Source organism: Canis lupus, chromosome 29 (genome assembly GCF_011100685.1).
Source record: "Canis lupus familiaris isolate Mischka breed German Shepherd chromosome 29, alternate assembly UU_Cfam_GSD_1.0, whole genome shotgun sequence".
In the NCBI taxonomy this organism is placed as follows: domain Eukaryota; kingdom Metazoa; phylum Chordata; class Mammalia; order Carnivora; family Canidae; genus Canis; species Canis lupus.
Window position 1 is genome coordinate 34,507,550 of NC_049250.1, and position 576,716 is coordinate 35,084,265.

General features: G+C 36.2%; 1 protein-coding gene, 2 long non-coding RNA genes and 4 pseudogenes across 13 annotated transcripts; 4 read left to right on the forward strand and 3 right to left on the reverse strand.

Moving 5' to 3' along the window:
• The first annotated feature begins 332 nt into the window (after positions 1-332).
• LOC111093220 lies at positions 333-5,059 on the forward strand. 2 transcript variants are annotated; one of them, XR_005381194.1, is made up of 4 exons: positions 333-499; positions 591-1,026; positions 1,819-3,069; positions 3,911-5,029. It is a non-coding gene; the product is annotated as an uncharacterized LOC111093220 (long non-coding RNA). The 2 variants fall into 2 exon arrangements; XR_005381195.1 differs by lacking the exons at positions 333-499; positions 591-1,026 and adding an exon at positions 1,169-1,235 and having other exon boundaries at positions 3,911-5,059.
• Positions 5,060-11,209: 6,150 nt separating this feature from the next.
• LOC111093250 lies at positions 11,210-91,245 on the forward strand. 9 transcript variants are annotated; one of them, XR_005381197.1, is made up of 9 exons: positions 11,210-13,306; positions 30,729-30,886; positions 39,911-39,953; positions 50,953-51,120; positions 77,335-77,564; positions 84,993-85,261; positions 87,157-87,430; positions 88,034-88,163; positions 90,209-90,266. It is a non-coding gene; the product is annotated as an uncharacterized LOC111093250 (long non-coding RNA). The 9 variants fall into 9 exon arrangements; XR_005381204.1 differs by lacking the exons at positions 39,911-39,953; positions 90,209-90,266 and adding an exon at positions 91,184-91,245; XR_005381199.1 differs by lacking the exon at positions 39,911-39,953 and having other exon boundaries at positions 88,002-88,163.
• On the reverse strand, positions 28,939-333,387 carry MMP16 (matrix metallopeptidase 16). 2 transcript variants are annotated; one of them, XM_038579701.1, is made up of 10 exons: positions 332,916-333,387; positions 189,752-189,900; positions 180,218-180,340; positions 167,356-167,660; positions 127,206-127,367; positions 125,049-125,260; positions 88,091-88,229; positions 68,624-68,774; positions 58,756-58,871; positions 28,939-29,458 (listed from the first exon to the last, which is right to left on the reverse strand). In XM_038579701.1, the coding sequence occupies exons 1-10, from the start codon at positions 333,045-333,047 to the stop codon at positions 29,445-29,447; spliced, it is 1,503 nt and encodes a 500-aa protein (XP_038435629.1). In that variant the 5' UTR covers positions 333,048-333,387; the 3' UTR covers positions 28,939-29,444. The 2 variants fall into 2 exon arrangements, with proteins under 2 accessions (XP_038435629.1, XP_038435628.1); XM_038579700.1 differs by lacking the exon at positions 28,939-29,458 and adding an exon at positions 41,710-51,580 and having other exon boundaries at positions 332,916-333,385.
• LOC102154949 lies at positions 249,081-250,084 on the forward strand (annotated as a pseudogene).
• A 55,583-nt stretch (positions 333,388-388,970) lies between the features above and the next one.
• On the reverse strand, positions 388,971-389,269 carry LOC106558009 (annotated as a pseudogene).
• Positions 389,270-502,003: 112,734 nt separating this feature from the next.
• On the reverse strand, positions 502,004-502,833 carry LOC477935 (annotated as a pseudogene).
• Positions 502,834-536,574: 33,741 nt separating this feature from the next.
• LOC119866800 lies at positions 536,575-536,675 on the forward strand (annotated as a pseudogene).
• Positions 536,676-576,716: the final 40,041 nt, after the last annotated feature.

Here is a 576,716-nt window from a genome sequence, read left to right on the forward strand (position 1 = left end):
CCGGACGCGGGACTCGATCCTGGGATGCTGGGATCACAACCTGCGCCCAAGGCAGACGCTCCAACACTGAACCACTCAGCGTCCCTGAGAACACTTCCTTTAGAGGCTGGGATGCTACTTACCGCCCACAGGACCCCTCCATCCCTCGTATCCATCTTGCGGCTCTTCCCTCCGCTGCTTCTCCCGCGAAGTCCCCACCCACTGGCGCCAGGCGGCCACCGCGCAGACTCCGTGCGATTCCAGCGGCGCCCGAGGCCTGGGCTCAGAAACATGCGCATTGCGCACCCCCAGCTCTCCCAGCATCCTCCTCGGGTGCTGCTGGAGGCCTGGGAGAGAAGGCCGCCATGTTGGGCCGCCATGTTCTTCTCCGAGACGCTGCAGACCCTCGCAGCCCGGTTATTAAAAATACCTTTGTTTCGTGTTGGCGCCAAAAGCTTCTTTTCGGCTGTACTTTAAAGAACCGTCTCAGCACAAAAATTCAGTACACGATGCATTAAATGTAAGTTAGTTTTTTTTTTTTTTTTTTACACTCGTTCACCTCTGCTTTTGAGAATAAGACAGCTACAAGTATATCCTTCCCTTCTTTACAGAGGAGGAGCCTGAAACTGAAAGCTTTAGTCACGCAAGGTCTAGAACTCTGAAATTGGACCGCCATGGTCGGAATGTGGGGCTTTTTATCTCCATAGGCCAAGCAGGCTGTGTGTCTGCGGCACATTAACCCGCCCGGGGCCTTTTCCGGAGCCCACGACAGACATCACTAATCAATTTGGAGACCGTTTTGCTCCTGGCTACGTCATCCCAGAATCCTTTTCTACCCAGCACTTTGAGAAGCCATTACCAATCGATTGGCGTTGGGTCCGACTTAAGACCTGTTTTCCTTGCGTGGTCCTTGCCGTTTCCACTAGAGGGGGGGGGACGCCTCTTGAGAAAATGATTGAATAGCGGCCACTTCCCTGATGCCCTGAGGTGGAAACTATGAAAACCCAGTTTTTCATGTGGCTGATTAATGTTTTCAAAGTCTTAAACGTGAGTAAAAAAAAAAAAAAAAAATTTTAAAGATATTTATTTATTCATGAGAGACCCAGAGCATGAGAGAGAGAGGGGCAGAGACACAGGCAGAGGGAGAAGCAGGCTCCATGCAGGGAGCCCGACGTGGGACTCGATCTGGGGTCTCCAGGGTCACGCCCTGGACCCAAGGCAGGAGCTAAACCACTGAGCCACTCGGGCGTACCCAGGTGAGTAAATTTTACATAGATTCTGTCTGACGTATCAACTATTCTCCGGAAGCGTTTTCCTCCTTTGGAAAGCTGCTCTGGGACGGTTCATTAACGTGATACCATCAGTCAACGATTTTGCAAACTAAAGAGTCCTTTCAAACGTTTAAGCGTTTAAGCGCTCTGAAATAATGCCGACCGCCAAGGTGCTCTCAGGGGCAGGTTCTGTGTCGGTAGACCCAAGGTAGGGGTTGGAAAAGATGGGTAATTTAAGGCTCTCTCAGGATGTGGTTAGGAAATCGTTGCGACCCAGGGAAAAGGCCTCTGTTTGAGTGGGTGGGTTGGGGAGGATGAGGTCCCGGGTTTACACACTGTGGCCTGGGCAGGTGCTCCTCAGCCAGCCATGGTGGAACTGACTGGACTTCAGAAATGAGGTATAGACGGAACCTAGTGGCATGTTCTCCATAATAAGGGGACGTGATTTAAGTATTTGAATCGTTTATTACTTTCACTGGAACATACTTTTCTTTCCTTACAGGGCACGATTCTGTTTTTAGCTAGAACTGATGTATGAACTGTGTTCAACTTTTTTTTTTTTCCCCAGGCTCCTCGGATTCGCTCTCTCTGCGTTCGTCACATTGCTGGTGGAAGGGCATGGAAAGTGGACACTAAAGGATGGCCTCAAGTAAATGACTGTGTAATTCTCTAAAATCTGGTGCCCTTTTAATAGATTTTATTTATTTATTCGTGAAAGACAGATCGAGAGAGGCAGAGACACAGGCAGAGGGAGAAGCAGGCTCCATGCAGGGAGCCCGAGGCGGGACTCCATCCCAGGTGTCCAGGATCAGGCCCTGGGCTGAAGGCGGCGCTAAACGGCTGAGCCACGCAGGCTGCCCCACCAATTTTAAAATATGAGAAATTATCTGTGGCGACAAATAAAATGTTTGCGTTATATCCATCTAATTTTTTGTTTCTTTGCATCCTTTCAGTTGTTGTCTTTATGACCTGAGAAACTTTGCATTTCCCCAGTTGTTTGAATGCAGAGTCAGGGGTGTGTAAATCAAGCATACTCTGCATGAACAAAATGTACAACAAGGCATCTAACTGCCAGCTTTGCCTCACACAATGAAGAAAGCCGGGCAGCTCAACAAAGCCTTGGGTCAATTCCTTGGATTTCCTAACAGAGACTCTTGATGTGACTGAATTTTGGGCTGCTTCTGTTTGCTTCGTGGTTTCCTCTTTGTAATCGCGGAAGCAATGTTACTGGAAGTTTCTGGGATTTTTCTCTCTTTTTAAAAAGAATTCTCAATAAAATTATATGGCAAGAAGTACAAAAAGCAACAAGGGAGAAATGAGACCAGTACAAATGCAGTGCCATGGTAAAGCGGAGTGCAACACTTGGAGTTTCTGACAGTTGTCTTGGTGCCTATCAGCAGACTGCAGCTGGACATCTTTAGAATGTGCATAGACCTCGCTGCTGATTTAATGAGAATCATTTCCAAATGATTGTCATGCAATACCTGAGTAAATGGTTTCTTCAACCCCCCAAGACACTGTAAAGCTCAGACTTCCCTTGAAACCTTGAAACCTTCAGGAAATTGTCTGTTGAGGGGACACCAGTGATCCTCCCAGAAGAGACCCATTCCTAACAATGCTATTTATTTTGAGGATAGCAAAAACTATATATGACTAAGTACAGATGTTTGCGTTTGGTTGGTGTCTTATTTCTTTTGTGTTACCAGTTTTCTCTTTCTTCACAGGCCTGCCTCTCCGCCTTCGGGTGCCACAGAAATGAGTGTGTTCTCTTCGCAGGCAACTCATACAAGTTCTGTATAAACTGTGGCCTTAACTAGGGGTTAGTCTGTGTTTTTTGTTTTTGTTTTTTTTGTTTTTTGTTTTTTGTTTTTTTACATTCAAATAATCCACCAGTCAGTACTCTCCAGCCTAAGTACAGCATGTTATTCAAACTGGCAAATATTTCTGGCTTCTTTTGTTAAACATGGGGCTGCAGATATTTGGAGCTCTCCTTTTCTTTAATTTGACCAGTAAACTAATTTTGTCCTTTTGTCCAGAAAATGAACATATTTTTTTTTACTTTTTTTTTTTAATTTTTATTTATTTATGATAGTCACAGAGAGAGAGAGAGAGAGAGAGGCAGAGACATAGGCAGAGGGAGAAGCAGGCTCCATGCACCGCGAGCCCGATGTGGGATTCGATCCCGGGTCTCCAGGATCGCGCCCTGGGCCAAAGGCAGGCGCCAAACCGCTGCGCCACCCAGGGAATCCCAAAATGAACATATTTTTATAGAGTCTTAGACATACACAAGTACACAAACGCCTAAATAAGTGCGAGATATAAAGAAGCAATATGATCGAACTCACACCTGCACCCATTAGTTCATAACTGCACACATTGTCTCCTTTCTGCTACAAAAGTAAATCAGGAATTGGTAATCTTTAGATAATCGCAGCAGTGCCATTCTTCCCATTTGAATGTGCTTGCTATCCATAAACAATGGGACAGCCAAATACTTTGTAATCCCAGAAATCCACTAATCTTGGATTGAGGATAGATGCCAGATGACTTTTCATCATCTCTAGAAAGAGCACAAAGGTCTTAGATTTACTGAGCCCCTGCTCTGTCAGGCACTGACCTCAGTAATCTCTTCCTTATTTTATTTTGTTTTATTCTAACAGTGACCAATAGGAGATACACGTGATCCTTTATTTTCCTAATGAGGAAGAGGAAAATAACCAAGTAGGTAGAAACATCTGGATTTGAATCCAGGTTTGTCTGATTTCAAAGCATACTCTTGTCTGTAGCACTTGGTATGGAGGGTGATGGGAGTTGCTTTAATTTTTCTGAAGTACTCTTCTAAATACACTAATTTATTAGAGTTAATTCTCTGTGTTCAGAAATGACAGCTACTGGGACCTATTGTTAATATTTATCTACATATGAACAAATCCACTTGAACACTAAAAGTATGTGATTTTTCCTTACGCAGACATGGCAAGAAACAACCAAACTAAAACTGCTGACCCGTAACTTAATTCCAGGAAATTAGTCCTAAGGAAAGTATTCAAAAGAAAAAGAAAAAGGCTTACAGAAGTATAAATTACAGGTTTCTCTTCTTCTTTTTTTTTTTTTTTGTAATGCCAGGGACAGGGCAAGGGAGGAGGAAAACATATTAACTGGCAACAGAAGATTGATCATGTAAATAAATCTCCACCAACTTAATATAATATTTTTCAGCCATTAAAATATGAAAGTTGTGAGATTATGGAAATACAAGGTAATATTTAAAATTATATGTGAATTCGGTCAAGGAAGGTCTTAAAGATTACATTGAAGCAATAAAACAGTGAATGCATTACAGTGGCACAAAGTGGCAGGGTAAATTTTTTGCTTTAAACTTCCCTTCTAAGTGTTGTCAAAAAAATGTTAAAGTATTGTTTGGAAAAATCTTATTGGCACCTAGTTTTCCATATTGCAAATGTCATGTGCAAAATTTAATATCATTTTGCATGTGGTTATAGTGTACATTTATTTCATGCTGTCCTGAACAAATATTTTCTACACAACATGGGAGAATTGGAGGCAATGTCTTCTATACCCTATTCTATCTGCCATCTTGGAGGATAATAACTGAAAACTGCAAAAGGAGTTAAATGGTTGGATCACTTGCCTACTTACCAAAGTGATCCACCTCTCAAAGTTTAAGGAACAAACATAACAGATTCAAATAAAAACAGTCTCTATTATGTAAAAACCTTTGAATATAATGATCTAAATCAAACTTATTTTTTAAGATTTATTTATTTAAGAAAGAGAGAAAGAGCAGGGGGAGGAGCAGAGGGAAAGGGAGAGAATTTCAAGCAGACTCTCTGCTGAGCACAGAGCTCGACTCTAGGCTGGATCTGATAACCCTGAGTTCGTGGCCTGAGCTGAAACCAACAATTGGACTCTTAGCCAAATGAACCACCCAGGCACCCAAATCAAACATTTTTTTAAAGCTGTCTTAACTGAGGCCTTCCCTTTGTTCCTGTAGATATATAAAATCAATTATTAATATATTCTGCTTATGGTCAGATATACAAAATCCCAAAAGACTCACGAAAATATCCCCAAAATAAATGTACAGCCGAATTCATTATAAAAGGATGTTGAATTTTCCAGGGAAATTAAAAAAAAAAAAAAAAAAACAGTGTCTTCCCCAAATTCTTCGTAGTGTTCTTCTTCTGTATTAGTGTTAGATCTGAAAACTTAGAACTTTAAAATTGGCCCTTATTCCTGCACTCACATATGACAAATGTGTACATATCTCCACAATAGCTCATGAGTTTATATCATCGGTATAGCTCAATTCTTTCTTTCTTCTTAACTTTACTATCTACCCTTGTGGTCATTGATCTTAGTATCCACAGAAAGGTTTTAAAAGATATTCCCTAGGCCCATATAGCAGGTTTTCTGAAACCTCAAGAAAACCAATTCTTTCAAATTTCAGAACTATAGGTCTTGGAGACCTAGTCAGGTACTTTAGTGCTTATAAGTAACAGCTTCCTGAAAGTATTTTTGGGGTTTTCTCCAACCCTGGGATATCAGTACCTCCTATGAATCTGATATCTGGCGGGAGGTTTTCAATCTATATATTTTCAGGGATTTCTAAAATCAAAGAGTATACTATCAGAGAGAAAATTCCTGGAGAGATTTTGTATTTCCATGGCCTGCTTCAAATTGACCACTGAACCTTAGACCCAGCGATTCACAGCCGCACTCACTATTCAGGCACAGGCCCTGGGAAGCCCCATAATGGCCTCCTTCTCTAATTCCCTGCATTTTTTCATTGATTCACCTTGTCTCAGCATACTTAAGAAGTTCTCTTTTTGCATCACAGGAACTACTTCTTTGGATCTTCTGTGATTCTGCTTAAAAGTCAACTCTATTAAAAAAGCATAATCCAATTAAATAGAATTTGATGACAGTGACCAAGAAATACCTCTCATTTTACCACACCACCTCTCATCAATTAGATAGAATGTGAGTTCAAAAACCCAAGAAACCTTCCGTCTATGATTTCTTATTTAAAATACACTAATTGGTATTACTTCTGTTTATAACTGGTTATCTCTGTTTACTCTATCACAGTGCAAATAAAACCATGGTAATATTTTGGGGCCCTATTTGGGCAATCTAGCTGCTGCTAACTGATCACACTTAACTAGATTTTGCAAATATTGTTAATTGAAATTTATTGAATGAGAATGAATAAAGTAAGCTTAACTTAATGCTGATATTTAGAAAATTTAATTACTCTTATTAATCTGAACTTTTCCCTTTTATAGTTTGCACATTCTCTGAAAATGGAGAACATGCATTCTTGTTTAATCTCATGAGTCACAGAATAGTATCATTTTTTTTCTTTTCCTTTTTTTTCTTTTACGTAGACTCCATGCCCAGCATGGAGCCCAACACAGGACTTGGGCTGAGATCAAGGGTCAGACCTTAACTGACTGAGCCACCCAGTATTCTTTTGTTAGAAGTGGATCACCTATGTTCATAAGGATGATCATTGACTTTACCACAAAAACCCTCTAACTCTGCCTTTATCACATGCCCATGTCAACATGGAGTATTTGGTAACAGTTTTGGAGTTGAGATCTTTATGACCAAAGAGTATCAACAGGTTAATCATACAATGGGCCATTTATATATTACAGCATTAGGAACATGGATTGACTAGAAAATGTATGAGCACAACATGAACTATATACTCACTCTACTTTCTTATGTATCCTTAAGATTCCACCAGGATTGCGATATACTGAAATATTAATGATACATACACATACACGCCGACAAATAAGGAAATAGCTTCTGTGCAACTAGAAAATGGTAAAAGAAATATCCAGTGTATGTATATATACTATATATAGTTGATCCTCATTATTCATAATTCTGTATTTTTGAATTTTCTTATGCATGAAAATTTATTTGTAGCCCAATCATAACACCAATACTTCTGGTGCATTTTCAGTCTTTCCTGAACATGCACAGAACAGTGAAAAATTTGAGTTGCCCGAGGCATGCATTACCAGCTAAGGTCAAACAAAGTGATACTCTGCCTTCCTGCTTCAGCTCTTAAACCATAAATAGATGACTCTTTCACAGCCATGGTTTTTTTTTTTTTTTTTTTTTGCATTTTGTGCTTTTTGTTGACAATTTTGCTATTTAAGATGCCCTCAAGTTTCAAGTTAAAGTGCTTCCTGGTATTCCTGAGTATAGGATGGCTTTGATGTGCCTTATGGAGAAAATAGTGTGTTAGATAAGGTTTGTTCAGGCAACAAACCTTGTTTAAACAGAAACACACATAAAACAAGGCTATATATTGATCATTGACAAAAATGTGACCAGAAGCTCCCAAGAACCTAACTTTCCATTTCTTCTAGGTGCGATGATTTAGTATTCACTAACCCAATGTTTTTGGTGACTTTGTAGAATATAACTATCACAAATAATGAGAATTAACTATACATATATATACATATAAATATATATGCATGTAAATCTATGCATACATATGTATATATGTATGCATGAATATCGACTATATTCTATGTGTTAATTTATCTGTTCACTGTGCAGACCTATTTTTTTCCTCCTCACATATAGAATTTGAGATGTCTTTATACAATGTATTTCTTGCATTGTTATAAAATCATTTGTTGTTTAGGTATCATTATTTCTTTTTTTTTTAATAATAAATTTATTTTTTTATTGGTGTTCAATTTGCCAACATACAGAATAACATCCAGTGCTCATCCCATGAAGTGCCCCCCTCAGTGCCCGTCACCCATTCACCCCCACCCCCCGTCCTCCTCCCCTTCCACCACCCCTAGTTTGTTTCCCAGAGTTAGGAGTCTTTATGTTCTGTCTCCTTTTCTGATATTTCCTACCCATTTCTTCTCCTTTCCCTTCTATTCCCTTTCACTATTATTTATATTCCCCAAATGAATGAGAACATATAATGTTTGTCCTTCTCCAATTGACTTATTTCACTCAGCATAATACCCTCCAGTTCCATCCACATTGAAGCAAATGGTGGGTATTTGTCCATCAAAATCCTAGAGGAGAACACAGGCAACACCCTTTTTTAACTCGGCCACAGTAACTTCTTGCAAGATACATCCACGAAGGCAAAAGAAACAAAAGCAAAAATGAACTATTGGGACTTCATCAAGATAAGAAGCTTTTGCACAGCAAAGGATACAGTCAACAAAACCAAAAGACAACCTACAGAATGGGAGAAGATATTTGCAAATGACGTATCAGATAAAGGGCTAGTTTCCAAGATCTATAAAGAACTTATTAAACTCAACACCAAAGAAACAATCCAATCATGAAATGGGCCAAAGACATGAACAGAAACCTCACAGAGGAAGACATAGACATGGCCAACATGCACATGAGAAAATGCTATGCATCACTTGCCATCAGGTATCATTATTTCTTGTAGCCACTGATTTCTAAAAATGTATTGGCATCAAGCTACGACAGTTAACATAATACTAAATATTGAGTATTTAATCTACTGTTAAATCCACATACAAATGGATACAAATACTACATAGCACATATAATCTTGGCATTTTGGCAATGAAAACAGTTTAAAAATAGGACAAGACCACCATTATGGAATATCTGTGGGTTCCTAATATGGTTTCTGTACACTGGTCCAATCGGTCAATAAGGCAACAGGAAGACATTAGAGTTTCATTGCTCTGGAAGCACACTGTTATGTATCCCTAAGAGTCTCTTACAATCTCAGCTTTCTGCAAGGTTGTCTTATATACTAGAATGTCAGATCTAGCTGATATGAAAATGAACACTTAATCTGTGGAGATATTCGGCTCCTATTATGTATTCACTGTAATCTTGAGGCTACTTGTCTTAAGAGCTTGCCATGGTCACCTTCTCCTCCTCCTCCTCCTCCTCCTCTTCCTTCTCCTCCTCCTCGTCCTCCTCCTCCTCCTCGTCCTCCTCGTCCTCCTCCTCTTCCTCCTCCTCCTCCTCCTCCTCCTCCTCCTCCTCCTCCTCCTCCTCCTCCTCCTCTTCTTCTTCTTCTTCTTCTTCTTCTTCTTCTTCTTCTTCTTCTTCTTCTTCTTCTTCTTTTTAATTGAGCAAAGCATTCCTCCACTACTATCCTGTCAACTTCTATCCTGGTAGCAGCCAGTTAGCATCAGGTTGTGGATATGCAACATACAGATTGTTACCCCTATAATATGGGAACTATTTTAAGTTTGTAGTTTCATCCTGAGGATAAATAGATACAACTTGTCTTCTTTTCAAAGTACATGTTATCCTTGGTTCTCCTTGAAGTATAAATTATTTTGTTTATCTTCACAAGAATACAAGGGTTTCAGTTGGTGTAGCTAAAATTAGGATCAATGATATCATTGCAATCTCAAAGTCAGTCAACTGGATAAAACACATTACAAACTAGGCCTTTTTATTCCAAAACTATGCCCTCAGGACCCTGGAATTCTTTTCTTGTAAATAAGATGGCGTTAGAAAATCACTCAAGTCCACAATGTATATCTATTAGGCTTACTGAGGGCAAATTCCAACACACTCATTGATTTTGGGAAAATCATGTCATAGACTAGGAATCTGGTCACAGTACTTTGGAAACTCATCTTTCAGAGTCAGAAGCATAGCTCACATCACAAATGAAGAGTGTAGCCAGGAACCATAGGAGACTAGGTTGAGTCACACAATCAACCCTTTTTCTGTTGTTTCCCTTAGCAGCAATTCAGAAATAGTCATCTTCTGGATGATGCTCAACCTGTGCCTCCTGCTGTGCCACACTGACCTTCATTTATGTATTTTTATCTGATGGCCAGACATCCAGCAGGCAATAGAAAGTCTGATTTCCCAGTTTACTTATTAGCATGGCCCAGAGTGGGAGCAGGTGATTCCCATAAATCTTTGATAACAAGGATATAGATAAAGTGCTCTCACTGCGCCAGGTTGTGGTTGAAGGATTTCTGGTCCTTCTTCATCCCAGGTTATTTGACATTATGAAATAAGGTGGCAAGGACTGAAAGCTGCATACTATATTTTGAAGTATTTTAATTTTTGTCCTATTTTGAGAAAGATAAACTTGATGACTCTCAAACTCAGTGCCTTTTTTATTTATTTTTTTAAGATTGATTTATTCATGAGAGACACACACACAGAGAGACAGAGAGGCAGGGAGAGAAACAGGCTTCCTGCAGGGAGCCCAATGTGGGGATCATGTCCTGAGCCAAAGGCAGATGCTCAAACGCTAAGCCACCCAGGCGTCCTGCCTTTGTTATTTCTTTATTAAAAAACTCCTTTTCCACATATACTTGGATACTGGTTTCTCTTCACACATAGGCATTATACTATAAATGAAACTGGAAACAGCTTTTCCCATATTCTTTCCCATTTTTGTATATCAATTTTCAAAGGAGAGATTTACTTTTCTTTCATTTTCTAAAGGATAACAAAGACCAATAAATGGCAATCTCAAAGGAAAACCACAACTGTTATAAAGCCTAAAAATTTGTGAAAGAGAACAGACTTGAAGAAATTACAGTATTTCCGGATGGTGTTATCAATAAATGAAATGGCAGCCAGTTTTTTAAGATATTCTATGATCAAGACCAATTTATATTAGCAGATAATCATGTGTATCTTCTTAAATAGTAGATTTTTCAAATGTGGTAGATATTTGCTTAGCTTTAGAGTATGGATTTTCTTTTTTTTTTCAGTAAATGATTAATATGCATCTATTAAGTTTCATATTGGAACATTTAGTATATTAAAGACAAACTTAAATACATTTGTACATAAATAAACAGTTATCTCACTAGGAGTGTTGCTTGCTAAACACTCTCAAGATCTTTCCTTGACCATGAACATCTTATGGGTGAATGAATATGAGAAATAATCATGAGTGAAAAAATAGAGTATGTCACAATTATATATAAATAAGAACTCAGCCCAGTGGAAGAAATCTCATATTTTTTTGAAGCATACAGAGTTTTCAGAGCTCCTGTCTCCAGAAATAAAGCTTAGCCATTGTCAAATAATATGCTGTGAGCTGAACCAACTTCTCTATGTGAAGCCATAATTAAGGATACAGTCACAGATACTCAGAGCCTTTACTTAATCTTCCCATTGATGTCCTGTACTTCTATATAAAATTGCACTCTTGAAAGGGATAATGCAAAATGATAACTCAGAATTAAGATTGTTTCATTTAAATCAGTTTAACTGAAGTATTTGGGTTGTTTTTGGCTTTTTAAACTCAGCTTCCTGGTGGGATTCACCTAATTCCTTTCACCAATAGAGCAAAGAAAATTTAACCTCCTAATTGTATATGCCTTGTGGCTCAAAGTTAAAATTTAAAAAACAAAAAGGTCCATGAGAGCAGAGCCAGATTTTGAGCCATGTGTGTAATTGAGATGATGAGTACTCTATTTATAGAATTCAAACAAGGAATCTGACTTTTTTTACATTTTAAACCTGTTATTATAAATACACTGAGCTACACAGATATGTTCTTCACCTTAGCACAAATGTTTAAGGTTAGATAATTGATTCTAGGTAAGGAATGACACTTCCTTGAAAAGACTAAATTCATTGTATAATTAGTGATCTCTGTGATCTGATAGTGGCAATACACACTTGGATGCACCAACTAAAATGAGGGATTTACAAACATCTTTGTGTCCCAATATCACAACATTTCAGAACTAGAAAATCATGTGGTACATTTAGAATGTTCTTATTTTATAGACAATGGAAAGCAGTAGACTGTAATGGCTAAGAGCAAAGTTCCTGGACTCAGAACTAGCACCAAATCAGATCTGCCACTTTTTGGCCAGTATCCCTGGATAAATTATAGATAATAGCATATACATTAACACTTATTGAATACTTACCACGTTCGAGCACGATGCCAAGAACCTTATATGTATATTCATTTAATTCTCACAAGTATGAGGTGTAGGTATTGTTGTTACCCCCAATATATAGATGAGGAAATGAAGCTTGTCAAGTTTGAATAAATTGCTTAAGTTGGTAGAAACTCTCATACTAAAATCATATTGGATTGAGACTAAAGACTATGCTATTACGTGCTACCGCGTCCTGTACTGTTTTTCTTTGATGTTCTGAGCCTCAGTTTTTCCAACTGTAGTTTGTGCAACAATATCTCACTTGTGTTAATTAAAGAAATATGCAAAAGTACCTAGAAATAGAAAACCAAAACTCTCAGTGATTAAAACTCATTTCTCATATCCAAACAGCAATTTATTGTTGTTGTTGTTATTAAACAGAGTGTGTCACTTGGGCTTCATGTTTATATCAAGCTGATCAGTATATCATGATAATGAATTTTACCTGTTGACAACCTATTGCTTCACAACCTTTCTGCCTTATCCTATTTTTTTCTTTAAAGATTTTATTTATCCATTCATGAGAGACACACAGAGAGAAAGAGGCAGAGACACAGGCAGAGGGAGAAGCAGGCTCCATGCAGGGAGCCCGACGTGGGATTCAATCCCAGGTCTCCAGGATCATGCTCCAGGCTGAAGGCGGCGCTAAACTGCTAGAGCCACTGGGGCTGCCCCCTTATCCTATTTTCTAGGGCACACAACACTAGTTTAAAACAACCTCATATTACTTAAGAACATGAGATAACTTAAAATATTTAGAAAGCAGGAAACAGCCTACTGTAAATTGGACACACTGGAGTTCAAGAGAATTAGAATTTCTTGAATAAGATGTGAGCAGAAACTTGTTGGAGCTGATTTGCCATCTTATTTTGCGTTCTAGAATTGTAATTTGGAATGTTTAGTAGGAATTCTCTGATGAAAGCTGGAAAATTAAAACATTCTAAAACCTTGTTATAGTAAATTATTTGTGACTCCATAATTAGACTCCTCAGCAGTAGCCCATGATAGCTGCACTTGGACTTGCTCTTTTACCACGTTTCTCTAGGTAATGATGCAGGGACTGATGAAGCAGCAAAATGGGCCAATGAGCTCATCATGCTCCAGGTATGGAGGGAATGAGTGCTGCTTTCGGTACGCTTTGGAGTGGTGTAGTACATGGTATTTAACACCCAACAATGAAATAATAATATATGGCAACGTTGTAAAGTGCTGTTCAGCTGAGAGTCATTATGGCTGATGCTAATTCAGTTCTGTTTCTTTTGCTCTAAAGTGAAGACTGTGACTGGGAAGTACTTTGTAAACATACAGTGACTTATGGATGTGTAATTATAAAGTAATGAATTCTGCATTTTTCATTTTCATTTCCTAAATGTTTCCGGGAAATATTATTGAATGCCTAAATGTTTTCTTATTGTATGAATATATTTCATTTGTATGTCAAATTAAACATTTCAGAGAGAATAGGAATCACTGAGTATTTATCCAGGGTTTCTCCTAGCTCTGGAATTAATGTCCTAATACTCACCCTGGCCTCATGTATCAGTTCTTAGAATTCTCAGAAAGTGAGGAATTATTGTCACATCCTAGCCCCATGCTGTGTCCTGCTTTCTATTGCCAATTGTTTCTCACAGACCTGTTTTTGACTCATATTTAGAAATGGGTAACTAGATAGAGTTGTGAAAAGTATCTTTTAAATTACTCCGATTAAAATACAGCAACCATCCAAGTAAAACAGGTTTTTAAATAAATTTTCTGAGCTAGTTGGGACCATTCCCTGATAAGGATCTAAGAATAGAAAGAAATGAAAGGGAAGTACTCCTGTCTACCTTGAATTTCATTTTGTTGCCTTCATATATCAAAACAAACATTTTAGGAGAGTTCTCTGACCGTTTTTTTTAAGCAGGCTATCAGAGCTTCCAAAGTTTTGTTGCTTTTTTTTTTTTTTTTTTTTTAAGTTTAGCACTAATCTCAGATACTTACAGGCTTTCTTTTCAGAACTTTCTTTTTATTGCCAGCCTTCTAAAGAATTAGAGTTTTGTTTAACCACTTTGTGTAGTTATTATTAGCACAGCCCATTAAAGCCCAGTGTTTACCTTCTTGGAGAGACTGAAGCAACAAGGTTGAAGTGTTCACTTGATTTGAATTGAAAGATTGCAAAGCAATTAGAACATAGTGTATTTAGTTGGGAGTCTGAAGCATCTGTCTAAGCATTCACTCTATACGATGTCATCGTAATTGAAATTAGAGCCATTTAGCCATAATGCTTTTTTAGGGTCCATTACTGAAATTGTAACACTAATGTCAGTTCATGAATAAGGCTTTGAAATACAGGATAGGAGAATCTGCTTCCTAATTGGCAAAGTTTCAAGAGAGGAAGAACACTGACACATTCACATCCAGAGACTAAAAGTATAACTAATGTGTAATTTAGCAATCTGCAATCCAAGAAAGTGTGTTTGCTGACAATGGACTCATTAGAACTTCTCTCCTACTGCCAACAGGCACAGGGAAAAAAAAAATGAAATTTTTCTGGCAGTTCCTAGTGTTGATGGAGGAATCAAAGTGGCCTTCAATGGGCCCATGGTAAAAGGAGAGCTTTGTTTTGTGTTCCAATAGGCCTGAAAACGGTCATTTTGTAACTCAATAAAGGTGTGTGTTCTAGGAAGTCAGAGGAGTTATTTGTTAATACACTAGGCTCCAACAGAGGAAGTTGGGTTAAATATGTCAGTAGAAAATTTATGATGCATGCAGGAGGCTTCCTGAGTTTGGGTTCCTGAGGGATTCTGTATTAAGAGAGAAAAATCCGAGGGAAAAGCTTTTAGTGTGAGCCACAAAATAGGATGACTCCATGAGCTTTAGAATGAATTTTGGGTGAATTTTCTCAAAATGAAATTTTCTTTTTCTTTTTAAGAACACTTCAAATGATCCAGTTAGTAACTTACTGCACATATGTCCTTTTTAAAAAGTATGTATATTTGTAACCAACTTCATTATTAATACTTCTTATTTAGTTGAACTTGACCAGTACCCTCTGCATTGGAAGAGGCTACACATCCTCACTGATGCAGTATATATCTCTTCCATATTGCCACAAAATATTACCCTATGGTGTTCTCCAGAGCCTATCGCTGTGTCTTTTAGTTCTTTTCCTCTTAACTAAAAGAGTTGTGGATGATTCGAGAAAACTGGAGAAAAATCTATATAGCATTATGACATACAGATGCCTCAGATTGCTAAGACAAAAGGAGTTTCCTTTTGGGTAACCATTTCCACATCTACATTACTACAAGAAAGCATTGAAATACGTTTTGAATATTTCACAGAATAGTCAGAAAATTATTTGTTAAGGATTAAATTTATGAGTAGAATGCAAAGTGAAATCACGGCAAGGTGTAAAGATATTCATACAGTCAATTTCAATTGACGATATTAATTTCTAATAAGAATTAAAATTATTCATGTGTAAGTTTCCAACACTGAAAAACTATGTAACTGATATTTTCAAGCACTTAGTAGTGGTCTGTGAATAAAGTTAATCAGCAGTAGTAATTCAGACATCATCTTGCTGGGCTCACAAAGAACACTTGCTACGTGCTGTCAGCACACTACTGGGTATCCTCAGGTACTGACGTGTATCGGGCATTTTTGACATATTTTTAAGTCAAGGGCTATCAAGACACCAAAGCTGCTACATTTTCTACTGCAAAGTAAAGTCTGCCCCCTCACCTTTCTATGTTACTAAATTTGAGTCTCCAAGGCAGTGATGCTCTTACTCTGAATTTTTAGTGGAACAGCTTCTTAGAAAGATACATATATATGACTGAATAATTCAAAAATAAACTCATTTTTGTTTTTCACTTATTATCCACTTTAATTCCTAAAGTGGAGAATTTTAAATAATCTGTTTACAGCATTTTCAATTACATTAAATACTGTTTATTTCTTCACAAAGTTGTTAAAACCAATTTAAACCTATCTTAAAACAATTTCCTAAATAAAAAAAAAAATTCCTAAATTCCCTATTTAAAAAAAAAAACAAAGCTTTTTTTTGTTGTTGTTGTTTTTTGTTTTTGTTTTTGTTTAACATTCTTTATACAACTTCTTACAAGTAAAAGACAACTCTGTCCTTCCAGTCGTTTGGGCGAGAATCCTTGGAATTTCCCTTGACTCTGATTTTACTCTCACACTGCATCCTAAATGCCAGAAGCTTCTAATGGCTGTATTCTCCAAGTCTACCCAGAATCTGACCACTTTTTTGCTGTTTCCACTGCTAATATTCTATTCCAAGGCATTGTCACTGCATCATGGATTATTGCAACAGCCTCTCTTAAATGGTACCCTTGCTTCTGTTCTCTGCCTCTAAAATCTGGAAGAAAGAGTATTCCTTTTAATATGCAAGTTGGATCTTGTCATTCCTTTGTTTAAAACTCTTCAATGGATTTTCATCTCACTCAGACCAAGTGTGACTTTACATGATCCCCTCTCCCCAGTCCTCCTCCATAATCCATCCTCTAGTGTTCCTCGCTGTCTCCAAAGCGCCCACACTGGCCCTCTTACCAGTTCTTTTATGGACCAAGGCATCTGCTGATATTATGTTGGCACTGAGCCCCTCTCTAACCATCTGATGTTAGCACACACACACCCAACAGATATGCTCTATCTTATTAACTTGCTTTATTTATTTTATTATGTCATTCACCAAATATCCACTGTGTACTTATGTTCTTTTTTTTTTTTTTTTTTGTACTTATGTTCTAGGCACTGTTTTAATATTAGGGATATACTGCTCAACAAAAATAGTCAAAAACTCTGTTTTCATGGAGTCCGTATGCTCGTGGAGCTTAGATTTTTTAAAAGAGTTTATTTATTCATGAGAGACAGAGAGGGACAGAGACATGCAGAGGGAGAAGAAGGCTCCCTGCGGGGAGCCTCATGTTGGACTTGATCTTGGGACCCTGGGATCAGGCCCTGAGCCAAAGGCAGACGCTCAACCACTGAGCCACCCAGGCATCCCAAGAGTTTAAATATTTTGTGGCAGTTATCAGAATGTGACTATATATTTACTTAGTGGAATTTTAGCCCCTCAGAGCTAGAATACTGTTTACCACATGGTAAGCATCAAAAATTTTGTAACAGTATAATAAATGAAAGAAGAGGTTTAAGCCAAAAATGAGTTCTTCTATCACTCTTCCTACTGAGTTTTTTCCACTCTTCCATCACCTCTTCCTTTCAGAATTGGAAAGAAGTCTCTTCAACTAACCTGCTTTCCCTATAACAGATACTAGGGTTCTCAATAATTTTCCAGATTTGGGAATCTGAATTTAGGGGTTTTCAATAAAAGATCAATATCCCAAATGTAAATTATAACAGTATTTTTCATTTATAAAATTAGCTGAAGTACCTTTTAAATAATCTCAATTAGAAAGGGTGCTATAAATTGGTACTCATGCAGGATTGTTGGAAAAATGAGTTATGAGCTTTCTAGAAAGCAAATTTGGCTTTGTTCATGTTTCCCCAGGGATTCAGCACCTAAGAATATGTCCTAAGTAAATAACAAGAGAAGCCTACATGTTACGTACAAAAGTCATCATCCAAGTAGTATTTATATTAGTGAAAACTTTGAAGTAATGTACACATCCAACAGAAAAGATAAATACAAGAGAAACATTAAATAAACTGTGGCTTGTTCATGCAGTTCAATACTGTGCAAGTGTTAAAATCATATGTTATAAGAATATTTAGTGATATTTAGTGAAAAATACTCAACCAAAAGAGGAAAATAAAGCACTCTATAAAATTGCCTAAGCAACATGATCTTGATGTTCTGATTATCTCACGGGACAGACACTAAAACAGTGGTAATAGTTACATATGCATGTTAGAATAATGGATACTTTTCACTTTGGATTTTATCTGATGAGTGTTTATGTTTTCTTTTATGTTTTTTTTATATTTCTAAATATTCCTCAGTACACATTGTTTTTATTGAAATTTTGAACTAAGTGAAAAATGTTCAGATGCTTCCTTTTCAGATAGGTCATCCCTGACACCCTCTAAAAAGAGTACATCCCAACCATTATGTCTATCGCACTGTCCTCTTTCAATCATCTTTACATTTATTGCCTCCTGACATATTATGTAAGTGCTAATCTGTATTCCATTTGTCTCCCACCCTACTCCCATTAAAATGTAAGCTTCCTCAGAGCAAGGATTTTGGATGTCATGCCCATTGCTCTACCTCATTCGTACCTAAATAGTGTTTAGCACATAATAAGTACAGAGTAAATATTTGTTGATTGGATAAATAAATGAATGGATGAATTACTTAATGAATGAATCACTTTTAGTTGTGTAATGTTAGGCAAATCCCTTAACTCTGGGTTTCAGTTTTCTTATACATAAAACAAGGACAATAACAATGCCTGTCTATGAAATAATAAGAAATACATATATTGGTCTCAGTCTCCAGTTCCTGACACAGAGCTCCTAAAACCTTTGTAAACTTCTAAATGATAAGAGCACTAGGAGCATCTTTTGTTCTATCGAGGCAACTCTGGGCGGGCTCCTAGATGGCTGCTGGATAGGGGCTGATCACCAGAAGGATCAAGCCATGACTAGAAGCTTGGAATTTTCATCCCCACTTCCCATCCTCCAGAAAGGGGATAGGAGCTGGAAATGGAGTTAATGAATTGATTATGCCTATGTGAGGGAGCCTATATAAAATCACAATGGCAGGGGTTTTGGAGAGGTTCCGGGATGGCAAACATATCTACATAGGGAGGGTGACACACACCACAGCTCCACAGGGACAGATGATCCTGCACCGGTAAACATGTTTCCCCTGAGTTCTGTGAGCCACTCTAGCAAATTAATCAAACCCAACAAGGGGATCATTGGAACCTTCCATCTATAGTAGATTCATCAGAAGCACAGGTGACAACTAGAGACTGCCCTCTGAGTTTGGGGCTGGGGGGGAGACAATTTTGAGGGACTGAGCCCTTAATCTGTGGGATCTCATGATGCCACCTCTGGGGAAATAGTATCAGAATTGAGTTGAATTGTATGCCACTGAGCTGGTGTCACAGAGAATTGCTTGGTGTGAGGAAAAACCTCTGCACATTTGGTGACCAGAAGCATCCTATGTGCCCGTGGTAGTAGTGTGAAAGGAAAGGAGACACACAAGACACAGGAGATGGAAAACCAGGTGGTTTTTCTTATACGCTATTTCATGAAAGTATGAAGAAAAAATAAATGTAGAGTTTGTGATACCAGTGCCCAGCGCACAGTAACTGCCCTAAAATGTTAGCTATGTTGTTTATTAACTATAGTTTGTCTACGCTTATTTATATGACCCTATGTCCTGCCACCACCACGCCACCACCCTTGCTAGGTTAGGAATATATCACCAGATGCTTCAGTTAGTTTCATGTTTTAGATAGCCTTTGACTGAGCTTTACACATGGTAGATATAATGGAGCTATTTATTATTACAAGAAAGAAATATATTATTTAAATATTTAATTTCTTAATGCTTTAGAATCTTCCTGAATAATCTGTTCAATTATCCAACACACTTTGTTGTTTATGACCAAAGTAGTAAAGAGATGACCGTTACAAACACACACATACATGTACCCCTTGTGCACCTCACTACTTAGACTATATTAAATGGGAAATAACTGCAGTGGAGAAATAGTGAAAGGCTGCTTTCATAGGTTAGCTGAGAGCTTCCAAAGATGATGCAGTGTCTAGTCACCTCCCTGTTCCAGGATGTCTATATTCGGGAGAGATATTTTGGCAACTTTCAGCATGCTGTATGAAGAGGTGAGAAAATAGATGAGGTTTGAAATTAAACATGCCAGGAAAAATAATGAAATTTTTAAGGCTTAAAAATACCGCCTGATAAATTTACTTCAAGCCTATGGACCAGCTGATGTGTGCCTGGCTTGGAGAGCTGGCGGCCTGTATCCCGACTTTTCTATGGCCAATGGCCTGGCTTGCCCAGCTAAGCTAACAAGAGTCCCTAGTACATTTTCCAAGTCCAGTGCTCTAAGTGTACACCATTTTCCATCCATAAAGATGATGCACTAGATTGTATGACTTTTGTGGGAGATGGTTCTACCTGCTGTCATGATAAAAAATAAGCAACTTTAATACCTCTGTTTGCATATAGTATTGAAATCATGGTCTAGTTCACAAATGAAGTGTCCTAGAAATTAGATGTTTGTTTTACCATGAGGAGTTATTTGATGACTACATGGTTAGTTGGTTACCTCCTTCACTGAAATCCAGAGAACTGTAAAACCTCCTAGTTTATGTCTCCTAAGTCAAGAATGCTGATGAGCCATAGATAGTTTGGATTTTTTTTTTATTTTGAGAGATTTTTGATAAGGAAGGAGACATGAAAAGAGCATAAATATTACATTTTCATTTTGTTGTGATTTTTCTTCAGTAGCTGTTTTATTTTCTATAATGTATAGTTCTGCTGACAGGACCAATTTCTATTATTTTCCTTTATACTTTTGGCAAAACTCGTGAAAATACCAGGCTATATTCTTTAGATTTCATTCAAATAAATTTTCTTAGCAGTTCTGCTTTAATTATTCTTTCACTTTTCCAACTTTGTTGACAAAGCCTATTCTATCAGAACTAAAAAATATGCCATTCAGCACCTGGGTCTCATCTTATCTGTTCCTAGCATTATGAGAGAAAATTTAAACTGAATAACATGAAATAGCATTTAACTATATGAAGCCAGCTGTCAAACTAAACTTTATACATTCTACTGATGAAAAGTGAATTTTATCCAAAGCAAGAACAGCTGGAACTAGTGCTGTTTTCTTTCTAATAGAGATAAAATCCTATTATAAACAACTCTGGAGGACACTTGAATTGTTCTGTTTCAGTGGAATTTTACTAAAAGTAATACAAGACTATAAATCATATACCAGTCTGCACTAATAGGATATGAAAGTGACACATGGAACATGCTTGAAACTCATTAGGAAAAAAAGAGTCCAACACACACCCACTCTTCTCTTTTTTTCCCTCTGAACATTTGCTTTCTTTTTCTTTTTCTTTTCTTTTTTTTTTTTTAACTTTTGCTTTCTTGACTGAGTTTTTTTGTGGTGGTTTGGGGATTACTTAGACTTTAGTTTGTGGAATATTCAAGTGTGGAGGAACTAGGTGGAGACAGTTGATACTTGATAGGAGAGGAAATAAAGAACAAAGGGCTTAACTACAAGGGACTGGCTCCTTATCCTTTCCCCTGAATAGCAAAGTACCCAATGAAGCAGTTTGGTTAGAACAGGGTCTATCATCTAGAGAGGAGGTCGGATAAAGTTCAGACTTTTAAGGAAATGGTATAATTAGTTTAAGAAAATACTACTGCTTTCATGGGCAGTCAACCAGGACATCGGTCTAATTTGACTGAATAAAAATGATTTTGTGCTAAAAAGAAGAAAAAAAAAAAAGATTTTGTGCTGATATTGTTGGACTGGTATTTTACCTGTAGTTTCTCTGGTCTTGCCTGAGAAGCAGTTCTTTCTTATCTGTCCAGGGCCTTAAAAACAAAGGAATAAAGGATGCAAGTTCTTCGTCAAGTATGTTTACTTACTCAGGAATTGGTATCATTTGTGCCGCTGTCCAATTTGTTTTTACCACCAGATTCCACAGATGTCAAAAAGAAGAGGCTGTCTGCTTCATCTACTTGTAACTAATTTGTTCCTCTTGATCATTGCCCTTTTCAAGTTATGTTAGTCTCTTACCTTCTCTGAAACTGCACATCGGGAGAACCGTGCCTAGTATTTATACTATAGTACCTAGTGGGATATAGTATTTATTTATTAAATATGTATGTAACATATATTTATTTATTAAAAGAGAAGATTTTTATATCCTTACCCCTATTGGTTTTATTGTCATATAATCTTCATGTAGGTAGGCTGAATAACCTAAAAGTGTTTGCTTAAAATGGAATTTGAGGAATGGATTTCTTGAGAGGAATATACTCCAAGGTTTTTGGATTTATTTTTGTTTTTTTACCTACCATTTAGTATGTGCCAGCTGGTCTTCACACATGATTTCACTAAAAGCTCACAATATTCTATTGAAGTGTAGGGGGAGAATTTGCAAAATATGTCTCTTAGGCATGTGGATTGTTTTAGGCTGATTATTTTTAAGAAACAGAAGACTCAGGAAGAAACTGACCTTCCCTTTAGCTGCCTAAAAAAGTTTAGAGGGTAGGTATCATCATAGATAAGTGTAGTATAATATGAACCTGGTGTGGTAGAAAGGGAGAAACTTAGCAAAGTCTATTAAAATTCCTTCCAGCAAACATTTGTTTACCATTTACTCTTTTTCATTTTTCTGTGTATTATCTTCATTTCATTTGAAGTCCCAGATTCTTATCTCAGTCCCCTTAGCTCTGGATGGCATATAAGCCTCAATTGCCTGGCTGCCTATGGGCCTCATATTCTTTGGGAACGCCTATGTGTATGGAATTAAACTTGATTTTCTTCTGTTTGTTGGTCTCACGTCAATTTAATTCTTAGAACAGTCAAAAGAACTTTGAAGGGTAAAGGAAAAAGTTTTCTTCCAACAGAAGTAAGGATTATTGTGCCCATTTTAGAAATAAGAAAATTGAGGCTCAGACAATTGTATGGCTTGCTTAAGGCCTCTTTCTTGGTAAATGGCCAAGTCAAGACAAGTAGTAGAAACTTCAGTTAGGAGGGAGTGAAAAATGAGATAAAGGGGATATTTTCTTCCTCTGGGTACATAATCTGTAACAGTGACTTTTCAATGTGTTTCAGGTAGTATGTCAACAGGAAATTTCTTGGGCCAGAGGAAAAGATGTTTTAGGACGCAGTGTGAAGCAAATTTGTAAAGAAAAAATAGGTGCAAGAGATTTGGAGAATTGATGTAAGATAGTATCTTTTTGTTGTTTTGTTTTAACTTGCCTGCTCATTCATCAACCAGACACTTGCGTCTAGTACCATATAGGGTTAGAATCCAAATTTATTACAAAGCCTCCACTCTGACTATATATATATTGCTTCCCTAGTTCTCCATTCCAGCTGAGGTGTGAGCTTGGGGTTAACATTTTTGTCTCAGTAGCCACCTGTGACCTCAGGAATTCTAACCCAAAGATTATAAAGGGAAGAAAACATGGATATCAGTTACCTTCCTCCCTACATACATTTTCAGAGGAATGCTAGACTGAAAAATGACCACCCAAAGATTCCCATATTCTAGTCCCCGGACCTGTCAATGTGTTACCTTATATAGGTAAAAGCATATTTGCAGTTGTGATAAGTTAAGAATCTTTAGATGGGAGAGAAAATCCTGAATTATCCCAGTGGAGCAGATAATCACAAGAGGGGAGCAGCAGGGGTAGAGTCAATGAAAGAGTTATGACCATGTTAAGAGGCTAGTGTTGAAAATGCAGGAAGGATCCATGAGCCAAGGAATGCAGGCGGCCCCTAGAAGCTTGCAAAGCAAAGAAATTAATTTTGCTTTAGAGCCTGTAGAAGGAACCAGCCCAGCTGACATCTTGATTTTAGGACTTCTGACTTCCAGTACTGTAAGAGAATAAATTTGTGGCTTTTTTTTTTTAAGCCACTGTTTATGGGTAACTTGTCACAGTGGCAATAGAAAACTAATATAAGTGGTTACTACGAAACAATCTTTTCCCTCCTTCTCTGGTGAACTGTTTAAAAGAAATAAGGAAAACTAGAAGGCTTAATCTTCTCACAAGTGCCATATAATCACAACAACTGCTAAAATATCTGAAGGGTTTTTTTTGTTTGTTTGTTTTTGTTTTTTTTTTTTTGTGATCAACAGATGGGACATACTAGAAATGGTTCAAGGACCTAGGTAGAAGCTGCCATGTATGACCTTCTACCTTTCCCTCTTCCTATTATGCTTGAAACCTTGAGTCTTCTATTTCTCTATCTATAAATGAGAGGAAAGCATTGGGCTTGCCCACCTCACAGAAAAGCTGTTTGGCTTCATTTGTTAAAGCTTGTAAAAATACTGTGAAGATAATAAACACTAATCTTTATTTAATCAAGTAGGCAAGAAGACAATTAAATGAAAGATCAGGAGTGTGCCTGGCAGCGCAGTATCTGATGGAGTTCTGTAGCTCAAACCAATGGAGACCTACATTTAAAATACAGTTCCTATAATCTGCCCTATCAAAGTGATAAATTAAGGTTTAGGGCTTCCAATTCCTTGTTTATCTCAACTACTTAAATTCAATTGCTTTAATTAAAATTGCTTTAAGAATGCATTTTCCAATTTAGACTTTCAAAGGCCATTGGGGGTTTTATTCTATTACATCCTTTTCATGTTTACTATTTGAATAATTATCACTTAATTTTCTCAACAGTAAAAAGAAATTTTCCTTCTCAAATGAATACTTGACTGTTTCAACTAACCAGTCATACAGCAGATCAAAAATTGGTGGTTGCTAGGTTAGCTGTGGTTAGAAATGTTTTATAGCCATTTTAGCTCTGAAATCTTCTTTATTTTTAAAACATATAGATAATATGCAGCATCATAACATTGCAACAAAAAGGTATATTCCAATTTAATAGAGTTGCAAATGGTAAGTATATACCAACAACTGGGTCAATTTAACATTTCCTCGGTGCCCCCAGAAGTAACCTGTATTTTATTGTATTTTGAGGGTCATAGGTGAAGAGTATTACAGCAGCAGAGTAACACCAAATCTAGTAACAAGCCCCGCAGGAATAAATTTGTGTGGATGTTCATGTAAAAGTCCCACCCATTCATCCCTTACCTCTTCATTCTAGAAATTGCAAACTACGGAGCCAGAGGAAACCCATTCTACCTTAAAGGCCACAGCCAACCTCCCTCCCTCCCACCTTCCTTCCTCCCTGCCTTTCTTTTTTACTACCCCTTACATTTTAATATAATTTCAGTCTTGCAGGAAAATGTCAAAAATAATATAAGAAACAACTATGTACCTTTTATCAAGATTCACAAATGTTAAAAAAAAAAAAAAAAGATTCACAAATGTTTACGTTTTGCCCCATTTGCTTGCCCATCAGTTTTCTCTCTGTTTTGCTCTTTCTTTCTGAACTTTTTGAGAGTTAGGTGGAAGGACAGTGCCCCTTTACTTGTAAGTACTTTATTATGTATTTCCTAAGTAAAAGTGTATTCTCTTTGACAAATTATCAAAACTAGGGAATTTAAAAATGATATGAAATTTTTTTTTCAAATTCATAGCTCATACTGAAATGTTGTCAAATGTCCCAGTAAAATACTTTATAGTTATTATTTTTCTTAGTCCAGGATAAGTCACTGCAACTGGAAATAATTTTTTTTTAGCTTTTCTTTGTTTTGCTTGATATTGACATTATTGAACGCAAGCCAGTTATTTTGTAGAGGATCCCCTGGTTTGGGATTTTTTGTATTTCCGCATCATTAGGTTGAGGTTATGTATTGTTGGCCAAAAGACCATGATGCTCTTCTTCCTTAGTGCATCCTACTAGAAAGCATGCAATGTTTTCTTGATGTTGGTAATGTTAACTTTATCATTTTGTTATTGTGGAATCCTCCACGTTGCTTTTTTTTTTTTTTTTTAAGATTTTATTTATTTATCCAAGAGGGACACACAGAGAGAGGCAGAGACATAGGCAGAGGGAGGAGAAGCAAGCTACATGCTGGGAGACCCATGTAGGACTGGATACCGGGACCCTGGGATCACGCCCTGAGCCAAAAGCAGACACTCAACCCCTGAGCCACCCAGGTGTCCCTCCACCAGGTTTCTTTACTTGGAAGTCATTGTTTTCCGTTTGTAATTAATAAGCAGTTTGTGAGGAGATAATGAAGCAGCGTTTGTGGCTTACTGTTTCTTTAAATCCTTGAAAGACTGAAAATCAGGAATAAGCATGGAACATTCATCAGTTTCCCTCCAATACATGCACCATATTTGTAGGACTTCTGGAGCGTCTCTAAGGTGCCTGGAATCCTCCTCTTGATATTGCTCTAATTGCACAAATTATCAACACAACTCAGTATTTACATCCAGATTTCAGAAGCTTTTCCTAACTATTAGCTTTATTTGCTTAAGAGCTTGTTACAAGTGTGTATTTGAGTCCAACAGTGGCAAAGCCTTCTTGGAGAACTCTGGGGAAATAAAGGCTACAAGGACAGAAAATTCAAGTTGAAATTGATTAAAGAAGGTTGTTAAAGAAAGAAACCCACAGTTTTGTTCACTACCAGTCCTGAAGCTAGAGTACTACTGTACATTAACCCTTCCCATCACCACAGTGAGCAACAGAGAAATGTTATTCTGATGTTTATAATATTAGATATCAAAAGTATGGCCACTCCTTGTTTTTAGCAAAATCCGTAAGATTGAAGTATCAATAGCTCTTCTTATTAATATTAATCATAATACTACATCATACACTGTGAAAATAAAAGCCAACGTAGTTACTGCTTCACTAGTTTCTGTAAGTAGAAGTCTACGAATAAGCCACTACTTTTTACAACTTTTTTTGTTTTTTTTCCCTTCTGATTAATATTTTAAATATTTTTAAGGAATTTTTTTTTAAGGAATTTAATTTTTAAGATAAGAACTGTTTCTAAGTATGAGAGTCAGAGATCAGTTTAGTTTCTCTTTAATTAGAAATACTCTCCTCTGTAAAATGTATTCATTATCTTTCCTTAAAAAATATTTTTGCTTCAGGCAGATGGTATGGTCAGAGTAGATAGAGCCTTAAAGATAATTTCATTAACAGTGGAATTAACAGCGGTGTTTAATTTATAAATGTGATTCAGACAAGTGGTCTTGGAATGGTTAAGTTGCAAAACTACAGAGAGAAAGAAGCAGAAAAACATCTGATTGTGAAACACAAGATATATCAGACAATGATTTCTGCATGGAGAAGAATTTTGCTTAGCAGGCAACATAGGCGTTGTTCTTTTACAGTCCGCACTTTCATATAAACCCTTCCCACCATCACAATGAACAACAGACAGAAAAATTATTCTGATATCTGACTTGTAGCAGGCATTTTACAGAGCTTATAAATCTGTGTCCCAAGCATCTCATGGAACTGTAGCATAGAAAATAGGAAGTCCTGTGTGATATCAACATACAGGATATATAAGATGAAACTATTAACATTTGCAAAGAGAAAGAGAGATCTTAAAAGTTCTAGGACAAGCAAAAGACTATTTGGTTATATCCATTATGACCACAGAATCAACCAAGAACTGGATCAGTGGACAACATAGAATAACACAATAGTAAAAGTATAAGAGCGTTCAGGTTAGAGTGGAACAGAATAGTCCTTTAGCCATACCCAGTCTTATTCTTCTGCCTGGGCAGTAGGTCTCTGCACGAAGTGGCTCCTACTTTTTGAGCTCTTTTGGCTATAGTTCTCTTCACAAGGTATAGAGTCCCCAGGACTGGGCCAATGTACCAATCCAGAGATGGCACACACACACACATGCTTGGCACTTGGGATCTGGAATTTTCCACCCAAATAGCTCTGAACCTGCTTCCAGAGATGTATGGGTCTATCCTTTTTAGAGTGGAATGTGCCATCAGGGTACATAAGAAGTAGCCATCAGTTGGGGGGCTGGTGGAAGGAACTTGGATGTATAACCCCTTAAGATACAAAATAAAGGCGGGGATAGAAAGACACATGGGGCAGTTATGGGCTTGCATGCATGTGCTGGCTCTCCTCCAGTTACTCCAAAGTGACTTTGCTATAACCAGTTTGGTAATTTTATTTTACAACTAAGGAAGTGAGGCTTAGAATGACAACATTAAGCACTACCTGATAACGCGTCCTACGCCAAAATAAAAGCAATTTCATTGCCTTGAAAGACGGTTCTTAATAAGTGCTAGAATTTTTAAAAAGTGATTTTCAAAACTTTTATTCCATACGTGTGTTCTGGTTTTGAGGTTAAATGTGTATTAATTGCCCAAATGTAGATATGGGCAAGAGATATCTCTTAGAGAGATCTACAGACTTTCTCATTTTAAGCTAAGCTGGTTGATAGCTGAGAACTTTGAAACGGAATGCAACGTTTAAGCCTATAGTTGGAAAGGCAGGAGGCAGGGGCAGGGTGAGGAGGTGTGCTGGCAAGTGAGCTGGGAGAGAGCCTAACAATTTTGCATACTAGACAGTTGTGCCTAAGGCCAATCCTCTGTGCAGGGACAGGCTGACTGGAGAAAGAGTGGCCCAGTTGTTGAAACTGCAGCATAGAACATGCTTTGTGGCAAACAGGAAGTGGCAAAAATAACTACCTTTTCAACACACGCAGCAGATTTAAATGACTCACAATGAATTTTTCATCTATCAATTATATTGCAAACTAGAAAGTCATGGATAACAAGGATGCTTCCGTATGTCACTTCAGGGGACTGTTTAAAAATAGAAGACTGCCGGAAAACAGGAGAAGCATAATCAATACCGTGATTAATGGCAGTAATTTCACACAAACATCTGGGCAATTAAAAATGCTCTTTAGGAGGTGTTTCGCATGCGACTGGTGAAGGAATGAATGAGTTTCAAATCAAACATCACTGTCAGTGTATTGAATAATTCACAACCACAAACAAATTCAAATTGGAACAGTTCCAGCTGTCAAATCTATATTTAAAAAAAAAGAAAAAAAAAGAAGTCTTCTTTTATTTAGAAGAGATACACTTTGGATCACCTTTTCATTCTACAACCCTTGTTCATTGAATTAAAAGCACCCCACCAGCTATGTACACACATATATACTATCTATTGTGCCCTGAAACTTTTGGCTTGACATTGTGGGAAATAATAGGGCTGTGTCACATGGCCCCTGCTCCCAGGAAAGTTCCAATTTTTGTTGGCTAAGCAATTAATATTCTCAGGAAAGGATTAGCCAGCAATAGCAAATGTTTCTAAACTTTGGCCAAACATCAAAAATATCTGAAGTGTTTCTTAAATTTAATTCAGCAAGCCTGAGGTGGAACTCAGGAATCCATGGCCACTCAGGGCCTTAAACATTCATGAAAATTAGCAATCCTTGAGAAACACTGCACTACTGTATTTAAGGAAATATGATGTGAAATCAATATCTAAAATGTGTGATTTAAGAGACGAAACTATTTTACTCCAAAACAGCCCCCAAAAGAATTGTCATAATAGCAGCTTATGCATGTTCTCATATAAATGTTTGTTTTTCATGAAGCCTTGTCTTCTTAATAATCCACTCATTTCAGTCATCTGTAGGATCCTGGAACAGAAAAGGACTAGTAAAAAAATAATTTTGTATAGATGGAGAACAAATGAATCAGGGAGATGACGTGCCTGTTTCCCAAAATTTAGTTAGTGATTTACTGGCCTCCTATCCAGCTCTACTCACCACACCACACTACCTCCCTCAGGGAAAGTGAGAAAAAGTGAAAGTGGTACTATTAGTTGAAACATTTTAGTAGCTTTGCTTCCAGTTTAAAAACTTGGATATCCACTAACAAGCCAGATTACAATGTCACATCTTTTACATTGTTCAGAAAAAAAAAAAGTTCTTACATCTGAAATATCATATTTTATGGTGAAAAAATTCAAACCATGAGCAACACCACTAGTTAAATATTCACTTTAATAAGGAGAAAGCATTCTTGTGGAAATGACTATGTTTCTAAAAACTGAGACAACGAAGACTGTCCACTGACAAATTGGCTCCTGTGATTCCAATCTTGTCCCCTTCAACTCCCAGATCATCCAGGGACATGATTAGCCACAGTCCAGGCAGCAGTGTAGACACTTCAGACCATTTCTCTTCTAGCAAAGTGAAAATTTACCCCTGGAAGAATTTCTTTTCCTCACTCTCCTTCAGAGTCACTCCTGAGTTGGACTTTTACCCTATAACAGTCCTCTTCTGCTGGTGCCAGCATTTCCAGTAACCCATTCAACAAGCTGGACATTTTTCTTCCTGCTTGCTGCTGTCACTTGAAGGAGGGATGATTTTGCACCAAGTATTGGTAAATTGGGAATGTGCATTACTGTTGCATGCAACTTGTGTATTCATGACCTTCTTGGACCACTTGATAATGGAAGTCGTGCTGATGTGCTCAACTTTTTGGCACGATACATCAGATAATCAGTTCATGGGAAGTGCCAACACTTGCGGTTGGTGGTTTAATATCTAATACAGCACAGTAATAAGTCAATTATTTTTCAAAATGATAATAGTTACTTGATTAAAAGTGCATAATTCTTGTTACGGAGCTCTGAAGATTTCTCTTATCGTAGCTTGCTATATGTTGAATCTTCTAAAGACAGTTTGAACGTAAGAAGATGCACTGGGTAATCATAGCCAGATAGCAGATTGTTTACACTCTAGACAAATACCTCTTTCTCTAAGCCCTACTCAAATTTAGCAGCCTTAGATTATTGAGTAAATGGGTTAAGGAGACATCTACAGTAATACATTGCCTTTTCCTTGGTTGTAGTGTCTGTAAGGTATAGGAACTTATTAATAATTTATTATTATTAATTTATAGAGAATATTCTGGTGTGCCCTGAATAGACATCTAGAAATTCATTTGAATAGAGCCGACCTCTTTGTCCCATATCCGTGTCCCATATGTTGACATGTATGCATCTGTGTCTCCTGGCTGTTCTCATCGGTGTACTTGGCAAGCAAGAATTCTCAGTAAGGGTAAGGATGATTTATTTCCCTTCAAACTAAATTATAACACAGTTTTGACATACCATGATGGCAATATGGCAAAGGTATACTGCTATTCTTGCCAAGTGGGACAAATGAAACTGAGATCCTGTACTAATTGGAATAAACAAACAAACAAAAATCATCTATTAGATCACAACCTGAAAGTTAAGTGACAGGGACTGTAAAGTTTATTCCAATACAGAGAATACATCTGGAAAACCCATGACAGTTTAAATCATCATCTGATTATCGTCATGGAAATCCACCATCATTCTCCAAAACCCATTCCTATTCTTCACTGGCTAATGCAGAGTATTAAATAGTTATGCTTTGAATTTTTCAAATCTCTGATGATGGCTCTAAAATTTTTAATGCATTATTCCAGAGATACAGTTTTAATTTTTGTATGTATAGGGTATTTTGGGAACTTCCACTGGGTCCTACTCATTACAATCAGTCTTCACTTGGATGGATACCCAAGAAAAGACTACTAGATACTAAAGGTAATATCCAAATTTATCCAACCATAGTATATGTTGGGATGCTTTTGGGGCTACCTTGAATCAAAATCTGTCTCCATAAGACAACTGCCTAGAAGACCAGAGTTGCCTATTTGATCCCTGGGAATTAGAGTTAGTGCAAAGTCAGTGTTAACAATATCTATGAAAAGACTGGCTCTTTATCTTACTTTGGAACATGTTTATCCTAGAAAATGGAAAGGGAAAGGGAAAGATTCACTGTCACAATTGTGATAATATTGAAAGGTTCTTCCTCAAGGGTAATCAGATGCTTCATTTTTATTTCAATAGATGTTGACTCTGTGAACTATGCAGGTCTGATAACGGATTCAGGTCAACAGAGAAAGCTCTAGATCTCTAATGAGGTTTCAGTGCCTTTGTTCACCAGATTTATTATTTTTATCACTTCTGTACTTCAGATAGAACTTTATGGGATGCTCTTTATTTTGGTCTCAGGGGCGTTTATGACTACCTCCAAAGATCCACTGATTTTATTTATTTATTTTATTACTTTTATTTTAAAAATATTTTATTTATTTATTCATGAGAGACAGAGAGACACAGAGAGAGTGAGGCAGAGATACAGGCAGAGGGAGAAGTAGGCTCCATGCAGGGAGCCCAATGTGGGGCTCAATCCCGGGATTCCAGGATCACGCCCCAGGCCTAAGGCAGGCACTAAACCCCTGAGCCACCGAGGGATTCCCAGATCCACTGATTTTAATGGTAAGCACACACTCCTTATGCCTCTAGTGATCAATTATTGTTACTTGGGCTTTTCCATTCTTGGAATCTATCACTGAAATAGTAATAGAATCATCACTGAAATGGTAAACTCTTTCCATCTATAGTTTCTCTTATTAGCTTTCCGACTAAGAAGTTCTGTCAAAGTGGATGATGCTCCTGTCTCTATCCAGAGACTGCCTTCTGGACCCTCATCTGGGAATATGATTGGGTGTGGTTGAGTGAGTTACATGTGATATATCCAGTCCAACATTCCATCTCACTAAGTATTTAGGTCCTTCTTCTTTCTCATATCAAGGAATTTTTGGCATTTCATCATCAATTATGTGAACCAGTTTTGATTCCAGTTGTACAATACTCCCTGCTGCTTGACCTAGTTCATTTGTTACAGAACCTCTAGTAATTAAACCATCTTGCTAAATTTAGCCAATTAAAAAATATGTTATTCTCTCGTTGGTGTGGCACCTTCAGAATCCATTCTCATACAAATTCCCCAGAACTTGGATGCATAAAGTAGCTAAATTTTATAACATTGGTATGTAAGCTGTTTTCTGCTGTGTTTGACATTATAATTAATTTCTCCTCAGGGCATGTTAAAATATGACTCTGGCTTTTAGACCTGGAGACAATTAAGGTGGGTGGAGGGGAGAAGCTCACAGCAGAGTGGAAATTTGAGAATACTCTGAATATTATAAATCCTCCAATTTCAACGACTATAGTTCTGTTCTTCACCAACCCAAACCCTCCTTTTTAGGTAATATATCTAATGAAGCTGTGAATTAATGGATATTGAAGTTTGGCAGTTTGTCTCAATGAGGGTTTTATTTTAGTTCACTCAAATCTGTGGCTGCAAAAGTTAAGAAATTCATAGGCAGTCCTTAGTTTTCAGTAAATGCCTAAGCCAAGAAAATATGAATTTAACTTATAATTAAAATTTTAATTCCTTAAGCTTTCATATTATTAGAAGTGATAACTTTAGCTTATAGTCTTCAATGTCCTCGTGTCTTTCACACAGCTATGTAGCAGTAGCAACTGGGTCTTCTGAAGCCTTGCCTTTAGTTGTACCTTATTCCAGGTAATGTAGGTGATGATTTGATTGTTTTGCTTCCATCTTCCATTAGATATCAAACATATATCTCTTTAAAATAATTTTCACCATTCATTGTATAACTAGGGCATATAAATCATTCCCAATTCTCCTATGTCACTAAGCTTCTATTGCCAACAACTGTTTCAGTCAAGGGTCTTAGTTGCATGACTAAGAAAACTACTGTGGAGAAACAGACTGCAATATAGTAATAAGGAACTTTAATACCCAACTTATATCAATGGACAGATAATCCAGATAGAAAATCAATAAGGAAACATCTTAAATGACATAAATGCCTTAAATGACATGTTAGATAGGATGGACTTAACAGTAAAATACTTAAAGACCATTTCATCCAAAAGCAATGGAATATATATTTTTCTTAAGTGCACATGGAATGCTGCCCAAGATCATATGTTAGGGCACAGAAGAAGTCTTAATGATTTTAAGATTCAAATCATAGCAAGCATGTTTTCTGATCACAGTGGTATGAAACTTAAAAAAAATATTTTTTACAGATTTATTTATTTATTCACACAGAAAGAGAGAGAGAGAGAGAATGAGAGACAGGCAGAGACATAGGCAGAGGAAGAAGCAGCTTCCCCTCAGGGGACCCGATGCAGGACTCGATCTCAGATCCCAGGATCATGCCCTGAGCTGAAGGCAGATGCTCAACTGTGGAGCCACCCAGGCATCCCTAAAAATTAATTAATTATATAAAGAAGCCAGAAAATTCACAAATATGTGGATATTCAACAACATGCTACTGAATAACCATGGGCCAAAGAAGATATTAAAAGAGAAATAGAAAAAAATTCCTGAGACAAATGAAAATGGAAATCTAACAAATCAAAATTTATGGAATAAGGCAAAAATAATTTAAGAGGAAAGTTCATGCCTATGTTGAAAAACAAGAAAGTCTCAAAAAAGCAACCTAACTTTTTTTTTAAAAACAACCTAACTTTATACCTCAAGAAAGTAGAAGAAGAAGAACAAATGAAGCTCAAAGTTAGTAGAAGGAAGGAAATAAAAGAAAAGCATAGATAAATTAAATAGAGACTAAAAAGACCATAGAAAAGATAAATGAAACTAAGAGCTGGTTCTTTGAGAAGGTAAACAAAATTGACAAAACTTTAGCTAGATGACTCAAGAAAAGTAAAGGACTCAGATAAATGAAATCAGAAATGAAAGAGGAGGGACGCTCAGTGGTTGAGCATCTGCCTCTGGCTCCGGGTGTGATCCCAGAGTCCCAGAATCGAGTTCCGCATTGGGCTCCCTGCATGGAGCCTGCTTCTCCCTTTGCCTATGTCTTTGCTTCTCTCTGTGTGTCTCTCATTAATAAATAAGTAGAATCTTAAAAAAAATAAAGAGGACATGTTATGACTAATACCATAGAAATAAGAGTTACAATAAAGAATTATATACAAATTGGAGAATCTAGAAGAAATGGATACTTTCTTAGAAACATAGAACCTACCAAGACAGAAACATTATGAAATAGAAAATCTGAACAGACAAAAGTCCAGGACCAGATGGCTTCACTGGTGAATTCTACCAAACATTCAAAGAAGTAATTCCAATTCTTCTCAGACTATTCCAAAAATAATTAGGGGTAGGGAGAACTCTTCCAATTATATTTTGTGAAGCCAGCATTACCAGAACTAGACTAGGACACCACAAAAAAAGAAAATTATAGGCCAATATTGCTGAAGTACACAGATGAAACAATCCTCAACAAAGTATTTGCAAACCAAATGTAACAATACATATTCAAAGAATCATACACCACAATCAAATGGGATTTACTGCAGGGATGCAAGGATGGTTAAATTTGCAAATCAATATGATACACCACATAAACAAATAAAGGATAAAGATTATATGATCATCTCAATAGATGCATAAAAAGTGATAAAATTCAACATCCACTTATGACAAAAACTCTTCAAAAATGGATATTGAGGAAATGTGCCTTAACATAATGAGGCCTGTATGACAAGCCCACAGCCTACATCATAACTCAATGGTGAAAACTTGAAAGATTTTCTGGTAAGGTCAGAAGCAAGACAAGGACGTCCACTCTTGCCACTTTTATTCAATATAGTATTGGAAATCCTAGCCAGAGAAATTAGGCAAGAAAATGAAAGACATCCAAATTGGAAAGGCAGAAGTAGAACTGTTACTGTTTGCAAATGACATGATACTATGTAAAGACTAAAGACTCCATCCTAAAGCCTCCATCAAAAAACTGTTGGAACTAGTAACAAATTTAGTAAAGTTGTAGGATACTAAATCAATACACAAAAATCTGTTGCATTTCTTCACACTAATAACTATCAGAAAGAAATTAAGAAAAACAATTCCATTTACAATTGCATTGAAAAAATAACCTAGGAATTAATATATGAAATGAGGTAAAAGACCTATATATTGAAAACTATCAGATATTAATAAATGATTTGAAGAACACACAAATACGTGGAAAGATATTCTGTGCTCATGGATTAGAAGACTTAATATTGTTAAAATATTAGAATTCCCAAAGAAAACTAAAGATTCAATGCAATCTCTATCAAAATTCTTTTTCTTTAAAGATTTTTTTAACTTATTAGAGATACAGAGAGAGGCAGAGACATATGCAGAGGGAGAAGCAAGCTCCCCTCAAGGAGCCCAGTGTGGGACTCAATCCTGGATCCCAGGATCATGCCCTGAGTGGAAGGCAGACACTCAACTGCTGAGACACCCAGGCGTCCCCCTATCAAAATTCTAATGATATTTTTCAGAGAAATAGAATAATCCTAAATTTTTTTATACACACACATACATTAGAATATTATTCAGTAAAACAAAAAAAAGGGTAAAAAAAAAGAATATTATTCAGCCATAAAAAATAATGAACACTTGCCATTTGTGACATGGATGAACCTCAAAGACATTATCTGAAGGGAATTAAGTCAGTCAAGGAAACACAAGTACTGAGTGATCTCTTTTATATGTGGAACCTGAAAAGCAAGCAAACAAACAAAAAAAACCGAGCTCATAGATATAGAGAACAAATTGGTGGATGCAGAAGGCAAGGGGTGAATAGTTAGAGAATGGGGTCATCTGGTTTTTTGTTTGTTCTAGTTTAAATACATTGAATAAAAATGGAAAAAGATAAAGAAAGCAACTCTGCCTGACTTTAGCCAAACAAGAAGAAGAAGAAGAAGAAGAAGAAGAAGAAGAAGAAGAAGAAGAAGAAGAAAAGAAAGAAAGAAGGAGAGAAAAAAAAGCATTAAAAGTGAAGTGGGTAGCTCATAGAATCATGAAGTAGGCCGGGAAAACAAGATTTAGAGGCATCAAATCCCGTCATGATCTAGTCATTTCCTAAGTCTTTGAACTTAATCTTTTATAATTCTCCTTCATGTACATGGGGGTCTGGTAAAATAATTCATTTTCCCAAATGTTCTATGCTCTCCTACACTTGTATGCTTTTCTATAAATGATAGCTTTTGCCTAAAATGCAACTTTCCTATTGTTTACTTGTTAATCTACTTTTTTCCCCCATGCATTATCCTTTTTATAAAGTCTTCCATGATAACTTCAGGTACAGTCACCATCTAGATTCTCTCCTGATTCTGTTATACCTATAATAATGTAATATTTTTCATATTATCTATCATATGTTATGTTACATTGTGGTATGTGTTTTATGTTGAATAATATATTAATTACAATGAGGTACAATAATTTAGGCAAATTTGACTCCCTTAATGAGACATCATCTCTTGATTTCCTACTAGACGAAGACTAAACTGTCTTCCTGTATCATGTCCTCTGCTTCCCCTCCTTTGTCCTCTAAATATAGTTTATTACAGTTTTTGATTAAAGATGCAATTTTTACAGTATCATGTCTATAGCTATTCAGAATTGAGCACTGAATTGGACCTATATTTTAATTTTTAAAAACTCTTCCTTAAATTAATATTTGCCTAGTTTTTACACTTGCTTCATTTTATTTTATCCACTGCTAATTATCCTTACACCTTACATAGTCTAAGTACAATTTCCCATAAGGTCAATTATATCAAGTAATCTATTGGTTTCTCTTTGTGTTTATTTATGAATAATATATATATATATATAATACACACACACACAGCACACTAGAGTCTTCCATTCTCCTATTTGGACTAGCTGCTATCAGGCCTATTATCCCAGGATTTATCTTCATGTTATTGTATGAAATTTTTTTGAATTTCTCAAAAAATGGAATCTCTATTCCTTAAATCTTATGTGTAGTATTCTTCATTTATTGTTCTGATGGAGCACTTTCTGCAGTAGCTTCACAGGTTAAAAAAGATGAGACAATGACAAAAGTCATGAAGATGGAGTCCTTAACATGCTTTTCTCTTGGTCTTGCTGCTCCAATCTTAACTGCTTATCTTTTATGACTGGTACACCATTGTAATCCTGAAAATGTCCTTCACCACCCTTTTGGATGATCCATTTACTTCTATCTTCCTTTTGTTGAAACTCCTGTTTTTCTGAATTCTGTGTCTTGGATATCTCATTGCTTAGTAGATTATATTATATAGGTAAGAAATGGACGGGGGAAGAAAAAAATTAACTTTGTGTTCCAATCTACTAAAAATCTTATCAATTTTTAGTTTCTATGCAAATGATTTTTAAAAATTTGTCCCTCTAAGAGATAATAAGGATTATTTTACAAGTTTCTTAATGATATTGCTTTGTGTCACTATGGTTGTTTGAACTATTCTTTAGATGCCTAGAAATTCTCAGTTGTCTGATCCTGTTTAATAGGGGGAAACAAAAAGCTGATTGGAAACACTGACTGCATGAGTGGGACTTGTCTACATGAATTTTAATAAAGGATAATCTTGCTGATCTTTGGTTTGGGAAACCCTCATTACATATTTTATTGTTTTTCCTTTTGGATTGGTCAGATTCACCAGAGAAGAGTATTCCATTTGTTTGTTTTGGGGTTTTTTTTTTTTTTTTGGCCTAAAGAAAACAACAACAAACAATTCTCCCCAAGACTAGCTCCTGACATACCAGTGATGAAGCTGAGGAAGTCTGGGAGGTGTCTGTATTAACATTCCAAATATAGAAGTTTTTAAGTATAGAAGTTTTTTAAGTAGGCTCCATGCCGCATATGAAGCCCAGCACAGGGCTTGAACTCACAACCCTGAGATCAAGACCTGAGCTAAGATCAAGAGTCACGCATGTAACCAACTGAGCCATGCAGGTGCCCCTGGCTTTTTAATATCTTAAATCCTGATAACAGTTCTCTAATCATTGGTGCCTCCCAAACACAGTCTTCCCACTTTTACTTGGCTATGGTTCCTGGAAAATTTCCTCTGGTTTAAAAGGTGATTATTAGAAGCAAAAGGTCAATACTTATAGAAAACAAAAATTAGCCTAAATTTGAGGCTTTCTTTATGATCTAATAAAAAATATTTAAAGGGCTTTGGAAAAAAGTAATGCCTTGGAAAGAGTCAAGGTCAAGTGCTTGAAAATTTTTATCTTGCAAACAAATACTTTTAAATATCTTTATTCATAAGACTCCTAAAAAACAGGTGAGAGACTATATTACAAAGTAAAATAAGACTTCTGTAATAACAAAATTAAAAAAAAATACAATTTCATTTAGTGTAGTGAACATTTCTAGAGCTTCTTCATTCAAGGCACTGAATTAGATGCTGCAGGAGGGACCAAAAACAAAAACAAAAACAAACCAAGAATGCAATTTCTAGAAGCTTAGACATTCACAGGGAAGAAGAATGCAATTTCTAGAAGCTTAGACATTCACAGGGAATAATGGTTTAGATTCACATAAAATTATAGATTTTGCCTAAAAAATTGCATGAGTATGACCATATAACTTATTATTAAAACTGGGAGACTTTAGAAGAGAAGGGGGGATACAACATTAATAATTATACTGGGATCATCCTAAGCAAAACAACATGCAAAGAGGTAATATGAGGTTTCAAAGTTGGTAGAGTTTGATCTACTTAGTGAGATGAGGGAAGATTAAAGAAGGGAAAAATGTAAATTCAAAGTAGAGAGAATAGCATGAGCCAAACTATGGATGAGGGGGTGGCAAGTATCTGGATGGTTTCAGGTATAAAAAATCTATATTGGTGAGAAAGTTTGAAAAGCAAGTTAAAAATAGATCTCAAAGAGTCTTCCTATAAAATCTTTGTTTTAATAAAGGATTGATATGATTCAAACTCTAATTTGAGAAGATTGTTCTGCCGGGAATGCATAGAAAGGCTAGAAAGGAAAGAGATTGAATTAGCCAAGAAGATTCAGAGGGGAAGGAGTTATGAACCCGAACTAGGATGAGAATGTCATGGAGAAATTAGATGTCAATAATATTGTTGATGCAGAATTCATAGTTAGCTTCTATAGCAGGCTCTAGGTATAGAAAAGGAGTAAGAAATGAATAGGTCCTGCCCTGAAGGAGCAGAAGTATTAATGGCAGAGTAACCATCAATATGAAATACTCTTAAGAAGGCCGGTAAGATAGGGAATTAGACTAGATTTAGTTACAAATATATCATTTAAATGTAAAGACGTGGTGAGGAGTGCCATAAAATTATAAGAATGAGTGAATCAAGAAAGGAGTGAATCATACTTTTTTTTTTTTTTTTCAAGGAATAGAACAATTAAGGAGAGAGAAGAGAGAAAGAAGGTGGAGGTAAGGAGGAAGAAGAAGAGGAAGGAGAGAGAGGGTAGTGGGGAGAGCTAGTGACACATTGGGGTAATTAAGGGAGTGGCAGAGGGCACCAAGCTGGGTTACCCCATTCAAAGACCTCCTATGAAAGACTTAGAATATGCAAACATTTTCATTCACCTCAGTGGCATCTGCTTCTGCAGCTCCCTAGGTGTGTTACTGAGTTCTCGACAACCCTATCCGGATTTCTCCTTTTCTCCACAGTATATCATTCTAGTTTGGTCCTTGGTTATGGCAGCAATCATGCAAGATAGGTCATATAATAGCATATTTTTGATACTAAGTAAATAAAATTCAGGTACGTAAGAAAAATACTGGGTTAGATCGCTATTTCTCGCTTTTTTCTCTTTGATCATAAAAACAATGAAGATGTATTCTTGGATTCTGATTAGTTATGGTTTCATATTGTTGACAGCTTTATAAAAATAAAAGATACCTTTTCGGGACGCCTGGGTGGCTCAGAAGTTGAGTGTCTGCCTTTGGCTCAGGTCATGACCCCAGGTCCTGGGATCAAGTCCCATGTTGGGCTCCCCGCAGAGGGTCTGCTTCTCCCTCTGCCTGTGTCTCTGCCTCTTTCTGTGTGTCTCTCATGAATAAATAAATAAAATCTTTTTTTTTAAGATATCTTTTAACAGTCTTTCTTTTGCAAATAAAAATACAATATATTGTTGCTTGGCGAATCTTGTAGGTTCTTACGGGCTGACATGTTCCAAGAGTCCAACAACTCTGATCTGTGCTTCCTTTAAATTCTTTGAGATAGACACGCAAATTCTCAGGGATGCACCATTGAAAGAGATTTCAAAGACTAAACACAAACAGTTCTCTGTCCCTCTCGTCTACTGTTTATTACTTCAGACAATTAAATCTCTTGTGATTGTCTTAGTTACCTTGCTTCAGCACTCCTGTTTTATGTGTGGACGAAAATTTGTAAGATTAGTTTCTTTGTGCATAGATACATCTTGATTTTTGCGTGAGAGAACATATTTGTTTGTTATTCCCCATGTGCATTCTTAATTCTTCCTAAAATTCGGCTGACCGTTTGGAACTATTGATACATACTAGATTGGATTTTCAAGAAACTCTTCTTTCAGCACTTGATTACATGCAAATAATTGGTACTGTAAGAGATTTCATAGTTGATCCTGTGTTCAAGATAATTTATAAAAATGCAGGTATGGAAATGTTTACCTTTGCTTATATTTTCTATGAGTCAGTTCTTTATTCATGGCCATTCTTTACTAGAATCCTATCATTAAAAAAAAAAAGTTCTTAAATGGGATTCCATCAGACTTTTGATATAAAAATTAACTCCTTTGATTAAATTTACTTACCTAGACAGTCATGATGTATGACTTTAAACAATAAATTATACTCATATATCCAAAAGTTAATATTTATTCTTGTTAGACAGAGATGAAATCCTAACATATCCTATGTTCATGGCTACTTGACTGAACTATATCTGAGATAGTAATGCTTCGTGCTCCTGTCCTTGGCTAGCCACATGCATCTAGTTAGTTGTTGAACAATTCTCCAGTTGATGTGGCCAGTTTGATATATTTGCTCTTTCAGGCCTCAGTTACTTACGGATTTTCATTTTCTGTTTCCTATTGATTAGAAAGAAACAGAGAGTAAAGGCCACTGCTATAGATCACAGCCTCTATATTAGTCATAAATGTATGTATATCATTCATTGAGTAAAACCACAATGTCTATGAACTGTTTTTCTTTTCTCTTATTTATTGACAGTTTTTTTTTTTAATTACAACACAATGAATTGATGGTAAATACAGAAGATGCAATAGTATAAAAAGCCATTTAACCCTTCCCTAGGTTAAGACACTTACAGCAGACAAAAACTGCCCCACCCAAAATCCCCTCCTTGAATGGAAACAAAATAAATATAAATTAATAAATACAAAACAAATCACTGCACAGCCCTTAACTCTTTGATTGCCATGGCAAGAACCATGCTGATGATTCTAGCTTGTGACATTTGTGTGGTTAAAGGTTGCCGCAGCAGTCAAAGGGTTATAGCATTGTAAACATAAGTACTTTGTGGAAAAGTTCAGTCATGTTAATGGTCTACAGCGATGAGATTAATAGCATGACCCCTTGACCTTTAATGACGCAACATTATAAGGAGTTGAAGAGAGAGTAGCTTGGTGAGCTGTTACATAGACTAGTCAACCATTTTATTTAACAATGTGCTATGAGGCCTTGATTTACTAATAAAAGACAACTTGTGAATAATAAACACTGTTCAATGCATTGATCAATAAAATCAATGAAAAAATTAATTTAAGCACCACAAAATTTTGCCTGATTATATCTGACAGTCATAATACACTTTAGCACCATTTATTTAGCCTTATATTTGCACACAAACAAGCTTTGTGTTTGTCAGTAGAAGCTATCTGAAAAAATATATATTTACATATATATATATATATATATATATATATATATATATATATATATGCCAGGTTAGAGATGTTATAAATGTATAGAATCCTGTGTGGGCAAAAAAACCACTAACAACTTGCAAACCTTAAAGCTCATTCAGCAAATAAATGTGTTATTTATTTCTTTCCTAGCACACAGAAGACTACATATTATCAAAAACTTAATGAAGTAGTGTTGAGTGTAATGTGAACAATCCAGAAGCTTAAAGTTAGATTTTAATATCCTCTCCACAACTGAAAATATCATGGGGAATTAAAATAAAGGCAAAGTATTGTCAGACAACCAAGAGATAATAGCCTAAATATTTAATTTCTTAGTGTTTCTCTCTGCTTCATGTTGTAATGTTATTTAAATAAAGTCTGCATTAATTTTATGCATTATATTCTTTTAATCTCCCATAACCACAATATAGAAAGGAAAAATGATTTTCATAAGAAGCTATAAAATGTCTACTGTTTACCCAAGAGACAACTTTCTTTTGCAATTGCTTGCATCTCATTCTGGCTCTGAAAGACAAATGTATGTGCAATTATTTTTTAATATAGCATATGGTATTTATTTGACAAACTAAATTTATGGGAGCTTTCCTCCCTAATCTATCTGTTTAATATGTATGTGTATGTATATTTATACACACACACATACATACATGCGCACACACTATACACACACACATACACACACACACACTATATATTTCCAAATCTATATTACCAGATAGCTCATATGGATGGCATAAATTGTGTTCATTATCATACTGATCCACTGCTGGAATCAAGATAATGTTAAATATAGGTATACAGATTTTAAAACATCTTGAAGATAGACTACTACACTGATGAAGCAGGCAATTTTCTTTGTATCAATAACTGATTCTTTTAAAAAACCATCAATAGACTATGGACTATGTTTTTGCTAAAAAAATTAAGTTTATTAAAAGTTATAATAGCGCAAATTTGAACTAGTAAACTCCATTTATTTCCTTCCTAGAATATAAAAACAAGATATATTTGTTTAAAATTAGATACCTAAAAAAAAAATCTTACAAGACTTTTAATCCTGAAGCAAATTTTTATGGGTGAGTCTTTAAAACCCCTGAAAATAGAGGTCCACAATAGAAATGCTGATGCAGTCAAAACCAATGCAGCAAAAAGCTGCCACTATAATACCCCTTATTCTTTTATTCTCTCTCTTTATAATATATATGTAATTTATGTAATTTACACATAAAGGGAAATAGACAAAGAATCGAGGTTTTTAGGCATTCATGTGCACATGATGTACCTTAAACAGAGTACTATATTAAGATATTCACTTTCCTGTATAATTGTTTAAGATACATTCTCCAAAAGCGAACTTCCTTAGCTGGCTTATCAACAGTTGACAGCCTTCATACTCAGCATTTCACTTTTCTCAGGGGAATAAAAAAGTTAAAATCCAATATAAGAGATTGGAAGGTATGTGAAATTGATTGGGAACTGTCTTTGCATGAAAGTTGTGAAGGAAATTACAGAGGAACAAAAACATATTTTCTGGGCACCATGTCTGATGTACAGTGCGGCTCAATTCTGGTTTTCATAAACGGAAGGGAAAATCAAATCTGTAAAAAAAGAAGGGCAAGGTGGAAATGGGAAGGAATGCAAATATAGGTACAGAGTGCATAAGACAACACAAAATAAATATATCCCTCCCCACCATCTGCATTTTGGGCTGACACCCAGAAAGCAAACAAATAATTTCAGATTTGGAGGAGCAGAAAAACCAGACATGCAATCATCCATGTTAAGAAATCAGGTCTGTTTGGAAGTAAACAAAGTAACCAAGATTGTGAAATTTTGTATTTATGAACGTATAAAAGAATAACTATTCCTCTTCAGATAGAAAAGAAGTGAGGAGAAAAAACACAACTCATTTTACCCACGCAGTAGTACATACTAAAGAGCTGTGAGAAGACAAGCAACCATGTGGCCTCTGTGATGTTATTTCAGTGGTAGCAAAGATTATGACATTGATTTAAGGATTGCATTATCATTCAAGGAAACTATATTTTACCTTCACAACTGGGTTATGAATAGATAGAGAGGGAGAAAGTTCAAATTGGCATTACGAAAGAACAAATGAAACATGCATTCTAGTGACTTTGCAAATAGACAGCTCACACCAGGCTTTATTCACCATATCTTAGCAAGACAGGCCAACATAGAAACATATAATCATACAAAAGGTGGCAAGTACAAGCAGCACCATATCCTATCCTAGGAAAAAGCATCCTACCATGCAGTCATATCTCACCAAAGCTTCATCAAATAGGAGGCATTTATAAAAAGGCCTGTGTCAAAAAATGTTATGCCTGGGGTCAGATCTAGCTACAGACCAAGTTCTATAGATATGTCTGTATTTTGCATGATTTTTTTTTTCATGGAGAAAAACAAGTAGATAAAATACTCAAGAAACATCTTCGTAAGTCAAGAGGTTAACCATTTTATTCATGTTCACCATTCCCTCCTTCCGTTTTTTTCCTTTGTGAAATAAGGGTTAATGACATCTTACTCTGAAGCTATGTGGCCTAACATGATACAGTTATCACATTTCCTTATTTATATTTAATTGATTTTCTTCTCCCTTCTTAAGGGCATATAAATCCAGCTCTGTAGCAGAGCACATGGCAAAGTATGTGAATCAGCACAACAATCTAGTTGACGATGTCTCTGTCTTACAATGCCCAGCGGGCCTTTGAATGTAAGGCCACATCGAGTGCAAATCTGATTACCCCAGTCCAATATTAGTGTAAGACAGTTTTTTTAAGATGCACTGCTCTTTAAATTGGAAAGGCATAGAATCCTTAGAAATCTTCATAAATAAATAGCCTTCATATGTTTTTTATACTTCTGTACTAACCAGGAGTTAACTGGGTGTGCCCTCATTTCCCTTAAAGAGTTTTAGTTATGTACTATTTTACAGTACTCATGATTTACCTTCACTTCGTATAATTAGCATTGTTCTAAAAAAAAAAAAAGATGCGTGTTCCTGTCCAATTATAAGCTCACAATCATGTTTAAAAATTGAAGGCTGCTACTTCACTATTCTACCAGAGAATTGACGAATTTTATACTATCCGGTTTTCACTCGATTTCTGTGAATTTGTCAGTGTTTGTTTGGATCGGTGTTCACTCTTAGGCTTTATATACTATTGGTTCAAATTTCACAGCAGAAATGCGTATAAAATGTTGAAAGAGATGTTGTAATTGATGGTATTCATCTGACCTGAAATAGCTCTGAATCACTTCAACAGGATACCAGTGGAAACAAAGAATGATTTGAGTAGGAGAGAAAGACAACGGTTACAATTACATGAGATTTGAACACACAGGCACCTCTGCTGTGATGCCAAGTGTGTATACCATATGGTCACTGAGGTAAATTTCTATCCTAGAGAAATGGCTTTCTCAGGAGGTTCTAATATCTTTCCAATTGAGGTTACTTAACACCTAACTTTTGACATTTTTAGCCTATCAGGCAGTGCATTAGTATCAGATCTGTTTATGCAGGGTAACATCTAAAGACCACTGGCTAATTATATACATTGATATATCACATACCCATTACTGATATGAAGAGCTTAAAGTTGCATTTTTCTCTATTTTTATACTTGCTAAAGTAAAATTTCCAGTTGTATTAAGCAGTGCTATAGTATGTTTTTATATCTTACAAAACACTCATTTTTTTCTTTTCCTCCATTTCTATTATATTTAATAAATATAATATTTAATTTTCATATTTATGGTGTGGTGCTAGGCCTGGTTGCTGCTTTCTTTATTATATAAAGTTCTAATTTTTAAAATATAACCGGTAAAATTTTTCTGATGTAGCTAGGGTTCCCTCTTCAGCAACAAGGAACCTAAAACATACATATATATCCTCTGCCAGTTATAACCTGCGGTCACAATAAATCAGTATCATGAAGGTGCATGAGATGCAGTGGAATGATTAAATCCTGTAAAATTATTGGCTTGAAACCTTTGGTGATATCATATATTGGCTGAGATTGTATTTACAGCTACTTATAAATAGCTCATCTGAATTTAACATTTTTGATTTAGACGGCATGTTCTGTTTGACATCTGTGATATTTTGGAACGTGCTCTTGAGAGCATCCAAAAATTAAATGAACTCTTTGCGATGTTTGCGAAAAAGATTTCACCACCATCCACAAGGTTGTTTCAGTATATGTTACAATCTCACAGACTCAATACTATCAGTAAATCACCGCCTTTATTAGTTTCTGGAAATAATTTCCAAAACTTCAAAAAAAAAAAAAAAAAGAAAAAAGAAAAAGATCTTTTCATGCCTTTTGTGTTAACTCAGTCTATTTGATTAAAACATCCACTTCTCTTCAGATAGCACATTGAATTTAGTCAATATGGACACATTTGTTACTCTACTGTAAGATTCACAAAGTGTGGGCGTGTATTTGATACTAGAGATATTAGCATAATATGCAGAACTTGGAAGTATTATATTACTCTACCTAGGACCCAGTATATACACATCATCCACATATTGGAACTACCAGTGAAGCTGGGCAATGTTTTCATCCACCACATTGCGTTTTCAAATCACCCACAGAAAGGGAATAGGAATAAGTGTATCGAATATGAAACAAATCGTGTCAATAGAAAAAGATTACAAGCAATCTGACTAGGAAAAGTAACATTTGCTTATTTCAGTAAATCAGTCTCTATCCTTTATTACTTAGTAATTATTTTCTGTAAATTATTACTTAGTAATTTATTACATCTGATTCAGAAAAGCCTTGCCCTCTGATTTATAACAGAAGTTGTCTTTGCTAGTATCATATAATGTTCTCTAATTTATCTATGGTATCTCTGCAGTTGTAAAGAGCCTCTGTATTCACCTGTTCTGATTGCCATGTCAGCAGACACTTTGTTCTAAAAGGGGTCAATAGTTAAATTCTCAACCTCTTGAACGGTCTGATGTGGACTGACTTCTTTTTAGGGAATACAGACTGACTGGCTATTTTAATACTTCATTTCAGTCCAGTTAACAATATATAGAACAATAATATTTGGCTAAAATTATAAACTATAGAGTTAATTTATGTAAGGAACATTACCTTGTTTACACTTGTGTTTATATTAAAGTAATAATAATGAAACAGAAGGAGAATTATGTTTTGTGATCACAAATGTGTTTTCAATTTGAGAAACCCTAGGTCTGAACTTTCCATGCTAGTAATGATAGTGTGATGAAAAATATTTGCTAGATTGTATGCAGGGAGATTTCTATCGATACTGAACTTGGTATATTATGTTGTTGACCTGTGGGAAGTTTATCCCACATTGTTTTTGAATCACTTTTCTTATGTGCTAGACCAATTGGTCACTCTCCCTTTCATTATTCCAATAGGATCAAGACTTTTTTTTTCCCCAAACCCCAAGTGGAAGAGGAGTCAGCAACCATACTCACAAAGTGCCCTGTGTACAATACACAAATAGAATCTTGATGTTTTCGGTTATATGGAACTTAATATTTTCTTATCTCTTGTAATCTCACAGCCTGAAAATTTAACTGTTCTAGTCAAGAGAGAAGCTATAGATGCCTCTTCTTATCACATTAATCTCATCTCATATTTAAGTAAATACGACCCAACACTTACCCATGACATTTCCAGAATTCAAGCATAATGACAGGGTCCTTCCCTTCTTAATGCTATGGTTATTTTCTAGCCCTTATATACTTATAGTTGTATGATGGATCAGGATTTTGTGACAAATGAGTAAAGAGGCAAAAGATTGCTTCTTCAGTTTCTTTCTCATTTTAGAAAAAATAAAATAAAATCAACATTTAATGCAGGTTTATGGGATTCCTCAATGATTTACCCATGCCCCCAAATGACAGAGTTCCTCATTTCTATGTTTAGCAAAATACAATTTCCAGTCATCTTTCTTCTTGACACCAAAGTCCTAAAATGATTAAACCCTCCCATGAGCTAACACTGTATAAGTGAGCTTATGTAGATAGTCCTCCGTGCTCAGTAGAAGTGACTAACTCTTTATAATATCAACATCATCTAGAATGGAAGCACTGAAGTGAAGCTACGGGACTGATTTTGGTCCTCTCTCCACGCTTTCTTTCTTGGCCCTCGCATACATAATCTCTGATATCTTGTCAAAATACAGTTTGCATTGCATAATGTTTTGCTGTAAAGCCATTCCTCTTTTTTAACTGTTCTTTTTTCTTATCCTTACATTATATATGTTCAGGTTGTAAGAAATCACAATCTGCAAGGCTTTGCAGCATGCCACCCATGATTACAAAATATTTTCCCAAACCAAATCATAAACATGTTGTTTAACTGAAAGACATTCTAATTTTCATGCTATGTTGAGTATAAATATAAATTCAAGGCAGCCAAACTATCCATTTCCAAATAAGAATGTGTACCTACACTCATTAAAAATCATCTGGAAATGTGTATTATTAGCAAATGAGTAAGAAATTTTCACTAGTATAAAATTCCTGCTTTATATAAAAGCCACACTGGCCATTCAAGTATTTTGAGGTTTTTTTTTTCCCCTATAGTTTTATATTTGTACTTAAAATGATGAATTTAGACTTGAAATTATATTAAAGGAAAATTAAAAGTCACTTCTACCTATAGGGCATTTTCGAGTGTGCATGTAAAATAGCAAAGTGTCCATCTTGCAGATCCACCATCAACACTCTTTCTCTCTACTCTAAGGAAACAGCTCATGCTTACTAGGGTTTTAGAGTACAATTAACACTCCAAAGGAGAAGCAACACCAGATTTCCTTCAGTTTGTGCCAGTTTGCAAGTTAAAGGTCAAAGGGCAAAGACATAGAACAGGACTCTTCAAGGAAAATTTTCACAGAAGACAATGTTTAAGTTGTTGTTAATGACAGTCAACAGATCAATAATCAAGTTCAAGGCAAGCTGTTCATTGTTTCAAAAGCTAATCCCCTCAAAAGCTGGCTTTCACACAAAGCCAATGTCTGACTCATGGGGTGCATTCAGTCTGACCATCTCTAATAAGTTCACAGCCCAGTGGCTGTAAAGCCTTTCACTGCAAGAAGCAGCTCCTAAAAATCAATAAAGAGGTCTGTCAGTTGCTGACTTTTCTCTAGGAAAAAAATATTGATACAAACCTGCTCTGCAGGTCACATGAAAATGACAATACTGCTGTTAGGACAAATTACACTCAACAATGAAATGCTTTGGTGGTCTCTTGGCTCTGTCAGTGATCAAATGGATGGCTAAATGCCAGAAGCCACACTAACCCTTTGAGAACTATGGCTGACATGCAATAGGTAATGTACTGGAGGATATTCATGCAATCTCAGAGTCATCATTTTAAGTCATTTTAAAAATGGCAATGCTGACTGCATGTACCAAGGCAAACTGAATTTTCATGCAATGGATTTCAAAACAGAAATTCAATATGTCTAAGGAAAAAAAAAAAGACTTAGGCTATTATAATCAGTTCCTCAAATAAAATTTCACTCTTACATTTTCTTAATAAAATATCTTTTTATTTGCCAGAAAAATGTTTGGCAAGTAACATCGTTTCTGTTCGCTATAAACGCATTTATGTAGTACCACAAATCGCTTAAAAATTACATGGGGTTGTAGGATACCTGTTTTAGAAACCTGAACTCCTTGAACCCGTGCCGGTTTTTACCATTGCCCAGTTCTAGAATTTACCAGATAGCAAGACTGACGACCCTAAGACTCTGAAAGCTGATCTGATAGTTCTCAAAGGGTTACACCAAGGTATTACTAGTGTCACATATCCTTGTAAAATAACTGTCACTTTAAACCACTTTGGAGACATACTGCTTCTTGCTCTTAATGAATATTCCTGACAGACCCACGGAAGGCCTGGGGCAATGGCCTAATAACAACTTGGGGAGATCATCACAATGATGTAGGGGTCAGGTGGCAGGAAGGGGATTAGAAACACTTCAAAAACAATCAAAAGGTCCTGTTTGAATATAGCTATGAATATAAATGTGATGAAACATTGAGGACGTAGCTGAGAACAGCTGTATAAAACGAAAAATGGATGTATTATTAAGGCTGTTACTATATTGCAGATATTTTGGCCCCTTGTTGGTCGGAAAATGGCTGTCCCAACAGTCTAAAGTCCTGCATCTGTATTCCAGATCTCCCACCTGACAAAAAAGGAAGTGGAGGAGACTATCCATAGCAGTCAGAGAGCTATCTTCTTTGGAGACAAAGCTGTTTTGGGTCTTCACACTTTCCTGAAAGTTCAATTGTGGGTTTTTTGTTTGTTTGTTTAACCTTTTTTTTTTTCTTTGCTTTAAAGCAAAAATTCATGGGTTTTCCATTTTGCTTTTTTTCCCCCAGATATGGGCTCAGACTTCAGAAGGAAAATAATATTAGAAACCTTTAAGAAGAATCTTTTCTTCTTTTTTTTTTTTTTCCTCTTCTTTAGTTAATCCTGAAAATTTACTGGGCATTGAGCGTGCAGAGGAAAGGCCTAGAACTGAATGACAAAGAAAGACAAAGGACTGAAGAACGGCAGATACTGTGCATCATGGAAGCTTCCCCATGAGTGTGTTTCCACTCATGTGCAGGACCAGCAACCCTCTGGGTTTGAAAGGTCAGCCCTGAATCAGGCTGCCACCAGCCTGCTCCTAGCTAGGAAACAGCATAACAGCTCTTGTCTTGAATCTCAAGTTACCACAAACTCCTGGAAAAGAAAGAAAGAAAAAAAAAACCCCTACATCACACCCACTCTTGCATAGAGCGTTTACAGTACAGTATGTGGCGGGGTGTTCCTTTCCTCTTGAACTGGAACACAGTGTAAACCAATACAAGGAGGCATAAGGCCAAGATGCAGGGAATGACAATAGCTATGGCTTTCACAGTGCTGGCTGTGTTGTCCAGTTTGATGACAATGTCTACATCGTCTGGGGGGCTGTGTCCTTCTTTATCTCTGTCTGTTGGTCCATCACAGCCCATAAAATCCTTGAGGATGGATCTGGGATATCCAGGTTCTACTTTGAGTATCTGGTTGTTGAATTTCCAGTACTCCTTTCCTTTGTAGAAATACGTAAAGCCTAGAGGGGGAAACACACACACACACACACATAGGTACCACTTATTTGGAAAATGTATACGTACAGCAGTTTTTATTAGTTTACATTAGGCTACTTTTAAAAAGAGGTATGGTAAGGCCCTTCAAATTTGCTAGGAAGAAAACATTACCTTCAGCTCAGCAGTCTGTTGAAATAAACCTGGCTGGTATACTATAGGAGTTGTGCCCTCTAATGCCTACAGAAAGCTTAGCCAAGAGGCAAAATATCTATAGAGGACTGTTGAGAGAGCCCACTGAACACATCTACTCCTAGTCTGGAAAGAACGCTTTACCCTATTTCTTACTTGTAAGGTTGCTGTTTCAGATTTACCCATCAGGGTGATAATTCCAACCTACACTGAACTATGCTGAAACAGCAGCCTTCTACATCGAGGCACTCTGTGCCTGCAGATACTGAGGACACTCCACAATGCATTATGAGGAGGCCACCCCATGAGACACTTCAGGGGAGATTTCTCATCATCCTAGTATCAGGACCAGTTGTGTTTAAACACTAGGTTTGCTTCTGTCATTTGGACAAAAAATCATAACATTTTGTAAGTCATGAAACTACAGAGATGTGTTTCTTTGCTAGAAATCTTAATAAGTAAATAGGTATTTCGAGTATTTTCTGCACCAACCTTATTTCTGGCTCTTGATCATGCCCATTTTGTCCCTTCTCCTTTTCCCCTTTTTATTTAACATTCTTATTGACTTATATAGTAAAGGATTAGTAGAGTTAAATAAATCTGTAATTCTGCTTTTAATATTTTCAAATGAAATATTTCACAGGTGGTATGTGGAGGGCTCATGTAACCAGCAATACATATGAGGCATGTTCCAAAACATCATGGATGCAGATAATAGACTCTGAAAGCTTGTGAACATTAAACTACAAATATGTGTGTTTTCCTTAGGACTGTTTTCTAAATTGTTGTTTTTGTTGGGAAAAAAAAAAAGTTTTTCTTTTCATCCAGAGCTTCTTCATCCTAAGTTTTTTGTGACTGTACTCTTTGGACTTAATTCCTGCTTAAGACAAAATTCAAGAAACTACAATGAAATACTTTAACGTTATCAATACTTAAAAACTGTACTTTGAGAGCTATCTATTTTGAATAGTATACCTACTTTAGAGTTAGTAATCATTAATGAGGGTTTTTTTTTAAATCCTGTATTATTGAGCACTTATTATGGAAGAAGTACTATGCTTAAAACTCAGTAAATAACATATTTTAATCCTTATAACCACTCTGTTAGGTAGAATTATTTACCTATGTTTTTCAGGCAAAGATACTGAGGTTCAAGGATAAGATAATATGTCCAAGTCCTGGTGAAAGCAGAATTTAAATCTTGATCTAGTTCTAGAGTCCTGAACACTTAATGATTTTCTTAAAACTATGTCCTTTAGAGATCTCCTGTCCTTTAACAATTGCTTCTTGATTAAACATCACAGGTTGTGACAGGTAAAACCCATGCAACAAAAAACTCTGACACCTTTCAAAAAATTTCATCTAGGATAGACCAATCACTTCAGGTCAATCCACTTAGGAAATCATTCTGTTCAATGCCATAAAAATCTGCTGTTACTTTTAGTTTCCAAGGGCAGTTCTGCAATCAGAGTAACATGCCAAGTGAAAACAGGTGTATGTAGATTCAAATATTTCAGCAGGGAGCTGGTATTTGATCACGCTAATGAAATCCAATGTAATTACTCAACAAGCTTGGATAAAGAAATGTTGAGGACTTGCCAAATAACAGTACATTAGACAATCGCAGTTGAATAATGGCATTGATTTAGAATTAAACAGACCTTCAAAACAGGTGAATGTACTTCTTATATTTATAAACTGGAAACCAACAGCTGGAAGTGTCCTCATCTTTAATCTTTAGTCAAAGCTAATTACTGTGAATCTACCAGGTTCCATACAAAAGTTCAGAAGTTTCCATTTTCGTATTTATGCAGGCCAAATTTTATAGTAGCACACTCTGTATACAGGAGCAGAATTGTAGTTTACTGAATATACTTGTTAACAAGTCTAGTCAGTAGAAGTTAAATAATGAAAGTATTTGAAAAGAAGTGGCCTGCGATCTTGGTAATAGAAATCTGTTAAACCTTGATCCCACAATATTCATCTCATTTGATAATGTAAGTCTGATTCCGTCCCCCACTTAAGAAATAGCAGTTGGTTAAAGAAATGTTTATGTACTCATTTTTTCTTCCTTTTTAAGAGTAGCTTTGATGTTATACTCTTGTAGATGTTATGCTTATAAAGAATAGCAACTTCAGATGAATTCTTGCCTGAATTATTATTTTTTGAGAAATCCTGGGAAAGAATTCAGTGAGGTTGCAATGTATTATGTGATGACTTTTTTTTCCTCCCACATGTGACCAGATTTTACTGGTGACTTTTCTATTGCTTAGTCCTAAAATGTAGTAAGACACCGTCCACCATCATTGTCTTGTTCTAACTCAGTAGATGTTCCTGGATGACAGTGTCTACGTGTTCTCTGTCTTCCACTTTTATATGTTTATTAGTAAGAAGTTAATTAGTGTTTAATATAATAAATGAATAAACTGACTCTTGTGGAAATACGTGTTTGAATCATACTTGTATGTTTTAACAGAGAGTGAGGATGGGGAAGAGGGACTAGAGGGACTAGAGCAAATCAATAGAAGAGTCAAACTATTTTAATAGGCTAACGTAGTCAAGACTATTTTAACAGCACTCAGCAAAACGAAAGGCAACAGTTTGAAAAGTAGAATCTTGTATTTGCCTTAAAATTGCATTTTTCTAAGGAGGAAATATAGAATACCTGCATGATATGGCTTGAGAGCAATTAACATAGAAACAATTTGAAGGAGAGGGACTGCAGCAATTCTTTACTACAACTTTAGTATGGGTTACAAACTCACCGTGCCCTAAAACACGGTCAACTAAGGAGTGCTAAGAAGAAATCATTCCACTATACTCTGCATGAGTCAAATCTCATTTAGACTGTTGTATTTTTAAGGACTAAAAGTAAAGAGGAAAATGAAAAAGCTGTTAAATTAAGATGGTTATCGGTGAAAATCAGGAGGATGATGACTCAGGAAGCCACGTTCTGAGAAAGAATACTTGTCTAGTACAAGATGAAAAATTTAACCAGACACGACAGATAATCAGTTACTTCAATGAATATATACTATAGAGAAAAGTGTTAACTTTTCCTCTTTGGAGAAAATGCATTACAGCACGTTCGGTGGGACTAGAATGTTCTAGTTTCAAGCTTCAAATATATAATTTTACCTTTTCTATGATTATGAATAAGTTACTTTAACTGATACCAGTTTCCTCCTTTATAAATCATAACAAAGGCCATCAAAGGGTATTTATGTTGGACAATTAAATTAGATAATGAATTTATATATCCGATACATGATAGGCATTCAATAAATGGCACCAAGTATTCATATTTCATTGGTAAAAATGGGAGAATTAATATCAGTAAGTATATACGGAGGCATAGTCCACCTTAATATGAAAAATATCCTTCAAAAATCTATAACTGGGTTTCTGAATTTGTGGACTTTTGCTTAAGATTACCACTAGGAGAAGGTTCCAAGGAAGAAATTCCTACACTGATGGAAGGAGAGACTGGAGAAAATATTCAGTGTTTTCTCGTCTCTAGCTTTATGACTATCAAATTTAATGTGCACAGACTTTTGGGAATTACTTTGAGTCAAAATATAAATATAAATATGTTTACTTAATAATTTGAACTTGTTACCTTTCATACACAAACCTAAGGGAAGAATCTGTGTAAAGTATGAATTTAACATAAAAAGCAACAAACATGAAATTTGTAGGTAATAAAAAAGTGGAGAATTTGTTGTTGATAGCCAAAGCCTTCCAGAATCTTTGATATTGCTATTTACAGAACAAGGGTTTCAGACAGATGAGATCTCTCTTCCAGGGAGGGAATTTTTGGAATAATGGGAGGGATAAAATTAATTCAGATGACTAATATTTATTGTATGTTTAGTCTGTGGCTCCTTCAAAGAGGGGATAATGAGCATATAAAATGATCATTGTAATATGAGACTGAGTGCAAGGCATAGGATAACCACAGAAGGATAATCAAGGAGGATATTCTGAAAGATGAAAAGTGAGCTCAGTGAAGGATATCAAAGAAGGAGGCCAGATCAGTAAAAGTCCAGAAAAAAATAGATATATCAAAGTTTCATCTGTAGTTTTTAGTCATTTGTAATCATTGATTTCCTCCCAAATGCTTTATTTGTCAGTATTTTACAAAGTTAGTTTTCGCTATGTGAAAAGAAACCATGAAGTTCTGAATATAATAAACTGTTGTTGCTTTTTTTCCCTTATGAAATTGAGTCTTGAGGTGAGAAGATCGTGGGGGAAACGCTCATGGAATTATGATCTTGGCTGTCTCAGTCCTGGTTTATACAACACACAAAATTGGTGAAAATCGATAGTATTTTGTTAATTGTATTAATATAACATAAAAAAATATAATTACATGTTAGAATTTAAAAAGCTATATGTGTTGCTTCATACTTATCCAGAAACCATTTATGAAAGAGTTAATTCAGTTCAGAATATGCTTCTCAGTACAACTTGACTGATACATACTGTATGAATATTATTAAATATTCAGATGGAAAAGAGTATGAAAAATCATGGGGCAGGGGGCAGCAAGGTTTTTTTTGTTATTTTTATATAATTATGATTTATTCCCAGAGAATCTGAATCAAATCTCAGATATCAGTGGCCTTATAGATGGAAACAGGGAAAATGAAAATTACTGTGGTAAAGAATTATGATTATGTGTATTTTTTTAAATCTTTTGAAATAACTTATTACTTATTTTATTTTTTTTCTAAATTTTTAAAAAATTTTTACTTATTTATGATAGCCACACAGAGAGAGAGAGAGAGGCAGAGACACAGGCAGAGGGAGAAGCAGGCTCCATGCACCGGGAGCCTGACGCGGGACTCGATCCCGGGTGCCCAGGATCGAACCCTGGGCCAAAGGCAGGCGCTAAACCGCTGCGCCACCCAGGGTTCCCCTTATTACTTATTTTAAAAGCTAGTTTTATCTTAAAAGATAAACTCAGTTTAGAAAATTGATGAAATAAAGACAAATTAAATCCATAGAAGAGGACAGAGATGTAAAGATATCTGTCAAAAGGATAGCAATAAGAAAATGGGAGAAGTAACAGTGCAGTCACACCAGAGGCAATAATCAGATCAAAATAGGGTCCCCAACTCAAACTATGCAGATGAGGATTAAAAGGACAAAGAAATGTAAAAGAAAGTGAAATTAATAAATAATTTTTAATTATTTAACAATTAATAAACTAAAGACAAATGAGAAATTGTTACCCAAGTTTGTTGAATTAATAACTAATAAGATCCTGGTTGAATTTTCTTTGCAATATTTTTGTATGGTACAAAATTTTGTATGTGATAACTTTTATTGAAGACAGTCTAGAGCAGCGATAAGACTTACGTAAATATTAGCAAGAGCTGGTTTTATCTGCGCTTCAATAAACACATTTATTCTAACTTCCAAGAAATCTCCTCTCCCTCTAGTTTCTTCCTTGGTAACACCTACAGTTCATAGGGGCGATCGCAATTTCCTGCCTCCATGTGATCATTTTTCACATTTTTTTCATTTCTTCGTCCTTTTATTTCTCATCCTCATAGTTTGAGTTCAGGGCCCTATTTTGGTCTGACTTATTGCCTCCAATGTGACCGCACATTTCCTTCCTTTATTTTCTTATTGATATCCATTTGACAGATACGTTTTCATCTCTATCTGTCCTCTTCTATGGATTCTGCTTTCATCACATACAGGCTCTGTATCTTAACTTGGTCCTTTAATTTTCTGAATCAATGGAATATACACAAAATCTGAAATTCTCAGCAAGTGCTATATGATCAGGGCTCCAAGGGTCTTTTTGACTCTGCCTCTGCCTATGGCATATTACTTGTGGGGCACCATCATACGGAATGTAGTACATCACTTCATATAACAAGTGTCAAAATACAGTTTGTGCACTTTGACTTTTCTGATTGGTGTTTATCGATCCTGAGTCAGTTCCTTCAGATTTACACTCAGTGTAGAGTTTACCTTAAACTCTGGCAATAACATTGATCATTAATTGCAGTGTTCAGTAGTAGTGTGGATTTTTCATTTTCCTCCCATTTCTTCAGTTAACTTTTCTGTTCTTTCCTCTCCTGACATGTTTAATTTTGTTGTTGCAAGTGATGTTTATTTTGCTCTTGTTGCATATATGTTATAGACTTTTCATGCTATTGATATTGGTATATCATTTTCTTTTTTTTTTTTTCTTTTTTTTGGTATATCATTTTCTTACAGTTCCTATTATAAATCATTTGGTGGGGTGCATTTTTTCTACATATTTCAGAATGATTTTTCTTTCCTTTGTTCTGGAATATTATATATAAGTCGTATTTTGAATTATCATTATGGTTTATTCCTACTTACTGATTTCTGAATGAAGAGAGAAATGTTGAGATTTTATGTATGCCAACAGATAGGAGTGTAGGGATTTTCTGTCGCGTGGCTAACTTTCCTCTTAGGATTTGGCTGAAACTCAAATCCTGAGATAGAGAACAAGGAATGTGGGCAGCTCTCTGCTCTGCTATTAAGCAATCATACAGTCGCTTAGCCTGGTTGTATGGAGTTGGCATCTTCCCTGCTTGCTGACACTCTAAGTAAAGGTGTGCATGAAAAATTAAAATCTTCAACATGCACAACTGCCAGGTGTCTGTGTTCAGCCCACACTTAACAACATACCTTCCTTTCGACCAGTTCCTGTCCTATATATGTCTGTTACTAAATTTATAGGAATTTTAATAGAAAAATAGGTGACGTTACTTTGAAGGTAGCCACACCCTCCATTTTAAAAATTGCCTTTATTTTTTTTCTCATAAACTAAAATAAGCTGAGGTTAAAAAACACCTGGAGCATAATATTAAACATAAATCTAGAATGGAAAGTTCATGTAAATATAATATTTTATAGCCCTAGCATGGTACTTTCTAATGATTTAACATAATGAAAAATTAGAATGCATTATTGAAATACTTAGTAAACTCATGATATATATAATGCACATGCTGCATACCATTTTCTTTGTGCACAAAGGCTCCTTGAGGAGATTCAGGGATACCTTTCCAGACTGTGATTGGTTTGGGATAGCCAGGATCCATGGTCTTCATTTCTTCACTGTATCTCCAATACCTAAAAAGAACAATAAACAAAAACAACAAAAACAAAACACATGCGTAGGGAAGGAAATTATGTGTACACAGTAATAGCTAACATTCATTAAATCCTTACTGTATGCTGTTAATGACTTACAGAAAGACAGTGGACACCAACAGCATTTGTTTTATTTCCTTTCTTGCTATGTTAAAAGCGTGTATTGTTACTGTATATTCAGTCTGCCAAAATTAATTTAAAATTCTAGCTAAAAAATTGTGCTTGCTAAATATATATATAATTCAAAAAGATATCACTAACCTATGGATAAATAAGTGGTTTTCATGATTGTTTTATAAATCTTTCTTATTAGGAAGCAGAACACTTTTGTTTTTTTGGAATCATCTTTAGCAGAATCTTCATTCATTCATTTATTCATTTAAGAAATATTTACTGAGTACCTATTCTTATATTTCTGGCATATTGTAGATGTTAGAGATATAACTTTGAACAAAACAGATAGGCTCCAGTTCTCATCAGTGTTACATTCTGGGATATGTACGGGTTCTAGGCAGTAAAACAACCTATTAACAAATACATACTGTGATAGGAGGTGGTAAGTTTAAGAAAATAAGCAGATAAAGTTAGCTAGCTGTATAGGGAAGCAATTTTATTTATTTATTTATTTTTTTGGGGGGGCAGCAATTTTAAATACTAAACATAAAGGTCCTTTCTTGTGTTTTTAAAAGATTTTATTTATTTATTCATGAGAGACACACAGAGAGAGAGAGGCCGAAACACAGGCAGAGAGAGGAGCAGGCTCCATGCAGGAAGCCCGATGTGGGACTCGATCCCCGGCCTCCAAGTTCACACCCTGTACCAAAGGGAGATGCTCAACCGCTGAGCCAGCCAGGTGGCCCCATAGAAGTCCTTTCTTTATCAGACATTCAAGCAGAAATAAGTGAGGTCCAACATACACAGTTTTTGGAGAAATCTATTCCAGGGACAGGAACTAGTTAGTGAAAGTTATAGTGGCAAGCACAAATCTGGAGTACTTAAGCGTCCACAAGGAGGCTAGGGTGACTAGGATTGAGTCAACAAATGGAAATAAAGGTCAGAGTGGGAACCAGAATCTAAGATTAGAAAGACCTTTATTATGATAGCAAAGCCTCTGATTTTCCACTAAGGAATATGTGAGGCCAACACAGATTTTGAGCAGGGAGCTTCAAGATATGGCCGATGTTTGAAAGGAACACACTGGTTGTTGTGAGTTAAATAGACTTAAGGAGGTAAAATAGAAGCAGGGATACCAGTCAGGATGTCACTGCAATAAACCTTGGACTAGAATGTAAACTACAGAGTTGAGGATAATTCAAGGGGTTGGGCTATCTTTTGAAAGGAAATCCCGAAGAGCTTACTCATGCTCATGGATTGAATGCAGGGTCCAAGAGAAGGGAGTTGGGCATAACTCAGGAATTTGGGGCCTGAACATGTGGAAGAATCATGTTGCCATTCAGTAAGATAAGGAAATGGGGGCAGGTAAGTTGGGTTTGTCTGAAGAATATGAGTTTGGTTTTAGATACGTTAAATTCAGATACCTGCAAGACATCAAGGTGAAGAACTGTTGATGAGGCAATTGGCTATAGGAGTGTAGACTTAAGGCAGGCCTTGACTAGAGTGCTCAGGGTAGAGATAAGGAAACTAGATCAAAGGAAAGCTCGCCGAGAGTCAGAACTCTGAGATCCCCATGCCTTCACAGGGTGGCCCATGAGCCACTTTCACAGACCTGCTAGACATCCAAAGAATAAACTGCAACCAGCCCTACTTTGGATCACTCAGTTTTGTTTAAAATGTTCTAGGAGTCAAGCGAGTTTATGTCTTGAATGTTCAAAAGGAATGACAAAACTGGGGTGAAACCATTGACAGTTCACAGTACATTGCATACTTTAAGGCAGGCATATGCTATACGCAGTATCTCATTTAATCACAATAAACCCATGAGATAGCCATCATTGTCCCCTTTTAAGAGAGGAAAATTCTAAGAGGACAATGAGGGTTAGACTTATAACCAGTTCTATCTGATTTTAAAAGTCCTCACTCTTTCCTCTATGCACACCAAATATGTTTTCCAAATTTAAATTTATTTGACAACCTTTAGTCATTTTTTCCCACTAAACATCTCTTATCACCTACTAAAGCTAGTGTTTTACCAACACAAGTTTGGGAAGTGATGTACTTAATGCATTATCTCAGGATTAGGCACTTTGGCTGAAATCAGAAAAAAAAAATAAGGTTTTTCTGGTCCTTTCTGGATAGTTTCTTATTCGAGGACTATGGAAGATTCTTTATCTACAGAGTCGTGGGGTTTTGTACATAAGGTTTTGCTATAATTCCCTAGAAACATCCACTCAAGTAACATCTGGAATACTAGCAACTCTTCCATTCTCAATGTTTACTTGGAATTGAGAAAAAGATCGTTTCAGGCAGTATTCCAGTAAGTGAGCCACAAGGCAGATTTTATCCAAAAAGGGAAACACCTCTTACAGGTATTTGTCACAGAACATGCTGTGATGAATGCAGAATGGTTAATGTGGTTGATGAAATTGCACTCAAAATTTCAAGATACCTTCTCTCAAGTAAATATTTCAGTGGAGTTTACAATAGTCCTATACATCAACTGGTTCCTGCACTTGACCAAAAAGAAAATGTCTTGGGGAGAATTAGCCAAATGACTTATTATTGGATTCTAAGAAACATTTTTTTTTTTTTTACATTTTACCTGGCAAAAATTAGAATGCATTTTTTTAAAAGATTTTTTACTTATTTATTCATAGAGGCAGAGAGACAGAGAGAGAGGCAGAGACATAGGCAGAGGGAGAAGCAGGCTCCATGCTGGGAGCCCGACGTGGGACTCGATCCAGGGTCTCCAGGATCACGCCCGAGGCTGCAGGCGGCACTAAACCGTTGCGCCACGGGGGCTGCCCTAGAATGCATTTTACAGTAGATACTGTATCAAAGTTTACTTGGTAGGGTTTTTACCCTCCATCATAGATCAAATAATGACATATCTTACAATAGATGTCATTTTTAGATATAAACTATAACTTAGAGTAAGTTTTTAAATACTGCTTAGTCAGAAGTTTGGAATAATTAAAAATCCTGGGGATAACGGGATCACACCCTGTAGGTGATTTAAGAAAGTATTAATTACATACTTAGGAACCAGGTTTGTTCTCTGAGAGGTAGTTGTAACAATGTTCTTGTAACAATAACAATAATTTGTGTAGGTTTTTGAAGCTATAAAGTAAATTTATACACAAACATGGTTTTATTTCATTTCATATAAGTACCTCAAAAATCTTTTATATTGAATATACAGTGTTTTTTATGATGTCCTTAGCATAGATCAAGTATTTATGTTTATTCAACTCAGTCAATGCTAGAGCATTAAAAGATAATGATTTAGTTTTGTTTACTCTTTTGAAATGTTGCAGAGTTGATACTAATGCTGCTGGATTCATAGGTTAGCATATGACTGTTACTGTTTCCCTTGGCGGAGCATCCTTACCCTCAGTGCTAACTCCTAAGATACACTGCTTGAGTATCATTTTCTTTCTTTTCTCCTTCTGTTCACTCACAGACCCACTGACCCACCAAGACTTTTCTTGAACCAGGCACCTAAGATTCATAGAGATCACATTTCCAGAAAATATTAATGGAATGTGAATTTACTTACACAACACAATTCTGGTATGAATTTTACCCTTGTAGGAACACAATTCTGGTATGAATTTTACCCTTTCATCACTAGCAGATAATGCAAAACTATAATTTGGGATCATTTCACAATCTTTTTTAAGCACCCAACATGGGCTTGGACCCTTAGGTTATCTGTTGTAAAAAGTGTATAAAGTGGCAGCTTTGATAATTCCCAGTAAACTTGTATGTGATCAGAATCATCTAACTATATTCAGAGCTGCCTTAGAAGAGGTGCTGAGGCTTATTCATAAATACAGGTTTGCATTTTAACTTTCAACATTTTTGAACATATTTCAGCATAAACAAAAAGCTCATCCCACTGATTTTTTTCCTCCCTGAAAAATAAGCTTATGGGTTCATTGAAAAGCATATTAACATATTCAGATGAAACCTGTGTAAATAAACCATTTGGGGGGGGGGTTTACAACTTAGATATTATAGGAAAAAAAATTGGAATTTTGGCAGGAGGGTGGGCAAATGATAAAAGCTATTATAAGTGAAACTTACAGTTGTTTTTCTTCTGATATATCCATTATCTCTACTGTAGAATTATGACTTTAAATTGCTGATTCTTTGAGAAAAGTATTGTGAAACAATGCTTCAAAATAAATTATAATTGGAAATGAGATTTATCATTTTTTTTTACTTTGATCATGGGTCATATCCATAAAAGACAAAAACTGTCCATATAATGGTATACAACATTTTGTTAAAAGCTTTCTCTGCTAAGAAATGCTTTCTCTGCTAAGAAAAAAAAATGGTACAGAAAATTATAGAATGCCATACTTTAATGGCATATTGCTAGATACTGAATTCAAACTGAACAAAAAGTGGCTCCAAGGGTTATTTCATGTGACCCATCCATTTCTTCATCCTACTTTGTCTCATTTCTGTACTACAGACTACTTGCTTAAGTTACACAAAATATAGGACCACTTCTTTTTTTCATATCCAAATAGTTACTCAAAATCCCACTTTTCAGAAACCAGTTTCTGGAACTTGAGATTCCAAGAGAACACTGATAATTCTTAAACACGCATCAGAATTGGAAATATTAATCTACCGTGTTGGATGATTTTAAAAACACATATATTAATTACTTCATAAACACACAAGTTAAGCTAGAAGAAATAAACATGTTTTTCTGTTTGACTATTAGTGGTAATAATGGTAAAAAACCAAAGTGGATCTAAGTTTTGTCTTTCTTTGAAAATATCTTAAAATTCTTAAAAGTTAAGCTTAGAATGAAGTATGGCAACAGAGCCCTGTATATATTTGTGAGAAGATGCTGAGAGATGATTTAGAAACATAGCATTTTAGAGTTAAATGCTATGAGGATGCAAAATGTATCCAAGCATCAAATTATAGTGTATTAAGAAAAGGGCAAGTGGGAATCTGAAGAACTGAGTTCCAGGCTATATGTAAAATAGTGGGAAATAGTGGAAAATTTTATCTGACTTTACAGATTTACTTAAAGAGCCATCATTTCAACTATTCTTCTTTAGCTATCTCTATACTTAGGTAGTCCCCTGCTTTTAATGCAATTTATGTCAATTGTTCTCCGATGTGTACCTCAGAGCGAACTTTCCACTGAGAAGCAAACTCAAAATATCCAAGTACCTACTTGACCAACCTCCAGTTGGTGTGTAAAACAGACATCTCAATCTAAATATGAACATTTCAACCTTTTAATCCCCCTTCCCCAATATTCCTTCCCCTTGTCTGCCCTATTTCTGGAAATGGCACCATCTATGCAATTTTTCAGGTTTGAAAAACCTAGAAGTTATCTTTAATTTGCTTTTGTCCTCACCTCTAAAATCTAAGCCATAATAAGGACTTGTTCTGATTACATTCAAAATATATCCTGTAAGTACCCTTTTTGTTCTATCTCCACTACAACCTCCGTATTTCCCTGTACTACTCCAGCAGTCTTCCCAGTTCCGCTCTTTGCTTCCACTCCTGAGCCCATTCTTCACACGGAAGCCATAGGGATGTTTTGTGAATACACATCAGATCACTTTACTTTCCTTTGAAAATCTCCAATGCCTTTCCATTGTACATGAAATAAAATCCAACATCTTTGCTGTGGTCTATAGGGCCCCATATAATCTGGTCCCTATTTGACTTCCTTTACCACTTAACTGGCTAGGCTCTAGCCACAAAGTTTTAACTGATTTAAAGATTCCAATATTATTGCTTGTGTCCTACTGTGTCATCTGCCTATCACATATTGTTCCAAACGGCTTCATGTGGCTGAAACTTCACCCATTCAAGTCTCCACTCTAGTGTCCCCTTCATAAGTGAGGTCTTGTCTGACTTCCACACTGATTTTCCAACTGCTCCTTACCACCCATGAGTCTCTATCACATTACCACCTTGCTTTATTTCTTTGTAGCATTTCTCAATGTTAAAGTTTCAGGCTCATTTACTTGTTTGCTGCTTACTATTGTCTCCTTTAATAGAAGTTAAGTGCCATGGGAGCAGAAGCCTCATGGTCCTTTCTGGCACATGTTGCATCACATGTGCTCAAAATATTTTTTTGCATAAATGAACTGAAGGCTATGCCAGGACTACTATAGACATCTTAAAGGAAGTAGGAATTAGAGGTATTGAGACTGGAAAAGGTTATCTCATATTCACACTATCATGATGGACAGTTGGGTTAGAGTAGGATGATTTTCTGTGGAATATAATTGAGTGTGTCTACACGCTGGGTAGGATGTGAACAAGATGCAGGGCTGACATAGGGTAGCACTTGGACCAAATCTAACTTAAAGCTGTGCTTTGGGGGATCCCTGGGTGGCTTAGCGGTTTAGCACCTGCCTTTGGCTCAGGGCATGATCCTGGAGTCCTGGGATCGAGTCCCGTGTCAGGCTCCCAGCATGGAGCCTACCTCTCCCTCTGCCTGGGTCTATGCCCCCCCACCCCCCATGTAACATGAATAAATAAACAAAATCTTTTTTTTTTAAGCTGTGCTTTGTCTAGCATATTAAGTAAATGATCCTGGCTCTGAGCACTTTTCTAGTGTATTTGTACTTTCCAGCTCACTACCACTGCCTTTCATACTATTGCTGTACCAGTAGCACATATATTATCTGCTTGACCCTTTAAAGCAATTGAGTTTTTCACACCTGGAATAGATGATCTCTAAAATCCCTTTCTGCTCTTAGCCTCAGAGAAATAGAAACCTATTAATCAACACCCACCCTGCCGTCCTGCCTCACCACCCTTCTTAAGCAGAAAGATTGCAGTGGGGGGAGAGGGAGAAGTAAGGACAAAATAATTTGCAATGTTTTCTCTCAAAACTAGACATAGAAAATAAAAACATCAAAAAAATTGATAAGTATGAAAAATACACAATGTAAGGAAGAAAGACTCACTGAATTCGTCTATAAATGTGACAACCAAATGGTCATTTATACGTTTCGGACAGGTAGTTTATTTAATGTCTTGTCCATCTACGTTTAATCTAGAATGAGTGTATTGACAAATTATGATTTTGGAATTATAGAATTATGTGAATATGAGGTAATCTGCTTAAAAAACATCCATGACTCATAAAAGCTTACATAAGATCACACACATGGAAATTAACTGGACTGCTGCTTTTACATATTTTTAAACCTATAAAACCAGTTATTAAGGCAGAGCTTAAAATAAAGTATTCTTCTATGTATTTTGTTGTATTTGCAGGTAGCTTCTCAAGTAGGAAACAAATGTATTAAAACTCCTCTTCCCATTTACTAGTATTTCCCTTTATTCTAGTATGAATTTGGTATCTAACCTTCATTGCTTTCACTGATTGGAGGAAGTGCACATTTAGTTTCTAAACTTAAAATTTTCAGGAAGTGATAAATTTTTCGATTGGAAACATTTTAAAAGTAATATCCGCATGTGTGAAAAAAATAGGCTACCTGATAATAGAATGGCAGTTTTTATCACCATCTGTGAAATCCTGTGAAAACTGTTGCATGAAAGCTAAGTGTCATGTTCTGTCCTGCAGAAGTGTTTTGTCAGACTTTTGTTTCTATACCTTTCTCAAACAAAACAAAACAAAAAAACAACCTTAACAAACAGAAAATCCCCCAAGCCCCCAAAGAACTCCTTAAACCTGGTCCTGAAACTGTACATTCAAGCAATTAAAATGGCTGGGAACTTAAACTTACCTTCAAGGCTATTATTTTATTTTATTACTTTTTAAATATTTATTTATTCATTAATTTATTGATATTTAATACATTAAATATTAATTTATTCAAAGAGAGAGAGGCAGAGACACGGCAGAGGGAGAAGCAGGCTTCATGCAGGGAGCCCAACACGGGACTCGATCCCGGGTCTCCAGGATCATGCCCTGGGCTGAAGGCAGGCACTCAACCGCTGTGCCACCCAGGTGCCCCAAGGTTATTTTAAAGAGTATGTCCTAAGTCTGCAGATTTATTTTCATTAGTGGTCACCATGCTGTGGCCCTCAATTTCTTTATTCTTGTTTCCTACTCCATTACACTTATGGTTGCTGAGAATCATATACTTTTTCTGGCTGTAAGTAGCATCTTCTCCTTTAATAGAATTTTGGTTTGATAGACCTTTTTTGTTTGTAATTTGGTAAACATTTAGCACCTCAGTTTCATGATAGTGCATTAAAACATTTTGCCATAGAAGTATATACAAATCAAATATATAGAAAGCTAGCAACAGAATAAATTGAAAAGTTCTTATTCATGGAGACAAATTATACAAATCTTTTGTTCATGATAAAGCTCAATGTTTGAAATCACTTGCAATTAAATACTGCGAATTGTAAAATAAGGTTTATCTCCTTACATATCTTTCTCCTAAAGTTGGAGACATTTTATAAGGTTATACTGTGCCAAGATTATGAGGCAAAGGCAATACTAGCTAGATGGGCATTAAAGCCTGTTGCTCTGTTTATGTGTAGGTGTGTATATTTTTAATTTACTATAAAATGCAGTAAAATGCATACTTAAGTTCTTCTACATACTAATAAAAGTTATATTGAGTGTCACATTTGACCTAGCTAGTAATTGTGTAATTAAAAATTTTTCATCTCTATTACTTTTTCTACCTAACATTTATTTAGATTAATAAAAAATATAGACTTCAAGTTACATTTTATGTGTAATTTATATCAAAGGTGCATGAGGAAGCCATGTATGCCTAGTAGATGCTACAATTTTAAGACTAACAATTCGCTTAATTTTTACTAATGTCATAAAATAAAAAAAAAAGGAAAGGATAAGAAATGAAAGAAAGGGACAGTTTGGGTGGCTCAGCGGTTTAGCACCACTTTAGGCTCAGGGCCTGATCCTGGAGACCCAGGATCGAGTCCCATGTCGGGCTCCCTGCATGGAGCCTGCTTCTCCCTTTGCCTGTGTCTCTGCCTCTCTCTGTCTCTCTCTCTGTGTATCTCATGAATAAATAGATGAAATCTTAAAAAAAAAAAACAAAAAACAGTTAAAAAAAAGAAATGAAAGAAAGTTGCAGGGAAGGGATACTACACTTCAAGCTAAGTGATCGTTTGCCTAGTTCATGAACACCTGTTCGTTGACACCTAAATAATCAGCTTCTTAAGAAACAGAACTCATACTAAACCGAAATTGTGTGAAAATGTTTACAATGAACAGTGTGCAGAGTATAAAAATTTAACTTTCAAATGAAAGAAAAAAAAAGCCTGTGTGAAATGTGCTTTTAAAAATAAAGTTAAGTTAAAATGAAAAGAAAATTCATTGCAAGATTACAGGCACCCTGGTCACACAGATTTATAGGCATGTTAAGCTTATGGCTAAGAGGAAGAACATAAACATTCATAAGAAGGTCGTATTATTTGGGAATATTATTGGAAGATTTATCTTGAATACTATTTAGAAAGACTTTAAAAATATTTTTGATTTCATTAATCCTTGTCTTTATATCCACACAGATTCGTAATCAATAGTACATGTCTATTATAGAATAGAAATATCAACTTTTCTGAACATTAGTTAACTATTTTCTTCACATGGAAGGTGTACTGACCTGTCTCCCTTGAAGAAATAGGTTTTCCCAACGTCTTCCCACCAAATGGCTGAATCAATACCATGCGGGGGGATTCCACTTCCAAGAGTAATCAAATCATGAGGATAACCGGGTTGAAGAGTCGTATCCTTAAACACCCAGTATTTGTTACCTGTATGAAAGAAGTGCAGTTGCAGAATACAATAATTTAATATCAGAAATTAGAACATATTTATGAATACAATGCATTTAAAGTTATTTTACATGAAATTCATAAAATAAGTAGTAGTCACATTTGGAACACGGATGTTATTTTTGAAAGATTATCTACAAAAATGGATAAAATGGGTAACTATTTAATGATATAATCAGAATTTGTGAGTTAATGTAAAAATAAAAAAGATCTACAACTTGCCACAATACACCAATTATGAATCAAGAATCAGGACTTTTCCTCTAGGAATCAGACACGCTATTTTTATTTTAAGGCTAAATCATGATTGTGTTCTGTGCATTCTGTGTACTCTCAGATTGCTTTATTGATTACAACCTCTACTCTATTGAAACACATCCTCTAGGCTGATCCTTTCCTATTATTATAAACATTCACAAGTTCCTTTAGTGTTACAAAGTTATCCTCCTTTGACCCTATGCCCTCTTTTAGTGGTTATACTATCCCTCTCTTTAATAAGAATGGTAACCTAAGGGGAGGAGATTTTAACCCTAATCCTGTTGGGAATTGTGGGAGCATGCCAATATTAAAAAAGAAGACAAACTTTAGTTTTATTGCTGTTTTGAAATTATCTACAGACAACACACTTCCTCATGTCCTATGCCTCTGGCAGACTGGGCCCACCACTCCCCTCTCTGGTATGCCTCTCAAATAATCTATAAACATTTCTCACTCCACTGAAATTGATGTAACACCTACTTTCCACCGAAAACTTTTGTTCTGATGTCAGCAATGCCTTTCAAGGAAATAATTCTCCATCCTTATCTATTGACACAGTTGCCTACTTAAAGGTCTTCTCTATAAGCTGCTAGAAAACCATTTTTGGGGGTGGAGGAGTCTTTTTTTCTCTGGGCTCCATTCTGGGCTTTATTTCCCCCCTCAGTTTGTAAATGTTGACACTTCCTAGAGCTTTGGTCTCGACCTCCTCTCTTCTTATTCTAAATCAGGAGATAGGAAGTAAGGGTAAAGCATTCATGTTACACCTTAAGTAAAAAAACAAAAACAAAAACAAAACAAAACAAAACAAAAAAAACACACCATATTTTGGCCTAAAACAACACAACACAAAGCAAAAAAAAAAAAAAAAATCATGCCTTCAGTCTAGATTTAGTTAGGTGTCTCTAGTTTGTTACAGGAGTAATTTTATTTACTTCAAGAGCTTCTACAACCATTTGATACCATTAAAAAAAAATTTATTAAATATCTTCAGTGTCCCAACTATCATGTTAGGTACCAAGGATACTAAATACAACAAGACAGACCTGATCACTACACTGATCATCCTGCATTCTAGTGGATTAGACAGACAAAACCAAATATACAAAAATATAATTGTAGTAACTGAAAAACTACTGAATGCAACAAAGGAAAGACATCAGGGGTTGAGAAAAAAGAAATCCTAAGGGGTCTCCTTTAAAGTAAGGAGATGAGGAAAGTCTCTCTGAAGAAATAACATTTAAACCAAAATTTAAAGAAAGAGAAGAAGATGATAGCTATGCAAAGAGTGTCAGGAACAGTATGCCAAGCAAATGAGTTCTGTAAGATGACAAATGAAAAGATCAGTGGAGTGTAATGAACAAGGCAGTGGTACTGAAAATGTATATGGGGGTTTCAGTCTTATTTGGAGGGTACTGAGAAACCATCAGAGAGATTAAATTAGTGGAAGGATGTGATCTGTTCTATATTTTCAAAACATGATTTTTTGTGTGTGTTTTGTGGAAAGTGGACTATAAAGAAAAGAATGGAAATGAGAAGACCTGTCAATGGTCTTTTGCAGGAATTAATTAATTGAATCATTCATCAACAACTTACTTAGTAGACTTATTAGGCACTATTTTAGGCACTGGAGATGTAGCAGTGAACAAGAAAGATAACATCTCTGTCTCTTAAATTCTGGTGAATACCTTAAATTCTGGTGAAGGCATATGGGAAAACTGACCTTAAACAAAGATAATTTCAGAGAAAAAAGTACTATATAGATACTATATATATATATATATATATATATATATATATATATATATAGTAAAGATACTATACTATACTGTAAAGACTCTCTCTATATCTATCTATCTATCTAGATAGATAGATAGATAGATAGATAGATAGATATAAAACCTGAAAATGATGGGATTTGGTAGGGTGGTTGCTTGTATTGGACACAGGAAAGTTCCCTTTATTCAGGTGACATGTGAGTTGTACTTACATGATTCAAAGAAGCCAGAACAGTGAAAATGGTTTGAAGGGGTGGAAACACCAAGGACAAATGTCCTAATGAGAAGAGTGATAGAATACAATGTTGTAGGAATGCAGTAAGAATGGAGGTAAGGATCATGTGGTCTTTGTCAAAATTTAAACTTTATTCTAAATGAAACAGAAAGTCACTGAATACTTATATTAAAAAGGTCTTTGCTAATAACCTGTAATAAGGTGACAGCAGTGACACCAACAGTGATGGAAAGAAGAAAATGAAGTCATGACACATTTTGGAGATGGAATTGATAGACATTGCTTTTGGGTTAGCTGTGGGGAATTAAAAAATGACACATCAAAGATAATTCCCAAGTTCTGACTTTTGTAAGTGAGAGAATAAGAGTGATCTAAAATGAGCCAAAGAAGACTCCATTGTGTATGGGCTGTAGAGGGTTTGAATCTAGAGTATGAGATGTCAGTGAGATATGGAAATGACATCACGTGAGCAAGTGGGTATGTGAGTTTGAAGGTAACAATCTGTAAGTCACAAGCATAAATATGGTATTTACTAATTTGAAGAAATTACCCAGGGAAGAATATATAGAGAAGATAAAGAGGAACCAGAACTGGGCTTCTAGAAATATATGGTCTTCAAAGAGATCACATAAGGGAAGAGGGATGAGTTAGGCAAATGCAAAGGATGTAGACGAAAGAGGGAAGGAGACTGAAATAAAAGAAAAACTTAGAAGCCAAAAAATCAGAGTGGTCACACAGGGCCAAATAGCTCTTGAGAGCCAAATGGTATAGGTAGCTTCCTACTGGGATTTTCTATAAAGTTGACCCACAGGTCCAAATCTGAATTCATCAAAGGGCCTTTCTTCTTGTTTTCTCTATCTCTGTAGATGGCATGCTAATTACTCAAGGTGTCATATCTGAAACCTCCCTGTTTATTATTTTTCATAAGGATGGGTCATTACATTCAGCTGCTTTGATTTCTAAACTTTTCCTTGAACCTCTTCCCTGCGGTCCATTCTTATTGCCGCCGATACAGGTCAACTTTTCAATTATCCTGTCTAAAGGTAATTGTCTTGTTCACAAGCTCTGAAGTTGGTCCCACCATTTTCCATGTCTTCTCCATATATTACCATCCAAGCCTCGAGCCAGTCAAAATTCTGCAGAGTTCTGGATTATAGTTTAGGCAGAAGAGAAGAGATGAACAGAGCCATTCATTCTTCTTTCTTGGGAATGTGACCCAGGGAATATTGAGAGACATTCCCACTAAGCAAGGGGAAAGGATGATTCATTATATAGTATGAGGCTGGAGAAGTCATGATGGCCATAGGCAAGCAGACATTATGAGGATGTATAAATTGAATAACCAGAGAGAGCAACTGAAAGGGAAAAGAGAATGGAGTGGATGCAAAGAGCAAAGCTACAGAAGAGAGACCAGAAGGCCTAATTCGAGAGATGGCAAGTGTAGTCAGTTCTTGAATGACTTCCTGTCACACGCCCACCCCTAAACTCAATTAATCTGGTTGGGTTTATTTTTCTTTTAACTGAGTAAGACTGTCCAGTATAAATTTTTGGCCATCCAAACATCACACAAGGTATTAGATGTGATGGAGCCCAAGTCTGCTACTCAAAATCCTGGCTTTTAGCCAGCGCGCAGTGCTGTCTTCCATTCATGTGCTTTAAGAGCAATAATTTTGTTTTCTAGCTTGTATTATTTCAATAACCTCCTTTCTATCTTCCTGCCTTCAGACCACTTTTATATGTCTCCCACAAGGTCATTAAAGTGATTTCTCCAAAATGTGTACCTGATTTTATCTCCCTTTTGGTTGAATTTTTCAGTGGTTTACCACTGCACCTGGCATAAAACCCAAACTCATCTATATGTCATCTCAAGGTTCTTTTAAATAGGAGTCTCTTATTTTATCTATATCCCATTTATTTCCATTTCTGGAAAATGGGTAGGGCTCTTTCAAAACTTAGCTTAACATCATTTCTCTGGAAAGCAGTTCCCATCTGAATAAGGTGGGCCTCTTACATTGCCAGAGTATGCAGTCTTCTCCTTTATCATATTACTTATACACTTTTAGTACACAGAACTTAGTACTTTAATGGATCACAAGCCCGCTACCTATTCTAAGCTGTGAGCAACTTGAGGAAAAAAACACTGTGTCTGACACCATTTTCCTGCAGTACCTTATAGATAATGCCTGGAAAGCAGTAGGTGCCTAATAAATGGTTATTAATTCAAAGATCTATGTTTAATATTACATGAATAACCAAATATAGTCAAAACAAAAATGAAAAGGCTACACAAATAATATTGTGGGCCTTAGTCTTGAACCTTATTAATAGAGCAGGAAAAAATGAGATTTCTGACCACTAACTAGCCTGAGAAAATAAAAAGGCAAGTCCCAAGATTGTGTTGGAGGGCCATTTAAGTAATTATATTTAACTGTGTGTTGGGAGATGCTATCATAAAAATATACCCCTATCCTGAGCCATTGTTTAATTTGAATATTTTATAAAGAAAAAGAAAAAAAAAAAAGAAAAAAACACCCCAAGGGCCCAGATCACTTCCTTGCCAGAGTTAGTGAGATGGAAAATCCAGACAGCTGTTTCCCAGCTTGCTCTATATTTTAGTCATATCTCTGTGGCATTTAAAATAGAAAGTCTTAAAACAATACAATAAAAAAGAAAGTCCTGTTTTATGCTGCATTCTCTCCTTTCATCTCAGTTTTAATTAGGAAAGGATAATATGGTTCCAGTGCTTTCCATGCTAGTTATTTTGAGTAAACCTGTCATCAGCTAACCTCAGTTGGTTACCTCTTAAGCAGGAACATTCTAGTATGCTTTAGAATACCTGTTTGTAGTTCCTTATATCTAACCTACCCATGAAAACTTCTTCATAGTTTTTCCAGGCCTTGTCCAGTGATAAGCTCATGGATACTCATGCTGCACCGACATGAGAGAATGTTCACAGAACCCTAGTTTATATTTTCCAGGGTGTCTCCAAAGGGAATAATGTGTAAAAAAAGAAAAAGAGTTACAGTTCTTCCAGGAAATTCTTGTTATTAAAAAAAAAAAGAAGAAAAAAAAAACTTTAAAAAAATGTGTTTCAGAAGAACTTCCCTATGCTGTAGGTCAAGAATTTTCAGTCAATAAAAAGGAGAAACAAAGAGCCTCTCTTTTAATAATTAAGGCCTTGATATAGAAGATTAGCATTCACCTATCATTTTTTCCCCACTAGGAACCTACAGCAGGGGATTTTTGTTTGTTTTTAATGCACTTATATTCCCTTCAAAAAACAAAGCAAAACAGACAACTCATCAGCAAACATTTCCTATAGGGTTACATGATGAGATCCCAGCAGTTATACACAAAAAAATTAAGAAAAACAACACCTTGCCTGCTGAGTTTTTGTGGCTTAGAATTCAAGAAAATAACTCAACAATGATTATGAGTTATACATTTAATTCTTCAGGTGTTTTCTTTTTTTTTTTTTCTCTCTTCAGGTGTTTTCTAACAAACACCCAATTAATACAATTAGGCAATTCCTTTTGTATCTTGATGAGATTTTCACATGGACAAAGATGAACTTTGTTTCTCTTGTTAAGAGTCTTGACTAAGTATGAGATTCATATACAACTCTTTATTTTTTTAACATTGGAGGGATAGATTTTTAACTACCTTACCATCAGATGGTCTGGTTCTCAAGGAAAATATTGCCTCTTTGGCAGAATGAAGGCATTTATTGGATTTCCTATGAGGTTCACATATTCTGGAGCAAGTGGAAAGAACTGGTCCTTACTGACATTGTACTTGGCAATGTGCAGAGGAAAATATCAACAAGTCCGAGTTAAAGACAGAGAAGCTTTATAAATAAAAAGAATAACCTCAAAGAATATTTACAGTTGGAGACGAATTTACAGACCATCTATTCCAGTAAGTCATCAATGAGATCCATAGATCCATCCATCCATCCATCCATCCATCCATCCATCCATCCATCCAGTGTGTGTTATTAAGAGCCTCTTTTAGCCAGTCACTGAGCTAGGAGCTGTGGATACCAGTGAAAAAAACACACAGATTCTTGCTCCTGTAAAGCTGATGGAGCAGCAGAGGAAATAGGCACTAAGCAGATAATCCCTTGAAGAATTTTTAAATTGTATGCTTATTCCTACAAGGAAAACTGTATTGTCTAATGACTTTTTAAAATTTTTATCAAGCTAACACTCATACATGCTTTTCTAACACCCTTGGACTTGCCCACAGTTGTTGATGGGAGTGCACTGCATTGCTCAGATATACTAGATCAGAAATATGGCTGAGTTCATCCACTGCTCTCCTGCTGTGGTGTGGAAGTTTCTGACATTTGAAGAAATGAGATATCTGTGTGAAACGAGGTATCAACTCTTCCCTGTTCTCATAGTCTGTATTTGTCAGTGGATACTCTGTGTAGCTAATGCCCTTATCCTAATTGTTAACAATAGAGAGAAAGTTTCACTTCATATAATCAGGAAAGTTCCTTCTTAGCTTCTTAGCACAACTTTCGTTGGCTTCTGTAGTGTGAAGGTGAGGGTATCAGATGGTGGTCACAGGAGCTTCACCAAGTCTCTGCTCCTCCTCCAGTCTTCCAGTTCTTGAGCCTAGAGGGGATGTGTACGGTGATCTCTGACATGAAGTCTTTGCTCTTAGGCTTAAAGTGCATGGGGGCCGTGCATTCCTCCCAGCAGTAGTCGCTTCACCGCTAACCTGTTTGGGCCTAGAAGTGTTCCTCATCTGTAAATGTGATTTAAAACCTAAGCCATGAATATGTCTTATTTATTATAACAAAAGGTTTACGTGGGGGGAGAAAAAAGAGAAATATGGTTGAGAATCCAGCCCAACACATTGATTTTACAGGCCAAAGAAGTGATGTGCTTAAGAGCACACAATCAATTGCTAGTATCTTTGTACTACAGTCCAGGTATTTTTAATTCGATGCTCAACTTGCTATTCCAAATTGACTCTCTCAATAGAACACGTTTACACTCTGTCTGGCTTTCAGAATTGCTGAGGGTTTTCTGCTTCCTCTTGCTTTATCAAGTAATCATTCCACATTTATTATTGGAAGTGTTTATTAATTAATCCACTGTATTCTGCTCATGCCTTGTACATTGTGTCCTCAGTAATCAGATACCCTTTATAATTTATTAACTTAAAAAATCAACTATATTTTTGTCTTTTAGGGGCCATTAAAAAATCAACTATATTTTTGTCTTTTAGGGGCCACAAAACTCTACTCACACATTTATATTTTGTATCTTTTATTACAACACGGGTTTGTAAACTAGGGCTGCCAGCTTGCTGCCTGTTTTTGTAAATAAAATTTTATCAGAATGCAGTCACATCTATTCATTACATATGGTCTAGTCTGCTTTCACCCCACAGTGACAGAGTTTAGTAGTTTTGATTGAAAACCATATGATCCATAAAGCCAAAAGTATTTGCTTGGTGTCCTTTACATTAAAGATTTGAACATTAGTTCCTTGAAGACTGGATATTCTTCATATAAAAGAAGGCTGCCCTTAGATTATTTTTTTTTGCACTTAGATTATCCAATAACTATTGTTTATTGGGCTAACTATTGTTCAACATTGATATATTTATTCCTAGAGAACATTTCATGGATTTAAAAAAATTAATAAAGAATTAATATTTTCTGTAGTAGATTCTGTGGTTTAGTGGAACATTCAACAGCCTTGAGAGCAGATCGAACTAAGGAGTGATGGCTCTGCCAAATGCTAGCTGTGAGCTCTTGGGAAAGTAACTAAATCTGAATATTCCTTTCCTATTTTGTAACATAAGACACTAACCCCCTCATTCAGAGTTCTGGAAATAATGAGAGATTAAACGTAGAATATCCGGGATCCCTGGGTGGCGCAGCCGTTTGGCGCCTGCCTTTGGCCCAGGGCGCGATCCTGGAGACCCGGGATCGAATCCCACATCGGGCTTCCGGTGCATGGAGCCTGCTTCTCCCTCTGCCTGTGTCTCTGCCTCTCTCTCTTTCTCTCTGTGACTATCATAAATAAATAAAAATTTTAAAAAAAAATTAAAAAAAAAAAGTAGAATATCCATACTATACCTGGATCATGATACCCAATAAATGGTGCTTGTTATTTTTATATAATCTAATATTTGATTGTTCAAATTTGCTTGATACCAATTCAAATAAATGATATCAATAATAAATGATTAAGTACACTGATCTATGTTAGTGCCAATTATTTGAATTAAGTTCTAATATTGTTTATAGGCTGGTTACTCAAGAGATTTGAACAAATGCCCAACTATGGAGGTCGTATGACTCTTACCAGCATTTATTTTGCCACGTTCTACAACATCACCTAGTAAGCAGAGAGTTTTGAATACTTCCACAAATGTGGCAGCTGTTGACTTGGCAGCTTACTAGACTTCTCTTCAAGAAAGAACTGGCCTATCTATCAACGAATGCCTTTGGATCTGAGAATTGGGCCAAGAAACCAGGTAAGTGCTTTGGGATGGGCCAAACCCATGCTCTTCCTGGGCATCATCCAGCCAATACTGAGCACACCACATCCTAGATCCTGGTCATTTCTGCCCTACATGAGATTCCTCTGACAGGTAGTCTTTGCTCTGGAGCTCCTTATTTGGTTTGCTAAGACCCTGTCATATCTACAGCACAGTCCATGGCTTTCCAGGCCAGTCTTGCCTTGTCCCTGTTTGCCTTCCAGAAGCTTACTTCTCTCCTCATAACTTTATCTGTGTTTGCTTCCCAGGGAACTCAAACCTGACATGATAAATAAAAGGATATGATAAAAATTTTGGAAAATGAGAAAAAAATTAGACACAAGTTTTACTGATGGGAACATACTATAGTTTAAAATATGAATAAAAGTAGCTATAATAAAAACATACCATAGACTTTTGGAATGGCTATAAACAAGTGGAGGTAAATTTATCAAGGGAGATTTTCAAAAATCATATGTTTGACCCCTTGGCTTAGATGATTACTTCCTGTCACTATATAATATAAACACTAATGCTAAAATTTTCTGAAATTTATAATTCAAGACAATAGCACAATTCACATGCTATGAATCTATTTGTGTCTGTATCAGGGCCATTGAATGTAGATTCCTTAACCTACTGTAGCTTTTCAGGCATAAATTTTCCATTAGCTCCTATAGGGAATTAAGTTATCACTGCATTCCTCTATTTATAGTAAAAGATCTTTTAGGTTATCCATTGCACCATGTAAAAAACGGTATATTTCTACCTCAAATGAACTTCATTAGCACTCCTTAAACCTTTCAAGAATGAAGATTTGCAAGCAGGAAAAAGAGACTGCTGGTTTACAGGAGTATTTGAAATAAAGGAGTAATGCCGAGTCACATAAATAATTTTTTAACACTTATTTTCTTTGCCATTTTCCAATGCCACATATTTTAGACAGTTCTTTTTTGAGAGACATCTTCTGTATGCCTTCTTATTCCTAAACTCTATGGCCCTGCTCTTTTACACACTAGATATTTTGCTTCCAATTCCATAAATGATTTTGCCTCTTGAAATGAAACTGTCAAATAGCACGATAAGGACTGCTTAAAGTTATTAAGTGATAGCAACAATATGAATTTTGAGACTTCTCAACTACTTGACTTTGACTGTTACTGGTTTTGACAACACTGGAAGCTTCATTTTAAAAATTATTTTCAGTTCTCGAGAGAATTGCACCAACTCAATTCTCAACATAGATTTTTGATATTATTATCTCATAACCATTCAACCTGAACATGACTGGTAATTGAGAATATAAACATCTGGGTTGATTGTGCTCACAAAATGTTACTCTATTATATTTGATTTACCTGAGTGATGTTAAGTTAGCTGACTAGCTGAAATTGCGTGGCTGGTACACAGGCCTCACATTCAAGTATAAGCAGCTACACTGAGTAGCACCTTGATGAGTAAAAGGAGGTATTATATACTGGTTTCTTAAAAACAATACATACACGTACACATATGTGAGGTAGAACGAAAAAATTCCTTAAAACATTTATCTACTTACTTACACCTTCTTTCATTACACAAAAATCTGAAGGCTCTTAAAGGAAAAATACGTGATAACATAGTAAACCATAACTAAAAAATGGACAAAAGTAAGAGCAGGGAAATTAGAGAGTAAAAATAACATAGATATGCAATATAAAATAACAATGATGAAATTATTTCAAAGGAGGGCACCCACCTATTTTACACAGTCATTCCAATATACTTAATAGGAAATATGTTATAATCATTGTAAGCAGTAAATCCTGAGATTAAATTGAAATTACATAATGTTTTAGATAGATCTTCAGTAAGTGGATTCATTCTCTATTAAGATTTAGTTAACTTCACATTTTACTATTCTCCATGATACTAGAAATGTAACCAAGAAGAGAGGTTGCTGGGAATGAGGGCATCTCTGCTCTAAGGGGACACTCTGCTTAATTATTCCTGAATTCAGTAAGGGACTGAAACCAACATAGTATTAATTTGGATGCTCATAATTAACATGCTGTAGAACAATGCAGGAGGCAAATTTTACTACTCACATTCACTAGTATATTAAATCTATGCAATAGTTACTTAAGCTATTCCAACATAAACTTATGTGCTTGGTAAAGCTGTTTTTTTTTAGTAAAGCTGTACTGAGGTACCATTGGCATGGAATACATGGCACCTAGTTCAGTATATCATTTGTGAAGTTTTCACATATGTACTGTCAAAATATCAATATAGCAAAATAATGAATATATTGATCACCCTAAAAGTTTTCTCATGCTGCTTTGCATTCCTTCCTGCTCAGTTCTCAACTGCCCTCAGGTAACTTTCTGTCACTATAGATCACTTTGCATTTTCTAGAGTTTAATATCAGTACTCTTTTTTGTCCAAATTCTCTTACCAAACACAATTACTTTGAGCTTCATCCACATTGTAGTGTAAATTAGTAATTCATCCTTTTTATTGCTTGGTAGGGTTTCATTATATGGATACCCACCAGCTTGATTATCCATTTACTAGTTGAGTATATTAGAATTACTTCTGATTTGGGGTGATCACAAATACATCTGTTTTGAATATTTGCATAGATGTCTTTGGACATTTGGTCTCATTTGTCTTGGGAAAATACCTGAGAGTGCAATGGCTGGATCCTACAATAACTATGTATTTAACTTTTAAAGGAATTGCCAACACTTGGCACGGTCAGGGTTTTTAATTTTAGCCATTCTAATAAGTATGCAGTAGTATCTCATTGTATGGGTGTGCTTTTTTTCTTTTTTTTAAAGATTTTATTTATTTACTTGAAGGGGGGGGTCAGGGGAGGGAGAGGGAGAGAATCTCAAGCAGACTCCACACTGATCAAAAAGCTCCATGGGGTGCTCAGTCCCACAAACCCGACATCATGACCTGAATCAAAACCAAGAGTTGGACGCTTAACTGACTAAGCCACCCAGGCACCCCTCTCACTGTGGTTTTAATTCACATTTCCCTAATGATTAATACTGGTAAGCATCTTTTTTTCTGTGGTTATTTGCCACCGATATATCATCCCTGGTAAAGTTTGTTTAGGTCCTTTGCTCATTTTTATTGAATTGCTTGTTTTCTTTTTCAGTTTTAAAAGTTCTTTGTATCTTTTGGACACAAACCCTTCATCATATATATGGTTTGCAGACACCTAGTCTATAGCAATCTTTTTATTTAAAGTATCTTTAAAGAGCAGAAAGTGGGACACCTGGGTGGCTCAGCGGTTTGGCGCCTGCCTTCAGCCCAGGGCGTGATCCTGGAGACCCGGGATCGAGTCCCATGTCGGGCTCCCTGAATGGAGCCTGCTTCTCTCTCTGCCTCTCTCTCTCTGTATCTCTCATTAATAAATAAATAAAACCTTAAAAAAAGAGCAGAAAGTTTTAATTTTGATAAAATCCTATTCATCAATTTTTCTTTTATGGATTTTGATTTTGGCTCCATATATATAAGACAATTTGCCTAAACCAAAGTCACATATATTTGTCTCCTATTTTTTTCTAGTTGTTTTATAGTTATAACTCCTACTTAGGTTAGGACCATTTAGAGTTAATTTCTGTATATGGTACAAAGTTTGGATCAGAGTTTAGTTTTTTGCATATGGATATCCCATGGTTTCAGCATAATTTGTTGAAAAGATTATCTTTTCTCCACTGAATTTCCTTTGTACCTTTGTCAAAATTACTTGTCCATCTGTTTTTTAGTCTGTTTCTGGACTCTGTACTCTGTTACACTGATTTTTTAAGAAAAATAAGACAATGCCACACTGTCTTCATTATCGTAGCTTTAAAATAAGACTTGAAGTTATTAGAGTTTTAGAAATAGTTTTGTCTATTCTAGGTCTTTTGCATTTGCACATGAATTTGATAACCAGTCTGACAATTGCCACAAAAAGCCTTGTGGGGATTTTGATTGGGATTGCGCTCAAATGTATAGATGAATTTGGTGAGGGTTGTAATAATATTGAGTCTTCCAACTCATTAATGAGACATATTTGTTCATTTATTTGTCTTCTTTACTTAATTTAGCAAAATTTTGTGTTTTTTAGTGTAGAGGTCATTCATGTATCTTTTGGATTGATCTCTAAATATTTAATAGTTTTTGATGCTATTGTTTTTTTTTTTTTTTTTAATTTTCAATTCTTGACTATCCTTTGCTGCTATGTGATGGAAGGCAATTCTCCACCAGTCTTCAGCAGGTCTGGTGAGCAAAGGCAATGGCTGCCTTTGTCCTGGACTATATTTTGAAAGGTATTTGTATAGCCACAATCTTGGGGGATAGACTGTGTCTCCTCCATAGCAAAGTAAAGATGTATTTATTGTCCAGTATAATGAAGAAAAGGTCTCCCTTTGGGATAAAGTTTAAACAAGTGTACTGCTCATCATGAAATCTTTAGGTTCTCTAAGCTTGTGGTTCCTTCCTGCAATGCAACTGATTACATGTACAGGTGTCGCCTGGTCCTCTTCACATCACCTTTGAGAATCAGGGGCTCAGGGGGCTCATATAAATGGCTATACTCTAGCTACTGCCTTTGTCTCTGTCTTATTCTCTGACTCAGGAATCTTGTGTTTCTACCAACATCCCTGAAAGTGAGGCAGGCTAACATGTTAGCTTGCAAAGAGGGTAAAATCGCAGACCCATCACAGTTCTCGAAAATATACAGAGATACAATTGCTCTTTATATAATGGTCTCATACGCTACAGCTTTGCTAAATTCACTTGTCCATTAGAGGTAACTGGTTGACTGCATCTGATTTTCAACACAGACAGTCATCTTGTCTGTGAATATAATTTTATTTAGTCTATATCTTGCCTTATTCTGCTACATGAAATATCCAGTACAATAATGAATAAAATTGAAATGGGACATCCTTGTCTGTTCCTCATCTTATGGGAGAGGCCAGATGCTGTGACTTTTACCTCACTGGGGGAATACTTTTGTATCCTTATAAATATTCTTGAGCTTTGTCCTAGGACTGTTACAGTGCTCATTCTAAGATAATCGTTTTCCCCACTCCTGAGGTAAGACCCTTCTCAGTATTCCAGCCAATGGCCACAGAGAGGTGGCTGGTGGGAGTAAGTACTATTAGTGCTGTGTGAGTGTCAGGAACTGTTCTCTTTTATCCTATTAAACGATCCCTAATCTGCACTTTGGTAGTTAACCTACATACATATGCTGACCAATTCTTTCTCCTGCACTTCAGGGGGTTCCTCTGCTAATTGCGGTGTCTGCACTCCATGCAGCTCTCTTCTCTGCGCTGCTTGCCTCTGGGCACTGCAGCCACTTTGTTATCTCCTGACTCTCAGCTCTGTTCCCCTCAACAGAGACAGTCTTCTGAACACCACCTGGATTCTCCTACCCCCTTCCACAGCCTGGAAACTACCAAAACAGGAAATTGGGACACTTTCCAAGCTTATTTCTCTTTGTTTCCTGACTTACAGGTTTACTATCCTCTGTTTCTTGCTGTCCAGTGGCATGAAAATCATTGTTTTATATACTTTATCCAGTTGTTGGTGGGTTTAGGTGGGAGGATAAATCTGATCCCTATTATTACATCTGGCGGGAAGCAGAGGACACATCAGTATATTTTGATATACTACACTCTAACATATCGAAAAGCAATAAGATTCTGTTAAGAATATAGAACTGGTCACATTTATAGAGGACAAGTCGCTTACATTTTCATGTTTTTATAATTTATGTGCTGACAACTCCCACTGCATTTGACATATATGCACACATATAGTTTTGCCCAAAGTTTTAAAGCATATAAATTACACCAAAATATGAAGTTTTAATTGGATCTATGGCTTCCCATTTTTAAGATATTTATGAAGATCCATTTGCATATAACATATTATGCTTATCTTTATATTACGAAGGTAGTCTGTAGACTTTATAACTAAACACTCATTTTTACTTGTATTGAAATCCATACCTTCAAATTCTTAGGCATGATGAAAATAAGCCTAAATGTGTGTGAGCACATTTAGGAGATGCATGACTAAATAAATTTAAATCCCAACATGGATTTTAGCTCAAAAGGGTGAATAAAAGGCAAAGCTGGTTAAGTATAAGTACTATTGTGTAGTATAGATTAGAAGAAGAGAAAAAAAACATAAAAAGCATAAAGAGAACGAAGGGAAACACAAAGAGAAAGGAAATGAAGGTTAAAAAGTCCAAAGACAAGAGCAACCAGAAGAAGAATAATGCTTAAATCCATCAGCGGTAATGAGCTAGTGTGGCCAGGACAGCCTGGGACGAACTTTTGCAGGGCTGTGCACATGGATACAGATTAGCACTTGAATTTTCTTCTTCATTCATTCCATAAATCTTTGTTCAGTGTTTACTATATTCCAGGTATTGTTTAAAACAGAGGTCAGCAAACTATGACCAATGCCTATTTTTGTACAGCCCATGGTCTAAGAAGAGTCCTCACATTTTTAAAAGTTAAAAAAATAGGATATGTAATAGAGAAGTATGGGCTGCAAAGCCTAAAAATATTTGCTATTTGGTCATTACTGAAAAAGTCTGTCAATGCCTGGTTTAAGATACAGGGAATACATCAGCATAAAAGCAAAAGAGTGAGGGAGAGAAGATCTTGCCCTGGACGTGATATCCTAGTAGGAAGGATCCAGAAAAGCAATAAATAAGTGAAATGTATAGTTTCCAGATGGTAGGCAGAGAATTAGAAGAGGGAGAGAAATCGGATGCTAGAGGTGAGCTTTAGACCTGCCTCATGGCCCAAAGAGCAAAATGAGGAGGACGGTCTTGGGATGAGGGATGATCTGATTCCTCAGAAAAGCTGCATTTTTTGAGGTGATGAAGGTCACACAACGAGATGGTGGCAAGCTGAGATGGTCATTTTGATTGTGATTGTTGTGGTGACGGTGGTGAAGAGAGTGGTGCATTAACTGAAGTCCAGCGTTCTGGGGCTCTTCACTCTCCTGCCGGGGGTAAGGCGGACACTAGCGAATGGGGGTGGTCTCGTTGGGTTGACCTGGAGCTCCTGGCTCCCTCTGGAGAAGCAACAGTATTTGGAAGAGGGGAGCTGCATATTCATGGCTGGGCCTGAAGGAGGTTTAGTTGAAAGAACTGCGGAGGGAAAAGTGGAGGAAGGAAGCACCACTGCAGGGTCTTGGAGTGACAAGACTTTTAATATTAGACATTTCCTGATACTGGCAGTAGGTCAGAAGAGGCCACTGACAAGCACAACATTCTAGAAGTTAAATCATTATGTGACAAGAAAAAAGTCATTCCTATTCCTTAGCATCGTAACAGAGGAAACACCATATGGAGCCAAATCATACTTCAGCATGTAATAATTATTATTGTTATTCTTTTTAAATATTTTATTTATTTGACAGAGAGAAAGAGAGAGCACAAGCAAGGGGAGCAGCAGGCCGGGGGAGAGGGAGCCTGACATGGGGCTCGATCCCAGGACCCCGAGGTCACGACCTGAGCCCAAGGCCGACGCTTAACCAGCTGAGGCACCCAGGCGCCCCCATGCACATGATCTTTATTCAGATGATCGTCAAGCACCGTGATGCACCAGCACTTCTGAGAACTGAGGATACCGTCGTGTGCCCGAAGACACGGGCAGCTCTCTGGCGCCTCTTGCACTCGGATCCTGCAGGTGATTTCAGATTTCGCCCTGCGTTGCGTCGCAGGCTGTGGCTTCCACGCGCAAGCTGGAAGGCGGCCCGTGACAGAGGCTGGGCACAGGGACCTTCTGACGAGGTGGCCTCTTGGCTGGCCATGGAGCAACGCGGAGGGGCGCTGCTTGGGGGGCCCGGGGCGCCTTCTGTGAGGCCGAGGCCGAGGCCAAGCCAAGGCCAAGGCCAAGGCCAAGGCCAAGGCCAAGACCAAGGCCGCGGCCGCCTGGGCCAGATTCTTCCTGTGTTCCTGCTGCTGCTGCTGCTGCTCACGGGCTCACAGGAGAGCGCAGGGGAGTCCTTTCCTTCCCACGCAGGCCCCTAACAGCCTCCAGGTCCCTCGCACCGTGTCCCTTCTTTGTCCCCAGGGGTATAGTGAGCTCGCTGTGGGCGGCAGGAGGCCGGTGGCCCTACCCGGACCCGCCACAGCAGAGCTTTACGAAAACGGGTCTGTGCCAAGCACGTCACACCTGGTGGTTACTTCAGGCCTCAAGCTAATCCTGAGATGGGCAGTGATACGGAGCCCGTTTTCCAGATGGAGAAACTGAGACACAGAGAATTCAGTGACTTGCCCAGTTCTTGTGGCCAAGAAGCGCCCCAACTGGCCGCACCACTCACAGTCCCCATGTGCTTAAAACGAATGTATCCTATTTTCTCCAGGAACAATCTGTAAAGAAATCCCACGTATACACTTTCTTTTTTTAAAGATTTTATTTATTTATTTATGAGAGAGACACAGAGAGAGAGAGAGGCAGAGACACAGGCAGAGGGAGAAGCAGGCTCCATGCAGGGAGCCCGACGTGGGACTCGATCCCGGGTCTCCAGGATCACACCCTGGGCCCAAGGCAGGTGCTAAACCGCTGAGCCACCCAGTCTGCCCTACACTTTCATTTTATATGGATAGTTTGTGCCTCACTTAAAATATCCCAAGTGTTTCCCATACTCTGTGCTTTTATCATCCTCATCAACTCATCTAGTTTGATCCTGGGAACAACTGCTCTTTAAGGGTGTTAAGATCCCCCCCTTCTTTCCATCTGTTTCTATCCCTGTTTAAACTTCTTTTCAGCCCTTCAGGCTCTTGGCTAATTCAATCATCAATCAATCAGTCAGTTAATCGATACGTTCTGCGCTCTAGTTCTCCACAGTTTCATCTCAGATATCTTTTTTTGTTTGCTTAAGTTTTTATTTAAATCCCGTTAGTTACCATAGAGCATAATATTGATTTCAGGAGAATTTAGTGATTCATCGCTTACATACAATACCCAGTGGTCATCACAACAAATACCCTCCTTAATGCCCATCACCCATTTACACCGTCCTCCACCTCCCTCCCTCCATCAACTCTCAGTTTATTCTCTATTGTTAAGAGTCAATCCCTGGTTTAGGATGCGGGGAATACTATAGTATTCCTTTTCCTTCTTTTTTGCTTCCCTCATCTTTTTTTTTTCCTCATCTCCTACGTTCATCTGATTTGTGTCTTAAATTTGTTTTTCTCTGACTGACTGACTGATTTCACTTAGCAGAACACATTCTAGTTCCATCCATTTCATTGCAAATGGCAAGATTTCATTCTTTTTTATGGCAGAGTGATATTCCGTTATATGTATATCTATATAGATACATACACCCCCCTCACATACACACCTCTTCTTTATCCATCCACCAGTTGATGGACATTCTGGTCATTTCCATAATTTGGCTATTGTTGATAATGCCGCTATAAACATCAGGGTGCATGTGCCCCTTCCAATCAGTATTTTTGTATCCTTTGGGTAGATACCAATTGCTGGATTGTAGGGTAGCGCTGTCATATATCTTCTCCTCACAATTCTGTCAACCGTCCAACTCAATCTCTTTCCCTGTGTTTCCCCCACAGACTTATGACTTACCATTTTGAAGCAAGCTTTGAGGATGGATTACCAGGCACCTAAGTTAATTTTTTTTAATATTATTTATTTATTTGAGAGAGAGAGAGAGAGAGAGAGAAAGCATGAACAGGGGAAGGGACAGAAGGAGAGGGAGAAGCAGACTCCCCGCTGATCATGGAACCCAACACGAGGCTCCAGGACCCCGAGATCATGACCTGAGTGGAAGTAAGCCACTTAGTCGACTGAGCCACCCAGGTGCCCCAACTAAGTTCAGTTTACCAGGTAACCTTACTTTCGTATGCCAGGCAGTTAGTATTTGTGCAATTAAAACTTGTCACTTGGGTAAATAACAAGCAATACATTTTATTGGGTGAAATTAATTGGGTGAATTTTTTTCTACTCATGAGTTTTCCTTGTCTTTATGAGCAATTTCTTAGTTTACTGGGAACTAACTGAATCAAGTAAAGCTTAAGAGATTATATTGTAGTTGAATATAAGAAGCAAAATAGATTTCATATAAAAAGAGCAAGTAACTGCAAATACTCTATTAAAAAAAAAGAAGACAACCCAAAAATCTTTAGGTAATGGAAAAATTGGCTTTTTACTAATTAATCAATTCATTTCTTTTGGTATTTTAAGCCAACTGTAAAAAATTCACTCAAATGCCTTCTAAATTTGACTCACATATGAGAACGCCATATAAGAAAACATAAATTACAGAGTTAAACATTATCAATGATTTTACCTCATTTATATTTCTTTTTTCTCTTTTTTTTTCTTTTCATTTAAATTTCTGGTCAACGTATGCAGTTCATTTCATAAGATGAATTAGCTACCTAACTTCACTCCACAGGTTTCACTTCTTCATCTCTATGTGTGCTATAGGGCCCTGAACAAAATGACCAAAATACAACAGAGCAAGACATGGGAAACATTCCTTACCTTTAAAGAAGACAAAATTCCCATCACTGTTTTCATAAACTGCATCGATACTAGGAGGCAAGCCCCGCCAGAAGTAAGTAATTTGCATGGGGTATCCATCCATCACCCTGTTGTTTCTCACTCGCCAAAACCACTGGTCCTGCAAACCAAGCAAAAGCATCTCTCAACAAACATGCAGGCCTCCATGGCATTTCCCTGTGCAATGGTGTAACACTTCTAAAACTAAACTAGTGTCATTTTCACTGTCTCACATCAAAACAGTCAAAGAAACAGCTAATCAACTTGCTTACAGTGATCAGTAATTGGTTCTGTCTTTACCCACCCAACCTCTAATCCATACAATGTGATTGAAAGATAATGTAAAAACATTTAATTTAAGCACTTTACATTATCTTCAGGGCTTTTCAGATGGAAAAAACAGAAGTAGCACAGACAAGTCCCTGCCAGATTTGTGGATTAAGTCAGTTTTCCTGAATAAGAGAGCAACATATGGACATGTATGCATTTACAGACATATACAAGATCTCCACACCTAAAATGTGAGGGATGGAATAAAAGAGGCCATCCCTCCTGCTATGCTCACATCATACCCATCATCTCCTATAATTATAAGTAGAGTCCTCTTTCACCCTCAAACATGTTTTGGTTTGGATGACAAGTCATACGGTCACCCTACATGAACAAAGCTATCTTGAAAAAAAATCATCACAGTGATTCCAATCTGGGTCAACTGCCTCTCCTATACGCTCTCACCATATCCTGACTTCACTCAATCATAGCATCGGTCATTTTATGTAAAAAGTGTCTACTTTTATCTCTAGTGAAAATACGACTTGTCCCAGAGCAAGTATTTATAAATGTTGTTGACTTAATCATTAGCTTACACACAATGTGTTTCACTGTAAATTCTAAAGGCAGAAAAACTTCCAAAAAATGTTATCTCTGATGACATTCAATTGTTTTCTATGGAAAATTTCAGAATAAAGACTATCCAAAGTGTTTTGATATTAGAAAAACTAGGTATATTTTAAAGTATACTATTTCACTTTATTTCAAAATTTTGTATTTACAAACAACATTTCACTTGGAAATCATAAGTATGTTTCACTAAAATACTTCCAATTTCCCCTACTTAGATATTAGTAAGCGATTTATTACAGGGTTTTCTCAAACTTTTGGCTCACAATAGTTTAACCTGACTAGATTTCCTAGGACTTGTGAGTTATTCATAGAGTCATACACACACACATTCAACTGAGGATTCTTGGATTTCAGGTGATAACGATAAAAATGAACCTTTTCCCATCTAAACCAATCCAAATATAAAACTTTTCTTAGGAATCTTTGGATAGTTGTACTTCATTCTAGTTATCTGGAGCTGTCTTCTCTATGAACTTTGTTCTTTATAAAAAAGAAGGAAGTAACTTAATTAACAACTCTAAGTTTGTATCCTATTCTTGCTCTGTCCCTTAATAACGGTTACCCTAGCCAACATACTAGTCATTGAGTTATTAAAACTAGTGACAGACTCATAGTATAAATACTATCTTATTGTATTTTATTTTATTTTTATGTAGGCTCCATGCCCAGTGCGGAGCCCAGCGCAGGGCTTGAACTCCCAACCCTGAGATTAAGACCTGAGCTAAGATCCAGAGTTGGACACAACCGATGGAGCCACCAAGGCACTCCTAATTACTGTTTTAAATATAAAAGGCTTTCTGAGAACCTGGCACACGGTTGTTATTATTGCTAAAATTATATTGAAACTGGTTATATCATTTTCCTTCACAATCCTGCTTACAGTTTTAGCTGCTGTTCTTTGTTTTCTTTTCAGATTTCAGCCACATTATGGCTCTAGCCATGCATCTCTTTCTTACCAATATCTTCTTATGTTATTAACCTTTTTGTGTTAATTTTTATGGTACCAGTTAACCTGAATTAATACATACTTTGATCCACATATAGTAGATACATTAAACTGATTTTAAAAAACCAAGTTATGCCATGAAAAGATCGATCCAGGTAAATTACACAGGCATGAAGATCCAGGGCTTACTGTTAATAGTAGTTAATAGCAGATGATATTCTGATAATTTATTTTTTTTATTTTTTAAAAAGATTATTTATTTGAGAGAGAGAGCATGCGAGAGAGAAGACAGGGCTAAGAGGAGTAGAGGAAGAGGGAGAGAGAAACCCAAGCAGACTCTGCATTGAGTGCGGAGCCCGACGCGGGCCTGAAACCCAGGACTCCGAGATCAGGACCTGAGCTGAAACCAAGATAATAAAATATTCTTAAGTTATTGTACTGTATACCCTAAAATAAAAAATAAAAATAGCTAAATACCTACTGGATTCTGACAAAGAAATAACTGACCATGGTAATTAATGGAACAATGAAACTGAAAGCTCTCTGACCTGATGGGTCAGAAAAAATCAGTTTAAAAAAAACCCTGAAACACATTCCAATTTTTCTCAGAGACGCACTTCACATTGTTCTCTCTCCAATACCGAGACAAGGCCGGTGGCTCTTTGGGACAGATATATGCTGCTGAGTGGAGATAGGAACATAACCTCCACTTGCCATTAATACAGGAAGAAATGGAAACTTTGCCTCAAGAGAGGCATAGTCCATTTGCAAAAATTCAGAGGGTAATATGGAATCGTGGGTGAATTGAGAATGATTTCTCATTGACAGCAGCAGCCTTGGCAGACAGTGATATAAATTGTCGAAATTCAGGTTGTGCTTCTATTCAACTTATCCACACCTTCTCAGGGCGGAAGAAAGTAACGGTCGAAATAATTTAGCAAGCATTTGTCAGAGGATGTAAACATATCACAATCACTATAGATTGCCATTTCAGAAACTGAGCTTGTGAAGAGAGGATATTTAAAATGATATTTAAGCCTCTATGCACATTTTCCTTCTAAGCGAAATCTCTTCTGACCCCACAGTCTAAAATTGAATTCCCTCCTGCCACCCACCTACAGGGGCTTTCTCACTCCCCCTCCTCCCCTGCTTTATTTTCCTTCACCATGTAGATCACTGTTTAACACAACACATGTTTACTTTATTGTCCATTCTCTCTCCGGTAGAATAGATTTCCATCTCTCCACGATGGCAAATGTATCTGTCTGTGTTCATTTGTGGTTCCCCAGAAAAATGTCTCGCACATGGTCGAAGCTTACTAAATATTTCTTGAAAGGAAACAAATTTAAGGAGGAAAGGGCAAAGTAAAGGTAAGTTATCCTCTTACAAAAGCTATGCAGATGTCATAAGAATACAAAAGTTCCCTTGAATAGGCACAGGTGTTTACTATATATTCCATTATTTAGAAAGGTATGATATATAAAGGTCTTTGGGCCATGCAGGGAAAAAAAATTTTGCTTCACCCTTCTAAAAATGTAGGTTTTGTTTTGGCCTTTGGTGTAAAGGGAAAGAAAGAATTCAAGCTCTAAATCTGTTGTTTCTATCTTGCCACTGGCCTTTTTTTGGCTACAGCCCTTATAAAAGGGGGCGGAAGCAGTGGAAGCATACCCTAAAAATAATCAAAACTAGCACATTTGCAAAATCAACTCATGAAAAAAAAATAGCACTTAAAAATTACCAAAGAGGAATTCCTACTTAAACACCAATATTTCACTTTGTTTTCAAAAAAATATTTTATTTACTTATTTATTAGAAAGAGAAAGAGAGATCACAAGTAGGGGTTGTGGGAGAGGGAGAAGCAGGCTCCCCACTGAGCAGGGAGTCTCACGTGGGGCTCAATCTCAGGACCCCGGGATCATGACGCCAGCCGAAGATGGATGCTTAACCAACTGAGCCACCGGGAACCCCAATATTTCACTTTAGATACAAGGTCACACAGATTTTTCTTTCCATGTAGTGAGGGACCCGGGCAGGCCACTTTGCTCACAGAGATGACAAATACCCAGAGTACTGCAGGGTGTAGACCACGAGGAAATAACATACCAGGGAAATCTGGTTTCTTTCTTTTTTTTTTTTTTAAAGATTTTATTTATTTATTCATGAGAGACACACAGAGAGAGGCAGAGACACAGGCAGAGGGAGAAACAGGCTCCATGCAGGGAGCCCGATGTGGGACTCGATCCCGGGTCTCCAGGATCACACCCTGGGCCAAAGGCAGACGCTCAACCGCTGAGCCACCCAGGGATCCCAATCTGGTTTCTTTTTTAAAATTCCCTTGAAAATTCTGTCCTAATACAGGCATATGCTTTGCTGACCACTCCAGAGGCAAAAGCATCCATCCTCCCGCTGCTGGACTGGGAAGATGCATTAGGCATCTACTCTCGGGACAGGGTGGGGTGGGGTTTGCAGGCCTCTTTTTAGGAGCCGATGAGCGCATCGGATCGACTGTGCTTCTCTTGATACACAGGTTGGTTATTCAGCCCCAAACCTGAGACACCCCTGTGAGGGCCTCACGTGTCTAAACTGAACCTTGCCAGAAGGCATCTGGGTTGCTCGCCCAGCCCTCGCCCGCCCCGCCACTGGGCGCCCCCAGTCGTCCCCACCTCCGAAATAGCATCTCCCAAGTCCTGATTCCCTGCCATCGTCACTGTCACCAGCCCACTCCGCGCTGCCACCGAGTTTCACGGAGGTGCCAGCTCCCAGCTCCAGATCTGCCTCCTACCGCATCTAAAACGGAATTCAGACTCGCTCCTGCCTGCAGCCCCTGTGCATCCACTGCAGGTCCCTTCGTGCCCATGACGCCCTCCCCATGCCGGCCCCCTTGCCGCCTCCGGGAGGGATGCTCTCTTCTCCCTTAAGACGTCCCCACGCCCTCTGCTCCTGCTCTTCACCCGATGAACCCTGGATCACCTCTCCATTCTCTGCTGAAATTTCCTTTCCACAAAAAGGCCCTACTTGCCCCCCGACTGGAATTAGGTGACCCTGTTATGCTGTTTCGCAGTAGTCTGTAATTTCACTTTTCAGCACTTACACCATCTGTCACCCTATTATCATTTTTTAAAATATTTTATTTATTTATTCATGAGAGAGAAAGAGAGGGGTGCAGAGACACAGGCAGAGGGAGAAGCAGGCTCCATGCAGGGAGCCCGACGTGAGACTTGATCCCGGGACTCCAGGATCACGCCCTGAGTCAAAGGCAGTCACAAAACCACTGAGCCACCCAGGGATCCGCCTTATTATCATTTTTATTTTTATTTTTATTTTTATTTTTTATTACTTTTTATTATCATTTTTAAAGTGACAAACTCTCCTTGCTGCTCCACTGTGCTCTATGGCCGTGGAGGTCGGGACAGTATGTCCCCTTACCACTGAGGTATCAGCTTTTGGCTTTCTGTAGGAGATCTACCCATGCTGAATGGTCACACTTGTCTATTTTTTTCATCAAACTGTGTCTCCTTACCACTGAGGTATCAGCTTTTGGCTTTCTGTAGGAGATCTACCCATGCTGAATGGTCACACTTGTCTATTTTTTTTCATCAAACCACCCTGGGATGAAGAATATACGCCTGAGATGGTTCAAACCAAGGTAACTGCTTAATAGGAGTATTAGAGTATTTATTAAAATGACATTCTTATCAAGGAAACTCACTAGCTATGGGGGGCAAACACCGAAAAACGTTTGCCTATAAATATGGATTTGTTTACAAGCAGTCATGTACTGTTTTTGAGGATGTATCGTGTGGGCAGAAGAATGGGTAATCTGATGTTCAAAATTAATACGGTTCCTATGGAAGAGAAAAAGGCATGTAGTTATAGTGATTAAAACATAAAGTCATGGCAAGAATGAGAGAAAAAGCAATTTGCATGAATGCTTAAAGGGCGGAAGAAATGGTGGCCTTCTTCTCAGGTTCTCAAAGCTGGAATGAGACAGTCTCACACCCAGCTGAGTGCTCCCCACCCTGGGCCCAGCCTTGCTAGCCAAGCTTATCAAGGAGTCTCACAGGCCTGGAGTTCAACTGATTCATTGCTTTAGATATACTTCAAAAGCACAGAGTAAAAGCAAATGATCAGAATTTTTCACAACATTTAATATTTAAACAATGTTTAATAATGGCATATGCTTGACCAAGCTCATAAATAATCACTGAACCTATGGGAATAAAAATTGATAATTACCAATTATTAGGCTAATTTATTCATGGTTAGCGACAGAAAATACTAAAAATCAGCCCATAAATTAGCTGCTATAAAAAAAAAAGACTTTCTAATTGAAGTAATTGTAGATTCACATTACACCTATCAGAAATAACAGATTCCTTATACTCTTCCCTAACCTTCCCCAATGATAACTCTTAACATAATTACAGTACAATATCAAAACTAGGAAATGGAGTTTGATACAACCCACCCACATTATTAAAATTTCACATGTGCTCGGGGGTATACGTATGTATTTATGCTTAATTCAACAGTGAAAGCATACCTTTACAACACAGAGAGATAGTAGTTGCCCCTGAAAACAAGGGATCAAGATGTGTATCAGTCATAACGGCAATTTAGATATTATATGTGATGCAAATACACTGGCTAGGCCTTAGAGGCCATAGAATCGTTCATGAAGCACCAACAGGTAGAAGTCAAACGTGCTTAAAGTGGAATCTACTTGAGCCTTCACACCTGACTTCTTCCAGTTTAGAAGAAGAAAGGAATAAGTCAAATGACACTTTAAAGAAGCAATCAAGCACATTTCAGCACGAGGCATGGTTTAGAAGACAACTGGCCTGGTCTCAACAAGAAAACAACAACAACAGCCAAAGTCATGAGAAAAAAGCTGGGAAGAAATGTCAGATCTAAATAGACCTAACAGGGACGCCCGGGTGGCTCAGTGGTTTGGCACCTGCCTTCAGCCCAGGGCATGATCCTGGAGACCCAGGATGGAGTCCTTCATCGGGCTCCCTGCATGGAGCCTGCTTCTCCCTCTGCCTGTGTCTCTGCCTCTCTCTCTGTATCTCTCATGAATAAATAAAATTTTTTTAAAAAATAGACATAACAACCAAATGCAATGCATGGGTAATCCCTGGATCCTGTATTTAGAGATGGAGTTTCCTTTTTTTTTTTTTTTTAATTTATTTATGTGAGAAAGAGTGAAAATGAGAGAACACAAACAGGAGGAGTGGCAGAGGGAGTGAGAGAAGCAGGCCCGATCCCAGGACCCTGGGATCATGACCTGTGCTGAAGGCAGATGCAGAACCAACTGAGCCACCCAGGTGTCTCAGAGAAGAAGTTTTCTGGTATCAACCACTTTCTTTCAAACATTTCACCAAAACCTTGGGCATGCATGGTGCATTGCTCATACACACACACAGAAAATTCAGGCAAGCGCTTAAAATTGTTAAATCTAGAAATTAAGCGTGCAAGTATTCATTCTTCCAACTTTTCTGTATTTCTGAAATTTTCACTTAAAATAAGAAGTTTAAAACATATACTCAGTTTGAAAAACCTGAAAATAAGGGCGCTTTGATGGCTCAGTTGGGTTAAGTATTTGTCCTAAACCCAGGGTCCTGGGATTGAACCCCACATTGGGCTCCCTGTTCAGCAGGGGAGTCTGCTTCTCCCTCTGCCCCTGCTTGTGTGCTCTCTTTCTCTCGCTCACTCTCTCTCTCAAATAAATAAATAAAATCTTTAAAAAACCCACAACAACGTGAAGACACATAGGCAATTCCCTTATGATAGAATATTATTATATTATCACTGTAAGTATTTGCAATGGTTAAATAGTATTCTGGCTACCAAACAAACATAAGATTATGAAGCCTTCATTTAAGTCATTTATTTTTATTTTTTAAAATATTTATTTATTTGAGAGACGGGGGTAGGGGCAGAGGGAGAGAATCTTCAAGCAGACGCCCCACTGAGCACAGAGCCAGGCTTCTGGCTCATCCCATGACCCATGCAATCATGACCTGAGACAAAACCAAGAGTCAGAGGCTTAATGGACTGACCCACCGAGACACCCCCATCTTAGCCATTTAAATTTGTTATTATAAATAGTGTCGCAACCAACATTTTTTATGCTTTATAAAAGAAATAAAACTATGCCCATGCCATTTAATTAAGTGTAATTCATGCTCCATTCAACAGTAACATATGTGAACTGAAAATATAAAAATCACACCTTGTAAAACCATACAAATATATTATAAACTCACTAATTTGATTTCACACTATTGTATTCCAATTTACTGCCTGTACGAAGAATTACAAAAGGTATTGTAGTATTTAAAGAAAGAGAACAAGGCCATTTACATTTATTTAGCTACGTTTCTTTTTCAACATTGGGAAAGAAAAAGTAAAATTATAACTTGGAGGAAAAAAAATTCTAAGAGTGCTTAATAGATGTATCTGGCAAAGACAATGCCATTCTGGGAAGCTTTCATTATCTTATCACCAAGAGCTGACACAAACTGGCTTTTGGTATATAAACCTTAGGAGAAAACCTGTTCAAAGCAACCATTAAAATACACTTTTCTCACTAAGCCAGTCATGAATTTCTGCACGATTTTCAGAGCTCATCACAATTTTCAAAGATCAACCAGATGTAATTCTGGGAGAAATAATGCTGCATTACATCTCAGTAAGTCTGAAGGGGGGCAGAATGTGCCATCCCAAAACGTGCCCCTTTGGCATGTGAATATTTTGAGCTGAAGGCAATCAAGACCCAGTAGGTTCAAGAAAAATTTTACTCCTCCCTTAACTACCTGTAAGAATTTAGATAGGGAGCCTGGTGCAGAAACAGAGCTATTACTAGAGAAAATTTTTTATCTGAACAACCAGTATGTATGGCAGGGCAAACATTTAATTACCAAATATCTACTTTTTTTCTTGTCCTGTGAACTCTCTTCTTCTTGGGAGCCCCAGGTTGCCATCCCATTCCTTAGCTCAAGATGGCATATAAGCCTCAATTGCCTAATGACTTACCCTTGGGTTTTCTATTTTTACTGGGCTCCATACATATAGAATTAAATTTGTTTTGTCCTATTAATCTGTCTTATGTCAGTTTAATTATTAGACAAGCCAAAACCCTACAAGGAAAAAAAGGAAAATGCTTCCACCTCCATGGGTCAAATCACTTTGGACGGTCAGTGTCTACACATATATTCCTTAATGTCTTTGACTATTTTCAAGGAAGAATCTGTCAGAATTAGTATCTGGATTTATAAATGTAAACTATTTTAATAAAGTATATTTAAGTTTCAAAGGGCATGCGGCATTTGCAGAATATTTTGTTAACTACTAATGCTAACTGTACACAATAATTTTTAGAGTCTCCAGATGTTAAAAAAAAAAAAAAGCCTTTGTTTTTAGATTACTTTAGATTGCAAATCTGGTTAAGTGATATGTCAGATGTTGATTAGTATTAGTAAAAGGTTAAGTGATATGTCAGATGTTGATTAGTATTAGTAAAAGGTTAAGTGATATGTCAGATGTTGATTAGTATTTATTAAGCCCTGACATAAAGAATACTGATTTTTAAAACTTAAGAACTCATAATTATTCATGCGTAATGTAACACATAGAAACATAAATATTTATTTTTTTTAAGGAATATTTATGGTTTTTAATCCATTTATATATGTGAATAATGAGTGGTAAAGAAGTGTTGCTATAACACAAATGTGCTTAGGCCCTCGAACAGAAAGATCTGAGAAGAGAAAATTTAATGTGTGTGTGCTGACCCTGTTTTCTTCTTAAGTCCTTACCTTCTTTCTTCTTTCTTCTTGCGTCTACTCTTGTTCCGAAACTACTCTGCAATGGTTATGATGCAGAAAAGAACAGTGTACTAAAAAATGCTTCATCAGCGCACTGCATTTAAGGTAAGGATCCTCAAATTCCAGATATAATTACATCGCACGGTACTATGACATTTTGCTTCCCCCCCCTCCCCACCTCCTTTGGACTCTGAGGATCATGAATACTGGCAGAGAGATCTCAATTTCAATTCACATATCATATAATTAAGTGTTGGAAAAGAAAAAAGGTTTCATTCCTCCCACTGCACTAGCAGTTCTGGATTCCAAAAATATGAACTCTCTAAGAGTGTACATTCAATCTAGAGGGGAGCAGAGGCAAACAACTAATTTCAAAAAACTGTGTGAAATGCTGTTATTGCTGCCTCTATAAAATGGGAACTACCATTTAGTGAATATAATGAGCCGGAAAACAGCTGTGTCATTAGCACACCTATCAAGAACTGCCATCACTTTATTTTTGACCTAAAGAAAGATGCTTCATTTACAATAAAAACTATGTTCCCGCTGAATAGAGTATATGGCAATTTTTACTCAAGGTACATAAGGGCAGTGTATTCAATTTAGTTTCTAACCACCCAATCTAAAGTTGTCTCTCTTCAGTCTTTTTCTATCAACTCATCAGGTTTTATTTTCTTCATAATACCTATTGTTCTATGAAATCATCTTGTTTATTTGCTCAGCTGCCTCTCATCAGAGTAGGCACCTCATCTACCTTATTCAAACACTGTGCTCCTCGGCCCTGCCACAATGGCCAGCTTTATGTGTGGAGCAAGTGTTCAAAGATAGAGAAAAACAGACCGTGAAAGAGAAGAGACACAGGCGCAAATCTTTTCCTTGGCCCGGATGCAGGGGGACTGGGTTGGTCAATATTTAACATAAGCATCCCCATGGAAAGGCTTTTTCAGGCCCTCTCTACTGCCCATATAGGCACCACACACCTACCATGTACTTAAATGTCTGTATGGAAATTACCCATTTGCCAGCCTGTTTCTACATGTTACTGTCTTTCCCATGAGTATCATTATCATTCTTCTCTCTCTCTCTCTCTCTCTCTCTTTCTTACAGGCTGGATTCAGGCTTCACTACCTCTAGGGATATTTACTTAAAACAAAGACTCTATTCTCCAAGGACTCTTCCTGCCCTTTAGATAACCTTTCCACGTATTCCCATTGCACCTTGGAGAGCAGTGAGTGGTGGTCAGTGTGCCAGGACAGGGTCATGCCATGGAGGGTAGAAAAGAGATGTCTCATGATATTGATGGGGGAACACAGGGCTAGCCGAGGACAAGGCACGAGCCTGGGGCGGCACACTGACAAGTCCTTGAAACAGGCAGAGGGACCTTCCTCTTCAGGCTCAACTGCCTTGAAGTTACTATTTTGCTAAGGGCAAAAGGCAACCTTACCCGGCCCCCAAGAGCCTGTGAGTCTACTTTAACATATAAAAATTCCTTTAGAAATTTCCCTTTATCTCTAAACCCCCAAGATACGTGTTGACAATCATCCCCCAAGCACATGGCCCACCGATACACATCTAAAGGGTCTCATGACTCAGGATTTATTAGACGGTAAATAAGTGACATTTTCCCAACAATAGCTGGTCCCCTTCCAGGTCCTGGAAACCTTGCTTCCAAAATTCCTTAGAGAGCACGGTATCCCCAAACCCCTCCCAACTCCCATGTATATAATCAGCCACCCCTCACAGGCCCAGGGCAGCAGCTCTTCCTTTAATAAAACCACCAGTTTGCACCAAAGACATGTCAAGAATTCCTTCTTGGTCGTGGGCTCCGGACCCCACCTCTAATTCCAACACTTCACCAATATCACACAGGAAGAATCAAAGGTGGAGCTAGTGCTGTGGAGTATTGTGTTTTGGCCTCTTCTTCAATCACAGAAGGAAACTCACTGAACTCAAAGAATGTGGCTATTGCAGACGAAACCAGCAATAAGAACAATACACTGAACAGAAGAGTCCTCAGTAGACTCCACTTAAAAGCTGTGAGCAAGTGCAGAGGCCTGGTCCTCGGGCAGGGAGGAAGGCAGGCGGATGCCCGGAGGGAAATGTGCCAGAGGGAAACTTTTTTTTTCCCCCTTTCCAAGGGACACAAAGTGTGAGTTGTCAACAAATTAGGTGATAAAGGCCTATGCTCAATTAGAGGTTTGTTCCTAAGAGATAAGAGTAGATTGGGCAGAGAATTCCCAAGAAATTACAGAGCAAAAAACCCTTGCAAGATTCCTAAGTGACTTTGTTTCAGGGTTCAGGAGTCCTTGTTGCCATAACAGGAGAGACTAATCCTCATTACCATTGCCTAATTGCTTTATGCTAATATGCTCTTGAAAACATTCCTTCTCTTGCCAATGTTTTACTGTGGTTTATTTACTAAAACAGGGGAGTTCAAAAGGTAACTACCCTTCCTTAAACTCAAAGAAAATCCTCAACGAACAACTTGATGTGCAATAAAATAGTGATGGCATTCTCAGGCAGTCCTGAGGGAAGTCAGACTGTCAGAATCATTAACAAATGGAAAGCACCTGTACTACTGGTTCATTGCTATTAAGGGAAACAAACAGGAATAAGCATTCTTTGCTTACTGTTGGGGGGGGGGGGGAGGAGAAACTTCTCCAAAATAATAAGTAAATAACTTTCCTACTCATTCAGCCAAATCGTGGAGCCCAGAACAACTACTGATGTGGCCAAATAATTTTTGAAAATTATTCTAAGCAATAACGAATCTAATGCCAGAAGATTATAGTATATAGGATTTGACGTTTTGACAAAGTATGTAACACGGTAATATTTTTGCAAAAAAGAAATAGACTGTCTCACTTGGCTGGAAGATTCATTAAGTTGAGAGGAATTTCAGAAGCTTCTGAAGGTGAAGAAGGATGTGATGACTGGGCTTTCATAGGAAAAGTGTAGGAGAATTTTAGGAAAGGAAGTAAACACACATCATACCAAAGGAGAGTACAAAACAATCCATGTCCCATGAGGTTGAGGGTGATGATGGGCAGGAAAGGATATTTCTTTTTGGGAGAAACGGAAATGAGGTTTGAAAACCACAAGTTTAAGTGGCATATGATGGAGATGAGTGCTCTAGGAGAGGAGGAGTAACTAAGGAAAGTGAGGCAATTCTAGCTAGAATCAACTGCACAGAATGCAATATGAAATGGAAAGAATGCCCCTTGATGGGGCATCCAATGCCAAGTCAGTAAGATAGAATATATAAGAAAACAGGTATAGAAATTGCTGTGCGATACAAAGGCAGAAGAAAAATGATTAAATCCCTTTACTACCTACAGCCCACTGACAAGTCCTTGAAACAGGCACAACGACATTCCTCTAGGGACCCAACTGCCTGGATGCTAATTCTTGGCTAAGGGCAAAAGGTAATCTTAGCCCAAGCCCAGGGACCCTGTAAGTCTGCTTTAACACATAAAAATTCCTTTGGAAACTTCCTTTATCTCTATCCCTAAGACACCCATTGCCAATCATCCCCCAAGCATATGGCCCACAGATACACATCTGAAGGGTCTTGTGACTGAGGTTTTATTAGACAGTAATAAATGACAACAATAGCTAGCTCCCCCCGCCTCCCTCCCCCCAAGACCTTGGAAACCTTGCTTCCAAAATTCCTTAGGCACTTACACTATCACTATCCCTAACCGCCCTCCCAACTTGGAAGCATGTAATGGGCCACTCCTCATGACCCCAGGGCAGCTCTTTCTGCCCAGGTCCTGTCCCGATGCTTTAATAAAACCACCTTTTTGTACCAAAGACATCTCAAGAATTCTTTCTTGGCCGTCGGCTTCGAACTCTAACGTCTTTTCCTACTTCAGAAATGAAGGACCAGAATTAGGAGAAAACGAAGTAAAAAAGAAATGAGAAGTAGAAGGATGTGGAAGAGATTGTGCTAGAGCTGGGGAGGGAAGGAAAAGAAAACATTAGGGATTTCTGGAGGGAAGCAGGTTGGCGGTGCCTGGAGAAAGGAAGGCATTTGAGTTAGGTAAAGTAGGAAAAGCTACATTCCTGAGGGAGGGTATCAAGTGAATACAACAATATTGCAGGTAATAAGTAATAAGCAAATTAGGTGTTAAAGAGTGATAAAGAATACGGGTGTCAAAAAAGACAAGAGGAGTTTATGCAAAATATTTAAATATGTACAAAAATTCCTCCCTGCTCAATATAGCGCTCATGTTTGTTATGCCCATTTCAAACTTACCTCTTGGGGGAGATGAAAGTTCCAGTATAATTGAGACTATGTAACCCTGCCTGCATCTCTTCAAGAGGATTCAAATTCACATGGAAGCGAGGAAAGGAAACCTGATTATTTGGTTGAGCAATTTAATTTTTCCTCTGTCTTCTGCTTATATATGAAGACCAAAATAAATTCCTATTTATCTTTTTTTGCAAGGTTTCAGAGCTTTTCAACTTTTCTTGAATTTTATTGTGTGGTTAAAAAAGATTTTGCAATTGTAATTCATTTTACAGACATAATGAATATAGATGAATCTCACTTTATGCCACATATCTATTCCTGAAAATTTGGTTATTGATTATTGTGTGAAGAAAATACTATTTTAATTGAACTAAAAAAGGGGCTAATATTTAAATGAATGCTAAGGAGAAGAATCATTTTACTTTAATTTTGTAAGTACTCTATGCAAAATTAAATAAAAACAATATAAAAACCATTGTTATTGATACAATGTTTCTAATTGTTAGGTATTTGTGGCTCAGATTTTTTTTTTTTTTTTTTGTATCAGGCAACATTTAGACCATTATTTTCTGAAAAGAAAACGGAGTTAGTGAGTCATCTTCTGCATAAAGTGAGTTGAGTTGGTGATACATGGTCCAGCTCATCTATCTTCTAGTGCTCAAACTCATTAACAGAAATTATCAATTATTTGATACTAGTAATTAAAAGAATTATCACCAAAAATACACAATATGTTTTTATAGAACTTTACAAAATATGCATTGCTTCATTCGATTCCAAAGCCAAACTTGGAGACTAGGAAAAAAAAAAAAAAAAAAAAGAAGATGACCTTGGGTAATACCATATTACTAGCTTTGGTGGCTAAACAGGTTTCATATGATCCAGTTTATACAAAATTAATGTGACTATCAAATGCCATTCTCAAACATGTATATATATTGAGTTCAGTCCACCAAGCTAGAATAACAAACATAGTCTATATTGTTTCTAGAAAATCTTAGAAATGGGAAAGTCTTTCTTCCTCTTTTCTAGTAACTTTCTTAAATGCATTTCCACGTATAGTAACTTCATTCTGGGGCTCAGTGAACATTATTATGTTCATAGCTGATTTCTGCAGGTGGCGTATTTTTTTAAGATTAGTAACAAGCAATCATAAGTAAATAAAATATTCATTGCTATGATAAAAAAGGAGTTATTTTCTACTGTTAATGACTAACAAATAATATAGATTATCTATTACTTTGCAATATTTTAATGCTATCATTCATTCATCCTCATTCATGATTTTTTTGGGGGGTACACCAGTAATACCTACTTTTGCCCCAGAAGATCCTTTTAGATTTTTCTTCCTCAATGAGAGTCTGTCGCTGTTTTTCCTTACTAGTCAGAAATGGCAGAAATTATGACTGTGAACACAAAACACATCAAGGGAACAGAGACTGATGCTTTTCAGTTTAATAGCTTTTTGTACATTGTTCTGGTTCGGTTCCTCCCTATGTAGAGTTTTGCACCATTAACTCCAAAGTCAAGGAGAGAAAACTATATTTCAGCCTGTGCCAAAGGAAAAACAAATGAGAAGGTGTGGTAGCAGCAACATGACTAATTCATTATAAATATATTGTGTTTAAGAGATGCTTTCGACTGATAAAGTATAAATGAAGATACAAGCATTTCATTTCTACCTCTTATAATGCTCCAAGGGTATGGCTTCGAGTTTTAAAGAATTAACTAATTTGCATGGTCCAAAACACTGATAAATTATTTAAAATTAATTCTCTAGACCTGTCAATATGGTAGCCATTAGTCACATGGCACTATTTCCATTTAAATTAAATTAAATATAATTTTAAAAATCAGTTCCTCAGTAGCACACTGGTTACATTCGAAGTGCCCAACAGCCACATGAAACTAGTGGCTACCATTCCGGGCAGCACCTACACATAAAGCATTTTTTTTTATTGAACAGTGTGCTGTTTAGTTCTTGATGGATGTTATGATTTTTTTTTTCCTACCTCCTGATTTGTTTTAAGGCTCCTGTATTACTAATAAAATAAATTCCTAAATGCAGTAGTGGTCCAAGACTATGTGGAAATGTTGACTGAGATAATCCTAAGGCACTAGGGTTTCCAGAGCCAGTCTTTAGCAGAAACACTGTATGTATTGATCAGGACCTGGACTGTGTCTATGGTTCTTCTGGGACAGTCAGTTGAAATGCTAATTGTGGTGTCACAGGTGGAGGCACCACTGCTACAAATTTCAGGAACAAAATTTAACGTTATTTAGCTGGGGGTCACACTGGAATGTTCTTTCCTCTCATCTTTGTGTTGCTGATTAATTTTGCAGTTTAAAACCTGCATGAAAATGTCGCCTCCTCAGAAGATGTTCTTGACCACCCAAACTACCATAGCCCCTTCCCCCATCTCAATCCCTACCTTCTCTCATATTGTTCTATTTCATTTTCACCATTTCGTTTATTGATTCCTTCCTTACTTATATGTATTTATTTGATTTTGACTGTCCCTCCTCCACTCAAATAAAGCTCGCTGTAGGAGAAGGATTTTGTGATGTTCACTGCAATATTCCAGATCCTAGAAGGCTGCCAGGCAAAGGCAGGGGCCTTATAAATATTTATCACAGAAATAAATCAATGAAGGCACTGGACAAGAGATGGAGATTAAAGTCATTCATGATGGAGATGTGCTTTTGTAAAATATAAAGGCTTTTTTTTTTCAAATAAAAATACATTTACTCTTTTCTCCCATTTGATCTTTATTATTAATATTCTCCAAAAATGATATTTGAAATAGTAACTTCACAGTTATATATTATACACATTTACCTTTATAAAAGTTAAATATGGGGTTAGCTTGTAATAGATGAGACTGGCTATTTGGAGCAGTAAGAGACTCCAGAGATGGAGATGGCATCTCTTGGGGAGAGAGGGGATGCAAATCTTTCAAAGAATGAGAAGGGTATGTTAAGTCTCAGGTCCTCGCAATTCTAAAGAAATCCTCTTTGGAATCGTAGGTGGAAGTTTTATTTTCTTTAATGTTTTTTTTTCTTTCAAGATCTTATTTGAATTCAAGTTAGTTAACATTGTAACTGAAAGTTTTAAAAATGGGTGATTTTGACTGTGCATTTTCTAGGAAAGACGGTACGAATAGGCAGATTTTGGTGAGGGGGGGGTCTCAGTACTGGGGAGTGTATACCTGGAAAACTTAACAGATGTTAACCATGTATAATTTCAACTACGGCTAGCAGTAACACGGGGAGTACCAGCCTATCAAAAAACGATGGCTCCAAGGACACCATGAGGATTGTCCAACTGCTTCAGAAACAGCCTTCTGATTATCCTATGGCTTTTAATGTAAAGTTTTATTGAGCATGAATAATTCATATTTTTCTTTGTGATAATTATAATTATTACCATGAATTGAGAAGTTGTCACTGTAGCTCATGCATCAGCCAGTCTTTTGTGACTTTGTTAACTGAGTTCTTTAGAGCCTGAACCACTGAGGCAGCCTCCCCATAAGCCCAAGGACTGGACCTTTCACCACTGAGTCACAGTTGGCCTCTGTTCTAGGCATTTCTCACACCTCACACAGTACAGTACAATTCTGATTTACACTACCTTAATTTTCTTCTCTAACCAGATTTTGGTTGTTCTTTGCATTTCTTTTCTTTTTTTACAAATTAAAATTAATATAAAATGTTTTAAAAAGTTAAAAAATAACACCAATAATTGTTGATATTTCAAAATAACCCCAAAATGGCATTTTTAAAAGCAGAAGAGACATCATTTTAGGTCTTATCTAGATTACAAATGCTTAAGTTTTATACCTTAGAGGAGTTTCAGGAGTGTCTGGGTTATGGCTGAACACAAAATGCAACCTTTAACAGTGTTTATTTCCCCTTTTATTTTCATGTATATACTAGCAATTTTAGTGATGCCATATACGTTTCATGTCTGAAATGCATAATTAAAGACCTTTAAGAAAACAATCTGTCCATGCTGTATCAGTCTCTGCCCAAAACCCACACTGAATTCTCACTTTAATATGAAGTACCGTAACATTTATTTAGTATAAGGCGGGTCTGTCTTGGGCCTAGACCAGAGTGGAGTACGTTACTGGAAATAACAGAAAGAACTCTTTATTTCACGTACAACATAACCACATACTGTGGGTTCTTGGGGCAGCACGATGGTATATTTTTAATGTAGGATAATTATATTCATTTCTTTTCCCCAAACATGCGCTAGCTCTAAAGTAACTATTCTACATTGGTTTCCCCTATAACCCAACAGAATCCTTGCCAATGACAGATCCATGCAAGATACCCACAGAATCCTACTGACAAATATTATAACTGCCAAAATAATTTACCAAGATTATTTCTGTGCCATTATTAATTTGTAGACTAACCTGTAAAAAGGAAAATCATCTGAAATTACTGATAGCAATTAGAAGGGTAAACAAGGGTACCAGATTATGATACTGTTGACTAATTTTTTTAAATTGACATTAACATTGCTTCTAATGCCAAGTAAGAGGCATTAGTTACTGCTTTCTTTTCCAAAGTTTTTATTGACCAAAATTGTAAAACATGAGGTAACCAAAAGAAATAGCAGTACATTTTCCCCTCTTGCTATGTTGTGGCTTTTCTTTAGTTTATGTAGCACAGATCCAGTGGTCAGAATGTCTCTTTGTTTTTATAATTCGTCAACTATGTATGTCATTGTAATACACAGCTCTCAAGGAAATGAAAGAGGTGGATACTGACTAGCAACACATCCCAAAAGAAGTTATGTCTTTCTTTCCCCCATCCAACACTTCAAAAGCATAATTTCAGCCTGAAAGGTCAGCAAGAGGAAAGTTTGTCCATTTTCTTTCCAGGTCTTCTGGAAAACTGTTAGTTCCTTGTACTGGAGAGGCAGTTAATAGGTTTTACTTGGTGTGCTATGCAAAGCCTCTCTGTGTGCCAACATGAAAAAGGCCTTTAAAGGAATGTCAGCACCTTCAGAAACTGCTTGTCAAAAAGATTTCAGTTTTCTTTCTTTGGCCTTCCTAACCCACTTTCAAAGGTTTATTTCATTCCTGTCGTTTCTGTATTATTAATGCATATAGCTCACAACTGTAATTCAGGGTGGGCCACATGGTTACAAAATTATAGAGAGAGTTGATTAGGTACAAAAATAAAAGGCAGAGCTTCACAGATTTTACAGTACGTTAATATTTTACTACCAGCAATGGCTAGTGGTAGAGCAGAAAAGAAGGCAACAATTTGCTGAAAGGCATTAAAAAAAAAAAAAAAAACTATTAATTTTGCCTTGAAAATTGCCTAAAATTTTCCTGCAAGTTTATTATAATTATTACAATTACGGATAGACTGAAATGTCCAAAGGCTTTATTTTTTTTTTTTCCCTCTTTTGCCACTAGAAACAAAGCCAAATAGCACAGTAAGGAGTTTTTGGGTTACGCACCACAATGCCAATGACAGATCCCTGCAAGAGCCTTGGGTTCTGATTTGGACTCTGGCCTCTGGCTTTGGTTTTCTGTGCATCAGGGCAATTCACTTATCTCTATGACCTTAGATCCTAGAGATATATACCATACATGCCTTAAGGAATGGAATGCTTGACTCCTCTTTCAGTTTCGACATCAAGCTGTAGGGAAAATGGGGACTGTCGATGTTTCCAACTCGGCTAAAACTTACATGAAAATCCAAAGGAGTGACTATCCTATATTTACAAATATTTAAAAGATGAGCCACAACAAAACCCCTCTTGATGAATTAGTGAGTATTGTTTGTGTGATGATTTTCTGCTCTCATGAAATACACTTTACAACTGAGTATAGTCCTTAAACATGAATCTATTCCTAATTATCAAATGATTCTATGAAATTGTAAGGGTGTCCCTGAAAGTATCTTCTTGAATAACACTGTCAAGTTATTAGCTGAGCATTCAAAGGACTTTTCAAATCACTGATTATCTAAAATTCATTCATTTAATAATGACCTGTTTCTCACCTCCAAAAGCTAGGTTCTTTGCTAGGCATTGGGAATAGAGCAGGAAATGAGAGTGGTCTAAAAGAGCCAAGTGTAACTTGTCAAACTTCTTATTTACTGCACACAACTTCTTAATTATTTGTATCTCACAAAGTTTCGAAACAGAAAATGATGTTATTCCCAAAATGTCATTAAAGGAAAAAATGGTCAAAATACCGTTTATTTACATTATTGTACAATATTCACTGTAGATGTCTATAATCTCTTAGTTATGATTGTAAAATTCAGACAGCTTGAAAACATAAAGTTGTTTCTTGACTTTGCAACAAATTTATTTGGCAGAGAGCCTGATGTGAACTGACACGAGACTTTTAACTCTGGTTTATTGGGACTATTTATAAGTTTCAATGAAGAAATACTGAGTTTATCGGTTGCTTCCCTATAGATCCCATAGAGATATTGTGGAAGAAAAGTTTAATACACTGAATTATTAATTTTAAAAAAGGCTGTAAAAAATGTCCTTTTTGGCCACATTGTATTAAAATGAAATCAGTACTTCAGGTGTTTTTATTTCAAGTTCAAATGCCAATGACATTTTGATCAAAATTGAGAATTTTATTTCCTGCTTTCTTGTTTCTTCAGAGGATCACTGCTTTTGGTTTTTGTCTTTTGGTGTTTTAAAAATAAACAAGATAAATGGAACTAGTTTTTTTTTTTTTTTTTAAAAAAAAGGAACTTAAGTTCTTGGTCTTTTCATCTGAGGCCTCAGGTATATAATTTACTGCCGGACTAAGTGTTATGTCCAGAGATAGCCCCCGTCAAGAAGATGGATTAGAAACCTTCCCAGCAGGAAACATGAAGGCTCACAGAATTCCTAAAATATTCAACCCTTACCTGAAAGTCACCCCTTCCTGTAGCGAGTACCGTCTAGATGTGGAGCTGTATGAGCATATATGTTTAATATTTGTTTTTATTTCCCAGAGAGAATCATTCATCATTAGAAACATGAGAAGCCATCCTAGTCACTGTAAGTTCTAACACTGAAAACACTGAAAGTGATCATATTTACTACATTCAGTAGAGCAATCATACCTCGGTCTTTGAGATTTGAACATATGGCCTCAGCAGTGACAATTTCAGTGTGACGGGCATTACTGAGGCAAAATCTGCCTTCCTGATGTTGGTTCCAATTCTACCTCGGCACACACACAGAATAGGCCTTCTTCATACTGCAGTGTTTTAAGTATTTGAGGTCACCTGGCATACCCCTTTTTTTTAGTGATCTCTACTGGAAAATCTGCTCTTTGACCTTTTCCGATGAATTAACTTTGCATATGAGTTCTGATATTCCAAATGGGGGAAAATGTTTTATGATTTTAGTTTAAAATTTTTACTATTTGAAAGGAAAAAAAGTAACTTATTTTGAAGTTAAGTCAGACTATGATCTATATTTATCCTTGGTAAATAAGTTGCCAAGGATTGTTTCTATGTATGATTCATGCTACTCAAACATTCTATTCAAACTGGGAATAGAAAAAGGCTGGGGCTTGGGACATGAGAACACCCCATCTTTCCAATATGAAAATGAAAATCAATCATAAGGAAGTTTACAAATAGGTTTGCTAAAGAATTACAAAGCTATGTTCGGATGCAAGGAGGCACTCTAGTAGAAAAGATGGTTGATACATTATAAGCTAATTAATTTTTCAAAACATGAATTTACACTGAAGAATGTGGAGCTGTCACAGAGTTTAAGAAATTTTGGGGATGTGGATATTGTCAAGTTCCTAGAATTAGCCAAACTGAAGTTAAAAGCATAGTCCTCCCATTGTCAAGACTGACCAGGACTTTTTTTTTTTTTTAAGATTTATTTATTTGAGAGAGAGAGATAGAGAGCATGAGTTGGGAGAAAGGCAGATGGAGAGGGAGAGGCAGACTCTTGCTGAGCAGGGAGCCTGATGCGAGGCTCCATCCCAGGACCCCAGGATCATGACCTGAGCCAAAGGAGGATGCTTAACCTGCTGAGCCACCCAGGTGCCACTAATCCAAGATTTCTGACCCCAACTGCAATGAGGTAGGGTCCAACTATTAAGTTAGAGGGAAGACTCCACACAGGATCAACCTTACTTCCTACACCAAACACAAGTTCAGTGGTTCCCAAAAACATTCTAAGATTTGAAGACCCCTCCAAAAAAAAAAAAAAAAAAAAAAAAATCACTGTTAACTATTATCCTTTAAAGTTTCAGTTCTTACAGGGAGAGAATGCAGATCAAAAATTCACCAAAAGAAGAGATTTGTAGAGTAGCATCTGAAAAGCTGAAAAGCTTCCCATTTTCCTAGGGGTGCATTACCATCCTGGTATCAGTGTATGACAATAACCATGGGCTACTGTCAAACAGGGAAGGGCATCTGAGCTTCAGTATCTTAAGTTTTTATCAGTGCTTTATTTTGCAGGCATGTCTGATTGACTGGTTATCCATATCGTTGAATTCAATATCTAGATCAATGGATACCACATAACCCAAAGGTCCTACCCACCCTAAATCATATATATATATGATATCATATTTTATATGACTTATTTAAAATATATAATATATATGACTTATAAAATATATATATATATTATATATATATATATATTTTTTTTTTTCTGGTGTAGCCAGCCCCCATCCTAAACAAAGACAATGCTATCAGCTATAGACAGGGAATACCTCCATAAAGCAAGGGCAAAAGCCTTAGGCCTAGGCCAACTCTTTATAACAGCAAGTATTTGTTTCAAGGTTCAAAGATATAATTACAAATTCAAAAACAAAAATAAAAACAAAATCCTGAAACCAAACACTTAGCTGGAAATTCTTAACAGCCATTGACTTTTAAGAAAAGGAAAGCAAAGTAGAAAACAACTTTAGTGCCTGGTATCAACATGACCCAGCTTGAAGTATGACGTGAAAGCAAATCCAAGTACAATGTTATGAGAATCAGTTTACCAATATAAAAAATAAAACCAAAATAAGTGAATGAGCTACAAATCTGTAAAGAAAATTACAGGTAAACTTGAGAAAATTTTTAGATGTTGATGGTATTATACGACCATTATCTTGCTCTCATTCTATGAATAAGATGTGGGCTTTTTATGATGAATTGTTTACCTTAATCATCATAATTATAGCAAAATAAATTGCCCTGTTATTATAATATCAATTTTTCTCAGATGCTGTAATGAAGGATATGCTCAAAATGAATTATTTTCATAAAATTGAACTTATGGAACGCTTCACAAAGAGCCACACTATGTATATATTCTAAGAAGAATATAAGAATCCATTTATTCACCATGGGGAAAAAAACGTTTTTAAATGAAAGCCAAAGAGGATGAGGAAGATGGGCGATATTTAGTTAAAACTTTACTTACCAACCTCGATTTGATTTTGTCATACTTTTCAGGTTTCATATTATTTCTGATAACTATTACTTTGGTGACTGCACTCCTTAGAAACCTAGTTTTTAAGACCCCTGAAACTTCTGATATAACAGATGCTGACAATGAAATTTAAACCGGAAAACTGACATATTGGTGTTGTACATTAAAAAAAGGTAATTCTAAAATTTGTGCCAATGATGACAATGTCTCACATCAGTGCAGCTCTTTTAAATATTTCAAACACATTTCACATATCTCCTTGTGAGATGGATTATCTAGCTGTTATTGCCTTATTCGATATCTCTGAAAGATAAGAGTCCGAAAGGAAATTCTCATCATGTTAACAATATCCTGGCACCAGAACCCATGCCTCCTGACTTTTTTTTTTTTTGCCTCCTGACTTTTAGTTTAGGTTTCTTTTCAACAGAATATATAGTTTTTCTCACATGAAATCGGAAATAGCTCACTGCCTCCACTGACATTACTGATCAGGTTTCAAAAACTAACACAAAACAAATATTTGTATGTGCTTATTGCACCATATACTCTCTTTTCTTTGAAGTTGCTATAGATACCTGTCTTTTGATTCAGTGATGAATGTCTATTTCCCACAAGGAACAGCAAGCTCTTGAAGCAAGTGGCACTGGGGTAGTCACGAAGATTCTATTCTTCGAGAAGAAACTCAGGCTCGGTTGTGGAATCCTGGTCATAGAAGTATCCAAAGCCTGGGCTTTTCCATTTTTACTATAACCTAGTATATTTTCTGAAGCACAACAGAGACTCCATCCAGAGTTTCAAGTAAATAAACTAATTAAATATGACTATATATCAATAATCACTTGCTATATTTTCCTAAACTATTTCCCATATCCTATATTTACGCAAAGAAAAAAAAAATCTCCCCAAAATACTCAAGAAGAGAGTAGAGGGATTGTCCTTACATGCATATTTAGTAAATCGTAGGATTTTTTTCTACAAGTGTTGTTCAGAATTCTAATCACAAAATTTATTTTTGATCCTCTATCTGATCTTTTGTTTATACTAGCAGTAGAGAAAATGGGTTGATATACACGATAAAGATATTTTAACAAAATTATAGTATTACATGAACCCAGAAGCTTCGGCATTTCTATTTCTGACAGTAACTGCAAATGCAGTGGACAACTTGGAAAACGTCTCTATTCCAAGGGACTTCGTGATTATGGACGAGGAGGCTTATGTGTCAGTGGCACACCAGTGGCCAGCTATGACATCAGCTCCTTTGAGCTGTAGCTCAAGGATATAAACAGTCTTTATTCGCTTAATGTTCTCACCAGTAACTGCTACAAATAAGTGCACTTCACAAGTAGCGCAGCCCAATGAACGCAGAGACTCACCAACTGTTCCAGGGGAGATGCAAAAAAAAAGCGGGGCTTTCACAATAGCCATATTAAAGCCTCCCAAAAAAGGCTTCCTGTCCTGACAGATTCAGAACATGATGCACCTTTCTTTGAGTGAAGTTTCAGTAAATAATATTTGTAGAGAGAAAGGGAAACACTATAACTTCTTCTTCTTTTTTTTAACAGAAGTCTCAATATTCTCAATATTCTTGAAAGACCTCATACTTCTCATCCAATTCCTGACAGGACATCTTGTTCTTTGGGCCCCTCTGAGTCCCTTCATAATTTCAGCTTCCTGTGATATTTAAAGGCAAGCTTCCTCCCTTTCTCTCTTTTCTTTTCTCTTTTCTTTCCCTCCCTCCCTCCCTCCTTCCCTCCCTCCCTCCCTCCCTTCCCTCCCTCCCTACGTTTTAGGAATGGGGCTCTGGCTTGCTCTTGGGGGTTCCTCTCCCAAGAGCCAACATTTGCTCAACATTTCTCATTAGCTCTGTTTGCTACACTCCATCCTACCTAGTCACTCCAGGCTCAAGACGGTTGGCCAGTTAACCTAGCCTGCAGAACAAAGCCTTGAGTTGTCAACAGGGCATGCAAGATCCTTTATGAAGGAGTCCCATCTGTGTCTTTCCAGCCTCATTTTCCCATTTCTCTGCTTTGCTTTTTGTAACAAACTTGATAAGCTTCCTACTGCACCCTACTCCTTCGGACCTCCAAGCTTGGCTAGCTTTACATCGTTCTTACAGATACAGATTAAATAACCTCTACAAGAAGTCCTTCCCAGTTTATGTGGCCTTCCATTGGGTCCCCACTGTACTTGGTGCATTAGCCTATCATTAGAGCACATCATGATGCATTATGATGATCTAGTTACTGGTACCTCCTCTGTTAGACTATTATCTCCCTGAGGGACAGAACAGAGGGTGGTCTGCTCATCGTGTCCTTCTCAATGTCCAGCTATTCTTTGGTAGGCAGTCGAAATTTCATTAAAGAATTTTAAAAAATGAATGGAAGAGTATAGTAGTCCACTTCTTAAGAACAAGGACTATTGTCATAGACTCCTTTGAAATGCTTTAAGGTCAACCACAGAACTTTTCTGAACACAGACAGTGGTAGTAATAATAACAACAACGTCATCAACAACTATGACAATAATAGCGGTTGCTGAAATTAGTTGAACATTTGTTGCGTACCAGTCTCTACGCTCAGTGCCTTACACAGCTTACGATTTTGTCAGTGTTAGTTGAACTGACAAACACTGCTATATGGCAGGCCTCATGTTTCATCAATTAACAATACTCTCTGGATTAATTGCCAAATATCATGTCACTCTATGATGTTACTTACACTTGATCCTAGCCAAAAGGCTGAGAAGCGATGCTTTGCATGATTTGAAAGTATTTCTATAGTAAACTAAATAAATTCTCACCAATGGTGCCTACAAAATGGCAAAACTGTAGATAATCAAAATATTTAGTTAGCTTCACTCACTAGACGCTAATCCTAGTCAAGATTAGTGAACAATGGGCAGAGATCCTCATCTAATTGGACATCTTTGCGAGCCAGATTAAAATATATCATTGAAAGTTGTCACTGTCATTTTGAACAAGGACATTTTTAGTCACAGTTCAAAGTAAAAGTCCATTGAATACTTTAATAGCTCTTGCCTACTTGTATTTTTTGAAAATTATATGGCTTCACTATCACTTAATGTGTTATAAACTTCGCAGTTATCAAGCCTTTTTTTATGCCATTGTATTTTGACCTATTAAATGTATATACAACACCACTGCACTACAGATTTTAAAAAGTTACTCACAATTCCATTGTTCTAAAACTTGTCTAACATAATTTTTCTATAATATCTATGCTTTGTCAATACATTTTTCAAATGATGTCATTCATAATACATAAAATTTTAAATTTTACTATTTTATGCTTCTGTCTACATTATAATCATGTCTTATTCTTTTTTTTTTAATTTTTATTTATTCATGATAGTCACAGAGAGAGAGAGAGAGAGAGAGAGGCAGAGACACAGGCAGAGGGAGAAGCAGGCTCCATGCACTGGGAGCCCGATGTGGGATTCGATCCCGGATCTCCAGGATCGCGCCCCAGGCCAAAGGCAGGCGCCAAACCGCTGCGCCACCCAGGGATCCCCAATCATGCCTTATTCTTTCATACATTCTCCACAATTAACCTTTTAAATGATTACATTATATTTCATTGAATTGATATAATATTTATTTGCTACACCACTACCCTATTCCTGGATAATCTGGGTTGCTTGCTAAATTTTCTCCTACTGGCAAGAAAGCTGTGATGAATATCATTGTTCTTTTTAGATTTACTTTATTATTTCAGGATGAATTACCATTCAGGGGATTACTAATTTGGAAACTATGCACATTTCCCTTTTTATTATAAGATATACTAATGCTGCAGTTTGGATTAGAAATAGTTTTTTCAATCTTACTCACTTGCTATTGATACTGATTATACTTTCTTTAAAATAGTCATGTAAATAAACATACTATAGTGTTTTGAAACTTTAAAGCATCATAAGAACTACACATAGAAGAATGGATAAAATAGTCAAGAACCTCCCTCATGGAAGTTTAATGCAGAGAAAGTAGAGTTAGAAGTAAAAACATTGTTTTCTTTTTTTTTTAAGATTTATTTATTTTTTGAGAGAGAGCAAAAGGGAGTGGGGGGGGGAGGGGCAGAAGGAGAGGGAGAGAGAGAATCTCAAGCCGACTCCCTACTGAGTGTGACACGGGGCTTGATCTCACAACCCTAAGATCATGACCTGCGCCAAAATCAAGAGTCTGATGCTTAACTGAACCACCCAGGTGCCCCCAAACACTGTTCATTTAATAAAATTTATTGAATGCTGCCAGTAGGACAAGTACTGCTAGTTAAGTTTAATCCTTCAAGTTGCTTTTTCATGTCAAGAAAAATATTTCTCAATTTTATTGTCAAAGTGCTTATTAGAAAAGCTCTATTTCACTATTTTACTATGGCTCAGGACATCTATCATAACACGGTTAAGAGTCTCCCCTGCCCCTGGCCACTGATTTTTCCAGGAATTTTCCAGGTAGATTGTCACATAATTTGCCAATAATGACAACTTTGGCCTCTATTTTATAGATTTCTATGTGTCTTCTATATTTCCACGTGCATAAGAAAAACAAAGGCTTCTAAGAAATTCTGAAGAGCTGGATGAATGTTTCAATAACTTCACATAGTCCACAAAGCACAATGATAATCACGGCACTGTTAACAGAAAGGTTAAAAAGGGAATGGAAGAAATAAAGTCTCATTTTTGCTTCACAGATATGTAAGAGGGTCAAGAGTGGCACAGTCACAAATGCCAAACATGAAAGAAAAAAACTGGAGAAGTGCTTATTTTCAAAACTTCTAATATAAAAGAAAATCTACTTTTTTTTAATGTACAGCATACATCTTGAACTAAACTGCTTATTAATCTTGCTCTTGGTAAAAGTGCTCTGAAAAATAATTGTGAGTGTGAGCACTTTCTTTGTAAAAAATCTCAATATAAAGCTATAGATTATGACAAACATGGAATAAAAAACATTTTTGATATTGAGAAGACTTAGATTATTAATAATTGTAGAATAGAAAAACTGAAATTGCTTGGAGGGAGAGGATTTTTCAAATAAGCTCACAATTAATGTGCTTTCAGAAAGCACTTTTGCATGACTATATGGAATTTTTCTATTCATACTATATATTTGTATCAAACCGTACATGATAAAACATAGTTTAGTCCCTAAAATATGCAGTGCAAGCATATATGCATATATTTTTTACTTTTTTTTTTTTGAAATATAGTTGACACACAATGTTAGATTAGTTTCAGGTGCGCAACATAGTGATTTTTAATTTTTTATTTAAATTCCAGTTAGTTAACATACTCACATTAAATTTCAGGTGTAGAATTTAGTGATTCAACACTCACATACAACATCTAGTGCTCATCACAAGTGCCCTCCTTAATTTCCATCACCGATTTAACCCATCTCCCATCAGTTTGTTCTCTATAGTGGAGTCTGTTTCATGGTTATCCACTCTTTTCTCCCCACTATGTTCATTTGTTTTGTTTCTTAAATTCCACATGTGAATAAAATCCTATGGTATCTGTCTTTCTCTGACCGGCTTATGTCGTTTAGCGTAATACTGTCTAGCTCCATCCTCATCATTGCAAATGGCAAGATTTCATTCTTTTTTATGGTTGAGTAATATTCCACATATCATATATACCACATTTTCTTCCATCTGTCAGTTAATGGCGACTTGGACTGCTTCTATCATTTGGATATTGTTGATAATGCTGCTATAAACAGTGGGGTGTTTATACCATCCCTTCAAATTGGTATTTTTGTATTCTTTGGGTAAGTACCTTGTGGTCCAATTGCTGGGTCATAAGGTAGTTCTATTTTTAACTTTTTGAGGAACCCCTATGCTGTCTTCCACAGTGGCAGCACCATTTTGCATTTATGCTGTCCTCACCATAAATGTAACTACCATCTGTCACCACACAATGCTAACACAACACCACTGACTATTCCCTATGCTGCACTTTCATCCTTGTGACTTATTCATCCTGTAACTGGACACCTGTACCTCTGACTCCTCTTCACTCATTATGCCCATTCCCTTACCCCCTCCTCTCTGTCAAACACCTATTTGTTCTCTGTATTTATGGGCCTATTTGTAACCATATATTAAATGTCCCTTTTTATATTATTAACAAAAATAGTTTTCCTGAATCCAAAACAAGTATCCAAATATATATTTAAAATGTTTGAGGTCACCTCAAAATAAGGTGACTAGAGAGAAAATTGGAAATATAAGTGACTGTGAATCCATTCTTCTGAATACTTAGACACTTGACCCGATGGTCAGAAAATGTTAGTTAAGAATTTAAATATTTCAAGGAGTAAATCTTAAGCCATAGAGAATACCAATATTTTGAAAATCAATTAATATTGACATTAAAATTCAGTATTACACATAATTCCAGTTGCTCCCCCAAATGTTTACTTACCTAAAATATTTGAAACACCATGATTTCGTACTATAAGGAAATTTAATTAATACTCTGCTTGCTGTGTCTTGGCGATTGCTCCCTTTGGTCTAATGCGAAGCTAGCCCCAATTACAACAAACTATTAATAACAGTTAATACTTCTTGGCAATACAGAATTAAGCTATGATGCAGAATAATTTTAGATTACCCTCTGTCGTGTAATTTCTCTAAGTATTTTTTTAAAACACTTTTTGGATTCTCTGACAACAGAATATATATATATTTTTAAGATTTAATTATTTAGAGAGAGAGGGAGAGCTTGTGAGTGGGGGGGAGAGGCAGAGGGAGAGCATCTTCAGGCAGACTCCACTGAGCATGGAGCTAGACCGGAGGGGGTGGGGGGGCTCAATTCCAAGAACCATGAGATCTTGACAGGAGCCAAAACCAACAGTCAGAAGCATAGCTGACTGAGCCCCATTGGGCGCCTCCATCTGACAACAGAATATTTTTAATTATTTCGCTGAGTAAAGTGATAGGAACAATAGCAACAATCACAAACCATTCTATTCCTTTCCCTTATAAAATACAAATTTGGGCCATTTTTCTGTGATCTTTACTCAGCTAAAAGTTATTTTTAAAACTAACTTCAAACAGCATGGGAATTTGAGTTATTGAATATAATGAGTAATTCCAAATGGCAAGTCTGTCTTGCAACATAAAAGCTACCATTTCCTCAGCTTCCTATATACCTATGATGGAATTTATTAGCCACGATACAGATAAGGAAAATGAGCCCAGAGATATTTTCAAAAATATTTATTGTCTGCTACATTCACGGCATGGCTCAATCCAGCAGTAAATATAGGAGTAGTTCCGTTCTTGTCTGGAGCCTATGACAAATGGGATCTGACTCTGAGGCTATCTCTAATGTCTAGAAGTTTAAGCACTGGGGGTGCCTGGGTAGCTCAGTGGTTGAGCATCTGCCTTCGGTTCAGGTCATGATCCTCAGGTCCTGGGATCAAGTCCCGCCTCGAGCTCCCCAGAAGGAGCCTGATTCTCCCTCTGCCTGTGTCTCTGCCTCTGTGTCTCTCATGAAAAATATATAAAGTCTTAAAAAAATAAAGTTTAAGCATTATCCTATACTGATAGGATTATCCTATACTGTAAACAAGAACATGCAAGTATGCAACAAGAATGAATGAATCATTAGGTTATGAGCTGGGAGAGAAGTCTTCCAATTGTAAATGGCAAACCTATTCTTTAGAGTCACAAAGATGGCACAAAGTGTATAGAATCCACAAGAAACTCATCTGAATTTCTACAAATATTGTTGATTCCTTCCATATATCTAGCCTCATGCAGACCCATGTAATAGCACACTGCATAGGAATAGAGACTGGAGATAGCCTTCTGCTGCTTTATAAAGAGCCACAGAAATCTGGAAGATAGGTGAATATCTTGACAGGGAAAGACCTGCAAAGCAAATGGCTGGCAAGTTCAAACACAGCAGGGAGATAAGTGCAGCTGGCACTGAGTGAGTGAAAATGAGCAGAATGAGAAAGAGGTGGAGAGATCAGAGAAGCAAAGCAAAATGCAGTTATCGTGCAGCTTTGTGGGTGAAAGAACCTTGGCTTTTTGCCCCAACTTTAATGAGGTCTACTGACAAATAAAAATGGTATATATTTAAGGTATACAACTTGATGATTTGTAGTAAGTATACACTGTGAAATGATTACCACAATCAGACTAACAGACCTATCCATCACCTCACATAGTTACCTATTTTTTTTTTATGGTGACAACAATTGAGATCTACTTTAGCAAATTTCAAGTAGTGATACATTATTATTAACTATTGTCACTATGCTGTATATTAGGTCTCCAGGGCTTATAACTGAAAATGTTACCCTTTGTACAACATCTCCCCATTTCCCTGCCCCCGGAGTCTCCATCTCTCTCTCCCTGTCATAGAAAATCTCTTCTTTTATGAAACAAAACCACCATCTTGCAAATGAAATTGAGTCATACCTTATACTTACAAGGCTTGGCTAATGAGACATTGTACTTTCAATAGAAGTTAAGCTAGTATTAATGAGGGCAGGCTCTGGTCAAGTCTGTTTCTATGGAAATAAAAGGAACTCTGATTCTCCAGTAGAATTAAGTAGGTAGTCCTAAGTGAAGGTGGTCATATTTAAGAACACTTAGTTTTGTGATGAATAAACATGAATAGAAGAGAATTTGATAAAGGAAAGTACCGAATGATTTCTGTGTTCGCTTGTTTTCTTGTTGTTGCTGTTGTTGCTGTTTTGGTAAACGATGAAATGTTTTCCTTAATGAGAGTTCTAAGCCTTGTTCTTCTATTCTAATTGGGAATACACTTTACTGTACTTCCGTGAATGCTGTTCTAGGACAGCTTTGCCTTTTAACACTATCCTTTCTGGCTCTACTGTAAAGCATTGGCTTTTGTTCCCTTTGATATAAAGAACTGGTCAGTTGCCAAGTGAAACCTTTCGTGTGTGTGTGTGTGTGTGTGTGTGTGTGTGCATGTGCCTACTCATGTTAAAAGAATTCCAGGTGTGGATACAGTTTTTCTTCCTATCTCCAACTTCAGGAAGAATAGTTACTACTGCAGTCTTTCCTACATAACAAAATATCATGTGCTGAAACATATCCCATACCAGTTTGGCTAATTCTGCTTTCTTTTACACCACAACAGAGCTAAATATTCAATGTTTTTATCTTGTGGTCCAAAAGAACTTTGAGTCATCATGTGAACCATCAAATCTTCCTGTCATCAGCGTTGTCACACCAGCAGCCTCATGTGATATACACAGCTTAAGCTCTTCAGGGGACATTCTTAAAAATAACCTCTTTAGAGTAAGGACAGACCTTCTGTTGTATTGCTGTTTTGTTCCTCGATTCCTTGGCATTTTGTTTTGATTTTCATTTCCTTGCTGTAGGTGGTTAACATTCCCAAAGATTATGAAGCTACATGGAAAGCTTAACTTTCTCATGTGAATAGATTCAGAATTTTATCTATAGGGCAGGACAGAATTTTATATATATATACGTGTGTGTGTGTGTGTGTGTACTGTATATTAAATATATGTAATGTTTATTATATTTCCATATTGAAATATACCCAGATGAACTCCACTTCAAATAAATGAATGCCTGGAAAGCTCAATGTAAATCAAATCTCTGAAGAGGAAGCTTGCTTCCAAGACTTATGTTAAAACTACCATTCTAAAGAAAGGTTCCTTTCTAATAAGAAAACAAAATTATCTGATGATATAACCTTTTATTTATATCTAGATTTTCAGAATTTAAGTAAAAACATACATATAGATTTTTAAGTAAATCATACTCATAGAAATCTTTGGGCAAGGAATAACAGACTAGTGGAATGAAACATTTTCAGAAACATTATACTGGCTGATTGTTTTTGCATAAACCTGATAGTAGCTCTATTTTCATTAAATAATTCTTATATTGAGATCCTTGTTCATTAGCTTGAGCACTATGAAGCCCGCATGAACCAATCCCGCTTTGAAGAAGTCTACAAATGAGAGATGCACTACAATGAGAAATAGAGAAGATAGAAATTAAAAATGTGCTAATCAAATGGAGGGGATAAATATAGAAATCACTAGAAAGAGATTTGAGGTTGAAGAATAGTCAGAGGTTGGGACATGTGGAAGACATCAAGGAGGGAAGTTTTAGATAAGCAGAAGCTTGCAATGAAGCCCCAGATATTAATAACTACAGTGAAACGAGTGTCAGATGGGGAAGGATTGAGGAGATAAAGAGGTTCCTAATTTGTATAGAGAATCTGTAATGAAGAAAAGTAGAGAATCAAGTTACATTAGTAAAAGTGAGATCGAAGAGTGGGTGATCCTAAAATATACTTGAAAGAATAGTTCATAAAGAGCAAACTATGAAACTAATGATGAGTATATTAAAAGAAAAAAGGGAGGCATGCACAAGAGAGGCTGGCAGAGAGTAATTCCAGGCAAGTAGAATGGATATGGGGAGATGACATTAATTTGAGGTAAAGTTAGACTAGCCTATTTAGGTATAGAGGGAAGACTTAGGGGACCACCAGTTATTAATAAAGAATTTGTAAGATGCTTTCCCACCTCATTCAGGGGCCCATGGCGTGCTTCTGTGTGAAGCACTTTGAAAGCTAGAATGTAAGCTCCAAGAAGCCAGAGTCTAGTTGCTTTGGTTACTACTGCATGGTCGGTGCCTAAAACAGCCTCTCATGGTAGGAGCTCAATAAATATTCCTTGAATATTTACTATTTAAAGATATAGCTTAAAGCCTACCACCTTTCTTTTAAACTTTCCCTTACTCTTTCAGGTAGGAAAGCTTAGTGGGGAAAATACAGATTTTAGAATCAAGTAGACCTGCGTTCAACTCCTGACTACTGCTTAAAACCTTGTAACTCAGACTAACTACTTCACTTTTCTGATTCTCAGTTTTCTCATTTGTAAAACAGAGAATTCTATGCATCTTGCAGTGTTATTATAAGGCTTAGAGGTTATGGCTGTAAAGTGCCTACATCTATTCAGGGACGTATTAGTAACCCAGTCCATGGTAGCTAATAATTAAGAGCAAGTATCACTCAATCATGCTTTCTTGGCTTTGATCAAATCTTATTTCTGATTTATATCATTTGTCATTTTGCACTAGAGTTAACACGTCTAGCTTCTCTCCCTCAATACATCAACTGTTTTAGACACCGAATAACCAATTTCTTTAATGTGCCTAAGAAATTTTTCTTTCAAAATTCAGGATAAGCTTTTTCTCAGTCAGGTTTTCTTGATATACTCAACTAGACTTCGGCACTTTGTTTTCATGTCCCTGTTGTACCTTTTACCCCTACATCTTGAAAGTACTTAAGTTCGTGCCTGTCTTCACGCCTGGAATACGAGCTCCATAGAGACAGGAGTGCTACCTCCTATGCATACATACCTGGTGCCTAGGAAGCAAGCCTGGGCACTGTAAGAAAGAGGAGATGAGTAGGAAAATTATCAAGTCAAGTGATACAAAAATCCATCAAGTAAATGGAGATTAAAAGAATGTAATGCCTATCAGAAGATATCCCCAATAGTAATTATTCTTAGAAAGAGGGCAGGGACCAGTGAAAAAAAGAAATTAAATTCAGACAGAGTTTAGGAACTCTGTCCTATAGTTTTGATAAAGGAATCCAAGATAACATGAGAGGTTAGAGAAGCAGGCCTTACTCATATTCTTCATACACTTATTTTGACATTAATAATAGTGGCTACTGTATTATTCTACTTGAGAGTTGGTCTATTTGCTTTTTATCCATTCCTGAGTCCAGGAACCAATGATCACAAGACTTCACTTGGTCAATCAAGAACATGCCCAGTGTGCAGAGCGAGAAAGGCTGGTGAAAATGATCATTAAATATGAAGATACCAATCTTTTCTGAGATTGGCCAAGTAATTACCCAGATAGGAAGGATGGAAAGATTGTACCCAGAGTCAATTTCACATCATATTCTCGGATAAGTTAAAAACTTTGTTGATATGACTGTGATACCAAGGTATAAAGCTGGGATGTTGCAATTTGGCCAAAACAGAGAAAAAAAAAATCCTTCAGATGTCATTTGGTGTCTTGTAGAGGAAACAAATGATGGCATTTTGTTTTCATTTCAACTAGTTGCTTTGGGCTGAGCACAATGAGTGGCTATATATACAGAGAGAGATAGAGAGACAGAGAGAGAGAAAGCTTTATTTTTTACTCCTTGAATCTAAATTTATTAATCTACTTAAATTGAATGGGAGATATCTAATTAAGCATTGCATAGCATTTATAGAATTCAAAAATCTATTCATGTGTTTGAACAAAAGCATCGATTTTTCCTGGAAAGTATGATGCTCTTGTGCATATTATATCAAATCCAAATCTTATTTTCCAATAAAGGAAATAGAGTACTTTGTCTATTAAAAATTATACGAAATCTATATTTTTAAAGTGTAGCCTCTGGTAGATAGGAAATTCTGTGTAAGTAGGACAATATTTCATTATTTATTGATTCATGTCTACTCAAAAAGAGTGCACATTATTTTATTTTTAAATGGACGGTATTGGTAAAATGTGGTTATTTTAATATGCTAATGCCGACATAAAAGATACAATTTTTTCATCAATTTCTCAGATCAGTTTACAATACTGAGGGAGAAAATATTTTTCAGTATTGTACTATATTAATTTTCCAGTATTATATTAAACATACTTAGTAAGTCCATTATGTAACTTATTTTAATACACTGCCTGTCAGTGTTGTCTGAGAACTTAGACATATTAGTCTTACTTGCAACCTTTTTAAAAATTAATATCAATCAGGTATATAGGGATGTCTGGGTGGCTCAGTGGTTGAACATCTGCCTTTGGCTGAGGGCGTGATCCTGGAGTCCCGGGATCGAGTCCCTTGGGGTCCCTGCATGGAGCCTACTTCTCCCTCTGCCTGTGTCTCTGCCTCTCTGTCTGTCTCTCGTGAATCAATAAATAAAATATTTTTTAAAAATTTAAAAAAATAAATCAGGTACATAAAAATACCTGACTGAAGAAAACAATGATGACATATACTCGTAAAATCAAAATGATGGTCTCATGGAGGAGCTTTGACTCAAATTTCTACCAGTAGACCTCAAACAGAATGATCACTACTACTCCTAAAAACAATGCTTTAATTGTCAAGTGAAATCATAGGGATCTCATAAAGACGTGCAAATCAAAGATAGAATAGCTCTAGCGCGTCTGCAAGTGGCTAAGCTCCCAAGCAAATCATCCCTATTAGTTCCTATTCATGACTTCAATTATGCTTTTTTATCTGTTCGTAACATGCAGCATTTTCTTACCCTCACATTTCTAGGCATTTTAGCTTCTGCTGACATAAATACATTCCTCAAATAGAATATTACAGCAATCTTCTGCTAGACATTTAAGCCCATTTGTGCGTTTATTTTTTAAGATGCTTTTTTGAAACTTCTAACTGTGAGAGGTCTGGGAAGGTAGTGTTAGAATGAATGAGAACTTGTTTTTTAAAGCGACACTGTAGACACTTGGTCTACCGTTAAAAAAAAAAAAAAGAAAAAAAAAATCACAGCCTCCTACCTTGAAAACAAACATCTCACGGCGAAGAATAGCTAAAGTGTTAAAGTTCCCATCGCAGATGTTGGGTTTGGCTCCAGGATAGGAAGGTCTGCCCGTGGGAGGCCGAGGGGGTTTGGGCCTGTCATTCTTCCGTGGGTCAGCTGGAGGAATGGAGCGGTGTGGGGGCACTGTCGGTAGAGGTCTTGTCGGTGGAGGGATCTTGTCAGGTGGACCTTTGAAAATACGAGGAAAGCACTTGGCTGACTTCAAACTGGAATAGTGCTGCATAATATGCTGCAGAGGACAATCACTCCTGAGGGGAGGGCACAGACTGAGTAAGCTAAGAAGTCTTGAAGACTGTATGTTTTCTGAAAAAACAAACCATTATACCCAACAAACTACTGCCAAGTCTATCAGAAAGTCCTTATCTTGCTAAGTTCTGAATCCCAGTCACTGAACTTTCTTTGTTAATTTTTAATGATATTTTTCGTAGCTTTGCCAGAGTCCTTATTGGAAAAACTGCTTTGAAATCTTTTTTGGAAGTAGGTGGTGTATAAATAATACATAAATGAAGATGAATACTGGAACCATGCATGTAAGCTCCACCAAAGTTAATCCTAGATTTTGACTGACAATGATTCTATGCAAATATTTCTAAAAGATAAACATTAAGGAATCAAAGTTTATTCCACCCTCTGTCTCCAACTGTATTTATAACCTTTTCCTGACTTTCATTATTTTCTTCTAATGACATGTTTTGACAAATTGCCAGATGAGTGTTTCATTTGAATACTGAATCTAAAACACCTATTGATTAAAACACCACTAGTAAAATATTAATGTGAAGAGGTATTTCTAAAAAGAGGTTTCTAAATTAAGCCAAAGTTTACACATATAATTTGGTACAGATGTAAAGCATCATTCGTCAAGGGATTTATGTTTTTAAAAAGAAATACAGTGCTGTTCGCACTTAATATTTAGATATGGAAAGAATATTCTTTTGCAGACCTCAGTCTAGACTACTAATTCATGAGGTCATGAGAAAGAGCCTTCCTTCAGTTAACCACTTAGGAGGAATTTCTGATGGTACAAATTAGGCATAGGATTGCGCTCTCAACTCATGGGCTACTTAGTTTCGAGTCTGAGACGTTTCCCTTTTCTCAGTATCCCCCAAATAAAGAGCAGCACAAAAGTAGACTTTCTTTTTTCCCCAAATCGTATTTTAACCCTGAGAGAATGGTTACCACTGAGATATTGAAATTGAAAACCTAATGAATGCAAATAAATTAGTGAACTTAAACTATGCTATTTAAAAATGCAAATGACATCTTCGGGATACTGGATATTAACATACAGATAACACACATTTGCCTTTGTATTGTAAAATGAAAGCATCACTTCAGTAATTTAGTAAAGCATACTCTCTATATGTAAATTATAAATGTCAAGTTCTTAACAATTATGTGTGAAATAAATGTCTTTATAAAGGTCAATGGTTCTGTTGAGGGAGTTACGATTATAGTAAATATGTGGAATAGTCTTTCTTCCTTTTGTCTTAATTTGTATTCACTGATTGAACCCCATAAATAAAAATGATCTCGGTATATTAGAAATTTCTTTTGAATTATGTGTAAGTATACATTGCCACTTGTTAACTTTGACTCTTAGTCAATGATTACATGCTTTTGAGCCCATTTTATTATATCCATTACACAAGAGTATTTTCTGCAACCTCAAAAGTGATTTATCTAGTACATATCTTACATCAAGTATCATAAACTGAGTGTCAATCTCTCAGTTTTTACCAAAATCTCAGTATCTTATAGAAAACCTTGTATTTCTCACTGTTTTTATTGGTTGTAATCATTTATTACATTTTTAACCTGAATTTTAAATACTAAAGTTTATAAGATCTTTGGTGTAACTGCAGGTTGCAATTAAATTCAATAAGAAAGATTAGTGTATAGATTTACTATAATATGTATATTAAGATATCTGGATGGTTGCCAACAAAACTTGATTGATATAAGACTTCTGCCAATAGGCCAGACTTTTTTTTTTCTTATTTTGGTATTTATCTCTCTTATATACTTAGAGCAACCATCTCAAAGAAGGAAATGCAGCAAGAATTCCGAACTTTATTGTGGTGTTAACCAAACAGAAACAGTGGTAACCTACCATAAATCTTCTGGATGCCTTGCAAATCATCATTAGGTAGTTTGAAGTTGTCAGTTTCCATGTACTGGTAAAATGGGGCCATGATAGCAGTGGGATCATTGGAATGCTCCAATCCCAGAGCATGTCCCAGTTCATGAACTGCTACAAGAAATAAGTCATTTCCTGTGAAAATGAGAAGAAAAGATGCTATTGTAACTAATATCCAAGTACAGAATTGGAACTTTGGTGTTTCAAAATTTCACCCAAGAAAAATAGGAGGAACTCCTTATTTCAACTATCAGTATGATTTTATCATTGAATTTTCTACTGGCAAAATCCAACACACTATTTTTGAAAAGGTTGGGGAGGTGGGAGGTGATGATAATGTAGTCACAGAAATTTAGATACTGAATGGAAGGAACAAATAATAAAATTTGAAGAAAGATTAGCAGCATCAGAAACTGCTACTACTGATGTTGAAATATCCTTCCAACTAGAAAGCATGTAATATACTTTTATAATTTTTACATTGAACATAATGCTAACAGTAAGTCAGGAAAAAAATGTAGATCCAATTCCTACTTTTACATAGGTGAGTAAATTAAGGCACAGAGGTGACAGGTTTTGTCAAGAACAGCAAATCTTTAAATTTACAGAGCTGTGATTGGAACTCAAGGTTATTTTAAGTCCTAGATGAAGGCTTTTCTTTATACTAGCCTAGAAATATAGGAATACAGAAGTATAAAATGTAAGTCACAGGCTAGAAGTCACAAAAACTAGGATTCTAGTTCTAGCTTTGTGAATACAAATTCTGAGCAATCTGAACAAGATATATTTATTTAGAGTGGCTGTTTCTCATGGAAAAAAAAATCTCTCCCACCTGTGGTAAACTTGCACAGTGAAATCTATTCAGTGCAGATTCTCCGAGATACTTTATGCAGTCACTCCCCTGCTGATGGTCTCTACATATTGTCCCTTCTGGATCATCATAATTAAACTCATGAGCAAAAGAGCCAGTCCTACATGTATATTTGTTATTTCTAAAAATTAAGTTGAACTATGTGAGCATCAAACAGTTGGGACTATTATACTCCTAAGGGTTATGTTCCTAAGTGGAAAGTTTAAAATGATTGAACATAAAATATAAAGTTTTGCATAGATGGATTGCAAATGATTTCAGTGAACTTCCTGAGTGTCATTTTCAGGAAAACTCTCTAAAAACATTTTTATAATGCACTGTGATAATTCCCTTCTGAGGGCTTTTTTTCTTTCTTCCCCCTTTTTTTTTTTTTTTAAACACAAAAGCCGAGTACATAACAAATATTTTTTTCCTACTCTGGAGTAGTCCTTCATAGAAAAATGGATGAAACCACGAGGCTGATTCATCATATGACCTTAGCATATCAAAAACGAGTCATTTAAAACACTTCAGGGGCCTACCCGACTCTCAAAGAATAACTGATTAAATACTGTTGTGAAACAAATTGAAAGGGTTTAAAAAGAATAGAGGTTAACATTTCCAATCTCAGAAAGCTTATCTTCTCCTCTTATTTAAATGTGCAAATTAAGACACAAAAAGAAAAATCATATAATACGTATGAGGTTTAATTAAAAATATTAACTAGATTTATTAAAAGTTTGCTAACTTGGACATTTTGAACATTTTACCTGCATTTTCTCATTTAATTCTCACAATTATCCTTTGAGTCAGTCACTATTATTATGTCCATTTTTAAAACGAGAAAACAAAGACTTTGAGACATTAAATACAATTTGCAAATTCATGTAGCAAGTTGCAGATAAAATCCAAACTTCTCTCAGTCTGATTAGAAATCATCCTTTGAATTACAGTAAATCACACAGCTATAAAAGTATTAGCATGCACAACAGCTTAGATAATGTAGCCATGTGAAAACAATTTCATTCATTAAATCATCCATTCATTCCACTACTTTTACTGCATGCCTACTATGAGTCAGGCATTGATCTAGGCTTTGATATAGTAGTGAGCAAAACATACAAAAAAATCCCTGCTCTTGTAACATTTACATTTTAATGGGTACTGACTGGAAAGAATCAAGATAGAAAAGTAAAATATACAGAATGCTACATAGTGATAAATGGTAAGGATAAATAGTAAGGCAGAGACAAAATGAAATCAGAGAGGAAATGGAACCTAAAACATGTATGGAATTTTAAATAATACTAATGGTTTGGGCTTCTAGTCTGACTGGGGTGGGGATAATCGTGTTTTTGAGTAGAGGAGGGACATAATCTGACTTACATTTTAACGGGATCACTCTGGTGATTGCTCTTGAGAATCAAGTACAGTGGACAAGGGAAGCAGCATGATTCAGTCTCTGAAGTTAGTGCAATAATTCAGGACCACAGTAGAAGTAAAGGAGGTAGTCAGAGCAGTAAAATTCTTGATATATTTTGAAAGGAGAATCATAGGGTTTCTTAAAGGACAAGATGCAAGGCATGAGCAAAGAAAAACATCAAAGACAACACCACGTTTTCTGGCCCTACACCGAAGAGAATGAAGTTGCCATCCACTGAGATGGCGAAAACCATAGGAGGAATGAATTTTTGTTGCTTTTTGTGTTGGTGGGGGTGAGAGGTAGGAGGCATAACCAGGAGTTCCTTTCTTGAGTGTCAAATTCTGAATGTTTTAATTTGCTTAATGAATCAGGAAGACTCATCAACTGAGACAATAATAGAAAAGAAAAAGAAGAACGTATGAAATGTCTGAATAGGTCAGTTGTAAAGAGTGGATGAGGGAAACATGGAGTAGTTGTCAGGCAGCATTCAGGATCATGAATTTAAAGTGATATTGGCTTCATTATGCGGGATGTCTTCCTTCTTCAGCCTTATTTGTCTGTGTGTATGCAGATACCAAAGTGGCAGTATTGATTTCACCAGACTTTTGGTATCTCTAGGTAACTATGAAAAGCAGAGGAAAAGATGAAGGAGCTGTGGATATACATAAGAGAGTGATTTTTTGACTCTGCCATGTTATTTGTGCCATGTAAGGAAGGAAGGAATAGCATGGGATGAGGTCTGTGACAAGGTGATAAGATCAATCTAAGGTCAACTCTTAAATTCTGGGGTGATCAAAGGTTTTTTTGTTTTTGTTTGTTTTGTGTTTTTAGTCATGATTTAGCAGGAGTGAGCTAGAAAAATATTCAGTGATAGTCCTAGTAGATTTTAAGAGCAATGAGATTTGTAAGAGCAATGTCAAGAGTATGTATACTATGGAAGTGAGTCTCTGTGTCAGGATGAATATGAAATTGGAGAGGAGAGGAGATTCAAGACCTAAGAGCCCAGAACACTGGCAAAATTATCTACATCAACACTGAGATCACCGAGAATTAAAACAAGGGTAGTGTTGAACAGAGTAGGATTGAACCTGGAGGCAAAATCATCAAAGAATAGGGAAAACGAGAATTAGTAGATGATTCTAGCAACGAGGGACAGAGGATGGGACAGTTTGACGAAATCAAAGTCGAAACTTGAAGTGTTTATGGAGGAGGAAAGGAGAATTATCCTGAAGTAGCGTTACAAGGATATAAGGCTGTGTATATATTGTGACTCCAGCCCTGACGTAGAAGGAATATCAAAGAGAAAAGAGAACGAATGTAAAGGAAAGGAAATGTATAATCAATGGAGAGATCAGTGTCAGCTACAGAAAGGAGCCTAAAGGGAATATATTCAAAATAAATTGATTATGAAGGGGATTTTGCTCATGACTGACTTGAAACTTCTCTAAAGTAAACAGTGTCAGAAGGTAGAGAAGGGAAAGGAATGGAGGGAGGGACAGCAATGCAGACGTCCTATGGGGATTAGAGTCCAAGGGGTGAGGGCATCTTCTGTGCTTCCTATGGTGATAAATAGGAATGGAAGTCAGGGTCCTAATCAAATTAGGCCGCAGATTCCAATATATCAAATACAAGAGGTTATTACTACTTGACTATGTTTAAAGGAATTTAAGAACATGACGAGAGAAGACAGGGAGTGAAATTAGAGGGGATACAGAGGAGAAAACGTACAGTGGTTACAAGGACAACTTCCTGTAATTGTCTTTGGTTCAATTTTTGTTGTTTTTCTACCACCTACACGATGATAATTTCACATTCCTCATCAAGATAACCAAGACCCTTCATACATAAGTCCTTGTCCTTCCTTTCCAACATTATCTCCTCCGCCCTTTATTTTCCTCTTTCCGGTTACAGAAAAATGTGCTTGTTCTGTCCTTAAGATCGCTGGACTGTCTTCTTTCTGGAATCCCCTCATCTGCCCCCGCCCCCATGTTGGAAGCACATCAGGCAGACCTGATGTGACTGCTCAGATGTCACCTTCTCTATGAAGACATTTCCCGAGGGGTGCTGTCCCCGCAGGCTCTCTTCCTTAGACTCCCACGGGCCCTCGTGCATCCCCCCATCATAGCAATTGCATTGTATTGTCATCATCCTTTGGTAAATCTTCCCAATATATTTTGGATTCTTTAAAGGCTGCAATTGTGCATCATTTATCTGGTGTCCCCAGTTCAAAGGCATTGCCTGGCACACAGTAGATGACAAATCTTGAAATAAGTTGGATGAATGGATCAGTTTCCAGGGCCTGGAGGACTAATTTGAATCTGAGTAGTAAAGAATAGAATGCTATTTCTACCTCAGTGCAGCGCAGAACTTTTTTCTTTATTTTCCCTAGCTTTATTGAAGTATAAGTGAAAAATAAAATTGTAGGATATTTAAAGAATACACCATGGTGATCTAATATATGCACACATTTTGAAAGGATTCCTCCCCATTGAGTTAATTAACATGTATATCACCTCACATATTTAGCTTTCTTTCTTTTTTTTTTTTTCTTTTCAGGTGGAAACATTTAATTTCATCTCTCTTATCAAACTTCAATCATCCAAGGATGTTATCAACTATAATCACCATGTTATACGTTAGGTCCTCAGACCTTATTCACCTTATGATTGAAATTTTATACCCATTTACCTACCTCTATTTCCTCCCAAAGTCTGTTTTCTGACCATGATGCCAGGAATAAGAATGGAAAGAGAATGAGATAGGAGAAGACTAAGGGGGCCACTATTCTATGGTTCAGAAAACGGAACTAAAGTACTCAACACGGTCGGCCACTCATTGCTGAATAAATGTCAGCAAATACTTGTGCTCACAGCTAATGAAAAGAGGACGTGGTCTAGAGGAAATTGCTTGGGAATGCAGAACGGGCTTGATTTTATTAACTATTATGGAGGAGGAATTAAAGTGATTGGAGGGAGTAAGGAGTGCGAGGGGATGGTAAGAAAGTCCAACAGTGGAAAGTCAAGACACAGAAGTGTGGACTTAGTAAAAACAGGAAAACATTTTTTAAGGATGCCACTTTGAGTGAAAACCAATGAAACATGGGGACGTGTGGGTGGCTAGTGGTTGAGCGTCTGCCTTCGGCTTAGGTCATGATTCTGGGATCCTGGGATCGAGTCCTGCTTCTCCCTCTGCCTATGTCTCTGCCTCTCTGTGTCTCTCATGAATAAATAAAATCTTAAAAAAAAAAATAACACACAATGAAACATGGCCATTGAGTACCATCTAGTCCCCATGTTCTAGTCACAGGCAGAGCTAAAAAAACAGAAGGAAAGAAGAAATTATTTATGAAGAGATGCAGGAATGATGAGATTGGCTGCAAGTATGTGTAACAAGAGACTTCCAAGGGCTGTGTGCCAGAGGGCAATCTCAAGTGAGAAAGGGTGGGGAAGGAAAGGAGCTGCAGGCGTTTTTAGATACCACCCATCTAACACCAAGCTGAAGTAAACACCTGTGTGAGTTCAAATCAGAGACACCACAGTTAAGATACAGACCTGGTATTGATGAGATTTCGTAACTGCCATTGCCACCTAAAGTAGTAGAAGGACAGGTTGGCTTCTGGCATGCCCACACCCAGAAAAAATGGGTAAAGTTTGGCTGGAATGACTATCCGTGGGCAAAAAGTGAAAGAAAATTTTCACCAACAGCAGGCCTAATGACAAAACCAAGATCTAGCAAGCAGCCAAAAGACCAACAAAACCCAAGGCAGCTGAACCAAGAAGAGAAGGCGTTAGCACTTAGGTTTACCAGGAATACCGACCGTGACAACCCGGCTCAGCAAGAGCACGCTGATTCAGAAAAAACACCTGTAGACACCCTTGGCCTTCTTGTGGCAAAACAGATATAATAATTTCTTAAGTCGGAAAGTCCCAATGTAGCCTCACAGGGATGATGTTTGGTTTTCATTCTTCAAAAGGAGAAGAAATCCAACCTTTAGAACATTCCTCCTTGTGTATCACGTCCCCTTTCCCAGAATAAAGTATCCTGAACTTTGTTCCGGAATAAGGATGTAGGAACTCATCCTCTCACTCTCTGGCAGATAAGTGTGTTTAGTCATGCATCAACCTTGCTAACTTTACCGGATTATTAAAAGCATTTCAAGTCTGTCACAGGACAGTAGTCTTTCAGCCACAATTCCTTTCTTTCTTTTTTCTTTCCTTAATGAGAGAACGACCAAAACGCAAGAAGGAAAACAGAGTAGTGACAACAGCCGAAGGGATCTCATCCCCTGTATCTGTGCTCTTCAGATCAATCACATTTTTCCTAAGCACCATTTCCAAGGGTGGAGTCATTCCTTGTCTAAGGAATAAGAAGAAAATTAATAGGGTCAGGATATGAACCTATGACCCGTTCGGTACGCCACAGCACTTTTAATCAGAAATACTGGCCAAGAGCTCCAAGTAATTACCGTTCTTCAGATGATTGGCAATAATATAATTAAATCTTACTTGCAGCTTCACAATAGTTTAAAAGGGTAAGTTGTTAAATAAAGTACCACCCTGTGATTTGAATTCCACTAGGAACAAAAGTTGTTGGCGTATGATGAGGTTTAGACAATTAAAATGCACCAGACCTCTTTCCTAATGATGAAAATAATAACTGCTTCTGTAACTTATCATTAATTCACATTATTTGAGATTCTTAATTGTAATATGCCTTGATCTTATCACCGTGCCGGCAACAAAGGATAAATCAGCCTCCTGATTCTCAGCACAGAAATAGTACTTGCTCCTTTTGTAAGACTGTGAGTTTTGAGTTTGTTGCTTTCAATTGTATCTCTAATCTTCTTTCCTTTGTATACTCCAATACAATTTCAGAACACTGAACTGTATATTATGAAAGATAATGCATTATTTATAATTTCCTTGTCATAATTATGTCTTTATATTTTATTCCAAGCTGTTTCATCCCTCCATGCATTTTCATATGCTATTCCCTCTGCTGACAACATATCCTGAATGTTAAAAATGACTACGCAATATTTCACACATAAAAAGCTGTTATGGATATTTCCAACATTTATAATCCTCCCGACCCGAGCAAATACTCGAATATGACCAGCACCATTGGGTCTCTCTCTGGTTTTTCTCTCTCATCTAATACCTTTGGCTGTCCCGCTCTCTCTGTGGGTAATCACTGACCTGAGGTTCTTCATCTCTCATTACCTTGCCTGTATTTTGATATTTTTTATCAAGTACGTATGTTTAACGGACTTACAGCCTTATAAACATGGTATTGTTCTATATGCTGGCTTGTGAAACCCAGCATTTTTTTGCCTTTTATCCTCTTGTTTGCCTCTTAGTGAGTCTTGCAAAATCTCATTAATCCTTTAAAACGAACCTCAAAATGACCTCCTCTGTGAAGCCTTTTCCAACTCCCCAGGTAAAATTTGATTCCTCTGTCTCTGTGTATCCTTGCATAACTTTATAAACATAACTGGGTCATAACACATACCAAATTGCCCTGACAGCTTCTGATGCACAGAAGCTCTTAAGATTTACTTGTAAGTTAAATGACTGACACAACAAATTTAAGCAGACTCATAATTTTCAATATTTAAACATTTAAACCCGAAATATTTAAATCCATGTGTAGAAATCACACTCAGAAATCATCATGAAATCTTTCATTAGGGTTCTGGGGTGCCTGGGTGGCTCAGTGGTTGAACATCTGGCTTTGGCTTGGGTCGTGATCCCAGGGGTCCTGGGATCAAGTCCCACATCAGGCTCCTCTGCCTATGTCTTTGCCTCTCTCTGTGCCTCTCATGAATAAATAAAATATTAAAAAATAAAAAAACCAACAACTTTTGATTAGTATAAATTTCCCCAGGGCCTGATAAATAGATGAGATGGACCATCTTGAACCTCAGTCCTCCCAGATTTTCCATACCGCATGTTGTGCCAGTTGAGAAGCAAAAGGGATCTGTGTGGTCAGCCTCTAAGAAATCCCCATAATACCCACCTCCTGGTATTTATTCCCATTCCCTATCAGCTCGCAGTAGCAGAATACGGTAGAAGGGATGGTATTTGACTTCTAATGACAGGTCATAAAAGACCTCATGATTCCCACCTTGGTGTTCTCTCTCTCTCCCTCATTGTCTGATTACTCACTCTGGAAAAGCCAGTTGCCATGTTGTATAGAAGGCCCTATGGAGAAGAACTGAGGCATCCTGTGAGGTGGGAAGGAGATTCTCTGGTCCGTTCAGGCAGCTACAGCCCCACCCAATCATCTCATGGCACATTTATGACCTATCATGGACCCAAATCAACCCAGCTAAGCTGCTCCCAGATTCCTGACCCTAAGAACTGTGTGAGATAATAAACATTTGTTGTTGGGGTGATTGCTGCTGCGGCAATAGGTAATAGATAATACAGGATGGTTTAGCCCACTGCCTCTTCTCCATTTGATTAGGATTAGGATATAGGGAAGACAAATTGGAAAGAAAAAAAGGATCTGAGTAGAAAAGGAAGCCACTCTGTAGCATTTGAGTACTTCTAGGATCATCCTGCGATGAACGTGGGTGTTAAATATCGTCCAGCCCAGCTATCTCTCTACAGAAACCAAAAGGTTTTGGCAGTAACCCTAAGTCTGAGAGAAAGTCTGTGACTGAAAATTTCCAGGGATGGAAATATCAGCGACTTCCCTGCCTCGGATGTTCTTTCAAATGTGTAAAGCCTGAGACCTCAGTGGCACCTATCCTACTACCTTCTTTGCGCATCACTGAAGAGAGGCCCACTCCCTGGGTGGCTGGTGCTCCCTGCCAGGCAACCAGAAAACTCTGATAGGGTAGGAAAAAAAAGAAGAAGAAAGAAACAGTATTTGTTGAGCATCTATTACGAACCAGAATTACGTCACACCGAACTTGTCATTGAAACTTGAGGACCTATCCTGGCTTCCTTTTCCAATAATGCTTTCGGAGGCTGCGGAACTTGCTCAGCCAGGCAGCCCGTGCTGAGAGAGTTGGGCTGTCGTCTACACACATCCTGGCTGCCCAGCTCCAGACAGGAGTGAGATCACAGCTGCAAGACGGAAGCTGACAGAAGCCGATCTGGGGCGGATTTCCTCACATCTCTTTCTGCCACTTTTGTTCTTCGGTCAAGTCTCCAGCTCCTCAAAGGCTCGGTGCCCTTCTGTCGCCTTCCCCCTGCCCACCGCTCCTGTCTGCAACACTCGGCCTGGATGTGGCTGCTCCCCAAGGGCCTCACGCTTCCGAATGATCCCCTGGTTCCTCTTCTAGCTGCTTTCCCCACATCGAGTCAGACGTGGTGGCACTAGGAGAGCTTAGGAGAAAAGCTCAGTATTGCAGTCATGTATTAGTCGCACATCATTTATGGGCAAATCTGATGCCACGCAGTTACAGTTACAAATGGCACTTAGACGTGTGTCAGACCAATTTTGTTGACTTTTATTTAATGACAAATCTAATTTACTTAGATGTCACTGTCATCTAATTTACAGTGCTATCAACGACACCCCCTAAAAGAACTAAAGGAAACCAAACGCCTTTCTTAGACTGTTCTAAAAGCAGCAGCGAGAAATAGCAGACGGACTTTCCATGCATGACCTTCCCTATGTCTCACCATCGTAGCTAAGTTTTCTTATTATCACCGTTCTACAGATTAGGAAATGAAGACTTCCACAGACTGTGTGATGGCCAGAGTTACCCAGTAAGTGGCAGGAATTGATGTGAACCCTCCAACCCCCCAGTCTTGGCCCACAAACCAAAACTGAGTGTGCTGAGGGCATGGATTTCTCTCTTCCTCCGCTCTAAACCTCTCCTCAGGGCTGTAGACTTGTGCATCAGAGGGCAGCTGCTGTGTAAGACCCCTTTCCAGGAGTCTGAAGCCACAGTTACTACTGCTTTTCTCCACTGAAGTCATGCTAAACTTAATATTTTAAAATGTTTTTCCTAAAATAAAATAAAAATGTATGGCCCCAGTACAACCCTGGCTGCTCAAAGAGTTTCAGTCACTTTCAATCTAGTTTTTAGTTAAGTCTAAAAGCCTTGAAGTAAAAAAAAAATATATATATATATTTGGACTTTTATTTTTGAAATTTTATTTCAAAACATTTCTTCAGCAATTCCAGAGGGTTTGCTGGGAATGTTACAGAGTTGCTGTAGGCAGGTGGTTAGGCTTAAGCATGCCACTAGTGTATGCTCCGAAGGCAGAGGTAAACACCAGGCACTTAAATATAAGGGAAACAAATGGCCAGCTAATAGATCTTCCAAAAATCAGTATAAAGGCAATTTCAAAGACAAACTACCACCAAACATTTACAATTTCTAATTTAATAAGCACTTTAGAATAAATCGATAGAATTAAAACAATTCAGGTCTGTGCTAAGCCAGGTAAAGTGGACACCCTAGGAAGATATTTGAATAATCAAAGTGAAAGTACGTGTTTTATTCCTTCAGGCTATAATTTGGATATGAAGTCTGGTGTTGAGTGAATTAGACGCTTCTTTATTAAATTCAGAAGAGCCTTGGTAAAAAACAAAACACAAGATTGGATATAGCTAATTGCACCATATTAACAAGAATTTTTTTTCCCCTTCTCCTGTTGGGCCTGGTTAGGAATCTAAGAACGTTTTCAGTTATGTCCTATGTAATTTTTTTTTTTTTGTCCTATGTAATTTATTCATGTGTGGTTTATCTGTGCTATACTTTTCCCCTGGGCGGCTCAATTTGAAGGTCAGAATGATTCTGGAGGCCCATTTCCTCTCTCTGTAATAGTGCAAAAGAGATCAATTTTAGTGACTATTTAAACAAAAGTAATCATATAATAAATTGCAATGCCACTTTTCAGTAGCTGATTTGAATTATATGCCCTTTTACTGTATGCAAACTCTAAGTACTGTTTACCCGGTCATCATTCTAAGTACGCCCGGTATAGCCATCCTGGTATTATGTGCTACAATCTCCAGACCAGCAGCCACTATGTGACATATAGTCTTTAAAAAATTACTAATTATCTCCCGTGTGTAAGGAACTATTGATAGAATTACTGAACTATCGATAAACAATTCATCCTAACATGTAATTGATTTTTTTTTCTACTGCGTGCCAGACAATATGAAGTACCAGGGTCTCTAAAGATAAATTACCCAAATCCTTTGTTCTTAATTAAGAAACTGAGAGTTTAGTTCAGTGATTCTGAGTTCTTCTGGGCTCACAAGCTCCTCAGAGAATCTGAGTTAACTATGCAAATTCTCCCAAGAAAAGTGAGTGCATTTGCACATTATTGTATGTGATTCTGAAGTTAGTTTTACTCTACATACAACCTTTAAGATAAACCAGATTGAAAATTCTAACTCAGCTACTGTGTGTATAAAATTCAATAAATTACTAACCTCTCTGTGATCAGGTTTCTTTATTTGTAAAGTTGCTCTAACATCACCTACTTATAGTTGGTAGGCTAAATACCTACATCATATATATAAATATACATAATATATATAAGATACTTAGCACAATACCTATGACACAGTTTAGGGCTTAGAGACTGGTAGTGAAGAGCTACTAGTCTACTACTACTACTACTACTACTACTGCTACTACTCTTATTTCCATAATTACTAGACTTCACAAACTTTTGAGTTAGACCCTAAATTCTTCATTTTACATTGGCTTATCCAGTCAGAAACCTATCAAGTATCAAAACGGGAATTAAAAAATATCAGTTCTGACTTCACCAAGATCCATGCACCACCTGGCTAACTATGGTCTTGATACAAATGTGTGTCAGTGACAAAGCTGGGAACTATGTTAAGATCAAGTTTTGGGGAGTTTTGAATGCTTTAAGGTTTAAGAATTTGATCATTACAAAGAAGGCAATAGGGTATTATGAAAAGTTAATATCAAAGCGATATTGCTTAGGGTAACCTGGCATCAGCATGCAGGTATGATTGGAGTGGGATGTGGCTGAAAGCTAAGAGAGCAAGTCAAAGACTCTTCTGAGAGTCAAGATTATTAGGTGATGACAACCTAAATGTAGGCAGTGATGAAGGGAATAGAAAAAAGGAGTCTCTGAAAACAGAAAAAGGAAATACTTGGGTGCTGGGATGATTGAAATAATTCTTTGAACTACTTCCATCATGAAGTTAGATTTCATCATAAGCCCTTATGCATCCAAATCCATGTAAAAACTACTTCATATTTACTATCATTATTGTTAAAGAGAAGATAAGTTGAACCTAGATTCTGATTTTCATTTTCAAAATATACTAAGTGGTTATGACCTTAAAAGCTGTCCATTTAAGACCTTTTAATAAATATTTCACTTGTATAACATATAAATATGTCCATAGAAGACCTTATATAAATATGTGTTCATAGAAGACCTTACGTATCATATAAATATGTTCATAGAAGACCTTATATAAATATGTGTTCATATATATAATTTGTTTCATGTAGTATCTGAAATTGAATTTTTGCTGTAATTTTTTTGTACCAAATGAAGAATAATTAGCAAGAAACAGCAAAAAAAATAAGGTTTCATGCACTTGCTTGTTGTAGCATATATAGACTATAATTCCTGTATGCACTTGGCTTCGAGCATTTTTTACTGACAGGAGTTTAGCCCATGACAGAGGTGCTTGAAAGGCTTACTGTAACACCATTGCTATACAGGATGGCTAATTCACAAGGGCTGGTTCACAATAATGAGATAGGTTAGCTCTTTTTGAGTAAGAGCTTTGGGCTTACTATGATGCAAAGAGGCAGAACTGGAAAAGGCAAGGCCTCTAAATAGCATACACAGCTGCAAGCTGAAGGTCAGTCTTTCCACACATGCAGTGAGAAATGCCTGTTTTCTATCAGCCTATCTATCAAAACCTTCATAAAGCTGGAATCCAACATATCTTTACACCTGAGAAGAATAATTTGCAAAATAATTAATACCTACTTGCTTTTTTAAGATTAAAGGTTTGGGTACCAAAACTTTTTTTCTTTTGTTTTATCTTGAAGAGCCTCCTACTTACACTTACATAAGCCCATCATGAGTATATGTCCCCAGGAAAACACTGGGGAAGGTTTTTTGTTTTTTTGTGTTTGCTTTTTGTTTAGGATGGGCAAGGAAGAAGCCTAAGGGAGTTGGCATGGGGGTGGGGCTCTTGGGCACCTGGACACAGGGAGTTAGTTACCTGGTTTATTTCCACTTCCTGAAAACAAAAATTAAAGAACAGGTTAAAATGATAAGCTCTTTAGGACTAGAATAGTCTCTCACAGAAGGGGTGTACAGAGGGAATTAGGTAGCAAGAGGAATTAACAGGAAAGCAAGTGAAAGGGTGTTAACACAAAGACTTGAATAGATTATGTTTTGAGTAGGTGTGTGCTACCCTAAGAGTAAACCCATATAACATGTTTCTTTGTACCTGGATATGTTTACATGGGTAGAAGGGATGGACTTAATTCAAGTGCATCTGCTTGTTTTCTGAGAGATAGGGGCAGATTAAAGAACTACAGAATTTAAAATCGGGCGGGGGGGGGGGGGGTAGGATAAAATTTTAGTTGTTTTCTGAATTTTGCTTTTTCTAGTTCATTTCCACTGGATAATTCATTTTTGTGATATTACAGACCCAGTCATTTATGTATGGATGATGTTCAGGTTTCAGGGGAAAAAAAAGCAAAAGTAAATATATATAAAAACAATCCTCTATGCCCAAATATTTGCACAGAGATTTATTAACAGATTATAAACAAATGTGTTTTTATAAAACATTTATATGTAAATCAAACAACAGCAAACAAAGAAGCCATAATAACTTAATGACTCATTCAGAACTCTTGAAGTTTTCCCTTCCTTCCCTAAACAAAGCATTTCCCCAGAACCTGTTTCTCGTCAACAAGGTGATTTTTTAAAATATTGACTTTTAAGAGGAATCTTTTCATTTTTTACATTTTTCTATAGCAGTCCTCCTTTCTTACTCTTCCCAGCCTTTCTTTTTTCATAGAATAATGAAGAGTGAAACCAGACCAAAATGTGCAAAATGTAAAAATAATTAAAAGCTTAACACCTTAATATCAGGTATTCTTAGAGCAGGCTTCTTATTTTACAGATGTTATACATATAATATTATATATAATGCATATATAAAATATGAATTCTTACATAAAAACAACACATATGGAATATATATGAAACATGAATTTACTTATTACTACCTCTACCTATTGATGCCAATGAGATAAGGTAAATGTGTTTGACTTTCTGCAATTCTCTTTTTAGAACAGTGTTCTGAACACACATTTGTCTTCTGAGAGCAATAAATGAATAATTTTAATTGAGCAGTAAAGTATCCTTCATGTACGAAGTAAGAATTAAAGGATCACAAATTTGATAATTATTTGTGCAATCAACAGCAGTGGGTGTTAAGTGAAATGGTACATCAAAAATATTTAAGTCAAGTAGTGGACTTAAAAATATGCATCTATATGGCACATATGAACAAAATCAGAAGATTCACGTTGGGGCTGGTGTTCACACAGCAAATTTTGAAGAAAAATATTTCTGGATCTTTCCAAAGGATGTAATGTCACCTAAGTGTCCTCCTATCTACTTATCTTTAAGTTTGCCTTTAGAGAGGTGAAACCAAAACAGAGAATGAAAATGGAAACAAAAATAAAAGGACATTTCTTTTTTTAATAATAGAAATGCTCTTCCTTTGTGACTTAATCAACATATTCTGTAATTGTAAGTCTCATTTTAATTATTTCACCATGGGTGTGGCAGACAGCTTTTTTCCTTTTATTTAGTAAACAAATATTTGAAAGGCCATGGTTTTAGCTTAGAAATTGGGAGAATATTCTGTTGGTAATGTGCTTATGAATTTCAAGTGTTCTGAAGAATGTTTTTTTCCCCCTAGGATACAGGATTTGGAAGGAAACCATAACCTAAATGTCTTGACGGGTGTGTGTGTGTGTGTGTGTGTGTGTGTGTTACAAGTAAAGCAATGAATAAAGCACCTGTGTTTCATGATTTTCACAAACTCTACAAAAATAAATTCATATAACTTCAATGCAGTCTTGGGAATTTCTGCCAGCAGACAGGAAGACTTAAAAATGTATTAGAAATATGGACTTAAAAAAAGAAAAAGAAGCTAGGCATGTAAATTCCTGATTTTGAAATTTCTTTTACCATAATTATCTTTTAATTGCAAAATGTCTAATTAACCAAGAAGTAGTTTCCTCATTTACTAAGGGGGAATGAAAATTAACATCCATGGAATAGTCACCAGGGCCCGGAAAGTTAAGCCTCACGATAACTCCTGGAGATAGTAGGTACAATTACCCTCGAATAATAGTGGAAGAAACAAAGGTCTGCAGTAAATAACTTAAAAGCCTGTGAGGGGCCTAGGCAAGTTTGTACCCAGGTCTGTTTGAACCTAGAATCTCTTCCCTATGCTAAATAGGATTCTCAATTTATACATCACCGTCCATCACCCCAGCACACACAAAAACTTGTCTTAAATAAACCTCATCACTGAAACCAACATAAAAGCCATTAAGGTAACCTTATGACACAAATGAAAGAGAAGAGAAGCAATGCTGACACCAAAGAGAATATCATTTCCTTTAATGTCTGCTCATGAATTGTTAGTTTCCATGAATTTTATTTTATTTTTTTATTTATTTATTTTTTTGAATTTTAATAACATACAGTAAGAATTTATTGACCACTGCATGCCCAACCAGTGATAGGTGTCATTCATAAGACGTACAGAAGTCTTTGAGGAACTTACTCTCGACTTCTAGAGAACACCTACCATGCTTTGCCGTATGAAGAAGTGTTAATAAAACGTCCCCATCTTCATGTTATTCCATTGCTCGAAATATTAAAATTGTTTCTTGCTAATTACAGTTCAATTAAGCCATTAAATGCTACCCTCCATAATTTGGTCTGACCTTTCCTATGCAACCTGTCTGCCACTGTTTGTCTATGTATAGTTTAATTCTTAACATTTCTCCTTTCTGTATTAATTTTCACCTTTCTCACTTTTTCCATGCTTTCTCCCCACATATAAATACTATAAAGCATTAACTACTTTTCTCTCATTGTTTAAAATTTTATATCCGCTTTATTGTGATCAAACAACTTTGAACAGTCAATCCTAAGAAATGAAAATTGAACTACAAATTGAATGATTCCATTTATTCCATCACATCACTTATTGCTGCAAGGGATATGTCTTCTTCAGAAATAGAATTTCCTTTGAAACTACCTTGCCTATTTTCACATCCTCCCTCTGGCCTTGTTCTGCTCTGTTTCCTTAGTTATCCTAACAAACAAAGTGATATTTACCAAAAGCTATTTTTAGCTGGAGAGACACAGAAATTTTATATATTCCCCTAAAATTATTAATATATCTTTTGTAAAAAAAAAGTGGAAATTAAATATATTGTGTATATATGGAAATGAGTTTAAATAATTAAAAAGCCTTGGAAAAAAATCCTTAAAATACAAATTTTCCATTCTTCGTAAATAACTTCAATAATGATAACAGTTTTATTCACTGCTACACAACAAATGAGCAGTTTAAAACAAGTTATCGATTAGCTCGTAATTTCTGTGGGTCAGGAATCGTAGAGTGGTTTAACCACTCAAGATTTTCCATGAGGCTGTAGGAAAGCTGTTGGCTGGGCTGTCAAATCTTGACTGGGACAACTTCGCTTCAAAGCTGAGTCATGTAATTGTGGGCATGCCACGGCTCCTGCTAGTAGTTGTGTAGAGACATGGTTCTCATCACACGCACTTTTCATATGTTGCCTAAGTGTCCCCATGATATGCTCTCTGGCTTACTCTACTGTGACTAATGAGAGAGGCAGAAGGACTAAGATAGAACCTGTAGTCATTTGTAATCTAATCTTGGAAGTGATTTACCATCACTTCCTTCATAATCTGTTTATTAGATGTGAATTACATCCAGCTCTCATAGCTGGACAGGGGTAGGGGATTACACGAAGGTTTAATTGCCAAAAAGTAGATCAATGGCAGCCATCTTGGAGACTGGCTACTCCAACATCAATAATAATAACGAATGCTACCATTTTGCTACCATTTTCAGATATTGTACAGGGTGCCTGTGCTGGTGACAGTAACTAAAGAAGGGAGGATTTTACCATCTGCATTTCCCATAAGAGGAAACTGGAGAGCTAGGATTGTTGAATAAATAACAAGGAGTATTACTGGTAACTGGCAGAACCAGAATTCAAATTTCAGGTCAAGTGTCTTTGTCTTCAAAGTCAGCAGTTTCTCTTCCCTTTAGCACTGTGCCTTCTTTATTTTCTACAATAACAATGTAAATGATCTAAATTATGACGAATTTTATTTCACACACCATTTTGGGAATTCACGTTGTGTAAGCAGAGAGGAAATAAAAATCCTATCAGATTATGCTGCTGTTAACTGTAACAAATTGGTTCCAGGGGAAAATTACAACCTTCAAAATCTGCTACTTTTCAAAATAATTCTTAAATAGATACAGAGCAGATCCAACTTGCTAAATTCTGAAATGAAATGTTGGTGCTCAGAATTGTTCTCCCAAGAATCATGCAGAAATATAGGGGTTTCTTCATCTTTATTTGCACACTGGGAGTTTACATAAGCCCTCCTCCATCACTTTTCTTCTAAACTGACTGGAGAATCAGAGAGTAGAAGATAAAAAGGGACTAGTAGTGTTAAACTGAACTTTACTGGATGAGTGATGGTGTTTGTTGATTTATGGAGAATATACTTTCCACTTAGTTCTGTCATGGTAGTCACAGTCTCCATGTGTTCTAATGAGCAATCTAGAGTCCTTCCTCTATATCTTTGTCAAAGAGATTACACAGATATATTTTCAGATTGGTGACTCTTAAGGTTCAGCAGCCAAATTTTTGGACAAACAAAAGCAGAGCTGAAGATAATGATGCAGAATTAGTTCTAACACTTGGATCATGAGTTAACAATGTGACAAATATTATTACAAAAGTTAATATGAAAACCTCACTACGTTGTTCCCAAATTATCATAGTTCCTATTACAACTATCAGATCATCACTGAACATGTTAATTATGTTCACTTTTGTCATTTTGTATCCTGCTGACCTTCATCTTGTGATAGCATTGTCAAGTCAATTATGTGAAAAACAAGAGGAAAGAAAGTGGATTGTAATTCATCACCAGTATGCAGATCATAGAGCATGGCTGTCTGTTACAAAGAAAATGGAATGTAAAAACAAAGAAAAGTCAGACTTTTTTGAGAATCAAAAGCTTAAAAAAGCAAGACCTACTGAATAAAAATGTAAAACACCTGTGGAAAAATGTACATATAAGTCTATAATTTAAAATTATTTTATAACATTTACTTCTTACGCAGCTAATTGGAAAATTCCAACAATATGTTACTAATTCTAACAAAAAATACTAACCACATGCAATCACTTTAAAAATTCCAGAGTTTCCTTTGGGCCAATAAGCTATTAAAGACACATACCTCCCAGATTACTAAAAGCATCTTTTGTTTTCAAATTTACACAGATAAAGAGATTTGCATTTTATTCCTTTGTATTTGAATATTCAATGTCCAGGAGTTTAAATCATCTTACAGGTATTCAAATTTCTCTATATATGTAGAATGTTTATTCCCATGAAACACTATTTTCATGCAGTGTAGTGCTTGTATTTTCCACACATTTCTTTCTTTGTTTCTAAGCCAATTTCTTTTTCTTGATAAAGTGGGTCCACTTACACCTTAACTTGGTAGCAGTCACCTGCCTACAGTCTTCAGGATTAACACTGTCAAAGATTTCTGAAAATCTAAATTTTATTTTATTATTATTATTTTTTAAGATTTTATTTATTTATTCATGAGAGACAGAGAGAGAGAGAGAGAGAGAGAGAGAGAGAGAGGCAGAGACACAGGCAGAGGGAGAAGCAGGCTCCATGCAAGGAGTCTAATGTGGGACTCGATCCTGGATGCTGGGATCATGCCCTGAGCCAAAGGCAGACGCCCAACTGCTGAGCCACTCAGGTGTCCCGGAAAATCTAAATTTTAACCCACATATCTCTTCTATCTACTTTTTTACTTATCTTCTCAACCTATTACAATTAATTAGTAGGTAAGACCCTCTCTAGAGACAATATCGCTTTCGTTCTAGCAGCTTATTTAATGCAAATGTTCTTTGTATCTGCCCTTTATTATTTTCACCTTTATTCTTTTCTCCAAAATTGCCTGGCTATATATGTGACCTGCTAATCTATTTTTCTGTCCCATCCTAACATATGAATCTGTTGCCACTGACATATGTAGGCTTATTTTGATGACTTGCCCTAAAATATCATAAGACTGACAGCTATTTGATTTGTTATTCTCCAATCTGTTCACTTCTGGAAAATTATATGAATAGAACTCTCACCAGTAAGCTTTTCCATCAAAAAAAGAAAAGAGAGATATAACAATAACTCTTTCCTATTTCTATAATGAATCCACTATCTCAAAATCATTCTACTGATTCTTTATGCATTCTCTTCCTTTAAACTATTTGAAGGCTTAGTTATTGATCTGTTAGTCTCTTACAAGTCCCTAATCAAAGTTTATTTCAGCCAAACCTAATTCCACTACATGCATTTATTCATTAAGCAAACACTTATTGAGTATTGGATTAAGCACATAGACCTGACTCTCAATTAGCTTAGTCCGATAGGGGAGACTGATAAATAAGCAGAAAAATACTAACAACTAAAATCACAGAGATATCAATTCATTCAATAAACATACGCTTAGCATCTCAAGTGTTGCTAGCATAGTGGCTTCAGAGGCCAATAAGATAAAGTCCCAGTCTCAGTCCAACATTGTTAGATAGATATATTAACAAGCACAAGAAAGTTTTACATGTGTTGCAGGTGCTAAGATAAAAGTCTGTAGAGACTAGTGAAGATTCAGATGAGAAATGAACAGTTCCATTATGACTCTGTTGTGGGACTAAGTCTTGGAGTTTAAAAAACTGGAGGTACTGGAGGTAGAGCAGTACCAGTTCCGCTCTAACCAAAATGCATATATGAGAAACAATGAGAAACTGAAACAAAGCACAAGCAGCATGAATAGCAAGCGTGATATGGCCTAACAGGGTTTAAATAGAAGTATCCATCAACAGAGTTTAAATACTAACAATATCATGACCAAGTTAATGTGGATAATAGGTAAGTATTAAAACACAAATGCACACCAATAAAACGAGAGAATATAAAAACTGCAGCAGGTCCGGGGGCATGATAAGGTAACTTTTGAATATATTCATTTGAGATTCCTATGGGGCAGTGAAATTTGGGCTTGGAACTCCAAAAGTGGCTCAGTATTATGCTCTTACAAGTCTTTATTATGTAAGTAGTTTGTAGTTTAAGCATGGTAGTGAATAAGGAGGCAGAGAAAGGGTAAAGAAAGAAAACAAACTAAACTAAAATGAAATAAAATCCATGGTTTATATTTAGAGGGAGGAAGAGAAAAAATCATGAAGAAGAGGAACTTGGAGTAGTTGAAACAGTAGAACATAAAGTAGCCCGGTGGGAAGCTGGAAAGAGCTGAGTTTTAAGAAAGCAGATGTTAAATAAAAGTAGATGTCAAGAAAGAGATGTTCTAGATTTGGCAACTAGGAAGTGTTAACCATTTCTGAGAGGTGGAAGGTGAATTTAAGTTGAAAGAGTGAGGGGGAAGTAAAGTACTAGAGACATAAAGCACTCCAGGAACTTGGGTGTAAAGTGGAGAGCACCGCTATATTTTGTTGGGTTCCCATGTGTCCCTCAGTCTTGGTAATATTAAATTTTTTTAGTAAACTTTTTTAACGTAAAATATACTTATTATAAAATTTCACAGATCCTAAACAAACAGCAAAATTGATCTTCACAAATTAAAAAAAAAAAAACCCATGTAATCAAACCCCAGATCAAGAAATAGAATATTGCTACAATCCATCTCCTTGTGACACCTTCCTGGTCACTACATCCCCAAAGTAACTGTTGTCAAGATTCCTACTGGCAAAGATTAATTTGCATGGTTTTGAACTCTACCTTAAAGAAATCAAACTGTATGTCGTATTCTGTGAATCACTTTTTAAAAGTAACATGATATTAATCCATGGTTTTGCATATACATTTTTTCCTATACATACTGCATTCATCCTCATTACTGCATAGTATTCTATTGAATAAACAATCCCATAGATTAATTATCTGTTATGTTGTTGATTGATAGCGGAGTCATTCCAGTTTGGGGCTACTAAAAATAGTGCTGCTTTCAGTCTACTACTGCATGTCTCTTCCCACACTGCGTGCACGGGTGCGCACACTCACACAATAAAATGCCTATTCATTGGGCATGCATATACTCAGCTGAAAAAGTGACAAATAGTCTTCTAAAATGTATCAATTTTCACCTCCTCTGGCACCATAAGAAGCTAAAATTGTTTCACATTCTCAGGAACAATTGCTATAGTCAATCTTTTCTATTGGCTGTTCTTCATGATGAGTGGTATCTCATTGTGGTTTTAATTTGTATTTCCCTGAAGACTAATGATGTTGAGCAATTTTCATATATAGTCAGTTACATATTCCTTTTAGCAAAAATACTTCTTTGAGCCCTTTGCCCATTTTTACACTGGGTTATTTATTCATTTTCAACGTGATGGTGTTCTTTATACATATCAAGGGCTGTGAAGGGTGAGATTTTGGCCTATTTGAGAGGCAAAAAGTTAGCTTGCCATGATTTCAGGCTGGAAGAAGACAGAGGACAGAACTACTCAGGGCTCATCATGCATTATGAGCATCAGTGTATTTTCATTAGTTTCCCTTTACCCCAAGTCCTATTAGGGTCACATGCATAGGTCTGATGTATTTCTTCACATTCAGCGCGATGTATAAAAGAAGAGAAACTCTGAGATTAGAGAGCCATTAAAAAAAATAATAATGGGCCTACTTTTTGTTCTTGGGGAAGGTATTAAAGTTATTACATCGAACCTAAAGTATGACTGCTCTTTGCTCCAGAAGAGTACATGGTCAGCGTCTTTCCAGGCTGTCTGCTACACAGACACGATGAAGGGATACCCCAGGAAAAAACGAAAAGTTAGTACCTCACTTGCAAGATGTACAGAAGTGCAAGAAATCTATAAAGAATTCTATTCCAACAATATATTCTCCATATGGTTCCTTTACACATAGATCTTACAAATATCTACTCGAAATAAACAGCTTGTCTTGTCATACTCTTAATGATGCTTTTTTTTTTTAATAAGATGAACAAATGGTCCTAATTATGAAATCTAATTTATGGTCAATGTTTTTTTAAATGTGTCTTGTTTAAAAAATTTCCTATACATACTTCTATTCATACCTACACATATTTCTGAAGATATTTTCCTACGATTGACTTATAAGCTTAATTGCTGTATATTCCATGTTAAAATGTAGGGTGTGAAGTTAGCTGTCAGGGTGCAGCTTTTTGCATCCATATGGATATCTAGCCAAATGAGAACTATTTGTCAAAAAGGCCATCTTTATCTTATTCTACTGCTATATAACAACCGTCATTAAACAACGGATTATAGATATGAGGATATATTCCTGGAATCTATGCTGTTTCAGTAATGAAGTCCCCTTATCTCTCCTTACGCCATTACAGCACTCTGGTTATTATGGTAGCTTTACTAAAAGTCTTGACATCTGCTGGTATAAGTCCTCCATTGCGAATTTTCCTCCTTGAGGGCTATTCTTGGACCCGTGCATTACCATCTGCCTGAAATCTTTTAGGATTCATTCTACTGTAGATCTGTTACCAACAAGTTAATTTGGATTTTCTTTGGAAATTTGATTTGTGTTCATTTCTGAAAGGTATTCTTGCAGGAACAGAGTTTTAGGTTAGCTCTTATCTTCTTTAAACACGTTAAAAAAGATGCCATTCTTTTATTGTCTGACTTTTATGTTAATGCTGAGAAGTCAAAAGTCAGTGCTATTGTTTTTCTCTCAAGGAAATCTGTCTCCCTCCCCTTTTGACCCTCCCTGCTTTTAAGATTTTCTCCTGTGATTTTAGTAGTTTTATCATGATGTGTCTTTGAGTAATTTTCTTTGTGCTTAATCTTATTGGGGTTCCAACAATTCTTTAATCTGTTATGGGATATTTTTTATTTGTTTTGGATACTTTCCGGCCATTTTCTCTTTAAATATTGCCTTTATTCTATTTTCTCCCTTTCCAGGATCTGAATTTCCACATGTTAAATCTCTTTCACTGTGACCTATGTGTATACCTCTGATTTGTTGTCTTTTAAAAAATTATTCTTGATTTCTCTGTGCTTCAGCTGTATATTGATCTATTTTCCAATTAACACATCATCTCTTCTACTATGCCCGCTCTTCCATTAAATACATTTATTAAGTTCTTAATTTCAGCTATTTAGTTCAATGTGTCTTTTTGATCCTTCATAATGGTACCATTTAACTGCTTAGCTCCTTCCCCATCTTCTAATCTCAGATACATTCATCACCGTTATTTTAAAGTCTATGAACGGTAACTCCAATATTTGGATCGTGTGTGCACTCACACATGGGCACATGTTTATCCCTGGGTCCAGTTCTTTGGGTTGCCTACTAATGTTTTTACCGAATGCCAAGCACTGTGTATAAGAAACCAGGAGATTCTAGATGATGATATTTTCATCCACAGAATATTCATTGTATCTTCTGGTACGTACCTAAAAATGAGGACCTATCTCTTGAGATCTTGTCAGACACTGAGTGGAGTCTGATTTATATTCCCTTTAAGATCTTGCTCCTGACATATAGCTCTCTACATGTCCCAGCTGGAAGGTAGGATGTTTACCAGAGTCCATCATCCTTGACAAGTCTTATACTCTGATTTTTGTATCCTCACCACTACGAAGCAACTAAAAGCTCTGCTTGGTGCTTCACTGGCTTTTTGCTGGTCTCTTCGTCTTTCATCCTGTGCAGTTTATAAATTTGGCAAAAGCCTGGAGGGTACAACAAAGTATCAAGGCTTACCTGGTAGTGTTTCCCTACTCTTAGGCATCTTGGCCTCTCAATCCTAGCTTCCCTCAAGGCCTCAAACTCTAATTTTTTTAAGTCTCTCCATCTTCATGAGTTTCTCAACAGCTCTTCTGACTTCTCTGCATCATAGTAGTAACCCTACCTGAAACCCCAACCAGGAACTGCAACATGCCTCAAGATTACCTAGTCCATAGGTTCACTTTTCTTTCTCTCTCTCTTTTTTTCCCCTCTTACCAGGATCTTCACATTTCAAGTCCTGGATACATATCAAGTCTTTGATAACTTTACACACACACACGATTTTATCTTTTTTTTTTTTAATCTCAATGGGAACATCCTTTTGCCATAAGCTCTGTCATAGGCTCTGCTGTTTAGGTTTTTAAGGTACAATCCACTATTCTTTTGACTTTGCCAGTGAGCAATAAAGACATTTTTAAATGCTTCTGATAATTTAAATTCTAAGCATACTTCTTTTGGACATAAAAAAATCCCCTCCCTAAATTATCTCTAAGCTATTTTGGGACCAAATAATAAGTTCTTCACTTATGGCTGATTGTTCACATTCTGACATTTTGTACATCTCATTTGAATTATTTTTCTGCAGATAAATTCCTACACATTCTCATAATAAGCACATCTTCCAATTTTATGCCCAATCATACTTCTGTGAGTTCCCTTTTGGCTTTTCAGACCACCTCAGCATTTTTCTTGATTGTGTTTAGAGTTCTTAAAAAATGTCAAGTGCTTCTCAATGCATTCTCATCTTTAAGTAATTTGTGAAATCATGGGTCACAGAACTTATTCTCAGCACCCCATTATTAAACTTTCTCTTGTCAGATGTATAGCTGTTTATATATATTCTATATCTTCCCTATAGGTTCTTCTATTTAAACTCACAGTAGTTCACACGTGTATTACATAAACTTGGGTTCAAGACTCTAGCAAAATCCTCTGGGGGGAAAAGAGGTTCATTTTTGTATATTTGGGCATCTTTTCCATTCTTTGTCCACATAATTATTGACTTCCCTTCCAAAAAATATGGGAAAAGCAGGAAATAGGGCCAGTTCTCTACCCGATTCTTTACTTTCTGATGTAAGCAGAAAAATCAAAGTTAATAGCATTACATTGTTTTACATGTTCATTAATGAATAGAAGTAAGGTTAAGATCATTAGAAAAACTGGCCATATTTCAATCAGTAATCTGTATTCATTTCTCCTACTTTTCCTGTATTTATTATCCATAAAATATTGCTCTGTTTTTGTTTCGAATTTTCTAGGTAGTTTCATAAATGTTCTTCTCGGCCTTGCCATAAAGTTGTGTTCATTGTTTTGTGCTGTAACACTGATCTCCACAAACTGGAGGGCATTTAAACAACAATAATCATTCATTGCCTCTCACGGATTTTGTTGGTCACAAGTTTGTAAGAAGCTTGGCTGGGGAGTGGTGCCCTAGTGTCTCTCATGAGGTTTTGATTACATGTATGCTGGATCTGTATCCTCCTGAAAAGTTAGCTGAAGTGGCTCACTCACAGAACTTGCAAATTAGTGTTGGTTACTGGTGGAGGTCCATCTGGACCACTGGGTCTCTCCATATGGCCTGGGTTCCTATAAAACAAACTCTACAGGCAAATGTCTTGAGAAAGAATAAGAAGAAAAAGAGGGAGGAAGGGAAGGGGGGAATCACTAGTGCCAGGCAGCAGTTGTACCCTTTTTATGTCCTAGACTTAGAAGTGACATAGCATCACTTCCACCACATTCTAATCATTAGAAGTGATTCACCTACACGGCCCATGTTCGTTGAGAGAAGAATTAAGCTCTATGGTTCAAAGGAATAAATATCAAAGAATTTGTAGACACACTTTAAAAGCATCCCAACAGCTACATGTGCCTTAAACTCAAATTATAATTTATCCAATTATGGAAACTGGAAAGATAAAATTAATCTGGTTTCCACTGTTGACATGAATACAATTCTACTGAATTAGGTTCTTTGTAAGATTCTAAATATATAACAAAGTTCTTTATGGTGTTTTTATATATTTTGCTAAAGTCTTAATAACCTTACTGAGTGCATTTCATAACATTTTGATTAGAAAGCACTGCTGCCTACAAGAACTCAGAAAACCAATTATTTCACATCGAAAATTAAAAAAAAGAAAATGGATAAAATCCTGTCTGCTAAACCACATTCTATTCTTGAAGAAATGAGGAAATGTTGCCTATTACAATAGGGGGAATTTTTAGACTCCAAAAGACAAAAGGATGTACCATTTGAAAAGTCACCAAAGTTAAAATATCACTGAGATCAAATAGTAACACCGGCCTCATCCAAGTTATCAATAAAATATCTGTGATGAAACAGAAAAAATGTAGTACAACAATAGAGAAATAACCTATGACTGTCCACCTGGTACCCAAATAAAGGAAGGACATTTCCCATAGGCAAGCCAAATAGAGGTAGTAGCCTCCTTATTCTTCTTCATGAAAGAAGGCAGTTTTGCTCTTTCCTACTTCCTAAAAATGAGCAAGTGGGAGAAAATGAGATAAACGATCAATATCCTTTCTACTGAAAGACTCCAACAAATTAATGAAAATCATTTAGTAGAATAGTCCAAGAAAACAAGGGTGAGAAAAAGCTAGGGAACACTCACAAAACACATACAAGTGAGTAACATACAAATATATGTGCCAATCAGTTAACATATATGTTCCAATAAATTAACAAAATATGTAAATGAGTGAAATTAAACTCTCATCTATTCAAATTGGTCAAGATGAAAATTGGCAGACTGTAGACTGTCAATAGACTGTAACTGTAACATACAGTCAGGTAGGTAGCTTTGGGGGCTTGAATTTGCATGCTGTGCAGTTATCCTATGTGGGCAAATGGCCTGGATCCCCACCTATAAACTATGACATTGGACACATCACTTAACCCTTTGTATTTCACTTTCCCCATCTGTATTGCTGGGACGAGAGCGGAATCTACGTAACAGAGCTGCAGTGAGGACTAAAGGAAAATTCATCTACAGCACCTAACAGTGTTTAACAACTAGAACATACTAATATTATTTGCCTTTTATTATTATTTTTACCACTGTATCATAGTTAATTGTTGTGCTCATCTTTAATAGACTGTATTGAACTACTGGTAGAAGTGTAAACTGGTTCTGCATTTTAAAAAGAACCTCATAACATATCAAGTTCTTTTAAAAAGTTTGTTTTCTTGGCCAAATAATTATGTGTCTGTTCCTGAGAAATAACTAGGAAAAATAAATCAATAGCTAGTGTCAGCAAAAATGTATGCAAAAACATGTTCATTGTAACGAACAGCTAAAATTGAAAATAACCTTAATTTCTGTCCATTGGTATAATCTCTATAAATTATATTCAATTTATACAGCAGGATACTGGGCAATATTGAAGACATTTTAGTGAGTTTAGGAAAAGTAAGGGCAATTAATGTATAGTGAAAACTAAATACTTTAAAATCATGTATAATATAATAATTGTATATATATCTGTCCAGGTTTACATCTACTTCACTTAGAAATCAATACATTAGGATATTAAATCTCTAAGACCTTGCAATGGTTGTCTTTGAGTGGAAGTGTTGAAGATGACTTCAATTATTTTCTTTCTAACTTCTGGATTTTATTAAATGTCATGCTAGGAATTCATACACACGATTAATCATATTATAAGCGATATCACAGCTAAAGAGTTATTAGAAATTATGGGTTCAACAGTAAATCAAATATGCAGTCAACACTGTCGCTATCAGGAAGGAAACTATTGTTTTGGTATTTATTTTGATATTTATTATGTGCCAGGCATTGAAGTAGGTGTACTGACATGTTTAATATGTTCCAATAGTTGTTATAACCTTTTTAGCCACCATCCTCTGCCTGTATTAGAAATAGAGAAAGAAAAGCTTAGTTAAGTTTAAGAGATCGCTAAACATGGTAGAAATGATACCTTAATTGGTCTATTGTTAACAGCCATGATATGGGCATTGAGAACTATAGTCTTTCTTTATCTGAAGGTTAATAAGCATTTTGCTCTTTATGTGTAAGATACGCAGGTATATAGCTATTGCAGAGCGGGTATATGCTTATATTAATACTTATGAAGACGAAAGGATTTGATGGAACCCACTGAGTCAAATCTAAGAACAGCAAAGCAGGAAGCCGACTGCATCATCTTAAATGAAAACAATCTAGGTAAGTCAATGTCACTAGGACCCTTGGAGGAGGAAGTGTGGTTGCTCCTAGATCAGTGCCATGAAAATAAAGAAAAAGTTAAAGCTGCTTCAAAAAAAAATGATGAAGAGTTCTTTATTTAAGATACGCTATTTTGAACCTTATCATTTGAGATGATCTACTGACACCAAAGGTCATGCATATATTCTAAGTATAAACTCCTGGGGTCCTGAATAGAGATGAACAGAACATTCAACATGAGGAAAGGGTGTGATGATACTGATAGCCTTCTTCGTATCATTATATATGCATCTGTCTTGACTTGGAGATGAGGCAGGCAGACTAGGAAAAGGCTGGGTAATTGCATGAGAACAAAAGAGGGAGAACGGAGTCTGACAACTGACAGAAGGTTTGACAACTGACTAAACCCTGGGCTAGCTCTGTGTTTTCTCAGGGCCATAAGCATCCTGTCGGTGGAGCCCACAGCAGGTGTGCGCACAACGACCCTGTTAGCTGACAAATGGTGGCAGATGATCCTTCCACCAGAGGCGCCAGAGGACCAATCGCACATTCAGAGTACATGTGCCAGAGAAAAATCAGACTGTGCTGTGCAGGGTACCTTGCATAGAGCATGTGCAATGACATTGGAGTTCCTGGAAATCTCTGCCTAGTTTTTAGAATACTATCACATGTATATTCCACCCCTTGATTATAACTGCCCATAAAAGATGAAAGCACCCCCCACCTCATCTACCCTTCCTGACCCAGATCCTCCGAGTGTGCCCGCACTCCCTTCCCTTTGGAGTGTGTACTTTTGTTTTGCAATAAAGATTCTGCTGCTATACTTTATTCTGACTCGTCCTTGAATTCTTTCTCATGATGAAGTCAAGAACCTGGCACCAGCTGGTGTGGTGGCTGAGGTCTCAGGACCCAAAACCTCCCCCAGTCCCCAGTATCAAAGAGATAATATTTAGGAATGGATATTATCAGAGTTGAACATAAATCAGGGGGAGTTAGGTTAGTCTGACTTGACTCACATGAGTTGATAATAACATAGGTAAAGGGAACTCTTTCTGAAAACTTCCTGAAAGATTCTCTGATTTCCTCCTGGTGACTTGGGCCAACTGACCTCAGGCTGAAGTGCAAAGAGTTCTACTTGAAGTCCTTCTATTATTTGACTGAAATGATTATTTTAAATATATTAAGCAAATGAAAAATGTATGATCTATTCTGTCTGGAAATTGATTTAGTAAGATATACCTATTTCTAGTTTTGATTTCATTTAATTCATAAGAATTCACTATTTTTAAAATAGTAAAGAAAATGTGCTATATATTTTGTGGACCAAGAAGTTACAAGTAAAGGAGGAACTGATTAGGACAAAGAGCAGTAGGCTGATTAAATAAAGGAAGGGTCTTTTTTGTTTGTTTTGGGGGGGGCGGGGGGCAGAGGGAGAGGGAGGAAGAAGATCTCAAGCAGGCTCCATGCCCAGTGCAGGGCCTGACCCGACTCGGGATGGCTATCACCACCCTGAGATCATGAACTGAACAGCAACGGAGTCCCACTCTTAACCTACTGAGCCACCCAGGCACCCCAAAGGCCAGGGTCTTGAGGACTGAGTAGGGCTTCATGTTGGAGGGGGTGGTGGACATAAAATGTAGCCATTTTTCCCCAGGGGCAGAAATTCAGTAAGAAACAAGGAGTAAAACTCAAAGAAGAGGGAGAAAGGAGAAGTGTGAATAAAATTACACAAACCGATTTCAATATAAGATGCATGGTTATCTGTTAAGTCAAGGGAATTAGGTTGGAAGTGTAAAGGTTTCAATGTTACAACGAATTTAATTTTTCGGGATCACCCTGCAAAGAAATAAATTGCAAAAGAGAAGCGAACATTTCCTCTGTATGTTTCTGTTAGGTAGAAAACATTAATACCACTCATCTCGCTAAAATTTTTGTTGATAAAATCATTCTCGAACAGGACTCTAATGAAAAGTTTTATTAGGTAAAAAAAAAAAAAACCTTTTATTTTAAACTGGGGTTATTTGCCACTTGTTTAACATGTAATCGTAAAAATGTGTTTAATACGCCATAAACATGTATTTTCTTGTTAGTATTTCCTTCTTTGGCACTGTCCTAGATGAGTAGATCTACTAGAACTAAATGAGTATCAGTTTTCTGGATCTCTTATTTTATCCAATATGCATCATTTAATAATAAAATTAAAAGGATAAGGTGTCTCTAAAAAAGTAAATCTTGGCAAGTGGAGGAAAGTTCTAACAAAGCGCCAATTTTGCTCTAAGAAAATAGTCTGAATGTACCCCTCACACACACACACAATTTGAAAACTTATGCTATAAAATAGAAAAAAAAAACTGATAATGTTTGGCTTAAAAACTTGAGATTAAATAAAAAACAGAGAAAAGGGAATTTAGCCTGGGCATTTTTTACAAACTACAGATTAATATAATAAGGAATAATCTTAGAATGAAGTCCCATTTCATATGTGTAAAAATAAGCTGCAGTAAATAGGAGATAAGTTATTATTCTGAAAATTTTTACATAATAATATGCTACTTGAGATGACTTTTCTAACTCTGAAATTGAATACCTCAGTGTTCAAGCAGAAACAAATATTTACTTTTATGTGGGAGCAAATTTAAAATTAAATGTATTCAAGGCATAGTTTGAGATTCTGATCAGAATTAAAAAAAAAAAACAACTGTAAATAATGACTTTAATGAATTTGAACTAGAATTGCCACAAAGAAGTAACCAAAGGCTCTTGCTCTTGGATTGGATGGAATCACCAGAATTTTTACATTTGGAAAAGCCAAAGTTTGCAGTTAAAAATTAAATTGTTCCTTACATATAATTGTTCCTTACATAAAATTACACGTTCTCATTTTAATAAAATCTACCTTTGCCTGTAATGTGTTTTCAAACACTATCCCATTTTTATTTTCTTTTACTTTTTTGTACTATCCCATTTTTAATATTCTGTAATTCTCTAATACATATTTTGACTTAAATGATATAGTTATAGGAGATAATACCGAAAAGAGGCTGCACAATTGCAATAGAGAAATTAATCCTGAACAGATGCATACTCAGCTCTTCCTATCTCCCTCCTTCTGAGATACTTTATATTCTGCAACCTGAATAAAATTTCCTAAATCATGGGTATGATCATTTTATACCCTGGTTCAAAAGAGTTTAGTGAATTATTATGGGCCATAAGAGAAATCAATCTCATTAACATGTCACTAAATAATTTCAACAAATTAGATAAACACCAACCTTCCTCATTTTAGCTCTTACTACTATTTCTGCATTTATCCTGTCATCTAGACCAGTGGTTCTCGGGCAAGGGTGATTTTGCCCCAAGTGGTCAGTTGACAAAGATGAGACATTTTTGGTTGGAAGAAATATTTGGTTGATTACAGTTGGGGTTTCTACTGGCTTTTATGGACAGAGGCCAGAGATGATGCCATTGATGTACACAGAACTCCCACAATTTTTGAAATCTGTCTACCTCAAATGAGATAAATAGTGCCATGCTTGATAGAATCTTTTTGTTTACTTGTAGGATAGATTTATTTATGGATCTGATTTTGTAAATTTTGCAATGAATGCAATGACCTTGAATTGCATTTATTATTATCTCTCTTATTTTAGAACAAGACATTTTGCTATTATGTGTTTACAGGTTGCTTTTGCGTGAATTTCCCACTCTCCCCTCTCTTGGGAGAATCCATAATTCTTAAAGTGGAGCTACCTCCCAGGTCTTCTCTATCTATCCCTGAATTTCACATCCTTTGATCTCATCATGCTCTTCTCAAAATACTTACCAAGATTTCCTTCCACACGACAGACTACATTTTTACAGTATTAATAGGTTTTTCTTTTCCTGTTCCATAGACAGCCTTTAGGGGTATTCAGAGTTGTTTCCAATATTGTTGTTTTGGTTCACTTGATAAAACATTTTCAGGGATAGGCTTTTCTCCTGAGTCTTCAAACAGATCCTCCCTTTCTCTAGTTCTTTAGTATTGTTTTAATGTTTTCATTTTGTTGTTACCAACTAGGTAATCTTTGGCCAGTTACCAAACTTTCTGTGCAATTCTTCTGCAATTGCTAACTTCCTGGAAGCAATTCCACTAACTACTTTATAAGTTTGTGGTGAGGAATAAATGAATTAAGAACATACAATGAATTTAAAATAGTATCTGAGACATGCTAAACGCTCAGTTAAATTTGGCTTTATGACCTTTGGAACGAGACTGATGATAAACCAGCAGAGAGGTGAGGGTTTTCTTGTTTTTGTGTCTTTTTTGAGAGAGAGAGACAGAGACAGAGAGAGAGAGAGAGAGAGAGAGCAGGTGCAGGATGAGGGAGGGGGGAAGGGCAGAGGGAAAGAGAGAATCCCAAGCAAGCTCCACACTGGGCTCAATCTCCCAACCCTGAGATCATGATCTGAGCCAAAATCAAGAGACAGATGCTCAACTGACTGAGCCACCTAGCTGCCCCAAGAAGTTTTTAATTACTTCTTGATTTCTTTATTTTCTTGGGTTCTTGATTTTCCATGATCTTAGGTCAATTTCCATGTCTCAGTACACATGCAACTATTATAGCCAAGAGAGGTGCAACCTTCCTCGAAGCCCATAGTGGTCTTGTTCTCTGATGCATTAAATCAATGACAAACTGCGATTTCCACTGTGGATTGCATCAAGAGCTATTTCTGCTGCTTCCCTGATTTGCAATCAATACACTGGGGAGGAGGTGAGTTATGGCAACATTTGATTTCAAATAAAGAATCACATTATAAATTAAATGTGAGAATAATTAAGTAGAAAGTTTTGTTGTGCTTAAACTGAAAGGAAATTATTAAAGTGGTAATATGCCTACTAGGCCAGGTTTTGTAATGGTATGGCTGTAATTCTGCAAAAAGTAATTGCACAAAACTAAGGTGGAGATTAATTACTTAACTTAATAATTTAGACAATAACAACTATAAAACTATTAATTTTAACAATTGGATTTTCTCAAAAACTCAGACATTAATTTTTTATATTGCTAAACTAATGGCTAAATTTGAAATTTCTACTACATTTTGCCTTGTCGATGACCACCTAAGTTTAAGATAAGTAACCTATATGAAGATGAATTTCAAAGAAAATTCCTACAAATATACTATATAGGGAAAGGAATAACAGAAGCTAAATAATGGTCAATAGGTCAAAACCTGTATTAAGGCAAATTATGGTTAAAAAACCAATTCACAGATGCAGAGTGTATCTCAATGTCAAACTAATATTGTTTTTACTTCCTAACGTATTGGTAGGAAGCAGACACCGACTAGTTGCTCATCAAACCCATCACCTTTCTTCAACCTTTTTTGAGATTAGGTGTGGCCATGGAATTGAATTCTAGTTAGTGGAACTTGTCAGGAATATTATTTGCCACTTGCAGGTCTGGCACATAACACCACTCCGTGAGCAAATCTATCTCAGTTCTCCCAGCCATTGTCTGGACGTTAATGCTCAAGTCAACTCTGGAAATCATGTGTTGCTGATAGCTGACCTCAAGTTTTCTGGGTCTCAGACTGAGTGAGTGGATAGTCCTCTGCCCCCCTACCACATGAGCAAAAAGAAAACTCTAGTGTGTTAAGCCACTGAAATCTCTGGTCTTATTGGTTTCATTTATTAAGACTTCTATATTCTGTATATTTTAGTGTTCATGATCCATCTATTTATTTCATTAAATCTGATAGAAGGAAACGTATTGAGTGTGATGATCCCAATTCATTTGCTTTTCTCTAACGGCACACACAGATCTAATAAATAAGTAGACGCTGCATAGTAATCATGTGAAGCAATGTAATTGAGAGATTTTGAAAAACTCAAGCGTATTAAAGTCACCCGTGTACTGAAATAAAATAAACTCAGTGAAATTAAGTTTATTCCAGGAAAGAAGTCAGAAGGAAAGAAGTCATGTTTTCAAAAACACTCACATATTTCAAAAAATACCTCTATTATAGTTTTGAAAGCCAAGTCAATTTGCGAGAGCGAGCTTCCAAGTTTGGGTAAAACATGGTAAGGTAAGAACTATGTGGAAGGGAGCTAATATTTTTAGATCTTAAAATCTCAATGAGTACTCTGGTTTTAAAGATGGGTTAAGGTCCTTGGCTGCCTAGTTATATCAAGTCATTCCCTTATCTTCAGGAAGTACATGAAAGATTGATCTGGACACTCTGCCTGCAGACTATATAGCACTTCCAGGCCTCTTGGTAAATATCTGTTTGGCATCCAACTTTTCCTGTCCTCAAAGATCAAAGTCAAAATCCTGTAAGCATCAGAAAAATATTAGATAGCAGTTACAGTTGCAGAATGAGCAGAAAAAGCTGGGAGATGGCACACAGCTGGTTAAGGCCTAAGCTTACTTTTTGGCACCAGCACACCTCTAGTGTGCCAACGACAAAATATCTCCTCCAGAAAGTTAACCCTCCCCAGTTGACATAAATCAAGTCCATTGACTCAGGCATCACATCCTGAAGATTTTTTTTTTTTTTTTTTTAATTTTTTTTTTTAATTTTTTATTTATTTATGATAGGCACACAGTGAGAGAGAGAGAGGCAGAGACACAGGCAGAGGGAGAAGCAGGCTCCATGCACCGGGAGCCCGACGTGGGATTCGATCCCGGGTCTCCAGGATCGCGCCCTGGGCCAAAGGCAGGCGCCAAACCGCTGCGCCACCCAGGGATCCCCATCCTGAAGATTTTTAACTGAAACTAGGCTTATTTGAAGAATGAGTTGGCTTATATGCAGAATCTGACTGCTTCACATTTAATGGTCATGTTAGCCAGGATTCTCCAGAGAAACAGAACCAACAGGATATATACAGATATAGAAGAAGAGATTTGTTATACGAATTAGCTCAAAAGGTTATGGAGGCTGAGAAGTCTCAGGATCTGACATCTGCAAGATGGAGAACCTGGAAAGCCAATGGTATAATCCAGTCAGAAACTGAAAACCCAAGAGCCGCGAGTTCTGGTGTCTAAGGGCAGGAAAAGGTGTATACCTTAGCTCAAGAAGAGACAGAAAATTCCCCCTTCCTCTTTTTTTTTTTTCCTATTTGGGCCCTCAATGGATTGGATGATGCCTGCCCGCAATGGTGAGGGAGGATCTTCCTTACTCAGTCTACTGACTCAAACGCTAATCTCTTCCAGAAACACCCTCATAGGCACATCCAGAAATCCTATTCTATTAGCTATACATGTACCCTTTAGTCCAGTCAAGTAGACATGAACCATCACAGCGATGCAACAGATTTCAGGGTCTGGGCATCTTGCTAAAATTTTTATCATCATTTCTCTCTCCGTGGTTTTTAGACAGATGGCCACAACAGCCCTGTGCACCTCCTGACCATCTTCTCACTTCAGGCACTGACTTTTCTGATAATAAACACAGACAATGCAATGCATTTTTCTTGTTAACAGAATCGCAACTACACGGTCCAGTAAGACTCGCCTCTAGATATTTCTCTGTTGTAGTTTTAGATAATATTTTAGTAGGTACCCCTTTTTGCTTAGAGACGATCAGTTTGAAATTCTATTACTACGGTACATACCTGTGTAATTAGGAAGAAACTTTGTGGTAAGTTTGTGCTTGCATTGATAGTGCCATTTAAACTTTATAGACTGTCGCCAAGGAAACAATACAGTAACGATGCTCAAAATGAATCTTAACATTTTGCTAGAGTAAAATTTTCCAACTCACATTCAGGCATGTACACTTTTCAAAGACCACATACTACAGTAACATTTTCTATTTAGAATTATTATGGACATGCTTTGCTTATCCACTCCATGTGGTGGGGGGACACCTCTTGGAGAAAGTAGCATTATTTTTACTAGGTAGGGGAGTGTGTGTGTGTGTGTGTGTTGTGTGTGTGTGTGTGTGTGTGTGTGTGTGGTGTATTTATTTATTTATTTTAATGTAATTATTGTGTAATTTACTTAATGGGTTTTCGCTTGAGTTTTTGAAAGGTATCATGACTAAAAGCAAATTGATAGGAAAGTGGATAACAATGAATTAAAGGTTACTGGCAACCTAAGACACTGTTTATCTCTTTTGAGGTAGATAGAATTCAAATTGCCTTCATTAGCTGAGCAATATGCTGTGGAAAATGAGCTGGGTACTTATCAAGAGGCTCTTTCATTTGCATTTTTGCTAAATTATCAAGCTGCTCTGTTTTCTAGGTGCTTAAGAGCTGTGACTAGGGAAGAAAGAGCATTTTTCAGTTAAGTAAGCTTGGGGCATTTCAGGACTGGAGCAAAGAAAAGAAAAAGTTTATCAAGGAAGGTGTCAGGATTGTCCCTTGTATATATATATATATGTAATACAAAAAGATTACCTTACAGACAGTCAGAAACTAGGATGTACAAATGCATTCATTCTCCCCCACATTCTCCAGGACCACAGCAAAGCCAGAGGCTGTTCTTTTGATAAATGATCAATACTTCAGCATGACACCACCCTAGCTGCCCTGCTGTTGCTAGTTAAAAGTCTGAATTTCAATTAAGCAGTAAATCTCTGTGGTATTACATCTTGAACAGACAGTTAACTTCTCTCTAATCCCCTACAATTCTGAAACCTATTATTTTGTAGTCATTTTCTTTAAGCTCACTCGAAAGTAAAAGATATGTTTATAAGATCAGTAAAGAAATATTTTCTTACAAATGAAATACTAGATATTAAACAATTTGTTTTGTTTAATAGTATGCCCATGTACAAACATTATACTTCTACAGTGTAAAGTAGGAGGTAATCAAATGTATTAATACATAATCTGAGTCAAAAGCCCATTGACATGATTGCATATCTTTAGTTCATATGTTCTATTTCAATTCTATTCCACATACATATTCCTGGAAAACCTCTTAAGTCCTGCAAACACACGAGCGTTCATAACACCAATCACATTTAAACATTCTCATTTCCTATGTCATCTCAAATGTTCCTAAATATTTTTTCTTAAAGTTTTTTATATTCAGAAAGTACTTGCTGATGACTAAAAAATGCAACTAATAGAAAATACATCTAAAAAAATCTGTGCAGCTTTCTTAAGGATTTCAATATTTTGAAAGATAATATAGGCCATTTGATAGGCACCATCACCCAAATTAACACGACTTCAAAGCTACAGATTTAAAGTAGCCTTAACAATCAGATCTATTATTAGAATAAAATATGATTTGGAATTATAATTACTGGAATAAACTATAATTTTCTCTGTTTAGAATTTTAGAAGTCTTTTCACAGAAGCAAATGCAGTGTTGCCTCCATCAGCAAAATTCTACCATTATAAGTGCTCTTCTCCTCAATCACTTAGAATGCAAACATTTATATTAACAATTGACTTAAAGATGTCTGAACTACTTCATCAGAATGCCTAAGTAATTTTGATAAAAATAAGATGAGGGTGGGGCGCCTGGGTGGCTCAGTCAGGTAAGCATCTGCCTTTGGCTCAAGTCATGCTCTCAGGACCCTGGGATCGAGCCCTGCATCAGGCTCCCTGTTTAGCAAGGAGTCTGCTTCTCCTTTTCTCTCTGCTCCTCTCTCCTGCTTGTGCTCTTTCTCTCAAATAAACAAGTAAAATTTATTAAAAAAATAAAATAGGGGCGCTTAGATGGCTGTGTCAGTTGAGCATCTGACTCTTGACCTCAGCTCTTTATCTCAGGGTCATGAATTCAAGCACCATGCTAGGTGTGGAGCCCACTTAATAATAATTTTTTTTAATAAGATAAACACATTTAATTTTAAATAATTTATGTATCAAACCTGTGTGGGCCTATCAGATGGCAGATATTTTATTATTGGATGCTAAGGCATAGAATAGGTTAAACATGTCTAAATAGTAAGTACCTCTACTTGCAATGTTCCAGCCTTGCAATACAACATATATAGAGAAAATAAGTATACAGCATGGTAGAGGCTTCTTGAGCTAATGATCAGTTGGCCAGGAATTGAACTTCAGAGTTTTTGGTTTTCATTCCACTACTATATAGTGAAATCTCCCAACATACTTGCCATTTGTCTCCAAATTAGCTCTTAAAAAATGAAGTCATAATTTAATAGTCAATATATCTATTAATAACAATGCAAAAGGCCATTTTATTTAATACTAGATATTTTATCTTCTTTTGAAAAACAGGAACAGTTACTTATTATATTTTCCTTTTTTGAAAATTGGTGTTCTTTTAAGTTTAACTCAGTTTATTTCATTCTAACCATAATATGTTTGAACTCTATGCATTCTCACAATGCAAGGCTATTATACTTATCCAGCCAACTAAACTTTCTGATGAACTAACAAAGCTTAATTTGATGGCTGGATTTAACTCATCAAGGAGGAATTGAGAGTTTTATTAGCTGATCAGCTGTCATTAAAACAATACATGCTGTATTTTCAACATTCTACTACGATGAGGAAGAAAAATATTTAAGTCTTGGGATCCCTGGGTGGCGCAGTGGTTTAGCGCCTGCCTTTGGCCCAGGGCGCGATCCCGGAGACCCGGGATCGAATCCCACGTCGCGTTCCCGGTGCATGGATCCTGCTTCTCCCTCTATGTCTCTGTCTCTCTCTCTCTGTCTCTCTCTGTGTGACTATCATAAATAAATAAAAATTTAAAAAAAATTAAGTCTTGATTACAAGAATTGCAAGAGGTGGCTGCTTAGAAATCTTCTAACTCTAGGATCCTATAATTATGTGAAATTTTTTTAAACATAAAACTGAAGTATGGATTGTTGTCTAGGAAGTAACACATGTTTCTTATATGAGGTAACTATTCTTTTAGTTATCAAGTTGTTTAAATTTATTTTTGCATATCAGAATAATTATACGGCTTAGAAACCTGATAGATTTGTCTGAATAGATTTGCAAAAAGTGTTGTTTTTTTTTTTTTTTTTTTAGTGTATGTGCTGCTGAAGTGAATACAAGAAGTGTTTTCTGATAAAAATAAAGATAATATAAAAATAATAAATTATGTAGTCATATCATATTGGGAGACTAAGAAAATGGAAATAAGGATGAAAGAAAAGGAGCAATATTTTACAAACTAGAAAGGTGACAATAGAAAAGAAAAGAACAGGAAAAGTCGGCAGAAGCTATACCACAAATGTCAATCAGGTTAAGTCTCAAGTAGAAACACTGCAATATAGTTTAGAAAAAAACAGCAGAGTCTCCTTGAGCATGTTCCATGACTTAAAGTACGATGAAGTCTTTTATGTGACATTTTATAAAAAACAAAATTCACTTTATGTGCAGAACACAAAATAAAGTTCTAATCTCTAAGCAACAGACCATATGAAAACTGAGTATTGTCTACTGACCCATACAAATTCCTATTCTAAAATGTTATCAAAAAGCCTCCCAGGTGCTTTCTCGTTTTAAAAACAAACTTAGAATCAACACTTTAGACGCCAGCAAATCAGTAAATCATCTGAGCATTCCAAAAGTAAAAATAAAAACAGAACTAACTGCAACGAAAAAAGGCTATGCACTTACCATCGTGATTAGGATTGCCTAGTGTCCATGGCTCATCGGAGTCAAAATGAGTATCTCCCCCAATTCCTGGTCCAGGGAAGTAGGCATGTGCCAAAAACCCTCCCTCTCCGTCGAAGGGAGAACTGTCTCCATGAAAACCAGACGCGAAGATGATGGTTATATCCACGTCACGTTTGCCATTTTCCAATTCGCTGTAAGGAACTTCTTCAAATGTCAGAGGAGTCACATTCTGCCACACATCGAAGGCACGGCGAATAGCTTTGCGGGTTTCAGGGTCTCCTACCTTGGGAGTTACGTTCTTTATACTGAAATTCAGAGAAGAGCATAATCAGTATGGCTTCCTCATAGACTCTCTGACTTATGACAGGTTGGCTTATTACAGATTTCGATCTATCCAGGTGAGTAAAATACTGGAAAAACAGCCTTCCATTAAATAGGAAGGAAATTAATCAATGCCTCACGTCGTTATATCTAGGTTTCACTACACTGGGGCCATTTAATTCTCAAAGGTATAGTACTCCTCTATCAAGGCTACAAATGAGAAGTTCTCTGCAGAATGGGTTAACAGGGGTGTGTGATTGGATCAATCAGTCACTTTGCCTCCTGAACAACCACAGAAAGGCAGCTCTGCCAAGTGATCAAACAGGTGCAACAGTCTGGAGCTGAAATTAAAAATCCAATTTCCTCCTTGTTATCTTTACTTTTAGGGGCACACCATTGTGTGCGCTCATGTTACTTCCAAGTAATGTCCTCATGTTGTTCTTTATCTACAAACACCAATTCAGCAAACACAAAGTTTTTAAGGAAAACGTTAACTAATTAGTTTCTTATGTTCTATTGTTTTCTTATGATATGCTTAAATCTTTCTAGTTACAAAAAGCAATGTGAATGAATGATTTTTAATAGAAAAATTTAACAATTATAGGAATTTAAAGATGTAACTTGAACATTATTTAGTTAATTTTTCTTTCTTTTTTTTATTTTTTAGTTAATTTTTCTTCAGGCTAATATCAAGTGGATACTTCAGCCAACAATCTTACGTCCATAAATCCATATATTCACACTAAAAAAAAAAACCTTAATACATGAAAAAGAGTATAACATTCAGGTGAATAGTTATTACAATGCAGTAAAAAAGAGAACTGGAAGCTAAACAATTTGCAATGATGGAGTAGTACTTAAATTATGGTGTCTCTATTACTTATAAAAGGGACTCAAAATTATTTTTTAGCATTTAAGGCTATTTAGCAAAATAGAAAAAATTTAAGATATACTTTCCAATGGAAAAATAAAATACAAATTATATTTTTAGTTCATTTGTAGCTATATCTCAATAATCACAAATTTTAGGCAGCTATCATACGGAAATAATAATAACGGTATTAACTGAGCATTTAGTATGAGCCAGGCAAGCATTTCGCCTTCTCCCTCTGCTCCTCCCCTCTTTCTCAAAAAAAGAAAAAAATGTGGATTATGATTTGGATCTGTAAACATATCACTGTGTTTTTCAAAGCTATGCCCTGATTAACTTCCAAAATATACTTAACCACAATATTTGTGATGTCATTAACAGATATAAGACACATAAGGGGCGCCTGGGTGATGCAGTCAGATAAGCTCCTTTCTGCTCAGGTTATGGTCTCAGGGTCACGAGAGTGAGCTCCACCTCAGGCTCCTCACTCAGCCCCAAGTCTGCTTAAGATTTTCTCTTCCTTTCCTTCAGCCCCTCATGCTGTGTGCTCGCTCTCTTTCTCTCAAATAAGTAAATAAATCTTTAAAAGATACATGAGTGCACTTCAAAGTTAGAGTTCTGAATGAAGTACAAAGAAACCAATTTAGGAATTTTTATGCCAGTAAGATGTATTTTGTATTTACTAATAATTGAAATAATAAAGGAACAAAGGTATGTGAGATGAAGAATAATAGGACTGTTAGTCTTAGTAGTTCTAATACATGATGTACAAAATTAACATATATTTGCAAAACAAAAAAGTGCTATAAGATGAATAACATGCTTCAAACACTTAATAGAGCTAATTATTTTAAAATGTTTTTGCTTTGCTTTTCTATAAACATAGTTATAGTGAACATACTTTTCATTCTACTAAGACAACTGATTTCATTTTTTTGAAGGCTTTATCAGGTTTTTTTCATTATGCCATTTCCCAGATTCTTTTAAACTTCTATGCTGCTAGATTTTGGAACTTTTACCTAAAAAAATTAATAAATGTTATTGTTAATTAGTTAATGATCATGCCTTATACAATCATACATAATAAAACTGATTAAGTGGAAATTTTTCGAACTCTTTATTCATCAGAACAGTTGGTAGTGAGGGAAAAATATGTCAACTGACTTACCAGGTAACTGTGTAAAGTCAGGATTCCATAGCTTTAACTGCACTGAATCCATATCAATCATTTAATAACTATTCTACATACTAATCATGGAGTATTTTCCCTTTAACTTTTTCATACAGTAATAGATCTTTTCCAAAATTAGAGCATTATTTCACCTCAATATGAAAGTAAGAAAAAAACCTAAATATTTTGGTATTTGTATTGTGTATTGAAAGTTAAAAGAAGCTGGTATTCCGGCTTATAATTCTCAATAAAAACATATAGGTCTCACAACGGTAAGTGAGATGTTAAGTTTACTACACTACTTCTAGGATAATTTTTAAAAGTGTGAGAATTTGACATTCAGAGAAATGGTAAATTCTGAGGGAATGAGACCTTTACTAACAAAACTCTACTGAAATATATATGCATTTTCTTTATAGATGACACTGTTGGAATTATTTTGCTTCATTAGTTCTGTAAAGTAGATGAATGTAAAATGTGAAAATATCAAACATTTGTTCATTTGAACAGATGTTATAGGAAATGTGAAACAAGGTTACTGCAATAGGTTTTGTCCTTTTGAATGAAGCAAACTCTAATTAGTTCCTCAAGTGACGTAGTAAATATTACTTGGTGCCCAATATTACTGTGTAAAGTCAGAATTCTCTAGTTTTAACATCACTGGATCCATACTAATTTATTTAATAACTCTATATATTAATAATGATTTGCCCTTTAGATTTTGACAGAGCGATTAATCTTTTTCAAAGTTAGGGTAATGTTTTATCTCTAATTTCAAAAGAAGTAAAAAATCTGATTACTTCAGCATCTAGTTATGATTCAGAAGTTGTATAAATACTTGTGTCAAAATTAGTTTGGTACGGTCAAGGATAAATACCCATTAGTCAATTCAACTGACAAAAATTAGTTGTCCACAAAAGTATACTAACTAAATGAAACTTATTGTAACTGGGAAAGTAGACAATTGCTGAAAGTTTGAATAAAAATAAAAAACTACATATTGTCAGAACCATATCCAGAATATTATAATATCCTATCAAGAGAGAATTAAATAGACCTTTTGTTATAAAGATTTTATTTATTTATTCATGAGAGACACAGAGAGAGAGGCAGAGACATAGGCAGAGGGAGAAGCAGGCTCTCTGTGGGGAGCCTGATGTGGGACTCGATCTCAAGGACCCTAGGACCACAACCTGAGCCAAAGGCGACGCTCAACCACTCAGCCACCCACATGACCCTAAATAGACTTATTTATTTTCATTCATATTATGTTTGTATAGTTGATGTGGCTTCACTTTTTCCTTTTTAAGTATAAGAAATGGTCAGAGAATAGAAATTGAATATGGAATCTCTCCTTCTAGAAATGCTTACATTAAATATTTCGTGATTTTGCAAGATGCTAGTTTTCCAGGTCAGGAAAACTAAAGTATGCATTTTGGGGGTTTTAATTTAAATAGTGTCTGTTTCACTGCCTGTTGTGAAGCCTTTATGAAGTCATTCGGATCATCAGATTCAATGACCTCACTGATTTTAGAGTATAAGAAAAGTTTCTGGGGAGGAACTGATTATTCCTCAGCAACCTCTAGGTTTCTTTTCTCTGCATATATTATTAAAGTAAAATAATAACTTGTTGTGTGTAACCTTAGGAGTCACACAAACATTCATTTAAAATCAAAGTTAGCTAAAGGAGAATTTACTAGGAAAATCAATACTAATTCATATAATATAATATAACATACTATTATCACATTAGTTAATATATTGTGAATACATAGTAATATAACCAAATTAAAAAAAAACAGATGCATCTGGCAATTTAAGTACATATTCCATGAGACACTTACTACATAAAATATTATTTTGGAATTTAGATTTTATAAGGAAAAAGAATTTAGGCTAAGCTTATTTTATACAATATTTAATAGGAAATAAAGATATTTTGATAAAAAATGAGCTTCCTCATTACTTACATTCTTATTATTGTTTTGAATAAAGCTTGACCAAAGCCTACAAAGAATTCATTAATTTAGTCAACAGCTATTTACTTAGGGCATAATACACAGCAGCACTCTATTAGGTCCTAAGGGGCATAAAATGGATATGGTCTCTGAGATGTAATGAAGTTCCTGTAAGGTCCTGAAGTTACATGCAATATGTTATTTTGCAATTATTCACTTAAACACATCTGTCCCCACAATTTGACTGTACTTTCTCTGAGAGTGGAGGCCTTGCTTAACTCATCTATTGCCAGTGCTGTCACATAATGTTGTTCAATAACCATTCATTGAATGAACAACATCTAATAACCCAAGAAGCAAAATTTGCCAAAAGAAAAATCGGTCATAAAGATTCAATTAAGAGATGAATGGCCACCAGTACTTATGCTATAATTATTACCAGGTTGTAAATTATGTATCAGCCAAAGTTATATATATATATCCCTAACAGTACTTAAATGATTCTTCTGGTACAACCTCAGAAGTTCCCATTTCTAGGCATCAAGCCCTGAGGTCATTGGAGTAGAAGGCCTGGGAGCTTAGACATTCCCTTTAAAGGGAGTGATTACAGAAGGCTCCTTCCAATTCCATACTTTAAGGATAGGAAGAGATTTTAAAATTATATAATCTAACTTTCCAACCATTCCACAAATGGTCTCTAATTTCCCTGACAAGTGAATAAATTGTTTGGTTTATATGGTTCCAACAAAGAAGACTTGTAGGATGAATGATTTAATTTTCCAATAGTTCAAAATATTAGGTTATTCTGAAAGCCTTTAAGTATTTGGGAATAACTGGAAATTTCTCCCTTAAATATTTTTTCCATCATGTTGAGAATCCTTGGCTCTAATATTGAGCCCTTTCTCCTGCAGACTATTTTCAAGATCTCGTAGCATTTTGATCTCTTTTTTAGAGGTGCATTTTAATTTGCCAAGAAGCAGCTGGAAATGTAGTGGACCAAAGAGAAAAGGATACATCAGGTAAAGCTTGGCCAACAAAGCAAAGAGAAAAATTGGCAACATCACTGCTTTGGACATTTTGCTTTCTATCAATCTAATCTGTTCATTGTAGTTCTTTCTGAGCCACACTATACTGTTGGCTCATAATGAGCTTGCCTTCAAATAAAACCTAGATTCGACTACCCCCACTCCAACTCCTGGCTTCATTCTGCAATGGCACATTTCTGATATCCTTTTAAAGAGTAATTTTTTTTTAGCCAAAAGGTAATATTTTGTATTTATTTTTCTAAATATAGTAATAGAAGCAGTAGCAAATGCTTATACAGTACTTATTTTACACAGGACAAGTTCTTAACACCTTACATACGTTAACTTTAAAATTTAATATCCTTAGCTCTCACTCTCATCTTTCTCTAATTCCATTAGAATATGCTCAACAATTTCTGTTAATTGGTAAACCGAAACAAGATGATGGTTGGCATTTACTGTGCACTATGTTTTAAGCACTGTGTTGAGGTATTTTTTTGTTTGTGTTTGAGAGTTCCCCCAACAATGATTTGACTTAATTATCTCCTAAGCTTTATGAGGTAGGTAGTGTTACAATACTCCCTTTACACACAGGGAATACGAGACTTAGAAGATTCAGTAACTCAATCCTGGTCTTACAAGTAGCAAGTATCAGAGCCAGGATTCAAATCCAAATCTTTCTTACTCTAAAATAGGACTCTTAACCACATGATGCACCTATCAATAACCTGGAAGTTTACAGGACATCTAATTATTTGAGTATTCAAAACTGGCCAAGACAATTGTCAGTATAGGGACACAACTTCAATGGAATTATGATTAGTTCTGAACATAATGGCTCTTAACAGTTTCTTTCTTTCTTAAGTGAATGGTGTAGTTAGTACCTAAGTATGCAGAGATAATAAACATGGTACACTGTTAAGTCTGGAAATCAGGCCAGAAAAAAAAGACACTATCTGAAATGAAAACAATAAATATCAACATGCAGAGTTGTATATTTTGCAGTTCTAAAATTGATTATACACATTAATCTAATCAATAGTTACTAACTTTTTTTTCATATGTTATGGGGTAAGAATCTAATTTCATTGTTTTCTGTATGGATACCCAACTATTACAGAAGAACTTAGTAAGTGGAACAGCCCATCCTTTCCCCAATGATCTACAAGGTCTTCTCTATAAATAAACTGAAGTCCCACCCCCTAGTATAACTACATTTGGAAGTAGAGCTTAAGGAAATAATTTAGGTTAAATGAAGTCACAAGGATGGGGTCCTAATTTGGTATGACTGGCATTCTTATAAGAAAAAAAAAACAAACCAGAAATCTTTCTCTCTACATACGCAGAGAGGAAAGGTAAGAGGAGAACACAATGAAAAGGTGGCCATCTGTAAGCCAGAAAGAGAAACCTCACCAAAAACCAATCTTGACAGCATGTTAATCTTGGACTTCCAGCCTTTGGAACTGAGAAAATTAAACTCCTATTGTTTAAGTTACCCAGGCTATGCTAGTTTGAGATGGTAGCCTTAGCAGATGGATACAGAATTTAACGGACCAACTCTTTAGAAAAACTCAATCTATAAAAAATTTACACAAAGAGAAATAAACAATCTGAACTGGACTACATCTATTAACTAGATTTAATTAACAATTGATAACCACCAAAAGAAAAAAAAAAGAAAGAAAGAAGAAAGAAAGAAAGAAAGAAAGAAAGAAAGAAAGAAAGAAAGAAAGAAAAAAGAAAGAAAAGAAAAGAAAGAAAAGAAAAGAAAGAAAGAAAAAAGAAAAAACTGTACCAAATAGTTGCATTGGGTCTACTAACATTTCATTTAGAATTCACACCAATTTTCTACAATCTCTTCCAGAAAACTGATGTAAAGGGAACACTTTCTAACCCATTCCACGAGGCTAGCACTACTCTACTACCAAACCCAAATAAAGACTTTAAGAGAAAGAGAAACTATATATCATAATCCCTCATAAACATACATGTAAAAATCCTCAACAAAAAATTAGCAAATCAAATACAACAATGTATAAAAAAATTATTTACATAACAAAGTAGAGTTTGCCCTATGTATAAGAGACTGGTTCAACTGAAAATCAACTAATGTAATCCTGTAATGGATTTTAGCCTTTAGCCTTTTAAAGTAATTTAAATTACTTTTAAAATAATTTAAAAGGCTAAAGAAGAAAAATCATATGATCATATAAATAGATGTAGAAAAAGCACAGAAAAAAGCATTTCATAAAATCCAACACTTATGCATGATAAAAACTTGCAGCAAACTAGGAAGAGGCTAAACTTCTCAATTTGATAAACATCTAGAAAGAAGCCTACAGCTTACATCATACTTAATGGTGATAAACTAGATGCTTTTCTCTTAAACACTGGGAAAATGGCAATAATGTTTGCCTTCAGCACTCCTATTCGACGTTTTACTGACAGCTCTGCCTTATGCAATAAGACAAGAAAATAAAAGATACACAGATTGGGAAGGGGGAAACAACAACTCTTTTTTCAGGTAACATGATTCTATGAAGAAAATATCAGAGAATTAACAATATAATCCTGGACTAATGAATGATTATAGCAAAATTACAAGATACAAGGTTAATATACAAAAGTCAATTGTTTTCCCATATACCAGTCACAAACATTTGGAATTAAAAATACAATACTATAAATAGTACCAAAACAAAAAAGAAATATTTAGGAATAAATCCAATAAAATATGTGAGTATGGTCTGAATATTTATATCCCCCTCAAGTTCATATGTTAAAATCCTATCCCCTAAAGATGATGGTAATAGCAGATGGGAGGGAGGTGCTTAGGTCATGAGGGTGGTGCACTCACAAATGGATCAGTATCCCATGGAGATCTGTAGCGTGTTTGCCACATGGAGATACAACACAAAGTCTGTGACCCAGAAGAGCAAACTCACCCAACACTGAAACCTCTCAGACTTCCAGTATCTAGAACTATAAGCAATAAGTTTCTGCTGTTTATAAGCCACTCAATCTATGTATTTTGCGATAGCATCCCAATGGGATTAAGGTTTATGCCAAAGATCTATGAGTAATAGTATAAAACTGTGATTAAAGAAGTCAAAGACCTAAATAACTGGTGATATATTCATGTTCATGAATAGTAAGACTCAATATTGTTAAGATATGAGTTCTTCCCAAATTGATCCGTAGATTGAACGCAATCACAGTCAAAATCTCTGCAAGCTTTTTTGAAGGTATCAACGAAGCAGTTCTGAACTTTATATGGAAGAGTAAGAGATCTCGAAAACACAATACTGAAGGAGAATCAAGGCATAAGATTGGCACTATTTGATATTAAGACTTACTATAAAATTACAGAAATCAAGACAGTGTGATATTAGCTTACAACTAAAAAGAATGGTCAATAAAAATAGAATAAAGAGCACAGAAATTGACCCACACACATCAGTCAACTGATCTTTGGCAAGAGTGATGGCAAAGAAGAAAAAATGGTCTTTTCAACAAAAGTGCTGGAACAACAGTATATCCACATGCCCAAAAAGTGAATCTAGACACTGACCTTACACCTTTCATAAAAACTAACTCAAAACTGATCATAGACCTAACTGTAAATGCAAAATTATCACACCGTTAAAAGATGACATAGAAGAAAAACTAAGTGACTGTGGGTTTGAAAATGATTTCTTTGATACACCACCAAAGCACACTAAAACACTAAAAGAGGAAAGTAATTGATAAGTTGGACTTTATCAAAATAAAAACTCCTGCCCTGCAAAAGACACTGTAAAAAGAATGAGAAAACAGGTTACAGACTAGGAGAACATATTGGAAAAATATATCTGATAAAAGACTTGCATCCAAAATATATCGAAAACTCTTAAAAATTAAAAAAGAACTCCTCAAATGGCAACTCTATTAGAAGTTAGTGAAAAATCTCAACAGGCATCTCACCAAAGAAGATACACAAATGGCAAATACATATGAAGATATGCTCAATCTCATATATCATCAGAGAATTGCAAGTTAAAACAACAATTAGATACCACTACACATCTATTAGAACGGTTACAATGCAGAACACCAACAACATCAAATGCTGGTGAGGCTGCACAGCAACAGGAGCTTTCATTTATTACTGGTGGTAACCTAAAATGGCCCAGCCATTTGAGGGATAGTTTGACAGTTTCTTACAAAGCTAACCGAGGTCTTTTATGTTGCATAAAAACCCAGGAGCATGCTATCTGGGAGGATTAGCATAAGAATATAAAATGACACTGAAAAGTGTCTTCTCAAAATAACTAAAATAAGTCCCAATGGCACAAACCAGCTATATTAGAAAATCTATACCCTGAGTTTAAAATTTTATCTTTAAGCATACAGGAAGGTTATTTATACAAAGAATGAGAACTCTAAATTTCTTTCTTTTATTTGGGTATTCCTGACAGCTTGCCCTTCCCCTGAGGGACCCTGCCCCTTCCCTTGACCCTTGGTCTAACACTTGTGTTCCTCTCCTGTGGGTTTTACTTAGTTCAAAGGTCATTTCTTCAGGAAGCCCTTCCCTGGTCTTTCTTTCTTTCTGGTTTCTGTTTATTTTTATGAGGGAGGGGGGGGGGAGGGGGGAGGGAGGGAGGGAGGGGGAGGGACGAAGGAAGGGGCAGGACGGAAGGCCGGAAGTAAGGAAGGAGGAAGGAGGAAGGAAGGACAGAAGGAAAGGGTGGTGAGTGGGGAGGGGTGGGTCGTCTTTATTGAGTTGTGAGGCTTTCTTTCTTTCTTTCTTTTTCTTTCCCTTCCTTCCTTCCTTCCTTCCTTCCTTCCTTCCTTCCTTCCTTCCTTCCTTCCTTCCTTCCCTCCTTCCTTCTCTTTTCTTTTCTTTTCTTCTTTTCTTTTCTTTCTTTTTCTTTCTGATTTTATTTATTTATTCATGACAGAGAGAGAGAGAGGCAGAGACACAGGCAGAGGGAGAAGCAGGCTCAATGCAGGGAGCCTGACATGGGACTTGATCCTGGAGCTCCAGGAATCACGCCCTGGGCTGAAGGCAGGCGCTAAACCACTGAGCAACCTGGGCTGCCCCTTCCCTGGTTTTCTAGAACGGGTTGGATGGCCCTGTTTTATGTTTCTCTTGCATCCCGTTCCTTCCCTTTCATATGCTCCTAGGTATTTATAAACAAACAAATTGAAAATTTTTGCCACATAAAAACATGCCCACGAATGTTTACACCACCCTTATTCATAACTGCTCCAAACTGAAAGCAGCCTATAAGTGTTCAACAGGTAAATGGGTAAACAATCAGTGACACATGTATACAATGGAATATAATTCAGTAAAAGAAATGAGCAACAGAGTCATGAAAAACATGGAGGAACCTGGAATGCACATTGCTAAGTGCAAGAAGGCCATCTGAAATGGCTCTATATGGTCTGGTTTCAACTACATGACACTCTAGAAAAAGAAAAATTAGAAAGAAATTAAAACAATCAGTGGTTTCCAGGGGTCATAGGAGAAAAGAGTGACAAATAGGTATCGCGCAGTATTTTTAGGGCAAAGTGTTCTGTATGATATTGCAATGCTGCATGACATTACACATTTGTAAAAACCCATAAAATTACAACACAAAGAGTGAATCCTATTGTAATTGTGGACTTTAGTTGGAAATAATATAGCAACAGTGGCTCAGCAACTGAAACAAACAGATCGCACTAATGCAAGATCTCAATAATAGGAGAAACTATGAGTGTGTTTATGTGGTGGGGGGTATAGTACATGGGAACTACTTCTATTATCTGTTCAACTTTTCTGTAAACCTAAGATTATATTACCTAAGCCTAAAATTGTATTATCTAAATCTAAAACATAAAATGTGTCATTATTTTTTTTAAGCTGGCCATATTCTTTTATTATTTCTGAAACTTATCTAAAGTTTGTTCCATGTTTTTTATATAGAAAGTGATACAAACCTACTAATGATAGTTTCATTTATTAGTCCTCATACCTTTTACTTCCTTACAACTATAAGTAGCTGTGCAATGTTGTTGAATAGACACAGGTAGCGGGTATTTTGTTGTTGTTCCTTAAGGCATTCTTTCATTACTTTGCATTTATTACACACGCTTGGCTTAAGAATGCTTCCTCTTTGATTTCTCTTACCTCCAGAAGTACCTGAAATAAGTTGCATAAAAACCCAGGAGCATGATATCTGGGAGGATTAGCTTAAGAATATAAAATGACACTGAAAAGTGTCTTCTCAAAATAACTAAAATAAATCCCAAGGGCACAAACCAGCTATATTGGAAAATCTAAACATTGAGTTTAAGATTTTATCTTTAAGCATACATGAAGGTTATTTATACAAAGAATGAGAACTATACATTTCTTTCTTTTATTCGTGTATTTCTGACGTCCTGCCCTCCCCCTTAGGGTCCCTGCCCCTTCCCTTGACCCTTGGTCTGACACTTGGGTTCCTCTTCTGTGGGGTTTACTTGGCTCAAAGGTAATTTCTTCAGGAAGCTTTTTCCTGGTTTTCTAGAATGGGTTGGATAGCCCTGTTTTATGTTTCCCTTGCATTCTGTGCTTTCCCTTTCATAAGAGGCATCATATTTATAGGATTGTTCAACTTATCCACATGACTGTAAATTCCCAGAGGACAAATGGAGTCCCCACGTTTTATTTATTTCTATATCCTTAGAACCTAGAACTGTTCTTGGTTCAAACTGAGACTCAATAAACAGCTATTCAATGAATTAATGAATAAATAGGAACATCTCCATTAGCAGCAACTGTCACTCCAGGTTGGAAGACACTGGCATCCCTTCGGCATCCTTCATTGAAGAAAAAATAAGAAACAATGATCCATCTGCATGGTTGCCAAAAAAGATAGAAAGTAAAATGACTGAACTGATACTGAAAGTTAATTAATAGATTCAAAGACATTTTGTTTAGGTAACAATTATTTGTTAACTTTATTATTTGATTATGCTTAGATTATGAATCCTTAGTAAAGAATGTAATGTGTTACAATACTCATCTCAGAGTCCCTCGGAATTCAGTATTCTTTCAAGAAGCTTGAAGACATGGTTTACAAATGAGACCAAGTATTTAAGAAGTATTTACAAGGCCTTTAAACGGGCAATTTAATCTCTTCTCAACTGTAGTTCTCAATTCCCTATGTTAACATTATATAACTAGGGGCAGCTGGGTAGCTCAGTCGGCTAAGCATCTTCCTTTGGCTCAGGTCATGGTCTCAGGGTCCTGGGATCAAGCCCTTCATTGGGTTCCCTACTTAGCGGGCAGTATGCTTCTCCCTCTCTCTCTGCCCCTCACCCTGCTCATGCTCTCTTTCTCTTCCTCTCTCTCACTCTCCCAAATGAATAAATAAAATCTTTAAAAAAACCCATTATATAACTATAGGTTACCATGTAGTCAGCCAAACAAAATGTCAAACAAGATGTCAAAATAAATAGTTGTGGAAAAATGGAGAAAACAGTAATTCATCATTAGTTCTTATACCTGTAAGTGATGTGTTTGTGCTGCCACTTCTGTCCTGTTAATGCATATCGCTTTCGACGAATATTAAATTTGGAGCTACCTCTTGTCTGGTCAGGTACACCACATCGAGGCTTCTTCATCCAGCTGCAAAAAGCAGTATTTTCCAGTTATTTACCAACATCCCTACTTGTTAATTTCAAAACGAAATCAATCGAGAAGTTAATCTATCAGTGATAACAAAAATGGGAAAACATAAAGAAGAATGTTGTCAGTTTTCTTGCAATTTGAATCTGAGTAGAAAGTGCATTTTTTTCCCTGAATGATCAAGAATCACTAGTTTTGAACTCAGCTCTTTTAGATAGTTCTTCTTTCTCTAATTCATTTTAAGCTTATTGTAGACTGAAGTCCGCTCAAGCTTTTAACTAGAATCTGTTTTTAACAAGATTTGTGACCTTGGGCAAGTCACTGATTCCTAGTCTCGTTCATAAAATGGGACTCTTAAAAATAAATTTTTACTAAGGTCTCTTCCAGGTTTAACATTCAACAATTTTTAAAAGCTATTACATGATCTTAAATTTCAGGATTTGAGAGGTATATTCTATTCTTTCTTTTAGCTCACATAGAAGTGAATTGTTTAAATAACATTTGCCTTTCTCCAATTTTTTTCTTCTTTTCCCCTTGATTACTACCCCAATTTACAAGTAAGAGCCCTTCGTTTTAAATCACTAATTAATAACCAAATTCAATGCTTTTTTTTTTCTGGATATGAGGTTTAACATCACACAAATAAGGCTTAACATAATTATATTAGAAAAATGATATGCTGCTCTTTATTAACTTTTAATATTTTTATAGTTACAGTTATAGAACTTCTTTTCTACAGTCTGTCTCATTGGTCAAATGGCCTGTTTTCTATGTAGTCTTGCTTCTTATCTAAGAAAGATTTTCAAGATTTTGAGTAGTGTTTCTTTAGTGACTCATAAAATGGTTTTACCATTCATTAGCACATTTAACAATTACAAAGCTAATGCGGAATCTTCATGGTACTACACGCTTCAGAAATTAGAAATGAGAAAAGAATCAAATTTTGCTCTATTTCACCAAATAGTTTATAATTTCTCTGCTCTTTAAATGGAAAGTAATTGACTATAGAGATGACTATCTAAAGGTGTTCATTTCTGAAAAGTTTACATGTCACATGGATAAATCAGCTAATTAGCTCTTATAAACAATAACTTCATACAATGAAATCACGACTTTTGCTTTTTAAGAAAGATGACACTTTTCCAGTAAGTATTGAAAAAAGTCTCTCCTTTTTCATTCTGGCCCCAGTAATGATGTAGACATTGTGGTTATCAGACTTAACAAATACCATCCTGGTTTATAATGCATTGTGATGTTACTTCAGAAAATTGCTTTCCATTTATTAAACTCTCCCAACTCCTACAAGGCTATCTGGTCCTATGGACTGGAACTCTGTAGAGTTGAGAATGGAGATCTCCTATTTTTAACTAACACCCCCAGGACATTCCTAAACCACTTTGTTTGAGAGGTATTTCACTAGACTGTAAACATTCAAGGGCAGAGGATGTATATACTCCTAGGACCTTGTACAATCCCTGGAATATAAGAGATGTTCAATGAATAAGTGGATAGGGACACTCTGTATTTTTTAAACGAAAAATCATTAGTTTTTATTATATACTGTGAGAGAGATTTAACTAGCAAATATTAAGCTTGAGGGGGATTATTATGATTTAAGTGGCTTTACATATGGGTATTTCATTAGTTATATTCTCAGCAAAAATTGTAATATTCCTAAGGAAGGTATTTATGCTTATTTCACTAAAAGAGTAAGAGAATAAATAATATATAATTATTAAATATGAATACATTTACTAAATGTGGGAAGTGGTTACACTTACATTTTGCTAAGGAAAATCTTTAAGTTAGCACTCTGGGAAGAGAAATCATTTTGAAATGGATAGTGGGATGAAATTTGACAAAATGGAATTACCTACTGTCAGGATAAAATGTATTGTTAATGAGAACATACTGTCTAAAATTACTTTAAAAATCAATAAAATTAAAAGAGGAAGGTAGCATTTGAAAAGAAAATTAAATTTATTAATATAAATTTCCATTTTAGGTCATGCATATGTTAGATCTAGTAAAAATTTTCTCAGTGAAGCATTGCATCTTTCAAAGGATAGGGTTTTTATGGATGAGTATTAAATTCTTGTGCTGAAAGATACCTCTGCTGAATTCTTTACGTATTTCTTAGGCTTTTGCCCATTAAATATGTATTTTTTCTTATGTTGCAACTTCCTCATTTATTTACTCATTCCATCCTTATTCATTCATCCTACAGTGTTCTTCAGCTTTTATAACATGCTAAGAGATATAAAGAAAAAAGTAACTAAAAAGATAAGGCAAGAAGCCCTTCCTGAGTTCATAGCCTATAGATAAGACATGCATGATTTTTAAAAAATTACTATATAATGTCTTAAGTGTTGTCATATCCCTGTCAAGATACTCTGTCATTACTTCTAATTCTACATGTAATAAAAAAAATGATTTTCCAACCCAGATTTGTACCAATTTCTCTGATGCTTGATTTCAGCCAAGTCTTAACATCCTTCTAATGCCTAAGCTAGATACCCAGGCAGTATCCTCCACTACTCTCTCCTCACATCTAATCAATCAGAAGGCAATCTCTTTTGCCTCCAAAATTTCTCTTCACTTTCTCACTAATGCCTTCCTCCTTCCGTCTCATTCCTAAACATAAATCTTTCCAGAGCACAGATGTGTTCTCTGTATGTTCTGGACATGAAAGTGCTTCTATAGAAAGAATCTGGTTCAGGCCTACTTACGGAGGATCCCCTGTGCCCCTACTTTCCAAGATCCACTCAGGTTCCTACAGAACTAAACCCATTTCTGCCTTTGTAATGCAGGGACCTCTGTTTGGAATAACCTTTTCTCTTTTTTCACACTGAGAATCCTAAACATTATTCATTATTCAATTCACACAGGTACAGTTTATCACCCCAACACAGCATGGATTACACTATGTGTTCCAATTTTGGTGACTATCTTCCACCGGCCTGAGTCAGAACAGAGAGCCAGGAATGGGGCCAATACCCAGTGAAATCTTCAATAAGGAAAATGAAGCAAATGAATGGAGTCTGCAGGTCTTTTTTTTTGTACATGCTGATCTGCCTTACTATCCACGTTTCTTGAAGACTTTGTAACTCTTCCCAGGTCTGTGCCTTGAACAAGGTCTGTGCTTATTGCATGGACGTTGTGTAGACAGTTTTATATAAAACTAAATCACAAAGTACATGACTTAAGTGTAAGAAGCAAACATAAGAATAGGAATAATCTAATATTGATGAGTAACTTAATGCAAAGAACTCTTTTATATTAAGGGTTGGTCGAGCTGAGAACACACTATGTTAACTTTTTCAATATTTGTACCCAAATATTCTGGCACAGAGATATTAGCAGGTATAATTTATCAAATTATGGAAAATCCCCAAAATATGACTGAAGCACATCATGCCACTGAATATGACACCTAGTATCTGAGCTAAATTGGTTTTCAGGTCTTTTTTGACTCCAGACATTTAAATTATTCTTTAATTTCATGTATATAGAAGTCATGTATAAAGGAGTCAGGTTCTTTTTACTAAAACTTTTACAGTTCTTGGTGGATAAAAATAATGATTAGTGCTTAACAGGACTCATCAATGTATTAAATGTTTAATACTAAAGGTAAAGTTGGCAAGTTAATATTGTTATTCAGGTAGAGTCTGACCCTGGGATGTACTTCTAATTATCATAAATCGAATATTGTCATTTATACATCAGTTTGATAAAACCCATGTATATTTGTACATGAGAGTGCAAAACTCTATATGTACAAGTAGAATTGACTGATTGTTTCACCTAAAGTAACAACTGTATCACCTGAAACATGGGTTGACGAGAATGTGTGTGTGTGTGTATGCACATGTGTGCACTATTTTCAAGCGGTGTTTCTTCTGTGAAAGTGCCATTGCTATAACATACTTATTTTTCTGTGTGTCAATACACAGCTCATATACATGTGTTTCTTGATTGACTCATTTGCTAAGAATTTTAAGTTGATGTTGCAAAGCAAACAAAGACATGGAAATGGGCACTGGGACTGGGGTAGGGGGTTACAAGAAAGTCATTTTGTACTTTTGAGGTATATATACTATGGCACCACCTCATTTTTCATAAATGTAATACTGATATGCAGTATTGACTTAACTGTTTAGAACCCAGAGCATTTTCAAATTAGTTGGGCAGATCATTAGCGGTTTCTTTAAATTAACTGAACTTAAAACGGAAAAATATCTGAAATCAGGGTTCTGGAGAGGGGTTATATTGCAAACATTAGGAGCAGGGATCCTAGGCCAGGCTGCTAAGGCTCCCACCCGACCTCCACCAACTCACTAGCCCTGTGACGTTGGTTTGGCTACTGTTTCTGTTTCTCCATTTCATCTACAAAATGGAAGTGATAATATTATTGGATTAACAGGAGGATTAAATGAGTTATATCATGTGAAACACTTAGAACAGTGCCTGGCAAATAGTAATGGCTATGAATATCAACTTATAATACTTATTATTATTTTACAACCATCAGGAAGTGGCTGTACTAGCAGCAGAAGCAGTAGCAGTAGAAGCCTACTGATATTAATGTTTCAGTTCACCTTGACCTATCTGTTAACATACTTCATTATTCAAAACAAAGATATCCTGATATTTTGATAATACAGGTATCAACAGATACACTATCTACTCTTTTATGTAAATAAAGTAGCCACAAACTTCTAAACAAATCTGCAGTAAAAAGAGCCACTGTATATGAAACAGTGTCCATTGGTTTCAGTAATTTTTTTTTAAAGACTTGGGTATTCAAGTCAAACATTCAGGGCCACTCATTGCATGACTGTAAAAGATGCCGTCAGGTTTAGTCTGCACACCTGGTGCCCCAGTAGTGGGGCTCCAGGAAGACAGCTTTTCAGTAAAATACATACAATCAGAAAGGTGTCCCTCGGAGTGGAGAGTTGTACCACACAGTGGATCTGTGGACATACACCTACCTTTACCACGAGAAAAAAAAAACTCACAAAATTATATCTTGTACTTTATGGATTTGTAATGGAAGAAAAGTGTTCATCCAGCTGCATAATATATTTAGCAGGTTTCTATGCTCCAGACTTTTCCATGTTCTAATGAAAGAGAAGAGTAATATCTACTATTTTTAGTTGTCCTCAAAATATCATTTTATAAATTTTTAAACATACTTATTTTTATGACTTCAAAAATCCTTAGGTTTTGTTTGTACTCATAGAACAAAGTCCAGGAGTTGTGAAGAAGATTTTTTAAAAGTAAATTAACTCAGGCTCCAAGTGTAGATAGCCTGACAGCTCACTCGTGGCCCGAGTGTCTTTTTTCTATCAACTAATGAACTACCTGCATGGACACACGTCATTCACAAGCTGAAACTACCAAGTTACTGAAAACTTGACCATAGAGAATAGACATAATAAGCCTCCATGATCTGCAATGTGAAAAAAAAAAAAAAGCTCAGTTAGTGTCAGCTCTCATTTAAGCTTTCACCTTTCACCTTCCAGAAGGGGAATGTAAGGCTGATTTAACTATCAACCATTGCTTCTGTGGTTACCAAAATAAGGATTGATCCATCCTATAACATTATAGTGTTTCAGTCTTACTGCTATAATGAGAAATAAGGAAAAATAAATTTAATTACTGATGAGCCTATCTTTTATACCTAGATTGAAAGAGAGCCTTAACTTGATAATTTAGACAAATGACTGAAAATCATGAAACATATTGAAAATCAAACCCCGAAACTTATGATTCTGGCTGTATCTAAATAAATATTTCAATTCTCAGATTAGGAGAAATCAAATAGCACTGTTCAAAATACTTATTTGAAAAAAGCTACACATTCATTTTTAAATTAATTTTAATGAAGATAAATTTCTCTGCATGATTTAAATACATTAAATAGAATTACTCAGATCCTATATATGTACAAACATATGTGTATTTCTGCATATATATGTGTGTATACATATATGTACGTGTATATGTATAGACATACACATGGAGGGAGATAAAAAAGAAAGGTTACCTTAAAAATGACATCTTGTCTAGCATGCTTCAATGCATGATAATGTGCACACATTAAGAGATAAATTAAAATTTTAAAATACCTATCATTAATATTGTAAAAATACATTAAACTCATTTTCATTATTGCCTCGCTATCTTTTCCTCTCCTTGCTAAATATAATCCTTTTCATGCATAACATAAATTGCTTCACTTATTAAGGAATTTAAGTAAGCTTGCTTACAAAAATTAGCTAAGCAACCCATAATTTTGAAGAGCCATTACAACATATGATAATGAGCTCATTTTGGGGTTGAGGGATAAGTATTCATTACTATCTCTCCAACACCAAAGCTAACTGATATAAAAGCAATAAAATATGCCATTTAATACTTAAATTTGTTGTTTGAAAATGGTTAATTTTTTTAACATAGAGATCACCACAACTGCATCATTACTTTTAATTATCCAGGAATTATATAGATTGAATGCATCAAATGTCTGTCTGACAAAGGAAGACATAATTATTTAATTAAAAAACAACTGATCCTGATTAAGAGCCTACAATTAGATAAAAGTTTATAGCATCTGAAAATGAATCTTAAGGTATTATTTTAAAACTGAGGAGTAATTTTAGGTCTCTAATTGTAGCCCATATTTTATGTGATAAGGTTTAGGTAAAAATTCATACTTTATAATTTGAGGATGTAAAATAATAGAGTACAATTTCAGCATGGATTGTTACTACACATTCATTTGAGATTACAAAAGTACAGAGAATTGCTTAAGTAGCATGATTATAGGGATTATACTTACAAAAATAGTATGCTATTTGAGCTGAGTAACCTGGGCAACACCACCTCAAGATTGGGGATACATCAGCAGAAAAAACCCAAACAGGAGGTCAATGAAGCCACAGGGTTTCTCTCCTGAGGGACAATGGTGGGTGCCACAGGGGACAGAGGAAGCAGGCCAATCTAAGGAAGGGACAATGATAAGGGTCTGACCAGGCTTTAGTGGGCTCACCTAGGAATAATACTGTATGTAACAGAAAAAATGCATTCCTAATTCCAAAAAAAAAAAGGAAAAGAAAATAAAAGAAAAGAAAAAAACTGAATTAGAACAAAGTTTGGTTAAAGAACACAGATCAAAATACTGGTTGGTTTTAAATTAAAGGTTGTCTCTACAGTTGATCATTTCTCTACAATGCTGTAATTCACAGAAATGCTACTTTCACTCCTACACACTGACACAATCATTTCTCCTCGTCTGGAATCTGAGCCACTGTGTGGCAGAAAAAGACCCATGTCCTTTTCTGCACCTCTGCATTTGACATTGTCCTGACAGAAAACAACTAAAAACTGTTCAGACCCTTTCTACATGAGGGGCCTAAATAAATCCTGTGCACATTCCTCTTCCATCATCTTCTGACAAAGACCTTTTTTCAGCTATCTTAGAAAATCAGACCTATCCATCTTGAGGCTTCCCAATGACCAGCAGGAGCTCTCAAAACTGAGAGGAAACACAGATGCCACCTTCTATAGAACTCTGCTTTTTGAATTTTAATATCTGGCAATAAGCAGATTCAAAGGAATTTGTTTCCCAAGTTCTCAATCTATTGTATTTTTAAAAACTGTGTCATATGTTCCAAGAAAGTGAATTGGAGAAAAACAGCTCTACATTAGGGAGCACAAAAACTGTTCAGAGCACTTTGTAAAATGTTGGGATTAAAAGCATGATTTATGTAGAATTCTGTGCTATGCAGCAACAAAATGCTGGGCTTGTTTATTAACTTAATAAGCTATATTTAAAATTAATTTGTAATTTTAATTAAAATTAATTTAAAGCTGTATTTATTTAGGACATATTAATGGAGAGTTGTAATGAATAGAGGGCAGCAGGTTCAAAATATCTAAGCTCTCTTCCCAATACTGGTAACAAGTTTCTCATTCTTGCAGAATGCATTATATTAACTCTTGGTTCTATTTTCCAAGATGGTATACCAAAGTTAGTATTTATGTATCTCTTAAAATGCTAGGAGAAGTAATTATATTTATTTTTTCCAAGCTGATTTGACGTTAAATCTTCAAGCCTTTTATTATGTACTTGTACTGTTGATGAAATAGAAATAGTATGACTGATTGCTCTAAGTGTTAGAAGGCAAAATGTGATTTTTAAATTATATATTAAATTAGTATAACATATAAAAATTATATATATCTGGGACAAGTAACTTCAGGTATTTAAGGTTTAAAAAGAAAAATAAATGTGTCATTTCTTGAGGTCCACAACATGAGATACAGTAGAAAGTTCTTGAACTAAACACCAAAAGGTCTGGATTCTGCAACTACTCTGGAATTCACTTAGCCTTTGACTTTCAGTTTCTTTACTCGAAAAAGTAGAAGAAAAATGTATCCTTGTCTTCCCTACTGTGGAGAGTTGATGTATGATGATCATATTACATGATGAAGTAGATTTACTTTGTATCAAGGACCCAATAAACACAGATGATTCTTCCCTGCACTGAAAGAATTAATCACTCCCTCCTTTGCTGTCCAAAAACAATAATGCTGTTTCATAATGTTACAGAACTTACAGTGTACCTGTGGCAAAATAATTTGTGATTATGTCTAGCTACACAGTTAACTCGGAAGTTCCTTTCAGGAAGAGACTCTATCTTTCGATCTGCATATGCCTCTTTTACAGATGAGATGCCCAATAAGGAGTTATTGGTTGAATAAATAAATGAACAAATGATTGATGATTCAATCAATAAAATAACAAATAAAATAACAAATATTAATATGTAGTAAAAACAAGACATTTGCTAATAAAACATTGAAAGGACAGACTAGCAGTTAACCTCTCCTTGATTTAACTCCCATAGAGAATTACCACTACTAGGAGGCTAATAAACTGTTAACTAACTCTCTAATACCCTTCCTCCCCCAAAGAGAGCCCTGATTTGTGTTGTTTCCCATTTTTCTTAGAGTCAATATTTCTAATTTGGCCAATTTCAAGCTACTGATATCATGTCACTTAACAGAATGAGATGTGTCCAACATGTCTGCACCAGCAGCACAAGCCAACAAATCACTGACTATAGCCCTTCCTGTAATAGTTTCAATGGTACATTTACTTTGACTCTCATTGTTCCTTTCCCCCCCTATTTGAAAATGTGTTGCTAAAGTCAAATGGGTAAATTTGACTTGGACCAACCTGACATCCTAGGGGAGTAGGGTTACGACAGGTCCAATTCCAAAGCAAAGAGACATGAGATGAATTGCCTCACTTGTAGTTGGTGGAGTTGACTACAGCTTTTTCAGACTATGAAGCTGGGCTCAAGGATCACAAAAGGAAAGAGGGTAGATGCCATTACTTACTCGATTGTGTTTCTGTCCACTTTTCCCGTCATGTTAATGCCGTAGAACTGCTGCATGGCAGCTAAGGCGGCCTGCATGGTCTCTGCGGAGCGCAGCACCGACATTCTGGGGTCAGTTGGTGGAAGGTAGCCGTACTTTTGTAACCAAACCTGCAATAAGTACAGTTCCTTTCAGTTCAATGTCACAATTGAGCAATAATTCTACAGTAATTAAGGTATGTCCATAGTGGATCTTTAAGCTTTATTTCCTCTACAAGGGTATATATTATTTAAGTGTTTTATCTCTTTTAATAAATATGCTGTAGTTTATTTTAATATAATTTTGGTGAATCGTCATGGATCTTTCTGACACACCTACAAACATTAACTGAAAAAGAAAAAGATTAGTCATTTTGCAAGCTTATTGTTTATAAGTTATACTGAGTACCAGATAAAATAACAGATAAGATGATCCCTGCCCTCTAGGAACTCAACTTCCCAAAATAAGGGATGGTACCTTTTCCACAATAAGGCCCCAATGAGAAATCTATGCCAAAAAGTGTAGTTAATGTGCATATGCCACATCTAAAATATCACTTTCCTGAACAACTAACCAAGACGACAGCCATCATGGGTAACATCAACAATATAGGCCATATTATTCTGTCAAGACATTTTCAGTATAAATTTCATGCAATTGATTTATTCAATTGTAGCTACATGTCTTCAAGGGTAGGTGTTTCTCGTGAAAGAATATTTAAAGGTGACTCACTTCAATCCAAATAATGTAAGTCACTTCAATCTCATATATAAATAAAATCAGACTATCTTGCTGTAAGTGTGTTTGGATCTCTCTTTAAGGATCTCATGATTTTTATTCTCCTCTTCCCCAAAGAAGGGAGATCTGTGTGGAGAGTGATAGATGTCAGAGTTGAGCTCACATCCAAATCATGAATATAACAATAATTCAGTCATTTCAGGTCAGATTTTTAAAGTAACCTAAAACTCAGGGTATGTGGGGAAAATAATTTTCACCAGAGAGCAGATGCTTTCCAGTTCTACAATTCTATGCATTCATTTTAAATGCATAATCATATGTTCAGCTCATAGCCTATCCTTGGGTCCCTTACCCCAATCTTCCAATGGGGCACAAAGATTTCTTGCAGTGCAGTGAACTGCCTGTCAAATTGAAAAAGGCCAAATAATTCCTCCTGTCTCACAGAATAGAAGCTGCGCTATTTAATGGAAGGAACTCACCAGTGTGTATTTTTCCCTCCCCACCTGGGTCGATTCATCATATAACTGATGACCCTGTGAAACTACAGCTTTTCCTCAATCCCTGATATACTTCCATTATGACCTGACAGCTGAAACACAGGAGACCTATTTTCTCAGCAAAAATAAACAGTAATTTTATTAAGCTAAATTTCAGCAAATGAAATGCATATTAAATAGACCAAAAGTCTTAACATGTGATAAAACCAGGTGGACTCATTTGTAGTATTTCCAAGAAAATGATGCCCCCAAAAGTTCAGTACTGTAAGCACAAACCTTCGAAAATAAAATAAAATATTTATTCTAAAACTATTTAAGGGATCAACAATGTATCACTGTCAGGAAGGTTTTTTTGTCGAAACTCCATCTAGTAAACTCATCTACCACACAGTGAAAACATGCCAAGACACTCCTCTCATCTAATCTGTAATGAATAGGCTTCCAGGGAAGACACATATATTCAGTTACCTAGTCAACAGTGGTGCAGTCTGAAATAGATTCCATTTGTTTTCTGAATGAAGGAGACAAGATTTCACTGGCAATGTATTATTTACTAGAAAATTCAATACCTATTGTAATGCAATTTCCCTCAAATTAGAAGATTTCATCTTGATTTTTAACGTTATACATGCACTAATATTCTGAAATTGAACTCTTTTTTTCCATAACACTTTGTTTGCATTTATTTCTAACTTGTTAGAGAGCTGACTTGTTGCTAGGTTACTCATGGGTGCTAAGCTACTGGCAACCACGTTTAAGGTGACAGAAAAGAGGAAACTGTTAATAATAAACCCTGTGATTTATATACAAATAGAATGACTATGAAAATATATAAATTCTAAATGGATAATGAAAAAATAGCATGTTGCAAAAATACATATTGATTTATGCCTTACCCTTTCAAACAAATGAGCTGGAATAATAAAAATAAATAAATTGTGACATTTCTTCAGGTTCTCTTTTATATTATGTCACTTATCTGAAAGTCAGTTTTCTAAATGATTGAGAAGTGAATAATTCTTTTTAACTGTGAAAAGCTACAGGACCTACCATTTTATAGTCAAAGTTTGTTATTCATCAGATAACTGTCTTTGAGATTATGGGCCACCTTGAGTTTACCATTCTTCATATCATTGTTATTTGTTAACCAAGAAATCTCAGACATCATGTAAAATTGACCAGGGATAACTCTCAATGGAAACTTGCAACGCATCTTCCCACAAAACAGTAGAATATCAAGGATATCAGTGTCAGGTTAGAGTATGAAACTCGCAAGCCGTCAATAACATTTCTTATTAAAACAAAACCGCTGTGGACAATGGTACTCTAGATGGATATAAAAAACAAGTAACTATACCTACAGTGGCCTAAAGTATTAATTGGATCCATAGGGCTTCTTTACATCCAATACTCATTATGGAAACTGCAGTGAAAAATAAATAATTGCTTAAATATCTTTTCATCACTGAGAGAGCATAGTCTCTTGAGTTTGTTTTTGTCTTCTACTATTTCCTTTAGGCTGTTGACACCACAGAATTCTGAGAGTGATCATTTTTGGTATGATGGAGAAAAGAAATCTGTACCCAACAGCCCTACATAAGATGCTAATGCTTCTTGGAGGAGACGAAGTCGGTCAACATGGTGAGGTAAAACCGATCAAATACAAGGTGGATGTACACTCCGTATCAATGGTAGACAATTGCTATTGCCCAAAATATCTAGGGCTTTGTAAATGCTGACTCTGGAGGTCACCAATGAATGAATATCAGGTATAAACAGTGTAGATCAGATTCAAACACTGGTCCATAATCATCATAGAAGTCTAGGAAACTCTGGTATAAGTAACCTTATTCTATTTCTATAGAACAAAACCCTTATATAAATAGAGCAAGGTGGGTGGCCTTAGCACTGTGTCAATCTAGAACAGTAAAAAGGAAATTTTAAAAATTGAAATATGACAGAAGCAACAGAGAAAACCTTTGTTTTCTATTGAATTGTAATCTTTAATATCTTACTTGATAGCAAATGAAGTTAAATATACAAAACAATATTCGAAGGTATACCTTATTCCTTAAAGACCACACCATAGACTTCATCTTCAAACATTGTCATTTGAAATATATCTCTGTTTTAAATTTTGTTTTTAAAATACTATTCTCCTGGGTGACAGCAAATACATTTGCCTTCTGAGATTGTTTGTCTCTCGATGTTTTTTTTTTTCAGTGCTGTCAAATGCACCTGATGGATGGATAGGTAAGGAATAACTTCCTCACATAGGCATTCAGGGGAAATAATGTTGAATTTGCAGGTCTGATGTGAAGATTGAGTATACATAGGGCCACCAGCAAATTTTTTGCTCAATCCATCATATGATTATTTTATGCTTGCTAATCATTCTGAGTTCTCAAAATTGTTCCTGCTCAGGTTAAGACTTGTCCCTGAAAAGAAAACCATAGCTGGGGGAATCACAATGCCAGATTTCAGGTTGTACTACAAAGCTGTGGTCATCAAGACAGTGTGGTACTGGCACAAAAACAGACACATAGATCAATGGAACAGAATAGAGAACCCAGAAGTGGACCCTGAACTTTATGGTCAACTAATATTCGACAAAGGAGGAAAGACTATCCATTGGAAGAAAGACAGTCTCTTCAATAAATGGTGCTGGGAACATTGGACATCCACATGCAGAAGAATAAAACTAGACCACTCTCTTGCAACATACACAAAGATAAACTCAAAATGCATGAAAAATCTAAATATGAGACAAGATTCCATCAAAATCCTAGAGGAGAACACAGGCAACACCCTTTTTGAACTCAGCCAGAGCAACTTCTTTCAAGAAACATCCACGAAGGCAAAAGAAACAAAAGCAAAAATAAACTATTGGGACTTCATCAAGAAAAGAAGCTTTTGCACAGCAAAGGATACAGTCAACAAAACTAAAAGACAACCTACAGAATGGGAGAAGATATTTGCAAATGTATCAGATAAAGGGTTAGTTTCCAAGATCTATAAAGAACTTATTAAACTCAACAGCAAAGAAACAAACAATCCAATCATGAAATGGGCAAAATACATGAACAGAATCTCATAGAGGAAGACATAGACATGGCCAACAAGCACATGAGAAAATGCTCTGCATCACTTGCCATCAGGGAAATACAAATCAAAACCACAATGAGATCCCACCTCACACCAGTGAGAATGGGGAAAATTAACAAGGCAGAAAACCACAAATGTTGGAGGGTATGTGGAGAAAAGGGAACCCTCTTGCACTGTTGGTGGGAATGTGAACTGGTGCAGCCACTCTGGAAAACTGTGTGGAGGTTCCTCAAAGAGTTAAAAATAGACCTGCCCTGACCCAGCAATTGCACTGCTGGGGATTTACCCCAAAGATACATATGCAATGAAACACCTGCACCCTGATGTTTATAGCAGCAATGTCCACAATAGCCCAACTGTGGAAGGAGTCTCGGGGTCCACTGAAAGATGAATGGATAAAGATGTGGTTTATATACACAATGGAATATTCCTCAGCCATTAGAAACGACAAATACCCACCATTTGCTTCGACGTGGATGGAACTGGAGAGTATTATGCTGAGTGAAATAAGGCAATGGGAGAAGGACAAGCATTGTATGGTCTCATTCATTTGGGGAATATAAAGGGTGGTGAAGGGGAATTAAGGGGAAAGGAGAAGGAATGGGTGGGAAGTGTCAGAAGGGGAGACAGAACATGGGAGACTCCTAACTCTGGGAAACGGACTGGGGGGGGGGGTGGAGGAGGAGGTGGGCGGGGATGGGGGTGACCGGGCGGTGGGCACTTGACGGGATGAGCACTGGGTGTTGGTCTGTATGTTGACGGGTTGAACACCAATAACAAATAAATTTATTAATAAATAAATAAATAAATAAATAAATAAATAAATAAATACTTGTCCCTGAAATGGGGCAACACTGAAATGCAGGTGAGATGTAAGTAATCAGAGTCCTGAGGATAGACAACTTTTTTTTCTTCTGTTTTCTTTGTTTTGCCTTATTTTGCTTACTGGATTGACACATGCATTTGAAAGCACTGGAAACTATCAAGAAACAAGTCTCTTTGGAGGAAAAACTTGACTCCTCTTACTGTCTGTGGGTTAGCCTGTGTCATTATCATGAGAACAGGCCCCCACAGAACCTCAAATGCAGCAACAAAGTCTAACCTTGAATTACCTTCCCTGTGTTATTAACATATTCAAATTATCTTCCTATCTTGGAGACAAAACCAATTTCCTGCACTTAGTGATTATTCAAATGGAGGAACAACCAGAAGAGTGCTGTTCTCTGCAGAGCCAGAAGACTTACCAAGCAATAAAAGGGAAACATTTAAATATTAAATTCTGTGCCAACAGAATATGAAACAGATAGTGCCTTTACCAGACTGTATAGGATAAAAAAGGAGTGGCAGGCATGCAAAGTTTTATTAAATTCCTTAAGAAAGAATATCTTTGTCACTAATATTTCATGTAACCATATGGGGGAAACCTATATTAATCGACTCAGCTATCCACACCCATATATCAGTGCAGTATCCTGAAAGATGGTTATCAACAACAAAAAGGAGACAGTAGCAGTTCTCATAGCTAACAGTAAATAGAAACAGAGGATTTTTAGAATACATATATTTTATTTAGTTTCTCAGACCAGTTAAAATCTAGAGGAGTAAATTTTCCTCCAGTTGTCAAAGCTAGTAAGTATATCAATGACCTCATATAAAATCAAGTTACTCCTATTCATTTACTCAGTGCAAGAACCAGATTAAGATTCCACCACTGGCAGGATCCAACATACAGAGTGAACATCTTGAAATGATGCTGAGATATTTTTTCCAAAGAGAATTTAAATAAACTAGTGAATTTATTAGGACAGGTAGGGATATATTTTAGAAATTAGGGAAATTACTGAAGGTGAAGAGAAAGGAGGTAGGGTTTGGAATTTTATTTAACTTGAAAAATCACTTTGCCAGACCACAATGTCTATTTGTGACTAAGCTAGTTATTTCAGGTATAGCTCATTTCAGCTAATGTGTGGTATGGCCAAATGCAAAGTCCACATGATGTAGTTTTAGAATATAGGTGAGGTTTGGTGGGGTGAGGTCTGGAGTTAATGATAAAGAAAGAATTCTTGAGTCGTCTTTGGTGCAAAATGGTGGTTTTATTAAAGCACAGGGACAGGATCCGTGGGCAGAAAGAGCTGCTGCTCTGGGACTGTAAGGGGTGACTGATTATATACCTGAGAGTTGGGGGAGGTAAGGAAAAGGGAGGTTTTCAAAAGAATTTTTGTATTCAGAAGACCTACAAGATATCGGAGGCCTTGCCATTGTCAGGTTAAGGCTATTTTTCCCTCTAGTAAAGCATTAACATTAAGATGGTTGGGAGTTTCCTTCTGGAAGTTAGATTGATAAGAATGTTTTTTTTTTTTTTTTCTGGTAAATCACTAAAACATTTTGTAAACTGTAAAACATTACAAAATGTAAACTGTTTGAATTATTGAATTCAAGCTGTAGAACCATATAATCTCTGTAAATTAACTATAACTATTTGTTTTTTGTTTCTCTTAGCTCAAGGGCAGCCAGGAATGCCTGATAAATGTCACACTTACCCTATGTGTGTGTGTGTGTGTGTGTGTGTGTGTGTGTGTGTGTCTGGTGGGGGGGGGGTCTTTGTGGGCTGTCAGCTTGTGCTTGTCCTCATTTAGCCTTCTGTTCCCTCATCCCATGTATCCAGTGATCAGATGATCAAATTACAGCAATCAATATGGAAGGAAAAGGGCAACGGTAACAGTTCTAATTATAGTATTTTATGATATTTATACAGTAACAATCACTTCAATTTACACAATTATATGATTTTTAAATTATTTTGGGATATGATTTTTTAAATTATTGAATTCAGGTTAAATTCTAACATATTTACTAACAAAAATGTTTAAGTATGTAATAGTTAACATATATTCTGATACAATTAGCTGATTTTTTTGATAAATGGAAGGAAAGCATTTTTAATAGTTTTCAATTCTATGAAGTTGTTTTCCACTTTTCGGTATGAGACTTGTAAACATTATTTGTTAAATTCTGTTATTAACTAAAATTAACAACTAAAAAGTGTCCATCTCCTATTTGTGGTCTTACCCACAGAATTACCAAAGGCTTAAGGACATTTCCCCCTGAAATGGCACATATTTAATAGTTATAAAGAAGGGCAGAATTTAGGGGCCCTAAATTTTAGAAAATTTTTCTAGTTTGAAGAGTGGCTATAAATATGAATTATGACTACCTATTAACCAAAACACTAAACTGATGTGGGAGTAGTCATTCAGAATTGGTCAAATTGAAAATTCATAGGATAAGTTAATGAGGCAGAAATTAGCCTTTCTGTTCATTCAAAAATCTAAATGGGTTCTAAATCACCATCCTTTCCCTACCATGAATGAATCAGTGTATGAAATTGCACACGTAGAATTCAATCCCTTTAGAATTTTACTGTCTATTTAAGTGGCTTCTTAAATGGAAATCAAACAGTGGAAGGACCAAAAGTTACACCACTGAACATCTTAGCAATCAAGAGACAATGCCATTTGGACAAGGAGATGGAAAACAGCTGGGTCATTAGTAAAAATTATAATGGTAATGATGACCATATTTTCCACCTTAACATGAAATTCTCTAATTTATGATTGAAACTAAAAACTTAGAATATAAAGGCTAGGGAGAGATTTTCCATTCTGCGTATGAGTGAACTGCCCTTTGTACTTCATAGCTATGGGAACAAATCCCCCCAAATAGTAATGGCTGAGCTCCAGTGATCAAACAAACAAAACACCCCCAGCAAATTAAAACAAAACAAAACAAAACAAAACAAAACAGTTGTTTTTAATTGGGATTCTATCATATGCTAGTCATTCTACCAGAAAGCTAAAGTACTGTGATTTACTGGTCTCCTTCCTTGTCTTTCATGGTTTTTCCTAAGTGTGTTTTACGTTTTTAAAGATGGATATGGGGGCACCTGGGTGGCTCAATGGTTGAGCATTTGCTTTTGGCTAAGGTCAAGATCCCTGGGTCCTGGGATCCAGTCCCGCCATCCAGCTTCCCAAAGGGGAGCCTGCTTCTCCCTCTGCCTAGGTCTCTGCACCCTTTCTCTGTTGTTTCATGAGTAAATGAATGGAATCTTAAAAAAAAAGATGGATATATAGTGTACATGTACATATGCATACACACTGACAAAACAAGACCAAAAAACCTCAAAAAGACAAAACCAACAATGAACAACAGCAGTGCCTTATATCATCTCACCATCCCCATTTTCCTAGGTGGACAGAAATAATAACTAAAAAAGTAACTACTTGTATTAATCACTAACATGATTCTACTCTATGTTGAAATCATTGCACAAATCTAAATACAGTAAAATTCTCTTCAAATCTGTGCTTTTTTATCCTCATTGAAGGAAGCACTGGTCAACGTATCCTGTGAATTTTCTAAAAGGCATGTCCTTGAGCCTCAAGTCAGGTAGATGATCAACTCAACTTGCTCTGTTTGCTGGAGGCAGATGCAATCTCATCAACACCAAAAAATGATGAGGAGATTAATCTCAGGGTCTTCAACATAGGACAAAATGTCCCCTTGGGACGTAGGCCCAAAAGGCCACGACATTTTATGTCATGTGTTCATCCGCACATTCATGCGTGAATACGCCTATCTATAACATAAGAAGAAATAAATCTCACTTTTATTTAATTGTTGAGACTGACACTGGAGCCCTCACCTGGACAGACATTTTTTTTTGTTGCCTACATTCCATCAGGTGTCCTGAGAAAGGAGATAAAATTCCACAGTGTGGAGCGGTTTACAGAATCACCTTCAATAGTTAGCTTGATTCTAATACATTACAACCTACCACTATTTTTCTGTGACAGGTTAAATGGATTTATGGGTTATATATCACCTTAAAAATAGACATCGCATATAACTTTGCGATATGATGGAGGACGACCAAGAAAATATTTTGTACCATATGTATGTTTCCTGGTTATCTTATGAAAAAGTACTTTAAAGAGTTGTCAAACTTAAGTTATGCATTCCTTTTACAAAAAGACAACAGTGCTGTCCTTTTCTGTAAAGGCAACTGGCTGCAAATAGTACATACTTTGAGGGTAATAGCTACTGTGAAGGTATCTGTCTCAAGATAAAAGTGATGTTTTAGCAATGTAGGTGAAAGAAACTATTTTTGAAAGAAAGATGTGCCATGTAGACAGTATGTCAAAAATGCATGTTTAGACATGTTACCATTATCACATGACTTTGTACTCCAAAGGGTATAAATACTTCACCTATTAAAACTCACTTAAGTGCAGCCTGGGTGGCTCAGCGGTTTCTTCAGCCCAGGGTGTGATCCTGGGGACCCAGGATCGAGTCCCACGTCAGGCTCCCTACATGGAGCCTGCTTCTCCCTCTGCCTGTGTCTCTGCCTCTCTCTCTCTCTCTCTCTCTCTCTGTCTCTCATGAATAAATAAATAAATATAAATAAATAAATAAATAAATAAATAAATAAATAAATAAATAAATAAATAAAATAAAACTTACTTAAGACAACAACCACGACCACCACCTCTCTCTTATTTTCCTACTCTAAAATTCCAGCAACAGGGGCATCTGGTTAGCTCAGTCAGTTAAGCGTCTGATTCTTAATTTTGGCTCAGGTCATGATCTCTGGGTCGTGAGCTCCAACCCCACATAGAAACCCACCTTAGGCCTCATGTCAGGCTCTGAGCGGGGGTGTGGAGTCTGCTTAATACTCTCTCTCTCCCTCTGCCCCTCCCCTCTGGGTATACATTCTCACTCTCTAAAAAGAAATAAATAATAAAATAAAATAAAATAAAATAAAATAAAATAAAATAAAATAAAATCAGAAAAAATAAAATAAAATTCCAGAGGGTGCATGGGTGGCTCAGTTGGCTAAGTATCTGCCTTTACATGATCCCAGGATCCTGGGATAGGGCCCACATCAGGATCCCTGTTCAGCAGGGAGTCTGCTTTTCCCTCACCCTCTGTTCCTCCCATCCCCATCCCCACACTCCTCGCACCCCCAGCCCTGCTCGTGCTCTCTCTCTCTCTCTCTCAAATAAATAAGATCTAAAAATAAAGTAAAATTGAATTAAAATAAAATAAAATAATTCCAGCAACAGAATTTTCTACCTGTAAAATAACCTGCCAAAAAGAATAATTTTAGTGGTATTTTAAGCCCATTTGTTGAAAATACAAAAATACAACATCTGATTAGTTTTCTGGAACAACTGACAGACATCATGGAAGAGGGAAATGTCTGAATTTTACCAAAGAACTTTTGCATAATAGATGGACAGGATTATAAAATGAGGCTCCTGAGTTATAATCAGTTAATGATATAACTTTTCCAGTTGCATGTGTGTTTCCTTGTGAGATGGTGAGGTATCTTTTTTGGCCAAGGTAATTTTAAATGGGTCTTGAAACTGCTGCATTTCAAAGTGTTAAATCAATATTGTAGTGTAGTCAGCCACAGAATTTCCCAAGATAATAATTGATAGTCCTAACAGGAACAAAACAACATAAACACAATTAATAGGTAAAACAAAAAATATTTTAGAATTTTATGTCATCCTTAACTTAATATTTCTATTTTGAGTATGTTCCATAACATATACAATGCTTAGAACATCTGTTCATGAATAGAATTATAGGGACGCCTGGGTGGTTGAGCATCTGCCTTCGGCTCAGGGCGTGATCCCAGGGTCCTGGGATCAAATCCCTCATTGGGCTCCCTGCATGGAGCCTCCTTCTCCCTCTGCCTGTGTCTCTGCCTCTCTTTCTGTGTGTCTCTCATGAATAATGAAATAAAATCTTTTTAAAAAATGAATAGAATTATAAATAAGAGGATAAATGTTAAAAAAAATTGATCGATGGAGATTGGCTATCAAAAGTCTGGAGATCACTGGTCTGATAGAAAGTACTCAATTTTTTAAAACGAAGCTACTCCTTAAGTTCTCTCCAGTGTGATATACTTACTCTTCCTAAGGGCTGAGAAGACAGTTTATCAATATCTATATATTATATTCTGACTGTGACAATTCCCAAGCTCTTCCTTCCTGTCATATGCTATTGAAGCTACTCAAGTCGCACAGAATAAATTCCTTAGAATGACCTCCAAGCCATTTGTGATTTCATCTTAAAAGTATGCCTTCGTTACTTTGTTCCATGGAATTCTTTGGTTACACTCAAATTTAGGTCCCATTCTCAAGAGAGGTCCATAAGAGCGGCAACCATTCCTTTACTTAACCGCGTACCCATGCGTTATCTTTCTCTCTTGTAAAACGTCTATGACTTACACGCTACTACTTCTGTTTTAAAAATGATAGAATATACCCCAGAACAATGAAATAAGTTGCCCAAGGATGCACCAATATAGGAGGAGTGATCCGTATTCAGAGATCTGACCCATACCCACACCCGGCTCTCTCTGTTTCCGTAGGCAGCCTCTTAGACGTGGAAAGACCCCATTATCTGTCTGGATCCTGGCAAATCCTGGGAGACCCATTCACATTTCAACACAAGAAGGCAGACTGTGTGAAAATACATCTACAGTAACTGAGAGTGTTCAGTTTTTATGCCAACGAACCATCCCATGTTACATCATGAAAGCACATCTGTCAGTGGTGGCACACGCTCTGGGTCCAACACTCATGCCTACCTCCATTGGTCTAATTACCAATGCAAAACATGCTTGCACAATTTTATCTGCCCAGCCCAATTAATATTTTTATTTCCATGCCAGAATATTTCATTCATGGCCATTTCAATTTTACAGCTTAAAAAAAAAAAACCCACAGAAACCCTCTTTGCCAGAGATGTGCCCTTTCTTCATTAATTCTTATGCAGCACTTTCTTATAGTAGCTTTGATGTTGTAGCTGGTCAACTGTATCTACACCTTCCTTGATTATCTCCTCTATTATTATTATTATTATTATTATATTTGGTTATCTCTTCTAGAATTAGTCCCTCCTATGCCATCTATGTGCTGATGACAGACCAATTTAACCCTCTAACCCTGACCTTGCTCTAAGGTCAGTCCTAGCCAGGACTGCTACCACACTGCTGTTTAAACCCCAAATACAGAATTATCTTTAAGTTTGCTTTTTCCTCATTCCTATCTAATCCATCATCACTCCTTAGCCCCAACTTGACCTTGAACACAAAAGCTTATTTCTGCTGACACCCTTTTGTTGAGGGCACCATCATTTACGACCAAAAATTACAAGATTCTCCAGCTGGCCTCTGCGTTCATATTGCCACCTCTCTCTCCTTATCCAACTAGTTGTCTTTTTTTTAATTAAAAAAACACATAACCCAAAATTTATCATTTTAACCATTTTCAATTTAACAATTCAGTGGCATTAAGTACATTCACATTGTTATGAATCCATCACCACTTCCCATCTCCAGAATTTTTCATCAGAATTCCTATATGCATTAAACAACATGCATTAAAATTCTATATACATTAAACAATAACTCCCCTTTACCCTCTTCTACCAGTCCTTGGCGACCACTGTTCTACTTTCTATGAATTTAACTACCCTCGGTGACTCGTATAAGTGGGATCGTGTAGTATTCATCCTTTTGCATCTGATTTATTTCATCTAGGATGTTTTCAAGGTTCATCCATGTTACAACAACGTGACATTTTTAAAACTGAGTGGTATTACCCTGTATTTATATACATTTTTGTGTATATAGATATTTTAAAGCTCAATATTACATTATATATATATATATATATATATATATATATATATATATATATATAGATTGATCCATCAAAATTTGAGCTGCTTCCATCTTTTTGGATATTATAAAGAATGCTGTTATAAACACTGGTCTACAAATACCTTTTTAAATCCCTGCTGTCAGTTTTGGGGGGTATATATGTAGAAGTGGAATTGCTGCATTTTACGGTAAAATCTACATACAACTTTGAGGGACTGCCTTACTGTTTTCCAGTGGCTTCACCATTTTACATTCCCACCAGTAGTGCACAAAGGAGTCCAATATCTCTTCTTCCTCACCAATACTTTTTATCTTCTGTGTTTTCTTTAAATTTTTTATTATTTTTTTTTTAGTGATATGAGTTATCTTTTTAAATGTAGATGAAGGAACTACATTCACTTGATTATAACCTTCAGTAGTTTCCCAGTGACTTAATGTAAAATTCAGATTCCTTACTGTGGCCTAAAAGTCTATGCATAGTCATTGTTGAATCTTTAACCTCTTTTCATAGTACCCCCTTTTGATATTGCAGGCATATGGTCTTTTTTTTTCCCCTGGAACCAGTTAAATTCTTTCCTGCCTTGGGATACTGCATTTACCTTTCCCATGTATGAAACACAAAAACACATTTCTCCCCATCCTTTAAAATTTAGTTCAAATTAGAGTTCCTCAAAGAAACCTTCCCTGATGCCACTTTACCACTACCACCAACACCATGTAGCATCCTGGAAATCCTACACTGCACTTATCATGATCATGGCATGGTAGCTTTGTTTACTTATGTATTTGTTCTTTATCTTTATATATCTCATCCAACATGATAGGCACAATACTTAGAACAATTTTCTGAGCTGAAGTACAGGTATTACACAGGCTAGGTAAGTGGAGAAACCCACTGGGTTAACTTGGTTAACCCACTGGTGGGTTAACTATCCAATTATTCATTTTCCCTTCACATATACAACTAGCCATTTCCAAATGTGCACAATTAAACCTCAGCTCATCACATACATAGCAAAAGTTAGTAACTTCCAGTCACCTCAGAATCATTCTACAAAATGGGGAACAAGGTAAAATATGAGTGACAGTTTGGGTCAATGTTAGGAAAGCACTTAGCAGTTTTTATCTTTGTCTTTTCAGATTCAACTTCCTTCCCTACACCTGCAGATAAAAATCAATGTGGAATTGTTTTTACTCTTTGAAAATTGCTTTCAGGAAAGTACTGACAGTCAATGCAAACAACACACCAAGAGCTTACATTTATTAAGTCAGGTGCTGTGTTCATCTCCTTAAAACACTCACTCATATAATTATCACCACAAGCCTGTGAGGTGGGTATCATTATCTTCATTTTACAGAAGAGGAAACAGCCTGAGAAGGGTTAATCAACATGCTCAGGGCCACAGATCAAGTAGGCGATATCTAGAGATATGTCTCAGTGTGAATCTAAAATGGCTCTTGTTCTTAACAATTGCCGGGAAGCCAAAAAGAGTGAGTCCTTGATAAACTAGCCTTTATGATGTAAGATTAAGGATGACCCAAACTGGCCATTCTAGGTCAGAAATCAGCTGTCTTATTTCACATATCTGAATCTCATCTGTGGGCAGTGGGGCATTTTAGTGGAACACACATACAAACAAACAAACAAACAAAAAAAAACAAAAGCCCAACCAAACAAACAAAAAACAACCCCAAAATAATACATAAATAAGAACTGAGGGGTGCCGGGATGGCTCAGTGGTGGAGCATCTGCCTTTGGTTCAGATCATGATCGTGGGGTCCTGGGATCAAGTCCCGCATCAGGCTCCCAGCACAGAGCCTGCTTCTCCCTCTGCCTGTGTCTCTCATGAATACATAAATAAAATCTAAAAAAAGAAAAAAAAGAGAGAATTGAATGATATTATTACCTGTCTATCCAACAGAACCCATTATTACCAACTAGCAAAGAGTAAGGACCTCTCAAAATGCTGCAAAGTATACTTATTCTCTAAAAGTGAAACTTCTTTCTTTCAAAACAGCAGAGCTCTCTGAAGGAAAATCTCTCTGATTTCCACCAAATGGTAAGAAAAGAGGTTTGATTGTGCCAATTAATTATTATATTGAGATTTTGAAAGCACTAGGTTTTGCATTTAATTTTGAAGTAGGGAGGGACAATTAATAAGGATAGATTCTCCTGACAAACTCCAGCAGCAGAGTGAATAATGGAATAATATTTAAAAACAACAAAGAGTGCCTGGTGGCTCAGTTGGGTAAGCATCAGACTCCTGGTTTTGGCTCAGGCCATGATCTCAGGGGTTGTGAGACAGAGTCCAGTCTTGGGCTCCACACTCCATGGGGTCTGCTTGAAGATTTTCTCCCTCTGCCCCAACTTTCCTTCACACACTCTCTCTCTCAAATAAATAAATCTTAAACAACAACAACAACAACAACAACAACAACAACACATGTATTCCAACTTCCAGGACTCACCAATCAGCTTTCTATTTCCAGGGACAATCTTGTGCTCCAAAATCTCGAAAGCATCCTTTGCCCCAGAAGGTGTATACTTCTTGGAAATGTAAAAAAATTTTTTTTAAGGGAATAACATGGTATGAAGGTTGGAAGAATTTATCATGTATTATAATTAAAGTAATTTGGAGAATAAATGCTTTGTGACAATTATATGGGTGTTTTGTTGTTACTGTTTTGTTTTTTCCAAAATAAGACCCTGCATTTAAAAAATATATATGCTTTAGGATTAATGAATGGAAATTAAAATTTCTCAAGCATAAGAAGTGTTTCAGATTCTTCTAAAGAAGGAATTTAAAAAAGCAAATGAACCAAAGAAACCTCTTCCACAGTGCACTATTTTTTACTGAAATATTTACTGAAAACCTATTATGCACCAGTTCTTGGCCAGGCCTCGAGGTCACCTCGAGGTCACCTTGAGGTCAAGTAGCCCTTGGTCTCCTGGAGCTTTCAGACTGATCTCTTGGAAGACTAATTGTAAGTAAGCTATCTTCAAATAAATACATCATTTCAGATTGTTAACAAGTGCTTTAAACAGAGTGTTGTGAAATCTAACTGAAGGATCTAATTTAGATTTAGAAGATAAGAAGACACATGAACTGAGAGTCAAACTGAAACTTTAAAAAATAAGAAAGCAAAGGAAAAAAGAGAAAGAAGTTCACACTAAGGTGGGAGATGGGCTGGCACATACGCCCAGAAGCATGGCTGGTGGGTTGAAAACAGGTGTACGAATTCTTTGATGCTAGTCCCATCAAAAGGAGGAGTCTAATTTCCCCTCCCTTTGGTTATTGGCTACTCTTAGTACTTGATTTGATTAACAGAGTATGATGGGAGGAAGAGACGCTGCCCAACTTTCAAGGCTATGTTAGGAAAGTCTTTTGTCTGGCTCTCTCTCTCTGGAAAGTCACCCTGGGAACCCAGCCTCCATATTGTAAGGAAGCTCAAGCCACATACAGAGACCACAGGGAGATTCCCTCTGACATCCTCACGTGAAGTCCCGGCCAATGAGCCAGCATCAACTAATGGACAATCGCATGGTTCTAGCTCCCAGCCTGTGAGTGTGCTTACAGAAACAAGCTACACTTGCTGAGCCTTGCCCCAACTACACATCTGTGAGTAAAACTAATGCTGTCGTCATTTGAACCCACTAAGCTTTGGGATGAATTGCTTCACAGTAATAGGTGGAATAGCATGAATGAGCTTTGCATTTTCAAGAAACTGAAAGAACGCCACTTTGGCTAAGAGGGAGCCAGTCTAGGAGTTTACATGATCAAGTAATGCAAAACTTACAGGATTTAATATGCATGAGTGAGATACAGAAAGCAGGGGAAGGTTTTAAACCTCTAAGTGACATGATCAGATTTGGGTTAGAAAAGTGTCAGTCTGGCTACTATGTCGGTAATTGATTGGAGAAAATATGAGTAAAGTGGGGGCAGTTTAGGAAACAAATGCAATTCTGGCAGTAGCTGGGGAGATGGGTAAGTAGATGACTTCAGGATACATCTGAGGTGGATACAGCTTTGTAAGTTATAAAGTATGTTGCAGTTGTTATTACTACTATTGTTATAGTACTTAAGGTTGGGGGCATACTGGGTTTTGTTTGTTTGTTTTTTGTTTTTGTACTTAAGGTTGGGGGTACTTAAGTTGGGGGCATACTGTTTTTTGTTTTGTTTTGTTTTGTTTTTTGGGAGGGGGCTTAATGCTAGATACTAGGATATGTGGAAAAAAATACTTGTTTTTTTTGTTTGTTTTTTGGGAGGGGGGTTAATGCTAGACACTGGGATACATGGAAAAAACATAATGGGGTTTTTTTTGTTTGTTTTTTTGGGGTTTTTTTTTGTTTTGTTTTTTGGGAGGGGGGTTAATGCTAGACACTAGGATACATGGAAACTTTAAGCTGTTGCCATTAAGGAATTCATAGTCAAGCTGTCAAGGAAATAAGCAAACATTCTGATGGAAGCTTATACGGGCACCACAGGTGCGCCTGGATAGGTCACGCAAACCTCAGAGCTTTGGGGTTATGGTAATAAAACTCAAACATACCTAAAAGAATATTTCAAGGCACCTAAATCTCCTGAGTTTATAAAAAGGCTCCTCTGTCCTCTTTCCATTTTCAAGGTCACTTCCCTAGATGAGGCTCTCCTTTACTTGTACTCAAATATTGCAACATTTGCCTAATTGCCTAATTCACTTCCCTGGCTCCATACTCTTTCCATTTTGATCTATCCTACTTAGTACTGAAAGATTAATTATCCTAAAATATCGTTTCCTTTTTTTAACTTTCCTGCTCAAGACACTATGATTGCTATCATTTACTTCCTGAACTGGTTTAAAATTCTTGTCTTGCATTTAATAAACTCCAACGTTCAGACCGTATCTTACTTCTGCAAACTCAACTCTCTTTAAAAACATGCATATTAGCTGAAAATTACCCAAACTGATTTATGGGCCACAGAATCTGTTTCCCAGGATTTGCTTATGTTCCTACCAGCCCCATCCATCATTTTCCTGCATACACCAATGTGTCTTGGCCAATCAAGTCCCAATCTTCCTTGAAAGCTTTGTATTTCTTTATCTCCCTCTAGTATTTAGTGTGTAGGAAGCTCACTGAGAACTTTAAGTCATCATGTGACATGCAATACTTGAAGATGGGTATGGGCACAGCCTTGGAGTCCAGTCCAGAAGATACAGGTTCCAGCAGGGATCACACACCTACAAGTTATGGTCTTGAGCAACATATAAGGCCTTTGTAAGTCTCAGTCTGTACATCTGTGATATGGAAATAATATCACTACCTAAGGGTTGTAGCGAGGATTCCATAAAATATCCCTACAAGAGTATTTATCATAGGGCATGGCACAAAACAGTTCAGCAATAATGAATAAAAAATACACACTTGTATATGTTACAATTATTTATATCACATAAATATATCTCCAAAATATCTGAAGAATACATGACACTTTTAGGTCACAGATTTCTTAAATTCTTGACAAAAATATCTATGATCTCTACACCCACTGAGAAGAAACCACAAAACAAAACAAAAACTACCACATACCATTGGTGGGGAACATCCCATGAGCCTTTCTAGGATCTTATCCTCTTAGGTTCTAGTACTGTGAGCTGTAGCCCCTCTCTACCATAAATCCTGTTTTCTACTAGCTGGATTCCTCTCAGTCTCCTGTCACGTCTTGTATACTAATGAGATAATACTCTAAGAGACTTGCTCAAAGTCTGGCATAGGCATCAATGTCAGTTTTTCCTCTTTTCTTCTGAGAACATGTCCCTAATTGCATTTATCTATATAAATTGCTACCTTTGCTTAATTCTATAAATCTATAGCTTAGTTATCCTCTGGGTGCAAGTATTACTTGCATGCATCCACTGAGCCTATATTCCCTCATCTTTAATTGGCTGCTCTCATAATAAGGCAGATACACTACATCTTTGTTATGCTTCCTGGTGATATAAACACTCATATAGCAAGACTGACACAATTAGAAGAGCTGTGCTATTTGAGGACAAGAGTGGAACAGAGACGGAGGTAAGAAGTAAAAGAGAGAGAAAGAGAACACAAAGAAGAAAAATGGAACACCAACAGTTAAGGGGTTCCGAAGAAAAGAGGCCAACAAAAGACACAATGGAGACAGGAGAGAAATGGGGGAAGAATCAGAAGTGTCATAGAAGTTGATGGATCATTATTTCAGGCCACATCCATGGAGACTGATAAAACTTAAAAAAAAAAAAAAAAAAAAAAAAAAAAAACCTTCCCAAAAAACTTCGCATTACCAAGCATTGGCAAAGCTGTAGACCAACAGGCCAGGCCCTCTTCCGCAACGCTGATGGGAATGTAAATTTATACAATATGTTGGGAAACAATTTGGAATATATTACAGTAGATGTAAATATTCTAAATAAATTTGTAGGGCATATTCCTTGGAGAAATTCTTACACATGTGCACCAAGAGATGTGTATGCAAAACAGAAGAGAACAAAACAAAAATATAAAGGAAATCTAACTAAAGGGTGGAATGGGTAAATGAATTGTGGTATCATATGTCAGGGAGATTCTATATAATAGTGTGAGGAAGAAACTATGACCTCCTCTTGGTGTCTCATTGCTTCCTTTCAAAATTCCAGGTCTCAGATCAAATGGCACCTCCTCAAAAAGTAGCATTCCCAAGTCATTCTAAATAAATAGACCTCTCCTATTATTTTATATTTGCATAACCTTTGTAATCCCTTTAATTTTCAAAATAGATATTTATTTTACTTGTTTGTCTTCCACCTGCTGGACTGTGGGTTCTATGAAGGCAGGGACTATGTGTGTCTTATTAAGCTGCAGAAAGAATAGTTCCTGGCATGGACGAGGTACTCAATAAATATTGAATGAATAAAAAAATGACTATAATAAAATATTGTATACTCGTAAAGAAGAATCAGATGAACCCATATGTATACACACACCTATATGTTATGCTTGCACGTGCACAGAAAACTTCTACTTCCATTTACCCACAAATTCCATTCTTTTTTTTTTTTAAGATTTATTTATTTATTTATGATAGACATAAAGAGAGAGAGAGAGAGGCAGAGACACAGGCAGAGGGAGAAGCAGGCTCCATGCCGGGAGCCCGACACGGGACTCGAACCCGGGACTCCAGGATCGCGCCCTGGGCCAAAGGCAGGCGCCAAACCGCTGTGCCACCCAGGGATCCCCCACAAATTCCATTCTTAAGAGGTAAACAGAATGGAATTTGTGGGTAAAGGGTTGAAACAGAAGATTCCAGGTAACTTAACTTTTACTATTTAACTGCTCTATGATTATGCTTTAAAAAGACCTGTTAAATAAATGAAAAATCAGAGGCAAAGACTGGTTAAAAGCAATCCTTTCTGTGTCTAACAGATGATATCCCACGTAATATTCAAAGATTGCCTAAAACAATGCAATTGAAATGGATTTCAGGGGCTGCACTTGCACTGATTAAACATAATGAGCTCTGTATTTCTGTAGCAATATCATTAGACCACTAATCCAGTAAACATTATGTTAAGATCTTCTACACTGATTCTTATATGTTGCTCGTTCGTGTTTAATTTAACACGTTATTTTGACTTGATAAATACAGCAAATTAAAATTTCAAATGGGTCAACCCTGCAATTCCAAATTGTTGGGGAATAAGGAAAATTGCTTCGTGAAACCAAATTACTTGATTACGTTTACATTCATTTAAAAAAAATATTCCACCTCATTCAATATATGGTGTTGCTCACAGAAAAATATACACAATAGGATTAAAAGAGGTAACACTGACATTTAAGGGGAAAAGAGTAGAGAATAAGAGAGATAATGTGCCAATGGCAAAATTAATATAGACTATTATGTCTACTCTAATATCCTGTATAGATGCCATTCACCTAACTTTCTGAATTCCCTAAAATTCAGAGCAAAGATTAAAAAATGACCAATTATAAGACCAATTATAATAGTCACAAGATCACTGTAGAAGAGGCACATTATTGTTTTCTACTCCTAATCCTAAGGTTGGTTTTTCTCATGAGCTTCATAACTGTGAACTTGACGCTATGTATTAGTCTCATAATTACAGACCAAAGAAAGGCAATCATCACTTAGAATAGCTAACAACATATATCAAGTTGGAAAAGAAATCAGATTATTCTTTCTATTTGCTGATGCTCCTTCCTTCCTACTCTCTCCTCATCCACAAATAACATTCCAGAACTTTGAGAATAATCTGCCGATTTTTATTTGTTGTAGACAAATATAGAGGACTCATGTTCTCCTAAGGAATCAATTTACTGAACTTCTCTGATTTTACCAAGCACCAGGCACATTGTGGTTTTTCAATGCATAGAGGCTGCCAACAACAACAATAATAATGTCTTGGGTGCCTTAGTGGCTCAGTCGCTTAAGTGTCTGACTCTTGATTTTAGCTCAGGTCATGATCTTGGGGTTGTGAGATCGAGCTCCACACCAGGCTCTGCGCTGGGCATGGAGCCTGATCAAGATTCTCTCTCTCCCTCTGCCCCTCCCCCACCCTCTCTCTAATTAAAATAAAAAAGTGTTTAATCAATATCTAATTGTTGATGACTCTTCCAAGTATAACTCCAGATGAGGCCTTTCAGGAGCTGCCAAAATGTATATTTTCTGCCAAATATCTACGTGTAGACGCCTCCACAGGCATGTCATAGGCACCTTGTTTAAAACTGAGCCTTTCATCACTGCTCATTTGGCTCCCAGCGTAGGCAAAATGTAGCCCAGCTCTTATGTTATTTAATTAAGTAAAATGACACTGTCCAGCAACCAAATTCCAAATCTGGAAGTTACTTTGAACACTTTCTCTTTCTCTTTTCTCTCTCAACCCGTCAACCAGTGTAAACATCTGACTGCAGGGTAAATACATCTCAGACTCACCTTCATCTTTCTACTCTTAGCCTTACATTAGGTTTCAAACTTTTAAAACTGAAAAGTGGTAACGATCTCCTATGAGGGTAATGATCTCCCTGTCTCTACTCTTGATCTACCTCCCCTATCTACCGCTAGGGTGATCATCTTTAGTAGGAACTCTTTCAAACACTTGAAGATGTTTAGCCTAAGTAGGCGGAATTCATCTGGACTCATTCCATGAATGATCTATCACTCTAATCTTTAAATTAAAAAAAAAAAAAGCACAGATAATACATTGCAAACAAGGGGCACCTGGGTGGCCCAGTTGGTGAAGCATCTGCCTTCAGCTCAGGTCATAATTTCAGAGTCTTGGGATTGAGCCTTGTATGGGGCTTCCAGCTCAGTGGGGAATCTGCTTCTCCTTCTCCTCCTGCCCTGAGAGAGCATGTGCACACACACTCTCTCTCTCAAATAAATAAATAAAAATCTTTAAAAAATAAAATATAAATTGGAGACAAGTTTCATGACTGAACAGATAGGAAACTTAAAGTAATAGCGACTGAATCTAAAAACATTTCTAAAAAACGTTATGTGGTTTAGTTTCCATCTGCCTTTCTCACAGTGGGTTCTATCTCCCTTGCTCTGTACCCTGGGAGGCTGACCTCTATGCGCTGCATCACTGGGGCTCCCTTGCATTTGACGTCCAGTTGGACTGAGCACACAGGAAGCTCTAATAGTAGACAGCGGAGAACAGAAGGAAGGAGAAGCTGAGATATTCATGCCAATTCCACTACCCTCTCTGCATTTACCTATGGCTACACATCTGTTGGGCATTTATTCTTCCAGAATGTGACTCCAGATCTCACCAGGCTCTGAAAATTGAATCGCTCTCCTCTTGTCTTCCTAGCCCTAAAAATAATAACGACTTCCAGCTGTTAGTAATCTCAGGCTACCACACCATCCCCCTGTAGGTTCCCTTAGCCCTCCCTAAATCTCAGGAAACAGTCCTCTCACAAAACTCTTTGGTTAAACACTTTAGAGTGCACCACCTTTTCCTGCCAGGATCCTGACTAACATGAATAACGAATTCATTTACCAAGTTGGGGTTATTCCATGAGCAGAAAAAAGGAGCAATACAGAATCATCTTTATATCCCATCTTGATAGCCTTTCAGAAAACCTTTAGCTAATACCCATGCCTGTTCAAAAGTATCTGTTATGATAATACACACACTTGTGCCACCTGAAAACCATTTTCAGACAACAATGAACACATTTTATCACAAAAGATAATATGTGATCTGGAGCAGTGTTCTTCAAAGTATGGTCTACAGACTGGTACAAATCTGAAGTCATGACTATTTCTGGCTTATCTGTGACTAGACAAAGTACAGAAAGCAAGAGTAAGCTTTTATTTATTTAAAAGATTTTATTTATTTATTCATAGAGAGAGAGAGAGGCAGAGACACAGGCAGAGAGAGAGGCTGGCTCCATGCAGGGAGCCCGATGTGGGACTCAATCCTGGGTCTCCAGGATCACACCCCGGGGCTGCAGGCAACGCTAAACCGCTGCGCAAGCGGGGCTGCCCAAGCTTTTAATAACTATTGTAGCATTTTGATATTATGTAATTTTTTACTGCATTTTTATAAAAGTATTGATCCATTATAGATGTAAAATTTTAAAACTGGTTTATTACCACAGACTTTTTTAAATTTTGAAATAATCATACTACTAAAAAATCGCAGGTACAGTACAGAGCTTTTCATATTTTTGAACTATTTAGAATAAGCTGCCAATAACATGATGCTACAATGCAATGAACACTCTACTTTTTATAAATACAAGCATTTTCCTGGAGAGCTAAATATAATCACCAAGGTCAGGAAATTCACATTGAAACATTATTACCATATAACCATCAGATCCATTCAAAGTTATCTAGTTGTTTCAGTAATATTTTTAATGGCAAAGGATCCAGTTCAAAAGCATGAGTTGCTTGACAATGTCACCTTTGTCTCCTTAGTTTGGAATTTCACTTCAATCTTTTCCATGATACTGACACTTCAGGAGAATACCACTCAGTTATTTTTGAAGAATGTTCATCAACTTTGGTTTTCCTAACACTGTCCCATAATTAGATTTGGTTATGTATCTTTGACAGGAATATCTTGAGGTGATATTATTATATTGCTCTCTTCCATACTCACACATATATTTAAATCTATATTTCTTTCTGTATCTATTTACATATGTAAATAGATTTAAAACCATGGCTTACAATTATCAGTTAACTGACCACAAGGGTCAAACAATTATTTTCTCCTTTTGCATTTGTAACACCCTTCTTAGACCGTATGAACACTAGGTTCCATTATCCGTAATATATTCAGTCATGTGATCAATTCTTCACTATGTAACTAATCTCCTATCTCCACCAGCACCAATCCCACTCCCAACCCCACAGTGAAGATAGTTCAAGCAGTTCTTATCTAGAGGCACTGTCTTTAAAATAAAAAAAAAAAAATACTGACCCCTACTATCACCATTTTCATTTAATTCATGTAAAGAATGAAAAATAAATATGAAAATAATAAGAAAAATGGAAAAATAACATATTTTGCAAATTATATAATTGTTTATGAGAAAGTTCAAGGAACTGACCTGGCTAAGCCAATGAGTTCTTTAGAGATGTATCTTACGTGTCATATGTCTATGTGAAGTGGCCTTCTTCATCTAGTGCTCTCCACCCCCGCTTTGATCTTGGTTCTTGAACATATATGACAAAGCCTCCAAATACAATAGATAGACTCTATTATTTATATTTATGGTTTTGCTTCATTCACTTTTACTATGGTCCACTTTATCAAGCCAAAGATCTTAAAATTTTCTTCTACTTTTATTGCCTCTTTTTAGTAAACAAAATAACTTCTAAGGAAAAAAATGAGGAGGGTGGGTATCATGCATACATGTCCCTTAGAAATAATGCCATAAATTATTAATATTCTGGGAATCCCTGGGTGTCTCAGCAGTTTAGCGCCTGCCTTTGGCCCGGGGCGTGATCCTGGAGTCCCGGGATCGAGTCCCACATCGGGCTCCCTGCATGGAGCCTGCTTCTCCCTCTGCCTGTGTCTCTGCCTCTCTCTCTCTCAGTCTGTGTCTCTCATGAATAAATAAATAAAATATTTAAAAAATAAAATCTTTAAAAAAACTATTAATATTTAGGTCATAATACATTCTTATCTGCTAGTTTAACGCTGGATAAACATAAACCAGAAACGTTAGAAAGTATGCGTTAGTCTATGATGCACAGGAAGCTAAGAAAATCTCAATAATCTAAATTAGGACAATTTAAATCTAAAGTAAGATTTCCAGCAATTGTGAATGTTCACCGAATCTCGAAAACATTCATGGTGCCCTGATGCCAAGTACATCCTACCAGAAATTTGCAGAATGTCAGGAGGAGCACTGGACCGCAGTCAAACTCATAACATGATATTGAATTAACATCCTAAGTAAACTGCAGACAAGAACTAATAATAGTTTATGATTATTACATTTTAGAAACTCTTAAAAAATAACTAAGTAACATTTTAGTATGTGGCCTAAAATTGCCAGATAATTCATTAACTTTAATCACTAAGTATTTATGGAGTATCATTTATGTGAAAGACACTCTAGCAGTGGTGCAGACCATAAAGAAGACAAAAATCCTGGTCCTTATAGAGATCTCATTTAGGTGAAGTGAGAAAGAGTATAAACAATAAAGAAATATGATGACAAGAAGATAAATATACAGAACATCATACAGAGATAAGAGCCACAGGAAAAAAATGAAGCAAGAGATGAAAGTTGGGAAGGACAAGTTAGTGATGTGATAGGAAAGCACTACCCCACTAAGGAGGTGACATGCTAAGAAGGAGTGATGTATGCAGATATACTAGGGAAGAGCCTTCTGGGCATAAGTGGCAGCAATTGTCAAGGACTCAAGGCAAGCATATGCTTTTGGAGCTACAAAGGAGTGAAAAAGGGGAGAGAAATAGGAGAATGAGTCAAAAAAATTCCCAAGAGCCAAGAAGTATTAGGCCATACAACCTGTTTTAAGGACTTTGGCTTTCCTCTGCATGAGATCATGGACCACTAGAGAGATGAGCACAGAAGTGATATAACACATAAAAAGGAAAGGCAATGGCTTTATTATCCCATAAGAATTTTTTTTTCTTTTTAAGTAGCCTTTTGAGATTAGAATATCATCATTTTGGGGATTCATTGAGCCCTCTGGTACACAGAAAAACCTAGAGATGCAATGGGCTTTAGGACAAATAGCCATTTAATGGAATATTTTATACAATGACAATGTTCACTGGAATCAAATAAAACAAAACTTCAAAATATTCCAGGGTTCTAGATGACTGTTTCAATATTTAGCTCTGATCCTTATGCATAGTTCAGCGCTGACACTGTAGTGTCAAATGCAGAGCTTGCTTTTCAAATTGCAGGCCAGCATCCTTAACTCCGCTTTCTTATTGTGAATGAGAAGTGCTCTGAATTCTGAGGGGTGCCCCAGAGGTACAGTTGGTTAAGTCTCTGACTCTTGGTTTTGGCTCAGGTCTGATCTCAGGGTCATGAGACTAAGCCCCACCTTGAGCTCTGTGCTCAGTGTGGAGGAGTCTACATGGGTTTCTTTCTCCCTCTCTCTCTCTGCCCCCACCACCCACCTCTCTTTCTCTCCCTCTCTAAAATAAATAAATAAATCTTAAAAAAAAAAAAAAAGAGAAGTGCTTTGAATTCTAAGTTGGATTTTTCAGAAGCTGATCACACTCATCTTTTGGAGGGAGTTAAAGCAGTCTTTTAGTCTTTTTTTTTTAAATTATTTTCCAAATTTCAAATAAGACCAAAATAGAAATAATGGTAAATGAATCTAATGTACTCATACAATCTTCAACAATTATCAATACCTTCCCAATCTTGTTTCATCAATACTCTAACTCACTTCTCCAACCCAGATTATTATAAAGCAAAGCAAGACATCACTAGGCATTTCACTTCACTAATAATGTATTTCATACCAACTTTTAGTAGATATGAATTCTTTAAAATAACCACAATAACATTATCGTACCTAAAACATAGATCATAATTTCTTAATATCTTCAAATGTCCATTTCCTTTATTTCTCCAATTACTTTGTAATTTATTTTTATAGTTTGCTTTCATCAGAATACAAGTAAGTCTCATGCATTTTGGTTTTTATGTCTTTTAAGTTTTTATTTTTTTAGTTTCTAAGTTCCCCCGAGTTCATCTTTTCTTTATCTTTTCTTGCAATTTTGTTGTTGTTGCTGAAGGAACCAGACTGTTTCCATCCATAGATTCTTTCAATCCATATGTCTAGATTCCGCTGACTGCATCTTTATGGTGACATTTATCATGGTCTGCAATCCTCTATGTATCCTGTAAGTTGGTAGTCCGAACTAAAGAACAGATTTTGTGTGTACGTAGTATATTTTTTCAGCCAGAATATTTCATAGGTTGTGTTGTATACCATTAATATGTATCTAATCAGCCATTGATAATTGTTGCCTAGGTTAATGTGTTCATTAGGAGTTGCAAAATGTTTCTTAGAGGCATAATTATCTGCACATAATTATCAAAGAAAAGTGGTATCAGCAAAAAAAAGAAAAATCAGTTAGATGAGGTCAGTGAGGTGACTGCTATGAACAAATTTGCTGGTCATGCTCTGGCTCTGTCATATCAAAATTATGTCCAATAACATATACAAACTAATGTTTTACATATGTACAAAGGGGTATTTAAGATTTCTGGATAAACTTAGCAGGTTGAGTATATGTATTTATCTTGCACCCTACTGAAATTCGACTAAATTACAAAAAAACCCACAAAGGATTGTCTAAAAGTCATATAAAAATCAGTCAGACTCTCACAAATATAATTTGAGTCAGCTGTGTACCCAGATGACTATCCTGCAACCAGATGAGGATTAGTTTCTGGGAAATTTAACCAAAAAGCCTCAGAACTCAAGAATGGGGGGCATGGTAGGAGTTAGGGGTGAAGCACAGAGATCGGGCATTGGAATGACTAGTTGAGGGGGAAGGGGAGGGAGGTTTGGATGAATGATAGCCTGCAAATTAAATGGTGAGACTCCCTGTCCTTTCCCCACCTGGTTCTCAGGCTGGCAGCCAGGCTTATTTTCCTCAGGCAGTAGTACTTCTCAAGAGAAATCAAACACCAAAAGGAAACTCTCTATAAATAGTGAAAGCTCTGGGTGCCTGGTGGCTTAGTCAGCCTTTGGCTCAGGTCATGATCCCAGGGTCCTGGGATGGAGCCCTGTGTCAGATTTCCTGCTCAGTGGGGAGCCTGTTTTTCCCCTCTCTTCTTCTGCCCCTCCCCCCATTCTTGTGCTTTCTCTCCCTCAAATAAATAAATAAAATCTTAAAAAATATAGTGAAAGCTGAGAGGCCAGATTGCTATACAAGTATCTATGCTGAAGCCTCCAACTGGCAAGCCTGGCCTTGATATTCAATAAGATTTTAGTGCCTCAGTCTTACATAGGTACTGATAGCTAAAGATCACTAGATAATTGAAGAAAACTTCCAAACTCAGAATTGAAAAAAAATAAAATAATATGACATTAAAAAAGAATCACAGAGAAACCATACCTAAAGAAAGTGCCAAAAAAAAAAAAAGGAAAAAGAAAAAGAAATTTCGCCGTTTGCAACATGGATGGACTTAGAGGCTATTATGCTGAGTGAAGTAAGTCAGACAGAGAAAGACAAATATCATGTGATTTCATTTATATGTGGATCTAAAAAACAAAACAAAAAAAAATGAACAAACAAAAGAACAATCAGACTCTTAAATACAGAGAATGACTGTTGCTGGAAGGGATGGGGGGACACAGGGGGTATGGCTGAGATCTGTGAAGGAGATTAAGAGGTACAAACTTCCAGTTATAAAATAAGTAAATCACAGAGATGAAAAGTACAGCAGAAGGAATATAGTCAATAATATTGTAGTAACGGTGTATGGTGACATTTGGTGACTACACTTATCGAGGTGATCACTGAGTAATATATAGAATAATCAAATCATTATGTTGTACACCTGAAACTACAACATTGTATGTCAACTACACTTCAAATAATAAAATAAAATCCTTATAATTAGTATTCTCAAAGAGAAGAGAGTTCATACACATATATAAAAAATAAGAGAAAATTAAAATCCCTTGGAAAAAAAATATTACTGCCAAACTGTAATAAGATATAATCAGTGGACAGAATGAACTGATATAATTTCCCCCTAAAAAAGAAAAATACAAATGGATGAAAAATAATAGACAATATTAAAACATCAAGGGATAAATTTAGATTTTAACACTGATTATGAAAACCCAGAAAGTGAAGAGTATTTAACTTATTTTTGATACTCTCACCCAATGTGTCACTAAGACATACAAAGTTAAAGGCCCAGGGATGCCTAGGTGGCTCAGTCATTGAGCATCAGCCTTTGGCTCAAGGCGTAATCCCAGGGTCCTGGGATCGAGTCCTGAAACAAGGCTCCTAGCAGGGAGCCTGCTTCTCCCTCTGCCTATGTCTCTGCCTCACTGTGTCTCTCATGAATAAATAATTAAATTCTTAAAAAAAAAAAGTTAAAGGCCTATAAACATATAATTATTTTAAACAAATCCAAGTAAGTAATATATTCTCTTCTATCACAGATTTAAGAGGTTTTTGGTTCATTGTATTACAAAATGACCATCATTTTGTATACTTGTTCTTTCATTTTTTATTTAAGAAAAAAATCATATTCTTGCTTCATATTTTTAAAATATCTATCCTGATAAAATAGTTAATAAATCAACTAAAATCAAGTGGGAGTAAAAGACTTAAAAATAGTACTAGGGTGCCTGAGTGGCTTAAGTGGGTTAAGTTTCTGATTCTTGGTTTCAGCTCAGGTCATGATTTCAGGGTCCTGGGATTGAGTCCTGAGTCAGCCTCTGTGCTTAGCGAGAGGTCAGCTTGGGATTCTCTCTCTCTCCCCCGTCAGCACCTCCCCTTGCTCACACATTCTAAATAAATACATGCATAAATAAATAAAATCTTAAAAAGAGAAAGACAATATTATTAACTTGCATAAGAAAGAGATCATTTTATTCTGAGATAATCATAAAATGGTTTACTGGGCAGAAAGCACTTGGTATAGACCTAAAAAATGCAAGTAGATGAGTTTTAAGAACATGACAAAGGACATGAGGGCCAAAAATGCACAGATTACGGAAGGAAAAGTCATGAAAGAAATTCATCTGAGTGGCAGTAGACCAGAACGATAAAAAGATGAATTAGGCCACAATGTGAGGGCCTCTGGAGGACTGTGAGGAAGGTATTATGGTCTCATGCATAAAATGGTTTCAAACTTTAAAATGCTGGTATGGGTCCTATGTATCTAATGGTAGCTTTTAATGATAAGGAAATTGATCTGTTATCATTCTGTGCAATAAACAAACTGAGGTCTACTTTAGTTGCTCTTCAAAAATTTAATGCGGGATCTGGACACCATGTAATATGAATCATTTGCCTGACTAGGATATACATAATTACCCAGGAAAGACTTAACTTTCGGCAATAAAAATAGTTACATATATTATAAACAGCTTTTTTTGGTTAATTTTCCTCATTAGCTGTTACCTTTCCTAATACGCATGTTTATCGCTTGCAAAAGAATTTTTATTTAGGCAGTTTATGCAAATGATCCACTATGCCATTTGTGTATCAAATGCTTAGAATAAATTTTGATGACTTCATCCTAAATTACTATTTACTACCTTATTTTGTTCTTATTTTTAGGATGATCTGAATAAATTAGCTATGCAAAACTACTGGAAATAATTATTTTGGGCAGCCCGGGTGGCTCAGTGGGTTAGCACTGCTTTCAGCCCAGGGTATGATCCTGGAGACCTGGGATGGAGTCCCACATCGGGCTCCCTGCATGGAGCCTGCTTCTCTTTCTGCCTGTGTGTGTGTCTGTCTGTCTCTCTCTCTCTCTGTGTCTCTCATGAATAAATAAATTAAACCTTAAAAAATTATTTTGATCGGACAATAAACATCACTATGCTTGAACTGAAGAATTTAGCACAACGTTTTTCAAATTATAGAACTCTACTTTCACATGTCAACAGGAAATCCATGAAAAAGAAAAAAAAAAGAATTCCATAGTCAAATTTATGTGGCAAATGCTAAATTAAACAAAGTTAAAGAGATTTCTTTCTGAGGGACCGAAGAGAGCTAATATGAACTGAAAATCAACAGGAGAGGATTAGAGTACACACCGTTTCCTAACCTTATTTGACCACCAACCTTTAATTTATGTATTTCTTCCAGGATACCCGTTAACATCTCTGAACACAATCTGAGAGAGTCTCTGGCCTAAAGGATTAGATTAACCTCTAATCTTTTCTGCTATGTTTCCTGAGTGAGGTGTTAAATAAATCCTGACTAACATTCAAATCATTTATGAACAAGTACCACCTGTTTAAATATTTGAAGTAATAACTTTCATTTTACAGTGAGACATAAAGGATCTTTTTCAAATCAAAAATATATTCTGAAACCATATAATTTAAAATTTAACTAGCTTTAATATGAAACATCCATAAGATATTTTATGTGTTTGGAACAGATAAAAAGGCACTGAGAGAGAAAACAGCATAGCTCAAATAACATCATTTAGTTCAAATTAAAACTTCACACTTCACACGTGAAATGTTTCCATGATATAGCAGAAATGTGTATACAAGTTGTCGCTTGTCCATTTTCTGATCTTAAAATTCATCCACTTTATCATTTTATCCCAATTAAGTAGAATTTGTTAGCATATTTATTGGTTAGAGGTTATTTATAATCCTTAGAGATACTTCTTTTAAATCACTGAAAATATTTTTATTTTAGTTAATTGTAACAATCTTTCTCTAGGTATAATGAAATACATGAAAAGGCACAAATACTTGAAAACATATAATTGGAGAAAAAAATATAATTAAGAAAATTAATCCAGCCTATTCAACTCTAACTATGATGATTATTTCAATGTACTGCCTTTGAATTTCTTCATCTTTGAATATTTTTTGACACATTCACACACCCATAAACAGGTATACATATCTACAAACCCATATACACACCCCAAACACATTTCCATATTCTCACAATTGCCCCAAACCCACAAACATACCCACTAACATACCTACTCTAACCTTCATATTCTCCATTATACACACCCACACTCCAAATATACACACACATACTCCACCCCTCCCACAACAAACATATAAAAATGTTCAGTCATAATTATGCATTGGTCTTATGCTGTATATAGAATTGTTTTCATCCTTCCAATCTATCTCATGAATATTTTTCTGTATCATTAATCCTCTAAAACACGGAGTATAAGGTTTAGGTAGGATTATCAGATAAAAGTTTATCATCAATTAAACTATCCCTACTGCTGGAAATTTAGATGGTTTCAAATTAGTCATTATTATATATAACACTTTAACCTTTTTTTTTTTTTTTTAGATTTTATATTTATTTATTCACGATAGACAGAGAGAGAGAGAGAGAGGGAGAAGCAGGCTCCATGAGAGGGGGGCGGGGAGAAGCAGGCTCCATGCAGGGAGCCCAACGTGGGACTCGATCCTGGGACTCCAGGATCGCACCCTGGGCCAAAGGCAGGCGCCAAACCGCTGAGCCACCCAGGGATCCCCTATATATAACACTTTAAAAGAAGGTTTGTGCACAATGCTGATTTTTCTCATGTGAAAATTCCTAGGAGTGCCATGTTAGAATCAATGTGTAAATATTATTAAATATAAATATTTTAAAGTTCGATACCGCCACACTGCACTCTAGAAAAGTTGCATTATTTTTCAATTCTCTCATGTTTGAGATCGTCAATTTCCCCACATTCTTGAAAATGCTCTGAATTTTAATTATTTTTGTAAAAAAATGTAACATTCTTTTCATTTATATTTATTAGAATATTAGGAAGATTAGACTGTGTGTGTGTGTGTGTGTGAGAAAATGTGTGAATCACAAATTCATACTTGGTCCATTTTTCCAGTTTTCTTAATGTATGAAAGTTTGAAAACTTTTTCATATAAGTTCAAAATATGTGGTGCCTGGGTGGCTCAGCAGTTGAGTGCCTCCCTTCAGCCCAGGGCATGATCCTGGAGTCCTGGGATCAATCCCACATAGGGCTCCCTGCATGGAGCCTACTCTCTCTCTGCTGTGTCTCGCATTAATAAATAAATGAAATCTTAAAAAAAAAAAAGTTCAAAATATTTTCCTAGTTAGACATTTGCCTTTCAGTTGTGTTCATGGCAACTAATAAATAGGAGCTTTAAAAACCCACTTCTTATATAAAACATTTAGGAGAAATTTGTTTCTTGAAACACATTAAGCAAGATATACTCAAGGGGCCTAATATTTTTTTTTTGTTTACTTTCTTAGAAATAAATTGATAAAAATATTTAGGGCCAAGATAACAGTAACTAGAGATTTAATATCCAGTTTCTCTGTTCCTTCTTCCTATAAACAAATACACGAGGGTAATATAGAGAGAATAAATAAGTCAACTATATCCCGATAGGAAAATATCCTATAAAAAATGGGCAAGAAATTTAAAATGAGTAATACTTAGGTATAATTTGTCAGATCACAGTTTGTCTCACAAAGGCAGTTAAGTATCTCCACTTTTACACATTGGGTTGATTCTTAAGGGAAAAAGAAAATAATTCAAATTCCTACCATACACATATAGCATAATTAATGCCAAGATATTTAAAACATCAAATTACATTTTCGTAAAGTAATAGGGAATGCTTATTTAAAAACTCTCAAAGAGGGAATTTCCGGGCATAAAAGAGATGAAAATTACCCCAGAAATAATGATAGATTTTTAAAACATCAAATTTGTTATAAAACCTAAAGGAGGTATAGAAAATTGCAAACATAAATGTAAAGAAATCTCACTAAGCCAAATACCATGTTACAAAAACTTGACAAAGATGTGTCACTCTGAGTTGGGTGTATATTGATTCTTCTCATTTCCTCCTTCCCTAAGATCAGGTGATGGAAATCTTCCCCACCCTTTAAGTCAGCTTCCTAAGTGTCTAGGTTGTTTTTCAGCCTTGCTCCTTTCTAGTATACTTTTCCTAGGCTCTATGTTTGTTGTTGTTGTTTTTTCTTTTTCCATGTATAAAGCTGTGTTTTTTGCTCTCGTTCAAAAAAACAAAAAGACTCTACAATGTCTATAGAAAAAAAATTAATTACTGCTCTGTGGCCTACAATTGCTTCATAAGCAGACACTTCATATCTGAAGCACAACAATCACTCTGTTTAATTTAACTTTGAAGAGGAAACTCCATAAAATATGTGGGAACTTAAAAAATAATTGTCATTATTTTTTTAATGACTTTAATCAACAAAGGGTTAATAACTTTAACACCAAATGCAAAATCATACAACCACAATTTAGAAATTGGCAATGACTACATAGAGAAAATTCCTAGAAGAAATACAAATGACTAATGAATATGAGAATATTCAAAGAAGACTAATCAAAGAAATGCAAATTAAAACAAAATACTGTTTTCCCCTATAAACTTAGCAATGATTAAAACATTATCATCTTCAGAGCTAAAAAGGGAGCACTGAATCAAGCAATCTCCTACACTGCTAATGGTATGAATTGGCAAACCATTTTGGAAACAATTTTGGCAAGACGTTTCAAGGGTATTTATGATCATATCCTTTGATGCAATTTCAGGAAATTATTATAAGAAAATAATGAAGAACCAGAAAGACACACTTGTACAAAAATTTTCCTAAAGAAATAACTAAGTATAAGCAATGGAAATGATTAAATACTGATAACTTTTAAATGAAATATTTCACAGCAATTAAAACTATTTTTATGAACTGTAACAATAAGGTAAAATGCTTATGTTAAATGTTAATAGAAAAGTATCAAGAGGGGTGCCTGGCTGGCTCAGTTGGAGGGATGTGCACTCTTGATCTCAGGGTAGTGATTTAAAGTCTCACACTGGGTATAGCAACTACTTAAATAAACAAAAACTTAAGAAAAAAAGGGCAAAATATCAAGAAATAATTTGTATGGTATCAACTGCACATAAAAAATGATCACCAAAGAAAGGACTAGAAGTACATTTATTAAAAAAAAGTATGTATTCCTTCTAAGGGATGCATTACAAGTGATTTTTATTTATATATTTATGACACTAAATGGAATAAATTCACTTCTGAGAATCTATCTTAACACCAAAAATATGGTTAAATTGGAGATACACAAGGATTTATTTATGCCAATATTTATGATAGCCACTCTTCTCCCCCAGTTATAGCCTAAAATAGCCTGCATGTCCAATCAGAAAGCAACTATTAAATAAATTATGTAATATTCATACTAGGCTATTGTGAAATCAATGAATCAATATTTAAAAGCAAAAATTTAATAGCCTATGGTTTTTATGAAAAGCACTACATACAGCTTAACACTTCAAGAGAATGAGAAGATAAACCACAGACTAGGAGAAAACATTTGTAAAGGACTAGTACCCAAAATACACAAAGAACACTTACAACAACAAAAAAGAAAATACCCCAATGAAAATATGGGTTAAAGAACTTTTACAGACACCTCACTCACCAAAGAAGATATACAGATAGCAAATAAGCATATGAAAAAAACATTCCGTAACATATGATTTCAGGAAAATGCAAATGAAAACAATAATGAAATGCCATTATATGCATAGTAGAATGATTAGAATGACCAAATGCTGGTCAGAATGGGTAACAATAAGAACTATTATTCTTAAAAAAAAAAAAAAAAAAAAGAACTATTATTCTTTGCTAATGGGAATGCAACATGGTATAGCCACTTTGGAAGATAGTTTGGAGGTCTGGCTCATAAAACTAAATATACTCTTACTAGATGATCCAGTAGTCAGGTTCTTTGGTATTTATTTACCCAAAGGAGTTGAAAACTATGTCCATATGAAAACCTGCACATAGTTACCTATAACTGCCCAAACTTGGAAACAACCAAGATGTCCTTCAGTAGGTGAATAGATAAGAAAACTTCGGTTTGTCCAGATATGAGAATATTATTGAGCACAAAAAACAAATGAGCTGTCCATGCATGAAAAGACATAGAGGAACCTTAAATGCCTATTACTAAGTGAAAGAAACTATCTAAAGAGGCTACATGTTGTATAATTCCAACCACATGACATTCTAGAAAAGCCAAAATAAGGAGACAGTAAAAAGAATAGGGGTTGCCTGTGGCTGAGGAGAGAGAAAATGAATATATGGAGCACAAAAGAATTTTAGGATAGTAAAAATACTCTGTATGATACTATAATGATGGATATATTTTATCATATATTAGTCTCAACCCACAGAATATAGAACACCTAATATAAACTATGGACTTTGGGTAATTATGGTGTGCCAATGTAGGTTCATCAGAACAAGGAGATATTGATAACAAGGAGACTATGCGTGTGTGGGGGGAAATCTCTGTACCTTCTCAACTTTGCTATGAATCTAAAACTGTTCTAAAAAATTGCCTTTAAAAAAAAAAAAAGGGATTTTGGAAGCAAGGTTTCCAGGACCTTGAAGGGAATGGTCAGGTTAGGAAAAGATCATTTATTACTATCTTATAAAATCCTAGTCATGATACCCTTCAGATACATATTGGTGGGTCATATGCTTGGGGGATGATTGCCAACCTGTATCTTGGAGGGGACAGAGATAAAGGAAGTTTCCAAAGGAATTATTATATGTTAAAGTAGACTTACAGGGTCCTGGGGGGCAGGCTAAAATTGCCTTTTGCCCTTAGCAATGTATCAACATCAAAGTAGTTGAGTCCCTAGAGGAATGTCACTCTGCCTGTTTCAAGGACTTGTCAACAGGCTGCAAGTAGTAAGGAAATTTAATAATTTTTTTTCTGCTTTTGTTTCCCACATCAGTTTTCATTTCACAATATATATGTATACCAAATAAGCATGCTGTACACATTAGATATATACATTTTTTATTTGTCAATTATATTTCAATAAAGAATGAATGAGGTTAATGGTTCTTTTAGATGACCACATTCTGTGGGAACACATAATCCAGGGTAAACTGAAGAATAAAGAAACAATGTCAAAGTAAGAAATAACAAACATAAAACACAGTATGCTCTCGAATATCAATCTGGCTAGAAAACATGAGGAAAAAATGAGGGACAATAGGGCACAGGAGACAGGTCATTACTAGATTGCAGAGAAGTCTTAGCTAGGATAGGAGAGTTTGGCTTTCATGAGGTAAGCAATAATTTGGTTTAATTTGGTTTTTATTTGAGAAGAATGACAGGGTAAAAGCAATATTGTAGTGACTTTTATTTACAACTAATAAATTAGATTAAAGCATCTGATCAATTAAGGGGCCAGAGCAATGACCTAATGACCTGGTGTTGTGAGAAAAAAAAGAGTAGAATGGACTTGAATAAACTGTGAGAGTAGAACTGTTAGATTTAAAGACCAGTTGATGTGGATAACAAGGGAGATGAAAGTCTTGCGATGTGTGTCCAAGTCTTAATGACTTTGAGAATAAATAATTCTGCATTTAAGGAATACAGGGTCATGGGGTAGAGAGAATGGTAAATTTACAATGTGGTTAGGAGATCCAATATATTTTAATTGTCTTATTTCTGCCTCTTTGACAGAGGAATTGTGTCTTTTCATCCCTATAAAAAAGTACCTTGCAAAAATACACAGCCCTTTCCCAATAAAAGTGAATAAATATTCAGAAACAAATATAACAACAATCTGACAATTTTACGTGGAAACTGTCATACAACAAAGATATACCTACGTGTAAACATTCATCCCCATTTTAGCATATCTGTAGGAGAAGTGTTCTCAAACTTTAGAGTGCCTTAGAATCATCCAAATGGCTTTTAAAAACACAGATTGCTGGGTTCTACCCTCAGGTTTCTGAATCAGGATGTTGGGGTGGGACTAGGAATTTGCATTTCTAACAAGGTCCCAGGTGATGCATATGCTGGTTTGGGGACCACATTTGGAGAACCACTGCCCTAGAACTGTATCACCCTAGGAACAGTCACCCTAGGAACAGTAAAGATAAGCTATTTTAAGTAACTGAAGGTAAGTGAAATATTCTCAAGGGCTAACATCTCAAAAGATAACTCTAAAGCAGACTACATACAAAGCCTTTACTGGAACCTCAAAAGGTCAGTTTGAACATGTGATGTTTCATTGTTTAAGCATCAAAACCAATGTCCAGAGACTCTCAACTGAAGTTTCAAACTGAACCTAAATACTTACACTAGATAGTCACTAGATCAAATTATGTTTTTAGTGAGGGACAGAAATGAAAGCAATAGAAAAATTGTTAATAACTAAAATTTCCCTCTACTATACTGATTCTTGAAACATAATAAGCTAATTTATAGGGTAAAGAGTAGAAAGACATAGTACTTAACATTTGTGTTTTTCAATAACAATAGCAATAATAAAAAGCAACATTAAGATCTTCTAAGAAATGTGATCATATTTTATAAGACTTTATAATATTACGCAGTTTTATAAATGCTGGATAAACATGCTACACAGTTTTCCTTATTCACAAATTTGCCACCTGTATATTTATTTTCCAGAAATACTTTGGGAGTCATATGAAGTTGAATATATTACAAAATCCTCAAACTCAGAAATCAAGTCACCCTAAAACATCTAGCGAAAGACCTGGTGTTTACTACCTGTGAAAATATAGGAAGTCGTATAACCTTTCCAAATCTCAGTAGAAGTATTAATAAAATGGGAGTGAAAACTTCCATCTTGAAAATACTGCTGAACTGAATTAAGCAATATATATGTCAGTGCCAACATAAATAAGGATCTTAATAAACATTATTTAGTTATTTCGCTTGAAATATCTACAATATCATCTTGAAAACATTATAAAATGAAAAACTTGAAACTTGAAAAAGTTACAAAATTCCCTCTTTGATCCTTCTTTATACCCATGAGGGATTTGAGAAAAGAAAATGAAATCAACAACCAGTAGGAGTAGATTCTATAATGATTCACTGAAATAACTGGTTTATCCAACTCAAAACTGAGCCATTGGTTTAACCCAAGACAGTCATAAAATTATGAATTCTGTAGTCAATATGAGATTTCTAGTGTGTTCTGCAGTTCATTTGATGAAACTGTGTGTGTGTGTGTGTGTGTGTGTGTGTGTGTATATATATATATATCTCCCCTAGAGTCAACTGAAAATAGAATCCAAAATTATCCAGCTTCTCTTTACCTAAAATCTGTAACCAGAAACTCTGTTACCACAGGAAGGTACTTAGAAAGCACATATTCCACTGATTCTAGAGATGAAAAGTCCAGTGGTAGCAGAAAGCAAAACAATCATGGCACATGGCACATCTAAGCTCTGCAGTTCTTTTCTCCAAGCAAAGCTCACAAGAGCCATAGAAGGTCACTGGGAGGCCACTCAGGTGATCATCTTATAAATATATAAGGTTCCCAAGTCTTACACAGCTTAATAATACTTGCTGGTTCCCTCTCTTCTATACCTAAAATATCAACATCACTAAAATGATCCTAACTTCTTTATTTTGAAATATGGCCAAGTTCAAACAAGTTCTATATTAGGATGTGACCATTTAAAAACCTTATTGCCCAAAACATTTTTAATGGGCTACATATATATATATATATATATGTATTTTTAGATGATAACCTTGAAAATATCATTCTGATTCATCCTCTTATCTAAGTCATGTTAAAACATTCAAGATTCTGAATGAAACAGTGCTAATGACATTTCTTAGATCGAGATATTTTAAAATTCTGGGTTTATTTTGCTGCACAGACATCAAACCACAAAAAGAGGGAACAGGAGTGGGGAAGAAACCTAGAGATTATCAAGAATTTCCTTCTTGAGCCTTTTATCTACGAAGATCAAAGTTCACATACAGGCAAGTAAAGAAGTGGTCCCCATCATCAATTTAAACCTTGATGGATGTTTAATGCCAATCTGAACTTCTGAAATAGCTTTCATCTTAGATTTCAAAGTGATTTTATAAGAAACTATGCTTTACTTCTTTAATTGCATTGACTTAATCATATACTATATAGAAAACCATTTTACAGATGGGGAAACTGAAGCAACCATCCAATGAATCAGGAACTCAGAAAAAAGACACTTCCTAGATTATTCAAACTGGCCAAATAGCTTCCAAATTCCACAGAACTACATTTACTATATATTCAACAGAGTGTGAATCTGTGATGTTCTCGTTATTACATATCAGATCATCTCCCGTGATCTTTCTCACTAGAAATGCCACAGGGCCACCCAAAGGATGAGATTTTGTACTGAATGATCCACACATGGTTCTGTATTGTGAAAGCATATTCTGAAGTTTTCTAAACAGTGTCAGTCTTAAGAAAAAGTACTCAAGTTCCTTAGACATCTAATATTAAATATTTAATATGATTATTGCGCAAACATACTTTCCCTGCAAACAGAGTTCATGCAAGTCAGCAATATTTAGCTCGCGCAGAGAAATGAATCAAACCCTGTCAACAGAAACGGCAAATGGACTTTCAATATAAGTTGACCATTTCTTTTTGAGCAACAACTCAATTTAGCTTCCAGTTAAGGCAGCGTGGAACAGATTCAATGAGAGAGGCAATTATTGCTTTCAGTGAATCCAGAGTCTACCTAGAAAAATGAAGCATTCACAAATGCAAAACAAGTTGACGAAACATTCGTACAGGGCAACAGTATATATAACATATGATAATATTGTGGGTCATATGGATTGAAGGTGTCATGTAAGTGTACTCCACTTAAAAAGGAAGATGTCCCTTCAGGAAGCAGTCACAGGGCCAAGTTCCCGGCTCTGACCTCTGCAGTGATGCTAATGGCCTTTCCATGCATTCCTAATAATAGTACCTTCTCTTCACATCTCACCACTTTTTTTTTCTTTTTAACAAACCCTAGTGTCTCCTCCCAATGACCTAAGCTATACAATGTTTCTAGAATTATCTTCCTAAGACCCGAGTCAGATCATTGTATAGTGAATAAGGAGGATAGACTCTAGAGTCCAGGGAATCAAGCACTGAACCCTGGCCCCATCACTTATTTTATTACCTAAGTGATTTGGGCTGATTTACTTAATGTCCCTATGCCACGGATGATTTATCTGTCGAATAGGAGTAATAACAAATATGTCTATTTTTAAATTTTCCATAAGGCTTAGATAAAATAAGAAAATTCTGGGAAGAATACTCACCACATAGTAAATATTCAATAAATGTGAGATGTGATTTTAATTATATCCCTCCCCCCACCCCCCCACCCCCCAAGAATAAGGGCTTTTAAAGTTGCCTGTCAGATAAAGTATGAGCTTCTAAGCCAGAAATTCATACCCTTTCACTTTATGGCACAGTCTGCTTTTCTAGATTTGTATCATATTAACACTCCCCTATTGGCAACCCATGTTGCAGCCAAACCAGATGGTGTGCCCTTCTCTACATTCGCTCTTATAATGTCTTATCCCTCTATATTTCGGCAGTTCCTTTGGTCAGCCTCAAATATCTTTCTCATCCCATATTCCCTTATCAAGTACAGTTCTTCAGTGGTCAAATCCAAGTGCTTCCTCTTGCCTAATCCAACTCTTACCCCCTGATGAGCCATGGAGCCTATGCTTCTAATTGCAAGAGCACGTTCTCTCTGTATAGATGAGCACCTTCCACTACCAAAATTCAGTTCTTCGGTGTCAGAGACTGGGCTTTCTCTCCTTTTGACGGCCAAAGCTGCCTGCATACCATCTGCACAAAGCAAGACTGAAATAAAGGCTGAATCAACGATGAATTAACAGACTTCACAAAAGAAATATCAGAACACAACTGTCCCTGTCCCACGGGAACTTCTCATATAGCAAAGCTGATTCACATCTGAACAAATATTTAACGCACAGGATACAAAAAAGCACTGGGCTTTCCAATATCATTCAATTACTTTACTTGAAAGGTCCCCAAAGTGGGTGTCAAATCTAGTTACTGCACAGTGATCATTCTATTTTATGGCCAAACATGCAAACTGACGTATATTATGTACAACTTTAAGGAGGTACGTCTAGCCTCTTGAGAGTTATTCAATTAAAGATCAAAAAAAAAAAAAAAAAAAAAAAAAAAAGAAGGAAACCTGGCAATGAATGATTAAATCAGTTTCACTGTACGCTTTAATAAATCTCTCAGAAATACAGAGACTTATGCTCATTTTTCAGGGACAGAAAAAAATCTTACGTCACTTACCCTTAATAAAACAACATAAAGTGGAGTTGTGCTTATATTACCCAATAGCAGGTAGATAACTTAGAAACTCATTCGATGAACCAAATAGGTTTATTCACATGACTCTGTTATCTTGCAGCCCTAATTTCATCTAAAATACAAACTAGAACTTTGGGTATGCTACAGGTCAGAAGTGTGGTATTCATGTTTCCTTGAGAGTTTAATAAAAGTTAAAGTATTTTGGCAAGGCCATGATGTAATTCAAATCGAGTGAACACAATTACTTTTCTTACCCGGCCATTCCAGGAATAGATTTGGCCTTAGGAGTGATGTATCCAAGCTCTTTCTGCTTTAATGGCTCAGGGTTCTATGGGGTCTCCCCCAGCAATTATTTTAAAATTAATGACTGCTTTCTGATTTAATGATTTAACTAACTTTTCTTCCTTGACCCTTCTCTAACTACAGCAGATCTTTTGTTTCCTTCAAAAGACATTAGGACAAATATAGCAAATTCAGGGTTAGGCTCTGACCTTTACTTACAGACACAATTAGAGCTGGGCCCTTTTAACTCTGGTGACTCAGTAAAAGCAGACCTGCTGTCAAGAAGGGCAGTAAAGAAAGGTCAAAGACTAATGGAGGAAAGGTGCTAGGTGGCCTTTCAAAACCCCGAAGTATATATTGCCCTTCATTCCACTTACTCATTAATTGTTTAAACATCTTTCAGAAAGTAATATAATAAGTTTACAGCAGGACTGAAGTTACTACACGTGGGTAAAGAAAGCTTAAGCTACAGGTCAGTGATTTCTTAACCCATGGCCCCAGGAAAGGCTTCGGGGGATCCAACTTTCTGGAAGGGCATGAAAATTTTGTGTTTATGCACATTTTTTTCTTTCTTTTGGCACTGAGATTTCATTGCGTTATCAACTTCTTGAAGGAATCTGTAATCACCTTCAAAATACTGAGAATCACGGACACAGAATAAACAGATAGCTGTTAAAATATAGATTCAATTACATTCAAATGACTTTTTAAAAAAGTTTTACATATGCTACCTTCAAAACCCCCAACATTCAAACCAGAATATAATTCCTAGCACATGGGCATAGGTATCTTCAATCAAATAACTAGATTTCTTAGAAGAAATGCACTGGTAATAAACGAAACCACCCACTTTTTACCTTGAAACTGATGATTTATTGGAAACAGAGGAGTCTCATAAAGTGAAAATTTGTGCATGGAGATGGAGATTGGAGTTGGGATGCAGACAAAGAACATGTAAAGCAGAGGACACAGAACAAGGCATTTGGAAAGCAGAAGAATGGTTGTAAGCACATGTACTGGAGTCAGACCATCTGAAAGGAATCTAAATTTATCATTTTGCAGTTGGTAGTATGACCCCAAAATATATGCCAGTGGGTTAAATGTAATGTGCTTAGAATAGTGCCTGACACACAATAAGTACTACTTAGCTATTAACCACTGATGACATTAGCTGCTGATGGCAGTACTCAAGATAAAGAGAGGTCTCACCTTCCATGAACATCAGTATTCAAAATCAACCCTAGGATAGAGCCTTTTATGTTCTTTTCCCTTGTTATGTCTGATTTTTTAGGTCTGGGCCACAACTGATCTCACTGCTCTAACCACCTACTCTTCAGCTATCCCTTTCAAGATTTTTCACATTATAAAGGCAGAATTAATAGTACTGGTAATAAAAATAAAATTATACATTGATATAATACTTCCCAATTCCTGTGATGTAGGGAAGTCAGGCCAGGTTATAAATATTCCCATTTTTACAGATGAAAATTTTTTATCAAAGACTGCTCAAAGTCTTATATAAATTAATTTTATTTATTTATTTATTTTATTTATTTATTTGTTTTTATAAATTAATTTTAAATGAGCATAAAAGCACGAGGCCAGTAATTAATAATATTCCTAAATTTCAGTATCTCCATTTTACTGATAAGACAATCTTCCATAACATTTTTTTAAAGATTTATTTATTTTAGTGAGAGAGGGGGGGGGGAGAGAGAGGGAGAGAGAGAGCACGCACGCGCACATGCGTGAGCTCATTTCACAACCCGGAGATCATGACTGGAGCCCAAATCAAGTGTTCGACACTTAACCAACTGAATCGTCCAGGCACTCCTCCCCCCAACATTTTTCATAAAAATTTTCACAAGAATTTTAGAGGAGTTAGGATCTTAAACTCTTTAATTCTCTTAGTTCAACAATCTTGTTCTATAGATGAACAAAGTTATGGACATTATACGTTTTTGTTTAAAAACGTATTCAAATGTACTCTTTCCTGAATTCAGTTTTTCTTTAACTGTATCTGGGCTGCTACATGTATGAAAAGGAATGCCTTGGTACCTGGGGCATATTATTCTATTATTATGACCAATCATATTTCTTGGAAATGATTCATATACTTATTTTACCTATTAGTTACTAAAAGTTAAAGCACCTAAAAACTATGCCCATTCACTCTCAAAGAAAACTAGGGCATCCATCAACCTAAAGCTGGTGGGAAGAACTTCAAAGTAACATGTATTCCCTCCAGCCTTAGAGACAGAAATTAATTATAGTGTGATGAATTGTTTCAGAGATGGAACATGGTGAAGCCATCCTATGTGGCCATCCTACCTGTCTCCTCACCAAACTCTGGAGTAGACAAACAGTGATCTAGATCATTACTATTACCTATAAGAAACAAAACCATTTATCAAAAGAGATAACATAGGAGGCCTTTACTTTTTGTATTCTATTCATCAGTATTTTTCAGACCACATTCCTGTATTACTTCTGTAATACTTTTTTATGTTTAACAATTCATAATATGTATTTAGCCAGTAAGAAAATACTGTGATAGAAAAAAAATGAAAATTCCAAAAGATTAGAATGCTTCTTTTTCTTTTTAATTGGTTTACTTTTTTTTCCATAAAGGTCAGCACAGAATAGCTTCAGGTTTTAATTTATATCATTGCTGTATATCTATTAAACCAAATGTTAATTATGTTTACTTTGCTTCAATGAAGAAATGATTTCATATACATTGCTACAGATGCAAATCATTATCTCAGCATCTAGGACATGTTCTCTAAAAAAATGGAGTATTAAACAGAAAAAAGAAAGAAAAGAAAAAGTAGGTAAAGCACTTAAGAGAAAAGTCTCCTTGTACCCACGGATGTGAACAAAACCTTTACATGATTCATAAAGTGTTAAGAATTTCCTCTAAAGTGTCTCATTTTTCAAACACATACTTTTGATGAAGAGCATAAATTAGATTTTGATACAGCATGCATCCTTAATTGAAGCTATTTTAATTGTAAAAACTTACACTACTGTAGCATACTATTTTTTCATTCAGTTGGAAAAAAAGTAAAAAACAGTGAGGTGAATAGAAGAGATTATAATTTTCCTCCCCAAAATCAAAAATATAAATTATATACTAAATAACACAGAAAAACTAGTCAATTTTCATGCATATTTTAAAGCATGGGTCAAAATATATTGGGGGATTTATTAAGAAATTCCTTATTTTGGAAAGTTAATTTACGTGATCTGCACACAAACTTTCTAACTTTCAGTATTGCATGCTCAGAGACTCTGTTCACAAGCTGGTGTAAAACCCATGCTGCCTGTGTGCTCAGGGTGGCATTCATCTGGTGTGACGAAGAGCTATTAAAAGGTATCTGTTATGTAACGCTGAATGAGAAGCATGAGAAATGAACAGAAATGATGGACCCCCAACCTGTATCCTGGGGACCTAAAAGATCAACTGATCACTAACCAGATGCTCAAATTGGCTAGGGCCTGTACCCAGATATTTGGTCAAACACTAGTCTAGATTTTTTCTTTTCCTTTTTTTATGATTTATGCTGTGAAGGTATTTTTTTTAGATGAGATTAACATTTAAATCAGTAGACTTTATGCAAAGTAGATTACTCTCCATAATGGAGATGGATCTTCTTTTCTTTTTCTTTCTTTTTTTTTTCGGTGGATCTCATTCAATAAGTTGAAGGCCTTAAGAAAAAAAAAAAAGAAAAACAACAGTCCTCTCCCACGGAAGAGAGAAGTCTGTTACTAGACTGCTTTCAGACTTGAACTACCACATCAACTCTTCCCTGGGTCTCCAGCCTGTGTGCCTACTCTAGATTTTGGATGTGCCAGCTTCCACAATCACTTAAACCAATTCCTTAAAAATCTTACATGGGGTGCCTGGCTCACTCAGTTGATAAAGGAAGCAACTCTTAATCTTGAGGCTATGAGTTCGAGCCCCACATTGGGTGTAGGGATTACTTGAAAAAAATAAATAATAAATAAATACAAAAATACATAAAACATTTTAAAAACCTCTCTCTTGCTCTCACTGTGTGTGCATCTGTAAAATAGGGTAATGATATATACTTCTCCAATTTTTTAAATGATTAAAGATAATGATGTACAGTGCTTTCTAACCTAGATAAGTATTAGTTATTAATGAATCCTCACTGAAAGGATGTTCCTTCTTTATCTTCACATTATTATCTTCAATACAAGGACAATGTCTAGCAGACAGTGTCTAACACAGAAAAAGGCACTGTGGAAAATACTGAAACTCATAAATATGGGTTCCATCATTAATTTTCACTAATTGAGCACACACTATACACTGGGCATTATAAGCAGATGTTATTGTATGTTTCTCATTGAGTATCTTAACAATTATAGAAATTTTGATGCAATAATAATTCCCATTTTTAGATGTGGTCACTAGTCTCGAAGATGTTAAAAAATTGAATCTTGACCCTAAAAATAAGAGTATGAAAAAGCAGAAATTTAAACTCAGATTTTTCTGACTGTAGTCTTAATCTCTGCACAACACTATATTCCCTTAACAGTTTAAATCTAAAATGGTGAGAGAGATAAATACATCAAAACAATTCAGTTAAACCAGTTGAATTATAGTCAAAACAACTTCCATTATCAGAGGACTAAGCTTAGGAATCAACTGTCAATTACCAAGAATTGGCAATTACCTACAAACACAGCAATATTGTTGTATCTCTCTCTTTTGTAGATTGCCTTTCAATTTCTCCTCACTTGTCCTACTTTTAACATTTTGACTTCTTTGCATTTCAAGTTGTACCATGCACGTGTGCTACAGGGCTCTCCCGTACGCAGGATAAGCTGCACCTGGTGACAGGACTCCAGAAATGGGTGGCACTGCCCTGTCAAGAGTCTCTCTCACCCATGTCCCGAGGCCTGAAAACTCCAATATTACTTCTTTGCAACTGAAGTAACTTTTTACAAGTCTGTATGTCTTTTCATTCTAAAAAAGATTAAATATACAAATACAGGAAAATTCTAACATCTTTGTAAACATTTTTTTTTTATCTGGATGACTTCCTCTCCTTCTTTGCACCAGTATAAAAACACACAGAGAAATCAGAAGAAAGTGGTGACAGAAAATAATATTTAAACGAAACTACATAGATTACTTTTTTTCACATTCCCTTTAACTAATAGTCATCATAGGAGAAGAACAGATTAACCCTAAAAGGAATTCTTTTCCATGCAAAGGCACGGTGATTATATTCTATTTTCTTTTGCACAATGCCTTTACGAGGTTTAAATTAGAGTTTTAGAAGGTTTCCAACACAGTAGTTAAACACAGTTTTATATTTATTATAATTTTAAAAATAGACATAACTAGTAGCGATTCGACTAATATTCAAGTATTTTTTCGGTCTTCCTTATAGCCCAAAAGTATGCCAATGATTAGAGACAACTTTTAGATCTTTATGTGGTACACACAAATGCCAAATGTCTATTAATTGGAAAATATCTAGAATAGTCTTGCACCTTTTCTCTATTTGCAATCTTAGAATTGGTATTTCCTATCCCCAGTCTGTGTAGATTTTATTACTACTGCTATTTCTAGGGAGAGCTAAGTTGCAAACACATGGTTAAAACACCGTGTAAATCCACAAACAGGGAAAATATAAACAAATTCTGTTACATCTATATGATGGCATACTACTCAGTAATAAAAATGGAATGAAGTACTGATACATGCAATATGTATAAGTAAGTGGTATGCTAAATGAAAAAAGCTAGACACAAAAGAATTTATACAAAATCACTCACGGTATTCGTTTCCATCCCTCCCCCCATATATAAATTTAATAAAATGGAAACTATAGGGACAAAAAGCAGGTCAGTGGTTGATTTGGGAGTGGGAGAGAGGCAGGAAGAAGGGTTTGCAAACCTAGTGCATATGTACATCAAAATGTATCAAATTTTATACTTTAAATATGTGTAGCTTCTTACATGTCAGTTATACCTCAATAAAGCTGTTTTTTAAAAAGCTCTGTGCAAAGTAAGTGTGTTGCAATATATCTTTAAACACCTTCACTCACTGGAGTATTCGTTAATATTCAAAAGTAGTAACTGGACAAGATAGGTATGATGGGAACCAAAGGATAAAAAGAGTGACTATTACCTTAAGGCTGCCACAATCAGAGGTGACAAGAGACAGGAAATAACAAATTATAGTGAAGCTGTTACAAATACAATTTTTAAAAGCCTTGAGGCAGGAGCAATTATCTCTTTTTCTGGAGGTTTTGCAGAAGGCTCTTTCAAAGCATCACTCAAATATCAACTTCTCAATGATGTCTTCCCTTTCCATACTATCTAAAGGTCCAATCCTATCCCTCTCACATTTTTTTTTTTTCGCCATAGCACTTATCATCATCATCTGACAGCATTTTACTCATTTATTTGTTTGGCATCCACCCTTCCTTATATACATACACCAAATTAAACTCGACAAGGGCAGCAATTCTGTCTGTTCTGTTCACTGCTGGGTTTCTATAACTTCTGGGAGAACTTAGTTCATAAAAATGTGCAAAAAACTTTTTTTTTTCCTGAATGACTAAGAAAGTGGACTGAAAATTTACAAAGGGGAAGATCCTAGGCTGGTACTGTGGTGGGGGGTGGATCAAAGCAGTCAATTCAACAGACGTTAGTAACCCCTGACAGTGTAAAATGTATACGTATATGTAGCAAATAATAAATAATAAATATAATCATGCCTAAATGAGGCTGGACTTCTCAAAAAAGAGCATAGAATAATGGGAAAGGCTATACCAGGGCAACCTAGTCTGGGATCACAGTGTCTGAGAGGCTCTCATGGAAGAGGGAACACTCAGCTGAGATCTGGTAGGTAAGTAAGAATTATCCAAGAGAATGTGGTGAAAGAATGTGCCATCCATCAGTGGAGAGGACAGCATGGGTGGAGGGCCTGAGACAGAAACAATTTAGCACATTCTCAGGGGAGCAAAGGGAAAGAGGACAGTGTGGCAGGAGAGCAGTAAGCAAGGACTGACTTGGGACACATGGAAATGGAGAGGCAGGTGCAAGATGCCATCTCTTGCAAGGAAACATTAAGGATTTTACACTTTCTCCTTAGACTAGGGCAAAGTCAATTATAGGCTATATTTAAGCAGAAGAGGAGCATGATTTGATGTGCTTTGGAAGCTGATCTCTGTGCTGTGTGGCTAATGAACTGGGAAGGGGGAGGAAGCAAGAGGCAAGGACTGATCAGGAGGCCACTGCAGTGATGTAGGAACTGCGTCTGCCATCTCCGTCTTCTGAGCTTGTTGGCATGAAATTCTTCCCAATATTCTCTTAGCAGTGGTTCAATCTCTGTACTATCGACAGTTCCATTTCCATTTCCAGTGTATCTGTACCTTCTCTTTTTAAATTATTAATCCTACCGGAGGTTTGTCCATTTTTATTAGTCTTGCACAGGGCCACTGCGACTTTGTGGATCGACTGTTTCCTATATCATATACCTATTTTTCTACTCCATGAATTTATGATCTTATTTTCCCTAGTTGCTTTGTCCTACATCCTTTAGTTATATTCAGCTATTTTTTTCTGACTTTTAACTTAAATGTTTAGCTAATGCATTTTAAAGATTTCTTCTTTCTAAATGTAGTATTTGGGCTATACATTTGTTTTACATGTACTGACACACAGTGATTGTTTCCATTCGGTTTGTATCTTATAATTTGTATCATCATCTGAGTTGTTCAGAAGCATGTTTTTAAATTTTCAAAAGTGGTTCTTCTTACTTTTTATTTTTTACTGCCAAGTTGCCACATTGGCATAAAATGGATTCTGCATGAAACATTTTTTTTAATAAGTTAGAGCTAATGTTAGAATCCACAAACAGTTTTTTGATAACTTCCCATGTAGTCCTGATAAATATGTGCATTTCCCTTGAGAGTGGCTGAGATTACCTAGGTAGAGTTTCATAAGGTAAAATGAGGAAGGAAATAAAATAAAATGAGGAAGAAAAGCCATTTTATTTTTACCCTTTCTATTTTTCAAAATTCTGCTGTATGTTTGAGGGAACCTGACATACATATATTACCATCAGGCATATAGAACTATTTACTATGTCTTTCTTACTTCTCTGTGCTTTCACAGATTCTCTTTGCTCTTTTAAACACCTGCCACCACTGTTCCATACATAGCAACCACTTTTCCTCATCAAATAGCATGGAGTTATTTCTTAAAAAAATCAGCGAGCTCATCAACTCCTACAGAAAAGCTCTACGATTTCTCTAATTTGGTTTTGGTGCCTCTCCCACATGCTCCCATCGTGCCCTGCCAGATAACTTAACTCACTAACCACCGTTATTCTTCTCCCCTGCTAGACTGTGAATGTCCAAGGTCAGGGATATCTGAGATACTGCATTTGTTGGCCTCAGTATAATGACCCAAATATGAATTTGAATAAATGAGTGAGTTTTGTTTAAGCCCCAAATGAAAACATATTAGAGAAAGATTAATTAATTCTACAACTTGATTATGTTCTGAGAAACATGACAGAATCACATAAAATTAATTTCGTAATAAGAAAAAGTTTGTATTATCAAGTTGATTGTGTAAGATTAGTAAATTCTTTAAGACAGAATCTTTGTACAAAGAATTACACAAAAAAGCTCAGCTGAGTAGTGGTTGTATTAAATATAAGACGTTTTCCAAAATTGAACAAAAATGTCATCAAAAGGAATACTTAACTGTTTAGAAAAGGAGCAGTTTATGGGTTTTTCTATAATCTCTATGGCAGGTGGGAACAGTGAGGTACCCTTTAACTGATGTACAGAAAAGCATAACTGCCTTCAACACAGAAGCGTCTTTCACAGCTGTTGTAGACTGCTAATGTTTAGCTTGGGTCAGTTCTATGCATTCATTCATTCATTCATTCAGCCATTCATATGTGCTTACTAAGTACTACGTACTCACCAGTCACTATTCTGAGTCTCATAAGTGAAGAAATCACACAAGATCCCTGCTTGCACAAAGATTATATATAATTACTAGCACGTTAAGAAATTTGAAGTAAACAGTTAACATAATGATTTGCTTAGTAAGGAAACTGTTCAACACCTAATGGGGAGAAGATGCAAAACTGTGGGCATACAATGTAATCACTAGAGAAGTGTACTTTGCTATGTAAAAAAATATTTCACCAGGAGTCCTTCTGACCTAGAAGAAATATACCTAAGGAAAAGGATCCTTTCTTTACACTTCATACTCAAAAAGTAATCTATGAGAACTAATTGTGCTTCCCAATTTCCCACAGGATTTTTTTTTTCCATTTAAAGAACAGATCTCAAATAAACACATTAAAAACTACAGTGCCCTTTAGAAAATGTAAATGTGGTTGAAGTCTAATACCGAAAGCCTAGTGAAACAACTTTCTGCCGGGCTGATGACCAACCACGGGGCAAACTAAGGCTTCTTTTCGGCATATAGTCAACAGCCTTTTTCAATGGCTTTGCAGAGTACAGGCTGTCTCCTTCAAAACATCAACGTCTACTAAAAAAGAAAACTTGGAAAAATGCTTTGTATTTCAAACATATATAATGTAAGAAAAATTAAAAACTGTAAGCAGAAGGTGGTGAATAATATCACCTTAGAGGTATAGTACTCAACTTATTTTCAGAACAAAAATGCGTACCAAAAAGTAACAGGCATGGTTAGCATTAATTTTGAGTTCTTTTTAACTCAGGAAGACAATTTTAAATGTATAGAAAAAATTTCATTACTAAGATGCTTTTTAGCTGATTATGCAAAGATACCATGGACAGTACGATTTACATAATATAGGTATCTCGAAACTGAGATTTTAGAATACTTGTTTCTGCTGCGAACCTTAAACATAGAATTAAAGAATTAATATAAAATTTACTTGAACAACTGTAAGTAAATAAATGAGATATTAGGGGACAGGACCAAGATAATGACACAGGAAGCTCCTAAATATCCCTCCTCCCACAGACGCACTGAATGTACACAGCTACAAAGGGAATAATTCTCTCCAGGGAAATCTAGAAACAAGCTGAATGACTCCTACACTTTTGGCAAGTGAGAAAATACACACACCTAAATGGGTAGGAGAGGCTGGGACACACTCTTGCGATAAACCCCACACCCTTAGCACAGTGTCATACAGTTGTGAGGGAACCCTCAAATCCCAACTTCTCTCTGAGAGTAAAGGGTTTGGACCACACATCCAGCACCCCAGATTTTAAGGCTCTCACCTGAAGGATAGGCCCCCCAAAAATCCCAGCTCTGAAAGTCAACAGGGGGCTTGGAGTACCCAGTATTATAGCAAATAAAGGAATAGCTCCTCAGCATAACAAGCATTTGCCAGGGCTATTCCCCGAGGGTAGAGCACAGAAGGAGTACTAGGCAAAAAGTACCATCTCCCGGTCTTTCCCTGGAAGGGGACTGACTCCTGCTTTACAAGCTGCTGCCTAAGAGTCTAGCTTCTAATGAGCCGCAGGGGCTGTAATCCTCCTTGGAGACAAGGGGGATCAGTGGGCACTCCCTGGTGTTCTCCCTCAGCCTCATTCCAACCATAAAATCAAATCACCAGTAAATAAAACCAAGTTGCCAGTATCTCTCTGGAAAGAAATTGTACATACACCTAGCACTCCAACTTTTACAACATCTGTTACTCAAAGCACGGGCCCCCAAATCACTTAGCTCTACTAGCTAGAGGGGCTTGCATTCCTGAGTCACAAGGAGCTATTACAAAGAAGCAGTTGTTAATGAGCACATGAGCACTCACCACACCACTAGGAGTCACTGCAGAAAGGAAGGCAAAAAATGCCCATCTTCTGTTTTTTTCTGGGAAGAAATATGCAGTCAACTGCAAACATGCCCAGCTGCTGCCTGAGGGTCCTGCTTCTAATCAGCCTGCATCTAGGTGCTGAATGCAATATTCCCCTTTGAGACACTGATGGGTCTTGGCATACCCTTAACTACAGGCAGCTGCTAAAAACAAAGACAATGCCTCAGAGGAGTGCAAAGGGCTGAGAAGCAACAAGACTTCTTGGGCTGTGCTTATGGACAAGTTCATCTCCCACATGAGACCAGTCTATAAAGATTGGAAAAGGTGGCTGTTTTAGCCAATGAGCAGAAACTAACACAAAGTCAAGGAAAATCAAGAACCAAGGGAATGAGTTTCAAACAAAAGAACAAAATAAATCTTTAGAAACTGATCTTAATAAAACAAAGATAAGTGATTTGCCCAGCAGAGAGTTAAAAATAACGATCACAAAGATGGTCAAAGTGAAAAAAAATATGCAATGCATGAACAAGTAAGAATTTCAATAAAGAGATATAAAACATCAAAAAATAACAAATAGAAATCATAGATCTGAAGAATGTAATAGTTAAACTGAAAAATTCAACAGCAGGGTTTGCAGACTAGATTAAATGGGAGAAACAATCAGCAAATTCGGACAGGGTGGTGGAGTTTATCTAATCAGAGAAGAAAAAAGAAAAAAGAATGAGAAAGAATGAAGATAGCTTAAGAGACTCCTTGGACTCATCGAGCAGAATATATTTGTGTTATACAGAAGAAGAGAGAAAGAGAAGGGGGGCAGATGGCTTATTCAAAGAAATTATGGCTGAAAAATCCTCTAAATCTGGGGAAAGAAACACACATCCAGATCTAGGAAGCCTGAATAATGGCAAAGAAGATGAATCTAAAGAAACCTACACTGAGATACATTTTAATCAAAATGTCAAAAGTTAAAGTCAACGAGAAAATCTTAAAAGCAGCAAGAGGAAAGAAATGTGTTACATAGGAAGAAACACCCTTAAGACTAAGAGCAGATTTTTTAGCAGAAATCTTGCAAGCCAGAAGGCAGTGGGATGATATACTCAAAGTGCTGGAAAAAAAAAAAAAAAAGGAAAAAAAAAACTGTCAACCAAGAATATATGGGAAAGTTGTCTTTTAAAAGTGAAAGAGAGATAAAGAGTTTTCCAGAAAAACAAAAGCTGAAGATCACAACTAAACCTTACAAGAAATGCTAAAGGGAATTATTCAAGCTGAAATGAAAAAATATTAACTAGTAACATGAAAACATAAGAAAGTATAAAACTTGCTGATCAAGGTAAATACACAACTTAATTCAAAATACTCTAATATGGTAATATGGTGGGTAAATTACTTATAATGCTGAGTATAAACGTTAAAAAACAAAAGTATTCAAAATAGCAATAAAAATAATTTGCTAATGTATAAACAATATAAAGGTATGGAAATTGTGACATCAAAAACAAACTTGGAGAGAGATTGTAAAAATGTAGTATGTTGTACATTTATTTTATTTATTTTTTAAAAGATTTTTTTATTCATGAGAGACAGAGAGAGAGAGAGAGGCAGATACACAGGCAGAGGGAGAAGCAGGCTCCATGCAGGGAGCCTGATGTGGGACTTGATCTTGGGACTCCAGGATCACACCCTGGGCTGAAGGCAGGTGCTAAACCACTGATCCACTGGGGCCGCCCTAAGTTGTGCATTTAAAGGTAAGTTGTTATCAGCTTAAAGTAGACTGTTGTAAGACATAAGCTTCATGAAAATCATAAAGTGAAAATGTACTATAAATACACAAAAAAATAGAGAAAGGAATCAAAGGATACCAGTACCCCCAAGAAAAATCATCAAATCACAAAAGAAGAGAGCAAGAAAAGAAAGAAACTAAAGAAATATAAAACAGCCAGAAAACCATTAATAAGATAGCAATAGTAAGTCCATGTCCAGCAATAATTACTTTAAATGTAAGTGGACTAAATTCCCCAATAAAAGGACACAGAGTAGTTGAATTGATTAAAGAACGGTACTCAACTATATGCTGCATAAAACAGACTCACTTTGGCTTTAAGGACACACACAGGCCAAAGTGAAAGGATGGAAAAAGATATTCCATGCAAATGGAAACCAAAGAAGGCAGGGGTAGCTATATTTATATCAGACTAAATATACTTTAAGGCAAAAACTGTGATAAAAGACAAAGAAAAACATTATATAATAATAAGAGGTTAATTTATCAAGAGCAAATATCAGTTATAAACAGGTATGTACCCAATATTGGAGCACCTAAATATACAAAGTAAATATGAACAGACCTGAAGGAAGAGATAGGCAGCAATATCATAACAGTAAGAGACTCCAAGAGCCACCAGGAAACATTGGTCTTAAAATACATATTAGACCAGACAGACCTAACAGACAGATACAGAACATTTTATCCAATAGCAGCAGAATTTACATTCTTCTCAAGTATACGTGGAACATTCTCAAGATAGACCATATGTTAGACCATATGTTCATAAATTTAAGAAGACTGAAATCATATCAAGCATCTTTTCCAACCACAACAGTATGAAACTGGAAATCAATTACAAGAAGAAAACTGCAAGATTCACAAATATGTGGAGATTAAACATGCTATTGAATAATCAATGGGTAATAGAAAAAAATCAAAAGGGAAGGAAAAAAAGTCTTGAGACAAATGAAAAGGGAAATATAACATACCAAAACTTAAGGCATGAAGCAAAAGTAGCTCTACGAGGAAAGTTCAGAGGAAGAAATATGTACATTAAAAAAACCTTCCAATAAACAACTGAAATTTGTACCTCAGGGAGCTAGAAAAAGAAGAATAAGTTAAGCCCAAAGTTAGTAAAAGAAAGGAAATGACAAAGATCAGAGTAGAAATAGAGACTAAAAAGACATATAGAAAAAAGATCAATCAAACTAAAAGCTGTTTTCTGAAAGATAAAATTGACAAACCTTTCACTAGACCAAGTAAAAAGAAGACTTAAATGATTGAAGTCAGATGGGAAAGAAAGAACATTACAAGTGGTAATATAAAATATTAAGGATTATTAGAAACTACTCTAAACAAGTATTCGTCAGTGATTTAGATAGCCTAGAAGAAATGGATAAACTTCTAGAAACACCTATCAAGATTGAATTTCACCAGACCAATTACTGATCAGGAGATGAAATCAGTAATCAAGACTGCATATGGCTCGATATATACAAATCAATAAATGTTATATAACACATTAACAAAATGAAGTAAAAAAATATATGATCATCTTAATAGATGTAGAAAAATCATTTGGCAAAATTAAACATTCTTTCATGATAAAAACTAAACAAATTGAGTATTGAAAGAATGGACCCCAAATAATAAAGGCCATATATGACAAGCCCACTGCTAATAGTCATCAGAGAAAAGCCAAAATCTTTCCTTCTAAGATCAAGAACAAGACAACGATTCCTGCTTTCACAGCTTTTATGCAACATAGTACTGGAAGTTCTAGCCAGAACAATTAGGCAAGAAAAAGAAATAAAAGACATTCAAATTAGAAAGGAAGAAGTAAAATTGTCTACGCTAAAGACTCTACCAAAATACTCTCATAGCTAATAAACAAATTCAGCAAGTTTTCACAGTACACAATTAATATAGAAAACTGTTATATTTATACATATTAACAACAAACTATCCAAAAGAAAAATTAAGAAAACAATCTCATCAAAAAGATTAAAGGACTTAACAGTAAATTTAACCCGAGAGGTAAAAGATCTGTACATGGAATACTAAAGAACTCTTATGAATGAAATTGAAGACAAATAAATGGAAAGATAATCTGTGTTCATGAATTGGAAGAATTAATACTGTTAAAATGTCCGTACCACCCAAAGCCGTCTAGAGATACAGTGCAATACCTATTAAAATTTCACTGTTCATCAAATTTCTTTTTAAATCCTAAAATTTGGTATGCCTGGGTGGCTCAGGGGTTGAGTGTCTGCCTTCCACTCAGGGCATAATCCCGGGGTCCTGGAGTCAAGTCCCACATCAGGCTCCTCATGGGGAACTGGCTTCTCCCTCTGCCTATGCCTCTGCTTCTCCCTGTATCTCTCATGAATAAATAAATAAAATCTTTCAAAAAAAATCCTAAAGTTCATATGTAACCACAAAAGACCTTGAATAGTCCAAAGCAATGTTGAAAAAGAAGAAGAAAGCTGGAGGCATCAAGCTTCCTGTTTTCAAACTATACTACAAAGCTAGAGTAATCAAAGCAATAAGGTATTGACATAAAAACAGGTACACAGAACAGTGGAGTGAAATAAAGCCTAAAAATAAACCCCCACATATATATGGTTACTTCATTTTCAACAAGAGAGCCAAGAACATATAATGGGGAAAGTACAGTCCTTTCAATAAATGGTGCTGGGAAAACTGGATATTCACATGCAAAAGAATGAAATTGCACCACTATCCTACACCATACACAAAAATCAACACAAAAGATTGAAGACTTAAGTATAAGAACTGAAACCATAAAATCTGCGGAAGAAAACAAAGGAGGTAAGCTCCCTGGTATCATTCTTGGTAATGATTTTTTTTTGGATTTGATATCCAAAGCAAAGGCAACAAAAGAGAAAACAAATGAGTGTAATTATATCAAACTAAAAAAATCATGCACATTAAAGGAAACCGGAAGTTAAATGAAACGACAACCTATGGGATGGGAAAAATATTTACAAAACACATATAAGGTAAGAGTTTAATACTCAAAATATACATGGAATTCATATACCTCAATAGCATAAAAACAAACACTCTAATTAAAAATGGGTAAAGGACGTGAACAGACTTTTTTTTTTCACAGAAAACATAGAAATGGCCAATAAGTACATGAAAAGGTGTTTAACATCACTAATACTTAGGGAAATGGAAATAAAAACCATCATGAGATAATCACCTAACCTCTGTTTAGATATCTATTTATCAGTAAAGCGAGAGATAACAAATACCACTGAGACTGTACACAAAAGAGAACTCTTGTACAACAATGTTGGTGAGAATGTAAACTTAAGCATAGCTACTATGGAAAACAGTATGGAGGTTCCTCATGAAATTAAAAATAAAATTATCATACGATCCAGCAATCCCAATTCTGGGTATATATCCAAAGGAAATAAAATTTTTATCTCAAAAAAGATATCTGTACTGCTATGTTTATTGTAGCCTTATTCACAATAGCCAAGGTATGGAAACAACCTGAGTATCCACTGATGAATGAATAAAGAAAATGTAGTATACAGACACAAACACACACACACACACACACACACACACAAGAGTATTATTCGGCCTTAAAAAAGAAGGAAATAGGCAGATCTTGTGCCGGAGGAGACACATGCAGCTAACATTGTCTTCTTCGCGCGACTCTTATAGCCAGTTGTCTCGGGGCACAATGGCAATTCTTTTTTTTTTAAATTGGTGTTCAATTTGCCAACATACAGAATAACACCCAGTGCTCATCCCATCAAGTGCCCCCCTCAGTGCCCGTCACCCAGTCACCCCCACCCCCCACCCACCTCCCTTTCTACTACCCCTTGTTTGTTTCCCAGAGTTAGGAGTCTCTCATGTTCTGTCTCCCTCTCTGACATTTCCCACTCATTTTTTCTCCTTTCCCCTTTATTCCCTTTCACTATTTTCTATATTCCCCAAATGAATACAACGACAACTCTTAAGGAAAAACGGATTGCACCAGTTGCAGAAGAGGCAGCAATCCCAAACAGTAAGATCCCTGTAGTGGGTGTTGGACAAGTTGGTATGGCATGTGCCATCAGCATTCTGGGAAAGTCTCTGGCTGATGAACTTGCCCTTGTGGATGTTTTAGAAATAAACTCAAAGGAGAAATGATGGATCTACAGCATGGGAGCTTATTTCTTCAGACACCCAAAATTGTGGCAGATAAAGATTACTCTGTGACTGCCAATTCTAAGACTGTGGTGGTGACTGCAGGAGTCCGCCTCAAACTGGTGCAAAGGAATGTTAATGTCTTCAAATTCATTATTCCTCAGATAGTCAAGTACAGTCCTGATTGTATCATAATTGTGGTTTCCAACCCAGTGGATATTCTTACATATGCTACCTGGAAACTAAGTGGACTACCCAAGCACCATGTGATTGGAAGTGGGTGTAATCTGGATTCTGCTAGATTTCGCTATCTTATGGCTGAAAACCTTGGCATTCATCCCAGCAGCTGCCATGGATGGATTTTGGGAGAACATGGCGACTGAAGTGTGGCTGTGTGGAGTGGAGTGAATGTGGCAGGTGTTTCTCTTCAGGAACTGAATCCAGAAATGGGAACAGACAATGACAGTGAAAATTGGAAGGAAGCGCATAAGATGGTGGTTGAAAGTGCCTATGAAGTCATCAAGCTAAAAGGATATACCAACCGGACTATTGGATTAAGTGTGGCTGATCTCATTGAATCCATGTTGAAAAATCTCTCCAGGATTCATCAACAATGGTGAAGGGCATTTATGGTCTCGAGAACGAAGTCTTCCGGAGTCTTCCGTGTATCCTGAACGTTCGGGACTTAACCAGTGTGATCAACCAGAAGCTGAAGGATGATGAGGTTGCCCAGCTCAAGAAAAGTCCAGATACCTTGTGGGACATCCAGAAAGACCTAAAAAGATCTGTGACTTCTGGCTTCTAGGCTGTAGAAATTTAAAACCATGATGTGCTTAACTGTGAGCCTTTTTCATCCATATACATGGATCACCGTTGCTTTCATCTTCCTAAATATGTGAATCTGGGCTCACAGAATCAAAGCCCATGCTTGGTTTTAATGCTTGCAATATGAGCCTTGAACAAATAAAATTAACTATTGTAGGGTGCTTCTTTTAAAAAAAAGGAAATATTAACATTTGGGACAACCTGAATACAACTGGAGGGCATTATGCTAAGTGAAATAACCTAAACAAAGATAAATACGCATGGTAATCATTTGTATGTAGAATCTTAAAAAAATTCACATTCATAGAAAAAGAGTAGAACAGTGGTTGCCAGGGGTTGCAGGTAGGGGAAATTGGGAGATGTTGGTAAAAGGGTACAAACTTTCTGTTATAAAATGAATAAGGGCTTTGGTTCTTTTTTTTTTATAAGATTTACTTATTTTTATTTTTATTTTAATTATTTATTCATGATAGACATAGAAAGAGAGAGAGGGAGAGACACAGGCAGAGGGAGAAGCAGGGAAGGGCTTTGGTTCGAATGTATAACATGGTGACTGTAGTTCATAATACTCTACTGTATAATTGAAATATATTAGGAGAGTAGAATTATAAGTATTCTCACATATAATAAAGTAAATATGTGATGTGATGGTTACGTTATTATTTCAGTCGTGGGAATATTTTTGCAATGTACATGTGTATCAAATCATCACATTGTACATTTTAAATATAATTTGTCAGTTACATCTCAATAAAGCTGAAAAGATAAATGAAATATTAGGAAAAACACAGTATCTTTTTAAGCCACCGGGTAAAATATGTTAATATTTTAGACTTGGAAAGAAAATAAAAAAGAGGCTATGGAACCAACTCATCTCATGCTCTTGAAATGAAGATAATAAAACATATTTTCCCCACTTAATGGTGATGGAAATAGAACACACAATTGTAGGTAGTCATATCTAAAGATGAAAAAAATTAGATTTATCACTTTGTTTCTTTTTTACTTTTGTTTCCTACCACTGGTACCTTAAAATTAGTAGTAAAAATTCTAGACAAAGATTTTGAAATCAACTGTCAAATGGTTAGGCATCCCCCCTGCCTTATCAACAATATACTTTCTGGATATTTCTAGACAAAGATTAGAGTGCAAGAGGGCATATTTTAAGCCAAATGATACTTTGCAATAAAGCTGTGTGGACATAGAAATACAAAGAACTGTGCCCTAGCAGAAGACTCAAAACCAAGCTGTCATAAATTGTAGAGGGGACGGTACCACAGAAATGCACGGTTACCAAGTTATCCACATAACTTCCACTCAGACAGGGTGAACTCCCAATCCGAATGCCACGTGCATACCAAAACTGATGGGTTGAGTCCATTCTAAAGTAAAAACAGTACTCTGAAACTGTAAATATAGAAGAACACTATCATACGCAATACCAGTCACAGTAATAAAGGCCTTGGAAAGTCAATTTAAATACTATGACTCTGAATAAAGGGGAAGGGAGAAAAAAAATGAGTGGGAAATATCAGAAAGGGAGACAGAACATGAGAGACACCTAACTCTGGGAAACGAACAAGGGGTGGTGGAAGGGGAGGTGGGCGGGGGGTGGGGGTGACTGGGTGACAGGCACTGAGGGGGGCACTTGATGGGATGAGCACTGGGTGTTATTCTATATGTTGGCAAATTGAACACCAATAAAAATAAATTTATTAAAAATAAATAAATAAATACTATGACTAAATATTTTGATCTTAGCCTTTTTCAGGTTAGCAAGCAGGCAGTAGTTAATCATCACATCCCCACATCAGTGAAAAAAATGAGCTAGAGTGTTGTTTGTTAACATATATTATCCAATTGTTCTTTTGCCCCCCCACCCCCTGCCCCAATGGCCCTCAGGTGACTAGGTAAGTCAGTTGGTTGGAAAGTGACAATAAACCTATACACATCTTTAACATATCTGAAAGCAAATACCCTCAGAAGCCAAAGTTCACTATACTTGCAAACACACTTTTCTGGATCTCGCATTTTTTTCAAGAATGTGAGTGCTCAGTCCTTTCAACAAGCTATTGTCCTCCTTGCAGCCTCCACTTCAGGTGTAAAGAATGGTCCCCCCCCAAATGGGAGTCACAGCTGTCAAGTTTTAAAGCGACAAGATAAACATATTCCTAAAGTCATCTGGTCATCGTGCTGTATGAAACTTGGCTCCTGTCTTCTCGCTTCAGTCTGGAAGATGCCCAGACACATGCTAACAGGATCTACAAGACGACCAAACTTGGTCCTGGCGTTGACAAAGACGAAGCCACCGCTGATGACTGCAGTACTGCCACAAGCGAAGGGACACCACCCCTTGAAGGCAACGGTGACCCGTCAGGCACGGAAGAGGTTGTCTACGTGCTGCCCCAAGAATTACTTGTACACATAACCAATATTTTAGCTTCATTCCCTCTGATGATTATTTTCAAGGATATTTTAATTTTTGTTAACATTTAAGACATCTGTATGGCATGACAATAACTACTTATGGGGACGATAAGATCTCTACTTCTGAGTGTGACACCATGACGTGTAGGAACTAAAGCCCAGCTAGTTTTATCTTTCCTAGTTCATGCTGGCTTCTTTTAACAGGACGAGATAACATGTGTTGTAAGGTGTATGTAACCTAACCGGTGGGGTCTAAAGTGTTTAGCCAACAAGCAGATTCCTTAGTAAGACCAAATTATTTTTGTCACTGAAGTGTTCTGAGCTATGCCTTGATGTTTAAAAGAAAAATACTGGTTAGAACAACTTTCACCTTTTAGGATCTACTTTTTAAAATCTCCCATCCCCCGTAGTTACCAAGTGCATGTGTCAGAACTAGTATGTTAAACTGAACCAACCTGATGGAACTATGTATAGAGCTTGTTTTCCAAAGGAAAGCATCGTTTAGGGTAGCAAAATTCTAAGCCTACGTAGGCATTGTTGTAAAGCTGCTGAAGAAGTAACTCAGCAAATTCTGTGAGTGGAAATGTAGTGAGTGCTCAAGTCCCATTCTGCTTTAAAAGGCTGTAACAAACACAAACGAATTAAAAAATGTATATTACTGAAGTGCTATGTTTTTGGATAAGATGCCATTAGAAATCATTCAGTTTGGCCCGATGTAGGAAATCAGAAGATGTTATTTTGCTCATACTTCCACCTGCTGCAGCCGCAGGAAAGCAAGATGCAAAGATTCATCAGTGTTGATGTGCGAGGCAAAGCCCAACACCTGGTTCTCTCTTCACAGCATCCAAGGCTCCATTAGTAATTTTGGATGACGGCAGCCCTGGCTGGCCATTCTGGAGACTAAAGATACTTAATTCCTGTCACATAGGTCTTCCTAATTTTAGTTCTAGGCAGCATGATTTCACTAGGGAAATGCAGCAGCAGAATCTGGAGGCACGTAGTAAAAGCTACCAAAGCTGTATTTAGGGCAAGAGTCCTCAGATTTATCATGGCGTTGCATTTAATACTTGCTTTCTGCTGATGTCAGTAAGTTTTTTACGTTAATAGTTGGAAGAAGGCCCAAGCCTTTCCTGAGCTCAGAACTGTTTAGTAAGCAGAGATCTTTTGTGCTGCATGTTAATATAATGTATGACACCACTGTTTCATTTGGGCAACTGCTCAAAAGGGATGAATAATGAACTGCTTTCTAGGTAATAGTCCTCGGGTTGCCTGTTGAAGATAATGTAAAGCTCAGGTTGCTAGAGTTTACTCTTACAGCCATTCATTTGAGCCAAAGTATTAACCAAGAGGGAAGTACTAAGCAAAAGACAGCTGCAATTTAGTATTTTACAATGGGAAATCAGTCACCAGAATTGTTTTTTTATTAAAGGTAAAAGTAATGGAAGTTTTTTTTTTTTTTTTAATTTACCCAGGAAAAAAATCCTAATAAAGAACCTTTAGAATTAAGTTGATGATGTTTCCTTTGCTCAAGGCAAGAGCTGATTGCCACTCTAAACATAAATGATTCTTTGGCCTGAAGTCAGCACTGTCTTCTATCAAATTACAAGTTCATAAAGGCCAACTTGTAAGCAGACTCACTATTCTGATCTGTAGAGCATGTCTGTCTTAACTATCTCCAAAAAAACCTCATACATTGGAAAACAAAGAAAAAGTGTAAGATACTGCTATTATTTTGTGAGTTTACAGAAGTGTGTCATATGTCTTACAGGATCTTAAATGTGACTGAGAAAAGGTTTATGGACCCGAATACAAAAGCCACATCAAACTCTGGGGGCGAGGTTCTTGAAAACTACTTCCGGAAGAGTACTTTAAGGCTGAATGGTAAAAACAGGTCCAGTTTCCCTTGTGGCATATCATTCCTTTCCTTTATCATAAATATCCTGGTTATTCTAATGTTTGTTTTTAGCTAACATGTATTGAACACTTTTTAATGTACCAAGCACTGTTGAAAGTACTTTATACTCATTAATTGATCCCAACCACAGCCTTATGCTGCTACACATTCTGATATGAGAAATCCAATACACAGAGAGGTTACATAACCTGTCAAGAGTCACCCAGCTGGTAAAAGTGAGTCCCAGGGTTTGAACACAAGCAGTGTTGCTCAGAGTCTTGGCTCTTAACTGTTCTAACATTTCTCTTCACTTTCATGACTTTCATAGACATGAGCAAAATTATGTGCCAGGAAGGTTTTGAACATATTTGTGCTATTACTCAATTATTATCCCTCCTAGTCTCGGTAGATATTACTCAGATGTCTCTCCAATACCCAGGGATTTATGCTCTTAACGCTGTCAATAAACCTCAGGCCAAACATATGTCCTAGGCTCAAATGAAATATCTCTATGCTCCTTCCTTCCACACCAATACACCCTGGAATGTGGAGTTTAAGACTCAGACTGATTTAATTTCACTTTGTTTTTCTTCTCTGAGCTTTTAATACAAAATCTTTATTCTTTCTCTGCCATATGTTTTACATGACCTTTTCCCTTTCAACCCTGCAGTTTTCTGTTTTGCTAATTATGCCTAACAGGTGTGATTCTCAATATAGCACAAGTATTAGAATAGAAATCCTTCTGGTTCAGTGTATGTATATACCTGTGTTCTCACATCACAGTTTGGACCACACAAGGTCCTCCTTGCTTGGGAACCGGTAACTACACAAGCTATGCCTCACTAAGAAAAGTCTAAGGATAGTGTAGATAGATGACCTTAGGAGTCCCTAATATATCAGACTCCGAGTTTGGCAGGAGTATGGGAGCACTCTCTGACAAGGCATAGAAATCAACAGTCACACTATTTTGACAGCTGAGCTCGCCTCTCCCAGGCCGACTCTGTATAAGGCAAAGAGAAATACTTTACCACTGGAACCGCCTCAAAGAAAGAAAGCACAGCTGGAACACTGTATTTCCCTGGACAGATTACAAGAGGAATTACAGAAGATCACATTGGCATGAGATGGAGAAGGCTAAAGGATTCTCAGCCACATCCACCAAAATGATTAGGTTTTAAGGACTCAACAAGACTAGGGAAAAACATTTTTTTTTTTATTAGATAAGCAACTGTAGAGTTCTGATTTGTTTAGTGTACTCTGACGATGGCAGCCTTTACAGGTTTTCTGTGATGTGGGGGGGAGGCACTCTTTCTAGGGGATAAACTAAATTCTGATTAAAAATAGACTGCATTGAAATGTTAATGAAACATCGTAGAGCTAACAGGAGAGACAAAATTCAATCCACTTCTCCTAAGTAGAAAATAGTCCACAGTGGCTAAACAGTTAACCTAAAATTACCTATTTTATAGGGTGTTAATTATCTAGCATAAGAGCAAACCGGTGATTTAAAAATACATTTTGAGTAATATCAAAAATATATTAGTTAAATCTTATTTGAAAGATGCCTACCTTGCGTATGTAAACCTCCTTGACAACATTAATCCATTATTTCAAGTCAGTGTGATAATCAGTGTCTGCATATAACTCAGGGGGAAAAATTGTAAAGATTTCATGGCATGGGTTACTTTATGCTTCTATGCTCTGTTTTCTCTGTTCTACAAGTTCTCTGCTTTTAGCAGTACATATAATACAAAGGATCTCAAAGTCAGATGGCATTTTAAAAGATCTTTTGATAAGCACTGTATGTAAAGCAAACTATTCCCATTCTGACTAAAATAGTGCTATATTTGCTTTGCCAAAATTTTGAGTAATCAGAGGGTAAGGTGGCCATTTTCAGTAAGAATATATTTATATTTAATGGTACATTTCATTTGCTTCATGGGCATTAAATTATCCAGTTGGAAGGTATGACTGCAAAACATCACATTCTATAACACAAATAAGTTTTTCTGTGCAAACCATGCATTACAAAAAACATTATGGAGTGTTCCAATGACTATTTTAATCAAGTACCTATGTGAAGTGTTCCTTCTTCATTTCAGTGTAATGGCAGATTGGTTAAAAAAAGAAGAGTGAGAAAATTATAAAGTTATCTAGATTTTAATTTCAATGTCATATTTATAGGGATATACTTTACATTCTAATTTAATATTTATCATTTGGGTGACTTATTGAGTTGCAGGCTAAATGTTTTTATAAACCACTTGTTATATCTAGAAAATGGAATCCATCAAATAATTTGGTCATATCCAATTCAGTAACATACTTTTATACACATCTTGTACAGCAAACCTAAGGAATAGAGTGTATGAATGCCTCTGTTGTGACAGGCAAAATGATGAGCACAGTGGCCAATTTGGTCACCTTAAAGACTGCAACTATCTCACATCAACTATTAAAATGGTTGAAAAGAAATTTCAGTTTAGTGGCATATCTGTACATAAAAACAGTTCTTTTAATATCTATTGAATGATAAATACCACTCATCCCTGTTTCACCTGAATTTATAGTAGCATGCTTATGGAAATGCTTGAGGGAACCAGAATAGTATCCGTTAAAGAGCTGGTAATGCGCTCCGGAATTAAAGGGGGATAAAAGAATCTGCAAGGTGCTGGGAAGATTTAATCCTATTGTTGTTTAAGGAAAATAATATATCAGGACACATACCATACTATTTAATTAGAGTAAGCGATCTATCTCTTACAGTGGTTATCTAAATCCCCAGCAAATTCATCTACTTGAACACAGTTCTAAAATAAGAAATATGCCAAACATTGTTTCCCAAAAGTAAAAAAATAAATTTCACAAAATTGGACACTGGGTTTCATTCGTCAAATTAAGCCTCAGTCTGCATGTATTTACTCTTTTTTTATATAACTCTAGATAAAATGGGTATCCTTTTATTTAAACTGTTACAGAATAAAACAGAATCAGGGAGAGCAATTCTTTTTTTAAGATTTATCTATCTACTAAAAAAAAAAAAGATTTATCTATCTACTTACATATTTGAGAGAGGGAGAGACAGAGTAAGCATGGGGGTTGGTGGAGGGTCGAGAGAGAGGGAAAGTCCTAAGCAGACTCTGAGCTGAGCATGGAACCCAATGAGGGCTCAGTCTCATGACCCTGAGATCATGACCTCAGCTGAAACCATGAGTGGGACTCTCAACCGACTGTGCCACCATGCACCCCAGGAGAGTAGTTCTTCTGAATGCTACAGGAAATAATAACAACCAATTAACAAAGAATAAAACTAGTAAACAGTTCCAAGAACTACAAGAATAACAAAGTAATACTATGATTATCTTAAGTCTTCATAAGTGTTTAAAATATACTCAGAAGGCAGTGTTTAATACAATAGGAAAATTTTAAATAATTTTTAAAGAGAGTCTCAACAAAATTCAATTGGAGGGGCACCTGGGTGGCTCAATAGGTTATGTGTTGGACCCTTGATTTCAGCTCAGGTCATGATCTTAGGGTCCTGAGATATAGCCCGGTGCCTGGCTGGCAGTCTGCTTCTCTCTCTCTCTCTGCCCCTCCTCCCACACCCTCACGCTCTCTTTAAAATAAATAAATAAATAAATCTGTAAATAGATTATATTGGAGGGACAGCTAAGTGGCTCAGTGGTTGAGCATCTGCCTTTAGCTCAGGGCATGGTCCGGGGGTCCTGGGATCAGGCCTTGCATGGGGTTCCCTGTGGGGAACCAGCTTCCTGTCTCTGCTTCTCTGTCTGTGTCTCTCACGAATAAATAAATAAAATCTTTAAAAAAATTATATTAGAATATTTCAAGTATAAATATTACACAGAAATATTTCCTACTATAAAGCACTTTTAATCTTGTCATTTTTAGACTTTCACAACACTTTAAATAATGCAAATTGTTACCATTATATTAGTTTTCAGAAACAGATGATTAAGTACCCTGAGGGTATAAAGAAGTGCCAGTCATCAGGGAAACACATGATACATAAGAGTCTGCCTTTGTGTAGCACTGGCTGTTTCTGCACATTCTCTGCCACTGTTTATAGGGCAAGGCTAACAGACTAGAGAACTCAACATTGTGCTTCCCAACAAGAACATCTTCCCTCCAATCCAGGAGACGGTGCATAAAAGGAGAGATTGAAATCAAAGGTGGGAAAACCCTGGGGCCCCTTCAGATGCAGCAGTCCAGAGAAGAGGCAAGTCCTGAGTCATGGATAGAGGATAGGTTCTGGGTATATTGGTTGTCCCTTCTCCCCAAATTGCTCTGGACAGATCATTAATCACTTCATTACCATTCCCAGCTGCAGTAATAATGGCAGCGAAGCACATGATGGATTATGTGTGCCCTGCTGTCCCCAAGCATTTCCTCCCACTACCATTTCTTACAATGCTTAGGACTCTGAGGTTCTCAAATGAGGCTGCACATTGACTTTATCAAGGCAGCTTTGAAAAACACTGAAGCTTGGGTCCCCTACCAGACCAACTAAATCAGAATTAGAGAAGAGGGAGAGACTCAGCAGGCATGGATATTTAAAAATCTCTCTAGATTATAACGCTCACTACGCTGAGGTGCCACCCTCACCCATCCACACATACAACTCCCAAAGACTGAGAGATACAAGCTGAGGCTGGGGCTTCATTACTGATCATCTCTGGAGGTTTCACCCACCTATACTACAGCCTTTGTAAAAAATAGATCTCGTATAGAACTATCTGTACCACACAACGTAGAATTAATGAATCCAGGCAGGACAAATATTTAAAATAAGTTCATACAATAAGGATAAGAGAAAAATTTGAATATTTTAACAGGCATAAGAAGATATAACAAAAAAAAAAAAAGCCCACAACTGGAGATATCAGGTGCACAAAATGTAATTGTAGAAATAATAAACTCAACATATTGATAAAAGAGTAGAATGGTTCAGGGTGAAGAATGAACTAGTGATTATTGATTAAGGAATGTTTCCACAGAACATCAGGAAGGAATAAATAGAAAATGTAAAGAAAAAGTTCAGAGATATGGAAGACAGAGGCAGGTAGGAAAAAAGCTAAGGTCTCAATCAAAGGTAGAGGTTCTCACAGGTGCCCCTCTGCCTCTTTACTGGAGAACCTCTTTTCCCTTAATCCTCCTGGATTAAGTCTCATGGCTTCCAAGGCTTCCAGTATTTCCATTTCAAATTTCCAAGAACAGTAATTTCTCACATATATGCTCACCACAATACACACAGAAAGACTTGCCTAGTGTAATGTGCTAGCATGGAGATTTCTGAATTGAGTACAGAAAAAAGGAACTGCTGTCCAGGCAGAGATTGATGAAAATAATTTTGTTCCTGGAGCTGTGCTGGACATAATTAAAAAATTAACTTTTAGTGTGTTTCCCTATCACAATACTGTGAATATTACTATGGCCAATTTCCAGGACTTAAAAGAGTATTTTTCAAAAAGATTTTATTTATTTATTTATTTGAGAGAGAAAGAGCATGCGTGTGCAAGAGAGAGCACGAACAGGGTGAGGGAGAAGCAGACTCCCTGCTCAGCAGGAAGCCTGATGTGAGACTTGATCCTGGGACCCCGGGATCACGACCTGAGCCGAAGGTAGATGTTTAACCAACTGAGCCAACCCAGGCACCCCTTAAAAAAGTATTTTCATCCAATTAAACTTGAAATCCCACTTGTTATGATTTGGGGGTAAATCTCATATTTGATCTGTTTAAAAAAAAAAAGAAAACAAAAGGAAAAAAAAGGCTATCAGCAACACAACTCTTTAAATAAGCTAGCTGGGATGGATCAAAGTTTAGAGATCTGTGGCAAAGCGTGCACCCAGCAATCCAGATATCCTAGAGACAATAGTGCACACCAGAGGGCAAAAGCAGATAAAACCGTAAGATATAGAAGAGTCCAAAGTCCACAACATCATTTGAAATGCCTGGGGTAGAGAAGTGTCAATATAAAGAGGGTCAACCTGATGGGAACTGAGGTTGACTTAAGTAAAAGGCCAAATTTGGAAGTCAGAAAGTCAAGAACGGACATAATAGGCCCTGGCCAGAAAAAAGGCACTTTTGTGAGCAACTGCCAAGGACCCAAACAGTTGTCATTTGCCTTTAGGTCCAGCAGAGGTCTGATGAATGGGTAAAGTGAAGCAGAGTCAAGAGGGAAAAAGGAAGTAAGGAAAAGAGAGAGAAAGAAAAAGAGGAAGAGGAAGAGGAAGAGGAAGAGGAAGGGGAAGGGGAAGGGGAAGAGGAAGAGGGAGGGAGGGAGGGAGGGAGGAAGGAAGGAAGGAAGGAAGGAAGGAAGGAAGGAAGGAAGGAAGGAAAGGGAAAGGTCAAAAGGGACTGTTTACCTTGAATGGATTCAGGAATAGGAGGTATATTCTACTGTCTACACCTGAGAACGTCTTTCCCCCTGGCCAGACACGTATTTCTCTGGAGTATCATTCCCTTTTCCTCCACCACCTCCTCCAGGAAGTGACTTTCAGAGGGACGCAAGAACCTCCGTTACAGAATCCTACACCATAGAGTCAGACTGCTAGGGGAGAGAGAGGTTGGCATAAAGATGGAATTGTGTCTCTGTCCAACAAAGTATGTTTCTAATACTCTAAAGCAACACAGCTCAGCTAGGAAGCAGATTTTAAGACTCTGTTTTTCAACAAGCACTAAAGTGCTTAACTAAATTAAATATAGTGTTCCTATAATATTTTACTTCTTTTGTTTTGACACTATTTGCACACATTAAGTCTAGATATATAAGCAAACATTCATCTTTGTAACCATCTTACCTACTTTCCCATCAGCTGCTTCTATTTCCCCAATCATTCAAACTAGCCTCTAGCCATTGAGAACAACAATCCTATTCCTAAATTATCTCATGTCTTAATATCTTGGTTAAGCATGTATTTTCAGTGGCCAAAAAGCTCTACTGCTACCTCGCAAATTTCTATTGCATTTTTATGATCCAACATCAGAAATTATCAATGCTTCAAGGCTCCCTAACAAGAAACTGTGCAAAGCTCTGTATAGAGCTCAACTATACAGAACATATCACACAAGAGTACTTTTTTTTTCTTTAAACAGCCTGGGCATGGGTATCGTGTCTTTCTTAGTTTTCAGTTCAAGCACCTGATACAATGCCAGCATAGGGAAGAAACTCTAAATAATTCTACTATTTAATGCTAATATTAAGAAGATTAAAAAGTTCTAAACTTTTCATTTCCTTAAATAAAAAGCCATCAAAGTTTAAAGGTGTCACTGCTACTATTAATTTCATTTTGCAACCACTTTTTTTTTTTCATTTTGCAACCACTTAATCAAACACGAACAATTTTATTTTTCCTTGGGAAAGCCCAAAGGGAGCTCAACTATTAAATCAGATTGTTTTGTAGAGTAATGACCAAATCATCAGCAATAACCAACTTAATATAAAATATGCAAAAAAGATAATTGGTAAATGATGAAAATATTTTATCTCCTAAAAGTCACATTAAACATGTTTAAGAGTGTCATTAAGAGGTCCCTGAAATTTATCAAAGCAGCCCCAGTGTCTGTAATTCTTTGATGTACTTTTATACTCCCTTAGTGTTTATGATGCTCTCTGATAGTTGCAGTTTTCCTATGGCGCATTGTCCTAGCCCTTTTTCCACACATGCTGTTTCTAGCTCCTGGTGCTCATTATCTTAATGGACAATTACAGCTCTCCAACTGATTTCTCAATCACTACAGTTAATAGGAAGATTTTCATTATAGCCTACACTTTCAGCTCATGAATAGCAAATGCATTTTACTTATTTCCCCCCTTGAACTAATTTCCCAGCTTCATTAAAAACAAACCATACTCTATCCGTCAAACATAAAGAATGAAGAAATAAAATTCCAACACCTGATATCAAGATCTAGATAAAAATAAAAGTGAACAGCATTTTAATAAGAAAATTTCAGGGGGGGGGAAAGTGTTTTTCTGCTTCTAACAAGAGAAAAAAAATAAAACGTAGCAAAATTTTACAGTTGCAGGAATTTAAGTCACATGTCATGAATGGTCTCATTCATTTGGGGAATATAAAATATAGTGAAAGGGAATAAAGGGGAAAGGAGAAAAAATAAGTGGGATATATCAGAAAGGGAGACAGAACATGAAGACTACTAACTCTGGGAAACGAACTAGGGGTGGTGGAAGGGGAGGGGGCTGGGGGTGAATGGGTGATGGGCACTGAGGGGGGCACTTGACGGGATGAGCACTGGGTGTTATTCTGTATGTTGGCAAATTGAACACCAATAAAAAATAAATTTATTTAAAAAAAATTCTGTCTTCCAGAATTTTAAATTCTATCCCCGAAACACTTTTAAGTGAATAAAAATTAAATGCACTTAAAATTATCTGAACACCTCAGGCCAGTATAACTGATTACACAGTTGTAATATTAATTTCCTTCAGTGGTATATGTACTTCTAGCTTGAGAAATCTAGTAATTTTTAATACTTATTTTCTAGTAGGGACACAGTCTCCAAGGCGGTGTGGGGAGACCCGAGCATGTAGGCCCAAGGAATGGAGGGGGGACACTGCTGGGGGGACGGGGGGGGGCGCTGATGGGAGAGGCACTAAGGAGGAGACCCGGGGGCCCTGAGGGGGAGACGCTGAGGGGGAGACATGAGGGGACCTGAGGGGGAAACGCTGAGGTAAAATAAGAGCAGAACATTTTAAAATTTCTTTCTCAAAAAGACAAGGTGAAGTAGCCATCATGTAAACCAGAGGTCAGTGTCAAACATAAATTCCAGTGACAGATTCTCTTCACTGAGCACCTACCATGTACTGGTCACTTCACAAACATCATCTTTACTATGTGCAGTACCTTCTTTCCAAAGAACACAATACAGCAGGGGAAAAAGAGTAATTTTACAGTACACAACCCTGAAAAATACTACCTCAGCCAAATGATCAAGACAGACATCAACAGTGATAAGTCACCTTGACAGGATGTACTCTTAACACAATGTAATGAACATGGTAGTACTTTTCCACTGTGGTCTTCCTCTTAACACTCATAACCTCAGCCTAATCATCAGAAAAACATTAAGCAAATACCAATTAAGGGACATTCTACAAAAATATCTCACTCCTCATAAGTGGCAAGGTCATCAAAAACAAGGAAATTCTGAGAAACTGTCATTGTAAGCAGAGAAGTGCTAAGGAGACAGGGCAATTAAATGTAATGTGGTATCAAGGATAAGACCTTGGAAGAAAAATTGGATGACATATAAAGTAAGCAAATCTGAGTAATACATGGACTATAGTTAATCATAGTGTATATCAATCTTGGACCATTAATTGTGTATGGCCAATGTACCATACTCACGTAAGATGTTAATAATGGGGGACATATATTCAGCAGAATATAGGATTTATCTGTATTATCAACTTTTCTATAACTCTAAATTTATTTTAAAATAAAAATTTTATTAGAAAAAAATAATTCAGGGGATCCCTGGGTGGCTAGGCAGTTTGGCCCAGGGCGTGGTCCCGGAGTCCCGGGATCGAGTCCCACGTCGGGCTCCCTGTATGGGGCCTGCCTCTCCCTCTGCCTGTGTCTCTGCCCCTCTCTCTGTGTCTCTCATGAATAAATAAATAAAATCTTAAAAAAAAAAAGAAAAAAGAATCCAAGCACACATCATGCGTGTGCATGCACACACACACACACACACACACACGTCCTAAGTTATAGCTAGAAAACAGAGCTTTTCCAAGATCAGTGATCTATCTATCTAGATCATCAGTAGAAGCTGAATGTGAACCAAGAGTAGATTTTCAAATGTAACAGTGAAGCTTTCCTCTAAAATAGCTGCATTTCTACTTAAACTGCATTCATCGTAAATAAAGACTTGATACATCCATAGGATAATAATAGATCCTTACTTACCAATAGATGAGCAAGAAGAGAAGGGTTAATTGTAATTTTTAATATATGTGCATCAAACACAGAATACTCTTACACTCATACACATGGATGATGGGTTGTTGAGCAAGAGTCTAATTTTGCCATAGTAAAGCATACAGCTTGGGCAGTTTCGTTTTGTTTTATTTTAATGGTGTAATTTAGATCCCAATTTCTGCAGTGATGACTTTAGGGAACTTTTCTGCAGATACTAAGTTTCATTTTCTCCTATTGTATCTTTTCATTTATCCAAAGGTCATTCTTATCTCTCCTCTTGGTTGAACCTCAAGGTTGTCCCAGCTTATCTTTGTAATGTCTCTGCACCTGGTGTCCCTGATCTTATTAAAACAGCTCATCTCCTGTTTTCATCTTGTGATTTTTCTAGGCACTATTTTTAACCCATTTATTCTCCCTTCATCAATTCTATGTTGTATAGTTGAATATCTTCTAAGCCAAGTTACGTTACAATCAGTAATGTTCTAAATACTTAAAAAATAAGGGAAAAATGCTTCTACATTATTCATCAAAGACAGGACCTCTCTTTTTCTCTAAAATAATAAATAAATCTTAAAGACGGGACCTAACAAAGTTTTATTTGTAAAAAAAAACAATTTTACTAATTTAAAATTAGCCTGTATCTAAACAAGAATCAATCTTTTCAGTTAGATAAATGGGCTCATGTTTTTTCTTTCCCAAATGAAAAACTGAATGGCCAAAAGGATTTTCCAGAACAAACTCCAATGTTGAATGACCTAAATATGTGAGCATGAAACCTAATGCTTTGTTTTCTCTTTTAAATAAAGCCTCATCTGAGATAGGATTTTGACCTCTTTCTCACCCTAGGAAGGAGAATCCTAAGACATTTAAAATACAATATACTTGTTCCTAGATCTACCCCCAACTTTTATATACCCACAGTCACAATTCGAAATATTAGCCACTAAACCAGCATAACCACACAGCAATGAGAGCTGTCAAAATATACTACTGTTAATACTACTGAAGACCCTAGGTCCCCAGCAGCAAGCTTTGCCTTCATGACTCCTCTCTGCCAACTCAGTGACCTACATGTCCATCCAATATGGCAATTGCTCCATGGACAAGAGGTCAACATCTGGAGAAACAGTTTCAGGAGACTCTGGAGTAAAGATCTGGAAGCAGAGCACAGAGGGTCAGTCCAAAGCACCAGCGTAAAAAGGTCTTGATGGAAAGGAAAGTTCTGGGCACTGCTAGTGCTTGGGAAGGTTGGGAGCAAAGGGACATTTCCAGGTATATCAAGCCAGGCACTGACCCAGTGGGACTGGTTTCTTTGATTTCTGAGTTTTGTGTTCCCAACCCTACCTTTTATCTTTCCACTTACGTCAAGGAAAAAACCAGAGCTGGACAGTAGTCAAAGTAGAGAAAAAAACAGATTTTATTCAGGACTATTTTCCATTAAAACATAATTTTTCTCTCTGCATTCACTCACATTTCTATCAAAGAGAATAAAGTAAGATTAATTTGTTTGCAAAATAAGTCTATTCTCTTTAAACTTGGCCTGATTATTTATATAAATGCAGCAGGAATGTCTTTTGAGTTTGCTTTGTTGGAACTTTTCATAATCAGTCTCAGATTGGACTATTAAAAGCCTCTCAAGGCTAGGAATCCAAGCAAAGGAATCACCATCAGGCCTTGTCTGAAATACCTATATATTTGAGTGAATTCCTTTCTTCTTGAGGTCCTCAAAATATCCTGAGGTTCCTGGACCTGCCAGGAAGCGACCTTCCTTACTAATCTATAAAGCTGGAACCTCTGCAAACAAGACACCGGACAGTTTTTCAAAGGGAGGTTTTATTGACTCCATAAAGTCAACCATGGTTTCTTAAAACTGTCTGGTCACATTCAATTATATACACATCTTTCTCAAATATGATATTTCAGTCAAGGTCTTGGTATCATAATTAATGGCCCCAATTGTGTCCTGTTATAAGAACAGATTCTCACTGAACTTATGCAAATAACTATGTTTCCATGAAAATAAGAAGAAATGGGTAGGAAATATCACAAAGGGAGACAGAACATAAAGACTCCTAACTCTGGGAAACGAACTAGGGGTGGTGGAAAGAGAGGAGGGCGGGGGGTGGGGGTGACTGGGTGATGGGCACTGAGGGGGGCACTTGACGGGATGAGCACTGGGTGTTATTCTGTATGTTGGCAAACTGAACACCAATAAAAAATAAATTTATTATTAAAAAAAGAAAATAAGAATATCCAATGAAAGTTTCTAAATTCTGGAGGGATCAGATCAGGATTAAAAGATAAATGTTTCAATCCTTTCTACAAAGGCACGATTTACCAAATTGTTTTAAGTTATACGTAGCTTAAGCAAAGAGGGAAAAGGTTTCCTTAAATCTGGAAAATAAAAGATTAAAGAACCAGCAATATTTCAAACAAAAACTCATAAAAAAAATCATCATCTTTGTCAGTTTATTTAATAGACTTAATTCTTGGTTGGCTTAATCTTGGGATATCAGTTTTATGAATCCAGTTTTTCTATTAGTATTCTGAAAATTCTTGTTCAGTTCAACGGTATTATCTTAATTTTATAAGTAACCTCTATACACAATAGGGGGCTTGAACTTACAACCTCAAGATCAAAAGTCGCATGCTGTACCAATGGAGCAAGCCAGGTGCCCCATCAGTTCAGTGGTATGATTTTAAAGTTATCAGAAATCTGTACTTACCAGTCATTTGCATGAATTTCCTCTTAGATGAAGCATTTTTGCAAAAGCATCAGAGTAAAACGGATGCGAACACGACTTCTGTTCCTTACAGAGACAAGCCTCTCACACACTAAGAAGCCTAGGACTCTAACCCAGCTTCTAGGTTATACTCAGAGTCTTAAGAATCAAAATCCGTCCATACCAGCTTTATTGGATTCACTGAGGCTGAGCAAGGGTTTAGGAGTTGGATCCAGCAACAGAACAGAACCCCAGTCAATCAGCAACAAAAACAAAAGGTTCAAAGGTAGGTACTTGGGGGCCTGGGTGAGTGGGCAAGGGATCATCCAATGATGAACTGATCCTATCTGAGTCGGTTCTGGTACCAGAACCGCCAAAGACAAACCAGAGCCGGACAGTAGTTAATGCAATAAAACCAGATTTTATTCAGAACTTAAGTTTGGTTAAGCAAAGAGTCTTTATTCCTTACCCCATCTTTTTGAAATAATTTCCTTTTATGATAACCCCCCCGGTACTCCATATTCCCCCTGGGTGGGAGCTTGGCATAAGCACCTTTTCATCCACAGACAGAACTTGGAGAAGTGTTTGCTGACTTGCTGAACTCTTTCAGTACAGGAACTAGAACTGAAATGGGAAGACGATCCGAGAAAGTGAGTACCTAAAGGAATTACCTTTTGGTTTAGCCTCAACTTGTTCTATTGCTGCTAACAACCTGAAAATGACCTACAGGATTCAAGAGCAGAAGAAAACTTAAAGAAGACTGTGATGTGAAGCTGGCAGGTTTCTAATGATGCTTCTATTTTCTTGAATAATGTTAGGCTCTTAAAAGATTGTAGGAGGTTGGCATTATAGAAAATAGCTAAGTCTAATGTCAAAAATTAAAGAATGTTCAATTCAGCCATAAAAAGGGCCTTTGAAATGGAGCTGATAAACCTTGGGTGCAATTATTTTTAACTATCATTATTTTGGTTTCACTGTCAGAGCACTGTTTAAAGGGGACACATCAACAGAGCTTTCCTATTAACAAATCTCATACGAGGGTCCTTCCTGACACCAAGCCTGTCTCCAAAGTGGCAGAGATGCTAGTGCGCATTTTCCCTCAAATAATGCTCTTTTCAGGAAGGAAGGCAAGAAGCAAGCAAGACAGGAATGATGCAAATGAAATGGCATCTTCCTATTCCTCTTGACTTGGGGCTTTTTCTATGCTCCCACACGGCTGCTCCCCTGAGGTTCCTACACAGAAACACAAAGGTTTACTACTGGAAAGAAGTGAAACCAAATCATGCGGTTTCTTTAAAGGTTTGCCAGCAACTGTTGGGAGTCAAATCTATCACTTGGTGATTCAGGGTAATTCTGAAGTGGCACATAGACTAATCTATCCATGCACTGAAGTAGTTGAGGCGTGCTAGGTTGCAGAAATTGGATTAGTTTCTTCCATTTGGCCACAATCTTAGTTTTCAGAGAAATCCTTGCAAAATCTTTGCCAATGATATTTAATACCACCAAATATTAGATATTTTCAGAAGACTCATTTATGGTTACTTGAACAGAATTATTATTTTAGAGGTCAACTATTCTAGTTCAAAAGGTCTCATTTTATAGACAATGAAACTGGCCTGCACAGAAGTTAGACAACCTGCCCAGTGTTACACAGCTAAGGAGCCGAAGATAGCAACCCAGGTCTTCTGATTTATAAGGCAAGTACTATTTTCACCACATTCTCCTTCCATCTAGTAAACATTTCTGTGTAGAATTAAAAAAAAAAAATTTTAAAGGAAGATAAGGCCTTGAAACGTAATTTATTTTCCTCTCTAAATGAAGGAGTATTAAAGTATCTGTTAATTAATGAGGATCAATCTGATTTTAAAGTACATCCAAAGAATTTGGCCAGTCTTTCCCAAAATTAACAGTGACTGATCCATGGATAATTCTCCTCCCAGCATATGAATTCCTTTTTTGTGCAAACACGTTTATTCAACCAACTGCGAATGCCTTCTCCCTGTAGGAGCATGTTCTGGGTACCGATCACAACACCATAGGCTTTGGAGGCAACCACACTGAACACAAACTTTCCAGCACATCTATGGAAAGAAGTACAGCCTATCAATGAAAGAAAAGCATTACTTTTTAGCTTCAGTAAATTGTAGGGTGAGATAAGATTTAGACAAATATAAATAGTGTGAACATCTACTGTCAAAAACTGCTCTGAGCTCCTGCTTTCTTTTTTGTTCTGGAAAGGTGTTCAATATTCTAGGGCTTTGGACACTTTCTTGGCTTTTCCCATGACATCAGGAAAATCACACCCGCTGAAACTGGGGCCAGGGTCTGGCTTGCACAAAGCGATGACTTGCTGCTGGCCTCAGGCCCCCTCTCCTCCACTCTACAGGTGTACATGTGTTCTCGGTTTCCTGCTGGAGACGAAGCACAATGTACTCCCAGAAAAGAAACACAGTTTACTTTACAGCCAATTCTTTGGGCCTGTCCTGGTCGAACTACAGAGGTAAGCACAGAAGTCACCTTGTCTGTCATCACCTTGCTTTCTTCCCTTCCCCTTCCCATGCAGTCCTTCCCGAAACATCCTATAACATGCACACACACGCGCACACACACACATTAGGAAGGTGGCAACACACTCCCAACTCAGGGTCACTGGCTTATAATCACCCTAGAAGAAACAGAAATGTTCATATTTTAGGACCATGCTCTTTCTGCTCAAAGCTTTTGTTAGGTCACCACAGCTCAGTGTTCTCTCCTCCTTTCTTTCAGAACCTATTTAAGCAACTCTAAACATAATAGGGGCACCTGGGTGGCCCAGTGGTTGAGCGTCTGCCTTCGGCTCAGGTCATGATCCCCAGGTCCTGGGATCGAGTCCCGAATTGGGCTCCCTGTCTGCTTCTTCCTCTGCCTGTGTCTCTGCCTCTCTCTCTGTGTCTCTCATGAATAAATAAAATCTTAAAAAAATAATAAACATAATAATGAGAGTTTTCAAAAATAAGAACCATCGATTTCTGAGAATTTTGCTGAATTCCTTTTGTTCCACCCTCAATGAGAGGACCACTGCTTTCTGTACAATGTCTTTTTCCACCTTTATATTTCAAATTCAGTGATTTAATTCTGTTAAATGTTGTAACTAGTTGTCACTTTGCATCCTGTTAATAGCCCTTCTTACAACATTTAATGAGACTGAATATTATTTTATTTCAATCTAGTGAATCTACCTACACATAGAAAAGTTGGTTACACTTAAACTTAAGGATGTGCACTCATTCAACAAATACACAAGATAGTCTTTACTCTTAAAGAGCCCAAAATATCCTTGGACAACAGCTCTATATATGTCATAGCAAATACCTATGAACAATACACTCTGGAGACCTGTACAAGGAAAAGAAAACAAAGGAAGGGGCCACCTTCCAAGAATCAGGAAGATTTACTAGAGGTCATGTCTATGAGGAATTATGTACATGCAAAAATTGTAGCTAATGGGGAGACAAAAATACAAACAAATGAAAAGTTAAATATAGTTTATCCCTATGACCCAGCAATTGCACTACGAGGTATTTATCCAAAGGATACAAACATAGTGATTTGAAGGGGCACTTGCACCCCAATATTTATAGCAGCAATGACAATGATTGCCAAAATATGGAAAGAGCACAGATGTCCAGGGACAGATGAATAGATGAAGGTGTGATAGGTGAATATTACTCAGTTCTCCAAAAAAAAAAAAAAAGAAAGAAAAGAAAAGAAAAAAGAAAAGAAGAAAAGAAAAGAAAAAGAAAAAGAAAAAGAAAAAGAAAAAGAAAAAGAAAAAGAAAAAGAAAAAAAAAATCTTACTATTTGCAACTACCTGGATAGACCTAGAGGATATTATGTCAATCAGAGAAAGACAACTATCATATGATTTCACTCGTATGTGGAATTGAAGAAACAAAACAGAGGATCGTAGGGGAAGGGAGGGAAAGAGAAAATAAGATGAAATCAGCAAAGAAGACCAACCAATAAGAGACTCTTAACTACAGGAAACAAATCGAGGGGGCTGGACGGGAGGTAGGGGGATGGAGTAAGTGGGTGATGGGCATTAAGGAGGGCACTTGATGTAATGAGCACTGGGTGTTATGTGGAACTAATGAATCACTATAAACTCTACCCGAGACTAATATAACACAATATTTGTTAATTATTTTTTTAAAAGTTAAATATAGTTTATAATTACTTTTGACTACTGTTGGCATAGTTCATGCATCTAGTAAACACTGAATCTTTCTAAATAGATTAACTTCCCTTTAAAGAATCTTCCATTAATGGGGCTTATAACTAGTTGTCATTCATGGGGCTAGTCCCATTTAAGGGGCTTAATGTCTCTAACAGCAAAGCTTGTTCTAAATTAATTTATAATTTATTGCCATGAATTCCACTAGAATATAAACCCGTGGGGACAGAGGTTGTTTGTTTCTTTTGCTCATCAACGCATAATAAGCATTAAGAACCATGATCGATTCATATTATGCATTGACTAAATATTGGCTACACTGACTACATGAATGAATACCCTGGCATTTTGTTCTCATAAACATTTATAGAGTGTACTGCCTGCTGGATACACTCGGCCTCATTGTTCCATTAAAGGTGATACAAAAAAAATAATAAAGGTGATACAAAAAGGTTCATGCCTAAACCTTGTCTTAACAAAGCTTAAAATTAAATAGAAGAGAATATTAAGGTCATGGACGGTACTTCTCAAGACTCTGAAAGAAGAGTATTTTCTAGTAAAACGGCAGGGTGATGGGGACCAAGAGTCGAACACCCTGGAAGGGCACTAACTTCACTGCCTGCAGCTGGGAAAGTCACAATTCTATAGGTTTCTCTTGCCCAGGACTTGCTTCACATCTTTTCCTTCCCCGTCACTTTGTCTAGGCTGTGTGTTAACACCTCTGCTAGGTTAATATAATTTCCTTTCATGCCTGCCTTCAAGAAGAAAGATGATTAAAATGCACCTAGTTCTGCAGTCAGAAGCCTAGACTTAAGATCAGTAGCTAAAATAGGTTTTCAATTTCAAAAACTATGAATAGCTTACCAGAGTAGGTTTCCAGTGAGTTGGCTGTCAGGCATACTAATTCCTGTCTAACACATCAGGTCTCTTCCTGACTTGAAAAACCTCTCTCTGCCTAAGCCCTCGTTCTCCTTCCTAAATCTCTCCCTCCTTAGTAGCCCTTTGTTCTAAAACAGAGAAAATCACTTAGACAACCAAGACTAAATAAAACCTTATGTATGAAAAGTATGCCTTTTGAACAAAATTTTATCCTGTGATTTCCCCAACACGTGGTGTACAGTAAAGTGTTAAAGAACTGCGTACAGTAAGAGAAAAGAGGAAAGGCTTATAACTCCAGAAATATTTTCATTTCCAACCTGGACAAAATGAATCATGTTACTTGTTCTCTTATCTCAACAACTTAGAAATTCTGTTATTTCTTTTTATAGAGAGGAGGCGTAGCGTAATCGTGTAATGAGGGAATACTGTAGAAAAAAAGATCTCTGGCTGATAGAAAATAATTTAAAATCAAAATACTTGATTGAGTTCTACCTAATTTATGTAAGCAGCATAGCTATGATTCAGAGACTTCATCTCCCATTTAGAACAATGTGATAATTTTGGAAATCATCATGTAAATCCTAAGAGTTTCACATGGTAACTACATGAAGAAGTATGCCCCCTACCTTCCACCATTCACCATCTTCATTTATACATGAAGAAAATAAAGATTCTGAGGCACAAAGAGATTAAATGTCTTGTCTAGTGGCTTAATTATTATTCCAACCCATTTCTGCCTAATTCCAGAGCCAGGATCTTTAGGGAGCCATACATGGATGCCATCTACATGTAGTATTTATGTAACTACCTGGCTACTTTCTGCCAAGCCAAAGTGACAGCTTTAGAGAAAAAAAAAAAAAAAGGTTCAGCTAGGAAATTAGATAATTTCTCAACAAAAATGTCTCAAAGAAAACATAAAATCATGACTAGACCAAAAGCTCACAAGTGTATTGATTTTAAAGAGCAAAAATGAAAATGATAATGTTCCTATGTTGATAAGGAAGCAGTTTGCGTACAACTGAAGGCATTTTATATTTTGTTACAGTCCCACTAATAGTAACACATCTACCATAATCTAAAGCAGTAATAATACTTTGGAGAATGACTCCATCAAATCCTAGACAAATAATTAAAAATAGTTAAAAGTGAAATGTACAGACAGATCTATCTTATCATTATTTATAATAGAAAAAAAGAAATTTCCAATGGTTAGGATTATAGCTGTTAATGATGGAACACTGATTCTACCAAAACCGATTCAGACGTAAAAAATACTGATTATGCCAATGTTTATGGCACCTGTAGGCCCTGTTCTCTAGCTCCAGCCACTTACCAAGCATCCCACCTTAACCCATCAATGTTTGCCCATGAAAACAAACAATCTGAGTTGAAGCTGTTTTCTTTAAATTTCAGTCACTCTGGTAAATGGACATGAACAAGTCATTATCTGATTAGTAACTCAATCGTTGGCTCCTTGTTCTGCATCCAAAACATTTATTTATTGCTACTACTAAAGGTAGATAAGCATTAGTTTAACTGGGTTGATCAAGTGAAGTGAACACATATCTAGGGGAAAAATGTACACTTCAAGGCAGTAGAATAAACAGGCCCACAATAATACCGTTAAAAAAAAAACAAAAACAAAAAACTCAGATCATTAAGAATCCTTGAGGGGTGTCCTGGGTGGCTCAGTCGGTTAAACACCAGGCTCTCAATTTCAGCTCAGGTCATGATCTCTGGATCCTGAGATCCAGGCCCCTGTCTGGCTCCAGGTTCAGCAGGGGGTCTGCTTGAGGATTCTTTCTCCCTCTGTACGCCCCCCGCCACACACACTCTTTCTCTCTTCAAATAATAAATAAATAAATCTTTAAAACAAAGAATACTTGAAGTGATGAAAATGTTTCTTTTTTTCACCTTTGTTTTACTTTTCCACATTTCTATAATACTGTTTTATTACTTTGCAAGAAAAGAATTTTTATCTGTATTGTCATTCATATGAAATATTTCTCACAGAACAGCTTGCAAAGCAAAGTAACAAATTAAAGCACGATGAAAGTGAAAGACCTATTTTTCTTGCCACTTAAGACATCATCAATTCATCTCACTCTTTCACCACAAGGTTTATATATTCTTTTCTATTTTCTAGAGTCAATTTTTGAAAGTCTCTCAACAGGTTGCTAAAACAAGTATGTAGTGATTTCTTTTTTCTACCTGTACAGCCCTAACTGAGCATTCATATTATCAATAAAAACAGGATGTCATCTCTCCATAGTCTAACATCTTCAACAACCTAATTCATTTACGAAGAAAATCCAAAAGACAAAGCTCTTCTACTTCTGCCAAGAAGGAAAGCCAATTAACCTAGACCAAAACTATTAGGGGGGAAAAAATCAACATTTCAAATAATGACAGTCAGATGAGACTTAGCAACTACAATATAGATTAAAAATTAGGAAAAAGCGTGTATATATATATGCACGTATTTATATATATATATGTATATATATACACATACATACAGTATAAACATAGCTACAGAACTGAAAAATCCTCATATTTCATTGTAATATGAATTGTCATGTTCCTCAGTTAGTAGGCGCTTTAACAACTGGCTTTTAGACTTCAACATCTAAGTGCTCTAAGAGTCAACTATTCCCATTTGAAGAGCTTGCTGGCTTAACTCCTTATACGGCTTCCAATACACCACATGGCTAATTCTTATGTTGGTGATCTCAGATAACCAACGTATTTCCAGAAACATCTTGTACTTGAGCACCCTAACAGCCCGTTCCAACAGTCCAGCCTGCCATAGGCAAGGCAATACACTGCATTTTGAAGTGCTGAATGTATTTAACACATTTTGTTAAAATATGCCTCAAAATATAATATTCATTTCCCTGCTTTATTAAGCAGAACATATTGATTCTCGTTTAATCATTCCCCTCGGTGTCAAGGGCATCACTCTAAACAATCTAGGTAGCTACAAACAAGGGGTTAGATCTGTACTGATTTTGGTTATTCAGTTTATTAAAGTTAGAAAACATTTAGGAGACAAATATGCCAACAATGAGTCAAATATTACTGCACATGGACAGTTATATTCTCCATTCCAGAAAAATATGTTACTATATATTCACTGCTCCAGTTTTATGAAGGAAAAAAAAAACAACCTCTACAATTTATTACAGCATTATACCTCTAAACTACAATCTCCCGAATCCCTATCCTACGGGTCATTTTTCACTACCATACTTGATAATTTAATCAATACTTCTCTCTACACTTCACTACTCAGGATAGGTTTTCCACCCAACCACTCAATTAAAACTCCTTTTCCGATTCAGACTCCCAACAAACCACTGGGCAAAAAGATATATCAGGCTAAGGAAATCATAAATTAACAGTTCTCTATGTATCTATATACCCATACCTACAACTCTACGCACACACACATAACTATCCATAGACGAAAGAAGAATAAGATAACTAATATTTATTGAGTGTATCCCATGCATGAGCACTATACCAAGCTTGTCAGATGCATTATATTATTTAATTCCCAAAACAAACACGGAAGGTTATAAATAATTTAAGATTCCAAAAGTAACCTGGCCAAGATTACTTAGGTAGTACATAGGTAAGCTCTAAAAATGATGAGCTCCTTAAGACAAAGAACGATGTCTCCCTATTTGCATTTTCCAGCACTAAGCACAGGGCCAGAACAAGAGAATTTCAATGCTTGGGACCCAGAGTCCCCATTCAAGCCAAAGCTCCACTCTCACCAAAGACAAAAACAAGCAAATGAAATAATAAAACATAAACCCTGAGGACAATGCAAGGCAGTGAGATGTATTACTAACAGAAAAAAGGCGGGCATCCAAAACATAATAAAAGCTATGAAGTTCTTAATAAATAATAAAATTTACTTGACTATGGCTCTCTAGTCACCAAGGCTGCCAGGTGTTTTTCAGGTCAAAGCCACAAAGAAGCAACAAAAGTATGTCTACATTTATTAAAGCAAGGGAATATAAAAATTCTTGAAATACTTCCATTGCAGATTTGCAGATTGTGCTTGGATTTTATTTCATCCTCAAGGATTTCCATGAGGTTGGCATGGCAAAATGGACTGTCTACCAATATTACACTTCATAAAATCCTAAAGCATTTTTCTGGAATTTCAGCAGAAACAGAAGTTAAACCACCCACTTACGCTTTACTGCTTTTGCATCCATTAGGCAGAAAGTACACACCTTGAGGCTCCTTGCTGGAAGAAGAACGGCTTACTACTCAGCACAATCTACACGTTCAGGTTTGTTGGCTTCCATCAATACGCAGGCAGTTATGTAGGCTGTTGGCTGTTTCCTTGTTAGATTTCTGAATTTCTTTGGGCTTTGCAAGCATTTTAAACTCTTTGTTTTCAAAGCCTTCTTTTCAGGTAATTGGCAATTTTGGAGTAAGTTAAAGTTTTTGAATTCAAGGAGTGCTTACATACCACTACCTTTGCTATTACACTTCTCTATAAATTACAAATATAGAAAATCAATTGCGAGAATCAAGACTCTCCGCTCCATGCATTGGAATAAAGTCATTTTCCATTATTCCCAACAAATATGTTCAAAAGCAAATATAACACAAGGAAAGATGCAATTTCCGGAAAAAAAAAAAATTCAATTGCTTTTTTCTTTTTTAGACATCTAGTGACGGTGACTTCAATTTTCCAGACCTTTATCCTCTCAAATGTTTCTCAGCATACATAAATTGATCGGTATAATTACTTACAGTACGACTTAAATTACAAGACAGCTATGGCCGAGAGGGAGGGACCCTATGAGGACAAATTTCCCATCCACTCTGCATAGTAGTATGCTTGGCCTGAAGCAAGAGTACTACAAACTAGAGGGCTTAAACAAAAGAAATGTTATTTTCTCACAGTTCTGGAGGCCAGAAGTCCAACATCAAGGTGCTGCTAAGGCTAGTTCCACTTGAGGGCTAAGGAAAGAGTTTGTTCCAGGCTAGGCCTTGCACCTTTGCTTGCATGCAGCCAGCTTCTCTTTATGTCTCTTCACATCATTTCCTCTTTATGCATGTGTCTGTGTCCATGTCTCCCCCTTTTGAACACTTTTTAAAAGATTTATTTATTTGAGAGAGAGAAAGCGAGCAAGTGGGGACAGGGCAGAGGGAGAGGGAAAATCTTCAAGCAGACCCTATACTGAGCACAGAGCCCAACCTGGGACTTGATCTCATCATGACCCATGAGATCATGACCTGAGTCGAAACCAAGAGTTGGATGCTTAACAAACTGAGCCATCCAGGCATCCCCACATCTCCCCTTTTTTATAAAGACACCAATCATATTGAATTAGAGCCCCCTGTCATGATTTCATTTTAATCTAATGACCTCTGTAAAGAATCTATCTCTACACAGGGTCACATTCTGAGGTGCCAGGATTAGAACTTCAACATGAGAATTTTGCAAGAACACAAGCCAACCAAGAACACCCCCTAATCGGAGGTTACTGCTTAAAAATCCTCCACAGAATGTGTAATATGTATGACAGATGCATTCTTCTGCTACAAACTCCTTAAAAAAAAAAAAAATATATATATATATATATATATATATATATATATATATATATATATATGTCAGCCATGTGTTTGTATGTATATGTATCTATCACTTTTGGTCCATGCTAGACACAGGAAAGCAGCTGATAACTATTTAGCAGAGTAATAGTCCACATGTTTGATCATTTACAAATATTTTGCATATTTTAAATATTAGAAACATCGAGTAAACACTAGTAAGGCTCAACATGAACTAAGCACCTCGGTGTCAGGCACATGCAGATGATTACCTCAATTCTCAGAACAATCCTTTGGGATTATCCCTAATTCCATCATGGTAGACGTTCTTGGGAAAGGGTAATGGTAAGCCATGCTCAGAATCTCCTTGAGATTTGGGACTTGGACACAGCATATACATAACTGCCATGCCACTGGCTAGTCATCATTACAAAGCAATGGTATACTGCTCTCATGTGATGGATAAGCATTACTATATACTATGGGCTAATACAGTAATACTGGCATAAGTGGTATCAAGTAGGTACTTTAGAATATGCCTCCTCTTGGCTCACCACTATCCTTCCCCAAGAATGTCTACCATGATGGAATTAGGCACCTGTGAAACTAAGCTAATCAAATATTCCCTACTTGATACCACTTATATCATTTGCTATGAGCAGCATCCTTTAAGTTTATTGCAGAAAAAGTTTCACTTGAATATAATCAATATGCCTCAAGGATTCATTCTTTTTTTAATATTTTATTTATTTATTCATGAGAGAGACAGAGAGATGCAGAGACATAGGCAGAGGGAGAAGCAGGCTCCCTGCAGGGAGCCCAAAGTGGGACTCGATCCCAGGACCCCAGGGTCATGACTTGAGCCAAAGGCAGACACTCCATCACTGAGCCACCCAGGTGCCCTGAAGCATTCATTTGTATCAGTTCTCAAACTCAGTCCTCAGGTAGATAGGGTTAGGGCAGAGATTACCATTTCCATTATTCAGATAAAGACACTGAGTCATGGGTTGGGCAAGTGGCTATACAAGTCCACAAGACTGCTGGGAAGTCAGGTGGTTATACAAGTCCACAAGACCAATTAATTTAGTTGGGATATGGTCTCCACTATAGATTTTTGACTACACTTCCATTCTGGATTTTCCACTCCACTTCCATTCTGGATTTTCCACTTAAGGTTTCAGGTATCTAAAATACTGTGAAAGCCAGAACCTGTGCAAGGCCTTGAGATCATTTCATCTCATCTTTGTTCCTTGAGAATATAATATCTGGCTAATTCATGACTACAGAGAAATGCATGCTCTGGAAGCAAGCAATATTTCCAGAACAAAAAGCTGACAACAAATATTAGATTTTAGATAATTTTCATGTAACTCCAAAGAATTTGGTCATGGAGTTTTCCAAGGCAGGTGAAAGCAGATCTACACTGACAACAGCGGCTATAAGAGGACAAGAAGTGGGGCTGGATGACCTAAGAACCAGAGGAATCTTAGATCATCACCAATTGCCTAGAGTGTAGGACCATCTTACTTCTTAGAACTGCCTTCTCATGTGTAAAATGAAAGCTTGCTCTGGTGGTATTTCTCAGTGGAGCACCACTGGCATTCTGGGAGGGGCAATTCATTTTGTGGGATACTTCCAAATGCTGGAAGACCTTTAGCATCTCTGACCCCCTCAAGTGCCAGGAGTGCCTTCATTATTGTGATAAACAAACACCCCTCCCCATTTCCAAATTCTCTCTCCACCCTTCTTTTGGGAACTAGCAGACTAGATAAAGTCTCTGCTTCCCTCCAGGTCTCTGATTCAGCCATCTATAACTGTGCTTACATCCATCATACTCACAACTAGCTAGGAGTAAATATGCTATCCTTTGACAAAAGATTTTCAGTTGAAAAAGAAGTGACCTTCAAACTGGGATTCAAGAACTTTAAAAAAATTTAAGTGTTGTCAGCAGTGTGGGAGATCACCCAGTATAAACTGATCATTTTATAGACCAGACAACATAGTAAAATTGTCACATAATTATATAAGAGCCAGATCTCCTGCCACCTTATCCAGGGCTCTACATTTCCACTCATCTGACAACCCTTTTTTCCTAAGTTCCTTCTTACTATGGTAAAATGAGCATTTCACAACTTTGAGGACATTTCCTCATGGTGGTATAGTCCACTTAATGCTCTCTGAGAGATCATCTACTTAGTAGCTTGTAGAAACATAAAAAGAAATGTGCCTACCCAAGGTGAGCAACTGTTCATTTTTTTAAATGGGAGGCCCTAGAGCATGAAAAAGAGAACATATTGCAATCTTTTTCTAACCAATTTTGTCATTTGGATTTCAATCACACTGAATCAGTGGCAATTACCTTCAAATAGCTATTGCATGACTCCTGAAAATCTTTGCTTTATACATTTCCTCACAGAAACCAGTTACATTAGTTAAGAATCTAAAACCATTCTAAAACCATTACCAAAGCAGGAGAACACAGGAAATGAATGTGCATAAAGAAGGAAGATGCTTATGTGATGAGTGCTAATTTATAGGACATTTGATGGGAAACTAAGATATCATTCGAGATCATTCCACATTTTGCTACTTGAGACACCTGCTTATAATATATTGTCAATTTTCATTTGCTTTTATGTAGGAGGACCTACAGAGAAAGAGTTAGCATGTCTTTAGATTGTTATTTATTTATTTATTTATTTATTTATTTATTTATTTATGAAAGAGCATGAGCATGGGTGCAAGCGGGGGGGAGGGTAGAAGGTGAAGGAGAGAGAGAATCTTAAGCAAACTCCACACTCAGCACTGAGCTGGAAGAGGGGCTCAATCTCATGACCCTGAGATCAAGACCTGAGCCATAATCAAGAGTCCAATGCTTAACCGACCGAGCCACTCAGTGCCCCTATAGAAATTTATGGAATCACAAAACACTTTAGAAAGCATGACCATTTGATTCTCATAAAATTTGGAGGTGATTCATTGCTGTTTTACAGCTCGGAAAACTGAGTAGAGTCCAAAGGGTTAAGTAACTTGCTCAAGACACTTCTATTGGTAGTGGGCAAGTCTTACAACTAAATCTTTTTGCTTTGATTTCAATCGCTTCCCTTTAACCAAGCCTCACTCCCATTCACTGTGAGAGCTCTGTGCCCCGACAATACCCAAAAGAGCCTGCTGATATAACGTCCTTGCCTTATTAATATGCCTGCCTCCTCACACCAGACTGTGAGCTTTTGTAGGCTAGGAACCACACCTGCCTTGCTTCTATATAGCCAGCACAACACCTGGTAAGTAGCAGGCACTTAATAAATACTCACTGAATGCATGAAAAAGAATGCCCCCTCAGGGTGAGCGGCAGATTTTCCTCTGTATGTTAAAAATTAAGGGTCTGTAGAATTATCAAATACAGCACTTGGTGAAATGATGTTAACTCCTAAGTATTAAAAGGAAAATTCATGAGGAAATTCAGGCTATGTTATACTCAATATTGTCATATTTGTGCAAGTTCATCATAGATTATTAACAAAGAAAAATCTGAAAATACAGAAATGAAGGGAAATATGTTTAAGACAAATTTTATAACCGATTCTAAAATTCACAACACATTTTTATTCAATGATACTTACAACTGAATTATCATTATATACTAGTGTGAATAAAGAGATCAAAGGAAAGAAACTAGAGTTTCTAATATGGTATATATAGAAAAATGGTAGAGTTAAACAAGGTTTTATCTGTATGAGAGTTCTGCAAAATACACTAGGATCTTCAACAAACAGATTTTCCATCAAAAATGAATTCATCTTCTATTCAACAAACATGCCTACACACAGAAGGAAGAACTTTTTAAGGAGCACGTAGTCTAGTTCTATAGTTTGTATGTCTTCTTTTTTTCCCCTAAACAACTCTTTTTTTCTCCCTCAAATAAAATCTTTATAGGAACTCTAGTTCATAAAAGAGATAGTACATAAAAGAGATAAAACAGGGGCTGCTTTGGTCTAGAGAGGTGGGAGATGGCCCATAATGGTTAAACTTTTCTTGTTCTTTGAAAGCCAATTTTTCCCCAGAAGTCAGTTACAAATTCATTGGTCTAGTCTTCCAAGCATCTGGATTTTAAGTAAGTGCTTTGATTTTCCTTCTTCTCCATATGATGAGCCTCCAAGTAAATGCAGTTTGTGTCCATTTACCCTTCAATAGGTATTTCTCTCTCATTTCTTCAATTCCCCACTCCTTTATTGTTCTTTGTTTCTTTTTGTTATTGTTGTTGTTCTTTGTTTCTTAATATTCTCTCTTACCATTCTTCCATTCTCTTCACTCCCAGTGAAGACACCCCCCCCCCCACTTGAAACACTGACCACTGGCCTTGGTTCCCCCAAATGTAAGAAGCTGTAGCACTGGGTTGGATATAACAGGCAACCAGAAACCACCGTACTTGTGATAATGGAGCGATCCTTATAGAATCTGCAGAGCAGACCACATGAAAAGCAGGACATATTGGTAATGTGCCAAGCTATTTTTACATTAGAATATCACTGCTTAATAATTTTTAAACTTTTTTTCATGGAAAATAGCATTAAACAGTATTAGGGGATCATGATAAAATTTTAAATCACTCAGGTGTTTTTGTCAGATTTGAAGATTTGACTAATATTTGATGTGACAGTGCAACTTGCTGTCAGAGTGGTCATTCAGGCTTTTCCTGAAGCCCCCAAAGGGGCTTGATCTAAGGCATCTAAGCCCAAACAGTCTTGGCTGTCTTTCATTGCTTGTCGTTCTCCGTGAACAGCCTAAATAAGAAAAACAGCAAAATACCAAGTGCCCTCACTCTAAGGAAACACTATCACAGAGCAGCCAGGATGAGCCATGACAAAAGTGGACAGGACCTTGTGTCTATCTCAGCGACTGACACAGGAAGACACAAAAGGATGAGAGACATAACATATTTATTCAGAAACTTAAGAAATATGATCAAGCAAAACAAACTGAGACCAGGGCTGATGATCAGCTAAAATGTGCCAATGTGGGCTGACTGATGGTTAAAACACAAAACATCTTCTATCCAGCCTCACATATTGCTACTACTCTAATCAATCCCTCCAAATCATCAATGATCCAGCAACTAAAGTGTTAATCTAAATGGACCTCCTGGATTCTGACCCAGCTCGTGGAATGACATCCACACCACTGGCCACTGCTCTGCTCTATGGACTGTGAAAACATTTTAGTATTACTCTTGATGGAGACCCATTTGAAACAGAACAGTGTTTAGGTAGAAATTACAGAAAGCTAGACATCATACAAGGAATTCATTTCACAAGCCATTCTTTTATAATGCATATCTGTTTTTTTTTAATTTTTATTTATTTATGATAGTTACAGAGAGAGAGAGAGGCAGAGACACAGGCAGAGGGAGAAGCAGGCTCCATGCACCGGGAGCCCGACGTGGGATTCGATCCCGGGTCTCCAGGATTGCGCCCTGGGCCGAAGGCAGGCGCCAAACCGCTGCGCCACCCAGGGATCCCTAGAACATCATATATAAGAGTCAAGCATTAAAAAGTCTTTTTCTCTTATTTCCTTTATCTAATTAGAATCAAGTATATAGCACCTTCTAACATTGCTGTTATGGGACTAAACTGATGGATTCATGTTCACATTTAAGCACTTCAAACCTTTTGGAACGTCATGACTATATATATATATATATATATATATATATATATATATAGTAATTATTATTATAAGTGCATGTATCATTAAAATGTCATAACTCAAGTAGAAAACTGAAGACCAAACTCAAGTCATTAAGTCAAAAATGCCTTTAATATATTTAGGACATCTAATGTTACGATTCCATGTCCAAATTTCCTTTAAGATTTATCAGATCACTTCTGTAAATACCAGGGAGAAAAAGAAGAATGAGTAACCCACGCAAGTATCAGAGAATACAGGCCTGCAATCATTGTATTCCCACTGCAACCCATACAGCATCTGGTATATAATTAGAAACATAGTAAAAGAAATGATTTGAAAGTCAATGTATAGGGACACTTGGGTGGCTCAGTTGGCTAAGTGTCTGCCTTCAGCTCAGGTCGTGATCCCTGAGTCCTGGGATGGAGCCCTGCATCAGGCTCTCTGCTCAGTGGGGAGCTGCTTTTCTCTCTCCCTCCGCTTGCTGCTCCTCCTACTTGTGCTCTCTCTCTCTCCCTCCCCCTCTCTTTCTCTCTCTGTCAAATAAAATCTCTTTTAAAACATCAATGTGTAGTTTACAAAAACATTTATAGATATCTCATTGATTATTTACAATAATTTATTACACAAATTTTGTTGATAAGGACACTGAGAATAAGAGAAACTCCTTGGGGATCCCTGGGTGGCGCAGCGGTTTGGCGCCTGCCTTTGGCCCAGGGCGTGGTCCTGGAAACCCGGGATCGAATCCCACGTCGGGCTCCCGGTGCATGGAGCCTGCTTCTCCCTCTGCCTGTGTCTCTGCCTCTCTCTCTCTCTCTCTCTCTCTCTCTCTGTGACTATCATAAATAAATAAAAATTAAAAAAAAAAAAAAGAGAAACTCCTTGTAGTAAGCGAAAGAGATAGGGTCAATAGGTGCTTAGCCTAAGTCTGTTAGGTGTCTTTCGCACAAAATAAACATCCAAAATCAACTCCTATTCATTTACCTGGCTAGCAGGCCAACTGTCATTTCCATTGTGACATTTCCTTAAAACACTAGATAAGCTCAAGCTCTTTGTTTTATGCCTTATAGTCTGCTGGTATCTTTTTCAACATTCATCAAACCTGATTATATTTATGTAATTGTCTGCCCACCAGAGCTCCTAAAAAGGGTTGGCTTATTACTTAAATCAGAATCCAAATAAGTTTCAGACATTTTTGCAACTATGTGAAAGATAAATAAGTAGGTACATCTACCTTAATTTACCTCGCTATATACCCAGGACCTAGTACAGTTCCTAGCATTTGCTAGATGCATGCATACAACATGAACAAGACTCAAGTAAAACAGGCACAATCGATTTGGATTCAGCATATAGTTTAAATCCCAATAGAGCTTAATATAAAAAGAATGAGGGAAAACATAATAGTCTAAGGGGGAGTACACCAAGACTATCAAACCAAATAGAAGAAAGAAGTGGTAATTTGTGGATTATAAAACTGACAGAAAGGAGACAGGACTTAGGAGAAACTTCAACTACCTATTAGAATTCTCATTTACTGTGGAAGAACACTATTGGACTTTGACCTCTGGTAGACTTTTCTCCATTCTTCCATAACAGAAGCAGATGGAAGAGTTTCTTCTCTAGATCTGACTCTGACTGAAACCGATAAAACAAAACAAAACAACACCACGTTTTGGTGAAGTGTGTACAGAAGAATCTTGATAGAAAATTATTTACATATGTGCTAACAGTGGTACATCAGGCATTGCCAGTCAAGAATCCAGATTTTAGAAGTTGATTCGCAATGTTTCAGAGAAAAATTTTAGTATGATCCCATAGACATAAATGTGAAAATGAAAAAGATCTCAAAACTGACAGTCCTATACAAGGAAAAAATTGCTGGCTTAAAATGGTAAGAGGTGGGCAGCCAGGGTGGCTCAGCGGGTTTGTGCCGCCTTCAGCCCAGGGCCTGATCCTGGGGACCTGGGATCGAGTCCCACATCAAGTTCCCTGCATATGGAGCCTGCTTCTCCCTCTGCCTGTGTCTCTGCCTCTCTCTGTCTCTGTCTCTGTCTCTCTCTCTCTCATGAATAAAATCTTAAAAAAATAATAAAATAAAATGGTAAGAGGAGCATTCACAAAGCAAATACAAAGAAACTTGCCAGATAATAGAAAAGCCCGCTTAAATATATAGAATTTGTATCTATGCATCGTATTGTGGTTATACAAATGGGCTTTAGATCTAGAGAAGGCTGGATTTGAACACTAGCTCAGCAACGTAAGAGATATTTAAGCTCTCAATCTGTCTACCTACTAAATGGAGATAAAGCCTACCTCATGAAGCTTTTATGGAAACTAAATGAGAAAGCGTGTAAGTGGTGCTTAGTACAGTTCATGACATATATTAAATACAGAGCTAAACGTATGTGTGCTTGCATGTGTGCATGGGCATGAGTGTGTATGGGTAGAAGCTGGTGTCACATTAGTAGTGGTAGTGCTACTGTTGTCAACATCAGGGCCATCATATTAGGAGAAGCATTATCATTACTATTAGCACCGTGTCATCATCACCATTATTATCAGCATCATTATCATTATCCTTATACTCTTCTGAACTTTGGCCAAGGAGAACATGTTTTTAAGTCATACTGGAAGAGGAAAAGTGACAAGATATAAAGCTTAGTGCTTGAAACACATGTGGAAGAGCAGATGACTTGGATTCTACTTTGTTTCTACTTCTCTATGAAAGGAAACCACTGCAAACAGTGAAAGATAAGGGGCGCCCGGGTGGCTCAGTTGGTTGAGCATCCAACTCTCATTTTTTGGATCAGGTCATAATTTCAGGGTCAGGGGACCAAGCCCTGGCTGGCTCTGTGCTCACCGGGGACTCTGTTTATCCTTCTCCCTCTGCTCCTCCCCACTTCCCACACACTCACGATCTCTATCTGTAAGATAAATAAATAAATAAATAAATAAATAAATAAATAAATAAATAAATAAATAAAACATTTTAAAAAACAGTGAAAGGTAAAAACAAACTAAGACAAAAGACTAAGAACTCACTATAGCTATTTTTAAACCCCAAATAATTCAATTTTAAAGAATATAATCATTATTGCTATCATATAATATCTATGTGTACATATATATATATATATATATATATAATAAATGGAACAATCTACAGGTAAATGTGGCCCCACAACCATGGTGGGTGTTTGTGTTATCACAAGGAATAGGAAAGCAGCCAAAGCCTAGCGGCATACAATTGTGAAACCTATGTTGAAAAGGTTGGCAGGAGATGAATTTTCAAAATTGCAGACCAGTGAGCATTGATCGCTAGGGGAATTCTAACAGACATGTTTTCTAAGCACGCAGTCAAGGGAGCAGTGCTCACCAAAAGTGAACATGTCAGGGATATTGAAAAGAAGCTTAGACTATCTGACCCCAAGACTTCTTCCCCAGAGCCTACTGTAGGAGCCAAAATCCTATGATGCTGTAATTTTAGACAAATCAAATGAAATAGAACTGTAATGAAACTCCAGAAATCAGTCACTGCTTCCAGGCTGACTTGAAATAAATCATTCCAGAAAAAAAGGTGTCTCTCTTGCTTTGAATAGCTAAATAATAAAGAACCTGGCTTTGATGAGAGACTGGTCCTGAATCCTCTAAGCTCACCCATTTGAAGGATATGACATATTCTGCTCTGGGCTAATCTTTCACAGGGTGATATATAATGCATAAATTCTGATACAAAATGGCACGAACTCTACATTCTAGCTACAAATTTAACTGAATAAATTGAAGAAAACAAATGGCCATATTCCAATCTCATATTTTCCGAATTAGAATGGGTGAAACGAACTACGTTTTAAAAATATTTCACAGACTTGAAGAGGTTTTTACCTATGAATTATTTTTTTTCTGGCTCAAACATTTGAAATTCCATATAAAATTGTTGCTGAGTGCATACAAATACTATACACTATCAACAGGCATCTTCAAATTCAAACCTTCCCCTTAATAATGGAACAAAAACTCTATAATAAATATTGTAATTTTCTTCCAGGAAAGAACTCAGTAATCACATGAAGAGTCATTAGTAAAGATTCTTGATGCTCGCAAAATGTAAAGAGAAGTCATCCAAAAAGCCCGGAAGGACAGGAAGAAGCAGGAAAAGAGGAAATCCTGGACAAGAGTCAGCCATAGAAACCAAGAGTAGAGATGGAATAATTACAGAATCAAAGTCCTCAATAAATTGATAGGACAGGACACAAAGCATCATCATCCCCAAAATCCTTGTGGTCATAACCATCACCTTCATCGTCGTCGACAACATTGCTAACATTTATTAATCCCTTATTGTGTGCTAGACCCTGTTCTAAACGGCATGACATATATAAGATCCTAGGCGATTGACCTTTGAGAGAAGTAATTCTATGGAAAAAGAAGGTAGTAAAACAGTCATCTTGGATTGTGGGAAAGCAAGCATATTACAGAGGGGCAGTACAATATCCAGCCGCATAGAGTGTCTCAGGTTTGTGACGACGAATTTCAAGTGAGGCCAATCAGTAAATTGGCATTTTTCTTTAGCAGTGTCCAGTTGCTTGAGTGCAAGCACAGAATCTAGGGATTGCTGAGCCTACTCAGGGCTGTGGGGGGTTGCCTGATGACGACAATGAAGGAAGAAACGAGAAATTTAAGGATATTTGTAAGGGAGGGATTATAATTTTTCAATTATGACCCAGACCTTTAGGCGTGTTTTATTAACACTCTTTGTGACTGGTTCCTGATTACTCCTCTAAGCCTACCTTCTATTTTTCACCCATCTCTAATACCCAAGTCTACAGACATTATCAGATCCTTGCACGTTCCTAAATGTGTCAGCTGTTCTATCACCTTATGCCTTTGTACATACTTCCGACCCCTTCTCTTGGATTTCTCCACTCTCTCCCTCTTCTCCACTTGGCAAAGACTTGGTCTTTGAAGCTTTGGTTCTACAATTGGCTCCTTCCATGTTCCTGAACCACCAAAGCGTGAGTGTGAACCTTCACCTGCTTTTACCAACAGAAGGTGGAAAGTCCTTGAGGACAGAGACTGTCTTATTTTTATTTATTTATTATTTGTTTTCTTAAAGATTTTATTTATTTATTCATGAGAGACACAGAGAGAGAGGCAGAGACACAGAGGCAGAGGGAGAAGCAGGCTCCATGCAGGGAGCCTGATGCGGGACTCGATCCCAGGACCCCAGGATCACGACCTGAGCCAAAGGCAGATGCTCAACCACTGAGCCATCCAGGTGCCTCACCTATTTCAATTTATAACTCTGGTATCCAGGACTTTTCTTAGCACAACGTACATGCTAAAAAGAAATGTGTTGAATAAATGTATGACAAAATAACTGCCTGAATGAAACAGCGGACAGGTAAATTCGCTTAAAAACAGATTCTGGCAGATGCACTACCCAAATGTAAAAGATTCAATCTGTAGTTGTTAAATTCTGACTCTGCGAAAGGCCAGTGAGTCTGACCAGACTCTTTCATCTGTGCTCCTTGAGGAAGCAAGGGAATTAGCATCTGCTGTATCGCCGGCTGCTAGGTGACAAAAGAATCATACCAGAAGAGGGATATTTAAGGCTAGCCTGGAGTGAAAGTAAATAATCAGAGCTACCAACACCACTCGAGAACATTCCTGAACAAAGGTGAAAAAGACAGGCTGAAACAATATGTCATTAAAACTTTCCTTAAAAGCATCCTGAATATGAACACAAAGGCATATTTATTCGTCGTTGCCCAATTCTCTGATCTATCCTTGCAAAAGATTATTGTCTGCTAGAGAGAGAAGCACATTAAGAAACAAAGAACAATAAATGTCACTATCATTAAAGCAACAGTTAGACAAGACACTGGAGGGGAACTCAAACGTCTAAAATAGAAAGGATTATACATAATTGAGCCTTATAGGACCTTCTCTGAAAAGGAACTATGAGAATCAAAATTGTAGGTCCATCGTCTCATCATTTTGTGTGAGTCCAAAGAAGGATCAATGGAACTACAGCTAATAATTAAAAAAATAAGAAAAGTAGTTATGATAGATATACTAAATAAATCTGAGACGATCTGAAATAAAGTACTATTTATTAATTGATACAGAATTATAGAATAAGATAAAGTAGTTATGGGATGCCTTTCCTTAATATCTTTTTAGGTCTAAAATAGATTACCCCTGGTTATTGGAAGAGACTTTCAATGATTTTAGTCCAATAAAGATTAGCCTTTTTTTTTTTTCAGAATCCCTTTCATCCTATTCAGTCTTTGTCATATATTACTTCATATCAAAATATCAGAATTGAGTCTAAGAAACTGCACAATGAGAGATGGTTAATACTCAGACCAATAATCCCAGGGAACAATGCTCTGCAATATCATAAATAATGTCACTGTGTATGTTTAAAAAATACATAGCAGTGTTCATTTTCTTCTTGAGCAAGATAGGAATCTATCCACCTATTCCTGGAAGCTACCAATCTGATGTCCTCATGCCCGACCTTCACATAATCAACTAATAGCACTATCAGTTCTTTTGCAAATAACAGGGTTGCAAAGCCAGCACAGATAATCCCATTGCCTAAGTGTCATCCCAAAGCATTTTTTGGAGATCCCGGTGCACACGACTTTTTTTTAAGGCTAGTGTAACTCAGGTCTTTTAACATTTCAAATTAAACAGTTTCAGAGGTTAAAATTACATGCAAGTAAGTTTTAAAATCTGCAGAAGTGGATGCGGAGAATCAAGGCATGAAGATTATCTTAAGAAATAATGACAACAGCGTGGTGCCCACGACACACACACACACACAAGTATTGCCTACACTGCACATGGTATATAGCTTCGTAGATCCCTAAAAATATAAACAGGTGTGTGTGTGTGTGTGTGAATAGTGTGTAGGTGTGTGCACACATGTGCTAAAGTGTTTATGTGTGTGTGTGTACATGCATGTGTTTTAATATTTTGCCAATGTTCTGTGGTCTACTGCATCTTTGGTCTCTAGTGTCACTCATTTCCCTTGGGGATAATTCTACTGTCTCTACAGAAGCTTCAATAAGATATGAAAGCAATTCTCTGCTTCCTGTGTTCAAATGCATTGCTTTATATTTGCTCAAATGTTTGGCTCAGTCTCTTGGAAAATTCCAGAGAACACCCTGAATAACCATGAAGACAAAAATTAGTTACCTGTGATTTCAGAGAAAATATTTCTTAAATTTCCTTTAAACATGTAGGCCTCACAATACCAAAATCTCTTGCTTCATCAGTCCACATCTTATGCCAAGAGAGGAAGCGTATCAGTCATTCTGACTCACATGCTTTACCCAATACTACTTAGGGGTTGGTAATGACCCATCACTGAAGAGAAGTTAACACCCCCCGTCTCTGTATTGTAAATACCCTTGTAAGATTAATTAATCATTCTGTATAGGTTACATTAGTTACATGTTAATTAAGTCAAGTCTCATTCTTTCGGCTTCCATCTTTAAAAAAATAATCTTGAGTAAAAACTCAGTTGAATGTACAAATCACAGAAATTCAACAGGTAATACAGGAACTAAAACAATTATCTTCATTGTTGGGTAAACTTTTCACTTTATGAAATTTTCCCTATCAAAGATTGTTTTTCTGTATACCAAATATTAGTAAAGTTAGAGCATCTTAATTACACCATATGGTTTAAAAGACCTTTTTCTGCTTCAGAAAAAGAATATATGCCAACAGATATTAACTAACTATTCTTAAGCCGTCAAAGTACAATTAAGCTGTTCAACTCTTACATATTAACTTTTTTATTCCCATTTCAAAACATTTGGAATTTTGATTATGAGCAAAAGCAGTGCAAAGCACAGTGCAAAGCAGTGCAAAGCTCAGCAGCTCAATACTAAATTACTTTGAATGTATTTCCCCTATATATTTAATTTGTCACTATGATTAGGAGTATTTTCTTCAAATCCCTTTAATTATGAATATTTTATTCAGGCTACCCAGATGAAGTCCCAAAGCCTCGAGACCTACGTCTACACCCAGGTGTGCTATTCGGAAGAAATTCATCTAAGCTTTAGGAAGGGATTCATACAGGTCTTTGGAGGAGAGCAGACTAGAAACTAACAGCTATGGCCCTTGATCTCTCCTGATTTACCATAGCCGAAACCGAGCTCCAGGCAGATGCATTGGTTATTTTGAAAATTAATGTTCATCCAGACTTTAAATAAATAATAAGTACCTTCGTGAACCATAAGGGTAATTATGCTTATTTCACCATTACTAAGGAATATGTTATAAAGTTGGCTACTCTGTGAACAACAGATTTGACACAGGAGGAATTTATGGTTGGTTACCAAGCCTGCATTGTGTGTAAGCTAGTGATGCATAGAATAATCTTCAGCATATTTACTATCATGATATCATGATATCATCACCACCAGATCCGATGAATTCTCAGAATGATGCTTTGGCCTTTGTTTTGAGAAACCAAACACTCATGCGATGATATCTGACGTGGTGGTATTCGAAGGGTATTCATAACACTGATACCAGCACTACTGATTGCACTGAATTCCCACAAATGTATGGAGCATTTTCAATGAGTAGAGTGATCGTGCTGGTTACGTGTGCCTGAAGTTCTACATATGGCAGGCAAAATGGTTAAAAAGTACTTGACCAGGAAGGGCAAACACAAATGGTCTTCACTGACCCATAAATCTGTTCCTCCTCCTGGTTTCAATTTTTTTTTTAAGTATCACCACTTCAAATAAAATCCCCCAACCTATATCTTTGGCTGTTCTGAGATTGTTGTTCATCTGTTCCTCCAGGTAACACTAAGTTTCACAACATGGGTCTAAGACACAAAATTTGTAATGGGTTTTGAGAGTGTGTCTACTGTGTGGGAAATCCTGGTGTAGAGTGTCAGCTTCAGTGGCCGTGTGTGGTCCTGAGACGTGGGTATGTTGCAATATTAGTGCTGCCCTAGCTCCACGTAGGTTGCTAATTCTCTAGGGCTATGAAGAGGTGGAAAGCATAAGAGACCTAAGGCTGGGAGAAGCCAATCTTAGAAGCACAGCAGAAGTCACATAAAATTACTGTGGGACACATGCCACGGTTATACCTGAAGAGATGACTCAGGCTCTAAAAGCTACCTACGTAAAACTCTTCCAAATTGCTCAAGTTAAAACAAAATGAGAGCATGAAGAGAGTTGAGTACATAATTCTGAAATTTCATTGTTCTGACCTAAAATGGGAGAATCATTTTTGTAATTTGGTGGAAACAAAGGATTATCTTGAAATGGAAAAGCTTTCACACTGTAGGAAGCGCTATGAGAAGATTTTACAATGTTCTGCTCAGAATCTGATGCTTTTTTTTTTTAATATGCAGGACATCATATAATCCTGGATTTGCATGGATAACACAACTATGAAGGGAAATAGATACAGGGTGAATTCTTGGCCCAGGGCTGCACTGTCCATACTGAGAGCCACGAGGTACATATGGCTAGAGCCACTTTTTAATCTAAAAACGAAAGCAGTATCCAAAAATCGTAAACTACCTCAATAATTTTTTATTAGTTATATGTTGAAATAATAATAATATTTTGGATAGAGCCGCATTAAAAACATTTGGAAATTTTCTTAATTGGTTTAGTTTTACTTTTTTTCTTTTTTCTTTTTTTTTTTTTTTACATGGCTACTAGGAGTTTAAAATTACCTACATACCTACGTTATCTTTCAACTGGGCAACCAATTTAATGGGTTGCATGGGCAAGGTTACATCCTTCCGGAAATATTTCAGAGGCTTTAGAACAACATCAAAGAACTTTTTGAAACTTTTATGAAAGTTATTAGGGGATGAATTGTCCACCGCATTGTTCTCACAAAGGAGCAAGGAAGGATCAGCAAGCTAGAAACAACCTCATAAAGTTGCAGGCAGGAATTTTCTGGGACCTAACTAATGAATTCCTATCCTAATAAAAGGGACAACCCCTATTTCCCCCATTAAAGGGGACATTGCCTTTGCTGACAAAGAGGAAAAAAACAAAATATGGAAGAGTGTTTGCCACACAGGCTTACTATCAGAGGACACCCCATGTTTTGCCAAATTTCTTCTCAGTATACCATCTAAAAAGGACTCTAACAAGGAACAGTCTTCAATGAAACACAATGAGGCCTCAGGGAACTGTGATATCTCTGGGTAAGCATCATAAAGCCCTGCATGGACTAAAGTGTCAAAAAAATAAAGAGAGAGAGAGAGAGAGAAACAGGGACACCTGGGAGGCTCACTGGTTGAGCATCTGCCTTCGACTCAGGTCATGATCCCAGGATCCCAGGATCGAGTCCCATATCTGGCTCCCCAGAGGAAGCCTGCTTCTCCTTCTGCCTGTGTTATGAATACCCTTCAGAATTTATTTTTTGTTTATTTTTGTTTATTTATTCATGAATAAACAATGTCTTAAAAAAAAAAAAAAGAAAAAAGAGAAACACCCTGAGGCCAGAGTGCTAGTGGCAGCAGAAACTAAGAGGAGGCCCCAAGGGACAGATGAACCTCAGTGGTTCAGCCTTCAGAGGTCTCCCCTTCATTCCCCACTCCTCTTCTACATCTCCCCCTACCAAGCAGTCTCCATCCATGGATAATCCTAAAGAATCTGGTTTTACAGAACCATCAGAGGTAACAAAAAGCCAAACTGTATCTGTTTTAAGTGGCAGAATCTGTACACATATGGTTTGCACTGTATTTTTTTTTTTTTTTTTTTTTTTTTTTTTTTTTTTTTTTTTTTGCTCATCACATAATTTGACAAAGATATCCTGAAGTTACTACTACACTATGGTTGTGTTCATGCATTTTTCTTTTGTCCATATAGGAAATAGGCAAGTTTCTGAAAAGTATACCAAAACTGAAACTACATTAGCAAAACTTACTTTTCCATGTATTGACATGAAAAAAGTAAAGTTATATAGAACAGAACTCTACCATGCTCTTATAAGTAAAATAAAAGCAGAAGATTAAAAATACATATATATGTATCTGTGTGTGTGTGTATATATATATATTTTTTTAATTTATTTTAGAAAGGGGATAGCACATGTGTGAGGTGAGGGGGAAGAGAGAGAGAATTCCAAGCAGGCTCCACGCACAGATGGAGCCTGAAGAGAGGTTTGATCTTAAAACCCTGATATCATGACCTGAACCTAAATCACGAGTCAAACACTTAACTGACTGAGCCACCAGATGCCCCGATACCAAAATATTTTTTAAAGGAAGAATTCAAATATACATCTTGAGTCCAGTGGGTATTGACTATTTCATTTACTTATACACATAGAGAGAAGATACATAGATTAACATAAAATATTTTTGTTTTTGTCTTGAGAAAAAAATCTATTGTCATTCAGACTTAAAATAAAATTTCTACATTTAATGTAATAGAATATTGGTCCACAATATAAACTTTATTCATTCTGGGAAATGTAGAAGGCAATCTACTGGGAAGATGGAATAAAATATCAGAACTTCTGCTATACTGATATTTTAAAATCACATTCTTTTTTATTTCTATTTCACATATGCTCTAATTCATGTATATAACTTACCAATAACCAAATAAAATATATTGAGGTATGCTCAAAAGTTTTGACTTTCACAGTATAGTCACTACAATAATTAACTGGATAACTAGTATAAAATATGATTTAATAAGAGTAATTTTAATCTGCACTAAGCCAATTTTTAAGGATTGAGATATGCACATTTATAATTAAAAATTGACAATTTAAACTCTGTAATTATGGATATTTTACATTTTCTTAGAACTCACCTTCTCTTTTTCTAAATCTCTAGTCTCAGTATTTAAACATATCAGCACATCACTATTCTCTTTAAACCAATTTCACATAGTACACATAAAACATCATGGTACAAAGTAATAAAGTTGACATTTCACTCCAAACCAGGAGTCAAAAGTCACAAACACAGCAAAGCCAAAAGAGTGCAAACCTTGATCAAAGGAAAAGTCCTTGGAATTTCAAAATTTCACGTAATTCCTCAGCTCATCTATTCATATAGAATTCTAAAGCACTCTCCCTTCAATTTCTTTTAAGAATATCTGAAGAGAAAAGAAAAACTAATCATACAAAGTTGTCTTTTTTTAGAGATTTTATTTATTTACTCATGAGAGACACTGAGAGAGAGGCAGAGACACAGGCAGAGGGAAAAGCAGGCTCCCTGCCGGGAACCTGATGCAGGACTCGATCCCGGATCCCAGGATCACACCCTGAGCCAGAGGCAGATGCTCAACCACTGTGCCACCCAGGTGCCCCAGATAAAGTTATCATAACTAAGAATTCATGGATATATTAGGACCCATCTTAAAATCATCTAAAGAGTCAAAAAGAAATATAAAAATACATTATTGGTGGCGTGCCTGGGTGGCTCAGTCGGTTAAGCATCAGACTCTTGGTTTCAGCTCAGGTCATGATCTCAGGGTCTGGAGGTGGAGGCCCGCCTCAGGCTTTGTGCTGAGCCTGCAGCCTGGGTAAGATCCTCTCTCTCCCTCTGCTCTCCCCCAGGCCCCACTTGTGACCATTCTCCCCCTCTCCATAAAAAAAAATATATATATATATATATATATATATATATATATTATTGGCTTATAAGAAGGAGTAGATGATCAGCACAAGGTTTAAGAGAGAGCTCCCAAGAGAAAGAGAGCATCCCAATCTGCTTCTTCATCAAAACATCAGTGGAGGGGCACGTGGGTGGCTCCGTGGTTGAGCGTCTGCCGTTGGCTCAGATCGTGATCCCAGGGGTCCTGGGATCGAGTCTTACATTAGGCTCCTCGCCAGGAGCCTGCTTTTCCCTCTGTCTACGTCTCTGCCTCTCTCTCTCATGAATAAATAAATAAAACCTTAAAATTAAAAAACCATCCATGGAACGGACAGGAAAAGGCGAGTATCATTTTCAAAGTGATCCTAATGCAAACTTGATGTAATAAAGGAGTAACAATGGCTTTGGCTTCTCTGAGAAATACACTGGGCTGGTTGAGGCTGATAATCTCAGAATCAAATTAGAGTCCCAGCCTACTCCCCTAGGCTGGTGATCCTTCCAGTCACCTCCAGGGAGACCATGGAAGTCACCTACAAGTCTTCCATCAGTGCATTTACCCAGGCTCCAGAGCCCAGAGAGCAGATTCTGTGTAACTACACATTGTGCACAAGCATTGTGCAAGGATGCCCTAAACACGGGGCGCACAGCTAGTACTTTCCCAGACCCACCGTGTTTTGTTGTCTTTCTATGTCACACTGTCAACCAGGAAACTCTGCCCAATCCTTTGTACACTCATTCTTTCCAAAATTTCTTGATCAAAGCCTCTCCTGATGGCTCCCCTGTCCTGATCACCCCATATCCACAGCTTGTTTATATACCGTAGCAGGCTTTTTAAGTTTTGCACATAGTTCCCTCTGGATCTTTGGTAATTCAATCCTACATGTTTTGTTTTAAAGAAGCATTCACAGACTTCAATAAGGAATTAAAATGAAAACTTCCAGAGTTTTTCTACATGTAAATATTGAATTTTAAAATATGAGCAGCAAAGTATAAACATTTATTCAATATAATCTATTGGGTTTCCCAGGGAAAATCATACTTTAGCTAATTAATGTTAAATATGTCATCTTTTTTTTTTTCAACATGTGTAATGCCTTTCTTCCTCTTTCCTGATTACATCGACTGAGTCTTCTAGAACAATATTAACAATAGTAAACATGATCTCTTTTAGGTTATTTTCCCCTGAATTAAAAAAAAAATGTTTCAATTGAATCATTACTCTTCTTGATGTTGGGAGGTAAGCAGGTGGTCAAGGAGGTAACCATGTAGTTGAATTCTCCTAAGCTGTTTTGTTTTATCATTTTTTAAAAATAAATCAAAGGGATGCCTGGGTGGCTCAGCGGTTGAGCATCTGCCTTCGGCTCAGGGTGTGATCCCAGGATCCAGGATCAAGTCCCACATCGGGCTCCCTGCATGGAGCCTGCTTCTCCCTCTGCCTGTGTCTCTGCCTCTCTCTCTCTCTCTCTGTGTCTCTCATGAATAATAAAAAAATATCTTAAAAAATAAATAAAAATAAAAATAAATCATTGTGGAAGTTACTTTGTCAAAAGCTTTTTGACATTGTCTGCAAGAACCACATAGGCTTTCTCTGTGATCTAATATAGTGTAGGATAGTAATAAATTTCTTATTTTAAAACAACCTTTACATGCCTGGGTTGTTTCATTTGGTTCCATATGTTATTCCTTTAATATGTAGTTTAATTCAAGATTATTCAAGATTCTCACATTTAAGATCCTTACCTTTAAATTTGTGTTGGCAATATTCTGTGGCTTTCTTTTTGAAATGGTTTCAGTTTTGTAGTATCTATATGAACTTGTGATATAAAGGCCTTTAGGCATCACTTTCAATTACTAAGCATCTCTTATGTATAGTTCCGGTCCTGGCCTGGGTGGCAATTGATTCTGGGTACAAAGAGGTAAATCATTTAATCAACAGTATAAACAGTCCCCTTCAACGAGGTTCCATGGGTTCCATTTAACTGAGGAACATGAAACATAACAGAGCCAAGATGAAATTGGATTTGATTACAGTGGGGGCCAAATTAATGGATACAAATCCATGGTACACATATGCCTCCTCTGCTTATCTTTCTTTCCTTCTTTATTATTTTTTCTTACACATTACCACTACTGATGCAGTGCTGTCGTAATATTTTTCAAAGCATGAAATGGCACTAACGATTTTGTATTTGGGCACTGAAGAATTGTTGAAACAACTAATGATAATTGTTAACAGTGAAGGCATAGCTTTTCATAAATCACCTGCCCCAAAGCATCATCCATTTTTGCCCACAGGCAGTGTTTTGTCAGAAAATTTACTTGATGGCACCATTAAGATAATATTTTTCTCCAAGCGTTTCACTGAAAGTAACCTGAAATGGCAAGAGGCACTAGCTCTGTTCCCCAGGGTAGCCCAGTGCTGTGTGTTATTAACTCTCAAAATACAGGAAGCAACGTTTTATCACACCAGTCTAACAGCTTTTACAAATGATGCTGCTTATGTATCACAGATGTACAGTCAAGGGTAAACAGCTTTTGAATAAGCTCTGTCAACTCTTGGCTTTTACTATCAATATGCTGCGTGTTGAATACGTGCATATCAAGCCTATAATAACAGTAGCAATACACTGTTTCATTAGAAGGATCTGAAGAATCAGCTCACTTAATTCCTTCCATTTATGGTAACGAACCTGACTTTGAGAAGTTAAGTAGCTTGGCCAAGGCCTTGCAAGCACCGAGGGGTAGGGATGGTCTGGGGGGAGGTCTGCTGCTTCCTAATTCAGTGCTCCTTCCTTCACAACCTGTTGTCTCCTGAAAACCAATGTCAAGAGCAGCACCGTGGTCTGCAAACACTGGAGGATACTTCTGAAGAGCAGCTGACAGACAGTGGAAATGGCCAACCAGAAGAGGCTGAGGAGTGCACGTAGGGCCTCTCTCTTCAGCTCAAGTTGTTGCATCAATACTTCCTAAAATAATTCCACTCCCGCCAACGAGGAGCTGCTTTAATTCCTTCCTTGAATGCTTCAAACTCCCTCTTTCTCCAGAGCTACTTGCTTCTCTCCCAGTCCCCCCCTAACCCCCCATCAGAACACTCTTTCCTCCTCTTCATTTCCTCACGGTTAATTCCTACTTAGTCATGAGGCTACGACTGAAATGCTATTTCCTCAAGGTAAACGTCACTGATTCTTAATAATCTCTATTATGTGCCCCTGTTAATAGGCTCCCCTAAGTGATTTATTTTCCTCACAATAGCACTTAGCATATGTTATTGTTATTTCTTATTGAATTGTCTGTCTCCCTGACAGACTGTAAGTTCCCAGAAGGACAAGCACAGTGTTCTATCTTTCTCACCATTTTACCTTATCCCCACGGCTTTTTAGACAATAGAATCCAAAGATGCTACCCTGTGAAAAGTCCTTCACTTTCTCACTCACTTATGAAAGATGACCTATTTCTTTTTCTAAGACAAATCTTTCTAACCACATTAGGCCCCATTCCCTTCCTGCCTTATTAGGAGATAAAAAACCTTCGATTACCTCTTTTCTTTATTGCATATGTCACCTCTCCCTCTCAATTGGATCTCCCCAATAGCTTTTTTTCCTTTTCCTTTTTAAAAATTGTATTATCGTGGAAAATATACATAACATACAATTACCATTTTAACCATTTGTAAGTGTACAATTCAGTGGCATTTACATTGTCATGGAATTGTCACCACTATCCACCTCCAGAACTTTCTCCAATGGCTTTTAAACATACTGAAGGATTTGCCACGTAAAAATAAAATGTAGAACTATCTATCTGTCATCCTCCTCCAATGACACCCCTTCTCTTTCTCTTCAAAGCCAGCTTTCTACTCCCATGGTATCTCTTTTCTCACCAAATGCTTACTCCTAACTTACTCCAATCAGGATGTCACCATTCTTCCAAGACGGTATCAATTAGCGAACAGTAGTGGTCCATACTGATGAATTCAATGAGCTCATTTCACTTAACAACATGTTTAATCTTTTTTCCTCCTCAATGTTCTTCTCCCCTCACTTCCCCAGCCCAGTACACTCTTTGTTTCCCTCTTGTCCCTCCAGGTGCTCCTTTTCTGTGTAGCCTTTCTATACTCCTTTGCCCACACAATGCCACTCAATATGAGTCTTCCCCTCTAGGTCCTCTACTATCTTCATAATATATTTTCCCCTTCCCTTATAGGTAGCCTTCTCCATGCCTTAGATTGAACTTTGGGTAATACAGATTGAACTTTGGGTAATATATATACAAATACATATATATGTGATGCTTATATATATTTTACATAAATTTCTATTATTTATACATGACAGTCAAAACTTTTCATTGAACTTAAATTATTAAAAATTGCTTTATCATTCCCTACAAACATCTCAGACTCTACATTCCAAATCAAACTTCTGATTTTCTTCTCTAAGCGTGTTGTCTTCCCAGTGTTATCTTCCCTCCGTGAATGTCACTGTCATTCAACCTGTTACAGGAGGCAGAGGCCCACTCAGTTTTGATACACTCTACTCCTCCAGTCTCCATGTTTTTGATCACCAGTGCTATCTGGTGAACAGAATAATGGATATATAAATGCATAAATGAATTGTAGGGCCCTAAAATATTTGTTGGAAAAGCACATTTATCCTCTTCTTTGTAGCTTCAGTGCCACCACCTTAAATCCAGCATCATCTCCCCACCTAGAATGCTGTAATTGCCACCTAACTGGTTTATCTACTTGTACTCTGGTTTCAGTTTCAATACTTTCTCCACTGCAACATAAACCTCAAATTCCCTGCCCACCAAAGCCAGTGCAAGGGCTTTTCTTGCTCCCAGAATAAAGACAAAGTCACCTATCAAGCTCTGTGTGGTCTGATCCTCTTTCTACCTACATTTCAGCCCTTAATAGTGGCTACCAGTCTTTCTCTGATCCACAGCCGCATAGGCTTTCTTATAGCTCTTTGTTCCTCCCAACCTCTCCTGTATATTATTCTATGTGCCTGGGAAGCTCTCCCACCCTCCTCATATTTTAAATAGATAATTCCTGTCCATTCTTTAGAGAACAGATCAAATGTCACTTGATAGGAAAAGCCTGGCACAGCTGGATCAGAGACCACCATTAGTTTTCATATCATCAGATACACCATGTATCAAAATACACTCACAGCTCCTACCATATTATTAAATTTCATTTTGTTTAATTTCAATGTATCCCCTGCTTCAAGCCCTTGACTTGATATAGGGACCATGCCTGTTTTTGCTCACCATTATAGTTCCCTAGCCTAATTGGAATTAGGCGCTGGAATTAGGACTTGGAATATAGTAGGCACTCAATAAATATTTGAACAAGATAATGGATATATGAATAGATAAATGAATTATAGAGTCCTAAATATGCGTTGAAAAAGCACAATCTTTCACCAAATAATTTACTGAGTACCTATTATGTGCTAGGCACCATCCAAAGGCATTGGGCAATAGCTAATGTTTATTGATCACTTCCTATGTATCTGATGAGATGCCCAAATCTTTGACTGATCTGGCATTTTTTGTGTTATCACCACAAAAAGATGGTGAGACAGGTACCAGTATTGGGCTTATTTTATAGAACAAGAAACTGGTTCAAAGAAGTTCCATGATTTCCTTAAGATCTTTAAAACAATAAGAGAATCATATCTAGAACAATTCCAGAATCTGATTGAACTTCCTGAATGAGTGGTGATATTCATACATTTCAAACATAACAATTTAAATAAATGCAGCTTTTGATTTCATGAACAAATGATAGTTCTGAAGTTGCATAAAATTGAACGTTAGGGCCAGTACCACTTTGCCAGTAACAACAACTCAAAGCCTCATTTGCTTTTGAGCCATAAATCTGTTGAGGGTGACATGACACGGGGTGTTGATACCTACTCTCAACAAACATGATACATATATTTCAGTGGTTAAGACAACTAATGTACCATTCCAATAATAATGATAATTCCTTTCAAGCTTGGGCAATGGTACCATAAACACATCTCTGAACTTCCATAAAACATGGTTCTTCCAAATGCAATTAGGTAATCGTAGCAATTAATACACACCTTGCAGGACACTTTTTTTGTCATTGGAAGGCCATAGTACCAGGTGTCATATCAGACAACAGTAGGTTGTTGGCACCAAGTATATCAAACAATGCTAGGATCATCCTTAGACCTACTTAACCTCATACAGAATGTTGATGAAACATACCATCAAGATATACAGTCCATCATCCCATAATTGCTGAACATCTACTCACCAGCACCCTGCATCTTCAGAGGGCAATGATGTTGCAAGTTAAAACAGTGAAGAGTCCATTTTTTCACTTCATATATAGGCAAAGTTTTTTTTTATATATATAAAAATTGATGTTGACAAGAATGCAGGAAGAGAGAAATTCTCATACTCCTGTTGGGAGTATAAGTTGGTACAAACTTTCAGAAGAGCAATGTTTATTATGTATCAGGAACTTCAAAATGCCCATAGACTTTGACTTAGTAATTCCATCATCTAGGACTTAACTCAGGGAAACAGAGAGGTGGATGAGGATGCATTTATTCATTTGTTATTCTCTAATTGATTTATTCACACCCATTTATCCTTTCATTGAACAAATGGTTATTGGGCACCTTCTGGGAAGAAGAAAAAGGGTATGAAAAATGCTGCCCTCACAAGTCCACATGGGAGATCTCATAGGTCTCTTATAGGAAAGAGTCGCACCAAAAGACAATTTCAATTCGCAGGTAAAGAAGAGATAGGGTCCTTCTTGCAGATGGTGGGAGAGAGGGACAGAGAGACGCAAGCTGATGCGGGATAACAAGTATGAGATAGTCAGACGACTGGGAGACAGACACCAGGGAGCACATTCCAGTAAGATGATACAGCTTGGAGAGGGAGAGGGTGAGTCAGAGTGGTAAGGGATCACAGAGAAAAAAGGAACGTTCCATAGTCAGAGGAACATGGGCCACTTTTGTTTTCTTCTTTATATGTTTCCATATTATAAAATGTCTATATTGTTCACCAGGGAGAAAAGATCGAAAGCTACTGTAAAAGCAAGCGAAATAGAAAAGAGTCATAATAGCACATGTAGTTAACCCATAAAGCACGTCATCAAACAATTCTCACATCAGAGGTCTGTTGTCAGGGCTAAAAGAGAACAATAGATTTCAAAAGCTTGAACAAATAAAATACATGTAAACTCTCTCTCTCACACACACACGCACACACACACGAAGTATTTTTGCAATAATGCTGTTATTTTACACTAAACATTTCTTTTAGATCTCATTTAAAAAGAGACCTTTCAGGGATCCCTGGGTGGCGCAGCAGTTTGGCGCCTGCCTTTGGCCCAGGGCGCAATCCTGGAGACCCGGGATGGAATCCCACGTCAGGCTCCCGGTGCATGGAGCCTGCTTCTCCCTCTGCCTGTGTCTCTGCCTCTCTCTCTCTCACTGTGTGCCTATCATAAATAAATAAAAAAATTTAAAAAAAAAAATTAAAAAAAAAAAAGAGACCTTTCTTGTTTCTCATGATAGCTTATGTTCTGCAAAGTCACCATCAATACTAATCAGCAAATACTGAATCATGGGAATCATGGCTCCCAGAAAAAAATACACATACATACACTTACACACACCCCTACCTCACCTAGATAATCTTAAATCCTAAAAACAACTGGGATTGGTAAATTCTATTTTCTTTAATTTACAAAAGAGAAAACAAGATTCAGAAGTGTTAAATTACTTGCCTGAGGCCACCCCACTAACGAGCCAGAGCTGGGATTCAAAGCCGTCTAACTGAACCAGAGCCCCCTGCACTGTGCCTTGCTGCCCCCACCACCTCCATCCTCAGGTGAGTGCCACATGAGAAGGCATGGGACGGGATGCCTCGTTCAGCCTCAGCTGGGAATGTGCATGTCGCCTGACATCTGTTTTTCACTTCTCTGTATATGACTGCGAATGACCAGGAAAACCTTGAAGTTGCAAATTATGTCAAGTAGGTAAATGCGTAAATAGGGAATGCACGAAAAATGAGGGTTGACAATGTAGTGTAAACACCTGCATTAAGCATCAGTTCATGTCATCCTATGATGACACCATCTCATACACAGAGAGAAAATTTGCCCTGTGGTATATGGTACAACGGAAAGAGCCCTGTCAGCTTAGGGGCCTCCATTTAATAGACAGGTGATTAAGAAAATCTATAACTTTCTTGAACTGGAAATTTCCTCCTCTGTATAATGAAAACGAAAGTAAATTATATAATCCCAGAATTTTCTTCTAACCTCAAGTCTATAGATCTCCAAGGTTTTTCCATCTCTAAATATTTGCAACTCCAAAGGTTTCATGACCTTACAGACATGTATTAAATTTAGTTATCCAACAAAATAGTTCAGTAACTCCCCACCTCACTCATGAACAATTTTCTCACCAGGTATTAGAATCTACAACACTCGAAGCAGAAAGCAGGGAGGGAGGGATGAGGATTCCCAATTCATTTTACATGAAACACCAATTCCAAATTGATAAAAAGGACTGTATTCACCAAATCATGACACCTGACTTGTTTGCAACCTTCTGAAAGACAAAACAAAACACAGAAGTAACTGTAACCTAAGCTGGATTTATTTCTTACTCACGTTTGTTTTCTCACAGACCCATGCACACACACAACACACACACACACACACACACACACACACACACAAATAGGGAAAATTTCCCTAAATATGTAAGAATGAAATAATTATTCAATTCCAATGACTAAAATCCTGTTTAATTTGGCATTTCATGGCTGTTCAAAAATAAGATCAATTTTTAAGGAAAGTAGGACTTAAGAGTACGTGATACTATGGATGTGGCTGAAATGTCTTAAAGCCCTTATTAAAACCTAGAAGTACTGCTGTATACCAATACCAATAGCTACTACCGAAGCTATAAGGAGCCACAACAAGATAAGTAAACTAGAAAGATCCTTCCTGTTGCAGGAAGATTTTATGCCTTGGACAGGTACTTCAGAATTCTGGTCTAAGAGTCTTTTTTCACTAGAACTCAAAAACTGAACTCAGTGTCTTAGTATAAGGAGGCAGAGAGGCATGTACTTTTCCAAACCAGGGTACTGGCAAACTAAAGCTCTTTCTTTAAGCAGAAAAAAATATACTTGCTCTTTTTAAAAAAAATTTATATGTGTATATATATACGTATATGTATATACTTGCAGTGAACAAATTAATATAAGCTGAAGGTGGAGGACGCCTGGGTGGCTCAGTGGTTGAGCATCTGCCTTTAGGCTCAGGTCGTGATCCCTGGGTCCTAGGATCAAGTCCCTCATCTGGTTCCCTGCAGGGAGCCTGCTTCTTCCTTTGCCTCTGTCTCTGCCTCTTTCTCGGTGTCTCTCATGAATAAATAAATAAAATCTTAAAAAAAAAAAAAAAGCTAAAGGTAGGAATACAAAGTCCAAGGGTAGGCAAAGCCTCGATTTTTAGAGATTAATCATTAGATAACATTTTTTATTTCAAGTTGATTTTAAAGGAAAAATGATTAAAAATGGAACTAGGAGAGAAAATTTACATGTCAAATTGTATTTTCAAGAGATTACAGCTTTTTTAAAAATGTGAATAACAGCTCAATGTTGAGAATTTGGTGTTTACCAAATGGTTTATAAATATCTTTAGTTTTCAGACTTGGCAGTACTGGGTAAGCATTATTGTCTTGTTTTATACACAAAAGACAGAAATGCTAAATCATTTCTCTAAGTTATACACAACTAGTATTTTGAGGAGGTGTCACTATCAACTTAGATCTGCCTGCATACAAAGTCCATTCTTATTCCATTTGCACAACGGATGTTGCCTCCTGAAAGCAGTAGTAGCTTGAAAGCTAAAATCAATAGTTATTAAGTAAGACTTATTCCAAAAAGAATTACCTGCTTTATTGAAAAGATTAACATTTAATACGAAATTATATTTGTAAGTTAGAAGTTAGCAAAATCTTTTGAAACTCTTAAGAGTTTAATTTTTACTCCTTTTTAATATTTGGTCACAGTGTCAATAGTCTGAACTCTTAGCCGATGGCCAGGTGGTTGTGGAGCCCCTTGAGCATCTGAAGAAAAGACTCTTAAGAGTATAACTCCTATACCAACAACACTGCCTTTGACTTCAGAATTCACATCTTCTTGATGTCCACACAGCCAGCTCGCTAGGGTTCTGTGAACACCAGAGGAAAAACCTCAGCATTGGGTGACAATACTATTCTAGCTCAAACAGCCTTGAAACAATAGGTTGTTATGTGATGTACCCAAATTGGCGGTTAAAAAGATTTTTAAAAATCAATAAATACAAGAAAGTTAAATATGTAACAGAAATCACCAGATTGGGAAACGAAAATCTCTAAGTCATCAAAGATCACTGTCTGAGGTCTTAACCAAATAGGCTGTGGTTATCATCTGGATAACTAAATAGCTTTTCCTTCGCTGGTATTCATTAAAGCCTAAAAGCGGAAATCTGTTAACAGTTGATCCAATCACCAATCCAATCTGTGCATATATGCACAGAAACATTTAGTTCAAAGGTCTGTATTTAGTAAGAAATTGTGTGTGTAAATTAAAAATAACAAAAACAAGTGAACCTCTTTTAGTTTAAGGGTTACTCCATTTAAAAAATATTAACACACAGGGAGAGTAGTTTTAACTCCTAGTTGATGGTGGGTTTTGAACTTGAGAATCTGAAGATTCTGGAAAACATACGTGTATAAATGCTACCTCTGACCTCAGGGAGTTCACAATGCCCTACTCTGAACCTGTTTAGCTCTCTAGAGTTCTGTGAACACCAGGTAATGAACCCTCAGCTATGAAAACTACAAATAACTTCAAAAATGAATGAAATACCACAACTGTAATTTTGGTCATATCCTTATCAATACTTAGTATGCCACAGATGATTTTTAAGTAAATAAAGAAGAGAATTAAACAACTAAACAAAATCTTCTAAATCCTGAGAATTCATTTTTATGTCAGTACCTTCTCTCTACTTTCCCCTCACTACTTACTTAGCTGATAGTGATCTAAGTTATACCTCTTCCCGAAACTACCTACTTTTTGAAAAAGACAACTCTAAAAGTTGATTTTTTTTTTCCAAAAGATTCTATTTATTCATGACAGACACAGAAAGAGAGGCAGAAACACAGGCAGAGGGAGAAGCAGGCTCCCTGTGGGGAGTCTGATGTGGGACTTGATCCCAGGACCCCAGGATCATGACCTGAGTCAAAGGCTAACCACTGAGCCACCCAAGTGCCCCTAAAAGTTGAGGACTGATGGAAGTTTAAAGTAGCTGTGAGCTGAAAATGACCCCCATATAATCAGACTCATTACCAATTAAAAATATCTGTTGGGGTACCTGCGTGGCTCAGTTGGTTAAATGTCCAACTCTCAATTTCAGCTCAGGTCATGATCTCAGTGTCATTAGATGGAGCCCACGTGGCGCTGTGCACTGAGCCTCGAGTCTGCTTGAGATTCTCTCCCAATTCCTCTGTCCCTTTCCCTCCTCTCCTCCCTGTATGTGCGTACTCTCTCTCTCTCTAAAAAAATAAATAAATCTGTTAGAGAAACAAACTCCAGTTTACTTAGCTATTTTTTTTTCAAATAACATAATTTAAATGACAATGAGAATAAGCACTTTTAAAAAATTCTAATCTGCTGTTTCTAAAAGTGAGCATTACCCATTTTCTTTGAACTTGAAAAACATATAACCGGGATGTATTAGGAATATATTACAGTGTATACCTTATTTTGCATCTCATTCAATCCTCAGAACTCTATGAGACAAATTCTATTATCTTATTATCTATAAAAAAGCTCACCTTTTTTTTTTTTTTTTAGAAAAGCAGAACAATTCAGCATGTTTAAGCAGTTTGTCCAAAAACATAAAATAGTGAAGTTAGGATTTAAATTCAGGCCAGAGAATGCCTCCTCCCTAATTATTCAAAATCCTATTAGCCAAAGTTTGGTAAGTAAGTATTATGTGTCAGATACTTTTCTAGGCACTCACCAATTTGATAAGAAAGAACAGGAAAAATAAAAATAAGTAGAAGTCGGAAGCTCATGCTACAACACTTCAAAACTAGATGAAGCGTTAAGTCCAATTGCTATGTATAGTCATTTAGCAGCATAAATCAAAAGTTATTGAAATTAATACATGAAGCTATTTGTGTTTTTAATTTTTTTTATGTAAAGGGGTTTATATATCCAATATTCCACTAATAAGAAAACCTCATTGTGATACTTATACGTCCATATGTGAATGCACACAATAACTTTCTTGACAATCCATCTGGGCTTGGGTCATAGTCCCTTAAATCAACATCTGGAATTGAAATCCATACTATGAGAATGCACAAACGGATGATTAAGCTGTGTGTGTGTGTGTGTGTGTGTGTGTGTGCCTCCGTGTGTATGTGTATGTTGGTTTGTATTTCCTTTCGTGGGATCTGACATTTTCACTATTAGTAATGAAATACAGAAGAGAAACATCCAGTTAAATCTCAATTCCGATTTTCAAGGGATTAGCATTTTAAGTATCCTCTCCATCTCATAAAATATGCCTGTTCTAGGATATGGCACAAAGGATGCAAGAATCAAACCTCATCCTAACAGACGTCACTAGTAATTAATAAGGGCACACATTGCTTCCACATTTCCTCCTGGATTTCAAATAGTTTCCTCTCATTTGGAAGATATGCTCCACACTGCGTTCTAATTTTCCATCAGTAACCAAATACCTGATTGCTTATCCCTGGAATACAGAAAGTAGCTTCTCAAAAACCCAGGAAGGAAAATAAAAGCTGAGCAAAACACAACAATTTCAAGTGAAAATTGGTATTAGTAGCAGTAATCTATGCTATAATAAGTTGAAGAAGATAAAACATAATGAAAAAGAAAGGTGATAGACTTACAGATTTGAGAGAGCCCAATAAATCCTGTATTCATAGATGCTTTCAGAGAGTACCTTGTACTATAGAGAATGTATTTTATACCTTAAAATAGCAATTTAAATTAAGCATTTTTGAGTTATGGTCTCAATTTTCCGAAGGGGCTGGTCTATCAAAGAAAGATATTTTCAAATGTCCTTTTTTTTTTTCAAATTGTTCCTCAAATCTAATAACCATGGTGGTTTTTGGAAAGAATTCAGAAATGTTCTCCAACCCTTAATCTGTTTTCATAAAACACATGTTGGTTAAAGAAGTAAGGTAATTCTGGAAATTGTGTAGTAATTTCTTCGGAAATTATAAGTGAAGCACAGATGGTAATACACTGCTTTTACAGGATATATTTTTATATGCAGATGATATTACCATGAACCCTGTACTGCACCATTTTTCTCTAACAAGATATGAAACAGTACCGTAACAGACACACAAGAGGAAAAAAAACAGAAAAATCAAGTAAAACCTTAGATATAATGTGTTGCTTGATGAATTAAAAGGATTCATAATGGAAATACATTCATAATGGAAATTATATATATATGTATTGTACGTGTGTATATATATGTGTGTGTATATGTGTGTGTGTGTGTGTGTGTGTGTATATATATATATATATATATATATGTTGTACATTATTCCTAAGTGCTGACATTAGTCTGGATAAAATACTAAGAATATGCTTATTATCCAATATTATCCCCACCTTAAATTTCCCCAGTATCCATCATTCTACAATCATTTATTTAGCTTGTACTAATTTCCTGGCACTCTGCTGGAATAAAAAGCAGAATAAGAATATGACTCTACCTTCAAGAATTCTAAGACATCTGAAATGAAGTGAATAATGATTTAATGCAGCGGCTTTAATCATATTTATTACTAATGAGACAGTTGGTAACATTTTTCTTTTGAAATAGAGTAACTTCAAAATAAGTTACTGTCTATGACAAAGAACAGTAAAATTATTATTTTGAGATTAAAAATATATTTCCAGTATGTTTATTGTAAAGAAATGGAAATATTATGGTATTCAATCCTGGAATGTCAATAGTGGTATTTTCTATTCAAGTATAATTAACCTACAGTGTTAAGTTAGTTTCAGTTATATGACATAATGATTCAACAGTTCTCTATGTTTCTCAGTGCTCATGAAGATAAGTGTATTCTTAATCCCCTTTGTTTTATTTTTCTTAATTTTTTAAAAAAAGCTCTTTAAAGATTTTATTTTTAAGTAATCTCTACATACAACATGGGCTCAAACTCACAACCCTGAGATCAAGAGTCATAGGCTCCATCAATTGAGCCAGTCAGGCACCTCTCCCTTTATGTATTTTAATCATCCCCCTACCTACTTTCTGTCCAGCAATCACCAGTTTGTTCTCTGTATTTAAGGTTCTGTTGGTTTGCCTCTTTTTTCTTTGTTCATTTTATTTCTTAAATTACACATATAAGCAAAATCATATGGTATTTGACTTTCTCTTACTTATTTCACTTACTGTTAGGTCCATCCTTTAGGTCCATCTATGTTGCTGCAAATAGCAAGATCTCATTCTTTTTTTTATGGATGATACTTCATAGTATGTGTAGGGGTGTGTGTATATGACGTCCTCTTTATCCATTTGTCTATTAATAGACATTTCCATACCTTGGCTATTGTAAATAATGCTGCAGTAAACAAAGGGATCCATGTATCTTTTCAAATTTAGTCATTTCATTTTCTCTCATTAAATACCCAGTACTGGAATTACTGGATCATTGCAATTCTTTTTTTTTTTTAATTTTTTGAGGAACCTCCGTACTCTTTTCCACAGTGGCTGCACCAATTTACATTCCCATCAATACTGCACAATGGTTCATATGGCATTTACTGGAATTTCAATATTTCATAGTTATATTTTTATCAGACTGGCTAAAACATAACCTTGTCGAGAGGGCTGGCTCACACAAAGCTAAGTACATGTGCCTGACAATCTACATGCATACTCAGATCTGAAAAGGTGATCCCCAAGAATAATCAGAAAGATAAATTTGCTAAAGGCAATATGGTAGACACAGGTGCTACTGTTACCAGTGGCTGCTATTAATGGAAGAAACATCCCAGAGTGCTCTATGAAGAAGTACCAAAATCTGGAAAAGAACCTCTGTCTAGAAGTGCTTCTCCCAAACTCAGACAACTTTTTTGTAATAACCAAGAAAGTCTCTGAGACCTGAGGACAGTGTCTTGTGGGTACTGGAGAGAATAAAGCTGCATATGTCATTTCAAATAACCATAGAGATGGCCTCTCTGACTATGGCCTACCTCCAAAGGTCAGGATGGTTTGACTCGCCCGGGAGAGAAAAAAAATGATGGCACATCTTCCTTAAAAACCCAGTGCTGTTCTGCCAATGAGGGCCTTGGTAAAGTCAAGACAGAGTCTACACCAGCTTATTACTCTACATGCTGTGCAAGTTGCCTGAGTGTGCTCTAGAGTTAAACTACCTGGAATTGATTCCCAGCTTTCGCATTTAGTAGTTAGGAAAGTTTTTCAACTTCTAAATGACCTTAGTTTTCTTATTTGTAAAGTGAGTATGGTAACAATACTTTATACCTCCTAGAGAGTTAAAAATGGAATAAGATAATATACATAACGTTTAGCACAGTGTCTAGCACATTTACAAAGTGCTCAATAAATATTGGCTATTTTTCAAGGCAAAGGAGCTATGTCTATGAAGATGACGACTGGAGCAGAGATAGTCAATGCCAATCAACATCACCATCCTACCACATGCAAGTGAAATCAGTAAGTTCAGTAGCACACAGAGCAAAGATCTAGGCCTATTAAAAAGGGCAGAGGAAAAAATGAAACTGATGAGTAAATAAAGCAAAAAAAGGAAGCTAAATTATACCTTTGCCTGTTCAAAGTGATTAGAAGGTAAAGAGAGAAGGGGAACAAGCCAGTAGGAGGTCATCATTAAGAGAACTGAATTTAAAAACACGATAGGTACATTTTGAGTACATTCCGTTAAAACTCGTAATAAGCCTTAAAACATTTTTATCTCCTCATCCCCAAACACCCCATGTAAGGAAAAGTATAAGAAAGCAGATCCATGTAAGCATCAAAGGGCAGACTGGGAGGTAAAAAATGTACTGCTTGTAATTGCCAAATTTACGTGTGGAACAAGAGATGAACCAGAGAATTACAGGCCAATAAACCTGAATTCAATTTAGGGGAAGAAATGGAAAACACGTGGAATTGCTCAGATCCCAATCCTCGAGGAAATTCTAGAACCGTGCTTCCCAAAGCCAGATCAATGGTTGGGCCACATCAAAATCACCCAGGGGGAGAGGGGGGGCGATAGTTTTCAAAATGTAGAATCTGAAGTTCTACCTCAAACCTCCTGAAATAGTCCTTCTGGAGAAGGAGCCAAGGCATCATCACTTTGGACAAGCTCCTCCAGATGACTCATCTGCACACTGAAGTTCAACACCCACAGCCCCATCGCACAAAAAGAAGTGATGGCAGGGGAGGGTAAACAAAAAAATGCTAAGGCCTTCTTTGGATTCAGGGCTACATAGTCTACACTGGCCCACATACATACTGTTATCTGTATTGTTTAGTAAGTGTTATCTAACTTCAAAGACATGTCCCATGGTAAGAGTCCACAGTTTGAAAAAATCAAACTGAATTTCAATATATGATCGCATTCAACTTTAAATGGATCTGCTGAATTTTTTTCAAGCAAGGACAAACCTCTAGGTAAAACTGCCTTATTAGCTCATTTCTATCAGATTGATAGGTCGTAACTTGCTTAGCACAAATGCAAAACTTTTCTGCTTAAGCTTAACGTTTTAAAATTACACAACATGGGGGAAATGAGGCCGGAGAACTCCACGGATGGGGGGGGAAGGAGGGTGGACAGGGGGATAAAGCTGAGTTTACTCGGGGGAAAAACTCCCCTGTTTACCTACACCTTGTAGCTACACATGCATCTGTTCCCAATTTGAAGAGAATATATTGCAAGCACATTAGTTCATATTTTTCATGGCTAATGTCTTCTGTTCAGAAAATGAACATATCAACTCTTGCTTCATGCTTTTGTTTATCCACTTGTATCAATATGATGTTTAAATAAAAAGGAAAAATAATCAAAGTCCTCCAAACTCCAAATTCTTCCATTAATGCTAACTAACACTCTTGTCTGTGGATCCTCTACCTGGATCCCACCTGGAAGAGTTAACCCAAAAAGGAAAGTATCCTGGAGCTGACGTCCCATTTGCCAGCACTTACTTCTCCCAGAGCCCCGAAGAATACTTCAACAGACAGACATCCCTACAATCCAAACATCAAAGTGAATAATTCTGTCTCCGAATTTTGAAGCTCTCCAGATATTACCAAAGCCACCAAAGAACTGAATTGTCACTATTTCATCAGATGAGTCAGTTTGAGGTGATTTATGATGACAGTATTAGACTAGCTGTTTTGTACCCTGCAATGATAAGTCTCAGGGAAAAAAAATAATCTAGTCAATTGTATTTTAGAAAACAGATAAGAGCCCTTCTTAGCCGCAAAGTCATTCCTCTCCAACCTTCTGTAATTGAGTCTATAAAGGAGTCTATATGTGATAGTTTATGTTACAAACATCAGAACTTGGAAACACACTGCCTTATTTTCTATACTAGTTTTATGGCTGCATCTCTAGTCTCTCCAGAGTATACACACAGCAAAGGCCTTAACATCCACTTTTTATGCGTCCTAGATGTTAGGCACAAGTTGGAATGCGTATTTATATACTTAGGCTTGTATCTCCTTTCTAATAAAGTAAATATAAATGTCTGCCATGTTGGGAAATGCCAAAAACATTCACATTCAAAAGGCAGAAGCAATGCAGACCATATGCAAGTGGCCTACCTAGAGAAGAGTGGCCAATATCTTTATAGTATCCATGGCCACACTTTTGTTCAGAACATTTAAAAAAAAATACATCCTATCAGGAAAAACTGGGATGGGAACTGTATACTACTCTTCTATCTTGTAAATTATCCTCCAAGATTGAGGAAAGGCTGGATGTGAAGGGCTTGTTCTTTCAAGAGTCTGAAATTGGAATAACTACAACCAGCGAATGAAATGTCATGAGTCACCAGCACAAAGAGGACTTCAAAACAATGGGTTGATGGGAAAAAACAAGATGAAGAATTGTAAAGTTTCCTACTTTCTACATACGTGTTTAAAGGTGGGTAGAGTTGGAGAGTTGAAAGACTAACGTGAGAAGCAGTATTACTTAAATATTTATTTTTGCCTCATATGGATGCATTAAAATTTAGTATATCGTTTACCCTCCCTTGCCATAAAAAACAGTATCATCCTTTATTTTAAACCTTGCTCAATAAAAGACTAGCCTTACCTCTCACAGGGCCCTATCCAATAATTCTACAACAAAAGACAAATATTCTTTCTAGCAACACTAATTCTTCCAGGGATCATGTGCAGCGGGGGGAAAGTCTTTCTCGGCCTTCTCTTTTTCCTCAATATCCCTCCTTCTCATCTCTGCCTCTCTCCATTTTTTTTTTAACTGCAATAAGCCACAAATAAGATCTAAAAAAGAAGAACCCTGAGAGCTTAAGTGTCTGATCCTCTTCTTTACATTTTCTTGGAAGCAGGAAAACAGTTATCTTCCTTTAATATCACTCTGTCTTATTTGCTACAAGGTTTAAAAATAAGAGGAAAATCCCAAGATGTATATAAAAAGCTAATTTCCCAAATAGCTCAGAAAGTTCTTTCAATATATGCATGCATACATATGCTGTATTCTATATCTTATATATCTTTCTTTTATGAACACACATATATATGCATGGATATGAGATTATGTGTATATAGTTAGAAATGTTTGATTGTAACATTACAGATAAATTTAAACAAAGATGAAACAAAGATGCTCTTATTTAATAGTGCCTAGAACTGTGATAACTGAATCATAGCTACCAGCACAAACATCTTTGCTGCTGAGGAAGACAGCATATCTCTAATAAAAGGATTTGAGACAAAATGAATGTGTCAAAGTGTGCATTTATAAGGTATCTGGTAAAAAAAAAAAAAATAGAAGGTATCTGGTAATGTCCTTTTGCTCTATTAAAACTGGTTTTTAGAAAATAAATAATAAATCCACATATGAATATTCAAATAACTAAAACTGTCTGTAGTGTCTCAAGCTATTTCTGTCAACAGTAGGCAAGAACATTTACCAATCACATATCACAATGGTAATTTTTATAATTTGATCATTGACACCATAGCTGAATGTGTGGTTTTTGACAGCAGCACACTTCCTCATAAACCCTGGCAAGAACATAGGAATCCATGCCCTGTTCCCTACTCTGGTTTCTCTCACTAACTTTCTGTGAAGCCTGAGGTGAAGCTATATCCACAACCAGGTCCTCAGATTCCTCTTCTAAAAAAAGCACTGATCTAGAGGCACCTGGATGGCCCAGTTGGTTGAGTGTCTGACTCTTGGTTTTAGCTCAGGTCATGATCTCAAGGTCTTGGGATCAAGCCCTCATCTGGCTCCACGCTCTGCACAAAGTCTGAGAGTCTCTCTCCCCCTCCCCCTGCTTCTCCCACTTGTGCTCTCTCTCTCTCTCTCTAAAATAAATATCTCATTTACAAAATTAAAAATAAAATAAAAAATGAAAAAGCACCGATCTAAATTATGGTTAAGGTCCTAACATTTAAAAAGAATAATGAAGGACACAAAGGATAATAGTCTCAGTGTTTTGCTGTCACCTCTCAAATAAAATTGAGGAAGCTCCTGGAACACGAAAAGTTATTTCTCATCTCTTGAGCACAAATACTGAGGATAAGTCCAAAAATTATTGCTTGAACCCAACAGTAAGCCTCTGGGCTTTGTGTTTTTCGCAGTCACACTAGTTCAAAACTTTGCCACATTTATCCTAGCTTCTGGGTTGTTACAGAGTCACTTGTGCATGGCTGACTATTACTACTCCTTTTCCACTGAAACTTTACTCATGATAATTCTCTAAATAGGTTAACAACCCTATAGCAGAAAACACACCTTAATCCTAACTTGTTCAGAGAAATGGAGGGGTAATGACAAAGAAAAGAAAGGGGATGAGAAAAAAAATAGGAAGGTAATTGTACATATGTGAGGGGAGCGGGGGAGGCAATTGGAAATGCCGGAAGAAGGGGAAAATAGGTAAAAGGGAAATGCAGGAAAGAAAAAATAAATCAATTCAACTGTTTTAGACATCTACTGTTGAAATTCTGCCCAACATCCTCCTCTTTTCTGAGGAAACTACTACTCCCCCACTCCAACTATCAGATGATACCAGGAGCTGCCATTCATGGTCCCACAAAGTATTTCCAGCTACAGGAATAGGCAAGTGATCCAAACTGGGTTAATGAGAAACTTTCTTTAGGGCTTTTCATAGCAGAGCTGGAAGTATAAGCATATGGGCAGAGGGAAGATATTTTCTCTAAGAAAAGTGATAAAGAAAAATGGTTGCCAGGTGATAGGAAACCATATAACAGAGAAAAAGAAACCTGCAACAAGAGAATGAAGCCAACCAACAAAGAGAAGCAGCAGGGAGGGTGGGACAGAAAGCTCTGCAGAAGTACCTGCAACTGGCCCAGGCTCCTGTGGTCAGCCCTTCCCCACAATCTGCAAACTATGCTAGTATTTTTCAATAAATCTCCTATATTGGACAGGATGGTTCAAACCGGCTTTCTGTTGCATGGAACCAGGAGTCTTGAATAAAAGTCTTGAGTAAGATGTCCAAATTTTATCACAAAATTAGTCAATCCATTCATTGTTTCATTCAGAAAACAATTTTTGTCCACCCACACTGTGATATTCCACAGAAATATCATGACTACTGAGTCAGAGATCCAAAATTTAAGGAAACTACAAGGAAACGGTAAAAGAAAAACCACATTAAAATTGAGGAAAATATGGAGAACATAGACAATATACCAAATTTCAGTATCTTACCATGTTGGTCATGCTGTGTCTCACCATCAGTCTTTAATTTAAAAGCAATATACAAGATTCAAGAATTAATTATCCTGGACAAAATAACTAGGATTTTAAATATTTTTTAAGGTTAACTGACAACTGAAATCAAATGAGTATTCATCTCCCCTAAAGTCAGAATACAGACAATGTGCCTAGTGTCATGATAATTATTTAAGACTGCTTTATAGTCAGTACAATTATCCAAAAGAAAGAGAGAATAAGACAAGAGGTAAAATTATCTTTATATATAAGTAATATGACCGTGTGTCCAGATTACTCAAGCAGATCTTCAGCAGGATTATATGAAAAAAATATGATGATTTAACAAGGTGGGCATTTGATAATATGTAAAAATCAATAGCTTTTCTTTTTTTTTCCCCCAGGGGGAAATAAATATCAAGGATTTATTTATTTATTTATTTATTTATTTATTTATTTATTTATTTATTTAACAAGCAGAGGGGGAAGGGGCAGAGGGAGAAAGAAACTCTCAGGTAGGCTCCATACTCAGTGCAGAGCCAAGGCAGGGCTCAATCTCATGACCCTGAGGTCAAGACCTGAGCCATAAAGAGTCTGACACTTAACCAACTGAGCCACTCGGGCACCCTTTATTTTATTTTTTTAAATTATACTTGACATATTACTTTCAGGTATACCCATTGTGATATAATAATTACTGTATATACATTGAAAAATGCTCAAGAGTCCCATGCTTAACCTACTCAGCCACTGAAGCACCCCAAGCTCACCACATCAGAGTGGCCGTAGCCTAGCAATGCAAAACAAAGGTGCCCTAGACCACCCACAAATCCATCAGATCAAATCAAATCTGTCTTAAGTCATTGTATTTTATAGTTATTAGACCTCAAGAAAACCTAAGTGCTACAGAGAAAGAGGTATTATTACTTAATATATACTGCTAAAGCATCTTTTAACCAGTTCTGGGGAAAATGAGTTAGATTCCACTTTCGGTACCCTCAACAAAGTATTTTTGCTTAAAGATTTAAACAGAAAAGAAACAAGTGTTTCTAAAAATAGTTTTAAAATGCTAGATACTTCTTAAAGCATGATACAAAACAAAGTCATAGTATAAGTGACTAATTAATCTGAAAAAGTAAATTAGCAAAACCAAAATATATCAACAAATTCATATTATTATGCGGGACAGAGAATGGGACAACTTTTTTTTTAAACACATATAGAGCTGTTATAAATCAGTAAGAGAAGACAAAATAATGTCACGAAAAGGAAACCTTTGCGATAAAAAATGTAAGTGGATTAAAGTATTTTTAAAGTGCTGAATATTGATATTCATTTAAATTTTCATAAAATTAGTTTTTCACTCATCAGATTAAGAAACAAATCTTAAATAACGGCAGAAGAGTGTGGAATCAACCATGTTCAAGCACTGTTGAAAACTATTTTTTTCTTTTTGGTAGAGAGGAGGAAAGAAAGAGAGCACTAGTGTGTGTGCCAATGAGAGAATGGGGGGGTGGGTGGAGAGTCAAAGGCAGAGAGAGATTCTTAGCAGGTTCCATGCCCAGACACAAGGCTGGATCTCACAGCCCTGAGATCACAAACTGAGCCGAAATCAAGAGTCCCATGCTTAACCTACTGAGCCACCGAGGCACCCCAAGCATTACTGAAAACTAGTAAATCGAAATATTTTGGGGGTAGCAATTTGTCAGAATTCACCAAAATTATAGATAAATACACAGCCAATAATACAGTAATTACACTTCCAAAATGTATTTGTTAAATAAGCTCACACATGCTTGGACATATTGTATTATTACTTATAATAGAAACAACTTTGAAAATGACCTATTGATCCAGCAATAATGCTGCACTTAAACAGATTACCACATAAGTTACAAGTATGAAGTTGTTCTTTTTTTTACTGATATGAAAAATTCCCCAAAGCATATATTTATATTAAAAATGTATGGAACATTTTAAATAATATATTTCCATAGAAAGGAAGAAAGGAGAAATGAAGTGTGTATGTGTCTACAAAATCTCTGGAAGTTATTTAAGTAACAAGAAGAAAAGAAAACCAGATTGTTGTTTAAATGAATGGAACCTACAGCCCCTGGGCAGATGGCTGTCTTCAACCAAAAGTTAAGTCTTGCCATTCCTCAGATGATGCTATATTAGAAGACTCATTTCTCCTGGTAAATGCAAAAGTGAATAATGGACTGCTTAATATTCAAGAGGGTTACATTTCCTCTCCTCCTAAGGAAGATGTAATCCAGATAGATAGTATATGTATCAATGAAAGTCTAAAGAAAGTCATATTTTCCCTGTTCTTACCCTGCCAATTACCAATGTGTAGGTGTTCAGCAAGAGAAAAATCCATGAAATTTTAACATCTCTTGAGTCAGCTCTTCATGGTTTTCAATACTGTACTTGTTAGAACAATAAACATGATCTACTTTTCATGTTAGAAATTCAAATCATAACAAAAAGAAAGAAATTCAAATTATGATGTGATTATTCACTCTTAGGGTTTTACATGCTAATGGATGTAAAAGTTGATGGCCTATCAACATTTTTCTCATCCAGGTAGCTAAAAAAGTGATTGAAATGATTCAAGATGCCCAGTGAAATACAAGCAAAATTGGTTTTGCTCTTTACTGGAAACTGTCTTGGGAAAGTTGCCATTTATTAATGGGAATAACTACGACTGACGTCACTGAACTAGAACGAGGTTATTTTCCTTTATATTTATTTCCCTCGCGTTCTGATACACACTTTTGAAAAAAAGTGGCCAGTTTTTCTAACGTCAAGCCAACAGGTACTTACATAAATACTACATCAGTGAAGGAAGATGGAAAGTACTTATTTATACTAGATACTAAGCTCTGAACTTTTTATAGGGCACTGTTAGACTCATGAATTACAGCGGTGACCATGGCAGATATCCCATCTCATCATAAAGTTATAATTTACTATGAGAGTCAGATATGAATCTATTACACAAAAACCTTGTACAACAGGTTTTTGGCACATGCATTTCATTGACCAAATTTAGCCATATGCTCCAGGGAAACAGAAAAATCATTCAATTCAAATCCCCTTAAACATCTCCTTCCAGTAAATATACTTTTGGCCTACATGGTTCCAGAGACAGGAAGACCAGAACTCAAAGGCACAGAGAAACAAAAGACATGGGAGCTTGGCTTCTGAGTGTCCATGTGCCAAGTCTAAGCAATTAATAAGCTCTTACATGGATTTTCAAGTCTATTTAAAAGGCAGCCTTTTGTCTCACATACATACATCAGTATGCAACTTTGAGGTAAGATAAAACACTCTGTGATTACAATTATGAAAGGTACTTTGAAGACTAAGTAGTAACGAAGGCTGTTATAAAAGCATAATGGGTTCATTTTCTGGCGGGGGGCGGGGGTGCAGACAGGGACTAGAGAAGGCCAGATTCCACTGACTAAGGGATGAGGACAGGGGTGGGAAAGAAATGAAGGATGTGAGCATTTCAGTGAAGACTCCTGGGTACATGGATTTTGGTACCTCCAGGAGGAAATGAGAAAATAGAATACCTACTTGAGCAATGGTTCTCAGAGTTTGGTCCAGCAACCTCTGGGGGTCCTAAAACTCTTACAGGACTCCACTAGGACAAAATTATTTTAATATGATGCTATTTGTCTCATCACTCTCATTGACTTGCAATTGACGGTGCAGTTTACCATTGGCTACGTGACTTACAATACTGTAAGTATGAACAGAAATAAAGATGAAAATCCAACTGTCTTCTGGTAAGCCAGATGCTACAGGTCTTTGGAAAAATGTAAAATGGTGTCTTTTTTACTATTGTTGCTTTGTACAATTTATTTTTCACTCATTTGATCGCTCATTTGAACAATCTGATCATGGCGTGCCTTGGTTTACCTTCTTCATGCCCCTTGTGCTTGGGACTCAATGAGACCCTGATCCATGAGTTTATATACTTTCTACAAAATTAGGTAAAGCTTTAGTTATTATACCTCCAAATCCTCTTTCTGCCCCCCTCCCAGTTCGGGGACTCAAATTACACATATACCAGGCCACATGAAGTTGTCCCATAAATCCCACACTCCACTCCTTTATAAATTTTCTTCTCTCCCTGTTTTTCCCTCTGGATAACTTATATTGCTGACTTCAGTTTTACTTTTTTTTTTTCTCTTCAGTAGTGTCAAATCTGTTATAAATTTCAAGTGTATCTTGAATGTCACATATTGCGGTTTCAATCTCTACAAATTCAATTTGAGTCGTTTTCAATATCTTCCATGTCTCAAGTTTTCGCACAAAGAATATAGTTATAACAACTGTTTTAATATTCTTATCTGCTAATTCCAACATCTGCATCACTTCTGGATCAGTTTAGATAGATGCTGCTCCTCATTATGAGTTGTGTTTTTCTGCTTCTTCACACGCTTGGTAATTCCTTTTTTTTTTTTTTTTAATCGAATGCCAGACATTGTGAATTTTAAACTGTCGGGTGCTGCATATTTTTGTATTCTTGTATATTTTATTGAGCTTTGTTGTGGAAAGCAAAGAAGTCACTTAGAAACAGTTCAATCCTTCTATGTCTTGCTTTTGAGACTTCTGAAGCAGAACTAGTATTCAGTCCGGAACTTTGTTCCCACCACCTGGGCAGGATGGTTCTGAGGACTCTCCCCACTGTCCTGTAAATGAGGTTGTCAGTAAGGCTCATGGTGATGGGCACTATTCCCAGCCCTGTGTGAGCACCAAGCATTGTCCCTTCTGATTCCTTTAATTGCTTCTTTCCCCGGCCCCCGGTTGCTACTTCACAGTTCTCAACTAGAGAGCCAAGGGAACTCTCTGCAGACCTCCAATGCTTTTGCTCTGTGCAGCTCCCTCTTTTCTGGAATTCCGGCCTGTGAATTCTAGTAACCTTGGTCTCCTCATACTCCCTAGCTGCCTGGCTCAGCCTGGTTCTGCATCCCTTATACTATTGTCTGGAGGCGCCCTCAAGGTGGTAAACTGAGACAACTGCAGGGTTCACTCTGGTTCCCATCTCTTAGGGATCACATCCCTTCATTATCTGATGTCCAGTGACTTGAAACCCATTTTTTCCTTATATTTTGGTTATCTCAGAGAGTAAATCAAGAGCCTGTTATTTATCTTCCCCCATTATCCCTTCCTCTTTCATCTCACAACAACCCATGAATTGGGTATTATTATCCCTACCTTACACATGAAGAAATTGGGGCACGTGACTTGGTTCACTTAAGTTCACTGAACTTGTAGTGATAGAGCTAAGACTTTTAAGCATTTCTTCGCAAGTTCTTGCAGACAGCCGTGATGATAGACTGCCTCCAGAGGAGGTGAGATAGTTGAATGAATATTTAGCAACTGAGAAATTTTTATAAAATCAGCTAGATTCTCACCTTTGTAAATTGGTATTGAGACACTTCTCCTCGAAAGGCTAATGAATGAACTAAGTGAGCCCTGAAAGCTATACACAGCAATGATCTTAAGGACTAAAGTTTTTTTTTTGTTGTTTTTTTTTGTTTGTTTTTTCAGTCTTTGGTCAACCACCAAGTTGAAGTTTCCATCCCCTTCACAACAAAGACAGTAAGCAGATACCAGGTCACTTCTCAAACAGTGAGGAGGCATTCACTAATTTCTAAAGCACTGGTCCATGTCAAAATTAATCTCTTTCTGAGAAAGGTCTCATTTATATTACAACTAAATATATTAGAAGTAATAAACTGGTTGCCTTAGCTTCTACCCAATTGATGCAACATATAAAAATAACAAACTCCAAAACTTAAAGGACATGCCCCCCCACATTCTTCCCCACAGGACACTAGGACACAGACCGGACCGGTTTTCCTTTACGTGTTCTCCAACGCTCTATTTCTTCTCATCTTGGAAGGTAATCGCACCTCCCTAAAACTTTTGCAAATCACATTTAAAGATAAACTGCAGCGTGGCAAGTAGTTGAGAAAGGAAATACTATGATGAATTTTATATGTAATTTGAGATCATGTCACATTTAATACTATGTGTAACTTAACACAGGTCACCAACTTTCTAATGAGTGAAGAATTATAAGGAGTATTCACCAGCAAAATCATGGAGCACCACACACACTCCATCCTGAAGCAGCATATGAAATCAACGGCGGCCTATTTAGGTTTTTTACTCCAGGCAAGACTCTATGCCAGGGTAGACCTCGCGTTTTCATTGTGCATATTAATGATCTCTTTTCAGTTTTGAAACACAAAAGATGTGAACAATGGAACTGGATCACACTGTCTTACTGGGAAACTGGAAATTAATTCTGGCCTGTATTTACTTGAAGAGCCTGGGCTCTGCAGCCAGCCTGCCTGCTTTGCTTCTGGGCTACTCCACTTTGGGAGAATCAGAGCTTTGTGGCCTTGGCACGTTCCTCAACCGCTTGGTGTCTCGGGTTCCTCATTTGTGGAAAGAGAAAGAGCAGTGTTAACTCACAAGCTTGTAATGAAATTTAAATGAGTTAATATATATGAAGCACTTAGAACACAATCAGGCACTCAGCAAATGGACAACCGGGGTTAATTAACATTGTTTTTATTATTAAAAGAAGGTATCCAATAAAATCAATTCCATCCATCTCTTTTTTATTGGTTATTTGGACCTGGTCTAATTAGAATATGATGCCAGCACATGACGGTTTCCAAACTCTGGTCATCTCGTGGGTGGGAATGAGGCACTGAGATACACCCTATTCTTATTTAAGGAGATTGCTTGACATTTTCTCAGTGCTATCATTACAAAATCTGTGCTCTAGGCAAACAGGAAAAGATCACAAATCAATTTTATGAATGGCAAAAAAAAAAAAAAATAAGGCAAAGACTGCTTAAGTGATTTGCTTGAGTCACCCATGAAACAAATTTCACTCAATCCACCTGCAGGAGTAAATCAGTGAGTTACATGTGAATAGAGCTGTTACAATATAAAAACACCCAGACCTCCAAAAAAGTTTTATCGGTAACTGGGAGTGAGTTTTTATAAACTGGTTCTCGGTTTCATACAAATCATCAAGTATGCCTTTGATTCTGGAAGTCATTTGAATCTATTCTCCATTATTCACAATGAAAGAAGGGAGGGGGTGCAGACGAGGCTTTTTTTTGTGTGTGAAATTCTCCCTAATTTTCAAGCCTGGTGTCCTGTAATAGAACTCAAGTGTAAAGTCCCTCAAGACCCCAAACCAGAAGAAACAAGAAGGACCAGGAGGAGGAACTGCCTAGCAAAGGTGGAAGAGTAAAGAGGGAATGAATGCATCGCCCCCTGGAAACCCAAACCAAGTTCCAATATCTAATCAGTATAAACAATGAGAAACTATTAACACATGGTACGAATTCAACTGTGAAAGTTCCTATGGAAAAAAATGCCTCCACTGACATCACTTGGGCTCTGACTGTGCATCAGCCTAGGTAGAGGCACAAGCCTGCATTCCACTGACATCACCTCAGGTGCATGCAATTTGGGGACATGAAATAAAGTTCATGAAAGTATCCAGCTTCCCTTAAAAAGAGGCAGTTTATTCCCCCTTCACTTAAGCGTGACTAAAACAAATACTGTAAAATTCCATTCCACTGAGTAGTTTATTTGGGTTTATTTGGTCATTTGAACACATCACTCCAAGGACTATTTCTCCGGAGAATATCCATGGAGCCATGGTTTACTTCATTTATCCAGGTTTCATTTGACTCACTAGATTAAAGACCTTTTTAAAAATCCGAATGATGCTTGTGAGGAAATCAAAACGTCTTCATTAAATGTTGGTATACCCCATGCACTAGAGACTGCCTTTTTATTTTTTTTTTTATCCTCCCTCCTTCCACCAGAGGTCATGTTATAATCCGCTCAACTGAAAATATGTCTGAGGTTCCTATTTAAAGAAAAAAAAAAAAAAGAAAAAGAAAAAAACAACGGCTTCACACTTGTGTGACTCATTTTTGTACGTGTTTTTTTAAAAAGAATAGGTAAGACCTATATTTGAAAATCTGCTTTCGTTGAAAAACATGTATTCAACAAGGCCCTATGGTAAACATTCAAAAATAAGATGACTTCAGTCTCCCAAGCTTGTAAAATTGGATTTTTCCTACATATAGCCTAAAAGGCACGATCAAATTAAATTTAGCCCACTTCTCATCTGTTAGGACTACAATTGTTTCCCTAGACATTTTAGTTAAAATGAGAGTCTCGAAAGCACCTGCAGTCACTGTAACACGGGGTCTCTGACCTACTCTACACCTAAAAGCGAGGGGTCTATAAAGCAGTCCTGCATTCGAACAGTCTTTGTCAAGCTGTCAGGCCCAGACGCCTGGCCTCCCTGAAAGTGCTAATTCCTTTCTTAAATTCATCGCATATGTAACCACTGGTGCCAAGGGGCTCTCAGTAAACCCATCTCACATCTTAAACCATAAACCATTTGCTCATTGATTTCTTCAAACTCTCTATGACTGCCTATGATTCCTTTCAAGACATGTGATTGCACCTAGTGTCCTTGATTTTAAACCAAATTCTTCTACTCCACTGGAGTCCTTAAACAGCTCAATAGCTCCCTCTAGCCTCCTTTTATAGACGACACCCGCAGATCACATTCTATCAGAGGTCAGGGGGCCACAGTGGGATTATTCTTATTCCCTGGGCTCAACTTCTGTTCAGAGGCTCATCAAGATACTCCACTGATCCAAACCCAAGGATGCACAATGCCAAACGGCTGTGGTGAAGCACGAAGACAACAGCCATTCAGAATTACTAAATGACAGGAAGCAACAATCAAATACGGGTTTATGGATAGCCTCAAAATCTATAAATAACTTGCCCATGAAAAAGAAGGCATATAAAAAAAAATTGAGAGCCATACATGTTATTGCTTAGTATTTTATCCTTTTAGTATGGAATATTTTTGCTGTTCACATAAGCTGCATATTTTATAAAATGGAATCTGATTCTTCACATTCAAAATGAAATGTGTTATGAAGAATAAAAATAACCCTCAAAAAGCCACATGCCAATTATTATCCACAATGGGTAAGAGGGATACACAGGATAAGCACTTCAGCTCACTACAAAATACGTGTATTTTTTTTATAGATAAGATAGAATTTCGAGACTCTCTCCCACCCTAATAGACAAATTATGATCTTATTGAAGCTTGCCTTTCTATTTGTGCCAACTTATAGATGCTATAGATTTTTCGAAATAACAACAAACCATGTTTTTAACATTAAATTTTTAAGGTATGTTACCTTGGCCAAAGATTGATTTTAAAATTACATATAATTTGCTGCCAGTGTTTTCATTACTCAGCAGAAGGCTAGGATTATTTTCAAAATGTAATGCCCTGTGTGACTACAGATGATAACAAATGTTAGCAATAAGTTGCCCTTTCTGTATGTCATCATGATATCCACTTCAGAAACAAAACAAAACAAAACAAAACAAAACAAAACTGAACACTCTACCCTGAAAATCTAGTTGCCTCCAAATTTACATGGTAAATATGTTTAATTTTCCTCCTCTGTCCATACAAATTAAAGTTTGGAGGCTAAGTACAATAGAATTTCAAATTTGCAAACGTCTTTAGTGATAGGTTAGTTCCGTCTTTGTTTTTGCAGATGCAGGTATTAAAGAAATGACTTGTCCAAGATCAAAGCTACGTTAGTACAAGAACCAAAGTTAAAGCCTGGATCCCTTGACCTCTGTCCTAGGGCTCCATTACATTTTATTGCTAGCTACCTTTTATTCCCAGTGTTAAGAACAGGATTGTTGCTGTTTAAAAATGTCCTTATCGTTGTAGAAAACACTTTAATACCTTTTTCTGCCCATCCCCCTCCTTCCTCTATTAATTTTTTAAAAAAAAAGACTTTTATGTTCTGGATTTGTGGTGTAACAAAGACCTGGCCCAAGTTATATACTGAATCCCACTACTGTAGATAGGAAGCACATGGGCCTTGAGCCAATTAAAATAAACAAGCCCACTGAATCATAAGGCCTATTTATTTTCCACGGTATTACAAGATGAACAGATTTCTGCAAACTCAGTCTTGTAAGGGAAGGTGTGAGCTGAACTTGACATTCTATGATAGTAACAGATGACAAGACAAAATGTGCAAATCATATTCCTAAACTAAACTGTCTAAGAAAAACCCACGGGAAGAAAATGTACTGATGTTAGTGGTTGATATTCAGTATTTTACACTTTTTAAAAATGAAAAAGGTATTAAAATACAATCTTCCTGGCCCAGCTGGTAATGTCCTAACCTGATAGACTTTAATGTAATTAGATGCTATCATGACAATTTAGCTTTGAATGGGCATCTTTTTTTTTTTTACTAATAATAATGATATCTAAAAAGTACTGAGTTTTAATTATATGAAGGTATGTTCCCATCTATCCATCTATCTAATAGGATATACATGTATTCATTTTATCATCAAAACACTCTATAGGACGGATACTATTAGTATCCCCATTTTACAGATATATACAGTGAGGCTCAGAGATTAAGCTTGTCCATTATTAACCTCCTTAACCCATTAATTAACCTAATTAACTTGCAAGTAAAAGAACTGTGATTACGATCTAGCAGTCTGGTACCAGAATATGTGATCTTGATCACTATACTATTTACAATAAAAAAAAATTTGATGGGTATTATTATGTTCACAGATATTTAAAATAAATTGTGACAGAAAGTAACATGAAAAGTGATTTTCTCAATTTGAATATTCACGCTGAAGCGTCAGAAAGTTCCTGAAGGAACATAAAGAAATCTTTTCTTTTGACATCGAACAAATTTAACTAATGGATTCAAGTGTCCAATAGCTTTATTTATTTATTTATTTATTTGGTCCTGAAATAATTCCAAATGGTCATTTACCAAATGTTCTGAACAGGTACACTTTGAGTAGCTGGGGTAGGTCAGACAGTGAAATACAGTTACATAAAATAACTGATTAATCCAACTTTAGAGAGAAGAATTATACCACCGAACAAGTACAAATTTTATGTTTATAAACTGAAATGGCATGAATAAGAAAAAGTAAAAACTTTAGATCTATAACTTTTAACCTGACCCCAGAGATTTAAAAAGCTGTAATTGAACCCGACTTTCTCCTTACTTGATGGAGAAGACCCTGAAAGAGGAGATCCAACTCTATAGGAAAGAACAGAATTGGAAAGTTGCTCTCTGTGGATTTCTCAGGGACAGTGAAGCAGGGACCCACCTCGCTGGCATACACCCACCTGGAAGAGTTTCATGAATAACCCTAGACCTGGGGAACTTGACCAGGCAACTCTGAACAGAGAAAAGTGTAAGATGGGCCACATGGGGGAACCTGAGGGTACTGAGTCTTCTGGTCTCCTGGTCTTAGTTTTGCGACCTTATGAGCACTGTGAATGGCCAGCATACCTGGGATGTCTTGTAAAGCTTGAGATTTGCAGTGGATAAAAAACCTTCATGAATCAGTAACACAGCCCCTGTTCCTGCCCCGTAAAAACTGCTACAGTGAGAATTGTGGGATGTAATCCAAACAGCCCCTTACTCAAGGCGGCTGACAGAACACAGGGTCAGCCACCTTCCATGAGCAAAGGAAATAAGGCATGCTGATTATTTAAGCCAGTAGAAAACAAGATAGATAAAAAAATGACCCCAACATATGACATTTTAAAATCTGCGAAATATGATTTTTAATCTCTGACATCCCTCACCACCAGTAACTGCCAAGTTTATATGCAGTACAGAGCTACTCCAAGCAAATTCTGACCTTTTAAGTAGATTCAGATAAACTGGACAAAGGTGAATAAATTCTAAATCAGTTAAAGAAACATACTGCAAGGTAGGAAATGGTTACACTCATGATTCATAGTATTTGTCATAAAATATCTTTTAAAAAACCTAGAATATCTCCTTTTGTGAATTAGGAACGACAAAGTCAATTTTCGCTTTATCAAGACTTTTTGTCACAGAGAAGTAATCATCTTCTTATGCTTTGATACTTGCATCATTCAGAGTTCACATTTTTATTTTACCATTAAATTGGCTTAAAATAACTTTCCTCCTTAGAAATGTGTCTGGTTTTTTAAAAAACAATAAAGAACATTATATATATATATATATTTAACCTATAACAAACTATCAAAGTTGATGAAAGTTATTAGTCTCAGGAGCTATGTGCATATATTTATATATATTTATATATGAATTTTTATATTATATACATATAAATAAATATATATTTTTAAGTAGACTCCACGCCCAGCGTGGAGACCAATGCAGGGCTTGAACTCATGACCCTGAGATCAAGACTTGAGTTGAGATCAAGAGCTGGACACTTAGACCAAGCCACCCAGGTGCCCCTCATGAATGCTATTCTATCTCAAATTTCATAACAACAATGCTCATAGCGTACCAAAAATAACCCCACAAAAATGAAAAAATAAAGAGCCTCATGAGAAGAACATTATTTTAGAGACAATATGATCTTTTAGAGCACAGAGATTCAATCCTATTTCTTTGTTAACAATTGAGCTCCATTTGGCCAATGAACACCTCTGATTCAGACTGCTGTCCAATGATAGTAGTCTTTGACTTTTAAGTTAATATTAGCAATGTACTTCCTTTGCATCGTGGTAATGATTACACACTGAAAGGCCCACTCCCCAAAAATGGATCCCATAGTGAACAAAAATCTTTAAGCAAATATACACTGAAAACCTGGCATTAGAGTGTTCTTCCTAAAATATATTTAAGGAGAGGAATGAATTGAATCTCTTCCATAGTACTACTTCTGGTAGCGTCTGACCCTTTCTTAGCCGTTGAGATGTTGCTTTTTGCTTCTTAAGAACAAAAACAAATAATAAAATGTACTCTTTCTCTGTAACTGACTTTCACTGGCATATTAAAAAAATATCTCCGGTTCTGATAACTGAAAATTCCAAATGCTTATATTCTTGAAAATAGGCAGGAAAGAGTTAACATGATTATTTATACTCAATCCCCACACCTGGGGGGCGGGGAGGGCGGGAATATGTTTTTAAACCTTTAATTATAGGGATGAAAAGTACAGGGGTCCCCACCAATTGTGAAGTCCAGTGAGGAATAAAGCATTGTAACCTCAGCTGTCAGCATAAAAAGCATCTCTCAGAAGCTTCGTTCCAACTATAATAACTTGGTGTGCTTGCTAGAAAAAAAAATTTATGATCATATGAGCTTCATGCATGATTGATACCATTACTGTTTATTTTAAGACTGTCCTTGAGAATCAATCAAATAAAGCATTCCCAGTGTATGTTTTGCAACCCAGAATGAAGAACACAATATAAGTGCTTTTCTGGAGAAGATGTGATGGACTGTTCTTCCTATTAGGGCTTCCTACCAAAAAGAAATATCTAATAAAGGTGAACCAGGCAGAAATTCATGTCAGAAAATATCCTGTCATCCCATGTTCTTTGCAGGATGTTGAGTTAACCAGCAGCTACTCTTATGATTAAAAAAAAAAAAGAAAAATAGAGATTATCATTACACATAAGGAAGTATATAAACCCAGCTAAGGATATGCTCAAGTGCTTAAAAAATAATAATTGAGAATAATACAAACTATGAAGCATAATCTAAGTCATTAGGAAATCTCCTTTGTATCAAATAAGGTTTTTAAGGTCTCAGATGTCACCAGCCTCTTACCATTCATAATTAAATATTTGCATTGTATAATAAATATGGATGACATAACTTAAATATCCTAAAAATGGGAAAATAACTTTTTCTCATCAACTATTTTTTTCACATATATATTGATGAAAGGATCATGCAAATTTAAAAGGAAATTTCTTTTTTAGTAAAATCAACTTTTTTGCATAATAGTACCTGATTGAACTGATGGGAATTCACACTGTAGACACACAATAAAATTTATGTCTTTAGCCTCAAAAAGAAAACCTAATTATCATCCAGTGATGCTATTCCAACCATCTCTGAAAGCAAACCTGAGACTTTCCCCCAAGCAAGTAGCCATCAATCCAGACCCTCCCTTCTACTTCACAGCGAGCAAAATAAAACCCAGCACTTACTTTTACCCACCTTCCCCTGCCCCACCTTTCCACCATCACCATCATCACCAAACCGAAGCAATAGGCCCTTCTGCTTACAACATAAAAATCAGCTTGCCACTTTCATTCCTTCAGTCTATAAACTAATTCCTCCTTCATTCTGACATTAAAGTATCTCTTGATTTCAGTGTTAGAAAAAAATCCATCTGTGGCACCTAATTCCAAAAAGTTCAAATTTGCAATCAAGACAAGTCTGGACTTTCAACCCCTTTGCATCTCTCTCTCTCTCTCTCTCTCTCTCTCTCTCTCTTTAATCCAGGAAACCAAAGTTGTTATTTTTCAAAAGGTTAAACAGTTTGGGTTTCTGAACTGCGGTTTTTGTGTAATACAATCGTACTTAAGGTCTCTAAACTTCTTTAACTCTTGATAATGGTTCTTACTTCTTCAAACACTTTCTCTACCCACCACCACTTATTACATGGAGTCCCCAGAACAGTTCATATAAACACAGAGTTATATTCAGAATATGGCCTCACACACAGCATTTATTATGCACACTTTGTATATCAATCTGTTACATGAAACATGTTCAAGGGCTACGCAACAGGTCCTGCTATTGTGTAAACACACACTCCCAACAGGATGACAGGCAGCTTTAAGGAATCAAGAATATATATATATATATATATTTTTTTTTTTAAATCACGTTATTCTTGAGAGACTGGATTGTAATGCTTCTGAGAGGTCAGAGGACAGCAGATCTAATCAAAAGGCGTATATTTTACCAAAACCCTCTTTCTGTCTTTGTGTACCACCGGGCATGCTATAAACGGGACTCAGAGCCCAGGTGTAGACACACTTCCACCGATTTACTGCACATCACTGCCTTTAGTGCTGAGCTGATGACAGCAAGAGTACTTTGGCAGAGGTCTGACAAGTCCTTATCCTCAACTTCCCTCCTGCTTTATGTCCGTCTGTTCCCGAAGCAATCAAAGCAAAACACATGACAGACCCCAACCTCTCAAGTCTGGCCACGGGAGTGTGAAATCAAATTAAAAACACACCTCACAACTATTCCATCGGGCCACGTTTGTGTTCAACGGGCGGGGGAGGGGAAGAGAAGACACTTTGCAAGAGATGGATCTCATGTCCCTTCCTCTGTGCAGCCAGATCTAGTTACAGTGTATTAAGTTGTGTCTAAATAATGAGAAAAAGACCCTGCCCGGTCCAGTGTTTGCAGCACAGAGGGGTGTTATTCAAACCTATCAAGTGTTCCCACGCTCTACACCGCCCCCCCCCCACCCCCCATTCTGGAGTCTCGGATCTTGACCTCCTTTGTTAGGCACCGAACCCGGGGAGGAAGGTTTCAGGAACAATACCGGGGGAAGCACAGGATGCCCGGCCGTGCCCTCCGTCCCGCCCGAACCGCTCCTTGGTCCCCAACTCAGCCTGCCCCTATTAGGGCGCACGTCTGCGAGACGCAGGACTTCGCCCCTTCCCCGGGTGGCGAGCGGGGACCGGCCACGGCTGCGCCCCGCCGGGCTTTGTGCCGCCGGGGATAACGGATCCCCAGCCTCGCGCGCATCCATCACCTACGAGCCAGGGAAACTCGGCTGCAAAGGCGCCGCCGTGCAGAGCCCCGGGCTGCTCCGCGCCGCCGGGATCCCCAGGAGCGAAGCGGGGAGCTTCGGGGAGCAGCCCAGGCGAGGGGGAAGGAAGGAAGCTCTCACACTCTTACCTCCACATTGAAATACTGCTCCGTTCCGCAGACGGTAGCACATAAAATCCAAAGCAAGGTTTGCAAGAAAAATACCCCCGTGTGATGCACGAAATCCAACCGTCTTCCAGTGCTGAATGTGAGTAAGATCATAGTGAACTGTGCTTCAATGGATGCACGAGCTCCCGGCGTTCTTCTCCCTCTCTCCCTCTCCCTCCCTCCCTGGTTTCCTGGCAAAAAAGAAAAAAAAGAAAAAGAAAGAAAAAAAAAGAAAAAAAAAAAAAAAGTCCTCCGGCTGGGCAGGGAGCCTGCAGGTTCACCCACGGCCCGGCGAGGGGAGGGCGCGCAGGGCCCGGCGCTCGGCAGCCCCCGGGGAAGCGCGGCGGGGGCAGGCTCAGCAGCAGCCTGCGTTCACCATCCTCGGGGGCCCGTCGCCGGGAACGTGGCGCCCAAGTTCACCCGCGGTTCCGGCTCCAAGCGCCCAGTCGCAGCCGCAGCAGCAGCCGCCGCCGCCGCCGCCGCCGCCAGCCCGTGCGTCCTCCTCCTCCTCCTCCTCCTCCTCCCCCCTGCTGCTCCGCGTCCTCCTCCTCCTCCACCGCCCACTCCGCCGCCGCCGCTGCTGCCGCCTCCTGCTCGTGCGGGAAGGGCCTCCGCCGCTCCTCGCCTCTCGCCTCTGCTTCTCCTTCCCTCCTCGCCGCGCTCCCCTCCAGAACGTTCATCCGTAATCTACATAACTCCTCCTTCCCGGGTCCGCCGAGCTCCGGCCCTCCGCGCGCGCACACGCGCACACACACCCCGGCGCGCGCGCGCACACGGATCTGCACGGGAGCACGCGCACACACACGTGCACACCCCAGCGCGCGCGCGCACACACGGATCTGCACAGGAGCACACACGTGCACACCCCAGCGCGCGCGCACACACACGGATCTGCACGGGAGCACGCACACACACGTGCACACCCCAGCGCGCGCGCGCACACACGGATCTGCACAGGAGCACACACGTGCACACCCCAGCGCGCGCGCACACACGTGCACACCCCAGCGCGCGCGCACACACACGGATCTGCACGGGAGCACGCACACACACACGTGCACACCCCAGCGAGCGCACACACACAGATCTGCACAGGAGCACACACACGTGCACACCCTAGGGCGCGCACACACACGTGCACACGCCAGAGTGCGCACACACACGGATCTGCACAGGAGCATACACACACGTGCACACCCTAGAGCGCGCACACACACGTGCACACCCCAGCGCGTGCACACACAGATCTGCACAGGAGCGCACACACACGTGCACACCCCAGCGCGCGCGCACACACACAGATCTGCACAGGCGCGCACACACACACGTGCACACCCCAGCGCGTGCACACACAGATCTGCACAGGAGCGCACACACACGTGCACACCCCAGCGCGCGCGCACACACACAGATCTGCACAGGCGCGCGCACACACACACGTGCACACCCCAGCGCGCGCACACACACACAGATCCGCACAGGAGCACACACACAACTCCACACACGCCCGCGCGCGCTCTCCTTAAAGGAGACGGGCTGCGAAGGGGACCCCCAGCCCCACCCCCACCCCCACGGCGGCGCGCCCTGGAAGTCCGCAGGCCCGCGAAGGGCCCCGGCTCGGGACCAGGTCCTTAACCTGCCGCCCGCGCCCCTCGCCCCCGGGACGGGAGCCCGGCAACCCCGGCCGCTCCGTCCTTTCCTCCCGCCCCCCGCCCCCCCGCGCCTGGAAACCAGTGCGCCCCTCCCCCGCCGGGACTGGGTGGGGCGCCGCCGGGGACCCCGCGGAGGGCCGGGGAGGGCGGGGGGCGGGGGGGCCGGGGCCTGGAGGGCGGCCGGCGGGCGGCGATCCCGCGGCCCCGGAGTCGGAGGGGGCGCCCGAGTCCCCGCGCGCTACCCGGGCGCTCGCGTCGGCCGCCGCGCTGTCAGGCTTGGGAAGCCCGACGTGGCAGGTCCCGGGCGGCCAAACTTTGCTGGGGTCCGCGGGGCGAGCCTGCCCGCGGTCCCCTGAACCTCGTCTGCCATCACCCCCCCCCCACACACACACACACACACACACACACGCGCCTTTCGGGCTCGGGGAGTGGGCACGGGCTTGGGGGTCGGGGCCGAGTCCGAAACGAGCGAGGCGGGAAGAAAATGCTCACTTTGCCAACATGCTCCACCCGGGGGTCGGACCTGCACGCCGGGGCCGAGGGGACCGAGCGACGCGGTCCCGGGCGCTCCCAAAGCAGCGGGCCGGGGAGGGGTCGGCGCTGGGAGGGAACCCGCGGCGGGAGCCAGGGGAAGGGCTGGGGAAGGATGGTGGGGGGAGGCCGGCGGGCGGGGGAGCCTGGGGGCAGGGGAGAGGCCGGCGGGCCTGGGAGGCTGCAGCCGGAGAGGCTGGGGGCAGGGGAGAGGCCGGCGGGCCTGGGAGGCTGCAGGCTGGGGAGAGGCCCGAAGGGATGGGGAGGCTGTGGCCGGAGAGGCTGTGGGCAGGGGAGAAGCCGGCGGGCCTGGGAGGCTGCAGGCTGGGGAGAGGCCCGAAGGGATGGGGAGGCTGTGGCCGGAGAGGCTGGCGGCAGGGGAGAGGCCGGCGGGCCTGGGAGGCTGCAGCCGGAGAGGCTGTGGGCAGGGGAGAGGCCGGCGGGCCTGGGAGGCTGCGGGCTGGGGAGAGGCCGAAGGGATGGGGAGGCTGAGGGCCAGGGAGGCTGGGGGCAGGGGAGAGGCTGGCGGGCCGGGGAGGCTGCGGGTGGGGAAGAGGCCGAAAGGATAGGGAGGCTGTGGCCGGAGAGGCTGGGGGCAGGGGAGAGGCCGGCGGGCCTGGGAGGCTGCGGGCTGGGGAGAGGCCGAAGGGATGGGGAGGCTGAGGGCCAGGGAGGCTGGGGGCAGGGGAGAGGCTGGCAGGCACGGGGGGGTTTCGGTAGGGGGAGGCTGGGGGCAGGGGAGAGGCTGGCAGGCCCAGGAGGCTGCGGACGGGGGAGGCCGGCGGCCCGGGGGGCTGCAGCCAGAGGCTGGGGGCAGGGGAGAGGCAGGCGGGCCGGGGAGGCCGCGGTGGGGGGGGACTTGGGCGGACGCTGCCGGGGGGGGGGGGCGGGAGCCCAGCGGTGCGCGGCGGTGGACAGCGGAGGCCGCAGCCGCCGGCCCGGGCAGGTGACGCGGTGGCCGGAGGAGAAGGGGCAGGTGGGGGGGGGGGGTGCAGGCGTGTCTGGGGCCCGGGCCGGTAAAGGTGCTTCCCCGGGCGGCGGCGAGGCGAGCGTAAGGGCTGCGGGGTGCGCCGGCTGCCCCGCGACACCAACAGCGAACCCGCGCGGGGCAAGTCCGGGGCGCTGGGCCACAGGACGTAGGGCTGCAGGGGGTCGGATGGGGGGAGCAACGGAGAAACGCTGAAGGGCGCTGTGCCAGAAGTTACATCGGCCCGGATAATTTGGATACTAAAGAGAAACACACACACACACACACACAAAAGAAAGAATAGGATTTTGCAGCGAATGCTTTAAAAACGGAGGGAAATGCGACCCACCTACTTCGACCCAAGAGCCTCAGGGGGCCTCGAGCGCTTGCTCCGCGCTCACCCTACCTGTGCACGCACTAGTCTTGAAGACGTAAGGAGAAGAAATAGCTTATATCGTAGAGCTTATTGGATTTTGCAGAACGTTTTCCCGCGTAGTATCTCATTTAATGCTCACAGCGTTCTTGAGGATTTTGTTTTTGTTTCGCAGGTGGAGAACTGAGGGTACTAAAAGATAACTCCCCAGCACACCATTCAAGGGTTGGAATTCAGACCCGTTTTCTACCCCAGTTCAGTGCGTTTCCTGCTACAGGACAGTGACTTTCCGTATAGGTAGCCACTTCCCCCCTTAACAGCTTTATGACTTGTAGGTTGAGATGATGAACATAAGAAAAACAAACAAATGAAACGATCAGAGGGCAACAGGAAAGCAAGGTCATTATATGGAAGTTATATGGTGTCGTGGCCAAAATAAAGGAACAAAATGTGGTGGGGAGTATTTGTCAAGAAATCAAAATCATTTTAATGCATATATTATATTCAGCGAAGTGCAAAATTAGAGAGGGGAGAGAAGCCCCCCTCCCCCCCCAAAAAAAAACAAGCCAAATTATATCTTTTTCCTAATCCTTGAGATCATATTGAAAGGAGGGAGATTCAAAAAATTTATGCAAGTTGTACATGAGAAAACATGGTGGTTCTAAACGGTGAAGTCCTTGTTAAATGGGCCAGAATGTTAGCCGACTCTGTCAAAGAAGTGGAATGCAAGTTGAGTGCTGCTGGCTATCAGCAAAAAAGGGAGCAACCTTGTTTATCCCAGAAAATAACCTGAGCTCAGAATAAAGAGATGCAGAGGATAAGGTGTGGAGAGGAGCTTGCAAAGAAATACTGAGTTTACGTTTCATCAAATAGTCAAACAAGGATTGCTAAACCGTTTTAGATAGGAATGGGTACTAAGAAGGGTTATCTTCAGAATTATGCATAGGATTGGCGACACAGAGGGACTGGGTGCAAAGAGGTAATGATTTTAAAAGGCTGGAGTCCAGCCGTGAAAATATAAGGGCCTATACGAGTGAGGTGTCCTTGGAGATTTATGCTTTCGAGGAGCGATTCTAAGGGAAACAAGAGTAGGGAATCAGAAATTCAAAAGATAATCTCAAATCAGTGATTAGTAATAATGGCAACATTTTTACAGACGTTTATTAAATTCATTGGTGGGCAGTCAATGAGCAGTGAATGAGTTAATGTGTGTTCAAGGCTCTAGAAATACTAACAGAAATAAAATACTGAGACCGACGTGATAATTATGGCAATGTTGTAAGGACTCCGCAGGTAATTGCATATGCAGGATGGTTCAGAACAGGGTGGAAGGAGGGAGTTGATTTTCCTCGAGGTCCTTGGAGAAAGCATCACAAAAGTACTGGTTTCCAAAGAGAATCTTGAAGAAAGAGTAGAAATTTACCTGTCAGATGAGAAGGGGAGGGATATTTCAGACCTGTGTGCAGCGGAGGAGGAACCGTGCAAGATGAATCGGGAGCACTACACACGGTTTGTCCGGGCTGGAGACCAAGGTGTGCGTAAAGCAAGGCCAAGGTCAAAGGTGGCAGAGCTGATAATCAGGGTAAGTCCCATGTGCCATTTCAGGGTTTAGACTTTACCCTGAAAGGATTCTTAAAAGAATCTAATTGAATTTTCCTTACATTTGTTGTATGTTTGCCAACTCTGCGGAAACAGTCGCCTTTTAGAAGTTTATTTATTTATTTATTTATTTATTTATTTATTTATTTATTTATTTATATTTATTTCTCCAAACGTTCTATTAAGCACTTAATACCTACTATCTTTGTAGACCTTCTATCTGTGCTAGTCTAATGTGCCTGATGCAACAGTTCCCCATATGGACTCTACTGGGCACCTGTGGAAATGCAATCACTTTCTTTGCCAGGTAAGTTTGTTAGTCCGTCTCTCATCTGTAACGTACGCTCGTCTTTTAAGAGTCAGAATCACGAAGAAATTCCTACCCCCATATCTTAGTGGTATCCACTTCTTCGTTGGTGGTTCTCACTAGAGAAAGACTTGTTTTTCTAGCCTCGGGAAGTTAAAATATAGAATATCATTCTTCCCTTTAGAGGGTTAATTAAACCCGTCCTCACAACTCTTGGCCCTTGCTGTGTGTGTTTTCTGTCACAATTCCCTTCTTCTCACAATTTCACAAAACCCATGAACCAAACTCAGAATTGCAGGTGGATGGAGGACAGAGAATCCGAAAGAAACTAAAGGAAAATGAAAAAGAAAGCCACAGGAAAATAATAATTGCCCCCGGCAAAGGTTAATAGCAGTTCAATAAAATATTCCTTGGGAGAGAAGGGGTCCGAAGAGTGATTTATGTGACTCCCAAGAGTCAAATGACAGCCACTTACAAGTGAGCAGTTAGTGGCATGCTGACGTAGGTGAATGATTACAACTACCTAAAATAATATTGGGGGTGAATAATCGTTATGGAACCCAATTTCTTAATGGACTAGATTCTTAGAAATGAGTTCTACAGCTTGGACGGTTACATAAACGTGTTCATTCTACGATCATTTCAGTTTATGTGTTTTCTTCTCTATTTGCACCCATTGAACCTGCAGTGTTGTGGTTCGTTTTAATTTCAGAGACTATTGGACGAGTGCTGGGCTATAGGCATTCTCTCGTGCACCTGTTATTAGCAGGGGCTCGCATATGTACAACCGTCATCCACAGCCTTATAATTTAAGGTGTGCTCCCTGGAGGAACCTCAAGGTCTGCGAACTTGCTGGAAAGGCCAAATCTCTGCTGCGCCAAGATCTTCCTGAGATTCATACACAGGGTAAAGTTGAAAAGTTGCTGGCCCTGAAAACAGTATGATTTTTTTTTTCTGTTTCCTTCATTGACTTTTGCTCCCCTTTAACCATGAGTTTCTCAAATATTTGGTTTTCTGCTCCTTTATTTGTTCATTCTTCCCTCCACTGAACATTCATTAACCACTGTAAAATACCAAGCAATTGAGAATGTAAAAAAAGATAAATGTGAAGAGTTCAGATGGACCACCTCAGGGACACCTGGGTGGTTCAGTGGTTGAGCGTCTGTCTGCCTTTGGCTCAGGTTGTGATCCCAGGGTCCTGGGATGGAATCCCGCATCAAGCTTCCTACAGGGAGCCTGCTTCTCCCTCTGCCTATGTCTCTGCGTCTCTCCATGTCTCTCATGAATAAATAAATAAAATCTTTGAAAAAAAAAAAACAAGATAGACCACCTCAGCCTGGTTAGAGTCTAAGACAAATAAGAATGAAGTAAAAAAATAAATAAATAAATAAAAGATAAGAATAAAGTCTTGGAGTTTAAGGTTGTTTTCACTTGGATTTACCATCAACATAAGACTTAGGTCTAAGAGAGTGAGTGGCAACGGCCTCCGGGGCCTCCCCATTTCTTCACCAGGCAATACTTGAAGTCTGGAGGTCAAAGATGGCTCAGAAGTATGAGGAACTCACCAGAGGAGAGAAGGAAAGGAAAAAAAAACTGGGTTCACAACCTTTCATACCATTAGGTTAAGGTGGTCGGGGAGTCTGGTCTGTGGCCATAGTTGTGTCCATCACCCTGTAAGGCCAACGACTGTGGTCCTCCCACTGACCTCGGTGAGCTATAACACATGTAGGATTTGAAGCTCAGAGGCTAACTCTGTTCTTCTCTCACTCTACCATCTTCCTCAGAGAGATTCTTCACTCTTAAGTTTTATCCGTTACCTCTACCCTGGTGATTTTTACATTTTTAGCCTTAAGCCCAATCCCATGGTCTGGATTTCCTATTATCACCTTCACCTAAACCTCCTCCCACTGACCTGTATCCGCTTTTCCTTGGATGGCGTATCCCTGAGTTACCACATTTCAATCTGGGACCACTTGTTCATCTGGACCCACGCTCCCACGAAACCTTGAACACCTCTGACTAATACTAATTTATGCTCTGGGTTGAATCAGTCGCTGGTAGCTGTCATGTCTTTCTGTCCGATACCACTTTGATTCATTCCTTCACCTGCACTTGTAGTTTATCATAGTCCCTTGTAAATTCATGCTGTGTCATCTCATTTCTGACCACTGCAGTGGCCTCCAGCAGGCTGTGCCTACATTTGTTCCTTTTCTGTCTCCAGTGATTCTTCATGCCAGTCCGCTGAAGCATCCCCCTTCTACTATTCTCACAAACCATGTTCAACATAGACATGGCAGGTATATGTTGCTGGAAGGAAATTTTTAAAATTCCCTCCTTCAAATTCCTCGTCATTCAGAAGAAGAGATTGAGGCCCAATAAGGAGATTGAAGTTACATGAGTCCTGTGACTAGTTGACAAAAGTAACAACGCACATATTCTGATTTATAGCTGATTGCTTCTCTAAAAGAAAAAGATTCAGTGTAGACTACTTTAGACATGCAAGAAGACAGTGTGAACAAACGCCTCAGTTTAAGACCTAGTTCCATTGCTGTGTCGCCCAGGCCATATAATCAATCGCAGTAGAATTAAATTGGGTAATGCTCAATGGATTCTCAGACTTGTCATGATTTAGTGTGGGGTGACAGATCTGATGAGAAAGGACATATTATCCTGTAGGTGACTGATAAAATGGAGAAGTGGAGGGACAGTTGGGTGGCTCCATCAGTTAAGCATCAAACTCTTGGTTTTGGCTCAGGTGATGATCTCAGGGTCCTGGGATGAAGCCCCATGTGGGCCTCCGCACTTAGCACAGAGTCTGCTTGAGATTCTCTCTCTCCCTCTGTCCCTGGTCCCACTCCATGCTCACACTCTCAATCTCACTCACTCTCTCTCTCTCTCTCTAAAATAAATAAATAAATCTTTTTTTAAAAATGAAGAGGAATTAAGGATCCCTCAGGATAGGTATCCTTAAGGATACTGCATATCTTTAGTAGGCAAATCATACTTCTAAATTTCATTTTCTTCATCAACAAAATGGGACGTCAAACTCTCTGCGCAGTTGTAAAGGTTAAATGAGATACTACGTGTAGAAGCTTTCTGTAAATTTTGAAATGCTAAACTACATAAGGGATTATTACAGTATACGACTATGCCCTGCTCTACACACAGAAAGCAAGCAGCAAAGATTCACTGGGACTGTGGTTAACAAAGGAAGTTAAAACAAGTTAGAAATGTTTGGAATGAAGATACTGTGAGAAAATTCCTAATAGATTATATTAGAGACTAACAAGTGCTGGGTGTTTAACTGGTATTAATAGAAGTGCTAAAGGTTTTCATTTCTTAGCCAAAGAAAAGGAGCTATAGAATGGCAGTCTTTAACATTGTTATCAAAATATAATTAGCCTCTTTTGAACTATTACATAGTATATTAAATGCACTTTTCATTAGTTCATGGGCAAAGAAAAGGAAATGGAAAACAGAATGAAAATTAGATTGGCATCCATAAAAGCCATAAGATCACAATAAAAATGTATGATATCGAAGTGAATATTTTATACTAAATTAGAGGCATTGAATTGGAGTTTAAACTTATGGAGTTCAGAAAATTTTTTATGAGCTAATTTCCTACAGTAATGAGAAACTAACTATCTAAGTTGAAATATCCTTTTCTGTATATGAGAACAAAAATAAAAGCGAATTAACCCATATCACTATAGTTATAATTAGAGGAAAGAGAGTAATAGATGAGAAAAGATGTTGAATAATCTTAGTAATAGATACTAGCGTATCTAGTGCTTCCAATGCATGTTTCATCATTTTGAAATGACTTAACCGCACTCCCTTAATTCTTGAATAGGCAGGATCGTCCATATGTTGCTTATTATTAATAAACATAATAGGATAATGAACTTGGTTGTCTACTACAGCTTTTACTACTCGACTTTCCCCCTTCATTGAAGACTAGAGCATTCTAATGGTCTAACAGGGAGTTCCTATTCATACACATTTATAAAATCTTTGCCCCAAGAGATTGACTTTCCCTATCATACGTGTAGATGTTGTCATTGCTTTATTAATATGATTAAGATATCTGATTCCATTTTCATTGGAATAGTGTTTCTAGGCAAGGCCAAAAATAAGTGACTCATTCATTGCAAATTATGAAGTAATCAATATCTGGAAAATCTGGAGACTTACAAGAATTTATTTTCTTCTCTGAAAAAGTAGCTACTGTCATTTCAAATGAGCTAAGATTTACAGAATTTGTGAGTATATCATCAAAGTGTAAGCAGTGTGATTTTAATAAAAGAGCATAAGTCAATGTCAATAAATCATAATTTGATCACATAGTTAAGAATTACTTATTTTTTTGTGAAATATGTGACCATTCTTTATAAGATTAAAACTTACTCATCCAAATAAAAATGTTAAAAATGAAAGAGAAAAAAATTATCTAAATTGTTTACACCAAAGATTTCCTTCTACATCAGTTGTCATCATATATTTCTAAATAAAATTATCATCGTATTAACCCAAGGAGTCAGGAAAATATTTTATGCCTTGGCTTAGGCTCTTAGAGTTTCCATAGTACAACCAAATATACACCCACAGATGCAATTTAAGTGTTACTATTAAAAAGATTCTGGAATATGAGAATTCTTTTGGAACTTTAATTTATCCTTGTCAAAAGTACATCTGTATTTACCCATTTTTCATTACTTTTACTTTTTGGAAATTCTTAGTGTAGTTATTTTTAAGAAAACTTTTATTTTCTACCTTTAAAGAATCTTACTCAGATGTGGGTAATGAAATTAGCTGGACATAAATTACATGAAATTTTGCTTAATTTTAAGCTTTAATTTAAGTTACATTAAGACCAAACTCTAGGACTGTGAAGACTAAATTGTTAATCTAAAAACTGTAGAAACACTTCATTGAGTAGAAGGAGTAGATGCCTCATTTCATGCTCTCACCCAATGGAAACATTTATTCTAACTCTTCCTAATAAGTAGTCATTCAGCTACTTCTTGAAGACATCTAAAGATGGGAGTTTGACTACTTTACAAAACAAAATATTCAGTGGAACTAAGAAGGGGATATGGCCTTTGGAATTTTGATCAACATGTTCATAATTCATCCAAATCAAAATTACACAGCTTTCATAGCTAAAATCATTTTTTGAATTAAAAAAACACAGTATCTTATCAGCAGAGCAATTCAACTATCTTCATTTATTAGGGGTGCCTGGGTGGGTCAGTTGGTTGAGCCATGGACTCCTGGTATCAGCTTAGGTCAGGATCTCAGGGTCAGGAGATGGAGTCCCATATTGGGCCCCTGCTCAGTGGGGAGTCTGCTTCTCTCCCTGTCTCCTCCCTCTGCCTCTCCTTCTGTCCCTCCCCTTCCCCCATTTGCAGGCATACACATACAGACTCTTTTCTAAAATAGTAAATAAATCTATAAAAAATAAAACTAAAAACATGAAAACTTATGATTTGTGATTTTGTGACCAGAAGCAGAAAAATACATCTAAAATCTCCTCATGAGCCTACAAGTGTTTTATTTTTTTTTTTCTACAAGTGTTTTAAACAAAATAATACAGATATACCATTACCATAAAATGTTAAGCTCAAGGTTTCTGGGGACTCTGTAAAGATTACCTAGTTCATTTTCCTATCTGGGATTTGAATCCTCTCTACAACGTCCCCAAGATTTTAAATTAAAAAAAAAAAAAACTTTATAACATCATAATTATTTAAATATTTATGAACTCTTACTAAAATTCCATACTAAAATTGAATGTAAAATGTTCTCTATGCAAATTAAATCTATATTTTCAGAGTTTTATAGGGTTATATTTCTTGATCCTTTGTTATTATAACATAATGGCTTAAGATTATTAAACTCGATTTTTAAAAATTTCCAAGTTTTATTTGTCATTGATATATGTACTTAGCTGTACCTTAACATTAATCAGAAAGCAAGACTTTATTTCTTGCCTCTGGGGGTATGAATATATTGTGTGAAGAATAAGATTAATACCTTCCTTCAGGAAAGGTATCATAGGCTTACTTTAATGAGTATTAGGTCCCTATACAGAACCACACATTTCTGCTTTTTTCCCCTATTATAGTAAATATTGTGACCTTTTAGTACAAAGGCACTGCCGGGTATTGGAATTGCACTGAGATAGTAGTCTGGAGACTACTTCTTAGTTCTAGCTCTGTCAGTAAACAGCTGACTGAATTTAAGCCTCCCAGCCATTCTTTGCTCTAAGATACTCTCTTTGAGAAATGAAGAATTTGAAATCAGATAATTTCTGAAGTATCCTACATTTTTCAAACACTGTGAACATATACATTATTGTTGACTCAAAAGCCATAATCAGTACCTGTCCTGCAAGAAGTCAGAATTTAAAATACTGGACTAGGTATAAATACAATTTAACCTGATTTTTTTTCACTTTAATTTTCACTAAGTAACTGCAAATATTCTCTAGCTTACTCTGAATTAAATTCAGAGGAACCCATGGACTGATGTAATAGGAAGGTAAGTTTTTATACCCACATGAAGCTGCTTGATTAAAAGCTAAGCATGGGCATCTGCCTCTGTGTAAACGTCGCACATTTGCCTGATTCACCACCAGGGGTCATCATAGTGTATGTGTCTAAGGGGAGGAAAGCTTTTAAGCCTGTCAATGCTTTGTTGTTGTGTTTTTTTTGCTGTTGTTTTTTTTTTTTTTTTTTTTTGAGTAGGTACAGCAACACAGGATAATCACTTTTCTTCATGAATTATCTACCTTAAAAAGAGAACTTCTCTGTAAAAATAGCTTTTTATTGTTGACGCATATGTGAAACTGCACTACCCTAAGGACGACTACTTTTATGGAAGTAGAAAAAAAAAGTCCTGTTTTATACCCATCCCCATTCAGTCACTTAAGATTCAGCATCTGCTGAGTTGCGTACTTCTTGTATTTAATTTTTCTTCTGTACTATCATTTGCTCGAGGAAATCGATAAGATTTCCAAGTGTTTTAGAATAAGTAGGTTATTGATTTAGTATAAAGTGACTATTTACCCGTTTTAAACAAGTATTTGTTTAAATGATCTAAAGATAAGTCGTAATAAAATATAATACTAAAGTATCATAAAAGTGAAAAAGGTCGTTTTCTGATGACAAGTGTAACATACATCAATAAAGAATTTTATCAATTTAAATTGGCGATTTTTTTTTTAAGATTTAGTTTAATATTTGAGAGAGCAAAAGAGAGCAGACATAGGCAGGGGGAGGGGCTGAGAGAGAGGGAGAAGCAGACTCCCCATGGAGTAGGGAGCCAGACTCAGGGCTGGGTCCCAGGACCCTGGGATCATGACCCGAGCTGAAGGTAGACGTTTAACCAACTGAGCCACCCAGGTGCCCAGTTTGGCAATTTCTAGTCTTCTTGATGTGAATGTTGTCCACATCTCCTTGGTGGAGATGTTCTAATGTTAAAAATTATAAAATGATTTTTGGGGCACCTGGGTGGCTCAGTTGGTTAAGCTCCCTGACTCTTGATTTCGGCTGAGGTCATGATCTCAGTATTCTGAGATGGAGCCCTGGCTCCTGGGGCTTCTCACCCAGCAGGGAGCCTGCTCCTTTACTTCTTTCTCCCTCGCCCCTCCCCCCTGGTCACACATGCTCTCTCTCTCTCTCTAAAACAAATAGATAAATAGTTTTAAAAATTATAGAATGATTTTTGACACTGCTTGGTTAAAAAACATGTAAAATATACTTTAGTTACAAATGCCACATTCAGCATATAAAAATACAGGACTCATGGTTAAATTTGAATTTCAGATAAATGACAAATTATTTTTAGTATAATTATATCTCTGCAGTCATTGGGACATACACTAAAGAATTATCTGTTGCTTATCTGAAAATCAAATTTGATGGGTATCTTATATTTTAATGGCAAGTCTTCTTTGAGTACAAGTAGGCACAATAAGTTAAAGCTATTTTGAACTATATATATATGTTATATATATGATATATGATATATATATATGAGAGAGCTTCATCTCACTTTTCTGGAAGTGAAACTTCAGACTTCCTTAAGCTGAAGAGAGAAGTACAATCAGAATTACAGGAGAACAGGCACTGGAGGAAGGAAGATTGGAAGGAAGGGAGGAGGGTAATAAAAGAAGAGTGAGAAAGTACAAGGGAAGGAAGAAGAAGCTAACAGATGTTCCTGGCTCTGTAAAAGTGACCTGTGAACATCTAGCTACCGAAAGTAGCCAAGTACAACGTAAGAAAAAGGATTATGCTTAATGCTTAGAAATTGGTATACCTTATCCTCGGTGTAAAGCAACATTCGTATTGACAGCAATTGTACAAAAACTGAGAATTATGTGAGAGACAAAAAGAAAGCAAAAAAGAGAGAGAGAGAGAGAGAAATCATGGAGAAATGATCAGAGGAGTTGCAAAGAGCCTAGGTAATGGCAACAGGAGTGAAAGTCTTGACAGAAAGGGACTGAAACGGAGATCCATTGAGTAACCTAAATCAGCTGCAGTTCCTGTGAAGGTACAATGGGGTGTGTCTTTCATTCTCAGGAACTATCTACCGTGAGCGTGCATTTAGTGTGCCACATTAAAGCCGTAATATCAAATGGCTATCTCTGATAGAAATTAAGAAGGTTTAGTTCAATTGATCACCAAGAACACAAATCTCTCTTGCCACTGATCTGCAACTTGTAATAGCATGAGAAAAGATATGTAATTTGCCTTAAGTCGCAGAGGAAGTAAAAGGCTAGTCATGCTTCAACCCCATGTTTTCCAACAAAAAGCCCATATGTATTTCATGCGGCAAAATTGGCATACCGACCGATCGATTTATTTGATCAGGAGGGAGATTCATTATAGTCAAGAGGAATTAAAACAAAATGCAAGAGAGGTGTGTGACTTGCATGGTAACGAATTCATGGACAGCAAACCCAAGTTCACCATGTTTTAGAATCCAACTAGTGAAAAGATTAGAGGATATCCTTATCATAATCCTCATTCTAATGGAAAAGACAAGCATGATTTATGTGAAAATACTTAGAAATGAGTTATGTACAAAGAGATACAAGGAACTCTGGGAGATGTTGGATATGTGTTACCTTGATAATGATCGTGGGTATCAGAGGTATTTCCATATGCCTAAACTCATCAAATTGTACACATTAAATCTGTATAGTTCTTTACAGATCTATCATACCTAAAAAATCTGATATTTTATTTGACTGATTTTGGAAGCCTGTTCACTGTTTTTCTTTTCTTCTTTTTTTTATTTTTTATTTTTTTGTCAATTTTTCCAGAATGTGTTGCACCTGCTTAATCTGGTAAAATTCAGGGGTATCATTGTTTCAGCAAATTTCCTTCTGTCATATCATTGAATATCTTTGTTTCATTCATTTTATTCCCTATTCAGAAATATATGCATGATGGATCTCCTTTATCTTTCATGTATAATAGTTTTTCTTTAGTCAACCACTTATTGCCTTCTATTTCATTTTCTATAATTTTTTTTCCAAGTGTTCACGTCTTTCATTTACACCATTATGACTCTTTCTCTTTTTTAATGCTTTTGATATAACATTTATAGATAACAGACTTATTTTTATTTTTTAATTAAAAAAATCTTTTTAAAAAATATTTTTATTTTTTTTAAATAATCACTACACCCAACATGGGGCTCAAACTCACAACCCTGAGATCAAGAGTCGTATGCTCTACTGACTGAGCCAGCCAGGTGCCCTGAATCATTTTTATTTTTTAACTAAACAGGGAAATGAGAATAATTTAAGCTATGAATTCCCAAATAATCCATGAAAATATTTGTGCTAGTACCCAGGAATTCATCTATATTTTCTCTTTTCTCAAACCATTTTCCCATAGTTATTACATGTCGAAACATTTCAACATTCTGGATTTTTACATCACACAGAAAACTAGTGAGAGGCGCAAGTGTTCATCTAAGTAAAAATATTTTACATTGAAGAGAAAAAATAATATTACATTCCATAAGCTTTTGATATGGTCTTAGTTCCATGCACTAGTTAGTCAATAAGCACTTAATGTGTGTAGATTTTGTGCTAGGCTCAAGGTATCATAATGAATAAGCCTGGATCTTTATTCTGAAGGAACTAGCTATGAAACCTATTCAAAGAGACAAGAGGCATCCAGGAAGAGCAATGTCATTTCATTCAATTGTTTATTCAGTAGTAGTGTGACTTAGTGCATAGAAAACAGGGTTTGATGTCAGATAAATGGTGAAGACACCTGGCTCCTCCATTTATTTGCTGTTATATGTAAAGATCTCTGTCTACCCAGCTGGGCCAACGTGAGCTACCTCATAGGGAGTTTGTATTAGTATATGACCCCGGTAAAAACTAAAAACAGTCAATTAATGTCATTCCCCCCACCCCCAGCCCCTTTCCTTACATAGGAACTTGTGAGATCCAGTTCATTAGTTTGGATCCCTGGTTGTCACCATGCCATGTGCCCCATGTTTCAGGAGAACTCACATTAGAAGGTGTGATGTTCTTGTCCAGTGATTCTCCAGTCAAAAAGTTAAGATGTCTTAGGTGATGAATAAGATGTCTTGGGCAATGTCTTTGGCCAAATGTCATGACTCTGATCTCATTATTATCATGTTTCCCAATAATTTCAATATTATTTATAGGCAGGAAGCATAATTGGTTAGTAAGAAGGTAGATATATCCTTCCATTTAATTTACCCACACATTTCTTAATCCAAAAGAAGTCTTAAGAAGACAAGTGTATTTCTAACCACCTCATTTTTTAGCCCAGAAAATTAATTCCAGATAATTCAAGTGAAATTACACAAGGTTAGACCAGCTGCTCTCTGGACTCTTACTTCATTACTTTTTCCATTAAATCATTTATTTGTTACCTTTGGAAACTATTGACCCCAACTCTTTATTACATTTGGAAACTAAGATTTGAGGATATAGAGTATATGAGCATATGTAAAAAGATGATTTTTTGCTAATTGTTCAAACATCATGTATTATTTCCTCTCTCTCTCGCTTCTTCTAGATTGAAATGGTTCTTTGGTTTTGAGAAGACAGAAGTGAAATGAAATGTGAATACTTTGTCTCTGTTGATAGATGACTTAAATGAAAATCACCCCGGAACAGTATAACTATTTCCATCTATTCTTGTATTTCTCTTATTCTGAACATGGCTTTAAAAATCTCAAATCTTTCTGTGTTTAATAAATGTAACCACATTGTGAGCTTTGTTATCAAGACATCATTATTCCTTTTCATTATATTTAAACAATATTTGCTTGATTATATACTTAGATGCTGAGCACAATTGTAAAAATAATCACAAATTCACAAAATGTGTTGTTAATGAAATCACTACATTGAATCAGAAATTACTATCCAAATTGTGTAAAAAATTGTAGTTGCTATAAAGTGCCACCTTTGAGGGGGAAAGTACTGTTCCATCCCTCCAAAACAGGGTTTCAATATGTAATTTTGCAAAGCAACTCTCCTCACTCCATATGGACCCTATTAAGTCACTACTACAATTAAATAAAAGCAGATGTTACCAAATACAAGACTTGTTAACTCTCTTATCTAAAGCATGCTATTACATGGTAAACATGTATTAATCTATTTCAGATGAGGATTTAAGGCCCGCCGAGTATCAGTAACTGCCTCCTTCTTTCAATATCACCAAAATACATCAAGCAGGAACTTGCCAGCTTTTCGTTGACGCTGTCCAGCTCACATGCAATCCCCCATGATTTTGTTTCTGTCCTTTCTTGTTCAACAAACATTTTAGCACTGTTTCTGAGAATTCTTGTTCAACAAACATCCTAGCACTGCTTCTGAGAACAGAGAACCATAATGGTACTAGCTAATTTGGGGAATCTAAACAAGTGCTTGAACTTCAATAACATATATACACATTGAGGGTTAATTGTACGATATTACTACATGAATTACAAGAGATTCGTTCACTTTAATTGCACAGATAATAGCCCCAAACTTACAAGGGAAGTATTTGTTTATTAGGAAAGATATTCTTAATTCCCTAAATGAGTCTATGATAATTTTTATCAAAATTATAAATGATGTTTGGTGATAATTTCACATTACTGTTATTGTTAGGAAATGGTTTTCAGTGACTCTTTTGTATATCTGCAAGTCTCATGAGTGAGGTACTAACTGCCTTTGTTCTGGACTCTGTTTTCAAAGATATTTGCATAATGATCAGACTTAAAGGTGCAGTGTCTCACTCTGAAGCAAAGGGTAGGCTTGCTTACTACTCAACATAATAAGACAATGATTCCTACATAAGCAGAGTGCAGACATGCTTACTTCCTATTGTAGAAGATTCACGTTCCTTACGCTTAGGATTCCTCTCTTGAAACCTACTATTTGCAGTGGTCATCTTGTCCTCTTCATGTCTGTCTAGAAGAATTGGGATCCATGTAATATATGCAAAAATTCATAAATTGGGATCCATGTAATATATGCAAAAATTCATAAACCCTGACCACTGATACTGTCATGAGACATAAAGTCCTTTATCTCTGAATTGGGAGTCTTGTGTCTTCTCCCAGCATCCATGAATCTTTGTCTCTGTTTCATGGCAGGCTAACTTATTACCTTGCAAATGAGATAAAATCTCCAACCCCTCACAGTTCTTGAAAGATGTTTCAGCAATGAAGCTGGGATACAGACGAAGAGAACAAGGGTAGGGTAAGAATGAGAGCCACGCAGTTTGACAGAATTTAAGGGAAATCTATGAGAATTGATAACGAACATGCCGATCAAACTGTTTGGTCAACCAGAAGATAAATGATCCTCAACTTTATCGTCTGTTAATGAAAAGAAATTGGCGCACAGTTGCATGCTGGCCACTGGAAAATAGGTTCAAAGACAGCTGTCTGAACAGTGTGCAGCAGTTACTAATTCTGCTCTAGGTGGGGGCAGATGGGGAGGGAGGGAGAGGAAGGATGGAGCAGCTTCAGATATACCCATTGTAACAACTAGTGCTAAGATTGGTCCTAGAAGGGCAGAGAGGAGTTCTACATTCTTTCAGACAGCGGCTCTAGAGATGGGCACCTATACTGGCATGAAAGGAGGAGAACTCACAGGACGTATGGGCAGAGAACAGATGAATCTTTAAAAGTTTGGCTACTTCATTTCAGAAAAAAGGAGAAGGGCATATGCTCATTAAGGAAAAATGGAAATAACTGGGATGTCTTATAGCTCAGCCCCTCTTACAGTCCATTATGCTAATCTTAGACCCACTTGAAGATGACAGTTAAAGATCTGAGGGTTTTGTTAATTTGTTTGTTTTGCTTTGTTTTGTTTTGTAATGGCTCCTGGATGCTATAAGAGAGCTTTGATCCTCTGAGGAAACATTTCCCAAGGGGAAAAAAAATCCTCTTCTAGGAAACCATTGATTAGGCTTTGGTTAGAACTGAGTCTGCTGCTGCTCCAGATCATTTTATAACGCTGACAAAGGTGACCCACTGGAGAATGAGAAACGGACTCCCCAAATGCAGGTAAATTCTTCTGAAACACACAGATAAATCTTTGTGATCAAGTGCAGCACCTCCTGAAACCAGAAATGCACCTTGCTTATTGCCGTGAAGCCCTTCTTTCCCGCTATCCCTCCTGACCCCTGCTCTCTGTCTATGCCAACCTCAGCTGCTTTAAAGAGAAAACTTTCTAAGAGTGGGTTATAGTTCTTCTAGTCTCCAAGAAGAACCAGAAGCCATACACCCAATTACATTGAGGAACTTTGGGGGAAAAGAGAATCACAAAATTTATGGCTCTGTTGGATATAGTCGATGAAGTTGCCATTATACTTGGTCCAATGGGAGGAAGGGGTACCCAAGTTTAACCTATGGGGTTTAGGCAGTGCTCATAGTAGGGAAGGAAAACTAAGTGATCTTGTGAGTGGGATCCTTTGAGCCAATTCAATGTGCTGTTGTTATGGCTTCCACTACTGAATCTATAATTAATAGTATGGATGTCTTACATGCTGGTAGTGTGAATGCTTATAAGGGCCAGAGGGAACCCCCTAACTGAAAAAGCCTCTGTACCAATAAGCAATACTAGTGCTTTAAAGCCACACAACCTTGATATTCCATTTGGGCATATTCCATTTGGGCTATATATGCTAGTGCTGATGAGTTTGCACCTGGAGCCTCTGACATAGAAAAGCAGCCTTCACACCATGGCATCCCTTGGGGTTTTGCAATCATGTCCCCCCTGACATGGTGACCAGGAAAACACCTTTTGTAAAGTAGCTATTGGCTTGTCATTGGAGCTCTTACTGACACTACCAAGTACCTGAACGGTGGAGGTGTGCGACTCTCTACCTTGATATTCCCATTTTCAGGTAGGTCAGCTTCCACTCAACAACAAGGTATAAAGGGCCAACATGCCTCTCTTGTTAAATGCTGCAGTCTGAGCCCCAGCAGCATTGTGGCTTTATATGAAAAAATAGCAGCTCTAATGTAGGGGGAAACGTTATCTCCACCCTACCCACTGCCTTTGATAGCAAAACTGTCTTGATAGGGTTTTGTTCTCCTAAATAGTGATCTCCTAGATCACTGATGTTTTGACTGAGTTAAGATTTGTTGGTGTCCCAAACTGAATTATTCAGCATCAGCACCAGCTATGTTGAACTGAAAATGGAGAGGCAATCTTATCTCAGTGGGCAGGACTGGAGGATGTTGTAATAGCTCTGGCCAATACTGTACTTGACAAATCCTGTTATAATTTTTCTGGCTTTTGGGTTTTTGCCAATGGCCTAGATGTTTGGTCTGCCACACAAATCATGATATTGATTGAATTGCCTGGATCATGCTTGTAGATGTTCTGGGTAAGGGCCTATTCCCTGATGAGTCCAACTAAAATCTAGCTGTTGTGTGGGACTGCATTGCCCAGACTGCCAACTTTGTCACTTAAATCCAGGCTCGTACCAGACATAGCAATGCATCCTCCATCATAGAGTGGGTACAAGTTGGAAGACTCTTTCTGAAGTTGGGCAATCTTAATCAAAGAATAAAAGAAACCTCTGTCATGTATTCTGAGCAATAGGAAAAATTTCTTTTTAAAATTTAGTGAGAGGGAGAATCTTTTTTTCCTGCCAAAAGCAAGGAAGTCTACAAACTCCTAGTATTTCACCTATGAAAGTCATTTTGCAGAGATCTTGCAGATTGTGGAAGCTGCAATTTGACTCCTTGCTCTGCCATTTACTAGCTATATTACCTTAAGCAAATCAAAAACTCCTAGAGATCCAGTGTTATTTTTTTAAGAAGAGAGAAATGGAGTAGTTTTAAATATCAAAGAAACAACACTTGTGAGAGTGCTTTCTAACTACACAGCACTCTATAAATATTAGTTATTTTTCTAGTATTTCTGTTCATTTATGTTGAAGAAATAGAAACTAAGTATATAAACATAGCCTACTGTCTACACGTCAAAACTAAACAAAAATTACAGAAAACAGACCATGATTTTAAAGGGTTTGACACATTAGCTGTAATACAATACGATAACCAATACACTTTGACTAAGCAAGGAATGGGAACTTGGATGAAGTACACAACAGCCTGGAAGAAAGGAAGAATAAAGAGGAAGAGAATAGAAACCAGAAGGACAAAGAACTATACTTTACACGAATACAACATGGTAGTTGTCTATATCTTTCACTATTTGTAGTTTTTATACTGGCACTTAATATTTAATAAAATATGGTTTATCAAATAACATGAATCTAAACACTTCAGCTAATTACCAAATACATTGCTATGTTAAGTTAATCCTTTAAATTTTTAATAAGAAAACTACCTGGACTTTTTCAATTTAATGGAGGTTACTAACCATCATTTCAATTTGCACACTGGGAAGATCCACATATTTCATTACAACTTACGGAGCCTGGTATCCTTGTTTCTTTTGAAACTATACCAATGACAATTAATTTGTAATCCATGGTGCCTTCAACTTTTTCTTAGGTTTTGGGTGAAGCTAAGCATGGATTATTTGTATCTATACAAAATGATCTATCTTCTTGACTTAATTACCTTACATTTATCTTTATGGAATTTCGTCTTGACTTTATATTTTATGTCAGCTTATTTCAGAAATCATATTTGACCTTCTGTTGTTTATATCTGCAACTTTAATCAATGAAGTAAAAAATGATAACACTGGATTTGATTGAAAACATCTGACCTTTAGAATTCCAGTGGATCTTCAAAATCTATAAGTTAACATGCCTGTTTCCCAGTAGACACATTATAAATCTATTCAATGAATGACATTGTGCTACAATATCTAAGGCAAAGTACTCTTTTGTAAGGGATCACAAGCTATCATAAAATAGGTAAAGTTCAATTCTAAAAAATGTACAAAAGTATAAAAACAAAGGAGAACTTGAGACATGTCACAAAAATGGTACAATGGACTATGTGGACTTAGGTAAAGAAAATTAAAGAGCCAAAGAGTTATTCAATTATACATGAAAGTATAATAATAAGTATAACAAGCAGAAAAAGAACAAAACAAATGGAGAAAGAAGAAAGAGGAAGAAGGGGAGAACTAATACAGAATATCTACTGTGAGTTAGGTATGTGATTATCACATTTAATCCTAAAAGACTTGATGAGATGAGTATTGCATTTTATAAGTGAGGAAAAGGGATTTTATTGTAGGGAAACAGTAAAGATCATTTAGAAAGCATATGTTGGGATTCATACATGAGGGATTTCAAAATAGGCAAAAAAGCAAAAGTCAGCATCTTCTTGAAAAGTAAGTGGATTTCATGGCTATAAGAGTGGTTGCTGATGACAAATTACCCAAATTTGAATTTTAGCAGCCCTATTTTCCTTTCTTAGAAGTTTTATTTTAATTCTGGTTAGTTAATACAGTGTTGTGTTAATTTCACGTGTACAAAATAGAGATTTGACACTTCCATGCATCACCAGGTGCTCATCACGAGTGCTCTCCTTTATCCCTATCACCTATTTCACCCATCCCCCACTCTCCACAAGCCATCAGTTTGTTCCTATAGTTTAAGAGTATTCCATGGTTTGTCCTCCTCTTTTCTCCCCCTTTGCTTGAGGAATTCTACATATGAGTATTTGTCTTTCTCTGACTGGATTTATTTCACCTAGCATTATATCAGCACCCTATTTTCTAAGACTTTGATAAAGTCATTTAATCTCTCAGTATCTCAACCTTCTAACCTCTAATCTCTTAAAAGAGGAACAGCAATAGTACCTGCCTCATAATGTTGTGAGGACTAAATGCAAGGATCCATGGAACATGCTTAGAGCAAATACGGCTTCCTGCGTGACACAGCTTCAAAAATCACTCTATGATTTGATTATTACTACAATATTATTTCTTAAAATGACACTATTTTTTATCAGAGAATGACATGATGAGAACCGCCTTTTTTCAAAAATTAACCTAACAACATAGAATCAAAATTTTAAATGAGGAAATGCTAAAAGGATGGATGTCATTAGGAACATAAAAATAATTCAGGTGCTCCCTGTTGTGCAATGTCTGAAAGCTGTTCTTTCACATACTTCTTTTAGTTTCCTAGTATAGCAGAGCAGTTGCTGTTGCAGTTCAGTTCGTGGGTGGTAGTGTAAGATCAATATACTAGTTCTAAGTCCATCTCCCATGAAATTTTAAGCCCATCTGTACACCTCCATTGTCATTTTCCTAATTTAGGTATCTAGCACTGTTCACCTAAATTCCATGGGCACTTCTAGTAGACTGTTCTTATAACACTTCTAGGCTTCATCCTTGTATTAGTCACTCTCAAACTGGCACCAGAATTATCTTTTCAGGATGAAAATCCAAAGGTTTACTTGTCTTTTCCACTTACTTGTCAGTAAGCTCTTTGAAGGCAAGGACGGTATCTGGCATTTAGTAAATTGTGTGCTGGTAAATCACCTTTCTTGGAAAAAAAAATCTAGCTATTAAACATTTGTCCATTACCATGTTATAAATACTCCCACCATGGCCACTTTCAATCTGCAAATACAATGTCACATATAATATAGAGATATTAAGAGAGGCACACAATCAGCTTTCATGAGGCAGTACGATTCAGCTTTAGGTCCCCAGTAGGTGCTTGATAAGTGTTTCTTGATTGAAATATTGTTTAATTATTTTTATTAAAGTATGAGAGGCAACTAACTAAATAGTTTATGCAGCCTCTAAAATATATCATCAACAAGATTCATTCATCTAGATAATTAGGGGGGAAAAGGATCTTAGATATGAATATGCATGTGTTAATAATTTTGTGTTTAAATACTGATTTTAGCATGGAAATTAAGTAAAACCTTGCTGAGAAGTCTGAAAAATGAAAATGGCTTGAATTACTTTATGATAATTATTCTACATTGTCAGTGAGAATTGTGGAAAAGTAGGTAAACTTTGTAAAATAAGTTGAATGAGATGGCACATGTATAAAATTCTACTTTCCTGGAAATAGTGATTTTAATAGCTGGAAGGTATTCACAGCACACAGCATTAGGTCTGAAAACAATAAACTCTTAACAGTAAATACATCATACAACACATAATAAAGAAGAAATGTTGGGAGATTGTCTGCATTAAGAATTTAAGATAAGGAAAGCTGGAAAGCCATAATTGCAAGATAATGAGGATGCATACACATTGGCAAGGTATCCCTACCCACAAATCTTTAGCAATCTAATTCCCCACCCATATTGGTCCTACTTAACCTTACTCACTCAATGCTACAGTGTGCTCATTAGAAGTATGTATCTTCTAAGGTGTATTGGGACAGTGAATCACTGAAAAGCATACATATGTTATGACATACTATATTGTGTTTCTGTCTCTGGTACCTAGATGTGTAGAAATTGTCCTTGAGTAGGCCAATAGATCCTACTCAAACTTCCAACAAAAGGTAGACAGGAAGTGGATCTGGGTGGGATTTGGGAGGGGGAAAAGGGATGAAGGGGGTGGGGGGTGAAAAAGGTGGTATAGGACCTATAGGTATATTACGGGGTCAGGGGGAAGGGCAATAATTAGGGACCTAATCCAACATCGTTTAGGCTCATCTTGTCCTCATGACCTAAAAGAGGGGATACAACCAATAAAAGTTCAAGTAAAGTCCTAAAAACATGGAAATTGTATTTATGAATGTAGGCATATACTTATACTTACTTTTTGTAATAGTACACAAATGAGTAAATCTTAGTAAAAATAAACACTATCTGATAATTAATCATTATTAATATCATTTTAAAATGTAAATGTTCTTTTAAACAAGTCCCCCAGAAGGCAGCCATTAGGAGTTACATTGTATATAATACTAATACCAGTTACAAAGACATGCCCCCTATGGTTCTTAATAATTCCTGAAAATAAAGTAGTAATTTGACCTAAATTTTATGTGTAATTTAAGGTAAGATAATTTGCTGTCATACAATTGGTTTTGGAAAACTAATCTCATGTTTTGTCTTTTATCATTACGATGTCTTGGAGAATGCTTTTTCGTATTCAGATAGAAGAGAACATATATCTGGTTTCTTAAAGCAGAAGTCATGAGCAATCTCCATGAGAATGTTAGATTCCGGAAGCTGTTTGGAAAAGTTTTCTGGGGTACCTGGCTGGCTCAGTAGGTGGCTCTTCATCTTGGGGCCATGAGTTTGAGCCCCACATTGGGCATAGAGACAACTTAAGAGAAAAACATTTTCCTATTTCCACTCATGATTATTTTCTTTTCTTTTTTTTTTAAATAAATTAATTTTTTATTGGTGTTCAATTTATCAACATACAGAATAACACCCAGTGCTCATCCCGTCAAGTGCCCCCCTCAGTGCCCGTCACCCATTCACCCCCACCCCCGCCCTCCTCCCCTTCTACCACCCCTAGTTCGTTTCCCCGAGTTAGGAGTCTTTTTCTTCTCCCTTTTTCTTTCTCTTCTCCCTTTTTCTTTTCTTTTGATGAGGGACCAGCCAGTCAATAATGATGTCACATTATTGATACATTTATCATTTAGCTCTCCCAACTGGCTCTGCCTCACTTAAGAGAACTAAAAGAAATGCACACATATATTACTTTTTAAAGTATTATAGAGTAATAACTAACAGTCTAGAAAAGGGATTGAGGACAAATTTGGTGAAAGCATATGTTTAACAGTCTTCGTAGGGTTGAGCAGAATGAAAATGCTGGGATATAAGTAACATATGACCAGATGAAAATGTAAATATATGTCTGGCAAAGAAGGAAAGGGAGATCATTTCATTTATAGATAACTAATTTATTAAATAATCTCAACTCTAATAGATTTTACTTTAAAAGAACAGAATGGTTGAAATATAGCTTCCCTCTGACACAGGATAGGTACAACCAGAAGAATTTGAAAATGAAATCATACAGAAGGCCTACAGGGTGAAGGTCAGGTATGTGCCTCTTTCTCATTTATTTTTCTTATTTAATAAACATACATATAGCCTCTATTCCAGTCTCTCACTATCACTGTTTTCACTCTTCTATTTTTCTCTGATTCACATATTTTACCCCATCTTGATATTTCTCCAAATTTGATCCTTCTACCTAAATCAAATGCTTTTTTTTTTAATGCAAATTCCAAATCCTACCAGATAGTACTCAAATCAAAATTACTCATGGTGGGTCCAGATATTTGCTCCTATAACAAGTGTCTACTATAATTCTTACGTAAATTTGAGTTTTAAAATCACTACTACTAGACAAGGCAGCAGGGCCATTAGCAATGATACTGATGTCCTCCACAATATGAGTTAGCCCACAATATCAGCAAAAACTGTAATAACAACAAGAAATGAGGTCAAACAAGAGAAGGAAGGAGGGAGGTAAAGAGGGGGGGATTTCTTGGAATTAGCTCAAAATAAATGATTGTATAGATTGACAGAATCAAGACAGGAGGAGATCCCTAGGTTCTAAAACATTTAGAGATCACCATCTTCTTCTTTGAATCAGTATGAAGAAGTATGAAGCAAGTAAAATAGGTTAAGACATACATTTTATCTTAAATGTGATCAAGACATTTTATAAATTTAACAGAAATTGTGTTTCGTGTAAATGCTATGAATTGAGTGAAATTTCCCAAAGTTCACTGATTTTTTTTTTTACTTTTATAATGATAATTGGAACAGATTGGAAAGCAGATGGTGTCCTTTAAGCTGCAGTAATTACCTGAGGAAAGACCTATAAAAAAAGAAGGAGGAAGAAAGGAAGAAAGGGAAGAAAAAGGGACATGGGAAAACTTCATATTCATAAAAAAAACTTCCTTTCAAATATTATCTCATTAGTTCTTTCTTATATTACATGGACCTTCTTTTCATCAAATTCCATTGGCTTAATCTTAAAAAAGGGTTTCTTCAACTGCACAGTAGTTTGGAACATTAATTGAAATGATAAATTTCAGTAACTACTCAATTAAAAACTGAGAAACAAATAAGTTTGCATTTACCTAAAAACATTTTCCATACTTTCTGTTAAAAGAAATGTAAAAGCATTGTGAAAAAAAAGTGATATCAGAAAAAGCTAAACAGGCAAGGAAGACTTTATTCAAGACTATTGCAATGGGAGAGAGAGATTGAACTCAACTCTACTGAAATAGAGTTTTCAGTGCTTCGGTGAGCTAGTGGTAAATCGCTGGAGGAAGTTGTGGGGAGGCAGCCAGTGTGATGAGGCCATTTGTGTTTGCTAATTGGCAATTGAAGTTGGGCCTCGACTTTCCCACAGAGACTAGGAGACAGGGGCACTAACTTTCTTGGTGGGATGGCTCTCAGGTCCCTGAGAGAAACATTCTTTGTTGTCAGACTGGCCTGAAACTGGGAGAAGACTTACCTCTCAAAGAGTCAGAGGAAGAATTTACAATTGCAAATGTTCTGAAATAAATGTTTCAAGAAGAGAGGTCAGAGGCCCACCGTGGGGAAGGAATCAGTTTAAAGTTCTGTCAGTCTGAGTGGAGCTTTAAGGCTATCTTGGTCAATTTCCTCTCTAAGCTTTTAGATGACAAGAAGTTTTCACATGCATTAATTCATGTGCTGTAATTCTTTACTAGACATTGAGTTACATTAGCCCAAACTTATTTCATCTAAATCTTATGCACATAGGCTATTGGCTTGATTCTAAGGTTCATCTGTCACATGCAATTATAGATTGTTTTGAGCTTTTTCAAAGTCCTGTTGAGTACCTAAAATGCCTTCCTGTTTGTTGACTTAATCAGAAATTACCTCTTTAAAGAAGATTTTTATGATTTTTGGTTAAGAACGGCATTTAGCAAGCTATTCCCCCCGAATACTGCTTTTCCTTATTTCTCATGAAAATTCCCAAGAAGACTCTGAAAACAACAACAGCAAAACAACAAAGTCTCACAACAACTCTAGCTAAAGAGAGGGGAAAGAGATCTATCCAATGTCAGAACTGGCAGAAATTGGAGAAAACAGAGTTCTTAGCTCGTATCTTTTTGTTGAAACACAACTAAGAAAGGATTAAAAGTCATTCGACCATATCCCCACTAACTGTCCCCCAAAACCCAAAGCCTGTAAAAAAAGTTCAATAGCCTTCCCTCCTGGGGAAGATAGTGATCATTGTTTCCTCATTCTACTTCATCACCTGACACACAGTCATTTGAATCTTCAAAGCTCAAAGAGTCATCAGGCAGGAAATAAGGGTAATGGCTGACAGCACTTTGCATTCTGGAAGGTGTGGCCCTACAAGGGAAGTATTGTCAAAATCTCGGAAGGATGAAGGTAATTTGGTAGCAGTACTAAGCACCTGAATCAATCAGATGACAACAATACAACTTGGGATGGAAGTTGTGCATGAGTAAGCTTTTAACAAATCATTCATTTCCCAGCATCTGGCACATATTTATGTTTGGTTCTGCTGATCTCAAGCAATCAAGCAAACCAATCTCTTACCCACAATAATTGGTCTCTGATATTTTTACAAATGAAGTTAATGGTAAATCTAGAACTCCAGTGAAGACACAGTGCGTTAAAGCAATAATATTGAACTTTACCTCAGTGAATGCTATGATTCTATAAATCAGAGGTGGTTGAAGAAATCCCTCCCTATCCCCACTGCTTTGGTTTCAGAAGTTTCTTATGAGAAGGCACCACTCTTCCCCATATGACTTAGAAAAGACTCAAGGATGCCTCCTTCACTTATGACAAGGCTAGACACTGACTCTCCATATTCCATGCTTTGCTCATAAATGATTAGCTAAACTGCTTGCCCCATCAAGCAATGAGAACAAAATGCTTGTTAACCAAAGTTTGGTTAAGTTTCTTTCTTTCCCCACTTTGAAATCGGACTTACCTTTAGCCTGAGTCAGCATTTCAGGGCCTCTCCTGAGTAAAAGCTGGCATCAGGATAAAACAGTCACAAAACTACCAGCCAATCATGCCAACTTTCATTCCACTCTCCACACACGTGGTTCTTTGCAGCCTTGTTTACTTTTCCCAATAAATGAAAAACCCTTTTGCCAAACCCTTGAGAACCCTAAAGAGCTCCCTATAGCAATGTTCTCTTAATTGCAATGGTAATCCTCTCCCTTTGTCATGGTCCCATCCTGTCCTTTTGAAATATAGGCCCTTTCAGTAAAAGTGGCTCCTATAAAAATAAATATATAAATATAAAGTCTGAAATTGTTTTTTATTTGACAGATGATCCTTCCAAATTTTATTCACTATTTGCACCTTAAATTTTTGGGGGGAGGGCTATATTTATTTCAGAGCTATGCATACACACTTCTTTCTAATGCATATCAACTTATTAAGCCAACATTAATCACCTTTCATATATCCTTTTAGATATTGCTTCCTTCAGGAAATCTTCCCTGACCTCTTAAGCTCTATGTCCTCAAAATTCTGTTTGTTTTATTTTCACACCAAACTATAGTGTCTTTCAGGGACTAATGTCTTATTCTCTCAACAGCTAATATAGGGACAGTCATATCATAGGTGTTCAATAGACAGTCCTTGAATTAATAATTTTTTTAAATGGAAGCAGTTTCCCTAGGCTATGCCTTCTTTATACCTTAATTCATAATTTTACAAAATGGAGAATAGCCTCAAAAATAACATTGATACTTCCCAAGTATAACTATACCCTGATTGGTTAAAAAAATGCAAAAAAAAATGCATTTCCATCCCAAGAGACACAGAGAGAGAAACAGTCTTTCTGTCTTCAATCAGGCCAGCAGTTCTGCTGTTTCTGGCACCTACCACTCATTGGAAACTCAAATTAGTTTTTCAATTGAATTCCATCTACCTTCTAAATGGTGAGAATTTTTCCAACTCTGGCAATAGTATGCAAGTCATTCCTAAATTTTGCTGTCCTTGAATCTCCATCACTTATTCTGTGCTTTTTCTGGGTATTTTAGTGGAGAGATAGGAGCAGTTATCTAAAAGACCACTAGCTACAGGACATTTTAAACCATAAACATAATCAGAGAAAATTGAGAGACAATTTACTTGCAAGACTTTGAAGTTAACCCTCAGAGTAAGGCTTTCTTTTCTCCCTCCCTCCACCCTCCTCTCACTTGCCAGCTTTGTCTATGCTCACCACAAATCGTTTGAATAAATCGTTTGAATACCAAGGAAAAGGGGACATGCAGTTCCAGTTATACCTAGCAAGTGCCTCATACACATGAAAGTGACAGAAAAAATTATGTTATCATATACTAACTTTGAGAAATTAATATCTGGACTGGCATGATCACAACAGAAAATATATTTTGCAAATTGGGATCGTTTTGTTAACCACTTACAAAGTCACATCGGAGTAAATCATAAGGGCAGCATATAAGGGCAGGGCTCACAAGCTGGAGTCCCCTTACTACCCCAATGCATGAAGGAACATGTGTAAGGAGCAGTTACTGTAACTTAGAAACAGAGCTGTGTGGAGAAAGCCACCTGATGGGAATTGAAATCTTCAGTAGAGGGATGCGGCCTTAAAAGCTTCAGGTGAGGTACACAACCAGCCTGCAGCAATTTCAAAGGAAGGGGGCAGCAACAAGAAAATAAGTGCCCCCAAATCGCTCTTCTCCCTTCCTCTGGTCCTCTGCCAGTATTCTCCACAGGACAAACCCGACTAGAATTCAGTAGGTGAGAAGCCCTTGGATGTTGCCCAAACCCACTGGGGAATCCACAATGGCCTGTGGGCCAAAGCCAGCTTGCTGCCTGTTTGGGTAGACCTGCAAGCTAAGAATGGTTTTCACATTTTTAAACAGTTGAAAAGACGTATTTTTAAAATACTCAGTGGCCCATAACAAACGAAATTCAAATTTCAGCATCTACTGATAAAGTTTTATTTGAATACAGTAAAGCTCATTTGTTTGCGTTTTGTATCTGCTTCTGTGCTAAAATGACCAAGGTAAGTGACTGTGGGAGAGACACTATGTGGGGCCCTTGCAGCTTTGTGTTTCTGCTCAGAGCATTGCTGTCACAGTGACACTGTTACAGCTTAGCAGGGTTGTGAATGCTGCAGGTATCATTGTACGGTGCTATTTTATTATTTACTTACTATCCGTGCATACTCATCATGTCAAAACAAGAAAAAAAAAGAAAAGTGGATTGTAAATGTCATGATTTCAACGCAGAATGGTGTGTAGGTTATTTTGTTATACAATTAGAATGCAAAAATTGTGTTTCTTATTCAATGACATCATTACTGTGCTAAAAGAATCAATATACCTTGATGCCTACTTGCACACTCATGACAATATTCAAAAGAAAGTGACCGAAAAATTTAGAAAATCTTAATTTTTTTTCTTAAGATTTTATTTATTCATGAGAGACACAGGCAGAAACAGGGGGATAAGCAGGCTCCTTGCTTAACCCGCTAAGCCACCCAGGTGCCCCTCCTTTTAAAATTTAACTTAATTAATTTTTTTGAGACAGTGGTTTTTTAGTTAATCTCTTTTTTATTAAGTTTTTTTATTTTTACATCCATTTCTTCTTTCCTTGACCTTTAGATAGTTTCTCTCTCTCTTAAGATTTTATTTATGATAGACACGCAGAGAGAGGCAGAGACACAGGCAGAGGGAGAAGCAGGCTGGGACTTGACCCCAGGGACCACGCCCTGAGCCAAAGGCAGATGCTCAACCGCTGAGCCACCCAGGCATCCCCAAATTAGAAGATTTTAAACAGAATCTCTTCGTAAAAATGAAAGCAGAAAATGAGGCAGGAACCAAATTAAGTTTCTGAGTGGCTTATTTGTAAATCAAGCAAAGAAAACTATTTACTGATGGCGAGTTAATTACATTGTGTTTTATTGACATGGCCAAGGAAAGGTAACCAGAAAACACTAAACTTGATTAAGACTGCTAGCGTTTTGGTGAGAGCAGTTGTTCAAAGATTTGAGAACTTGGATAAAACAGCAATAGTCAATTAAAAAGAAAACATAGCAATTGATTTCAAGTGGTTTTCCGTGGCTCTTGATGAGTCAACAGATGATATTGATACTGCTCAGATGTTGTGTTTATTTGAGGACTCAAAGCCAAGTTTGAAGTGATTAAAGAATCAGCCTATATGAACATTATCTGTGGTCAGGCAAGAACACTTTCAAAGAAGTTGAGAAAACATGAATTCAGCACAACCTGAAGTGGAATCTGTTAAGATATATTGCAACAGATGGTGATAAAAATGTATATGCAGTAGAAAAAGGAAAAGTTGAACAAAGTTACAAAACTTGTGAAAATGTTACGTGGGTAAAGCCGATGGATAGTCACTGTAATATTCATGTGGGCAAATGCTTGATCACTATCACTTGTAATTGTAAATATGAGCTTCACTTGTGCTTATGGACATCACCTGCAGACTCAGGTATTGTCAGTGTTGTCAATTTTTGATAGAAATAAAAGCTGAACAATCTGACCCGCCCTACTTTCACAGAAGTTTGATGGCTGAGCGATGGTAAAATGTCACTGGGATTTTTCTGAGCACAGAACCCAAACTGATTTTATTTTTTCCTGAATGAAAAGAATCGCTTCAACCACTATTAATTACAGACATAATGATATTTTTTTATTTTCATTTTTATATATTTTCTGTATTTCTTGATGAATTTAACTTAAAATTATAGGCAGAATAGTGCTCAAATGTGGAGTTGATGCTGTTGTATAGTCATTTCAACAACTGATGTTGTTTGAATCATAAGTAATGTCGGGCTACTTTAAACACTTACCATGCTGTCAGAAGTTAAAACAGGAAATGAGATCTCTATTCCCATGCAAATTTGTAGTGGATATATTTCTTGAGCTCAAACACAGATCTAGCAGTGTTTTTTAGACCTTGCTGCAAATGTAGAGGAAATTTTCATACTTTAAAACCCGTTTAATTGTACAATTGAGGAGCTTCCACCCATCCTTCAAATAGAAGTGATTAATCTGCAACATAAAGACATACTAAAAGGTGAATATCAAGAGGAGAATCTGATAGGATTCTATAAATGACTTCCAAATGATGAATATGTTCTTTTAAAATAAGCTTGTGAAATGATATCAGTATTTAACAATTGTTATTTGATTGGAAAGACCTTTCCTAAAATGAAATATGTAAACTCTTACTTCATAGCTGCACTAAACACTAAATTTCAACTTTCATTAAAATGTTATCCAAAAAGTTTCTGAGATCAAACATTCTTTCTCGTTTGGACTCTGATTTCTAATTTTTAAATAAACTTTGATTGTTCTCTCTTTTTTAAAAATTCTGCACCTTTACCTTTTTCTTTGTATTTTTCAAGTTTCTGTTTTGATATCTCTTCCATCATGTCTGCTAATTTTTTCTTAAAGTCCTCTCATGGCTGCCAACCATTTCCCCTTCTTTTCCAATTGGAGCTATTGCCACTGATCTTGCAGCACAATTGTCAGAATGGAGTCCAAGAGAAGTTGAATCTGTCTTGTCCCTGATGCATGTTCTATGTCTACCAGCCTTGTTTTTCTAGACTTTTAGTTCACTGAATTCCTAAGGTAAGGTTCATGAGAGATAACACTTATGAGTTTGAAAATATCTTTGTTTTGTTCTCATATTTGATGACAAATTTGACTGGGTGTAGAAATCGAGACTAAAAATAAATTTTGTTTTATTGCTCTGAGAGTTTTTCCTCTATAATCTTTTAGCCTTTACCATCTTTTAGCTTGATGACTAACAAATTTGTCATCAGCTAAGCCATCCTTTATTAATGGATACCTTATATTGATTTATTTTAATTCAACTTTAAAAACTTTGAGTTTTAAAAACTTTAAAAACTTTGAATGCTGCCATTTTACAATCCTAGATCTAGCCGTAAGTCTTGTCTTTCATTTTATTTGGAATTCTTTAGGTTTTTGTGGTGTCTAAATGAGGTGTCCCTTGATTAAATGGTGGACCCCAAGTGTGGGGTGATGATTGGGTAGAAGCCAGTGGCACCAGAGATGAAAGAATTCACCTGAGGCAGAGCAAAGGTGATAGAAAGACTAGTTTTAACTTTACAAATAGTTTTCATCATTTCCATAGAAAGTAAATCTGTAATATTTTTACCTAGGCTTTAGTGACTGGCTGAAAGTCTTTCTGTATCCATATAAGATATAGAAGAGAGATATGGATAAGTCAACTTGTTCCATTTATAAACCTCCAATCAGTGTCCATGCTTTCAGCTATATATCTCTCGTTCTCCCTTTCCAGAACTTGTTGCTTGACTTGGCTCCTTCCCTGAATGCAGCCACATTAGTGTACATTCTAGACTGTGGCTTCCTCCACTCTCTCCAATCAGTCTATAATTGTGATTTCCTTTTGTTTTTTTCAAATATTTGTTTAAAAATGTGTTCAGTAATGGAATATCTTCATGTTGTCTTTATGTTTCTTCCACATTTCAAGTGGGGGTATTGAGAAAGAAAAGAGCTAAAATGAGACATCTGTCTCAGTCTGCCATATTGAAATAGAATACACATTCAACATGTGCTTATTAAAAACCTACTGTATGGCAGCACTTTACTATAGTTTTATGAACAGAATAAAAATGGTCTTTAAAAAAATGGTCTTTAACCTTTTAAGTTTTACCCTCTAGAAACAATGACAATTGATAGTTATAATTAAAAATTATTTTTTCAAAGATTTTATGTATTAATTTATTTGAGAGAGAGAGAGAGAGAGAGGGCAAGCAGGGGGAGGGTCAGAGGAAGAGGGAGAGGGACAAGTGGGCTCCACACTGAATGGCGAGCCTGACTTGGGGCTCCACTTCATGACCTGAGCCAAAACCAAGGGTCAGATGCTTAACTGACTGAGCCACCCAGGCATCTTTAATTAAAAATTATAATAACATGAAAGTAAAGGACAATATCCTGTGAGAAGGAATGGCAGGTGAGACTAACTCAAGATTTGATGGTCAGAAACAAACAAACAAACAAAAAACGACAAAACCTGAGTAGAAAGCAATTAAGTTTAGCCTTAGAAGACAAGCAAGAGGCTATCATACAAGAGAAAATGGGTAAAACATATAGACAAAGGGTATCTATTTGATAAGACTTTTATATAAGTGAATGAAAGAAAGCCAACGATCTGTGAGTGAGAGGGTAGTTGGCCCAAAGAGTTAAAAATAGAGATAAAAAGCAAAGCAAAAGCCCAACTACTTAGAGCACTGTAAACCATAGAAGTGTATAGATTTTATTTTATGTTCTTTGAAGTATTTTATTCAGGGGTATGAAATAATTTATCTTTTACAAAGATTGTTTTGCTTTCCTGAAGAGAAAAAGGTTAGAGATGAGAGGTAAGGATGAATGGCAAGAAAAGGAGAGGTGAGAGGTAAGGGTAAATGGTAAGAGCTTATCTCAGTAATTCAGGTGAGAGAGAATGGTGACCAAAGCTAAAATGGTAGCAGATGAGGGGGGAAAAAAAAAGACAATAGATTCTCTATGGTTATGTAAGATTGAATTACTGACACTGACCAATAAGTTGGTTACGGGAGGTAAGAAAAGAGAAGAATTCAGATGACTCTTGAATTATTTACTACAAAGTTGATTGTCTTGTGGAATTTTTATTGAAATGGGGAAGACTGGGAAAGAAAAGAATGAAGAATTTAATTTTGGACTCATTAAGTTTAAGATGCTAATAAAACATTCAAATGTAAATGCCAAGACAAGAAGGCTAGACTTAGAATTTAAATTTAGTTTTATTAGTACATATGTGGTAATGAAAACCATGTGACTGGATAAGATGACCTAAGGAGAAGGAAAAAGAGGGAAGAGAAGAGGAAACAGAACCTAGTTCTCAGGTCAGATAGAAGCAGAGGAGCTAGCAACGGAGGCTGAGAAATAATATAATCAGGAAGGCATAGAGAAAAAGCCAGGAAATTCTGAAATCAATCATAAAGGGAACTAAAAATAGAGTTCAAAGAAGGAAGCTTTCAAATGAGAGGCAGAGAGATAGCTATGCAGTAGATTTGTTGATTTTTGATGATAATTTCAGAGAAGGCAACTTGGAGTATTTCAAAGAGAATATCTTAAATGAGAGATAAGGAAATGGTTGAAAAAAGCATATATAGAAAATTATTGTAAGAATTTTAGATATAAAGAGTAGCAGAAGGGAACTGAATGGACATATGGGGTTAAGGAGGGTCTTATTTGCCTATTTGTTTGATTGTAAGATGGCTACAGAAGTGCTCAGGCCTACAGTTGCTCCTGCAATGCTCCAGATGGCCTGAGAAGAGGGGGGCCACTCGCGTCAGTACTTGAATGGTCTCACTGGTTTTCCCCAGTGTGACTTAAAATTAGTATAACTTTATAAGTGTGCCACGACGTGAAACATATTGTGAAACAGAGACTTCTGGCATATGGAAATCACTCATGAGGAGAGAGAGAGAGAGAGAGAGAGAAGAGATTAATGATTCGGGAAGAGAGGAAATAACCAAAGGGGCAAAGTCATGGAGAAAGGAGCATATATGAAATGATTCACCACTGCCAGGAGAAAGCAAAGTTTCCCCCATTTTTTCAGTAAAAAAGGAAAGTTCCTGGCAGATGCACGTAGGTTTGTAGATTTGGTCGTGAGAAAATGATAAACATCTTTTGGAATAATTTCCATGCTCTATGTAAAATATAACGCAAGATTACAATGTGCAAGTGAGGAGGAAAAAATATAGGGTATTGGAAGACCAAGGAGGAGATATGGAATAGTCACTGCAAAGAGAAAACTCTATGACCTGGTAATAGGATTGTATGCCCATTTGAGGTGCCACTTTTTGCTGGACTTTTCTGATCAAAGAACATGAAACACTGCTAAATATAGTTATATAGCTATTTGCAGAATTGCTAAGGTTTTAGTATACCTACCAGGTAAACTCCTGGAGGGCAGGATGTTTGTCTCCCTTAAAGCTTCATCACTTACGTTATATGCAAAGTAAGCATGCAATACATATTTGTTGAGTGAATGAATGAATGAATGAAGAAACAAAAATTCTGACTCCTATAAAAGGATTTTATGGAACTAAGGGATTGCCCAATGAATTGCAACATTGGAAAAAGTCACCTTTTGCCCGATTATTTATCTTCTCCTCCATCTTCTCTTTCTCTTCTTTTTCCTCTCGTCCAAATAAAATAAAACACTGGAGCCACCATTTCCAGCCAAACCCTTTTAAAAAATATTGCTCCCTAATGTAAAGGCTGACTCTCAGCCAAAATGCCTATAACTGATTTAATTGGACAAATATTAGAATGAATTAAAATTTTAATCATAAATCCTCCAAGTAAGAATTATCTTTCTAGCATAATATTTCCATCCTGGATGGTCTTTTCACACAAAATGCCAAAGTCAGCTCTTTTCCATGAATCCTCTGCTATCAGATTTAAGCTATAGCTTTAGCTTGATCGACTCCACTTTCTTTTCTGCTTCAAGGAAACCTGTTGCCTCTGTTGGCATATTTACTGCTGCTCTTGCAGATATATGAACTATCCCAAGCATAACGTGACCACAGATGGTAGAAAGCTCACTTTAATCAATTCCTTGCTGTTTTCTGGAACTGCCACTGGCAGCCCCCTCTTCATGGCTGACTGTGAGTGCCCAGCCTGTGCACACTGGTTGTGTGGGACACTGACCAATTTAAATTTAATAGAGCACAGTATAGCCTCTTTGTCTTGCAGTTTTTAGGAGAGTAAATATTTGTCTTGCACTGCTCCAGCTATTTCAAGGATGACTACTCTGAGCTAAGATATTTCAGTGTATTGAAACTTCCTGTTTAAAACAAGTAGGCAGATGATGTGGAATGTTTTGATTTTTCCCCAAGTGACTACAAAGTCATTTCGAGCAATCTTTTGCCTCCTTAGACTAGTAGAAAAGGGGCGTGGCTTGCTCTACTGACCAAATGGATATCATCATTATCTGCTTCTGGGGAAACCAATCTCCAGCTTTGTTTGCCGACCTTAGGTAGAAAGTGCTGTATAATTGCTTGGTTCAGATTTTAGCAGAGAGTAGGGTCTTTCATCTTTGTGGTTCTAACACCTGTTTGTGAAATAAAACTGCAGTCTTTTGTATCCTCAACTAGCTGCCGTGAAAACGCACTATTTCTTCCTGCTCTTAGGGCTTTGTGGAGAATAGAAGGAAAAGTTAGAGGAAATGCGGTATAAAACTGGCAAAAGGAATGATCTGATTAGATTGGATGTGCTTCTAGAGTCTTGGTAAATCACAGAGGCTGAGTCAAAAATTGTGGGGTTGTAGCACAGCTCTAGAACAACAAAAGTTATGGACCCTATTTATGAATAGGGAAAATGAGATCTGATATTATCCAAATATAATAATTGTACACGTTTTCCTTTTCTGTCAAATTGATAAAAACACTTCAATATACTTATTGAAATATGACTTTCAAATTGTATGTTAACTGAAAAGGATCACCATAAGAGATTTTTCCTGCTTATCAAAAAATCTGTTCATATTATAAAAGTTCCAGAAATAGACTAACAATTCCCAAATGCTGCCTGAATTTATTCTATGTTCTAATTTCACAACTTTTACTATTTTTTGTTTTTTGCTGATTCATGGATGAAATTGATGTATGAAAAGCTCCTAACAACTCAAAAAATATGACATTTTTTCTTCACTTAGGTATCCAGATACCATCTAATAGTAAGAGAATAAATACTGAAAGTTGGGTCAAAATCTGAACAGATGAAAGTAACCTCTCTACCATCAGGATGTCAGACTGTGTAGCCGCATAGAGGTTATAGTTTCATCATGTGTCAAACAGTACAATAAAGAAAAAAAAAAAAACCCTGGAAACACTTGAGTCACATTAACACCAGGGGTTGATCATCAGATTCTTATGCATTTGTAGCTGGATTTATGCAGAAAGCTGGATTATACTTGACATTAATTAATTAACTTATCAATATTCTTATTGAGAAGTAAGGGGGAAATTATCCAAATAACTCTAAGAGAAAATTTAATATAAAACTGATTATATGAATCATAATAATGCATATATGGTTTATATATATAATATGTAATTTTAACTACTATGTAATTATTCTAATTGCATATTACAGATGCTACTAATGCACATTTTGCAGAATTTTCAGATATCACTATCAAGTCTGTCTGCTTACAATATAATTCTATGTACTAACTCATAACTTATGTAAAAAGAATTACTGAGTATCCTTCTATTAAACTTTGAAACAGGTATTTGAACAACAATATTTGAATTTATGATTTTGAGACGTCAAGACCTTTTGCTGTGTTATCCATCACTAAGCTGAAAAATAGCATTTGTATATTTTTTGGCTACACAATTAAAGAATCACTGAAAAATATTAAGATAATCATCAATGACTTAGAAGGAAAAACCCATAGAAACACTCATTATGAAAATAAAGCCAAGTGGACATTATTTGCTGCCTTGTCTGAATTTATTCCTGACTTTTCTCTTCCCTCAAAGTACCCTGATTTTAGTTTCCGATTTCCATGTCTGACCTACTGGTTTAAGGGTAACTCTTACCCCTCTTGCTGCAATGATTGACCCAAAAGTCTGGCCCTAAGCCAATCAGTCCAAGACATTTATCTAGCTACAAGGCATGATTCATATATGAGCAAGTTACTCAATTCAGGCCAAAATGTTTCATGGCATATTTGATGGGACTTATGTATGGAGAAAGGATGTAGTTCCTCTTTCTCTGGACTTTGTGGTGTGAAAGCGTGCAATGCGGATTACAAGAGTCTTTTTCCCAGTAATCTCCCTCCTGATAAAGTGAAACAGTGGAAAATACGGTGGAGGAAAATCCCATAGACATAGCGCAAGTGGCAATAGAGTTAGCCAATCCTGAAGACCCACCCTCCCTTTGGTCCTCCAGTCACATACATGAATCAATGTATTTCCTTAGAGTTAGATCTAGTTTGAGTTTTATGTTATTTGCAGAAGAAAGTATTCTAATTGATATATATGACTGTTATTACCATTGATTGGTTGTAGCACTCTCTAAAGGGTGCCAAGTATGTTCTATGTGTTATCTCACCTGATACAACGTGAAGTAAGTATTCTTAGAAGTTATAGCCCAGAATCGCATAGGTGGTAAGTGGTTGAGATGGGATTTGAACCAAAATCTGTTTGACTCCAAATACTGCAAAGTTATCTCAACACTATTCAATGATCATCCAATGATCAGTATATTAGCACCTTTGGTGGAAATGCAGGAGTGTCTATGTGAATACTTTTTGATTATGGAAATATGAGGTATAATTTCAGGGGCACCTCAGCCACTCCTGTCTGGAGGGGAAAAGAGCATATTACTAATTCTACTTGATTAAAATCTAGTTCTGTGCCTCAGCACCATGCATTACTTTCTATCACATGATGCCAAGGTGGCCACATTTCCTCAGAGCCCTTTGAGCTAAAGTAGTTATGTAAGCCCTGTTACTAAGATAGTTGGAGAGCCTTTAGGCATAGGAAAAATGCTTAGAAGAGAATCAAAGTTACTCCCTTATTGATAAATCTGGGCTTTTGCAATTTTCGTGGTGAGAGTAGGGAAAAACACATCCTCCAAATAAAATAATGTCATGCAAAAAACATGAGGTGTTGTCCTTTTACTGTCCACAAGAATGAATAAGGTACCAATTAAATAAAACTTCTGTAGGTCACTGAGGTCACATTCCTTCTCATGGAGAGATTAAGGAATTCTCTTTGAAAGATAAAATCTGTCTTTTATAGTTTACCCTTAATACAATTAAATAATCTTTAAACTGTTTCTGGTAGAACTGAGATTATTGCTTCTGTCATTGCTTCCTGCAGAATGAATGTTGAGCATACCCAGGATACAGAAACATTCTTGCTTTCCACAGAAATGGAAAAAATCCAGTCAGAACAAAACAATAACTAAGATCCTCATTGCTACAATTATCTTTAGTAAGATGTATTAGGAGCAAATGCTACTAAAAATATCCCACTTTAACAGGATAAAGGATAAGGAATATTTTCCCCTCACGAATAGTAGTGGTGAAATTCAGCAGATTGGAGGGGCTAAGGATTTGGACTTCGGAGCTATACTACAGGGTTTGAATTCTTCATGTGCTCTGCTACTTATTGGCTGGCTGACCTTCATGAAGTCATTTTATTTCTTTGCATATCATTTCTTTTTACAAAATATTTACTCTGTACTCTTGTAGGATTTAAAGGAATTTATATAATAAAAACTTTAGAAAGTTTAAACTCTACCATAATAGGTAATAAGCACTCAAATGTTTTCTAGTAGTGGCAGTGATGTTAATAATTGTAGTAATAAAAATGAAATATTTGCCATATAACATGCCGACACTGCATTTGTTGCTTTACAAATGTTATCTTATTTAATCACCAGACTATCACTGTAATGAAAGAAAGAGAGAGATTATCCTTTATTTTCAGATGAGAAAGTTAAGACACAGTATAAGAAATGTTTCCAAGTTCAGATAGCCCGGGAACTCCGTAAGCAAAGACCTGCCTGATGTTAAAACTAAGATGTTAACCACTACTCCAGGGTATTTTCCTTGATGTGACCTTATATGAGCTAAAATAAACCACTAGGGCTCATATAAGGGGACATAACCCTCATTGATTCATCCAAAAAATATCCTATATCCTTTGAACACAATATATTCCTTAAAATAGAATTTCCTCATTGGGAAGGTGAATTAATGATAGCAGCATTTTAAGGAAACTATTAAACTATTGTAATGATTTAAATGGTGTCAGAAAAAATGACAGGCAATATCAGTCTATGCCAACAGCTTGCAAACATATGATTACAAAAATGGATAAGTGCAATGAGGCAAAACTATATCTATGCTTCTGTGCCTTCGAAGTGCAAGGGCAAAAAAATAACATCTTGCTGGATAATAAAAGCAGGTAAAGTTGCCAAAATTCATATAAGAATTAAATATAATTAAAATGCAATTGACCAAGATTGTGTGCAATACAAAAAATATCAAGATTATTATTTATAGATTTATTTGATTGTTATGTATTTGATTGTAAGGTTATTTACTTCATTGTAAGCTTTTTAATGGCAAAGATCCTTTCTTGTCCGTGTATTTGCACACTGCATTACTAACTTATCCTCATACTCCTCCTCTGGACAAGACCTGTACCAAATCCATTACCCCACCTCCATCTATACTGTATAATTCTTATTATGATAGAAAACAAATTTCCGATTTCAGTTAAAGTCAGCCCCTCCATCTGTGTCTTGAATTCCATTTCCATTAATTTTTCTCAAGGATATTGTTTCTGCAATTAATGTGGGTTTTTTTTTTTTCCTTCTCCTGCAGCAGCAAGATTTTCCCCCCTCTCTGCTGGATTATTCCAACTGGCATGTAGCATTACTTAATATGATCCTTTTAAAACAAAATCATCACGTAACCCTACATCCTTCTGGTCACTGCCCCAGTTTTCTATTCTCTTTCATGCAAAAATCGCATGAAAGAGTTGTCTATTTTTATTATTCTTTCCCTTTCCTAACTTCCCATTTTCTATGAGGCTTTTCTCCCCACAACTCCAGTGAAAAATCTCTTTTCAAGATTACAAATGATCACAGCCAGTGGCCAATTCACTGCCCTATTTTACTTGACTTTTAGCAGCATTTATATACATGATTATAGTTCTTTCTTGAAACACACACTTTCATTGCCTTTAAGCATACCCGAGATGCCTGATTTTCTTCTTACTTCATTATCCTATCTTCAAAGTTTCCTTTGATGGCTCCCCTTCTCCTCTCCCAGACTTCTAGACACTGTGGTGCTCCAGATGTTTTCTTTTTCTAGGCACACTTTCTAGATAATCAAGTTGTAGGACTTTAATTACGATCTATGCATAGATGGCACTCAAATTTACCTTTTTGCTTCAACTCACTACTGAGTTCCACACATTTTAGATTTTAAATGGCCAAACTAATTTATCAATAAATGCAACATTCTGTTGAACCATTGCTATTTCCCCAAACCGAGATCAATGTAGATTCCTCACTTCCTTTCACATGACACACTCAATCTATCAGTAAATTTCCTTGGCTCCACCTCCAAAGTATTTTCTGCAATCCAGACATTTGTCTGTTAAGCCCAAACTCACAACTTCATCATCTTTTACTTGGACTATTACAATTATAACTTTTTAAAAAAGATTTTAAATAATCTTTACACTGAATGCGGGGCTCAGACTCACAACCGCAAGATCAAGAGTCGCATGTTTCACCTACAGAGACAACCAGGTGCCCCACAATTATATCTTAATGGTATCTTCACCCTCATTCTTGTCTCATTATATTCCACTATTGATACAATGGCCAAACTCTTCTTTCAAAAGCATAAATTAGATTATGTCCTTTCATTGCTCAAACTCTTCAATGGCTAAGCTTTCTCCTTGGAAAAAATTGAACATTCTTTGTCACTTCCTTCAAGAGCACACATCACGTGGTACCTAATTACCTCTTAAACCAATCTTGGACCCACTTGCTTACACTGCTCTAGTTACTCTGGCTTTCTACTATTTAGATCAGTTTATTTCCACTTTTGAGCGTTTTTTTTTTTTTTTTCTTAAAATACCCTGTTCTATCCTCCTAAATAACTAAATTCTTCAAGTAATTCATTACTCTTGGCACATGATGTTTTCAATCTTTTCCTGATGCTCTATTCTAAAGTAGCACACCCCACTATTTTCAATGATATCACCATGTCTCCTTTTGTTCTTAGCATTTATTACTATCTGAAATTAGTCTCTTTGCTTAGTTATTCATTCATGTGTGATTTACTTATCATCTATATCATCCTAATCCCTGTCATTAGAATATAAAACTCATAATAGTGAATGTCTTATTTCGTTTATTTACTCTTGCATGCAGTGGACATTTCCTGATTCTTTGTAAACCTTGGGGGAAGAAAGATGATAAAGGAGAAATTATGAAGGGTAAAATAAGTAAAGACAGAGCATCATTTCTATTGAAAATATAATAGCCGTATAATTATGTTAAACTTAAAACTCTCAGGATATGTGCATATTTTTTTTCCAAAAAGAAAAATGCATGATCCAAATCTATCATTTCTGGGTCACTGTGATGAGATCCAGCAGCCTTTAAATACAAAAAACAAGTAACCAGGAAAAAGAGATTGCCAGAAACATGTGAAGTATAAAATATAGAGAAGATAGATGGTACCCAGAAATATTCTTCTCTTTGCCTCTTTCTTCTTTTAAAAATAGTTTTCTGAAAGCATTTGATCTTACTTTAGTTTTTATTTTCCTTTAGCTTTTTAGACCTCTGTCCTTATCATCATCATTATCATCTACAGAAGAGGTAATGTTTGTTGAACTCTTACTAAATTTTAAAATTCTACTAGATTTTAAAATCCAGCTAAAAATATTTTGGTATATTTAGTCTACCATTATATTTTTGCTAATGAACACAGATCTTAGGGTCTAATATGTTCAAATATTCTAGGAACTCTGGTATAGCACTTTACTGGGCTGTCTTCTAAATCCTCATAAAAACAATATAACTGAGATTCTATTGTTTTCTCTTTTTACTGAGATTAGGTATGCCAAGGAGACTGAAATATAGACAGGTTAATTTGCCCAATAAAAATGACAAGCTTGTAAGTAAAATGGCTAGACTCCAATCAAGTTATTGTGATTACAATGATCCAAGCTTTTTTAAAAAATATTTTATTTATTTATTCATGAGAGACACAGAAAGAGAGAGGCAGAGACACAGGCAGAGGGAGAAGCAGGCACCCCATGAGGAGCCCTTTGTGGGACTCCATCCCAGGACCCCAGGGATCAGGACCTAAGCCAACGGCAGTCACTCAGGTGCCCTGATTCATGCTTTTAATCACTAACTCAATAATTCTCAAACTTTAGTGTGTGAAAAAATCATCTGGATCACTTCTTAGAAAGACAAATCCCCAATTTTCAACTCAGATGTTCTATTCAAAAGTTCTTGGGTGAGGTCCATGGATATGTACTTTGGACAATATTAAAGTGATTTCACTGCAGAAGGAAAAGAGGACCACTCTTTGAGGTACAGTGTAATAACTGACACTATCCCATTGGACTCAGACATATTGTAGGCATTTGATAATACTCACTAAATGGGAAATAGTTAATGTGGAAGAATGAAGTCTTTTAATATAAAATCCTTTTTAAATTAAAAAAAATATACTGAGCATTCTCTCTGATAATCCCATATTACATATGACCATGTCAAAAATATTTAATATGTACTATAGCAGGAACACAGAATTAATCCTTCAAGAAAATTATTTCTCTTATGAAATTATACACTTCCTTTATAAACAGTTTCAATAAGGTCTTACCAATAACATAACTTTAGTAATTGCTAGCCTTAGTGATAGCACACTGCTAGAGTCTTGCCACATAATCTTAAAAGTGAGCTTTCATTACTGTTTTGATGCCTTTTAAGTCAAATAATGGAGATGATCCAGATGTCTTAAGCCATCAACATGCTTTCTATTAAAGCATACAAAAACTATGGTCACATTTATATTTTGTTATTGCCTTTATTTGATCTAGTAGAGTGCCTCTTTGCCGATCTATAAAAACATCTCACTCTTGGAAATGTATAAATGGAAATAAGAAATAAGGATATGGTGCATATGAATAGGATGTCAATTGAGGTTGTTATTTTAGGAAATTCCTTATTTTTAAAAAGCTAGTATTATCTTTTAATTTTTACTGCATAAAATCAGAAAGAGATGATGATCAAAGTTTAAAATCTTTCATGGTTGTGTTGGAAGGTGAAGGAAAATCTAAATATTACCCATGTAGGATCTATGTAAGAAAAGCAGACTCATTCACTTAAATGATAATCAAATAAGAAGGAAAAAAATAACCAATTTTGCCAATTCAGAAAGCAAAGGTATAAAGCATGCCTCCAAAAATAGAGAAACAAAAGCAATACATCTAAGAAGATAAAAATGCAATCATAGTGTTTACAAATATGTTTAAATTAACAATCATACAAGGATCAAATATAAGCGAAGCCCTTTGCATTGTCATGAGGAAAGAATGCAAAAATATTAATAATATGTTAATTAAAAAGGTAGCTTATTATAGGATATAAACACACTTTCTCCTTGCTCTTTTTGTGTTTCTTGTAAAGATAAGCATATAATAAACACAGCAGGAAAAAAAAAATGTGCTCTAATTATTCATTCCTGAAGAGAACCATCTGTAATTTTTTAGAACACTGATCAACTAATAAATATGAACTAAAGATCAAGCATACTCTATTCATTATATCAAACCTCCCAGATAATTAAAAAAAAAAAACATTTTTCTTACTGTCCAATAGCGTAGAGAGTAGTGGAAGCCCTTCCTTGGTATATTTTCTGTTCTAATAAATAAAAGGTAAAATAAGAAATAAAAACAATTACATTATAAGAAGGAAAGATATTTATGTATCAGCAAGATTAGGAATGTTCTCATTGGAGAAGGGGCACCTATCAACAATCTTGAAAGATAGATTATAAGAAAATGGAAGATAGAAATTCAAAGTGAAGTAGAAACATGGATAAAGTCATGGAAGAAGAATATACAATGAAAATGCAGGGAAATGGAATTGATTACATTAGTGGAAGTTGAGAGTTTAAGAAAATACCAATAGGATTTCAAGAAGGATAGGGTCACAATCTAGAGCTTTCTGACTATCAATCCAAGAATATAGGCAGATCACGGGTATTTAAGTATTTTGAGATTACAAGTGACGATTTGAAAATTTGTAAGAAAGTGTAATAAAACTGTGGAAGAGATGAGTAGCTGGAAATTTTGGAGACCAATGGATTCCAAACTGCAGTATCAATCATAGTGGAAAGGGGAAACATGATCAATTATGTTACTAAAGATATTTTGTAAAATACCATAAGGTGGCTCAAAACCTCTCACATTGACCACTTAAAGGTTTTCAAAAATTTCATTGAAATAGAAGATATTCATAGATGGTCATTATTTTCCCAAAGAAAGTAGCCAAACATCTCTGAAGTCTTTTCTGAGAGACATACTGCAAGTCTTTAGGATTAATGAGAAGCAGCCACTGATTCCTTTAGTTAGGTATCTTGCCTTCTTTATTGTTGAATATGTAAGTTCCCAAAAGTGGATTAGAGAGAAACCTTTCTTTGTTATCTATACAATGCAAAAAGAAAAAAAAAAGCCCTTTGGGATCAACTTCTTTACAATTCCAACATTTCTACTCCAGGCAGAATAATAACAAGAGATTAAACATCGCCTTGTTTTGCTAAAGATCATCTTTAAATCTTAGATCACTTCCCTTTGGTCTTTTCCAATTATAGAAGGAGCAGTTCCAGTTCTGTGGCTCAGGGCTCTATGAACAATGAAGCATCCTCCTCAGGCAGAGTGCTGAGAAAAGTGAGCAACATCTAGATCTTGATAGACATTGCATTTAATTGCGATTAAAGAGCACACAAAACCCTTGAGATACCTGCCACTTGGGGTAGTATTGAGTTTTTTATCTCATTAAGAAAAAATAATCATAAACTGGCTCAGATCTGGGAGGCATCTCTTAGTTTTGCAAATGAAATTTTAAAAAAACCAATTAGTTATGAAATTAGAATACCAAAAAATGTGTGATCTATCAGGGGAAAGTAGAAACATCAGAAGTAACACATTTTGAATTGACACTGATGAATTCATTTTGGACATTCTGAACATGAGATAATGGGGAATATCAACATACTAAAGTACGGATAGAATTTAAGAGATTTGGAACTACATGTCAGCAGAGAGATATTGAGATAAAAATGTTGAAGTCATCTATTTACATAAAGGTTAGAAATTCATGCAACTGGATTAGGAGAGACTCTGAAGAAAGAATAGCCAAGATCCAAAGACTAAGCCTTGATGATTTTCCACATTTAGAAGTTTGAAAAGAGCTAGTATTAACAGAAAAGAGAAGACAAACCTGGAGGGCAAAAGGGAAATGGAAAACAAGATTACTGAAGTCTGCTAGGTAAATATTTATCATTTATTGATCAAATTAAGGCCAATACTACTTTTGCCATCTTCCAATATGTTTAGTAATAATACTACCTGCCAGTAATATAAAACACAGTAGTTGTACATAATTATGCAGTGTAACTGGTCTATATATGAACACATAGTGCAAATCAATTTTTAAAACAAGTGTCACCATTACTTCTATAATTTTCAAATGCTCAAAATGTACTCCTGGGGTCATGTCATGCTAATCAATCTGCAAAGCAATTTGTCACAGTTTATTTGTTGCATATCACTGTCAATGGCAGAAATGACAACTAAGATTCATTTCTTCATTGTCTCGAGGTTACAAAGAAGATATGGGATGGCATTTTTATCACATGTCCATAAAACTAAGTTCTATAGCATGATATCTGGAAATCTGGTTGGTCTCTGCTCCAGAAAAGGCAAATTTTTAAACAGAATGCCTAATCTAGCATCCTAGAAGTTTTGTTAGAAACCTCCACACTGTGAGGAAATGAGGAGAGCCCTAATCTCCTAGAAAATGAAGTCGTCCATGACATCCTGTTGCATGAGAAAAACCATAATTACTCTATCTAAATATGTGATTATGGTCACCATGGTTTTTTTTTTTTTTAAGGATTTATTTGTGAGAGAGAGCACATCAGCAGGAGGAGCAGAGGGAGAGGGAGACAGAATCTCAAGCAGACTGCACGGGGCTCCATCTCACAACCCTGAGAACATGACCTGAGCTGAAACCAAGAGTGGGAAGCTTAACCAACGGGGCCACCCAGATGCCCCTATGGTCAGCATGTTTTGTTTTGTTTCTTTAATGTGTAGTATCTAAGATGCTGGTGTCTTATTTGACATAGAAGATATCAAATTGTGAAGGATCCCTAATTTGTTCACAGATCGGTTTTTCTGTTCTCTATAAACTGACCTGATGGATTTTCGCAAAAAGAATTGTAACCTTCTGACTCAATAGCATGTGACCTTCAAAGTATTTTAATCCTCTATTTAACTTGGAAAATTACAGTAGAAATATCCTTTGGTCTTTTTGGCTTCTGTCAAGGCCTGCCTTACGTGCTGTCCATGATGTATTGCTTTCAGAACTTAGGGGAGTGAACCAGAACATTGAGGTGCCTAGTTCACTGTCCACATCCCTTGTAGATCTGGGACCTGCCTGAACGCTGACACAAAGTGACTCACAGCTGCCTCAGAGACACTTGAGCACCCTGTGCTTGATCTTTCTCAGATGCACCCTTTCTGATTATCTCTCTGGACCAATGGTAAATGATGCTTCAATCTAGGAGAGGTTTTATTTATTTTTTTTCTTCCTTTTTGTTGTACATAAAATTATCTTTGGGCTAAGTTGCAAAAGTGAGCATTCGTGAAGGAGATTAGTTGTTTCCATTCCAGTGATCTAGCCACTTTGGAAGGTCACTCACTAGGGAAAGCCTGGGTCAGCTTAAGTTAAAGTTATTTATACATAAAGAACTAGAAAATATTAGTTTCAAATTTTATACTTGCCTGCCCAATGTTAGGTTGTAAGAATATATTTTCAAAAAATGTTAAGGAGCAATGATTGTAAACATCTTGCACATGAAAAAGGTAATGAAATAAAAAGGAAAAATCCTCAAAATGTTCCAGTCCTTTCATTTTCCAAAGTGGACATAGCCATAAGTCTGTGAGATGTAAGAAAGGAAAGAAATGGTCAACTATTTCTATGTTTCAATTTTTAGTTTTTTGAATGGAAAAAAAAGTATTTATTAGAGTCATTATGGCAGGTATTGACATTCCCTGAATTAATCACTTTATTCTCACAGAATTGAAAATAAAATCATGGTCTTTTTATTGCCATATGCCTTCTTATCAGATAAGATAGATTTTTTTTTTTTGCAAAATATGTCAATGCTTTGCTCTTCTGATACAGATCATAGTACTATAAATGTACATTTCCTTGAAAAAAATCTTATTTTTTGAAAAATCAGACACTAAAAATAGCAGGGCCTATAGGGAACATAGGCTCATGTAGATCATTCTATATGTATAAAAATTTTGTAACCAAAGGCAATATAAGTACTAATTTAAAATATTAACATCATTCAGAAGACATGATAGATTCCTAATAAATAAAGTAGTGGTCCAGTGGCATCAGCATTACCTGGGAGGTTTTTAGAAATGTACATTCTCAGGCTCACTGAACCTCCAGCCAACTGAAACAGAAATTTGGATCAGGGCTGAGTAATCTGTTTATCAAGAGTTCCAGGTGACTGTAATACAATTCACAATTAGATGAATTACTGTACTACACTACATAAAACATTTTACCCTTCAAAGGAAAAAGAAGTGATGTTCCTAGATGAATATAAAATGAGAAAATAATTCAGATAGTTATATTATGGAGTTAAGGTAAAAATATGCAGATATCTAGTAGGTAGGTAGCCTTCAAATATGTCCCCTTGACCCGGCTTCCTGATATCAATGCCCTGTGACTATGGGCCAGTCTTAGTGACTTGCGTCTAATGAAGAAAATACAGAAAAGTGATGGGACATCATCCTGAGATTAGCTTCTGTCTTGCTTTTGTCGTGTTCCTTCATTTGCTTACTGCTACATTCTGAGTGGCCCTGGAGCGTGGCCCGTGTGGCAAGATATCTTAGCAACCAGGGAGCAACTGGGGCTTTCAGACCCAAATCCTTGAGGAACTGAAACCTACCAACAGCCAAGGGAGTGAGTTTAGAAATGACTTTCCCCCAGTTGAGCCTGGAGATGATTGCAGTCCTGGTTCTATACCTTGATTGCAGCCCTGGGATAGATCCCAGCCCAAGGACCCAGCTTAGAAGTACTGTACTCCTGACATAAAGAAAATGAAGAAAAACAAAATAAAATGTTCCTTTAAGAGACTAGGTTTGGGGAGATAATTTCCAATATGTGACCCGAGGGGAAGAATTTGTGGTCAGAAGACACACTGTACAGTATCATGTTGGTACATGCGGGGGCAGCTTGTGTTAGTGTGCTTTGCATTCAACTGCCATTGTTTGGTGAATAAAGCACTAGAAGCACTTGGGGAATCACAAATGATCCCATACTACCTCACATGTTGCCATCATCTCTTACATACTGATTATGCGAGAGCTAATTTACCTCACAGAAACATGCATTTTAGGTCGAGTCTGCTTTTCCAAAAGTAGCAATGTTCTTCCAAAGGACAACCATGGAGCTCATGAAAGTACTTCTCAAATTCCTAAGGTTTAATCCACTCCTCATGATTCCTTTACAGATTATGTGATGGATGTGATAGGATAGGAACAATTTTTCCTCTTGCCCCCATTCTCTTCTTTTCTTTCTTTTTTCAGTCTGGAAAGTAGTTCTTTGGTAGAATGTATAGGAGAAGCTTTAGCATAGTAATACACCCCCCCAAAAAAAGTTCCTATTAACAATAGAACAACAGGCATTGGCTTGCTCTGATGAGAGGACTTTGATGTTCCAAGCTTCTTTTCCTCATGCTTTGCCAAATCTATTTGTCTCTTTCCAGAATGAAGAAAATACTCTCTCTAGGATTGAGCAAAGATGGGGAAAATATACAGTGAAGGAAGACTTGGGTGAATAAGGCAGTAATGAAATAAGGATTGAAACAATAGAAGATTACTAGATCGTGTTTCCCAGAATGATTATATGCACAGAAACTTTGATGGGAAGAGCAGGAAATATTTTGCCTCATATTTGGAATGCTCTATGTGTTCATAAACAGTGGTTAAATAAAATTGTTTTATTTTTCATACTGACCACGAATCTGCACAGCTTCCTGAGCACCATGAACCTACTAAAGAGTGATATATGTATAATCTATGTCCATCACTTCTCATTTGCTTTTCTCATAGGCCAAGTGGTAAATGCATTAAGGTGGTCCATTTAAATGATATAATACATGTAAAGTATTCTGAAAGTGCCCAAATATTCAACAAGTATGAATGAAGAATTTGTCATTTAATTTTAGAATATTCAAGTTTATAGCTATTACTATTATAGCCATAGACTATTAACCAACATTCAATTGAATCAACAATTTTTTTAATATAAAATTCATAATTACAAGCTAATCATAGGAAAAAATTTCATGCCTTCTACTAGGGAAAACTGAAATTAAGGGAATCCTTGCTCTGGACATGATTCTTTAGGGATCCAGAAATATGTATGAATAGCTCCAACATTGAATCTACCAGCAGAGAGGCCCCTTGGAGTCAGTCAGTCTTTAAGTCAACAGTATACATTAAATATCTTCTGTAAGCTGAGTAGTAAGCAAGGAACTAAGAAAGAGAGGAAAACAAACCCAACAAAGGTTGTCCCTGACACCATGAAGCTAAGTCTGGAGAAGGCAAATTTTAACAAATGAGTACAGGTTGTTAATGAAGTAATTGCAAAAATGAAAATACTTCAAAAGTTTAAGGGGCTTGCAAAGTGCAAGGCATAGATAACTAACCCCCTCAATAGATTGCTGCAAGTCACCATTTCTCAAAAACATACCAATGACTATGTCAAAATCAACCATCTTCTTCCCGAATTATTAAATAAGCATCCCCTGCCCTGACTGAGACATGATCTCTGATAATGAGAAGGCATTTTTATCCTCTTTTTGCAAGGTATCAAATGGAAGCATCCAAGAAATCTAATTGGAAGTTTTCTCTGGAGCAAATGGGGTAAAGGGAACCCTCTTTCCTACTCCTCTGGGAAGTCTCAGTTTTGTTCAAGGCTTCAACCAAACAACTTCCGGTTTCCTTTGGTCTCCTTGTTTCATTGCAGTACCCTTGAACAACCAAATGAGTCATGTCTCAACACTTTTCTGAATCTGTATGTCTAAATTTCACCACGATCATCACGGGTCTCCAACTCAACTACTCACAGCTACCCACATCTCTATGCGATTGATGCGATTGTGTCTAAGGGTTCAGCTTCAAATAGGACAATTTGTCTCTATCAATAATAAAATATTTTAGAGACAGATTCTCAGTGTCAATACACATTCAGTTAAGTATCTTATCTTCTGCAATGTTAGTATTATTGCATAGTATGATCAATGATATCTAGGGAGAAAAAAGGCATCTAAGGCACTGAGAAATGGAGAAATAGGTTATTTTCAGTTCATTTAAAGTATTGCCTAAAGCTAGAACTAGATTATATTTAAGAATAATTTTTAAAAGCAGATTAAAATCATAGTTTTTTTGGCTTATCTACTGCACTCTCTGTCCTCTCAGCTATTCAGCTAATCAGAGTTAATGTAGTAATATGAAATTAATGTAGGGATTTTGTTTCAAGTCATGAAGTGTTTCCAATAAATTGTAATATAATAACTTAATCAGTTTTATTAGACTAATTTTTTAAAAAGGTTGGAAAATCCATGTAATATCTTGCAGTACAAGTAGAGTCAGCATTAATTTAGATGTGTACTGTGTCATTTATGTTGAGAATAAACAACAGATATTAATAAACTCAGAATATACAATGCCTAAAAATGTACCCACACTCCAGGTGGGTGTATTTTTTACCTTATTGACAACAATCAATATTCAAAGTATGAGGATTTTTTTTAAATAAAAAGCAAAAGAAAATAGCCAACAACTACACATAGTACTTATCTTTTTAAACAAAAAGGTCAAGTAACAACTAAAAATTTAATTAAAAAATTTAAATTAAGCAATAAAGGAGTTTATGGTGTACCTGGGTGGCTCCATTAGTTAAGCATCTGATTCTTGATTTTGGCTCAGGTCATGATCTCAGGGTTGTGACACTGAGTTCCGCATTGGGCTCCACCCTGAGCATGGAGTCTGCTTAAGTTTCTTTCCCTCTCCCTCTGCCCCTCCCCCTAAAAAAAGAAATAAAGTATTTTTTTTCCTGAACATTAAAACTAAACAATCACCACACATAATAGTCCTTATTTTTAAAAAGTTAAATAATATAATAGTCCTTATTTTAAAAAAGTTAAATAACTCTTGGCTTATATGCAAAATTAAAGGCAAAGATTTTCTACCATTTTAAACAGAAATATATTACAAGATCAAAAATGTATTCAACGCTTATTAAAAAAAAACACTACTATTCTCTTTCAAACATTGGGATAGATGCAGTATGGGTTCATGAACTGGTTCCTGTTTTAGAATATAAATGTAAAATCTCAGTTTTAGAAAGTGACTTAGGAAATTAACTAAAATTCCATATTTTAATTTATGTCAGTCTATCTGACCTAAACATTAATCCATGAATCATGAATAGAGCTCTCCTTTTGCTAGGAGGGGTTTTGGGAAAATGGGGTAAATGTTATTGTAATTTTGTATAATAAAGATGTTATTTGCAGTCCTATAAAATACAGCCTGAATCCTACCATAGCAAAATAAACTTAAAAAAATTTTTTTTTGCACAGGCTTAACTATCAAAATGTACCATGGTGGTTGTGAACAACATTTTAAAAAATTGGCCAAGACTGCAAAGGAGACATTATCACCGACTGCCTCACTTTTAATAACTTGCTCCATTCCTCAACCCTTACTACTCCTTTTATCCTTCCCAGCACACCAGAGTTGTGCCTCTAATGATCTCACACTGCATAGTTACATCTTTTTTTACTTAATAAATTTGACACGTCACATTGTGTAAGTGCTCTATAGCCCCTGACTTTTATATGTTTGTATTCTGTAATATGATTGCCAATATAGTATACTTATCACATGACATAATTATACTGCAATATTTTATCTGTATTCATTATACTGCACATTAGATCTCCATGGCTTATTTACCACTTGTCATAAGTTTGCATCCTTAAATACTGTCACTCTAACTCCCCATCCCCTGGTAACCAACACTTTACTTTTGTTTTTTATAGGTTTAACTTTTTTAGATTTCACATATAAGTGATACCATACAGTACTTGTTTTTCTCTGTCTGATTTATCTCACTTAGCATAACGTACTCGAAGTCCATCCATGTTGTTGCAAATGGGAGGTACACTCCTTTCTCATGGCTGAATAATATTCCATTGTGCATATATACCACATATTTTTTCCTTTTTTAATGTGCTTTGGGAAATTCTTTCATGATTGAGTTTTTATTGGTTGTTCTGAGGATCGGTACAGACACTTCAATTTAGATCCACTGCCAAACACATGTGCTGAAAAATCTATAAAATCGTGTAGTTGTGATTCTTTTCTAAAAGTTATTCCAGTGACCTTCCAGCTTAAAATTTGGAAGCAAATTTTCCTAAAATAGTATATCAAGTACCAATATCTTTAAATGTTGATATGTGGGTTACACTGTTAAGTCCCATTAAATCACAATTTAATGTCATATACACTACATACTCAAATTTTCAATCCTGCCCAGCACATCAACAAAGAAAACTGGGCTATCACGACCAAGATGTTAGAGACTGCACAAAATTCTGACCAGTATAGTCCAGATCAAGGGATGGTTTTCTTTAGGAAACAATTCTAGCAAAACAACATGGGAATAGATATAATTTGAAATGTTCAAGACATATTAAATTCACGACTGATTCCAAATTGCCACTTAGTATGCCAGGTGTTATAGGATATAAAACTTACCCCATCCATGGATGTTAAACTGACATCCAAGATAATCAAAGCCTCCCATAATCGATATCCCACTATCTTCTGGTTGTACCAAAAAATAAACCAGCAAATGATTTCACTTAAGTGTAAAAAAAAAAAAAGCATTTACACTTAAAAATGGGATGAAGTGGGATTCCATCTTTCTTACAAATGGTATTTTTTAAATATTTTATTTATCTATTCATGAGAGACACACACAGAGAGAGGCAGAGACATAGGCAGAGGGAAAAGCAGGCTCCCTTCCTGGAACCTGATGCAGGACTTGATCCCAGGACACCGGGATCACAACCTGAGCCAAAGGCAGATGCTCAACCACTGAGCCACCAAGGAATCCCTCTTAAAAATGTTTTTAGAGTTACTAAAAAATCTTGTATTTACAAAATAGTTGATAAAAATGTTCCTCTGGATTGTGTAAGAAGGGAGACAGGGCCCACTGTTAAGACATGGTGTGTGACATTAACCAGAGTTGGCACCTTTCTCTCCTGATTCATCAGAGGCTGGACTCTCCTCATTTTAAGTTTCTCAGTTTTCTTCAGGTAAGTCTTCTTTTGTTTCTTGGTTAATCACTTCAGTCTGTTTTCCTTTTCCCCTGTTTTGTCTATGCTATTTTTGTCTGAAGATTTATCCTTTCCTGTTGCCTCTTCTGGCTCTATATTCACTTTTGCAGTAGCAGGTTCGACTGACAACCTTGAGGATCTCCTCTTGGGCTCCTCCTTCACTGCCCTGTCAGCACAGCTGACCCTCCTCTGGGGCATAGTGTTTGTGGGGTGGCAGGTGGGGAGAGTCTTCAGGAACCGGGGCTTCCTGGTGGCTGCCACTCCTCATGCTCCTCCCACCACTCAAGCTGAGGCCTGTTACCACATCTTTTTATCCATTCGGCCACTGATGGGCGTTTGGGTTGTTTCCATACCTTGACTATTGTGGATAAGGCTGCAATGAGCTCGGGAGTGGGGATATCCCATCAGAGTCCTGTTTTCATTTCGTTTTGGTGTATATCTGGAAGTGGAATGGCTGGATCATATGGTAGATTTATCTTTAATTGTTTGAGGAACCACCCACAGTGAATGGACCAGTTTACATTCTCATCAACAACGGTTTCCTCTTCAATGGCCTCTTTATCAACACCTGTTGTCTCTTCTTGATGATAAGCTTTCTAACAGGTGTGAGGTGATCTCATTATGGTTTTGATTTGCAGCACATATCATTCCTTGGGAAGAGACTCCAAGAGCCTTCTGATTTAGTGGTTGAATTAGTCTCTACAAAAGCCTGTACTTGTTCTGTATTCCTTACGTTTTTAGCATCAGAGAGAGCATCTCTTGTCACTGTTAAGGAGGAATGTACTTTTAAAAGACAAAAAAGATGAAGAGAGAAGAATCTGTGACACGTTTACTGCCATAGTCAAACTTGTACACGGGCCGTCTCGGATAGTCAGAGAAGTCAAAGAAGAAATTGGCCTTTCACATCCAAACTGTCTGTTTCCCATTAAATTTCTGCCTCTTCATCTCCCTTTTGTTTATGCCTCTGAAATTTCTTCTTGGAAGCTATTGATGTGGTGGTAAGAGTAAAAACTTGCTTTAAGCACTCATCATACAAATTAAATTTTAAGTAAAAGCAATTGGTATTGCTGCTGAGTAAGTTCTTCCTGTAGATTGCTCAGACACTCTGCAAAATTGCCTGCTGACCTACTCCATGGGCCAGAGATGCCAGTGGCCTGATAGCCAATAGTATCTATCATAGGTGACATTTATAATGGAGAGCTTGGTGCAGTTGTGCCAAAAGTACACAGCAACTGCAAGCAGGCTATTTGGGATGAGATGATATATATTAACTTATATGCTGCACTCTCATTTGAAAAATGAGCATCCTAAAGAAATAAAACACTCTTGAAAACCAAGCTGGAAAAAAATGAAAATTTGAAAGGAGTAAAGTACTTTTATTTTGATAACTGAATATGCAAAAGTGCATAAAGGTGGCATATGCTCATTACACTTATGAAATGTAACGTCCATCCATCCTTGTAATTCTCAGGTTATTGTTGTGACATAATATACGGTATCATCTCCATTTTACAGGTGAGGGAATTGAGGCCAGATTGATTTGTCTGAGGTAAAACAGCTATTAAAAGATTTGCAGGCATATGATATGCACATATTTGGTCTGAAGCATATTTCTCTCCTTTTAATCATGCTTTACATTTTAAAGAGTATTGTTTTGTTATGAAGAAGCTTGTTCATGAATATTTGCAGGAGAAGAAAGTGAGTAAATGATTTCAAGGGAATAAGAAAGTTTCTAATTCCCCAAAGCATCCATTAAGTGGTAATCTATATCTAGAGATTGAATGCAAATAATCTGAGATAGATAAAGAATAACATATACCTTGGACTTGATTGTGAAACTTTGAAGCTGAAACTGACTTGATGATTAATCTAGTTCTACTCTATCTTTTTACCCATGGTGGGTCTAGGGCCTAGAGAGAGGGCAACTTGTATAAACTCACCGATAATTTTGGTTTCAGTCTTAGAGATAGAAATCTGATATCTTAAATTTCAAGTTCTTGTCTTTGTTCTCTACCATTTTGCTTTACTTATCCCTAATTTCTAAAAATCCGGTATTGTGTACTAATATGCTGAGATTTGGGTGAATTCATTAATGTTGTCAAAGATCTTATTCCTGACCTGAGGATCCAGTAACAGTCATTATAAGAGACATGATGAGGTAAAGTTCATTGATATGAGTAAAAACAGGCTGGCTAGAATAATTCTTTGATCTAAACTTTACTCAATATCAGAACTATATTACAAGAAACACTTATCACCTATATTTCAGAGCTCCACTTATGTCTGCATTTAAAATTTCAATAATGGGGAAAAAAAAACAGAGAGTAGTATCATGAGATTATCATATTATCATAGACATGAGAGTATCATGGTCTCATTATACAAGGTCAATATAGAAAAATCGGTACTTTTTTTATATTAGTCAACAAGCAATTAGAAAAGAAGTTTTTAAAATGTAATAATTACATCATTACATGTAATCCATTTCCTTTGAATTTTTTTTTAATTTTTTTTTTTTTTTTTTATTTATGATAGTCACACAGAGAGAGGGAGAGGCAGAGACACAGGCAGAGGGAGAAGCAGGCTCCATGCACCGGGAGCCCGACGTGGGATTCGATCCCGGGTCTCCAGGATCACACCCTGGGTCAAAGGCAGGCGCCAAACCACTGCGCCACCCAGGGATCCCTCCTTTGAATTTTTACCCCAGATATTTTTAGGTTTGATTTTTGTTTATTTTTACTCCTCCAAGAGGATTCTAAGTTAACATTTTTTCATTGCTGTCAGCTTACCTTCTGATGTTTGAAGATGCCTGTTATAGATATGACAATGAAACATAATCATCTGGAATTAACTCTTTAGAAATCAGATGTATGGCTTAGAAAAAGTGTTCTGTGAATATAGCAATGATCCTCTTTTCCAACTTCCTTTTACCAAAGAGTATCTGCTCAACTTTGCATTTGAGACCCATGTATTCGTCTGAGAACTTCAGGATTTTAAGGGGGAAAAAAAAACATTCTTATGTTTTGAGACATAAGCCAAAGAAGATGTGAAGGAAAAGGATGTGCATGTCTGCTCGTTGAGGTATAGTTTCTTCCCACTACAACCCAGAGACTTCTGTTAGGCCCTTGGGAACACTGCCTTGGGAGGAATTGCTTCTGATGCATGTGGTTGGAAAGAACTACCTGTAGGTTATGACAGAGAAGATCCCTCCTCCTCACACCTCAGCAATAGAAAAACAGCTTATTAGCTAAGTTTGCTGGGATCAAAATGACCAAAAGCTGCCATGTCACCCAGAATGTTAAGACTTGGCTCTGTAAAGAAGACCCGACTTTTAATGATATTCTAGAAATGCCAAATCGTGGATGGCTAACTATGAATTATAGCATATTTCAGGAAAGTCAGTAAACTGAAGGAGGAAGATCAAGATGAATAACTAGAATTATTGACTCCTAGTGGTAAAACCAATAAAAGAGACAAAAATGGCTTAAATAATGAGAATTTCAAAGGAATCAAAAAAGAATTCCAAATTAAAAGTATGATTTCTAAATTTTAAAATTTATAAGAATTCTAATTCCAGCGATTTGGCAGCATAAGTATAGAGGGCTTGAAGACAGCTCCACATCACTACCTAGAAATGGTACAGACAACGTTAAATGCATAACCAAACTTACAAAAAATAAAGACAAGATATTAAATCTGCATTCTCATGTTCTATGACCTATTGAGTTCCATTTTAGGTCTACATTAACTCAAGCAAGGATTGTCAATTGGTGGTAAAGCCTTTGTGATTATTTTAAAATCATTTTATACCAGTACAGCTGCCAAATCCCTGATTTATTTTCTAGCTTATGTAGTGGTTGACTAATTGGCTAACATGGTCCCTGAACTTTCTCTTTGTGTATTGCCTTTTAAATATCACAAAAAATGTTCATGTAAAATGCTTTTGAAATTACAACTCACTTGTCTTCCAAACTTGAGTAGGAAATCTCTGAAAATGTTTCCATGGGGGAAAATAGAATGAATTTAAAGCCAATGAAATATCATAATGCACAAAATAATTTTAATTTCCATATTATTCTGACAATTTTAGCTGACAGAATTTAACCTTTTTAACATTAGACTACTTAAATTGTGTAATTCAGATGTCGATGGTGTTTGAAAATCTCCAGTGTGTAAGATCAAATATATATGAACCCAAAATAAGAATTTATTTATGGATAGAGCTAGAGGGTACTCAGCTCAATGAAATAAGTCAGTCAGAGAAAAAAACAATACCACATTTTCCCCTTAGCTCATTTGTTTTGTTTCTTAACATCCTACATATGAGCTAAAGGAAAAGAGACAGAGAAAAGGGGGGGGGGGTAAATTAAGAAGTTGATTCTTAATTAAAGAGAATAAACTGATGGTTACCAGAGGGAAGGAGGGTGAAGGAATGGGTGAAATAGGTGATGGGGATTAAGGAATGTACTTCTTGAGATGAGCACTGGGTACAGTATGGAATTTGAATCACTATATTGTATACTTAAAACCAATATAACACTATATATTGATTAACTGGAATTAAAATAAAAACTTAAAAATATATTAAAATACAGACAAAAAGTGAATTTATTAGATGTTTTCAATACCCAAATTCAAATTAGAAACTTCAGCCTAATGAAGTGTATACCTTAACTAGCCCTTTGGCCAAAGTCCCATCTTAAAGTAGTTGAAAACCAAGATAGAAAATTGAGAAATTGTTGGATGGCAGATCTTTGAACTTGTTTGTGAATAGTGACCTTGATCTGATGGAGGAGGAAATTCAACATGGATGTATGAAGATAAAGTAGGAAAAGACTTCTGCACTTCTAGTTATGTTTACTCCTAGCCATTGTCTAGCAATGACAGGAGTTACTCAAAGGTCTTGCTCAAATGTCCTCAGGAACAAAATTAGGACAGTGCAGAAACTTTGTACTTTGAAGGACTTGAGGAAAACAGATGGTAACTACCTTATCTTAAGTGGTCGGTTCTCCCTTCTGCCCTCTAACCCATCCAGGGTTAGAATTAACATCTAGGATTATTTTCTTCTAATACTGGGGTGAAGGAGTATTACAAGGTGATACTATAAAGTTTGAAGCCTTGACCCATAGACTTGTTTGGTAGGGTAAAAAATTACTGACTGTGGTTTTCTGGAGTCTAGGACACTTGAATATATGAGCCATCTGTTGCCCATCCCTCAAACTCTTTGGAACTAATTTGGACCAACTTTCACTATTCTGTCGTCCTATCAAAATAGCTGATATCTCCTGGAGAAAAGTAAGTTAATAGGTCGAATGAGCAAGACATTTGAGGAGCAAATTTTATCAGAACAACAAACACAAAAAATGTATAGGTTCTTTCAGAAGTATAAACAATAAAGATATATTTAAAATTTGAGAATTTAAAATTAGCTTTATAAACACACCAAAAGATATAAGGGGATATATTACCAACATAAAACATGAGTAAGGAATCACAAATAAAATGGAAATGTTAGATATGAAAAGTATAGTAGTTGAAATACTGTTGGTTCAAAACCTCAGGAGTTCCCTGGGTAAAATCTGAAACTGGTCTCAATGTAGGGAGGGCAAGGAGAGGCTGAAGAAAGGTAGGCCTCTCCAGATTGGTAGGTGGTAGGTATAACAAGCAAAGGAATTATGAGGCTTGTCTTGGGTGGCCACAAGGCAAGTAGATCTCCTTCCACACCTGCCATGATCTTAGTTTATACAGAGACTTTAACTGGGTTCTGTTACATGTGTCTCAGCAACACATTGCTTTTTCAGAAGCCACATCCTCCAAAGTGGCTCTGGTTGTGGGAACAGTGGGCAGACTGTACATCCCAAGGACTGAGGAAGTGGAGAGGAGCCTCTGATTGCCTGGGTCTAGCTCCTGGTCAACCAGCAGTCATATGCCTTTGATAACTTCCTCCAACAAATATATAATTTATGCTAAGAAGAAATAGAAAATAGTAGACCTCTACCAATTTAAAAAATGAATTTGTAATTAAACACTTTTCCACACAAAAATATCCATGCTCAGATGCTTTACTAATAAGTCTACCATACATTTAAGAAATTATGCTAATCTTAAACTGTCAGAAAACACAGAAGTCTTTCCAATTCATTTTATGAGGACAATATAGCCATAATATAAATATCTGACTTTATATTATACTTAACAATGAAATATTGAATGTTTCTCCCCTCTTAAGATTGGAAAAGAGCAAAAAAATGTCTGCATATACTACTTCTATTCCACATTGTACTGGAGCTTCTAGCTCTTACAAAAAGGTAAGAGAGACATCAGCAAAGTTTAGAAGGAAAAAGATAAAATTGTTTATTTTATGAATAATATGATTGTGTAATCAGAAAATCCCATGGACTCTAACCCCCAAAATCATTAGAACTAATAAGTGAATGTATCATGGTCTCATTATACAAGGTCAATACAGAAAAATCGGTACTTTTTTTTTATATTAGCCAACAAGCAATTAGAAAAGAAGTTTTTAAAATTACCATTTATAATAGCATTTAAAACATAAAATATTCAAAAATAAATCAACAAATTGTGTGCAAGACTTAACTACAAAAATATAAAACATTATAGGAGATATTAAGAAGATCTTAATAAATAAATATATTTATAGATTAGATGACTAAATAGCATTAAAGATGTCAATTCTCTTTTTTTTATAAATTTATTTTTTATTGGTGTTCAATTTGCCAACATATAGAATAACACCCAGTGCTCATCCCGTCAAGCACCCACCTCAGTGCCCTTCACCCAGTCACCCCTACCCCTCCCCCACCTCCCCTTCTACCACCCCTAGTTCGTTTCCCAGAGTTAGGAGTTTCTCATGTTCTGTCTCCCTTTCTGATATTTCCCCACTCATTTTTTCTCCTTTCCCTTTTATTACCTTTCACTATTTTTTATATTCCCCAAATGAATGAGACCATATAATGTTTGTCCTTTTCCGATTGAGATGTCAATTCTCTTGATACTGATAATTTCAGTGTAATCCTGATCAAAATCTTTGTTGGCATAGCTGTTGAAGTTGACAAGCTAATTCTAAAATATTCGCACCTTTTGGTCGTCTCTCAGATAATTAAGCATGTATCTACTCTATGATCTCGCAATTCTACTCTTGGGCATTTATCCAAGAGAAATGAAAACGAATTTCCACCAACAACTCTACAACACATTCATTGTAGCTTTATCCAAAGTTTCAAATATTAATTAGCTATTTATTGCCTCTTAACTCCAAATTCATTCTTTTAGACTAATCCATGAGAAAGGAACTGAGCCCTTTAGATATTTTTGCTTGTTCCAGATGACGATGATATTTAGCTGATAGAATGTGCTGGAGAGACACGACTGAAGAAACAACAGTTTTAATTCCTAATTATGGAAGGCTGGCTCAGCTGGTCACTGCGGCGTGAGGTCTCTTCACTGCACAACTCCTGTAGTACTCACTGGCTAACAGCCTTAGCTGTCTCCAGCCCCCACCTTGCAGGGCTTTGTAGCAGAGTGCCTCTGGTGACATATCTCCCTGTGGTATGTATTTCCCCATCATCTTAGATGATGCAGTACGTTTTGAGGACATATTTCTAGCAAGTTCAGGTAGTATGGCATCACCATGACTTTCCTGATGTTTGGTAATCCATGGCCATGCCTTTCCCAACGAGGTTTGGATATCAGCCCAAGGAGGGGGTGTTCCTTGGGCACTATCATAGTCCTAAAGGTCGTAGCAGTTCCTTATAACTGCTGTTTCTATATAGTCTTTCGAGTTCTCTCTACTTCTTACTAGTCAATCTTTTGCTAGTCTACTTTCCTTTTACATTTAATTATTATTTCTTTTAGTTAAAAAAATTTTCTGTTTGAGATATAATTGATATACAGCACTTTATAAATTTAAGGTGCACAATCTAATAAATTGACATATATACTGCCAAATGTTTACCACAGTAAGTTTAATTAACAACCATTGTGAAGAGTTAGTCATTCTTACTAGTAAATATTCTCTGCTCATTATTATGTGGTTTCTGTCTCTCTTGGATCCAGACTGTTTCAGTCTATCAATAGCAGAATGGAGAAACAAATTTTAATATATTGATACAATGGACTACTACTCAATAACAAAAGGGACAAATTGCTGATAAACACATGAAGGATAAACAGAAATACATTATGTTGTTATGTTGAGAAAAATAAGCCACATATAAAAAGGACATTGTGCACAATTCCATTTACATGAGGTTTAATGCAGGCAAAACTTACAGAAATCAAAATACTAGTTATACTTGAGTGCACTGAATTGGGTGAATAGAGACATAAAGGCACTCTTTGAAATGATGAAATATTTTTATCTTTGTTGTGATGTTAGTTTACATGGGAATATATATTTATCAAGACTCACCAAATTGAACTCTTAAAACATGTGCATTTTACTCAATAAAAAAAAAGTAACGGGAAGAAAATGTATAGACAATCTCTAGCAATAATATGATTGTTTGCAATTTGGACTTGATATAACATGTCCAAAAGTCAGTTATAACTCAACAATAGGAAATAAACAATTTAAAAGAAAAACACAATTTACCATCGTATCTCAGGATGGAGAAAACAAATCTAACAAAAATGTGTAGTATTTCTCCAGTAAAACATGTAAACTTCATTAAGAACTCATTTTATACCTAGAAATACTTGATATTTAGGTGATGTCAAATTTTCCCCAAATTCCTACTTGGATCCATGGAAAATCCAAATGAAATCTAGGTTTTATGTAAAATTTTTGTGGAAGGTTATATTTTCCAAAAATGGCCTTGCAGTACTTCTGGTCCCATATGCTTTTCAGAGCATTCCATTCCCTTATCAAGTCAGGGAGTTTATTTCCTCTCCCTTTGAAAACTGGTAGGCCTTTATGATTGGCTTCACAAATAGAATTCAGCAAAAGTGATGATGCATGTTTTCTAAAACTAACTGGTACAGGACAATCTAGCTTCACCCTAGCTCCTCTACTTTTGCTCTCACTCTCTGTCAGGACACTTTTCCTTGGAACATTTCCACTGTGTTATAAGGAAGCTATGGCCACATAGAGCAGCCATGTATAGGTACACTGGTGAACAGCCCTAGCTAAAGTTCCTGCCAACAGCACCATTTTGTAAGACATGTTGAGTTAACAAGCCTTCAGATGCTTCTAGATTCATTTGGACAATGAATCCGTTGAAAAAAGCTTTACTCTTCCATCTTGCCAATTCATAAATTCATGAGCAAAAAAAAAAAAAAAAAAATGTGTTGTTGTTGTTGTTGTTGTTTGGTGTTAAGCTTCTAATTTTGGGGGTAGTTTGTTATGCACCAAATAATGAGAGCATTTCATAAGACAAAAGTTCCAAGAAAATTCAGAACAATTAAGAAGAGTGGAGGATTTCTTCTATTGGATTTTGGGACAGGTAATGAACCTCTACAACTAATGAGCCTATAACAGGTAGGAGTGTAGTATTTCTGCAGCATTAGTAAAATTGTCCAATGAAATATGTTAGAGAGGCCAGAAACAGACTGATGCAACTTTAATATGAAACAGACTAGCATGTCAAATTAGGGGCAAAGGAGGAACTGTTCAATAAGTGGAGATAGAACAGTTATGCAAATGCAAAAGGGTAGATTTGGATTCCTATCTCACACCAAATATAAACTCAACCTCAGATGGATTAAAGACTTAAATGTTAAGAAAAAAATTTGAAACTCCTACTAGATAATAAAAATAATTTTTAAAATCTTGAGGTAGAGGGACGCCTAGGTGGCTCGGTGGTTGAGCATCTCTCTGCCTTTGGCTCAGGGTGTGATCCTGGATTCCCGGATCAGTCCGGCATTGCATGGAGCCTGCTTCTCCCTCTACCTGTGTCTCTTCCTCTCTTTCTGTCTTTTATGAATCAATAAATAAAATCTTTAAAAAAAAATCTTGAGGTAGAGAAAGTTTTCAAAAGTAAATATATAAAGTCCTAATATAGGATTTATTTATATTGACACTGATAACGTTTGTTCATCAAAATAATCTCAAAAATGATACAAAATATTTACAAATTTGAGGGGAACCTGGGTGGGTCAGTCAGTCAAGCGCACAACTTTTGGTTTCAGCTCAGGTCATGATGTCAGGGTTGTGTGACTGGGCCCGGACTCAGCGCAGAGTCTGCTTGACATTCTCTCTCTCTCTCTGTCTCTCTCTCTCCTCCCCCTCTCTTTCCCACTCTCTAAAGTAAATTAATAAATCTCTCTTTTTTTAAAAAAGAACATTTACAAACTTGGGCCACTGAGAAAATTTTTACAACACTATATCAATACTATCAATACTATATAATTTCTTTCATTGGTAAAATTAAAAAGTTTGACAATACCAGAGTTGAAATGATATGGATCTGATGTCTGTTCCTGGAATGAACGTAAATTGGTGCAACCTTTTTAGAATATAATTGAATTTTCACATGCTCTGATCATGCAGCTGCACTTTCATGCACACATGAAAAATTCTGCCTCAGGTCCAACTGGAGGAATGAGAAGACATAGACAAAAAGTTGATGACAGCAATACTTACAAATGCCAAAATCTTGAAACCACCAAAATGTCCATGAATGTAATGAATTAATAAATGGATCTGTTCATAAAATATACAGTTCTTAAAGCATACAAATTACAACAAATTCAACAATATAGATGAATCCGTGATGCTAGATTTTTAAAAGTTCCCCAGAAGATCATATAAAATATAATCTTTTTATATGTTTAAAACAACTAAAAAATTATGAATTTGTAAATTTCTCCACCTAAATGTGATTAAAATTACATATATATGTTCTTTTAAAATTCTTACAATACACTTATGCCTTCCAGGAGTGCATATACATACAGTGATGAATACAGACTTCAAAATAATGCTTACCATAAGTAGGAGAAGACAGACAGGGGATGAAAGGACCATATAATAAGATGGAAATTGTTACCATGTTTATAATTTTGTGCATAAGATCGTTTTTAAAACCAACCAACAAATAAATAAATAAGCAAGCAAGCTGTGCATGGATCAATCATGAGAATGTGTCATAAATCTGGAATTGTGTTTATTCAACTCCCACTGCATTTGAAGTTCATTGAAGAAAATAAAATATTAAAAATATATTTATTTATTCATTTATTTGGAATTTGTATCATAGCCAATTGTTGTTAGAATAAAAATTTAGCTTGTGATTTTAAGTAACTCACTTCATCTCATTTCTGGGTTTTTAAGTTCTTTTGTATAATTCTTCTCTTTATTGGTGCCCCCTCAAGGTTTGATCTTTGGAGCTTGCCTTCTCTTTCATTATTCTCAACCATATAAAAATAGCTCCTAATTTGCTCTTTCCAGCCTACGTCTGTTTTCTATGTTCTCGAGTCTAATATTCTTTGTACAACCCTATAATACACATCCACATTGAGAGAGCTCATGTACTTTCTCATAGGGCATAGATGTGCCATTGATATTTTTTATTGATATATTCCCATGTGCTGCCACAGTGCCTCACAGAGAGCAGGTATTGAATAAATCTTTATTGAATGAATGGATATCTCAAACTCAGTAATCAAAGTTGTCTAATTATATTCTGTACACATAAATGCTTCTCTCCTTCTATACTTTTCATATCCTTTATACTATGAATGAAACTGCATCCAGCAAGAAACAATCCAGAAACCCACACATCTGAGAGTTTATACCAAATTCCTCTCATTGATTCTCAATTCTAGATCTCTTTCATACGCATTCCCTCTCCTCCCAATTCACAGCTGCTGCCTTCATTCAAGCCCTTGTTACTTCTCACGTGAATGATACTAAGACTCCCAATTGGTTTTACACTTAAAGCAACTAAAAAATTTATAAATCTGAAAATTTCTGTATTTGTATATTTAAAAGTGATTAAAAATTTTTAGAAGATTTTATTCATTTATTTGAGAGAGAGAGAGACAGAGACAGAGATAACAAGGGAGAGCACAAGGAGGGAAGAGAAGGAGAAGCAGGCTCCCCATTGAGCAGGGAGCCTGACACGGGGCTTGATCCCAGGAGCCTGAGATGATGACCTGAGCTGAAGACAAATGCTTAACTGACTGAGCCAGCCAGGTGCCCCTGTTTTAAAATTCTTAAAATACACCTATACTTCAATCTGTACCACCTATTCCATCCCTTTCAACTTGCCCTTTATTCTCAAAATCAAAATACATTTCATGTCTCCACTGGTAAATGAGAATGAGACAGCTACAATATTGCACACTTCTTATCTCATAGGGGAATACATTGCCTTTGTATGTGCCTAAGACATTGTCAAAAGCTTTTAAAAATATTTTAAAACTGTAAATTCACCAATACCCCTCAGTTTAGTTCCTTTTCTAAAAAAAAAAATATGATGAGAGGGTAAGTGAACAAGCAAAACAAGAGAGCTGTGATCTTGTTTCTTTTAAATTCAAATTGAGACATGTCAAGGTTTCATGCTTTCTCATGCAAATTACTAGAAATCCTAAATTATTTAGATTTTATTTACCATAGAAATAGAATATATTTTGTTAACTATTCCATCTTGACCCTATTCATAAGGGACTGATGCTGACCTAAGCAAAAGCACATATTGGAGACAATAAAAGAAAGAAAAATGGTATCATTTTTAATTGCCACTAAGCCTTTCACCTTCTAAAATTTCCTCCAAATCTTACTAATAATTGTAAAAGTTGTAAATCTGGAAAATTGGCTTCTGGCAAACTGGTTAAACATAATTGAACCAGAGCCAAATTAACCACAGTGGGGTCCTCTAACCTCAAAGGTTCTCTTATCAGAGGTAATAAATTTTTCTTAATGAATAAGCATATAGAGTAGGTCTTGTTTTGTTGCAAATGCAACCAAACATGTTATATTTCACTGCAATTAGCTGTTAAAGCCAGACTGATCATTCACAATTGTTCCTCTTTAAGATCATGCTGGTAAATCAAAAGAGAGTTATACTTAAAAATGACATGCTGTTTTGAGCAAGCTAACATACTTTTAATAAATATCTGATGTCTATGTAATTATTAATATCATTGGTCAGTAATTTCTTCCTCAATATCCTTTAATGACCCTTCCATTCTCAGTACTGTATCTAGAATCCTTCCAAATATTTTCAAGACTTAAGAGATTTGGCCTCTACTCATGTGTGCAGAATTCATCTTTGTTATTCCCTGCCTTACATATTAACATTCACCTGTACTGAAATATTTGGAAGTCTCCATGCTGGCCATGCTTCAGTGAGTTGTTTCTTTCTTTCTTTCTTTCTTTTTTTCTCTCTCTCTTTCTTTCTTTCTTTCTTTCTTTCTTTCTTTCTTTCTTTCTTTCTTTCTTTCTTTCTTTCTTTTTTGGTTGGTTGTTCTTAGTCTAGTAATAGTTCTTCCCCTCTGCTCCTTCTATCCACTTTTCATCAAGACTCAATTCAAACATCCATATTTTCATGATGGCTTCCTGTAGTAAATACTTAGTGCTTCACCCAAATTTCTGGTTCTTTGTGCAAATCAGCTTTTGTGCATTCTGCTTCTACTTGCACTCACAACTTTCTTCAAAACACTAGTCTGGGGCAATTGGGAGCTGGAGGTGCCTGAGATCTTAAGATTGTTCATAGTCAATGGTTGACTGCTATAAAAAGCCAGTTGCCTCATTTCTAGGTGGGACAAACTCTGGGGGTGGGGTGGGGATTTATACTCTAGATATGTGTAATAAGGAATTTGGCCTTGCCCAAAGAGATAGAACTGGTCTTTGTGCCTAGTTCCTAAGAGGTAATTTTTAAATTTCCTTGTATTAGAAATGTCTTTGTTATTGTTGGTGGGTTCTTGGGACCACATCTGAGAGTTTATACTAATGAGATGAGTCAAGGTGAGACCAGCCATACCTAGTAGTCTTAGGATATCCCCTGGCCTTGGGACACATGGGTGGCTCAGCGGTTTAGTGGCACCTTCAGCCCAGGGCATGATCCTGGAGTCCTGGGATCGATTCCCACATCAGGTTCCCTGCATGGAGCCTGCTTCTCCCTCTGCCTGTGTCTCTGCCTCTCTCTCTCTCTCTCTCTCTGTGTCTTTCATGAATAAATAAATAAAAATCTTTTTTTTTTTTTTTTTTTTTTTTACAAAAAGGATATCCCATGGCCATGCCAGAAGATCCAACACGTGATTTAGGGTGGAGATTTTGGATCACAGGGTATCCATTGACTTAGAGACTGACTTCAATCAATGGATCTCTATGTAATAAAGTCTCCACAATAGCTCTGGATGCCAAAGCTTTGATGAACTTCCTGGGTTGGCAATATGCCATGAACATTGTTAGACATCAACGCCAGGTGTATAACATGTCCTTAGGACAACAGAAGTCTCACTTTTGAAATTTTCCCAGGCTTGACCCTATGCATCTCTTCCCTTAGCCAATTTTAATGTGTCCTTTCCCTATAATAAATGTAGCTATGAGTACAACACGTTTTTGTGAATTCTATGAGTTTGTTTAGTGAATCATCAAGGGTGATTTTGGGAAATTCTCAAACTTGCAGTTGGTGTCAGAAATGAGAGTGCTTTTGTGTGGGCTCTTCCCTCTACCTTTGTAGTTGCACCCTACTTCTTTGTAGCTGGGATCAGGAGTCTTGGACAGGCTTTGCAGTCTGGAAGAGTGACCTTCACCGTTGAGCTAACTCCACACTAGATCTACATAAACACCTCCCCAGCACATGGTTAGGAAAACCTCTTCTGGGCTGGCAATATCCTTGATGAATATTTTTATGACAGCATTTATCATTCGTGTTATAATTAACTCTATTAGTACCTGTGTAACCAACTAAAATGTGAGATAGCTAAGGGCAGGAACCTTGTTTAATCTACTCTGTATACACAATGCCTAATATGGGTGTGGTAACTACTCAAAAATTTTTGTTGGACAAGTCATTACTTGTCAATCTTTTGACATTCTTTTTAACTCTTTTGCACCCTGTCCTTCTATAATATTTTTTGGCAAAACTTCATTGTAGCTTGGAACTTACTCTCTGTCTTTTCACTTCCGGCATTCAGGGGCTACTGGGAAAAAATGATACAACCAAGAAAATTATACTAAGAATTCCATGACTTACTTCAGTTGAGCCATCATAATGATTTTCATTTCTGTTAGATTTCTCTAGACAGAGCATTCTCATACTTCATTCTCTGTCTAGGTTTAATCCTCCTTCTAATCCTGACTGTCCTTAGCCTCTTTCTGGCCTTTTCAACGTATGATTATGTTTCTACCTAGGAGATAAAATAGAAACCAGCTAGTCCATCAATTTCTCATCATCAAATTTCCAAATCTCTCTACCTCTGGAGCATTTTATCTTGCCTTATATTATAATCTAGAACTACATTGCTTACCTTAGATCAGTTTTGCATTAAATGACAGCTAATGAGATGCACTATTGATTAGGTGCCTCTCCTACATTTTATAAGGTATTAAACATATTCGAGCTTGCCCCATCTTAAAACAAAAATGCCATCTCAATATTTTTTTTTCTAAAGATTTTATTTACTTATTCACTGGAGACATGGAGAGAGGTGGAGACATAGGCAGAGGGAGAAACAGACTGTGGGAAGGTGGGGGGAATCTACATTCATGGGCTCCATTTCCTCACTCCTCTTATTCATTAAGTCTAAACTAGTTTCTACTACATGGTTTTGTTAATTCTATTTTCATAGGAAGTCTCTAAAGACCCCCCAGTGGACTACTTTTTTTTTTTTTTTTTTTTTTTTAGCTTTCAGCTACTTTACTTCTCAGCTTCATTGAGCACAGTTGATCACTTTCTCTTTGAAACAAGCTCCTTCTGTCACTTCCATCATCCTGCATTCTCTTGGTTCCTCCATAAATTCTTTGGCTGTTCCTTTCCTTTCTTCTATGCAAACATCACGTATTGAAATTTCTGAGGACTTTGTCCTAAACTTTTTTCTTTCTCAGTTATTATTTCCCTAGATAATTATATCTACTGCCTTAGTGACTATTATCAATTCATCTGCCAACTTATATTCCAATTCAGTGTCCATGTACATTCTATTCCTTTTTTAATTCCAGATTCAAATATCCACCCCTTACACAGTTACTTAAAATTAAATTTCACAGTCCTCAATACTGTCCAGATAATAAACCAAAGAAAAGAGCAACATCTGTCTTTTTAAACTATGAATTATCAGGACCAAACACAATTTCTGAAATAATGCCAGATACATGGTATGTGAATAATAATTGACCTAATTAAAAGAATGAGTAAATGGTAATAAAGAATTAGTATATTTTCCAAAATGAAGGGAGTTTTTTGGTGTGTGTGGTTTTCTTTTTTCTTTCTCTCTTTCTTTCTTTCTTTCTTTCTTTCTTTCTTTCTTTCTTTCTTTCTTTCTTCTTTCTTTCTTTCTTTCTTTTTCTCTTCTGGCTAAAAAAACCCAACTTGTTCAAGATTCATTGAGGTAACTAAAAACACACTGATTATGGGCAACCCGGGTGGCTCAGTGGTTTAGCACCAACTTCGGCCCAGGGCGTGATCCTGGAGACCTGGGATGGAGTCCCGCGTCGGGCTCCCTGCATGGAGCCTGCTCCTCCCTCTGCCTGTGTCTCTGCCTCTCTCTCTCTCTCTCTCTGTCTCTCATGAATAAATAAATAAAATACTTAAAAAAATAAAAAATAAAATTAAAAAACCCCATTGATTAGAGGACTACTTTCTCAACTGCTAAATCTATAAGTCAGATGGGGAATATTAACTGTGTCTCATGACATCTTCAGTTTCTTCCCATTTTTGAAGAGACTCTGCCTTGGACCAGTTGGTATTTATAATATATATATATACCCAGAAAGAAATAATACTCTTACTAAAGCATCCTAATGATGATATTAGCTAACATCTATGTGCCCTCACAATTTTAAATACATTATGAAAATGATTCCATTTTACTCTCACAAGAATTCTATGAGGAAGATATTATTATTGTGATGATGCTATTTTCAGCCATTACCCTAACCTCAGTGTGAGAGCTCCTCCAGTGGAAACTTTTGTAAACACATTTTGGCTGTTTGTCAGAGTTCACTCAAATTTAAAATGTTCCTAGCTGAAAAGATTTGCTCCTCATCATAAAGCCTCATTTTCGATATACAGAAATTGTTAGTGTTTGTACTCTTTGAATCCTAAGAATGAATAAAAAGCAGGATTCACTTTGAAATGAAAAAAAATTTAAAGCCTGGCAACTCATGAATAAAACTAAGGTGAAATGGAAATGAAAAACAAGAACTGGGGCTTAGCCAAATACCTTGTTTGCACTTTGCTTTTGAAAAGAATGAATAGAAGGGGACTTGCTTCCACCCACTGCACAGTAACCTGCATATGTTGCTTTGCATATACACAAGTTGGACTATGGCACAGAGAAGTTTTAAAAGCATAGGAATTAAACATTAGATCCAAGAGAAAAGAAATAAAGTTATAAATTCTCGATTATACGAAGTGACCTTTAAAAAGTGCCCTATGTATAATTCTTCTCCAGAGGACATAATATTAAAATTTTGCATATGTTTTCCTCGAATTATATACTCAATACCTTTTTAAAGATTCACAGTGTTTTACATAGGATTTAATTTTACAGATTAAACCACAGAGAAAAATACATGTAATCAGTTGATAACAAAGGTCATAAATGATATTGAAATCGGGCAGGATATTATAGGATCGTTCTAGATTTTCAGAAAAGTTGTGAAAATAGTAGAGCTCTCTACCACCAGTTTCTCTACAGTTAACAACTCATATTGGCACAAGACATTTGTCACAACTGATAAACCAGTATTGATACATTATTAACTCAAGACCATTCTTTATTCATATATCCCTAGTGGCTGTTTCCCCCTAATGTTCTTTCTTTTTCTTCCCTGGGGTTCCATGCAGGATACCACATTATACATAGTCACCATGTCCCCTTAGTCTTCAGACTGTGGCAGTTTCTCAGACTATCCTTGTTTTCCATGACCTGACAGTTTTGAGGAATACTCGTCCAATGTTGGATAGTCTGTCTTTCGATTTGAGTTTGTGTGGTGTTTTTCTCGTGGTTCCACAGAATTTTGGATGCAGGGAGGAAGAACACAGAGGGAATGGATCATTCTCCCCACATTATCTCAAGGGTACATGGTAACAACATGACTTACCACTGCTGATGTTGACCTTAACAGGGTAGCTAAGGTATTGGATTTTAGGTTCTTCCACTCTAAAGTTACTCTTTTCTCCCATTTCCACAATTTTTGGAAGGAAATCACTATATGAAGCCCATGCTTAAGGAGAGGAGAGTTATGTTTCACAGGTATCTAAATAAACTATTTGGAATTCTTTTGTATGAGAGACTTGTCTATATTTGTCCATTTACTTATTTATTCAGTCAATTATTTGTATGAATTTAGATTCATTGATCTTACTATGACATAGTGGGTTATAAGTTAACATTACATTACTTATTTTGTTGCTCAGACTGTTGCAGCTTTGGCCAAAATGAGCTACTTTCAGTGGAACCCTTAGACATACTCCAATTTGTGTATATGTATGTGTATGTTTGAGCGGGTCCTTACTTTCTGGTACTCTAAGAGGCTCCAGCCTCCTGGATATTCGAAGCTCCAGCCCTAGAATTAGCCTAGTCCTGCCAAGGAACCCTGCTTTCTTTTATTAAGAAATGGTATTAGAAACCAAGATCTGGGCACTGGGTATACTCATTGTTACCAGGGCACAAATCTATTTTTATGGTCTGATTAGAGGTATTGGTATTATTAGGTAGAAAATTGTATCACAAATTTTCTTTAGAAATCGGCAGATCTCATATAGCACGAAGTGTTTGTTTCACAAAATTATAAGGGCTGCTTATGGTGTTACTAAAATAATATAGGCAAGAAGAAAAGGAAACAATATTATGAAGCATAGTTCTATATTTCACCTCTTTTTTCTCAGAAAATTTTATAAAATTCATGAATCTTTATGGAAAAAGCCAATACAAACTTCTGTAAGGATTGTTAGGTGCCCCCAGAGAATATGGCCCAGAATACAAATTAATCCACAAATTGTTAAATTTTGGAGTATATATGATTTACACAGAACTTTTTATTAAAGATATATGAGATTTTGTTGTTTAGCTAATGAACTATAGTTGGAGAGGCAAGACATATACAATGGTGATAAAAAATAAACAGTGGAGCTGGTATTGACAAATGATTAGTGCATCTCTTGATGGTGAGTCAAATTTAAATAAAGATAATGTGCACACTACAGATGAAGTTGTCTATTTGGATAAAACAGTAAAATCTGGTTCTCATATGCAGCTACTTCAGAAGAGTCTTTGTGACCTAGGACTATAGTTCTTAAAATATGGCCTAGAACTCCCTTTTTGTCCCTGAGACTCTTTCAGAGGATCCACAATATCAAAACTATTTTCTCAATAATACTAAGATGGTTTTTTTTTTTTTTCACTTTTATCCTTTTAAGAGTTACTACTCTGGGGGCACCCGGGTGGCTCAGTGGTTGAGCATCTACCTTTGGTTCAGGTCGTGTTCCCAGGATCCTGGAATCAAATCCCACAAAACGCTTCCCACAGGGAGCCTGCTTCTCCCTCTGCCTGTGTCTCTGCCTCTCTTTCTCAGTGTCTCTCATGAATAAATAAATAAAATCTTTTTTAAAAAAAGAATTACTACTTTGGAGTTCTCCAGAGGCCCCCTTACCCCATGATGACATATACACTCAGATAATTAATGGTATGTGTCCTTTTATGTTTTAATAGTTTTTTCAGTTCTAGTTATTAATAATATGGTGTCAATAAATGTAACTCAAATAAACAAGAGCTTTTTGGGGTCCTCAGTACTTTTAAGAGTACTGCTGGGTAAGACTAATCACTCCAGATATTAAATCTAGATGTAAGAATGATGAGTGTCAGTCCAGAGAGATCTCAGATACAATTAATACTTAAGATTCTGAAAAATTAGCCAAAATCTTATAAAAGATGACATTTTTATAGGGTTTTCCAAACCAAGGAGAGAGAATGGAAGAGAGAGAGAGAGAGAAAGAGAGAGAAAAAGATGGAATGGGAATGAGGGCAAAGGAGAAATACTACCAGCATTTGAAATGACAGAGCAACTATTACCACAGATCTTATAGATATCAAAATAATAATAAGTAAAATATGACATCATAACAATAAATCCAATAACTTAGATGAAATGGACAAAATCCTTGAAATACATAACTTACAAAAGGGCACACATGAAATTAAAAAATCAAAATAACCTTATATCGGTCAAAGTAATTTTCATTTGTTAACAAAAGCTCCAAACAAAGATAATTCCAGGTCCAGGTGGTTTCATATGTGAATTCCATCAGACATTTAAGGAAGACATAATATCAAACTTAGACGAAGTCTTCCTGAAAACAGAGGAGGAATGAACATTTTCTACTATGTTTTAGGAAGTCAACATAAACCCAGTATCAAATCTTCCAAAAACATTATAGGAAAAAAAATTGCTAAGCTATTATCAAGGCACAAAAGTCCTTAAGAAATATTATCAATTCAAATGCAGCAATACACATGAAGGGAGGTAACTGGAAGTAGGCACTTCTCTTCGAAAACAGTCATCTGGCTATAATCTCCCCCCCTCCTCGTGACTACACTTCTGAGAGTCTCTGCCATATTTGTACATCTATGTCTGTTGAATTCAAGTGTATCTAGTCTTGAAATCTTCCTATCTAACAGTTGGCATTTATTTTATTCATAGAAATGGATTTGGGGAAAAAAAGCACATTTGAATATCAGATATATCTGCAATGCACAACGACATAATTAAGAATCCATAATTGTTTTTGTTGAAAAAGATTTTCTTCTTTACATATAAGACTTGGAGTAAAATCAAATAAATTTTCTCAGTTCTATGTCTTTGGAAGTATGATTAGAGATTTATAAACTGATAGCCACATCTTTGATTTGTAAATTTATACTGATGTAATTTTAAGGAATGAGTAATAGTTTACTCCACTTGTCTTGAAGTGACTCTCCTGCTTTATGAATTGGGTGTTGGGTTGAGGTGGTAGCCTCTGATCTTTCTGACTTTCCTTTCCCAGAGTTGAACCTCGGCTTCATAAGCAAGCTGAAGAAAGGGGACTGGAGTCTTAGTTTTCTTGAACTGCTGTGCCTGAAACACAGCCTCCAACCTACAAGTAGGGCTCAGTGGTGGAGGGGACTCCCTAACTAATCAGTTGCATTTGCCTAGAATTTACCTTTGCAACATGGAGCTTGGCTGAGGGGAAATGCTAGCAGTTTACTCCTTCTGAAGAGATAATGTAGCCCAAAATAGGAAGTTGAGCCAAGAGGGAACCCTATCCTCTTGTCTAAACCCACTACAGTGGTTTCTATCATGCTGACCTGGGGACAGGGAGGAGGAAGTGAGTCAATGCTCAAAGGCCATAGACTCTTAATGTTCTTATTGAGATTTAGTAGATTTTTCTTGAATAAATATTTTATTAACTATTTGTCCTTAGAAAAATCTCCAGAGAGTTTTTTTTTAAAGAATTTTTATCAGGGATGTCTGGGTGGCTCAGTGATTGAGCATCTGCCTTTGGCTCAGGGCATGATCCTGGGGTCCTGGATTCGAGTCCCGTATCAAGCTTCCTACAGGGAGCCTGCTTCTCCCTCTACCTATGTCTCTGCCTCTCTCCCTGTGTCTCTCATGAATAAATAAAATCTTTTAAAAAATAAAAAAATAAAATAATTTTTGCCAGTTATGGTATAGCTGGAAATGGGCTCTATGGAACTCCTCACATATTCATTCTTGTTCTAGTCTCCTATATTCTTGAAGTAATCCCCTGATTTAAGCTTTCTTTCTCTGAGGATTTAACGACACTGCACATTTTTCTAATCCTAAAAGTTGCAATAAATTATGAGACAAATTTGGAATTGTTACTTTCTCTTTTATGTGACTTTTTCCATTACCTGGATGCTTATAAATTCCTTTCTTTTCCTTGAAATTCATTAACTTCGCCAACGTATATGTTAAGGGTGATCATTCTATATTATTTACATTTAATACAGTGTGCTACTTTCTTTCAAAGATTCTACATTTCCATTGTTTTATATGTGAGTATGAAGAATTATTATTTTATTTCTGTCACCCTTTTATTGAGTAACTACTAGGTGCATGGTATTGCACAGGTAATTTCTTGGCATAAGTGCTATGAGAAAAGATATTAGGGTGGGATAAAAATGTACTTTAGAGAGAAAAAAGAAACGAAAGTTACAAGGCAGTCATATTTTTGTAGAGTGATAAAGAATAAGTAATAAGCCAAACCATTCACACCATAAGGGAAGCCATATTTTAAATCAAGATAAGAATAAATACACAAGGTCTGTGTAAAGAGAAGATTGGAGTATTTTTAAATAGAAGGAAGGCTGGGGTGCCTGGGTGGCTCAGTGGTTGAGCATCTGCCTTTGGCTCAGGTCTTGATATCGGGGTCCTGGGATTGAGTTCTGCTTCAGTCTCCCCGCAGGGAGCCTGCTTCTCCCTCTGCCTATGTCTCTGCCTCTCTCTCTGTGTCTCTCATGAAAAATACATAAAATCTTAAAATATAAAATAAAAAAAAAAGGAAGGATGATATGGCTGGGCACAATGATCTAGGGGAAAAGAGGTACAAAGAGATGTCAGTAGTCTAGGGTAATCATTTAGGATGGTTGACAAACTTTGGTCCCCAGGCCAAATATGATCTACTGCCTGATTTTGTACTTAACTCATATGTCTATGAATTAAGGATGCTTTTTTATATTTTAAATGGCTGGGAGAAAAATCAAAAGAATAATATGTAAAAATTATATGAAATCAAATTTCAGCGTCATAAATAAAATTTTATTGAAACACTAGCACACTCATTTGTTTACGTATTGCCTATGGTGGCACAACCGTAGGAGTTGCAAAGCCTAAGTTATTCACTATTTCACTCTGTACAGAAAATGGTTTGCCGACCCCTGTTCTAAGGCACCTTCGGTTCAGTAGGAGGAGTGGATACAACTTTAAATTCAACAGGAAATTTTCAGAGGCTTCTGAGCAAGGGAGCAGCATTCTGATTTGCTCACGCGCAAATGAATTGCAACTGGGTTCACTGGGGAAAGTAGGCACAGGGAGACTATTGGGGGGGCTAACACAATAAGGCAGTACTCCAAATGAGGGATGGTAGTGATTGATACCAAGGCTGTGGGAGGGGAGCTGCATGGGAATAGAGAGATTTCAGATGTGTTGGAGACAGAACCCCTGACCCTGAAGATGGATTCCATACAAGTGGATCAGAGAATGGGAAGAATCACAGATGAACCTTGGCTTGGTTTAGGATAACCAGGTAAATAGTGACACCATTTATTAACAGGAAACATCTGAGAGAAGCTTTGGTTTGGTTTGAGTCGTGGGTAGAAAGAAAGTAAGTCTTGATTTGTATATACGTGTGTAAGGACCTGAAGTAGAAGCACTACGTAGGCAGTTGGGTTAGAGGGGAATGTCTTGGGATTGAGACATGAATATTTGAGTTCTTAGCACAGAAATGGTATTTAAAATCATCAGAATAAACGGGCTCATCTGGGAGGAGAAGGGAAAACAGAAGAGAAGGCTTAGGACCTGCTCTTGAAGGTAAGTCAAATTGGCTAGCAGGCCAATTCTCAAGTCACTTTCTCCAAAGGCCAATTTAGAAATTAACTCATTCCTTTCTGTCACTTGAGTTGAATGTGCTGGTTTTTGTTTACCTTGCATTCATCACTGCGTTTTGGAAAAAAAAAAAAAGTTTACCTTTTTCTGCCGCATATCCCTGCTGTTCAGTAGCTGGAGACTAAATGGCATACAGAGAGAGAAAAAGAAAGCCTAATATATTTGGGAAGTGAGAGATAAAAAAAGCCTCCCTTTGAGAAGAGGAAATGGTGCCCTTGGGGGAAAGCCATCTCAGCCTAGATAAGGACTGGAGAAAGTTCAGATAAAAGATTGTTGATATACAGGAGTTTGCCAGTTCAGACATTATATACCTGAGGGCACAATGAAAGGAAAAGAAGGGTTAGAAGGAATAGGTCAGATTAAAGGATGGAGACATGTGATTGATAAAAGTCCTAGTGAAAACGGATGTCCAGGGAATCTGATGCTTCTGACGTTGCCAGAAATAAACGGATGCCAGCGTTCATCCTGATTAGCCAGGCAGATGAGTGTGCACAACTCATTCAAGCCATATTTTTACTAATCAGCTTGGTCAAAAGGTCTCTTTTATAACTGGCTATCTGGAAGGGATTTCTTCTTCCTTTGAGTCTGAAGGGTGTGCCCATTTGGTAGTAGTAATTCTATTTAAAAAGCACAAAACGTGTGTTCTTTCTGTTTCTCACAAGGATTGGATAGAGTTGATGGTGGTGCTTGTTATATTCTTTTCCCGATGTTAAAAAACACATCTTGGGATAGGCCCGTGCTGCTGCTTTTCTGTGTGTCGCTCACTTCTGAAATGGGATGCGGAAGTAAGCCAGGGCAAGCAGAAATTTCAATTTGTAAAGCTGGAGTAAAATCATTTCTAAACAAATCTCCCATAATTATTGACATTTTCTCCTTGTGCCAGATTCTCATTGTACTTAATCTTCTGCTCACTTGACTTTAGCTAGCAACTGTCTTGGTGATCACTCCTTCCCTAATTCCCTTACCCTAGCTTTTCCAGGTAGGCTTCTTCCGGATTAGCAGGATGGATTGTAGGAGTAGAGCTACCTGTATGGCATTTCTCCTCTAGCTCTGTGCCTCTGCTAGTCTGCAGCTGGAACCAGCTCTTTCAGGGATGCCCTTTCTTCTTCCATGATCTAGCCATTCTCTTAGACTCATTCCAAGGAAGGAGCACTCCTTGGACTTTCCAGTTACCTTTGTGAAATATCCCCCTTAAATTAGGTCTAAGAGGTATCTGTTGAGGAGTGGGGGGAAAACTAACAATGCCTCCCCTATTCCATATCTACAGCACCTGATTTTTTTTTTTTTTCTGAAATTCTCCTAATCGGGTCCAGTTTACAATATTTGAAAGCCACTTCTCATAGTTTTTGGTTTGGCAACAAGGATCTTTCCTCGTTGTTCTCTCTTTGGTTACTTCTGTTGTTTTGGGTGGGCTGTATTAATGTCTGGGCTAAAAATACCCTAATTTGCCTACTGATACCAGAGATTCTAAGAGTAGAGAAACAGTACATGGTAATGGACAAGAGAAAAGATTCTGCAAACTCACTAAATTTGAATCATGGCTGCAACTCTTATTTACCATCCAGTCTCAGAAACCAACTTGGATAATCTCACTTTGCCTCAGTTTCTTTTCATCTCTACAATAGGGCTAATAAGAGTATTTACATCGCGATCTTGTTATTAAGATGAAATATGCATAGATAAAGCATTTACCACAGCACCTGGCATACGAGAAGCACCCTATCATAGTTATGCGTGTTATTATGGCTACTGTTGTAATTATCATCCTTAACACTTAATTCTATAGTGTTATTGCCTGTCTTTAGTTTTCTACTCTGGTTATTTCAGTTTGTCTAAATGAATGCCCTCTTTAAGGCCTCTTCAAGGGCAAGAGACGATAGCTTATTCTCCTTTGTACTTTTCATAGCGCTGCTAAAATGTGTCTCATATTGTTGGCAATCTACAAATAATTCCGTGTTAAGATGAATTGAGGGGCACCTGGGTGGCTCAGTTGGTTAAGCGTCCAACTCTGGGTTTTGGCTCAGGTCGTGACCTCAGGGCCGTGAGATGGAGCCCCATGGCAGGTTCCACGCTCAGCACAGATTCTGCTTGAAATTCTGTCTCCCTTCCCTCCCTTTCTGCACCTCCCCGCTCATGCTCTTTCTCTCTCTCTCAAATAAATAAATAAATGAAATCTTTAAAAAATGAATTGGGCATCTATGACAGCTTAGGTTTATTGGCAGTCTGATCATACATATTTTAAAAGGTCTGGTCCTTCTTAATCAGAGGAACTGGTAACTCTAAGCCTTTTGAAACTAAAGACATAGGAGAAATATACAGGTACAATAAAATTGAAAATCAGTAGCCCTTTATTTTCCCTTTGATGTTGACTGGATATAAAATATGCATCACAGGTGTAAACTTTAAAGCCTACCCACAATTGTTTGCTAACTTTTTTTTTTATACAAGAAAAAGGTTGGGTTTTTTTCTTTCCTGTTAGAAGTGGTTTCACAGGGCTTTGCCAGTTAAGAAATCATCAGATAAAGTGAAAATGAGTTAATTATATCACTTTTGTTCTGAAAGAGTTAGCTTTCAGCCAATTTCAGATTGGTTCTCTGTATGCCCTCAAAAAAATCAAATAACCCTCCCAGTAAACACATATTCCATCAATCTTCAGCAACAGCACATTTCAAGGTCAAATTTTTCTTAATAGATAAAGGCACAGGATTTGAAATCTTGAAAATCTTATAAAAGCAGCTTTTGAAATCATTCTTACTGCTTATCTACAAGTCATGGCTATTTCCCCCAAAATAGAACTTTATTAGAGACAAGCAAATGGGTTTCATGTTGCTTACCACAGCATAGAATGTTTTGATTGATGCATGAATCATATGAGAGTTACAGATACTATTCCAAAGTCTGAGGGTGAGAATACATTAAGCTTGTGCTTGCAGGAAAATGTTTATGTGTTGTTGTGGATTGAATTGTGTCCCCCCAAGATTCACATGGTTGAAGCCCTAGCCCCCGGTAACCTCAGAAAGTAGGGTCATTGCAGACACAGTTAGTTGAGATGAGACCAAACTGAAATGGAGTGGTGCACGGATAAAATGGGGGAAATTTGGACACAGACACACACACAGGAAGGCATTGGTATGTCAGGCCATGGTATACCCCAGTGAACTACCAAACACTAGGAGAAAGGTCTGGGGCAGATCCCCCCACTATTCCTTCAGAGGGAGAGTGGCCTTGTAAACATCTTGATCTGCAACTTCAAGACTTCTGAGTCATGAGACAAAAAAAAAAATTCTGTTGTTTTAAGCTACTTACTTTGGGCTATTTGTTACAGCATCCCTGGTAAACTAATACACATGCGATATGCAACTATGTGGTTAACTCTATGACTCCTAATATGCTTTACATGCTATTATATAGGCAAAAAATTGCTGATGTCTGGATCCTGAAAGACTAGCATCTTGTTTATCAAGTGGACTCAACTCTGAATGGTTGGTCAGCAGGCCAAGGCTTGTTAATCAACCTCTCGGCCCAAGCCCCAGCCTGTTCTTGACAGGAGGTGCACTTGGGTTACCCCTGATCTTCTGTAATAGCCTCTGCTTAAAGCCTTTTGCCATGTTTTGTGTTTCTTTCAAGAGCTCTTGCAGATTGCTTTTGTTCTTTGGGAAATATAACAGAATATTTTTAAAGAATAAAAGCAACAACTTTCACATTGTGTTTCCCTTAGAAAAGGCCCTCAAATCCATTGTGACATTCTGACGTGATGTTAAGAAAAAGATATATCTACCACAAATCGATATAACCTAATTATTTTCCTTTTGTTTTCTTGTCAGAAAAAACCCCGAATATATATATGTATAAAACTGTACATATTCACGGATAATTATCACACATCTGATAAACACATTCTTTTTTTTGCACTGTCATAATAAAGTCTTGAAAAGTATTAGTTTTAATAAAAATTCTAAGAGTGTCTCTGTCATCAGAGTAGCTATTGAATATAATGTGCCTATTTGAAGTGAGGTTTCCACATTTGAGGGATGTTTCAATGTGAATCTCCAACCACCACCATTCACAGGATCCTTCATTGTGAGCTACAGTTATGTACATCTGATGTCTTGGCACTCCACAATTTGAATGCTCATGACATAAAGCAATAAATTGAGAAGTAAAAAAAAAAAAATTAAATTAAAAAAAATCCTTTCTCTTCATGGGACTAACCATTACTGAGATCTGCTTCAGTCTCCAGAAAACATTTCACAGGAGAAATGGAAAGCCAGGATACGAAGTAAACTTTAAATAACTGGTTCATTCCTAGGTCAGATTCAATGAGGGGAAATTGCCTTACCTGTGGATAAACTGCTACAGTGCTCTAGAAAAAGAGCAGAAAATATAAGTATCCACCATCTTTTTGTTTTTCTCTTTTTTTTTTTTTTTTTTTTTAAATGCTGGGCTGTTTCCTTTCACCTAATTCTAGCTCTTTCCTTAATTACTGGAACAATTAGTCCTACACAGTGCACGGGTACTCAGGAAAACTTTTTTTTTTTTTTTTTTTTTTTTTTTTTAGGAAAACTTCCTACTAGCTATGACACACGTGCTCTGGAATTTGTTAAGCGTAGACACTGTATTGAGATACTTCACTAGGGATTGTGAAGAAAACTAGAAGAGGTATTGAAGTTTGGAAAGTTAGGTCATCCAAAAATGCATGGGGGTAGGAGTGCAGGGTGATGTGTGGAAATGATTATGAAAAAGGTATGATGAACTCTTAATGATCATTAAGGAACACATCAGGGTTGTTTTTTTTTTTTTAATTTTATTTTGGTTCTCATCTAATGACTGATGGATTCTACAAAACATAATTCCAGAAACTCCACCAATGGTTTCATGTATTTTAAATGTTAATCCCTTTCACATTTATAGTAGATAACAATTGTACTATATAATTAGATTCTTATCCAGTACATAAGTGAAAGAGCACCTGTACCTTGAACACTGTTATTGAGGCCAGTGCAACTATAATTATCTCTAGTTTTGGAGGGAAAAAGGATAGTATTAATTCTAAAAATCCAGAAAAACAAAAAGATGGTCTTATTTTTTTAATTTAAAAACATTTTTAGCTCAAATATGACCTTTATTTTTAAAATTTATTTATTTTTATTTCTAGTATAATTAACAAAGTGTTATATTAGTTTCAGGTGTACAGTTTAGTAATTCAACAATTCTGAATATTACTCAGTGCTCATCATGATAAGTGTACTCTCAATCCCCTTCACCTATTTTCATGTTCTGTATATTTAGGAGTCTTTGTCTCTTTTTTCTTTTGTCTTGTTTCTTAAATTCCACATGTAAGTGAAGTCATATGATATCTGTCTTTCTCTGACTGACTTATTTCACTTAGCATTATACCTTTAGATCCATCAATATTGTTGCAAATAGTAAGATTTTATTTTTTGGGGTGGCTGAGTAATATTCCATCGTGTACATTTCCTACTTCTTTACCCATTCGTCTGTTAAGGGGCACCTGGATTGCTTCTATATTGTGGCTTCTGTAAACAATGCTGCAATAAATTAGGTGTACATATATCTTTCCGAATTAGTGTTGCCATATGTTTGGAGTAAATATCCAGTGGTGGAATTACTGAAGTATATGGTAATTCCATTTTTAGGTTTTTGAGGAATCTCCACAATGTTTTCCACAGTGGATGAACCAGTCTGCATTCCTACCAACAGTGCATGAAACACCACCACTTGTTGTTTCTTGTGTTCTTTATTTTAGTCATTCTGACAGTGTGAAGTGATGTCTCATTGTGGTTTTGGTTTGCATTTCCCTGATGGTAAGTGATGTTGGGCATCTCGTCAATGTGTCTGTTGGCCATCTGTATGTCTTCTTTGCAGAAATGTCTGTTCATATCTTCTGTCCACTTTTAATTGGATTTTTTGTTTTTTGGGTGTTGAGTTGTGTAAGCTCTTTGTGTATTTTCGATACTAACTCCTTATTGAATATATTATTTGCAAATATTTTCTACCATTCAGTAGGTTGTCTTTTTTGGATTGTTTCCTTTTCTGCACAGAAGCTTTTTAGAGTAGTTCCAATAGTATATTTTTGGTTCTGTTTCCTTTGCCTGAGGAGCCACGTAGAAAGATGTTTTTATGGCTGGTGTCAAAGATCTTACTGCCTGTGCTCTCTTGTAGGATTTTTTATGGTATCGGGTGTCACATTTAGGTCTTTAATCCATTTTGAGCTTATTTTTGTATATGGTATAAGAAAGCAGTCCAGTTTCATTCTTTTGTATGTAGCTATCCAGTTTTTCCAACACCATTTGCTGAACAGACTGTCTTTGCCCCATTGTATATTTTTGCCTCCTGTGTCCTAGATTGACAATATAAGCGTGGATTTATTTCTGGGCTCTCTATTCTGTTCTGTTGATCCGTGTGTCTATTTTAGTGCCATTACCATACTGTTTTGATTACTACAGCTTTGTAATATATCCTTAAATCCAGGGTACCTCCAATTCCAGTCTTCTTTTTCAAGACTGCTTTGGCTATTCAGGGTCTCTTATGGTTCTATAAAAATTTTAGGATTATTCTATTTCTATGAATAATGATTTGATATTTAGATGGGGATTGAATTAAATCTGTAGATTGCTTTGAGTAGTACAGACATTTTAACAATATTTGTTCTCGCAATTCACCTTTCCGGGAGACTCATGAGCATGACCTATTTTTTCCATTTGTGTTATCTTCAGTTTCTTTCATCAATGTTTTTGTATTTTACAGAGTACAAGTTTTCACCTCATTGGTTAAGTCTATTCCAGGTATTTTATTCTTTTTGGTGCAATTGTAAGGGAGATTGTTTTCTTTTTTTTCTTTTTTTTTTTTCTTTTTTTTTTTTTTTGGAGATTGTTTTCTTAATTTCTCATTCTACTGCTTCATTATTAGAGTATAGAAATACAATGGATTTCTCTATATTGACTTTGGGTCCTATGACTTTACCAAGTTCATTGATCAGTCCTAGCAGATTTTTGGTGGAATCAGTCTTCAGGGTTTTATATATAGAGTATCTGTCATCTGCAAATTTATACTTCTTCCTTACTGAGTTGGATGCCTTTTATTTCTTTTTTCTGATTGCTGTTGATCAGAGTTCCAGGGCTATGTTGAATAAAATTGGTGAGAGATCATCATCCTTGTCTTGTTCCTGATCTTAGGAGAAACTCTCACTTTTTCACCATTGAGTGTGATGTTAGCTGTGAGTTTTTCATTTATGACCTTTATTATGTTGAGGTGTATTCCCTCTAAACTTACTTTGTTGAGAATTTTTTTAAAAGATTTTATTTATTTATGAGAGAGAGACAGAGAGACAGAGAGACAGGCAGAGGGAGAAGCAGGCTCCACGCAGGGAACCCGATGAGGGACTCGATTCTGGGTCTCCAGGATCACACCCTGGGATGCAGGTGGCGCTAAACCGCCGCACCACCAGGGCTGCCCCAAGGATTTTTTTTTTTTTTTTATGAATAAATGCTGTACTTTGTCAAATGCTTTTTCTGCATTTATTGAAATGATCATATGATTCTTATCCATTCTCCTATTGATATGATGTATCACATTGATTGATTTACTAATATTGAATCTTATTTGTATCCCAGAAATAAATCTCACTTGATTGTGGTGAGTCAATATTTATTTATTATTTTTAGTTTTGTTTTGCTAATATTTTGTTGAATATTTTTGCATCTATATTTATCAGATATATTGGCCTATAGTTCTCTTTTTTTTGTAGTGTCTTTATCTGGTTTTGGTATCAGGGTAATGCTGGCCTCATAGAATGAATTTGGAGGCTTTCCTTCCTCTTCTATTTTTTGGAAAAAAATGAGAAAAATAGGCATTGACTCCTCTTTAAATATTTGGTAAAATTCACCTGTGAAGCTGTCTGGTCTTGGATTTTTGTTTGTTGGGGATTTTTTGATTACTGATTCACTTTTCATTGTTGGTAGTTAGTCTGTTCAAATATTCAATTTCTTCCTGATTCAGTTTTAGGAGGTTATATGTTTTAAGGAATTTATCCATTTCTTCTGGGTGTCCAATTTGTTGGCATATGCTTTTTCATAATGTTTTCTTATAATCCTTTGTATTTTGGAAGGGTTATTTGTTATTTCTCCACAGTCATTTCTGATTCTGTTTATTTGAGTCCTTTCTCTATTTCTGATAGGTCTTGCTAAAGATTTATCAGTTTTATCAATGTTTTCAAAGAACTAGTTCCTGGTTTCATCAATATATCCTACTGCTTTTTTTTATATTCTATATAATTTCTTCTCTAATCTTTATCATTTCCTTCCTTCTACTAGTTTTTGATTTTGTTCTGCTTTTAGGTGGAAGGTTAACTTGCATATTGGAGACTTTTCTTGCTTCTTGAGGTAGGCCTGCATTGTTATAAACTTTCCTCTTCAAATGGCTTTGCTGTATCCCAAAGATTTTGGACAATTGAGGTTTCATTTTCATTTGTCTCCATGTATATTTTTAAATTTCCTCTTTGATTTCTTGATTGGCTCATTCATCGTTTATTAGCATGTTAATTAACTTCCCATATACTTGTGTTCTTTCCAAATTTTTTTGTGGTTGATTTCTAGTTTCATAGCATTGTGGTTGGAAAAGATGCATGATATGACTTCAATCATTTTTAATTTGTTGATATTTGTTTTGTGGCCTAACATGTGATCCACTTTGGAGAATGTTCCACGTGTACTTGAAAAGAATTGTATTCCACTGCTTTAGGATGGAATATTCTGAATAGATCTGCTAGATCTATCTAGTCTAGTGTGCCATTCAAAGCCACTGGTTTTTGTTGATTTTCTGTTTGAATGATCTGTTCATTGATGTAAGTGGGGTTTTAAGTTCCCTTCTGCTATTGTATTACTATCTATTACTTCCTTTATGTTTGCTTGCATGTGCTTTACGTATTTGGGTGCTTCCATGTTGGGTGCATAAATATTTACAATTGTTTTATCTTTTTGTTAGCTTGTTATGATTATGTACTGTCCTTCTTAGTCTCTTGTTTCCATTATTTTAAAGCCTATTTTTTTCAATATAAGTATGGCTATTCTGGCTCTCTTTTCACTTCCATTTGAATGAAAAATGCTTTTTCCATCTCTTCACCTTCAATCTGCATGTACTTTAGGTGTGAAATGAGTCTCTTGGAGACAGAATATAGATGTGTCTTCCTTTTTTTTTTCTCTTCCATCACCCTACCTCTTTTGATTATAGTGTTTAGCTGAATTACATTCAAAGTAATTATTGACAAGCATATATTTATTACCATTTTGTTACTTGTTTTACGGTTGCTTTGTAGTTCTTCCCTGTTCCTCTCTTCTCTTTCTCTCTTCTCAGATGATTAGTGATATACTTCGATTCCTATCTGTTCTGCTTATTTTTTACATATCTAATACCAGTTTTTGATTTGTGGTTACCATTGGATTTACATATAAGATCTTATGCATATAGCAGTCTACATTTAGTTGATGGTTGCTTAATTTTGAACCCATTCGGAAAGCACTAAATTTTTATTCCTTTACTTCCCAATGTTTCAGGTATATAGTGTCATGCATTACATTATTTCATTAATCCCTTGACTGATTTGTCTAGATATACTTAATATTACTGCTTTTATGCTTCCTTTTTTTCATACTCCTACTTATTGTCATACCTTTCCACTCAAAGAATTCCCTTTCACATTTCTTGTAAGGTTCATATATAGTAGTGACAAATTCCCTTAACTTTTGTCTGGGAAACTCTTTATCTCTTTCTATTTTGAGTGATAGTTTTGCTAGGTAGAGTATTATGAGTTCAAGTTTTTTTTCTTTCAGCACTTTGAATATGCCACTTTCTTCTGGCTAAAAATTTCTGCTGAAAAATTAGCTCTTAGCCTTATGGATTTCCCTTATACATAATTGTTTTCTTTCCTCTTGCTACTTTTAAAATTCTCTCTTTATCACTACTTTTTGCCATCTTAATTACTATGTGTCTTGGTGTAGACCTCCTTGGGTTGATTTTGTTGGTGCTTTGCTGTGCCTTCCGGATCTGGGAGTCTGTTTCATTCAGGAACTTGTCAGCTATTATTTCTTCAAATAAATTTTCTGCCCCCTTTTCTGGGAATTCCTGCAATACAAATGTTATAATTGATGATGTCACTTAATCTGTTCTCATTGTTCATTAGTCCTTTTTCTTCCTTTTGATTGCTTTCCATTAGTCTTTTCCTCCAGGTCACTGATTCATTCTTCAGCTTACTCTACTATTTATCCCATCTAGTGTATTTTTATTTTCAGTTATTGAGTTCCTCATTGCTGAATTTTTTTTTTTTTTTTTTTTTTTTTTTTATGTTTTCTATCTCTGGTGAGGCTCTTACTGAGGTTCTACATTCTTTTCTCAGGTCCAGTAAATATCTGTATGACCATTACTTTAAGTCTCTATCAAACATGCTTATTTCCATTTTACTTAGCTCTCTTGATGTGATTTTTTTCTTGGTCTTTCATTTGGGACATATTTCTCTCTCTCCTCATTTTGTCTAATTCTCTATGTTTATTTCCATGTGTTAGCTATGTCTCCTGCTCTTGCATATAGTGACCTTATGAAGAAGAGGTTCTGAGGTGCCCTGTAGGTCAATGTCTCATGTTCACCAGAACCTGGCACTTCACTGGTGTCTTCTAAGTGCTGTGTGTGCCTTGCTTTTGTGGCTGAGCTATGTTTGCCTTCATTTCAGGCCTCTACAGTGGCTCTCTTTGCCTCTTGTTAGCAGAGTTTGGCCTATGTGTTGCTAATGGGCCAATCTGGGGTGGCTTGAGCTTGAGTTGGGTCTGACCAGGGATTTGCCAGAACTGTGATTGCACAGAACTGCAAGATTCTCTCCCTGTATACTACCCTGGGAAACTTTCATTGGTGGATGAGGCCTGCAATCAGACCAGATGTCTATTCCAAGCCCATTGCTAGGGCCAGAGTTGAACTGGTTATCTTCCTATTCCCTGGGACAGGAGTCATTTTGAAGTAGTGCTGGCTCCTGTGGGCACTGCTTGCATAATTCCATATTTGTGGCACCGCTTTGGATGAAGTCCTGCAGAGGACCAGTCAGAGGAAGTGAGCTTACAGAAGAGTGTGGGGTGGGGTGTGCTATTAGCATATTAGGTGGAGAATGTTCATGCTGCACTGGTTCTCACAGTCATCTCTGTATTTAGGCTGGGAAAGAGGGATGGTAATAACCCACCAGCTCTTTAGTTCTTGGAGAAGTCCCCCAAGGATCCCTGCCCTCCAGTGCACCCATTTATGTTTAGTAAACAAATCTCCCTCCCTTATACCCCAAGCATTTTTCAAACTGCTCCTTTAATGCTGTATCTCATCAGGACTGCTTGTTGTGCTGTCTCTTGAAGGGAAGAGACTCTGTTACCTGACACCCTTTGGCTCTGCCAGAACCAAACTCACTAGTTTTTAAAATTCCAAGTGTTAAGCCCCACTGATGGTAAGAATTTGAGAATTGGACCCCTTCTTGTTCTCAAAGCCAAATGCTATGGACATTGGTCTTCCCTGTGTGGGTCCCTTGTGCCTGGGGATCCTGGTATGGTCTGCTTATCTCTTCTCTGCCCCTCAAGAAATTCCTCCATCCTGCAGACTGTCCTGCTGGTCAGTTTGGCTCCCACACATTTCTCCACCCTTCTACCCTCTTCAACGTGGCCTCTTCTCTACATTTAGCTGTGGAGAGTCTCTTTTGCCAGCCTTTGGGTCACTTTCTGGGTATTTACACTGATATGGGTATTATCCTAGTGTATCTGTGAGATGAGGTGAATTTAGGTTCTTCTGATTCTGCTACCTCCCCAGGACTTCTGCTTTCTCTTTGTCCATACTTCCTTCTGGTTCTGGATGAAGATGCAGTTTTAATCCACGCTTTACCTCCATCTTCATTTTAGCCAGAACTGCTAAATAAAATGGAAGTGACTAATTTGCATTTCTATTCTAGTCTTCCTCTAAGTTTTGGGGAACATTCTGAGAAGTTCTAAAATGACTATATTATTGACAGCAGAATGGTTAACAATTTATGTTGAAGCATTTACAGGTTAATCAATTAATATAGTTGACTCTTAGCAAAGATTGCTCTAACTAGATTTGGCAAAGTTTATACAAAATATTTTATTTACTTTCTCATCATTTTGTTAATTAATACAAAAATCTTAAAGGCTTGTTTATCTATGAAATGTATAATTATGTGTGGAATAACTGGGAGTTGGATATTGTAAAATAAAGTACTCATTACTGAATCATTCACATTTCAAAAATGTTTGTCTGAGGCAAGAGATAACAGTTCTTTACAAGCCTGGATTCTTCTTTTTTTGTCAGACCATTTTGTTTTTCCTTTCTGTATTGTCTCATCCTTATCTTTCATGTCCCTTCTCTCCTCATGGTTTACCATGTTTATTTTCCTATTAAGTAGTAAGTGTTATGTAAATAGCCATAGAATGAAGCTTGTTTCTTCTGATGCCAGTTCACAGTCTGGGAAGCCTTTGAAAGTGCTCTCTTTCAAAGGAAATGATTTTTTCTTTAAAGGTAGTGAGAATTCTGAGACAGAGATTTCCCTAAGGAGGGTGAAACATTTAAACATTTCCTTTAGCTTATAATTGTCCATCCATGCACAAGAATTGCTGTGCTCGTCTTTGACCCCCTTTCACATTGATTTTTGGAAGTAGTTGAACAGTCTAGCATTTAATTCTTACAAATTTCTTCAAAGTGCAAGCTGTGCACAGCCTGTATGCAATTATTACTTTTTAGATGCCTAATGCAGTCTAAATCTGGAGAAACATTTTTTTTTAAAATAATAGTAATGAATAATTTTCTCAATTAAACTTAGATACAGGTTTCCCTCACTGTCTGAAAGTTTGTGTTACAACAGTTTGCTTTTACAAATGACTACATTAGTAGCTCTTTTCATTAATCAAAGGTAATCCAAGGAGGATTATCATCTTTTCGAAATTGTATTGCCTCTTTACTTTATGTGATTTCAGTGTATGACATGTTTCATAGAAAAACTACTCTCAGATAGCTGGAAAAATCTATTTCAAAATAATCGATTCCACATGCAATTGTTAAAGGTTATCATTCTAATATTGTTTTCATAGCTAAGAGATAAGCTTTTTGGACTTTTCTATCACTTTGATTCCTGTTTCTTTTTACACGGGATTTCAAAAACACTGTTCTTTGTTTATAATATGATTCCTAGTAGGAAAAAAGCAGACACATAATATGTTTTTCTATGTGTTCTTTTCAACGTACAGAACTCATATTTCACTTCATTTAACAGCAATATTCTAAAAATTATAAATATAAATAGTGATCTGCTTCAAGATACTACAATGAATCTTTTATGTTTTATGATACTTATTACAAATTAAAATGAATTATTTTCCTTTTACAGATGTGAATACATATTTAATATGACCAAGTTGAGTTGATGAATTAAGAATATTATACTCAATGAAAGATTCTCTATTCACAATTTAAAATGATCAAAATTTATCATTCTTTGAAATGCACATTTTATTTTTAGTAGGACATTTTTAAGAGAAACTTATTCATTATAATAAGCCACTATGTTTTTTTTTTTTTCTTTAACATGGTGTTCATAAGGGTTATGCAGTCTAATTGGCCAGACAAAAATACAGTATTTGTTAGAAATATAATTATTTTTGAACTCCTAGCCATTAGCTATTCTATTCAAGAGTCACAGATCAGGGTATCTGGTTGGCTCAGTTGGTTACATGTCAGACTCTTGATTTTGGCTCAAGAGGTCATGGTCTCAGGGGCATGAGATAGAGCTTCACATTGGGCTCTGATGAGGGTGGAGCCTGCTTAAGATTCTCTCACTCCCTATCCCTCTGCCCCTCCCCAATCTCTCTCTCAAAAAAAAAAAAAAAAAGAGTCACAGATCATATAATCTTAGAGTAAGAAAAGTGGCTCAGTCAGTTAAGCACCTGGCTTTGTCTGGTTTCATGATCTCTGGGTCCTGGGATCAAGTCCCACATTGGGCTTGCTGTTCATCCAGGAGTCTGCTTATTTCTTCCTCTCTCTGCCCCTCCCCATTGCTCATTCTTTCTCTCAAATAAATAAATAAAATCTTAAAAAAAAAAAAGAAAGTAGAACAAAACTCTAAAAGCACCAGATTTAATCTCATTTTAGAGAGGGGATAAATCTAATGGATGTAATGACGAACAATTCATTTTTGTCATCTTTAGGCAGGTCTCTTTCACCTATGTCTAAACCATCTTTTCCTCCCAGGATTATGCAAAACAAACAACCCACAATTTCTCAAATAAAAAAATTCAGTTTTAGTTCTTCATCTACTCAAATCTCAATCTTAATACCAGCTTTTCTTTTTTTTTTTTAAGATTTTATTTATTTATTCATAGAGATGCAGAGAGAGAGAGAGAGAGAGAGAGAGGCAGAGACACAGACAGAGGGAGAAGCAGGCTTCATGCAGAGAGCCTGACGTGGGACTCAATCCTGGGACTCCAGGATCAAGCCCTGGGCTGCAGGCGGCTCTAAACAGCTGCGCCACCGGGGCTGCCCAATAACAGCTTTTCTTTTATTTCTCCACCTTTTGTACCCTCATTTATTCCTCCCCAAATGATGGTAATCATTATTCTATTGTTTTATGAAGTTATGTTATAAAATAGTGAACACTTAATGTAACTTCAATAAAATGAGACTTTCTGCAAACAAAACAAAACAAAACAAAATGGTTTCTATGAACCAGGACTATGTTAAGAACAAGGTAAGATAGACTAAGATAGACAAAGGATTCTTTTTTTCTTTTAAATCATACTTGTACAGGTATAATTAGCATATAAAAAACTCCAAATATTTACAGTATGAAATTCAATAACTTGTGACATATTTGGTCATCCAGGAAAACATCACCATAATCAGGCTAAGGAATGAATCTATCTCTTCCAGAAGAATCTTTTTTTTTTTTTTTTTAAGATTTTACTTATTCATGAGAGACACACAGAAAGAGAGAGGACGAGACATAGGCAGAGGGAGAAGCAGGCTCTTTGGAGGAAGCCGGATGTGGGACTCGATCCCAGGATCCCGGGATCAAAACCTGAACCAAAGGCAGACACTCAACCACTGAGTCACCCGGCATCCCCCTTCCATAAGATTCTTTGTGCCCCTTCATAATTCTGCCACTCTCTACCTCCCAATCTTTCTTGAAACAGCTGATCAACTTTCTGTCACAATAGGTTAATTTGCACTTTTAGAATTTTCTATGACTAGAATCACACAAATGTATTCATTCTTTTGTTTGTCTTCTTTTACTCCACAAAATTATTTTTAGATTTTTCCATTTTATTTCATTTATCAGTAGTTCATTGTATTGTTGAGTAAATTTCATTATATGGATATATCATAATTTATCCACTCACCCACTGATGGACATATTTTTTTTTTCCTTAATCCAGATTTTGGGCCATTACAAATAAGTTTGCTAAAATATTCATTTACAAGTCTTTGTATGAAAATATACTTTAATTTATCTTGGGTAAATGCCAATGAGTAAAATAGATGGGTTATACGGTAGCTGTATGATTTAATAGTTAAAAATATTGTCTATTTTTAAAAGTGGCTGTGCCATTTTACATTTTCACCATACCGTATAGAGTACTGGTTCCCCCATATCACTGGCAAAATGTTATAGTCAGCTTTTTAAATATATTTACTCTTTTTTGTTTGTTTGTTTTGGGGGGCAGAAGGGCAGAGGGAGAGGAAGAGAGAGAATCATAAGCAGATTCCATGTCGTGCTGAGCCTGACAGTGGCTCAATCTCACAACCCTGAGATCAGGACCGGAGCTGAAATCAAGAGTCAGATGCTTAACCAACTGAGCCACCCAGGTGACCTTAAATTTATTTATTCTAATAGTTGTATGACATTGTGGTTTTAATTCACATTTTCTTAATGATTAATGATGTTGACTATCTTTTCTATATCTATTATCACATCACATTTATTAGTGTCTAGAATATAAATATTTAGCTAAGGCATCAACTCTTATAATTAGCCTCCTAAGAGCACCCCTCCCTAAATCCTCCATCCACTGAATTGTGATAGGTACCATGTGCATATCTTTATATTTGCTAATTTAATTTCTTTTACAATGAAGGTCTCTTTCTCTCACTGGTTTGGCCATCAACATATCCATAATAAATATGAGTGCTTATCTTTTAATAAATATTTGCCTACTGAATAAACAAATGATAAATATATTTTTGTTTCCTTACCTAACTTTTTGGGCCTCATTATCATTATGCATCTAACTAGGAAATGCCCTTGGAATGTATATCCAATATACATATTACCATGTAAATTCAACATAATGTATCTGTCAACTTATCATTAAACTCACTTTTTATTTTACTATTGTGATTGTTTTTTAGACCACTCAGATTCCTTTAAAATTCTGATTTCTGATTATAACCAATGTTCACCTTTATGTTATATATTACTGTATTCTTTTTTTTTTTTTTTACTGTATTCTTGATACTAATAAATGCATAACAGAACTTTGGGGCAAATGAATGCAAAAATGAACTTATAAACACATTATTAATAAATGATCAAAGTTAGGAGTAAAAACAAATTTTATTGTAGGTACTATTTGATATTTAAAAAATGATTTTACATAAAACCAGCACTTAATCAAGTTACTGTATCTGAAATATATTAGTCAATAGAAAGTAAAGTAGCAAATTTAGAGAATCTTGAAAACACAGTAATATTTAGCTACTTATCAAACACAATTGTCTTAAGTAATTTTTTCTCCAAAATTGAGTGAAGTTTGAATGAGCTTACCTACTTTTTAACACTTTGTAAAAGGTATTTCTATAGTAAATATTTTCTAAAAGAATTAAAGAGTGAAGTAATTTATAGTTCTATACTTGAATAGGCTCTTATCAGGTTTAACACTATTTAATGTCTTATCTGCAGATTTTAATCTTTCATTCAGCTTTGGTATTGTGTGTCGTGAGGAAACTTTTTACATTTCACAGAAATGTGAGTTTTTGGCAGGATGTGGCCGCACATTACTAAGTGGTCATTGAACATATTTTCTCTGTGGAATTCCTATTTTCTCAGGAGAAATTACAACCCCAAATAACTTCTTTGCCGTGGTCCAACGAGATTAAGAAACTACTTGTTCATCAAATTGAAATTTATTTTTTTATTTGTCTTCTGTAGGGGGGACTTAAATGGCATAAAAGGATTTAGGAAACTCTCAGACTGACTTGGATATAATAATTATGTTGTATAAAATTATAATAAATGTGAAATTTTGGTGTTTATAAAAATTGTTGGTTGCATCACAGTAGAGAGCAAACAAGTCAGATATTATTTTCTGGCTGAGAAAGACCAAAAGATTCCTGAGTGTCTGAAACAGGTTATGCATTTACAATTCTTACCAAATAATATTTGTTTCACAATAAATTATTTCCCTCCTAATTTTTTAATCATTACATGATTAGCTGATTTCAATGTTAGGGAAGAAAAAAACCAAGGTGAGTCTTGACTATCTTATGGTGCCCAAAGAAAGGAAGAAGTAAAAAAATAAATGATAGTAACATGACAAAATGATCCAGGAACCAGTTAGAAGTAGTGCCCAATGGCCACATATGAGATAAGCTAAAACACAGAGAATGAAATAAATATCCATGAATATATGTTATACATAAGTAACTAAAAAATAAATTACTGAAGAAAAAGAGAAAGTTCTTTATAGTAAAAGACCACTTAATGAGCGTAGAAAAATAAAGGAAAAAGAAAATCACCATTTGGCTAATACCGCAGTTGTTAAGAATCATTAACAGATAATAGGTAAAAGTATGAGGAGACACAAGATAGTTACATAGTCTCAAAGTATATTTCTATAAGATCATTATTAATTACTATGGGAAAAATAGTACTTTTACAATGGAGATGAGGAAAAGAATAGGGCATAAGAAATAATTAGAGAAATAATGGTTGAAAACCCCCCATATTTTGTGAAATACAGAAATACACAAGTTTAAGAAGTTCAACAAACCCAAAACAAGATAGAATTAAAATAAAATTACATATAGCATACAGCATAATAAAGTCACTGAATATCAGACATAAAGTCTTTGAAGTAGTCAAAGAAAAAAAATAACACATTACATATACAGAAATGATCATTTGAAAATCCACATATTTTTCATTAGAAACCACAAAAAAGATAATGACACATTTTACAGAGCTTGGAAAAATAAACTCTGCCAACAGAATTCTATATACAGAAAATGTTATCTTTAAGGAATAAAGTAAAAATTTTAAAAACATATTTAGGTAAATAAAAATGAAGAAAATTTGCTACCATAATGACCTCCTCTAAAATAAATGCTAAAAGAATGTCTTCAGAAGGAAAGATCAATGACAGCTCAAGGATGCTTCCTTTCAAATATACTTTGAACATTGATCTGGAGATACTTGCCATTACGATAAGGCAAACAAACAATGTATACAGATTGGAAAGGGAGAAGTAAAACTGGGAATAAATTCTAGATAATGTTTTACTTAGCGAATTCTAAAAATCTATTTAAAAAACCCTATAATATGTCGATATTTTTAATTTAATAATAAAAAATGAAAAATGAACTTATAAAGCCAATTTCATCTTCAATGGCACCAAAAATTGTATAAGACCAAAAAGAAATTTAACAAAGGTTATGTAAGATTTCTACACTGAAAGTTGTAAAGCAGCACTCAAAGAACTGAAAATGTAGAGAAATAGAGCAATTAATCATGTTCATGGATTGAAAGATTCTAATCATCCTCAATTAATCCTCTATTAACCTACAGATATTAATAACATTCTAGCAGGCTTTTTTTAAAAAAACAAGATTTTATTTATTTATTTGAGAGAAAGACAGTGTGCAGGAATGGAGGGGAGGAGCAGGAGAGGGAAAAGCAGATTCCTCCCTAAGCGAAACCCTAGGCTCATGACCTGAGCCAAAGGCAGAAGCTTAACTGACTGAGCCACTCAGGTCCCCATTAGCAGACTTTTAATAGAAACTTTCAAGCTGATTTTTAAATTTATACAAAATAGCAGAAACTTTGAGTAGGGTGAGCAATTTTTAAAGTGTAGAACCATTAAGATCATTTGGAATTGCCAAAAAGATAAACATGTTCAGAACAGATCAATGGAACAGAATAGGGAGTCCAGAAATAGCTCCACCATATTTGGGCATTTAATTTTTCACAAAGTTGCCCATATAATTCAATTGGGGGAAAAAAAAAAAAGTCTTTGCAACAAATGATATTGGAATAATTTGATATCTTTATGTATCTGGACACTGAAACTTACTTCAGACTGAATTTACCTAAAATGGATAGTTGTTGTAAATGGAAAAGCTCAAACTATAAACCTTCTAGAAGGAAACATAGGAAAATAATCTGTGACATTGAGGCATGGAAAGATTCCTTAAATTGCATTCAGAAAGCAAAAGCAGAACAGATTGGTAAATTAGACTTTATCAGAATCAAAAACATTTGCTTTATAAAAGACAGTGGTACAAAAATGAAAAGACACCAGGGTGAGGAGGAAATTTTTGCAACAAGTATAACAGACAAGGGACCTGTGTCTGAAATATATAAATAATTCTTACAACTTGGGGCGCCTGGGTGGCTCAGTCAGTTGGGTGCCTGCCATGGGCTCAGGTCATGATCCCAGAGTCCTGGAATTGAGCCCTACATGGGACTCCCTGCTCAGCGTGGAGCCCGCTTCTACCTTTCCTCCTCTCTTGTTCTCTCTGTCGCTATCTCTCTCTGAAATAAATAATAAATAAATAGATAAAATCTTTAAAAAAATAATTTTTACAACTTAATAAGAGAGTACAAATTTTAAAAATGGACACATCACAGAAGAAAGTGATATATCCGCCAATAAACACATGAAAAATTGCTTAACATCTGTCTCTAGGGAAATGCAAAGGTAAACCGTAATTAGACATCACTATACACCCATCAGAAAGACTAAAGTTAAAAAAAAAAAAAAAGACTAAAGTTAAGAGAACTGATAATACCAAGTTTGACAAGAATGTGTTAACATGATACTCAGTCGCTTAAAATACTTAACTGTCTCCTGAACACTGTTAGGATAAAATTCACATTTGCTAGTATGTGACACCATTTTTCCCTGATTTTGTGCTAGACACCTAATGTTCTGTGTGCACATTCATTTTCATGTGAAGGCCCACCTCTCATCTCCACGCCGTGGTAATCTCTCAGCTAACATCTCCATTCCTATTTTTAAGAGTCCTCTGGAAATCCAGCCCTGGCTCTTCCATGGAGAGTTAAATATTCCCCTCTCTGGGCTACTCTAGCTTTGTATACAATCTCTGTTTTTAAATGTTATTATTAAGTCATCATTATTAAAGTTATTATTGCATTATCACACATTTCTATTACAATCAGTTTGAATGTCTGTCTTACCTATTAGAAACCATAAACCCTTCTCATGAATGAATTCTGCTTAAATCCCATATATATGCTTAGAAAGAAGCACAGTGCCTGAGACATAGGCTTCTAAAATTGCTTATAGCAGAGCATATATTCAACATTCAAAAGTGCTTAATAAGTATAGAGTAATGGATGAGTTAATTATTTATTTACTTATTATTTATTACTTTCAAAGACCATAGGAGGGAAGAAAAAGATGCATAGAAGGAGAGGATTATAAATATTTTAACAATATTCTTGTGTTATCGTCTGGATTTTATATATATGCATGTGCCTTGAGAAAGAGCAGAGATTCCAATATTTTCACTTTGCCTTAGGCTTATGTCAAACATTTATTAGATTAAGAGCTTCTGATTCAATACTTCTCTGTTTATGTTCGTATGATTCCTATGCACTTTTACATCAAGGTGGTTGATTTGAATTTCAAACTCTCCGAAACTAAGAGTTCAAACCTAGATGTCATTAATTAAGTGACAAAGTTGGATCGTATTTTATACTAAAGAAGAAATAAGAGTTGTCACTGTTTATACCTCATTAAAAAAAATATCTAGGGATTTCAAAAAGCTAAAAGTATTATATATCGTTTATGTTTATGTGTTTTTCATCCCAGAGAACTCTACTCAGAACAAAACTAAATTAAAGCAAACAGGTCAACAAACTGACTTCATTAGCATCTCTCTCATTGAATCTTTCTTACACCAGTTTATACATAAATATAACTGAGTCGAGACATCACCAAGATGGCAACATAGGAGGATCCTAACTTGCCCTCTTCCCAGGGATGCACAGCTATACACAGACCCATTTCTTTTTTGAGAGAAATCCAGAAACTAGCTGAGTGACTACTACACATTGGGTGGCTGAGAAAGTGCCTAAACCAAAATGGGTAGGAAAGGCTGAGATATACTCTCTCCACAAACCACACCCTAGCAGAATGTCTTATGATCAGGAAGGACCTCCCAACTCCCAGATTTTCCCTGAGGGGTGAAGAGTTTGGACCACCTATATAGCTCTCCAATTTTCAAGGCTACCACTTGAGGGATGGCCCCCCAAATACTGAGTTCTGAGAGCCAACAGGATTTAAATCACAAGTCCCACAGGACTATAGCTAACAAAGAAACAGTTGTTAAATAGGTTCACAAGCACTCCCTTTGTGCTTAGTGCAGAGAGAGCAGACAAAAATGTCCATCTCTCAGTTTTTTATTGGGGTGTGATGGCATACTTTCCCAGCGGCTGCCAGAGGGTCTGGCTACTAACAGCCTGCATCTATGTGCTGAGTAGGATCATTCCTAGAGCCCCAAAGAACTAGGCACTTTCTTTACTTTCTCCCTCCAGTTAGCTCCAACAAAAAAAATTAAGTTGCCAACATCTCCCTGGAAGGAGCAAATCTATACATCTAAGTACCCCAACTTTTCAAGTAGCAGCTGTTATTTGAGCAATGAGCCCTCAAATCTCCTAGCTCTGATACCCAACAAGGCTTGACGTTCACATCTCACAGAACCACATTAAACAATAAAATCAGTTTTCAAATAGGTATATGTGTACTTCTTGCAGCTCTCCTCCCCAGTCTCAGTGCTAAGGGAGCCAGCAAAAATGCCCATTCTTCAGTTTCTCCTTGGAAGGAATTTGTCTGTATACGTTATCAGTGGCCGCCTAAGGTTTTAGCTTCTAGTCATCCTGAACGTGAGGGCTGATTTGTGTCCTCCTGGGAGCTTGAAAGGGCTGGTGGCTGTGTCCCTTCTGTCTCTGCAGGATCATTCCAAGGATAAAATAAAGTTGCCAGCTTCTCCCCTTAAAGGAGCTTGTTCACTGATCCACACACCAACCATTATATCTGGCTTCCAACCCACTTAGCTCTGGGAGGTGATGGGGCTTGTTTTTCACTAATCCCCTGGGAGCACAGAAAGCAAAGTCGTGTTTCTATTTGGATACATAAGCCCTCCTAGTGACTATTCCCTCTGGTTCAGCACAGAATTAGGAAGCAAAACATCCAGTTCCATTTCTCCCCAATAGGAGCTAGACTGCATATATAACACCCTGATATTCCTAGCTGCAGCTTGAAGGTTGGGCTTCCAATTAACCTGCATCAGGGAGCTAAAGATGTAAGTAATTAGTAGTCTTCTAGAAGCTTCAATAGGTATATTGGCATTTCCCATACCTTTGTGACATTGATTGGTCTTAGCATACCTCTTCTACTAGGAGCCACTATAAACAAAGATGGGGATTTGGACAATCACAAAGATTTGAGAGGCAATCAGGAGCTCAGGCCAGGCTGATTGATGAGGTTTACCTCATACACAAGTCTATCAAGACTGGGAGAGGTGTGGCTGTTTTATCTAGAGCTAAAAAATTAAAACACAGGGGTGCGTGGGTGGCTCGGTTAGGTGTCTGCTTTCAGCTTGGGTTATTATCCCAGGGTCCTGGGATTGAGCCCTGCATCAGGCTCCCTGCTCAGTGGGGAAATAAGTAAAATCTTAAACAACAACAACAACAAAAACAACAAAGAAAAAACCCCAGAGAGTCAAGGAAATGAAGAAACAGAGGAGTGTGTTCTGAACAAAAGTCAAGATAAATCAGAAACCAACCTCAATGAAACAGAGGTGAGTGATTTATTCAATAGAGAATTCGAAATAATGGTTAATGGAGAGCTCACTGAGGTCAGGAGAACAATGCATGATCAATGTGAGTATTTCAATGAAAAGATAAAAAAATCAAACAGAGGGGATCCCTGGGTGGCTCAGTGGTTTAGCGCCTGCCTTTGGTCCACGGCATGATCCTGGAGTCCCAGGATCGAGTCCCACGTCGGGCTCCTGGCATGGAGCCTGCTTCTCCCTCCTCCTGTGTCTCTGCCACTCTCTCTCTCTATGTCTATCATAAATAATAAATAAATAAATATTTTAAAAAAACAAACAGAAATTATAGAGCTGAAAAATACAGTAACTGAAATGAAAATTTCAATAGAGGGGTTCAATAGCAGACTAGACTAAATGACAGTAAGGGTAGCAAGTTCAAAGACAAGGCAATGGAAATAATCCAATCAGAGCAGAAAAAAATTAAAAAGGATAAAAAGAGTGAAGATAGCTTAAGGGGCTTATGGGACACCATTAACCTGATGAATATGCACATTATAAATGTCTCAGAATGAGAAGATAAAGGGGCAGAAAGTCTATTCAAAGAAATAATGACTTTCTCCTTAACCTGGGAAAAGAAATAGACATCCAGATCCAGGAAGTCCAACTACCAAATAACATAAATCTAAAAAGACCCACACTGATATGTTATAATTAAATTGTCAAAGATAAAGACAAAGAAAGACTGTTAAAAGCAGCAAGAGAAAAGAAACTTGCTACATATCAGGGAACTCCCAAAATACTATCAGCAGATTTTTCAGCGGAAGCCTTATAGACCAGAAGGGAGTGGCGTGATATATTGAGTGAGAAAACAACAACAACAAACTTCCAAATAAAAATTTAAAAAAACCATAGAGTTCATCAGCACTAGATTTACCTTATAAAAAATGCTCAAAGGAGTTATTCAAGCTGAAACAAAAGGATACTAATTAGTAATACAAAATCATATGAAAGTATAAAACTCACAGTTAAAGCTGAAAAAAAAAAACCTTCATGAACATATTTCATTTGTATCTTTAGAGACAACTTCTGTGTTAAAGATTTAGAAGTTATGCCTTGTTAAACTGATATCTCTGTTCATATGTCACTTTAATCAAAGAGAATTTTATGACCGTTAAACTAAAATAACACTTCTCACCCTTTGACTTGTTGTTTTATGCTATTGTCTTAACTCATTATATATTATATATGTATTGGCTTTTTAAAAATTGCTTGTCACTCAACAAAATGTATGTTTCATGAAAGTAGGGACATTGTTGTTCACTGTGATATTCCTAGCATTGTAAATAGATAGTAGCTAATCTTGATAAAAATGTGCAACAAATTTTTATTGAATGAAAGAATGACCTGAGATATTGTGGCCTAAAAGTATTGCAAATAGAGTTCAAACTTCATTGCCTAAGTAGGTAGAGGAAAAAATGCTTTTGTCAGGTTAAAACTTTTGTACATGTTCATCAGATTTATATAAAATAGAGGGAAATTTCTTAAATTTACTCAAAGGCTTATACCTACTTCAATTTCTCCATCTGTAAAAACCCTACTCTACTAGAGTTATTTAGTAGAATAACTTTATTCTCTATTAGAGATATTTTTACTAGAGATATTTCAAAGTCCATCTTTAACCCTTGAATTTTGCAAAAGATTTTCTTTGGTCTTGCTATAGATTTGACCTTCAAAAGAATGAATAGCTGTATGTTCTTTTAAGTACATTTTTGATGTGTAACATGTATGTAGATTAATTGCTAATAGCTGAATATTTACTATCTAAAATAAGTAAGCATTTGATATGTAATTCCAAGTGAACAAAACCTTGTTATGTGTTTCATATGTTGAAATTTATCAGTCTAATGTGGTTTTACAAGAAAAAAATGTTAAATAACAATTTGTAGCAATTATGAAGAATCTCAAAATAATTAACTAAATAGGAAAATAGACTAATGTTAGTACAAACATTAAGAACATATGAGTTTGATGGCTTTAGAAAAATATATAGTTTAAATTATATAAATGCTTAGAAAAATTTTAGTATTGTTAGATTATATCATAACTTAATAATCATAGAACCACATAATATACTACAAACTATAATATTAAGTAAAGTAAACATTAAGAATTCTATGTCTTGCTTAGTTATTTAATTCCATTTAGGTCACTAGAATTTTTAAAAAATAAAGCTGCATTTTAAGTTCCTCTCATCTGGTATAGTTAAATTAGAAGTTCAATGTCAATTTCTTGAAAATGGAAAACATCAAAACTATGTTAAACAATTTCCATGACAAATTGCCTTTGATCTAGTAAATGAATCCATCTTTGATTACATTATAATGAAAATGTAAAAAAAAAAAAAAAGAAAAAAAGAGTGGCACATAGAGTTAAAGAAAAATTAAGTACTAGAAAACAAATTGTTCCTACACCAATCTTAGCTGAAAATGTATTTCTATTTTGTACATCTACTGTATACTATTGTAAATAAAAGAGAAAAAAAAACTAATAGTGCCAAGAAACTCTTGGTCCTCCAATATAATTTCATTCCATTAAAATTTAGCTATTAAAATATTTTGGTAAATTATCATCTTTGCAGAAAAATTCAGATTTATTCTAATGTTAAAAAGATTTGTTTTATAACTAGGAATTATTTTCTGCTTCCATAAAGTATTGCTGATTTTCCTACCCAACTATTCACTATTTGGCCAGAATTGCTACTAGCTAAGGTTTAAAGATTACAGGATTAACCCATATAATGCCTGGTTATAGCAAGTGCAAAGTTACAGTAACTATGTTTGGTGTTCTGATCTGAATAACATGAAAGTGCTAGTGATTCAAATAAACTCTTTCCTTTCTCCTTGATTGTCTTTTCTACAGTAACAATGAGGAATCTATTTCCTAATTGTTGCTACTTACGTTTGCATATATAATAATATATCATATTTCCAAAAGAATAATTAAAAAGACATTCTTTTCAAGGAATTTCCATGCAAAGAATTGTTAAAAGTGTTTCCAGAAAAAATAAACTCTGAATCGTTGGTTTAAATTAAAATGTGTACAGTGCAAAATGGCAAGATGTATCTTTTATGAAAATAAATTTTATTCATAAACTGAAGCATTTAAAATTCCGTTAGTTTTATCCATTTGTGTTGAAGTAGAGTGTGTATATAATATGCAATCTATATTTTTTCATTTTTAACAGAAAAAAGAATTGCTTCAGAATAAGAGGCTATTTGTAAAAAAGTAGGGAATAAACATTCTCAGAAAAGTTATATTTTGGTTAGTTTTATACTTAAAATAATGAAAGAATGATATCAATGTATATTTTTGAATTTTTATTTTTAAGAAGTGTTTATTTAAAAATAAAAATAATTTTAAAGTATCAATATATGAAGAAGAAATGGCTATATTATGTTAATCTTTGTAATTTCTTAATATGACAGAGCTGCTGAGGATGTATTCAAGATGTTAAAGTGCTTCAAAATGCACAAAGTACTTCATATGGTGTCCAAAAGAATGAAAGAATATGCTTACTTGGCATTTTCAATTTTTTCAGTACTTCTAATTCTGTTCCTTAAAAAAAAAAAAAAAATATCTTACCTTTTTCATCAGAGATAACATGAGTTGAAATGTCAAAGATCATTTGTGTACAATGTTTTAAGTAAATAATTTATGATTTATGGGGGTACTCCATCTGGAAAAGGACATCTCCATAACTTCAGGATGACTACTATGGTTATTTGCCAATTCCTCTTATGAACAGTGGGTTCTTGACATACTAGAAAACATTCAGTGCTCTATGAAACTGCCATTCTGTGTCACTACTTAAAGAAATAAGGAAATTGCACAAGATTCTGCATTATTACCCATGTTTGAAAGAAATAAAAATGAATGAGATAATACAACACACTTTCTCTGAATGGGAAGGTAGTGATTTTCTGCACTTGGGTCCTTCCAATGAATAATGATATTGTCTGGAGATGTATCTCAAATTTATTATCTCCTCCCCAAGAAGTATGATTAATGACCATGAGAAAAAAAACAGCCAACACAAGTAAGTAAAACTATCCCCTTGTCTTTGTAAACTTTCATTGGGTAAATTTACTATAGCAAACATAGTCTACCAACTAATAAATAGAATTCCAATGTCAACATTTGTGAGATTCAAAAAATTGTATGATTCAGATAATGTTTCTCTTCCTAACAGAAGAAAGTCCTGAGCATTTACTATAAACTGAATCTATTATTATGAAATTAACAGATAAACACAGTCAATTAAAGAAAACAACTGGAACTAAGATGGGAAACAGCTCCAGAATGCTTTTCTCTTCAATCTGGAATATATTGCAACCCAACAGTTGCAACTTCAGTATACAGAAGAAAGAAACTAGAGAAAAATATAAGTAGAAATTAGAAGTGAGTAATGAGGAACTAGAAATACTGGTGAAGATGATTATAAAAAAAAATCCTGTTTGGATTGAGGTCATCTTTTTTTTAACACATTTTTAAAGCACCAGGATCACATCATGATCCCTTCAGAAGGTATTTACTAAGCGCACACAGTGCCTCCTCTGCACTGGGCACAGTGTTAATCACTGTGGCACAATGATAAACAAATCAGATGTGTTTCTTGCCCACACGCAACTCACACTTATCAAAGAACACTTACAAGAGAGGTATTGAATGAATTATTATGTTGTTTTATATAATACCTTAGGTGAAATTGTGTTCAATAAATGTTTCATTATATCAAGAATTATGAAGCTTCCATCAGTATAAAATGATACCCAGAAGGAGTCAAATTTTGCCTGGCATATATTGTCAAGTGTTAATGCTTCTCATCATACAGCATATTGGTAAGGACTCAACTGAGAAATAGCTTTTAGTGGTACTAGTGTAATCTGAGAATGAACGGATTCATAAAATTGCAAACTGTGTGCACATACTCTGTCACTTTCAAGTAGTTTATTCTGGAATAGCCTTCCCTAGATTGTCATGCTGTAGGTGGTGTGCCAGTCAGTTCTGTTGGGAAAAAGGAAGGACTTTTGAATTCGCCATGCCTTTGTCCATGTCACACACGGCAAACAAATATGGTACAATGCCTTGGAAGGTCTAATAACTTTATTATAAAAATGCCTGAAGTGTCAGAGTTAAATGATAGTATTAATCAATAAATTTTTTCTCTGTTTTCTTTGCAATACTAAGAAAAGTTTAAAAAGGACTGGTGAGAAATCAGTGCTACATTTTTACAAATAATGATATTTTAGATTCTTAGAAGGTAGTAGACATGAAACCAGAAGAATAAGATAAATTTAATTGGTATGAAAACATGATAGTAAGACAGAACTCTGGGCAATTTTGTAGTTTTTACTTAGTCCTTTGTGCAGAGATAGAGGTATGTATATATTCTTAATGATGATATTTAGAAAAAGATAAAAAGAAAGCAATTCCTATTTAGAGTTGGAAAAATTACACACATGTTCATAATCCTTTACTAAGATTGATACTGTCCTATTAGATCTCATGAATATAAATATAAATTTTAGACTGCCCAACTAGCTTTATCTGATTATTTTGTGATGTTATGTTAAACTAATATATACACAATAAAGAGTTTTCTAACTAGATTGCTTCACCATTATATGAGTTACCGTGAATTGTCTATACTTTCTTCTGTTTGTCTCCAACAGTCCATTAAAATTTATCTGGTCACTATTGTAAAATCGGTGGTATGGGGACACTATGGTGTGTCTACTGCTCCCTAGGCTCAAACACTAATAAGCATATAACAATAGCTTGTGATTAAGTCATGGTAATTTTTTTATGGCGATTTAATTATAGGGTGACTCAAGCGCTCTGCTCTCACAAAGGATTATTCTTTTGTCATATAATATTTGGAAGAAATGCTCCCTTAGAATATATAACAATGCACCACAAAGACAAAAAATAATGAAATCATTACCTTCCATTATGTTCCTAGATATGCTTGCATGAAATAGGCATGGCGTAGAGAGGGTGTCTAAGTCCTACCAGTAGACTTTTTTTCCTTATTTTGATAGATTTGCCATCATTGAAATGTGTTTCTATTTAGCTTAAGAGTGTCAGTGATTTTGCATTCATGATATTTAAAAACTTGAATAAGTTTTAATCACAACTGTTGAAGCATACTATCCATTCTTTTATTTAATGAGAAAAATATCCAATAGAAGAATTTGAGAACTTCATTTCCATCTCTGATATAACAACTTCTTAAGATTTTTACAGCTATTGTTAAAAGATAGATAATTAGCTCTGCCATGGACCAAAACAGGAATGAGATTAAAAAGGGACTTCTGAAAAAAGTAACATACAAAATTAAATTCAAGACATAAATGTACTTATGATGGAGGGATTGAATAAGATTGGATGCAGGCAGCTAGCTGAGCTCATTAATCAGCGAACTGAATTTATTTTATTTAGGATGAAGAGAAAATGAAATGTAGAATAGGATGAAGGAAATGAAAATGCAAGCTCACTGAGATAATTATGCTGCTAGATTATTACCAGATTTCTTTTGACAATTCCATTATAACTGCTACAAAAATCAAAATAACTGTAAAGTTAACTTTCTTGATTTTTGACGTGAAATTTTATAACATGAGATCGTCTTTCCATTACACATCAGATACACATGCCATAAGAAAGTAATCAGCACCATAATATGATGTTTGAAAGAAGTGCCCCTGAAAGTATACCCAGAGTTTGGCCATAAATAAATTAAAAACTAAGAAATTACCCATACATTAGGAATTTTACTAGACACAAATGTGCTATGTTTTAGAAAGATAACTTTGTATCAGTAATTAGTTTGGAAAATATATTCTTATGAAAATTCTAAGGCTAACTTTATATAATTTAATATTTCAATTTTTTAGATTGTGAAATCCATTTTACCTTATCAGAAAATGAGTTTCATTGTGGAGTAAATCTCAATTTACACTCTATTTAATGTTTTACTTGATATAGTGCTTGTTATGAACAGAGTTGTACCGAGGTCATACTGTTTATCAAAAAATTTTTTGCTATTTAGGGATGTAAACAATAAAGTTAGGTACTTTTAAAATATTATTTTTATGTTGTTTCAGCTGTATTATTATGATGATGTGCTAGGAGAAGACAATTATTTTATTGATACTAAAATTATTCAATGAAGGTCTCTTTTCATTATTAGAAAACATTTAATCTGTATAAAGCAAATTTTATTTCATTTCTTAATGTGATTAGGTAAAATTCAAAATATCTTCTTAATTTTTCTTAGAAAGGGACAAAGTGGGGCAGGGGGAGAGGGAGAGAGAGATTCTGAAGCAGGTTCTACACTCAGCAGGGAGCCCCATGTGGGGCTCAATTTCACAACAGCAAGATCCTGACCTGAGCCTAAACAAGAGTCAGATGCTTAACCAACTGAGCCACTCGGGCCCACCAGAACTGATAATGATTTTAAAAGAAAATTTTCTATTTTAGTATCTAAAGTTGAATGGAAAAACCTTTAACCATCAGCTAACTTTGCTAAAAAAAAAAAATCTAATGTAAGACTTCTGATTTCCAGTTCTGCACATAGGCACTTGGAAGTTGCTGCTGCTCTAACAAGTAAGGAGCTGAATGGATTTTCAGACCAGAAACTCTTCTAGAATTCTTAGGAGAGGGGAAGATACATGGCAAATCACTGCTCCCAAAACTGATGGGTGAATACAGGGAGTCATGGTTTATCAGAGCAGAGACTCACGAGGAGGAATCACTGTGGGAACCAGTAGCATGAATTGCTGGAGGCTCCATGTGGACTGCTTGAGAGTTAAAAACTCCAAGGGACCAGATCATACTCCTTTCTTCTATAATTTTAAGATTTATTTCAAGGAGCTCCACTAGGTTAAGTGTCAGAGAAAAATCTCTGAGCTTTTGGCAAGGGGAGAAGAAACCATTTTGAAATACACCAAAGCATGCTGTACTTCTTCATAAGACCTGCCTCCAGGGGATACTAATTAACCAAAGTCTAGCCTCCTGGGGCAAAATTGGAGTCTAACTGACTTTCAGGAAAAGAAATACCTAAGTCCAGCCCCTCTAGCCATCTTGTGGCACCTACCAAGGGAGAGAAAAGTAAAGAAACACTTGGTGAAGTTCAGTTTAGAGGCATAGTTTCATTAAAAGACTGAGCTCTATTCACAGGATTAGAGAATGCTTGCCCTCCTTCCTCACATCTCACCACCACAATACTAAAGGCTGTTTACAGCAATCCCTTTTACTCAACACAAAATGTTAGGCCATCAGGAAAAAATTGTAAGGCATGCCAAAAGACAAAAACACAACACAGGACTTAAGATAACCCATTTGGAGCACATACAGACCCAATTTCAGGATTTACTATAAGGCTACCATAATCAAGACAGGATAGTATTGGTGAAAGAATAAACAAATGAATAGAGAGCCCAGAAATAGACCCACACATATATAGTCCAAATACAGTTGACCCTTAGAGAACATGGGGTTAGGGTTGTCGATCCTTTATTCAGTTGAAATCTGTGTATAGCTTGAGTCCCCTCAAAACTTCACTACTAACAACAGCCTACTGTTGACTAGTGGCCTTACTGATGACATAAACAGTTGATGACACGTATTCTGTGTGTTACCTGTATTACATATTGTATTCTTACAATAAAGTAAGCTAGAGAAAACAGAATGATATTAAGAAAATCATAAGGAGGAGAAAATACATTTACAGTCCTATACTATACTATAAAAAACCCATATATAAGTAAGTCCATGCATCCAAACCAGTATTGTTCAAGGATCAAATGTATAAAGATTTTTGACAGAAAAGCAAAGGCAATTTAATTGTAAAAGGATAATCTCCCCACCAAATGGATGTCCATATACAAAAATGTATCTAGTGGAAATTGAAATTTCCATAAATAATTAACTCAGAATGGATCATAAACCTATATGTTAAATGCAAAATTATAAAAACTATAAGACATCTAGAAAAAAGTAGAGGAGAAAACTAGGTGGTCTTGCATTTGGCATTGAATTTTTAGACACAGCGCAATAAAGCCCAGGAAGAAAAAAAAAAAAACTTTTATTAAAATTTGAAACTTCTGCTCCACAAAAGAGAATGAAAAGACAAGCCACAAAAAAATATTTGCAGAATGCACATTTGATATGTATACGAAGAATTCTTAATATTCAACAAGAAAATAGATAATTTAAAAAATGGCAAAAGCTCTGAACAAAAACTTCATCTAAGGAGATATATAGATGACAAACATGAAAATATGCACAACATCTTGTCATCAGGGATTTGCAGATCTAAGCAACAATGAGATACTCCTCACCTATAAGAATGTCTATAATCAAAAACTGACAACAAATGCTGAAAAGAACTTGAAGGAATAGGAGTCTTTTTTTTTTTTTTTTTTGGAATCCTTTGTAATTGCTGGTGGGAAGGCATAATGGTATAGCTCCTTTGGAATCCAGCTTAGCAATTTCTTATGACACTAAACAGTCTTTCTTACCATAAAATTTATCAATTGCAGTCCTAGATAATTACCTGATTTGACAACGTACGGCTACACAAAAACCGAAAGTGAGTATTTTTTTTTCGAAAGTGTGTATTTTTAATAGCTTTATTCATAATCATCAAAACCTGGAAGGAGCCAGGATATATACTTCAGTATGTAAGTAGATAAACTATAATATATCCATACAATGGAGTGTTCTTTAGCGATAAAGCAGAAAATGTATAGATGAGATTGAAATGTATATTGGTTAAGTGAAAGAAGTGAATAAGGAATTTAGTATGAGGTTTTATGTTTATCTGGCTAGGGGATAGGCTGTATTTATCATGTGCTGTCACCGTAGTTATTAGAGCCTAAAATTTCCTCTCATGTCCTTGTTTTTGTCTCTCCTGTTGGTTTTGGGGCTTCCCTAGAGACTATTAAACAAGAGTCTGAGTTTTGCAATTTCTTTCAGCTTTAATCCCCTGTTGGGATACAGGAACTTTCTAGGTATGGTGGGTGGCATGGTTTATGGGATGGGGAATGTACCTACATTCCTAGATTATATCTCAGTCTTTAGTGGGCTAATACCCCAAAGCTGTGACCTTCTCAATTACTTCTCATTTTTTTTCTCTCTTAGGTGAGATAAGAAAGCTACAGGGGGCCGGATTTGAGTATTTTCCTTCCCCTTAAGTAGGTTAGGCTCTGGTAAATCTCACATTGGTCAGGCTCTAGTAAAATAATTTCCCTTCAGGGCAGGACTTTGTTATTGAGAACAGAACAGCCAGGGTGTCTTTGAAATGGTGATTTTAGCCTCCCTTACAGGTAATAGGAGGGGATTGTTTTTCCCATCTTCCCCTTGAGAACTTGGTGGGACACCTGGAGTTAAATAAAACTCATGAAGGTGACAGCCAGGAGTTCTCTCTCCAACAAATTTACACTCGGTCTCCAGCAATTAGTTGACTAGCATTTAAGTGTTCACAGTAGGCTCCAACTGTGATTTCTGCTCCCAGGAAGTTCTGATTGTATTTCTCTCTCCAGTATTTCAGCCAGTGATTTGCCCTGTGGCCTGAATTCTCCAATGTCTCCAAGAAGAGTCGTTGGTTTTCAGTTTGTTCAGCTTTTCTCTTTCTGAGGTTGGTAGTGGTGACTAATAAGCTCTTTATATGTGTCAGAACACAACCATTTTATTGATTTTTAAAATATGGACGTGATGTACCAGAGAATAGTAGCTGAGGTAAATAGATGTTTAGTGTGCGATTTTAGTTACTCAGGCTAAGAGTTGGGCTGTGTTTAATGACTGGTAAAGCTAGAGGTGTCAGAAGCTGCAGTTTCTTTTAGGGTGCTTCTGTATTGTCTGCTCTGTTGTTTCCATTTTTCCTGGGATTTCTTCTTAAAGAGAGTCTGTAGCTTGCAGTTCTTTCAGTTGCATCCCACTGTTGGTTTACTGATTCTGTGGTGATGTGGTGGTGGGATGAGGGGGGGAGAGAAAGTATTTTATAATCCTATGATTGAGTTTTAGTCTTTCAGTGAGCCTGTATTCCTGGTTTTTGACCCTTATAACAAATTCCGAGACTCCCACCAGCCCCCCCAAGATGAGACATTGTGTCCAGGGAACTGCCCTTCCTGTAGGTCAAATAAATCTCAGTCTTTCCCCTTGAGTGTTGGCCTCTGTTAAGGAAAATGTTCTGCAAGTAGTTAAAATTAATTTTGTGTGTTTTATTTATTTATTTTTTTATTCTATCCTGGCCAGAAAACATGAAAATATTTTTCCTGGCTCTTCACTATGAGAACCTGGTGGATTTCCTGGATGCAAACCCCACAAAAGTGGAGGGCGGCTAGACAGCAGCCCCCAGGAATTTCTCAATCATGCTACTTCACAATCAACCTCCCACAATTCATCACAGCATTATTACAAGTTTATAGCTACAAGGTCATTTTCTCCAGGTAAGCTGATCTCAGCTATTCTGTTTCCACCTGTCTCTTCCTGATTTCAGGGTGATGGTTTGTTCTGCGACCTTAATTTTCTGATGGGTCCAAGAAAAATCATTGATTTTTCAATACAGCTTTTTTTCTTGTAAGAGCAAGAGTGAAAACTTCCAAACTCTCTATATGTCTGAGCTAAAAGCTGAAGTCCTAAATCCCTCTTTTAATAGTGTATAAGAAAAGGCAGATGCCAAGGTTTTCATGGAATATTTTTGAAAAATAAGTCTTGTTTGTTAATAAGAAGGAGCTACATATTTAGAGCACATTTTAAAATACTTGGTAGTAGAAAAAAAGGCAAAGGAAGTAAAATGTCAAGCTCCTGTTCTCTAAGGAGAAGACAGAAATTGTTGCAGTATCAACACTGAAGAGTAGAGAAGCATAAGACACGTAAATGTTGCCACAAGTAGAGATACACACATAAGTATTCCTTTCAAATTATCACAGAAATAAAAGCGTCTCTAGGACTTCAGATAAGGTAGCCTATATAGCATTAGGCTATATATGTAGACCTATATGTCTAATTTCTACTACAGCAAATTAGAGAAAACATGAACATGAAAAATGTAAATAAAAGAATAAACCCCAATGCAAGCAAGCACATAATTTCTATTATAGTAAAAACAGCTTTTAAAAAATGAATGGCAAGTTAACAGGAAAAATAAAGCATAAAAAAGGCAATGCAAGAAAAACATATATTTGCACAAAACAAAACAGAATTCTAAAAATAATTTTCTCCTAGGATTGTAAGGACAATACATAGAAATAGAACATTGTAGATTTTAAACACCACTACTATTCAAAGAAAAGCCAGAGAGGATCCGAATTCTTTAATTATCAAAGTTGAGTTACTCATATTTAATTTTGAACCAAGTCATCAACGAATATCTCTTCTAAAACCTGTGTACAAAAATTGACTATATGTGTCCCCACAGTAAACACCAGTAAGACCTAATAAAATCTGTAACTTCTTGAGCTTTTTGACCTATTAGGAAATAAAAGTGGAAATTGGGAACAAATTTCTGGAAGAAAACACCAATTTAGGAATTTAGTAGGCTCCTTCCTTATATTGGATAAAGAAAATAAACATATATACTTCTAAGTGATTTGTAAAATAATAAATATATATTTTATACAAAGCATTTGAAGTCAAAGTGACTGGAAAAATACACAGTCCTAGATTATTGCATTTTTAGAAACCCTGAACTAAAATAAACATTCTGAACTTTATCTCAAGAAGTAAGGCAGATTTTCCTGATATTTTTCTCAGTAAAGATAATTTTTTTCCTTTAAAAAAAAACAACACAATGTATCATGGAAGAAATCAACCAGATACTATTAGCAGAAACCTTTATTGGTAAATGCTGGGCTTGAGAAATCTTACAGGAGCATTCGAACCTGGGGGTTAAAAGGCAGATTTTAAAAATAGGGTGCAACAGGGAGGTGTTAACCTGCCTGAAATTGAAGTTAAATTCACGTGATCTCGAGAGAGAAGCTGCCCTTGTACATTAGCTGGCCTTGTTTTTGCAATTTGGATTTTATGTAAGAGTTGAGGAGGAGCCGTTAAGGGCTGATGTTGTGCAAGGAAGGTGAGGAGTAAGGATTGTGGAGGACAAGAGGGTAAGAGGGCCACAGTGGAATGTTCTCCTATCTGTGGAATCTCTTCCATTGTCAATAAACTAGTTGGCCAGACTCTAGGTGCCCTGTGCCCGTTGACTCCTGCCTCCTGTTATTTGTGCCTTTGAGTAATCTCCCTGTGGGTGTGGGCGTGACCCATGGCCTGCTTGGAATTAGTAGGATATGCCTAAGGTGATGGGTTTTTACTATTAGGATTCTCTTCTTTTATACAGAAGACCTCAACTTGATCACATAAATATGAAGATCTGCCTTACAAGTAAACTTACATTTATCAAAGAACAAACTGTATATATACATGTAAAAATTTGTGAGTGTGTGTGTATATGTCTATAAAATTCATATGACCCATGTGTATTCAAATGTACAATAAAGGGAATGAACAATTCAACTTAAAAATGGCCAAAAGTTCTCAAAAATTAATTCACAAAATGATTTTTAATTGGCATAAATACATAAACTAAGAAAATATAGAACTGAATTGTAAAAGGCCATAATTTTCTACTTATCAAATTAGAAAAAAATTAATTTTTCTGTTACTCTTAGGTTGGCATAGTTTTATAGGAGTGACTCTGTAATACGTATAATTAGCCTTCTATTCTACTGTAGCACATCCTCTAACATAGTAGGTTTCCCCTGGAATTTTAGGGGAATAATCAGGAATTATTTGCATATATATTCTACATTTTTTCATAATTATGAAAAAAATGCCTCACCCTTAGTAGAACTTAAAGGGGGTATAGAATTAAATAGAATTAAATTTTATGCATTAGTTAGAGGAGGGGTTTAGAATCTATTAACAGAATAAAAAAAAATTCACATCTATTTAGGAGCCTCGGTGTCCATCGAAAGATGAATGGATAAAGAAGATGTGGTCTATGTATACAATGGAATATTCCTCAGCCATTAGAAATGATAAATACCCACCATTTGCTTTGATGTGGATGGAACTGGAGGGTATTATGCTGAGTGAAATAAGTCAGTTGGAGAAGGACAAACATTATATGGTCTCATTCATTTGGGGAATTAAATAATAGTGAAAGGGAATAGAAGGGAAGGGAGAAGAAATGGGTAGGAAATATCAGAAAGGGAGACAGAACATGAAGACTCCTAACTCTGGGAAATGAACTAGGGGTGGTGGAAGGGGAGAAGGGGGGGGGGGTGGGGGTGAATGGGTGACGGGCACTGAGGGGGGCACTTGACGGGATGAGCACTGGGTGTTATTCTGCATGTTGGCAAATTGAACACCAATAAAAAATAAATTTATTATTAAAAAAAGTCAAAGGAAACTAAAAAAAAAAAAGAAACCTAATTTTACAAACGGATGAATACAGAATAGGCTAGGAAAAAATGCAAATTTTAACATGAGTTTAAAATGATTTTTAACAATATTTTTCTTGTTTTTAGATATAAATGACCTATAACATTGTTTCAGCTATAGAACATGATACCATATTTGTATATATTGTGAAATGATCACAATAAATCTAGTTAACATCTGGCACCAAATGTAGACAGATAGGAACAAACTTTTTTTTGTCTTGTGATGAATGTTTAAAGACTCTTTAGTAACTTTCAAACATGCAATTGAGTATTATTAACTATAGTCCCCATACTGTGTGTTACCTGCCCATGATTTACGTTTTTTTATGAGTGAAAGTTTGTATCTTTTGACTCCTTTCATTCATTTTACCCCATTTTACTCTGGCCATCACCAATCTGTCATTTGTATCAAAGAGTTCAGGGTTTTTTATTTTATTATTTTATTTTTTTATTTTATTTTATTTTTTTTTAAGATTCCATATATGAGTAAGAGCATATGATATTTACTTCATTGTTTTCAAATAAATACCCAGAGGCAGAATTGCTGGATCACATGACAGTTCTTTTTTAATTCTTTGAGGAAGCTCCCTACTGGTTTCCATAATGGCGGCACTAATCTACATTCCCACCAGCAATGCACATGGCTTCCCATCCACATCCTCACCAACACTTGTTATTTCTTGCTGTTTTTTCTTAATAGCCATTCTAACAGGTGTAAGATGATATCTCATTGTGGTTTTGGTTTGCATTTCTCTGATGATTAGCAATGTGGAGCACCTCTTTATGTATCTGTTGGCCAAATGTCTATCTTCTTTGGAGAAAATGTCAAGATCCTCTGTCCATTTTTTTTTTTTTTTTATTTGGGTTGTTTTTCTGTTACTGAGTTGTATATAAGGATTCTTTATTCTGGATATTAACCCCTTATCAGATATACGGTTTGTAAATATTTTCTTCCATTCAGTAGGTTGCCTTTTCATTTTGTTGCTCATTTCCTTTGCTCTGCAGATGGTTTTATTTTGATGTAGTCTCACTTGTTTGTTTTTGCTTTTGTTGCCTTTGTTTTTGGTAGCAAATCTAAAACTTCATTGCCAAGACTGGTGTCAAAGAGCTACCTGTTTTCTTCCAAAGATTTTATGGTTACGGGTCTTATGTTCAAATCATTAATCCAATTTAGGTTAATTTTTGTGGATGGTACATAAGATTGGTCCAGTTTTACTTTTTTGCATGTGGCTTATGATCTTGGATTTCTTATACTGGTATATGTGCATTTGAGTAATGGGGCTACTGTTTCAGACTGTACAGTTTTTACTTTGGTGGGGGTGGTTTTTCACCAGTTAGCTCAGTTTGAGATTACTACTCAGTATTGTAGGTATAAATCTGGTCTGCTAAGATCCATTTCTGGTGGTTGCAAACCCTTCCTACCTTCTCCATCACCATCAGATTCCCAGTGGTGGAACCCTGCAGATTCTCCTATCATCTCTGTGATGCAAGATCAGAGTAGGGGCCCCCACAAAACAACCCAGAAAGCCAGGGGTGGGGCTGGTTTCCCCCTTGTTCCCCTATCCACCTCCCCACCAGCGTCTCTTTTCCCAGTGGTGGAAATGAAGGCTCAGGGGAAACCAGTCTGCACCGTGCCATGCTGGCCTGGAGGATGGTCCATGCAGTCAATGAGTAACTGCTACTTTTACCTTTCTAATGTAGTCTTTTTTTTTTTTTTTTTCTCTGTGAGGGAGAAGTGTGCTTCACAGTGGCCCTAAAGTTCTGTGATTCTCTCAGCAATGTCTCGTTCTTGAATAATTGTTTCTTGTGAACCGTAGTGAAGTTTGGAGCAGGCTTTGTCACCCTCTTTGTTTTTTTTTTTTTTTTTTTTTAATTTTTATTTATTTATGATAGTCACAGAGAGAGAGAGAGAGAGGCAGAGACATAGGCAGAGGGAGAAGCAGGCTCCATGCACCGGGAGCCCGACGTGGGATTCGATCCCGGGTCTCCAGGATCGCGCCCTGGGCCAAAGGCAGGCACTAAACCGCTGCGCCACCCAGGGATCCCTGTCACCCTCTTTGTGATGTCACTCCTCTCAAATGCAACAGGTTCTTATTTTAGTGTAGTAAAATTTATCAACTCTCTCACTGATTTTGCTTTTTATGTCCTATTAAATAATCTTTGCCTGTTCTCAGTGTCTTGGTCTCTTTGGGCTACTATAACAAAATACCACAAATTGAGTAGCTCATAAGCAACAGAAATGTATTTTTCCTAGTTCCACAGACTGAGTGGTATGATATCAGGGTGCCAGTGTGGTTGGTGAGAGCTCTCCGCCGGGTTTCAGACTTCTATTCTCCTCACATTATGGAAGAGGTAAGCGAGCTCTCTGGAGCCTTTTTTATAAGGGCATTAATCTCATTCCTGAGGGTTTCACCTTCAAGGTCTAATAACCTTTCACAGGCATCATCTTCCAATATTGTCACCCTGCGCATGAGGTTTATAACCTATGAATTTTTGGGAGAACACAAATCTTCAGACTATAGTTCTTGGTAAAGATATTCTCTTGTGTTTTCTTCTAAATGCTTTCTTAGCTTTCACACCTCTAGATGGCAATCCATCTAGAATTTATTTTTAAAGCTCCTGTTTGGTAGGGATCAAGGTTCATCCTCCCTCCAGTTCTTACCCATCAGAAATACCCAGTTGATCCAGCGCCATGTATTAGAAAGACCAACCTTTCCATTTGAAACTCACTGTTTCTTTTGTTGTAAAATGGGTGACCACATATAAAAATTTTCTATTTTTTTCTTAGTCTTAATTGAAGTACAGTTGACATATAAGATTAGTTTCAGGTGAGCAACATAGTGATGCAACAATTAAAAACTCACTATATCTAATTGCCATCTGTCACCATACAAAGTTATTATAATAGTATTGACTATGTTCCCTATGCTGTACTTTTCATCCTGTGACTTACTTATTTTATAACTGGAAGTCTGTACCTCTAAATTCTCTTCACCTATTTTGCACTTACCCTCTGTCAACCAGTTTGTTCTCTGAATTTATGAGGCTGTTTATTGTCATTGTTCTGTTATTTTATTTAGATTCTACATATAAGTACAATCCTATGGTATTTGTCTTTCTCTGACTTATTTCACTGAATATAATAGCCACTAGGTCTACCCATGTCCCCTATAACAAACTTTTATTCATGTTATGCCTGAATAATACTCATGTTGTGTTTGTGTGTATATAAACCTATGACCTACCACCTCTTCTTTATCCTTTTGTCTATCGATGGACACTTACGTTGTTTCCGTATCGTGGCTATTGTAAATAATGCTGCAATAAACATAGGGGCATGTGTGTCTTTTACAATTAGTGTTTTCATTTCCTTTGGATAAATACATAGAAGTAGAATTGCTGGATCATATGGTAGTTCTATTTTTTTAATTTCTTGAGGAAACTCCATACGGTCTCCCATTGCGGCTATATCAATTTACATTCTCACCAATAGTGCAGAAGGGCTCCCTTTTTTCCACATCATTATTAATACATGTTGTCTGATACTGGCCCTTCTGACTGCTGTGAGGTGATACTCATTGTAGTTTTAGATCTGCATTTCCCTGGTGATTAGTGATGTTGATCCTTTCTGCATATGTCCATTGGCCATTTGGAAGTCTCTTTGGAAAAATGTTTATTCAGATGCTCTGCCCATTTTTTTTTCAATTGGATTTGTGTGTGTGTGTGTGTGTGTGTGTGACTGTATGTGTTCTTTATATACTTTGGAAATTAACCCCTTATCGGATACATCATTTACAATATCCTCTCCCATTTAGTGAGTTGACTTTTTGTTTTGTTGCTTTGTGGAAAATCTTTTTAGTTTGACATAGTCCCACTAGTTCATTTTTGCTTTTGTTTCCCTTGCTTGAGGAGAATGATCCAGAAAAATATTGCTAAAGCTGATATCCAAGAATTTACTGCCTGTTTTCTTCTAGGAGTTTTATGGTTTCAGGTCTCACATTTAGGTCTTTAATCTATTTTATTTTTGTGTATGGTGTAAGAAAATGGTCCAGTTGTACTTTTATAAATATACTTTTTATTAAGTAAACTATGCTCAGGGTGGGGCTCAAAACCAAAACCCTGAGATCAAGGGTTACATACTCTACCAACTGAGCCAGCTAGGTGCCCAGTTTTCTGAATACCACTTATTGAAGAGACCTTTTTCTATCATATATTTTTGTCTCTTTTGTTGTATTAATTGACCATATAAGCGTGGGTTTATTTCTGGGTTCTCTGTTGTGTTCCATTGATCTATGTATCTATTTTTGTGCTTGTACCATACTATTTTGATTACTATAGTTTTTTTTTTTTTTGATTACTATAGTTTTATAGTAAAGCTTGAAATCTAGGATTGTGATACTTCCAGGTTTGTTCTTTCTCAAAATTGCTTGGGCAATCCAGGATCTTTTGTGGTTCCATACAAAATTTAGGAATATTTGTTTGAATTCTGTGACTATCAAACTGGTATTTTGATAAGATTTGCATTGAATCTGTAGATTTCTTTGGGTAATATGAACATTTAATGATATTCTTCTAACACCTGAGCATTATATATTTCCATTTATCTGTCTTATCTTCCATTTATTTTATCAATCTTAGTTTTCAGAGTACAGGTCTTTCACCTCCTTAGTTAAATTTATCTCTGGGTATATTATTTTTGATGTAATTGTACATGGGATTATTAATTTCTTTTTCTGCTAGTATATTAGTGTATAGAGCACAACTAATTTTGTATCCTGCAGCTTTACTGAATTCATGTATTGTAATAGTTTGGAGTCTTTAGAGTTTTCTATGTATAGTATCATGTCATCTTCAAATCGTGACAGTTTTACTCCTTTGTTACCAATTTGAATACCTTTTATTTTTGGTCTGATTGCTATGGCTAGGACTTCCAGTTCAATGTTGAATACAAGTGATAAGAATGGATATCCTTATCTTGTTCCTGATTTTTACAAAAAGAGTGTTCAGTTTTTCACCATTAAGTATGATGACAGCTGTGTGTTTACCATGTATTGCTTTTTTTTTAAAATATTAAGCTATGTTTTTTCTAAACCCACTTGTTGAGTTTTTATCATGAAAGGATGTTGATTTTTGTTAAATGCTTTTTCTGCATCTATTGAGGTAACCATATGGTTTTTATTCTTCATTTTGTTAATGTGGTTTATCGAGAGAGAGAGAGAGAGAGAGAGAGAGAGAGAGAGAACACACCATTCTTTCATCCCTGAGATAAATCTTTCTTGATCATAGTGAATGATTCTTTTAATGTATTACTGAATTTGGTTTGCTAATATTTTACTGAGGAGTTTTTGCATTTGTATTCATCAGGAATATTGGTTGATACTTTTCTATCTTTTGTAATGTCTTTGCCTAGTTTTGGTGTTAAGGTAATGCTCCCCTCATAGAGTGAATTTGGAAGCATTCTTTTCTGGTTTTTGGAGTCGTTTGAGAAAGATAGGCATTGATTCTCCTTTATTTATTTTTTTTAATTTTTATTTATTTATGATAGTCACACACACACACAGAGAGAGAGAGAGAGAGAGAGGCAGAGACACAGGCAGAGGGAGAAGCAGGCTCCATGCACCGGGAGCCCAACGTGGGATTCGATCCCGGGTCTCCAGGATCGTGCCCTGGGCCAAAGGCAGGCGCCAAACCGCTGTGCCACCCAGGGATCCCTGATTCTCCTTTAAAGGTTTAGCAGAATTCACCTGTAAATTTACCTGTTCCAGGACATATGGTTTGGAGTAATCAGTTTGCTCAGATTTTCTGTTTTTTCCTGATTCAGTCTTGGAAGATTCTATGTTGCTAGAAAGTTATCCATTTCCTCTAGGTCCAATTTGTTGCCATATAGTTTTTTTGTTTTTTTTTTTTTTTTTTTTTTTTTTTTTTTTTTTTTTTTTTTATAACAGTGGTCTCATAAAATCTGGTATTCTTGTCATGTTGGTTGTAACTTCTCCCATTTCATTAAAAATTTTATCTTCTAATACTTCTTAATAAGTCATGATAAATTCCCAGTCTGTCTTGTTCAAAATTGTCTTGGCTATTTTTAGTTTTATTCCCATATAAATTTTAGATTCAGTTAATTTATGGGTACATGTGTACACATACACACTCTGATGGATAATGGATAGAGATTGCATTAAGTATTAAATCCCAACATGGTTTAATACTGACAGCTTTAGATGTTGAGTCCTGTTACATCACTATTGTTTATTCCCTTCATCTGCTTAGATCTTCAGTATTTTTTGTACTATTTCTCATTTTTTCTATTTTCTATTTTTTTTTAAAGATTTACTCATTTATTTTAGAGACTGTGTGAACTGGGGGAGGAGGAGGTAGGTGAGGAGACAGAGGGACCGAGTCTTAAGCAGACTCTGCTCTGAGCATGAAGCCTGACTTGGGGATTGATGTCACTGAGATCACCACCTTAGCATCATGACCTCAGCCAAAACCAAGAGTGAAGACACTTAACCTACTATACCACATAATGTGCCACTTTCTATTTTCTGTTTTTAAGGTCTTGTTTAACTCTCAATAGATATTTGACTATTAATATTACTATTTATTTTTCAATTAGTTTGATAATATACAGAAAACAAATTAAATTACCCTTTAAGTTAAAACCTGGATAAATTCACCCAACATCCTAACTTTGCAGTTAAATTTTTGAATTTTCTATATACATAACTACTTCAGCTGTGAAGGAACATTGTAATCCTTTTATATTTTATTGTCTTATTTTTATGCCTTATGACCTCTATATAGTACTGCATCATATATCTTTTCCACTCTTTTAATATGAGAATATAGATAAATTAAGAGCTTCTTAGAAGCAGAATATAAGTGTTTGTGTTTTATTTTCTGTGAAGTCTGATCTTTTTCTTCAGTTGGAATCTTGATATTTAGTTATGGATATATTTCATCCGTCTGTATTTTCATTTATTCCATTTATTTTGTGTTCCCCCTTTTCACTTTTTGGGGGAGGTCTTTTGGATTAAGAATATTTTATTTAATTTTCCCTATTTTCCATTGTTGTACTTTAAAATTTTTCCTAGAGATTATAACCTATATTCTTGGATTTTAGTAGATCTTAATTTTGCCACTTCTTAGATAATGATTAAAAATAGAATACTTTATTGACTTCCATCACTTTTGTTATTGTTGTCATGTATTTTGACTCTACACATACTTAAACATTGTGAACAGTAATACTTTTGCTTGTTTTATGGCTGCCTTTTCTATTTCTTTGTTTTTGATCAACTTTCTTTTGCCCAAACAATGCCTTTTAATTTGTTTAGTGCAGGCAGATTGATTAACATTTTTGTTTTTGACTAAAATATTTCATCTTTACCATTTAGGAAAAAACTTTAGCTTTCAGTTAAATAAAATCATCTAAATTAAATAGATTAATACAGTAATTTACAACAAATACCTGTGTGACCTTATTCAAGTCAAGAAACAGAATTTTGCCACCCAGAAGACACACCCTTATATGTATTCCATCCCAATCAGCTTTCCTCCTCTTTCTAGAGAAAAGGATTGTTCTGACATGATAGACTCATCTCCTTAGATTTTTGTAGTTTTATCATTTTCATATGCATTCCTATATCACGGTTTAAAATGTGCTATCTTTTATCAAGTTCTTGTTTAATCTATAATTTCCCTCATTATTTAAATTTTTTAAAAAGATTTTATTTATTCATGAGAGATGCAGAGAGGGAGGCAAAGACATAGGCAGAGGGAGAAGCAGGCTTTATGCAGGGAGCCCAATGCGGGACTCTATCCCAGAACACCAGGATCACGCCCTGAGCCCAAAGCAGATACTCAACCACTGAGCCACTCAGGCATCCCTCTTCATTATTTTTAATATACTTTTCTGTTGAAAAGCTTTGGCCATTTGATCTGTAGAGATTCCCATAGTCTGTATATTACTGATTGAATACTTAACATGTATTTATCTTCTGCACTTCCCATACCTTCGAGTTGAATCCATAGGGCTTATAAGGCTCCTGTTTCATTATTTGCCAAGTCTATAAATGGTGTTTGGGATGACCAGAGGAGGCATATATAGAAGGCAAAAAAACTATAGGACAATGATTTGTATGGTTGTTGCTCTTCTTTGTGATCTTAACAGCCATTGATAATTAACCCATGTCTATTTATTCACTGATAATTGCAAGATGTTGATATTCTAGTTTCATTAAAAAATTTAGAATACAATTATAAGTGTAAACTATCTGGGGCATTTGGTGGTTTAGTCTATTAAGTGACTGTCGCTTGGTTTTGGCTCAGGTCATGATTTCAGGGGCTGGAGATCAAGCCCTGTGTTGGACTCTCCTGAATGCGGGGTCTGCTTGAGATTATTTCCCACCTCTCTCCCCCTCCCTATGCTCATGCCTGCACATGCATGTGCACTTTGTCTCTCTCATAATAAATAAATATAAATAAATATTATATACTTCCCTTCATCTACTAGATGATAACCAAATACTGTAGGAAAGGCAAGATAAATGTTTGATTCCTTTGCTTACAGGTTTTTAATGTAATAAGTTGGTTTCCTATGCTTCAAGGTGGCTAATTTTTGAAGTCATAATTTTGTGAAGATATGCCTGTATTTTCATTATTATCATTAGTAAATCTTAACTTGTTCCACCATTGGACATTGTACCTACAGTACATTTATTTATTTTTTTTTAAGATTTTATTTATTTATTCATGAGAGAGAAAGAGAGGGAGAGAGACAGAGACACAGGCAGAGGGAGAAGCAGGCTCCAGGCAGGGAGCCTGATGTGGGACTCGATCCTGGGACTCCAGGATCACACCCTAGGCCGAAGGCAGGCGCCAAACTGCTGAGCCACCCAGGCATCCCCCTAATAGTAGTCTTTGATAGTTTTCTTCCTATCTAAAAAAAATTTTATATATATATGTATGTACATAAAATTCTTTGCTCACTTTTTCAGTGTGTACATATATGTATATATACACATATTATATATTATATATGTATAATGCATTTTTTGGAGATTGTTCTCAAGGACATAGACATTGGAAATAGACTAGAAATAGAATACTCCATAATTACTCCTGTTTTATTACATATTTTATAATTAGTCTTGGAGTGACAATACTACCATCATCACTAATGATTATAGAACACACTGAAATATTTTCATATGCTCTTTCCATTCCCTCATTTTAAAAACTACTTATACTATATCTGCATTGTTAGAACATATATTCATTACATATCATACATGCTCTTTCAAACCTCATTTAATCTTGAAGGATTGTCCAAGTAATAATTAATGCTTTCCAAATGTGCTTATGGTGTTGTCCTTCTAATTATTCTGTTTTTTTTTTTTTTTTTTTTTTTTTTGAGATTTGCTCTTAGGTAACACCTGATTAGGTTTCCAAGCAAACAGAATTCCTTGATTTCTTGCATGTTGAAAAGTTCCATTTATACTTGATTAGTTTTGTTGGGTTTAAAATTATTCAATCACACTTTTTTTTTCAGTATTTAAATATTCAACCTTGTTCTCAAAGCATCTGATGATAGTCTATATTCTTACTCTTATATGCAATGTTCCTCTTTTTTTCTCCTCCTGGATGCTCAAAAATTCTTTTTGAAAATACTCAATTTTTTATCAAAATATACTTTGTTATACATTCAGATTTATATTCTTAGTATGTCATGGCTATGTCAAGATTCAGTTCCAAATTTCATTTGATAAAAATTTTTGTCAGTTTTTTTGTATTCTTAGATTTGGTTTTCTCCTTAAAGGACTCCAAATATTCATGTGTTCTAATTCTTAGCCAATCTTGAAATTCTTTAGTTTTCCCAGAATTTTTTTCATCTTTTTTCATAATTTATTTTGTATTTAAGGTCTCTACTTCTTGGTATTGCATTTTATTCAACATGTTTTTCTGCTGTGTTCATTTGCTTTTGTGGGGTTGCTTCCATTATTTGCATTGATGTGGATTCTATATAGTCTCAATTTTGAGATAAAAGGATATAAGCATTGAATTGGATAGGTGAGTATATGTAGAAACAGTATTTGTAGATAATTGAAAAATTGGTACATTTGCTTAAGATCTAATAATGCTAGAAATAATTGTGTAGCGAAGAATTTATTTAATATTCACTACAACCCCATGAGGCAGATGATGATATCCCAATTTTACCAATGAGGTAACTGAGGCAGAAAAAGCTAAGAAATATTTAGGTGAGATAGGTGGGAAGTGGTAGAGAGGTATGTTCTGTATGTGTTAGAGCTAAGATGGAATGGTTTATTTTTAAGACTTTTATCTTAGTTAACATACGACACAATATTGGTTTCAGGAGTAGAATTCAGTGATTCATCATACACAACACCAAGTTCTCATTGTAACAAATGCCCTCCTTAATGCCCATCCCTCAACTACTTCCCTCTATCACCACTTAGTTTATTTTCTATCACTAAGAGTCTCTTGTGGTTTTCCTCTCTTTCACCCCTCCTCCCATATGTTCAGCTGTTTTGTATCTTATATTCCACATATGAGCGTGATCATATAGTATTTTGTCCTTCTCTGACTTATTTTGCTTAGCATAATATACTCTAGTTCCATCCATGTCATTGCAAATGATAAAATTTCATTCTTTTTGATGGCTGAGTAGTATTCCTATATACATATGTATATATGTGTGTGTGCATATATACACATATACACACTATACATGTACCTACATGTACCTAAATATGTATATATACCTATGTATTTGTATGTATATACCACCTCTCCTTTATCCATTCATCAGTCGATGGACATTTATGCTCTTTCCATAGTTTGGCAATTGTTGATAATGTTGCTACAAACATCCAGATGCATGTACTCCTTCAAATCTGTATTTTTGTAATGTTTGGGTAAATACCTAGTAGTGCAATCACTAGATTAGAAGGTAGTCCTATTTTTAACTTTTTGAGGAACAGTCATACAGTGTTTCAGAAGAGTTGTACCATGTTTGCTTTCCTACCAACAATGCAAGATGGTTCCCCTTTCTCTGCATCCTCACCAATACCTGTTTCTTGTATTGTTAATTTTAGCCATTCTGATCAGTGTGAGGTGGTATCTCATTGTGGTTTTGATTTGTATTTCCCTGAGGATGAGTGATATTAAGCATCTTTTCATGTATCTGTTAGCTAGCTGGATATACTCTTTGGAAAAGTATTCATGTTGTCATGTCTTAACTGGATTATTATTTGTTTATTTTTTTAAATTTTAGTTAACATATAGTACAGTATTGGTTTCAGGAAAGAACTCCATGATTCATCACTTACATACAACATCCATTGCTCATCCTAACATCTATGGACATAAAAGAAAACCTAGACAGATGGAATAGGTGCTTGGAATGAAAAACAGCAGACCATCTTTTTTGGCTATCGAAGTAACAAGAATAGTAACAGGATTCTCAAGACTAATCATATTTCTTAAATTCATGCTTTATAGGTTTCATGCTTTTACATTAATGCTGCATATTATTCAATAAACAAATCTGATATCAAACAAGCCTTTATAATGTCAATGTCCATTGTGGAATATTTCAAAACTTGCTCAAAGATTGAGGAAGTAAAAGATGGTGTATAGCCTCACAGATATCCATTGCAGGATGTTTTAGTTTTCGCTCCTCATATATCTTTTTAAAATTTCTTCAGAAATTCCTATGAAAGTATTAATTTTTCAAATATTATAATGATATATTTTCTAATATAATTTAAGTTCTTTTATCTGCACAATATTATAAAAGCAGTTGGATTTTGGTTTCTGGAGGTAGGGAAAGGATAGGTAGAGATCTTGAAGTTATTGGCACGCAGTTGACATTTGAAACCATAACCCTAGATCAGGATTTCTCAGGGATAATATGCAGAGAGATAAAAGTCCTCCTGGGGAGATAATAGCTTATGAGAGGGTAGCAGAAGGGGATAAAAGTTCTCATGACCACTGAGTCAAAGGGATTGGGAATGTGAGAAAGATCCAGACATGGTTGCCAGACATGGGAGAGGTAAGTAATTTAATGGCAAAAGATCGACAGTACCAGTGCTTGCAGAGAGACCGACTAACATAGGAACTATAAAGTATTAACTGAACTTAGTAACTAGGTACTTTTTACTAATCAAGAAAATTTTTGATGGAGTAGGTCTTTTATAGAAACTAAATGACTGGGCGATGAGAAAATGGATAAAGCAAAGGGACCTGATGGGGAATAGAGAGCAGGGCTTAGAGACAGCAGGAAAATACTTGTGACACAGCTATTGGTGTATCAATCAATATTTTTAGCCAGTCTATTATGAATTCCAGAAATTCTATGTATATAACCATCATCCCAATTAAATTTATAGAAGACCAAAGATAAGAACAGAGTTGTTTTATAAGAATATTTTATTTTTCTACAAATCTATTACACATTTAAATTTCAACTAACACAAAGTCTGAATATTTTCTAATTAGGAAATTTCAATTATTATTATGCTAAATGTCTGATACCCGATATTTCATTTAGAACCATAACTAACAAAACACGTATTTATTTTTTTTTATCTTTAATAGAATCTCCTCTGAATAGAGGAAAACATTCTTTATCCTGTTAGAATTGCTCTATAATTCTCTGCTCTAGCTTTTGGCAATAACAAAGAAAAGCTTGTTGAAAGCCTATGATTATCAGAGTTTTATAAGGACAAATCATGGCTGATAATTTAAGGCTATTAGGCCCTTTTCATCTTGATAATTAGCAGGTATTTAATGCCTTGTGAACATTTCCAAATTAATCATTAATTAGTATTTTTTGCAAGTCGGGTCAATCCTATTATATATTTTGTGAGGGGAAAAATAACATGCAAAAGCAAGATGAGAAGCCTTTCTTAGACCTCCTAAGTAGCAATAACTTTTTGGGAATATTCAACACTTAAGAATAAAATAGTACTAAATGCTGTGAAAAAAGTTGAATACACTTTCCCCTTGATGCAGTTTGAGACTGTTTTGATGAGTTTGCAGAATGTTTCCAAATCAGCTTTGAATGTTGTGAGTCAAAGATTTTTCTGTCTTTATAAAAAATATGAACTTCAGGTGTACATAGGTGGGTGGTGCTCAGTCAGTTAAGTGTCTAATTCTTGATTTTAGCTCAGGTCTTGATCTCAGGGTCATGAGTTCAAGCACCACATTGCACTCCACATTGTGTGTGGAGCCTACCTAAAACAAAACCAAAAACAAAGAAAAACCCCTGCATATTGAAAACATTTTTGTGAGAGGCTGTAATAGGTTATAGAGGTTTGTGCTGTATAAATAGGTTTTTAGAGAGCTGAGGAAGGATAATTCATTTCATTATTACAAAGACAATGCCAAGGCAATGAATATAGTACACAATGCATGGAAAGGGGGTAAAAACCGTTTAGAGTTCCTTGAGTATTGATAGAGTTGAAGCATATTAATTTACATCACTTAAAAAACCCTTAAAGTGGTTACAAAACATGTAGTTATTTCATTTATTGCTTTTCTAATCCCTGTACACCCAAGCCTTTAGGTACCAAGAGCAACACACCCCCTTCCAAGGCACCTACACTGTCAACACAATGTTAATTGCTCTGCGCTTCAGTTCCTTCCTTAATTTTGGAGCACAAATTTGCCTTCTTATGAGCTTGATTCCATCCATAATAAAATTGAGGAAGTGTGTTTTTCATCTAGAATTTCTAGGTGTCCTGAGGAGAAATTTTTCGGGCTTTGTTTGCCATATTGATGTAGCCAGAAGTCACTGAATAATTACCAAAGATACTTAAGGGATTATAAAAAAAACCTATATATTATCTGTGCTCTATTCTATCTTTAGTCTAGTTGTCTCAATTCATTACTTTTGAAAATTTAGAATGTTTCTAATTTTTGCTATTGTGAAAAAGCCCATGATAAACTACAAAAAAATATTTCCCATATGGAATCCTATACTGCTTAGTAACTGACCTGGAAAGATACTTTTCTTGTCACAAAAATAGGTGCAATTAGCATAGTGTTACCATTGTTCTTATAGAAAGTATGCCAAGATCTCTGTGGCATTTTCAAGTAAGAGGCTACATAATTGCAACGAGGGATGAGAATTTACAAAGAGACTGTGTGTGGCTCATGAATGCTCTTTGCTTGATTCTTCTATGTGTTTGCTATTTTATTTATAGAAAAAATGAGACTTTCTATTTTCCCAAATAAGTATTTATTTTTCAAGTTTAGCTCAAAAGTCATCAGTTTTGTTTATTCTCTGAGGGTTGGGAGGAAGAAGAAAAAGAAAGCTTCCACATTCATATCACTGGGGACTGATATATGGTCATCCCTATAATTGGGTACCATCAGGCCTTAACAGTCCTGCTTACTAATTGCCAGCATTACCACTGGTAAATTAGCTTCTTCTTTATCCGGAGTCTGCAAGCTCTAACTGTGGGCCAATTTCAAATTATTTTTGTACAGCTCCTGAGTTAACAATCACCACTACATTTTTAGGTGGTTAAAAAGTCAAGAAAAAATACTTCATAGGAGAGAAAAATTTTGTAAAATTCAAATTTCATTGCCTTTAAACAAAGTGCTGTTGGAACAAAGACATACCCATTGGTTTATATATTGTCTATGGCTCCTTTTGTGCCACCACACCAAGGTTGAGTAGTTGCCACAAGTACTTTATGGTCTGGAAAGCTGAATATTTACTATCAGGCCATATACTCCAAAGTGTACTGACCACACTTTAATAGTTCCGTAACAACTGTGGATCCTGGTAATGTTCATGTATGTCCTTCTAGATTTCCACTCTGCAAAAGTGGCAGGATAGGGAGGTTAATATTTTGCATGATAACTATCAGGAAAGAAAAGTGAAGCCCGTTAGTCTCAGTCTCTCCCTGTAGTCATGTGGGTTTCATTTTGTCGTGATCACAAGAATTAAAATATGATACAGCATTGAAAAGAAGGCAAAGTGACATATTCTAAAAAAAAAAAAATCTTAGAGCTTATCCAAGAATTTCCTTGTTTTTTGCAAGCTAGCTAATTGTATGCACACATCGATATTGATACTTATTGTCCTACCATAACGTGTCATGATTGTGCCAATTTTCACATGCAATTGGAAAGTTTAAAAGGAACTATTTTCCCATACCTGTGTCTAAATATATGTGAGTGTGTATATTCATTCTAACTTTAAAGTTCAAAAGCTATTATATTGCTCAATTCCACTCCTAATTTATAAGTTCATCTACATTGCTTCTATTCGTGTTTCTCCAATTTATGCATCAATTTTAATCAGTTTAATCAATATTTTTACAACTGGAAAACTTAAAAAATGGGAAATGTTTTATATCTGTGATGGTATGGGAATGCTTAATCTTTGGCTTAAATTCTACAGTGGAACCTTATTCTCTGGTAGTTGATAAATTCAGTCCTAATTCAGATTCAATATTAAGTTTAATGGGTTGTGTCTTGCATTCTGACGTATTTTAATGACTGAATATATCCACACACATATATATGTATTCACTCCTCCAGTGAATCTTTGAAGCACTAATTTTTTTTCCTCTTAGGGTTGCCTTTTGTTTTCTCAATTGGTAATTAAACAATAGATAAGAGCCATGTTATAATAAACATCTGACACAAATGAAGTTCCATCTTAGCCTAATGATTGAGATCTTGACCTTAGTGTGTAGGTGAAATAGATGGCTATTTTGCAAAGTTTACTCTTAATTTTCCTCAAACTGTGTTCCCTCTGATTTAGAGGGAAGCAACCATATTTTACTTTTAAATTTATAAATGTCATTCTTTCGGAAGATAGAAAATGTGTTCATTGGAATTGGTACTAGCACCGTCTACCTTAGCAGGAACATACCATTCCTCTTCATATTTCGAGGCATAATTAGTCCAATCACCTATCTTCCCGTTTCTGAGTCAGAATGAGTGCATTGAAATCACCATGGCAATCACAACTTCCCAGACACAAATATGACTATCAGGAGTGGGTTAAGACCTTTGGAGATACTTTCCTGTGTGGTATTAAAGGTTGCACAGCAGATTCTCTCTGTGGGACTTCCTGTTTCTGGTTTTTAAAATTTTCTTGTTGTAAGAAAATACTTTGTTACAATTTTGAGAAAACTGCTAAGCTAATACCACACCAAGGTAAGGATTAAACCCTTCATATCTTTCCATACTTTTTGATATTTACACAAATATACATTTTTTATTGCATGTGTTTCATAAAACTTATTTCCTATATTTCCTATTAATATATTTCATAAAGAATGTGTTTTCTAAATTGATATCTGTATTTTTAAGATTTTTATTTTTTAATGGAATTTTTATAATTTAAATTCAATTAATGTATATTAGTGTCAGAGGTAGAGGTCAGTGATTCATCAACTTATATAATACCCAGTGCTCATTACCTCACATGCCCTCCTTAATGTCCATCACCCAGTTACCCCATCCCCCTACCTCCTTCCCTCCGGGAACCTGTTTGTTTCCTATGATTAAGAGTCTCTTATGGTTTGTCTCCCTCTCTAGTTTCATCTTGTTTTATTTTTACCTCTCTTTCCCTATGATTCTATTTTGTTTCTTAAATTCTACATATGAGTGAGAGCCTATGATAATTTTCTTTCTCTAATTGACTTACTTCACTTAGCATAATACCTTCTAGTTTATCCACGTTGCTACAAACAGCAAGATTTCAATTTATTTGGTGGCTAAGTAGTAGTCTATATATAATCTCACATCTTCTTTATCCATTCATAAGTTTTCATTTTTAAGTCCTCCCTATACCCAATGTAGGTCTCAAACTCTTAACCCTGAGATTAAGAATCACACATTCCACTGACTGAGCCAGCCAGGTATCCCTAACACTGATATTTTAAAAAGATGTTTCTGTTTATATGAACTTTAAATAAAAATTATCATCACTAAATAAAAATATCATGATGTCTCCTTAAGACATTTTCATTTACTATAAGTATCTATGTCAATCAATTTTTAGTTAGCACATAATTTTTACTGGGTGAATTAATTTTCATTATATTGATGTGCCTTGATATATATATATATATATATATATATATATATATATACACATACATACATATACATATATATAAATATATTTTTTTAGTTGTTTATATCTCAACTGATAATCACGGGTGCCTGGGTGGCCAGTCAGTTAAGCAACTACCTTTGGCTCCTGGGATCCAGCCCTGCATTGGGCTTCCTTTTCAGTGAGGAGCCTGCTTCTCCCTCTCCCACTCCCCCTACTTGTGCTCTCTCTCTCTGTCAAATAAATAAAATTAAAAAAAAAAATTCAGATTGTTTCCACTGCTTCACTATCGTAAAAATTGCTTTGATACACATCCATTTTCTATAGGCTCACAAATATTAAAGTTATGCAAATATTTTATGGCTTTAAGTTATACTTTATCAAATTCAGAATGCTTGTACCAATTTGCACTCTTACCAGCAATGAATCATATTTTAAGGTAGGCTTGAATTCCCAATAAAAAAGGGATGACTATACCATAAATGTGCTTAAATACTTAAAGGCAAATGATTTTTGGTATTTTATAGAAAGATTAGTTGGATAAAAAACTACTCTGATAAATACAGAATGACCTTTAAAAATTTATAGTATTTGAATGGATTTTTTTTTTTTGCTGTTTTGTTACCTGCATTACAGTACAAAGATTTATTTTTAATGTCCGCATTATTCCTGAGAAATATAAATAATTGGGGGAATGCATAGTGGTGTGTATGTGTGTGTGTGTGTGTGTGTGTGTGTGTATATATATATATATATATATATATATATAGGAATTGCTTTTTGGAATGGTATATTCCAAATATACCAAATATATTCCATATATATATATGGTGGAAAATATACCATTCCAAAAAGCAATTCCTTTCTGCCACTTAATTACCTTCCTTTTTAAAATAGTCTGAGGTGTGAAAACTCTTATAAATTTGGAGTTGTGCCTTTTAAAATTCAAGTTGGTAAACTATATCGCTGTTGTTAGAATCCTTTGGTTATCTTGTTACTAATTAGACAAGGTACTAAGGAAATTCTGTGATGGGGGAAAAAAGGTATTTGTATAGGTTTTGGCCTAAATATGTGGAAAACATCATAGATAGGCTATCCTTAGAATTGTAATGCTAATTAAGTTTCTTACCTAGGTACCACTGTGCCAGAATTTTCATCAATAAAGAATAATCATTTCCTGTTAACCGTTGCTTAATTTAATATTGTTCTTTAAGCCAGTAACATTAAATCAGTAATACTATTGCAGTTAGTTTCTTTTTTGCCTAGTTGTTTATTGAGTTTGGGTCATAGCGAATATATAAAGGACATTTGTTAAAACTTAACAAATATGTATTAACCATCAGCAAATATAAATAATCTTTCTTACATGTAAAAATCCCTTTTTACAATAATTTAAATATTTTTATTTTTAAGTATAAAATATTTCAAACATAAACTGCCATCATTTACATTCAGCGCTTACAAGGCTATTCCTTTTTTTCTCTCATCAGGGGTATGATCTAGAATAAAATTGCCCTATTGATTTGAGAGAGAGAACTAAGATGCGAATATGTTCTCCCCACTCTAATAGGTTGCAATTTGAAAAGCAAGAGGAGAGACTTCAATTTAAGACAACATGATTAACCACATTTTCTACCTCATTAAGATAGTGACAAGGGTCAATCTATATGCATTTTGTGTTGTATATCATATATAATATTTTGAAAGCATGAATATCAGGATTCCTGTCTTGGCAGAGATTAAATAAGAATTCCATGGAATGGATTCTGTTTTGTTTTGTTTTATTCTGTTTTTTAACTAAGTCTGGAGGATCTCAAGTGTAATCACTGGCTAAGGGGAGTGGATCTACTTGTTTAGCGTTGTTGCTTGAATGGCCTCTCTTAATTATGCAAAAGAAAGATGAAAAATTTTTATGTTGGATAAGAGCATAATAATATAGGTATGTGTGTCTGTGTGTGTGTTTATCTTTTAGTTGCCTAGTATAGGCTTTCTCATCTCTTGATATGATCGCAGGGGAGGAATGTGTGAAAATGTGAGAGAGGGGGCCAATTCTCTCCCCTCTTCTATATGAGTGAGCTGCTGAGGAGATCAGAGCGGAAGAGAGTGACGATGATCCCCTGGAAATAAGACCAAAGACTCGGAAAAGGGCTAAGTACCCGAGGTCAAAGGGGATGGTATATTGGTAGTGGACTGCTTTTTTTGTGTCATGTGACTGATGGACTTCAGCAGAGTCTGTTTGGTGTAAAGTGATTTGCCTTTGTAGATGAATAGCTGAAAGAGTGATAAACCAGAGCACAAGTGTAAGGCATCTGTCAGATTTCTGAGGATGAGCCTTCAGGAGGATCTCCATGTGATAGTCATTGTTAATATTTGACTGAATTTGTGCTGCACTCAGATGAGAATGGAGCCCTTCAGATCTGGGTTCTTGGAGGTGGAAAAACCTTAAGAATGAGATTATAGCTTTCCTGATATCAGGGCCTGTAGATGCTCATGACTGTATTTGAATAGTTGATCACACTGGTTATAGAGGGGAAAAAATGAAGAATATTATAATTAGTAGGTGATGGATTAATAACAGCTAAATAAAGGTTGCCATATGAATAACATGGAAAATAATGAGAGATCTGGCATTTAGGGTCTGTCAGCAAATCTGACAAATCTCTTTTCATCACGTCCTTGCCACAGAAAGTCAATCTCACATGTGTTTTGGTGTTAAACAAATTCACTTCTTGAAATAGTTTCTTACCAGCCCAGACATATTCATCATTGCTTTTGGGTCTCATGTCACTGAGCCAGTCAATAAGGTCATTTCAAAGAACCTACATTCTTTTTGGTTTTGTTGGACATCTTACACTGGCACTCTTTATCTTTTTCTCTCATTAATTGTGGGAAAACCGAAGATAAATACTTGAGTCTTCAAGTAGTATAAGGTGGATAAACTCATCTGCCGGGGGCAAAAAAAAGAGGCATGTATTCTAACTTGTCCTTACAATTCTAGGTTTAATTTGAAAATTCCTATGCAGTTCTCTAGGTCCAAAGGCAAATGGTGTAGGTTTCCATTTAAAAGAAAAGATGGACAAAGTATGTAGAGTCAAAGTAATTGTTTAGTATTAGTTTGGGATTTCATAGAAAAATCTGAGCAAAAGATAGAGGCTACCTCTCCTTGATTCTTCTTGTAAATGTGAACTATGAGAACTTACATGATATAATCAGATAAGGCATAAAAATACAGTGATTAAATGGTCTGCATACAATGATGGCTTAACGTTAAGAAATGCATCCGTGTATTTCATTGTATCAATAAATTCAAGGAGTGAAAATCAAGATTATCAGGTGCCTTCTTGGCATTGAGATAAATAGAACATCCATATTTAAAACACAAACTTAAGTAAAATAGAAAGAGTCACTTCTTTAATATCATTAAATCTATTTATTTCAAACCAATACCTAGGAAGACCACCCCAAACTATACCTCTTTGGTTTATGGATTATTTTGAGTAAAAGACCATTGAGAACAAGCAGGAAAAGCCCTGAAAAGAGAGCATAAGGTTTCCTTTTATAAAGGAAGTCTGTATTTAAAAGGAAATTTATATTTGTCAAAGGTGTCTCCCTTTCCAGTACCAGCAAAAAGAGGTTTGTCTCCATTTTAACAACTATTACAAATGGAGAGGGCACAGACTTAAAGTTGCATAACAAGCCCTATAAAACATTTTTTTATTTTTTTCCTGATCCCTAGTCATCTTCTCATGACTTATTTCCTCATCCAGAAGCCCCCAATCTCTTTTCTTTTGATTTAGCCTAAGATTACATATATATACGTTCCATATATATATATATATATTTTTTTTTTTTTTTATTTTTATTTTATTTTTTCAAGTTCTAACCATGCTTTTGAGCTTCTCACCTCTTGGTACTCCTATGTATGATGGTGAAGCATCTACTAATAAACTTCTCTTTGTTCTTCTCTTGTTAATGTCTTAGTCTAATTTACAGAGTCCTTGAAGACCTAAAATGGTTTGAGGAAGAGATTTTTTTCTTCCCTAGAATCTCAATGACTAGTGAAGCACTAAGAATATCACCATTAAACTTGGGAATACCATAAGGCTGTTTACATTTTGCACAGTAATTACTTTGGATGCATTTTCTAATGTAACATACAAGGTGTGTGTGTGTGTGTGTGTGTGTGTGTGTGTAAGGTTATAAATAAAAATTTATTTAAGTTTAATGTGTTTTAAAATAAAGAATCACTCATAAACAGTAGGGCTACTAAAGATATTAGTTAAAATGAAAACCATAAAGAACTCAGCAGCTTCCTCTAACACTACCTTACACAATTTAGAAGATGTAATGGGCAGATGAGATTGCATATATCTTAATAAGAAATGCTTAGCATCTATGTATACCTAAACATTGGACTGACTGGTGTAAGTGACTTGGTATATTTCCACATTTATTTATATTTCTCAAAGGGAAGATCCAATAAGTCTAAGAAATCAACTTTTATCTAGCTTATATTTAATGCAAGTACAATAAAAAATAATTATTTTAAAATAAAAAAATTAGCTATATCATCTGTTCCTCTAAATATCAAAATCAATACAATATTGAAAATATGAAATGATTTTTGGCACAGAAAAGCTGGGACAGTAGGGAGTCTAGAAAACAACTGCAAGACATATGAGAACTTTAGTTTATTGAAAATCATCATTTTAAATCTGTGCAGGAAACAATGCCCTGGTTAATAAGTGTTATGACAAGTACTTGGAAACAAATAAGTTTAGAACCTCATCTCACACCATGTACCAGCACAATCTTTAGATTTAGAAATACTTGTTACAAATTAAGTTTTAAAAACAGAAATATGCTTAAATGATCTAATCTCAGAGTAGATAAAGCCTTTTAAATAATACAAATTTTAAAAAACAAAGATTATGGAAGAACCTAGATGCTGCTATCATTTATCAAATAGCAGCATGAATGAAAGTGGAAAATAAATACCAATGAAAACAATTAGAATATATATGAGAGAGAAAAAGTCAACTCTCCTTAACACCAAACATATAAAAAAAAATCGTCAAGGGACCCTAATGGCAATTCATTTTCAAAAGAAAAATACAACTTTCCATGAATTGTTCCATGAAATATTTGAAAAAAGATATTCATCCTTTGTAGAAATCTGAGAAATTTATGTAATATAGCAATGTTAAGTCCTTGTTTTACTTGATTATTCTGTTGTTTATTATTATTATTATTATTATTATTATTATTATTATTATTATTATTATTATTTGGTATGGAGATCCCAATGTGAGCTTGAAATTGTTTTCCCCTAAGTATTTATAGCGCTTTCCTCTACATTACAGAAAGAAAGTACTGGATGGTATGAAGTTTATCTTCAAGGATGCCAATACTTTCACCAATCCCAATCCCTAAATTCCATTTAATGACTACATGAAACTCTTAAAGCACTCCACACTCATGTGGTTCATGTTTTACTATTTTACCAAGAAGCAAATGATATTTTTCAATGAATGATTGTTTTGTCAGAATAAAAATTAGGTAGAACACTATTATTATTAACAAACAAAAACCCTTAACATTTCTGCACTCTAGTTAAAATGGAAGCTTTTTGTCACAAGCATGTGGAGATTTCAGGGTCTTATTTTGGCTCTTTCTAGTTATACTTAGTAATGATACAAGGACACTTTAGTGTTGTAAAACAGTAAATTGAAGTGTATTGTAGAGAAAGCTCAGGGTGGCTGGGAGGATATCCGCAGTACCGTATGTGGTAGTATCATCTACTGCTACTCGCAGATCAGTACTCCTCCACTCTTATATGAAAAACTTATTTACGTTAATGCCTACACTTGCCCCTTCTTCATCCTCAAAATCCTAGAATGATTTCTTACCTATAACCATTGATAACTTTGGCACCAGACTGCCCACTTCATCATCCTTGTGTCTCAATATGTGTATCACTTGTTTAACTCCCTGATCTTTGAGTTTTATAATGTTTTTATGTTCAATGACCTCCTTTTCACTTTACTGAGGTCTCTCCTGACAATATTCTGGGTCTAGATATCATCAGCATTACTTCATCTCTGAAATGAGATTTCTTATATCAGGAAAACCTATTTGCCTGCTCTGTCTTGAAATTATTCTACTTCATCTGTCTAGATGCTTTTCCTCTCTCTCTCTCTCTCTCTCTCTCTCTCTCTCTCTGTCCGTCTCAATTTCCTTCCATATCTGACTTCAGTTCTGTGCTCATTGTCTTTTTGGTGTCCCTAATCCTACATTGACCCAAGATCAACATAGCCTTCTTCATATGCATGCTTGAGCTAAATAAAATGATGAGATGTACATACTGGTGTTTGTATCAGTTGGGTTCTTTGGAAATCTTTGGGACCAATCCTGACTGGTTTAAATACTAAAGGATATTGAGTGATGACCTAATCTCCAGGAGAACCTGACTTCTTGGCCATAAAATATGCTCAAACTATCCTGTTAGATTCTATGAAGACACAAATGTTACTCCAGTCAGCTGAGACAAGGTCACATGGACCACCAACACTGGGTATGATGAACACTTAACCATGCTCTTAAAAGCCTTGTCACTACTATCTTTGAAAAGTAAGTTTAGTAATGGATTTTTGGAAGAATGTAGGGCTAGAAATTCTGAATCATCCAGAAGATGTGGATTAAATAATAATAAAACATATTTTTGTAAGCTTCTATGCATTCAAGAAGGAAGGGATTACCCTCACGCTCCACCTGTCTCCCAAGAAAAACAAAAAGATTTATCTGAAATAGTAGAGATAAGTCAGGGAAGGGGAAAAATGGTACAGCTTTAGAGTCAAATTCAGATTAATCTGAAGCTTTAGGGTGAAAAATTGTTCCCACATGGTTTCTGTAGGGCGACAAAGGGGAGCTGAATCTCAGTATCATGCATAAAGTGATCTTATATAATTTTTTACTTGATGTGTCTGTAGGCCATTAGAAATAATAAACGACTCATGTTCCCACTATTCATTTTAAGAAATGTAGCAATGTAGTATCCAAAATTTTGAAGCCCCTGTGTGACCCTCCGCAATCTTATCTTCTCCCAAGCATCAAGCCTATTGATTTTTGTCTTCGAAATGTATCCCAAGTCTAACTTTATTTCTTCGTCCACTACTCCTGTTCCAGTTTTCAATCATTTTCTGTATCAGTAGCTGAAAACCTGTTTTTTCTATATCCGCCATGGCCCTACTCCAAACCATTTTCAACGCTGCTGAGTAGCTTTTTACAAAAACTGAAATATGTTTGCTGTTTTCCTGTTAAAAACCCAGAGTAGTTCTCTATTGCCTTTTTAATAAAGTTAAAACTCCATACTATTGCTTCTAGGCTTATAAAGCTCTTCCTTTATTCCCTAACACCGTCTACCTGTCCAATATTATCTCTCTATAGTTCTCCGTTTAGATGTAATTTCCCCTGGGAGCCTAGTCTGGGTGTTCATTGTTTATTGGCTTCTCCACATCCATTTTACTCATGCTTGGTAAAACTGAAGTGTTCATCCTATTTAGTTCATGTGCTATTTTTAGAGTGGAGCCCATGACTCAGCCCTAGGTCACCCAGAAGATTTTACTACTCTAGTCCTCATGATTGATTGAGGCCAGCCCTCATGAGTATATGTCCATGCTTTCCTGGGGCCATCTAAAGAGACTCCTTGACTTTTGCTGGGCTTGATGTTGGGATGCAGGAAGCCCAAAGACACCAGGGCCATTATGTGTAATTGAGTCCAAAATCAACCGTAATTGAATCCTGCCTTTTCTGTGGATATTTCATTTACATGAGCTAATGTACGTCCTTTTGTTTTAATATGTTGGACTGTGTCCTCTGTGACTTGAAATGGAAAGATTGACCAAGTCCTGCCCTGATTTTGCTAGACTACATCACAGGACACTGTTTTCTGTTCCAAAGATTCTCCACGGTGCCCATGCCAAAATAGTTGCCACATTCTCTGACCTTATCTCTGACTCTCCTTGTTTTCTCTGTTCTAATCACAGGAGCCTCCTTGCTATTTCTCCAACATGGGAGGCTGTGGTACCTCTAGGCCTTTTGATTCTTTTCCTTTGCTTGAGAAACTCCTAAATACACATAGTTCATTCTCTCCCTCCTATAGGCTATTTCTTAATGTAACATTCTCAGTGAGGCCTTTTATGAGGCTATTGTTGAGAACTATTCCTGAACTCCTGTTAAGCTCCTTTTCTTTTTTTCCCTAACACTTGGAACCATTTAACATACTATCAATACTTGTCATTTTTTTCCCCCAACACACACATAAGTGAAGATGGTCACTTTGCCCATTTGGTTCACTGGTACTATGATACCTAGAACAGTACATTACAGTGCATTATAGGCACCAAATACACATTTGAACAAATAAGTAAAATATTTTTGAACATCAACTGTGTCAGGCACTGTTTTAGATTCTAGAGATAAGGAAGTAAACATCACTGGCATTGGGTCTTTTGCGGACAGAATTTATAGCCTAAAAGTAGAAATAGTAAGCAGTTTAATTTAAGGTGTATAAAGTCAAGAGTGTGTTTTTTCTTTCTTTTTCTTTCTTTTGTTTTATTATTTGAGAGAGAGAGAGCATGAGTAGGGGGACAGAGAGAAAGGGAGAAGCAGATGTCTGTTGAGCCGGGAGCCTGATGCAGGGCTTGATACCAGGACCCTAAGTTCATGACCTGAGTCAAAAGTAGCCACTTATCCAACTGAGCCACCCAGGTGCCCCAAACATGGCCTTTTTTGTCATTGTATTCCCTGCACCCAGCATACATCCACGAGTTAGATATAGGTTTTTCAAATGGTTGAAAAAAATGAATATTCTTCCTGTCAAGATCTCACCTGGGTGACTATTTGGGTAATTTGAACAAGCTATACTAATTGAAATTGCATTTCTAAAATTGCAACCATACAATTGTCTTCTTTACTAGAAAAATATCAGGCCAAGACCATGAGACCACGCATATTAAAATACTTAGGAAGTTGTGAGATGGTATATAAGTAAAAGATATCATTACTATTTGTTAAATAAGTCTCTCTTAGAATTTATTACAGCTATTTGAGGTAATACAGGCTTTCAATTGAGAAAATAGCATGAAAACACATATTTTTAAAAATGAGATTATTATGTAATTTTAACTTTTGTTAATTATCTTGATCATAACTGTTAATGTTTAATACCTTTTAAAAGCATTGCTCGGCTATATAGCAAACTCATTAGCTCTCTTTAGCTCCTCTAAACTTTTGAAATCCCACAGACTTGAATTACATGCAATCAGTAGCCTACCAGTATTTTTCAAAAACTGTTGACAAGATTGTTACTTCATGTTTTCTTGCTTTGTACCCTAAATTACATTTAACTTTTAACTAGCTTGAGAAAAGCTTGTCTGTAATTTATAAACAAGATTTTTTTCCATCTCGTATGTTTTACATTAATGCTTGTTGTCATCCACACCCTGGATATTGTAAATATCTTCCTCAATGAGAATACTTAAGTCATTTTTGATCACATCATCATTTTGAGAATGTTTTATCATATTATCTCTTTTGTGGAAAGAATAATGACTGAATCATATATATTATTTGACTTATTTTTTATTTGGTAACCTTACCTCATCCCATTTCCTCCTTAGTTGACTCATTAAACTGAATTACTAATTGATTTAATCTGGGGGGGTGGAGTCTATCCTCAGTTATCCTTATGCTTGGCTTTTCTTCATACTTGACACTCTTAATAACTCTTTTCTGTGTTACAGTTTTCAAAGCAAAGCAATTGCTTTGTGCCTAAAATGCAATCTTTGCACTGGTTTAAATTTTACAAATTTTGATTTGCTTTATATTAGCAAATATCTTTTGAGAGGGGTTGGCAATGATGGTGAGTTACTTGTAAATGGATTCATTTAATCAGATTGGTTTCCTAGCTAAGAAACATCATGTATGGAAGGGTTTGATTCATGTTAAAGAAGTAATGAGATGATGGGCTGCGTGAAAAAAAGGTGTGGGGAATACTTGGGTGCCTAAGGTAGTGAGAGGGATGCAGGTGGAAAGGCATTTCTATATTCTACTGTAGAATCTGCTCCAGTAAATTGTGTTTGTTGGCTCAATTCTTATTATGTAAGCTAGTAAATGACTGGGGCAGGGCATAGGTACCTAATGCAACTAAAATTTTGTTGAATAAAATTCATCATCCCTCCTCTGATAGTTTAGCATCCTGGAATGTCTTCATTGTGCCAGTTGCAGGACTGAAGATATTCAAGTGTGTGTGTGTGTGTGTGTGTGTGTGTGTGTGTTGTGAAGATATTTTATATACATGAACAGTGTAGCTGGAACCATATTTTTAGGCTGTTTGTCATTATTTTGTTCCTATTGAAAATAAACGAAGCAACAAATTTGGAGGCCAAATGAGATGCATTAGACTCTGCATCGAAGGAAAACTCCTAAAGATAAACTTCCTGACGAACCTAAAATAAGTACAAAATAATTTGCTGAGGGATCTTGAAAACTTGCAACATCAGGACAGGGGTTTCTAGGTTCCTACCTGCCAACGCACAAGCACCTGGAACAGTCATTCCAGTGATGAGCAGTTCTATAATCAAGTAAAAGCACACGGGACTAAAGAAACATTCCTGTACCTGCTAAATGTGATTATAATGGAGCAACTAATTCAATAGTTGTTCTTGTGTGATTCAACTTTGAAGAATCAATGTCCTTTTCTAAAAAACAAACAAACAAAAATAAGCTTAAATGATTTTGACAGTATCAAATAAGCTAGGTGGAGAAAAACCTTATAAATTATAGAGTTCTTTTTGTCCCCCCTTGGTTTAGTTTTTTTGGGTTTTGTTCGGTTTCTGGTGTTAGTGAAGGGACTCCAACAGATACTGTCAGTGGCTTTGGAATTATTGTGAGGTATGATTAGAATTTCATTTTTGCTTACATTACAGAATGTGTGCATACGTTTTCTAATTTGTTCAAATGCTTTGCTCAGACCGGAGCCCACGAAATAGTCTCCTTTGTTTTTTTGGAAATACTTAGTAATTTTTCTTACTGTAACGCAGAACTCCAAAATCCTCTGTCCTCCTCTGACACGCTGTTGTGACTAATGCATTATGCAAACTGCTGACAGTTCCAACCTCAAAACTGTATTGGTCTGTGCCAGCCACTGATGTATCTTCATTTTCCAGTATCCTTAGCAGTCGCTCCTGAGTCATCACCTTAGTCACATTTAATGGAAAGCTCTTGTCATAAGATAACTTAGGCAAGTCTTTAAATTCCTTACAGAATCTGGGTGGGTTTATGTCATTAGGTCTTAGGTGTTCTCCTCTACGGAATGCAAAGACTCCATCATTTCTCTTTTCATGTTCATATTTGGATCTCTCTTAATATCCCAAATTAGTATGCCAGACCTATGTGGATTCTTACCACTAACTAATTTCAATTGTCATTATGATATATTTTTAAGAGCAGAAATAAAATAAAACCTTTAATATTTATTTACTGTTATTTACCCTTATTTCACAGATTTCTTCAAGGCCTTGTTAAGTTATACTTTGCAATTTTCTTGAAAATACACCTACCCTTTTGAAGAGAAAATTGAATATTATTATAGGGTGCTTAAACACCTTTTCATATTATGAATTCCAATTGTATTTTGTTTTCCTGGACAGCTGCTTATTTTCTTTAAATGTCCCAAATATGAGGATTTGCTGTGGCATTTGGTTAAACATTTTTATACAACATTTGCTAGCTTCGTGATCTCGAGAGGTTACTTGACCTATCTGTACCTCAGTTTTCTTATCAAGAGAATAGGGTAATAATAATACCTACTGTCTTACTTCTTTCTGGCTGCTATCACAAAAATATCCCAGACATTTTTCCTTACAGTTCTGGAGGCTGGGAAGTCCAAGATCAAGGCTCCAGCATGGTCACATTATGGTCAGGGCCTTCTTCCTGGTTCACAGGCACCAGTTTTTCTCTGTGCCCTCACAAGGTGGAAGGGGTGAGGGATCTCTATGGAATTTCTTTTATAAGAACACTAATTTCATTCATGAGCAATCAATATTCCAAAGGCCCCAACTCCTGAAATCACATTGGACATTAGGACTTAAAATTATGAATTTGGGGGAGACACAAATATTCAGACCGTATGCCCTACTTCATAGGACTTATAGATAAAAGCATTTTTAATGCGTAGGGTGCTAATAATACCAAGGACTTATTTTTACCACCATCGCTATTGCTGTATTCTGACCTTGCTGAGAGTTCAAAGTATACTTTGGAAATTGTTTTTATCATTAACTTATGAATACAATAAAAGATTGAGAATTTTTAACATTTCTCTGGGATTGTGGCTTCTACTTGAGTCATGATTTCTGGTCTAGAAACACTTGTAAATCAAGCAGATTAATTATAATCAGAGAATCCTCAAATGGTAGTACCTACCATTTACTGCAAATGTAGTTAATGCTCAATTTCATGAATATTAGCATTTTTTGATATGACAAAACAAGGAAGAAATGGGAAGGGAGGGGAGAGATTTTCATGCCCTCTTCAGGTCTATTAAATCATAGACTTTCATTTGTCCTGACTGGTGCACCAAATAGGGGGAAGTAAGCATCGAAATGAAGCCTCACTGCAGGCTTTCCCTAGAGTCATCCTAAAGTATTTCCTGCCCAGGGAAGTAATGGGTAATAGGATAGTTATTGTATAGCAGTATCAAGCATGGAAGAGGCAGATGATGGAAGAGATAGTTCTAGAAAGGGAGATGTGCAATCCACTGATAATACGGATAGAGAAACCTAATTATAATAAAAATAAAACTTGAATTCAGAGTGTTTCAGATTTGGGCACATTTTTCATAGAAGGGCACTATGGGAATTATACAAATAAGATATTGATTACCAAAGTTTGACTTTTTAACATACACTTCCTGTGCACAGGACAGGTGCTACTCAACTATTTCAGTTTAACAGAGTATTAATACCTTTTCCCCATGTGCATGCAGGGTACAGAGAGATGCATGTGAACAGTTGGAATGCTGCTAGGCATGTAGTAAAAAACTCTGAAACCTAGACTGATTTGTGGTTTCCCTGACACTTTAGAAAACACATTGTACCTATAGAAAGAAGGACTCAGTCACATATCTGGTTAAGGTGATGGTTAAAACACTTCTGGAGTGATAGGGCCAAGATTGGTGGACATTAAGAAAAAAAACAAAACCAACCCTTTTAAATAAAATGTAACAATTTTAATACAGAAAAGTTTACAATTCATTGGGGTACAGCATGATGAATGACCATAAAGTTAAATGTGTTTATCTTGAAACCAAATCAAGAAATTGAGCATTACCCGGAAGTCCCCCCTCTGAGTCCTTTTAGTCATTTCACCTTCAAAGGCAACTGTTATCCTGACTTTTAACACCATATACTAGTTTTGCCTAGTTTTGAACTTTATATACATAAGTTCATACAGAGTATACTCTTTGGGTCTGGCTTTTTTTACTTTGTGTTCTATTTGTGGAATTCATCGTTGTATACATTAGTACCTGTTTATTCTCATTGCTATGTAGTACTCTACTGATGGGAAATTTGAGTTGTACCCAGTTTAGGGCTAGTATTAGCAATAGTTCTATTGTGGACCTTATCCTACATGTCTTTTGGTAAGAATACATTTCTGTCGGGCATTAGAAATATGGGGTTGGAATTACTGGCCATAGATCATCTTTCAGCTCTCCATAGGTACCATGAGCTTTCCAAAGTCCTTTTCTCAATTTACATATTAAATAGCACTGTGTTCTAGCTGTTTCACCTCCTTGATAAAATTTATTATTACCCATCTTCTATGTTTGCTTTTCCAGTGAGTTATATACTAGTTATCATATTATCACTTTATTTTTGTCGCTGATAACTGGCAAAGATGAGCACCTTTTCATATCTTTAGTGGTATTTGAAAATGCTTTCTTGTGATATGCCTCTTCAAACGCCCTTTTATCCATTGGATTGTCTTTTTCAGGTTTTATATACACTCATATTCTGGATATAGTCATTTGTTGGAAATAAGAATTGCAAATAATTTTTTGTAAGTCCACCATCTGCTTTTAGACTTCATTAACAATGTCTTTTTAAGGAACATCTAATTAATATTAAACGTTTTTAACTGTAGTCCATTTTATCAAATTTTTCTTTTATGGTTAGTGCATTTTACAAAATCTTTGCCGGCTCCAAGTTTGGGAAGGTATTCCAAATTTTCTTCTAAGAGCTTTATTGTTATACATTTCTCATTTACATCTGCAATTCATCTGGAATTGATATTTGTGTATAGTGTGTTAGGAGTCAAGATTATTTTTTAAAAAAATCTGAATGGATTCACTTTTTAAAAATATTACGCAATATAATTTACTGAAAAGGCCATCATTTACTCACTGCATTAGACTTAACAAATATCTCTCTTATACTCTGAGGTCATTACATTTCTCAACCATTGTCTTATGTTCCCAATACTCATGTTTTTTAATTCATTCAAAAATTATTGAGTGCTATCTAGGTGCTAGGAATAAAATATTGAACATCAGGTAATAATCCCTGATTTCATTTTCATGAATAAAAGCAGAGAAAAAGGAAACTGTAATGTTATATAGTAATAGGTAGTAATAGTTGGTAATAGTTGCTATGCAGAAAAAAATGAGAGAGGATTCTCATCTGTTGGTGGATTGGGTGGGGGGGTGCGCAATATTGCAATTCTTAATAAAATGCTCTGAGGGGATCCCTGGGTGGCGCAGCTGTTTGAAGCCTGCCTTTGGCCCAGGGCGCGATCCTGGAGGCCCGGGATCGAATCCCACGTCGGGCTCCCAGTGCATGGAGCCTGCTTCTCCCTCTGCCTGTGTCTCTGCCTCTTTCTCTCTCTCTGTGACTATCATAAAATTAAAAAAAAAAAATATATGCTCTGGGACATTTTCCCAGGGAAGGTAAAATGAGAGCAAAGACCTATGCAAGGTGAGAGTATGAGTTATATTGAGACAAACAAAGTGCCCCAGGGAGAGGGAGCAAAATAAGTGATGTCCCCTGTGAGGTGAAAGCATGTATTGGGTTAGCCGGTGACCCAGATGAGGTATGTCCATGTCTTAATCCTGAGAAACTGAATGTGACTTTATTTGGAAAATGTACTTTGTAGATGTGATTAAGTTAATAATCTTGAGCTGAGATAATCCTAAATCATCCAGTGGGGCCTAAGTCTAATGACCATGTCCTTAACAGAGGAAGGCCAGGAGGTAATTTGACACAGAGACAGAGGAGAAGGTCGTGTGAAAATGGAGGCAGAGAATGGACTTTTACGTCTACGAACCAAGGAATACCTGGAACCACGTGACTCTGGAAGGAGTAAGAAAGGGGTCTCCCCTAGAATGTTTGGAAGAGCACCACCCTGGGATTGCATAGCTCTGGTCTCCAGAACTGTGAGAAAATCTATTTCTGTGTTTTCAGCCACCAAGTTTGTGGTAATTTGTCACAGCTGCCCTAGTAAATGAACACATGCAGGGGATTTGTATAAGACCATACAGGTTATATGCCTTCATGGGTAAAACCTACAGGGGAGATGTTAGAGATGTGGCTGGAAAAAGAAGGAGCCAGACATATGGAGGCTAATGGATTTTGGATTTTTTTCACAAGTGAGTTAGAAAGTCAATTGGTTTGCATTTTTAAAACATTTTGAACACTGTAATTGAGGTGTAATTAATATGCAAAGAATTGCACATATGTGTACAATGAGTTTGGACAAATATACACACCTTTGATACCATGACCACAATCAAAGCAATGAATGAAACCAACTTTCTTTGTGCTCCTTTTTATTTTTTTGTTGTTTTGTGGTAAGAACACTTAACATGAGTTCTCCCCTCTTAACAAACTTTGAAGTGCACAGTACTCTATTAATTATAAACCCCATGTTGTACAGCAGTTCTCGAGAAATTATCCAGAATAACAAATGTTAAACCTACTGAACGACAATACCACATATTCTCAACCCCAAGCCTCCAGCAACTACTACTGTAATCTCACTTCAATGAGTCTGACTACTTTAGATATGTCATGTAAGTGAAATCACGGAGTAATTGTCCTGTGACTGGCTTACTTCACCTAGGACAGTGTTCTCCAGATTCGTCCATGTTGTCACAAAAGGCAGAATTTTTCCTTCTTTAAAGTTGAATAATATTCCGTTGTATGTATGTATGTGCATGTGTGGGTGTGTATATTAGCACATTTTCTCTATTTGTCTATGGACACTTGAGTTGTTATCTTGGCTATTGTGAATATTGCTGCAATAGACATGGGAATGCAAATGTTTCTTTGTGATTCTGATTTCAATGATTTATTTTAGATGTATACAGAAGTGGGGTTGCTGGATCGTATGTTCTATTTTTTAATTTTCTGAGGAAACTTTACTCTGTTTTCCATAACTGCTGCATTATTTTACATTCCCATCAATAGTAAATAAGGGTTCTGGTTTCTACACATCCTTTCTAATATTCGTTTTTGTGTATGTGTGAAAGCTATATTAACAAAATGAAGTGATATCTCATTGTAGTTTTGATTTACATTTCCCTGATAAATGAAAAGATGGTCAACAACATTGTCTGTTGGCCATTTGTATGTTTTCAGAGAAATGTCTATTTTAGTCCTTTACCCATCTTTTAATCAGGTTATTTTTTTTTAAACTTTTTAAAAATTTTTATTTATTTATGATAGTCACAGAGAGAGAGAGAGAGAGAGAGGCAGAGACACAGGCAGAGGGAGAAGCAGGCTCCATGCACCAGGAGCCCGACGTGGGATTTGATCCCGGGTCTCCAGGATCGCGCCCTGGGCCAAAGGCAGGCGCTAAACCGCTGCGCCACCCAGGGATCCCCAGGTTATTTTTTAAATTTATTTTTTGCTACTGAGTTGCAGGAGTTCCTTATGTTTTAGAAAATAATCCTTTATCAGATATATGGCTTGCAAATATCTTTCATTCCGTAAGTTTGCTTTTCAATCTGTTGATTCTTTTGCTGTGCAGAAGCTTTTTAGTCGGATGTCATTCCACTTAACTATTATTCTTTTTTGCTTGTATTTTTGTTTTTTCACTTATTTTTAGCCTTTAAGTCTCCTAGGCTTTCTTCACTTTTTTTTTTTAAATTTTGCTGTAGTTCATGGAATCTCTTTTTTTGTTTGACCAAGTCTGTTGTTGAAGCCCTCTATGAATTTTTTAGTTCAGTTATTGTAGCCTCTGGAATTTTTGTTTCTTTTTTCTGATTCTATCTCTGTTGATATTCTCATTTTATTCCTGTATCTTTACTTCAAATTTTATTTATCTTGAGAGAGAGCGCACATGCATGTGGGGGAGAGGGAGAGAGAGCATTTTAAGCAGGCTCTATGCCCTATGCAGAGCACAATACTGGGCTGGATCTCATGACCCAGAGCTCATGATCTGAGATGAAATAAAGACTTAGATGCTTAACCAACTGAGCCACCCAGGAGCTCACCCATGTATCCTTTGTTGGTTTTGTTGATTGTCTATCTCTTCTAGTGTTCTCTTATAGTTTACGGAGTTCTTTGAAATGATTATTGTGAATTCTTTATCAGGCAATTCATAGATATCCATTTCTTTAGAGTTGTGTACTGAAGATTTGTTTTGTTGTTTTGGTAGTATCTTAGTTCTTGGATTATTTGTGCTCCTTGTAGTTTTGCATTGGTTGGCACATTTCAAGAAGCAGCCAACTCTTCAAGTCTTTATGAACTGTTTTTGGCAGGGAAAGAACTTCCCAACAACCCAGTTAGACATTCTGGGGGTCTCTCAAATGTTTTCTGTGGATGTGTACACTGTCTCCCGGCTGAGGGAAAAGTTTTAAGGTTGTATTCTTTTTCCCAATCTTGCAGAGCTATGGAGGCTGCCTTAAGGCTCCTGCCCTTTTTCTCTAGAGAAGTGCACATAAATACGGGACATTGGGAACAAGTTCTACTTCTTTCCTTTCCTCCTTTTTTTTTTTTTTAAAGATTTTATTTATTTATGAGAGAGAGAGAGAGAGAGAGGCAGAGACACAGGAAGAGGGAGAAGCAGGCTCCATGCAAGGGAGCCTGATATGGGACTTGATCCCGGGACTTCAGGATCATGCCCTGGGCCCGAAGGCAGGTGCTAAACCACTGAGCCACCCAGGGATCTCCTTCCTTTCCTCTTGAAGGAGAAGATTTTATGTTTGTGCCTTCTCTCTACTCCAGAGCTGTGTCAGCTGCTGAGAGCCACCTGCCCCTTTTCCCTGGGAGAATGTATTAAAATGCCAGGACATTGAGGACAAGCTCTACTTCTCTTCTTCCTTCCTGGGAGAGGTCTCAGGATTGTGTGGTGGTTTGTATTTTGGAATACCCTTGTATCAAAATGCTTGAAGGAGTCTGGCCCATTTCCTTTTACAAATCAAACCTACTGCACATTTTTTTTTTTCCTGCTTATTCATTGCCCATTTCTAGAGTCTAGGGATCTACCAAATCCTGTTAAGGATTTGCCACCTATTCATTCATGTTGCATTTTTCTTACCTCTGAAACTTTTGTGCTTAGGCTATCATATCTGTGGCTCTAGACTTCTGGCTCCATGCTTCCTTGTCCTGGATTAAGTTTGAATTATCAACAACACAGAGATAGTAATATATCCCACTTTAGCCTCAGAAGTTTTCTGAAACATCTCATAAATTTTTGGATTTTTGTATCATAAGTAAACTAAATTGCAGTAGCATCTCTGAACTTTAGTGCTGTTTCACAGTCTATAATAAGATCAACTCATTCTAATTTGAAATATAACACTAGATCCATGGTTTCCTAACAGCAAGATGGCACCATCTGGCACGCTATTAGTGCAAGACACTAAGGTTTTATGCGACATGAATATCATTGGGATATATACAAGTTTTTACCCAAAAGCTGACATTTTACTATGATTAGTTTGTCAACTTACTACAACTCATTATAATAATAGAAAAATATTATGGCTTTGCAAAAATGCAAATAATATGAGTGTCATTTTCTTGATGAGAATTAGTTACACCACATGCAGACCTCACTGATCTTCCCTGGGGGACCTGTGAAAAAAATCAAGAGCAATGAGGAGACTATTGTCTATTAAATTAGTATCACAGTCATATTGTCTAGCAGGAAGGTCAGGAAAACAGAGTAAGTTTTCTGTTGTTTCAAAGTTTTAAGAATTGCCCTCAAAACCATGAAATGGGTGTGACATACTTTCAAATTCAAAATTATAATAGGTTCATTAACTTCCCAATTTCCTCATGTCTTCTGTGCTTATCTTACTCAGCTGTGGCTGAGCTGTGGCTATTTGGCAGTTGTTTTGCCTCAGACATTAGATCTTCAATGCTTGATATTTTTTCCTTAGAGGCCTGAAATAAGTATGACTTAATGAAGTTTCTGGTTTCATCTTGATTTATTTAATTTCAAATATGAAGTTTGGAAAATGCAAAAAAAAACAAGAGAAAATATATTAGAAGGAGAAAAGCCTAAAAATTTATAGTAAGTAGTTTTATTAAGGTAAAATATTTTTTGAATTTTTTTGAGGAAAGAGAGCATTATTCTTCTGTACATAATTACCTGAAAAATAGGATTACTGAAATAACCCACAGACATTTTTTTTTTTTCTTCTAAAATGCTATGAAGATAGCCAGAGGTGAAGGATGGTATTTCCACTTGTCTCTTAGTGATTTTTTTCCCATATAACTCTAAGAGATAGGAGGAAAATATTGATAATTTTGTTAGAGTAGCAGATAAACTTAATTTATAAATCTGTAATCTCCCTCCCCCCCCCCCATACTGGTATCTAGAAGTAGGAAGAATTTGAATGTAAAAAAAATGTTTATGGTAAAATTTTAGTTGGTGCTGATTTCTGAAAAGTGCATTTTATTCAAATTGTGTATTTAAATGTTCTATTTAGCTATCAGGATGATACAGTAGCAAAAAGTATTAGATTCATTTTTGAGATAACGTCATCTATTGACTGTGTTTTCCCATACTCTAGTGAGTTTATTTATTGGTCATTTTCCTCTCTCTAAGGATTTGCTCTAAGAGGCAGGTTTACAGAACAAAATTCTATTAAAGAGAACTGAATGCATTTATGAACAGAGAAAAGCTATAATGTATCCCTGACTCTTTAGACATCAGTATGTCGTGAACCTTCAGTTTGGCATCCTTTTTCTGCTGCATAAGACGAACATATTGGCCCAAACTTTCACTGGGGAGAACACAAAAGTATCACACATTAAATTTCCTCAGATGACTTGTGTTCTTTCTTCATTAAATTTTTTTTTCATGTAAGAAGGGGAAATAATGAAGACGAAACAAAAATTAACCATTGACCTGTGACATCTGAAAATTAAGAAGAAAGATATGCAGTGGTAATTGATATTTATAAATATGTACATATCATGAATATCACATTATTAAACACATTTAGAGTTAAGTCACAGAAAAATGCTATTGCATAAATTTCAATACTATAGAATGAAAAATATGAGTATTTTCAATGTAACATGAATTATGACCCAAGACCTTAGGGAAGAGAAAGAGCCAACATAGATGTAATATGGATCATCTCAGGAGAGAAGGTGGGACAGTTCTTTTGATTTTTCTCTTAAAACACCATAGTTTTACTTGATAAATTTTGTTGGTACTTTCTGTCTCAGCTAGAGTGAGGAACATGCCCTTTCCCCAAAAAGTTCACAGCTTTGTAATACCTCTCCTTTGAAGTAAACATTAAAGTCCTTGAGGAAACTACAATCCATGTATCTCCTTTCATTGTCTCCAATTTACCAAACATTTCTAGAGTTGCATAGAGCTAAATATTATCCTGCTCAATTTGCTGCCCATAAGATGGCTTAGTCCAACCTTCGGGAGATTCTTCTGATAAGATCACATTGAATGCAAACTTTTTGGAGCAGGTATTTGGTCTATCAAATGCCCGTCAAAGTGACTGACCTATAGTGGTCATTGAATAAGTGCTCATTAAAGAGATACCTTGCTGGATCAGCCATTGGGAAGCTGAATTGTAAGAAATGTTTGTTTTTCAGGATCATATACTGGATTGACAGTTTTCATAATTAATGCTATCTAGGTCCCTTTCTTTTAAGTTATCTCTCTCTCATCCTTCATTTCTTTTAAAAGGATTTCCAAGTGATGTTCTTTCACTCCTGTTCACCAGTTGAATTTCTGTAGGTAGTTTTCATTCCAAAATCCCATTATTCCGAACAGGTTCTACATAATATTTTGCCATCTCTGAGTGGTCCCCAGTGTTCTACTCACAGAAGATGAGAGGAAATATATAATCTCCTAGTGACAAGAGTGATTACATAGTCATATAAACTCAATTATCTTAACGTGATCTATAATAGACCACTATAACCAAAACAAAGCTCACATGTCTGTACCAGTCCTTAAGGAGTAAACCCAATGAAGCAATTCCAGGAGTTATAGTAAGTGATGGAGGAAATTAGTCAAAGATTATTTCAAGGGATAGCTGCTGATGTTGGCAAATCGTGGTTTTGTTGCCTCCATTATGCAAACAGGGAATATTATCCATTATTCAAATAGAAAATTAATGGTAATATCTCCATCATCATATTCTTAGAGGATTCTTTCTTCCCTTCCCATATCCTACTTTCAGTTCTGAAAGCCAGAACTGTTACTATCGTTCCTCATTTGGCAATAAGACATTTCATTTAATGTTTGACAAAACATTGACGCTATGCTACTGTGGAGGGAGGTGGGTATTAAGGAGGACACTTGTGATGAGCACTGGGTGTGGTATGCAAGTGATGAATCCCTGAATTCTACTCCTGAAACCAATGTTGCACTGTATGTTAACTAACTAAAAAAACAGCAAAAAACCCATGATGCTACTGACAATACTAACAAATAGCATCAATGACTATAGGTGAAATTTATTAAGTGATGGTATGTTCTAAGCACTGCTCTAACTTCTGCTAGATGTAGTTTATCGGTATACAAATACAAAAATCCTATCGTGAAGTATAAATTATTACATACCCATTTTATATTTACAGGTGAGAAACCGAAACATATTAATTACATTCACTTTCACATTTGCTTATTTAATGAGCAAACTAACTATTTATTAATTATACAAATATAATTGGATTCTGGGGAATACAGCTCTAAAACTCATGATATACCCAATACAGCACTATTAATTCCAAGTACCAAAAATCATTGAGACTCCCAAAGTTTAGAAGTAGGCGTCAAATCAGATTTGTACTGCCATATAATTCCTGTGATAGTCCATGCATTCTTAGAATTCTGTACATGTTTTATAATAAGAATGACAATTTTCCAAATGTGCTTTGATCCATTACCGTTTTCCATCTAGATTAGCTTCCTACTGGCTTCTCTATCTTTACTAATGTTCCAGATTTTATGGCTTTAACTTCACCTTCACTCTCATTTACATGATTAAATCACCACTTGGTTCTTGAGTCTTTACATTATGCCTGGCCAGTGACTCTCTCATTTCTCTTAGAGGTTATTAAAACTACTGTTTCCTCAATAGTTCTTACGCTATCCCAATTCTCCTCCCAAAAGATCAACATATGCACTTCACAAATATTGCCAAAGTTCTCAGGTATGAGGGCTCTTGACTCCTCCTCCCATCTGCTCTCCAATAAATTTTTCATATTTTCTCATATTTTCTTTCTAATCTTCTAGTAGGTGAAAATCTTCTTCCTTAATCAAAACTAAGGGTCACCTTATCCCCTTGAACCTATTTATTTCCTCAGGATTTTAATTTTTTTCTATTTCCCTCTCTCGAGTCATATTCAAAATCTCCCTCCGTGCTAGCTTTCTCTTTTCTGCCAATATGCATGTTAAATTATATAGAAGAAAACTCCCACTCCATCCCACATCACCACAGACTCTGTTCTCTTCTTGCCTTCATAGCCAAGCATCTTGAAATTGTAGACTACTTCTTTTCTCTTTCCACTCCTTTGCCTCCCATAAACCTTTCATACATGTAGAATTTGACTTCTGAATTTACCACCTTGTGAGAACTGCTCTTACGAAGATTGATATTTTCTAATTGTTAAAGCCACTGGTTGCTTTTTAGCTTTTTTTTCCACTTGACATCTCTTCTGCATTTGACAATTGAGAAATCTTTGTTCTTTAAATACTTTTTAAAATTTTCTTGGTCAACACAAGTATAATACTTAGTTTTGAAAACTCTCATTAGATTATATCACTAGCTTTTTTTTCTCCCTGTCTTAAGATGTAATATTTCTTTGGTTCTGTTCTTAACTCCCTTTTTACTCAAACTGTGTCCTTGGATGAGTCCATATACATTCATGATATCATGTAAATACATGTGCTGATTACTCCCCGATATTTTTTTGTGATAAAAATTCATCTACCCAATCTACTTTAGATATCTGACCTGGATATACCAATGACTTTAAATGTTTATAATATCTTTGTATTATTTTCTTAAATATCGTACTAGTTTACTTTCCACATAAAACAGCGATGACAAAAAACTCTACCTTACGCTGTACTTGATGCACTAAGAAAGTATTACCTGAGAGTTGTTTTACCTATTACACCTATAATAGCATCTGTGTCTCATGTTTGTCTGATGATAATACCTACAGTTCCACATGAAAAAGCATCCCCTTTAAGCTGTTTTATCTTGCTCTTTCATGGTAGATTTTTATTCAGGGCCTTTAAGAAGATGCTTACCTTTCTTTTGTTTAATGGCACTGGATTAGTTTTCTATTACTGCCATAATAAATTACCACAAATTTAGTGGCTTAAGTAACACAAATTTATCATCCAACAATCTAGTAGGTCAGAAATGCAACACCAGTCTCACTGGGCTGACACTAAGGTGTTGGTAGCTGTATTTCTTTCTGGATATTCTAGAGAAGATCTACTTTTTTGCTCATTCGAGTTGTTGGTAGAATTAATTTCCATGTGGAAGTGAGCTCTCTTTTTTTTCTGAGAGAGGCTTGTTGCTCCCAGAGACCTCTTCCCAGTCTGCGCACATTGTTTCTCACCTCTGCAACAGCAACAGGGGCTTTGAATCCTTCTCATATTATCATCTCTCTGACTCAGCCCAGAAAGAATCTTTCTTTTTAAAGACTCATGATTAGATTGGGTCACCCCTGATAACCAAGGAAAATCTCCTGATTTCAGGGTCCTATGCATAATCACACTTGGAAGATTTCTTTTCCCGTGTGTGATACTGAATTCATAGATGCCAGGAATTAGGGTAAGAACATCTTTGGGAGACCATTATTTTGCCGGCCATAGTCTGCTTCCTGATCCCCAACACTTTACAACTACCATAAAGATTTCTCATTCAAAAGTCATGTAAGGTCTCAACCCATTATTACATCATTAACTCAAGGTCCAAAAATTTCTAAATCTTATCAGCTCAAAAGTTCCAAATTTCATCCTCTATATCCCATAATATGGATATAAATGAAGCTCTGCTTATAATGTCATTATAATTGGGATATAATTTCTACTTGTGCCCCTGTGAAACTAGAGAAATAAATGATCAATTCCCAAATGATGAGAGGCATAGAATGACATTCATAGATATCCCAGCTCTAAAAGAGAGAAAATGGAAAGAATAAGGGAGTTACAGTCCCAACCAATTCCAAATATGTTTAAGATAACTCCATTGGGTATCAAGGCCTGGGAATAACTTTCTATGGCTTCAGGCTTTGCTGGGTTCACAGCTCCACCCTCTGAGCTGTCAAGAGGCTGGTCCACAGACCTTTGGCTTTTTCTGAGATTGTTGAAGGACAATGCCTTTAAGCTTTCTAGATATTATCTGTTTGATTGACAAGATCTGAGTCACACCCTCGATCTGTTCAAAGAGTCTTTCCTATTATTGAAAACTCTGTTCTTTTGATCTTTCTGAGGCACTAGAAGATGATTATTTAGCCAAACTCAACTATTTCTTTAAGGCATGGTTTCTGGATAGTGAATATCTTAGTTTTCTGCCTTCTGGTTAGCCTAAAAATTTCCCAAATTATTAAGGCTTGGTTTTGTTTGTTTGTTTTTATTTGATAGTTATTGCTTCAATTTATCTTTCTCTTTTCACATTTTATTTTAGGCATTAAGAATAAACAAGGCCACATCTTTAATACTTTGCTTGGAAATTTCCTCCCCTCTTAGCACTTATATTTCATTTTTATTTGTACATCAACATCTACCATTAGACTGTAGGCTCCCTGTGAATAGGCAATGGGTCTTGGGAATTCCTGGCACCTATCATTGCTTAATAAACACTTTTAATAGAACATTGCTTAATAAAAAGTTTATTGAATAAATACAAATCATTTAATAGCCCTTCTCTGCTTCCATTCTTCCATTGGCTATGATAATCAATTATTTCAACTGAGAATAGTTTTAAGGGTAATCTCTCTAATTTGAGAGGTTATTATAAGCATGCCAAATTTGAAATTACAATCCAAAGAATCTATATAATTCTTAATCATTAATTAATGATTAATCATTAATTCTTAGTCATTTATTCAACTGATATAAATGTGTGTGAAAACTAAAATTTCTTTCTTTAAAAATGCTGTATACTCACTATAAGAAACTTTTAGTTCAATACAACTTTATTGGGTAGTATAAACACACAAATCCAGTAAAGGCTGGATTTTTAAATAGATTTATTTATTTTTTCTTAACGCCATTTTAGGATGGATTTTAATATTCAAAAGAGAATAGCAAAAGTATACAATTGAGCAGCCTTTGTCAGTTGAATCCTTTTATTCACTATAAAATAAAACTTTATAATTCCCTGAGACTTTCTCAATCCTCAAATGATAAATTCTATACTAAATGTAGAATGGAGGTCATCTTGCGCTTTCAAGATGTGTAAAAGAGTGTAACACATGCCTGCCCAAAAGCAAATAATGCATTCAGATTTTTATTCAGTTTTTTATTTAATTTTATATTTTAAGATTATATTTGAGAGAGAGTGTGCATGTGAGAGAGCATGAGCTGGGGGAGAGGCAGGTGGAGAGAGAGAGAGGCAGACTCCCCACTGAGCAGGACGCCTCCATGTGGGGCTCCATCCCAGGACCCCGGGATCATGACCTGAGCCAAAGGCAGTTGCTTAAACTGGCTGAGCCACCCAGGTGCCCTAGTGGTTTGTTCTGTTTAAAGTTTTTCCCTCCTATTTACTCATTTTATAAATACAACTATTAGATATGGAGTTATAGAACATAGTTTTTATTTAATATAAATTTTCTTTGGGGTGCCTGGGTGGCTCAGTTGGTTATGCCTCTTCCTTTGGCTCAGGTCATGCTCTTCGAGTCCTGGGATGGAGACTGGAGTCCTGCTTCCTGCTCAGTGGGGAGTCTGTTTCTCCTTCTTCCTCTGCTCATTCCCTCTCTTTTCCCCTCCGCCCCTGCATTCCTATTCTTTCTCTCTAATAAGTAAATAAAAATTTAAAAAACAAATTTTCTTTACCCCAAGTAGAAGGAAGTTTGTTAAACTAAACCTCTATGGTAGTTTATTTTTCAGTAACAAAATATCTTTGAAATATATTAACACTAATTTCATGTGCCATTCAGAATTATTTTATATTTACCAGTAAGAGTATATTTACTTATTTGAAAATTTTATATATATGTTCACATTAAAGAATGGTATATTAGATATAACAGACTTAGAGATTTTAGATATTTTTTTAATTTAAAAAATTTTTTTTTAATTTTTATTTATTTATGATAGTCACACATTGAGAGAGAGAGAGAGAGGTGGAGACATAGGCAGAGGGAGAAGCAGGCTCCATGCACCGGGAGCCCAATGTGGGATTCGATCCCGGGTCTCCAGGATCGCGCCCTGGGCCAAAGGCAGGCGCCAAACTGCTGCGCCACCCAGGGATCCCAGATTTTAGATATATAAAAACATTTTTTTGATATATAAAAACATTTTAAATAAAAGTAATTTTTAAGTTATTTATGAAAATCAGAATATAACTTTATTCACTTGGTTTGAATAAAGTTAGAACAAACTTACAGAACAAACCACATGTAAAATATAAGGTGTATTCTTTATATCACAATCTTTCTGCTAATCAACTAAGTTGATGTTTGTTGATTGTATAGCATTAAGGTGTGACTACTGGTGATTATTAACCTAAGTGGCTATAATATCTGAATCCAGCAGAATGAAATAAATAAAATGAAGCCAATAACAAAAAAATTTACGGAGGACAAAGGATTTAACCTTTCCTTAGAAACCGTTAAATGTGGAGAATTAAAAAAGAATATCTACATTAAAAAGGACGTCTTTCCTGCTACTGAATATGTTTCTCAGTTCAGAGGGGGTGGCATTCCATCCTACATCCTAGCTCTACGGCAATCTGTTGCTGACAGGACCATCCATCTGTTTAGCCTGAAGAACCCTGCAGTTGCTTATGTGCTTATTCACAGATGTAAGTAGGAGGTTGACTACAGGTTTTCTGACTTATACTTGAATCCAAGCTAATGTGACACATTTGCAAGCATAGCTGCACATGTTCTGGTTTAATTGGGAAATCTCTCCTTTGACTTTCAGAATAGCACAGAAGCAGAGACTGAGTCTAAACAGACCTACATTCTGAACAGATCTGATGCTGCTTGAAGAATACTGGAGGTGTGGCAAGGAAACAAGGGCTGTCAGGAAGCAGGGATGGCTCTGGAAGGGGGTGAGCAGCTGGCCTCCTTTGTACGTTCTCTGTTCAGCATTCATGGGAGGGTGGGAATCTTGGGAAGAGTCTGTTGATTTAATATGGACTTTAAATGATCCAAAATGTCCTAAAGGTACAAAGTAATTAGGGCCCACTTTGTTCCCATAGCTGTGAGAGACTTCTAAAATTCCTGTGATACTCTAGCCACTTTCATTTGATATTTTTGGATCCTAGAATTATTTACACAGTTGGAATAGCATTTTTTGGTTGGAAAATTTAAATGTCTCATGCATAAATCAGTGGACTTCATTCACATTTCTCCTGTAGATCTTAATGAAGACCTCCTATAAGCAATGTTGGACATCACATAACGTTTACAAGTGCAAAATGTACCGAACATGTGTCAAGCATTAAAAAAAAAAAAATCTGCCACTGTGGAGCAGCACTTCAGTGTGATTTATAATAATGCATTCTGCCTCTAAAATGTTTTGACTACTGGTGGGAATTGCTTTACAAGTGAAAGCTAGCCTTCTTAGTTCTCAGAATACTTGTAATCCAAGCATATCATACCTTCACATCTTTGCTCATGCTCCTTTCTCTGTAACTTTTATCTTCTTAGGGTATTTAAATAGTTTAAGTCCCAGCTCAAATGTCATCTACTCCATGAAGCCTTCCTTGATCCTGTCAGTCAATATTAATCACTTACCACCTCTGTACTCTACTAGCGCTTTGTTTTTATCTGTCATATCAGACATCATCACAGGCTAAATTGGGTCATTGCTGTAACTTGTTTACATTTTCTGGTAGACGCGGAGATCTTATTTGTTTGTGTAACTCTGTTGCTTAGTAAAGAATCTCAAAGTATGTTCTCTATAAATGCTGATTAAGTTGAATTTTAGGTATTCATAAAATGCAAGTTCCAGTAAAGCTTTGGTGCAATTGTGTCTGGATAGTTCAGTTTTACAAGCAAGTAGAATTCTTATAATTCTTACGATACTTAAATTTGCTTACCCTTTTATGTTTTGAAACTACTTCTATAATAAATATGTATAGGCAAATGTAAGAGTCCATTTAAAAAATAAAAAGAAAACAAAGTTGTTACTAATGCTAGAGTGAGTAGCATGCAATGTGACCTGGGAAAGGAAAAAAAAAGTAGAAATCTAGGAAATGGAGGACTATTGTTTTTCAGGGAGTTCTCAGAATATCAGTTCTTTTCCTCACTAATATTTGGAAAATATGGGAGATGGAGAACTGTAAAATAGCAGAGGGTAGACCATATTCCCCCATTCTCATCAACTTTACCAAACCTTCCTGCTAAGTTTCCATTAGAGGACATTCACACCTCAGAAGTCCCTGCATTTCCATGGTGGTGTGAGATGACAAGGAACAACAGAAGTAGAGCCCTTCTTTGTAAATCATTCTCTGGGAGGTAAGCTCTAAGAGTTCATAAGATGTACTTCAGCATTTCCCACGGGAAAGGGAGAGGAAAAGGTAGGATTCCAGATGTTTGTAACACGCGCACACACACACACGCACACACCTCTACTTCAATTTGGGAGCATTCAGTATGTTGATCTCCCTCTTAAAATACATTCAAAGAAATGGTTTCTTGACTAAAAATTGTACAAACCATTGGCCTAAGAGTAATGAAGATACAATTATGACATTCTTAAGTAATCTTAAGTATTATTGCAGCTTCTAGAAAGCAAAGCTCAGGCAAAGGTTGACAGGCTGAAGCTTCATCAGGGAGAATGATGAGGGAAAGGCAAGGGGAGGTTAGGAAAGATGCAGAACAGTGGGAAGCTTGACTCTCTTCACAAGGAGCAGCAAAGGATATACAGGCCACTCAAGGGGTGACCGTTTGTTTACAGAAACCCCTGTAAGAGTCCCTCACTAGCAAAAGGTAGGAGAACTTACCTGCCCTGTGTCCCTTCACACACATTCCATTGCTTGTTTCATTCCACAGTGAGTTGACTCACTGCACCTCCCAGTTGCATCATCACGTTCCTGGATAGTGGTTTTCAAAGGCAGCTCCCACGTCCATGGTGGGCATTTCTTCTAAGCCTAGAAGAAAAGAGACAACCCAGCAAAAGTGGAGCTTCAACCAAGAGAAATAGAGACAGCAGTTGAGGGAATGTGGGAAAAAGCACAGGTCTGCGTCCAATGTAAGTATAATTCTAAGAAAATTTGAATTGTAGAAGGAAATAGATTTACTTGAATAGATGTCAAACAGCACAACATGTAGATTGGCATTATATGGTTAGATGTTGTGGAAGAAATACAGGTAAATGGAAAAGCACAGAGGGTGCCTGGGTGTCTCAGTCGATTAAGCATCTGCCTTCAGCTCAGCTCATGATCCTAGGATCTGATCAGTCCCTGTTCTGGCTCCTTGCTCAGTGCAGATTTTGCTTCTTCCACTGTCCCTCTCCTGCTCATGCTTTCTCTCATGCTCTCTCAAATTAAATAAAAAAATTAAAAAAAAATTAAAAAAAAATATATTTTTTAAAGGAAAGTTGCACAAGGAAAGGCAAAGAGATACCAAAATAACCCATTAAATTGGAATGGGAAATTTTTGGCTTGTCTGAAGTATAGACAATATATTATGCTTGGTTATATCTTCACTTGATTGGATAGTATCTAGGAAAACAGAAAAACCATATTACGGGTTGGTCAAGTTCATGTAAGGCTGGGACAAAGCCAGTGCTTTAACCATAACTGCCTGGGGCCTACCTAAATGCCTTATTAAAGAGAGGATGGCCTTTGATACGGAAACAAGTTTCGGAGATGTACTGAGCATTGTGCCAAGTACTAGGGATTCAGGTATAACAGTTCACAGTTCTTACCATTAGTTTTTGAAGCGTTGTACGATAGCTTACACAAAAATATGCTTATCCCCCCATGCCGCTTCCATATACCCAGTCTTACATGGCGTCTGCTAATGGTTTAAAGATGGGTTGGCCCGAATTTGGTTCCCAACTCTTCCACTTTGAGTGTCTTACTCTGCATCATAGTAGAGTAAGCAGCGAAATAGTGATTGGAATACCTAAGCATAGTGTTAGAGAAAATTCAGAAAGGATCTATAGTAGTGTTCTATCACAGGGTTTAATGGATGATAGATATTATTATTTCATGTTACCTAATATTGTCTCCTCATTTTGTAACTATTTTCATACTTAGGTTAAATACGTGCTATTCTGTGTATAGTTAATTATTGGTGGAAGTTACATTCTGCTCAAGTAAGTAATAACTTTATATTGTCTTTGTGAAATGATGAGAAATAAAAAGTAAAATTACAATGTATCATGATAGGAGAATTTCTTTCTTTTTTTTTTAAGATTTTTTAATTTATCTATTCATGAGAGACACAGAGAGAGATGATGGGAGAATTTCAGAACTGAATTGTCCCACGCGATCTCTGTAGTCACAATCCTTGTGTCCCTGGTGTGAGCTGCTCAGAGGCCAACATTAGACTACAAACTGAAAGCAAGTCTCTTCACATCTTACATGGTTCATATTTACATATATTATTTATTGTAGCTTTTACAAGGCTATGTGAAGTGGGTAGGCTAGTTATTGTTGCCTCCTTTTAATAGAAATGATGACCTGAATTATGTTTACCAGCTATTTCTGGGCAAACTCTGATTTCAGAATCAGTGTTTGGAGCTCACAGTACAGTGTGTCTTATCAGAAGCCTCAGATGCAATAATTGCTTTAAATGTAAGGTATAATTAGTCAGCACTCTGAAGTTCCTGGGCAGTTGCTGTTCTAGACACAGAAAATGAAGTAGCACTCCCTTAGAACAGTAGCACTGAAGAACCAGAAGTGTTACATAACAGGCCTATTGTGACCTGCCCTTTTGTGGACTGGATGATTACTAGGGAGTTAATCGAAAATAATTTTTTTCTGTAAACAAACTCTTTAGCAATCCAGGGAAACATAAGCTAACTTTTCAAATTCAGTACATTAAATTCTGGTATAATGACCTGTCTGGTTCCTTGCTTCTAAATTCATCAAATTAAGCCCTAACTGTAGGCACAGATGAATCTGGAGCAGGCTATGGATTTGACATCATTTTTTATACAAAGTAATAAAGAAAAACCCAGCAACTTCAGCAGTACAACAATTTAGCACAATCATATCTTTATTCTTTGTCTCTGACCTTATACTCTAGCTAAATTACTGTGTTCCTATTTTTAAGAATTCATTTTAGTCAACATTTATAGTAAAACTATTTGACGAATTTTATCCTAGGCTCTGAAGCCATCCTTAAATTCTAAAAGTTCTTGCTAGACCTCCATGGATATAGGACTCTTTCTCCTAAATTCTGGTTCCTAAGACTTCTTTCCAGAATTTAGCTATGCATTGCTTTAATTGTTCCATTTGGATATAATCTCTACTTTAGATATATTGCTGATTTAGATATAATTGCTAAGATTGCCAAATATTACTCCATCATTATCTAAACCTACCGATCAACTAGCATGGCTGCCTTTGTTATTGATTTTAAATTTTCTTGATGTTAGTGATCTATCTGAACTATTTAATTATCTTCCACCATGGTTATCTGATATTATGCAATATTTGTGAATACTGCTGTATTCTCTTTTATATACCTCAGTTAACAATTTGTAACAGCTGAATTATCTGGGAAAATGTGGGCTCCATCATAATAAAGTTAGGAGTACATGTAGCTGGTTTTGCAACTGTAGCAGAGTGGTGTGCTAAGTAGATAACCCAGAGGGAAGAAAAATCTAGAAACAGAGACGGCATGTTTATCAAATGTGTGCTGAATTCAAAGCTAAAAGAAATAGTACTTGTTTTAAATAATAGTAAATTTTAAAAATTCTTTGTGAAGTTATAATGATGAGTATTACTAATGCTTTTTTAAAAGGGAAATCTACAGCTTTAATTACATAACTCAAAATGAAAATAATAGTAATCTCTTCAGTAGAAATGTTTAAACAGATAGGAATGTGGTGGGAATCCAGTAGAAAACATTTATTGGAAAGGAGACCAGCCAGGATGCTATCTCGGGTGACTTCCACCAGTCAGATCCTCCAGTTCTATAATTCATGGGAGCCTCATACTAGCCATATGTGGAATAATATTATAGTCATTAGTCCAGTGGAACTAGAACATGTGCTCCTCTTATCATCCCATCTGTTCTTCTATTAAGATTATTTTTACTTATCTAAATGCATAAAGTTGAATTCTCTATCTGAAGGGAAGTCAACTCACAGCTATCCAAAATGGAAAATGCCAGATACTGTTCCCAACATACCAAGGGAACTGCCTTTAAATAGAAGAGAGAACATGTAACCTCAACAAAAAAGATCATACTATGATCTCAGGTTTTCCCAAACTACTATATTTTTTTCATGAGAGAGACACACAGAGAGAGGCAGAGACACAGGCAGAGGGAGGAGCAGGCTCCCTGTGGGGAGCCTGATGTGAGACTCTATCCTAGACCCTGAATCATGCTGTGAGCCCAAGGCAGACAGTCAACTGCTGAACCGCCGCGCCCCCCCCCCCTCGCCCCGCCCCGCCCCCAGGTGTTCCCAAACCATTATATTCTTAAGTGTACTTTCTCGGTCATCTTATTTGCAAGACAAATGCATTTTTAGACTTGGAAAGTCTTGAATGTGGAAAACGTTTAAATAAGAGAACGTGTTGTACGAGATACTGAAAACGCGATCCAAAAAGCAATGAATTAAGTAATAGGAAATGACTGAATTAATGATATATAGCATGGTGGGAAAATGAAATAAATTACCCTGTAAGGATCAAATGCCATCGGCTCTGATTCTCTTGGCAGTAGACCTATTGGATAACCATCCAATCTCTTCTAGTTGGCCTGGGAAGAATTCCAATTGAGGGCCATTTCCCCAATGGCCATATAGCTTTTCCAGTAATGCTTTACTTTTATAGCCACAGAGAGATACGGTATTTTCCATGGGGGAGTGAGGGTCTTCGTATAAAAATCACCTGAAAATCTCTGATCAAAGGAGTTTTCCCTCAATCCACTATAGCTATCTTCATTTTCACCACCTTCTGAAGTCTGGGTTCTCCCAGGAACTTTAGTTAACTTTATCCAGAAGGTGGGAATATTGGAAACTAAATTTTCCGAACATTCTGAAGAGTCCCTCAGATATACAAGACAAAATTCTAACCAATATACACTTTGAGGGGAGAACTTTATCCGTATCCTGCCATCAGTATTTTCTACCTCTACCATCTTTGGTCCCTGGTGAAAACGCAAGGTAATCTAATCAGCTGTTCTTTCATGCACACTAACCATTTTACTCTAGTATTTCCTCCCTCTGATTGTATCTTTACCCCATTGTTCTCCCAAACCTTCCTGTTTTGAACAAACTCTTCCGTATCTTCAGGATATAAATGAACTATTTCCTTCATCTTTTGCTTCAAGACCCAATTCTGTCTTGTGAGTGATATTAGCTCTCTTACCTTCTAGAGTGGAAATGGCTCAGTCTCCCACTCTAACACACTACAGGGCCAGAGAGAATTACTGGTACTGCTGTTGTTTAATTAACTTTTTTTTCTTACTCAATTGTTATTTCTTCATTCTTATTCATTTCTTCTTATTTTTTTTTTCATGCTGTAGAATCTTTAATTAAGCATAAAGACTTCCAATCACGTCACCTAGGGACCATTTTACCCACTGCTCTGCTTGGCTGCCAGTCTCTTGTCTCTTTCCTCAGCAACGGTGAGGCAGATACCCTTTCCACGGGGAAGAGAAATCCATGGTTTGTTGCCTTTGCCAATAACAAAAATGTTGGAGAGTCAGGTGGCAAAGCTGTTGCCGTTGGCATCTTTCACGTGAACTACATCAAAAGAACCAGGGTGTCTCTCTCGGTTGGTGATCACACCAATTCTTCCCAGGTTGGCACCTCCAGTCACCATACACAGATTACCAGTATCAAACTTGATGAAATCCGTAATCTTTCCAGTGTCCAAATCAATCTGAATGGTGTCATTCACTTTGATGAGGGGATCAGGATAGCCGGTGGTGAGAGCATCAGGAGTCACCAGGTGAGGGATTCCTTTTGTTCCCACAAAGATCTTTCTCACTTTGCACAACTTATACTTGGCCTCCTCAGGTGTAATCCGATGAACAGCAAAGCGACCCTTGGTGTCATAGATTAGGCGGAAATTCTCCCCAGTCTTGTCAATGCTGATGACATCCATAAAACCAGCAGGGTAGGTGGTATCAGTTCGGACCTTGCCATCAATCTTAATAAAATGCTGCATCCAGATCTTCTTCACTTCATCCCCTGTTAGGGCATACTTAAGTCTGTTCCTTAGGAAAATGATGAGAGGAAGACATTCTTTCAGCTTATGGTGGCCAGTAGATGGGCGAGGGGCAAACACACCAGTCAGTTTATCCAGCATCCAGGGCTTTGGAGCTGCTACACGCTTCACATACTTCTTGGGACTATGAGCCATGGCTGCGATAGGAACGAAAAGAGGACCGCCTCTTTCCAGTACATGAGAAAAGACGGTCCTTATTCATTATTTTTTTTTGTTCATTCTTTATGGACACTTATGAAATGCAGCTTCAGAGTATTTTAAAATTTCCTTTACCATTGTGTCTAGTCCTCCAATTTTGTTTTCCATGTATTGGAGATGGGAGTGAGTTTCCACTTATAAACTTTTTGATGCTACTTCCTACTGCAGTCAGGGAAATAGTCTAACATCCGTGTAGGAAACATACCCAATATTGTACTTGTAAAGATTGACTTAATCTTAAGGTGATAGCCTAGACTCCATTTCAACAGCCTACCTCATGGGTATACCTCGGAACTTAGGGGCTCTGGAGACTCTTCCATTTTTTCCTCTTGATCTCTAAAATCTAAAATAGATATATTCCCCCAACAAACTTCCTAAATCATTACTACAGCTGAATACTGCTTCAGGAAATTATAGTAGTTTATAAACTGGTGACAGCACAAATTCATCATCTCTAACCTAGTTTAGCTATCACTATCCCTAATCCTGGGTAATCAAACATTTTCTGAGATTTTGGCTAGCTTCTTTTCTCACTTCCTAAAGTATTTATTTCAAACTTCAAATCTTTCATTGTTCTATTCAACTGTCCTACTTCTTTCTTTTTTGCATGTCCTGACATAAAACTGTATGAAAAACATTGATATTTTCAGGAGTAAAAGTTACTAAATCTTCTAAAAGGATAAACCTTGGAAACAGGATCCCTCCAGAATGCAAAGAATGCTTACCTGAGGAAATGCTGCTCCATGCACAATGCTTTGGAAGGAAGACCGGGAGACAGGAGAATGACAAAGAGTCATGCCTGACTGGAATATTTTATACAGTATTATCTGGCAGGAGAAGAGGCTAGAAGGGTAGGTTGGAAGCAAATAGAGCAAATTTCAACTTGCTATATTTACCATATATGCCTTTCACAAAGATAAATATTACCTTTTTGAACTTCTTGTTATCCGTATGAGTAAAGTAAATTTATACAGATCCAAAGAATATTGGATTAACACCATGGACATTTTAGTACCAAGGAACATTGGGGATGTCAGAACAAAAATTATCAGTTTACAGAGAGAAAGAGAAGGTAGAAAACCTGAGGTAATTTAGCAGTTATATTATTTGAGGCCATTTCAGTGTAGTTATTCATTTAAAAGGTCAGTTTGCAGATTTACTTTGTAAATGGAACAAATTAAGAAAATGATAGGCTGAGAGGAGATTACACACTGAATGTTAGCCAAGGGTTCCTGCCAGCAGGGCATTGAGACTTTGAATAGAAGGGGATTAGAAAGTGATTTTTCAGCTGTTAAAATGGTAGCAAAGCAGGTAAACAAGATTGTGTGGTTTGGAACAAAGCTTCATGAATAGCTTCTTTTTATGCTTAATTATTTCTCCTTTTGTAAGTGCTCTGTTACTAAAGCCTGCAATGCTATTTAGTAATTTCTTTTAATAAGGCTTCTCAAAGCATCTTTGAAATTATATTCCATTTGAAATGAAAATAATTGACTGCATAAAAGAATTAGGGAACACCATATTAGAACCACATGTTTAAGGACAATCATTGTGTTCCTTTACTGCTTTCAAAGCATATTCTGTTAAGAAATAAATTAAAACTGACAGAAATGCAATAAATTAACCTGGTTATTTAAATATATAACGGGTAACAAAATTATTTTGTAACAGTAGGATTAAAAAACCGTTCTTTCAGTTGACAAAGTACATACTATTGTGCAATATAAGGTGTTAGGAAAGAAGAGTAATCGAGACATGTTGCTGTTAGAGTATCTTGGTAGCTGATAAAAATGTTTATTTGTCTGAATACATTTTTAACTAAAATGGCACTAAGCTAGATTTGCAATAGCATGTCTTGTCACCTTCTTTCTACCAGTGATAAAAAGGTGTAATGTTTAAGACAGCTTGGAATAAATTAGTGCACTTATTTTTCACGGAGTTTAGTAGACACCCATTATTTTGTCTGTCCAGCATTCATTCATTTTCTTTCCTCCTAAGTGCCCTCCAATTTTCCTTGAGGATCCAGATCCATTAACTGTTTGTGAGGTCTAGGTGATGACATTGGTTCCAGGGATGATCACAGGACATATGAAAAGCTGAAAAGCTGTGGTGATTAGATAAAAGGTGGGTGGGGAGATACCATCATGTGATTCAGAACCAATGAGATTCAATTTGTGGACGGACATAATATGAGCAGTAAGATCCAGGCCTAATGTAAGAAAATATAAACTGAGTACTTCTTTGCTTAGGCCAATTTGAGCTCAATTGCTTTTTTCTTTTTTCTAAAATCGAGTGACTGAACCATTATAGAGGACTTCATGGAAAGAAAAATGTCCTGATATACTATAGTGTTTTATTTTTATTTAAAATTTAAGGTTTTTTAAAGTTATGTTTATGCCCGATGCAGGGCTCAAAATCATGGCCCTATGATCAAGAGCCCCATGCTCCTCCAAATCAACCAGCCAAGTGCCCCTACTATGGTTTCAATTCTTATTCTCTTAAAGGGGAACAGGCTCATTCCTCTCACTTCTTTCTATCGTGACGCTTGGTCTTGATTCTGTTTATGGGAAAGAAATTTAGGGTAATGGCTAGTCCCTTTTTATAATCTTTCATTTATAAGGTTGGATAATGCTTTTAAGTAAATAGATATCTGATACAGGGTGTTGATTCTAAAATTATTCACTTAGTGCAATTAATCTGTGTTTATTCTAATGTTAGTACCTCTATTCTTTTCCCCACTTTGAACTTTATTTACTTCATTTACTTATCAACATGATTCAAAACATAATCAGAGCTTTTAAGAGCGATTCTATCAGATATCATATTGCAAAATCAAATCATTCATAAGGTTAGATTAAATTAAGTATAAGAAGGCTCATCTCTGTTCGTAATCAAATGGTGGGAGAAAAAGAGATTTTGGATGTGATTGAAATAGGAAACTACAGAATCAAATCACAGGTAGTTTTCTTAGTACAGGCAAAGAAATGAAAGAAACAAAAGAATAAATAAATAAAACAGTAATATCTGGAAAATATTTGAGAGAAGAACCTGATATATTGACCAAAGTCATTAGCTGGTTTCATCCTAATGAGATGGATTTAAATATCCAATTATTACATTGAGTAATGACAAGGAAAAACAGATAGAGGGCCCACAGTGAAACTAACTTAAAATACTTGAGCAGGTTTCTTAATCTACTCTTAAACCTCTTTGATAACCTAGAAATGGAAATTGATCTTTTCTTCTAATAAACCTTGGTCTTCAGACAAGGCTTGAATGATTTTCCACTAGATATAATGTGGTAAAAAAGAAACCTTTTAAAAAAAGACTACTCAGTCCGCACTTCATCTTTCTTCAGACAGTTGAAGAAAGCACTCATGCTGCATTTCCATTAAAACATACTTGATAGACAGTAAGCTTCCTGCTAAGTCCTTAAATTAACAATTGAACTTTTGGAATTAGACCTAGAGTCGTCTTCTCATGATGATGTGCTTATCCTTTTCTTCAACTTTATTACCACCATTGTCATGACATCATTAGCGAAAGAATTTAATTTTGCAATACTCATTATTATTAATTTTAAGTTCTATTAAATATGGCTTTCTCCTTATTCAATTCAATTAAATGATACTGTAAACTTATTAGCATTATGTCTATTTCCATGTAGACTAAAAGTATTACTATTATTTTTTCTTTTTGGGTCTTTTTAAAAATAGTAAAGCATACATAATGCAGTATACGGAAAGTGGAATAGGCCTATTTTTGAATCCTTGGATTCTGAATCTTGGCTACAATTTTGGGCAAATTATGTCTTTTAATCTTATTTTTCTCAACAGAAAGAACAATAAAGTATTTAGTTTTTTTTTTTTTTAAGATTTTATCTATTTATTCATGAGAGACCCAGAGAGAGGCAGAGACACAGGTAGAGGGAGAAACAGGCTCCCCGCAGGGAGCTGGATCTGGAACTCAATCCCAGGACCCAGGGATCATGATTTGAGCAGACGGCAGATGCTGAAGCACTGAGCCACCCAGGCACCCAAAGTATTTACTTATTTTAGTGACATAATCCACCCAAAGAATTTAGTGCAGTATTTGATCTTAGTAAGCATCGATAATCATAAAAGTAACAATAATATTCTTTAGACCATTTTATTTTAATGAATGTAAAGTATTTTTTTGAATGTAAAGTATTTATAAATGTTTTGACAGATTAAATTTGGACCAAGTCTTTCTTCAAGATTTTATTTAGTTTTATTTTGTTAAAAAAACAAACCCATAAGATCAGAAACCTTCAGTCTTTAATTTCTTACCTTTCCTTTAGGAATCTAACTTTAGCAGTAGGGGAAGGTCTACTCTCTATATAACATAGAAATATAAAGGTGGATAGATAGCAAATATAGATATTTGCTATCATCTTTTTGTTTATGAAAAGTTCTTTCGTGAAGAGTGGTAAACAAATGCTCTCCATAGTCTTAGAAGGCTGTATAAATATATGTTGAAATAATGTGCTGGATGAACGATTTACTGGAGAGTGAAAGGAAATATTTGAGATGAAAAGAGTTAACTGTGTATCAAAATAGTCCCTTGAATAATCTGTTTGAAGTTATGGTGACAGATAAGGACCTAAGCCCACATCCTCTATTTGTGAAATTAAAAATTACACCTTAAAAAAATTTACACCTTACACCTTAATAAAAATTAAGGTTTTCAATTAGTGCTCTAATACATATGAACTGTTGACAACTAAATGTACCACAGACCTTATTGTCATATGTTTCTTCAAGATGTTGGTGTGTGAGATTAAGGTTCTCTAATACTTGCAAAAACAGTTTTAGAGCGTGAAACATAATTGTTTACTTGCTCACCTAGTCCACACTGAATTACACCATTTTCAAGGACAAGGAGTGATGGTTTGTCTTTTTTCAAATATTTTACTAAAAAATCTTTTATTTTTTTAAAGATGTTATTTATTTATTTATGAGAGAGACAGAGAGAGAGAGAAGCAGAGACATAGGCAGGGGAATAAGCAGGCTCCACACAGGGAGCCCAATGTGGGACTCGATCTCAGGTCTCCAGGATCACGCCCTGGGCTGAAGGCAGTGCTAAACCACTGAGCCACCCGGGCTGCTGCTAAAAAATCTTTTTAAAATGATTTTATTAATTTGAGAGAGAAATACAGAGATAGTGACAGAGAGCATGAGCAGGAAGGAGAGGGGGAAGCAGACTCTCTACTGAACAGGGAGCCTGACGTGGGGCTCAATCCCAGGACCTTGGGATCATGACCTGAACGGAAGGCAGATGTTTAACTGAGTGGCACCCCAGCGATGATTTATCTTAATGCCTTTATTTTCCCGTAGGCATTTTAATTTTATACCAAATTTAGTGAGCTATACTTTACATACCATAAAATACAACTATTTAAATTGTACAATTTAGAGGAAAAATTGTACAACTTAGTATTCACAGTGCTGTGCAACTCTCCCCCTTTCTCTTACTCCAGAACATTTTCATCATCTCCCCAAAGAGACCCCATACTCCTTAACAGTCACTCCTCGCCCTCCCCTCAGCCCTGGCAACTACTAATCTATTTTTGGTTTCTAGAGATTTGCCTCTTCAGGTCATTTTGTATATTGGAATAATATAATACCGTAGTGTCCCTTATCCACAGTCTCGTTTTTCCCATTAAACCACAGACACAGTATCACAAGGTCAGTGGTAACTTAATGCTATTCCGCAATGCCTGTGTCATTCTCCGCACTCTATCCCATCGTAGAGGCATTTTATCTTCTCCCATCGTTACAAGAAGAGTAAATGTAATACCATAAGGTATTTTAAGAAAGGCTATATTCATATAACCTTTACTCTAGTGCATTGCTATAATTCTATTTATTATTAGCTATTGTTAATCTTTTACTGGGCCTAATCTGTAAATTAAACTTTATCGTAGGGACATATGTATAGGAAAAAGCAGTGTATATAGGATTCACTGCTGTCTCTGGTTTCTGGCTTCCACCTGGGGTCTTAGAATGTAGCCCTGTGGATAAGGGGAGCTACTGTATGTGTTTTCAGTGACTTATTTCACCTAACATGTTTTCTAGTTTTGCCATATTATGGCCTATATTAGTATTTCACCCCTTTTTATGGCTAAATAATATCCCACTGTATGGATATAATTATTGGCTTACTTATACACCAGATGATGGATATTGGGTTGCTTCAACTTTTTCAGCTACTTTTTTTCAGCTATTATAAATAATGCTAGTGTGAATATTCATGTGTAATTTTCATTTAGATTTATGTTTTGATTTATTCTGGATATACGTCTGGGAGCGTAATTGCCAAGTCATATAATAACTCCACATTTAACATTTTGAGAACCTGCTAAACTGATTACCAAAGTGACTGCACCATTTTACAATCTCTGTAGCAATGTATGAGAATTCCAATTTCTCTGCATCCTCACCAACATTTACTGTTTTCTGTCTTTTTGATTATAGCTGTGCTGGTGCGTCTGAAGTGGGATCACTTTGTGCTTTTTATTTCCTTTTTCCTGATGACAAATATCTTAAATCATCTTTTTATGTGCTAATCTGGCCATTTATGTACCTTCTCTGGAGAAATGTGTGTTCATATTCTTTGTCCATTTTTAAATTAGGCTATTTATCTTTTTTAGTGGTTGAGCTGTAATAGTTATTTATATGTTTTGGATACATGTCCTTTATCCATTATTTCATTTGCAAATATTTTCTCTGCATTTGTAGGTGCCACTAAATATTGCACAATAAGCATATAGCAAACACAGAATTATTTTTTTGAATAATCGAAATTCCATACATTTCCCCTATTCAGTAAGGAATTCACAAACTGGCGTAAACTCCATGGTATCTATTGCAGGGATGTTTAGTTATGTCCCAAGAGCCTTTCTATGTTTTCTTCTCTGAAATTCAGAAATCTACAATTTTTAGTGAACCTTTTCCAAAAAGAGAACCTTTCCAGCTTCTCTTTTAAAAAAATAACTATTTGACTTAAGTTATCGTCGTGAAGATACAAATGAAAGTATTGTGTAGCACTTCAGAGAGATTTTGAAAAATGACAGGGTATAGACTTTCTTCTATCCTGCTGCCTGGAATGCAATTGAGGTAGCTTGAACTCTTGCAGCCCTCCTATCTCCTAGGATTCAAAGCCGTATCCTAGGGTCTGTAGGAGAGAGAAACTAGAGAAACTAGAAGGATGCCTGAACCTAATTTCTTCTTGGAAATCTCAAACCAGTCTATACAACCTACTTAGATACTTCTTTCGCCTGAGAGAAAGAAAGAAATTCCAGTACTTTTTAAGCCACTTTTGTGGGGATCTTCATTATTTTTATTACTGTCATAACCAAGTCGGCATCTGAGAAGGTGTATCCAGTAATTTTCTCCTTTATTTCTAATCAAATGAGCTTTTGACTAGCTAAAAGGTTAAGTAACAAAAGGGCAGGCTTCCCTGATTTCACTCAAACTACAAGACTTTGCATATACTTCTTCATTTAGTTTTGATGGGTAGTAGTACACTGTATTTAGTTGCGTATTGATTCTTCTGTGCCTGAAGTGAAACCTTGTCTATTAAAGAATAAAAGAGGTGGTAGGGAAGGAGTAGAATAAGTGAGAGAATGAGAAAGCTTTCATCAGATGAATTAAGATAAAATGAAGCCCAATTTTCTTATCTTAAAAGGTCTCCCAAAATAAAAAATGGTCTCTGGCAGTAAGTTTTAGTTTAACAAGGTGCAAAAATCAATACCACATCTAAGTTTGAAAACTGGGGCAACATGAAGGATTTGGGTTTCTTCCTCGGTGTTAATGTAATCAAGTTTTTCTTCTGCTGCTGCACTTATTTTATACAAATGAAATTCACTTTTATATCCTTACCATATGTTGTATTTTGGTTACTCCAAGAATTAAATGTATCAGTTTATTAATGACTTGAAATCCATTTGCAAAACTATAAGGTACATTGCTGACCGTATGTCCATTATAAGTTAGATATGGGCAATATATATGAATACCATCCTGGATAGTTTAGACATATATCAATTGTTAGATTGAGTTTAAAGATACAGTGTCTGCTTTTAATAATATTGATGCTTTTTTTTTTTTTTTTTTTTTTTTGTAATTTAAGAACTATTTCTTGGGGGGCAGCCTGGGTGGCTCAGCGGTTTAGCGCAGCCTTTGGCCTAGCACATGATCCTGGAGATGGGGGATCGAGTCCCACGTCGGCCTCCCTGCATGGAGCCTGCTTCTCCTTCTGCCTGTGTCTCTGCCTCTTTCTCTCTCTGTGTCTCTCATGAATAAATAAATAAAATCTTAAAAAAGGGACTATTTCTTGGGTGCTATATACTTAGCACTGTCCTAGCATTTAAGAATAGAAGCAATATTGTTATCTTGTAGAGGATGCATGGCTTATTTTCTCCTAAGCGGCATTTTTTTGAACTTTCTATTTGGAAATAATTATAGATTTACAGGAAGTTGCCAGGAAATGTGTGGGTGGGTCCCTGATGTTAACAACTTGCATAGCTATGGTATAGTATCAGAATCAGGAAATTGGCATGGGTACAATCCACAGGCCTTAGTCATATTTCCCCAGCTCTATATACACTGGTTAGTGTGTCTTATGCCATAAACTGTGTTCCCTCAGAATTCACATGTTGAAACCTAATCCCCGGTATAATGGAATAGAGGTGTGGGGCCTTTGGGAAGTAATTAGGACATAAGGGTTCCTCCCTCATGGAGGGAATGGAATTGGTAGAGACTCCAGACAGCTCTCTTGCCCCTTCTGCTGTGTGAGGACACAGAGAAAAGATAGTGTCTATGAACCAGGAAGCAAGCTCTCACCAGACTCTGAATCTGCTGGCACCTCGAGAACTGTGACAAATAAATCTGTGTTGTTTAAACCACTCAATCTATAGTATTTTTGTCACAGTAGCCCAAATGGACTAAGTGAAATTTTATCACATGTGTAATTTAGTCTAAGTGCTGTGAGAATCAAGACCTAGGCTGTACCATCATCACAAGGCTCTTTGCTCTGCCGACTAACAGCTAGGCAAATACCTGCACCAACCCCTGTCCTAACTTCTGGCAACCACTATCTTGTTTTCTATTTCTGTAATTTTGTCATATCAAGGATGCTATATAAATGGAATCATTACAATATGTAGCCACTCAAGGCTGGCTTTTCCCACTCAGCATAACTGCCCTGAAGTTCACTCAGGTGGTTTTATGTGTCAATAATCTGTGCTTGTTCTGTGTCTCAGCCTATTGATAACTAGCGTTGTTCCTGACTGGGCCTTGTGGTTCTCATTACGGTTCCAAGACATCCTAAGCCATAACTATCAGGAAACATTGGAAGAGGACAAGGTTTATTACAAGTCCTGGAAAGCACACTACTCATCTGGTTCCACACAGTGAGGTTGCAGGTAGAGAGAGAAAGTAGACGTGTGGACCTGGGCCTCTGCTTTTATTGGAATTGGGTGAGAGGTCTAGGGTTTCCCAAGGTCACTCTTTATTGGTATATTCAAAACATGTAAGTGGGAATTTACAAGTGCAGGAAGAGAAAAATGAGCAGTCCAAATGGTCATTATCTAAATCAACATCTCTAAAACAAAGGAGCCTTAATGGGGAGCGGTGGGAGGACGGGGAGGACGGTACCTGGCTCTTGATGTAATGTGGATGGCAATGTGTTTTTGAGATGGTAGTCTTTGAAGAAGACGCCTCACCAATCAAAGCTGAAGTCAGGCACTTAGATTAAAAAAAAAAAAAATCAATGGTCAGGGCTTACCCTACAATTCTTTTTATTGCTGAATAGTATTCCATGGTTAGTTTGTATTTTATATAACCATCTACCTCTAGAAGGATATCCTGATTGTTTCCAGTTTTTGACTATTTCATATGTGAACATTCATGTACAGGCTTCCGTGTGAACATAGATTTCATTTTTCTGGGGTAAATGCCTAAGAGTGCAATTACAGAGTCTTATATTAAGATTTATTTATTTATTTATTTTTTAAAGATTTTTTTTTTTTAAAGAAATTGGTGAACTATGTTTCAGGGGGGCTGCAGCATTGTATATTCTCACCAGCAACATATGGAGTGAACAGCTTTCTTTACCAGCATCTGGAGTTATCACAAGCTCTTTATTTAGCTGTTCTGATAAGTATGTGTTGATGGCTCATTGTGGCTTTATTTTACATTTTCCTGATGGCTAATGGTATAGAACACCTTTCCTTCTCCCCAGATTTACTGAGATATTATAGACATGGAACATGTAAGTTTAAGGTATACAACATGATAATTATATATATATATATATATATATATATATATATATATATATATTATGAAATGATTACCACGATAAGGTTACTGACCACCTCCATCCCCGCACATAATTTACCTTTTTTTTGGAGTGATAAAATTTAAGATTTAGTCTCCTAACAACTTCAAGTATATCATACATCATTGTTAATGATAGTCACCAATGGTGTACATTAGATCTCCAGAATTTACTCACCTTCTAGCTGGAAGTTTGCATCCTTTGACCAACATCTTCCCATTTTTCCCTATTCCCAGCCCTTGTCATTTAGCATTTTGCTCTCTATTTCTATGAATTTGGCTTTTTTGGATTCTACATATAAGTGAAAACATACAGTATTTGTCATTCTCTGTCTCGTATACTTAGCAGAATGCCCTCAAGTTCCATCCATGCTGTTGCAAACAGAATTTTTCTTTTTTATGGAAGAATAACATTCCATTATACACAAACATTTACATATATGTATATATATATTCCATTATTAATATATATATGTGTACATCACATTTTTTTATTCATGCATTCTTCAGTGAATACTTGGATTGTATGTTTCTGTATCTTGGCTATTGTAAATAATGCTGCGATGAACACGGGAATGCAGATGTCCTATTGAGATCCTGATTTCATTTATTTTGGATATATGCCAAAGGGATTGCTGGATCGTACAGTAGTTCAATTTTTAATTTTTTGAAAAAACACAGTGTTTTACCTAGTGGCTATTATCAATGTACATTCTCACAAAGTTTCTAGTTTCTTCACATCCTCTTTAAGACTTATCTTTTGTTTTTTGATAAAAGCTGTGCCAACAAAGTAAGATGACAAATTTTAATTTGCATTTTCTTGTTAACTAATGATGTTACATTATTTCATATATCTGTTGGCCATTTGAATGTTTGGGGGAAATGTCTGTTCAGGTCCTTTGCTCAATTTTTAAGTGGGTTATTTGTTTATGTTTTGTTTTGTTGTTGAAGTGTAGGAGTTCTTTACGTACTTTGGAAATTAACCCTTTATCAGCTATATGGTTTGAAAATATTGTGTCCCATTCCTTATGTTGCCTTTTCATTCTGTTGATTATTTCCTTGGATGCACAGATATTTTTTAGTTTAATATAATCTCACTTGTCTATTTTTACCTGTGCTTTCCTGGACTTTTGGTGTCATATCCGAGAAATTATTGCCAAGACCAATGTTAATATTTTCCTAAAAAAAAAAAAAAAAAAAAAGAATATTTTCCTTATGTTTTCTTAAAGGAGTTTTATAGTTTCAGGCCTTACATTTAAGTCTTTTAATTCATTTTGACATGAGTTTTGTGTATGGTTGTAAGGTAGAAGTTCATTTTTTTTTTTTAAGTGTGAATATCCAGTTTCCCCAGCAGCATTTCTTAGAGGGTTCTCCCTCCTTTGTATATTCTTGGCATCCTAGTTAACGATGAGTTGACCATATTTGCTTGGATTTAAATATAGGCTTTCCCTTCCATTCTGGTGATCTGTAGTTCCGTTTACATGCTAGTGCCATTCTCTTGAAGATACAGTAGCTTTGTGAAATATTTTGAAATCAGAAAGCGAGATCTTTACAATTTTGTTCTTGATCAAATTGCTTTGGCTACTCGGGGTCTTCTGTGGTTCCCTATTTTAGGATTTTTTTCAATAGAAAAAAATAGATATTTTTTCTATTCTATTTTATTTTCTTCCGCAGGGAAAAAACAAAAGATCATGATTTTGATGAGTACTATATTGAATTTGTAGATCACTTTGGTTAGTATGGGTGTTTTATTTTTTATTTTGTTTTTGTTTTTGTTTTTTAGTATGGGTGTTTTAATAATATTAAGTCTTTGAATCTGTGAGCACAGGGTTTCTTTCCATTTTTTTGTACCTCTTTTAATTTCTTTCATTATTGTCTTGTTCTTAGGGTACAAGTCTTTGAATACCTTTGTTATTTCATTCTTTTTGGAGTTACTGTAAATAAAACTGTTTTTCTTAATTTATTTTTAAAATAGTTCTTTGTTAGTGTGTAGGAACAATTGATTTTGTGTGTTGATTTTATACCCCTGAAATTTTCTGAATTTGATTATGAATTCTAAAATATTGGTGTGTGTGTGTGTGTGTGTGACAGAAGTCTTTAAGGTTTTTAAAATAAATATAAATATTTATTTCTAGGACTTCCAGTACTGTGTTGAATAGAAGTTTTAAGAATGGATATCCTTGACTTGTTTCTGATGTTTTAGGTATTCACCATTCAGTCCAACGTTAGCTGTGAGCTTGAGGTTTCTTGAGAGAAAGCTAATATTCTGTAGGTTGGCATGTGCTTCATGTATTCATTCATTCTGTAAATACATCTTGAATGGCTACAGTGTGCCAGATACCATTAAGACCTGGTGGACATGTTGGTACAATCTTCAAGATAATAAAAAATACTTTCCAAAATGTAATTTGAATCCTATTCTTATTTTTTTTTATTTTTTTAAAGATTTTATTTATGAGAGAGAGCGAGAGAGAGAGAGAGAGAGAGAGAGAAAGAGACAGAGACACAGGCAGAGGGAGAAGCAGGCTCCATGCAGGGAGCCTGACATGGGTCTCCAGCATCACGCCCTGGGCCAAAGGCAGGCACTAAACCACTGTGATAAATTGGAGTGGAATGCATCACTAGGTAGTAAGTTATCTTTTTGGTTTGATCATGAAAGTATATACTTTTAGGGAAATTTTAAGTATCATATTTAATTACTTAAGTTGTATTTCTATGTTTCCATGTAGTCTTTCACATTTATTTCATATTTTTTTTTAGAGATTTTGTTTTATTTTCAGGGACTCAGCAGTTTGCACTGAGTCATGATGTTTCTTCTAAAGGATTGATGACTGCTATATGCAGAGCAAGTATGTATAACAACAACAAACTACTAATATTAGGAATACCCTTATGTGGCTATGAAATCATCAGAGCTGTGAAAAAATCTAGGGGTATTGTGACATCAATACATAACTTCACAATGTTTGCAAATAATTTCTGGAAATATGTATCATACTGCTTTTATTAGATAAATACTACATTATGGAATGATGGCATAATGTAAAAAGTGAGAATTCTAATCCAAAATAATAAAATTAAAACATGAGTTTAAGTTTCCTACATATTTTTGACTGATCAATTTCTCTTCACAGAAGTCAATGATTTAAAAAAAAAATAAGATATCTTCCCATTAAGTATTTTTCCTTCTTCATATTTACCAATAAACACTTCCTAAAGAGGGTACCATCAAACCTTGATGTGTTTTTCATAATAAGCAAATGTGTTGGCAAATTCTTCCTATTTAACCTATTAGTATATTAGAATCTCTGAGGAGGCTTTCAGCCAAGAAACTTATTTTACCTTATTTTGTTCAAACTTAACGGATCACTGAACTTGTTTTTAGAACAACAAATTTCCCCCAAATCATGTAGTCACACAACGTATTATTTTTACAATACCTCAATTAATAAGGTGAATGTTTATGTATCTGTTCATTTTTCATATTTTTCATGTAAAGTACAGTAATTCTGGAATATAGACAGCTCTGATTTGCTTAGTAAACATTATGTGCCAGGGACTCTGCCAAGTAATTTAAAAATATTACATCGATAAATGCTCATACTCATTTTATATCCTAAAGACTCTTAAAATTCCATCCTAAAGTTTGGAACTGTACTCAGAAATTTAGGCTAGTTGACTAAAGTTGTACAGTCCACAGATGTAAACTCAAACCATGGCAATCTGACTCAAGAACAAGTAAAATATAGAGAATGTTGAAAAAGAGAAGATTTGGGCTAATGATTAAAAATATATATATTATTGTAAGATTAAGAAAAAAAACCTAAAAACCTTTCTTCAATATTGAAGTAGTGTTTGTTTCTGAGCAAAAGCTTCCCAATGGGAATTATAAAATTCTTTTTTTTAAATGTAAAAACATATTCCAGGATAAAAAAATTGTAAACATTTCATAGAAAGGAGGGGAAAAGGGACACCTGGGTGGCTCAGTGGTTGCACGTCTGCCTTTGGCTCAGGTCATGAGCCTTTGGCTCATCCCCGGGATCCTGGGAATGAGTCCCACATTGGGCTCCTCACAGGGAAACTGCTTCTCCCTCCACCTACGTTTCTGCTTCTCTCTCTGTGCCTCTCAAGAATAAATAAATATTAAATCTTGAAAAAAATGTTTGAGACAAAAACATGCAATGATAAAAGTAACTGACACATAATCTGCCAAGGCAGCTAAAGGAAACGTTTAAGATAAAGGGACAGGTATAATCATCTATATATGGAATATAAGGAGATGGCAAAAAAAATTAGGAAGAATCTTTGTTAAAAACAAAAAAAGAAGGCTATGTGCTTATATACCAGTAATGAACAAGTGAAATTTAAAATGAAAACCCCAATTTACATTAGTTACCCCAAAATGAAATGCTGAGATGTAGATCTTGCACTATTTTGTTAGATTTACAATGAGGAAAACTATAAATGTCTGATGAATGAAATCAAAGAACAAAATAAATGGAGAGAAATTTCATGTTCATGGGTAGAAATATTCAATATTGTCAAGATGTCAGTTTTTCCTGACTTGAACTATAGATTCAGTGTGATCCTAGTCAAAACCCCAGTGAGTTATTTTGCAAAGTACAAACAGATTCTAAAGTTGATATGGACAGGCCAGAATTGCCAAGTCAATACTGAAGGAGAAGAACAAAGTTGGAAAACTAAAACTACTTGACTTTAAGACTTGCTATAAACCTACAGTGATAATGACAATGTGGTGTTGGTGAAAGAACAAATAGAGCAATGGAATGGAATAGAGCCCAGAAATAGATCTACATAGACACAGTCAACTGCTCTTTGACAAAGGAGTAAAGGCAATACAGGAGCAAAGATAATCTTATTCCAATGGCGTGAGAACAACTGGACATCCACATGCAATAAAACCTAGACACAAGCCTAACACCCTTTACAAAGATTAACTCGAAATGGATCAAAGACCTAAATGTAAATGCAAAATTATCAAACTCCTAGAAGATAACAAGAGTAGGTCTCGATGTCTTTGGGTGTGACCATGACTTTTTAGGCAAACACCAAAGGCACATTTTTTTTTTTAATTAAAATTAAAAGAAATTCTCTTTTTGTGAAAGACATAAAAGTCTGAGAACACAAGCCACAGACTGGGAGAGAAATATTTGCAAGAAACACATCTGGTAAAAAAAAAACTGCAATCCAAAATACACAAAGAACTTTTAAAACTCAATAAGACCAACATCCTGACAAAGATCTTAACAGACACTTCACTGAATAAAATATACAGATGGTAAATAAGCATATGAAAGGATGTTTCACATCATAGGTCATCAGAGAAATGAAAATTGAAGCAACAGTGAGATACCACTACACATTTATCAGAATGACCAGAATCTGGAACATTGACAACACCAAATGTTAACAAGGAAGGAAATAACAGGAATACAAGATTGTTACAGATACTGTGGAAGAAGCCTGGTGGTGGTTTCTTATAAAACTGAACATATTCTTGCCATAAAATCCAGCAGTCATGCTCCTTGGTATTTACTCAAAGGAGTTGAAAATTTGTCCCACACAAAACCTACCCATATACAATATTTATAGCAACTTTATTCCTAGTTGCCAAAACTTGGGAGCAATCAAGGTGTCCTTTAGTAGGTGAATGAGTAAAAACAAAAACAAAACGTGGCATCCAAACAATGGAATATTATTCACTAAAAATCAATGAGCTGTGAGGCTATGGAAAGATATGGAGGAGACTGAAGGGTTGATTACTGAGTGAAAGAAACCAACCTCAAAAGGTTAAATATTGTGTGATTCCAACCACATGGCAGTCTGGAAAAGGCAATACTGTAAAAGGATTAGTGGTTGCCAGGGGTTGAGAGTAAGAGAGTGATGATCAGTAGGTGGAACACAAAAGAATTTTAGGGCAGTGACAATATTCTGAACAATATCATAACGATGGATGCGTGTCACTGTGTTTGCCCACTCGTAGAATGTACAACACCAAGAGTGACTCATAGTGTAAATTATGGACCTTGGTATTTATGTTATACTTATCAGTTGTAGCAAATATACCCCTCTGGTGGGAGTATTAATTTATTTTAATTTTAATTTTTATTTTATTTAATTTTATTTTTTTGGTGGGAGTATTAATAATGAGAGAGGCTGTGATGTATATGAGGGAGCAGAAGGTATATGGAAAATCTCTGTCCCTTCCCTTTGATTTTGCTGTGAATCTAAAGCTACTCTAAAGTCTTAATATATATATTTTAAATGGATGATATAAAACTTGAATACTTAGAGAAAATGATGGATCAGATTCAAATTAGTGTCTCCTAAAAAGACCAAAAATAAAAGGGGTCTCAATGAAACATTTACTATCAATGGCAGCACTGCCACCTCATACCCCTCCTGTAGACATTATTCCACCTGGAACTGTCTAATGGGGTGGCTTTAATCACAGGTTTTTTGTACCTCAAAAAATGTTGAGGGTATAAGTTTTACTACAAGAATATAATTAAGGAAAAATAAATTGGTACTTATATGTAAAGTAACAAAAGAGAACACACAACGTCTAGAAAAGAAAGTTGTGCTTGTTTGGCAAAAACACAGACTAGTTTGGAAATCTCAAAGAATATCATAGAAATTACAGGTAGTAAACATTGAAGAAAGATCTAAATATGATTATGGAGTTAAAACAGATCATAATAATCATAGGAAAGATGAACATGGATAGAAGAATCGTTCTACGGACTTAAGATTAATTGTTCAATAGTATTTGTTAAAAGCCTGAATAAAATCCAGTGTGAGATGGTACAAGTGGAATATGGTTTGTTCCAATACGGAGGATGAATGAAGAAGAATAGCTAATTTTGCCCGCACTTGCGTCTGGAAAATTAATGACATTTCAAACACAAAATGCATGACGGCTTAAAAGAAATAATGGGCCACGAAAGTTCTAGATCTGGGGGTGAAAGTGCCAATTGTTGAATACGGTGATTAAGGGGGAAAATGATTCTTTATTCTAGGAAACTAGATGATTATGCAATGATGTACTTATGACCTGCAGCAGAAAATCCAAGCAAATCAATATGAAGTATTCTGTTTTATGTGATTTCCCATATTTGGCCTATGATCCTTTAATTTTTTTCATTTACATTAAACCTGAGCCTTCATATAAATACTTAATCAGGTTTGAACTGGCTGGAACCAAAGTTCCAAACCAAAGTTTTGCCAAGTTCCTCTGACTTTTCATTCTTAAAGAATCTCTCTATGTGGGAATAAATATTTCTAACTTAGGGCACTACTATTCTAGTTGTTGGGCAGGAAACAAGGATTATGGCAATGGGACTACATAGATGTTACAACAAAATGTCCTCAAGAGTTGGTAAGAGCAGATCTGCTCTGAGAGGTGACACAGCTTCCTGAGTTCACCTCCACCATGCTTTTAGATCTGCTACTGTTGGGTTTTCCATCATAATAGACTTTTTTGAAATCACACCTGTTCCCTCAACTTGCTCAAAAGGCCTCAAAGAAAGAAATCGTTCTTTCCTTATCTCTCTATACCCAAAGCCAGTAAAATGACATTGAAAAAGTATTTGAGTTAAACTAATTTAACTGGATGATTCTGAGGGAGTTTGGAGTACATATGTTCTGAGAGGAGGCTTTTCTCAGAAGATGACGAGAGTTAAGCCAGGTCAGGTAATGGGATGGAAGATTCTGTTCTGTTTTAGAGGTAGTGCCACCCAGAGAAAGTCTTGCATTATTTGGGGCAAGAAATTGCATTGCTGGAGTTGTTGTTCATCTGAGAACTTTTCTTCTTAAAGCCCGAGGCTTATTCTATAAGCTCAGATCTTTCTCCTAAATACTTTAGTTTTATGAAAGTGGCTTTCCACCTTTTATCTTTGCAAAAATCTGTAAGCAGCTAGGGAGTTTTCACCCCAAATGAGATTTCCATCACTGTTTTGAAAAAGAAGACCACATCTGCAGTGCTAGGGTTTTTGTTGTTGTTGTTGTTTGCTTTTTTTTTTTTTTTTTTAATAAGGGCAGTACAACTTTAGGATTATGGGAGTTGAGCAGAGGTGTCTTCTGGAAACTGATTTTTCTGGAGAGAGAGAATGGAGTTTGGCCCTAGTGTAGGACTTAATAATAAAATTCATCCTTTTGTTATTTTTGTAATGTTAATTGATCTGTGGAAAACTCTATATATTTTGTTTTTAGGCATATGGTGCATTAAAATTGCATTAAAGTCCACTTCCTGTATTTCTTTTGGAAGTCACTTTTTTAAATATCTGCATCAAAAAAAAAAAGACATTTTAAAGTATTTAAGTGGGTGATTAAAGAATATGTATATTTCATATGAGTTATAAATAGATGTACAGTTGTTTTATTTGCTACTTTGGAGGATAAATATTGCTCCCTACTCATACAAACAATTCTTGAACACTTAAGATTTGCACAGTGCAGTGAAATTTCTCTTTAAAAGTTTTTAATGAAACAAAAACCACCTTGAATTGTTCAGAAATGTTTTTTTTCTTGCTGTTACCAAATCTAAATATTCTAAGCATACTTGATAAAAATAGATATTAAACTATTGATAAGCAGTATTTTTTTACAAAAAAAAAAGATTTATTTATTCATGAGAGACACACACAGAGGCAGAGACACAGGCAGAGGGAGAAGCAGGCTCCACGCAGGGAGCCCGATGTGGGACTCGATCCCAGGACCCTGGAATCATGCCCTGAGCCAAAGGCAGACGTTCCCGCTGAGCCACCAGGTATCCCTAAACATACTATCTTTTAATAAAGTCTTCATGTATAGTTTAGAAAAAAACTTTTAAATTTTCATAAGACAATTTTACAAGTTTATCTTAACAGATTTTCCATGACACCATCCCACTCTCAACTGATGCCACCCTGAGACAATCTACTCCCTCCACTTTGTACTCTTTTCGACTCTGATGTGCAAGCATGATTTATACAAAATCTTTGCTCTCTGCAAATATTTTTTACAAACCACCACATTTTAATAGGACTAAATGTACCTACAGAATCACATATATGCCAAAATTGTACATATTGTTTTGAGTTTGTATTTATTTTTTTAGACTCCACATATAAGTGATAGTATTTTGTCTTCCTCTGTCTCACTTCTTTCACTTAGCATTAGTGCCTTTGAGATCCCTCCACACTGTCACAAATGGCAAGATTTCTTTAAATGGGTGAATAATATTCCACTGTGTTATACTGGATCTTCTTTTTATTCATCTGTCGATGAAAAACTCCGTTGTTTCCTGACCTTGGGTATTATAAATAATGGTGCAGTAACTATAGGGGCGCATATAGGTTTTCAAGTCAGTGTTCATTTCTTCAGATAAATACCCAGAAGTGAAATTGCTGAATCAGATAGTAGTTCTATTTTTAATTTTTTCACAGTGGCCACACCAATTTACATTCTTACCATCAATGTGCAAGTCTTTTTTTTTTTTTCTACATCCTTGTCAACTCTTGTTATTCCTAGTCTTTTTGATAATAGCTATTCTATCAGGTGCTTATAATCAACTATAAATTATATATTTGATTATAATTTCTTGTCGAAAAGGCAAGAGAAGATATCAATATTGGATCAACTAGCAAAACAAATGTGTTTTTTTATAATGTAAATTTGGGTAGATGAGAATTTCCTGTATTTAACAAGATACATTCCATTACAAAGGCAATGATTGCCTGCTCAATGCATCTATTTCATTGCTTTTATTTTATTATTATTATTTAAAGATTTTATTTATTTATTCTAGAGAGACACACAGAGGCAGAGACATAGGCAGAGAGAGAAGCAGGCTCCATTCAGGGAGCCAGATGTGGGATTCAATACTGAGACTCCAGGATTACACATTGGGCCAAAGGCAGATGCTCAACCGTGGAGCCACCCAGGCATCCCTCATGACTTTGCTTTTAAAACAATTTTTTTTTCTAAACATTTCTGTTCCTTACAATGAAAAGAACTCTGGCTTGATCCTGAAATCTACTAATCTTTGATAAATCATTTAGTTTCTTTGTAATCCAGTTTAAATTTCTGTACATCAGGGATTTGGATGAGATAGATACCACACAACAGCTCAAATTCTTCTATCTTTGAGGTGTTACCTTAGATAGAATAGAGAAAATTTCCACTAAACAGTCTCAGCCTGAAGCTGTGGACTCACTGTCACAGGGTGTAACACAGGAGGAAACAGGTCATGCATCTGAGTTTGTTACTGAAGGAGAAGAGGCTGTGGTGTTCACTCATCAACTCTGTTCTGTGTTGGTCGAGGACTTCCCTGGGGTGGTGGAAGCTAAGTATCCCTGTAATTCTATGTAGCACATGTACATAGGCTAAATGGTGGTCTATGCATCTGGAGCAAATCTTGAGGCAGGAAAGTAGGGAGTAGACCTGGTAGTGAGTACATGAGAAAGAGCATAGGAGATAAGAGGAGGGCTGAAGAGATGTGATGAGGACATAAAAATGCCATTTACATTGCCTGATTAAGCAGCCAATATCTGAGAGTCTTGTGTGTGGGGGCCACCTGCACACCTTTATGCTGCCAAGAGAAAGAATGCTGTAATCTAGAAGGCCTGAGTAGCTAGAAAATTCTGAAATTTATTGCTTCAGTTCAAATCCATATGACTTCTCACAGAAATTAACTCAATATCTGTAAATTCTTCTATGTTTATAGAGGAGTAGTGAGAGTTCTCACTCTTCATCCCGCTCCTGCCATTAGCCTAACTAAATCCAGTATCATGAAGAATGCAGTTATCAGCATCATAAATTCCTTGTTCTTTGATGACTTCCAATCCATTGATCATCTCTTCCATTCCATTTCAGCAGACCTTTCACCGACACACCAATGTCTAATCAATTGAAACTTCACCACTATAGACTTTAATACATGACTCTTTCCCCATACTTCCTTGTTTATGGCTCATTTCCCAGTACCTCTAATCATGTAACCCACTTAGAAATACAGTTTTGTGACTTCTCCATTTTCTCCCAACTTCCCCAAACCCTTTCTAATACTTATTTTCCCCTCAGTATAATCTGTACCAGTGATCGATGGATATATATCCTATCCTATATATAGGATGGTACAGATTACCACTGGTACCATTATCACTGGTACAGATTATACTGAGGGGAAAATATATAAATCCTTATATATATATAAAAATATATATTTTATATTTTTATATTTATATATCTATAAATATATAGATATATAAAAGCATATTTAGTTATATATATATATACATATAAAAGCATATTTAGTTCTCTGACTCTAGGATCATTCATTCATTGTGTATTCCTTCATCCATTTAACATTCCAAGTTGCAGAGCTAGGTACTGGGGATATGAAGATGAATGCGAAATTATCGCACAAGCTGCTCATAGTCTAGAAAAAATAGAGGAAAGCAGGCTTCACAAAAAAATAGTGAAAAAACAGTGTGGTAAGTGAAATATAGAGACATGAACAGTATGCATTAGAGCACCATGGGGCACTTAGCCTGGTGAGATCAAGGAAGACTTCCTAGCAGTAGTGCTCAGTGACCTGGGTTATAAATAGTGAGTCGCAATTATCCAGCTAAGGAAAAGGGTGAGGATATTCTGGTTGAAGGACAGAGTGTTAATCAAAACAAAGGCAATATCACAGCATGTGGAGAGCAGAGATTTATAAGCAGGTCAGTATTTCTGGTTACATGAAGAGTTGAGAAGAGGCTAGTAAGAGATAAGGAAATCATGACTTTGGGGAGTTATTTGAATGTCCTGTTATGGGACTAGGGCTTCAGCTTTTAAGCGGTTTTCCATACTCATTTTCTATTTCCTAATGGCTTCACTAAACTTCTTTATTCTGTATGTTGGTAAATTGAACACCAATAAAAAAATAAAAATAAAAAAAAATAAATTAAAAAAAAATAAAAAAAATAAAAAGTCTTCAAAGGTTTTGAATTGCTACCTCCAGTGGAAATTTTCACTTAAAAATGTTTCTCCAGTGCTACTCCCTCTTTCTTAATTTTTTTTTTTTCCTTTCCCAGCTCCGTGGTCATAAAATCATATCAGAGGGGTTAAGGTGAGGTAAACAGCTTAAGAAAATGGACCAAATCAATCTACTCAAATCTCACACATGGAGGGATTTGGCAGAGGAAATTACCTAATCAAGGTGGACAAGATCAGAGCTCTGAGAGCTCCTCTGGGAGAAAGAAGTGAGTTCATGAGTGAAATGGTAATTTGTCAGCATTTGCTTAGAAGTTCCTTTCACACAGATGTTTGATTCAGAAAACTAGAAGTAATCTTAGTCTCTACCCTCTGCGTCTCACATCAACGTATCAATCACAAAAATCCACCTTATATTCTTCACCATTCTTCCTCCCATGGCCTCACTGCATATCACAGAATCTTTGAAACAAAGCTTCTCATACAGTTGTTATTTGAAAAAATAAAGGGATACATTAATGAACTTTATAGAATTTTAGAATAACTGCCTTCAGGGTAATATGGACAGATTTGTAAGTGACATAAACTTGGTCTCGAACTTGACTTTAATATAGAGGCCATCATATTTAGTGATTGTGGCCAAGGTGGTTGACACATTTTTCCCTTTACTAAAAATAAAATGGTTAAGAATAAAAAAAGTTCATTAAGTATTAAGCTCCACATCACCAAATTAACCATCCAGACCCCTATTCTCCTTTAAGGACAATGTATAGTTGTTTTTTCATTGTGTTTCATCAGTAACTTTCACTGTTCATTTTAATGGTTGGCATTTAAACAAGGGTGAAGTAGAAAATTATAAATAATGTATGATGCAGATTTATAGCATGATGCAAACGATGTGCAACAGTTAGGGGACAGTTAATCAGGTACTATATAGTTTGAGAACAGTTGTATTGGTTAGTTTAATTATTTATGTGAGCACAGCATAGGAAATGGTATTTAATTAATTCACGTTTCTATTTCCCTGTATTTCAAAATGCCCTACACAAATGAAGTTCAATGACCTGCATGTCCTTAGGAAATCTTAGTTCATGTAGCTGTTCTCTATTAAGATTACATTTCTTATTATGGAGACTTATGTATTTTAAAGGTCACCTTTACTTAAAGCATGACTTGAAAAGGATGCATAAAATCTACCAAAGGGAAAGTGCTAGATATGTAGAAAAATATTAACATAAGGATAAGAAAGTAATGGTAATTTTAAAAGACATACACAGGTGGGAGAAATCCATTGTGATAAGAAAGCAATCTTGCTTACTACCACACTGACATAAATTTAAAATATTTAAAAATGATTGTACAAGTTGCTGACAAGCAACTTGGATATAAACAACAAAAAATGTGTCAAAGAACTTTAAATTACATTCTAAGTAACCAGAAAATGGATTTAGGTCTTTTGTGCTTTTGCAGCATCAGCCATGGCTAATAATTTTGATATAAAATGAAGCTTCTTCATAGTATAGAGAAGTAAATATTTCTGAAATACAAAATATAAAGTTATGTTGTAGTTATGGTTGGCAGATCACCAGTTTTATAAAACTTCACAAAATCAAAAACATTCTCAGAATGTTGTTTTTTCTATTAGCACCACTGTTTGCGATCAACCAAATGCTGTGAGCTAGCTTTACTAGAGATTAGGAGGCTATATTAAAAATTAATTAGGAGGCTAGATAGTAAAAACAATAGGGAATGTCAGCACTCAGGGTTTTTTAAGGTTGTGTTTAGATGGATTCATATGTTCACCCAAAGAGTTAGGAACTGCTTTGATGCAATTCCTTGTTATATGCCATTCCCTGTGTTTGGCATTTTGTTAGGGACATCTAAATTTTTTTTTAAGATTTTATTTATTCATGAGAGAGACAGAGAGAAAGAGAGAGAGAGGGGTGGGAGGTAAAGAGAGAAGTAGAGACAGGCAGAGGGAGAAGCAGGCTCCATGCAGGGAGCCCGATGTGGGACTCGATTCCAGGACTCCAGGATCACGCCCTGGGCCGAAGGTAGGTGCTAAACCTCTGAGCCACTCAGGTATCCCAGGGACATTTAATTTAATACTCATAACTTTATGGAGTAGAGACTATTATTATTTCTATTTCATAGATAAGAGAAATGAAGTCTAGTTTGAACTCAGGTCAGCCTTACCACACAGCTATGCTCTTAACCATAACACTACACTGTTTTATGGCCCCATATCACCTATCAAGTCTGACAAATATATTACGTCTATAACACTACAAGCTTAGCTTTTATTTAAATAAGTAAACAAAACTTGTAGTTGTTAGGAATTCCTTATATTAATCTGATACCTAAGCCATGAAACTTTTGAAACTCAGTATCTTCAGTGAGCTCATAAATATGCATGTGCGTGATGTATTAAGGCCTTGGGGTGTTAGGGTTTACATGTATCACTTTCTGCCAATCCATAAGGGAGGTGCTATCATTATCCTGGTTTTGCAGATAATTAAAATGCAACTGAGAGGTCAAATGATTTACTTAGGATCATAAAGCAACAAAATTTGGGGGCTAGCATTCATAAGCACTTTGTTATGTTATGGTGTCTATCCTATAACACAATTTTCTAGGATTTGGAAGTGTAGTCATGAAGCAAATTACATATGACCAAAGCACCAATATTTTGACAATAATGTTAATTTTCATATAGGTATACTTTTTCGAGTTGCTGAAGAACTTTGAATACTCTGCCTAGATGGGACATACAGATATCACACTGCTGGTTGCCCATGATTTCCACATAACTACCTATTATTTTCTGTTGAAGTTTACAGCCTTTGGGGTTCAGAGAAACTTGTACCACAGACGCCTTGGCCAAATTTAATTTCTCTAGATTTGCCCGGGATAGAATTGTATCTTCTCCTCCTATGTATATCATAGTATATACATATTCATTAAAAACATGTCCCTTTGTGAGGTGCCTGTGTGGCTTAGTTGTTTAATTGTCCTACACTTGATCTTGACTTAGGTCTTGATCTCATGGTTATGGGTTTAACCCCTGTGTCTGGCTCCATGCTGAGTATGGAGCTACTTAAAAAAAATGATCCTTTAGAAATTTGGGATAATATCTTGGGGATTATTTTGTGATTCAAGAGTTGCTCATCCTAATAAACATAATGATTTTGTTATTGTTTAAGGGACGAAATGAGTTAATAAGCTGTTAAAATACACCAATTAACTTTTCTATAGTACATGGTATCTCAAATTTTTTTTTGAATGAATAGAATTGGTTTTCATTTTAGTTCATAAACGCTAGCCCTTGAAAACCAATCAGTCTGGTAGTATAGTACAAATGTATCTTTCCTCTCTTTGTGAATTCCTAAGGGTGATTTTTTTTCCCCTCTCCTAACAGTTATATTACTTGACTCTTCTGATGAAAAAAAAATCAGTCATATGACACGTCTGGCAAGAGTTTCATTTTATTATCATTAATTGTCTAGGCCTCAGTGAAGATGGTTTTTGTTTTTTCCCCCCATTTTATACCTTTCCTTTAATCTTGATTTTTTTTCATGTTTCCTGATTTTTGTCTTAGCAACTATATTCAAGGATAATGTGATTAATTAATAAGCAGGAAAAGAGAAAGGATGGTATATTTGTTTTTTTTTAATGTTTTGTAGTTGTAATCAGTGGTCTCCAGGCCATATAATCCTAAAATACTTAATATTAAGTAACAATAACAATGATAAAACTATGATACTCTGATTTTCAATTAAAATTTTTCTAGAGCATTCTGGAAAATCTTTAAGGTATTTTATGTGTTTTATGATATCATTCTTTTCCGAGTTTTGATAGTGACATACAGCACTAAATAAGTTCAAGGTCTACAGCGTAATTATTTGACCTACATATACTGTGAAATGATGATAATAACAAACTTATTAACATCCATTTTCTCATAGATAAATGTTTTTTTTCTTGTGATGAGAACACCTAGAATTTGCTCTCTTATCAATATATATATATTCTACATCATATGGAGTATCATGTATATATATTGAGTCAACATATTGTACATTATATCCCTGGTACTTCTTTATCTTGAAAATGGAAATTTGTACCTTTAAACACCTTCTTCCGTTTCCTCCTCCTCCAACTTTCCACCTCTGGCAACTCTAAATCTGATCTCTTTTTCTATGATTTTTTTTTTTTTTAAGATTCCACATATAGGTGATATTATACAGTATTTATCTGATTTATTTCACTTAGCATAATGTTCTCAGAGTCCATCTATGTTGTTACAAATGGCAGGAGTTCTGCATTTTTTTATGGATGAATAATTTTCCATGGGTTGGGTGGGTTGAAGGCTGTTTTTGGCAATTGTGGGACTATGAATTAGTTTCCTTGCTCAGGCAGATCATAAGAACCAGTTCTGAGACTAGCAAGAATTTTTGTCTGTGGTCTTGACTCAAGCCAACCACATCCTTAGTTTCTTAATTAAAGAGGGCCACTGGCCTTGCTTTGTGAACAATCAGCTCTAACTATCATATTCTCTGCTCAAAAGTGTTGGGATGCACAGCAACTGGGCATTCTGACCAGCTTTTTTGGTGAGACCACGAGATATACTCACCAGTGAGGCAGTTTATGCCTCAGCTTTCCTGTCTGAGTGGGGGCAACACTAGTTTGTAGAGCCAGCAAAACTCTTTATTTGAGGACCTACATCAGGCAAACCTGTACCCTACTGAGTTCCCTGGTCAGACTGTACCAATGTCTTGGTACTGCTGATGAGCAAAAGTGCTGGTTGGGACTGCTAAATGGGTGCTATTGGTAGGAACTCAGTCTGCTAGGATCTGAGTGCTGGACATTTTGAACTTCTACCCCTCTTCTCCATCACATTCAGATTCCTAGTGGTTGAGCTCGGCAGATTCCCCTGCATGCTTGTGGTGTGAGACAAGAATGGAGGCTCCCAAGAGGCAACCCACAATGTTGGAGGAGATGGACATCCATGCTGGGCTCTTTTTCCACTGTAGGAACCATAAGATTATGGATATTTCTTGGTATGATGCTATGCTGGCCTGGAGGTGAGGCAACACGATGAGTACGTAGCTGTTCTGCTTTTGTAATGCAGTCTGTATTGGTCTCTGTGGTGCAGTGGGGGTATTTCATCATCTCTTTCATGTTGTAGGATTCTTTCAGTGTTGTCTTGTCCATAAATTGTTGTTAGTTCTCTTTGTGAGAGGAAGTAAAGTCAGGAATGACCTTTGTTGGCAATCTTGATGATATCACTCTCCTCTCCTGATGTATTCTAATGAATATCTCTTGAAAATTTTTATTTCCCATTGGGGTTTAAGAAGCATACCCAAATGCAATTGTGCTGAACCATGTTCACTAACCTGAAGGTCAAGAGAAACAGCTTTTATTAGCACATATTCCTTTTCTCTTTGTATCTTTAGAGCTGAATGTTTAAGCTTTTAAAAACGTTTTTGCATTTTATCATTAATATCAATCTGATACCAACATCATTGGATCTGATCCTCACCCAATGATTTTCTTATCTGCATTCTGTTTTTTGATTGAATGTTTAGCCATTATTTTCAGCACTGAGATTTTACTATTTGCTATAAAATAACTATATAATTTTTGAGTTTTTCTCTTTTATTGATGTTGTTCCTAAAATATGTACTTACCCTAAGATGTCACTTGCATCTGTTTTGACCAAAGGGTTTTCCATGGGTGGGTGTTTTGGGTCATGAGACTGTAAAAATCCATGAGAAAATGAGACTACCAACTAAGACTATATAAGGGACCAACATTTCTGCACTGGAGGTAACTTTTACACTACTCTGCTTATTTTTTTCTGCCTCTAATGATACACTACTTATAAAACATAGATTGCTGTGGAGATTGAAAAGAGCAAGTTGAATGTTGAAAGCATAGGACAAATGGAAAGAAATATATCACCCACATAAAATGTTATCAAAGTTTACCCTTCTGCATTGGATTTAAGACATTTAACCGTCATTCCTATGATACAGGCCAGTAAATTTTCCTCATAATCTGAGAGCCATAGAAGTTTGTGTTTTCTCCTCACAAGCTCAGGATTCTAGGGAGTTTGGGTCTCCTAAGTAGATGAGGTAATAGGAATAAGTGGATTAAATGGAAATGATCTTGGTAATGGCAACACCTTTTCTTCTTCTGTACCCCTCTTTAGTGATGTCTTCTCCCTACCAGTGTGCGTGCACACACACACATGCATGTACACACATACATGCACACACACGCAGCCTCTGATATCATACTTTCTGAAAATGCTACTGGTGCTCCTGAAAACCAGTACCTCTTCTAGTGGAATTTGAGGGTGCTGCTATTACGTTATTAATTGCCAGAAGCAGGGACAATGAAGCAAACGCTGCCTATGTCAGAAGCTGACCGAGGTATCATATTAAAACTCCTAGGTTTACACCAAGAGTGTTGATTTATGCCATTACTGAAATCATGAAAAACTGCTTTTTCTTTTTTTTTTTTTTTAAGATGAAGAAATTGAAGCTTAGAAAATTTAAATAGCCTCCTACTGATTACATGTTTATTAGTGTCAAAAGCAGGTTTTTATAGTTCTACTTTGGACTAATTCTAGCCTCCCAAATGCCATTTATTTAGTCCATAACCTTCTATATTTTTAAGAACCATCTCTATTTTGTTTTTGCCTCAGTTTCCTAATCTTCCTCTCCCCCACACACCTCCATTGTAATCTAGTTACAGACAGAACTAGACCGATAGCTCCTAGAAACTATAACCTCCACCTACCCATGTTAACAAGTTATTTTCCTGTGATCCACAACTGTAGGCAGTGATGAATGTGTAGTTCAATGGACCCTTTTTATATCCTGAGCTTAAATTCATAATGGAACTGTCACTCAATAAGACAGTATTTGGTGGTCACATTCTAAATGAAAAATTTCTTTTCTGATTGTCCGTATGTCCCCAAAGATAAAGTCTTAAACTTCTGAATGCTTGGTATATGCCTTTAATGGCATACATTAGCAACCTAACCCATAGATTTCTATAGCTATATTTTCCCCCAGAAATAGTCTGATAAATATTTTTATAACATGAATACTGATCAAAAATATCCAAGTTGTATAGGAAATCACTTTCAAGAATAAGGATAAATGTTCTGTTAAACACAGTTTCTCAGAAAGCACGGCAAATAGGCTTCCTGGGTGTGGAGAAGAGGTTTTTAGGACTGAGCCCAGAAAAAAAATAGCATTTCTGAGTATCATTTATAATCATAGAAATAAATGAAATTGAACTGAAGAGGATATTAAGGTATCTTCTCAGGTTCTCAAGTATAATGGGAAGAGAGACAACAGTCTCCAAAGATACACAAAAGAATTATATCTGTTTTGCTTTGCCCACTGGTACATTGCACATTTTATATTTCAATTAAATTTTTTAATTAGGAAATTTCAACTGTTGTAAGCACACTTTACAACTAACATATTCCTATGACCTCTAAATAAAGTAAGTCTTTAGTAGAAGTAATGAACTTGAATATTAACAGGATTCTGATCAAAAGATATGGAAATATATTTAAATTAAAATTATGTTGACATTATGTTAATGTAAAATGGTAACTCTCATCTAGTTTGAGGCTGTTTTAATCAGTATATTAAAATGCATTTTAACATTTCACTACTCTAAATCCATGTAAATATGAGAAATTCTGAACTTTGATACTCTTTTAAATAATTTTAATACATAAAAATTTAAAAATAACTTGTGATTTTTTTTTGTCAATTGTAGTACCTGGAGCAAGGATTCACTGAATGTAATGTATGTGTTTTAATGTTACATATTAATGTATTTTTATAAATTTCGTCTATAATGCATCATCCTGACCTATCCCTGCCCAAGATATGTCTTAACTTTCCAGTGGGCTGACCTTTCTATCTACATGGTAACTTTACTCCATCTCCTACCTCCTTCATTCATTTCATTCATCAATCATTAATAGCCATCAGTTAAAGAAGTCACAGTCTGTTTTGGGAAGTGGACAGCTGGGCAAATAAAATACTGCCAGTTCCAAAGAACTTGCCCATCCCATGGCTTCCTTCTCTGAACTGACCACCACTTGTATGAATGGTGGGCATGGCCCCTGAAACCAGGTTTTGGTAACTATCCATTACTGTACAATCCTGAGGACAAGTGCTTCCCAATGTCCCAAAAGACATTCTTTTTTTTTTTTTTTAAAGATTTTTATTTATTTATTCATGAGAGACACAGAGAGAAAGAGAAAGAGAGGCAGAGACCCAGAGGGAGAAGCAGGCTCCATGTAGGGAGCCCTACATGGGACTCGAACCCGGGTCTCTAGGATCACTCCCTGGGCTGAAGGTGGCACTAAACCCCTGAGCCACTCAGGCTGCCCGCCAAAAGACATTCTTAAGCGTTTTATTAGTACTGCATAAATAGACTCTTGATTTTATTTTCAGGTTATTATTTTGTGGTAATTTTGACTGCAAAAACAAAAAAAATCAAATATCACAGTATTCACATATCCAACAGCTGTGTTAAGTCTACTGCTTTCTATTTCCAAAACAAAATTTGGTCTTTGAATCATTTTTTAACACAATATATTTCCCCCAAGCACTGACTTGGCATTTACCTTCAGTATTATTTCTCCTATTTATCAATTTAACTCAAAATATTAGAGAATCCCAGTTTTTCTGACATGGAGATTTCTTTTCTAATAGAGACTATATTCTTTCTCAGATAGTCTTTCTTCCTAAAGACTGTTAAAAATACTGTAAGAAAATATCCCAAGTTGCTGCAGTATTTACTGACAAGACCTGCTATTAGAATTAAGATAGGAGAGAGTTTAGGTTTCAGGCAGGGCATTTAACTACTAGTGAATTTGAACCTAAGATTCCTCACCAGTAGAAATGATACTTACCTTACTACTTAGCTGTGAGGAATAAACCAGGTTACATGTATAACTGTACCTATGCAGTACCCAACTTATATTAGAATCTCAATAAATGAAAATATCTTATCTTCTACTTGTGTGAGTTTGCTTCTAATTTGTAAATTATTGGAACATTTATTGAAAGAATTATTTTCTGTGCCCTCTTGGACACATTAGTTGACCTTATTTCCTTGTTTTCTTACTTAGTAAGAAACTGAATCAAATAATATTCTCAGTATCCTTCTATCTCAAAAATTCCTTTTTTAATAGGGATATAAAGAAGACTCACATTAGAGAAGAAATGTAACTAATATTCTAGAATAAGAAAGTTCTGGATTTGAATGTAAAATTTATCGCTAACTATGAAGCTTTGGATCCGTCGTTAATTTCACTAAGCACCAAGTCTTCTCCTTAATGAAATACAGGTAAATAATATTATATATCTTATAAGTTTCCCTTGAATATTAAATGGCTTAATGTTAGCAGTTGAGGGCTTTTCAATTAATAATAATTATTATAATATTATGCTGATACTATATTCATTATCATTAACCATTGCCATATCCTTATTGTTATATCAGTATCTCAATTTTAGAATAGAGGCTTGAAAAATAATTAAGTTTATTGTAAGTTTAGTAAAATGATTGTCTAAACAATATGTATATTCAAAATCTTAGGGACTGTGAGCCATTAAGGAAACACATGTTCCTTCATATTTAATTCAGGGCAATATTTATCTAAAAACATTTTAAAAATTTTTATGTATTCTAAAAGAAGTTATTGAAAATCTGAAATTTTCCATACATTGGGGCAACAGTGGGGCGGGGGGAAGCAAACAAACAACTGCTCACAAATAGCTTATAGTCTAGTGTTAGGATTGGGTGATATAATCTATATCAGTTAGATTTTGCCAAGTAACAAACCACTCCACAATTAGTGTTTTAAGACAATAAATTATTATTTCTCATCAATTCTGTGGGTTCAGCCAGGAAATTCTTCTCGTCTGTGCTGGTTCAGCTTGTGGGGGATGATCTAAAACTCGCATGTCTAGAATTTGGATGGAGGTATAGGGGCAATGAGGATGACTTGACCAAGGGTCTTATTTTTTAAATATATATAACAAACTTTCCTTAGGCCTCCTCCACATACTACTGGGTGTAGGATTCCATAAACAGCAAGACAGAGTGAGTCCCATGTGTAAGAAAACTGTTAAGTCTCCACTTATATCATGTTTATAGTTGTCTAACTGAATAAGCAAAGGACCTGGGCAAACTCTGAACTACTATGGGGGTAGAGTACTCAATCTACTATATAACCGGTTGACATGAGATTCAAAACCGGGGAAACTCAGGACAAGGAAAGTGAGCTTAGACTATATGAGCACATGGTCCACCTAAGCCCCATGGTCTGAGGTTGTATGAAAAAAAACAAAAAACAAAAAACAAAAACAAAACCCAGCTACCTCCTAAGGGACCTTAGCAATAAAGAATCATCAATGAAGAGTCAGGTTTTAATTGGGGCAAGAAAGGGAGCAAAATTTTATAAATTGGTGAACAAGAAAAAGTTGAAGGAGTAGGGAATTTTGATAAGGAGTGACAAAGGATTCTCTGAGGAGAATGAGAACAAATGAAGAGATTAAAAGCCACGTGATACAGAGTGATAGAGTTCAGGATTTATTTGGAGATCAATATAAGAGGAATAAATGTGTATAATAAAAGTTTTTCACTTAGAGTTACCTTGCTGAGAAGACATCAAAATGAGATATTATGTTTGCCATAATTGATTCTACCAGATAAAATTATTAGGGGACCAGACAAAAAGTCATTTCAAATTTGTCAGGCTCTTAGTGGACCTAATTGAAGACTTTTCATGACCCTTAACAAATGCTTAAACTAACAAAAAAACAAAAAAACAAAACAAAACAAAAAAACAAATGCTGAAACTACTGTGTGTCACCCTTGAACATTCTTTTCCATCCAGAGTGCTACTTTTTACCCCTACATAAGCACAGCTACCATAGACTCTCCACCATTCTAGAACTTCAAAGTGTACATTTTATCCCCTTAGTGAACGGAGTGTATTTCTTTATTCAAGTATATGTTCACTTGACTGATAAGTAAAAAACAGCTTTGTCTTTTTTTTTTTTTTTTTTTTTGAGAGTCTTGTTTATTTTTTGGTAAGAGCCTTATAAGATGGTCACAGATCCAGTGCTCCTGGTCACTTGCTGAGTGTTCCTGGCGGGGGTGGGAAGGGCATCTTTTCAGAGCCTGCAGATGTCAGAAGGGAAAGTTGAGAGCATTCAGACCCCTAAGCCTCATGCCTAACATCCAGAGCACAAAGAAAACTTTTTTTTTCTAGAGGATATCTTTTATAGTGCTCACTTTGGCAGCACATATGCTAAAATTGGAATGATACAGAGATTAGCGTGGCCTCTGCACAAGGATGACATGCAAATTCGCGAAGGTGTCTTTTATAAAATATATGCTTCTTAGTGCCAACAGAATGTTGTATAGAGTTAGACGTTTTATGTATATAGGCAAAGAACAAATCCTCCTGATTTATTTATCCCTACCTTTAGACCTGTATGTCTAAACATTCTTATTTTATCTTCATAGTCAAATATAGCTTAGTCATCTATGAATCTATCTAAAATAATGCAGTTTTACATGCATGAACTACTATTTATTGCTCCATATAAATAGATGATTTTCAATTGAACAGTTCTAATGTTATTTTTAATTAATTCTCTAGAAGTGCCCCTGATTTTAGCAGACTAAAATTTTGAGAATAAGTTCATGCCTACCTATCCATAAACGTCGTGATTTTAAAAGTCTTTATCTGACTCCTCAGCCCTTATCTTTCCAGTTAAAGGAATCCTCATTTGTAGTCTGTCATTATCCAGAAGGTTCCCCATACCCTTGATCAACAGTGGAAAGGTTAAGCTTCACTTTCTAAATCGGGACCTGAAGGAACTTGATAAGAGACAGCTAGAGTCAGGGATCATTAATCACTATCATGCTAGAAAAATTGAGAAAAGTATCAAGAAATACAGCATTGTAATTTGAGACTTTTCTTCCTTTCAAAATTTGAACAATATAGGTTAAGAGAATTATGTTTTAAAATTGAGTTACTAAATCTTGTGATAAAAATATGTATTTGAAATGATATAGTCTTTCAAAATAGCACAGATTTTGTATGATGTCTTATTGGTAAACTTGAGAGTATATTATTTCTCTTCAGGTATGATAGACTCACACAAAGACTTGAAAATCTGGAATTTTCTTATATCCCTCCTTGACTCTCCATATCCCTTTATATCACTCCCTATCTCCGTCGCCCAGCTGCCAAAAAGCCAACTATCAAATTATATCTAATGTTTGCATGATATTTTTCATACCTGTTTAGGATCTGAGGGGAAAAAAACTTTTACAAATTCACTTGCATAACATGTTGTTTGAAGTAAATGATGGGTTATAACGTGCCTGCAACCAGACTGGCACGAGATTGTGGTTGGGGAAAGAGAGGAAAGGAAGGGGTATGTGCATATGCATATGTATATGTTTATGTTAGAGAAAGAGCAAAAGTGGGAGCAAAAGATATTAAGGGTTTTCAAAGGATATAGCACCTCTGTTGGATATGCGGTGCTGGAGAATTTAAACAATTGGGAGATGGTGCATGGAAGATTGCTGACGCTATGGGTGTGGTAAGGCGCATTCAAGGAAAGTGTGTGGCATGAGACTAGGAAATAATCAGGAACAATTTTTGTTCACAAATATCAAAACAAGAAGTTTTAAGTACTGAGAGCTTGATCTGGACCCATAGGCAGAAAACTGCTGTCTGGTCACTAAGATATATGAATTTAAAAACAAAGATTTTCTTCAGGTTTCAATGATAGTTATGAAAAACATGGGGAAAAGCAAATGTTAAACATAATTATTGAACATTCCCTACATGCTTTGAAGCATTTAAATCATATCCTATTGGTTCAAAATGAACATAAAACCTAAAATGGATCGTTGGAATAGAAGCAAATATTGCGAAGCATATTCCGGATCCTTTCCATAAGTAAGCTGAAGGACGAGTAGATGTTCATTTGCAAAGAGGTGGTGATGCTCTTTGATTCTTGATCAATTATCAAAACGTCTCTTTAATAAAATCTCGTACACGTATAAGCAAATACACATAGTGGCTAGCAACATGTAGTTGATTTATATATTTAATATATATGGATTTTATGGATATGTATTTGATACACAGGATTACATTAGTTTCAGGTGCACAACATGGTAATTTGACAAGTTTATACATCTTTATACCATGAAGGTAGCTGCCATCGGTCACCTATTGGCTGTGTTTCCTAAATTGAATAATTTATTCATCCCGTAATTGGAAGCCTGTATCTTCCACTCCCCTTCACCTATCTTGCCCACTCACCAGCCCTTTGGCAGTCAAAAGTTCTCTGTAGTTCTGGGTCTGTTACTAGTTCTTGGTCTGTTTATTCATTTCTTTTTTTTTCAGATTCCACATACAAGTGAAATCATATAATATTTGTCTTTTTCAGTTTGACTTATTTCATTTAGCATAATACCCTTTGATCTGAACACTTGTTGCAAAGGGCAAGATCTCATAGTTGTTTTTTTTTTTTTTTTATGGCCGAGCAATATTCCATTGTGTGTGTGTATAGATATATATCACATCTTCTTTATCCATTTATCTATGGATGGACATTTATGTTGCTTCCATATCTTGGCTATTGTAAATAATGCTGCGATAAACATGGAGGTGCATTTATCTTTTTTGAATTAGCGTTTTCATATTCTTTGGATAAATAGTAGAATTGCTGGATCATATGGTGATTCTTTTTTTACTTTTTTGAGGAATGTCCATATAGTTTTCCATAGAGGCTGTACCAGTTTGCATTCCCACCAACAGTGTAGGAGGGTTCCCTTTCCCTACATCCTTGCAAACACTTATCACTTCTTATCTTTTTGCTACTAGCCGTTTTAAACAGTATGAGGTCTCTCATTGTGGTTTTGATTTGCATTTTCCTGATGATTAATGATGTTGAGCATCTTTTTTATGTGGCTGTTGACTGTCTTTATGTCTTAGGGATAATGTCTATTCTGGTCTGCCCATTTAAAAAATTAGATCATTTGTTTTGTTGGGTTTATATGTGTGTATGTGTGTGTTGAGTTTTTGGATATTAGCCCTTTATTAGCTATATCACTTGCAAATATCTTTCCCCATTCACTAGGTTGCTTTTTGTTATATTGATGGTTTCATGAAAGGGTTTTTTATTTTAGTATAGTCCCAATAGTTTGATTTTACTTTTGTTTCTCTTGCCCGAGGAGGTATATCTAGAAAAATGTTTCTATGGCCAGTGTCAAAGAAATTAATGACTAAATTTCCTTCTAGGGTTTTTATGGTTTCAGGTCTCATCATTAGGGCTTTAATCCATTTTGAGCTTATTCTTGTGTATAGTACAAGAAAGTGGTCCAGTTTTATTGTTTTTCCAGCACCTTTTGAAGAGACGTTTTCCCCCATTGCATATTCTTGCCTCCTTTGTCTCAGATTAATTGATCATATAAGCATGGGTTTATATCTGGGCTCTGTATTCTGTTCCATTGAACTGTTTGTCTATTTTTTTGTGCCAGTACCATACTATTTTGATTACTACAGCTTTGTAGTATAACTTTAAATCTAGAATTGTGATTTATTTTTCGTCTTCAAAATTCCTTTGGTGTAATGGGTTCTTTTGTGGTTTCATACAAATTTTAGGATTATTTATTCTAGTTCTGTGAAAAATACCGTTGGTATTTTGAAAGGGGCTGCATTAAATCTATCGATTGCTCTGGGTAGTATGGACATTTTACCAATATTTCTTCTCCCAAAACGTGAATGTGGAATATCTTTCTATTTGTCTGTGTCATCTTTAATTTATTTCATGAGTGTTTTTATAGTTTTCAGAGTACAGGTCTTTCACCTCCATACGTTTAATCCTGGGTATTTTACTATTTTTGGTGCAATTACAAATGGGATTGCTTTCTCAATTTCCCTTTCTGTTGCTTCCTTATTAGTGCATAGAAATGCAATGAATTTCTGTACTTTGTTTTTGTATCCTGCAACCTTGCTGAATTCATTTATCAGTTCTAGTAGTTTTTGTTGGTCTTTAAGATTTTCTGTATATAGTATTATGTCATCTCCAAATAGTCAAAGTTTTACTTTTTTCTAATTTTGATGGCTTTTCTTTTTTTTGAGTGATTACTGTGACTAGTATTTCCAGTAATAGGTTGATAAAAGTGGTGGGAGTGGACATCCTTGTGTTGTTCCTGACTTTAGGGGGGAAAACTCTAAATTTTTACTTTTGATTATAATATTAACTATGTGTTTTGCATATATGGCTTTTATTATATAGAGGTATGTTCTCTCTGAACCTACTTTGTTGAAGGATTTTATCATGCTATTGGACTTTTTAGTCATGATATTGAACTTTGTCAAGTGCATTTTCTGCATCTATTGAAATGATTATATATTGTTATCTTTTATTGGTGTGATCTGTCACATTGATTTGTAAATATCGAACCACTCTTGCATCCTGGTAATTAATTCCACCTGATTGTGGTGAATTTTTTTTTAACATATTGTTGCATTTAGTTTGCTAATATTTTGCTGAGGATTCTGTATTCATCAGAGATACTGGCCTGTAGGTCTCTTTTTTTATATAGTTGATTTTTGTAAGTTTTTGGTATCCAGGTAATGCATTTCTTATCAAATGAATTTGGAAATTTTCCTTCCTCTTTTATTTTTTGGAAGAGTTTGAGAAGAACAAGTATTAACTCTTCTTTAAAGGTTGGTAGACATTCCTGTGTGGAACTTTCTGATCCTGGACTTTTGTGTATTGTGACTTTTTAAAAAAAATTACTGCTTTACTTTTATTGCTCATGATCAATCTGTTCAAATTTAATGTTTCTTCCTGATTCAGTTTTCAGAGGTTATGTATTTCTAGGAAGTTATCAATTTTTCTAGTTTATCCCATTTGTTGGCATATGATTTTTCATAATATTCTTTTATAATCCTTTGTATTTCTGTGGTGTCATCTGTTTCTTTCATTTCTGATTTTGAGTCATCTCTCTCTCTCTCTCTCTCTCTCTCTCTTTTTAAAATGAATCTGGGCTAAAGTTTATTATCAATTTTGTTGATCTTTTCAAAGAACCAGCTCCTGGTTTCATTGATCTGTTCTATTGAGGGGTTGGTGTGTGTGTGTGTGCGCACGCGCATGTGTTTTTGTTTTTTAGTTTTAGTATCATTTATTTCTACTCTAATATTTATTTCTTCTATTGATTTGGGGCCTTGTTCTTTTTTTTCTAGCTCCTTTAGCTATGAGGTTAGGTTGTTTTTCTGAAATTTTTCTTTCTTCTTGAGGTAGGCCTGTATTGCCGTAAAATTCCCTCTTAGAACTATTTTGCTGCATCCCAAAGATTTCAGACCACTGTATTTTCATACTCGTTTGTATTATAGTTTTTTAATTTCCTCCTTGATTTCTTGGTTGACCCATTCATTGCTTAGTAGCATGTTATTCAGCTTGCAAGTATTTTTCCTCTTTACAGATTTTTTTTAAATGGTTGATTTTTAGTTTCATAGTGTTATGATCAGAAAAAATACATGGAATGAATTTGATCTTTTTGAATTTCTTGAGACCTCTTTTCTGGCCTAATATGTGATCTTCTAGAGGATATTCCATGTGCTCTTAAAAAGAATCTGTATTCTGCTGTTTTACAATGGAATATTCTGAATGTATCTGTTAAAATCATCTGGTCCAATATGTCATTCATTTTTCCTTACTGATTTTCTGTTCAGATGATCTGTCAATGTAAGTTGGTTGTTAAAGTACTCTGCTATTATTGTTTTACTATTGAGTACTTCCTTTATATTTGTTATTAACTTTAAGTATTTGAATGCTCCCATATTGGGTGCATAAATATCTACAATTCTTATATCTTTTTGTTGGATTGTCCCCTTAATTATTATATCATTCTTTCTTTGTCTTTACCCTGGCTTTCTCCTCCCATCCATCTACGTGATCAATACTTCTCTATCCCTTCACTTTCAATCTGCATCTTGTGTTTAGTTCTGAATTGAGTCTCTTATAGGCAGCATATAGATGGTTCTTGTTTTTTTATCATTCTGTCACCCTATGTCTTTTGATTGGTGCATTTAGAACAATTACTTTGAACGTAATTATTGATAGGGTATGTATTGCATTCTGTTACCTGTTTTATGATTTTTGTAGTTTCTATCCATTCCTTCTCTTGCTTTCTTCTCTCATGATAGTTGCTCTCTTCAGTGATATCTTTGTATCTTTTTTTCTCTCTCTCCTTTTTTCCACATATCTATCACTGGGTTTTGATTTGTGGTTTTCACTTGGTGTGTGTGTAACATCTTCTTATATAGGAGTTTATATTAACTTGATGTTTGCTTAAGTTTGAATCCATTCTTTACTTCTCTCCCCTCATTCACATTTTAGCTATAGTTAGTATATGGTGTTCTACTTTACATCCTTCAATTTTGTGAGTCCCTTAACTGATTTTTATAGACACACATTTTTTTTACTGTTTTTGTGCTTCCTACTTTCCGTACTCTTGCTTATGGTCTTTCCTTTCTACTCAGATTCCCCTTTAACATTTCTTATACGGCTGGTTTAGAGCCCTTTAACTTTTATTGTCAGAAACTTTATCTCTCTTTCTATTATGATTGATAACCTCATTGGATAGAGTATTCTGGACTGCAGCCTTTTTCCCTTCAGCACTGTCAATACATAATGCCACTTTCTTCTGGATGGTAAAGTTTCTGCTAAAAAAAAAAAAAATCAGCTGATAGCCTTATGGAGTTTCTTTTGTATGTAACTGCTTTCTTCTCTCTTGCTGCTTTTAAAATTTTGTGCCACTACTTTCTGTCATCTTAATTACTATGTGTCTTGGTGTGGGCCTCCTTGGGTTGATTTTGATTGGCAATCTCTGTGCCTCCTGGATTTAGATTTTTATTTTCTTACCCTGATTAGGGGAGTTTTCAGCTATTTCTGCAGATAAATGTTCTGCCCCCTTTTCTTTCTCTTTACCTTCTGGGATCTCTATAATGCTAATATTATTTTGTTTGATGGTGTCACTGAGGTCTGTAATTGTACTCTCATTTTGCTTACTTTTTTTTTTTCTTCCCACTTAATCAGATTGATTATTTTTTCTTTTTCCTCCAGGTTGTGGATTTGTTCTTCTGCTTCGTCTACTATTTATTCTATCTAGTGTGTTTTTAGTTTTATTGTGTTCTTCATCTCTGATTGGTTCTTTTTAATCTCATTGTGATGGGTCTCACTGATATCCTCCAATCTTTTCTTTAATTCAGTGAGCATCTTAATCATTACTTTGAATTTTCTATCAAGCATATTACTTCATTTTACTTAGGTCTCTTGTTGTGATTTTGTACTGTTCTTTCATTTGGGACATATTCCTCTGTTTCCTCATTTTGCCTAACTCTCTATTTCTGTGTGTTAAGAAAGATAGCTATGTCTCCTGCATTTAAGAGTAATGGCCTTATGAAGAAGAGGTCCAGCAGTTCCCTGCTGTGTAGTTCTCCTGTTCACTAGAACCTGGTTCTTCAGGTATGTCTCTTATGTGTCGTCTGTGTGCTCTGCTGTTGTGGCTGGACATTTTTTCCTTTAGTCATCTGTTGCCTCTCTTTTCCTGCCGTGTGCAGTGCTTGCTTCCTGTGGTGTTATTGGACTAGTCAGAGGCCACTTTAGGCTAGAATTGAATCAGACCAGGTGTTTGGAAGAGATGCATGAGCAGGAAACTGTCAGGCACTTTCCCTGTGATATCTCCTACAAAGCTTTCATTGATGGACCAGGACCTGTAGTCTATTTGTTTTCTTTTCTTTTTAAATATATTTTATGTATTCATGAAACACACACACACACACACACACACACACAGAAAAAGGGAGACAGAGACACAAGCAGAGGGAGAAGCAGGCTCCATGCAGGAGCCCAATGTGGGACTCAATCCTGGGACTCCAGGATCACACTCTGAGCTGAAGGCAGATGCTCAACTGCTGAGCCACCCAGGTGTCCCTAGTTTCCTTCAGCCTTTGCTGGGGCTGTAGTCTGACTGGTATGTGTGATTATCTTTCCTTCTCTCTGCGGCAATGGTCACTTTGTAGTGGTACTGGCCACTGTACCACCATGGCTTGCACACTGCCATGCTAGGAGCACTGCCCTGGATGGGGTCTGGCCAAGAGTATGGGAGAGGGTGGATCTACACCATTTGGGAGGCTGGACAGCAGAACTAGCAAGCTTTGCATGCCTGTCCTGTGCAGGAAGGGCCTTGTGCCCTGGGACTGAGATGGGCTGTCTGGAGGGGTGGATCCCTGGAAGTACATTGCAGGGAGATATGGGGCACAGTGCTGGTGCTAGCAGGCTTTGTGTGGCCCAGTCCTCAGTGGGAGTTGCCCTGTAGCACCTGGACTGAGGTGAGTTGTCCAGAGGGGTAGATTGGCAGAAGCACACACAGGGAGTTGGAGCAGTATGCTAGCAACCTAGGTAGGCACCTTTCAAATGGCTGCTTGGATGCTGTACCTCTGAGACTCTTTGTTGTGCTGTCTCTTTAAGGCAAGGACTCAGTTTCCTCTTACCTCCCAGCTCCCCCAGAGCTGAGCTTGCTGATTTTTAGGAATTCCATGTTTTAAGTCCTGCTGGTTGTAAGAATTCATGAAAGTCAGCCCCTCTTATATAAGAAGCCAAATGTTATGAGGAATTGTCTTCCCCATGTGGTCTCCCTGGTGTCGGTGTCTGTTTCTCCCCATTTGCCCTGCCAATGATGTCACTCCTCCCAGTGCACAGTTCCACAGTTTTGCTTAGTTCCTGGCCCTGTCTCTACCCTTCCCACCTTCTTCCATGTGGCCTCTTTACATTTAGTTGTGGAGTTTATTCTGCAAATTTTGGTGTAATTTTCTTGGTGATTTACACTGATGGAAGTGTTATCTAGTTGCATCCATTGGAGGAGGTGAGCCTAGGGTGCTACTACTTTGGCATCTTCCCTGGATGTCCCCGATCCTATGATTTTTATCCTTAGTTTTGTTGATATGTTAGATCATGTCAGTTGATTTGCAAATATTGAAACATTTTTGCATCCTTGGAGTTGATCCTACTTGATCATATTAAATGACTCTTAAAATATCGTTAAATGTGGTTTGCTAATATTTTGTTGAGGATTTTTGCATCTATGTATGTGAAGAATATTGGCCTGTAGTTTTTTCTTTTTGTGTGCCTTTGTCTAGTTTTGGTTTCAGGATAATGCTGGTATAAGGATAAATATTAAACATGTTAGGGTGGTTATCTGTGGGGGAGTAGCAGGGCAGTGAGGCTCAGAGAAAAAAGACTAGAAATACTGTGAATAAAAGAAAACAAAACAAGAGAGATTATCTTAATGTGTACAAAATATGTAATATACTGCAAATAAAGGGATATGATGAACTCAGCATGCTCTTTAGGATCAACCAAGGAGTTAATTTTAAACAGTTGACTGAATGTTAATAAATCATGAAAATTACAAAATTCTATTTTTAAAAGTATTGTTTCTAAGGGATTTAATGAAAAGATATTATCTTTTCTAATGCTATCATTTGAACATGCTTTGTTTTGAATATGTTATTGATCTTTCTCAAGATAAAAAAAAATTCATGCAGGAAAAAAAGTTTGAAAGTTTTAAATCATAGTCCATTTAAATGAATGGATATTTGATATTATTAAGTGTAATTCCCAGCAAAGAATAAAAAATGAACGACCCTTAGATACATGTTAAAATTTGAGTTAGAACTAAATGAACAACATAAACAAAAATGTAATAACACTCCATTCAAAAGCCAAATGAAAAACTTTAACACCTGTGTAATTTCTATTGGACTTATCAGAGTATATGATCCCTCTCTCTCTCTCTTTTTTTATAAAGCAATGAAGTTCATGCACATTCACTTAGGGCTGCAATCAATATTTATTGTTAATGCTCCTATTTTGTTTCTAAAACTTCCAAGTATTCACCATAATGAGATTTTAAGTAACTGCCTAAGGCAATACAGATTTTGTCATAAATAAGAAATTAGCTACAGCAAAAAGAGCAGCATATTAACATGCATTGGGCAACTGTTCCAGTTTTTCTTAGCCTGAACGGTGTATTAATCTCTGCCATTATCACACGTTTTGCAGGCAACTTGTGAAGTTTTGTGGTTGTGTCTTCTCTCTCTCTGGTAAATGAGTCTTCATATTTTAAAATAGTTATTTTTACTCTTTTCCCCCTCGAAGCCATCCTAATGGAGTCTCTATAGTAGAATATACTTTAGTAAAGCTCTAAATAACTATTTTCCAGTATAAGTACCAGTACTAGCTTTTCAGAATTTTTGCAAAGCACAATTTCAAGATAGTAAAGATAAACTGGTAATCTTATTGGCTGGTTCCTTGTTTTATTTTTCTTCTTCACTCAAGTAGTTTAAAGTGAAAGATGTAAGAGAGTAGTTTATTGATATAGCCTCTAAATTCATAGTTTTTCATCTCGTTGAACTCCCATTTGCTAGTTTTTTCTATTTTTTGCTAATAGAAATATTTTCTCAAGATTTCTTATGACTCTGCTATATTTGAAGTTTTCAAACTTTATTTTTGTTCAAGGCACGCAGTCCTCTTCTGGTACTCAAGGCCTTATTTATAATCAAATCCCTATTGCAGTAACATAGTGTTAAGTGGAACTTTCTCTGTGGTTTCAAAGACTCCTGTAGTGATCCCAGAAGCTAAGGAGAAGTGTAGATGCAGTTCAGCTAAGCAGGACAAATAAACAAATTGCACTGATTTTGTAATCCTCTCACAGTTCATGCCAAAGCTATGTGAGGGGAGGCTGTGTCTCATGGAAACAACCAAGTTCAGTAGTAGGTACATTTTCTCTCTCCTCCCTCTGAGTACTCCTCCCACCCTAAGCAATCTGAGAATTGCTTAAGAGAACACAAATGGAAAGTTCAATATGTGTCTACTGGATTTGAAGAGTAATGATACCAGGAAAGTACATACCCCAAACACCTAAAGACCAGAGACTATTTGGAGTGGAGAGAGAGAGGCACTGTGGTGTTAAGCTTCACACCCACCCATTGGAGGCAGAGTGTGTTACTCATGTTCTATAGTTGAACCCCCAGGAAGACACCCATGTTTAGATGATGTTGAAAGAAAAGCACCAGGCTCAGGGGAGACAGCCTTTGTGGAGGAGATTCTACTGAAATCCAGGGGCTAAGGGGGTAAAATATTTATGTGCATTACACATATTTATGGGAAAGAATTTGTGCACTGAGTTAAAAATTCAAGTTTTGAAATTTAAAAATTACCTTTGTGTAGTTTCTCCTACTTTGGCCAGTATCATTTTTCTCTCTGAGACAGTGATTGCCATGGAATACGTCGGGGGTGAAATTCATGGAAAATAAATGGTACAAGAAAGTATGAGAGACAATCGTCATACCTGACTCATCTGTGGAATTTAAGAGACAAAACAGAAGATCATAGAGGAAGGGAAGGAAAAAATAAAACAAGATGAAACCAGAGAGTCAAACATATCATAAGAGACTCTTAATAATAGGAAACAGGTTTACTGGAGGGGAGAAGGGTGGGGATTGGGGAAACTGGGTGATGGGCATTAAGGAAGGCATGGTATGTAATGATTATTGGGTATTATATAAGACTGATGAATCACTGACCTCTACCTCTGAAACTAATAATACACTATATGGCAATTAATTGAATTTAAATAAAATGCAATTTTTACGGTACGTGTGGGTGGCTCAGTGGTTGAGCGCATCTGCCTTTGGCTCAGGGCATGATCCTGGGGTACCAGGATGGAGTCCCACATCAGATCAGACTCCCTGCATGGAGCCTGCTTCTCCCTCTGCCTGTGTCTCTCCCTCTCTCCCTCTGTGTCTCTCATGAATAAATAAATAAAATCTTAAAAAAAATAATAAAATACAATCTCTAAAAAGGGAGAGAAAATTAGCATTGGTGAATGTCTTAAAATTCTGTCAGATTGTGGCAGAGACTTAACTGTCTTCCTTGACTATGTTTCCCCCTTTTTACATATTATGATAGAATTTTAACCTGGGGAAAATAGCCGCTTAGCTAAATAATACATTTTTTCCAGCTGTTTTTCAGCCAAGCTGGCCATAGAATTAAGTTCTGTTGGTGGAAGGTATATAAGATGTTGAATTTTTCTGTCAGTTGAGTATTTAAAGGGAAGAGGTGTGTTCTTTCTGTCCCTCCCTTTTCCACTTTGTGGTCTGGAAAATGGACAAGTGGCAAGCCATCTTGTGCCCTCTGGATGAGGGTAGTGTGCTTTGCCTGCAGAAGGAGCTGCATGCAGGATCAGCCCTGCTTTGTTTAAACTCAGATTCCCACATCAGAAAGCTATAAATTCAGGTATTTAGGTTACTGTTACTTTGGGCCTCCTAGCTAACATAGCCACCAAAAATAGGATGACTTTCTATTAATCTAGCAAGTTGGAAGACTTAGATCAATATGTGTACAATTAATTCCATTTTCAAAATATTGTTACTCTTATTTATGGCTGTTAATTTAATATGGATAATTCCATTTCAGAAAGTAACATCTTGATTTTGTTATTTAAAGGAAAAATAGGGATCCCTGGGTGGCGCAGCGGTTTGGCGCCTGCCTTTGGCCCAGGGCGCGATCCTGGAGACCCGGGATCGAATCCCACGTCGGGCTTCCGGTGCATGGAGCCTGCTTCTCCCTCTGCCTGTGTCTCTGCCTCTCTCTCTCTCTCTCACTGTGTGCCTATCATAAATAAATAAAAAATTAAAAAAAAAATTTAAAGGAAAAATAATGAAGTGACTATTATGATAATTATTTCATATTATTCTAGAAGTATTAGCTAATGTAGTATGACAAGTAATATTTATAAGAATAAAAATGTTTAGTAACCAGAAAATAGTCATCTTTAAGGATGTTATGATGAACTAAACAGAAAACTCAAGGGAATAAAATGAAAATCCCTTGAAGTTAAAAAAAAAAAGAGTTCATAAAGATGTTTACCATATGAATACAAAAAAAACAATAGCTTTCTATATACCAGCAGGAATCCCTTTGTAAATCTAATGGAAACAAGACTTCTTTTATGAGTGTAAAACTAAAACTATTGAGAAGAAACTTTTAAACTAAGAAATAAAAGATGAAAATAACATGAGATAGGGGATATTGCTGAATGGGGAGACTAGGTATTGCTTATAGGTCAATTCTTCTCCAGTTTTAATCTATGCTTTGATTTAATTTCTCTAAAATTACTAATGATATGTTCTGGAACTTGAAAAATGGTTCTAAATTGTCTGTGAGAATAAATGACTTTTTTTTTTCCCCCATTTGGTCCAAATATTTGTGTTTTGGATCCAGATTTAATGAACTAATTTTTAGGAATTGTGAGATGATGATTGGATCATCTATTCAAAGCAACTGGCTTATCAGTTACTCACAATAGGTTGTATGGCCAGTTGGAGAAGAGTTAACAAAATAATCCCAATCAAAACAACTGATGGTGTTTCGGTTATGAATTAAAGGTACATTTAAAATTATCTTGGAATGTGTAGCCTTTTACTTTAATAATGATTATACTTTATATTGGTAATGTCTTCAAATCTACAGTGCTTTGTTACTTATAGAGTATGTTAACTTATTTTATCTGACTTTTTTCTTGATAAGCCTGGTTACAGGGAATGGTTACCATTCTACTGTTATAAGTAAGGAAATTACATATGAGGGAAGTTCAAATAATTGTTTCAAGTGAAAGAGCTAGTAGTAATTTTTTTTGATTCTGAGTCCAGTGCTGGTTCTATTATTCCAAGTTTTACATCTTCGTGTTCATCCATGAGCAACGAAATGATCAAGGAAATACTAAAGAAGCATCTGTGAAATTGGGCATCAGGAGTCTCTTCCCATCTTTGTTTTGAATTTGACCTGTAAGAGCTAATGATCCTTCCTTGTCTTCTGTTCCTCCAATCTATAGTGATTCTCCATTGATTTATCCTGCCTTGCCTTGTTATTCTATGCCAGCTGCTTTTCTTTTACCAACCCTACAAATGTTGGTGTTATTGGGATTTAAGTTATTGGCTTTCTTCTCTTTTTATTATATAATGTTCTTCTAGAACGCTTTTACTATTATTATTGTCTGTGTCTTCCAAGTCAATGTATTTACCTTCAGATCCTCCTTTGAAATGCATCCAGAGCTTTATTCTCATTGTCTTCTCAAAATATGTGCCTCCTCATTGGCCTTGTGTGAAATTTTATATTATCCCTATTTTATATATGAAAAACTCGAGTCTCAGAAAGCCTAAGCAACTTGCTCGAGATCCTTAAGATAGAATGTGGCTGAATCAGCTTGTAGATCCAGACTTGTCTTTAAAGTATATTTTATTCACATTATAATATTCCAGAGTGCACATAACCTCATTCCCCCCCCCCCTCAGTATACAGCAGACTTTTCTCCGTCAGAAATTATGTCTTAATTCGTTTTGCATCCTAACATATAGCAAGGTGTCTGGTGCATAGAAGGTGTCCTTTAAAAGTTTGGACAATGAATGATCATAATAATTCCAGGGCCTATATTTTATGTCTGTAATGAAATAGGATGATGGTAAAATATAAAAGACCAATTTACTCCTTTTATTTCCCACTCACTGCTAACATTATTTTGTTCCACCTGTTTTGTTCAGCCTATTCCAATGACACACGATATTTATTTCTTTCCAGAATAAAATGAAATACAACCAGAGCTGTGGTTGCTCCAAATTACAGAAGGTAATTGATCATGTACACTTTAACTAAACTGAAGCTAGGAAGTGACCTTTCTGCTTAATTCGGGTGCTTTCTGTAATACAGCTGCATACAGTAACTGCAAATTAGTAGGCTAAAGAAGCAACATAGCTCATGCTCTGAAGGATTAACTTCAAGAATCATCATAGTAGAAGAGTATTATGCCACAGAACACTGTGATTGCCATTGTGGCTCAAGATTTTTACATGGTTTTGCCTTTTTTTTTTTTTTTTAAATCAGGGAGCTCTTTAGAGAGCTCAGTCTGTGTGAGAGAAAAATGTAAAGCAGTGCATTTGCTACAATTCACTTTTATTGTCCCAGTCACACTACAATGACCTCATTTGTCGATTCTAATTTGCTCACCTCTCCCAACATGCTTCTTGTTCTAAAGTACTAAATCCTCATACAAACATTTTAAGCCTATACCAATTTTCTGCAAAGTAAAATGAAGTTGAGTAACATTTTTCCCACTCTTCAAAAGTTGTCTCTTTCCTCAAATATAATCTGATATTAATTTGTCCCTTTGGCTTACCTCTCTCTGTAATTGGAACCAACCATGTCAGGTTCCTGAGCATCATTTATATTTAGTTCATAATACCATGCCATAGATTTAAAAAAAATGATATTTTCACTAGCTGTAACCAAAGTTTGAAATGACGCTTTTTAAAAAATGCAAGCATATGGTTTTATTTTTTGAAATCCCATTCGTTACATAACCCCTTTTGATAAGTTTATTCATTTACTAGAAAAACATTAAACTAATAAATCATATCTACAAAGGAGGAGGAGGTATGAAATGAATTCAGCAAGATTTGTCATTAAGAATCTTGATCTTGGCTTTAAGGAAGTTTGATTTTTACCTGTTGGTTGGGATATCAAAGTGAAAGAGTTAAGTATAACTTTTTTGAGTTAAGTATAACTTAACTGATTTTAATATTTCAGAATCATGCCAAATCCTCAAGCTACTAAAACATGCACATTTTATTTTCTGAGCAAACTACACTCATCACAGTTTATAGAACTTCTCTATTTTATCTCAATTATGAACCTCTATAAATTCCTCATTCTCTCCTCAGAATATCACCCTGATTTTTTTTATTTTACCAGTCCAAATCCCAATCCCCAAAATATTTGTGTGTTAATGTACATTTCTCATAAATTCTATAAGATTTGTTCTACTTGAGAGCAACTTGTATGCTTTCTTTACACTTTTACCTACTATAGCATTCAGCAGAAGGCTTTGAAATAGCTGGTATCCACTCTTAGCATGAGTGGAACTAATTTGTTTTTGTCAATCCCAGAAAAACATCACATGTTGTAATATTGAAAAAACAAATGTGGAATTGAATAGAAATTGTGTATAGAAAAATGATATGAAATCAATAACAAAGTATTACCATTTTATGATTTCAATTAGTAGGAAAAAGTAGGCTGTGGAAATGAAGAGGTTATAGAAACTTCAGCTTGGATGAACTGAAAGAGTAGTAAAAGGTTCAGGATTATAGATTATTAAGAATAAAAGTGGATGAGTGAAAAAAAAGGACATCAATATCTGAAATTATTTGATATTAATTCTTACGGATTCCATTCTTCAGCACTTCAGTAATTTTTTACTTCCCCACAGTGTCAGTAGACTCCAAAGATACAATGTTGAATAAGATTGAAAGCTGCCCTCAAAAGCACATCACCCTGTAGTAAGGTGAAATAAACACAAAGATAACTATTTTAAAAAATCCAAATAAGGAGCGATAAAATATTAAATGCACCTTTAAAGTGGCATGTTTCTTCCCTAACATATTCTAGGCCAGTTGAACAAATGGAAACCGTTACTAGTAGAATCATTAGCTCTAAGTTTGTCTTTTCTTCTCCATGAGGAGGTTCACTTGGAAAGAAAAGAGATCTGTCAAAAAACTTTTACTGTATTTCACATTAAACTGTTGTTCAGAGCCATCCTGCAGTGTCCAGATGTCTGAGGGTAATAGACCTGTGTATTAGGAAACAAATCTGAGCACTTGGGGAAACTCCAACTGAGAGTTTCCCTGAAGAAAGTTGCATGTGTGGATATACTTTCTCAGTCCTATCAGGGAACTCACAGAGCCATTTCACATTGACAGTGACAGCAGGATGTAATTCCTGTGGTGTACTCTACAAAGCATTGGGACTACTTAGGATATGTGTATGCGTGCCCAAGTCAGATAGCGTGCAGACTAACAATCAAACTCAGAGGTGCCTGCAAGGAAGAGGTAGACAATTGAATTGATGTCATTTTTTTCCCTTCATAATAGGAATAATTCTAGCTGGGAAAGGAAACTAATTTTGATATGACTGCCTTTATTCCTCAAAGTTCAAGGAGGAAGAAAATTTTAATTAAAAAATAAATATTAAATTTATTTTATAGCAGGTGATATCCTGGGCACTTTTACAATGATCAACTCATTTAATACTTATATAAATTTTGGGAGATAAGTGTAATTACCTCTCTTGTATATATATTGAATTCAAGCTCAATTACTGTGGTGAGTAGAACTTAGGCTGAAACCCAGGTATATTTCATTGTAGTCTTCACATTTATTCATAATATGGTCAAAGTTTCAACTGTGAAGAGGAATAATGAATAGAAAATACTTAATCACTAATAAACCCAATATATTAAACAGATAATTTATTTCTGCAAAAGAGGTTATATTCTTTTAAAAATGTCCCAGATCTACAATTATTACAGGCTAATAAATCTTTTGGGGGGATCCTATAATATCATCAGTTACTTATTTACTTCACAGGTAAAAAATTTCATTCATTTGTATGTAATAACAGCCAAAGCTATAGAAGAATTCTTGTAGATTACAGTTAAGAATCACAAGGAAATTTCAGACCCAACAGCTAAGCAAATACTAAACAAAATTACTAAATATAATTATGAAATCTCTTTGCCAAGGGATATCTAAAAGTAAGAGAATTCTCTTTAATTCTCTTAATTAGGATTTCTTAGAATGCTTTACATATAATCCATGGAGATGGTGGAAGATTGCTTGATTTTTCTCTAAACCATTTTTTGTTCCATCCTTCTGAGAATTTTAGTTATTATAAGCTTCTTAGTAAAGATTTTTATATGCTGTATCGTATTCTTAGGTTCTTAAATTTGATATACATTAATTTAAATGTATACTATTGTTACCATTTGTTACAAATGTTAAAAAATAGCTCATTTAAGTATTATTAAAATCATATGAGTAATGGGCAATCTCTCATTTTTGCATTTTATTCTCCAGATTTATTGAAATAAAACTGACATACAGCAATGAATGTGGTTAGAGTGTATAATACAATTATTTGACTTTCATATATCACGAAATTTTTACAACAAGTTTAGTTAAGATCCATCATCTCATATAGATTTAAAAATATATGAGGTATCCTTTTTTTCCTTGTAATGATACTTCTTAGGATTTACTTTAACAACTTTCACATATATCATAAAGCAGTGTTAACTAAGTCATCAAGCTGTACATTTCAACTCTCATACTTACTAATCTTATAATTGAAGCTTTATGCCTTTGGATCAAATCATTCATTTCTGTATTTCTCCACCCCTGGTCTCTGCTAACCACAAATCTGATATCTTCTTCTTTGTTTTGGTTCCACATATAAGTGAGATCATATTATTTATCTTTCTGTCTGATATTCACTTAACATAATGTCCTCAAGGTCCATCCATGTTGTCCTATGAGGCAGGATTCCCTAATTTTTTTTATGTCTGAATAATATTTTATTGTGTATATATATATAAAAATAATTTCTTTATCCTTTTTTTCATCAGTGGACACTTAGGTTGTTTCCATGCCTTGTTGTAAATAATGCTGCTATATTATGGGCTGCAGATATCTTTTAAACATAGTGTTATTTCCTTCAGCTATATTCCCAGACGTAGGACTGTTGGATCATATTGCAATTTTATTTTTCAGTTTTTGATGATTCTCCATACTATTTTCCATAGTGGCCACACCAATTTATAAACTACCGATGGTGCAAAAGAGAGAGTGCACAAGCAGTGTGAAGGGCAGAGGGAGAAGCAGACTCTCAACTGAGCAGAGCCTGATGCGGGGCTCCATCCAGGACTCTGGATCATGACCTGAGCCAAAGGCAGATGCTTAACCTACTGAGCCATACAGGTGCCCCTATTGTCTTTTTGATGCCAACCATTCTAACAGGTGATAATCTCATTGTGGTTTTTGAATGGCATTTCCTTAATGATTACTGATGTTGAGCATCTTTTCATGTACCTGTTGGCCATTTGCATGTCTTCTTTGGAAAAATTCCTATTTTTTAACTGGGTATTTGTTGTTTTTTTACTGTTGAATTATATGAGTTTCTTACATATTTTAAATATTAACTCCTTATCAGATCTTTGATTTACAAATATTTTTTTTCTCATTTCATAGTCTTTTCATTTGTTTCTTTTGCTGTGCAGAATTTTTTTCATTTGATGTACTCCCACTTGTTTATTTTTCATTTTGTTGTCTGTGCTTTAGATCTATCCAAAAAATCCTTGCCAAGACCCACAAAAATGAGATCCCCCCTATATTTACTTCTAGAAGTTTCTGGTTTTAGGTCTTTATTTAAATCTTTAATACATTTCTAGTTAATTTTTGTGAGTGGTGTAAGAGGTCCAGATTTATTCTGTTACATGTGAATATCCAATTTTCCTAGAACTATTTATTGAAGAGACTCACTTCTTTAAGTATTCTAAGCTCCCTTACCAAGTAGAACTTGATGAAATATTCTTGAATTTATTTCTGGATTCTCAATTTTGTTTCATTGGTCTATGTGTCTGTTTTTATGACAGTACCATACTGTTTTAATTACTATGACTTTATAATATAGCTAGGAATCAGGAAGCATAATGCCTTCTGCTTTCTCAGGATTGCTTTGGCTATATGGGCTCTTTCACAGTTTCATATAAATTTTAGAATTTTCTTTTACTTCTATAAAAAATGCCATTGAAAAAATGCCATTGGATAATCAATAGGGATTGCATTGAATCTATAGATGATTTTTGTTAGTATTGGCATATTAACAATCCATGAACATGGGATACCTTTCCATTTATTTGTGTCCTCTTCAATTTCTTTCATCACTGTCTTATAGTTTTTAAAGTAGATTTATTCCTAAGTGGATTTTATTGTTTTTGATGCTATTGTAAATGAGATAATTTTCTTTATTTCTTTTTAAGATTTGTTGTTAATGTATAGAAACATCATTGATTTTTGTATATTACTTTGGTTTCTTGCAGCTTTACTGATTTTTTTTTTATTTTATGTAAGAGTTTTTTGGAGGAGTTTTTAGGGTTTTCTATATATAAAATCATATCATTTTTAAATTGAGACTGTTTGATTTCCTTCTTTCTGATTCTTTTTAACTCTCTTCCTTGCCTGATTGCTCTCTAGAACCTCTGGGACCATGTTGAATAGGAGTGCTGAGAGTGGGTATCTTTTTTGTTCAAGATCTTAGAGGATGGCTATCAGACTTTCACTGCTTAGTATGATGTTAATTATGGACTTGTCATATATGGCCTTTACTATGGAGAGGTACATTCCTTCTATACTTAATTGTTAAGAGTGTTTATTATAAATGGATTTCAGTTTTATCAAACATTTTTTTCTGTATCTCTTGAATGATTCACTGGTATTTTTCTTTCATTCTATTAATATAACATGTTGATTGATTTGTATGTATTGCACCATTCATGCATCCCAGCCATAAATCCCACTTGATCATGGTGAAAGATTCTTTTACTGTGCTGCTGCATTAAGTTTGGTAGTATTTTATTGAGAATTTTTTAAACTCTATATTCATCAGGAATAATGGGTGATAATTTTCTGCTAGTGTCCTTTTTCAACTTTGGTATCAGAATACTGCTGCCTCATAAAATGGGTTTGGAAATTTCCCTTTTCAATGTTTTAAAAAAACTTTGAGAATAATTGGCTTTAATTTTTTTTTCTTTATATGTAGGGTACCTGGCTGGCTCAGTTGGTTAAGCATCTGCCCTCAGCTCATGTCATGATCTTAGGGTCTAGAGATTGAGCCCCATGTCAGGCTCTCTGCTCAGCAGGGAATCTGCTTCTCCCTCTAATTCTCCCTCTGTTTTTTTTTTTTCTCTCTCAAATAAATAAAATATGAAAACTTTAAAAAAAATTGTTAAAATTCACTAATAAAACTATCTGGTCTTGGCTTTTCTCTTTTTGGAGATATCTGATAACTGATTTAATCTCCTGATACTAACTAGTGTATTCAGATTTTCTAGTGCATTCTGATTCAATATCGTTAGTTTTGTGTTTCTAAGAATTTTCTCATTTCTTCAAGGTTGTCCAGTTTGTTGGCAAATAGTAGCCTCTTTTAATCCTTTGTTGCTCATAGTAGTCTCATGATCCTTTGTATTTTTGTGGTATCAATTGTAATATTTCCTATCTCATTTATACTTTTGCTGATTTCTTTTTTCCTGGTTAGTCACGCTAAGTTTGCCAATTTTGTTTATCTTTTCAAAAAATTAACTTTTATTTTGGTTAGAATTTTCTATTTTTCTGTTCTCTATTTCACTTATTTCTCCTGTAATATTTATTTGTTTTCTTCTAATTTGGGGCTAGATTTATTCTTTTTCCTATTTCATGAAGGTATAGTATTAAAACTGTTTATTTGCAACCTTTCTTGCTTCTTAATGATTTATTGCTGTGAACTTCCTTCTTAAAACTACAAAACTAGGTTTTGTTATGTTGTGTACCATTTTTGTTTGTCTCAAGATCTATTTCTATTTCCATGTATTTTGTTTTGATCTCTTGGTTGTTCAAGAAATTTCCACTGATTTGTGAATTTTCTAGTTTGCCTCTTTTTGATTTCTAATTTCATAACATTGTAGGCAGAGAAGGCCCTTGGTATAATTTCAGTTTTCTTGAATTTGTGAAGAAATTGTTTTGTGGACCAATATATGGTCTATCCTAGAAAATGTTCTATGTGTACCTGAGAAAAATATGCATTCTGCTGTTGTTAGATAGAATGTTATATATATGTCTGTTAGGTCCCCTTGGTCTACAGTGTTGTTTAAATTTTCTGTTGTATTGATTCTCAGACTAAATGATATTTTCATTGTTGAGAGTGGGGTATTAAAGTCCCCAACTATTATTGTATTGCTGTTGAATTCCCCTTTTAGATATGTTAGGTTTTTTTTTTTACTTAAAAATAATACTTTTATTTTTATAATTTGTCTCAGCAAATGAAAGAATAAAATGATATAAAAGTTTGAGTATAGGGATTATTTTTTATATATGAAATAATATCAAGTTCCAATTACATTGGAATCTGTGTAAGGGAATTTTAATACCACTGCAAGTTTTCTTAAGGTCATTTAACTAGCCTGACATAAAAGGAGGAGTGATCAACAGCAATATTTACTTTAGGATCAAAGAAGTTCAGATGGGAATTTTTTTTTTTTTTGCAAAGTAAACAGAAAATGAACAAATAATTGTCTTCTAAGTAATAGTATATTTTTATAAAACAGTTAAATAAAATTTATTTTATATATGAGGCATTTATAAATCCTTTGTCAATGAATACACAAATGGCTAAAGAAACCTTAAAAAAACAGGAACTTTGTGGTTCCTATGAAGAGTAGAATTATTCTTCCACAATATGACTTACCTCCTTTTTTATTAGAACATTGCCTATTTGGGTCCAAAAGCAACAACAAAAGTAATCAAAATTTTTATAAGCTCTGGATCAATTAGCTTTTATAGAAAACTAAAAGATAAATTTATCTGAACAGGATGACTTTTTTTTTTTATTAGATATTAGAAAAAGGCTTGAGCAGAATCAGGATCAACCTATCTGGGATCCTTTCGGCCTTGTGGATCTAATGGCAATTTCTTCCTGGGGAGGTTTTCAGTCTTCATTACTTTAAGTGTACTTTCTGCTCCTTTTTCTATCTCTTTCCCTTCTAGAATTCCCATAATGCAGATACTATGTCTTTTGATTATTTATTATAAGTTTTAGAGGCTTTCTTCACTCTTTTTCATTTTTTTTCTGTCTTCTGATTGCATATTTTCAAATGTCCTATCTTCTAGGTCACTGATTCTTCCCTCTGTATGGTTGAGTGTGCTTTTGAAACTCTGTTGAATTATTCAGTTCTGTCATCACACTTCTCAGGTCTAAAATTTCCATTTTTTTTGTGTGTGAGATTTTAATGGTGCCTATTTCTTTGTTGCAATTTTCCTTTTATTCTCACATAATTTTTCTAATTTTCCTTAGTTCTCTGTGTTCTTGTTGTTTACCAGACTTCTTTAAGAGGACTATTCTGAGATCTTTGTCTGATAGTGCATAGATTATTTTTCTCTAGGATCAATTATTGGATCATTAGTAGTCCCATTTGATGGTATAATATTTACTTGATTTCTCGTGATGCTGATTTTTTATGTTGGTATCTCTTCATTTCAGTAAGCCGTCTCCTTATACAGACTTCACAGGTTCACTTTGGCAGATGGTTCTTCACAAATCGGATCAGTTTGGATTTCTGGACCTATTTGCTGGAACACCTTTCAGGTGGGGCTTACTATCTGGTTTGATTTGGAGCAAGACTGTTGCTTGAGCTCTAAGGTTGGGTTAAGTAGGTGCTACTGGTGGAGAATAGTTGGATAGGACTACGGCTTAGTTTCCTGACCATGCTAGGCTGTAGGCTTTATGTTTACCTGTGTTCTCTGGTCAGGCTTCCTAGATGGTTGAGCCTGGGTATCATTCTCAGCAGTAAGTAGAACTATAAATTAGTTTTTTTCCTCTGGCAGGGCAACAGGAAGGGTTGGCTTGGGAACCCAAATCAGGCAAGAGTATGCACTGACTTCCTTTGACAGCTGAGCAAAAGCCATGATCACACAGAAAGTGATGCTTTCTGTATGAGTACCAGTGTAAACTAGGCTGTTGGAGGGACTACATCCCTGTGTGTTCTCTTCAGTTTCCTTGGTTGGGTGGGTTGAAGGATGTTTTCAGCAATGAGAAATGTAATGAATTAGCTTCCCTGTGTGAATGCAGTGGGAGAACCAGTTCTAAGGGTAGTTTGACTCTTAGTTTGTGTTCTTAACTCAAGCTGAACTGCACCCCAAATTTCCTGCCAAATAGAACCAGTATTTGCTCTACATTATTTTGGTTCTGCCTGCTGGCCTCAGCTCAAATGTTTCTGAGTAATATAGCTTACAGTTCTGATCATGCTTTCTGGTTGGGCAGGTCTGGGGCAACCAGACCTCATTATTGGACTGAGCTATGAGTCAGCTACTCTAGTTGGGCAGGAATAAGGGCCACCTCCATGGCTTTCCTAAATTTTTCCAGTCACAGTTTCTGGTTGGGAGGATCAGGAGCTACCTTCAGTAGTGAGCAGGGCTATGAATTAACTCCCTTGCCTGGGTGTAGAAGGGCAACCTGCACACCTGGCATTGCCTTTTATCTCTAGGTGATCCCTCTGCCTGCTGGCCTCTCTGTTCAAACGTGCAACTTCTTGAATTCTTGCCAGACTCCTGGTCAGACAGGGTGAGGGATCCAAATTCAGCAGTAGGCCAGTCTGTAGTTTCCTGGTTAGCTTGTGCTACTGACTTCATTTTCCAAATATGCAAAGGTGGCTGGATGGATCTACTACTTGGGCTCTGCAGGTAGAAACTCATTCTCCCAAGATCTGAATGCTAGTGCTAGTTGTTGTAAGTCCCTCCACCCACTTCACTGTCACAATCAGATTCCCAGTAGTCAAGCCCCACAGACTCTCCTGAAATTCCCATGGAGTAAAACCACAGCAGAGGCTCCCAAGTCACAATCTGTGATACTGGGGGAGCTGGGTGTCCGCCCTGGGCTCTCTTTCCCATCATTGAAACCATATGTTCAAAAGAGAGACTTCTGGGCCTCTGTGTTTGGTGCTGTACTAGCCTGGGGGAAGGTTAATGTGGTCAGCATGTAACTGGGAGTGAAATTAGGAATGGCCTATGTTGTTATCTTTGTGGCATCACTCCTACATTAATTTTAATAACAGGCATAAATGGTAAAAGTCAATATAAATTACAAGTGGACACATTTTTAGTGTGGGAGTATGAAATTTGTATTTTCTTTACATTTAGAGAACAACTTAATCATAGTTAGTCATTGCATTTTCTTTTTCTAGCATCAGAAAAAAAATTGCTGCGCGTTCAACCTTTCACTCTGCTTTGAAAACACCTCTTATTTAAAATGATTTGAAAACAAAGCAACCGGGGATCCCTGGGTGGCTCAGCGGTTTAGCGCCTGCCTTTGGCCTGGGGCGCTATCCTGGAGTCCTGGGATCGAGTCCCACGTGGGGCTCCTGGCATGGAGCCTGCTTCTCCTTCCTCCTGTGTCTCTGCCTCTCTCTCTCTTTCTATGGAAGGAAGGGAGGGAGGGAGGAAAAGCAACCCTCTATGTTTTCTGTAACAGCGGTTTCAAAATATTTTAAAAATGTTTTTTCAAGAAAAATCTCGTTCAGTTATGGTTAAGTCTTTAATCCATTTTATGCTTATTTTTATGTATGGTGTATAAGGTCCAATTGCATTCTTTTGCATGAGGATATCCAGTTTCCATCGATACTATTTGTTGAAGAGAATTCTTTCTAAAGAGTATTTTATTGACACTTTTGTCAAAGATGAATTACTATACATGTATGTTTATTTTGGGGTTTCCTGTTCTGTTTGTCTATGTCTGTTTTTATGGCAGTACCATACCATTTTGTTTACCTTAGTTTTGTGATATAGTTTGAAATCAGAAAATGTCATACCTCCACTTTTGTCCTTTCTCTCAAGATAGGACAAAAATTAATTTGACTATTCAAAAATTAATTTTAGAATTTTTTCTATTTCTTTAAAAAATATCACTGGGATTTTGATGGAAATTACACTGAATGTGGTTCATTGAGAGTAGAATGGACATGTCACCAATATTGTCTTCCAATCTATAAATGTGGGATGTCTTTCCATTTAGTTAAGTTTTTCATTTTAATTCCAGTATGGTTAATATATTGTTATATTAACTTCAGCTGTACAATATAGTGATTCAACAAATTTATATACTATTCAATGCTCACCATAAATTTAATCCTCAGTGCCTGTTTCACCCATCCCACCACAGACCTTCCCTCTGGTAACCATTGTTTGTTCTCTATAATTAAGAGTCTGTTTCTCAGTTTGTCTTTCTTCAAAATAATCAATTTAAAGAAGCTTAATGAATTATAAAAGGACACAGATAGCAACAAAATCGGGAAAATTATACTTAAACAAAATGAGTACATTTTTAAACTTAGAGTATTCAATATCTTATTATTGGGTAATCTTCCTAAATTCTTTTATCCACAGAGGATCTGTCTCTATATAATTTTAAGCTGTTTTCTATATACATTTTTATGTCCTTTATTATACTGGGTCATGGTTTAAAATGAAATGCTTCTAATATGCCATTGGATACCTTTTTTCTAATTGCTTTTTGGGTCAAATAGTTCCTATCTGTTTCTAATTTGCTAGGAATTTTATCATTAATGCTGGTTTGCTTTTTAAAGTTTTTTTATTTGCTAATTGGGATAGTCATATGGATAATTTTTCTCCTTTAGTTGATTTTATACACAGATATAATTTTGAAACATCTTGCATTTATGGAATAAATCCAATATATTATTGTATTTTCCTTTTTTATAATGTACTACTTTTTTGATTCTTAATAATTTTCTTATTACATATAAATATTTAATAAATTTTGGTTTTGATTTTATTTTCAATTGTTGACCTTGTCTGGGTGGTTTAGCAATAATAACATCATAAAATAAGATTACAGCATACCTTCTTTTTCTATTCTGTGAAGGCACTTGGGAAATTTGATATTATCTGCTCTCTTAATATCTTCTAAAACATGGATGCAAAGTTAATTAGTTCTGCTGATTTGTTTGAATGTGGGCAAAAGTGTGAAAAGGAATATTTTAATTTGATTTTTTTGTGTGTAATAGGGCAATTGAATTTTCCAATTTATTTTTTTCAAAATATCTTTTTAGATATTTATCCTTTTTACCTCTGTTTCTTCATTTCTATACTTTTTGGTTTCTGCTCATGCTTTTATCTAGCAGCTTGACTCTTTATTTAGTGATTTTTGTTGTTGTTTACTTCTTTTTTGGTTATGTTAATCTTTGTGAACTCTGTGGAAATTCTTCAAAGACTGTGTTTTCCCAGAGATTATTTATATTCTAATTCCCATCCCAAACAAATGTGAACTTGAATTAAGAAATTTGTACAGGGATATACTTGGTAGGACCTTTATGTATAGACCTTTTTACACTTCTATAGCCTCACAAATCTCAGGTTTTGGATTTCCAGCAATAGCATCAGATAAAAATTTTTATTGGTTTGTTTCCTGGTACTTTATGGCTTCTGAAGAATTTCTTTGTTTTCCCATATATCCAGACATGAACTAAAATATATTTGAAAAATTATCCAATATTGAGAAGGAATTGTGTTAATTTTGACTCTGCTATAGTGTGGGTAATGAGTTAACAATTATGTTTTTTATTTTTTATAATCTTATTTACCTTTTTCCTTTCCCCTTTTAAACTAAAACTGCCATTTATGCCTGGGAGAATGGAAGAAATAATAGATTATAAAGAACAAAAGAAGATGATTATTTTTGAATCTCCAAAACTAAGACCCTCGAATAAACAATAAATTGAAAATGACTTGTAGATTATTTGACCCAGTTCGCCTACTCACCCAAGGAGAAATGAGGTTTCCTAGTTAGGTATAATTCTGAGAATAGAAACTAGGAACTAGTTTCTGAGAAAAGGTCCTGCATCTTGCCCATCTTGCTTAATAATTTATTTGAAGGGAGATAAAACTCCCTTAGAGTGGATATTTTCTGGAATCCTTTAGGCAGAAACTGGGCTATCAGACAAACAGGTAACATGGTCTGAGAAAGTGGATTACAAATGGCTATTGAGCATGTGTAGGCATATGAAAAAAAATTTCTATAACATGAGACAAGTTTTATTTTTCTGTCATTCTGGGATATGGAACCAAATCTGAATCAGTTTTGTAGTCAAGAGTGAGGACTACAGGATATCATCAACCAGTGACAGGGGACCATTACAGTATAAGGATTATTCCTCAGAGTCTAACTACGTACAGCATGATCCACACCCAGACCAGTAGAAACAGGAGCAGTAGCTTCTTCTGGGAGCTTGTTAAAAATGTAGAATTTTAGGCCCCAGGCCAGGTCTATTGAACCTGAATGTATATTTTAACAAGATTCCTCAGAAGTTGACAGCATGAAGCAATGGAAGACAACTGAAAGAGCAGATGAAATGTAATACATACCAGAACATAATGTCAGATGACATCAAAGTACTAGACAACTTTTCTTTAAGATAAGTGATTGGCCCTATATAAGCTTTCTGAGTAACTGAGAAAAGTAGGGCAAATAACCCTCTAGTTGACAGAGAAAACCCCAATTTCACATGTTTATCCTAAGATTAAATGTCTAACTCCAGATAAATTTGGTCTTAAAACAGAATATTCAATAAAATTGAAAATTTTCTTTTTTTCATTAGGTAAATTCCATGACCTGAAATGTTTCTGCCATTTGAGCTTTGTATCTCCCATTATTGTGTCATTTAAATCTTTGAGGGCAGACATTATGTTTCCTAATTTTGAAATCACTTTCACTACACTTCCCAGCAGATTCCCAAAAGGATGTGCTTGTTAAAGGTAAATAAAAATAAATATATCTTATTTAACATTTTATTTACAGACAAATAAATATATAATTGCAGCAAGCAATAGTATAATTTATAAACTTTTAAAATAATTATCCCTTACATTTAATATTTTGGGAGACCAGGAAATTTTCTTCAACTGGATTGGAAATGGAAGTTTAGGATGAAGGAAATACCTTTGTGCCAAAAAAGTAAACTTTCATTCACATCCACTATTACTGAACATCTAATATACTTTACAAATGAGGAATATTAATATTAGTGTCTGAATCATGCTGACTTTTTTCATAGCAAATGTTTTCTTAATTTATATGCTCCTTTTTTATATATGTAACTTCAGTGAGAAGAACAGTCAGTTACTCTGAAGAACAATCAGACATTCTCAGATGGTTATTTGTCACCACTTATTTTTCTTCCTTCCTTAGCTCAGTAAGTTTTACTGTTAAATACTATAGCTGAGATGAGTATGCAGCATCAGAGTGTCAAGTACCTACTCTCAAGTGAGAAGAGCACTTCACTGATTTCTGATAAAAAAAAATTCTTAGGCTATTTTTAAAAGGAAGCAAGAAGTTTGTAAAATAGTATTTCCAAGTTATAGAGTTTAAAACCAATCCAGTTTTATTGGACTTTTCACATGGCATTTTGCTCTGAAGAGAGGGAAGTAATTTCTTTAGCACTAACTATTCCATCCCTCCTTTGTTTGTACATAATTGATCCAAATGTCTATGATTTTGCTCGCCATACAAATGTGCCATTATAAACAAGGGCTTCAATGTGTTGATTTGTTATACAGTCAAGAGAAAGCTGTGGCCTATTTTATAAAATTTTACAAAACCACATTTTCAAAATGTAGGCTTTTTACCCAGCAGGGCAAAATAAATAGCTCTCCAGAGTAAATCATGACTAGTGAACATCTGTACTGATTAGAGCAAGATGGTTTATTTACCATTTTGACTAAAATTTTTAAAATTCAAAATTTTGCTTGCATAGTATTATTTTGGGGGAAGGGAACTATAAAAACAAAATCTTTGAGTTTTAAGACGTTAGGAGCAGGAAATACTACCATGGTAAAATATTACATATTTGCAATAGAATTGGTGACAATAGTTTAAATTATAAATTTGCAAAGAGAACACAACATTCCTTGAAATATGACAATAAATATCTTTATATTCCCCCCAAAACAGTGAAATTTGATTAGCAGAAAATACATGTCCAGAAAAATTATGCTTTGCATATGATCTAAGGGTGGATTTTGCTGATAATGTTCATCATACTCCATTATGACATTATTTCCTATTATAGTGAAATACCATATATTATAGTATGTCAATTAAAATTTTTTCCCCCAAAACTTATCACAATTGTGGGTAAATTACAAGACAGAAACTTACTTATTACAGATTTACACATTTCTGTGTTCTTAGAGGTACAATTATAAATTCTTTAGTCACTTAAGCAATAAGGAACTGTTTTACTGAATTGATCCTGGTTGGGTAAGAAATGTGCTAATGCATTTCAGCGACTGCTTCAGAGAGTCATTTGTTTTTAATGACATACTTATCAGTGGGATGTAACTTAAACATTTTCCTCCACCCTGTTCCATCCTAACTTTATTTCATCAGAGCAATTCTCTTCTTGTTAATAGACTGAGATACTGAATGACATTTTAATCTTTAACCATTTTATTGAGATATAATTGACATAGAAAAAGCAAACATATATAATATATGCAACTTGTTTGGAAAGAAGTATATATCTGTGACACCATCACCACAATCTATGCCATAAATATACCCATAACGTCTAAAAGTTTCTTTTTATTATTTTATTATTAATTTGTGACAGTAATACAATATAAGATAAACCATCTTGCAAAATTTTAAGTATACAATTTAGTATTAACAATTGATACTATGGTGTATGGCAAATCTCTTAATTCTCAAATTCCATTGACCTAGAACTCCTTCCTTATGTAGGATTTTAGCCTCCTACAGAGTCCCTAATTGTATCTGAGTCTCCAAAGCTAGGGTCCTATATAATTCTATTGCCTTGCTCAGTACTGATTTCTTGCCAGATCCTACATTGCCGTGTTTACTGAAATACATGAACCCAGGTGATAATTCACCACTGTTCCTGTGGGTGCAGAGCCAATTAACAGAATATTTATATATCTGTGAAGGACTAACTGGTAGGAAGTATTGCAAAATTTTGGGAATATTAAAAGTAGCACTTCCTCTTCATGATGTCCGATTGAGGACAAAACATCATACTACCATCATTATTCCCTCTTTTTGTTTGTGTTATTTTTTTTCCTTAATATTTATTCCCTTATGGAATTTCACAAGTGTTCTTTTAACAGGTGTTTTTAACCTTCTGGAAATTCCCATGCCTGTACTTGGCTACTAAACCCCTGTGGCTGTCTATACACAGCTTTTTAGAAATAATTGAACTCTGAATATCAGTTCATTTTCAGTTGGGACTCCTGTTAAAGAAGTATTCTGGCCCTCAATAAAAAGCAGAATTGCTGAAATAAAGTTATACCATCGATGTAGAGTATTACCTACAATACATAGCAACAGATAGCCGTAGGTTATCAAGTGATAATCTAAATCTTTGTTAAAATATTCCAAACATTCTGTATGGTAAAACTCTGGAAATGGGACAAAGTCTATGCAAATATTCCAAAAAGAAAAAAAATTAAAAAATATACTTAGAATATTCAAATATTCTTTTATCCTCTTTTATTTTCATATTTAAAACATGCTGAAAACAAAGTAGATATTATGTATTTTCAACCAAATATGTGCCAAGAAGGCAAATTTATTCTGTAATATTTGTTTGAAGAGGAAGGTTTTTGCTTAATCCATCAACTTTTCACATCACCAGCTATCTCCTAGAGAAGAAACGATTGAGAGGCCAGTATGAATATCCAGTTATGCTTTTGTAAAGATTTTTTTCTCTTCCTTGCTTACTCTATACAAAAGAAGAAAGAAATGATCAAACATTTGAAGTGTGATCTCTAGTGAAAGCTTCCTGGAGAGGATTTTGTGAACACTGTTTTTATGCTGTTAAAGCAGCAGTGACTTCTGTGAACTCTCTGGTCTCTCATTATCTCTCCTCTGTTCCATCTAATGAACTAAAGGATGTGAGGTTGAGGTCAAGCTGTGGTTGGTGGAAGTTCAGAGTTCTGTTAGACTCTTTCGAAAGCCAGTTGTCAGTCTTCTTTTTTGTGCCATTAATCAAAGATTAAATGGAAGAACCATTTTATTTTGTCCTTCCAAAATATTTCTTAGGTCTTCTGTTATCCTCCATTCTTCTGACATTTATTTTCATTCACTTACCAATATCCTTCCTTGTTTGTATTGTGAGATATCAAAACAAAACCAAAATTAACATAAGGGAGAAAGAGCTTTTTAAAATTAAGTTGATTTAAGTAGAACTATTTAGGAATATCCCAATAAAGTTATATTTACATATAATGGGTACTACAGAAATGACAACTTTGCGGGGACTTTAAACAATCTGGGTTATTGAGAAAATGAATATCTGCTCCTTAATCATTTAAACAATTCAGATAGAAGCCTTGTACCTCTGCAATTATTGATGTGGATTGCAAAATAAACACCACTGTTTATTTGTCCCAGTCAGATTTTATGACTGATAAATATTGCCCCCACCATATTGATTGTGCAGTGATCCACATCAGTCAATAAAACTACCGCTGTAAGCTTCATGCATAGAATGAAGCACAGAGGAGGCACTCAATAGTGATTGATTGATTTCTAAACTTCATGGTGTGCCTTTATTTGTGAGATACATAAATGCAGGTAGATAATTAGCCTAGAGCTATTTTGATAACTGTGTATCAATGGTCTTGCTTCAGAATCTCCATATTTATAAATCCAGATATAAATATCGTAGCATTATTATTCAGGCTGTTAGAACAATTGACCATGCACAAAGATTCCAGCATAATAAATTTCTATTGCATTTCTGTCTGTTTCTTTCCAAATTCAAAGAAGGCTAAAAGCCTGACTGGAATTGCTAAAGTTAAATTTGGTACACTAATATAGCAACAGAAAAATGGGAGAATAGGACACATATCAATGTTAAACATTTCTACCTAAAGATGCTTATAAAGTTTGATCTTCTAAAAATAAGAGAAAGTTGCTCTACTGTTTGGTTGTGCAAAATAGCATATACTGTAGAAAGAAAGCTTGTACAATACTGTACAAGCTGAGCCACCTCCAAGGGCCAGAAAAGGCAAAAAGCGCGTGAGTTGGATATAAGATAATCAAGAATGTCGATGAAAATGCTAGCACGAGGAGTACATATCTCAAGTAAAAATGCTCAAGAAACAAACAAAAAGCAAAACAACTAACAAAAACAACATAATGGCGAACACAATAAAATGCTTTTGGAATGTCTTCGGCCTGCCAGCAGACTGATTAAGACCATTGGTTTCAATTGTTAAATGTTGCCCTAGAAATAATGTTTAACTGTGTTATAAATATCACATTAGTTAGATTTTGATATCTTTGAAGTAGTCTAGTGCAGTTCATTTACTATTGTATTTCCCAACTGCTGAGCGAGTAACAGCACAGTATGTGCTCATTAATTGACCATCCCATGAATACAATTATTAAATGTAATTATAACCCTAGCTCCATGGTTGATTTTTAGATCTTCAGTTTTGGGGGCTAATTACAACCCATCTTGCTGAAAAAATAGATTTTCCACAGCAATAAAAAAAAATACCCAGATATGAGATATTGTCTTCTGAGCTTTTTGAAAGAGTAGAGTCCTCAGCTGGAGTAATCTCTCTCTTAGAAAGTAAAATGATGCCTCTAACGGTGGTGGTGGAGGGAATTACAAAGATCCATCCCTCCACTGAATCACCCATTAAGTCTGGCAAGAAACTATTCCAATGAATGTTTCGGACCCCCAGAATCATATCAAAACCTGAAAACAACCAAAGGAGCACTTAGAGAAGAAAGAGGTTGCTAAATTTTAGCATTGAAAGAAATCTCCATCAAGTCTCTTGCTGACCATCTAGATAATGGAATGGAAATGTCAATAATAACATGAAACAAGGAATAATACATAATAATTTTTTAAAAGTCAGTGAACAAACGGATGACTGTAGTGCTAACAAACAAGAACAAACCATATTATTAACTCTATTGGCTTTTTTTGCTATTAAAAACATGTACAATTTTTTTGCATTCCAGAAAAAGAAAAGTTTTTTTCACCTCTAAAGCTATGTTGAATCTTTTTCTTTTTTTATAAACCTTGTTAACATAACACTCTTCAGTTTCTAAGCTTCCCTGTGCATGATTTTTCACAATTCTACAAGCTATCATCTTTATTTATAGATGAGCCTAATTTCATATAACAAAAAAAGACAGTAGTATCTCTGTGATGTATTGCAAATGTCATATGTGCATTTAACTTGTGACATTTGCATGAGAAATAGGTTGTGACTAAATCTAATTCAAAAGGGTCATAATTAGTCAAACATAGAAATTTAACTAGTTTTTCCAAAATCTACTTTCACTCTAGCTTTCACTTTGTAATTTTTTACCCTACTAATAACATGAAATTTAATAGCTTGTATCATCTTCCACAACCTGCACTTTTGTTCCTTGCTAATTAGACCAGTCTCCTTAAATAATCAATGGCCACTAAATGTCCAAGCCTTATGTTCACTCAGCATAAATGTCTATTTCTTTAACACTTGACACTCCAGAACTTGTCTGATTCTAGCCATCCTCTCTTCTCTTTAATTATACACCCTCTCCTTGCTTTCCTCTTACCTCTTTATTTCTTTATTGTTTATTTTCATTATTCTTTATCTACTTGCTGAACATTTTTTTTTAGTACTCACTGTTCATCAAGATAAGTGTACTCTTAATCTCTTTTCTCCATTTTTCCTCTCCTCCACCCTATAGTCACCTCTTCTCTGGAAGCTACCAGATTGTTCCCTGTATTTCAGTCTGTATCTGTTGAGATGATCAAATAGTTATTATCCTTTCTTCTGTTAATGTGATGTGTCATGTTGATTGATTTGCAAATGTTGAACCATCCTTGCAATCCTGGAATAAATCTCACTTGATTGTGGGGAATGCCTTTTTTTTCTTTTTAATGTATTGTTGGATTCAATTTGCTAATTTTTGTTGAGGATTTTTGCATCTATGTTCATCAGAGATATTGGCCTATAATTTTCTTCTGTTGTAATGACTGATTTTGGTCTCAGGGTAATGCTGGCTTAGTAGAATGAATTTGGAAACTTTTGTTTCTCATCTATACTTGGAAATAGTTTGGGAATAATAGGCATTAACTTTAATTGTTCATGAGGCCATCTGGTCCTGGATTTCTGTTTGTTGGGAGTTTTTGGATTACTGACTCAATTTCACTGCTGGTAGTTGGCATGTTCAAATTTCTTTCTTCCTGATTCATTACTATGAGATTAAATTTTTCTAGGAATTTATTTCTTCTAAGTTGCCTAGCATATTGGAATATAGTTTTTCATAGTATTCTCTTATAATCCATTGGATTTCTGTGGGGTTTTGGGGTCATTTCTCCTTCCATTTCTAATTTACTTGTGTCCTCTCTAAGTCTTTATGAGCCTAGCTAAAGGTTGATCAATTTTATTTACCTTTTCAAAGAACCAGCTCCTGGTTGTAGTGATTACTTCTCTTTTTTGGTCTTTATTTCATTTATTTCTGCTCTAATCTTTGTTATTTCTTCTATTAGCTTTGTGCTTTTTTCTTTTTCTTTCTTTTTTTTTTTAGCTCTTATAGATGTAAAGGAGATTGAGAGTTTTCTTGTTTCTTGAGTTATGTCTGTATTGTTGCATTGTGAAGATTTTCGAGCATTGTGTTTTCATTTTCATTTCTCTCCACGAATTTTTTTGATTTACTCTTTGATTTCTTGTTTGGCTCATTTATTGTTTAGTAGAATGTTATTTAACTTTCATGTATTTGTGTTTTTTTCTGAATTTTTTGTGATGGATTTTGAGTTTGAACCAGTTGGTCAGAAAAGTGCATGATATGATTTCAATCCTCTTAAATGCACTGAGACTTATTTTATTACCTAACATGTGCTCTATTCTGGGGAATGTTCCAGGTGTACTTGAAAAGAATGTGTGTTTTGCTGACTTTGAGTAGAATATTCTGCATATATATATATATATATATTCATATATATGTAGGTCATTCAGAACCACTGTTTTATGCTGATTTTCTGTGTAGATGAACTCTTCGTTGATATAAGTGGGTTGTTAAAGTTCCCTACTCTTATTGTATTACTGTCAATTTTTTCCTTTATGTCTGTTAATAGTTGCTTTATATACATAAGTGCTCCTAAGTTGGGTCCATAGGTATATTATATCCTCTTCTTGGTTGTTCCCTTTATGTAGTGTCTTTCTTTGTCCCTTATTATAGTATTTATTTTAAAGTTGATTTAACCTGATACAAGGATGGCTACTGCAGCTTTCTTTTTGCTTCCATTTGCATAGTTTGTTTTTCCATCCCTTCACTTTCAATCTGTATATGTCTTGATGTCTGAAGTGAGTCTCTTGTAGGCAACATATAGATAGGTCTTCCATTTTTTTTTAATTTAGCCACTCTATGACTTTTGATCAGAATATTTAGTCTATTTACATTCTAAGCAATTATTGGTAGGTATGTACTTATCGCCATTTTGTTACTTATTTTACGGTCATTTTTGTAGTTCTTTCTTTTTTTCTTGCTTTCTTGGGGTTTGAAGGCTTTCTGTAGTGTTACAATTGGATTCTCTTATCTTCATTTTTGCAGTTACTATTATGTTCATATATAACAGTAATAATATAGCAGTCTATATTAAATTAATGGTTGCGTAAGTTTAAACTCATTCTAAAAGCACTAAATTTTTACTCCCCATCCCTAAAAGCACTAAATTTTTATTCTCCATCCCTGGCCCTGTTTTATGTATATGATGTCATACTTTACATCTTTTTATTTTGGTTATCCCTTGACTGATTTTTAGAGATGTAACTGATTTTACTGCTTTTGTGCTTTAACTTCTGTACTGGTTTTATCAGTGATTAATGCACTCTTGTTATGTTTATATTTACCTGTGAAGTTTTCTTTAATAATTTTTGGACTCTTGTTAATGGCTTTTTCTTTCCACTCAAAGAATTAATTTTAACACTTCTTGTAAGGTTGGTTTAGTGGTGATGAACTGCCTTAACTTTTGGTTAGAAACTATCTCTTTTTATACTGAATAACTGCTGTGTAGAGCATTCATGGTATCCAGTTTCTTCCTTTCAGTACTTTGAATATATTATGCTACTCTCTATGTCCTGCAGTTTCTGCTAAAAAATCATCTGATAGCCTTATGGGGTTTTCCTTATATAAGCTGGTTTATTTTCTCTTATAGCCATTAAAATTCTCTACCACTACTTTTTTTTTTTTCCATTTTAATTATTTTGTGTCTTGGTGTGGATTTCCTCGGGTTGATTTTTTTTTTTTTTTTTTTTGAGGGGTTTTCTGTGTTTCCTGGATCTGGATATCTGTTTTCTTCTCCAGATTAAGGAATTTTTCAACTATTATTTCTTCAAATAAATTTTCTGTATCTTTCTCTCTTCTCCTTCTGGGATCTCTCTAATGCAAATGTTAAACTTGATGTTGCCGTGTTCCTTTAACCTATTCTCATTTTTTATTCTTTCTTCATTTTGCTGTTCAGCTTGGTTGCTTTCCAGTACTCTTTCAGCTCATTGATCTGTTTTTCTACCTCTTCTAATCTGCTATAGATTCCCTCTAGAGTATTAAAAAAAAATCAGTTGAGTTCTTTATCACTGACTGGTACCTTTTAACATTTTTTTTTCTTTTTATTGGGGGTTTCACTGAGATCTTCCACTCTTTTCTCAAGTTCAGTATCTTTACGATCATTACAGTGAATTATTTTTCAGTAATATTGCCTATCTCCATTTCATTCATCTCTAGTTTGCTATAGTTTTGTCCTGTTCTTTCATTTGGGGCATCGTTCCCCCTCTCTTCATTATGTCTAACTCTGTGTTTCTACGTATTAGGAAGGTCAGCTACATCTCTTGATCTTGAAAATAGTGACCTTCCGAAGTGAAGGTAGTACGCCCTATAGTGCAGTATCCCTTGTTCACCAGAACTGGGTGTTTGTTTCAGAGGTGTTTACTCTGTGGGTTGCTATGCCCTACTCTTGTGGCTTACCCATGTTAGCCTTCAGGCTAGTTGACTCTAATGGCCTGCTTTGCCTGTTGTGGGTGCACTGGGCGGGGTTTGGTTCCTGTGGTCAATAAGGGGCAGTCTTGAGCTGTTGCAGCCCTATAGTGGGGGAGAGCTCTCTGACCAGATGTTTGCCCTCAGCCCCTCTGCCCAGGCTGTTGCTGCACTGACCTACCAGGTGCTCTCCCAGCCTTATTTCTGAGAAGCTTTTTTTTTTTTTTTTTTGGTGGGCGGAGCTGGCAATCTGACCAGCTGCCTATCCCTAGCCTGTCTATTGGGGTTTCAGTTAGAGTAATCTGTAGAGCAATCTTTCTGCACTGCTAACTATAAAGTTTGGCTGCTGGGACCAAGGACACCTTCCCCTTCCCCAGGGCAAGAGTCACTTTGGAGTGGCACAAGTCCATGGCAGGGCTGTTTGCAGGGTATATTTGCACAGGAGCCACTTTGGAGAGATGGCCACTTTGATGGCATGGATCCTCAGAATGTGAGGGTGTAACACAGTGCTAGCAAGAGAGGTTCCCACAGATGTCCTGTGCTCTAGGCTTTGGGAACAGAAGGGAGGGAAATGGTACCTGCCAGTTCTTTTGCTGTTGGAGAAGTCTCCTAAAGATCCCTACTTCTCAAATGCAAATTCTGAGATAAGCAAATAAATCTCCTCAAAGTCTACTCCAGGCTCTTTCCAAACTGCTGCTGTTTTCTTATATCTTGGCCAGTTTAATTGCTATACTGGCTCTTTAAGAGAGCAGATGCAGTTTCCTATTGCCCTGTGGACCTCCCAGAGCTAAACCCACTGATTTTTAAACTACCTAGAGTTAAGCCCTTTTGGATCTAAAAACTCATGAAGTTAACCCCCACTGTTTATCAAAGTCAGATATTAGAGGGACTCATCTTGCCGGTGCAGATCCTTTTTCTCTGGGTTGTCTGCCTTGGGGTCTGATCCTTTTACTTCTTGCTTCTGGAGTCACTCTCATTTATGATTAGCCTCACCAAGGGTTCCCAAACACCTATCCATTTGTTATGTGGCCTCCTTTCTATGGTTAACTGTGGAAAGTCTGTTTTGCCAGGCTTCAGATTGTTTTCTGGGTTAATTGCACTGTCAATAGACAGTTCGGCATATTTGTTCTTCCTCAAGATCATATTTGTTATGAACTTCAAATATGGCAAGGTGCATAGCAACATAAATGAAGATATTTTTAATTCATTACATGTATAAAAAGCTAAATTTAAATAATTTTAAAAGAGCACTTTTAGCAATTAGGATTTATATCTCTGTTTACTTATCAAATAGTTGATGTAGGGACGCCTGGGTGGCTCAGCAGTTTAGCGCCTGCCTTCTGCCCAGAGCATAATCTTGGAGTCCCGGAATCAAGACCGACATCAGGCTCCCTCTATGGAGCCTGCTTCTCTCTCTCTGCCTGTGTCTCTGCCTCTCTCTCTATGTGTGTGTCTCTCATGCATAAATAAATAAAATCTTAAAACAAATATTTGATGTATTTTCCTATTTTAAACATATGCACAATAGGGTGCTTTTTGTACTTTGCAAAATAATGTGCCTTGGTAAAGAAATGCACAATCCTTTTGTTTTAGAATGCCTTATATTTTATAATGCCTACATTATGACTTCTTGCATTGTCTATGATGATCTCTCTAAAATAGGACGGTATTTTAAATTAAAAGATCTTGGAAACACATACAGGTAGAGATGGTACCGTATATATGTATAGCATATACATTCATACCTTGTTTGCACCATATTTATGCCACTCAATGTTAGCAAAGTGTAAAGATAGTCTTATGTTGAACTTCTAAAGACCATACTACTATCCCTTAGATATGAAGAGAATAAATGTGGAAGAAAATGTGCCTCAAATGAAAGTGTTACTTTTACATATTGTGTAACTAAGAGGCTATTTTCTGAGTCTTTCCCACTGATGTTAATAACACATGAGAGTGATGCTGGATAACTGACAGGAAAACTACAAATTCATGTATGAATACAGCCTTTCTTGAACTATATTTATGACAATATAAGAATATTTACTATGGGTACAGTAGGTAGTTAAATGCCTTTTTTTGGAGCGTGCTGGGTGTTGACCAAACATACAAAGATAAAGATCCTATAGGGCAATATACCCAAGATCAATTGTTATTGTCGATGCAAGACTTGAGGCAAAAATGTAGTCTAAATAGGGATGAATTTAAGAGTCTGATACACAAATGAATACTCAATATTTCACTTCCTACTCTCTCTTTCTTCTAGTGAGAGCAGGGAAGGCATACTTGGAAAAGATAGAGACTGATCTCACAGTAAAGAAGGAGAATCTGGAATTAACTGGGTTTAGAAAAGAAACCAAAGCCAAAAATTTCCTTATGTATAATCTGTTCTTCCACTGAGCTGTAAGGTCCCTGAAAACAAGGGGAAAATGAAAATAAACCTTGACTTCATCATTAGGGCAATATTCAGTGAGATAGGAGATCTACCAATTGTTTTCTCACATATTTATGCAGCTGTGATCAGTATTTTTATTGCGGCAAAATATGTAGAACACGACGTTTATAATTGTAACCACTCGTAAGTATGCAATTCAGCGGCATTAAATACATTCAC

Coding starts and splice junctions, on each gene's coding strand:
- MMP16 (XM_038579700.1), bottom strand. CDS start 333,047: ATGATCTTACTCACATTCAGCACTGGAAGACGGTTGGATTTCGTGCAT. Junction 125,261..127,205: donor AGGCATCCAGAAGATTTATG/GTAGGTTACCAC, acceptor GTATTTTCAAAG/GTCCACCTGACAAGATCCCT. Junction 68,775..88,090: donor GAATTTTGTCTTCTTTAAAG/GTAAGGAATGTT, acceptor TCTTTCATACAG/GTAACAAATACTGGGTGTTT.